This window comes from Cydia amplana, chromosome 24 (genome assembly GCF_948474715.1).
Source record: "Cydia amplana chromosome 24, ilCydAmpl1.1, whole genome shotgun sequence".
NCBI lineage: Eukaryota > Metazoa > Arthropoda > Insecta > Lepidoptera > Tortricidae > Cydia > Cydia amplana.
This window is the reverse complement of record NC_086092.1, coordinates 3,617,207-4,173,210: the sequence shown is the minus strand read 5'-3', so window position 1 is coordinate 4,173,210 and position 556,004 is coordinate 3,617,207. Positions and strand designations below refer to the sequence as shown.

Below are 556,004 nucleotides of genomic sequence, written 5' to 3'. Positions count from 1 at the left end.
GAATGAATGAATGAACTAGTTTAGACAGTTCGAAAAAAGAAACTGATTTGACTAGCCAGGCAAATACCCTATTATTCAGTCGCCAATGGCGCGCGACGGACGAAAATACGCGTCTAACCATATGTCACCGAGGACACCGTTAATTGGCTACCAATTAGTGACTGCCGCCATATTTCATAATATTTAACCGTGTAATGTTTTGGGGTTAAAATTAACAGTGTAGCGTACTTTTGAGGTTAGTTTGTCTTAGTCGTTTATTTGTACAGTTTACTGCGAGTAGTAGAAGCGCAATCATAAATGAAAAAGTTACGGAAACGTTCATTTTGGAAATGGAAAATTTCAATCCAATACAATAATATCAGAAGTTTTCGAATGTTCGGTCCCACTCGCATTAGGCCGGTTTTTTTAAGATGAGTAAAACACCTAATACTTAATCCTAAGGGTTTTACCCACAAACTATGAGATCACAGGCTTGGGCGATGCTAGAAATGCCTGGCTGTCTGCCTGCCCGGGAATTGACCCTCCATATAATCTAAAATCACAGAGGAGCTGGGATGATGCTTTATCGAAATTAACATATACCACATGTTTAGATAACAGCGAAGGAGCTGAACGCGCTCGTTTGATCGCAGTTGGTTGTAGGGACGCTGGCCACTGGCTCAACGCATATCCCTCACCCAATACTGGCACTCATCTAGACGGAAACACCCTCCGTGTGGCAGTTGGTCTACGCCTGGGGGTTCCAATCTGTGCGCCGCATATATGCCACTGTGGGAGTGATGTGGATCAGCTGGGGCGTCATGGTCTGTCTTGCCAGCGAAGCGCGGGGCCATTGTCTCGTCACGCCGCGCTCAATGACATTATCCGCCGGTCTCTTGTCACCGTCAACGTGCCTGCGATACTCGAGCCGGCCGGTATAGCTCGGGACGATGGCAAGAGACCTGATGGTATGTCGCTGATTCCGTGGAGGATGGGACGAGTATTGGTGTGGGACGCGACCTGCGTGGACACACTGGCACCGTCTCACCTTCACGGTACTACCAAGAAAGCGGGTGCTGCTGCCGAAGCTGCCGAGACCCTCAAGAGGCGGAAATACGGGGGTCTCGACGCCAATTACAACTTTATTCCTTTCGGTGTCGAGACCCTCGGTCCGTGGGGTCCGGGAGCTCAAAATCTATTTACATATTTGGCCAAACGGCTGGTTGAGGTCACTGGGGACAAAAGAGCTGGCAGCTTCCTCGCTCAACGAATAAGCGTTGCAATTCAGCGAGGAAATGCTGCCAGTATCTTTGGTACTATGCCCCAGGGACCCTCTTTAGATATAGATTTTTAGTTTTCCTTTTTTAAGTAGTAGTTTTAGTTTTGTAGGTAGTTTTAATTTTATTTAGGTTACTTTATGTTGTTTATGTTGTTGTTCAATACAAATTAAAATACTTAATAAATAAAGTAATATGTATGCACATTTAAAAGTGTTCAAACATCTAGCAAGTATTTATAATTCATATTTTACCGCGGCCGCGGACAGCTCCTGTCTCTAAGCATTAATTATCGTCTGTCCGTCTGTCTGTCGGCCGTTATCGCGTACTTAATATATCTCTTAGCACGTGAGCTTAACTAAATGTGCGGTAAGTGAAGCTGAAACGGCCATTTAAAACATACTGAAACGTGTAAAGTAGCTATAAATATAAAGTTAGGTGGGGTAAGAAAAACTATGGGGGAAAAAGAAACACTTGTAGGGGAAATAAAACAGTCAGCTGGCCTAGCTAAGGTTACAAAATGTTACTATCGCTTCGACAACGAAACGCTTTGTGTCTCTCTATCACTCTTTCATATTAGTGCGACAGTGACAGTTGCGTTTCGATCGCTACGGAGCGTAAGCGATTGGCATGTTGGCTACGCGGCCTGAGATGAGTAAATTAAGATAGTTATTAAAACTAAAAAAAAAAAAAAAAAAAAATAAATAAATATCATAGGACATTTTTTACACAAATTGACTAAGCCCCACAGTAAGCTCAAGAAGGCTTGTGTTGTGTGTACTCAGACAACGATAGATATAATATATACAAATACTTACATACATAGAAAACAACCATGACTCAGGAACAAATATCTGTGCTCATAACACAAATAAATGCCCTTACTGGGATTCGAACCCAGGACCGCGGCTTCACAGCCTAAAACTAAGTATTAAATGATATTACCTACCAAAGATAAAACTAATACATAATTAAGATTAACTTACGTAGAAGGTCTTTCCTTAGAGGGTTTCTCTTTCCCCAAGCAAAATAAACTATGTTTGCACTTACCCCTTGACCTAACCTTAGGTATATTTCTTGAATACCGTAAAACGGGGTGAGTAGGTTTTGCGGGGAGAGGTGGGTTATGAATGGGGAGAGAAGGTTTGAGAGGGGGATGAGAAGGGATTTTAAGACTACTGCTACAAAAATAATGTATTCCAATTTAAAATGGAGCTATAGTAATACGCATAATAAAAAAAATCGATCCAACAATCTTCTAAAATCACCTTTGTATGAAAACCCCTCTCACCCCAAATACGAGGCACTACGGGGTGAGGTGGGTTTTCCTCTTTATCGTCAAAGTTATGAAATGGAACTACCCAAAATAAAATAAAAACTAAAATACAAACGTCCGGAACACTTATTATATACACCATTCAGTTTTCATATGTAAAAATAAAATGTTATCGAGGTTTGAATTTCAGTTTTGACCCTACTCACCCCATTTTACGGTAATTATTTTGAATATGTTAGGAAATATCGTAAACGTCCGTCTAGCTTCTTCTTAAAAAAAATGACCTTCTCCAAATATATGATAAAGATGTTGTTTGGTAGTTAGGTTCAGTAAATAAACAATGTCTAACTTAAAAAATATAGGCACCCTATTACTTTTGAAGTTTTGACACAAAACAATATAGGGAATGAAGTCGTATACCTGGTCACTGTAGGGTGACCATATTATATTGTCAATGTCCATTTATTTAGATATATGGTCAACCGGTATAACTTTTAGATAACCCGATCACACTTGAACATATTTACATCAATATTTATACATTCTGACCTCTATCGTGAATATATTATACGCGCAGTCAGAAAGTAAATCTGTCAACTGGACACATATATCAATATATCATAGTAAAGGGCGCTAAAATTAACATACTTACTGGTGTAAAGAGAGAAGAAAAAGTAAAAAATAACCGGTTTACGGAATTATACGTAAATAATAAGAAGTTTGGAAGTACTTTAAGTTAAAAATGTGGCTCAATCGGGCCATATAAATTAATCGATTGACACCTCATTTATTACAATCTGCTTAATAATTCCGACGTTACGATACATATATACACGCATAAATGAATAACTTTTTACACTACACGGACAGGTGAAACCAATAGTTATTTAATGTTTTGTAAAGAAGCTTACATAATTATAGGTAATCTTTTTTTTCCTTATTAGCCGACTCCTTTAATATTTAGACATATTAAAATATACCTATATAGCGTAATTAATTAATTTAATTAATTTAATTAATTCAATTAATTCAATTACTTTATTTATTTAATCCCTCGCGTAATTAAATTCGATGCTTTATATATGATTGTATATTTACTATATTTGTATAATCTGCTAGTAAGTGAACCTGTCAGCGGAACACATTTATCATAGTAAGTGCGCTAAAATTAACCTGGTAGCAGTTGGAGGGTTAAACATTTTTGTACAAAAATAAACGCAAAACACCTTTTAAATTGAAAGTAATATTTTTAAGGATTGCTTAATACGTTTTTGACACGTTTTGAAATGATAGTTATCAGCCGGAAGTTTTTTTCGGGCTTAGTCGAAATAAAAAAATATTAATTTGTAAGCACCACTTGCTCCATCCCACTAACCCGGGGTTAACCGGTTAAACCGTTAACCCAGTGTCAAATTGTACTGGTCACAATGGTAACTCCAGGTTTAACCGGTTAACCCCGGGTTAGTGAATGGTGCAAGTGGCCTTAGGTAATAAGTACTAATAATATACAGGCTGCTTAAAAAATCTGAAGGTAATAAGGCCTTGGCAATAGACGTGAGTTCAGGGTGCCTAGCCAAGATGACAATACATCGGCAAACGTCAAACGAAAATAAAATTTTAAGGGATGACAGATCCTTCGATAAGTCATGTGTCTATTTCCATACATTATTTAACTTTCTATTGGCGTTTCCTGCCAACTATGTATTTCCATCTTGGCTAGTTATTTTTGATAGTGGTGGTACTGAGGCATATTCAGAAACTCTCTTTTGATATCAATGCATTGACCGCATTGATATCAAATTTTCCATTTATGAAAACCACCGAGGTTGAGGTGTTACATTTACAGAATAATTTTTGGGCCTTTTTACAGAAACTAAACTGCCCCAGTCAATCATAAACACTCAAGTCATGACCGACATATTTGACGTTAAATAACTTCCCCACACACTCCTCATTGTTCTAATTACAATAAACACTAGAACAATGCTCAATTATTGTTCAAAACAATATTTAACCTTAGTACTTTTAAAACAAACTTTAATTTACCACCCATCAACTCCAAATCTCATACATTCTTAACCAACTATTTGAAATCTCGAATCCATTTTTAAATTTGTACTCGTGATATGAAATTTACAAACATACATTTTCCGTCAATCAACTGAAATTCCTTAACAATTTGTACGTAACCCAACTGCGCTTATAAGTTTGTTTCCGTTGTAAGAAAAAGTCAATATTGTACATAGATTTTAACTCGATCATGCTCGTTACGCGTATACCAAACGTTACGCTTGGGTCAGACGAAGTTGAACCTTAATTTAAGTGCAAAAGAGTGTTGTTGACCGCATTTTTTTCCAACACATCGGGTGTTCGTCAAACATCGTGAGCGTTCGGCAAACATCGGCGGTTGTAAGATGGTGATAATTTGGAAACTGTAGCGGGTTTGCTTGTGTTGTTATTTCACTTATTTCCTTCCGTTTGTTCGGTATTTTTTTAATTTACTTGGTCATGCTTCTATGGCCCCGGTGAGGTACAGTCAGCAAAACTATAAGCTTAGCGCCCTACAAACAAACGAGTACCTATAGGTACATACTTCTTTATATGTATGCTATATAAAATAACATATTTTTTACTCCTAAATTATAAATAATTATAAAGACCTAAGTATAACGCAAAACTTTTTTTTAACTAAATACTCATACTTACTGTTACTTAAGTAAAAGTAAAAAACAATAAGTGGAGTACAGACGAGACAATTTTTCGCCAATCTGATGAAATTGTCCGATCGAATCAGGCCGTGCGGACGCAAACGCCAATTTCATTCCCCGATCAAATCAGCAGGTGCGGATACCTAATGCCAATTTTCGAAGTTAGTATATATGAAATGCAAATTGTGTGCAGGCTAATAGATGAGATTGGCGCTAATTATTTTCCTAATCAAATCGGTCGATTTGCCCAGCCCGTCTGGACACAGCTGTTAGCTATAGTTATGTCTTGGTGCTGTGTAGTAGTAGGTAAGTAATAGGTTTTCTAGTCGGAATGCGGCGCTCGGAAAACGTGTAAAATGTACCCGAAGTGGAGCGACCACACACGACGCAGGCGCGCATTATATGGACATGCCCCATATAATCTTATACCTTTAAACGAGCAATTCTTGTATATTTGTATTTATTTATATGTATATGTATATATTTTGAGGATCTCTGAAACGGCTCTAACGATTTCGATGAAATTTGCTAGATGGGGGTTTTCGGGGGCGAAAAAAACTTTTCAAGATCTTATCTCTGGGAAAACGCGCATTTTTGAGTTTTAATATGCTTTCCGGTCTTCCAGATATTTATTCTTTCTTCGATTTACTAAATTTCTTAGGGTCCGGTACCCAAAGGGTAAAAACGGGACCCTATTCTTTCCGTCTGTCTGTCTGTCTGTCACCAGGCTGTATCTCATGAGCCGTGATAGCTAGACAATTGAAATTTCCACAGATGATGTATTTCGGTTGCCGCTATAACAACAAATACTAAAAAGTACGGAACCCTCGGTGGGCCTCTGTATTATTTGAGTTTTAACAATAATTTTAATACGGTCATTGGTGTATGTATTTTAAAATGGTAATAAACACTTGATTCCTTTGATTATGGTGCATATTTCCCGAAATTTCTGAGAACTTTTCCAACTTTTCAATAATAAATTATACAATATAACAGACGTATGTAATCTTTTAGTTATGATGACACTTAGAGACATTTACATCTCTAAATAATTTTAGATTATAGTTTTTGTATCTTTGTGTTCTTTTTTTCAATACTATTGTTATAGCGTTTTTTTATTTGTAATTCGACATTTAGAGACTTTATACATCTCTATGTAATACTTTAGTTTGATTTTATATTTGCGGCTTAGAATGTTGTATTTTATAATTGTAGATGTGTTTTTTTTTGCTGTATGTAAATTCCATGTTGACGTGTAAAAGTGCCCTTGTGGCCTATTTGCTGAATAAATGTTGATGTTTGATGTTTGATGATGTATTAAAAAACGGAAAAACCCTCAATAATCCAGAGCGCAGCCTCCTTATGCATCTCGTTACTCGGGAGCTATAACCGGCATCAATAATAACAGAGTGCGAGAGTGCGGCGATACCGTGGTACCGGGGGTAACGTGGTACGGGGGCGACGTTATACGGGGGCGTCGTGGTACGGGGGCGACGTGGTACGGGGACCTTAGATTTTTGTGACGACTTTAGACAAATGCAATAATGTTTTCATTTCTCATGTTCTGAAAGCGGGTCATTGTTGTTCTAAAAAGGTGTGCAGAAAATACGTTTACAGTACATATGGTGCTACTTTCCCGAACTAGTGCGGAAAAGAGCACATTCCGTGCGTAGGGGAAGTCCGGGCATAGTGAACACCTTTACCTTTGACTTGACATAACAGAAAAATTTAACGAGGAAGAAATTAAAAAAGTATCAATAATAAGTCTTTATTTAATAATCTTTTAATTTAAAACAACACTAGCCTCCAATGTTTAACAGTTGCTGCAATTTTGAACAAAACGTAAAAAAAGATATTTTATTCGCTTTGCCCAGGGTGCCGGGCAAAGTGAAACTGGCCCCCGGGCAAAGCAAATATTACTCATAAGATCTTAGTGAACTTAATAACTTGACAAAGACGTTGAAATGGCAATAATGAAAATGAGAAGGGGCAAGTCGCCTGGACATGACGGCTTAAGCGTCGAACATCTCCGGCATGCTGGTGTCCATCTACCTCGAGTACTGGCCTTGTTGTTCAACTTGTGCTTAAATCACTCTTATTTACCGCCTGAGTTGATGGAGACTTTGGTGGTGCCTATCATCAAAAATAGAACCGGTGATGCTTCGGATGGTACAAATTACAGGCCTATATCATTAGCGACTATTGTAGCGAAAGTGTTTGATAGTGTGCTTAACTCCTACCTAAGTGCACGTATAAAACTACACGACGCTCAGTTCGGTTTTCGGGCTGGGTTGTCAACAGAGATGGCCATTCTTAGTTTAAAGCACACTGTCAAATACTACACAGACAGAAACACGCCTATTTATGCCTGTTTTTTGGACCTAACGAAAGCTTTTGATCTCGTATCTTATGATATTCTGTGGGCTAAGTTGCAGAGGTCTGGGCTACCGCCAGAGTTAATCCATCTTCTCAGGTACTGGTATTTACATCAGGAGAACCGTGTGAGGTGGGCGGGTGAGGCTACGGAACCATACCGGCTTGAGTGCGGGGTGCGTCAGGGTGGTTTGAGCTCACCTTTACTTTTTTGCTTGTATGTAGATGCACTAGTCGAGCAGCTCAGCAGTACACATGTCGGGTGCCATGTTGATGGCGTATGCCTAAACAACATCAGTTACGCGGACGACATGGTGCTGCTGGCTCCCTCCATTGGGGCGCTCCGTAAACTTATAGCTATATGTGAATCCTACGCCTCCTCACACGGTTTATTGTATAACGGGAAAAAAAAGTGAGATAATGATTTTTAAGGCTGGAAACAAGTATCCCACTATTATACCTCCCGTCCAACTAAACGGCATCGCCCTCGCGAGAGTCACTCGCTTCAAATATCTCGGGCACGTTGTTACTGACGATCTGAAGGACGATGCCGATATGGAAAGAGAGCGAAGAGCATTGTGTGTGAGGGCGAACATGCTGGCCCGCAGGTTTGCTAAGTGCTCAAATGCAGTGAAAATTACTTTATTCAAGACATACTGCTCGTCTTTTTACACTGGCAGCCTGTGGGTCCGATATACCCAAAAGTCATACAATGCTATTAGGGTGCAGTACAACAATGCCTTTAGGATGCTGATTGGCCTGCCCAAGTTCTGCAGCGCATCCAACATGTTCGCGGAGTCACGGACGGATGGATTTGCAGCAATTTTGCGCAAGAAAGCAGCGTCTCTGTTGAGCAGAACGAGGGACAGCCCGAACAGCATCCTAAAGATGATAGCTGATCATGTGTGTTGTCCTGTAATTAATGAAATAATTTTAAATGTAAAATCTAATTTAGTTTTTAAGTACTAACATTATTTTTAAGAATGTACTAACAAATATAAGATCGTGTTATCTTTACTGAATAAATAAAATTGAAATTGAAATTGAATAACTAAGTGAAAATTAATCAACATAAGATCATTTCAATAAAATTAATTAGAAAAAGCTGTCACAAGTAACTTTTGATATATTTTCACTGATTTCATAAGCATAAGTCTTCACGGCATTTCTGAAGACATTTTAACGCAGCGAATCCACGTTCTGATAGCCATTTCCATGACGTCTGTTAGCCAGGAGCCATTATCGATCTTTTTTTGATATTTATATACCATCTGTAACAAAATATTATCATTAAAAAAAATTACCTAATAAATTCAAAGTGAACACGCTATCCGCTTTGCCCGATCCACTTTGCCCATTCAGTCAGTTAAAGAAATTAAGAATTAAAAAAAAACCGTTGGATTGTTTTAAAAGAAATGCATTGTAAAATGAAGATACTTTAATAAGCAATAGAAGCATCTTGAATTTAAATTCGAGATAATTACTGTGACAAAATAACATACAATGTACTTGCCTTTCAAAATCGAATATTTTGCACTAAAAACACATTTTGACTCGTCACCGACGACGCTCACAGCGACCGCTCCCTATGACGCTTGCCGCTCATAGAGCGAAGGATCCTGAACATCATATAGGCGCGTGGTGCGACAAAGTCGAATAGTTTAGGATTGGGAGCCCGAATTCGCTTTGCTTGGGGTGTTCGCTTTACCCGGACTTCCCCTATGTCGAAAGTTTTAAAGTGCCATATGTACTGTAAAACGTTGTACGATACACGTGCGAATAGGTAATTCGCAACTCGTGTCGATTTAAAATACTCCCTTCGGTCCTGTTTTAATTTATCGCCATTTTCGAATTTCCTCTTTCCCGCACTTGTATCGTAATAGTTATTTTCGATACAAGTGCGAAAAAGAGGAAATTCGAAACGAGTGGCGATAAATTAAAACACGACCGAAGGGAGTGTTTTAAATCGACACGAGTTGCGAATTACCTATTCGCACGTGTATCGAACAACGTTTTACAGTACATATGGCACTTTAAAGTTTCGACATACGCACGAAAAGTGCTATTTTACGCACTAGTGCGGAAAAGTAGCCTCATATGTACTGTAAATATCTATTCATTTCTCAAGCTCTGAAAGCGGGTCATTGTTGTTCTAAAGGGTGTGCAGAAAATGATATATTCAACACTAGAGCATTTTACGTTCCTATAGGTATTTTTTTTTTACGATTAGTAATTGAAATTTGGGTTTAAATGGATTTGTTATACAATTTCCATTCTGGTATTTAACTTCCCATTCCATAAAATCGATACTTTTACCTAAATTGTTAATTGAAAGTACCCTCAAGTTTTACTATAAAAATGTCTACTTAAATCACGTTTAAAAAAACCGGCCAAGTGCGAGTCGGACTCGCGCACGGAGGGTTCCGCACCATCAACAAAAAATAGAGCAAAACAAGCAAAAAAACGGTCACCCATCCAAGTACTGACCCCGCCCGACGTTGCTTAACTTCGGTCAAAAATCACGTTTGTTTTATGGGAGCCCCACTTAAATCTTTATTTTATTCTGTTTTTAGTATTTGTTGTTATAGCGGCAACAGAAATACATCATCTGTGAAAATTTCAACTGTCTAGCTATCACGGTTCGTGAGATACAGCCTGGTGACAGACGGACGGACAGCGGAGTCTTAGTAATAGGGTCCCGTTTTTACCCTTTGGGTACGGAACCCTAAAAAAAGCACATGCATGTTACTTTCCTCGTATTCGAAATGAAAAGTATTTAGAGTGTGCAATCTACTATTTCACCACACCAACTGGTAAAGGCTCTCTTGATTCTTCGAAAACTGGCGAGAAAGTTGCATTTTATCCACATGTGGGGCAAAGTAAAGACTGATGCAAATTTTGAGTTGTTTCCTTATAGAATTGACTTTTAAATGATGATTTCGGATGATAAATAATAATGACGTTCACTTGGATTTGATTTCAATTGATTTTGTTTGATATCTTACAGATCCTCGGGTTGGTGTGGTGAAAAATGTTGTGTTTCACCCGGGGGCAAAATTTGTTTAACCCTCGTGCTTTGAAACCCTCGCTACAGTCAAGATTCCATTTTTAGAACCACTCGCTACGCTCGCTTGTTTTTCACCCCTAAATCTTGTAATACCTACAAATTCGCAAATTGCGGGCATCTTTCTCTGTCACTCTAATTACGCTAAAAGAGAAACATCCCCGCAATTTGCCAATTTCGGTTTTCGCGTAGGCCCTCAGGAAGTACTAAATTTTCGAGTTCATCAAGGTCACATGTAATGCGTGTATATCTAAACACACACACACACACACACATATATATGCACACACACACACACACACACAGACACACACACATTAAAAATGTCATCAATATTCATATAAACCAAAGACAATAGACATCTTTCCTTTAAAACGCCGAAAAAGTTCAAAAAGACGAAGCAATTGTATAACAAAAAGTGAGACTCATTAGAGCGAGATGTCGGGTCATAAGTGCAAGTGTGCGAGGGAGATGGCGGGGAATTTCGGGGGGTGCGAGTGGGAGGTAAGATCGCGAATGTGTAATGATAAAGGGGAAATTCAAAGATTAGACAGGGAGAGATGTCTTAGCTTAATTAAATAATTCTGAATATTATTATTTTGTAGTACATACATACCTTTGGGTAAATAGAGTCAGACCAAGATAACTTTGCGGCGATTTTTATAGCACAGACGTGCAAGTGTTATTTAAAACGTCAGAATTTCATAGACGTTTGACGTTTAAAACAACACTTGCACGTCTGTACTATAAGAATTGCTGCAGAGTTATCTTGGTCTGACTCTAGAGCTTGCGATTATTTCTGAAAAGTTAAGATCAATAAAACATATGAAATCGAAGTTATAGTAAACATATCGTCATTAAGATATCTAGAAATAGATAACTATCCTAGGTAAGACATGAGTACATGACATAATACGTTGACAAAATCAACCTGTATCAGGCGGTCTAGCATGAGTTGCATTCTCGCGCGCGACTCCATACTTGAAGTCGCCCAAGATACGTATATCATGCTAGACCGCCGTGTGAATGGCCGGTGTTTTTCAGTACCCATTCTACGTGAATAATTACGGAACTTACCGGATCATCCATTAATTACGTCACACGAATTTCTAGGTTTTTTTACCCCTCCCCCCTCCTTGTCACACTTGGTCACATTTTGCAAACCCCCCCCCCCCCCCTGGTGTGACGTCACATTTTAGACAATTTTGTTTTCAACGAAATCGACAATATTAACACGGCATAATTTTTTTAATAAAAAAATATTTTTGATATATAAATATTAGTAATTTTATAACATACATCCAAAATCTCATTATTTAACTGTACAGCGAATAAAAAAATGTAAATAAATTTTCGGTTACTGATGAAGTTAAAGTGACATCACAATGTTTGTGACTCCCCCCTCCCCCATGTCACAACATGTCACATTTTCTTGACCCCCTCCTTCCCCCTAAACGTGTGACGTAATTAAAGGAACTTAGGAAAGGAACCTAATCGAAATGTTGATTTTTGATTTTCGCGATAGACCGTCAGGAAAAGCATCCTGGATAATAATTATAATTATTAGTGTTTAGATATGCCTATGCCTAATACTTACCCACCTTATGTTACGCATTGATGAAATGCCAAAAGTGCAGATTTTACTTTACAGACGAGTTCATAAGTATGTATACATTTCTTCACCTTAAACTAATAAAAAACTATACCTACCTTACCTACATATTTATTACCTCGACTGTACATGTATTAAAAAGTTTACAGTACATATGGGGCTACTTTTCCGCACTAGTGCGTAAAATAGCACTTTTCGTGCGTATGTCGAAACTTTAAAGTGCCATATGTACTGTAAAACGTTGTTCGATACACGTGCGAATAGGTAATTCGCAACTCGTGTCGATTTAAAACACTCCCTTCGGTCGTGTTTTAATTTATCGCCACTCGTTTCGAATTTCCTCTTTTTCGCACTTGTATCGAAAATAACTAGGTATAAACACATTCCAAACTCAAACATTCGTACACACTTGTCATCAAATAATTCGCCAATAAGATTCCAATACGAATCCCATCCAACTTTCTACGTCCATACTCTTTGGGACGCCACCACCTTTCTCCGCGCGCGCGAGCGAGACAGCACACCCCGGACCACCCAAGTCGTCGCAGCGTTTCGTCGTGCGCAATAAGTCTTGATAGTTTACAGGTTTTTTCTTTTTTTTAGGGTTCGCATGGTTTTGATAGATTGTGCAGATTTAATCGTTTAACGGGTTAATTGGGGTTTTATAACATAACGGGGGGTTAACATTGTATTTGATGCGTACCTACAATACAATACAAATATTCTTTATTGTTCACCAATATGACATGATAACTATACTTGGTCAACCAGATCTTGACAGTAGAAAAAGGCGGCAAATTTGAAAAATGTAGGCGCGAAGGGATAGCGTCCCACAGAAAATTTGAATTTCGCGCCTTTTTTTACTGACAAGATTTGGTTGACCAGCTATACATAAGTTTTTGATATTAAATGAAATTAGTTTGTAAGTTATTTTACCTTCTGTCAGAACCCCCGGAAACCCAAGTGTAAATTTCATTCGATAGCGTGTGCGCGTAGTAGTAGTTAAGTAATTAACGAGTCATAAGCCAAACTAACAATTCTATGGATAAAATTTATCTGAAATAAAGAATCGTTGCGAATATGACCGCTAGGTGCAAGCGCGAGCAAGCGTCCGTTCCGTAGCGGTGCCATAACTACAATGGCTAGACACCAAAATTGGTGTGAGCCTGTACAGGCGTGGCTCACTCCGAAATCGCGGAGTGAGCCACGCCTGACGGAATCTAGCCACTAGATTTAGTGACCATACGGTGGTCTACCCGAAGCATAAAATCGCAAAACACATGCATGCTTAAATAAGTAATAACTAAGATATTTTACATTTGATGGAATCGTCACGATTTTAGTCACGATTAAACTTGCTAAAAATTAAATTGACAAAAACCGTATTAAATTGACTGTTACTAAGTATTTTTTTGAAATAGCAAATATAGAAACTAGTATTTTTAACAACGTGAAGAAACGTTTCCACGCCAATAATTAGTTACAGATGCTATTTTTAGGAGGTTGGCTCCCTAATTGATTTTTACTGATTTTTCTAAACACAGATCTTATATGTTAGGCAAAAGTGAAACTTTTATTCCTCCCGCCTCGAATGATGATCCCTGTTATGACACTATGACAGTTCTTTTAATCCTATTTTAGTAGGGCTTAATATAAGAAATAGTTTTACTGCATTTTTTCATATATCACATACTTTAGTAGACATTCAAGTATCAAAACGGAATTCCTTCGCGTGTCCCCGTCAAGTACCAAGTGGTCTCGGTTGCGCTGTGCCAATACATTTTTTGATCCCGGCCAGCGATTGTGCGAGAGCAAGTGTACGTACGGGTCCAAATTCGGGACCTTCGATTCCAAATTTGATTTAAAACACTCCCTTCGGTCGTGTTTCATTTTAAAACAGTCCCTTCGGTCGTATTTCAATTTATCTACTCGTTGCGAATTCCTTACTTTTTTGCATTTGTACTGTAATGTACTATTTTATTCTGTTTTTAGTATTTGTTGTTATAGCGGCAACAGAAATAAAAAATTTCAACTGTCTAGCTATCACGGTTCATGAGATACAGCCTGGTGACAGACAGACAGACGGACGTGGAGTCTACGAAAATATCATTCTATAGAACTTGGTAACTATGTACACAAACCGCCATATTCAAACTGCCAAAAATTTGGAATTTACTAGAGCAAGTTCCATAGAATGACACTTTAAGACTTAATAGGGTTCCGTTTTTACCCTTTGGGTATTGGGTACGGAACCCTAAAAAAAGATAGGTACACATTTGTCTGATAAATGACAATGCCGGTATACACAACGCGGCGCAGTCCGGAATTGAACCCCGTATACTCCCAGCAACCGTTTGTTTGACGCACTATGCTCGCATTCGATTGATGCGGCTAGGAAGCTATACCAACACTTACACTTAATAAAAATGGGTTACTTTGTATAGAAACATCTAAACCACATGTATATTAAAAACCACATTAAATGTAGGTGTAGTTTTTCATTTCATTTCATTTTCATTTATTTATTCACAAGCAATATTTACATCGCATTGGAAATTATACATACAAATTGGCTAACACAAAAGAAATACACAGTAACATACAAGTAATACACATTATTTTGCCCAACAACAAGAAAAATAATTATCTAGGTAATTAAAAAAAATACAATTACAATAAAATATACAAATGTAGAAAGTCAGTCAAAATTTATATATAAAAAAAAATTAATATATGTCAAGTACGGAATAATTATATCACCTATAGTTGCAGTTAAAGTTGAAAGAAAATGTTGATGGTAAAAGTTTATAGGGGAGGGTTTAAAGTAAGGTGCATTGGGGCAAGTTCGACAACCGGATAATTTTGAAAATGCTTATATCTACTAAACTAACTGCAAAGCTTGACCCCACCCCACAACACTTACTAAAGGGGCCCACTGATTATCAGTCCGCCGGACGATATCGGCCTGTCAGTTAGAACAAAAAGTTGACAGTCAAGTTGCGAAGGCCGAAGGCCGAGCTCCGCGTAGGGCCGAATGCCTGGAGCGTAAGACAGACCCGGTGCGTGCTTCCTGTAACTTCTCCAAGTGTCTTCATTGCGAAGGCCAAAGGCCGAGCTCCGCGTAGGGCCGAAGGCCGAGCTCCGCGTAAGGCCGAAGGCCGAGCTCCACGTACTCAAGACAACAACTGACAGGCCGATATCGTGGGCCCCTTTAGTGCCGTACCGTGCATTGGGGTTATTCCGAAAAGTTTTTGGTCAAATCGATGTTGCGCGTTATTGTACGTACCTACTTACTTGCTACATTAAAATAAGGTGGTCCCCGATCAAATCGTCATGAAATAACGTTTTTATCATCAGACCGTCATCAAATTGTGTTATTTCCATATAAGACAGTCAATAAAAATACTAACGTATCAGTAGAACGCCTAAAGTTGGCATTAACGATTTTCGGATTACACATTATGTCCATGTTTTCAGATAAAAATCTCTTTAATAAGGCCCTTTCAGACTTTCACAAAAAAACACCTTATTTTGAAGCCAGGCTTTTCAATACAGACAAGTTTAAAGACAAACTTGAAAAGTGAAGTGATTTACCGTTTAGTTCAAAAAGGGTTCGACATACAATTCAAATAAAATAAGTAGTATATAAAAAGTAGACATAGTAACGTAAAGAGTAGGTATACCTACAGGGTGGCACCCAAGACGTAATACAAAATAAGTAGGGGAGATGCGTGTATAATGATCCCTCAAAGTGAAATGATCCCCCCTCTTATCTGAGCAACTACTGATGCCATCTATCTAAATATGTATTAAACGTCTTCCCCGTGACCCCGCCAGTTGCCTCTTAAAGTGTCATGGCGGTATGAGCACGTAGCCTGATTTTATTAGAAAATAATTAAAACATATACGTCTAATCTACGGTAGCCTATTTTCCGAATTCCATTACTTTTAGCATGTTGCGTTTTATTCAAATTATGTTTCAATGTCGGATCTTAATGTTGTTTATCTATACTTTAAGGATGTTTATATTGAATCAAGTTGAATTTGAAAGTTATATTTTTGTCGATATTTCAAATTTGGTGTTTGAGGTCAAATGATCCCTTTTCGTAGGCGTAAAATGATCCCTGGAATCATTTTACCCCCTAAGTAATTTACTATGAGCATTTCCTGTTCCCATAACATATTATGTCGCGAATTTATGTGCGCAAAGCCACTTACTTTCGAAAAAAAACCTTAGTAAGAAATTCTAAGGGCTCTTAATGCGATTAAATTATGGATTGCCTTTTAAAATACCAAGCAAAATCTGTGCCCCTGACGGCGTTAAAAATAAGGCCAAAATAGAATAAAAAAATAACACTCATCTTCTGAAATTAAAGAAACACTGGAATCGACTGACTTAAATGATTAAGACGAAGAAATCTTGATATTACAAAGGAATCATCTGTGATTATTTTAACTCTACCCTAGGGATCGTTTTATACATACCTATGTATAAAATGATCCTTTACTAAACCTTTAGAAAACATAACATAATTATTTAAATAAATAAAAAATACGAGGAATAAGTATGCAGTTACGTAGTTAAGTAAATGGACTATTCATAAATACCTAAATCTTGTGTTTTTGTCTCCAACTGTGAACACAGTAAAGTTTCTCCTTTAAGGGGATCATTATACCCACATCTCCCCTAATTCTGACTTAATTGAAGATCGAGAACATGATCCACTAACTAATTTGGCACTGTTGGCAGTCCTCAGTTGTGCGTTTCTCCAGAAACTTCCTACCTCGCACAGCTAAACTGTGGAATGAGCTGTATTTCCGCACCGATACGACCTTCAAGAAAAGAGCGTACTCCCAGCCGGCATCGAACTTGCGACCAGGACCAGGACCAGAACCCCGAACCAGGGGTGTTGCGGGTGTCCATGGGCGACGGTCATTGCTTACCATCGGGCGATTAGTCTGCTCGTTTGCCTCCTAAATCATAATTCATAAATGAATGATTTTTTTTTCTTATAGCTATTATTATAGTTGTAGGTCCTCGCTTTCAATACGGGCGGCCTATAACTATTATTACTTCGTTTCATTAGTTTTATGAATGTATGTATTATTATGCAGTTTATTTAGGTACTTATATAAAATATTATAAATATGTATATGTATATGTATATATATATATATATATATATATATATATATATATATATTAGTCAGTTTATTTAGGTAGGGTGCATTGCATGGGGTAAATCCGAAGACAGGGCAACCCTGAAATGAATGATTTAGGAGGCATATCTGCAAAATAGAAGTAGAAGAGGGAGTTGGAAGGGGCAGACCTCGGCGGACTTTCTCTGATCAGATCGGGGAAATCCTGGAGAAAGGCCAGGTCAAGAGCACCCTAAACCGGCGAGCGTGTATGAGGAATGTTATGAAAGTAACGGAAGCGAAAGAGGTATGTCAGGATCGTAGCAAGTGGAAATCCGTGGTCTCTGCCTACCCCTCCGGGAAATAAGCGTGATTATACATATGTATGTATCTTCAAAATAATGCAACTTCCCATTTTCTCAAATATATGTAACCAATTGTAATGTGTAGGTGTACACGGGCCTTAAATTGTAATGACTACATATTTATGTGTATGATATGTGCGTTTCACACCAGAAAGCTCTGTTTCCACCGCTTTCGGCTATCAGTAAAGGGTATGCGTGGGTGGTCAATCACCTTAAGGCCTTAATTCGCTGGTTATATGGCCTTTATGATGCTGTTTAGCTACAAAGACAAGATAAAGATAAAGTTGCAAAGTTTAACTTATTATTAGTAACTTTGACCAAAAGTCATCTGATACAATGTAGTATACAAGCATACGTATGCTTGAATTAAATCATGTACCGACTAAACATCATCTATTGAGATTCAGTGTTGTGAATAACGCTTATTTTTAGGCTTAAAGACTCGAGCTCTCAAGACTCGTAAGTCTTGAAGACTCGATCGACTATATTTGAGAATTGTATTTATTTATTTTAATCTTAAGGGTTCGAGTCTTTAAGCCTCAAAATGAGCGTTATTCACAACACTAATTGAGATAGGTCAAAGTTGGGTCAAAGTGAGGGAGTGTCATTAAGTCATGCAAATTATGCAGCTCAAGAATTATTGGTTTTTTCGTATTTATATCGTCCAGAATGAGCTCTTCTAACTTACCGAATGTTATCAAAATATGACGAAAAAAAAACATAGATCGATTTCTGACCTACCTGTCCAAAATCGACTATCTCTCATCTCTTCGCACCTTTGACCTTCTTACACCAACCCACTAAATCGACCTTTCGCAGACCTTATCACCTCCCAATAAGACTCGGTATTGGTCAACTGTATTGTGCGATCTCTAATTGGTCAGCTCGTACGCTTGTCAGAGCCTGTCAAACTGTCACGGCTGTCAAAACAGACGCTATCGGCCTAATTGATCTAGGACGCACAACACGTCTATTGGTTTAAATGTTAAGAATGTGATAGTATACATTTTTAGCCGATTACGGCAGGTTAGGGGTTATGATTTCAACAGTTTATCAATGATTCAGTGATTGTATGTAATGTCTGACAAGATTTTATTGAGCTTTCGCCATGGTGCGGATTTTCAGTGGTACTAATTTATTTATCTGGCAAATCAATACAATTATGGAGTACGCTTTGACTAGGGCTTGCAAATATTCGAAACTTTCTGATATTCGAATATTCGACTTTTTCTGACGACGTATTCGAATATTCGAATAATTATTCGAATATTATAAAAAATAAGAAAAGGAACGAGAAATCGGTTTATTATCGTTTTATTCAAAAGCTTTTTTCACATATTGCTAAAACTGAGGATATTTGGCAGAAATCCACTTAATTGACTAGATTTTATCATCCTACTATTTATAAGATGCCCACATTTATAAAAACAAGTAAAACGCCAAAATTAGACGTATTTAATATTTCTAGATAAAACTTATTATAAATGCGTCGTTGCGTGAAATAATATAACTTTAACCATCCAAACACCTAGGTATGTAAGATATTTTTTTTAGTAGGTAATCATTTTCCGATTTAAATTAACTTGTAATCACTCAGAGGCCTGTAAAAAGGCCTTTAATTTCATTGTATTTTGAATCTTTATTGACTTTATTTGTTTTGGCAAGTTATTATTCCTAATGGTCGGCTAATTATATAATATTGGAATATTTAAGGGAAAAAGTTAGTTGAGTACTGGGTGGATTATTCGTCAGCTAAAGGTGCATGGTTAGATTACCAAGTTGGGCAGGTTTGGTATGATTAAATTTGAGAATTGCGATAAGTGGCAAGGTTTAGACTTCAAAAAATCGCTTAACGTACGCTTGTACTGAATAAACAGAATGACCCTTTAACTTAAAACTTACGCACCGTAAAAATTACATACTTTTTTATTTCGTTTCTTTTAAATTGAGTTAGGTTTCACTGTATTCACGAAGTCTATCGAGAGGAATACAGTAAAAATATTATTTCCTTCGTATTTGGGTACCCAAATACCTACCTACCGTTCCTCACTCACTGTAAATACCCGTAAAACACACAGAAACTGTAACTACAGCGGATGACATAGATTTTTTATAGTAATAAAAAATATTCGAATATTCGAAACCTGAGCGGCCGAATATTCGAATATCAAAACAGGTCGAATATTCGACAAATTCGAATATTCGAATATTCGAATTGCAAGCCCTAGCTTTGACAATAGACGCGGAAAGTCATCGAATGATACTGATGTAAACAAGAAAATATTTAGCAATTATTACAAAAAAAAGATTCTCAAAGATGCAGGAAAAGTATTTTTTTATATAATCAAATATTTACACCTCAAGCTCATCGCAAGAAAACTCGGTTTTACTAAAAAAAACCCGGCCAAGTGCGAGTCGGACTCGCGTTCCAAGGGTTCCGTACATTAAGTCCGACTCACGCTTGACTGCACATTTCTAATATGTTTTCCTGTCATCTATAGGTAAAGAACTATTTTGTGTTTTTTTTTCAAAATTTTAGACTTGGTAGTTTTGGAGATAAGGGGGGGGGGGGAGGGGGGAAGGGTAATTTTTTGCCTATTTTCTTGAATAACTGCTAAACTATAAAAATTATAAAAAAAACCTATATTTGAGATTCTTACAATGAGCTCTTTCATTTGATATGTAACACGATATAGTTTGAAAAACTTTATTTTTTAATTTTCTCATTTACCCCCCAAAAATGGCCTCCATATTTAAAATTCATTTATTTACGTTATACGTCCATCTTTGGGTCACAAACTTACATATGTGTGCCAAATTTCAACTTAATTGGTCCAGTAGTTTCGGAGAAAATAGGCTGTGACAGACGGACGGACAGACAGACACACGAGTGATCCTATTAGGGTTCCGTTTTTCCTTTGAGGTACGGAACCCTAAAAATCGCATCGAAATCAGTCCATCCTATGTTCGCCCTGGGGACCGCGAAAACCGAAATTCGCAAATTTCTCTTTTACTCTAACGAAGGCGTAATTAAAGTGACAGAGATAGATGACCGCAATTCGCGAACTTCCATTTTCGCGATAGCCCTGGTTGTCAAAAATTGTCGTTGGTCAGTGCAACCTACAGCGCCATCTTCTTCAGCTGTCAGTCAGTGCTCTTACGAGCATGATATCATATTGCCACAGTGACACACTGCGACTTGTTTAATGGTTTAATCAACCCGTTCGCGGCCGTGGGCATTACACGGGTTAAGTTACTAAGATTATAATGATGTGATGTATTACGGCCACCCACGTGGTTATTATAGTTGGTCAAACCAATTTGTCAGTCAGTAGTTTGCCTGGTTCACAGGCAAACTATACTCATCCTTTTCTTTTGGGTGCTAGTTAATGCTAGTACTAGTGTAAGACAAAGATAGTGTGATTCTCTCTATGTTTGAAATGAGACAGTACTTTGACAAACTATATTTTAGACCCGATGTTCTTTTTAAAGGACAAATTCAGATCGAATTTTCCATTCTTATTCTTCAAACTGCTGGTTCGAGTTTTATAAACCGGCTCGGCCTTCACGAAAAAAAATCCGCATCGAAATCGGTCCATCCGTTTGAGAGCTACGATGCCACAGACGGACACTTACAGCCATTGGCGTAAACGTATAAGAGCGTTTTCCAAAAAAAAATGTACAATTCATTCATGTCTTCAAAATATTGACTTCTTGGGCTCACTTTACTCAGAATCATTTGTACATTCACGCCTCATACATGAAAAAATGTGTCCCAAAATTTTGTATGAAGAAATATTTTTCCAGTGCGTCACGTTCATACAAATAAAAAAAAAAAATGCATACAAAAATGTGATGATCTGGAAAGGATATCTTGGGACATATTTTTTCATGTATGAGGCGTGAATGTACAAATGATTCTGAGTAAAATGAGCCCAAGAAGTCAATATTTTGAAGACATGAATGAAATGTACATTTTTTTGGAAAACGCTCATAATGCCTATTTTTGCGTGGGGGGGTTAAAACCGCAAAAATGACGCTGTAATGTAGTAGAGTACGCATTATCCTTGTTTCCACCACAGTATAATGTCACCAATGTGTCAGCTATGTAATGGTATAATTAACCCGTTCGCGGCGTAGGCATCACACGTGTTAAGTTACTAAGGAGATTATACTGATGTGATGTATTACGGCCACCCAAGGGTTTCTTATACATATTATTAACGCAAATATACCTATAATATATAAAAGGTACAAATTAAGTTTGTAACTTGGTGTTATAAATAAATTATTTGTATTTGTATAAGAAAAAAGTACAGAAATTTAAATGGTTATTTGTTTTACGAGGGGGCAAAGTTGTTTAACCGCTCGTGGTAATGTACCCGAGCAAGCGAAAGGTTTCAAAGCACGAGGGTTAAACAATATTTGCCCCCGAGTGAAACACAAAAAAAATCACCTCTTCAACCCGAAGAAAATATTACTTATAGCTGTTGCCCGCGACTTCGTACGCGTGGATTTGTATATTGGTGGTTATATATTCTACATTAGCTTAGAACATTGTGCAGCAAGTGATTGCGGTAGGACGGTTAATCATTTGTTAATTATTACACAACGCATACAACATATATATATTATACAACGCATGAGACTTTGTCTTTCACAACCTACGAAGTTTCAAGCCCCTAACTGAATAAAATTGTCCTCGATATAATCCCTCTAAACCCCCTTAGAAGATTTTCATGTCCTCTATTTAATAAAACCTACTACCTAACTACCTATTTACGAAGTTTGAAGTTCCTAGCTTTAAATAAAATTTGAACCCTATACAAACTTTCAACCCCTTTTTAATCATTTTAGGGGATGATTTTTTAAAAGCTGAAATTATTTTTCTTGTATTCTAATAATATTCCTTTATACAACGATTCAAGTCCCGCACTCAAAAAAATGTTTGGCCTCCAAACAAATTTTCAACCCCTTTTTCACCACCTCGGGGGATGAATTATCAAAATCTCTGAAATTAGTTTTCTTCTCTTTTGATAAAATACATTTTTACGAAGTTTCAAGTTTGTAGCTTTAAATAAAATTTAAACCCTATACAAACTTTCAACCCCCTGTTTTAACCCTGTTAGAGGATGAATTTTACAAAACGCTAAAATAACTTTTCCTGTCTTCTAATAATATCCTCAAATAGAAAGATTCAAGTCACGCGTTCGAAAAAATGTTTGATATTCATACAAACTTCCAACCCCTTTTTCACCACCTTAGGGGATGAATTTTCAAAAACGCTGAAATTAGTTTTCTTGTATCTTAATTTAATACCTTTTTGCAAAGTTTCAAGTTCCTAGCTTAAAATAAAATTTGCACCCTAAGACGAACTTTCATCCTCTTTTTATCCCCCTTAGGGGTTGAATTTCCAAAAAATAGCAATTACTTTCTTGTAATCGGCTATTATGGCTTTCTAAGAAGTTTCAAAGCATTTGTAATGGATTAAAACTTTCAACCCCTTTTTAATCCTGTTGGGGGATGAATTTTACAAAACGCTGAAATTATTTTTCCTGTATTTTAATAATATCCCGAAATACAAAGATTCAAGTCCCGCGTTCGAAAAAATGTTTGATATCCATACAAACTTTCAACCCCCTTTTTACCACCTTAGGGGATGATAATTCAAAAACGCTGAAATGAGTTTTCTTGTATTTTAATAACATATATTTTTACGAAGTTTCAAGTTCCTAACTTAAAATAAAATTTGAACTCCATACAAACTTTCATCCCCCTTTTAACCCTTTTAGGGGATGAATTTTACAAAACCCTGAAATAACTTTTCCTGTCTTCTAATAATATCCCCAAATACAAAGATTCAAGTCCCGCACTCTCAAAAATATTTGATCTCCGTACAAACTTTCAACCCCGTTTTTACCACCTCGGGGGAAGAAGTTTTAAAAACGCTGAAATTAGTTTTCTTGTTTTTTTAATTAATTACCTTTATACGAAGTTTTAAGGTCCTAGCTTAAAATAAAATTTGCACCCCAGGACAAAGTTTCATCTCCTTTTTTACCCCCTTAGGGGTTGAATTACCTAAAACGTCGCAATTCCTGTTTTTTGTCATCGGCTATTATGTCTTTCTAAGAAGTTTCAAAGCATTTTTAATGGATTCAAACTTTCAACCCCTTTTTAACCCTGTTAGGGGATGAATTTTCAAAAACGCTGAAATTACTTTTCCCATCTTATAATAATATCCCCATATACAAAGTTTCAAGTCCAACACTCACAAAAATATTTGATCTCCATACAAACTTTCAACCCCTTTTTCACCACCTTGGGGGATGAATTTTCAAAAACGCTGAAATTACTTTTCCCGTCTTATAATAATATCCCCATATACAAAGTTTCAAGTCCAACACTCTCAAAAATATTTGATCTCCATACAAACTTTCAACCCCTTTTTCAACACCTTGGGGGATGAATTTTCGAAAACGCAGAAATTAGTTTTCTTGTTTTTTAATTTAGTACCTTTTTACGAAGTTTCAAGGTCCTAGCTTAAAATAAAATTTGCACCCCAGGACAAAGTTTCATCCCCTTTTTTACCCCCTTAGGGGTTGAATTACCTAAAACGTCGCAATTCCTTTTTTTTGTCATCGGCTATTATGTCTTTCTAAGAAGTTTCAAAGCATTTGTAATGGGTTCAAACTTTCAACCCCTTTTTAACCCTGTTAGGGGATGAATTTTCAAAAACGCTGAAATTACTTTTCCCGTCTTATAATAATATCTCCATATACAAAGTTTCAAGTCCAACACTCCCAAAAATATTTGATATCCATACAAACTTTCAACCCCTTTTTCACCACCTTGGGGGATGAATTTTCGAAAACGTAGAAATTAGTTTTCTTGTTTTTTAATATAGTACATTTTTACAAAGTTTTAAATTCCTAGCTTAAAATAAAACTTGCACCCCATACAACCTTTCATCCCCTTTTTAACCCCCTTAGGGGTTGAATTTTTCAAAATCGCTTCTTATCTCTTGTACACTTTATAAATTCAACCTAGTGTGCAAATTTCAACTTTCTAGCTTTTGTAGTTTCGGCTCTGCGTTGATGAATCAGTCAGTCAGTCAGTCAGTCAGTCAGTCAGTCAGGACACTTGCATTTATATATATAGATTTAACTATAAGATATCAAACAAAATCAAACCAATACAAATCCAAATGAATGTTATACAATATTTATCATTCAAAATCATCATTTAAAAGTCAATTCTACCAGCAAACATAAAAAAAATAACTCAAAATTTGCATTTGATTACTTTGCCTCACATGTGAATAAAATGCAACTTTTCTGTCAGTTTTTGAATAATCAAAGTTCAAAGCCTTTACCAGTTGGTGTGGTGAAAAGACACTTTAGTTTCTTCGTATTTTTATGACCCGCCTACATTTTGACACAGTTGTATAATGTTTTAATTAAGTATTGCACGTGTTAAGTTACGTGTAATTGATATAGGTACTGCGCCACCCACGTGGTACGGCATTTATTTTGGAGCGCGCCGCGACGCTGATTGGCTGACGAATAGGGTTGTCAATTATATTTTTTTATAAAATAAAACTTTTTTATTCTAAATTATTTGCAGATACTCTTCTCATGTTACCTACTGTTTGCGCCACGTAAACCTCTAACCTTTATTCTCCTATGTAGGATACTTCCTTGTCGGGTTTTCAAATATACAGTGCAAGACGATAAAAAAGAAAATGCCACATGTAAAATAAAATTCGCTACGATATTGTGTGCAGAAGAAAAATTAAGAATAATATAAACCAAAAGGATCCCTATAATTCGTACAACAATAATAAAGTGCCGCCGTTCAGTGGAGACTCTAAAAGGGGTAAAATCAGAACCAGTGCCAGGCGTGTCTCATTCCGCGATTTCGTCGCTTTGCTACAGGTAGCTAAAAGTACATCCGTTCGGCCCCAATTTTGGGGAAAGCCATGAGCCGCGCGTGGCGCTGTCGCCACCTAGCGGCCATATCTGTGCTGATCGTAACAGACGCGTTTTGTTAGAGAGTGAGTCTTCTGTACTTAGTACTATTATTTATTCTGCGCCAGTGCATAAAACGGTAAGTTTTTCCGCATCCCCACCTACCTTATATTTATAATAGTAGACAAAAGTTTTTTTTATCAAATATATGTAATTTATTGTTGGTTGGACCTAAATATTTATATGTCATTTAATATCCTGTAATAATTATCTATAGGTAAACCAATTTAGTCGAATATGTACTTAGAAAAAGGTGGCAAATTAAGAAATATAGGCGCAAACGTTCTATACAATACAATATTTTTAAATTATTACTTTTTTTACTGATGAAATTTTTTGCCAGAGTACTTTTTTTTGGTTAGTTGGTTGCTGGTTTTTGGTTATTATGGCCAATTATAGCCACTGTTTTTTTTTAATCCGGTAAGTATTTTTTAAATTTGCCAATCTTGAATATGTTTAGTTTATATTTGTTATTAAGTCGCGTGTTCAAAATATGCCATATACCGAGAGGTCCATAACCATTAGCAATACGTACGAGTAAGCTGGCCACCCAAGCAGTTATTATTACTTATTATTTATATTTGCGCGTACGCAGTGATAGATCGACGCGAGCGCTGATTGGTTGGCCGACGAATAGGGTTGGCGATTATTTATTAATTTAACAATGTTGCTTAACGATGTGGCTAGGACGTGCGGAGCGTTAAAAATTGGTATACCTAGTTATTTATAATTGAGTACTTACAGGCCAATTCGAACACTGACATCAATTCAATTCAATTCAAAATATACTTTATTCATGTAGGCCTAGCAACAAGCACTTATGAATAGTAATTAGTTATTACATAGGTACATACTATCTTAGTCTAATTATCAGAGCAATTTATTGATGTTAATATTATTCCATAATAACATTGGATTATTATACAAAAAGATCGTCAAACATATTTTTTTTTTATAAAAAATACTAGTCTAGGATTTCTAGAATAAAATCTAAATGTCAAAAAAAATGTCGAAATGCACGATAACTGAATTGACATCAGTTAGATGTCATTCTGATATCAGTGTAAGTTCGAATTGGCCTGATATTTGCGCGTACGCAGTGATAGATCGACGAATAGGGTTGGCGATTATCAGTGCTCGAAATTTTAGTGCCGATGATGACGCCAAACCAAATTTAGGATGAGTTCAAATAGTCTTTTCGTAAACAATTACCACTTATCAACCTCTTTAATTAAAATATATGACGAGCAGAGGGGCTACCGCGAAAACCGAATTGCGGGGAGCTTTCTCTTTTACTCCAATGAAGGCGCAATTAGAGTGACAGAGAAAAAATCGGCTTTCGCGGTAGCCCCTCAGTGCATAACGTCTCTTTGACCGACATTGTGCTGACAAAAACATTTGACTTTTAAAAATTACAATTACCTCATCCTTTTATCATGGTTACAAAGATAGTGTACCTATAAACTAAAACACAAAATTAAATTATTTAGTCGTATGGCACAAGTACATAAAATATAGGCATTAACAATTAAAATTACAACAAAACAATCATAAAATCAGATTTTAACATTCAGTGTGTTCAGCCATGCGACCAAGGAGGTCTTCCGGTGGTCCAGAGTATGAATGCAGGGGGCAGCGCTGGATAATGTGTTCCATGGTTTGGGCCTCTTCACCACATTCACACAAGGCTGAGTCCTTCCATCCCCATCTGTGCAAGAGGTAGCACAAAAAAAAACATAAAAAATTAAATAATCATACGTTACGGTAACAAGTTTCATAAAACTTATTTTATTAACCATATCGTCTTGTGTGCGCAACGACGTCATTTTTACGTCATCCGCACTAAATGTTCGAGCCTACCGCGAACCACGTTCGACGTGTTGCCTCTCTGTCGCACTTCTGAATTCGTACGTAAGTGTGACCGGGAGGCAACACGTCGAACGTGGTTCGCGGTAGGCCCTCTGGCGATTATTTATTAAATTAACAATGTTGCTAACGATGCTAGGACGTGCAGTGCATTAAAATAGCTATATGTATGTGTATATAGCTATGTGTAGCTATGTGTCATGTCGAAAATTATCCACTTAGAATGCAGGATTTGAAAGGGGTTAATATAAAATTTATTTAAGCGGTATTTTATTAAGCCTAGTACTTATATAATAATAAGTCAATGTGGTTTCCGTAAGACGAGTAAAGTTAAATTTTACTTTTTTAACTTAGGTAGGTACAAACATAGAAATAATAGATATACTTGGTTAACCAGGATGCCTATTATGGATAGCTTTATCCATCTTTATCCACGTGATAAAATAACTGTCACTGTTTAACACCGTGGGAAAGAAAGTGACGGACACCGTTTTATCACGCTGTCACGTAGACAAGAACGACCATCATATCCGTACAGATCTTGACAGTAGAAAAAGGCGGCAAATTTGAAAAATGTAGGCGCAAAGGGATATCGTCCCATAGAAAATTTGAATTTCGCGCCTTTTTTACTGAAAAGATTTGGTTGACCAGCTATAAGTGCACTTCTTTTTTTTTTGTGTTTCTATATAATATATTAGAGAATATTTCCCGAGAAAACATGATACAAATTTATGATGATTATGTTTAAACATATTTTGTAACTACATACAAATTAATAATTTACATATATACAGTTTACACATTTCAAGCTCTATGTAGTATTTTACAAATAGCTTAAGTACGGTGATAGCTGTCATTTTAGTTCAATTTTGCGATATTTTGCGTTTTAAGGCTATAAATTGTATGGAGATGACAGCTCTCATCGTGCCTCACCTATTTGAAAAATAATACCTATAAGTAAAATGCCAAGTCGGACCCTAATTATAAGTGTTGACAACCCTATCTTCAAATTAGCCAAACGCATTGCACATTCTATTTTCAAAATTCCTTTTACGTATAATATCGTGTTCAATCGCTTTCGTGTCTTACAACTTTATTTTTGCCGTCCATTAAACATAAACTTACTAAATATAAACTTTAACCCATTGACATAAGAGTTATAGTGTAATTACTTAGGTGTAAAAAAATAATGCGTTTCTAACGTTCATCAAAAATAAATCATGCTAATTTGCGCCTATTGTCCTTAGAATAAAGAGTTTGGATATTTTTATGAACTGCAAATTTAATTTGTAAGTTGGTAATAAATGTTTGTTTTTAATAACGATAGCATTTAATAGAGATGGCGCCACGTTAAAAGGTTGTACTTTTATTTAATTGTCGTGATAATAAGGCTTACTTTGCACTTCAAAAACTGATAGCAAAGTTGCATTTTATTCACATGTGAGGCAAAGTAATCAAATGCAAATTTTGAGTTATTTTCTTATGTTTTCTGGTAGAATTGACTTTTAAATTATGATTTTGGATGATAAATATTCAATAACATTCATTTGGATTTGATTTGGTTTGATTTTGTTTGATATTTTACATTTAATATTTGCTTCGGGTTGGTGTGGTGAAAAATTTTGTGTTTCACTCAGGGGCAAATTTTGTTTAACCCTCGTGCTTTAAACCCCTCGCAACGCTTCCATTTTTCGAACCACTCGCTACGCTCGTGGTTCAATTTTGGAATCTTTTGCTTGCTCGGGTATCAATATTAATTAGCACGACCAGTTAAACACAACTTTGCCCCCTTGTAAAACAAATAACTATTATAATGCAAACCATAAATAAGTTGAAACTAAAACACTACAATGAAAATTACAAAATTAATTAGGTACCTACTAGTTTTGCAAGAGGGCAAAGTTGTTTAAACCTTCGTGCTAATATTGATATCCGAGCAAGCGAAAGATTCCAAAAATCGAACAACGAGCGTACCGAGTGGATTGAAAAGTGGAATCTTGAACGTTGGTGAAAAGATATTTACCTACTTACATCATTTTATTTCCATGGAGTAATAAATATTAAAAAAACACTTGAAATACACCAATTTACGCATAACCGAAATCGCTGCTGTGATTAAGTATTCGATGAACTGAGATTAATATGTTATTTAATAAAATTCAAATACAGTAAAAAAAGCTTGTTAATAAATCATAACGCTGCGTGTCACTCTCTCCGTATTAAAATAAAATGCCACTTTAATTAATACTGCCATTTTTAGGGTTCCGTACCTCAAAAGGGAAAAACGGAACCCAAGGATCACTCGTGCGTCTGTCTGTCTGCCTGTCCGACCGTTCCCCACCTTTATCACCGAAACTACGGGTAATTTTGAAAAAAATACACAAAATAGTTCTTTGCCTACAGATGACAGGAAAACCTATTAGAAATGTGCAGTCAAGCGTGAGTCGGACTTAATGCACCGAACTCTTGGAACACAAGTCCGACTCGCACTTGGCCGGTTTTTTATTTTATTTTGCCCCTGTTTTTAAGTCTCACCCAGTGTATTTTTTATATTTTTGGGCAAAACGGGCGTACCTATGTTAAAATAAAACTAATTAATTATAACCATTTCTACAGTCCAAAATAATTTGAAAATAATTATGCAGTTTAGTTAATTATAATAACTAAAGCGACACTTATTTAATTTTCATCCCTGTTTGGCCTCACCCTGTATATTTTCATATTCTTACGGCAATTGCACCATTCCACTAACCCGGGGTTAACCGGTTAAACCTGGAGTTACCATGACTACCAGTAAAATTTGACACTGGGTAACGGTATAACCGCTTAACCCCGGGTTAGTGGGATGGAGCAAGTGGCGCTTAGGGGAAAAAAGCATGTAGAGTTAGACCAAGCTAATTCTGCAGCGATTTTGATAGCCCAGACTGTGCAAGTGTTATTTTAACGTCAAACCTCTATGAAATGATGACGTTTAAATAACACACACACTCTGAGCTACCAAAATCGCTGCCAACTTATCTTGGTCTGACCCTATTAATATTTTTTTAATCATAAACGTTCCTACTGTAAAACATTTTCAAAAATATAGTCATAACTATAACAAGCCAATTAAACATTTCCATACATTCTCGAAACTAGACTTACCAACTGTTAAAATAAAACTCCGATGTTAACGAACTCTACTCAATAAAAAACCATTGACCACCCACGAAGACGAACAAACCAAAACACATAGACCTCTACTTACAAGTAATATACTTCCAAGTAGAGCCCTTTATATACTGGACGTTTACACCCAGTATAAGAAGACACATGGTGGAGAGGATGGGATGAAAAATCAGGGGTCAAGTTATATTGGATATTATGTTGGTTTTGGTTTCGCAAACGAGAATGTATGTAGTGTGAGAATCTGGGTGATTAAAGGGAGCTATTCGACTTGGACTACTTTGAGGTTTACATATGTCCATTTTATATGATACTAATAGCGGCCGGCTTCGCACGGGTTAACAAGTCATACGTACATAAACGTTCCTCTTGAATCACTCTATCTATTAAAAAAACCGCATCAATATCCGTTGCGTAGTTTTAAAGATCTAAGCATACATAGGGACAGACAAACAGCGACTTTGTTTTGTACTATGTAGTGATAGTTTTTTCTTTTTTTTGTAGTGATTATATGATATGATATTTCGATGTAAATAATACACATAGAAAGTGGGACGAATGAAGTGTGAAAACTATTTAGGTACTCAATTAATAATTCAATTAATAATGTTTCTTGGTAGAAACCTACTTACATAGAAATATGTATAGTAATTTTTTTTTGGAAAGGTAATTTCTACATATTGATTAAAAAGTTTTCTAATTTATTTCTCAGTTAGGTATTTGACGCATTTCCGCATTAATTTTATGTAGATCGTTCAAGACATGTGTAAAATTGAGAAAATATTTATTTATTTTAATCTTTATTGCACAATACATGGCAGGTATAAATGGCGGATTAATGCCTTAAGGCATTCTCTACCAGTCAACCAATGGGTTAAACCAGAAATATTAAGTAGGTGCAGTGTCTTTTAAAGTAGGTACATTAATTAAACAAGACTATTCAATTATCTGATAGACTAATAACTATTGTAAACTAAACCGTTTGCTGCATGCACCTTTTTTTTGTAGATTGTATTATGCTTTAGTAAGTAAAACATATACGTAAAAGTAGATTTAATTCTCCAATCTTCTACGAGAAAGTTCTAAATTAACCCTTTTCTTGGCAGTGTATCTTTAAAGATACATAACTTTACATTCGTTATTTTTTTTTCTACGAGCATTTTTTGCTTTATTAGGTGCAAGCGAGATATGAACTCAAGATTTTTTCAAATTTTGGCAAGAAGAGGGCCGATACTGTAAAAAGGGCTGTGGAATTTATATTTTATTATAATTAATTCTAAGTCAACAATAAATAGCTTTCGAATTTAAACTGTTGTGAGACATACTAACATTGAATAATTTTACGGTTTAGACTCACTTGTTTTAAGTCACTCGTGCGACGAAAGAAGACCTAGGCTCTCCGAAACATGTCGCGCGAGTGACTTAAAACAAGTGAGTCTAAACTGTAAAATTATACAATAGCTTTGTTTATTGATTTCCGTGATCGTGGAGAATAATGTTGTTACACGGTTACAAGTAGATCAATAAAAGGTATAAAGCACCCTTATACTGCCGGGAATGCGGGGTGGAGACTCGGGTCGGCTTACATGGACGTTGCCAGTTGCCACAGAATAAGTAATAGTATTATTATACAGAACGGCCACGCACCGCCCCGCCCCGACTCGCATTACCTCGCCCCGCGACATGAATCTGGCGGACTTCTGGCGTACTCTCAGTATAGCGACTTACCCACACATATGCAATGACGCGTGTACAGACGTGCCGCGCGCACATATATGTATACGCAAACGCCCTGTAACGTTACTTATTCGAGGTGGGCATGAATGTTGCGTCGCCTAAGGGTTAACATCAACATATTACGTCAGTGGGGGGTCATGTCAAGTGTGACAGTACATTTTAAAGACTTCACTTTTCCGCACCCTAGTGTAAATTTCATTCGATAGCGTGACGTGGCGTACGCGTTTGCGTTAAGTGTCATTTTGCATGGGATTTTGAGTTTCCAAAACGCCCCGCATAACGGGCAGTTCAAAATCCTATACAAAAATAGACATAACGCAAACGCGTACGCCCGTCTCGCTATCGAATGAAATTTAGGGCTGATTTAGACGGCGCGTGAACTCGCATGCGATTTTAGTTACATTGCGGACTGTTGATTACGTCCAATTCAACCGACTAATCAAAACCCGCAATGTAATAAAACTTGCACCGCCTAAATGAGCCCTTACACTAGGGGTTTCGATTTACTTACTGCTCCGTTTTTTTATTCAACTTTTTTTCCGTTTTTCACTGCTCCATGTGATCCCGGCGCGGCGCGGCACGCGAGGAATGCGTGCTCGGCGACGTCTGAAATTAACTGTTTTTCGCCGATTCAAGGGGGGGGGGGTCTCTCTTCCCACTTTTATACCCTTACAACTCTTACAAGTTTAGTTTTTTTAAGGTTCTAGATCTACATCCATCGGTTCCGTATCTAATATGCGCGGTGAAATAATGTTTAGATGCCTAATTTTTTATGATAGACAAACGAGCAGACGGATCATCTAATGGTAAGCAATCACCGTCATCCATGGACACCTGCGACGCCAGAGGGGTTGCAGGTGTCCATGCGTTCCCAGTAGTGATGTACCGACTATTGATTTGGCCAACTAGCCGACTAGCCGACTAATCGGCGCACGGATGGCCGATTAGTCGGCCGACTAGTCGGCTAGTCGGCCAGATAATTAGTTTGGTCTAAGTTCGGTTCAAATGCACTAAAAACAATCCTTTTACCCTTTCGTCGCGCTATTTATCATCATATAGTAACGCTAAAAAATTTAATAAAAAAATCCTAAGGTTATATTCCATACGGCGACCGCACAATCGGACATAAAAAAGCGACCACAGGGTCAATAATTTCGAACAAAAGTTTTCGTTAGCACCATAAATAAAAATTTGGGTAAAATAGGTAAAAAGCTTATGAAAATATGTGCTGTTTATTTCTTTTTGGCCTGTTTTTCTGTCACTTATGAAGTGCCGACTAATCGGCCATTTTTGCCGACTAATCGCCGACTACAAATGAGGCCGAATAGTCGGCTTTCCCGACTAGTCGGCGACTAGTCGGGACATCCCTAGTTCCCAGTCTATGTAAGCCTTTCAGATACTTTCACCCACCTATACCTCTCGCGTCGAATGCAGACCCGCAAGCATCTTTAAGGATGACTCACGTTAGACCGGGCCGTGACCGGACCGTGTCCGGGCCGGAGCTTCCGGCGCGTACTTTTCTATATACTCCACCTTGGCTAGCTCTGGTCAATTTCTAAAAAATTCAGGTTAATTTTCCACAATCTCGTGTAATTTTCGCGGGACACGTCACAGATTCAAATCCATCCAATATTTCTTCGGGCTCAATGAAGGTGCAGCCATACCCAACCCGTCTACCTCCACCCTGCACTAGCGCCATGTTCTTGTTGTTATTCTATTTTATATAATTTTACATTTTTGATACTTAAACGTTTTGTCATACTTAGGTACCATACTTCTGGTCATCATTTTCCACAGCTCTAATTCAAACCGACTGTACTTGAGTGTCAGTTACGTTGTTTTTAATTTATCCAAATAAAGACCCTCGACACCCAATAAAACTTTTTCACCCCCAATCTCACACCCCTTTCATTCCGTCTGTCAGCCCCTTATTGGAATTTTTGCGGCATCGCGAATCGGGAATGCTGGATCGATTCACTGACAACTTTAATTTTGTATTTTTTAGGGGGTGGGAGTTTTTTAAACTGTATTGGGGTGTTTGAGACGTTGGGGTGTTTTGTTCGCGTTTTTAATGTTTGCAGGTGTTAATGTTTCTTGCTGTTTGATTGGTTTGTTTTCGGTTGTTTTCGGTGACTTCAAAAGTCGCTATAATTAAGCCTGTCACAGACAGACAGAATATATTGTCAGATATCGTAAGAGAAGGCATCTTACAATATCTTTTACGTACTACTATTTGACAGAGTCCACATATTTTGGTATCTTACGATATCCTATCCTATCTCGATATATTTTGGCATATTTCGTCTCTCTCACAGTGCAGGTGTTAGACAGAGAGTGATATAGCATTAAAAAAATTCTTTAAAAGTACATTTTAAGGGTTTTTTTCTTTGTCATGTTTGATACAGTATGATGGTGTCTGTTTCAGAGATACGAGTTTATATATCATCAAAGGTTTGTGATTTTCTTTATAAAAAAATATAGTTTCTAATTATGCAACTATGTAAGTAGGTAATATCACTTATGATTTGAAAGAGCTTTAGGGTAAGAACAAAAAATACAAACAATACAACAATTTTTTTTTTTTTGAATGTACAATATCTTGTTCAAAAAGAAGTAAATAATTAGCGGAAAAAAAAAAACAAGGAGCAATTTTTTAAACTTGTTTTAATAATGTTTTTCCTATAAACTGCTACTGTATGGTCGGAGCTGGTGACAGTCTGATGAGTGCACTTGTAGCTATACGTACCAAGCGATCAAAATTATCTATACACGGGGATTTTGACCCTGACCGCCAAAGACGTCAACTGCGCGGCTACAGTCCAATATAAAGCTTCGTGCATTCCAATAAGGTTCATGATGGCGCGCCGCGCACCATAGGTGTTCAAAAGGTTTTTCTTTCTGAATAGTTATTATAGGGGTGTCACTAATGATGTCAGTCTTTAGGTTTCATAATATCAGAGCAAGCATTGAGATTCTTGTAGAGTTCTTTTGTAGACCACAAAGGTGGCAAATAGGAGAGCTGGTGTGTCGATTCATCGTCAGTTTGTCACCAACCCTTACAACTCTACTAATACTGCTACATTGCACAATAAATAACTTAATTATTATTAAAACTTATTAAATAATATTTACATGATATTTTAAATTATTTATTTATACAATCGAGTGGGACATTATTTACTTAACATTATTTACCTAAATACTTATTTACAAAGCCCATTTGTATGGCAAATTAATAAGAATGACAAATAGACATAGCGTCAATAAGTAAAAAAAATACAGCACTTATCTCTTTTACTCATATTAATGTATGTTTCAGTGTAAGTAAGAGAACGATATCTATATCAATCAACCCTTGAATATAGCTAATCACAATTGCATTTGTAAAAATACATTTCTAGGTGACAGCCCTAGTATCAATGCACTACGCATTCTAGAAAAAGGGTAGGGCGTCGTGCGTAGGTATCTATGTAAGTATGTACTATGGAGTGACAAGTCTATACGCTAGTACTATTTATCGTTCTTATAAATAGAAGTTCAGGACAAGGTTTTATTCAGTTTTCTCAATAAATGTAATTAAATAAGATATTTCAATATTTTGCTGTTACAACTAAATTGTGTTTGACTTCACAACTCACAGAAACATAAATAATATTTAATTTCTATACATTTTATTGCACAAAATTAAATAAATTTAGCACAGAGATCTAATGTTAGTTTGCTTTCTGAACAAAACCCCACATAAACAATATTTTTACAAATTTTCAAGTCCATATGTCATGGCACTAATAATTAGGAACAATGAAACTGTCAGTCACTTATGGAAACTTAAAAGATTTAACAAAAAAGATTCTAAAATTTGTCATGAAAACGAAATCTTAAAGTTTGACTAAAACATCAGTAAAAATAACCTATCGTGTCCGAAAAAACTACAAATGCACGTTTAATTCAAGAATTTACACAATTTTGCTAAAAAGACAAGGCTAAGTTAAAATCTAAAAACGACCTATTGCAAAATCATGTGGCAAATCTTTTTGTCTAAATTAAAGAAACCGAACAAGTGCGAGTCGGACCCGTCCACCGAGGGTTCCGTGCTTATTTTTATTGTTTGTTGTTATAGCGGGAACAGAAATAATCATCTGTGAAAATTTCAACTGACTATAGCTATCACGGTTCATCAGAAAATCGGAGTTCGCAAATGGCGGGCATTTTTCTCTTTCACTATAATTACGCCTTCATTGGAGTAAAAGAGAAAGATCCCCGCAGTTTGCGAATTTCGGTTTTCGCGGTAGCCCCTCTGATGACAGACAGACGGAAAGACAGACTTAGTCTTACTAATAGGGTCCCGATTTTACCCTTTAAGTACGGAACCCTAAAAAGGAACTATCTAATATTTTGTAGTTAAAACTTCAGTTCAAACATTAGCCTCGTCTTTTCCCAAAACCTACTGTCTATTCTGTTGCTCCCTCTCTCTTGCTTTCATCTCTAACTCTTCCTCTTCCCTCGTCAGCGGCACCGTGCTGTGATTATACAAGCCCTGGGCCATCAGCTGTAAGGCCAGCGGGTTCCTCTGTCCTGATGCCTTCTTGATCTTGGCTCGCTTGTTCTGGAACCAGATCTTGATCTGGGCTTCAGCCAGGCCGAGCTCCGCGGCGAGAGCTTGCCGTCTCCGTTCGGTCAGGTAGCGGTTCTCGGCGAACTCGTGCTGTGGAAGAAGGATCAGTTAGTTTTGGAGAAGAGAAGATGTATTCAAAAGGACAAGATCACATTAAAGGGGCCCACAGATTACCAGTTCGCCGGATGAAAGCAAGTTAAAAACGTAAAAGGTGACAGTTCCGAACAGCTGACGGGCTATGGTTCATACCAATCAGGTTTTGGGAACTCATGTAGGAATATCATTAGATACTATTACTAATAGCTTTTCGGTAAAGGAAAACATCGTGAACCTGCATACATTAGCGAAGAAATTCAAAGGTCTATGTGTAGTTCCAACCCTCATTGGGCCAACTTTCTCGCGCAAGAGAGGAGACCTGGGGCCTTACCATGATGTCCTTATTGCGATTCTGTTTAGGGCTAAAGGACGAAGCTATATAACTTGCATAGCTCCATCCTTTAGCGATGCAGTTTAGGTGTTAAACAGAATCGCAATAAGGACATCATGATGGTAAGGCCCCTGTGCCCAGCAGTGGGACGTATATGGATTGAGTTATTATTATATTTATCCTGGTGTGGTGGGATTTATCGGGTTATATTTATCGTTGGTGGTTCTAAATTCATAGGTGTATCCCAAGGTGAGGTGAGGTGAGGTGAGGTGAGGTGTGTAAGGTGAGTCCCAACCCGCATTGGACAAACCCTCTCGCGCTTTAGAGGAGACCTGTGCCCAGCAGTGGGACGTGTATGAGCTGAATTACCTTTAGCCTGGCGAGTTGCGGGCCAGAGAACGCGGTCCTGGGCCGTTTCTCGTCATTCTGTGGGGCCTCTCCAGGGGGCTTCTTAGGGCGGCGCGTGCGCGGACCTAGACAGAGAGAAAATGTAATTATGCATATGTCCGACTTCTTTTCATATGAGAGTCCAGAAAATTTCGAGTCCATAATTTTTGTGAGTATATATATTTGACGATTGGTTTGGCCTGGTGGGTCTAAAAATCTCTCAATCTCCTGGAAAGTGCAATGGCTTTCGTACTTTTGTCGATGACTCAAAATTTATAGTACTTATTTTGAGTCATCGACGATCGAAGTTTGTCAACGCTTGTTGCTTGAATCTTGATTAACTGGATCAGGCATGAGGGGTGGGGGGAATCACCGAACGGGATAGTCTTATGTATCTTTCAGATTATTGTTTGTCCTTGTCACAGTCTCATGCACTTTTTTTCTTATTCCCCACCGTAATTAAGTATGAATTATTAATTTAGCATTGCGTATGTTTTGTCCCTCACGGACGCACGCGTATACCACATCTATTAGGATCCTACCTATGGCTTGTTGGTAGTTTTTACTATAAAAAGCCCGTATTTTGTCATGTCATTTTGTATCTTAATATTTGCAGCACATTGCTGCTCAGAAAGTGAAAAAATAGTACATTACATACCTACCTAGGGAGGTGAGTCCTGAATGCACCAGATCGCAGGTGTTTGTGGCCCGAACCGAAGGTGAGGGCTATAAATATGCGATCTGGGGCTTTATGAATTACCGCCCGTGGTTTGTCTAAAGTTTTACGTCTTGCCTTGGCCAGAAAGTGAGATTTTCTCCTCGCGTAGCGGGGACAAAAACCCAATTACGGGCCTAGGGTGACGTAAATAATATTACGGGGTCACAATTAAGTGTAGAGTCTGTGCGGAAAGAAAAGAGTGTGAAATGTATGGGATCCATTACATTCTACGACTCTTCTTTTTCCGCACAGACTCAACTTTAAAAACTTTTCGTAATTAATGATTAGACGGATAAATTCTATTCTAAATTTATTGGCCGTATTGGATTTACACACTGTGACGAAGTAATTAATAATATTAATTGTAGTGGTATTATATGTATTAATGATATTCAACAAACTAAGTGTAACTTGCCGAGTTTGTTTTCTTTCACTTTAAATCACCCATACTTTTTAAATATTAGCATAAAAGTTGACGGTTTTACCGAAAACACACACAAACGTAAAATAAGCATAAAAACAGAACAGTATCTAATATACAAACACAAAAAAGAAACTATCATTGTATACATATTCATATTAAAAATCATTGCATGTTTATACAATAGTAGATTGTACAACAAGGGCATAAAGTGACCCATTTTTACCCGAGGCAATTTTTTGTAGAATATTTTGTAAAATGTAGACGAGGGTAAAAATGGACATTTATGCCCTTGTTGTACACTCTGCTTTTCACTTCGATTGCGAGGAAAATATACATACAAAAATATCCAATATTTTAGGTTATTTTCCTGTATTTATTCAAGACTAAAGAAAATTTTATTCGGGCCGGTCGCGGGCGCGAGACACGCCGGGCGGGAGCGCGCCGGTCGGGCGCGGGCGCGCCGGCAAGGCTGCCAGTTTGTATGGCAGATTTTGGGCTTTATTGCTAGGTCAATAAGGGTCGCAATAGATGATTTTACTTTATGCTCTAGAACATAATAAGCAACTTTATGTCGTCTACGCACGACATAAAGGTGCATTTTTTGAGCATGAGAAGTGAAAAATATAAAAATGCAATGATTAACAACAATACAATCTAGAGTCTGTTCGGAAAGAAAAGAGTCGTGGAATGTGTTGGGCCCCGTACTCTTCTCTTTCCGCACAAACTCTAGTAGGCCATTTAAAAAAGGGGGATGTGCCATAAAAACTGGCATGAAAAATTACACACTGCACAGTTAAAACAATACATCACAAGCAGAAACCACAAAAAAAGCAATACAAATTTGCAACAACACATCAGTATAAAAATATATGTATATACTTATGTAGTCAAATGTGAATGAATGGTGGTGGCCGAGTGGATATGATCAGGCCTCGGAGTTTTTTTAGCACGGTAAGACTAAGGAGAGCTATGGAGTCTTTGTTAACATTAAAATTAAATTCATACTCATACTCATCCTCATTAATTAAGTTCGTCCGAATCGTTTTATAAATACTTAGACTACTTATATGTAATTAATTCTGTTTACATATATTTAATTAAATGTTATATTATAAAAAAGTAATAATATGTATATGTGTATGTTAATATTATTATATTACCCATATTGCAGTGAAAGTTATTGGTCTTATAAGAGAGGCATACGATTTTTTCGAAAATGATTATCCAGTTTTGGATCAAGTAAAGTTATTATAATGTTATTGTAGCGTTTCCGTGTCAGCGTGATTATTTACACTCAGTTTATATTGTTTTAATTTATTTTAGATAGAAAATATGCGGTCCACGTTTTACTGTTTGAAACTTCCTCATACAATCTACGTTGACATGTTCTTCAAAGGACTACCTCGTGAGGCTATATCTCTTCAAGATGAAGGGATGAAATCAACTGGATATTGTGAAGATTGCTGCCGTCACTATTGGTGTCTTGAAAATGATGCCCATGAATGCGACTTACGACGTTTATACTGCCCATTATGTGTGAACGAACTGTTTTGTAGACGTAAGGAAGAGTAACGCATAACTATTCTAAAATATTGTAGCTCTATATCAACCTTAATGAATAATAAACAGTTTTAATATCTATGGAATATCGTTTTAATATGTCGAATACGTATTACCAATGTTTATAATCATAGGTTGCATGTCTTAAGTACTTTTTTAAGTGATAGGCCACTTATGATTAAACCTCTTTACCTAAATATGTGTATGAGTAAATCAGATGTCACATTATGTCATGAATATATAGTTACGTATTTCGTTATTGTGATGATCGCTGATATTTATTAGGTCTAGAGCTGTACATAATTTACTTGTACTTAATTAATGAGGATGAGTATGAGTATGAACTTAATTTTAATGTTAACAAAGACTCCATAGCTCTCCTTAGTCTTACCGTGATAAAAAAACTCCGAGGCCTGGATATGATATAACTGTGAGATCCTCGTGTTTTAGCCCGTACAAGATTAGAACCTTTTTCATGTAATGTTATTGAGTTTTTCTTTATTGATTTAATTGCCATCTAAATGAGTGGCCATATAAATCTTACGGTCACGTGATCGCCTTACGCTGTCTCGAGTTTATCATTTTTTCCCCACCTCAAAAAGTGCCCAGCGCCGCTAAAGAAGTTTTCACTTCAAAAGTAGGTATAGATGTTGCCATAGAATAAAAATGCTTCCTATATTACCAGTTTTTAATAGCTATCGGCTGTCAATCTGTGACACCCGCTCAACCACCGACGGCATATTTGTCGCGTGTTCCATACAAAAAGTCAGATTGACCTGATAGCCTAATACGTCGTAGTTATAGTCTGTCAGGCCATTTCCAGCAGTAGAAAAAAGCGGCAAATTTAAAAAATGTAAGCGCGAAGGGTTATCGTCCCAGAAAATTTGAATTTCGCGTCTTTTGCTACTGAGTAACTTGTTTTAATATACAAAACTATGTCTTGAGGGTTTTAATACCTGAAAAACTTTATTATACTGAAACACACACAAAATGGTCAGTAGAAAAAGGTGCAAAATTGTAATTATCTATGGTAAGTCAACTCTTCGCGCCAATTTTTTTTTAAATTTGACGCCATTTCCTGCTGACAAGGTCACTGTGCCAGAGTATTTAAGAGGGCAAAATATAATGACAGGTTTTTTTTGTATAATGACAGGTAGGAGGGAATGATAACCAGGCCTCGGAGTTTTTTTAGCACGGTAAGACTAAGGAGAGCTATGGAGTCTTTGTTAACATTAAAATTAAGTTCATACTCATACTCATCCTCATTAATTAAGTACAAGTAAATTATGTACAGCTCTAGACCTAATAAATATCAGCGATCATCACAATAACGAAATACGTAACTATATATTCATGACATAATGTGACATCTGATTTACTCATACACATATTTAGGTAAAGAGGTTTAATCATAAGTGGCCTATCACTTAAAAAAGTACTTAAGACATGCAACCTATGATTATAAACATTGGTAATACGTATTCGACATATTAAAACGATATTCCATAGATATTAAAACTGTTTATTATTCATTAAGGTTGATATAGAGCTACAATATTTTAGAATAGTTATGCGTTACTCTTCCTTACGTCTACAAAACAGTTCGTTCACACATAATGGGCAGTATAAACGTCGTAAGTCGCATTCATGGGCATCATTTTCAAGACACCAATAGTGACGGCAGCAATCTTCACAATATCCAGTTGATTTCATCCCTTGATCTTTAAGAGATATAGCCTCACGAGGTAGTCCTTTGAAGAACATGTCAACGTAGATTGTATGAGGAAGTTTCAAACAGTAAAACGTGGACCGCATATTTTCTATCTAAAATAAATTAAAACAATATAAACTGAGTGTAAATAATCACGCTGACACGGAAACGCTACAATAACATTATAATAACTTTACTTGATCCAAAACTGGATAATCATTTTCGAAAAAATCGTATGCCTCTCTTATAAGACCAATAACTTTCACTGCAATATGGGTAATATAATAATATTAACATACACATATACATATTATTACTTTTTTATAATATAACATTTAATTAAATATATGTAAACAGAATTAATTACATATAAGTAGTCTAAGTATTTATAAAACGATTCGGACGAACTTAATTAATGAGGATGAGTATGAGTATGAATTTAATTTTAATGTTAACAAAGACTCCATAGCTCTCCTTAGTCTTACCGTGCTAAAAAAACTCCGAGGCCTGATGATAACAATCACGTACCCAATGTACAGTCGCCATCAGATATATCGAAGCAGCCAAGGCGCTCATAAATATCTGAACACGCCTCTATTCTTAAGGCGTTAGAGTGCTTGTCAGATATTTGTGATCACCTTGGCCGCTCGGATATATCTGATGGCGACTGTACATGACATGAACAGCAATCTTGTGCATATAAGCGTGTATTTATGCATGCATAAGCCTTTGTCGTAAGCAAATGATGTTTGTTATCGACCAATCTGCGATTATTATGATATTAGATAACACAGTAGATGATAAGTAAAATAAAAATACAATAAAAGGAACAAACACATTGCAAAAACAGACTAACAGACGGGCGTACCTAACGGTCCGCGACCTTGGTCTGGTCTAAGGCTATTTCCATACATCTACCATGATTCATTAATTTCATTATGCGCTGGCCCCGTAGCCAACATGCCAATCGCTAACGCTCCGTAGCGAACGAAACGCAACGGTCACTGTCACACTAATATGGAAGAGTGATAGAGAGACACAAAGCGATCCGATGGCGAAGCGATAGCGATCGTCACCTTGGCTAGGCCGCCTGATTCGCCACTTAGTTTTTGCGGCAAGTATAGCGTCTCCCAAGCGTCATCGAATCAACTCTATGGCTGCTGCTCGACGCAACGTTGGCGCAACTGCGCAGCGGCAGAGGCGCTATTTTCCATGGCTTCTAGTGTGGGGTGGCTCAAAAGCTGATCGGATCAAAGTCGCGTTTCGGTACTCCCGTCTGTTAGCACTATTACAATAAATACACAAACAAAAACACACATTACAAACAACAAACAAACATGGCGCCCCTCGTCGATAATCCCGTACGAGCAGACGATGCAATATCTTAACCAATTCAGTGTCTGCGCACGTAACTTTAAAATTGGTCAAAATATTTCACCGACTGCCTGCCGGGTGTAAAATGAAGTGACGTTGGCTGTGGGAAAAATTAAATTTTCTACACTAGAAAGGATGCAAAATGATGTACCTAAGTGTAAATATAAAGCTGGTCAAGCAGATCTTGTCAGTACAAAAAGGCGGCAAATTTGAAAAATGTAGGCGCGAAGGGATATCGTCCCATAGAATTTGAATATCGCGCCTTTTACTACTGACAAGATTTGCTTGACCATCTTTATAAAAACAATATTTAGGTAAAACTGGCAACATTTTAGCTGTAAGTAAATAAGTGTCCCTAATTAACAAAAAGTTAATTATGATTTACTGTAAAATTTTATCGCATATGAAAATAATTACACTTTATCAATAGTATTTTATGCAACCGTTGTTTAAGAGAGGTCAAAAAAGGCGAGTGGCGTGAGTAACAATTTGAGGCGAAGCCGAAAATTGTTAATAAAGACGCCACGAGTATTTTTTGACTCAGTTAAACAACGTTGCATACAATACTTTCACTAAGACCAAGCACTTTCTTTGAAATAAAATTGTATAAACAAATATTTTTAATTCAAGAAGTAGCAAACATGAAGGGCACTGGCGGGAAAAGAATGAATGAACGAATGAAATTAAAAAAGAAAACATGTCTATGGTTTACTTATTTGTCAGAGATGACATTTAGAATAAGGTTGGCAACACTGTATTTCATTCAATATTTTTTAAGTGGTCATTACACGAAGTATCGTAAAATCGCCAAAAAGATACTGCGTGTATGCACAAATTCCTTTTTGGGGAATAGACTAAAGACTTGTCTTGACAACTATAAGGTAGGGTTTTAAAGGTGTGTGCACGACCCTTTAAATGACAAATAAAAGTACGGGAGTAGAAAAAATATCTTAATAGCGAAGTGTAGTTCATTTACCATATTTAAGTAATAGCACCTGTAATTTTTCAAATACAGTATTTACTTATAATTTCGTTATCTCGCTTTTTAAACTATACCTCTGTTTCTAACCTTTTGTTTAGATGACCTGTTAACTCAACGTACTATAATAACTTTTTTTGGTTACTGTTTTTAAATTACTTAAAAAAATCAAATGTCTGCCAATTATGGGTGACATTTCGGTTTTTATTGAAACCAGTAGAGATTCCTGCCTCGAACACATCTTAAACGAAGAGAAAAACATCCATTTTACTCCATTAACAATATAATCGATTACCCCTTACATTCCACAACAATCTTTAATTGTCAAATGACTCGTCTAATACCAAACTTTTTTTTTTCCCAACAGCCTACGACCCAAACCATTCCGCCTCAGACGAATGACACTTTTTTGCTCCAACTTTTTAAATACATTATGATGGATCGACTAAGGTCATTGGCCACGTATTGTTTCTAATCAACCATAGCCATTTTTTCTAAGTTTTCTGAGGTATCATTTAGTCTGTTAATTCGTTTTTTTTGTAGTTTTTGTTGTGACAGTGTGAGGGTTCACGCGTGAACTGTCAATGAATAGGTTGACATTATTAATGTTTGTGTCAAAATATTTGGGAAAATGACCATGTCATTCCCATTTTTTTCAATGAATCATGGCACAAATGGCCTTTTTTAGTTAAAGAGTTAAAAAGGATAAAAATATAAGGTTTTAGATTTCATATTGAATGATCTTATCAATCACTTATAACGTTTTGATATCACACAATAATATTTTATATACTTGGTCAACCAGATCTTGACAGTAGAAAAAGGCGGCAAATTTGAAAAATGTAGGCGCGAAGGGATATCGTCTCATAGAAAATTTGAATTTCGCGCCTTTTTTTACTGACAAGGTTTGGTTGACCAGCTATAGTTACTGATTTATTAAAATCGTTTATAAACAGTGAAATCAACAAATTAAAAAGTAAATTTACTATAAGTATCTATATGGCAACACCATCTCTCTCGCTATATCGTAATCTCGTAAAAGTGGTAACACACTATCGCACCGCACTGCGACCTTGGTGCGTCGCACCCATAAGTGAGAGCGAGAAAACATACCTATCTCTTTCTCGCTCTCACTTATGGGTGCGACGCACCAAGGTCGCGGTGCGGTGCGATAGTGTGTTTCGGCTTTAAGAGACTCGTATAGGAGGTGCAAGCACGTTCTTTTCTCCTCTAGTTGGTCAAAGATGCCTAGTAGAAATATTTATAAAAAGAAAATGTTTTTTTTTTTATAAAATTTTAAATTAAAAATAATAAAATATTGGAAAGTTCTCACGTGTCTGCCGTGAGGTCCCGTACTTACTTCGTCCTAAAACAAAAGAGAAAAACACAATTAGAATAATTTTGACAAACGAAACAATTTTCACACATTTCAATTAGAAAACAAACTTAAAATAAACATATTTTTGTTAGAGTCCGTCTATTTAAGTGAAAGGAGTGTCATTATAAACGTCATACTTTCATAGAAATTTGACATTAATGATTGTCACACTTAGTTGTTTCAAATGCCATGTAGAGCTTGGTCCTAATCTACTTATTACTTAAAAGAAGGTTGTCTAGAAGAGATCGCTTTATTGCGACAAGTCCGCATGTTACCTACTCATTTAAGTCCTGTCTTTGTTTGTAAAGTGTCATTCTATGGAACTTGCTAACTATGCAAACAAACCGCCATATTAAAATTGTCTCTGAATGTCAATTTACTAGTGACTTTTGTTTACATAGTTAGCAAGTTCCATAGAATGACACTTTAGTATGAACTTTTCTTAAGTAGTGAACACTAAAGAAATTTATTATTTTTATTAAAATCATATAAAGCTTTAAACCTATTCATATGCTTGAATATGGACCCCAAATCTAATAAATAATAATGTTTTATTGCTGTAGATGTCGATAAAGTTTATTTCACTAAATGAGCCCCTTAATTACTTGAAGAATGATACGAATTATTCGAGCAACGATTACAGTCTCAGCCTACTTTAATTAAATTATATTACGAAAATATTTACGTTTTCATTAATAAGAATTTTTAATAACATGCTTTTGGTTAGGGGGCTTTGTGGCTATATTGGACAGATGGGTTGTAGAATTAACGAAAGTATAAGATTCGATAATGATAAATATTTGCTCTAATATAGTAATATGCAATATATTCGCTATCAAAGTCATAATCATTCCAAATAAGACGAGACCCTCTCGTTTAGATATTATCTATTCAAAAATCTAAACTAGAGAATTCCTACACAGTAAATTAAGCATTAACTTTCTTTAAATTGACATCGGCTTCAATTAATTAACATTTTAATTAGATTCACAATTAAAAAATAAAAATCTTGTCGATGCCATTTAAGCAAACATGGCGGCAGATAGAGCCATTAAACATAACACTTGGTTATTTATTCGTGTCCGAATTAATATTAACATATTTAAATATTCTTACTGGTTTAAATTTCGCTATTTCTAAAACTAGTTTTTGGTATAATATTAAGATAAAGAAAAGTTATTGACTTCCTGCATGTTAATTTACACGATTTCTTATAGTAGTGTGACAAATGAAAAAACGTAGTTCGGACCAAGTTAACTCTTCATGGTTAAGTGACAAAGTGTGGTTCTGTCACCATTAATGTCAAATTTTAAAGTTATGCTCAAAACATTTTGAACACTCCTGCCGTTTAGCAACTTCTAATAGCTATGTGTACCAGATTTTAATTCATTCATTCATTTCTTACATACGTGTTAATTATAATTAGGTACTGGATAAAAAACCCAATAAAAAATACTTTAATTTTCCAATCGTATAACACCTATACTACTTTTACGGTGCGAACATAATTTTTAATTAAAAAAACAACATGTAATTTTCGCGCCCCAGTCTTATTAAAACGTAAAAAAAAATGATAAAACAGGTATTTGCTACCTCGTTTTACAAAGGAAATGTCAGTTATTGAGAGACAATTATTTTTGACCTTTGTGGTGAATTATCGATGACAAGTGTGGATCGTATGTTGCCATTATTGAAAAAGAAAGAACAGTAATTAAAGAAATAATTAAACACTTGGCGTTTTTACGTGTAAAACTAGTAATAACTGTAATTTAGGCTAAAATACGTACAGTCACTTGGAATACGATGAAGTTTAAGTTTTTGTGGCGACGGCCATATTTTATCGAAATAATTGACGTTAAAAAGGCGCTAATAATAACATGCAGACAATTATAGTAACTTATATTTTATGACATAATTTAGGCAAATAGGGATGTTAAACGATTTTTTTTAAAGAGGGGCACATTTTTTTCGTCCAAGTAAGAAGAAGAAGGAAACAAAAAGATATGGCGCGCCGCGAAAAACTTGCGACGGAAGATATACAAATACAAATATCTTTTTAAATATGATCGTCGTACGGGTGATTAACTTTTTAACTTGTCTTGTATCTATATTACTCTGAAAATATACTTCAGTTTAAAATTATGCTCATCAGATCTCTCGGGCTGTTTTAAACATATAAATCCAATTGTCAAACTTTTTTTTTGCGAACTATAGGTACCTAACACGCAAAACCTTCTCCTTTCTGTCATAAGGCAATACAAAGCACGAACCATAGAGAATTGGATGTCTGTATTAGATTCGTTAATAATTAAAATTCTAATAAAATACCTCAAACCGTCCGGCGGGACGGTGTAACCTCCTTACAATACAAACCGGACATGCGCCACCAACGACGATCTTTAATGAAGACATTTGCCTCCAATAAGCAACCCATTATTACTACTTAGCTGATAAAGAACCTCGTAACATCGCAAGGAAATATGAACCTTGACCCATTAATGTTTAAGTTCAAATTTATTTGCAGAAAAATTGAAGGATAGATGGAAACGTCCCGTTCGAAAATTCGAAATTGCGCTCGAAATTCAAAAATCGAAGATGAATTTTGAACTTTAGCTTTTTTAATTAAGAAATATTTTAGGTTGAGGTCGTTTGCTTTCGTTTTATTATTTAAGGACAAACTTAAAATGAACTTTATTCCGTGAATAATAAAGTTTACTTTTGTTTGGGTTTAAGGGTTAATTAATTAGAATATAATAAATCGTTAAAGGCAATTAAAGGTTATGTTTATTTAGGTTGGGTTTTATGTTGCCAGCGGCGAGATCAAACGTTCGGAAGCCGTGGTTTTGAATTATTTCATGTGGCAACACACGATTTATTTGATAAACTAGCTGCCTCACTTGAATTATTGTGGTTTTATATTGAATAACAAATAAAAAACTAGACACAAAACACCTTGTCAAAATTCCCCTTATAATCTTAATATCGATTGCGTCAAATGTGATGTCTATCTTTTTTAAAACTTTTTTAAGACAGGCAGATTTTTTTAATTACCAACCTACTTTGGCTGAATACAGTCATTCGCTTGACTCAGCGCATGTTAAACAACATGGCGGCCAATTAAGAGAGCGATATGATCGCAATTATGGCCATGATGTCTTTATTAGTCAACGGTCGCGGGTGGTCCCGGCTTCGAATCCCGTCGAGGCAGTTTGTGTGTTCTATTGTTTTGGGTTTAAGTGTGAAGGTTGGCCTAGTGACAGTCAAAGGTCAAAGATGTTTCCAGAAAACTGACGCTTCTATTATGAATACTTGTTTCGGTATTAGACTGAGAACTGATAGTTTCTTGGAGTTGTTGTCATAATTTTCGAAACTCTATCTTTTATTAGTAATGCTTAAGCTTCAAGTCTTTAGAGACCTGCTTAAGACTCGACTCAATTTTTCAGACTTTTATAACTGAATCGTAACTCAAGTTTTTTTCGAGGCTTGAGTCCTTTTCTGCGAACTCTAATAAATAATAAATAAATATTGGGGGACATCTTACACAGATCAACCTAGCCCCAAACTAAGCAAAGCTTGTACTATGGGTACTAGGCGACGATATACATACTTATATAGATAAATACATACTTATATACATAGAAAACATCCATGACTCCGGAACAAATATTAGTGTTCATCACCAGTGATCGGCACGACCCGTGTCGCACGGTGTCAATGACCTCAATCATTATGTGAACATGGATATGCCCCGAGATTTCGGTCTTTTTAGGAAGTCAGTATTTCCGATTGTAGTACATAAAGGTATTCCACACAGGAAGATGAATGATTTTTACCATTAAATAAAACGACATCAAGTTCAAAATAGGTATATAATCACATAGTAATATATCATTTTTTTATTTAATATTTAATTATACATTTTATAAGCTTATTTAACACTTTGTCGTATATTTGCAAATATATATCATACAATAAAATTATTCTATTTAACAAAATCACGGAGTTATGTTATAATCTAATCATGTCCATATTATGATTTCTGCTCGCAATCCCGCGGTGCGTCACGGGTCGTGCCGATCACTGTTCATCACACAAATAAATGCCCTTACCGGGATTCGAACCCAGGACCATCGGCTTAGCAGGCAGGGTCACTACCCACTAGGCCAGACCGGTCGTCGAATAGCGTTATTCATAGGGATGTAACGATACCGATACCGATACGATATATCGGCCGATATAATCGGCAGACCGATATATCGGCGTCGCCGATTTAAATACTCCCGATATCATAACAAAATGTAAACAACCCACAGTAAGGTATTTTATTGGGTAAGAATATTCTTCACCTCAATTTTAACTTGAAGTGTCAAAACTTTTTTATTTTTCAGTTTTTACACTTTTTAAAATCAAGTGTCTATTAAACATAAGTATGTTTTATGCATATAAAGGATATCATTCTTTATTTATTTAATTTATTAACTAACTACCAGGTCATCGATATCGGTATCGGTATCGGTATCGCCGATTATTTACTTTAAATATCGGTATCGGTATCGTATCGGCAAAATCATGTATCGTTACATCCCTAGTTATTCATAAACGGCTGCTAACTTAATCAGTTGATTATCGTCGTTTGTCCCTATCTGTCGCTATGCCATAGAGAGGGACAAACGTCGATCATCAGCTGATTAACTTAGCACGTTTGTGAATAACGCCGTAATTATTTTTTACAAAAAAATCAAGGGTTAAAAGTAAATGGATTAAAATTCAATCGCACTTATTTTCTTTACTGATACTGGTATTGGATAAACCTACAAAATTGTTGATGGGGAATTTGCCTGACGACAAGCGTCCTACACATAGCACATAGGCCTCAATTAAGATTTGACTCTTTGCCAATTTGACAGAGTTGAATTTACACTGGCAAATTTTGATTCCCGGTAGTTAGGAGGTTATTCAGAGGCTCGAGTCCTTTTGATCAGATATAGAGGTGACAAACATTGGAATCAAAAAACCGGCCAAGTGCGAGTCGGACTCGGGTTCTAAGGGTACCGTACATTAAGTCCGTCTCACGCTTGACTGCACATTTCTAATAGGTTTTCCTGTTATCTATAGGTAAATAACTATTTTGTATATTTTTTTCCAAATTTTAGACCCAGTAGTTTCGGACAGACAGACAGACAGACAGACGCACGAGTGATCCTATAAGGGTTCGGTCGGTCGCTCACAGACCCCTAGTTTATTTTATTATAATTATCCTTTTTAAAATATATAAAAAATAGAACATCTCAGATTTCATACCGATGTAGTATGACATCCACTGTGGTGTTCAGACCCTGGTCTAAGACGGGCCAGAAGCCTAAACCATCGCTAGCGCGCAGCGCGCGGTGCGCACGCGCTGGTCGGCGCCTGCGCACAAACACGCGCGGGTGGTCGGCCACCCAGGCCGCGCGCACATAGCCGTGCGTGGAACTGGGACTTAACAATTAAAACTTTTACGCAAACTCTAGTGCTTTTAGTTTGTCTAGGACATTTAGGTATACCCAGTGAGGGTTATTATAGACGAAAGTCTCAATACCTTTTGTCTTTGAAAAAACCGGCCAAGTGCGAGTCGGACTCGCGCACGGAGGGTTCCGCACCATCAACAAAAAATAGATAGAGCAAAACAAGCAAAAAAACGGTCACCCATCCAAGTACTGACCCCGCCCGACGTTGCTTAACTTCGATCAAAAATCACGTTTGTTGTATGGGAGCCCCACTTAAATCTTTATTTTATTCTGTTTTTAGTATTTGTTGTTATAGCGGCAACAGAAATACATCATCTGTGAAAATTTCAACTGTCTAGCTATCACGGTTCGTGAAATACAGCCTGGTGACAGTCGCCTCTTTTAAAGTAAAACTCCGGAACTTTCTGTTAGATAAACAAAAATTGTAGCACTTAGGCAACCGTGCCAACAAATAAACATCACACATACTCATACACACACACACACACACACACACACACACACACATACACATACGCGCCCGACAAAAGAAGATACATAGATATGTATAAAATCAATAGCCTTATAATATATTTATTCATTGTTGAATTTTTATGTTTTGGTCCTGCCACCATATACCTAGTTTTAGTTTTAGCTTTAGTATTTTACCAAGCCTCACTGAAAATCAGCGTCACGTTGTGTGTCCTAGGATACACAACGTGACAAAAAGCTGAGTGGGGACCTTTTGGCACAAATATTTATGTAATTGAATCTTAGTTTTGTGTTATTTTATCTTGTGTTATTAATTATTATTTGTGCTAATAAACATTTCTTATTCTTATTCTTATTGTTAGTAATAGGGTCCCATTTTTACTCTTTGGGTACGGAACCCTAAAAACGGTCTATAGGTATATGACTGAAACTTAACTGACACATATCACAGTCAGTTATCCCTTCTCTATAAATAAGGGAAGCTTGCAGCTTTAAATAGTACCATTGATAGTACCAGATCTGCTAGCATGAGTTGCGTTCTCGCGCGCGACTCCATCCATCTAACGCGACTTCAAGCATGGACTCGCGCGCAAGGACGTAATTCATGCTAGGCTAGCATGATACACAATTTTCCGCTACTAAAAAAGGTTGTGACAGGACAGGCCACAAAACGTTAAGATTGGCTAAAATAAAATTTGTATGCGAATGAAACATCTAGCGCGGTACAATATTTACGCATTTACTTATATAGTTGGTCAAACCAAATTGTCAGTAAATAAGAACAAAAAAAACTATACTCATCCTTTTCTTTTGGGTGCTAGTACTAGTTTAATAAAGATAGTATGATTTTCTCTGTCTATGTTTGAAACACAGAACAAGTAGAATGGCGATGCGAGCAGGGTACGTGTCGCCGCCGGTTATGAGCAAACGCTCGCATGCAAGTTCACCTCAGAAGAGCCATACTATACTCGACCGCGCTGACCGAAAAACGTAAACATGCCTTTTGCGCCACAATAACGTTCAGAAGTTAAGAAGCCAGACATCAAATCTGTCTAAAGGAGGCGTATCCATTCACCAGGCACACAAGTTTTTACTACCGTTGCGCGAGAAATGTGGAAATGTGGAGAGGAACGAGCGGCGACACCGGTTCCGATACTAACTGCGCGCGATAGCCGTTCTAACCTCTTTAATATATTCTGTGGTTTGAAATAAGACGGTCCTTTGACAAACTATATATTACTTCGTAAAGACGGGCCTTACGGGCGATACGAAGTGCGCCAGTACATATGGAGTTTAAATTACATATATAGGTAAAAGTGTTTTTGTTCCTAGTTGCGTTATAGAGCACGACAGTACGGCTACCATCAGTTTGCCACTGACATAAACGCCGTCGAGAACGTAATTTACATTCTATACATCTCGCTCGCACTCACATATTAGTGCAAACGAGATGTATAGAAAGTAAAAATGTTCGATAGCGTATATATTATGTCAGTTTTGACACTGTCAGTGACTCATGGTACGGGCTCTGATTCGCATTGGATGCGCACATCGTGATTTGACACCAATAATATGTAAGTGGCCCACTTCGTATCGTTCGTAATCGTCTTTACGCTTAATATACCTTATAACCTCCTGAGACTAAATTAATAGTATTTTATGCAATCGTTGTTTAAGAAAGGTCAAAAAAGGCGAGCGGCGTGAGTAATAATTTGAGGCGAAGCCGAAAATTGTTAATAAAGACGCCACGAGTATTTTTTGACTCAGTTAAATAACGTTGCATACAATACTTTTTCTACGACCAAGCACTTACTTTGAAATAAAATTGTAAATTTAACAAATATTTTTCATTCAAGAAGTAGCAAAGAATGGAGGGTAGGGGCGGGAAAAGAATGAATGAAATAAAAAACATGTCTATGGTTCACTCATCTGTCAGAGATGACAATTAAAATTAGGTTGCAACAATGTATTTCATTCAATATTTTTTAATTTGTGATTACACGATGTATCGTAAAAGTGCCAAAAAGATACTGCGTGTATGCAAATACTTTTTTGGGGAATAGACTAAAGACTTGTCTTGAGAACTATAACATAGGGGTTTAAAGGTGTGTGCGACCCTTTAAATGACAAATAAAAGTACGGGAGTAGAAAAATGTACATTACAATTTACAATACAACCTTTCATGAACCAAATAAAGTAGCATTTCATTTGTTTCATAGCTTTTTAAAACAAACTTAATTCGGTCTAAATTAACTTATAGAATAAGGTTCAAATTAAAAATTTGAAAACTTTACGAGTAAGTCAGTGATTTGACTTTGTTCAGCTGCGCGATTTATTATCATGCCGCGATCAGAAAGGGATTAGAAATAACAGATTTCCATACACTTACGTCAAAATCAATATGGATTGACAGCTATCTCAATCCCTTTCTAATCGCGATTCAGTAATACAGTTGAGTTTCTTGCGGCAAAATACAAGTTTTCTTTGCCAAAATAAAACTATTATACATACGACGAAAATATAGCTAAACGAAGTTTTATATGTCTACAATCACAGTTGGATGGATTTAACAAACAATAAACGTATTGCCGCTAACATATCAGTTAGGCATCTTAGGTATTTTTAGGTATCAACTTAAAAATGCATAATAATGATAATGAAATGCATAATTATTTTAACAAACGCGACTCCACCCCCTTCAGAATCATGCGTTGTGCGCATGTCACCAAAACATTTCAAACCAACTGGCTTACCACATCTCTCTGCAACACATTCAAAAACACACCTTAAACTAAGCAATTAAGGTTTAATTTTGAATGCAATGTATTGTCATATTTACTCATATGGTATGGATATGAAAGTGAGACTTATATGTTAATTGTTAGAGTTGATTTTTTATTGAATTGCTTTAAAAGGATTATAAAGGAATTTGATAGAATTTCCTCTACTTTGATTTTGAATGTTATAGCTTTAGTTTTAAGGTTGATTTTCGTGTGGTATTTGAACTATCTATTTATAAGTTTTGTGAGAACTAATTGAGATATCTTCCGTCGTTTTGTTTTGTCTGTCTGTCTCAGTATAGCTCGAATGTTGTTTTATTGTTGTTTTTTTGTGGATAGTATTAAATGGAGCACTTTAACCGACTTTAGAGACATGCTCACTTTCACAATTATTATTTTTTCCATTGAGTCAGCTGTTTTTAAAATAAAAGTGCCTAAAGTAGTTACAATTAGTCTAGTTTATGACTCAGCTTCAACAACAAGTGTAATTGCCGTCACCTTTTCAAAAGTACCTATTATATAGCTGTGGTTCATACATATGGGGGTTGAACATTGAATAATTTTACGGTTTAGATTCACTTGTTTTAAGTCACTCGCGCGACATGTTTCGGAGAGCCTAGGTTAGGGTACTGTTAGTGCTTGAGAAAGGAGACCTAGTCCTTTCTCAAGCACTCTAAGTCTCAAGAGTCTAAACCGTAAAATTATTCAATGTTAGCATGTCTCACAACAGTTTAAATTCGACATATGGGAGTTTTGAGAAAAAATGGTATTATTTACTTTTTTTTCGAAACACATCAACTTATGGGTTATTTAGACTCACGAGTACTATTGAATGAGACAAAGAAAAAAAGTGTCCCTGGTTTTTCATACAAATTTTAGGTGTCAGTTTTGTAACGGTCCATACAAAATGTATGTGAAAATGCGTTACAAAACTTAAATTTTTTGGGACACATTTTCTTTCTTTTTAAATCGATAGTCCTGATTCTGAGTAGAAAAACCCAAAAGTTGAAGGATTTTCGAAAAAAAGTAAATGATACACTTTTAAGTTTAAGTAAATCTCCATATACATACAAGACCGATACGAGTGGAGATCGAGGGGAGAGGCCTTTGCCCAGCAGTGGGACACTGTATAGGCTTATAATAAATAAATATACATACAATACATCAAATTGTATTAAAATATTTTCAATAATGTTAATATCCAAGAAGGAAAATGGGGACTACGTTTGTGTGGAGAGGCGGTTTCGGGGCGGTCCGTTACTTTAATCGTTGACACATTTATAGGTAATTGTTGACATGTGGCAGTGTGACGAAAACCCACTGTTTTCACATCGTTATCGGCAACATCCGTTCGTAAAACAATAGTTACTGTTTCGATCGGCCTGATTCTAATTTTAATATACGTCAAAAATTAGATCTAGATACGATATGGATCGGATCAGTCAGTGACAAAACATTTCTTCAAGCAAAATCGTCACTTTTAACACTGACATATCCAATCCATATCGTATCTAGATCTATTTTTTTTTATTTTTAAGTATATAGTAGTTTTAGTTTTGTTTTAATTTTAGGTTACTTTTTATTGTTAGTTTATACTTATGTTGTTGTTCAATAAAGATTCAATTTTCGAAGTATATTAAAATTTGAATCAGGCCGGATATCAATTTACGAAATTAGACTTTAAGGTAGTAATGATAAGGGCTAAATCTATATTGAATTGGGGATTGTTGTGAGTAAGGCACCAGGAATTCTTGGTGGGCGTAGGATGTGCAATTTTGCAAATTTTTAGAGTTGTTATTTAATGACTGTTTCATAATGACTTTATATACGTACCTACTGATTATTAAACTGTTATTAAGTATTTGCAAGTCTCAAACAAAATTATCTAAGTATGTACTTAAAATAACATACGTAAGAAAGAAGGTGATTGGGACCACGATCATTTAAATTAGCAAATAACTGTGTACTTATACTTAAAAAAAATATATTACATATATTCTATTCTTAAATGTTTTCAGTTGTTCTATATATTCTATATACTTTATTAAAAGTTTGAATGGTTAGGAATTTTCTAATTTGAACTACTAAGTAATAGTGGCTCCTGTAGGTAGAGTCGCTAGAGGTATGTAAGTACCTACTTAAACATTACAAGTAAAATATTTTTAAAACTTCTAGGAAGTTACTTTATCGAACCTAGTTCATAATTACTATTAAGTTCCTACAGTTTATACACTCGTCTCTAAATTTTTATAATCTACATGTATTTTTTATTGTCAAAAGAACACAAAAGACGTATTAACCAAAATCTTGGAGGATATAATCAAACGGAGACGCCATGACTGTAATTTTCTGTACAAAACAGTCTGCCGATTTTTGCGGGGGAGGGGAACGTCAAATGTATGCGTAACGTAAAAATAGCCATGTCAGATAAACGTCAGTCCATACATTGTGTATGACCGTTGGCCGCCTATTTTCGACAGAGGGGAAAGCCTGTTAATGGCTACTCCGTTTAGTTGTATCCTCCAAGACCAAAATAGACTAATTATACTTTATGGCTAAAAAAGTATAATAGAACTTTGCAAAACCTTTTTCAGCTAAAAGTATCGAATGAACTTAATAGTCTATACGTGATAATCTATAAATACTTATGCTCAGTACCATAATACGACATTAATAATGTTGTATCATAATGACACTATTACGATACAATACAAAAATGGTATAATGCGGAAACCAGCTAATATAAATAACGATGTGAACGGAAGTATTTTTTTTAATTGAATGCGATTTTAAGGGTTTATTTTTCATTTATAGTTTTTTTGTGATAGGGTTTGGGGTGTGTAGGGTTAGGTTAGGTAGGATCTAACATAACGTAACTAAAAAAAAACACAAACTTAGATATTTTGGTACACCTTTTAGTCGCTCCCATTTTTTTTTTATTTTAATATTAAGTGGATACTTAATACCTAGCTTAAAATCTTGATGAAAAAATTAGCTACAATCACTACATAGTATAAAACAAAGTCGCTTCCCGCTGTCTGTCTGTCCCTATATATGCTTAGATCTTTAAAACTACGCAACGGATTTTGATGCGGTTTTTTTTAATAGATAGAGTGATTAAAGAGGAAGTTTTATGTATAATTTGTTATCCCGTGCGAAGCCGGGGCGGGTCGCTAGGTTTAACATAAAACTAATACACATTCCTGCTACTGACGAGGAGGTTCATCACTTATCTCAAATGGAAGTTTTTATACATACATAATAATCACGCCTATTTCCCGGAGGGGTAGGCAGAGATCACGCGGATTTCCACTTGCTACGATCCTGACATACCTCTTTCGCTTCCGTTACTTTCATAACATTCCTCATACACGCTCGCCGGTTTAGGGTGCTCTTGACCTGGCCTTTCTCCAGGATTTCCCAGATCTGATCAGAGAAAGTCCGCCGAGGTCTGCCCCTTCCAACTCCCTCTTCTACTTCTCCCTTTATACACTTTTTTTGTTAGTTTTTATGGTTAAATATAGTACAAATAAACTACCTTTAGTTCGAAAAAGAAGCCAGCTATACCGATAACGGTACCTAACGTTAAGCAATGTAGGATTATAACAAGATTACCAAAGATTAGATTAATACACTGAAATTAAGAAAACATGCAATTTCCGACAAACGGCCCCAAACGGTAGCCAAATACTTGATGTGTCACTTTTTTCATACAAACGTTTTTCCATACAAACCTACTTAGTCGTATCTATGGGCCACAACCCAAATCTTAACACTTTGGGTGGACGTAAAAAATGTGGGCAAGGCGGTTGACCGCCAAGTTAGAAGGTTCCGTAGTATCGGCTCCATCAGATATAGCGGAGCGGCCAAGGTATTCACAATATCTGAACAAGCACTCTAACGCCTTGAAAATAGAGGCGTGCTCAGATATTTGTGAGCACCTTGGCCGTTCTGATATATCTAATGGCGACTGTACCTATTTATTGAATTTACCCCGGTTGCAGAATTATTGTATTTTCATGAAAAAAATGCCGCAGCAGACACAGGGAATTGAAAAATTAAAAAAAAAACTAAATGTAAATATTTTCAAAACTGCTTTATTAGGTTTAGATACGAGAATATTTGGTATAATTTGAGCTATATTTTACAAAAAAATATTGAACGGTATTGTATCTGGAGAAGCCCAAACTCGGTATGTTTTGAAAATTACTTTTATTACTTATAAGTAATTAAAAAAATATATAGGTAACTGAAATGTAATGATATGATATATAGCTGGTCAACCAAATCTTGTCAGTAAAAAAAGGCGCGAAATTCAAATTTTCTATGGGACGATATCCCTTCGCGCCTACATTTTTCAAATTTGCCGCCTTTTTCTACTGTCAAGATCTGGTTGACCAAGTATATTTTTGGAATCGGCTCAGAAAGCCCTTTCGATTAATACCACACACGATAGGTTTCTAAACAATTTTTTTTTTATTCCATACATAAAAAAGATGATGTCACCCATCTCGTTTTTTTTTATTTGTTGGTGCTTCGGGTCAAATTGTTTCAAATCTCCTAAAGATCAATCGTACCGATTTTCATACCTTTAACATAATTTGCAGCATTTTACTAAATTCCTCGGTGTACCGCCAGCACTACAGTAGATTAATAGAGAAACGTAGACAGCAGTTATTTTTAGACACATTTTATGTGTTAATACCCGTATAAAACTATAAAGAGTAGGTAATTTAATTGTGACGTTACGTGCTAGTTTCATATTATCATAATTCCTTGGTAGCAAAATCGTTTTGACAGTACAAAAAAAGAAACTGACTAAGACAAATACCCTATTATCTTAAATTTGACCAAATATGTCTCCATTCCTACGGAACCCTACCCATAATCCGCTCTCTTAAGCCTTTTTAGCTACCCATCAGTTACGGCTTGAGTCACTATGCCACCCAGCGCGCCATCCATCCCCGTCCCTCTCGCGCGTATAGCTCTATCCCTGTCCATCGCGTTTTTATCTCCATTGAGGCTGGCTGTCAAAATAAGGATTATAAAAGCGTTTGGATGGCTTTATTCTGTACTGCTGTTGCGTGAGTTGCATATGAAATAAGCAAAAGTGAAGGATTATCTTTTTTGCTGTTTGCGGTTTTGTTTATGGTAAGTTTGGTTTCCGGATTAGGAGGTTTCCGTTACTGTACATTTAGACATTTAGATTTTATTCTAGAAACATTCTAGACTAGTATTTTTTTATACAATTTTTTTTTTCATGTTTGACGATCCTTTTGTGAAATTCTTAATTTAATTTAATTTGTGTTTAATTTGATTTGTATAATAATCCAATATTCTTATGGAATAATAACATCAATAAATTGCTCTGATAATTAGCTTAAGATAATTTATAAGTATGTTACGATTCATAAGTGCTTGTTGCTAGGCCTACATGAATAAAGTATATTTTGACTATTGACTATTGTACTTTTTTACGACCGGTCTGGCCTATAGTGGGTAGTGGCCCTGCCTATGAAGCCAATGATCCTGGTTCGGATCCCGGTAAGGGCATTGATTTGTGTGATAAGCACAGATATTTGTTCCCGAGTCATGGTTGTTTTCTATGTATTTTAAGTACATATTTGTATTCTAGCAGGCGTGTCTCACTCCGCGATTTCGTCGCTTTGCTACAGGTAGCTAAAAGCACATCCGTTCGGCCCCAATTTTGGGATAGCCATAAGCCGCGCGTGGCGCTGTCGCCACCTAGCGGCCATATCTGTGCTGATCGTAACAGACGCGTTTTGTTAGAGAGTGAGTCTTCTGTACTTAGTACTTTTTTTTATTCTGTGATTCTAGGGAGCAAATCAAATCATTTTTATGAATGATTTTGATTAGTTTTTTTTAAGTACATAGTCGCACTACTATAAACTGAAAGAGAAACCATACACCAATGAAAATGTGATTAAATCCACCGGTGGCCGAGGCGGGAATTGAACCCGCGTCTTCAGCTTACGCGGCTAATGTACAACATTCCAGAGTTACTTGTATGGAAGCTGCTTTTTGGTGGCGAGTTCTTGTGAATCGTAAGCTTTTTTTTTTATTCAATACTTACGCAATGAAATATCCACAATGCCACAGAATAAATAATAGTACTAGGTACAGAAGATTCACTCTCTAACAAAACGCATTTATTACGACAAATATGGCCGCTAGGTGGCGCAAGCGCGAGCAGGCGTCAGTTCCATGGCGGTGCGCGGCAACTACTATGGCTATAGACACCAAAATTGGTGTGGGCCGCATGTACTTGTAGGTACTTGTAGCGACCCGACGAAATCGCGGAATGAGCCACGCCTGACAATCCAAAGAAACCTAAATTGGTGGCGTACCGAAAGTTTAACAGACGTCATAAATATAAAAAACCATGCGTTTTGCGTCAAAATCGTTGGCGTGGGTGGCATACAGCCGTCCCGCAGTAAAAAGGCAACAAGTCTGTGAGTGATGACTTAATTTTTAGAACCACCGCGGAGTAACCGGACACTGCACTGCGCAAGCGCCGATGGTTGCTATTATTGGGTTTTTATTGGTTAATAATAGTTATAATAAATAATTATTAAAAATATACGTATTTTATTATAAATTGCTATACTCTAGAAATAATCCAGAGTTGCAAAAAATATAGGTACTATTATTATTCCTATTTATTACTTGTAAGTTGTTAAAATACTTGTTAACTATTATTTTCTTTTATCTGAATATGATTATTACAACAACAAAGCGGTTAAGTAGAACTACCTATATCAATACCAAAATGTGTTAATGTACCTATTGTTAAATATTAACATAATAATGTTAAAAGATTATTTGAATAGTCGTGCATAAAATAAAATTAAAAATAAATTACCAAGCTGTATTTAAATGTGTATACCTAAAGAAATTCAAAGAAATATAAATGATAAGAGATAATATAACTAAAGTAACGTCAGTATTAAAAGGCTTAAAAACTATTTTCTTATTTAGAATGGCAAAAAATTAAAAATCGTTATTATGAAATTTTGGGTAAAAGTTGATAATAGTGGCAATAGTAATTGCCTAACTAACCTACTAAACACATTTGCTTATCCATACCAATTTAAATTATTTTAATAATCATTTATTTACAAACAAGATATATACAGTTGTATTACTAAAATAAATTAAAATCTAGCTTAAATCTAAAATAGGCCCTTGAGGCATTGTACCAAGGATGCTGGCGACATTTCCTCGCTGTATCGCAATGCTGATACGTTGTGCGAGGTAGCCGCCAGCTCTTCGGTCACCAGTTACGTCAACCAGACGCTTCGCGATTTCTGCGAACAACTTATGCGCGCTGGAACCCCATGGACCTAGAGTTTCAACTCCAAATGCATTTGTTTTTGAATATTAGAATATCTTTCAACGTTAAAAAAATGACCATTGCCGCCAGCGGGTGTGCATCCTGATACCGAATATATCCGTGACATATGATATTTCCCGCGACATAACGACGACAATAATATCCATGATAGCGACTATAAATCCAGAGTTAGGAAATTAACACTGTTTTTGGGCGAAATGGTTTATCAAATCTTGGCCACACAACGGCAAAAGTAAAAGGCCTTTTTTAGTAACGTTTTTTTTGTCATAATATACATTTTAGTGCCCCCTACAAAATTTTTATCACGGAGCACTTATGGGTTCACTTTGGTCTTGCAAATATGTAGGTTAAATAGGTTTTTTACCATTTTTACTACTATGGACTACAATTTTATTGCCTAACAGTGCTTTTTAAATCCCGTTTTGTGATATATATTTTTTTATCATTGTATGTTGAGCCGTGACATATGATATATTATTTTCCGCGACATAACGACGATAATAACATCCATGATAGCGACTATAAATCCAGAGTTAGGAAATTAACACTGTTTAAAGGCGAAATAGTGTTTATTATAAAATTATAGTGTTTTGTCAATTCTTGGCCACACAGCGGCAAAAGTTTGGCCCTTTTTTAGGAGTGTTTAGTGTTTATTATAAAATTATAGTGTTTTGTCAATTCTTGGCCACACAGCGGCAAAAGTTTGGCCCTTTTTTAGGAGTGTTTAGTGTTTATTATAAAATTATAGTGTTTTGTCAATTCTTGGCCACACAGCGGCAAAAGTTTGGGCCTTTTTTAGGAGTGTTTTTATTTCATAACCTTAAAATCACACAATTAGAGTCTGTGCGGAAAGAGAAGAGTCCTAGAATGTATTGAATCCAATACATTTCACGACTCTTCTCTTTCCGCACAGACTCTATACAATTCTGAAGTCTTCGGACTAGTATCTACAAAATAAATGAAAAGTTGAAAAACTCACTGTCTCGGTTTTATTTCGGGGGGTTTATTTCTTAGCTTAATAGCATGTAGTTAGCAGATGTTTCTGCTAACTATAAAATTAAATTACCGTAAAACACCCTATTTTCGCCTACTTTTTGACATATTTTTGAAGTTTCCTCTTGGGGTACATGTTTATTGTGTCATCACTAGTATCTAAATGGTATATATAATGATAACACCTAAATTTAATTTAAAAATAACCCAATTGTATGTATAATTATACCTAAAAAAGGAGCTCAAAGACAATAGGCGAAGTTTCATCTTTTTGCCTAATTTCGCCTACCCTATCAAACATGACTGAACATAGGCACATTCCATTAAAATTATGTTCTACCCTCTGTATGATTGACGTAATTTATATTGAATCGTACGCCGGTGTTATTAAGGTCCTATTACGCACATATTTTCATCATAGGCGAAAATAGGAAGACATCCAGCGTGTTTTCATACATATTACTACGATCGTTCAGGGTTGTCAAAAATCATGTTTTTAACCAACTGTCGCAATTAAAGAGGGTTTTTGGTTTTCATGTCATAAATCATATAGGTATAAGAAAAAAAATCATTTCAAAATCAACCACAAAATGTATTTAAAGAGTAATATTAATTAAGTACTTACTTAACAAAAATCCCGCTTACGTTAGGTGAAAAATAGATAAATCAAGCTGCATAATTGCGCGTACTAATCAAGTGTCCATGCAATTTTGCAACTGAGTGTGCATGATCGAAAATAAGGATTGTAGTGACCCAATAAGTAACTAAATATTTTATATCACGATTCAAGTTATCTTGTAAAATACCACGACACAAGAAAATAACTTTGTATAATCCATTTACAAACGCATGGTCCTAGGTATTAAAAAAAAATGTCAACAAAAATACCACATGACATGACTCAGTTAAAATTTCAGAATGACCTGAACACAACACAATAAACACGTGAATCGGCCATTCTGAAATTAGTCAACCAGGACCGTTATGGATTCGTCTTGTCTGTCTGTCCGTCTGTCCGTCCGTATGTCACAGCCACTTTTTTCCGAAACTATAAGAACTATACTGTTGAAACTTGGTCAGTAGACGTATTCTGTGAACCGCATGAAGATTTTCAAGAAAAAAAAACAATAAATTTTGGGGGTTCCCCATACTTAAAACTCAAACTCAAAAATTTTTTTTTTCATCAAACCCATACGTGTGGGGTATCTATGGATAGGTCTTCAAAAATGATATTGAGGTTTCTAATACCATTTTTTTCTAAACTGAATAGTTTGCGCGAGAGACACTTCCAAAGTGGTAAAATGTGTCCCCCCCCCCCCCCCTGTAACTTCTAAAATAAGAGAATGATAAAACTTAAAAAAATATATATGATGTACATTTCCATGCAAACTTCCACCGAAAATTGGTTTGAACGAGAGTAGTTTTTTTAATACGTCATAAATCCCCTAAATACGGAACCCTTCATGGGCGAGTCCCACTTGGCCGTTTTTTTTTAGATTTAGGTTAATTTTAGTTTAGCTTTATTTTAGAATAGTTTTTAGTTTGTATTGAGTTTAATTGTAATTTGAAGTTGCTTTTATTTATTGTTTTTTTTTGTCATGTTTTTGTACAGTACGTAACACATTTTGAAATACAAAAAAAAACGCAACGAGTTCCTATTTTTTTTTTCATTAAAGTGACAACCCTAGGGGTAGGCGAAATTTGGAAGGAACATGGCGTTTTGACCTCTCAGGTGACATATTACAAGATAACTTTTTAATTACGAGGGATACGTGAAAACTAATTATTTCATGCGAAAGATCATTAAATTTCGATTATAGATTGAAGTATTTTGTTGACTCACATGTTAAACATGTGCCGCTGGAGACAGAAGTATTCACGAGCAAAAAAATCTTTGTCACACCTAACACTCTTTAAGACACTCTAAAAGTGAACAAGATTAAGGTAGACACAAAAAAGTAACAGCAGTGTTGCCACAAATAAATTTCCCAATAGATATGGTAGTTAAATATGCCACGTTTGATACCAATTTTAGTAGAAAATTTAATATTTTTAATTTAGGCGATGTTTGGCTTGACAGGCGAGATTAGGGTGTTTTACGGTAATTTAAAATGTAAAAGTGGAAAAATTACTGTCTTGAGTGATACTTGAACCCACGGTCTCTATAAAGAAAGAAATGGAATGTACAAAACATATAATAGAGTGTAAGCTTAGCTTAAGTATTCTTTTATATAGCAACATATTTTGCAGTTGCCTTATTTTGGTATGTGGCAACTCTCTCTTCTTTCTTGATCCGAACTAACGACTAACGACACATCCCGCGTTCACTTTTGTAACTTTATTTAATTGAAAACTTCAATAAAAGTTTGTTAAAACTTAAAAGTGCATTTTTTTTCTCCAGGAGAGATTTGGCTTTGGATGAGTACTTGGTGGCCCAGATGGTAGAGCGCTGGAGTATCGATCCAGAGGCCGTGAGTTCAAATCTCACCCAAGACAGTAATTTTTCCACTTTTAAATTTATTATAAGCTTAATAGCATCGATCGCAGACGTTTCTGCTTGTTAAAAATTAAATTAAATGAATTTAGTGCCTACAGTCAAGTGCAAAAATATGGGTGCACACATCATACTCAAAAATATGTCCCATAGTTCTTATGTTGGCGAATTACGAACTATGGGACATATAATTGAGTAAGTTGGGTCTCTATTGTCTCCCAAATAGTTTTAAGCCATAATGTATTGTTTGCCCGCATTTTCGTTAGTCATAATTCATGTGGTTCAGAAACGCGTCACTTTTCAGGATTGCCATAAAACAAACCTAACCTTACCTAACCTATCTATAGGATAACCTAACGAAAATACTGAAATGTTAACGGTTACATTTTATGACTAGTGATAATATGACCAACAGTACATTATGACTTAAAACTTTATAGGAAACAACGGGACCCCGTAAGTTATATATATTATTCACCCATATTTTTAGGTACACTTTTGACTGTACCTAAATACACTAGAAAATAAACAATAAAAACAGTCCATTTTATGCCTATTTTTCGATGTCTATTTTCCATATCTAAAGTAAGTTTGCGAAGAATAATGATCATTTGCTATCGAACATTGAACCAAATTCGACTTGGAAATGGTATTTCCAAAACTATTAACACCAGTAGTGACTCATGCCTCAAATAGTTCCCTGCCATCCATCATGACGTTTTGACAGCTGTCAAATTAGCGTCAATGGGAGCGTTTAAGCCTTTGGATGTTTGAACAAAATTAATGTAGGTATAACTTGGAACGTTCCACTGAAATACAGAACAATGTGAAGAAAACGAATATTTTGGTAGATAGCGCAAAAACTATAAAAATAATTTGTCATTTTTCATTTTGTCATCTATTTGTTCTTTTTTTGAATCCAGACTATCCAGAGTAGGAATATAGGCACCTACTACCTACCTACCTACCTTGTTTAATTCTAAAAATAACCGATTTGCCAGACCGAAGTGTTCAGTGAACAAAGTTTTGTACGGCCATAACTGTTAAAAAAAAAGTTTTGTACGGAACACAAAAAATATTACTAAGGTATAATTTATTTAGGTACAAAACGAATAGTCTGACTATGAGTATTTTTGTAGTTGAGTATATTAATCTACAATACAAATACTTAAATATAGCCTGTCACCTGTCAAACAACAGGAAAAAGGCGCGAAATTTAAATTGTCTATGGGACGATAATACTTCGCACCATAGAAGGTAGCATCCTATAGAAGTGGTCTACGCGTGCCTTCGTGAGGGACAAAACATATAAATTCGACCAATTATAGCGTCGCATTGCAACGCTATGATTGGTTGAATTTCTTTGTTATGGTGGGCAACAAATGAATTCGACCAATCACGGTGGTCAATTTACGGTGGGGAATAAAACAAGATGTGAGACTGTGACAAGGACAAACAATAATAGCGCTTTCGCTGCTACTCCTCCTGAAAGATACATAAGACTATCCCGTTCTGTCAGTTATCCCCACCACTCATGCCCAATCCAGTTATACTAGATTCATGCTTCGCACCTACATTTTTTTTATTTGCCGATTTTTCTTTTGACGGAAATGGCTTGACAGACTATAAGTACGTATATTCCTTAAAAACCAGTTAACGGTTTTGGCACTTCAGAATATTTGTGAGAAACTATAAAACTGCCAAATAAAGAAGCATAACGGTGTTTCAATGAACGTAAAATTACTCTTAACAAAGCGCAAATGCACTTTTAGGTTAACTTTAATTACCTAACGGCTACGGAATCCAATTGATTCACCCAAAACGTATAAAAACGTCTCTGAATGACACTCAATGAACGCACCCATGTGAGACGAGAATGACAAGATTCCGTAACAGAAAACCGGCTGCATTTAAAAAGAAAAAATAAACGACTTTGACTCTAATCGGCCAAGAAATAAAGTCAACTTATTATTAATTATGTGAAACTATAACTCTGTTTTGACGTTACGACCGTATAAATATGTCCACGACGAAATTTAGTTCCACTAATCGTAGCATTAGTTCGCTAAACGCCTCTAAAAATACGTAATCGGGAACGCATTGGATGGAACATGACAGCTGCAGCGTTTCGCGCCAAAATCGCTGTCATTCTGACAGTTCGTTTGATTTACGCGGCTAAACCATAGACAAGATTTTTTTTATAGAGCGTGAATTAATTTAGGTTATTTATCGGACCACACATTGTGAATTAAATGTGTTTTCAGTTTTCATAACAGTCTGGCGTTGTGTCCTGTTAATTATGAATGGCGTGGTTAAAAATGGCGCCATTCGGGAACTATTTTTGGTTTCATTAAGCGTTTTGCTGCGTTCTTTTATTGTGTACAAAAAATAATCTATCTTGAATCATTGTGAGAAAATGTTTAACTTGTAGAAATAGGAGCTTACGAGTATATTGGTATTGGACGCGATTCTACGGCGGCCGCTAAATCTCCTAATTTTATTTAGGCGTCGCTAAACCACTTTGCTATTCTATGAGCAGCTGTCATAATCAAATGACAACACCAATTTGAATCTGACGTTTCTTAATTTAGGCGGTCTATTCAATTTAGGTTTAGCTGCTTAAATGCTATTCAGCCAGCCTATTATGGATAGCTTTATCCATCTTTATCCACGTGATAAAATAACTGTCACTGTTTAACACCGTGGGAAAGAAAGTGACGGACACCGTTTTATCACGCTGTCACGTAGACAAGAACGACCATCATATCCGTACAGTACATGTCTTTTTTAAACAAAAACATAGAAACGTCAAGCTAAACTGACTAATTTTAGCGGCGAATAAAATAGTCCCGTTTAAAATACGATAACACAAAAAAGTCAAGTTTTGCAGAATTTCTTGTTCGAAATGGATGAAGAATACGTCATAGCTGCTGTGGTGGCCGAAGAGAGGGAGTATGGCGAGGGCGAGGGTGAAAAAATGTATTTGAAGAGGTTGCGAGACGGGTCTAACCCATTTGACCGGTCCGAGCGGAAGTTCCGTAAATTGTTTAGGCTGTCGCGGGCCATGGGCCGTCACGTAGTGGACACTCTGTGTGAAGGCGATGCGCTACGAGCGGGGACGGTGCCACCACATTTAAAGGTCCTAAGTGCACTGAACTTTTTTGCCCATGGCAGCTACCAGACTGCTGTGGGAGAAATTAATATACTAGCTCAAAGTCAGCCAACAATAAGCCGCAGTCTGGCAGATGTGTGTCCTGTTATTATAGAAAGGTTGACCCCACAGTGGATCAAATTCCCAGTGACCAGACTGGAGAAAGACAGGGCAATGCGGGAGTTCCAGGACAATTTTGGAATGCCATATACATTGGGTGCGGTAGATGGGAGTCACATCCCTATACACAAACCCCCAAATAACCACCCTATAGCCCCGGGTAATATTTTCTACAACAGAAAAGGGTTTTATAGTATAAATTGTCAAGTGGTGTGCGATGCCACAGGTCGGATCACTAGCGTAAACCCTAACTTTCCGGGTTCAACCCATGATGCTGCTGTTTGGAGGAGCAGCAATGTGCACCAGCACCTCGAAGGGCAGTATCTTCAGAACCAAGCGATGGAGTGGCTTCTTGGGGACAAAGGCTACCCACTTCTCCCGTGGCTGATGACACCTCATCCTGACCCAGTTGCCGAGTCACCAGAGGCAAGATTTAATAGGTGCCATGCACAGGCGAGAGGGGTCATAGAGATGTGCTTTGGAGTATTAAAAAACAAATTTAGATGCCTTCATCGCCACCGAACGCTGCATTACAGTCCAGAAAAAGCTGCCAAATTATAATATCATGCTGCACAATTTATAATATGATTAATGAATTAGAAATTAATCATGATTCAGACAGCACGATTCTGAGAGTGACGAAGACATCACAGATCTAAGTGAAGTAGAGGAGGATGATGAAGAACAGAATGATCCTGAAGATCTCCCACAACAACCAGAGAATGATGTCAATTTTTTTAATAAAGCCCGTGGACGACGTGCATTTTTAATTAATAGATTTTTTAATTGATTAAAACATCAACTGTTTTTTTTATTTGATTTGTCGGCCTGTTTTCTATGTAAACATGTCTATAATATATCATCGTCTAGTACCCACTACAAGCCTCATTGAGCTTACTATGAGACTAGTTCGACTTGCGTAAAAAAATGCTTTCTAATATTTATGTATTAAAAACAAAGTTAACACTATCATAGTCTTTTATTACTTATTACAATTACAGTTTGGTACATTCCTTCATAACTTATAGTTTAAGTAATATTTTGAAATAAATCTTGCCATCTCTGTGTAAATTAAAATGAGCCTTAAGGCAAATCAAGTTATTGTTTTTCGCTTATTAGGATATGCCTAGAAAAATATTTGAAAGCTGACAAAATGTTCTACATTCTATACTGGAAACAGGTTTTTTTTGGGAAATTTAGACCCATTTGCGGAGCGATATTTCATTCTGATAGCAGTATATAGGTAAAAGTACTGCTATCAGTCTATACCGTTGAGTTCATTATGAGCATTTCCAAGGTTTCAAACATAAATGTACGTAGTAAGGTACAAATACTTATATCTAAACAGATTATTTTAAATATTTATCTGAGCAAGCCTCTCAATAATGCTTAAGCAACTGGAAAATAATAAATGTCTGTATTGTAGAGCAATGGTTCTTAGACATGTTTTATCATTATCAAATCGGTCCAGCCGTTTTTGAGGAAAATGTTGTTCTTTGAAATGAAAATGTCAGGGGCTTACCAACTTTCCTGAGTTGGTTAGTTATTTAAATCATCATCATCATATCAGCTGATGGACGTCCACTGCTGGACGTAGGCCTCCCCTCGTTTCAATATCTAACGTTAAATTTAAATCACAGTTATTTACGAGTGGCACTAGTGCACACATTACAGACTTCCAGGGGTCTCCAGAGCTTCCGGAACTACGTTGTTTTGAGATTGGGGTACCTGCATTTGTCTCTAGCTGTCAATATAACGAATTCTCATATCAATAACCTAACCTAAATTTAAAATTTAAAAAACCCCCGACCAAAAATAACAAACGACCTGATGACCTGAACCGATTTCCACCAAACATAGCTAAGAACACTCTCGACTGATATACCTTTCAAACAAAAAAAAACCGCATTAAAATCGGATCATCCGTTTGGGAGCTACGATGCCACAAGGACACATACACATTTACGCACACAGACACGTCAAACTTATAACACCCCGTCGTTTTTGCGTCAGGGGTTAAAAAGGGTAAGCAGCGCGCTCGTGATTGTTTTTGAAATCAGAATCGTCCACGTGGGCTTGTTTGCCACGGTTGTAGTTTAACCATTTGGGCGCCAACGACGTATATATCCGCACCATCGGTTCAACGCCAACGACGGATATATCAGTCACTGCGACGTGTTTGATATTTTGATGTCATGGCGTGTGAGTGCCACCTATTTGTATTTGACAGAGCGTTGAAAAGAAAAGATTACAATAAAATTAAAATGAAATATCGCTTCCTTACAAATAAAACAAATTATCAATATACAAAATAAAATTACTAAGTATTAACAAATCATTACTGCAGCCTACAGGTCGAAACGAAATCTGGCTAAATTTAGTCAGCTTGACGTTCTGGAATAGCACTTGTTAAATCCGCCGTCTAAAATATGATTAAAACTTAGACATTTTAATTTTAGGCTATTTAGGCGATGTGCACGTAGAATCGCGTCCAATTACCTAGCTAATCCTTATGCTTATATGACTTTTCACTTCCCCTTGACACTTTGACGAAATTCAGGGAGGTATGTTAGGGACAAGGGAGGAATTTTAAAGGGCACAACCTTCCTTTTAGTATAGATAGGCTCTGAAACCTAACTACAGACACAAACTAAAAAGAACAGACTTTTTAAGTTCGAATTGTGACTTTGTGATAAAAAAACAAAAATTCAAATCAAAACTTGCCAACAAAAAGGCAATTCTGTTTTTATTTGTCAGCCTAATTTAGTGTTCCACTGCTGCGCAAAGGCCTCCCTCGTTTCCTCCACTCAACCCTATTGTTTGTATTTTCCCCAATTCTGATTTAATAAAAATACCACGGAATTAGGCCTTTTAGGAATTAGGTCTGTGGGCCTTTTTAAAAAGACTCTGGCAGAGTGACAATAGTTATTTGTACAACAAGTGATCAAAGTTTGATATTTCTTCGAGTGCTTATTTGAGTCCCGTGCAAGCGAAAGATTCTATAATAGATTCACGAGCGTAGCGAGTGAATCTAATTTAGAATCTTGAGCATAGTAAGGGACTCAAAAGCGCACGAGATGTAAATAACTTTGATCTCGTGTAGTACACAACAGTTTTCACCTGAGCAGTGAGAACATAGCTATTAGACAACTTGAAAAATGTAATCCATCTTCATCAATACATGCACTCATGTTTTCTTAAGATATACAAACAATTAAGTTTAATTACCGCAATGGAACACAAAAACAAAACGTATATAATAATAAATTCCAGTCAAAATAATATAGAAATAACAAACATTAACTGACACTTCAATCAACAACTTTTTTTTGTAAAAAAAAATCTTTGTACGATACGGTCCGAATTGCGGATACGTACGTACTATTTCTCAACTATGGTAGAAATTCTTAAAAGTAAAATAATTAATTTTGCGTGATGATCTGTGTATTTTTTGAGTTCATTATTTTAATTGTACAATAAAATACCTAAAATATAGTATTTTATCAGTTTTTATCAAATCTTAAACTTTATTTTTATTAATTAATTATTAAGAATTCATACTCGTACGTGGTTTGGAACGATGCGGTCTGAAGTTTTTCGGGGGTCTATTATAAACCGTGAATATACCGTTGAATGTCGTTTTAACTTTTTTTGTCTGTTTCTTTATGCTAACAGTGTGAAAGGGACAGAGATAATAGAACCCAAGTATTTCGAACTTTTATTAGACCCCGCATGTTGGAATGCCATTTGACTATAAAGGTCACTTGAATGTCATTTTGTCTCACTCAGTGAGCAAAATCGCATTTTGCTCACTGTTTTTAAGAATCAAAGTACCCTTGTTCGAGCTGCGGAGGTGAAAAATGTATTGTACTAGTGATACAGTGATACTGAAAGAAATTTTGATTAGCTTTAAATTAAACTTAAAGTTCGTTAACCAAGCTTATACCTCATAATTGAATAATGAAGTTAAATTTAAAACTTTATAGCTCGAATTAGATGCGCTTTCTTTTAATTTAATTCATTTAGGAAACACAATTTCGTAACGAATTCATAAAAAGCAATAAAAAATCATGGCGACGTAACTTTGACTGATGAAACTGTAGATGGCAAATCATTTCTTATTCCAGTAAGTTAACGATTATACATACTTCGCCCGCTTAGCAACTTCTTCAGCTGACTGTAGGTACATACGAATATATGGGTATTGCAATTCATTAGTGCTCATTTTAAAAGGCCAGAGGGCCTAGCCAAGGTGACAATCGAAGATCGACAAACGAAAAAAAATGAATTGGGATGACAGACGCTACGAAAAGTCACGTGACTGTTTCCATTTTTTTTTTCTATCAACCATTGTCGTTTTGGCGTAATCCCCTGACGTATTAGTCTAATTTTTATGAATTTTATTTTACAGTACAGCACAACAAATACCACATAAGCAATACCTTTAATATATGTTTTATTGTCACAGAAAAAAGGGTTAAAATAGCTCAATCCTACTTTATTATAACTAAGTAATCTATTTACATCTTGGAGGATAATTATAACTAATATACATATGTATTTACATCTTGGAAGATAGAACCAAACGGAGACGCCTTGTCGATAATTTTCTGTGCAAAACAGTCTGCTGATTTTTGCGGGGGAGGGGCACGTCAAATGTATACGTAACGTAAAAATAGCCATGTCAGATAAACGTCAGTCCATACATTGTGTATGACCATTGGCCGCCTATTTTCGACAGAGGGGAACTCCTGTTAATGGCTACTCCGTTTGGTTATATCCTCTAAGATTCACATCATCTATAGTGTGTCAAAGGACTGCCTTATTTCAAACATAGACAGAGAGAGTCATACTATCTTTCTCTTACACTAGTACTAGCACCCAAAAGAAAAGGATGAGTATAGTTTTTTTTGTTCCTATTCACTGACAAATTGGTTTGACCAACTATAAATGACACGGCTACCAGATAAAACAAAAATAATCGCCATAAAAACAAATGAGCGTCAAAGAGTATTCCAATTAACTTTTTAATTACTTGGACCATGGAAACTGGACCATTGACAAATGAGTTTGACGTTTTGCTTTTTTTTTTAAAGATAATTTGACACGGCCCGATAAGTCGGTTGATGGATCAGGCCTAATAGGCTCTATTTATACGTGTCTGCTTTAGATAAATCTGTAAAGGGCAGTTTTGTCAATCGAGATAAAGTTATTTTAGGTTAATTTCTAGTAGGTACTGCCACAGACCTCTCAAGGCAATCTTGATGGATGCAAGGGCACTAACCCGGGGTTAAGCGGTTAAACCGTTAACCCAGTGTGCAATTTTACTGATAACCATTACATGGTAGCTCCAGGTTTAACCGGTTAGCCCCGGATTAGTGGAATGAAAGTGGACCTTATGCAAGTGGGCCTTATAGTAGTAATAGTACTACAGTAGTAATAGTAGTAATAGGCAACCAAGTTATTGTGTCCGCAAGAAGACATATACATATATACATAGTATGTTTATGACGCCCGTGGCTACCCGCGAAGATATATGGCGGCCTGCGTAGGCGCAAGCCGGGATTTCTTTTATGTGTTTCAAATGTACGGGGTGATGTCGGAAAGTGTGTGCATATACTCGTGATAATCGTGATAGCAGTCAATAGGAAAATTAAACTTACGGGGCAAATCGAGTGGTTTCCTCGTGTTGGCTGGTAGAATTGACTTTTAGGTGATAATTGTTAATGATTTAGGCCCACTTGCACCAATCCAGTAACCCGGGGTTAAGCGCTTAAACCTGGAGTTACTATGGTTACCAGTATACAGGTTGTCCCATAAGTGACACGTCACAATGACACTGGAGGTAGACCAGGCCAAGAGGACCCAAACCAACTTAACATGACCCCAGTAAAAGTGGCACCGTTTTCAAGTTATTGCCAAATTAAGGTTTTTCGTGAATTTTGCCCATTTTTAACATTGTTAGTGTCAGTGTGCACTCGGAAAGGTCTCAAAGTTAGTTCTTTTTACGTATACGGCATCATGAATAGTTGAATAGTTAATTAAGATAACTAAAGAGGTATTTTGTCGATAAACAATGTAAAATGCAATAAAATACTGGTTTAATCTTGAAATAAGATCACAGCGAAACATTAATTTCGACTTTGACCACCTGTCGTGAAAAAAAAATACTAGAAAAGTAATGAGCAAATAACGTCACTTTATTAAGCATGTCATGCAAATTAAAAAATGGTATAATACATGTACCTTCCTGCAATAAAATAGGAATTATTATCATCTTTAGAATGCCTAATAAAAAGTAAGTTAAAATTAGGAAATCTGCAATCCGTTGCTACTTAGTAAAAATAACGATTTAATGTTAAGATATCTCATTATGGATACAGAGATAAAAAAAAACGCCCATTAAGTATTAGTAGAATGGCCAAACTTTGAGGCCTTTCCGAGTGCACACTGACACTAACAATGTTAAAAACGGGCAAAATTCATGAAAAAACCTTAATTTGGCAGTAACTTGAAAACCGTGCCACTTTTACTGGGGTCATGTTAAGTTGGTTTGGGTCCTCTTGGCCTGGTCTACCTCCAGTGTCACTGTGACGTGTCACTTATGGGACACCCTGTATGTTGACACTGGGTTAACAGTTTAACCGCTTAACCCTGGGTTAGTGGGATGGTGCAAGTGGGCCTTATTAACGTTCATTTGAATTTTCTTTGTATTTTTTACATTTAGTATTTTGCTCGCGTTGGTGTGATGAAAATTTAGTGACAGTTTTGAATGATTCACGGTTAGTTTCACTGGACTTATATCGACCGGACCGGACACCTCTGCCTAGAGAAGATTTAAATCCCCCCTCAATTAGAGGAGGGTATCCCAATATGGGACCGGCAAGAAACTCGGCGGAAACATAAACGTTATTTGAGCGGTTTGCTACCACCCTGTACAGGCAATAGCAATTGACAACTATATCGCGTCGTGTGCGGTCTATAGAGACTTCAGCCCACGCCGTGAATGTACGATACTTCGATGACGTCCCTTCATTTCGTACAGGAATGATTATCTTAGGTTATATAGTGGTTATAGGTACCTATTCGCGGGTTTGGTTGCCGCAACTCGACGTCATAAAATTGCGCCTATTTTGCGTGGTGGGTTGTCGGCACCATTCTTGCCAACCCAACTCTTCCAGGAAGCCTAGCTGACCCTTGATGTTGCCGACGACTTCTGGGAGAGACCCCGGCGAACCGAGGTGTTCCAAATTTCATATTAAAGGAAAAAATGGAAAAATTACTCTTCCGGCAGGACTTGAACCCGCAACCTCCGCAATCCGTGCGTTAGCTCTGACAATTGAGCTACGGAAGCCCACCAGAATCTTGCGAATTTTTCCATTCCTTCCCTCACCGCGTTATCTTTCCTTGATTTAGTACGGGTTAGCACATTGTTACTGGTGAATTCTCAATGCAACTTGAGACTCCGGTGCCGTTAAAAAGATGTAATCGTCTCTCGGTAGATGTCGCTATATGCCACCCCAAAGGCGTGTATGCATGAGGGAAGGAATGGAAAAATTCGCAAGATTCTGGTAGGCTTCCGTAGCTCAATTGGCAGAGCTAACGCACGGATTGCGGAGGTTGCGGGTTCAAGTCCTGCCGGAAGCGTAATTTTTCCATTTTTTCCTTTAATATAAAATTTGGAATATCGCTCGCAGACGTAATCTGCATGTTTAAAAAATTGATTTTGAACCGAGGTGTTGTGTCCGGTACTCTGCTCAGAATGATTATCTTATGACTCTGTCAATATCTCAGTCAAACCGTGCCAAGTTTTCATGCCGAGTACGTCAAGGGGCTCCTAAACTGTCATTCAATAGAACTTGCTAACTATGTAAACAAAAGTTACTAGTAATTTGACATTCAGTGTCAATTTTAGTATGGCGGTTTGTTTACCTAGTTAGCAAGTTCTGTTGAATGACATTTTATATAATAAAGGATGACACGTTAGACCGGGCCGTGTCCGGGCCGGAGCTTCCGGAGCTTCGTTTTCTATGGACACGTGGTCATCTGACATAGAAAAGTAAACGGTCTAACGTGCGTCGTCCTTAAGTCGGCGCATCCACACGACACGGCAGTTAACTTTTGTAACACGGCATCATTAGGCCCAAGATACACTTGTAAGTTTTACTTACGTACGTAGGGATACAGCTATTACAGAATGAGAGATGAATATCGTTATCTTATTCTAACAAATAGCTTTGTCCCTACTAATACCATGGCTGTAATAAACAATTATGATTATTACTAGCTTTTTCCCGCAGCTTCGCACGCGCAGGAGAGTTTTTTTAATTTTGTTTTTTTTTATGAATTTTGAAAAATCCTTTCTTAGTGGACCCCTAGACCTTATATAAGGAACCTACTTGCCAAATTTGGACTTTCTAGTCCCAGCGGTTTGGGCTATGCGTTGATTTAAGTCAGTCTGTCAGGTCTTTCACGTTTATATATATAGATTTACGTAAGTAAAACTTTAAAGTGTATTTCGGGGCTTCCGGACCTTACTATGTAATATAATGACTTAGGCTAGTCCTGTAAAGTTGAATTTTGCTTTAAATAAATAAATTAATAAGATTACTTAGGCCAATAAAATTAGATGTTTTCGAAGAATTAATTCCGGTCCTACATGCGTGTAATCCGAGTTTGCTCAATCCAAGAAGGTACATGTCCATAGACGTTTGCTCTTTTTCAGAGCAAGAATGTATGGTTCCGCCATTTCGAAAATCCAAAAACCAAAGCGACAAAAAAATATATTTACTTCAAACCCGGGGCCTTACCATAATATCTTATTTGCGATTCAGTTCAGGCCCTAAACTGAATCGCACATTATAGTAAGGCCCCAGGTTTAATGATTAAATAAATAATATCTGGGTGACCGAGCTTCGCTCGGAAAACATATAAAAACTCGAAAATGCGCGTTTTCCCAGAGATAATACCTAGCTAGATCGATTTTTCGCCCCCGAAAACCCCCGTATAGCAAATTTCATGGAAATCGTTAGAGCAGTTTCCGAGATCGCCGAAATATATTATATATACAGTGTGGCAAGATAAGTCGGGCCCTGGAGGGAAACTACCTTAAATCCTTAAGCTGGCTCATTTTACTTAATGGAGACATTCCTTTATTTTTAACAAGAAACAAAACTGCATTCAAAGTATTTTTCATTTTTTCTTCAATTCGGCTTGTCTAAAAAATCTTGAGTACTAAATATTAGATTTTATGGATATTTTGTACGACAGACGAGTTTAAGACCTAATGTTTCTTGGAGAAATGTTATCATTAACATTAACTGTATCGACTAGTAGAATAAAACTGCAAGTTTTTATTTTTTGGAATTTTTAGTCGGTTCGAGTCCCGGGCGAGGCAAGCGAGTTTTAGAAAATATTTGAATGCAGTTTTGTTTCTTTTTAAAAATAAAGGAATGTCTCCTTTAAGTAAAATGAGCCAGCTTAAGGATTTAAGGTAGTTTCCCTCCAGGGCCCGACTTATCTTTCCACACTGTATATATAAATAAATAAATAAATAAATAAACAAGAATTACTCGTTTAAAGGTATTAGATAGATAGATAGATAGATAAATAGGCCCTTGCTTACAAAATTTCACGAGAATCGGTTGAGATAAGAATTGCGACGTAGAGAACATCCGGACATTCGAAAGTATTGCCCGAGTCAAAACGGAGACCTTCACCAACGTTCGGTCAATAAGTATGTGTTACATGTATAGCATTATAACTGTATAAGTATTATAAGTACAGCGATATAGCTTGACATCGCTCGATGTATGTTTTGACAAATTAATTCCGCGCGGTGTGCTGTAATTATATTCCTGCACAGGGTTGCCACTCGCTACAAAAAATCTCATCAAAAACATTGGGTAAGATCTTCTTCTTCATCCTCGCGTTGTCCCGGCATTTTGCCACGGCTCATGGGAGCCTGGGGTCCGCTTGGCAACTAATCCCAGGAATTGGCGTAGGCACTAGTTATTACTTAAGCGACTGCCATGCCATCTGACCTTCCAACCCAGAGGGTAAACTAGGCCTTATTGGGATTAGTCCGGTTTCCTCACGATGTTTTCCTTCACCGAAAAGCGACTGGTAAATATCAAATGATATTTCGTACATAAGTTCCGAAAAACTCATTGGTATATGAGCCGGGGTTTGAACCCGCGACCTCCGGATTGCAAGTCTCTTCTTCTCTTCTTACCGCTAGGCCACCAGCGCCTTCGCTAGGCCACCAGCGCCTTCGCTAGGCCACCAGCCAGCGCCTTTAGGTAAGATCAATGTGGCTAATTCCTTCATACGTAAGGGCTATTCCGTCCACTAGTTTTTCTTGGTCCACGAACAAAATTGATAATTTCATCGACAAAGCAGCGATTACTATTAGTTTCAGTAATCAAAAGCTGGTTGTTTTTTTCCTGCGATTGAAAATCAAAGAAATATAGGCTCGTGGACGGAATAGGCCCTATGACGGAATTAGCTACATTGACGGGCCTTACCGTAAAAGTGCAAAACTTTGCCCTTTAACATAACTTGTAACAGATACACGTTCTGAAGAAAGAGTTTTATACTTTTACGGTACCTAGAGTAAGACCAAGAAAAGTCTGCAACGATTTTGATAGCATTAATTTTTTAGTTCCATTTTATTTATTTTCTACTATTTTATGTCACACTATACCTTTAAATAAACCTTTATCTGAGGTTATATAGGGTGACTGCTATAGTAATTGGCCACTGTTAACTTAACTCTTAACTCTCCTTTTGACTTGTTTATTTCTGATTTGTTAGGAGTGGCCAATTACTAGTGGCCAATAACTATACCGGTCACCCTAGGAGTTTAAGTAGCGTGTTTTTTTAATGATGATGTGCAAGCGCACCTCCTTACACCCATCGCCATAACAAATGATAGAGTCCGTCTAAGCTAACTCTGCATCGACTTCAATAGAACAGAGGGAGTGTCATTAAAAACGTCACATGTCACATTTTCACAGAAATGTAGCATTAATTAATGCTTGAATATTTAACTATTATTAAAACTTTATTAGTTTAATCCGTCAGTGGCAACCCTAGCGCGCCGTCTGGGTGGCCCGGCCGTCCGATAGCGAGGCAGTTTAAAACAAAACCAATAAGCGAGCGGGACGTACTGTGTCTCCGTCTCTTTCGCACCCGTGCGCTGATCTTACAGATCATTTATGCTTAGATAGGGCATGTAATAGTTTCACTTTATGTGTGTATGTGATACTAACAACCGTCTAGCAGTTCTAGGACATATTTGCCATTTTTAATCGACTTCAATATTTCAAAAGGTGAAGGTTCCAAATTTGGTTATAATTATGATGTTTTAAATTTTTGTCAGGTTAGGTTAGCTTAACTACCTTTAGAATTTTAAAAAATCCTAATAATTTTATTTCAGAAAACCCTAACTGATGTATAATTTGTTGTGTAGGTTAATTGTATTTTGTGTTTCCTCAACCTTTTTATGTAAAAAATATATATATATTATTTAAGGAATAATAATGCTGTTTCAATTGTTTCCGCTTTTAATTCTTCTGGCAATTTGTTATATATTTTTATTGACATTACAAAAGGCCCAGTTGAAAGCATCTTAAGTCGCGAGGCTGATAGTAAAAGTTTGTTTTTGTAGCGCATTGTACGATTTTTGTTACATCTTGGCGTTAGCATACATACATCGAATTCTCGAAATCGACTTTTTGCAGTTACTGCAGTTTAGGGCTTGCACATTGCACGGCAGTCTAGGTACAGAGATGTTCATATTGATTTTGTCGCGACTTACGGCCGTATTCCAACAAATGCTTATAAGATGTCACAGCGACACGATACCGATCCGTCAGTGTCAAAAGTGACGTTTTTGGTTGAAGAAGGCTGTGACATCTTAAAAGCATTGTTCGAATACGGCCGCTAGTTACTTCAGCGCCACTTGCACCATTCCACTAAGCCGGGGTTAACCGGTTAAACCTGGAGTTACCATGGTTACCAGTACAATTTAACTGACAACGGTTTAACGGGTTAACCCCGGGTTATTGGGATGGTGCAAGGGGCCCTTAGTGAACAAGACTAAGTGAAGATCACTTTAAACATGTCGGGATGTTTTCTACCTTTGGCAATGGGGTTGGCCGGTCGAAGTATTTAGCAGATGGCGCCATCATAGCATGCCCTGTCAACTAGAATTGTGTCAAATTTTTGTTTTTGAATGCCCTGGAGCCTGGATGCCAGTCCTTTAAGCCAAATCTCATAGAAAAAGGGGCAAGCTATGATGGCGCCATCTATGCAAACCTTTGACAGTTGCCAACCCCATTGGCGTAGTCTGTTGGACGTGATCTATAGCTGTACTGCATGTGGTATCGCTGCTAATTCCTATAGATATCAATGAAAGTTTGTACCGAAATAGTTCATATCACTTTGATTTCCGCTTTCATACTTAGGAATGACGTTGTCACTGTCATATGAGGGAACGGGACGGAAACTAATAGTTGTCTCACTCGCACTAGTACCGTGTTCTATTGAAGATTTGAGAGAATCTAGCGTTTATTTCATTGCCAAACTGGTGGTAGCCACACTAAAGGATGACTCACGTTAGACCGGGCCGTGTCCGGGCCGGAGCTTCCGGCGCTTACTTTTCTATGACAGGTGATGCTTTCCATAGAAAACGAAGCTCCGGAAACTCCGGCCCGGAGACGGCCCGGTCTAACGTGAGTCATCCTTAATGATAGGTGTCCCAACTTTAAATGGAAGTACATGGGAAATACCTAACAGAAATAATTAAACTTTACAAAAATAATTAAAAATAAGAACCCTATTTTTATCAGCAGTTCCAATTACAGTTACAACAAAAAAACGCATTTTACACACAACCAATCGATTTTCTTGAGTGTAAAAACGTTTAAAACTACATCACCCCTTGGAATCCGGCCCGAGGGTGAGTAATGACGCGAATGAACATCCTGTAGATGAACACCCTATCAGAAAGTGAACACCCTCTATCGCCACCGTACACTCGCCAATAGATGTTTGTATAAATGACTTTACGGTTTCTGAATTAAACAATAGGGTATTTATTTTCCTACCAGTCAAATCAGTTTCTTTTTACAAGCTTTTATTTAGTTTCACCTGTCCCGTTGTCTGTCTGTCGGTCTGTAATCAAATTTTGTAGGTAAGTTAAATTTGATCCACTTTCCGGTTTCCGAGTGAGCTGAAATTTTGCATGCATGTATAAATCGGATGACAATGCAATATTATTATGACATAGAGCTGATCTGATGATGGAGACAGGAGGTGGCCATAGGAACTCTGTGATGAAACAACGTAACCTAATTGTGTTAGGGGTTTTTAGAATTGTCTTGATGAGTATTAGTTGTCTGTCGTAAGAAAAGTACAGTCAGCGATAAAAGCTTGTATCAAAAATGAAATTTTTGCCAAAAACTTATTTATAACTGTCAAAACGGTTTGCTAATATCGGAATTTATATGAAAACGTGTGTAGTGACGTCACGGTCAACTCGCCTACTTTTTATATTTCAATCCGATTTAGGTATTAAATAGAAATTGTGTTTAAAAATAACTGCTGTCTATGTTTTTCTAATAATTATCTGGTGTTTTTATTTCGTGCACATTGAGAAATAATTTTGTTTTAAGTAGAAGAAAGTACCCAATTGTGATATAATGTTGTTTTGAATTAAACAACGGTGCTATAATGTTGTTTTGATTTTTTTTATTTATTAAAACCATTTAAACATAATTAATAACAAACTTACAATAAAAAGTAAACTAAAATTAAAACTATAGCTGGTCAACCAAATCTTGTCAGTAAAAAAAGGCGCGTTAACAAATTTTCTATGGGACGATATCCCTTCGTGCTTATTACTGAATCGCGATTAGAAAGGGATTGAGATAGCTGTCAATCCATATTGATTTTGACGTAAGTGTATGGAAATCTGTTATTTCTAATCCCTTTCTGATCGCGGCATGATAATACATTTTTCAAATTTGCCGCCTTTTTCTACTGTCAAGATCTGGTTGACCAAGTATACCTACAAAACTAAAACTAATACCTAAAAAATAAATATTAATAATATGGGTGACGTAGCCCAATATGTACCTATATGAAGTGAATTATGTATTATGTAATTGTGTATGTTTATTTAAACACGTATGTATCTTTGTTTCTTATTTATTAATAAAAAATACATGTTTTTGGTGCAAATCTAAATAGAAAAGTCACATTCTTTTAATATGACAATGTTTTAAATGTAGAAAATCAATATAACTAAACGGAGAAGGTTTTAATACCGAACATTCTCGGCCCTTTTAACACAAAATGAACTATTCTAGCTAATTAATAGGTAACAAAATAATTTTGATTATTGGCCTAATGAAAACACCTTTCTGGGTTGTAACTTGGACTGACCGTACTAAATTAACGTACATAACAACGGTGATATAATATTTGTTTTGAATTAAACAACGGTGCTATAATGTTGTTTTGTGTATTGGTTAGGGTGAGTTGTCTGGATCTTTGTATTTCATATTCATACTTTACTTTCTTTCGTATGACTAAAGAAAGCACGCTTTTCAGTAGCGAAATATCTGGTGTCAATTAGCGGTACTCATAATTCCACTACATTGATGTTAGATGTCGCCTACAAAATAACTCGCGTTTTGGTAAGAAAACTGATGTATGGAGTTACCACTCTTTCTTTACTTATATTTCTCTATAGTTTCGATATATTTTATCACTATTTATTTGATACTTACTGTACTGACTGTACATAACTAGGCCTGTGAGCATTTTATAGATAAATAACAATTAAAACATAAATCAAATAAACCGTTTCAATCCTACCAAGTAATAACACAATTACATAGCCAGTTAAATTGCGAAGGGCGCTTTGAGCTGTCAAAAGTGACGCGCCGCCATCTTGGATTCCTACGTGTTACTTCTTGGCATAATTGCCGGGGCGATTAGTCAAGTTTGCTCCTTAAGAAGACGCTTTTACACCGACGCTGTCTAGAATAAACTTTAAATTGTATTATAACGAAGTATTATAGTCAGACAACGGATTTTAGGGGACAACTTTGAAGTTTTTTAATCTTCTATATATATAAACGTGAAAGACCTGACTGACTGACTGACTGACTGACTTAAATCAACGCACAGCCAAAACCGCTGGGACTAGAAAGTACAAATTTGGCAAGTAGGTTCCTTATAAGGTCTAGGGGTCCAGTAAGAAAGGATTTTTCAAAATTCATCCCCTAAAGGGGTGAAATGGGGGTCCAAAGTTTGTATGGGGTTCAAGTTTTATTTTGAGCTAGGTAATTGAAACTTCGTTAAAAGATATATTATTAAAATACAAGAAAACTGATGTCAGCGTTTTTGAAAATTCATCCCCTAAGGTGGTGAAAAAGGGGTAGAAAGTTTGTATGGAGATCGAATTTTTTTTCGAGTGCGGGACTTGAAACTTTGTATATAGGCATATTATTAAAATACAAGAAAAGTAAATTCAGCGTTTTTAAAAATTCATCCCCTAACAGGTTTAAAACGGGGTTGAAAGATGGAATCCATTACGAATTCTTTGAAACTTCTTATAAACGCGTAACATAAAATAAAAAAATAACATTAATTGAACATTATTAAAAATTCAACCCCTAAGGAGGTTAAAAAGGGGATGAAAGTTTGTCTTGGGGTTAAAATTTTATTGTAAGCTAGGAACTTGAAACTTCGTAAAAAGGTATTATAATAAAAGAGAAGAAAACTAATTTCAGCGTTTTTGAAAATTGGGGTGAAAAAGGGGTTGAAAGTTTGTATGCACATCAAATATTTTTTTGACTGCGGGACTTGAATCTTTGTATAAGGGCATATTATAAGAATACAAAAAAAAGTAATTTCAGCGTTTTTAAAAATTCATCCCTTAAAAGGGTTAAATAGGGGTTGAAATTTTTTATTGAGATCAATCATTTTTTTGAGTGCGTTACTTGAACCTTTGTATAAAGGCATATTGTAAGAATACAAGAAAAGTTATTTCAGCGTTTTTGAAAATTCATCTCTCAAGGTGGTGAAAAAGGGGTTGAAAGTTTGTATGCACATCAAATATTTTTTTGAGTGTGGGACTTGAATCTTTGTATAAGGGCATATTATAAGAATACAAAAAAGTGATTTCAGCGTTTTTAAAAATTCATCCCTTAAAAGGGTTAAATAGGGGTTGAAAGTTTGTATGGAGATCAAACATTTTTTAGTGTGCGGGACTTGAAACTTTGTATAAAAGCATATTATTAGAATACAAGAAAAGTGATTTCGGCATTTTCGAAAATTCATCCCTCAAGCTGGTAAAAAAGGGGTTGAAAATTTGTATGGCGGTCAAACATTTATTTGAGTGCGGCACGATTCAAATCGTTGTATAAAGGCATATTATTAGAATACATGAAAAGTAATTTCAGCTTTTTTATAAATTCATCCCCTAAAAGGTTTAAGAAGGGGTTGAAAGTTGGTAGAGCGATTCAAACTTCGTAAATAGGTAGTTAGGTAGTAGGTTTTACTAAATAGTGGACTTGAAAATATCTTGGAGGTTGAGAGGGATTATATCGAGATCAATTTTATTCAGTTAGGGGCTTGAAACTTCGTAGCCAGGTTGTGTATAATAATTAACAAATGATTAACAGTCCCTACTGCTATCTTTTGCTGCATAATATTCTAAGCTAATGTAGAATATGTAACCACCAATATACAAATCCACGCGTACGAAGTCGCGGGCAACAGCTAGTCTTGTATAAAATCCAAAAAAAAAAATATTTTTTGGATTTTTGTAGTTGTTTTCACGTTATTTAAAAATGTTATTCATAAGTTATTATGTAAAAAATACTTCTATTTTTATTAATTCTTTAGGTGAAATTTAAAGGGTCAAACTTTTTAAAATTTGCTATAACTTGAAGCGGAGCGGAAAAGAGATGGTTGATTTCTGCGTCTCCTCTCATCTCCCCTCGTCTCCACCTCAGTGGAAAGGCAGCCTTATGCGTAGTAGGATAGTACTTCATATTTTTAATTACCAAACTGTCTAGCCAATTTAGACATGCCATATGAAATATTTCAACTAAAACAGCTGTCATGCAGCCATATTTGAACTTTAAGATAAGTACGTCAAATATTAGAGATTCAAACGATATGGATCGGATATGTCAGTGCCAAACTAGTGTCAAGCAATAGTGACGTTTCTTCAAACAAATATGTCACTTTTGACACTTGTTTAACACTGACATATCCGATCCATATCGTTTCAATCTCTAATGTTTGACGTATCTTAAAGTTCGAATATGGCTGTTGGAATACCTACCTTGAGTAATCAGGTAGTTAATGATTGCATCCAGCCCTACTATGTTTAGGTATAATTAGTACTACTACCGTATCAGGTGCACCATTGCATGCCTGTGTCCATTTACCTTCTAAACCCATTTGGTGTGACTACAAGTTACCTTATGTGATCGTTATCACGAGCACGCGCCTAAAAGGTTCACACCTATTTCGTGATTAAAAGATAAAATAAATTGTAGTGTGATGAGCATTTTATAATAGCTATAACAGACGGGCGTTCCGGACCGCGACCTTGGCAGGCGTGGCTCACTCCGCGATTTCGTCGCGTCGCTACAAGTACATGCGGCCCTCACCAATTTTGGTGTCTAGCCATAGAGTCAGTCCATGAAAAGTCTGCAGCGGATTTGATAGCCCACGCAGGGCACGTGTTATTTTAAACGTCAAACTTCTATGAAATTATGACGCATAAATGACACTTGCACTGCGTGGGCTATCAAATCCGCTGCAGACTTTTCTTGGTCCGACTCTAGTAGTTGCCGCGCACCGCTAAGGAACGGACGCCTGCACGCGATTGGGCCACCTAGCGGTCACGTCTGTCGTAGTAAACGCGTTTTGTTAGTGAATCTTCTGTACCTAGTACATACTATTATTTATTCTGTAAGATGCCTGTTCTATGGAATAGAAGGTGGCTCGGCGTTTGCCCGTTAAGGAAGCGAGAAAGAGACAAGTAGATCAGACTAAGGTTGCGGTTCGGTACGCCTGTCTGTTAGCACTATAAGTCTAGCCACTAGTATACTTAGACATTAGTATAGGTATTAACTACTAGACATAGTATAGAAGACTAGTAGACATTAGTATAGCCGGTCAAACCATTTTGTTAGTAGAAAAGGGCGGGAAATTCTAATTTATTAACTATGGGACGATAACCCTTCGCGCTTACATTTTTTAAAGCCGCTTTTGTCTACTGACGGAAATGGCTTGACAGACTATAGAGTTTTTAGGTTAAGGCATTCACACAAGTCACCTACGCCGGCGATATGCTGCAACGCAACGTAAGTAGAGCCCTTTAGAGCGTTTTTTCCCTTTTACCTTCGAGGTAGGTACCAGTATATTATCTGCATATCGTCTCCACTCCGCTGGATTACAACCTATGCTAGGAAACTGGTTGATTCCCGCACGTCTCCTCTCATCTCCCCCTCAGTGGAAAGGAAGCCTTAAGGTGACAGTCCATTTCCAACCGCAGCTGCACTACTGTTCATTTTACTATGGAAATTGACAGTAACAGCGACGCGTTCAGTACCAGTAGTGCAGCTGCGGTCAGAAATGGGATGTTACCCTTACGGTGTGACACGAGCTCTGTTTAGCTAAAGCTAGCGACTTTACAGATAATGACCGGGCGTCCATTAGTTCGTCATTGGCGGTAAGGCTGCAGCCTAACAGGAGATGCGCGTCCACCATTTTTTCAGTCGAATTTAGTAAATCTTATCAGTCGACCGCTCCGCTAACATTCCATTTCTGACCGCAGCTGCACTACTGAACGCGTCGCTGTTACTGTCAATTTCCACAGTAAAATGAACAGTAGTGCAGCTGCGGTTGGAAATGAACTGTCACCTGGGGCCCACTGATTAACAGTCCGCCGGACGGTATCGGCCTGTCAGTTAGAACAAAAAGTTGACAGTTCCGAACAACTGACAGGCCGATACCGTCCGGCGGACTGTTATTCAGTGGGCCCCTTAAGACGGCGCTTTGAGGATGACTCACGCTAGAATAGTCCGGACCCGGGCCAGGGCGCCCTACACTTCCTTTTCTGTGACAGGTGACGGTAATCACGTGACGCTTTGTATAGAAAACTGAAGTCGTAGAAGTATAGTTTAAAACAATTTTTTCTGCTCTATACAGCACAACCCAGGTTTGACTACCACAAAAATGAAAGTTTATAGTCAGAATATCAGTGCCTCCTAATGGGTGAAGCGTGAATGCTGAGCTAGAACCCTTTAATTTGACTATACAATAATGATTATAAATCACGTTTAATTATCAAAAATGTAAAATTATAAAAAAAAACAGAATAAGCAACAACAAAAACATGGCGCTAGTGCAGGGTGGAGGTAGACGGGCTAGGTATGACTGCGCCGTCATTGAGACCGAAGAAATGTTGGATGGGTTTGAATTTGTGCCGTGTCCCACGGATACACATGCTGGTGGCTCGGATTATCGAAATCATAATTTTGGATCTTAGCCAACCCATTCCTACGCTAAGGGATCTGTCCCAACGGTCAGCGATGGCTTCACCGAGATGTTTGATGAAGGTGGACATTTGCGGAGCGAAGATTCCATCGACGGATGTGACGAGGGGAGTGAAAGTTGCGTGACGCTTTTCACAGGCGTCCGAGTATTTTCTTTTTTTCTCTTCTTCGGCGGATTAATAGAACCCTTTAATTTGTTTTGCTGCGACGCATACAGCATTTTTATTTGTATGAAAAGTATTAATCTATGTGTATGTTTTCTTTCTTTTTCTATTTTGTAATAATCTGTGTGACTATTATGTGTTTTTGTAATTTTCTATTTTTTCTGGAATGTTTTTTGTATTGAATATCTTGTGTGTAATTGTGTATTGTACGAAATATCATTAGATATTTACCAGACGCTTTTCGGTGAAGGAAAACATCGTGAGGAAACCGGACGAATCCCAATAAGGGCGTATACCCTCTGGGTTGGAAGGTCAGATGGCAGTCGCTTTCGTAAAAAGTAGTGCCCACGCCAATTACTGGGATTAGTTGCCTAGCGCACCCCAGGCTCCCATGAGATGATGATCTTGTGTGTATTGTGGCAAACAAATAAGTAGATTATCTATCTATCAATCTTGTCAGTCAATCGCTCCGCTAACTAAAAGACGGCGCCTTAGCCATCGTTAAGATGCAAGAACTCAAATTAAGCAATTTTACAAATGACGTCTTCGAGAGTTCTACAAGGACTATTTTGCCAACTCTTAGACAGGGACAAAATGGCGGAACTAATAGGAATTTGTTCTTAGCCAAGGACAGTAGCTTTTCAGAGAAGGGTAAACTTTAATTAGGTATACATAATTATTTGTACATACTAAGTATATACAATATTTGGGCTCAGTAGCCCAAAGCTCAGTAGCTTTGCTCGGAAAACACATAAAAACTCAAAAATGCACGTCTTCCCAGAGATAAGACCTATAGCTAGTACGATTTTTCGCCCCCGAAAACCCCCATATAGTATTTCATCGAAATTTTTAGAGCCGTTTCTGAGATCGCCGAAATATATAATAAATAAATAATGTATAAATAAATATACAAGAATTGCTCGTATAAAGGTATTAGATTTTGCAAAGCATTAGATTAAACTTTGATAACATCGATACTGTACCTACGTGATCTACGTGTAATTCTGACTCTGACATTCTATTAATCTGTAATGCATTATTATTGTTGTGATTGTTTTATTATATTTTATGTTGATTTTATTGTGCACCATATAATTGTATTTGCATGCATTTAAGTATGTTTTATTGCAAATAAACTGATGATTGATTGAGTCAAGTAACAAAGTCATATAAAGCTCTCAATCCAAGATTGATTGAGTCAAGTAACAAAGTCATATGACGCTCTCAATTCAAGATTGATTGAGTCAAGTAACAAAGTCGTATGACGCTCTCAATTCGAAGATTGATTGAGTCAAGTAACAAAGTCATATGACGCTCTCAATTCAACCCTTACAATGTCCCTATTTGACAATAGGCTAGATGACAAATTTTCATTTATGGTATCAATCAATCAGGTTTGTTTTTAGGATCAAATGTCTATATGGGACCCATTGCATTAAAGCAATACAAAAGTCAGAAATGATATTCAAAGTCCGACAGTCGTACTTCACCCGCGAAACGCCTCTAACAAATCGCTATATGAACGTGACGTCAAAGTCACTGAGATCGCATCTTGAAGTATGAACAAAACAAGAAAATTGCATTTTTGTCGGTGAAATATTCCGTTTATGTGTATAGTTGTTATACAATCTTTTTTTGGATAAAATGTGAGGAATCGAATGATATCCTTACTTCTTTCGTTTTTGAAAGTTAAAAAAAAACATAAATTTATATTTATATATATTTATTGTATACATATACGTATATATTATTGTTGTATATATATTTATTATATCTTCACATTACATTTATATTTGTGCCTATTAATTTTAAGCATCAAGTTTTAGTGTTCTTTACATACCACGCACCAACTCTGTTTCTCTGTTTGGCCTAAAGGTTGACTGGTAGAGAATGCCGTGTAGCATTAAGTCCGCCTTTTGTCACTGTATATTTTTACTGTAAGTTTAAATAAAAATAAATAATAAATAAATAAATTTCGAAACTTTCAGGTGCTGTATTTTTGTATTATTTCCATATATATTTTTTAATATACACAATATTGTGATAAATTGCTCATGTGCTATCTATTTTACTAGATTTTGTTATAAAATTCAACATGTGTCATCATCCCTATACCCAAAGCGCTTGATTATCGCAAGTTAATTTTAAGTTCAACTAATTACACCCGCGGTGGTCTTAACTCTCGGTACAGTCAGCAGCAGAAGTTGCTAAGCGGGCGAGGTCTTCAAAACGATCTTGACGCGACTTTATTGTTAAGAGAATAAGAGCGTGTCAAGGTAATTTTGAACACCTCGCCCGCTTAGCAACTTGTGATGCTGACTGTATTACCCGCCATTTGCTTTTATGTTTTAATTGAAGGAATTGTATCATTAACCTTTGTACAAGGCAAGGGCATTAACGCTGTGTGTGAGAGAGACAGTCCTATACAAGTTTATGGCGATGTCCCGCTCGCACACCGGAGCGGCGTGCGGTGTGCGAGAGATTTATTCTTATTGCGTTTAGAAATATATGCAAAATGATTTTTTTACTGAATACCTATACGCAATAATGTCGTTAGTACGCTCTTATTTTTTAAGTGTAAAAAATATCGGCGCTTTTTTTTACGAAACTAAGTATGTATACCTAAATAAATTCCTTCGGATGAAGTTTGTAGAATCATTGCATAATTATAATGTTCAATTATAAATAAATAAACTATTGTCCACAGGAGGGACTTGTGTGTTCATCAAAAGTTCAAAACTACATTTTTGTGTTTGATCCTTAGGTACTTGGCAAGCATTTTGGAAATGAGAAAAAACAAAGTGATCCTATAAGGGTTCCGTTTTTTCCCTTTGAGGTACGGAACCCTAAAAATATCAAAAACCCTTCACACTTTGCCAATTTTATAATAATCCACTCCTACATGCAATTAGTTATATTATATTTGAACAAGACATAAAACTCACACATGCATTATTAACTTATGACACTTAAAATGTGACATTCCACGGGTAAAGGTACCTTATGGCGGCTTACGCTGTTGTAAGCGCCGACCGCCATAAGGTACCTTTTACCATGGAACGTCACAGTCAAGTAATCATAAAATATAACCGTAAAATATGTATTTCAGGGTTTTAACAATTTAGAAAGCTCTCCTTACCCGACTAATGTAATCGTCCAAGCATAATCGATTAATTACCGAGCCCGATAAACTGCAGAGTTTTAATTGTCAAAGTTCCAGTTGGAACCAATGGGCAAAGCGAACAGGAATTTAGCTATTGTACATATTTTACTAACTTTTGGTGAATTAAGATATTTCAAGTTATTTAACGGACTCATCATGCTCTGTATTTCTAGTCTATATATTATAATCTAGTGTAGCATCGATGCTACACGTCCGCACAGCGCAGGCACTTTCGCGAGGCCACAGAATAAGTAATAGTATTATCATACAGAAAGGCCACGCACCGCCCCGCCCCTACTCTCATTACCTCGCCCCGCGACATGAATCTGGCGGACTTCTGGCGTGCTCTCAGTAAAGCGACTTACCCACACAGGCACACATACAGAATGACGCGTGTACAGACGTGCCGTGCACACATATAAACACAAATGAATTTGATGTATGGCGTGTCCGCCCTGTGGCGAGGCTAAGTTTTCACGTCGCATTTAGGTACACTATGAAATTAGTTGCATGACACTAATTTCACCAAAAAATCGCACAGGACACGAAATTGATTTGCTTTCGTGAAATAAATGCATGCATTCCGAAAATACTAAATTACACGTGAAAACTCAAGCTAATGTCACGAAATTAATTTCACCCAACTAATTTCGTAATGTAAATCCCGCTTTAAGGCAAATAAGCCCGTTGTGAAGTACCTAACTGTGACAGTTAGGCGACAAAGTAGGAACCATTGTAAATAGTTCGAGTCACACATCAATCTACGTAGATAGGGGTACACTGGTACAGTGCGAGGCATAGGCGGTGGCGATTCATTTCCGCTAACTGTGGCAGGCGACAACAAAGTAGGAACCATTGTAAATAGTTCGAGTCACACATCAATCTACGTAGATAGGGGTACACTGGTACAGTGCAAGGCATAGGCGGTGGCGATTCATTTCCGCTAACTAACTGTGACAGGCGATGACAAAGTAAAAACCATTGTAAGTACATAGTTTGAGTCACAACTCTACGTAGATAGCGTTACACTGTCGGCAGTGCGAGCAATAATAGCCACACATTACCATTATCGCTAGTCTTTTGTAAGTCGCGCCGTAACTCAATCGTAGTACACATAACATCTAGTACACATAAGTGTTGGCAATTAGAATAGTTGCCAATTGCCATTACACCCGCCAGAATCTACCTTTATCGCTTATCGCTAGTCGCTTATGAGTCGTGCCACAACTCAACCGTCGCCAGTACAAAGAATTAGAATAGTTGCCAATTGCCGTTATACCCGCCATACGCTACTATTATCGCTACTCTCTTGTGGATTGCGCCGCAACTCAACCGTCGCCAGTACACAGAAGTGTTGGCAGTTAGAAAAGTTGCTAGTTGCCCGTTACACCGCCACACGCTACTATTATCACTAGTTGCTTGTGAGTTGTGCCACAACTCAACCGTTGCTAGTACATAGAAGTGTTGGCAATTAGAATTGTTGCCAATTGCCATTACACCCGCCACAAGCTACCTTTATCGCTTATCGCTAGTCGCTTATGAGTCGTGCCACAACTCAACCGTCGCCAATACACAGAATCAGAATAGTTGCCAATTGCCGCTACACCCGCCACACGCTACTATTATCGCTAGTCGCATGTGAACTGCGCCGCAACTCAACCGTCGCCAGTACACAGAAGTGTTGGCAGTTAGAAAAGTTGCTAGTTGCCCGTTACACCGCCACACGCTACTATTATCGCTAGTTGCTTGTGAGTTGTGCCACAACTCAACCGTCGCCAGTACACAGAAGTGTTGGCAATTAAAATAGTTGCCAGTTGCCCGTTACACCCGCCACACGCTACTATCATCGTTAGTCGCTTGTGAGTTGCGCCGCAACTCAACCGTCGCCAGTACACAGAAGTGTTGGCAATTAGAATAGTTGCCAGTTGCCACTCGCCCGTTACGAGACGCTACACGCAATACAGTTGCACATATATATATAGATATGCCTAGTCTTGGTTCATAATAATGGGAACTGTCTCAGGATTTAAGGTTCGTACACAGCAGTTAACCCTTCGTATGTATAGTTAGTCAAACCAATTTGTCATTACTAGTGCTGTAAGACATGTATATGTTTGATGTTTGAAATGAGACAGTCCTTTGACTTGACACACTATATAAGCACTGCATTTTTACCTATGTAAACTGTATTAAACAATGGATTGAAATTCGTGTGCACCGATCAGTGTTTATACATACGAATGGTTAAAGAACGTCTCTACACATATCTAAAAACTATCATATGTCCTTCCCCGGGGCTCAAACTATCTCCATACCTACCAAATTTTATCCCTATCGGTTTAGCGGTTAAGCGTGAAGAGGTAATAGATAAACAGAGACAGAGCTAGAGTCTGTGCGGAAAGAGAAGAGTCGTGAAATGTATGGGGCCCAATACATTCCACGACTCTTCTCTTTCCGAACAGACTCTAGGTACTACCGCATCACTACAGAGTACTCGTATAAAACAAAGTCGCTTCCCGCTATGTATCCTTAGATCTTTAAAACTATGCAACAGATTTTGATCCGGTTTTTTTAAAAGATAGAGTGATTCAAGAGGAAGTTGATGTATAATTTGTTAACCCGTGCGAAGCCGGGGCGGGTCGCTAGTTTAAAATATTGGCAGGGGATCTGTTGCAGCCAGTTCACGTTCTAAATAAGCTCGAACCGTAAATGTTTTACCGCCGGCCGGCAATCGATTTTCATCGCATTTTCCGGGCCATTTGCCGGCAGCCATTTTTCCTTTATTTCAGCTTTGATGTTTCCTAATGGACTAGTATTGATTTAGTGCTAAGTTAGTCAGACAGAGCTCAGTAATCATCGATAGATTAAGGTAGAAGAAGGCTATTATTAAGTATTTACGGGGTCGATGTAGTACATTCTGAGTAGAGTGTTCTCTTTCAGAAGACTAATATTATGATAATATTTCCTGTCAAAATTGTGTAATAAGTTACATCATTTTATAAATATGTATAAGGTATCTTGTCCATTTCGAGTGTACAGTCGCCATCGGATATATTGGAGCGGCTAAGGCGCTCACAAATATCTGAACACGCCACGCCTCTATTGTCAGAGAGCGTAAGGGTAACATTCCATTTCTGACCGCAGCTGCACTACTGGTACTGAACGCGTCGCTGTTACTGTCAATTTCCATAGTAAAATGAACAGTAGTGCAGCTGGGGTTGGAAATGGACTGTCACATTTAGAGTGCGTGTTCAGATATTGTGAATATTTTCGCCGCTCCGATATATTTGATGGCGACCGTACAATATAATATGTACTTAATTTGAAAACGTCCCTAACTAAGACAAACACACTAATAAATACCCTTACCAGGATTCGAACCCGGGACCTCCTGCTTGGTAGGTAGGGTCACTACACTACCGACTAAGAGAAATAATGTTTTTCTACTCCTGTACCTTTATTTGTCATTTAAGGCTCCGTTAACGATTTCAGAGCCAAAATGTAAAATTGATAGATTTAGTCGTTGAAATTGTACTCCTTTTGTTACGTAATATCTAAATAACAAGTATTGGTTTCTATTAACACGTCTTCTCATCTTGCCTTTTAATAATAAGGTCCCGAGCGTGCGTCACCGGCAATATATGACGAGAAGGGGCAGTTTTTAAAAATTCATCAAAAAATTATAGTTATAGATTATAAAAAATGATGTATAGGAACAGTTTCAGGAAATGTTGTAGATTGTTTAAGTATCAAAATTACGTTGAAATTAAGTCTATTTTGACGAAAAATTTTCACTTGTTTTGAAGTAATTTCTGGTGAAAATTGATTTCGTCTAACTTTCATTTACTCTTGTTCAATATCATATAAAAAAAATGTAGTCTATGCAAGTTGGAGTACAGGATATGTGTAATACAAAATTACCATTTTTAGCAGTCCAAACTTTACGAAATTTACAAATAAGATCGACTAAATCAGTGCTTTACGCGCGTTTACCTAAACGTCCATCAGAAAAAAAATCATTACTAATTTAGTGAGTCCGTTTTCAAAAAAATGATCTGTACAAATGCAAGATAAGAAGACGTGCTAATAGATACCAGTACTTGTTATTTCTATTACGTAACAAAAGGTGCACAATTTCATTGACTAAATCTATCAATTTGACATTTTTGGGACTAAAATCGATACCGGCCTCTTAAAAGGTCGTACACACACCTTTAAACCCCTATGTTATAGTTGTCAAGACAAGTCTTTAGTCTATTCCCCAAAAAAGTATTTGTGCATACACGCAGTATCTTTTTGGTACTTTTACGATACTTAGTGTAATCACCACTTAAAAAATATTGTATGAAATACATTGTTGCCAACCTACTCGTAATTTTAATTGTCATCTCTGACAGATGAGTACTAAGTGAATTGCTGCCAATTTACAAAATATTCATTAGGTTCTATAGTAGAAACAATGAAAATTGCTTCAGAAGTCAGAAACGCGCATGTGACACCCGTAATATAGCAAGATCCATAGACTACGAACACCGTTTAGCGTTGCTTGTTAGTCTCCATAGGCTACTGTGGCCAAAATCGAGAAAAAAAACTATCCAAATTTGTGATTTAACTAAGAGCAAGTACCAGGGCCTCATGAGTTACAAGAAGGTGTCGCTGACCAACCGGCCGTGGAGCGCGGGGCGCGGTGGCCGGGTTTGGTTTGTTTACCTACATATATATGATTCCACTTGTTTAAAGTATTATTTTTGTTGATTGAAAAATATTTGTTAAATTTACAATTTTTTTTTTTCAAAGTAAGTGCTTGGTCGTAGAAAAAGTATTGTATGCAACGTTGTTTAACTGAGTCAAAAAATACTCGTGGCGTCTTTATTAACAATTTTCGGCATCGCCTCAAATTGTTACTCACGCCACTCGCCTTTTTTGACCCCTCTTAAACAACGGTTGCATAAAATACTATTTTCTAATAATACTTACACTTTTTTTGCTAAACGTGTGGTTTTACTTTGAAGAGAATCACAATAATCACTTTAGCAAACTTTTTACCAGTTAACATGATTTCTTTACTAATGAGCTCAACTGTACCGCGAACAATGAAACTATAATGTCAATTACGCTCCATTAAACTGTGGGTGGTACAGTCGGTTACAATTACAGTTGTGCTAGAATTGCTCAATCGAACAATGATGGTTAGAATTAGCCGATTACGGGCAAAAAGGTGTAACGGGGTATACAATTATAGCTAGGCCGGGTTCCGTATGTATACGTGGTTTGCTCTGTGAGATGAGAAAACAATTAAATGGGTGTTATTAAGCCAATTACTAATTGTTTTCTACTAACTACAATTAGCAAGTAGCAATTATGAACTCAATCAATGTGTAAATTATAATTCTACTAGTTTAAAGTATTATTTTTGTTGACTCGTGATATAATCAAGCTTTTCAATCTCGTACCTGACTAAGGCAACTCAGCAAGCTTCGTTGCCTTAACACGGTACTCGTCTGAAAAGCTCTCCATTATGTCACGATTGTATAAAATACAATCCATTTTATTCTGCTATAATGCTCATTTTCTATCTAACGGCCTAAACGGCCAAGCCAAATATTTTGAGATTTTGACTCAGGTGTAGAATTTCTAAAGTTAGGACTTGTAGAGTTAAGCTTGGAGCTCTACAAGAGATCTGATAACTTTTTGACAGTGCGAGCCTTATGGTCTCGTGACTCAATCGTCTTGGCAACATTTTACATGAAAATGTTTTAGGTGGTATAATAATCATCTGTGAAAATGTCAACTGTCTAGCTATCACGGTTCAAGAGATACGCCTGGTAACAGCAGCTGTAAAGACAGACGGACAGTGGAGTCTTGGTAGGTAATATGGTCCCGTGTTTACCCTTTGGATACGGAACCCTAAAAACCACCAATTAATAAATGACTACGTATCTCTACAGACATTAGCATGCGTCGATAATTGTCGAAGAAATCAGAGCTCCTAATTATTTTAACCGTTGTGAATTGTCTTTGAACAGCGTATTGGAAAACCGACTATATTTTAATGGAATAAGAATCATTCTTGTTTGACTATAGAAGTCATGTTGTTACTAGGAAATGTATGTTGTAGTATGCGTATGTGAGTCAATAATAGTAAAGGTTAGTTCACAAGCACTGCACGTTTTATTAGAAATTTTAAACATTGTAAATGTTTTTGACGTGATAACGTATTCGATGAACACTGGTAGCATGCACGAAAAAGTGTCACGTTGTGGACAGATCTCCATGGTAACGTTGTGGACAGATCTCCATGGTAACGTATAAAAGTAAGCAATTTTTCATCAATGTGTTCTTATGACGTTATCACGCAAAATTGGGGCATTATCTATGAAAAGGGACCTTATTGTCGATGGCGCTTACGCCGCACGGCGTCGCGTGGCCTTGTATTTATATCTGAACATCGTCAATAATGGCGTAAGCGCCATCGACAATAAGGTCCCTTTTCATAGATAACGTCACAATTATCGTCCGTAAACCAACTTTACAAACAAGTTAAACAACCATATTTTTTCGGTCGCTTCAGAATAGCCTCATAATTTCAGCCAAAATGAGACATCGCCCTGTTCGGCTACTATCAGTTTGGCACTGACATAGGTAAACGCCGTCGAGAACGTAATTTACTTTCTATACATCTCGCTCGTACTCGCGCATATTAGTGCAAACGAGATGTATAGAAAGTAAATTACGTTCTCGATAGCGTAAATGTTAGTTTTGACACTGTCAGTGACTCATGGTACGGGCTCTGGTCTCGTGAGTTTTGGAGCTACGTAAATGGTCTAGATCTCAAAAGATGCGTCTTGACGAAGGCTACAATATGGTGAAATATTTAGAAAAACTCAAAAAAAAAATTTAAAATCGCAAAAATGTAGAACGTCATAATTTCATAGATGATTGACGTTTAAAATAAAAGTTGCACAGTTTGTGCTAGGTATCAAAATGGCTGCAGACTTACTTTGGTCTAACTCTATTGCGGACGCAGCATGCATTTTTATCGCCTGTCACTATGCCCGTCACTTTCGCACTTACATCACTACATTCACTACATAGTATAAAACAAAGTCGCTTCCCGCTGTCTGTCTGTATGTCTGTATGTTTGCTTAGATTGCCTTAGATCTTTAAAACTACGCAACGGATTTGATACGGGTTTTTTTTTAAATAGATAAAATGATTCAAGATAGGTTTATGTACAATTTGTTAACCCATGCGAAGCCGGGGCGGGACGCTAGTACTTGCTAAAACGTGACGTGATGGTGACAAGCGATAAAAATGCGACCGTGCTACCGCCGCTGGTGTGCACTCAGCCTTGTTTCACACGAACGTCGGCGTTCCAAAGCGGCCATTTTCCGAAGTACATAGATAATAATTCTATTACTGCCTATTAATTACCGCTGACAACCGGATTATGTACCGCCACTGTTTAAATAAACCGTTACGTAATGGAGATTCAGTGTATTTTAAAGAAGTGAACAAGTTTAATAATATAAATATCTGGGAGACCGAGCAAAGCTCGGAAAACTTATAAAAACTTGAAAATGCGCGATTTCCTAGAGATAAGACCAAGCTAGATCGAGTTTTCGGCCCCGAAAACCCCCATATAGCAGATTTCATCGAAATCGTTAGAGCCGTTTCCGAGATCCTCGAAATATATAGGTATACATAGGTATAAATAAATAAATATACAAGAATTGCTCGTTTAAAGGTATAAGATGAGATAAGATAGGATAGATGTAGTATTTTATGCGGCAGTTGTGTAAGTCAATTTGTATCTGATGGTTACTTTAGACCAGCCATACTCTGTGTTCCGCGGAACCCTAGGGTTCCGCGACACCCCTGCAGGGGTTCCGCAAGAATTTAGAACACTATGCTTTTGTCGCCTCCACAAATTTTACTATGCCGCCACCGTATTGTAGGGTTCCATCAAGTATTTCGCTTTCCAAAAGGGTTCCGTAAAAAAAAAGATTGAAAACCGCTGCTTTAGACGAAAAGGTAGCAAAGATCAATCTAAAAACATTGCTTTATCATTCAAAATATCCCATTTCATTTAATTAAATTAAACAATTTTCACCATAAAAATTACATCTAACATACGGCATACGCTATAAATGTAAAAAAAACTCCAAACCCCAAGTCAAAATGTACCCCAAAACGGGAAAAATCTAATCAAATTAAGGATCATTAGGCATGAAAATGCGAACTGATAAATATTTAGAGTCGAGGGGAGATGCTGGGAGCTGGGACTCAGAAAGGACGTAAGTGGTTAAAAATGTACAGGGTGTGCTTGGATTCTGAAGATTTCCGTAAGGTGCAATGGAGTTACTTCGAAAGCGGGGGTCTTGACGACTGGTCTGGGTAATCCCAGTAAGGGCATTTATTTGTGATGAGCACAGATATTTGTTCCTGAGTCTTGGGTGTGGTCTATGTATTTGTATACTTATTATATATATCGTTGTCTGAGTACCCACAACACAAGCTTTCTTAAGCTTACTGTGGGACTTAGTCAATATGTGTAAGAATGTCCTATGTATATATATATTTTTTAATTTGCTGACATCTACAACATCTACTAAACCAGCCATTCCCAAAGTTTGCTCCGCAGACCCCCAGGGCTCCGCGCTCCGCAAAGCCTCTGTTGGGGCTCCGCGAGGATACTTGTAATAATAAGGAAAAAAACAGCTCTTTTATAGGTATAGGTATCTGATACACAGTGACGAATTTATTTATTTTTAATTTGGGGCTCTGTTAAATATTAGGTACGCTTTCCAAAAGGGTACCGTCACCAAAAAAGTTTGAGAACCGCTGTATTAAACAACATATTATGGTCTAGTACACACAACTCATGCTTTATTGAGTTTACTGTGGGACTTGGTGGTTGGTGTAAGATTGTCAACTTATTCATAGGAAAAAGATAGGTCTTCAATACATACTGTCACACTTGGCTGGACCCCCCCCACTCCCCCTGTTGCTGTGACGTAGTATGTGGATGAACCCTCCTACTTTTCGCACTTGTATCTAATGTACTACTAGTACCTATATTGTGCACTTTCTGCAATAAAATAAACCACCTGTATAATAACTTGGGTTTATAACACGACATGAACGCGAGAAACGACACAGATCCATAATGTCGTATATGCCACACAAACGCCTACATTATGTAACCGTTGTATAATGACATGTTTTTGAGATGGGGTGGACCCGAGTCTATTGAATCCAAGTGTGATGTTTGTTATTGGGGTTCTCAAGGGGATAATATCGGTTGTTTAACAGATTGACTTTAACTGTAAGTACTTATTTGTGTAGATTTGTATAGATGAGATCTAGGTTGTTGTTTTTTCATATAAAATATAGATTTTATATGAAAAAAGATAATCCCAATTATTTGCGTTGACTGAGCTATTGACGCTTGGTTGTTTATGTAAATTATTAATTAATGATTATTAATTCATACACAACTATCAATATTATTAACTTCATCTGCGTAGGATAATGCTATTTTTTTTTAATATTATAGAACATTATTACACAAATTGACTAAGCCCCACGGTAAGCTCAAGAAAGCTTGTGGGCATTTCTCAGGAGGGCCATTTTTACGTGTCCGGGGTAAAAAGTTATTGAATTTACTGTTCAATAAATCTGAATTAATTCAGGCATGATCTCCAGCATATATTCTGTCTGGGACACTATCAAACTAATTATTTATATAATACATGAAAAAATATCCAAATGCGAAAAATGATGGTCGGTGGGCGTGTCCCGCACCCATCAGATTTTTTGAAACAAAAAATTATTACTCAAGGTGGGGCATTATATCGGAGTTATTATCGGTATTCACGCATAAGGTATTAGTTAACTGATCATATTCTTTATACCAAAATAGTGTGTTAGCTCAACACATTGAATAAAACTAAATTTACGATGTGTCCCGGGCTACTGACTGATTTCGGTGTAATTTACAAACCATGTCGGTACTCTTACAAAGTTGTAGACCAGGAACTCAGTGCATCAAACAAAGTATGCTTTAGTTGTGCCTTAACCGTTGAATAAAGTAGAGGTGCAGTCACAGTATACTAAGGTAGTTTTTTAAATGTTTCTCTGTCATTCGGTGGGTTTGGTTCTATGTTTTCTTGAGATCGGTGGTGCAATTTTCTCCCACAGTTTTAGTGTCTTTATCGTTATGCAAGTAATTAAGAAATCCTCGAAAGTACGTAAACCCATCATTATTACATCTCCTCTGTATCATTCATACTATTTCTGTAATTGCTAAAAAGCGATTAATTTTGACATCACTGGTGTTGATTTCCTTGGTTTCAGTGGATTTTTTGACCACCGATATCATGAAAGTGATCACCGAATTCAAATCCTGCTTTGTAAACTAGTTTGTTGTACTTTATTTTACAACATATCACACCTAAAAAGTACAAGATACGTTTTATAAACGTAAAACTATGCTTGTACGTAAATTAAGTCATAGTATAGGTAAACAAAATCACTAGTTTACAATGAGTTGTTTTTTTTTTCACAAGACGTATGTTGAAAATCGTAGACCCAATGTTTCTTTCTCTCTATCCGCTGTTGTCTTGATTTCTCTTCAAACCAATGGAGTATATTATGTGAATTTGTCCTCTGTATCACTTGAGGCCCTCCTATACCACGATACCTTGAACGTGTCAGCCAATTTAAATAAATGTAGTTAATTAGATCCCAATTCGTTTAAAATAACTTGTGTATTTACATACTATGCAAGGTGCACCCATAAAACATGGGATTAAAAATAAAGTGGCCTTCTAATGTCGAGATCGCTTCAAAGGCACTGAACGTACCTACTGATCAATATTTCTAAAGCATAACCATGAACACAAATTCAACATAGCCAATGTTTTAACAATCCTCAATGTCTGATGTATTTATGTCTAAATATCGGAGTTACAATTTAGCTCAAGTGTTTGAGGGTGCAGGAGATCATAATGAATATGGCCAGGCAGCTTGAATATGTCATGCTCGCTTAAAAGTCTTTGCTTACGGTGGCGTTGTTGATCGGGTCGCCACTTTCCCGAATGAAGGTTGAGAGAGGCGATGGCTGAGATACGCGTCATACTCGTGAACGGGTGCTGTTTGTGGAGACTGGTCTATTTAAGCTAACACGAGCTATTATATGTAGTTACTCTATTTTTGAGGATAATTACATGGACACAGACACACCTCATTCGGTTCCCGTATGCTATTTTATTTTTATTGTCATTTTCTTACTTAATGATTTTATATTTGCGGCTTAGAAAGTTGTATTTTATAATTGTAGATGTGTTTTTATTTTTGCTGTATGTAAATTCCATGTTGACGTGTAAAAGTGCCCTTGTGGCCTATTTGCTGAATAAATGTTGATGTTTGATGTTTGAATAGGTGATTAGATCTTTAAGAATTAGTCAACAGATTCAAATAGTTTTAAATTGAGGGAATACACGCTTTAAAACTCTGTCATTCAAAAATGCTACATATTTTTAAGTCTAGCAAAATACTTGTTTTCCGTATTGTTTACATTGTTTTATAAGTGCATTAAATATTTTTGAGCATTGAACACCACTCAAAAGTATCTTGTTTATCGGGTGTAGGTAACATAAGTTTCTTTTTGATGAGTGTGCCGTTGGATTGTGTGAAACAAACATTTTCTTCTTTATGGCACTTAAGTATGTGCGAATTTGTGGTCGACATGTCTGCAACTCGTTTCGGGACCATACTTCGCCCTATTGTATGAGGATAGTCAATTAGTGTGGGATATCTTCTAGAGATGTTGTTTCATAAGCCGCAACTTGGTTATTTTAAAATCTTGAGTAAACAAAGGTACTATATATTAAATTTATGTAAGCTATGCGATATAATTAGCCTCGCCTCGCTACATCACTTATCATCAAATAATAATGAAAAATATGAATAGATTATAATATAATTTAGATATAAAATTGAAGTATGATTTCTGTGTAAGCATTTTTGAATTCGGTGAGGCAAATTGATTTCAGTGCCTGCACATGATTTCGGTGTTTTTTTAATCTCAAATATCATAAAAACTATAAGGTTTTAATGGAGGCCTCCGCTACCAATATTTTTTATATTAAGGCTAGATTTTAGGAAATGAAGTTGTGTATCAAATAAGTAAAAAATAAAATTCGGCACCGAAGTCAGGCACCGAACGTCATCTCTGAGAATCGTCCTTGTGTTGTGGGTACTCAGACAACGATATATATAATATACAAATACATAAATACATAGAAAACAACCATGACTCAGGAACAAATATCTGTGCTCATCACACAAATAAATGCCCTTACTGGGATTCGAACCCAAGACCGCGGCTTCACAGGCAGGGTCACCGGTCGTCAAATATTGATGATTGATATAAACTACCTTAAGCCCTTTCTAAGGCCTCAAACTATCTACATGCCATGTTAAGCGGTTTAAGTGGGAAGAGGTAATAGACAGACTGACAGGCAGGGTTACTTTCGCATTATAATATTATTAGTAGGGAATTAGAGATGTATTGCTGATAGTAACGGAAAATCTCAGAAAACTAACCGACAGCCGTCCGTAACCGCACCCTAACCATATCATAACCACATCATAACTGCATTGTGCATTTATGAGATAACACCCCCAACCCTCTGGATGCTGAAGATAAGGGTGTGTCCCATCATAGACTACTCCGAATAGACCTCGCTTTAGAGAGCATCTACAAAGACCGCTACTAATCCATATTAAAGCAGATACAAATGTAGTGCATAATTATTTTCCATCACGGAAACGTACAAACGTGTCTTGCTATTTCTGACAGTCTCGGTACTAAAGAACACTAAGAACTTTAAGATGAATGTTACCACCTAAGTTATGTATCACATTTCTGGCAAATAAACGATATTTTTATTTCTAAAAGTACTGTGGTTGACTGAACTGAAGTAGCATGACAAATACGAACGTTTCCGAAAAAAGACGATGGAAAACAATTATGCACTACATCTGCATGTCTGCCACATATTACTACACTAACTTGAGACTCAGATGCCGTTAAGATTGAATATCCTTACAGTCTACTGTAAGAATATATAGGTTGTAGGCGCAGAAATTCGCTCGCTTCTTCTGCTTCGGTAGCTCAGTCGGAGAGCGATTAGACCGGTCTTCCAAAAGGTGACAAATGATTCTTGGACCGATAATTTGTATATGGAAAAAATATATCTATGAACCCCCTAGTAGAAACTCCCTACTTATCATTAATTTTTGCCGAAGATCCGATGTACCATCACGCTCCGCGATTGTTGACCCAAGGGTCCTATGTAAATGTTGTTTAATACTTCCGCTATGGAAGGTTCAATTTAGCTAGAACCCTAAATGGTATAACAAAAACAATACGTACATATTTATGTGCGCGGCATAATATACATAAATCATAAATCTATATTTGCGATAGATATAGTATTTACAAGATCTTAATAGACTAATTAATATATTATGCATACAGGTCCATATATCAACAGTTAAATAGGTCATGCAAATTTTTCAATCTTAGCTTACTCGCTAAAATAACCTTTGTTAAATACTCGCATTATTAAAATATTCAGTTGTACTATAAAGACATATTTATGTTGACCGCGAGTCCTTTTCTACGCGCCCTCTAGTGATCTGCAGTCTCGATTTATTATGATCATCTCAACCCTAACAAAATCTTACCCTAAACAAGCGAAATTATACTTTATGCTGCCTTCATAAAGATTGTGACAGTGAGTTTAGTGGGTGGTGTTTAATGAAAAGTGTTAACACTGCTTTAACGGTTGTTTAAACATGTCTAATCTCTTGGGGGTTGGTGGGGTTAATTTTCCAGTGGAGTATTGATAAGGGGTGATCTTTCGGAACACTCGTTTCGGATGCTCGGGGCTTCCAAGCGGCTGACGTTTGCTACAGTTACGAATGTTACGAGGGAGTGCTCCCGGTACTGGTTTTCTATACAAAATAATTTACATACAATAAAATAAAATAACTTACAATAAAACTTCAGTTTGAGTACTACATTATGGTGTTTATCTTGATATTTTTTGTGAATGTCTGCTGGTGTCTGATTTACAACTGATGCAATGTCATGGTTTTGTTTTGTATCAGAAGTAGGTATTTTTAACTACATTTTTTAACTACATTACTTAAACTTTGTACAACCGGTTTATAGTATTTCTAGCGTATCGAGCATTTGTGTGTATTGTACATTCTCGTTGTTTTCTTATCTTTGCTTTATAATCGTTATACAATGTAATTCAATGGATGACTGTTATTGGCCTTATTTTTATGTAAGCATTAATGTCTTAGTTATATTTACGGCTGTTGTTGTCCTAAATAACAATAAAATGAAAAATAAAAAAAATACAGTACCGGAACCGGGAATTCCCGGTTCTCACCATACAAACTGAGTACCGGGACCATTCCCTAGTTACGATAGGCAAGCGTGGCGCAGCTTTGCATGGCTAACCGAAAGATGGCCTATAGACCTGTACCATAGAGAAATATAGTAAGACAAGAGTGCTCACTCCATACATCAGTTAGACTATTAATTTCAGTGTCTACATCTAGCATCGAGTAGCGGAACTATCAGTACTGCTACTTGACAATAGATGTAGCACCGACAAAGTCTTATCTCAACAGCATAAGACTTTCCGGTCGGTGCTACATCTATTGTCAAGTAGCAGTACTGATAGTTCCGCTACTCGATGCTAGATGCTAATAGTCTTTTTGGTACTAAAACTGATGTATGGAGTGAGCACTCTATGTATTTTTTTCTCTATGCCTGTACATAGTAACACCTGCGATCTGAAGCATTTACGCATTCACCTCCCTAGGTATGTAATGTACTATTACGGCCTAGCGTATTCGAGAGTAAGTGATCTTACCGAATCTTTCGCTCACACGAGACTCAAATTAGCACTAGAAGAAATATCGAACTTTGCTCTGTTGTTGCACACATAAAAGCTTTGGTGTGTAAATTATTATTGCACTAGATTGTACCTACTTATGATGCCTACCTACTTTAGACCAAGTTGAGCCGATTAAAAAGTACCTATAATGTTTTGTTTCAAGTACTTGACAACTAGGTAACTTATTGCGGAAACCTGCCATATAATGACCATACTAGGTTACCTATAGGTAACATGTTTTTGACCAAATTGTTAATGATTTTATGTAGGAAAGAAGTAAACATCCATATTTAGGTAGGTATGTTTGTTAGTTCTGTTTTCCGAAGCGTAACATGTTTATTTCCGTCTTACAGATTAATTAAGTAAAAGCGTGAAAAACAAAACCTTGTCTGTTATAACCTTACATCAGATAGACATAAAACAAAGATTTTCAATCGTCACACAAAGTTGCATGTGTTGTAGATGCGCCACTTAAATAAATGCGCCAATCCATATCACAATTTCGAGATATTTTTCTTTGATTTATCATTTTAAAATGTTAATTTGGGCGAACGTGATTTTTCAGAAAAGTGACATATTTATCCAATTATCCATTCTAAACTAATAACTTTCTCTTCGAATTTGACACCTACTGAAGAATTGAAGATATTAGCTGTAAGTACCTCTATATACATTATGCGATCATTTTGGTGGTCAAAAGTTCACAATTCGATTCAGTGACCAAAAAACATGGCGTAGCACGCTGCCATCTAGGTATTTGCCGTTAAACTATAGTCTGAAGGGTCTGTAGCTATTTAAATAAACGTAAACAAACAATTCGTACATTTTCGTGTAGTTATAACATTTATTGGTTAACCGACCAAATACAAAACCGCCTGGATCTGTCACTGAACGACGTGACATTAAGCTACTTTATTTGATCGTGTAATGTCCTCATCTACCGTCAACTGGCCTTTAAGGAGTCATTTGAGGATATATTTTGTTTACGTTTATTTAAATACCCAAAAAATACATATTATAGTATGTCAAACTCATACAAAGTTCATACAATGAGTATTTGGTTAGAGTAAATAACAATAGCAGTGCGTTGTTATATTATAGTATGTAATGTACTCACCGGAACTGGGTCGGTCGCTGTATCTCGTACAGTACACCCAGGCCGGCCACACCATGGGCCCGTCCCCAGACGTCGTACCTGAAATGTAACAATATTACAACACAGCTCTAGCACTGAACAGATACCAGGCGGTCTAGCATGAGGCATGAGTTGCGTTCTCGCGCCCGACTCCATACTTGAAGTCGCGCAAGATGTATGGAGCAGGGATGTTGCGAATATCCGCATCCGCATCCGCAACCGCGGAACTTCTGCATTATTTTCAACATCCGCATCTGCATCCGCAATTCCGCGGATTCCGCATCCACATAAAATCGATGCGGATTTAATGCGGATGCGGATGTGGAACAGGTCAGTACAGGAACGTCTTAGCATCGGCGTAAGTGCTAGACTGCTAGGTAATTTAGTCATTAGCCAAAAAACCTATTAGAAATTAGCAGTCAAGCGTGAGTGGGACTTGATGTACGGAACCCTTGGAACGCGAGTCCGACTCGCAATTGACCGGTTTATTGAAATCAAAATTACTAAAATGTAATATTTGACGTTTTTTATGTACCTACCTATCTTGACATCCGCATCCGCATCCGCATCCGCGGACGCGAGCCTTTAAAAATCCGCATTCGCATCCGCGGATGTCAAAAAATCGGCATCCGCAACATCCCTGGTATGGAGTCGCGAGAACGCAACTCATGCTACACCGCCTGATAGTATGACTCGAACCCAGTGGCGTAGCTAGGCGTGAAGTAGGCCTCGCGCCCCAAGAGCCTCACTCGAGGCCGAAGGCACAGTGAAAGAAAAGCGCCTCTGCCCTATTCTGCGCCACTGCACACCAGTTGGGTATTCCGAGGGCGGACATGTCTTTTAGGGCTTCGCTCACTCCAGCGATAGTCTCTTAATAGGTAAATAAAATTAAAAGTAGGAACGCTTACCAGTGGTAGACCCAGAATTACTCGCACTGTCATCCCCCTTAGACAAGTCGATCGCCCCTCCCTTCTCCCCACTCTTCACCTCCGGCACCCTGGCCTCCTCCTTCGCCTCCTTAACCTCCTTAACTTCCACCCTCTTCTTCCTCTTCATAGGGTCAGTTATCCTTCTCCCGAAATCCGCTTTCAAAATATTATCTATACTAAACTTTAAACTTTGACTCATGTAATCCCTAGATTCGTCAGGAGACTTTGGAGTCATATAGTTAAGTCTTCTATTTTCGTCTGTCCGCGCAATTCTTAGATCTTGAGTCTTTCGACTGAAATTTAGGTTAAAAACTTGTGGGTTCATTAAATTACTCGGCGCAGGCCGAGGTATAGGTGCTTTTAGATCCATAATTGGATTTTGAAATAATAATGGCTGATTTAAAAACATCAAAGGATTAGGGGTTATAGGATTAGGTCGTAAGATTAATGGCTGATTCATTGTCAGATTCTGACTTAATTGTGAGATTGCGTTTAAATGTGTCTGTATGTGTTTGAAAGATGTTAGCCCCTGTTCTTTATCGTTGTTTTCATAATTTACGGGGGCTTCGTTTCCGACAGATAAAACTGTGTCATCACTACAGCAAGAATTGTCATCATCTACACTTATTTCTGCTCTGGATTCGTTTGTTTGATTGTCATCGTAGTCAATTCTAGGGCTGACGCTTTCAGAGTTTCTAGAATCGTTATTGTCATTTTCTTCGTAATTAGGAGTGTTTTGTAGGAGTTTATCAGTTGAGAATACATTGTCGGGGCTGGTGCGTTCTTTCTTCAGGACGTTGTGGATGGAGAAGGCGTGTACGGGGCGTTCTTCCTTGTCTTCTTCGGTGAAGTCGGGGGTGACAGTGTCTCTGGTGGTTGGGGAATACGGGTCTTCGTCGCTTTCTTGTATTTTGACACGGGAGTCCTGCATGTGTGGCGTTGAAACCGCCGCCATTTTTGTTTGTGGTTGTTACGCCATCTGTTGACAAGAAATAGGAATAATTAGTTTTAATGCAGTGTTTGTTTTACCACAATACTTTAACGTTTAGGCTGCATTTCTCAGACCAAATGTCATCCATATCAATTGATACAGGCCATTGGGAATTATGAAATCCATTTTCATTTTAGGCAATTTATTTTCATTTATTTCAAGCTTTTTTCAATTTAGTATAAGTACCCCAAAAATTTAAATTATTCCTACTCGAATTAATACACAATATGAGCAAAAGCGGAACGCAATGAGAGAATGAAGTTCTATAATATTTTTAAATTATAAATTATGAAATCATTATTTAATAAACTCATGTCCAGAGTTAGACAGAGTAAACTTACAGCAGCTATAAAAATGGTTCAGGCATATTTATATACAAAATATGATTAAGAAGACGATTTATAAGGCGTTTATTTTAAGTTTATTTATAGATAGTTTATATTACTATTTTATTTAATGTTCCATGTACAGTCAGTACAAGTATTTGTGTGTCTTAAATAATAAATTATTTTTTAAGAAGACATTCCATGTAAATAAAAGCACTTTTAATTCAGAACAGTATGCCGTAACACGGATACATCACTACACCTTATAAAACAAAGTCCCCGCCTGTCTGTTTGTGTGTTCGCGATAAACTCAAAAACGACTGAACGGATTTTCATGCGGTTTTCATCTATCGATAAAGTGATTCTTGAGGAAGGTTTGTGTATAATGAGATGTAAATTTAAATTCTGATTTCGGTAAGTATGGTGTAAATGGGCTTGTTATAAGTAAATCTCACAGAACTTTTGTAAGTGTCACTTACTGTAATTTTATTTTTATATGTAAACGCAGTCGTAAGTTACTTACGTACACATTACGTTAGAAACTTATAAGTCTAAATCCGGCCTTATCCTATTGTAAGCACAAAGTTTCAGACCAATCTAACTATAGTTGTTTTCAAATGAGTGCGTAACTCTAACTATGTTTGTATTGAGAATCGAGCTTGCCCGGGACTCTTAACCAAGTTAAGTGAAATAATGATCGAAACGTCTCGGTAAATGTCACGAAAGTTCAAAGCCATTTATTTAACGTTACCATAAATTCTTAACCCATAACTTAAACTATGCCAAAAAAAAGCTCTAATGATCGCATAGAAATTAGCACAAAACAACCAACGCCAAGAAATTGTAGTGGTGATCACAACAAAACGATTCAATACCGGGCTTAACACTTTAACCAACAAACAAGCTAAAACTAACCTTAAAACAAAGTAATAAGACTGAAAATCAAACGAGATTTCATACTGAACGACTTAACCCGATCGCACATCTGACAAATTTAAAACTGCGGCTAAAATAATCTTTACTGCTTTAAATTAAGGCTTAAATCAGTAAAACCACCCGTATAGTTAAGTTTGTATAAAGATTTACACCAGTCCCGAGATGTTGATAGTTATTTAAATTTTAACCTTAAATCGTTGTGTTAAGGTCGATTCTCGTTTATTTAACTGCGAGAGTAAGGTTAACATTTGCGCAATTTTATTAATGCAGTTGTTTTCATACCCTTGAACCTTAAGTCGAAGGAATAAGGTTGATTTTAGTAAAAATAACGGTAAAGAGAAATTGGTGGAAAGATTAAGCGAAATGTAAGGTCTTGCGCAGCTTCGTGTGTGGTCCCGGTTGGTCTGGAGCGTTGCTCTACTTCAATTTATTTGCTCTGAACGTATAAAATAATTGATTATACGGTTAGCTAACTAAACTGAAATAAAACGTCTATAAAACTACTGTAAATAAATATAAAGCCCAGATCACAGCCCTATAAATTTCACACGTCTGACGTATGAAAATGGATAAAAGACAGTATTTGTCGACAAAATGTCATAATATGACCATATTATGGTATCATTTTTTTAGTCACTTGTGCGACATGTTACGGAGTACCTAGGTCTCCATTTTCAAGCAAAAACAGTGCAGTAGCGGCCACGATAGCCGCGCGCCGCGTACTGTCGCCAAACAATACGTAAACCGTAAAATTAGCTTTTGTTTTTTAAGCGTCATTGTTAAGCGGTTTACTAAACCCACTTTATGTAACCGTCACAAAAATAGTAATTTGATTGTAGATTACCGAATAACACGAACGTAAAATAAACAAATACGTTTATATCGGTAATCAAACATTACGGAATGAGTGATTGTGTAATCAAGTTTAATAGCTTCTTTAACTAGTCGTTTTTACTGGATTCGATAATGGCCGATACGCGGTTCCGAGACGGACATAAAAAAGGAAAATGTGGGTAGTTTGTAAAACAAAACGATACTTTTTATTGGTTGGTTAGGGCTTTCCTAATAGTTATATGGGTATCTGAAATGTGTAACATAACTGATGGTAATAAGCATTAAAATACGATAAAAAAACATACAAACGAATTGAGAACCTCCTCCTTTTGAAATCTTGAAATCGGTTATAAATAACGTGTACCTCCGGCGACCAAATAGGCGTCCATAGGCTACGGTGACTGCTTACCATCAGGCGGCAGATGTGGTATAAAAATATATTAGTGCGAGCGAGATGTATAGAAAGTTAGTTACGCACACGCTAGCGAATGTCAGTTTGACACCGCTAAGGCAAAATGGTACTGAATGTGAAAATAAATTCCTTGACCGTCCTTTATAATCGCAGTAGAGCCACAGAATAAATAATAGTACCTACTAGACTAGACTAGGTACAGAAAAGTCACTCTCTAACAAAACGCGTCTGTTACGATTAGGACAGATATGACCGCTAGGTGGCGCAAGCGCCACGCGCGGCCTATGGCTAGCCACCAAAATTGGTGTGGAACGGATGTACTTGTAGGTACTTGTTGCGACGTGAATCGCGGAGTGAGCCACGCCTGTACCAGTACCACTACCACCAGTTTGGCATTGACATAAACGTAATCGAGAACGTAATTTACTTTCTATACATCTCGCTCGTACTCGCATATTAGTGCAAGCGAGATGTATAGAAATAAATTACGTTCTCGAAAGCGTTTATGTCAGTTTTGACACTGTCAGTGACTCATGGTACTGGCTCTAGCAGAGCATACTTCCCTCGCTCGGCTGGGGCAGCCTGGGGGCTGCGGTTTCGTCCAGTCAACTATTGCGGTTAGCGATGCCCCGGGCCAGCACCCGCGTGCTTCTCATTTTTACGACTTCCATTATTATTTATTATAAATAATACGCAAATAAATTTACACCCTTTCTCTTTTCATGTGGGTTTTTCAGACCACAAATACTTTCTACTAAATACTTCTTTCCCGTTTCTCAAAGGCTTGTAACTTGTAACAGATGACACATGTTGAATTTTATAACAAAATCTAGTAAAATAGATAGAAAATGAGCAATTTATCACAATAATGTGGATATCAAAAGAACGCGGATACATAAACACAATATTTCATCGACAAAAACGCAATTTTCTTATTTTGTTCATACTTCAAGATGGACTCTCAGTGACCTTAAGCACTACCATGAGTTCCGTAAATGACAGTCGATAGTGAGAACGTTAAGGAAAATGTATGGAGTATTTGTACAGTGCCTCTACCGGTCACTTAAAGAACTAAAAATTTCAACTGGTACCATGAGTTCCTAACGTTTTTACGTAAGTTTTCTATCCATGCCTAACTTCACACCTAAAACGCTCTCTTTCTAACTATATAAAGAAAACTGAGCCAGAATTATACAAGTTAATTACTTTACGCCGTTTACGCGAATAAACGTGACAGATGTCATCGAAAAATACGTGCGTTTTCGACGTTACATTTCTGTCAACTTGTAAACACAACAAATAAACATATTTTTCACGATTATCTTTGCAATTTTCAACGTAGTATGTATTTATTTATAAGAGTTACGTGAACTCCAGGCAAAACTAATACGGAATAAATCAATTAGTAGCTCGAAAAAAGGCTGATTTGATACAAAGGTAATGAGTTATATTTACTCCTATTTCTACTGTTTAGTTAAGTACATTTGCAAAGATCACATTACTTACGAGCAGTTTTTGCTTTTAGGCATGAACCTATGATTGAAAACAACATTTCCATACAAACCCGGATGGCATCCAGCGGTACATGCGTGCAAGCAAATCGTTCATTGTTGTATGCATTGTAGAAGTGATTAGTTGGCAAGTGGCTAAATGCCGGGACAACAACTTGAGGAAGATGATGATGTCAAGGGTGAGAGTCAGGATGGCGGGTGTATGTAAATAAAAATAAACAAAAAGCATACCATATTTTAGTACCTAATTTGTACTATTTGGTACCTCAAATAAAAAAATTAGTACCTCACGGTATTTAAAGTTATTACCAAAAAACGTTACACCCGCCAACCTGACAGTCAGAATGGCGGGTGTATTTTATTACGCTATGATCCCGCGATTATTGATAAATTCTATAAAAGCCAAATTTTAGTACCTTTTTAGTACTTTCATATTCAATTATAAATTGAGCCATTTTATTTGTGGTTTCCGAGTTATACTAATTTTACACTTTGCATTGCTATTAAAAAAATTCAGGCGCTTTAATTTTTCAACGTATCGATATCGTTTTTAAGAAAAAACGCTACGCTACAACTATTTTTATTACGCCAGGATTTAGTACCTTTCATGATTAATCTGTTACCCTTTCACGGTTAATCTGTTAGGTTCAATTAACTATGAAAATTACGTCTTACAAATGGCCAGGCGCCATGTCAAAGGATTCTTCCTAAGAATTCTTAAATAAAATAAAACATACAAATGTTCTGTGAGTTTATTTATTTTTCTTTACTACCTATATATTATTTCCCGATGTTCAAGTTCAGTTCGATGTTTCATGTGTGTGGTGATGATGTTTCATGTCTCGTCAGTTTGGCAACAGGAAATATAAAACAACATTTTTTGCTGGTAGTTCACAATCTGAAAATTAAAATAAGGTTTAACACATTCACTGCCCAAAAACCCGCTGAGTGGGTTCATTTTGTATTGGGAAGGGGCGCTTGGCACTGAAAGTGCTAAGATCGAGATCATTTAGGTACCATAAAATTTAGATCGCTGTTAAGGCCGTATAATGTTACTTACTTAGTACGCCGGCACGTACAGCAACCTACACAAAGCGAGGCCAGGGCAAGACCTAACATATATACATACCTATTTTAATACAGATTTCTTCTCACGTGTGTACTATTTTCAACATAAGTACATAATAATCTTATTTATGTAGCCAAAAGTAGCCCGTATAATTTGCTTCATATTTTTTAACACGCAAAGGTATAATTCTAACACGATTATTAATGGTGTTTACGTATTTATCATATATTATTTTGCATTTTTTTCTTGAACACAGCACTGTTTATACATTGTTTACTAACATTGATATGTTTAATATTTTCGTAACTATGGCAACGTCAAATCTTTAAAAATTGTAGAATGAATGTTGAATCTGTAAAAAGTGACAAAATAGCTCGCACAAATTCAAGAATGGCGGGTAGCGTGTCAAGCCAAGTTTAAAAGAGAACTGGCGACTCAGCGGCTATGTGTTATATTAACTAGAAATAATTGTTAAATAGAAATAAATGTTAGTTTCGAAATCAATTATGATGAATACTAATAATTTCTGTACAAAAAGTAATGATAATGCATCAAAAACATAAAATAATTTGAAATGAAAGTCAAGTTCAATACTAGGTACTTATAAAAAATATGCGTCGTTGTTGACTTCGCCGGAAAACGAATTGAAATCTTTACCTATACGGGGTATTTTGCCAGTTACTGGCCCTAAACTAAAAATGAATTATATTCACGTATAAACAGAATTCATTTTAGTATTAGGTGGCCAGTTATTGAAAGCTGACCGTTATTGAACCTATACTACATTGAATTCTGTTTATAGATGAATAGAATTCATCATTAGTTTAAGGTGGCCAGCTGGCCAGTCACTGGCGAATTACCCTGGGTGCAAGTCCTAGTTCGCTTGGGATGAAATTAAAGTTCAGGATTTGTCTTGTCTAGTTTTTATACCAACAAACTAAATTCTTAAAAAAGTAACATAGACAAATAATATAGCGTGAACGTAAAAACTAGTCAAGTAAAATCCTGAACTTTAATTACATCACAAGCGAACTAGAACTTGGCACCCATATAGATATCAATTCTTTTTTCCGCAAAATCAACACCGAGGCATATTCTAAATATTGGACTTGGCTCTCATTTCACATTTATGTTTTTGATCACCCTATTAGAAACCATAGAAACAGCTAAAACATTTCACAGTTCGCAATATGCGGGCATGCTTCTCTTTTACTCTAATTAAGGAGTAATTAAACTGACAGAGAAAGATGCCCGCAATTTGCAAACTTCGATGTTTTCGGTAGGTTACTTTGATATTTAGTTCTTTAGGTGACTCCTAGGGGCGCTGTACAATCCTCCGATATAATTCTTGCACTGTTTTTTAGTATACTTAGAAAGGGACAGCATCGTTTCTAGTGGAGTGAAGTTAGGCACATTAGACCGTAAAGAAACGTAAAACGTGACATAAGGCACGTTTATTCACATAAAGTAAGTGAGAAATACTCAGGCAACTGATGGTAGAGGCTCTTTACGGCTACCATCAGTTTGTCACTGACATAAACGCCGTCGAGAACGTAATTTACTTTATATACATCTCGCTCGTACTCGCATATTAGTGCAAACGAGATGTATAGAAAGCAAATTACGTTCTCGATAGCGTAAATGTCAGTTTTGACACTGTCAATGACTCATGGTACGGGCTTATGGGTGCCGATACAAATTTGGTTTGGCGTTTGTCTATAATAGTCTATATATAAATTGTATGATTAAAATCTTGATTAAAATACTACTAAGTCAAAAACATGAAAATATTTTGAATATGGTTTTTACTGTATTCATACAGATCCCTAAAAACTAGTATTTAATAGCCGTTTCTTCATACCGGAGCCTACTTCATATCCATAAACAGTACAAAGGGTACTTAAACAAAATGTCCCTTAATTACCCGAATGGGGCAAATGAGTTAATTGAAAAAAACTGCCATGCTAATGCCATATAGGATATGTATTTAATGTATACAGGGAGGATTTCAATTAGGGTTAAATAAATAAGTAGAATTTATATCTGTTACTTTGTTGTCGCAGTTGACACAGACCATTGGCTGGTTTTACGATCTATGTACTTATTCTGAATAGGTACGTTAAATCTCTATTTGGGACAAAAAAAAGTAATTTTCCTTTTCTTTGTAATTTTTGAGTCTCGAAAATATATTTACAGTGCATATGGGGCTACTTTTCCGCACTAGTGCGTAAAATAGCACTTTTCGTGCGTATGTCGAAACTTTAAAGTGCATTGCCATATGTACTGTAAAACGTTGTTCGATACACGTGCGAATAGGTAATTCGCAACTCGTGTCGATTTAAAACACTCCCTTCGGTCGTGTTTTAATTTATCACCACTCGTTTCGAATTTCCTCTTTTTCGAACTTGAATCGAAAATAACTATTATACGTTTTCATAACTCATTATATTTATGTATGCACCACATCCTCACAGTTTATGATTAAGATGACTATTGAGGGTTTTAAATATAAAATAAAATGAATACCGGTCAAGTGCGAGTCTGACTCGCGTTCCAACGTTTTCGTACATTATCCTATTTTTTAATAATGTATTTTTTTAAGTGGAACGTGAATGAAATATCTTTAAACAAAACCCCTACAGGCGTCGGATCAAAAACTAAGTAATTAAGTCCGACTCACGCATGACTGCACATTTCTAATAGGTTTTCCTGTCATCTGGTAAAGAACTACTTTGTTTTTTTTTTCAAAATTTTAGACCCAGTAGTTTCGGAGATAAAGGGGGGGAATGGTCGGACAGACAGAAAGACAGACAAACGCACGAGTGATCCTATAAGGTCCTTTAAAGCCTTTTGTGCCCACGTGGCCGTATTGCAGGCACCATAAGAATAATTAGACGAATGTATTTATTATTTAACGACCCTAATATTTTTAGACGTTTTCATACTTGCCTTGTCTGTCGATTTCTCAATTGTCACACCCTGTATATTAGTGTCTAGTATCATACGGTTTTATAGCTTTGCAATATAAGTAGTATGGGGACAAATACCATTACAGTTATTGTTAAGGTGGTTATACACTGTAGGTACAATTATTTAAAAGGTAATTATTTATTTATTTATTTATTTAAGTGATTCCATCAGACGTTAAACAAAGAATTACAATCTAAAACAATCTATCTACTACCACAAACTGAGGGCCTACCGCGAAACACTAAAATTGAAATGATGAGATGTAACTGTATAATTTTATATATTAGTATTTACTAATATACGCTCATCTGTTTCATGTTAAAAATAAATCTAACAAGTCTGACTCGCACAACTCGTTAACATATTTAGGCTGTAAAGCAAAAAACATACATACATACACACGAGATACATTCTAAAGGTAGTCTGATATAAAAACATATATCATGTAATGGTAAATTAAATCATCACATATATGTTCTCCATTAATCATATTCAATTTGCAAAATAATCGCATAAAATATAATGATGTTACTTAATATGGTCAGTGTGTATACACCCTTATATTGTCACCACAGATCACCTCCTGTAGAGAGTGATATGTGTCGATATGTCAAATTATATAGCCTAACCATAGAGAAATATAATAAGAATAGAGTGCTCACTCCATACATGAGTTTTGGTACCAAAAAGACTATTATTTTCGTAGTCGACATCTAGCATCGAATAGAGGAATTATCAGTATCACTACTTGATACTAGATGTCTAGTGAGTCGCGACTCAGGAAATTTGTATTGAACAACAATTTATAACTAATATTAAAGCAGAAGGAGTTGAAAATAGAGTTCCGGCTAATCCGGTTAAAATTGCTGAAAATTGTTTAGCATGAGACATTTGTGTCGGTGCAAAATCTATTGTCAAGTAGCAGTACCTACTGGTATAATTCCGTTACTGGAAGCTAGATGTCGACTATGAAAATAATAGTCTTTTTGTTACCAAAACTGATGTATGGAGTGAACACTCTATGTATTTTTTTCTCTATGGCCTAACCCACAAAAACCCACACAAAAAATATAAGATTTGAATTTGAAAGCAATACCTGCTAAAGGAAATAATTATAAAATGAACTAAATAAAAGTGTAGTTCGCCTTTGTACATGTCATTTTTATTTTTGTTTTGTTTTGTCCGTTTTATGTAAACCTGTTTATGTGCAATAAAGTGACATACATACATACATATAGGTATATGTAAAACTCGTAAAAGCTTGTAAAATAGTTGAATTCCTATTGTTTTGAAATTCCTATTGAAAAATGGTTTAATTTAACGTACATTACGATATAAGTGCGAAAAGTAGTAAATTCACAACGAGTGGCGATAGATTAAATCGACACGAGCACACACAAGTCACTTTCCTGGAATGCCCCAATATATGCTCCATCTTGTGGTAGGTAATCTATGATATCACACGTAGACGAGAAGATTAACCGAAATCATACCTTAAAGCCATTGTAGCAAGACTCATTATCATTAATTCGCGAAATGAATGAACTATATAAAGTACTGAGTGAATGATAATGTAATGATTATTACTTCTCCTGAACAATATTGATGACTGAGAGAATGAATGGAATTTTAGAATGTCGAAGCGGCATTCGGACTTGAAAATACTGATCATCATCTTCCTTGCGTTGTCCCGGCATTTTGCTACGGCTCATGGGAGCCTGGGGTCCGCTTGGCAACTAATCCCAGTAATTGACGTAGGCGCTATTTTTCACGAAAGCGACTGACATCTGACCTTCCAACCCAGAGGGTAAACTAGGCCTTGTTGGGATTAGTCCGGTTTCCTCACGATGTTTTCCTTCACCGAAAAGCGAACTGGTGAATATCAAATGATATTTCGTACATCAGTTCCGAAAAACTCATTGGTACGAGCCGGGGTTCGAACCCGCGACCTCTGGATTGAAAGTCGCACGCTCTTACCGCTAGGCCACCAGCGTGAAAATGCTGATATTGATATGATATTGACTTTATATTATTAGTCAATATCGCAACAATATGTACTTACGAAAAATATAACCCGCCTGTACCTATCTCTATCGCACGCGCGTAATTATATTGCTGTCCCGCTCATGATGCCGGCGGTCAATGACACTGCGAGCGGGACGGCAATATAATTATACGAGAGCAATAGAGATAGGAACAGGCGGATGTACGAAATTCCTCGTAGTCCTTCCTTTAGTATCAAAATTAAAAACAGATTTTTAAAACCCTAATGGCTCTTCTGTATACAATGACAATGACTAGGGTAGGGTTGTCACTTATCATAGTTGTTAGAATTCTAGGGTTGCTAGCTTGCTAGTGTTTTACAATAATTTAGTCAAGTGTGAGTCGCATTTAACCAAAAACCAAAATGGCTGTCAGTTTCAATGTGAGATTTAACATGTGTACGTGTGTCAGTCTGAGGCATCGTGCTCCCAAACGGGCCAACCATTTGTGTTACAAAAACCATCGTAGGGTTTTTAGGTTGATTCCAAGTTCCAACTGACTAGATGCCGCTGTTATAATAGCTGTGTTGTCTAGAGTTAAAAAAAAATCAAGAAAGTATTATACGTGGAAAATACTCCACCATTCAGATGATTGCCAGTTTTCAACTGTAGGTATTTCCGGATCGATACAATCTTCGAACCTCCAAGAAGAAAGCGTACTCCCATCTTAAAAGCTGGTAACGCACTTGCAGCCCGTCTGACGTTGCAAGTGTCCACGGGCGATGGTAATAGCTTACCATCGGGCGATTCGTCTGCTCGTTTACCACCTATATAACAAAGTCGCTTCCCGCTGTCTGTCCCTATGTATGCTTAGATCTTTAAAACTACGCAACGGATTTTGATGCGGTTTTTTTAATAGATAGAGTGATTCAAGAGGAAGGTTTTATGTATATTTTTTAACCCGTGCAAAGTCTGGGCGGGGTAAAAAAAATAAAGGTGTGTTACAATTCAATATCAGCAGAGCGAATCAAAAAACATTACTAACTACTTCTTTATTAAGCTTTAGCGATTGAAAACCGTAACATTTTATATTGGTATACGTTTTGCACGCATCTCACAATTCCAGACGTTTATAATCAATTAATCAGAAATGTTTCTATCATAAATCTGAGTGACGTGATAAGACGTTTATAGTTGTAACATTGTAATCATAACTTTTAGTTATTTATTGTGTAAATTCAGAGAAATAAAGTAAAAGTGAATATTCGCTGTCTCGTGCAAGACTCAATAGATGGCGCCATACCTCTGGCCTATACTTGTGTTGGCGGCACCGTTTGATATTTAACAATTTGAACACATCTATTTTTTTAACTAGCAGATACGTCTGCGAGCGATATTCCAAATTTTATATTAAAGGAAATAAGTTTTTGGCTAAAATTTCATTTTTGGTACACGCTTTAACGCTGACTGTACTTTTCTTACGACAGACAACTAATACTCATCGAGACAATTCTAAAAACCCCTTTGTCTTTTTAATTGTATTCCTGTCTTTTACTTCAATAAAGTTCTATTCTAAAAACCCCTAACACAATTAGGTTGCGTTGTTTCATCACAGAGTTCCTATGGCCACCTCCTTCCTCCATCATCAGATCAGCTCGATGGTACCATAATATTGCATTGTCACCCGACTTACTTGTGTATGCAAAATTTCAGCTCAATCGGAAACCGGGAAGTGGATCAAATTTAACTTGCAAGATTCCATTACATAGTTACATACAGGTCGACCTAATAAAAGCGTGTTAAAAATGGAAAAAGTTACGCTTCCCAAAGGCGTGTACGCATAAGGGAAGGAATGGAAAGATTTGCGATGTCCTGGTAGGCTTCCGTAGCTCAATTGGTTAAGAGCAACACACGGATTGTAGAAGATGCGGGTTCAAGTCCTGCCGGATGCGTAACTTTTTCCATTTTTTCCTTTAATATAAAATTTGAACACATATCAGTGAAAGAACGGAAACACGCGTTCTCACCTCCCGCAGCCAGCTCCTATTGCCAACTCTGTGATACGAGCCAGGATCGAACCCGCGACCTTCCGTTTGATTTTATTGTAAAGGGGCCTACTGATTAACAGTCCGCCGGACGGTATCGGCCTGTCACTTAGAACAAAATGTTTGACAGTTCCGAACAACTGACAGGCCGATTCTGTCCGGCGGACTGTTAATCAGTGGGCCCCTTTAACTCGCCTTTCCCCTAGGCCACCAATAGTTCGGAAGCCCTATCCTATATTCTAATTAGATTACATCATGTTAATATTGCTAATGTTTTATTAATTAACTCTTATCCTTTCAACACTAATTACGAGTAATTAGCAACGTAATGATATTATAAACTATACACCGACAAATAGTTACATAATTAATGTACCATAGAATCCGTAGATGGCTTCTTTTGTAAAATGTCAGGTCGTTGAGTGTACAGAATACGCGATGGGTTAAGGATGACTCACGCTAGACCGGCCCGGACCCGGGGCGAGGCGTCCCACATGTTATTTTTCATGATCACGTGGTAATTTCCACAGAGAACGAAGCGTGCAAGTTCCGGCCCGGCCCCGACCTTGAATCGAACACTTACACTTAGCTTATAGCGCGTGAATCGCACCCGAAATGCACAATTAAGCGCGCCTGACATCAAACCGATATTTGAATCATATTGGAATCATATCATTCGCGTTTTCATTTCGCTGACTTGTCCGCATGTCCGAGACGCCCACGCGAATGACAGTTAACTGATATGATTCCAATATTATTCAAATATCGGTTTGATGTCAGGTGCACGTTCGAATTGGCCTGTAAGTATAGTGATTTCTTAGCTATAACCGCGAAAATCGAAGTTCGTGAATTGCGGGCATATTTCTCTGTTACTCTAATTACGTCTTAATAAGAGTAAAAGAGAAAGATCCCCGCAATTTGCGAATTTCGGTTTTCGCGGTAGTCCTCCTGCTCTTCACTACATCTTATAAAACAAAGTCCCTCGGCGCGTCTGTCTGTATGTATAACTATATAGGTAGAGTTAGACCAAGAAAAGTCTGCAAAGATTTTGATAGCACACGCAGTACAAGTGTTATTTTAAACGTCAAACTTCTATGACGTACCTAATGTACCTATAAATAATACACGCACTGCGTGTGCTATAAAAGTCTTTGCAGACATATCTTAGTCTAACTCTATGTATGTTCGCGATAAACTCAAAAACTACTGAACGGATTTTCATGCAGTTTTCACCTATCAGTAGAGTGATTCTTGAGGAAGGTTTACTTATGTGCTTTGAGATTACATATATCGATCTGTGTAAGACTGTCCCCAAAAAAATATTTATTTATTTATTCTACTGCTACTGGCAAAATTGGTTGCCCAGACTAGAAAATTTTGTTTTATATAGTGCTAATATAGTTGGTCAAACCAATTTGACAGTAAATAAGAACAAAAAAAAAACTATACCTACCCATTCTTTTCTTTTGGGTGCTAGTACTAGTGTAAGACAAAGGTAGTATGTTTTCTCTATGTTTGAAATGAGACAGTCCTTTGACAAACTATAGATATGTACCACTTATGCTTATCTACGTTGTATATTAATATGTAAATATGTACACATATATAGTTGTAAGCCTATATGGACAGCTTATTGAAATATACGTTTAATTTATTTCAACGAGTGTTGCACCCTATAAAACGCATTAAACTGTTCTTCGAAACCTACTTTAGATTCATATCAATCGTTATAATAATTATCGAAGCAATAACAAAACGCAATTATAAAACAACGCCGTATTAAGTCGAACTGTCTTCCTATCTCATTCTTATTTGGAATTTTTCTGTAAGATAGAACGGGTAAGATATAGTTCGCGCTTAAAATGGCTGACTGGCCGTAACAGTAACTGTTCCATAGATAAAGTTTTTTTTTAATGAATTAATAAGTGTTGATGGCAAAGGCAACTCAGTTAATGTCACAGTGACACTTCAATGACATATTTGGCATTAATTTATGTACTTATTAGTGCGGTGTCACATTCTTGTGTTAATTTTGTGTTTTTATCCCTTTATTATTTCTTACTATATTCTGTGTAACTATTAAGTGCAAAACGGATACTTAACGAGAATATTGAGCTAAATACCGATAGGTACAGTCAGATCAGGGTGCGTAGCCAACATGTCAATCACTGCACTGAAGCATGATAGAGTGACAACAAAGCTTGCCAGAGTATAAAAGCTGAACAAAACGCAGCATATAGTTATATGTAATTAGGTTCTTTACAAGGCACCGGGCGGTTATCGCCGATCGGGCTGTAAATCGTGCCGCCACAATAAACAACCTGCGCGCGCCATCTAGCGCTGCCGCAGGGAAACAGGTATCTGTGCTTGCGTTTTGTTTTTTATAACGGCTTCGGCCAGTAACATAATGAAAGAATAAGTATATTTTAGCCCAGGACTGTCTTATTTCAAACATAGAAAGAGAGTATCGTACTGTTTTTGTCTTACGCTAGTACTGGCACCCAAAAGAAAGGAATGAGTATAATTTTCCTGGTTCTTACTGACTGACAAGTTGTGTTTGCCAGACTATATACTCTGGTACAGAGACTTTGTCAGTAGAAAAGGCGGTAAATTTAAAAAATGTAGGCGCGAAGGGTAGATCTCATAGAAAATTTTAATGTCGCGCCTTTTTCTACCGACAAGCTGTGTGTGTTTTTAATGCGATTTTTGTCAAGTTAAATGTAATTTATTGAATCGCAAATTACCGCCAAAAATAGGATACAAACTTCAAGATCGTACAGCGAGCAGAAGTTGCTAAGCGGGCGAGATGTTCAAAATTACCTTGACGCGCTCTTATTCTCTTAACAATAACATCGCGTCAAGATCTTTTTGAACACCTCGCCCGCTTAGCAACTTCTGCTGCTGACTGTACTAAAATCACGTGTCAATGGAGCCCGATTCAGATGTATCAACTTGTTTTGGTTATGAACAGGTCTTGATACGACCTTGAAAATTGCTAACGCTGAATAGGGTATTACTACAATGTTCTGCCGCCAGAGTGCAGCACTAGCCCCCATCGTAAACCATAAAGTAACTTATACATACTGTGCCTTAAACTGCTGTTTTTTGACAAGTTTTCACAGACAATAAATATGACATTTATACATCAAGGCGGTTTGTTTACAAAGGGCCTACCGGGAAGCGCGAAAGTCGAAACTCAGATATCTGCCTCTTTATCGCTCGAATATGCAAGTGATAGAGAGGTTAGAAATTCGAAGCGCTGGTGGCCTAGCGGTAAGAGCGTGCGACTTGCAATCCGGAGGTCGCGGGTTCAAACCCCGGCTCGTACCAATGAGTTTTTAGGAACTTATGTACGAAATATCATTTGATATTTACCAGTCGCTTTTCGATGAAGGAAAACATCGTGAGGAAACCGGACTAATCCCAATAAGGCCTAGTTTACCCTCTGGGTTGGAAGATCAGATGGCAGTCGCTTTCGTAAAAACTAGTGCCTACGCCAAATCCTAGGATTAGTTGCCAAGCGTACCCCAGGCTCCCATGAGCCGTGGCCAAAATGCCGGGACAACGCGAGGAAGAAGAAGAAGAGAGAGGTTAGAAATAAAATTTCGACTCTCTCGTTTGCGGTAGAGCCTTAGATTGTGACGGATTGTGGAAGTGTCGCCCCCTACGCAGAGTTTCACGTAATATTCCCTATTACTAATATCAAGGCTATTGTCAAGTCAAGGTCGTATCAAAAACATTACAAATTGTTTAATTAGAACCGACCTCTAGGTTATTTTAATAGGTACCTGTGCCTACATAAGATTGTAAAATTGCGACATGCGTTGCTACCACATCAAAATGAATTATGGTTTCCGTAACAAATAAGTATATTATGTATCAATCATGTTACAAGTCATTACCCCATCCTATCATGTTATTACAGTTTAATTTAAACACAAAATTGAGCGTAGCTAATGCCACAAATGCCACAATGGGCCTTCTGTACGTCGGCCATTTTATTTTAAAGTTGTACGCTACACTTTTTGTTGGATTTGGGAATTTTTATGTTATTTCTACTAAGAATCACGCTATTTTGATCCTAATAGGAGAAAAAAACTGTCCCAATATTTTCATAAGCTTTTCGTTCCTTCCATTCCGTTACCACCGATACCGTCATACAAAGTCTAAGTATTAAAAATAGTAACGGAGTTGAAATTGAAAATGCGCTTCGGGCGGTTAAAGTAACGACAAATTTGGAAACAGCCCTAACAACATATTACGCGTATGCATATGCTTGGCTAAATTATGGAATTATTCTGTGGGGTAATAGTACCAACGCTCCATTACTTTTTACCCTCCAGAAAAAGCTTGTTCGTATCTTAATAAATAAAACACTTGACGAAATCGAAAGCCACAAACCTTATTTTTCTGAACTTGGACTGCTGACCCTCACATCTATATATATATTAGACATGTGTAAGTGCGTTCGAAAGAATAGGGAATTATATATAAAACGAGAGGACCTACCTTCTACACGATCGATACGAAACAAGAATAGACTAATCCCACCACCTTGTAAACTTAAACTACTGTCATCGGGCCCTTTAGTAATGTCTATTAAAATATATAATAAACTCCCGGACTCTATAAAAGAAGAAGAAAATTATAATATATATATAAATAAAATTAAACAGTTGCTATTAGCTAAGTCATATTATACCCTAAGCGAATTTTTAATAACAGATTATAATTAAATAATATCTATAATTATTAATTACAAATACATTGAAATTTTGATTTTTTTTTGTTAAGACTTGACTTTGGTATTTTTGACATAAATTTAATCCTTATTTTTACATTTGCTTATAATTATTGTTTATATTAAGATTTAATCACATTACATTAATCACAAATTCTCCTCTCCTTGGAATTGTAAATAGTATATTGCAGTGCCCAACAGGGTTCACAAAGACCTAGCTTATAAGTTTACCAATTACTTACTTTTATTACAATTACTTTGTGAAATGGCAATAAAATATTGAGTATTGAGTATTGAGTATTGAAAATTTGTGAATAAAAATTCAAAATAAAAAAAAATAGGTATAATTTTAAATAAAATTACACTGTTACAGTTTAATTTAAGCACAAAATTGAGCGTAGCGAATGCCACAACAGGCATTCTGTACATTTTCACATACTTACAATATATTTTGTTATCCATATTTGTCACTGTCAGTGTCGAAGTATTGTTAATAATTAAATTATCACAGGTGTAGAATTACGTGCAAATGTTTGTTTAGTGTTAATAAATTTAATGTGTCAATGTGAGGAAACCGACATATTACTACTGCGACATATTACTATAATGTCTTGGCCTGAATCCGTATCGATCGAAAACAATATTCAATACGAAATCAATAATAGCTGTCTTATAACAATTAATAATTATTATAATACAATAATGACAAAAGACGAAATTCTGTGTAACTCCCAACAATGATGTAGCAACTGAGTAAACGAAATTACGAACGTACGTTAAATATTTTTTCTACTCCAGCACTTAAATGTGTCAATTAAATGACTGACAGTGATATCTAAAGCAATGTCATTTGAATGCTTTGTCTATAGGCTCATAAGATGACTGCTAGCAGTCATCTTATGAGTATAATACAACTGCTTTATTTTTTTTAAAGATACAAGTTCCGATCATCTTGATTGAAAGAGGTATGTTTTCATTTACAATAATAACTCTTTTTTTTTTTAAATAATAACTCATTTTTTTTTTAAATAATAACTCTTTTTTTTTAATAATAACTCTTTTTTTTTAATAATAACTCTTTTTTTTTAATAATAACTCTTGTTTTTAATAATAACTCTCTCTTTTTTTTTTTTTTTTTTTTTTTTTTTTTTTTTTTTTTTTTTTTTTTTGCTGCAGCTGTCATAGAAAAAGTAATGTATGCAACAGCTCATAATTGGTTCTTAAAATTCTCGGGTCTTTTTTTACAAAACTCGACTTTTTTTTTTTTTTTTTTGCTGCAGCTGTCATAGAAAAAGTAATGTATGCAACAGCTCATAATTGGTTCTTAAAATTCTCGGGTCTTTTTTTACAAAACTCGACTACGTCTCGTTTTGTAACTTCGACCCTTGAATTTTAAGAACCCTTATTATATCACTGTTGCATAAACTACTAAATTATTTCTGAGTGAATAACTCATATTACTCAGTAAATATGCCAATCTTTTGTTTTTGAACGTACGTCACTTATTCCGTTTCAATGTCTGTCATCGCCTTTGTTATCTGATTAAAATTGAAGTTTTGGTTAAGAACTTACTAACTAACGAACGAATTAACACACATTTGTAGAAAGCGTAATTCGTCAAGTATGGAATAAAGGGCCGTTTTTTATGTCGATTTAGATAAACTTTGGTGGATAGAGATTCTTATTCTGTGTATAAGACCTAAAAAACCTTTCTCTGATTTACGAAAAAGTATGATATTGTCATAACTCAACATAAAATTACATGGGTACAATTTTTGGGTTCCAAATTGGGATTTCGTATTTATTCGGCCCAGAATGAGGAACTCTTTCAACAAACAAGCCAAAATGTATCTAAATCTAAGGAAAGAAATGGTGGACAAATAAAAATCTGCCCATTAATTGTTTAATCAGATTGATTGTTCGATTCTTTTGTTTCTCGACAGCCCTAGAGTACTTAAAATAGCCCCAGTGTCCCCAGATGATCACAAAAGTAGTGACTTTTCGTGACTTTTGGCATTCCGTGATATGTGCGTTTTATAATTAAAGAAGAATAATGTGACTTTTGCTTTAAGAAAATAACTTTTCATTAAACGTAAACGTAACTTTAAGACTCAAGAGCCCTGGCAACACTGCTGACGATATCACATATCTGACTATGAATCAAACCTCAATAGGGTAGGCAATCTAGGCGAGATTCCGTCTAGATTTTATTAGGAAACCTGACTCAGGCTTGAATTCAATAATTTATGACTGTTTAGGCTTCAGTTAAGTACAGATAAAATATAGAATTAATGGGTAAAGCTCTCCCGACCTCTATTTGACAAGCTAAGCAATAATGGGCTGAGATCATTTTATATTTGCGTATTTGTTTGTGACCCGATCAAAGTGCCGTTTATCGGTACACGTATACAGGAAATAAATCAAAATATTTTCTTTAATATTTTAATTTGTGTTATGTTAAATAGTATCACTACTACAGTGTACATAAATTATAAACTGCACTATATTGGATTTAACTGAAATAAATTTTATAAAAAATATTACATTTTATCTCATTATTTCATGAAATTAGAGAATCTTAGAAAAACCTTTAAATACTACTTTTCTTATTTCTTTCTACACCCAAATTTTTCATGTTTGAAAAAAATTGATTTTAAAATTTGGCGTTTTGATGATTTTGCTCATAAAGCTTTTTCAAATGTAATTATAAAAAACTTCGATGGAGGTCAAAATCAAAATGCGAAATACGAACATGTATGTATGTGAACTAATGCATTTTAATTTATCATAATACAACCCGTAGACAACAACTCATTAAATAAATTTTAATTATATTTTCTTGACTTTTTTCCAATTTGAGACATTGTTGACAAGAAGAAAAACTGAATAAACTAAAATCTTTTAAAGAAAATAATTTAGGAACGAGTGAAATTATATATTATATTTAAAAAAAAGCGTTTAATATTTAGATGAAATAGAAAATTTTAAGATTAAGCATGGATTAATCCCCCAATAAATGAGTAAATAATACCTACATATACTACCTAATTGTAGATCTTAATTCCTAACTCAATTCTTAATATAATTCTAATTCTGATTATCAGTGCGTTGCGTTAACCGGCCGATTTTTATTTCGTAGATAGTCGATATTTTCGCGTCAGATTTTAATAAAATGTATGTATGTAATTTTCCGTTGAGTTATGAATTTTTCATACCTAGGTATCTCCGCGGAAGATCTTTTAAGCCATACGGTGAAATTGCACTTATACTGTACAGAATAGGGAACTCTATTTATCCACCAAATTTAATCAAAACCTGAAGGAAAAAAAGACTATAAAATAAATATTTAACCGGTATTTTTTTTCTAACAGTTCTTTGTTGAGCTTTCATTGTCGTCACTTTTTCTTGCTTAGTCACCAATTACTTAAAGAAACAGTTATAACGAGCTTAAATAAGCTTTAACAACCACTTAACGTAGTTGTCGTAGTTACTAGTGATTCTACTTGTGAAGTGTTCTTGGTTTGAATCCTAATAAGGACAATTTTTTAGGGTTCCATACCAAAAGGGTAAAAACGGGATTACTAAGACTTCGCTGTCCGTCTGTCTGTCTGTCCGTCTGTCTATCACCAGGCTGTATCTCATGAACCTAGATAGCTAGGCTGTTGACATTTTCACAGATTGTATTTCTGTTGCCACTATAACAACAAATACTAAAAACACAATAAAATAATAATTATTTAAGAGGACTCCCATACAGCAAACGTGATTTATTTGTCATTTTTTGCGTTATGGTACGGAACCCTTCGTGCGAGAGTCCACCTCGCACTTGGCCGGTTTTTGTATAATATTATATTTGATGATTCAATATAATATTTTTTTTATTTGCAGAAATAGGGTTAGTTAGGTACATTTCTCAGCATTAGGTAAGTTAGTAAAATTTTTTGTGTCATAATTGTGTTTTCTGTTTATTTAGTTAAGTATTTGTTTATACATATATCTATGTTGTTAATTATGTTACGTATATCTTATCTCAAGCCTAATTAAACTTACTATGAGCCATTCATTCATTTGTGGCCTCACAAGATATTTAGGTAGGTACAATTATCTATCTAATCTAATGCCTTTAAAAGAGTAATTCTTGTATATTTATAGGTATATTTATTTATTTAAACATATATATATTTCGGGGATCTCGGAAACGGCTTTAACGATTTCGATGAAATTTGGTATATGAGGGTTTTCAGGGGCGAAAACTCGATCTAGCTAGGTCTTATCTCTGGGAAAACGCAATTTTTTGAGATTTTATATGTTTTCCGAGCAAAGCTCGGTCTCCCAGATATTTATTTTATTAATTAACGTAAAAAAGATAAGAAACAAATTATCTTTAGGTAAACTAAATTATTTAACTCATTTGTCATTTAGGTAAAGAATCTCTAGTAATAATTTATATGTACTATGTCTAGTAATAATTTGTCCTAAAAACTAAAAAGTGTTCAAGACAATAAATACATATTTAGGTAGCCATACAATTCAATTTCTAGTTCCTAAAAGGATAAATGTAATTACTTACAAAGATATACCTACGTATATTTGCGTGACAACTCAAGTTCAACATTTATTTTAGATGCCTAGGACCCATACAAATATATTAATATTTTAGAAACTAATATTATTACATCCGTACGCGAGCAACATACATTATTATAACATAGGTACAATTTTGTTCAAATATAATATGAACCTGTCTTTCATATTTATACTGTTTTATATTTTTTTTAAATGTCTTCCTTGGGAAATCCAATTCCTATTACTTACCTAAATATACAATAAAGTCAACAAAATATAGAAAATAATAGTCGAAAAATGTGTATTGATATAATTAAGCTAATTAATATGTAATTTTATGATAATGGCTGTGTCTAGTACAGCGGACGAGGTAACGGATTAGATATCATTTGAATAATTAATTATTAATTGCGCGTATAATATGTTTAATAACAAACTCCTATCTAAATAGGAAACTGGTACAATGCCTCAAGGGCCTATTTTAGATTTAAGCTAGTTTTTAATTTCTTTTAGTAATACTCTGTATATTATTATCTAGTTTGTAAATAATAAAAAAATGTATAATATAATAGGAAACAAATCTTGTTAAAATATTTAGGAGTATCGATTTCATAGTTTTAATAACTTCGTTAAATTGTCCAAACATTATTACCTACACTACACCTTATCATGTAAGCGGTTACTTTATTATTGTTTCAAAAAGGTAAAATTACAGGATGTTTTAGAAGCGTATTTAAAATTAAAGTAAATTACACACGTCAAATCTTATTAAAATCAGACAAGTAAAAATGATTAACAAAAAGGGTTAAATATACAGATAATCATAAATAATTATAATAGAAGTTTCATAGCAATCTAAATTCTTATGTTTTTTTACAAGGAGTTTAATAGGCACAATGTTTGCCTACTGATTTAGTTCTTCAATTTTATCTTACTAATGTTCGCAACTTTTAAGCCCTTCCCTGAAAACTTACCATAAGAAATCCTTCCTATAGCTTCCAAAATGATCCGCCAAAAAACACACTCACTCACAGCACTACGAACATTAAAAACCTAATCTGTCAGAAAGCGCGCCAATTGGCGCTGGAAATTGACAGGTTTTCTTTTTAATTATTATTTTTTTAAACTCGAGCGTACGCGGGTCGCGAATGCGGGTACCGACTGGCAAATACGATCCGTCCCCCACCAGCGAAGGCGTGGCTCGACCGGGCCTCCGCAAGGCGTGGCCTGCCCCAACAGCTTTTTTCTCCATATCCCCATACTTACAGACGTCGAAATTTCACCCGCTTATTTTTACTTTATTATAATGTAATGTATATTTGTTTGTTGTATTTAAATAACAGTGAAGTTGTCATTTCGTCAGTGTCCGTATGATTTCGTATCTCAATTTTATTCTTTAATATTCGATCGCGGGTTAATGTTGTTTGTTATTAATTTATTCTGTTTTGTGTGCGTTTTAATATTAATAAGGGATTGTGTCTGAAGATGTTGTTTACATGTCTGTCTTTGAAGAAGTATAAATATGTGCCTACTTTTATTGTAATAAGGTTAGGTTCAATTGTTTTTTGTACCTATATTTTTTTTTATTGATCACGTTATTGTTTTTAAATTAACAAAGCTTACGTGAATTACTAATTATAATAACAAATATTACAGTAAACTTAGGTACCACTTTAAGATTAATTAATTACCTATTGTTTAGGTATAGTTATTATGTAATATATTTTAACTACTTGTGGAATAAATTTTCTATAAAAAATTCCATGAAAATGATGTAGTCGATATCTTATGAAAAATTGTCGTATCTAATGATAACAATGTTATGGTTTATAGATATAATAAATATCTATAGGTATTACAATTTTCAAATTAATATTATCTTTAAAACGGTTATGTTTAAATGACTAAATGTTAATATTCGTGATATTTCAGTTATACCTGTGATGTGAACGTACCTAATTAAACATTTTTGGAAAAAATATTAGATTTACAATTTTCCTCAATACAGTACAAACAAACGTCAAGTGTCAACTCGTGGTAAGTACGGCTACTAATGTTAATGAAACACCGGCTTTTCGAAATGGCGTTTCTTCAAGGACTGAAATTATAGAAATTTAATAACCTTCAAGTAGCCCCTTATAATCTTTATTTAGGTACATACGTAACCAGAATAATACAAAATAAAAACTCTTAGATACAGTCAAGAAATTTTATTTCAGTATCATTTCGTACTTTGTCACAGTGACAGTAGTATGAGGTCCCTAGCAACTTTAATATAATTGTCACTAGGAGAAGATACGAAATGGTACTATTTTTGAAGTGAAAAGTTGAAAACTTCTTTAGCGGCGCTGGGCACTTTTTGAGTTGGGGAAAAAATGATAAACTCGAGACAGCGTAAGGCGATCACGTGACCGTAAGGGCGTAAGGCGATCTCGTGACCGTAAGCCCCGTAAGGTGGCCACTCATAATTTAAATGGCATTTAAATCAATAAAGAAAAACTCAATGTTATTTGACATTTATGTTGCGGACTCCTTTTCAAGACTTTACCTATGTTCAAATAATTTGACGTTGTCATGGCAGTATGTAAATATTGTAAATAAACATGTAAATGAAAAAGTGTGATCTTATTTAAGAATGATAATAATATAAAATAAATAAATAGAATATCTCCGCTAAACGTATGTATCGTGTTACCGGGCGTCGGTAACATAGTGAGGTGAGTTTTCACTTCTATCGGCACTCCCGGAGTGCAACCGTTGTTGCTTGTTTTTTGTACCATCAGCCGCAAAAGTGCATGGCGAATTTATCAATGAATTCATTCATAATTTCTCCATGCAATATCGCAGCTCACTACATACATAGAATTCTACAATTATGACTAATATTGAACTTTTGGGATTTGTTGTGAAATAAATTCATTAGTCGAATAAAAATTAATTAAGATACAATACCTTTACTTTTATTTCAAGCAAATTGGTATTGGTAACAGAATCTCTCACCCCTCGACTAGACGTTACTCACCCCGACGGGGGGAAAGGGGGGATGAAATAAAAGAAACACTCCAAAAGAGGGCACTTTTTAATTAGTGTCCGTTTTTTAAGTGTTCTTTAAGACTTCGTGCGTTTAGACAGGCAAGTTGGTGGAGCCAATACTCTCCTTAAGAGTAAGAGCCACTCCACACTAGCGTCTTCTGAGCGTCGGTATCTAGGCAACTCTTTGGCTGCTGCTCAACGCAACGTTGGTGCTAGTTCGAATAGACGCGGACGCTAAAAGGACGCTAGTGTGGGGTAGTCCTAAGATACGCTAATAGGTAAACTGTGGAATGAACGTCCGCGGTATTTTCCGGACCGATACGATTTTCAAACCTTCAAGAAAAGAGAGTACTCCCATCTTAAAGGTCGGCAAGGCACTTGCAACCCGTCTGGTGTTGCAGTTATCCATAGGCTACGGTAATTGCTTACGCGGCGATTTCGACTTAAGTTATTTTGATTCATGTTATTATTCGCCGCCATTGTGTGTTTAGTATTATCTTAACAAAGTGCAAAGGTGCATTTATAGAAAATGTATTAGTACCTAGTATGTAAAATAATATACCTATAGAGTTACATAAAATATATATATATATATATATATATATAATTATATTGTATATTTATCTTAAGTGATCTTCACTCTTCAGTATAATTTTCAGTACAGAATTCTCTTAATTTATATTTTATTATACCTACTAAAATGCAAATATTAGGTAGTACCTACTTACAACATCAAATCTAATTTTCGCAATTAATTTTCACATACATGGCGTTGTCACGTCATGGCAAAACCATTTTCACATGCCTTATGGCAGACCATATTAAGGGTCAACAATGTAAATTAATAAATTTTATAACATCTACTGTACTGTACCATATGTTCTCGTGATTAAACTTTCATTCATTCATTCTAAATCTTTAATCTTTAAGCAACTAAAGTGAAAGTGGCTTAGTTACTTTACACATGTACTTGTCTAATTAATATGCTATAAGTTTAGAATTTAAGTACAATATTATATTTTCTAATATCGTAAAAGTTAAGTACAAAAGTTATTACTTAGTGTTAGCTGCTAATGGGTCAATTAATGGAAATGTTTATTTTAACGTTGCAGGAACATCTTGTTTCTGAAATTGCCTTGTTTATAGTTCCACAAGAAATTGTAGGTAATTATTGAGGGCACCACTTCCTACGTAACTGTCAGGGTTTACTAATGAATGGGCCAAAAACGTTTCCCAAAGTATCACATCCCAAACTATGTTTCCCAAATTATCATTTCCCAAAAAAATGTTTGGCAAAACAACTTATCGCAATTTTTCAGTTTGCAATAGTCTTTTTTGGCAAGTTATTGTTTAGCAAATAATTACTTGGTCAAGTTTCATTTTACCAAGTATTATTTAGTCAAATGTACCATTAAGCATAACTTACATGTCCCAAAATATTACATGGCATACAATTTACATACCAATAGAGGGCCTGCAGTATTTTTATTTTTGCTTTCATTTGAAATACTTTATCATTTTGGTTATGTTTTACGCAAACGGATGTAATTTGTTGAACCATTACATGAACATATCTGCAATAATATTTTAGAATTATATAAGGACCTAAAATAAAAATTAAGGAATTAAGATTCGGTAATCAATGGGATTGGCCGGTCAAAGTATTTAGCAGATTGCGCCAGCATAGATTGCTCTGTCAATCTCTAGAATTGTGTCAAATTCTTGTTTTTTATATAGAATTTTATGCCCTAGATGCCAGCCCTTTAAGCCAAATCTCATAGAACTCAACTAGAGAAGGGGCAAGCCCCGGCAAGCTATGATGGTGCCATCTATGCAAACTATTGACAGTTGCCAATCCCATTCAGTGTAGTGTAACTGGTAAAGCGGTATCCAGACGGGATGATCAAATCGATCGATTTGATCAGAATCGAAATTGACTTGATTTTGACATTTTTATGATTAAAAATGTAATAAACATAGTAATTTTTTTTGGTACTGCATTGTACCTACTATAACTTAATTTATGAAGATTACCCCCAATCTGCATTACACAGAACTGTGATTTTTTGTATTATTTCCAGTCAGAATCACGAGCTCTTTCGACCCTAATACGAGTAAAAAGCGGCCAAGTGCGAGTCGGACTCGCCCATGAAGGGTTCCGTATTTAGGCGATTTATGACGTATAAAAAAAAAATATGTACTTACTAGATCTCGTTCAAACCAATTTTCGGTGGAAGTTTACATGGTAATGTACATCATATATTTTTTTTAGTTTTATCATTCTCTTATTTTAGAAGTTACAGGGGGGGGACACACATTTTACCACTTTGGAAGTGTCTCTCGCGCAAACTATTCAGTTTAGAAAAAAATGATATTAGAAACCTCAATATCGTTTTTGAAGACCTATCCATAGATACCCCACACGTATGGGTTTGATGAAAAAAAAAATTTTGAGTTTCAGTTCGAAGTATGGGGAACCCCAAAAATTTATTGTTTTTTTTCTATTTTTGTGTGAAAATCTTAATGCGGTTCACAGAATACATCTACTTACCAAGTTTCAACAGTATAGTTCTTATAGTTTCGGAGAAAAGTGGCTGTGACATACGGACGGACAGACAGACGGACAGACAGACAGACAGACAGACAGACATGACGAATCTATAAGGGTTCCGTTTTTTGCCATTTGGCTACGGAACCCTAAAAAGTGGGCCCAAAATTTCATACAAATGCACCAAAAACTTGTGGACATTTTTTCTCAGTAAGAATGGAGGAAGCTACTGATCCTGAGTAGAAATATTATATTAATTCCTGAGTAGAAATATTATTAAATAAATATTTTGTATGTATTTACATCCTTTATCTTTTTGGTAGGTACCTTGTTGTACATTTTGAATAGAATAGAATAGAAAAACGTTTATTGCAAAAACCATCTACATACAGCACCACACATATACATTTAAGAAAGAAGATCTTATACACTAAACAGTTAAAACTATTAGTAGCTTAAACTAACATGCAATAATAATCGTAGTTTTGATGCTGCTATAGAGGCTACAAATGGACACCACTCAGCATATGCTCTAACATAATATATATGCTATAGCGCTGGTCTTCCGTGGAGCCCAGGGCAAGAAGATAGCTCAGAACAGTAAAGGCAGTGTCAAAATGTGATTCAGTACCTAATTAATATTTAACACAAATTACAAACTTATACATGAAGACAAAGAAAAAGAAAAAAAAGTGAAATTTGATATGGAAGTGAGTGGGTTGGGAATATGTAAATATATATAGTCAGGCAAAGCATGTATTTAGTATAATATTAAATATAGTTGAGCATATATACATAAAAAAGGGAACTCGAATAAATAAAGAAATATAATATAAAATAGGTGAGTTGGTAGTTGTAAATAGGTTTACAGAAAAGGCAACGATCGACGGCTTTAACCAACAAAAAAAAAATTATTTAGCTAAGCTGCATGGAACGCTAAGAACACGGCAGTTGCAAGCTGAAAAGATATTGTTTAAATTTAAGTTTAAAAGTATGTAATGTTTAAAAGTATGTAATGTTTTGCTGCATTCGTCACCCTCTTTTCACTTTCTCCTCTCATCTACTCAAAGGTTAACTGGAAGAGATCCCTCATAGGGATAAGTTCGCCTTTGTACTTCTCACTACTTGTATGTTATTTTTAATATGTCTTTTTGTACAATAATGAGTTTACTACTACTACTACTAAATTCAAAATTGTAACAGAACGAATTTAGGTTCAAATTTAAATAGAGATGCCTATTTGCCAAATTTGCGAAGTGACAATTTGAGCAAACATCTTTTTGGAATATAATATTAGCCAATAAAAAACGTTTGCTAAATAAGTTTTTGTCCTAATAACATTTGACAAAGTAAAATCATGCCAAATGATAATTTGACCAAATAAGTTATATGCGAAGTGTAACTTTGCTAAAGGTTCCTTTGGGAAATGAAACTATTGCGATAAGTTTGTTGGGAAGTGAAATTTGGCGAAATGTATTTGGGCCAAACGGAAGTACACCATCTAAAAGTTTTGCTTGCAGTCTTTTCTTAAATACCTATTTGCTTACTGCTTAAGATGAAACCTTACAGGCTCTTTATTTTTAGTTGTCATAGAAATTTCACGTTTATGATGGAACTTCCACACTGTTATTTGCCGAGCCGTTGCCGGGTTAAAGTCTCCCCTCACTTATCGACGCGGAATCGGCAAAAGCCGATAGAAAAAAACCCTATATCTACGCAAGAATTATATAAATTCGCATAGATTAGTGTCAAATAATTTATATTGAAATTTCACATTATGAAATAAATAAATTTAAATCTAAATCAATAAGGGCAAAAAAGACGTCGTCGCGTTGTAAGTCGACCGAGCTGAGCCGAGCCGATTCCGCATCGATAGCTGTGGGGGAGACCCTAAGCTTGTACGAGCTTACTAGATAAAGGATTAGTTACTACACAACAGCCCCATCTAAACGAGGCACGGCGTAGCTCAACAGAAAAGGGGAAAAAATACGCCTGTAATTTGCAAGATATTCTTAATTAAAGTTTTTTACAAGTCACTTTACACTCTTAGCTCCTGTTTTAGGGATCTCCTTGTTTATGAGACACTCGCCCGCTTTCGCTTTACTTTTTACGTTTAAAAAAAGTTGGGAGTACCGGGCAAATAATTTTGGATTAATTAATTCATGAAAACTCTTACAAATACCTTCAAATAGGTATTTATTTGGGTCAAAATAATTCTATAATTAAAAAGTTTATCTGTAAGTATTAAAGAAGGTAAAATGTTTTGTCAAATTTTAATATTTTAATAGGTTACATTAGTAAGTTAACCTTAGCTATAAGTTTTAAATTGAGATTAAGATGTACTAACAAAATGGTCCATGTTTGTCTGAAATAAATGCATTTTATTTTAATTTTTATATTTTTTTTTATTTGTAAAATAAATAAAATAATAAATAATGCAGACATAGGCAATGACTTTTGTCAGAAGTGATACTCAATGACAAATATTATGCAATTGCACATCTTGTAAGTAAAGTAGATATAATATAAAAATAAAAACAATAAATATAAAACCGATTTCATTCGTGTAAAAATATATTCTAGAAGGTCTTGAGAAAGTCACTATAAAAACTCTGAACTTGAAAACTTTTTTGCAAGTATTATAAAATAACCATTAAATTTCCCACGTCTGAAAGTGATAGATCTAAATCTAAAGTTACTTCACCGATTTTAATTTAAGAGCCCATTAACGTGCACACTAGCGCCACTGCTAAATAATCGTGATTATTTAAATTTAACGAAAGATATTTAAAAAAGGGGGCCCCTACGTACTGCATCTTCATCTTGTATTAAAGTACCTTTTGAATACATCTAACTAGTTTCTATGTTGCTGGATTCGTCAATCTATAAACTCAAAACAAAAACGGCCTTTGGACGCATAGATTGAGGAATCCAGCAACATGGAAACTAGTTTGAGGGATTCAAATGGTACTTTAATACAAGATACAGTACGTAGCGGCCCCCTTTTTTAAATATATTTCGTTTAATTAAAAAATTCACGAATATTTAGCAGTGGCGCTAGTGTGCACGTTGATGGGCTCTTAAACCTCAATTAAAATTTAACACTGATTTAAAATGCGCATACAATAATAACATGTGCTGTGCACTGTGATAGGTTGAGGTAGGTTAACACCTAACACAGGTAGTTACGTTACAAACTAGTTTTTAAACACCTCCTTCGGTGTTTATGTTAAATAGCGCCATTTTGGATAGTTGTGGGTGACGCCTAGTATACCTATATGTATAAAATACCTATACTTAATAGTCATAATTATGCAGTAGGTAGGTATACTACTAATATAAAATGGCCGTAGATTTGTCTACTGTACTACGAAATAATATGAAACTGTGATACTATGAAAAATATTAATTAAAAAATATAACTGAAAAAACCCATTAATCGTATTTTTTCTGTTTTATTACAATAATATTTTAAAAATTTAAAATTAATGAATACCTAAGAATTAATAAAATAAAATCATTGTAAATATGCTATTTATTTGCGACTAAGAATACTAATATAGTAATAATACATTGAAATAAATAATAAAAATACCAAAATTAATTAATATTAATATCGTTTGTTTTCGATAATTATGGTTTTTCGAGAAAGGTTTTCTTGAGAATGCCTAATTTTAACATATGTACCTACATTTAAAATCAGGTATATTTTCTATAGAGTTAATATTTTTCATTATATTACGTCTGCCTGGTACAGTCACCTGTAATAAGTTACACAACGTATGGCTCTACAAATACGACCGTATCAGATATTTTTGCGGCCTTCGAAGAGTAACATATTATCGCAGGTGACTGTACCTGGTACCTATACTGGTTACCTAAGCAATGGAAACATAGGCACAAGTGTAATAAACCTCATAACCTATTTATAAACGTAAATTAAATGTGTTTAGATACTACCACAGAATAAATAATAGTACTAAGTACAGAAGACTCACTCTCTAACAAAACGCGTCTGTTACGATCAGCACAGATATGGCCGCTAGGTGGCGACAGCGCCACGCGCGGCTTATGGCTTTCCCCAAAATTGGGGCCGAACGGATGTACTTTTAGCTACCTGTAGCAAAGCGACGAAATCGCGGAGTGAGACACGCCTGATACTACGTAAATGCCTATTGGGTACCTATGTAATGTTTGCATCACTACATAGTATAAAACAAAGTCGCTTCCCGCTGTCTGTCTGCCCCTATGTATGCTTAGATCTTTAAAACTACGCAACGGATTTTGGTGCTGTTTTTTTAATAGATAGAGTGATTCAAGAGGAAGATGCAAAAGTGTAAACATTTCTTTGACGTCGACTGTACTTTACGAACCCGCTGAAAACTATTTAGTAACATTTTCAAGCCGGCTTAATATCTGGTTCCTAAGTACCCGCATAATAACGTATCAACTATCACTAATGAGCCGATACAGTTTATTATAACCATCAATCACAAGATCACGCGATACTAACACGCTTCTAAAACAATTACTACGCTAACTCTATTAAAACTAGACAAAAAGTACTGAAAAACACATAATGCCAACCTAGCGGCTGTAATGAAGACCGTACGTCAAAGTTAATGATACGTATCGATCTTATTTGCAACAGAACATCGTTTTGCTGAACGCTCTGATATGGATCTAGAATACAAATACAATTTTCACGATAAAATCTCCACGTTTCATGTTGATGTTGCCATCTAGTGGGTAATAGATACAACCACATACAACAGAATAGTTATATTTTTATTTTAACGCCATCTAGAGACGAATAGCGGTACTACAACGATATCTAGATTATCTAGTCTGTCTTAGTGTGTTTGAAATGATTGTCGACGTGTAGTGAACGTAGTTTTAAGTATAATTTAGAGATGGCGCTTTAATTAGTCGGTACAACATTGTAGAATGTTGCCCCTAGATGTCGCTGTTCATGTAATTTGTACTTTCATAATAATAATATAATATGTTGATGTTGATACAGTCAAACCTGGCGGCCTAGCCAAGGTGACAATCGCTATCGCTTCGATAACGAAACGCTTTGTGTCTCTTTATCGCTCTTCCATATTAGTGCGACAGTGACAGTTGCGTTTCGATCGCTACGGAGCGTAAGCGATTGGCACGTTGGCTACGGGGCCTGGATACGGGTGGTATTCCACCTATCCAATTTCTTTGTCCAGGCATCTCACATTTTACTTTAATGAGAGAGTGAGACGCAATGACATTGGGCAAAGAAATTGGACTACCCTAAGGTAGAACTGGATAAACGAGAAACCTCTATTAGCGAGAGTAATTATAAGGTCCCGTCATTTTTGCCCTAGATTACCTCTATTAGCGAGAGATACAAACCTCTTTAAGAGAGAGTCGTTTGTCCCGTTCGAACCTCTGTATGAGAGTGTCTCTCCCTTGGCCTCTATAATGGCTCCTCTACACGATGGGCCAACGCCGGCCACTCCAAGGGACGCAGCCATGCGGTAGAATGAGATAGCAATATCCAAGGGACGCAGCCATGCGGTAGGATGAGATAGCAATATCACTTGCTCCCTCTAACGCATAAATGCGTCCCTTGGAGTGGCCGGCGTTGGCCCATCGTGTAGAGGAGCCATAAGGGAAAATCCTGAGAGTAATTATACCTAGGCGGCAAATTTGAAAAATGTAGGCGCGAAGGGATATCGTCCCATAGAAAATTTGAATTTCGCGCCTTTTTTTACTGACAAGATTTGCTTGACCAACTATAGGTAAGTATGTATAATTAATGAATTACTCTAAGAACAAATTAAATTATTTTCAATTAAAATATTTTAATTTATGATATTTCAAGTAGACACACTACTATTATATAATAATATATTATGTAATATGTTTGCAATAATTGCTTTGACTTTTGACATTTGACTTTAATCAACTTATCATTTTTCACAAATAATCTCCCTTGTTACATAATAACTACGCATGGTACGATTCAGAAACCAAACATTGAATGACGCCCGCATACTTAGAGGATATAACCAAACGGAGTAGCCATTAACAGGCGTTCCCCTCTGTCGAAAATAGGCGGCCAATGGTCAGTGGCATCATATTGACTAAATTTCAAGTTATTTCTTGTTATCTTCAGCGATTTTTTGAAGTGAAAACTTCTTTAGCGGCGCTGTGCACTTTTTGTGATGGGGAAAAAATGTTTAACTCGCGAGAGCGCAAGACGTAAAACGTAAGACGTAAGATGTCATTGAGTTTTCACTTCTGTCGGCACTCCCGGAGTGCAACCCGTTGTTTTTTTGTCACATTTTGCCGCCCCTAATTATTTTGCCGCTCTAGGCCCGGGCCTACTGGGCCTTAGGGCAAATCCGCCACTGCCAATAGTCATACACATTGTATGGAGTGACGTTTATCGGACATGGCTATTTTTACGTTACGTATAAATTTGACGTGCCCCTCCCCCACAAAAATCGGCAGACTGTTTTGTACCGAAAATTACAGACAAGGGGCTGTTCATAAATTACGTCATCGATTTTTGACCCCCTCCCCCACTAAAATCATCCAAAAATCATGCTTCGAATGACCCCGTTTCCTCCTAATTTGAAATGACGTAATTTATGAATAACCCCCAAGGCGTCTCCGTTTGGGTATTATCCTCTAAGCCCGCATATTTTCGTATTTGATATCGCTGCTAGCTGCTATCGGTAGTTTGAAGCCGGCTGCCGTAGACTGCGAACGCACCATGGCCAAGGTAACTTACATTTATTTACACACATTCCTAACACAATATTTTGCAAGTATAAATATCCTTTAATACCAATTTTTATATCATGTGTGGTGGTAAAATTGGTTAGTTCAAACCTTGGCTTTGCTGTATAGAGCAGAAAAAATCGTTTTTGAAGAAACGGAATATACTGAAAATTCGGTCGGGATTCTTATCAACTTATCATTCAAAGAGAAGACATTAAATTATTACCAATGTTTACAGAATCAACATAAGTAATATAAAACTCTTTCTGGCCAATTCGCTCTTGTAGTCATCAGCAGAAGTTGCTGAGCAGCTTAGTGCTAACTGTCATGGTTATCAATGATTTTTAAACGATATACGTATTTGTTTTTATTTCGTTCTTTTGATTTTCCACTAAAAGCTAACTAAGGTATTTGTATAATGCACTTAAATTTGGAAGTGGAATTAGGTACATAATTAAATATACAACGTAATTTTTCTTTAACTATTATAATTAACAAGCTTATTCACTGGTCGTATCAATTCACAAACAAAATCGCCCGATATAATATTCCACGGCGTGTTTTACGTGTTTATGTTAATGACTCGCCGGCTCGCCGGTTCCGTATTTTATAAATAGATACTCGTATGTATTCTACCGTTTGTATTATTATCTATTCTGCGCTACTGTCAAACTTGCGTTTGCGACGCGACGCTAACGCTATTTGTCTCTACAATACAATAGGTACAATATAATAGTATGAAATTTCTCAAATATTTTTTAGGCCTAGACCCTAACTAACCTATTAAACAAAAGCCATTGTTTTTTTTATGCGGCAAAGTGAGATAAAAGTATAAAAGTAAAGACAGATAAAAGTCAGGAGCTCTTAAATCAGGCGATCTTGGGGGCCAATCAATGTCACCGTTTGGGGCTATTCAAAAATTGTCATTTCAAATTGGGGGGGGGGGGGGTCTGGGCATCGGATGATGATAGCATGACGTAGGAGGAAACGGGGTCATTCGAAGCATGATTTTTGGATGATTTTAGGGGGGGGGGGCAAAAATCGTCAAAAATACATGCCGTAATTTATGAACAGCCCCTTTCTCGAAATTAATCGACCGGGAAACATTCTTTTTAATGTTTCTAAGAACGTTTTAATAATTAAAACGTTCAGTCGTAAAACGCTCCATAAGAAATTTGCCGTAGTATCTACTTACACAAAGTAATTTTCATGCAACAACTGTCATATTTGCCGCCAAGATAAAAAGGCGGCAAAAAAAAGTTGTATACCTCCAAGTTGGCCACCCTTAAGTAGAAACCTATCAACCTATTAACTCAGTTTCGTATGTAGGTACCTATGTCATGATGTACAATGTTATTAGTAGGAAATATGTATAAGAAAGGTTATCCATGTTATCTATCATGATATCATGTCTCTTGTAAGCTTACATAATAACATTATCTATAGGTATATCTAAATATTGAAATACAAATATTTACAATTATTTACACTACTCATAAAATATGTATTATAATTAACCAACCAATCGTAAAATATGTAGTATCAAATTCCTTGACAGTATGTCTAGGTACCTACTTACATATAGGTATGTTTAAAACATAGAAGTAATGTTGAAATAAATGAGTCTTAAAGTCAGATGGGGTAAGAGAAACAGTGTGAGGGTTCCCTACAAGTGTTCTTCTTGGCCGGTGTTTTTCTAACCCCACCTGACCTTATATCTAAATCTATTAAGGCCACTATGGAAAAATACCATCTATGTATTTACATAATTAAATATACAGATCATGTACCTATGCATGTATGTGTACATATGTAGAAATATTGGTGCACATAACTTACTCAAAAATATGTCCAATACTTAGTTCGCTGACAGAGCTGTGGGACATATTTTTGAGTATGATATGTGCACCCATATTTTTACACTCGACCGTACTTCAATACAAATAGATGTCGACTACGAACTAACTCACGTTTTGGTAAGAAAACTGATGTATGGAGTTACCACTCTTTCTTTACCTACTTATATTGCTCTATGCTATTAGGTACCACATTCTTTTCTTTTAACTCACATTTATAGACGAGTCAATCGCGAATTTATTTTATTACTTAGATGTGATTAACCTTTTCCACGCCGAAACACAAAAGCTGTCACTCAGGCGCCACATCATTGAAGTGTCAAAACTGAAGTTGAACTTTATGTATAGGTATGCACGTAGGTCGACGTTGCTCTGTGGTCTGTGACCGTTTAATCGGTCTGGCGTTTAACCTACGGTGCGGATATATCGGTCATTGGCGTCCAAAAGGTTAATATGTGTTCTTTTCTTTTGTTTTTCAGGTCAACATCCCCTCGTTTACGCTCAACAATGGCATCAAAATGCCAGCTCTGGGTTACGGGACGTGGCTGGGTCTCCGCCCGGTAAGCACGATGATGATGATGATGACGATGATGATGATGATGATGATGATGATGATGATGGTGAGGTGATGATCTCTCAGCCATGGGACTACGGTTCGGTAGGCGGCGCTATGAGGACATCATTATGTCATGTATGATGATGATGAGGGTGTGATATCCCGATACAAGTCACCAGTTATTTTAGTGTCTAACGTTGTTAAACTTTTTGAAGAGTCTTCCGGCTCGGCCGCGACATTGCGCGACCGGCGGCACTGGCGGGGGCAAGTATAGGTGGGAATGGGAACGAAAGGTCCGATCGCTGTGTCTCACTCCAACCTATGGTTGCCGTCGCCGCCGCTAATCGCACAATGTCGTGACCGAGCCGTTAAGGATGACTCACGTTAGACCGGGCCGTGTCCGGGCCGGAGCTACCGGCGCTTACTTAAACTATGACAGATGACAGGTGATGCTTTCCATAGAAAACGAAGCTCCGGAAGCTCCGGCCCGGACACGGCCCGGTCTAACGTGAGTCATCCTTTAGGTGAAGTCGTCACGAACCTGAAAATTAGAGAAACTTTCTTTTTAAATCAACATAATAATACTTACATGGTTCAGGCCTCAGAATATCTACTTTCTTCAAAATACTTATTCAAAATACACAATATGTCAATTGGGTTTACCATCTAAAACATGGCATGGTTATATTTACCATCGATATGATCCAAACTGATCCAAAATCTTTACCTCTCTAGGACGGAGAGTTCGACTACTCTGGCTGGGACAAGATGGTGGACTGTGTCTCGTACGCCATCGACGTGGGATACCGACACATCGACACGGCTCATCTCTACAGGATCGAACCCGAGATCGGACAGATTATAAAGAAAAAGATCCAAGATGGCGTCGTGAAGAGAGAAGACCTTTTTATCACCACTAAGGTACAAAAGTTTTTGGTACAAGCTTTTATCGCTTACTGTTTTTTCCACAGGCAACTAATACTCATCGAGACAATTCTAAAAACCCCAAACACAATTAGGTTTCGTTGTTTTATCACAGAGTTCCTATGGCCACCTCCTGTCTCCATCATCAGACCAGCTTGGTGGTATCATAATATTGCATTGTCACCCGACTTTCATGTGTATGCACATTTTCAGCTTCATTGGAAGTCGGGAAGTGGGTCTTGCAAGATTTGACCCGTAAAACATACATAATAGATACTATACATTGCAAGTTCATAAAAAGCTTGTAATAATATAAATAATATAACAGAGCTTTGAGTAAGTTTCTCATACACATGATATAGACCAAGCCTAGAGGTCTACCTTTAGTTTCCCTTTCGTTCGGGGTTGGAAAAGAAGTCTCGTTGACAAAAACTAGCAACAAACCAGGTTAAGAGTTATTGATAAAGTTAACCCCTTGATCATCTATGATACAAAAGGTCAAGCTTGACATGTTATCGTGTCGGACATTATACAAGTCATACAATACAACAGAAGATACAGAACGGCCGATCGGAAATAAATAAATATTATAGAACATTCTTACACAGCTTGACTAAGTCCTACAGTAAGCTCAAGAAGGCTTGTGTTGTGGGTACTCAGACGACGATATATTATATAATATACAAATACATAAATACATAAAAAAACACCCAAGACTTAGGAACAAATATCTGTGTTCATCAAGTCATCACACAATAAATGCCCTTACTGGGATTCGAACCCAGGACCGCGGCTTCACAGGCAGGGTCACCCGCTAGGCCAGACCAGTCGTCCCCACAAACTTGTTAATTGCCACTATGTCCCCACAAACACATCAACATTCCTCATTCTCTTTGATTACCAGAACTCCCTGGGTCTCTTTCAAGCTGTTCCATCAGAATGAAGTCAAACTCAAACCATGTTCTTTCCTCTGGACATACGTGCATACCCATAAGCTAATGGCTATAAAGGAAAATTTTCTTATCTTCTCTGAAATATTACTCCTTTTATTTGGATAAGTGAGATAAAATCAACATGCCCACAATCTGTTAACTATTGGGCAGAGGAGAAAAAACATTACAGTCCGAATGAAACTCAAGTTTTTTCTCCCTACCATAAGTTTTGGATAAGTATGTCCACAGGAAAGACCTGAACACGGTTTTGTTTGATATTCTTCCAGGTGTGGCCGACGTACGCCCGCGAGGCCGACGTGGAGGTCTCGTTGCGCGGCTCCCTGCGCCGTCTAGGCCTCGACTACGTGGACCAGGTGCTCGTGCACTGGCCGATGTCCTACACTGTGAGTATATTCCCAGGTGTGGCCGACGTACAACCGCGAGGCCGACGTGGAGGCCGACGTATTACAATAGCTCCATTTTAAATTAGAATACATTATTTTTGTAGCAGTAGCCTTAAAATCCCATCTCACCCCCCTTTCATCCCTTCTCTCCCCATTCATAACCCAACTCTCCCCGCGAACCCTACTCACCTACCTACCTACTAATTTATTATTATTATTCAGAGCCCATTGTGTCCCACTGCTGGGCAAAGGCCTCCCCCTCTTTTTCCACTCGTATATGTTTAGTGCTATATCTGGCCAGGCACTCAAAAAGGAGTCCAAGTTATCCCGCCATCACCAACGAGGTCTGCCGGATCCCCGGTTACACTCGTGGGGCTCCCACTCTGTGGCCTTGGCCCACAAGTCGTCCGGCATTTGACAGACATGACCAACTAGGGTTGCCAGATCGAAAGGTGCTATTATTGGGAAAAAATATATTTTTTTCGGGATTCTGGGACTTAAGTCGGGAAAAAAAAACATCGCACCCTCACCGCAAGGTCCCACACCACGCGCGCCCCGCGCGCACGCTGACGCGCTCGACGACAGTTCGAAACTTGAAATTATTGTTTTATAACGTGAAGCCGTTTTTCGGGACAATTTTCACTTCGTCGGGAATCGGGAGAATCCCGCCAAATCCCGACCATCTGGCAACCCTATGACCAACCCATGTATTTATTCCAGGAAGAAGGGGTAGACCGAAAGATCGACTACCTAGACACCTGGCGGGCCTTCGAGACGGTCCTTAAGAAGGGTCTGACGCGCTCCATCGGCGTCTCAAACTTTAACGTTGACCAGCTGAAGCGCCTTGTCGCCAACAGCAAGGTTAAACCAGTCACCAACCAAGTCGAGGTAGGTATTACCACAGAATAAATAATAAGGCGCCATTGTCCCTGATTTAATGTGTCCGTAAATTTAATAGGCCAAATATGATCACATGATTTCTGGACGACCCTTAACGTCCAGAAATCATGTGAACATATTTGGCCTATTAAATTTACGGACACATCAAATCAGGGACAATTGGGTTCTCAGCTGAATTATTAAAAAACTACTTATTAAAATGTATACCTACTTGGGTCAAAATTATTTTCGTTGTCCTGTTTCTGACCGATCTGTCACGCATAATAGATTTATGTCTTTTATCAAATAAATAAAAAAAACTGAGTGCAATTGCATGTCTTTCTAACGGAAGAAATTATAATTCTTTTGATAAAAATTTAAAACTAAATGTCACCCCATACAAAAAGTTCCACTCCGTCACATTTTTTGGGGACAAGAAACAAGAAGACATCGAAAAGAATTTTGACCCACTTTGCCTACCTACTCTTTTTAGTCAACATTCTTAGTTTATTCTTATTCTCCTCAGCTCAACCTCGCTTTCGGCCAAAAGGAGCTGGTTGACTACTGCACCTCTCAAAACATCAGGGTTGTCGCTTGGGCGCCCTTCGGAGCCATGATCGCCAGCCGTGCGGCCCCTGATGCCAAGGGACCTAAGATGGACGACCCAACCCTCGTCGCTATTGCCAAGAAATACAACAAGTCTGTCACACAAGTCGTGCTCAGATACTTGGTAAGATCATCAATAGACTTATATCGACCTCGAAATATGTGACTGGTATTATCAACTCTTTATAATTTCCGCCAGAATAGTAAATGACGGTGTGACGTTCTGTTTTCAAATTAGCTCCGGACGAATTTCCAATTCTGATTCTATTTTATTTAGATTATGACAAAAAGTCATATATTATCGTAATATAGTCATCCACCGAATATTAAGCATAATGTTATTAAATTAGGGCTTATTTTACATTGAGACAATAGGTATCCTTAACTTTTTGCGGTAATTTTAAAACTTTTTGTGAGTTAATAAGAAAGCAGAACAGCAGTATCACCTTCGCGTGTTACTGCCGATACCCGACCTTTCAAATCCGAAGGTCATTCTGAGAGTTAACGGACTGTACTGAGCCCGTACATGAGTCACTGACAGTGTCAAAACTGACATTTACGCTATCGAGAACGTAATTTACTTTCTATACATCTCGTTTGCACAAATATGCGAGTACGTGCGAGACGTATAGAAAGTAAATTACGTTCTCGACGGCGTTTATGTCAGTGCCAAACTGATGATGGTAGCCGTACCGAAGTTGACTGAAGTAGCATGATATACTGAATACTTTACTCTGAGATAATATGATGGAAAACAATTATGCTACATCTGTATTTATTTCGCTTTCTTTCCAGTACCAACGAGGCATCATCACCCTCCCAAAAACCGTCACCCCGAGCCGCGTCATCGAAAACGCCTCCATCTTCGACTTCGAACTGTCGCAGGCGGAGTTCGACACATTAGCGAAGTTCGACATCAACTACCGCTCGAACAGACCAACATATTGGCAGAACTTAACACACTACCCGTTCGAAAAGTACGACGTTCCCCCCAGTACTACCCCGAAGTCAATGCTTTCCTGGAAGAATGGGAAGAATCAAGATATCGATTAGAATAAGAATAAGAATAAGAATAAGAAATGTTTATTAGCACAAATAATAATTAATAACACAAGATAAAATATAACAAAACTAAGATTCAATTACATAAATATTTGTGCCAAAAGGTCCCCACTCAGCTTTTTGTCACGTTGTGTTACCTAGGACAACATTAGGAACGTAACCAACATCAAAATGAATAAAAACAAACATTTATTCAGGCGAAATAAACCCTATTATATTTGTACCTACAGTTTTTTCTTTTGCCAAACTGCAGGACAGTTTTTTTTTTCATTTATTTATTAACACAAAGCATAAGGGTGGAATCACATCTGTCAGCATCGAGCCGCATTTTATATATACTTACTCGTACCTACCTAAAAATTCTTACTCAATAAAAATGCATAAAAATTTAAGCAACACCACCTACTCATTAAGTTTTTTTACGTAGGTAAGTCAAAAAAAAATCAAAATATATTTATTTCAGATAACTATGATCCATACACCTACCTATCTACCTACTACCTACCTACCTACCTACCTACTTAGATAACAAAGTAAGGAATTATAAATGCAGGCAATCCTCATAATTATCGTTCAAGCACCGTCAAGCGATTATAAATTATCTTAATAGGTAAATTGTAATTAGCACTTAGCCAGTCAGCCTCGGCCTGTCTAGAGTTCACAAATGATTCACTAGATACCTAGGTTATATCTGGACAATTATTAACTAATAATTGTACTTTTTAATATTTTATTTATTTAGATTAGATACTTACCTAACTACTTAATAATTTAGCAAGCTACTTAATAATAAACGATTCTGATTTCTAAATTTTAAGAATCTCTCCGTATCTAATGGTTATCACTTATTCACAAACAATCTCCCTTGTTACATAATAACTACGAATGGTTAAGATTTACCATCATATCATATCATATCATATTTATTCATCAACAATACAAATAATACAATATATACTGTGTTTGAAGTAAAATAAAATAGGTAACATTTTGGAAATAATATACCTAACAATTATCATATTAATTTTTAGACAAAATACTTACTTACTAATAACACATTTTAGAGTGTATACTGTATGTTCCGAAAATCGTTATTTCCTAATTGCAGTTAATACCATTCGCATTATTTCTCACTTTATATTTTTCTCGTAATCTTCCTTTCCCTATAGCAACTTTAGTCATTCGCATATTTTTCCATTCTATTTTTTTTTGAAAAACTTATTTTCCCGGTATGTTTTGTAACCATTCGCATTATTTTCCAACTTAAATAGACGGAGCCCCGCTTCGCGGGGCTCCTATTTCTGAGCGGTTTGCCCTTCGGGCATCTGAAGCTACCTAACGAACCTAACCTACTTACCTACCTACGCTTTTTTCCCCAAAGTGTAATGTTTTCACGGACGTCTCACTAAATCAATAGCTAGGTAGGTTAGGTTCGTTAGGTAGCTTCAGATGCCCGAAGGGCAAACCGCTCAGAAATAGGAGCCCCGCGAAGCGGGGCTCCGTCTAGTTAAGTTGCAAAGGAAATGTTTTTTGAAAAGAAACAGTCCGACGAACTCCAGATTTGATGGACACCCCAGCGTTTTTCATAGTTTGTTGTTGTTATGTCAGGCAGAAAATAAGCTACTAATAAATACATAGAATGGGTAAATATGAAAACGGTTCAAAAACATATCGAGAAAATAAGCTACTAATACGAGGGGCGTTCAAATTATTCTCGGTATTGATATCTTACGACCTCTTCTAAAATTTCTTTCGTTACTGGCCGCTAAGGTTTATTCATTGACATTAAAAAAAAGTATAATTCGAACCGAGATAGTCTTTTGTTTTTCTGCAATTGCTGAACAAACATGAACATCCTGTGCGAATTGACAATGTTAACTAAATTAGAACATCGATGCGTGATAAAATTCTTGACAAAACAGGGTAAAAATCAAAAAACCATAAAAGAGGAAATGGATTGTGTTTACCGTGAGTCTGCTCCTTCTTTATCTACCATTCAAAAGTGGTCAAGCGAGTTTAAACGCGGAAGGGAGAGTATTGAAGATGACCCTAGACCTGGCCGGCCTGTAGTAGCTACTTCACAAGAAAATATTGATAAAGTGGAAAAACTTATATTGGAAGATGGTCGAGTGAAGGTAAAATCTATAGCACAAGTAACCAATCTCTCTATTGGTACCGTACATGATATTATACATGACCATCTTAATATGTCAAAAGTAAGTGCAAGATGGGTTCCGCGAATGCTGACTCGGCTTCAAAAAGACATGCGTGTAGCTTGTTGTTCCGATTTTATTGACCTGTGCGGTGAAAATCCTGATGAGGTGCTGCAAAGAATAGTTACTGGAGATGAAACCTGGGTTCATCATTATGACCCAGAGAGTAAACAAGAGTCCATGCAGTGGCACATTAAGGGTTCAGCTCATCCCAAGAAGTTGAAGGTCATCCCTTCAGCTGGCAAGGTCATGGCCACGATATTTTGGGATTGTGAAGGAGTATTACTAATCGATTATAAAGAAAAAGGTGTAAATATCACAGGACAGTACTACGCTAACATTCTACGTCAATTAAAGGATGTAATTAAAGAAAAGAGGCGAGGAAAGTTAACCAAAGGTATTCTGCTTCTGCATGACAACGCCCCCGTCCATACTGCTCATATTGCCAAGGCAGCTATTGTTGAACGTGGGTTTAAAACTGTTACTCACCCACCGTATAGTCCGGACTTAGCCCCCAGCGACTTCTTTTTGCTCCCCAATCTTAAAAAGGATCTGCGTGGAAATAAATTTTCTGACGATGAAGCATTGAAGGCGGCAGTGGAGGAGCATTTTTACACGAAAGATAAAAAATATTTTTACGAGGGATTAAAAAAAATAATTGATCGATCTTTTAAGTGTATGAACATAGGGGGGGAGTATATTGAAAAATAAAAATATCAAACTTTTCTTACTTGTTTGTTTTCATTCTCATACCGAGAATATTTTGAATACCCCTCGTAAATACATAGAATGGGTAAATATGAGAATGATTATAATTGCTATTGATAAATGAAGCTTACGAGAAAAATAAAAAGTGGAAAAAAATGAGAATGGTATTAACTGCCATTTAGGAAACTACAGTATACACTCACATTTTAGGACATTATTCACGTTATACATAATGAGATCAAATATGGCATTTATGAACAACTTATACACTATAACTAGACTAAATCAGTATTAAATAACTCATCCAAGCTATAGAAGCAACCTCTTAACAAATATTGCTTCAGTTTTTGCTTAAAGATAGTATATACTTTGAAATATTTTTCAAATTCTGAGGCAGTTTATTAAATAATCCAAACAAATGGTGACCGCATATATCGCATTCGTGTTTGCTATCGCTTCTATCGGTAGTTTAAAGCCGGCTGCGGGTGACAGCGGACGCACCATGGCCAAGGTAAGTTACATTTATTTACTCACATGTACCTAACATAATACTTTGCATGTATTAAACAATCCTTGTCTGAGTCTATTTACTAAAACTTACATAAAAGTTTTCCTATGAGTAGGAAAACGCGCGCTTACCAGTTTTAATATCATTTGACATTTATTCAGGGATAATTTTACAGCAATACAGCTAGGGGCGCCAATGCGCTGTAAAATTAAATATGTTATAGTAAAGCTATAGTAATAAAATTATAATGAATATGACAATAATTTTAAGCTATAGTGATGATTCACAAAAACGTAAAAAACCTTTATGATGTGGGTGGTACTGGTAAAAGTTTAAACCTTGGCTAGTGCTGTACGCAGCTGTAGAGCAGAAAAAAACGTTTTTCCAAAAAACGGAAAACCTATATATATAGGTAACTTAGATTAGATTCTTATCATAATACACAGACAAGTTAAATTTGTACCAATATTTACAAAATCAGCATCAGTTATATAAAACTGTTTCTGGCCATTTCACTTATTCCTTGTACCTACATGATTATCAATGATTTTTAAACGATATAAAAATTTGTATTATTTCGTTATTTGATTTCCCACTAAACTTCACTAAAGGCTATTTGTATAGGCACTTAATTTTGAAATAACTAAATAGGTAACTATACAACGCAGTTTTTCTTTTTAACTATTTAACTAACTTACTAAACTTTTTCATTGGTCGTATCAATTCGCAAACAATATCGCCTGATACAATATTCCGCGGCGCGTGTTTATGTGAATGAATGAGTCGCCGGTTCCGTATTTATAAATAGACACTCATACCAGTCATACCCAACTGTTTGCCTCCTGTATTATTATTTATTCTGCGCTACTGTCAGGAGTGGTAGTACTATTTTCCGAAAATCGTTTTTTCCTAGTTGCGATTTCTGCCATTCGCGAGACCACTATTCGACCAATCGTAAATTCGTGATTGCTTGGATGATAAGATCTAAGTACCCACTTATCAAGAAACATAGTTGCAACTAATTATTGCTCTTAATTTGCATACGTTTTCTATTATTTCCCAGGTCAACATCCCAACGTTCACACTCAACAATGGCATCCAGATGCCAGCTCTGGGGTACGGCACGTGGCTCGGTCTCCGCCCGGAGGTAAGCATGATGATGTGACGATGATTTTATGGCTCCTCTACACGATGGGCCATCGCCGGCCACTCTAAGGGACGCAGCCATGCGGTAGAATGAGATAGCAATATCACTTGCTCCCTCTAACGCATAAATGCATCCCTTGGAGTGGCCGGCGCTGGCCCATCGTGTAGAGGAGCCATTAAAGAATAATGGCTTTATTCATCGTTAATCAGTTGATGATCGTCGTTTGTCTCTATCCGTCGTTATTCCATAGTGATGGACAAACGATGATCATCAGCTGATTTGACTTGTAACCTAATGTTATTAATAAATTTTCATTTTCATTTTCATTTTCATTTTCATGATAACTCAAACTCGTCAAATTGATTTTAATTGAAACAGCTCTCTAATAAGGCATCACTTAATGGGGCTCCATGTTATGGCGTTTACTTAGTCAAATTTTCGAAATTGTATATCAAATCAAATCAAATATCATTATTATCAGGCAACTAAGGCCCATAGATAGACATACCTTGCAAACTAACATACATACAATAATAAAAATCTTACAAGCTAAAAATATTTTATTTCGACTCTTGCCTATTCGAGTGACAGAGATGCAGATATTGCAGATAAAGTAATTTAGATTTTTGTTTTTCGCGGTAGAACCCGTGAATGTGACTAGCCCAGGGTCAGAATAAGCTATTTACACGACAAGAGGCCTATGCGCAGCAGAAGGTGAAAGGAGGCTAAAGAAATGATAATGATGAAGTTTATTTTGCTTCTCCAAGGACGGAGAGTTCGACTATTCCGGGTGGGACAAGATGGTGGACTGCATCTCGTACGCCATCGACGTGGGTTACAGACACATCGACACGGCTCATCTGTACAGGATCGAGCCTGAAATAGGACAGGTTATAAAGAAGAAGATCCAAGATGGCGTCGTGAAGAGAGAGGACTTGTTCATCACCACTAAGGTACAATATAACGGGGCATTCAGTGACGTTTCTCATACACATGATATAGACCAAGAGGTCTAGCTTTAGTTTCCGTTTTGTTCAGGGTTGGAAGGTAAGATGACTGTAGCGTTTACAAAAACTAGCTGCAAATCAGGGCCAGATTATTAATAAGTTGATTCCTTGATCATTTATGATACAAAAGGTCAAGCTTAACATGCTATCGTGTCGGAAGTCACATGGCCCATATATCTTGTGAGGGGACATTCCAGCACTATGTGTACGATGGTCTGGTCTGCGTGTCCACACTCGCATGCAGGAGAGGCACTCCAACCCCATTTGTGCCAGTGGTGTGCACAGTCACCAATTCCGGTTCTAAAGCGGTTAAGGGCGGACCATACGCGACGAGGCTCTTTGAAGCCGGTAGGGGGTGTTCGTGTCAGATGGATGAGGGGGTTTATTTGGTCAACAGAAGTATACAACAGAAGATAAAGGACGTAGTCGTTACCAGAGAGAACTTGTTAATTGCCACTAATATCCCCACAAACACATCAACATTCCTCATTCTCTCCGTTTGATTACCAGAACTCCCTAGGTCTCTTTCCAGCTGTTCAATGAAAATTATCATTTACGTCCAGGTGTGGCAGACGTACAGCCGCGAGGCCGACGTGGAGGTGTCTGTGCGCGGCTCCCTGAACCGTCTAGGCCTCGATTACTTGGACCAGGTGCTCATTCACTGGCCGCTCTCCTTCAATGTGAGTCATCATCCTCCTCGCGTTGTCCCGGCATTTTGCCACGGCTCATGGGAGCCTGGGGTCCGCTTGGCAACTAATCCCAGTAACTGACGTGGGCACTAGTTTTTACGGAAGCGACTGCCACCTGACCTTCCAACCCAGAGGGTAAACTAGGCCCGTATTGGGATTAGTCCGGTTTCCTCACGATGTTTTCCTTCACCGAAAAGCGAACTGGTAAATATCAAATGATATTTCGTACATAAGTTCCGAAAAACTCATTGGTACGAGCCGGGGTTCGAACCCGCGACCTCCGGATTGCAAGTCGCATGGACCGCTAGGCCACCAGCGCTTTCAATGTGAGTATAAGTAGTTATACTAGTTATCCTCTTATGAATCCTAAAACTACGCTGTAATTAAATATTATTATTAATAAATATTATAGGACTTTCTTACACAGATTGACTGAGTCCCACAGTAAGCTCAAGAAGGCTTGTGTTGTGGGTACTCAGACAACGAAATATATAATATACAAATACATAAATACATAGAAAACACCCAAGACTCAGGAACAAATATCTGTGTTAATCACACAAATAAATGCCCTTACCAGGATTCGAACCCAGGACCGCGGCTTAACAGGCAGGGTCACTAGCCACTAGGCCAGACCAGTCGTCAAATTAATACCTTTCTTCAGCTTTTGTTTGATCGCCAAGCTGTTAACATATTGAATGAGTATCCCAGTTTTGGACCATGACTCCTTGATCTTCAGGTATCGAGTCCTGTTAAGGAAGATACCCAAATCGTCCCTGCATCTCCACTTGGGCCTGCCCCACCTAGGTACGCCTTTTTTCTGACATCCACTGGGTGGCTATGCTTAATCGACCTATTCGAATGCCTGCGGTATGGTACTTGCGTTGCCGTAGACGTGACTGGCTTAGACCCAGTTTTTTTAGTCTACGTTAGTAAATGCTGGTTTTAGAGCTCACTACAATTTTTAAATTTCCAGGAAGAAGGAGTAGACCAAAACATCGACTACCTGGAGACCTGGCGGGGCTTCGAGACGGTCCTGAAGAAGGGTCTGACGCGCTCCATCGGCGTCTCAAACTTTAACGTAGACCAGCTGAAGCGCCTTATCGCCAACAGCAACGTGAAGCCAGTCACCAACCAAGTCGAGGTAAGACCGCCATCATCATGAAAAGGGTCCCTCAGGCACCCGTTTCTCAAAAGCTTGTAACTTGTAATACCTACAGGCGGATGCAACTTTTTGGCAGCTTTTGTTAGAAAGGAACTTCCACTTGTGTTACAAGCCCCAGGCTCCTATCCCCATAAAATGCTGTTTCATAAAATGTTGTACAGTCAGCAGCAGAAGTTGCTAAGCGGGCGAGATGTTCAAAATGATCTTGACGCGACTTTATTGTTAAGGGAATAAGAGCGTGTCAAGGTAATTGTGAACGCCTCGCCCGCTTAGCAACTTCTGCTGCTGACTGTACGTCTATTTTACGTCAATTGGATGTACTTATCAGACCAGCTCTGCCGGATTAGATATTTTGACGAGACCAAGAAAACAGCATTTCTGAATCATATGTCTTGGGAAGTATCTATACGGACACTTATAGATTTCTATAATTTCTATATATGTAGCTCTTCCAACTTCCGCTAGCATTATAGCTGAATTTTCTATGTCAAAGTTATACCTACTTAACGATGACTCACGCTGACCGGGCCCTGCCGATGCCGGGCCGAGGCGTTCGACACTTAATTTTCGATGACGGCTGACGTGGTGCTTTCTATAGAAAACTAAGGTCTATCGTGAGAAGTTCTTTATTCTTATTCCCCTCAGCTCAACCTCGCCTTCGGCCAAAAGGAGCTGGTCGACTACTGCACCTCTCAAAACATCAGGGTTGTCGCGTGGGCGCCCTTCGGAGCCATGATCGCCAGCCGTGCGGCCCCTGATGCCAAGGGACCTAAGATGGACGACCCAACCCTCGTCGCTATTGCCAAGAAGTATAACAAGTCTGTCACACAAGTCGTGCTCAGATACCTGGTAAGATCACTACCTAAACAAAGTCCCCCGCCGCGTCTATCTGTTTGTGTGTATGTTCGCGATAAACTCAAAAACTATTGAACGGATTTTCATACCGTTTTCACCTATCACTAGAGTGATTCTTGAGGAAGGTTTCAGATAACTCTGTTATTAAGGTTTTGTGTAAACCGTGCGAAGCCCGGGGCGGGTCGCTAGTCATCAATAATTTCCTGTAATTAGTTTGAGTAGACCAAATGTCACTCAAATGTCCTCGTAAGGCCCACCATACAATTTTTTTCTATTTTTAATTTAATCCTTGTTGTATAGTAAAGTGGGATAAACTTCGTTTGTTTGAATTTATTTGGTTTTTGAAAGGTTCTAATTAGATTTAAATGGATTAGTGGTTTTTGTTCTGCATATTGGCTTTACCATGCATGTTAAGTGTGCCTATATTTGTACGGATTCATTTGATTCATTCAAATCTTAGTTTGACGAACAATTTAGGGCCAGTTGCACCAACCTCATTTAGCGGACTGATCAACGCCAATCCACAGTGTATAAAATTTAGCGAACGGTGATTTAGCGGCGGTTTGGTGCAACCGACCCTTAAACTCGCAAAATTTAGGCGTTATAACTAATTATTTCCCTTTCATTCCAGTACCAACGCGGCATCATCACCATCCCAAAAACCGTCACCCCGAGCCGCGTCGTCGAGAACGCCTCCATCTTCGACTTCGAACTGTCGCAGGCGGAGTTCGACACATTAGCGAAGTTCGACATCAACTATCGCTCGAACAGACCGACGTTCTGGCAGAACTACTCCCACTACCCATTCGAGAAGTACGACGTTCCCCCCAGTGCCGTCCCGAAGGCGCTGCTTACGTGGAAGAATGGGAAAAATCAGGATATCGATTAGGAACGGCATCACAATACTATCTGTATCACAAGGTTTTACGCAGCGTACTACGTAGGCGAACAGCACGCGAACGCGAAGCGAAGCGATGCGGCGCGGGATGAATCAATCCTTTGATACCTATAGAAGTGTCCTGCGTGGGCGATCTCGTTGAGAACGCGAACGCCGTGGGCCCACTGCGCCGCGCCGCGCCGCTTCGCGTTCGCGAGTTGTTCGCTTACGTAAGACGTAGCGTTAAAGATACATTAGACACGCTATTTAAGCTATTTTTATGTTAAACATATTTCTTAATACATACTTACATACTGAAGTGGTTTTATGACATATACCTAGACCTACCTATCTAAAAATTCAAAATCATCAAAATACCTTCTAGTTCTTCAGGCGATCTGGTTCCTAATCGTAATATTTGATTGTTACGAAATATGGTAGGTAAAGACACCACACGGGATCGTTACGCCATTTAGGGTTCTTGCTAAATTGGAAATTCTATAGCGTAAGTATTGAACAACCAATTTAGCTAGGACCCTAAATGGCGGAACAATTGCGAAGCGTGATGGTACAAAAATATTAACGAATTGTCGGAATAAAAATAAACTACATACTTTACTTATAATGTGGGTTTGCCCTTAATAATTTAATCCTAAGAAAAACTTGCGCATAAATTATGCCTAGATAGCCTTCAAAACTGCCCGCTCAACTCAAAACGACAGGTCTCAATACAACACGTCAGGCGCTTACGTCTTTTTATAATTAAGAAGTTTAACATATTCTATATCTTTATTAAGTAACTAGTGACCAAACCGGTAACTTATCAAACGGAGCAATGATAAATCTGCATTGTACTTGGACTTTAAGAAGATGTAATAAAGTTCTAATTTGTGCAACTTAGCCAATCTTATGTTTGTTTCTGGACAATCATATTGAGGAATTTTATTAGATACGTTCGGATATATAGCACTCGTATTTAAAAAAATATTTTGATACAATTCGTTGTATATCAGCTACAGCCATGCCCTTACGTTTGACTTATTTCGAATTTTTAATTATTATATATAGTCCGTCAACCAAATCTTGTCAGTAGCAATGTAAAGCAAACTAAAGTAGGGCAACACTGAAAGAGCAGTATTGCGCTAAGAAAAGCAGCAATGTACGTCGAACCAAAAGAATTTTTTTTTCCGCTGAGCGCGCCCTGCGTACGTCAATTCAAATTGTCACTCGCGGTTTATTGAAAAAATTTGAAACGGACGGACAATTTAAAAGCGATGTTAAAACAATGTTAATCAAAATGATGAACAAATTTGAAGATATCAAAAACAACTCCCTATCGTAGTGCTTATATTCTCTTTGTTCCCTATCTATGTCTTCTAAGTTTACTAAAATAAAATCATATCAAAATGCAGATAATTAGATAGTGCATATATTTGTTATTTACAATATAATATGCCACTTGTTAATGTAAATTAGTGTACTCTTCTGGATGAATATGACATACCTGTGTAATTTTTTTGATTGGTATATATTGTAAAATAGGATTACATATTGAAAATAAAACAACTGATATTTGGGTGTTTATTTAATTTAAAGGTAAATAAGATAAGGGTCACTTTAGCTTACACTATAATTCAGGTCATTATTTGAAAAAATATAATGAAGTTACCAATGTTACCGGGTCACTTCAACCAAGCATAATACTCTGTAGTATTCTATTGCATCTTTGTAAATAGTCACAGCTGATTGCTGAAAATATTAGACATGTGAGCCTATGGACGGTTTCCAGGACACAATTTATGGTCTTGTTGGATAGATTTAGGCATACGTTTTAATTTTATTTATGCCTTTTAACCCTAAAACAAAAAAACTGAACATAATCTTAAAAGTTCGAAAGAGTTCTTCCATGTACTTATCATAACCTCAATTTTTAGTAATGTTTACCATCAACGAGCATGATTGTACATTGTAGGCCCCTTAGCTTTGCTTATTCTCATTTAATGTATTGGTATTTAATGGTGACAGCAGAAATATCTCTTGAAACAGAAACGATTCAGAATGAAAACCAAATGAAAACAAATAAGGTGACGGCTGTCGTTCACGAATTTCACGATCCACATTCCACAGATAAAACACAGATGACACGCATTTTGGAATTATTCGAACACAGTGTTGCTAACCCGCGATTTTTCAAATTTGCCGCCTTTTACTACTGACAAGATTTGGTTGACGGACTTTAGGTAAGTTAGAAGCATTAAAAAAATGTATGAAATCTGTTTTTCGCTCCTAATTTTTACAATAATCAATAAATCTAAAACAGTCAAACGTAGCCTTGCCTATGGTTAATATACATCAAATTATGTAAAAATATTTTCCATAATGTCAATATCCAGGGAGGAAAATGGGGACTACGTTTGTATGGAGAATCGGCCGCCCCCTTTCCTCTGAAGGTCGTATCGAAACCAGTTAACACCTGTAACAAGTTGCTAAATCTGAATCGTGCTCCTGACCCGATAAACTAATATAGTTGGTCAAACAGCTTTGTCAGTAGAAAAAGGGAAGAAATTCAAATTTTCTCTAGAACGATAAACTCTTCCCGCCAAAATTTTTTAAATTTGCCGCTTTTTGTACTGACGGAAATGGCTTGACAGACTATAAGTGCCACTTGCACCATCTTACTAACCCGGTGTTAAGCATTTAAACCGTTAACCCAGTGTCACGTTGTACTGGTTACCATATTAATCCAGGTTTAACCGGTTAACCCCGGGTTAGTGAATGGTGCAAGTGGCCCTAAGAAGTATTGAAATTGAAAATATTTATTTCAGATTTGCATCCATATTTGTTGTATTGCCTAGTCGATTTAATATCTCTTTTTTTAATTTATTTAGAACACAAACAGTCACATAATGCAAATGGATTTTTAGTACAATGTACTGTACTTAACATACTTAAGAAACAGACCTGGAGGTTCATTAATGAGTAGGTACATAATGTTAACATACATAATAACCGCAGAAAGAAAAAGAAAATTAATTATAGCACGTATCCGAACCTTACCTCGCTGCAATAACAAAAACTAAACTAAACATAATTAACTACCTGTACCTCCTAATGGAAAGGCTGTAAGGTTTGTAGTTGTGCTTCTGTATTCGAGTGGCCATGTTGTTTATAACTCTGGCCGGCTTGTTCGCTGTGGCGGTGAGTTTTACAAAAATACATATTATAACATTTATAATCCGTATACCTACATTATATATGTACAGGTCCCTACCTACTGAATTTTGACAATACAGCTAGGTACTTAATTAATAATTAATTACCTTAATTTAATAGGTATTTCTTTAGCTATCTGTGGCGGAGTGTCCTTAGATTTCAATTCCCACCGGCTACCCTAATTATAAGCCAGTTTAGTACAGTCGCCATCGTCAGATACATCAGAGCGCCCGAAGTGCTCAAAAATATCTGAACACGCATTCTAACGCTTTGACAATAGAGGCGTGTTCAGATATTTGTGAGCACCTTGGCCGCTCCGATATATACTGATGGCAACTGTACAGCTAAATTAGCTTCGGCATTCCAGTCTAAGAACTTCCTTTTTGTGTAATATAGGTATATGCAAGTATGTTTATCCTATACATTTTGTATGTATTTATATCCATTATCTTTCTGATACCTTGTTGTACATTTTGCTGCATTTGTCACCCTCTTTTAACTTTATCCTCTCATCTACTCAAAGGTTAACTGGAAGAGATCCCTCAAAGGGATAAGTTCGCCTTTGTACTTCTTACTAATTGTATGTTATTTTTAATATGTCTTTTTGTACAATAAAGAGTTTACTACTACTACTACTTGGTACAGTCCGTTGCCTATTTACAATTACCTACATGCTATTATCAGGTATGTGACGAGAAAGATGGCGGCAAAGCCCCGAGGATCCCTCTGAACGATGGCAACTTCATGCCCGCTATGGGGCTTGGCACCTTCCTCGGTTTTGACGAGGTAAGACTAAATAAGTCACACAGATAGACCAGACAGACACACATAGACACAGATACACACACGGATAGGTCAATACAGGTAATCTAGTACTCAATACTAGAGAAATAAATAAATAAACAATAAACAAAACCCCTAATTTTAACCACACATTCTTGAGCCTTAATTTTAATCAGTTAATCACACATACTAGAAGAAATAAGTGAAATAACTATTCCAAATTTCAAATCGATAGCTGAGATAGCTAGACAGACGGATAGAGTCGCACCATAGGTAGGTACCTTTTGTACCTTTTTGGTACGGTACCCTAAAAAAAGAAACAAGGGAATTTACCAAAAAAATATCGTTCAATTTCAACGATTATTCTACTCGCATAACATTTAGATTATTAATTATTATTCACAGAATGGACAGAAGGAAGCAAAAAGCCTGGAGGTGGAAAATGCCGTGTCCTGGGCACTTGACGACGGGTACAGGTAGGTAGGCAAAAACTATCATTCGATCTACATAGGCATACAATACCGTAAATGTATATAACTTTGCCCACCGCGTCACCGTTATATAGTTTTACAATATATAGAGTCTGTGCGGAAAGAGAGTCGTGATATGTATGAAATCCAATACAGTCTACGACTCTTTTCTTTTCGCACAGACCTTAGGTAGGTATTTAATGAATACTCGATAACATTTTATTTTTACATACTAGCAAAAAGCAGAGCTTTGTAAGGGCTCGCGGAGTTTTTCTACCTAAACGTACCGGACCGCGACTTTGATCCAGTCCGAGGCTTGTTCCATGTTCAATCGAGTGGGTAAGTAATGTCCGTTATAAGTGAGAGCAAGAAAGAAATATACCTACTAATTGGCCCCCGGTCGCTGTCCGGTACGCCTGTCTAATACAACTTTTACTTTGTCCATTAAAAACGTGTCCAGACGACAAAATCAAATTGCCAATATCATCCACACGTAATATACAATTTCATAAGCCCTTATTACATCCTACACGGTCGCCCAGTACTTCTTGTAAGGAAGCCAACTGGCTTTTCTTTTCTGGCAATGTTGGGTCAGCGAGCCAATGTCCTTGAATTTATTTATGCGTCCACACCACACAATTGAGCGTAAAACTATCCCGTCTGGACACCTACTGGCGGTAATCATGCTGCTCCGCACATAAACTTATGTATAATTTGCTCTCTTAAGTGCTCATCAAGACGAGTGAGATGACCAAAATAGCGTGTGCCTATGTTGCAACAAACGTGAGTTCTATTAAATACTGCCAGGGTTCAGCTACAGCTATATCGTGAGTATCTCCTAAGTGCTCAAAAAGACGAGTCGGATGACCAAAACAGAGTGAGCCTATATTGTATAAAACCCGAGCTCTACTAGGTACCTACTGCCAGTGTTCAGCATCAGCTACCTTGGGTACTACTCTACCAAGTGATCATCATGACGAGTCGGGTGTCCAAAACAGCGTGTGTCTATGTTGCACCAAACCCGAGTTCCACTAGGTACTGCCCTGCCTCGGGTTTGGTGCAACATAGACACACGCTGTTTTGGACACCCGACTGAACCCTGAACCCTGAACCCTGAACCCTGGTTCAGCATCAGCTCTATCTTGGGTACTACTCTCCTAAGTGCTCATCAAGACGAGTCGGATGTCCAAAACATCGTGTGCCTATATTGCAAACCTGAGTTCCACTAAATACTGCCAGGGTTCAGCTACAGCTCTATTTTGGGTATCTCCCAAGTGCTCAAAAAAAACGAGTCGGATGACCAAAACAGCGTTTGCCTATGGTGCACCAAACCTGACTTCTCATAGGTACTGCCAGGGTTCAGCATCAGCTCTATCTTGGGTATTGCTCTCCCAAGTGCTCATTCTGACGAGTCGGATGTCCAAAACAGCGTGTATCTATGTTGCACCAAACCTGAGTTCCAGTAGGTACAGCCTGGGTTTACCATCAGCTCATCAGCTCTATCTTGGGTACTGCTCTGCCAAATGCCCATCAAGACGTGTCGGATGACTAAAACAGCGTTTGCCTATGTTGCACCAAACCTAAGTTCCACTAGGTACAGCCAGGGTTCAGCATCAGCTCTATCTTGGGTACTACTCTCCTAAGTGCTCATCAAGACGAGTCCGATGACTAAAACAGCGTGTGCATATGTTGTATTAAACCCGAGCTCCACTAGGTATTGCCAGGGTTCAGCATCAGCTATCTTGGGTACTGCTCTACCAAGTTATCAACATGACGAGTCGGATGTCCAACCCAGTGTGTGTCTATGTTGCACCAAACCTGAGTTCCGCTAGGTACAGCCAGGGTTCAGCATCAGCTCTATCGTACTGCTCTCCCAAGTGCTCATCAAGACGTGTCGAATTATAACATGACTGATCAGTTCATCGGCATCACAGAACAGAACATATGAGTAAATTGACCTTCGCAGTGAATATGTCGTAGTCCGATCGTATAATCCGCCGTATTACATTACGGCTAGCCGTTTTCAAAAACAGGAGCGTTTTGAAATGCGGCGGTTCGACGATTAGCCGGATTGTCATTGCGATACGTACTTCAATAAGGCGGCCTACGTGTAGCCGCATCGTATCTAAGTACTATTTAGATTATAGAGTGACCAGTTCTTTCGGTCGCCTACGTAACCGGAGTTTGACAATGTTTGCAATTTAATTTATTTTTACTATGGTCCCACCGCACTACATGTTTCTTTTCCAAAACATTTCCTTCACAACTTAAATAGAAACCGCCCAGAAATAGGAGCCCCGCATTTGCGGGGCTCCTATTTCTGGGCGGTTTGCCCTTCGGGCATCTGAAGCTACCTAACCTAACGAACCTAACCTACTTACCTACCTACGCTTTTTTCCCTAAAGTGTAATGTTTTCACGGACGTCTCACTAAATCAATAGGTAGGTAGGTTAGGTTCGTTAGATAGCTTCAGATGCCCGAAGGGCAAACCGCTCAGAAATGGGAGCCCCGCGAGGCCGGGCTCCATCTAGTTAAGTTGCGAAGGAAATGTTTTTGAAAAGAAACAGTTCGACGAACTCCACATTTGATGGACACCCCAGCGTTTTTAGGGTTCCGTACCCAAAGAGTAAAAACGGGACCCTATTACTAAGACTCCGCTCCGTCCGTCCGTCCGTCCGTCTGTCACCAGGCTGTATCTCACGAACCGTGATAGCTAGACAGTTGAAATTTTCACAGATGATGTATTTCTGTTGCCGCTATAACAACAAATACTAAAAACAGAATAAAATAAAGATTTAAGTGGGGCTCCCATACAACAAACGTGATTTTTGACTAGGGCTTGCAATTCGAATATTCGAATATTCGAATTTGTCGAATATTCGACCTGTTTTGATATTCGAATATTCGGCCGCTCAGGTTTCGAATATTCGAATATTTTTTATTCCTATAAAAAAATCTATGTCATCCGCTGTAGTTACAGTTTCTGTGTGTTTTACGGGTATTTACAGGGAATGAGGAACGGTAGGTACCCAAATACGAAGGAAATAATATTTTTACTGTATTCCTCTCGATAGACTTCGTGAATACAGTGAAACCTAACTCAATTTAAAAGAAAACGAAATCAAAAAGTATGTTATTTTTACGGTGCGTAAGTTTTAAGTTAAAGGGTCATTCTGTTTATTCAGTACATACGTTAACGCGCTACCTCGCGCAAAAATACGCTACGTTAAGCGAATTTCTGAAGTCTAAACCTTGCCACTTATCGCAATTCTCAAATTTAATCATACCAAACCTGCCCAACTTGGTAATCTAACCATGCACCTTTAGCTGACGAATAATCCACCCAGTACTCAACTAACTTTTTCCCTTAAATATTCCAATATTATATAATTAGCCGACCATTAGGAATAATAACTTGCCAAAACAAATAAAGTCAATAAAGATTCAAAATACAATGAAATTAAAGGCCTTTTTACAGGCCTCTGAGTGGTTACAAGTTAATTTAAATCGGAAAATAATTACCCACTAAAAAAATATCTTACATACCTAGGTGTTTGGATGGTTAAAGTTATATTATTTCACGCAACGACGCATTTATAATAAGTTTTATCTAGAAATATTAAATACGTCTAATTTTGGCGTTTTACTTGTTTTTATAAATGTGGGCATCTTATAAATAGTAGGATGATAAAATCTAGTCAATTAAGTGGATTTCTGCCAAATATCATTAGTTTTAGCAATATGTGTAAAAAGCTTTTGAATAAAACGATAATAAACCGATTTGTCGTTCCTTTTCTTATTTTTTATATATAATATTCGAATAATTATTCGAATATTCGAATACGTCGTCAGAAAAAGTCGAATATTCGAATATCTGAAAGTTTCGAATATTTGCAAGCCCTATTTTTGACCGAAGTTAAGCAACGTCGGGAGGGGTCAGTACTTGGATGGGTGACCGTTTTTTTGCTTGTTTTGCTCTAGTTTTTGTTGATGGTGCGGAACCCTCCGTGCGCGAGTCCGACTCGCACTTGGCCGGTTTTTTTTATTCATAGTTTGTTGTTGTTATGTCAGGCAGCGCCACGAGTGTTAAAAATGGGAACTAAAAACTGTCAAAGCGGCGGCTAATGACTCGCTGTATTACATTACGGCTAGCCGTGTTGAAGAACGTATGGCGCCGAATACATTCCGGCGGATTCTCATTCAGCCGCATTTCAAAACGCCCGTTTTTGAAAACGGCTAGCCGTAATGTAATACGGCGGATTATACGATCCGACTGCCACAAATATACAGCAAGATTATTGTTCCAGTATTCAGAGAAACTTAATTGCTAAATTGGGAATCAAACCGAGCGAAGCGAAATGGGTCTGAATCCAAAAATTTAACCCTTTTTAGGGTTCCGTACCCAAAGGGTAAAAAACGGGACCCTATTACTAAGACTTCGCTGTCCGTCCGTCCATCCGTCCATCCGTCCGACCGTCCGTCCGTCCGTCTGTCACCATGCTGTATCTCATGAACCGCGATAGCTAGACTGTTGAAATTTTCACAAATGATGTATCTCTGTTGCCTCTATAACAACAAATACTAAAAAATAAAATAAAATAAATATTTAAGGGGGGCTCCCATACTACAAACACGATTTTTTTGCTCTATTTTTTATTGATGGTGCGGAACCCTCCGTGCGCGAGTCCGACTCGCACTTGGCCGGTTTTTTTGTATTCATCGTTGTTAACACATAGTACATTGACACGAATTTTAATTCATATTTTTTCTAACAGATGGCGCTAGTAGTCATACAAAGTGTTATTCCTTTATTTTATTTTATTAAGTTGATAAAATGATATTTTTATGTTTGATAACACATCTAGACATGAATTTAAATTACTATGTTAAATTTCAAACCTATAAGTGCGATAGTTTTTCCGTAAAGTGTACCACAAGAATGCATAGTTTGTCGAATAGTGATAGGGCTCGCTTCGCTCGCCCTAATGAAAGAAAACTGAATGGTGTATATAATAAGTGTTCCGGACGTTTGTAGTTTAGTTTTTATTTTATTTTGGGTAGTTCCATTTCATAACTTTGACGATAAACAGGAAATCCCATCTCACCCCGTAGTCCCTCGTATTTGGGGTGAGAGGGGTTTTCATACAAAGGTGATATTGGAAGATTGTTGGATCGATTTTTTTTTATTATGCGTATTACTATAGCACCATTTTAAATTGGAATACATTATTTTTGTAGCAGTACCTAAAAATCCTTAAAATCCCTTCTCACCCCCTCTCAAACCTTCTCTCCCCATTCATAACCCACCTCTCCCCGCGAAACCTACTCACCCCGTTTTACGGTAATTATTTGCTAATCCGTCAAGTGGACGAAAACTAGAACATGGACGGAAAATAGCGCAATGACCCTACATAAATTAAAAATTAAACTAAGCTTTGTGTTCAATTTTAGGATGATAGATACAGCATCGGCCTACAACAATGAGGTGCAGGTCGGAAGAGGCGTCAAGAATTCGACCGTTCCTAGGGAACACGTTTTCCTAGTTACAAAGGTAATAGTGGCGTCTGTCTGTACTCGATAGGTTAATAGTTAGTCATACCTACGATTGGTTTACGGCGAATGATGATGATGGAATTTAAGGCGGGATGCTCTTAAGTAAAATTCATGTTTATAAAATCGTATACAGGCACAGAATAAATAATAGTACTAAGTACAGAAGACTCACTCTCTAACAAAACGCGTCTGTTACGATCAGGACAGATATGGCCGCTAGGTGGCGACAGCGCCACGCGCGGCTTATGGCTTTCCCCAAAATTGGGGCCGAACGGATGTACTTTTAGCTACCTGTAGCAAAGCGACGAAATCGTGGAGTGAGCGTGAGGTACCTAATGAGATAAATAATTCTACTTTAAACTTTTGGAAGTTTCGACAAACTTTAACCATCTTCATCTTCTTTATTTAAATTCTATGGTAAGGTGGAGTCGAATGTAAGGCCTAAATATTTTACCTGATCAACTTGCCCGTAATGTATTGTTCGCCCGCATTTTCGTTAGTCATAATTTATTTGGTACAGAAACGCGTCATCGGATTGCCATAAAACAAACCTAACCTAACCTATCTATAGGATAACCTTCCAAAAATCCTGAAAAGTTAAAGGTTTCAGTTTTAGCCTTTAGGACTAATGATAATATGACAAACAATACATTACTATCACTTAAATCTTTATGGGAAACAAAGGGACTCCATTTAAAAATTAAAAACTATAAATATTAACGTATTTAATTTCAGTTGGGCGCCAACGAGAAAAGAGACGTCGTGGGCGCACTGAGGAAGTCTCTGGAACGCCTCAACATGAGCTATGTCGATCTGTACCTGATTCACAACCCGGTATCGTTCACTGTAAGCACAGAATAAATGTACAATGGTACAGGAGATTCATCCACAAAACGCGTCTATTACGACAGATATGACCGCTAGGTGGCGCAAGCGCGAGCAGGCGTCCGTTCCGTAGCGGTGCGCAGCAACTACCTACTATGGCTAGACACCAAAATTGGTGTGGGCCGCATGTACTTGTAGGTACTTATTGTTAGTAGCGACGCGACGAAATCGCGGAGTGAGCCACGCGTGCAGTTTCGATAGCTCAGTTGTTTATTGCGAAGGACCAAATTTAATGTATTGATGTTCCTAAGTGACAACTGGTAAAGAAAAGCAGGTACTTTTACAAGGTTTAGAATAAAATCTGTACTGCTGCTAATGCCCTTAAGTTTAAGAGTAACGTTAGTTTTAACTCCTAAACAGAAATAGGTAAAGTCAGGTAAAGCCTGACCAGGAATACATGATCACGCGCCATGTTGCGGAATTTCACTGGAACTAATTTGTTCATGCTATACTGAACTGTCACCCTATACATGAGAATAACAGCGCCCTCTTGACAATGATCATGTTACATTACTGGTCAGGCTTTAAAATAAAACTATTTCAATGGCCAGTACAGCATTCTGCTGTGCAAATCGGAATTTTTTGAAGGATATTTTAATTTTTAAGCGACAGTAAAAATCTCCATTTTGAATGAATTTCCAGCCAGACCACAAACAGTACGAAGTGATAGACTACCTAGATACCTGGAGACAGATGGAGCAGACCAAGAAACTGGGGCTGGCGAGGTCAATCGGAATATCCAACTTCAACATCAGCCAGATGGATCGGCTGTTGGCCAACTGCGAGACCAAACCGTCGATACTTCAAGTCGAGGTATGAAACCTTTAATGGCCAGGGCTGGCAGAGTGGTGTAGTGGATATAAGGCTTGAGAATGCTTTAGGACATTTATTATAATAAGATAAATAAATATTAATAACAAGAGGCCCAGTATTAAATCCATCGCTTTCACCTAGTAGCCTATTTCATTTTAGATTCCATCAACTCTCACTACACCCTCCTTACAGCCTTGCGGGTGCTGCCTCTGCGTGCGTCTCATGACACGAGCAAGGGCAGCATCCACTCCCAAATGGCCGAAACACCATTGATACACTTGCTTGAAATTTTCGAATAGTAGGTGCCTACAGCGTCATAACGATCAGTTCAAAGTCTCGAACCAAGCTAGCTGAAGTGCACTTACAATGACAAAGTGTAACAATGTCATGTCTAATTTCTATAAAAATAAGACGTTCATAACGACCCCACTTTGTTGTATTGTATTCAAGTCGGTGCAAAGTTAACTTAAAGATGCTACGTTATTCTCTTTCAGGTGAACCTCAACCTCGCCCAAAACGACATACTCCAATACTGCCAACGTCACAACATAGCAGTGATGGCGTACACGCCTTTCGGCAACCTGTTCAGGTAAACCTAGGCCACATACTCGACAAGTGGCGTGGGAAGTGGCGGGGGAAGTAAGCAGAGACGTAGTGTGGCCGCGCTACTCGTCCTCGGCCGCCATACTTCCTTCACTACTTCCCATACCACTCGTCGAGTGTGTGCCGGGGTACACTGAGGAAAAAAATCGTTTAAAACATTTGAAATTGCAGCTTTATACAGTTCCATATGAGCCTATCGAACCAAGCAGTAAATTAAGTTTACTGTTTATAGATTACTTACGAACGTACGTACATCTTAATGAACTGACCAAGGTCAGACCAAGGACAGACGGTTAGAAGGCTTGTCGGCGACCGTGTAGCAAGGGCTCAAAACTGACCAAGGTCAGACCAAGGACAGACGGTTAGAAGGCTTGTCGGCGACCGTGTAGCAAGGGCTCAAAACTGACCAAGGTCAGACCAAGGACAGACGGTTAGAAGGCTTGTCGGCGACCGTGTAGCAAGGGCTCAAAACTGACCAAGGTCAGACCAAGGACAGACCAGGGTTGGGCAGTATTTCAATTACATGTATTTGAAATACGTATTTGAAATACAAATTAGTATTTTGTATTTGTATTTCAAATACTACCTCAAAAGTATTTAGTATTTGGTATTTCAAATACTGCACTCACATGTATTTAGTATTTTGTATTTCAAATACTTCAAGCTTCAAAATACATTTCTATAAATACATTTTATTAAATTCTATAATCCTAAAATGTCTAATCTCTCGCACAAGCTGTGAGCCAACCGCGAACCTCCGATCCAGCCGAGATACAATTTTCATTGGCTGGATACTGGATCTATATTAGGTCAACTTCTGCGTGGAACTTTTCGTTTAAATATAGGGGATAGGGTCATTGCAGTAGTTTCCGTCCATGCACTAGTTTTCGACGACTTGACGGATTATCAAATATATATTTCATTTTTAATTTACTACTTTTTGCGAAATCTTCATCTTCCTCGCGTTGTCCCGGCATTTTGCCACGGCTCATGGGAGCCTGGGGTCCGCTTGGAAACTAATCCCAGTAATTGGCGTTGGCACTAGTTTTTACGATAGCGACTGCCATCTGACCTTCCAACCCAGAGGGTAAACTAGGGCCGTAATTGGAATTAGTCCGGTTTCCTCACGATGTTTTCCTTCACCGAAAAGCGACTGGTAAATATCAAATGATATTTCGTACATAGTTCCGAAAAACTCATTGGTTCGAGCCGGGGTTCGAACTCGCGACCTCCGGATTGCAAGTCGCACGCTCTTACCGCTAGGCCACCAGCGCTTCCTTTTTGCGAAATATCATTGTTATATGTAGACAGATATATTGCTTAGACGCCTTAGACATAAGGATTGAAATCAGTCCAAATTTGTGCAGGAATGTAGGTATATATTCAAATTTCGTCAAGTGGACGTAAACTAGAGCTGGACGAAAACTAGCGCAATGACCCTATAAGTTTATATGAAAGGATATTCGTTAACGTTAAAACTAAATGCTAAACAAAAAAATAAATAAAGGTATATTTTGTAATTGAAATACATTATTTTAAACACTGTAATTTGTATTTTGTATTTCAAATACCCGTCACCAAAGTAGTTTGTATTTTGTATTTCAAATACTTTTAAAAATGTATTTTGTAATTTGTATTTCAAATACGTGGAAGCCAGTATTTTGCCCAACCCTGGGACAGACGGTTAGAAGGCTTGTCGGCGACCGTGTAGCAAGGGCTCAAAACTGACCAAGGACAGACGGTTAGAAGGCTTGTCGGCGACCGTGTAGTAAGGGCTTATGGTTGCGCTTTCACATTTTTTCACTATACCCCATAATATGCTGGCTCTAGTGCCCAATTGCCCATCCGATTTTTGAAATATCATATCCTTTTATGTGCAGCGCTGACGAGGGTCCGCCGCCGCCGCGCGCCAGCGACCCCACACTCAAGGCAATGGCTACTAAATACAAAAAGAGTGCTGCACAAATCGTGCTGAGATATTTGGTAAGTGTTCAATATTTGAGGCCGATCCGTATAAAAAGTCCTAGTATCATGGTTATGTTTAGATTTATAGGCAAAACCAACCTCTGCTAAACTACGGCCAGGCAGGATGCAATTCATATCTAGAGATAGGCCAAGATAGGTCTACAACGATCCTGACATCACACGCAGCTAGTCCAAGTGTTATTTTAAACGACATACTTCTATGGAATTATGACGTATAGCTGGTCAAACCAATTTGTCAGTAACTATTTACTGTTCCTATGAACAAAAAAAAACTATACAAATCCTTTTCTTTTGGGTCCTAGTACTAGTGTAAGACAAAGATAGTATGATTCTCTCTGTCTATGTTTGGAATGAGACAGTCCTTTGACACACTATATAAATAAAATAACACTTCAGTAACACTCGCACTGCGTATGCTATCAAAATCTGTGCAGACTTCTTCTCTCTAGTAATTAGGAAACTTACAAGAAAGACCAATTATTAAACCTTTCATTAATATACAGACGAACACCAGTATATAAATTTAAAGTGGCTTGGGCTATGTATGCACTCCGACCTGCCGAAACTTTAATCACCAAAGACTTCTTTTTTCAGGTGCAAACAGGAGTAGCACCCATCCCGAAATCTGTTAACAAGCCCAGAATCGAACAAAACATCGATATCTTCGACTTCACCCTGACTCCCGAAGATATGCAGATCCTGAGTAAGTTTACCACTTTCTTAGGCTTCCACCCTTTTACTGGATTGTGAACGATCTTTTCTTAACCTTTTGGACGCCAATGACCGATATATCCGCACCGTAGGTTCAACGCCAAAGACCGATTAATCGGTCACATATCACAGAGCAACATAGACCTACGTGCATATGCATAAAGTTCAATTTCAGTTTTGACACTTCGGTGACTTGGCGGGAAAATTCTGAGGTGAAAATTATAAAAATAGTTGACTTATGTTAGCGCTGTTGGCAGCACCGCCACCTTCGAGCCAACCAATGATGTGTTAGAACGCAGCCCTGCATCTCCAGGATGCCAACATGCACGGCGAGGTCAGCGGCCAACCAGAAAGCGCGATGCTGGCGCCAGAGTTTCGCCTATGCAACGCATCTCCAGGCAGCGCGCCGCAAGCATCACTCTCTTGCATTCTAACCACCGTACCCATCGCGCGTGTCCTAGACAAAGAACCTTATATATTGTACTCATTGAATACCATTAAAAATGGTAATTTAATTTAACATTTGTTTTATTTAAATAGCGCCAAAAGGACGCAAACAACTTATAATTTTCATACTGCCAACATTCCTAAAATAATCACACCCAAAAAGGTTTTAGGAGTAAGTTCCTCAAAAAAATAGACAAAGAGTGATATTTTCAAACAATAACTGTTTTAAACTGTTTAGAACTTTAGACAACAACGGGTTCACTCACTTGAAGTTTTAGTCGCTACATGTTTCGGGCCCTTCGGGGGTCCTTCCTCAGGCTCGAATGCTCGCGGCGGCTAGCGGCTGCAGAATTCAAGTGAGTGAAACCGTTGTCGTCTAAACAGTTTAAAATATGTCTCACGAAAGTTTAATCTCGATTAATAACTGTTTTTTTTTTTCATTTTTAGGTAGCTCATTATAGAAACATTCAACAGAGTTGATTCATCTATTATCTATCTAAAAATTGTATCTAATTTCAGGTGGCTTCAACAAGAACTACCGCACGGTCTGGCCTAGCTTCTGGCAGGACCACCCCTACTACCCCTTCGAGCAGAAGGCTGTCCCCGACCCGGACTTGTTCAAACCCAAGACAGAATAAGAAAGACCCCAAGAGAGAACAAGAAGAGTGTATCTTTAAGTAGATGAGAAAACGTGACATGAATACTTCAGAAAACGTGGTTTTAAAAGGTGGTTCCATTTTTTGTAACATTTTGAGATACCTAGTTGCCTAAAATTTTTTTAACTTACCTACTATAATTACTACCTACCCTTTTCTCCTCCATTGTTAAGAAAGTTGAATTTCAATAAGTAATAGTTATCGAATATGAAATATAAATGAAAACTGTGTTTTGTCTTTTTATATTTTTTTTATTTTGGAGACATAAAATTATTTGTAGAAAACGCCTATTTTTTATTGACACCCGGCTGATGCTGGCCAATCACAAAACTGGAATTAAGAAAATGGGTTATTAAAGTACCCAAGTAAAAACTTCTTAAAACGGAACATGGAGATCATCAGAGCACTGTCTTTATACTTAAGTGGACATATATATAATATGGCATAGGTATACTAAATAGCATATCTAAAACATGTAAATGATATAGGTATGACATACAAACCAGCCAAATAGAAATAAGTGTCCAGACTTGAATTAAAACTATCAAAATTATCAAAACTATAGTATATTGTATGCTTACCGAGAGTTCAGAGTTCCATTGCAAACCCGCCGGGCAGTCCATGGCTACTTGAACGCCACTATTGCAAACGTTATATTTGCTGCAATCTTCATGCTTTGACAGGTCTCCTTGCTGACACCCTACTTCTGATCCGCCATCTTGTTGCCCGCCATTTTGTGATCCACCATCTTGTTGGTCGCCATTTTGTTCGGCGCCATTTTGAGACGAGTCCGTTGAAGGTTTGTCTGATGAAGCTTGTGAAGCATTGCAGTTAGATTCGGCAGGCCACACGCATTCCTACAAACATGTATACGTTAGACCCTGACAAAGCCGTGTAAGCTTAGGTATTAGATAGATGAGTTAGTAGGTAAGTTACCAAAATCATCACTATAACCTCATAAATGTGGTTCAGTGAAGGGGGACCCCTGCTCTAGGCACAACGAGAGGTAGAGATGTAAACGTTCTCTTACCAGAACTAGAAGTTCCGCGTTTAATTCGAACCTTGCATTACCTACAGTCCAATATATAAACGGTGTCATACTGGCCAACTATGAACTTGTTGCAGGAGTCAAGGTGCGGCCTTGGAAGGATGTTCCAGTCCGGACACAGCTCAGGCCGGGTGTCGTCGGGAGACCCCTGCTCTAGGCACAACGAGAGGTACAGATGTAACCTTATAAAGTGGTTCAGTCAAGAGGGGACTTCCTGCTGTAGGCCCAAAACTTGAGAGGTAGAGATAAACATTCTCTTACCAGCAGTTCAGCGTTGAATCCTAACTCAGTGTAGCCTGGGTAAGAGACTCCAGTCCGGACACAACGCGGGCCGGGTGTGGTGAAGAGACCTCTGCTTTAGGCACAATGAGAGGCAGAGATGTAAACATTCTCTTACCAGCAGTTCAGCGTTGAATTCTAACTCAGTGTAGCCTGGGTAAGAGACTCCAGTCCGGACACAACGCGGGCCGGGTGTGGTGAAGAGACCTCTGCTTTAGGCACAATGAGAGGCAGAGATGTAAACATTCTCTTACCAGCAGTTCAGCGTTGAATTCTAACTCAGTGTAGCCTGGGGAAGAGACTCCAGTCCGGACACAACGCGGGCCGGGTGTGGTGAAGAGACCTCTGCTTTAGGCACAATGAGAGGCAGAGATGTAAACATTCTCTTACCAGCAGTTCAGCGTTGAATTCTAACTCAGTGTAGCCTGGGGAAGAGACTCCAGTCCGGACACAACGCGGGCCGGGTGTGGTAAGGAGACCTCTGCTTTAGGCACAATGAGAGGCAGAGATGTAAACATTCTCTTACCAGCAGTTCAGCGTTGAATTCTAACCCCGCCGGGCAGTCGAACACGTGAACGGTGCCGTATTGGCAAACGATGAACTTGCTGCACGTGTCAGGGTGCGGTCTGGGGAGCATGCTCCAGTCCGGACACAGCGCTGGGAGGGTGTTGTTGCAGCCGGCGAACACGGGGTCTTGACATACCTGCATTAGGATAAAAACAGTTGATAAAGAAATTATGAGGGATATTTGATAAACAGTCAGTGGTCTTTGTCGTGTTATGCTCTGTGTCAAGGGAGATGTTGCTCGACGTTTAAAGGATCGGGTTAGATAGATAGAGATAATAAATCATCTGCGGGCTCAGCACGGATCCATTTTTATCGACTATCACTATGCCCGTCACTTTCGCACTTTCATATTTGTTAGAACGTGACAGACATGGTGATAAATGATAAAAATGCTACCGTGCTACTAGGGCTGTAAAGATCTACAAGGCCTAATGATGATGATATTTGATAAAGATATTAATGCTAAATAACTTATACAAATAAATGTTTTCCATTTCGAAAACGGATCAACCGATTCAGCAGCGGTTTTCTGTTTGTTATAAGTACAAGGTTATGATAACGTTGCCGAGGGTTCTATGTGTCACTGGTCTTATCTGTCACGTTTTTGCACTTGGAAACGGCAATCAAGGGATGCTTTAAATTAAGTAGCTACGGTCAAATAATCGCTAAGTGCTTGGAAGTGGTAATGACTTGTCAAAGTGGCAGGTAAGTGCTTGGAAGTGGTAAGCTTATCAAAGTGGTAGGTAAGTACTTGGAAGTGGTAAGCTTATCAAAGTGGCAGGTAAGTGCTTGGAAGTGGTAAGCTTATCAAAGTAATAACTGCGCACTCGACTAGACAAACCTTTTCCTTCTCTTAAGTTTTACGGTACTATATAAAATCGTGAATGAGATGTGAGCTGAGCCAACTTTACACATTCATTTACATGAAGTGTGCTCCATTAGGCCAGTTCTCCAGCACCAGATTCCCATGGAACTGATGTAGAACTTAGAGCACTCTTACCTATGCGGAATAAAAGGAGAACTCTACGAACTTTCCAAGTGCGTGCCATCAGGATAGGTTTTTGTAGCACAAGATTCCAATGGGCTTGTAACAGCAGATGGGGAAGCATTATGAGCCCTAACGGACTTACCAAGTGCATGGGGCTGAAGTGAGTCCCATAAGGGACTGACTACATATGTATTAACAGTATAAGTGTCTTGGCTATAGCTGTAAACTTATACTTAGTGTTTACCTGAATAAAGAATAAAGAATAAAGGGCAGGTTTGTAGCACAGGCACGCCATGGGCACACGTGTAGAACTTAGAACAGTCGGTTTTATGCGGGTGGTTGAAGAATGAGGAGCTATAAGGACTTACCAAGTGCATGGGGCTGAAGTGAGTCCCATCAGGGCAGGTTTGTAGCACAGGCACGCCATGGGCACACGTGTAGAACTTATAACAGTCGGTTTCATGCGGGTGGTTGAAGAATGAGAAGCTCTAAGGACTTACCAAGTGTATGGGGCTGAAGTTAGTGCCATCAGGGCAGGTTTGTAGCACAGGCACGCCATGGGCACACGTGTAGAACTTAGAACAGTCGGTTTCATGCGGGTGGTTGAAGAATGAGGAGCTATAAGGACTTACCAAGTGCATGGGGCTGAAGTGAGTCCCATCAGGACAGGTTTGAAGCACGGGGACACCATGGGCACACGTGTAGAACTTAGAACAGTCGGTTTCATGCGGGTGGTTGAAGAATGAGGAGCTATAAGGACTTACCAAGTGCATGGGACTGAAGTGAGTGCCATCAGGGCAGGTTTGTAGCACAGGCACGCCATGGGCACACGTGTAGAACTTAGAACAGTCGGTTTCATGCGGGAGGTTGAAGAATGAGGAGCCCTAAGGACTTACCAAGTGCATGGGACTGAAGTGAGTGCCATCAGGGCAGGTTTGTAGCACAGGCACGCCATGGGCACACGTGTAGAACTTAGAACAGTCGGTTTCATGCGGGAGGTTGAAGAATGAGGAGCCCTAAGGACTTACCAAGTGCATGGGACTGAAGTGAGTGCCATCAGGGCAGGTTTGTAGCACAGGCACGCCATGGGCACACGTGTAGAACTTAGAACAGTCGGTTTCATGCGCGATGTTGAAGAACGGAGAGCCGTCTGGTGGGCACTCTGCGCCAAGCGCTGACGCGGCGAGGAAGAACACTGAGAAATAGATTGCTGTAAAGTTCGGTTACGTAATTGCCACAGGGCCAGAGCCTACATTAATAGGTACTTAACTAGTTTATATTAACTAGACTCGAGCCCCTAGCGCAACCTGAACCCGCTTTTCTTAGAAAATCTTCTCACATATTACGAGAAAGTTTGATAGGTACTGTTGTCGTAACTAAACGGAAAATTTCGTAGTTTTTTTTGGGATATGTTTGTATTTATTGTGCCCAGAATTAGCTCTTTAAATTCAGGCAAATTGTATCCCAATCTAACAAAAAAATCGGCCCGTAAGGGCTCTTGTATTGTAGCCGGCTAACTAGAGAGGTAGTAGTGAGGGTGGGCCTTGATTGACACAGAGGTGTGCTTGGACTGACACCATTAGTCAAACCTAGCCTAAGAATTCTAATGTTTGTCTTACAAATGCAAAATCTCCTTGAGTATAGGTATGTATATATACCTATACAAAAAAAATGTAGGTACTTACCGAGTAGCATTGAGTACATTTTCAACTAGCTATTTTCACGCCACACTGACATTAGATTGCAATCAGTTTCCTATTTAAACAATGCACTATCTCCTTATCATTGAGTTAAGTGTCATTAATCTGTAGGTACCTACAATAACAATTATAATATTAAGAAATATATTAAGTCACAATACCTGATAAATATTTCGCAATGTTTTGTGAATATTTTCATCATAAACTGGAAAGAAAGAACGAATCAACTTAAAAGATTTAAAAATCCATTTAGTTACTTAGGGGAGGTTTGATCCTAGGGGAGACTTGGTCACCCAAATTATAAAGAAATATTAAATTTAAAATACCTAGATCTAAACTAGCAATGCAAAGTCTGCCACGTTGTCAAAATCAGAACATACTTAACAGCAATTGGTTCCTTTAGGACAGTTATATTTTTAGTTTATTGGCAATGAATTATTTATATGGTTTTATAATTTAGGTTACCAAGTCTCCCCTACTTACTTTAAAAGTAAGAGTTGTAAGCTAAGTTTACAAGTGTCTTTGTCTTTTTTGTACCTAAATACTGTATTACTTGTGTGCTGTTTTTTTATAAAACTAAATTGATTTTATTTATTTTTAAACAAAGCAAACAAACCCGGGAGTAAACAGTAGTTATCGTTCTTTTCCTTAACTCCGATTCAGAAAGATGGAAACAGCAATAAACTTCTTATCTAATACAATATGATACTTAATTGATAAAGCTAAGGGGATTCCTCAATATGCTTATTAAGTACCTTAGAAATCAAATGACTTAAGTAACTTTTAGTAAGCAAGCGACTTAGTGTTTAATTGCAAGCTTAAGTACTAGAACTAAATGCTTACTGCATTTACATGGATTTGAGTCTTTCTAGTCCTCAAGCAGATCAAGCAGATTTAGGCAGATAGGTAGGATTAGGTGGAGTAGGTAGCTAGAGAAAAAAAGTAAAGTCCCTGGTGATGTGATTCGCCTTATCTGAGGGTTAAAGTTTAATATATCACAACACCAACCTAAAAAGTACTTTTAACCTTTTGAACGCCAAACGGCACATCCATTTGCCGTGCCACTGACGCCACGGGGGTAAAACTTAGTTTTGTGAATAAATAATGCTAACCTAAAAGTGGGGAGTTTTTCAGTAAGTAGATTTTCATCAAAAAACGATCGACGTCAAATGCCGTCTTTGTCACGATTTTGCGTTGACGTGAGCGAATCCCGTGCCGTGATTGGTCCGTTCAAAGACACGGACCAATCACGGTACGGGATTGACTCGAAGATGGAGTAACGCTACCGTATGTGTGGCAGAGGGGGTAGCGCGACTATGCTGTCTAGAGGTTGGATTGTCTGGGTTAAGGTGTAAAGGTCTATTTTAACCCTTTAGCCGCCAAAGACGTCAACTACCGCGCGCACTTCAGCCTAATATGGCAATTTCAACCTTCGTGCTTTCCGACAAGGTTCACTATGCCTCGCCGCACGTGATACGCTTGGCGTTAAAAGGGTTAACCAGGAAAAAAAACAAAATGACTTTACGAAAACCTTTATTTATTAAAACATTGCAACAATATCTTAACATCGCTACGAATCCGTGGTTTAGGCTTTTTCACTAAAAGTAACTCCACACTCACAATAAATAATATTAGAGCATAGACACTAGAAAAGTATAGACATCACATGCCTATAATAAGGTTATTTCAAAGTTGGATCTTATTTATTTTCGCTACATTATTCAAAAACATGGCATTTTGCAATGGGAAGTATTACGGTACTGCAATGTTCTGCCGCCAGAGCGCAGCACTAGCACACACCGTAAACCATAGAGTAACCGTATTCACCTTTTACCGCATGACCTTCAAAATTATTTGTTTTAATTTAAACTTGGATAGCTGTCAATAGAGTAGAATTTATAACGGCCATATATGGAACGTCATGCGGTAAAGGGTAAACAATGCCGTAAACGGGCTTTTTCTAAAATAAATATCGAAAACCCAATTCTTTCAAATCTGGACGTTCTTGGGCTCATTCTACTCAGAATCGACAGCACTCTCCATCCTACCATTAAAAAAAGATGTCCCAAAATGTCCATTCCATTACGTCACGTTTTAAGTATGAGAAAAAATTTCACTTGTATGTAACGTGACGTAGTGGAATGTACAATTTTCATACAAAATTTTTTGACATCTTTTTTTAATGGTAGGATGGAGAGTGCTGTCGATTCTGAGTAGAATGAGCCCAAGAACGTCCAGATTTGAAAGAATTTATTTTAGAAAAGGGTTTTCGATATTTATTTTAGAAAAAGCCCAAACAGCTTTTGATAGGTTTTCACAGGTTATTTGTTACGAATAAATATGACATTGTTTATCTTATCTTATCTTATTATTTTCGGGGGCCCTTACGGATACACTTCGACCCATAGGGATCTTTTGTGCAATTACCCCCTGGAGAAGATCCGTCAGCTACTCAAGAGCTTTTCTCACCATATCCATGTGTCGGATGATGGAGCTCATGGGTAGCGTTTTAAAGTCCTTTGGTTCCAGATATCCTGCTCCAAAGTCCTTCATTCTTTGTCTGGCTAGGGCGTGACATTCACACATTAAGTGTTTCACTGTCTCTTCCTCTTCGCCACACATACGACAATCGGTGTTGTCAGAATGTCCCATCTTGGTCAGAATTCCCTTGACCCCGTAATGGCCAGTGAACACCCCCGTTATGATTTGGAGTTGTCTTTTGCTAAGTTTCCAAAGCTTTTTGCTCCAGCCGGAGTCTACTCCTTGCATGAAGAGCTTTGCATGCTTTAGACCCGTCAGACTGTTCCATTCTTCCTGATGTTTGGTCTTGGCATGGTCTTTAATAGCCGTTGTGATGGTTCCCTGTGAGAGCCCCACGAATGGTTCCGGACCTATAAAGTTACTTTCAGATCCGGTTCTGGCAAGTTCATCTGCATTTTCATTGCCTATGAATCCCTCGTGCCCTGGGATCCATACCAGTTGCACTCTGTTTTGCCTTCCAAGCTGGTTCATGACATTGACATTGTTTACTATTTGAGCTAGTGGCGCCCGACGCAGTTTTGCATATAATAGAGGTACAGTTTTAAAGCATTTAGTACGAAATTAAGATCTATTGTCCTAGGGATGTCTCCACTCTTTTTCTAATATTATTTATTGTTTCTTTAGATCCCAATTTTTATACAAGGCCAAATTAAGAACCATATGCCACGTTACGTATTCAGGTACCTAAGTATGTATTATGGCTCCTCTACACGATGGGCCAACGCCGGCCACTCCAAGGGACGCAGCCATGCGGTAGAATGAGATAGCAATATCACTTGCTCCCTCTAACGCATAAATACGTCCCTTGGAGTGGCCGGCGTTGGCCCATCGTGTAGAGGAGCCGTTATGTTTTTAAAAACACCATACAGTGATATTTTGTGTTGTTGTTGTGTTTTTTTATTAGTTATTACCTAATAATTTTCCGAGCGAAAGCGAAATTTTATATTTCTAAGCAGGTTCAATAAGTGTATGGATTTTTGTCGACTCCGTTTTCAGATTTTTTTTTAAATGTCTGAGCCATGGCGGTTATGGCCACCACACATAGCCACGATACGACGTCGTATCGTGGCTATGTGTGCGGGCACTTAGTATGTTATTTATGGTTCTAAATTATGTCTGTAAGAAAATCGGTGTTTTAAATTTTAATGAAACTTCATTTACTCGTCACATACAAATCACTTTTATACTACACACGGCTTGATTTTCAATGTACAGTTTACTTAAATAATGAGAGCTTCGGTACAGTCGATTATTTATCTTTATTAAGGTTTCATTTCTAGATGATTATTAAAAATATGCCAAATCTGCCAGCCTTAAAACAATACATAAGAGAAACATTTTGTTCGTACTAAAGTTTGAAAAACACTGAAATAGAGAATACTACATTTTTGATATTGGATTAGAAATTATTTAAAATTAGTTTTTGTTTAAACATGTTTTTTAACTACAGTGTGTATTTATTTATACCAAGCCTTAGATCGATTATATTTCTATCGAATATTTTATTCACAAAAAGTAATAAAATGTTTGATATTGGTACATAAAATACTCGTGTATCAAAATCGTGCATCAAATACTCTCATTATTTAACAATTCGGAATGTAATAAATTAAAAAAATACCTTTCACAGAAAATATAGCAAAAATAACATAAAAATATGAATCGCATACGAACCAAATAACAAACATATATTATATTCATCAATACAATTTACATAACCTAAAAACAATAAAAAAATAAAAGGTAACCGTTTCAGCGATATCACGAATATCACGATTATGTTACATTAACATGACTTAAAAAAAATTAAGCCACTATGACCCACTCAAACAAAAGCTGGTCGAATTAAAATCTTGTCTTGTTTTTCATTAAAACTTATTCATAAAGGTTAAATGACATAGAATAACCCCCGGAAACCTCGAAAATGACTACTATGTAAATGTTTTTGTTGTTTGTTTTGTACATTTTATATGGTACCGATATATGTTCGCGAATGTCCAATTGTACATGGGTATAACATATCTAGGGTTGGTTTCCAAGAGAGCATACTTGTACAGATGTAGTGAACAATCCTTTGCCATCGTATTTTCTCGGAAACATTCGTATTAGTCATGTTACTTCAGTCATAGAGAAAAAAATACATAGAGTGCTCACTCCGTACATCAGTTTTAGTACCAAAAAGACTATAAGCATCTAGCATCGAGTAGCGGAACTATCAGTACTGCTACTTGACAATAGATGTAGCACCGACCGGAACGTCTTATGCTGTTGAGATAAGACTTTCCGGTCGGTGCTACATCTATTGTCAAGTAGCAGTACTGATAGTTCCGCTACTCGACGCTAGATGTAGACACTGAAATTAATAGTCTGAACTGATGTATGGAGTGAGCACTCTATGTATTTTTTTCTCTGTGCTTCAGTCTACCTCAGTACTTTTTGTACTGGGACTGACTGAAATAGCATAACACGTTCTTGCGTTTCCGTGAAAATACGGGATTATTCACTACCTACATCTGTATCATGATTAATAAGTATTAATATTATACATAGGTTTCTTAAATCTCACAAGGCTTCGATGGGTAACATATTCAAACGAAATAAATACACATTAAAACGTTTTTACACCCTACTGCATTTCCTATATTTGTCATATCGATCCATTTGTACATTTACTAACTAGGCTACATTCGCTAATTGTTTTTATAGTTCGTATTTTTTAGCATTAGAAATAAGGTAAACAATCTTGATATGTCTTTTAATTGAAAAACACATTTTAAAAATAAGTTACGGCAATTATGAATCTAATACGATCATTTATATTCTTCTGCTTTCATAAGTAATAGTTTTTGATTTTTAAAAATCGTTTTTCAATTAAAAGACATGTCAAGATCGCTTACCTTCTTGCAAGTTCTTTCTAATGCTAAAAACAAACGAACTATAGTTACAAAATTGCAAATAAATATACATTACAATTGTACAATACCGTTCGGTCAACTATTGAAGAACGTGCTACATTTTTGGCAAGTATTCAAAGTTATAATTACTTATAAATTGACCTACAGATGTAGTCCATAGGTAATTGTTTTCCATCGTATTTTCTCGGAAACTTATTTGTCATGCTTCTTCAGTCAACCTCAGTACTTTTTGTACCGAGACTGACTGAAATAGCAAGACACGTTCGTACGTTTCCGTGAAAATACGATGGAAAACAATTATGCAATACAACTGTACGAGTATTTATCCGCTTCGAAAGAATATAGATATATATATAGTCTCTATACCAAGCCTCAAATGTCGCAAATGACATGATATTATAATATCAATTTCATATACCTACACATTTGCAATAATGCTTTTATATGGCGATTGACAGCTTTTATTATCTACTTGTCTTTGTCTTCTTATCAGCTTCATTAAAAATTAATCGCAGGATAAACTCTATATTAAAAGCTAGTAAGTTAAAATATTATTTACTGCCCTCCGGCCGGAAAGCATGAACTTTTGACCCGCTGAGCTAAGCGAAGTTGCCGCTTTCCGGCTCCGTCGAGCAGAAAAAAAGTATACCTCGTCCAGTAAATAAAAAAGACTCAGATCACCTGAGACATTTCTTAGTGTAAGGCCTGAGTGGACGCTCGCTCGGCGGGGCGTGCAGCGTGGCTGTGGGCTCACTTGTGATGTGAGCAGCGTGCACTAAGGCCGCTCCTATACGTGCGCATTTGTTTAACATGCACGCCGCACGCCCCGCCCCGCTGCACGCACAACAAGAGCGACCACTCAGGCCTTACACTTACTTTAAAGCCTAGGTATGTAATGTACTAATTGTGACGCTCTTTTAAAACTGCGATATGCCGTTGAAAATTTGGACCAAAAGTTGATATATTAACCTTCAATCACAACATAGTATAAAACAAAGTCGCTTCCCGCTGTCTGTTCCTAAGTATGCTTACATCTTTAAAACTACGCAACTGATTTTGATGCGGTTTTTTTAATGGATAGTGTGATTCAAGAAGAAGGTTTATGTATAATTTGTTAACCCGTGCGTAGCCGGGGCGGGTCGCTAGTTACAAATAATTTTAATAAATCCAAATGCCTAGTAAAAAAATAAGTATAAAATGCCAACTTTAAATTCTTGCCAAAACACAAAGTGCATTTACTTTTAAACCAAAAACTACCTTAAATCATTGGTTTAATTTAAAATCGCAACGAATATTCACAAATATAACACTACGTGTGATTTTATACACTTTTAGTAGTTAAATTGTCGAAAATTCCGCTAAATAGCTTGACAAACATTTGACAATCCAGCTATATACTCTGGCAAACCCGCTTTGTCAGTAGAAAAAGGCGGAAATTCTAATTTTCTATGGGAGAACAACGCTTCGCACCTACTTTTTAAATTTACCGCCTTTTTCTACTGACGAAAACCAAACTATATTTCGTTTTTTTAAGATGTCCAAATTGTAAGAAAGTTCTCAAGTAACATTTGTACACCTTAAAAATTCCAAATATACAACCACAAATTTTAAGTGGCCTCATAACGCCATCTACTTAAGCTGCTAAATTTGCAGCTAAAACATTTTATTTTATGGCTGTCAGTATTCTTTTGTCTATGGTTTATCACTAATATCATTATACAACAGTTGACGAACTGAGAAATAAATCATATTGAAAAAAATATATACTACTACAGTTCGTCCAAATACTGAATTCTAGAAATGCCGAAGAGTTGATTTTAACGGCCGTCTTAGCGAGGTCGTATAAAATGCGAGTTAGGCATGTAAACATGTGCTTTTCTCAAAAAGTGCGAAGAATATCGCCGCTATTTACTCAACCTCGTATCTGCAACACTCATTTGATGACAAAAACACCCGTATTCCGAATGAAAGAAAAGCGACATTTCCATCAAATGATTGTTGCAGATATGAGGTTGAGTAAGTATAGCGACGATATGAAGATTTCAGTGCCGAGAGGTAACATTAAAAGTCGCGTGGCCACAGACCTTATCATAGGATATTCTACATTTATTTAATATTTTGTTATGTTATTGTTATTCCTGTACATTTTTATTGATTTCCAATTTTCCATACGTATCAGAGCCTACTAACGATTTTTTCCAAGGACAAAATAAATACACCGCTTCAAAAGGAAATATAAAAATACATACATCTTGAACAGAACTAGGTACTTGTCTGACTATATCTTAATTCAAACTCTATTGCAACATGATAAGGTCTACTATCGAGTGGCCATATTACGGAGGAGCGATCTTCCCTCTATGCTAGTACCTATAATAGTTAGGTTTAAAAGGTCCGACCTTGTTGAGACCTAGGTATTTGGCCTGTTCGTCCGTGAGCTCCGTGAGATGAGCGTCAAAGGTGGGCAGATGGAGGCTGGCTACGTATTCGTCCATTTTCTTTGGAAGTAAGTATACGTCCGCCTGAAATTGACATTAAATCACTACATAGTATACAACGAAGTCGCTTCCCGCTGTCTGTCTGTCCCTATGTATGCTTAGATCAGTGTTGGCCGAAACGTTAATGCAATTGAAAATGTTGGCCATTAACCATTATAAATTGAACTCTAAACCGTAACGAACGATTACAGTTTACGGTTCAATTTATAATGGTTATTGGCCAACATTTTCAATTGCATTAACGTTTCGGCCAACACTGGCTTAGATCTTTAAAACTACGCAACGGATTTGGATGCGTTTTTTTTAATAGATAGATTGATTCAAGAGGAAGGTTTATGTATAATTTGTTAACCAACGCGAAGCCGGGGCGGGTCGCTAGTGTTAAATAATATAACTTGCGAGTATTTTCAATAAATATAAAACGTAGGAATAAAACGCTGCTGCTGTTATAATATGTATATTGAATTACAAATATTACCATGCATATGTACAGTAAGTGTTACGCTAAGGGTTTGTAATGTGGGGCTAAAATAGTAACTTAAATGGTCCTTATCGCAAAGAACGCCGTTCATCAGAGCAATACGTTGTAATACGATCGGACTATTTACATTAGAGCAGTCAATATCAAATATGTAATTGATATGGTCGAAGACTATGTATGTATGTACATATCGTCAGATGACAAGCAAAAGTGACTAACTACTATAAAATATTTAAACAAAAATCAACCTTCTTTTCGTACTAATATGGTTCACTATGGCTATGAACTTGTGGTGGAACTTAGTGACTTTTGCTTATCACCTGACGATATAATATATACAATTTCATTAATTTTGGCCAAATTGTTTTGCCTAATGAGCACATTACATGCACGTAAGCGGTATGTAAATGTAATACAGCACTATCAAAACTAGATCCTGCATTTCGTGACAGAGACAACAAATGAGGAAAGAGAGGAACAGAACAGCATGAGTTACGCGAAAATCTACATTACCCTGCACATGTGGACCGAATTTTACGCTACGGCTTTATAATTTGGGGAAAGGTACTGACATCAACAGTGTTTTTTCGCGCAGAAATTAAACAAAACTTACCTTGTATCGATGTTGGGGTGCGTTATACAGCTCTATTAAAGCCAGGGCCTGCGTAGCGGCCGTGACAGAGACAACAAATGAGGGAAGAGAGGAACAGCACAGGTTCGCGAGGCGACCTTCGGCGAGTAGTACTATGCGCTTTCCGTTCGGCCAAATTATGTGGTCCACCTGTAAAAAAAGTCAATATTAAAATAGTTAAATAACTATTTTTAACCTTATAACCGCCAGCAATTTTTGATCGAGCGTGCTCGTGTCGCCACCGACAGTAATTGTACCACGCAGAGTAAGGTTGGCATAGTTACGGGAGTTATAAATGTGATGTAAAAACCAAATCAGATCTTTATCTTATTTATCTTATTTTGCCGCAGAAATGAGCTGGATATGTAATGTCTTATATATCAGACTCTGGCGGTTAAAGGGTTAAAGATACAACATTACGATTCACACTCAGCCGGAAAAATGTAAGTAATTATTGCATGATTAATTGAATTTGGAGATTTCTTCTCAACGAAATACGTCGTAATGACTGAAAATAATGATTGACCGAGCGAAGCGTCACCGCTATAGCTTGGGGCAAAGAGTATAGGTTTCATAATGTGTTTTTTAGTGTTTAGTTATATTTTTATAATATGTATGCTATTTTTAAGGTATTTATATATGGGCCACTAGTTGCCTGAAATAAACGATTTCATTTCATTTCATTTCATTTTATAGAGAGTTACTGTCATGGTAAATTATGTAGCCAGAGTAAATTCACCGCCATCTTTTGACAGAAGATTAAAACTGTTCGAACGCCATTTGACTTGGATCCTTATTCTTTCACTGATATGTGTTAATTTGTAATTATATTGAAATCAACGCCATCTAGTCGAGAATAGGCCAAAGGTATGGTGCAATGTTTTTGAAAGATGGCGCACCAGATCCGGATGTTCTCCTCTACGGGTCGCTTTTCTCAAACGATTCTAGTCAAATTAAGTGTAAACAGTTTCGATAATGGGGTTGGCAACTGTCCAAAGGTTTGCATAGATGGCGCCATCATAGCTTGCCCCTTTTTCTATGAGATTTGGCTTAAAGGCCAATCCAGGGCATTAAAAAAACAAAAATTTGACACAATTCTAGGGATTGACAGGGCAAGCTATGATGGCGTCATCTGCTAAATACTTCGACCGGCCAACCCCATTTAGAGGCAGAACTAGAATAATTTCTCCAGTCTTGCGTCTCTCTCACCTGGCTTCTCACTCGCTCCCACAACAAGTCGGGTGTCCGCAGGGCATGCACATCAACTTCAGTGTTGGAGTGTCCCATATTGCATACAACGCAACCGTTTTTCATTCTCTCCATGTGTTCGCGTGTGACGACCCCTTTATTGCCGGTCGCTGTTATTACGATGTCCACTTGTCTTATCACCTGTGACACAAAGATCGTATTAGTTTTCTCTTTAATCATTGAAACAACATTGAAACTTCGTAGATGAAAATTAGTTTCATACTTTTTTCTACTCCCGTACTTTTATTTGTCATTTAAAGGGTCGTGCACACACCTTTAAAACCCTACCTTATAGTTGTCAAGACAAGTCTTTAGTCTATTCCCCAAAAAAGAATTTGTGCATACACGCAGTATCTTTTTGGCGATTTTACGATACTTCGTGTAATGTCCACTTAAAAAATATTGAATGAAATACAGTGTTGCCAACCTTATTTTAAATGTCATCTCTGACAAATAAGTGAATCATAGACATGTTTTTTTTTAATTTCATTCATTCATTCATTCTTTTCCCGCCCGTACCCTCCATTTTTGCTACTTCTTGAATTAAAAATATTTGTTAAATTTACAATTTTATTTCAAAATTAGTGCTTGGTCGTAGAAAAAGTATTGTATGCAACGTTGTTTAACTGAGTCAAAAAATACTCGTGGCGTCTTTATTAACAATTTTCGGCTTCGTCTCAAATTGTTACTCACGCCACTCGCCTTTTTTGACCTCTCTTAAACAACGGTTGCATAAAATACTATTATGCCAGTATAAGCCAATACTTTTTAACCCTTTGACCGCCAAGAGTCAAGACGTCAACTGACGCGCGCGGCTACAGCCCAATATCAACCTTCGTGCATTGCAACAAGGTTCACGATGATACGCCGCGCACTATAGGCGTTCAAAAGGTTAACGTTGTATAATTAATGATCAATTGATCAGACTCTAAAAAATCCAAATATGTTATAATATATTACCTCATAATCTTCAAATAATATATTATGTATGTACCTCATTTAATTTGACAACTCTGAAGCCATCCATGGCAGCTTGTAACGCGCAGATAGGGTCGATTTCTGTAACGTACACCTGAAAAAGTTTCCACTTTACTATTTATTGTATGATTTGATGATTACGCTCTCGTAAACGTAAAGTACAGTCAAAGAATTTAATTTAACTCATTTGGTACCTTGTCACAGTGACAATCATATGAAAGTCGCTAAAGATCTCGTATGTAGGTACTATTGTCACTGTGCCAAAGTACAAAATGGGTAAGAAATTAAATCCGAGGCATTTTAAGTCGAGGATAAAATGTGTAGTTGTGATTACTTGTGATTCAAGAGGAAGGTTTATGTATAATTTGTTAACCCGTGCGAAGCGGGGGCGGGTCGCTAGTAATATGTAAACGACACTATAATTTAGTGCATAATTACTCAAATTTTAATTTTGGAGGGATAGAATTACCACTACTTTTAAGGTTATAATTATAAAATTTCTAATCTAAAAAAGACTAGCTATAGACTATACTACGAGTAACATTTTAGACCGATGCAGCATAGATGCTAATGCAATGGGGTATTATCCTATGAAATCCTATCTCACTGAAGAGTTGCCACACATCCCAGTGCCTTGAGCGCTTGACAGCACCCTTTGCCGACTTCCCCATACCCGCACACTACCGACTGTTTCCCGCCGAACATCAGGTCCGTACTCTCACTGTGGACTACTGTTCACTCACCACACATCCCAGTGCCTTGAGCGCTTGACAGCACCCTTTGCCGACTTCCCCATACCCGCACACTACAGACCGCTTCCCGCCGAACATCAGGTCCGTACTCTCACTGTGGACTACTGTTCACTCACCACACATCCCAGTGCCTTGAGCGCTTGACAGCACCCTTTGCCGACTTCCCCATACCCGCACACTACAGACCGCTTCCCGCCGAACATCAGGTCCGTACTCTCACTGTGGACTACTGTTCACTCACCACACATCCCAGTGCCTTGAGCGCTTGACAGCACCCTTTGCCGACTTCCCCATACCCGCACACTACAGACCGCTTCCCGCCGAACATCAGGTCCGTACTCTCACTGTGGACTACTGTTCACTCACCACACATCCCAGTGCCTTGAGCGCTTGACAGCACCCTTTGCCGACTTCCCCATACCCGCACACTACAGACCGCTTCCCGCCGAACATCAGGTCCGTACTCTCACTGTGGACTACTGTTCACTCACCACACATCCCAGTGCCTTGAGCGCTTGACAGCACCCTTTGCCGACTTCCCCATACCCGCACACTACAGACCGCTTCCCGCCGAACATCAGGTCCGTACTCTCACTGTGGACTACTGTTCACTCACCACACATCCCAGTGCCTTGAGCGCTTGACAGCACCCTTTGCCGACTTCCCCATACCCGCACACTACAGACCGCTTCCCGCCGAACATCAGGTCCGTACTCTCACTGTGGACTACTGTTCACTCACCACACATCCCAGTGCCTTGAGCGCTTGACAGCACCCTTTGCCGACTTCCCCATACCCGCACACTACAGACCGCTTCCCGCCGAACATCAGGTCCGTACTCTCACTGTGGACTACTGTTCACTCACCACACATCCCAGTGCCTTGAGCGCTTGACAGCACCCTTTGCCGACTTCCCCATACCCGCACACTACAGACCGCTTCCCGCCGAACATCAGGTCCGTACTCTCACTGTGGACTACTGTTCACTCACCACACATCCCAGTGCCTTGAGCGCTTGACAGCACCCTTTGCCGACTTCCCCATACCCGCACACTACCGACTGCTCCCCGCCGACCATCAGGTCCGTACTCTCACTGTGGACTACTGTTCACTCACCACACATCCCAGTGCCTTGAGCGCTTGACAGCACCCTTTGCCGACTTCCCCATACCCGCACACTACCGACTGTTTCCCGCCGAACATCAGGTCCGTACTCTCACTGTGGACTACTGTTCACTCACCACACATCCCAGTGCCTTGAGCGCTTGACAGCACCCTTTGCCGACTTCCCCATACCCGCACACTACCGACTGCTTCCCGCCGAACATCAGGTCCGTACTCTCACTGTGGACTACTGTTCACTCACCACACATCCCAGTGCCTTGAGCGCTTGACAGCACCCTTTGCCGACTTCCCCATACCCGCACACTACCGACTGTTTCCCGCCGAACATCAGGTCCGTACTCTCACTGTGGACTACTGTTCACTCACCACACATCCCAGTGCCTTGAGCGCTTGACAGCACCCTTTGCCGACTTCCCCATACCCGCACACTACCGACTGCTTCCCGCCGAACATCAGGTCCGTACTCTCACTGTGGACTACTGTTCACTCACCACACATCCCAGTGCCTTGAGCGCTTGACAGCACCCTTTGCCGACTTCCCCATACCCGCACACTACCGACTGTTTCCCACCGAACATCAGGTCCGTACTTCTTTTTAGGGCGTCTATTATGCTTTCACTGGAAAATAAGACGATCACAATTATTATGAGGCTTTATAGAAACTGCGCCATTGGGTCTGCCACCTTGTGGCCTCAATCGGAATTAAAAACTTGTCATTAACATTTCACACCAGGGATGTTGCGGATGCCGATTTTTTGAGATCTGCGGATGCGGATGCGGATTTTTAAAGACTCACATCCGCGGATGCGGATGCCGATGTCAAGATAGGTACCAGGGATGTTGCGAATATCCGCATCCGCATCCGCAACCGCGGAACTTCCGCATTATTTTTAACATCCGCATCCGCATAAACTCGATGCGGATTTAATGCGGATGCGGATGTGGAACAGGTCGGTACAGGAACGTCTTAGCATCGGCGTAAGTGCTAGACTGCTAGGTAATTTAGTCATTAACCAAAAAACCTATTAGAAATGAGCAGTCAAGCGTGAGTGGGACTTAATGTACGGAACCCTTGGAACGCGAGTCCGACTCGCACTTGGCCGGTTTTTTGAAATAAAGATTACTAAAATGTAATATTTGACGTTTTTTATGGTACTATCTTGACATCCGCATCCGCATCCGCGGATGTGAGCCTTTAAATATCCGCATCCGCATCCGCATCCGCGGATGTCAAAAAATCGGCATCCGCAACATCCCTGATAGGTACATAAAAAACGTCAAATAATACATTTTAGTAATTTTTATTTCAAAAAACCGGCCAAGTGCGAGTCGGACTCGCGTTGCGAGGGTTCCGTACATTAAGACCCACTCACGCTTGACTGCTAATTTCTAATAGGTTTTTTTGGTTAATGACTAAATTACCTAGCAGTCTAGCAGTTACGCCGATGCTAAGACGTCCCTGTACCGACCTGTTCCACATCCGCATCCTCATTAAACTCCGCATCGATTTTATGCGGATGCGGATGTTGAAAATAATGCGGAAGTTCCGCGGTTGCGGATGCGGATATTCGCAACATCCCTGTTTCACACTAAAAAGCTGGGTGTCCTGCGCTGTCCAAACTTACGTACGCTTCCTCAAGCGTTGGAAGTGCCACCTAGTGGCGTAAATCTGAATTAATCACTTGACATCCACATTTCATGCAGTTCAGTCAGTTTCAGTTTACCCCTGAGTGTTGAAACCTGTTTCAACATGTTTCATAAAAGTTGTTTAATGCATTGAATGTAGTAGTCAAAGTCCACTTTAAAAGTCCTCTCTCTCTCTCTTCAGCTGCATTAAAGAGAGACAAACTGCACTCACCGGCAAGAGTAGAGATTGTCAAATTTCGTCTTGGTGACAGAATCGTTGACATTCATGGCCGGAACGCAGAGCTTGCCTGCTTTACTTAGCTGGTATAGTCTGTGGACGCCTGTCACGCTCTCTTCTACTATGCCTGAAAGAGACGAAAGGTATAATTTGAAAAAAAAAATAGAGCTACATTAGTTTGGAAAACCTTGGAGCGTGCTACATATGTTCATGATTTAAAACACTGTAGATAACTTTTTTTTTTTTTTAACTTTCCGAACAGATTATACCTTACAATACTTAAGCGGGTCAGTAACGCACTTGTGGCCTTTCTGGAGTCGTAAGCTGTGGTGTCTGCTTACAATTAGGCGGGTCATACGCTTGTTCGCCACCGCTTCGCTTGTTTTGGTTTAAAAACCTGTCGACTACATACACGATCAGACCAATAACGATGAAATCCAAAATGGCGGCCACATTTAACTATTAATTACCCTTAATATGTTTGAAGGCGGCGGCATGTTTTTTCAGCATCAGATGTGTGGCATCTCCGTCGTCGTCGAGGATCATGTTTGGTGGCGCTGGGGGCGCAGCATTGGTCGATTCGCCCATAAACAACAAAATTCAAAATGGCGGCCACATTTAAAAGATAGATAAAGATATAGATATTTTATTGAGTATCTTTATCTTTATCTATCTTTTAAATGTGACCGCCATTTTGGATTTCGTCATTAATGGCCCGATTGCGTATATTTAACTATTAATTACCTTTAATCTGTTTGAAGGCGGCGGCATGTTTTTTCAGCATCAGATGTGTGGCATCTCCTCCGTCGTCGAGGATCATGTTCGGCTGCCAGGTGGCGCTGGGAGCGCAGCATTGGTCGATGCACCACCAGAAGGCCTCTTCGCTCTCGCCTCGCCAGGCGAATACTGCGAAACCTGGACAAGGTTAAATTAATTAATTATTTAAAAAAAACAACGGGTTGCACCCCGGGAGTGCCGGCAGAAGCACAGAATAAATAATAGTACTTTGTACAGAAGACTCACTCTCTAACAAAACGCGTCTGTTACGATCAGCACAGATATGGCCGCTAGGTGGCGACAGCGCCACGCGCGGCTTATGGCTTTCCCCAAAATTGGGGCCGAACGGATGTACTTTTAGCTACCTGTAGCAAAGCGACGAAATCGCGGAGTGAGACACGCCTGGCAGAAGTGAAAACTCAATGACTAGTGCAAAATTTCTGCAGCACTGTGTATAATTGAGGTTAACGCCATCTAGCGTTATTTCGTCGCATTACTTGAAACCCCTAAGCACATCACTGTTAGTACTCGAGTTATATTAATACCAATTAGAGCGAAACTCACTAGATGGCATTTAAATCAATAAAGAAAAACTCAATGACATTACATGTAACAGTTTTTCGATCAGGTCACGTGTCCGTCTTACGTCTTACGAATCTTACCTCTCGCGAGTTTAACATTTTTTCCCCATCACAAAAAGTGCCCAGCGCCGCTAAAGAAGTTTTCACTTCAAAAATACGTGGGTCACAAATGTCTGGCTATAGCGATTAGTGCTTTAATCCAGGCCCAGTTGTAGAGGAAAGCCAAATAAATGATGGCTCAAAAATGTCTCACGTAAAGTAGTCAGAACAGGGAATATTACGCGAGTCTGCGTAGGGGGCGCCACTCCCACAATGAGTCACAATCTAAGGGTCTACCGAAAACGAGAGAGTCGAAATTTTGTTATCTAACCTCTCTATCACTCTTGTATATTCGAGCGATAAAGAGGCAGATAGCTGAGTTTCGATTTCGCGTGTCCCGGGTAGGCCCTTTGTAAACAAACCGCCTTGATGTATCAATCAATGTCATATTTGATTGTGAAAACTTGTCAAAAAACAGTTTAAGGTACAGTGTGTATAAGTTACTCTATGGTATACTTACGTCGCTAGTGCTGCACTCTGGCGGCAAAACATTGCAGTAATACTCCCTACCAAACTAAGTAGTGTTTACCTAAATCTACTAAATCCATAATTCTTTCCTTCGACATCTCCGTAACGTATATAACTACTACGTTTCTCTGATTTATGTACCTAAATTGTTCAATAATCTCAATCTATTCGATGCTGTGGGAAGTATTTAAACACAATGGGACAGTAAAATACACGCAAGCTACTTTGTATCGTAAACAATAGTAGTGACAGCAACAGCAACACAATCAGCCGATTATTTCTAAACCGTCGGGTGAGAATACGTTTGTGCCATACGCCACTTACATTGGTTTACAGGAGAGCGAAAAGCAAAAAAAAAATTTTTTGAATAGTTTTACATTTAGAAAATATTGAACTTATTTACCATTTATAGGCACATATGTTTACTATTTATAGTAAGTACTAAACAAATATTGTGAATATAGTGGTAATCGTGAAATAAAAGCATTTTTATAATTGCCATATCCGTTTATGATGAGGAAATGTTAAACGTACAATGTATCGTATGATATGACACAAAAGTTTTTGATATGTCACACTTTTGTGATAATTTTCTGTTAACAGAGTGTATGTGTGTGTGTGTATATATTATTGCAATAAGCGTCAGGAATATTCGATAAAGGTAACTGACCTTTATCAACAATGGTACTCGTAGGTAAAACAATAATGAAATAGCTAATTAACCATGGAAAACTTTGCTAGTTTACTAAACTTGTTAGTTCTTAAGGGGCCCACTGATTACCAGTCCGCCGGACGACATCGGCCTGTAAGTTAGAACAAAAAGTTGACAGTTCCGAACAACTGACAGGCTGATATCGTCCGGCGGACTGTTAATCAGTAGGCCCCTTTATCTGAACATTACTTATAGACAGAAAGCTTATTTATTTATTTAGCTTATTTTGTCATTGTGTTGATTTATGGTTGTACGTAATTATTGTATGTTAAATAACAAGAAAACTGGACTATCTATTATTGACTTCTGTTAACATATAATAATAATATATAATCAATTAATTATATTTTAGTACGTAATATCTTAATGTATTCTGTATTTTTAATTTGAGTGGTAATTTAAATTTTTATGTTTCACAGCCTTTTGAGCCATGTTGCTTGACTAATAAAATATATTATTATTATTTATTATTCTCTTTATTTACTTGAACTCTTATTATTATTATTATTAACATGATAGTTATTTATGAAATAAAAGTATTTAAAATAATATGACCTAACTTACCTACTACTATTATATAGTACCTATTCTCGACTTGTTTTAATCCCCGAGTCCCCAAGGGGGGAGCGAACCTCTGTCAAAAAGCACTTTCAATGCGTCTGGGTTGTAGCCCTGTTTATACTTTTCAAAGCGTACTGTCAGTCATTCTACACATGCAGCCTGTGGACCAACTATACGCAGAAGGCATACAACGGCCTACGTGTCCAATATAATAACGCGTTCCTGGTGTTGATGGGGTTGCCGCGATTTTGTAGTGCCTCTGGTATGTTTGCCGAGGCACAAATTGACAGCTTTGCGGCGATAATGCGCAAGAGGTGCGCTTCACTGATGCGTCGCCTGCGCGGCAGCCCCAACAGCATTCTGAGCGTGTTTATGGAGCGTGAAAACGGCCCCATGCTCAGCCGTTGGCAGAGACTGCATGCAGTCATCGCCTAGTTTTTAGTTTTAGTTAGCCTATTTTTATGTCATACTAACACTAGTAATAAGATTTTAATTTTCACGTTCACTAACCATGTATGGACCTTTAGTCTGAAATAAATGATTTTTATTTTTTATTTTTTTTATAACTATTCCAAATTTCAGTTTGATAGCGTAAGTGTAAGGCCCGAGTGGACGCTCGAGTTGGGCGTGCAGCGGGGCGGGGCGTGCGGCGTGCATGTTAAACAAATGCAAACGCATAGCATCGGCCTTATAGTCAGAGATGTACAAAATGGTTTTAAAAAAGCATTTAAATACAAAATGCAAAATACTTTTCAGATTTACTATTTCAAATGCAAAATACCAAATAGTTTTGCGTTTTGTATTTCAAATGCTAAATGCAAAATAGGTATTTTCAAAATACTTTTTCAAAATAAAATACCTTTTGAGCAAATCTCAGATATTTTTATTTATTTTAGGTATTTATCATGAGAAATAGAGACACAATGCCGAGCCGAACAAAAACGTCTAATATCATGGCATGGCACCTTATGCATGACATTTTGGTCATATTTATCAGTACGCGTATCAATAAATTCTGTTATGGTATTAATAATAGTCCGTCAGTTCCTCTCTCTGCGGCCCTGACCACCGGCAGCTTGGGCCCTGCCCCGCTGCTGGCGGCACCCTAGGTTAGGTTTTTTATAATGTGTTTATAATATTTTTTATATTATTTTTGTGTTTTTATATTTTAATTTTATATACATATTGTAAAAAACCAACCTAAGAAGAGAAATAAATAAAGGAAATAATACTCACTTAAAATAATGTAAAAACCTAGACTAACGAAAAGAGAGCCATGGCTCCATTTTGTGACTTGTGTGGCCATTTATTTCGGTTGATTGTGCATCTAGTTCTTATTTTATTATTATTACACTTTTCTTTTATTAATTAACAACTGGACTGGTATTGTTAAAAAGTGAAAAAAACATCAGTTTTTAGGGTTCCGTAGCCAAATGGCAAAAAACGGAACCCTTATAGATTCGTCATGTCTGTCTGTCTGTCTGTCTGTCCGTCTGTCCGTCTGTCTGTCCGTCCGTATGTCACAGCCACTTTTCTCCGAAACTATAAGAACTATACTGTTGAAACTTGGTAAGTAGATGTATTCTGTGAACCGCATTAAGATTTTCACACAAAAATAGAAAAAAAACAATAAATTTTTGGGGTTCCCCATACTTCGAACTGAAACTCAAAAATTTTTTTTTCATCAAACCCATACGTGTGGGTTATCTATGGATAGGTCTTCAAAAATGATATCGAGGTTTCTAATATCATTTTTTTCTAAACTGAATAGTTTGCGCGAGAGACACTTCCAAAGTGGTAAAATGTGTGTCCCCCCCCCCCCCCCTGTAACTTCTAAAATAAGAGAATGATAAAACTAAAAAAAATATATGATGTACATTACCATGTAAACTTCCACCGAAAATTGGTTTGAACGAGATCTAGTAAGTAGTTTTTTTTTATACGTCATAAATCGCCTAAATACGGAACCCTTCATGGGCGAGTCCGACTCGCACTTGGCCGCTTTTTATTTATTACGCTTTTTAACAATACCAGGGGGCCGATTTTTGAATTTCGATCGCTCGATTTCGTCACTCGAAAATCGGTGGAAAACGGCGAGATGCTGATTTTTGAAATACGAGCGATATAAATTGTGAATTTAGTGGTATTGACCACTAGTTTTTGATTCTATTAGTAGAATTTACATGCCTAGTAGTGGAGATATTACTGAACGAAATACACGAAATCGAGCGGTCGAATTTCAAAAATCGGCCTCCTGGCGCTAGCGCCAGGCGCTAGCAGGCGCCTCTATCGGTCAAATTCGGCAATACAAGCGTCATTCGTTCATTTCATTTTGTTTGACTGGTAATGTTGGCTAAACTTAATCACAAAGTATTTTGCATTTTGAAATGAATATTAAAAATGCAAAATACGTCTCGAAAAGTATTTCAAATAAAATACAAAATGGTTTTTACTAAAAGGCATTTAAATGCAAAATACAAAATAGGTATTTTGCATTTTGTATTTGCATTTTAAATAGAAGTATTTCAAATAAATCGCATCTCTGCTTATAGTGCACGCTGCTCAAATTACTTGTGAGGCCGACGCCACGCTGCACGCTCCGCAGAACGCTCCGCTTCGAGCGTCCACTCAGGCCTTACACTAAGTAAGTAGTTCCAGAGTTATTTACCGATGTGACAGACAGATAGAGTTGCACCATAAGGGTTCCAAAAAAAACAGAAAACTTACCAGCGTGTGCTAACGCTGCTGCCACTTCATTCTGCGTGCTATATATGTTGCAGGCCGCCCAACGCACTGTCGCACCTAATGCAGCTAGTGTTTCAATGAGAACTGCAGTCTGGGCGTTAATGTGTGTGCAGCCCACAATCTGTCGAAAAAAGGAGTACTCGTTAAGATCTGCAACGAAAGTACGTGCATTTTGGTAGACATGTTTCGGGCCCTTCGGGGGTCTTTCCTCAGTGTAAGGCCTGAGTGGACGCTCGAGTTGGGCGTGCAGCGGGGCGGGGCGTGCGGCGTGCATGTTAAACAAATGCAAGCGTATAGGAGCGGAGGCACTGTACAGTACACGAGTTGCCGTCGCCGCGAGCACTCAAGCCTGAGAAAGGATGTCTCACGAAAGTTTAATATCGAAAGTACGTGTGCTTTCGCGGTTCAAAATTTGAAAAGCTAGAGTCAGCTACAGTCTACGACTCTTCTCTTTCCGAACAGATTCTAACTGATAATGTAACATCAATGACGATTGAGGACGCATCTTAGATAAAATACATCGCATTAAGTTAGGTGTACTTAATTTAACGCGGCGTGTGCGCGGGAAATCGTTGGTTGAGGGCAGCGAATGACCGTTCGTTGTGGAGATCCTTGGGGGAGGCCTTTATCCATCAGTGGACGTCTTTCGGCTGAGATGATGACTTACTTTAGCATCCTTAAGTGGTTTGTCCTCCTTAGCCCTGGCCCTTAAAGCCATGATCCCAGGCATCTCCTGCTCGGCTATCTCTATCTCTCTCCGTCCGAACGCATGCTGTTCCACGTTCCTCACGCAGTAGTTAGGGTTGGGGGTGCCAGCTGCGATCGCCTTCTCATGGGGTTGGATGCCTTCGTCTTCCTCTGACGATGAACCTGCGGAAGTGGAGTCATTAGTTCTGGAGATAGACCAAGGAATACTCAAAGTTCCGTCACACAGGCGCGTTTTCCGGGCGGGGCGTGAGCGGGGCGTGAGCGTTTTATATGTACGCCCCGCTCACGCCCCGCCCTGAAATCGCGCCTGTGTGACGGAACCTTTAGGGAAAGTACCGTGAATTTCCTAAACATTGCTAACTGTGCCAAATCTTACGTGGCTTGAAAACACTGTCTGTTATCAATGTCTGTATAAATACATTTGTCAATAATGGGAGAAAGGTGACAGCAAAATTTTTCATGTTTTACGGTAGTGCAAAAAAATGTAGTAGCCGCAAATTCAATATCTGGTGCGCTACTTAAGTACTTCTACTTATGCAAAGTTTAATGGATTTGGAAAATAGTGGATATCATTTTGAATTTTCACTTCTGTTTTTTAACAATTTTGTACTTATGTTATATACCATACTTACGTTCAAAGATAACCTGAGAAATGAGTCTGATACGATTAAGTAACCGGAAACTTGGTCATGATCATTTAACGCACTCACGTATTAAATTCTGGCAGAAAGCCAAAGGTTGGTCACTTAAGGTCACAAAGGTTTACTTGTAGTCATATGCTGCAGTTTACACATTACAACAGAAAAGGAAAACATATAACCGAGAAATACGTAAGTAGTCACGATATTTATGGCATTCATCGTAAGAAACGGCCGACAAACTGTCCCCAGCATATGTCTCAGTTTGTAGGTTTTTGTCAGCGTTCTTGCAGCGTAAACAGAGTTCCATTTAGTCTTTATTTATAGCTTTTATGTCTACTATGCTTATACACGCAAGATTGGAGCTTTCCACTAATGTCGCTTATGAACACTGACAAGACAAGAAGACAAGAATACGCCATTCCCAGCCGGGGACATGCCCGCTCCGGACCAGCATACCAGGGGACGACATTTTAGGGGAGTGACACGCTCTGGGATGGGGGAGGGATAGTTATAATCAGCCGGCTATGCAGCCTAAAGCCAATATTGGAAGGATTGGAACTGTTCTTTTAATACATATTCGACATAGGTATCGGCGTCATTGCAGGAGCAAGTTTAACAGCCAACTTCAAGATTAACAAAAGTTTCCGCAATTCTATCACGTTATGCACTAATAAAAATATGAACTATCGAGCACACATTAAAATGATTTCATTAAGATTAAATGCTTTTACAATATCAACAACGTACAAAGAGTAAACTTAACTGCTTGGTTCGATAGGCTCATAATTATGGAACTGTTTGAAGCATTAAACGTTAATGCAATATCAATTGTTTTAAACGATTCTTTTTCTCAGTGTGCGGTTCATATGGCTAGCAAAAGTGTCCACTTACAATCATCACTCCTCCCAGACTGTTTTAAACGATTCTTTTTCTCAGTGTGCAGCGCTTTTTACAAGCTTTTATTTAACTTGCAATGTTTGTATGTTCGGGTCAAATCATGCAACATAAATTAGACCCACTGACAAACTTCATGTAAATTAGGTGACAATGCAATATGATGGTACCATCGAGCTGATCTGATGACGGACACAGGAGGTGGACAAAGGAAGTTAGGAACTCTGTGATAAAACAACGCTAACGCTACCTAACTGGTTGGGTTTGTTAGAATTGTGTGAAGAAGGTACCTAGTAGTTTCGAAGCTTTGCCAAAAGGGTCCACTTACAAACATCACTCCTCCCAGATATAACGGAGTGCCGTTTCTTCACCGAATACTTCACTGCTTCCTTGGGCTCTTCGGCCACCGTGGCCATGCTCGTCACTTTGAGGATACCCTTTTCAGGCATTGAGCCGGCTTTCTACAAAGTTCTAAACCTACTCATATATATTTTATTGCATTTCATGTGTAACTGTACTTAGCCCTAAGATCCTCTGCTTAGGGCTAAGTACAGTTACAACATGAACCCTGCGAGGGTATAGCAACATAACAGACTAACTTAAACTATTGACTAAACTAAACATCTAGATCTCACTTAAAAAATCTTGGATACAATAATAAGCTTTGCTAATTAGCACCTAACCTAAGCAAAGAGTAGGTAGACTGGCAAAGAACGAGAGATAAATAGTTAGATCTTAAGCAGGAAGCCGGCGCACGAGTGGAACTATACTGCAACACACCCAACTTGTCAGTAGAAAAAGGCGCGAAATTCTAATTTTCTATGGGAAATCAAACACACTATCGCACCCCACCGCGACCTTGGAGCGTCGCACCCATAAGTGAGAGCGAGAAAGAGATATCTGTTTCTCGCTCTTACTTATGGGTGCGACGCACCAAGTTCGCGGTGTGGTGCGATAGTGTGTTACCACTTTTACCGCCTACATTTTTTAAATATGCCGCCTTTTTCTATTGACAAGGTCGCTGCGCCAAAGTATATATTTTATGTAATAAATCAACACAACTTCATCTATAGTGTGTCATAGGTCTGTTTGGTTTCAAACATAGACAGAGAGAATCATACTATCTTTGTCTTACACTAGTACTAGCACCCAAAAGAAAAGGATGAGTATAGTTTTTTTTGTTCCTATTTACTGACAAGATTTGTTTGACCCAGTATAGTTTGGACAGGACACTCGGAAATAGAATGTAATTTGTGACCTTAGGAGGATAATGAACAGATATCGAATATCAGGGCCATCAGGGGGCAAAATTAAATGACAGATAGGGAGTTCCGATATCGATAAAGTCAGTTATCGATGCTTTTGTAATGTACTGTGACATTTGGAAAACGAATTGTTTGCAGTCTCTACTGCTGTACGCGTTAGTTAGTAGCTGGTACAGTCGCCATCAGATATATCGGAGCGGCTAAGGTGCTCACAAATATCTGAACACGCCTCTATGGTCAGGGCGTCAGAGTGCGTGTTCAGATATTGTGAACACCTTGGCCGCTCCGATGTATCTGATGGAGACTGTACTTATTTGTGTTATTTAAACAAAACTTCTTGGCTATACCTCTATATTCTGCCCACATATTTATCTAGTCCAGAATCCCGAGCAATCAGCGAGCGTTCCTGTTGCAACTAACCTGCCACAATGCAGTTGGCATTGCCACTAAATCGGTATGACGTTAAAACGATAATGCTTAAAGTGCGAATGGCATTATGCAATCGTTAGATTTTTATGCCTGTAAAAGTAAACATGTGTTTTTTTAATGTCATATTTTATTGTGTCCTTTTTTGCAAGTTTTATGTTATTTCTAATAAAAATAATAAGATACACAGAAAACGTCTTCACTGATGACAAGAGCGGATCAGACTACGCGCGTCAAAAAGTCTACTGTTCTATAATAGCTTAACAAAACGAGCTATTTCTCTATTATATTACGTAGAACAGTAACACTGTGATAGATATTTTTGAACGCAAACTGTATCTTTGAACGCTGGCTGTATTTTTGGCAGATACTTTTGGCGCGTTGTTTCTAGGGCTTCCAAAATTACGGAAATGTTAATTACGTAATTAGTTACGAAATTTAAAAAAATAATTACGTAATTACGTAATTCCGTAATTGAGTGTTCTAAAATAAAACGACAGTACAATTATTGGGGATCTTTAATTAGAACAGAATAACAGAATGGGACACACACCATGATCATTTTTTGTATTTTTTATTTTGAAAATATGACCGCATAAATGACAACGCGTTCAACGATTTATCCGATAAGGACCTCGTAGCTCCTGCTGCAGCTGGACAGCGTTGGAGAAACGGTCCCGCAAAAACGTTGACACAATAAAGCGATCGTATCTCTCGGAAGTGTAGCGTTGTCCTCCGGATCCAGGCTTCCTGGTGAAGTTTCCAGTCCTCTGGAATCGATAAACTGATCGTAGAACTCGGAAACGGCTTATGTTGAGCTGCCGAGGAACCACAGACTGCGTCATTCCTAAATCCACCAGGGCTACTACTTGAGTTGCTACTGCTTCCGTGGTATCCATTTTCTTGGGGTGTTTTCTTTCTCCAGCTGTTCCGGGATGACCTCTGTGAACTCTGGATACCGAATGACCCATATCACACTTTTGCCCCCCCTTTTATACCTCTCCAAGGTAACGCAACTAGCGACCCTATACAGCGCGTATTCTAGGTGTTCTTTCAGAACGCGATAATTTCGTGATTATTATTATTTTTTCCGAAAATGCTTTATTCATGTTTAAAGCTTATTAATTTTGCTTTTAAATGATATTAATATTGATAGGGTATTATAATACATATGATAAGAGCTATATTCGCTTGACACAAAAATCTGTGGGTGTGCGATTTCCCTGACGCCGAGTGTATTATCTTATTTTTCATAGTTCCGTAATTACGGAATTGTTCCTTTTAGTTACGTAATTATTAAAAGATCAATAGCTATCCGGAATTACGTTATTACGTAATTACGTAATTACGGAATGGAAGCCCTAGTTGTTTCATAAGCTACTATTGATATGCTGACTGTACAACGACGTGCAAGGTGACAACATATAGAAGGTTACAGCCTTAATCGTTTATCACTAACGGTCAAGTGAACTTGCCTACTTCTAGACAAATAAATCAATAGAATAAATAATGCGGCTGTTGCATAACGCCGTCCACGTTAGCAGGTCAACGCGAACTGCATTCGCGACCGGACTAAATACCTACAACTCCTACAAGCTTGTGGTTTTGCTCGCAACTATAAAATACTATTGGCACTGTGAGTTACTATATGTTATCTGGAAATACTCGTTGCTTAAAGAAGTGCTTTAGCTTCAAAAAGCTAGCGTACGTAGAGTGTAGGTATGTATGATTGTATGTGCGTGGTTTGAAAAGTCAACGCTTTTACAAGCTTTTATTTAACTTGCAATGTTTGTATGTATGTTCGGGTCAAATCATGCAAGCTGAATAAGACCCACAGACAATAAAACTTCAAAGCCATATGTAAATTAGGTGACAATGCAATATGATGGTACCATCGAGCTGATCTGATGATGGACACAGGAGGTGGACAAAGGAAGTTAGAAACTCTGTGATAAAACAACGCTAACGCTACCTAACTGTGTTGGTTGATAAATCTAGCCCCAAAATGAGCTCAATAAGGCTCGTGATGTTGTCGGCGTTGGCGCTTCTCTTTAGATCCAATCAAGTAGGAAAAAGGAAGTAGGAAGTAGGAAATTGCTCATTTCCTTAAAAGGTTCAGTTCAGCTACTTTTTTACTACACTTGACAAGGCCCTGACGAGGAGGCTAATATTATATAAACTATTCAGTTTAAGTTTCCTATTGAAATGAAGACAGTCGTAACACTCGTAACGTGGACAATGGACAAATTTAGAGGAATGCAAAAAAAAGGTTTAATCGTAGATTTAATGTAGAGCGCTGGTGCCTGGTGGCCTAGCGGAAAGAGCGTGCGGCATTCAATCCGGAGGGCGCGCGGGTTCAAACCCCGGCTCGTACAACCAATGAGTTTTTCGGAACTTACCTACGTACGAAATATCATTTGATATTTACCAGTCGCTTTTCGGTGAAGGAAAACATCGTGAGGAAACCGGACTAATCCCTAATAAGGCTTAGTTTCCCCTCTGGGTTGGAAGGTCAGATGGCAGTCGCTTTCGTAAAAACCAGTGCCTATGTCAATTCTTAGGTTTAGTTGCCAAGCGGACCCCAGGCTCCCATGAGTGGTGGCAATATGCCGGGATAACGCGAGGAAGATGATGATGCAATTCAACTTTTTTTTTGTGTTCCTCTAAATTTAGACAGCCTAGTCTGTGGCCATGAGTATGCCCATTTATAATTTAAAAAAAATTGTGGTGTGAGTATATATACTTGGTCAACTAGATCTTGACAGTAGAAAAAGGCGGCAAATTTGAAAAATGTAGGCGTGAAGGGATATCGTCCGATAGAAAATTCGAATTTCGCGCCTTTTTTTACTGACAAGATTTGGTTGACCAGCTATATGACCGCGAGCTATTGATAAATAAAATCCAATAATAATTCATACACGTTGTTGCATAACACCTTCCGCCGTGTTTATAGGTCAACCTACATCTGCACAAACGTAACCAATACCACGATATACTTGTTAGCTCTGTATTTATCCATTTGTATGCGATATATAGTTTGTCAAAGGACTGTCTCATTTCAAACTTGACAGACTTACTATATTTGCCTTACACTAGTACTAGCACCCAAAAGAAAAGGATGAGTATAGTTTTCCTGGTTCTTACTGACTGACAAATTGGTTTGACCAACTATACTTAATTAAACTTTATAGTGGTATAGGCCGCGGAAGGACGTCCGGGGTTAACCGGTTAAACCTGGAGTTACCATGGTTACCAGTACAATTTGACACTGGGTTCCCGGTTTAACCGGTTAAACCCGGGTTAGTGGGATGATGCAAGTGGCGCTAAGTAACCATTCCTTCACAAATACGATATATTGTTGCTCACGGTTTAGAAGTCAATTTTGAGAACTTTCATGTCAGTTGTAAAATCATTTTGTGAATGAAATGTGTATTGATTGAACAGACAGGTGTACGTGTAACAAATATAGTGTGTCAAAGGACTGTCTTATTTCAAACATAGACAGAGAGAGTCATACTATCTTTGTCTTACACTAGTACTAGCACCCAAAAGAAAAGGATGAGTATAGTTTTTTTTGTTCCTATTTACTGACAAATTGGTTTGACAATCTATAACTAAAATATGCAAATATGAAACGGAACTTCCCAGTAGTCACCAGGAAAACATTACTGAGTACCTAAGTACTCATAGTTTAATGGTTTTCAACCGCTTTTACCGATTTGAACCGATTTTCGAACGTGTTGCAATTGCAACAAACACGGACCATGATCGCGGTCAGACTGGACTTAAACAGCCAGAGGGGCTACCCCGAAAACCTAATTTCGCAAATTGCGGGCATCTTTCTCTTTTACTCCAATGAAGGCGTAATTAGAGTGACAGAGAAAAATGCCCGCAATTTGCTAAATTCGGTTTTCGCGGTAGCCCCTCAGCAATCCCAATTATATTAACCGGTACAATTTAATCGTGCAATTATACCTAATATGCTAAGATCTAATCAACAGCGCAAGGGAAAAACGATTCAGTTGGTTAACAAATAGAGTTTAAAATCGAATGACGTTCAGCTTTAAAAGTAAAGTAGCTAATACACTCCCCGTGTAACAAGTGTCTAACTGTCAGTCTGTCAGATGCAAACTGAATTGCCAGGCCGAAATGTATTGTATGTTAATTGAATAATTATTGTCGTAATGTTGTTCGTTTTTTGATCATTAGAAAAAAGGTAAACAATTTTGACGTGTCTTTTACTTTCGAATCAGCTGATGATCGTCGTTTGTCCCTTTCTATGGCATAACGACAGATAGGGACAAACGACGATCATCAACTGATTCAGTTAGCAGCCGTTTATGAATAACGCCATAGTAGCCGAACTGAACTATGTGTTGGTTGGCGAGCCGGATCATACGCTAGTTTAAAATTGAATGATTAATAAGTATAACTGTAAAGTATGAATTTAAACATCAAGTATATACATATTACACTTGAGAAAACTATATTTTTGTCGGAACTAGAATGTAGCTAAGAATTTCGAAGCGGCAAAGGCGCTACAAAAATCTAAATCTTCATGCACTTCTATTGTCAAGGCGTTAGAGTTCATGTTCCGATATTTTTGGGCATCTCGGGCGCTCCGATATCTCTGATGGTGACTACAAGGTCGATAAACTTAACAAAGGCGGCTATACAATACTATTTCAATGTTCACTTACTTAAGCAATACCTACACATATTCATAATTAGGCTCATCTGTATTTGTTTAACAATACTAACAAAACTGTATGAACAAATTAGCTATGGTAGGTGTGTTACGTCTTAAAGGTCCTTCACGGATTTAGACGACGGCAAAGCCAAAAAGTAAGGTCTACACATTAAAGCAATGGAAAGGGGAATTTACATAATTTATATTATGCCTAAACGATATGATAATTCCGGAGAGGAGAGCTTAAAAAAACAAATACAGTAAAAAAACATTACCCTCTCTTCATAGTCGGTAAGAACACAAAAAATAATACGCCTACCGATCCTCATAACACCACAAAATACACATAATGTAACCATTAAACTAAACCTCAAAGAAAATAAACTACGAGTAGCACAGCTCAATAAAAAAAACCGCAAAACACGACACAAATAGATTTCCGAGAAAAGAAAATCGATAACACAACACCGCAAAGTCACATCACTAGCGCTCGCTTTTTAAAAAGTTAGTTTTTAAATCTTTATTCTTAATTTGAAATTGAAAACGTTCGCCTCGCATAACGAGCGCCCAAAGTGTGACCAACAGCCAACAGTTGATTTGCACCGCTGTTAACTATTTGGCGAGGTTAGTATGGCGTAGGCTTCTGATTTTCCGATTTTTTCATCATACAGATACATAATATGTTATAGTTTTTGATTAAAACTGCTTTTTTTAATCATTAAAACATCATGTTGCTGTTTTACTACTAAATATTTAGTATGATACTTTGCCTGTTACTATAGATTATAGAAAGATATTTGTATTAATTTCATTGCTTGCAGACTTGCAGAGCCTTACCGAGTCCAACCAACTGTAACTGAAATACTATTTCACATAAGTGTGTCGAACTATGCCTAATATAATAAAACAGACCTGGGGTCTGTTGCGTAATAGATTACCTACATACAAAATCACTAATAATAGTATTAGCTTGTATTTAATTATGCAATAGGCCCCTGTAGTTGTCGTTTAAAGAGCAAACGAATTTATTATAAGTGAAGTTTTTAACACTTTATAGTACTCACCTAAATCTACAGATTTTCTATCTTCATTTTTCCCCATTTTACAAGGGAACAAATCAACGTTCAATGAACTACTGTCAATCAATTGAACTATCATAGAAAAAACAACTGATTCGTACCTATCTTATCTTTATCTACTATGTTTTACTCAAAACTAGATTATTGCTCTATTGATTATCTAAAAGTTCGATGTTGTCGTCACTATAAAACTAGATTATTTTGATAAATTAAAAAATCAGGGACTAGTGTCCCCTGTAGGGCCCCGAGGCCCCCAAGGCATATATTGCGTAAATAGAGTTTGGTCTCAGTTTTTTTGGTAATCATGCTTAACATATTTTATACAAGGATTTTAGTATAGTATAGAAATTAACTAAATAAAATCGGTCTTTTAAACAAGTTTTATTCACTTCCATTCCAGACTTTCACACTTTAGACGAAAATTAATCTAAAGGAGTAAGCATTAGAGACGTTTTTTCATCAAAATCAATTCAACCTTTTCCCATTCATATGTTATCTCGATGCCGCATTAACTTGGTGATAAAAGGACCCCGTAGTAAAAATGCCATAAATCTGGACACATGTCGTAAAAGGAATTGAATGTCGTGGGTATGTAACTTTGTACTGAAGTTCAATGTGCGTTTAAACTTGAGTCGATAATCAAGAAACGGCAGATAAACTGTCGATTTCAATTTCAATGTTTTAATGATTATGATTATTATATCTTGCTTTGTTATCTAAATCATAGGTAAGATACATTGAAATAGTTTGTATTAGTCTCTGATAATATTAATGAGTCTTTTTAGCATCTATAGTTCGTTTTTTTAGCATTAGACAAAAAACAGCCTTGACGTGTCTTTTTATTGAAAAACACATTTGAAAAATAAGTCACGGCAACTATGTAACAATTATGAATCATATACGATTATTTAGAGTCTGTGAGGAAAGAGTTTTACACTGAATGTTTGGGGTCTAATACATTCCACGACTCTTCTCTTTCCGCACAGACTACATTATTTTGCTTTCATAATTGTAACTAATTTTTAAAAAGCGTTTTTCAATTTCATTTAATTGAGTCAACGTCGCATCGCGTAATCTTTTGCTAATACTAAAAAAAAACGAATTATAAGTTGATCCCAAGTTCCCTAATCGATACGCGAAACCGACGGTCAGTTTTTCACTGATCTCCTTCGTTTCAACCGGGATATTTTTACAAATTGCAGCCCGGAACAGAGGGGCTACCGCAAAAGCCGAATTTCGCAAATTGCGGGCATTTTTCTCCGTCACTCTAATTACGCCTCTTCATTGGTGTAAAAGAGAAAGATTTTCGCGGTAGCCCCTCAGAACCCTATAATTCCAGAGCTAACAAACAGGCGGCGTCGCGATGACGACGATGTCTGATTGCTCGTATTACACTGTTTCCTAGGGACTAGGTATGTTTTGACCTAGTCTAGGATTCTAGATGTGTAGGCATATTGTCTGATATAGTCTTACACACATATCCTGTCCCGGGACTGGAACCTCAGGTGGCATGAGCTTTCCCTGCCAAAAATGTGGGAGGTCGTGCCGCTCACGCATCGGCCTCCATAGTCACCAAACTCGTTGCCTAAACATCAATGCATAAATCGTCTGCAATAGACGCAAACGCCTATAATGATGATGATGACACACATATCATAAACGTTCTATGGTGCATCGACGTTTTTGATGAATGTGATAAATTTGGCCGCTTCAGCTGTCACTATTTGATCCGGTACAAATTTGCAAATACATTGTAAGCATATTTCGACGCCAACTCATATCGAACCACTTCAGGTCGCTCAGCCAGTGGAGTTAGGAAGTGGACCGATTTTTATTTTACTCTCCAATTATTTTTCGTTCGATTTTGATAAAATTTGGCAAGGCTCCCCATTCTAGGTGAAATAAACACGAAATCCCAATTAGAGACAAAATAATTGTATGTAATTTTCCGTTGAATTACGAAAATTATTTTCGTAACTCGGAGGAAGATATTGCAGGACATTCGCTAAAATTAAACTTATTAGTTTTAAATTTTAAATGTCACTAAACCATGGGCCATTGTTGACTTTTTGAGTAAATAAATTTAATTAAATTTATATTGTACAGAAGTGGGAATCTCTCTCTATCTATTTACTAAATGTTATCGAAATCTGACGGGAAAAAAACGACAACGTAATAGAAATCGGCCCAAGTATACACGCATTTTGAGATAAACCCAATAAAAAATATGTCAAACGGTCTTTGAGAAAAACGCATTTAACTGATTTGCAAGACCGAATAAGTGATCCCATAAGTGTTCCGTGAACAAAGTTTTGTACGAAACACTAATAATACCTAATATGTGTACACTGTTTCAGAACCTAACAGTAACATTTTGCACGGCTTAGCACTCAATAATATTTGCAATGATCTTATTTGAGGCGCCAAGATTGTGTTATCATTATCACTTATCATATCATGAGTTACAATATAAGAGCAAGCTCATATGCAAGTGAAGTTTTCTCGCACTTGTCAGATATTACGCTACATTGCAAAACAAACGAACTGTCTGTCAAAAATTAAAACCTTCACAGATTTTGAAACCGTTGGTTCACCATCGGGCAGTCAAACCCATTTGAGAAATGAGACCTAATATTTAAAAAAAAACTCCATACAACACATTCCGGCCATGAATTTCCAGAATAAATATTTAAAGAAACATAATATTTGCGTTTTCTTTTATCACTGACGTTGTAGGTCAGTGGCTTGACGGTGTCAAGATATAAGAATCTGTAAAAGGTTGTAAATATTTGATAAGATACCTATATAATTACTACCTATATAGTCACTGACAGTGTCAAAACTGACATATACGCGATCGAGAAGGTAATTTACTTTCTATACATCTCGCTCGCGCTAATATGCGAGTACGAGCGAGATGCTAAGAAAGTAAATTACGTCCTCGATGGCGTTTATGTCAGTGCCAAACTGGTGGTAGCCATACTGGAAATTGAATTCTACTCTTACACCTAAAGTGGAGTTCAATAGAAATGGCAAATAGTGTAAAAAAATATATTTGTTTTACTTGTTTTCATTGAAATAATTATTAATAATTATCATATATTAACTAGAAATGTATACAGTACCGGTCAAAAGTGTAAATTTACCCTTTGTTTTTGGTACAAATGAGTACTTTTGTGCGATATATTTTGCATTTCGGATGTCGAAATTTGTTTCCAACTGGCCCCGCAGACAACATGCCAATCGCTATCGCTCCGAAGCGAACGAAACGTAAATGTCACTGTCGCTCTAATATGGAAGAGTGACAGAGAGACACAAAGGGATTCGATGGCGAAGCGCAAGCGATTGTCACCTTGGCTAGGCCGACAGTTGCGTTTCGATCGCAACGAAGCGTTAGCGATTGGCACGTTGGCTACGCGGCCATATCCGTTATTGTTTCCAGAGATGTGTTTGATTAGTCAGACACAATTCACGTACATTTCTAAACAACTCATTCCCTAAAATCTTTTTCCTCTGTAACAGAAGAAGTAATGAGTTTAATGAAATAAAGTCCGTCAACCAAATCTTGTCAGTAGTAAAAGGCGGCAAATTTGAAAAATCGCGGGTTAGCAACACTGTTTCGAATAATTCCAAAATGCGTGTCATCTGTGTTTTATCTGTGGAATGTAGATCGTGAACGACAGCCGTCAACTTATTTGTTTTCATTTGGTTTTCATTCTGAATCGTTTCTGTTTCAAGAGATATTTCTGCTGTCACCATTAAATACCAATACATTAAATAAGAATAAGCAAAGCTAAGGGGCCTACAATGTACGTACAATCATGCTCGTTGATGGTAAACATTACTAAAAATTGAGGTTATGACAAGTACACCCTGGAAGAACTCTTTCGAACTTTTAAGATTATTTTCAGTTTTTTTGTTTTAGGGTTAAAAGGCATAAATAAAATTAAAACGTATGCCTAAATCTATCCAACAAGACCATAAATTGTGTCCTGGAAACCGTCCATAGGCCCACATGTCTAATATTTTCAGCAATCAGTTGTGACTATTTACAAAGATGCAATAGAATACTACAGAGTATTATGCTTGGTTGAAGTGACCCGGTAACATTGGTAACTTCATTATATTTTTTCAATTAATGACCTGAATTATAGTGTAAGCTAAAGTGACCCTTATCTTATTTACCTTTAAATTAAATAAACACCCAAATATCAGTTGTTTTATTTTTAATATGTAATCCTATTGTACAATATATACCAATCAAAAAAATTACACAGGTATGTCATATTCATCCAGAAGAGTACACTAATTTACATTAACAAGTGGCATATTATATTGTAAAAAACAAATATATGCACTATCTAATTATCTGCATTTTGATATGATTTTATTTTAGTAAACTTAGAAGACATAGATAGGGAACAAAGAGAATATAAGCAGTTGTTTTTGATATCTTCAAATTTGTTCATCATTTTAATTAACATTGTTTTAACATCGCTTTTAAATTGCCCGTCCATGTTTCAATTTTTTTCAATAAACCGCGAGTGACAATTTGAATTGACGTACGCAGGGCGCGCTCAGCGGAAAAAAAAATCTGTTGGTTCGATGTACATTGCTGCTTTTCTTAATGCAATACTGCTCTTTGAGTGTTGCCCTACTTTAGTTTGCTTTACATTGCTACTGACAAGATTTGGTTGACGGACTATATAACGAAGTCGACTCTATAGCACGCGAGCCCACCTGCAGTGGACTGCAGAAAATTGATTGGTCACGTCAAGGCGCGGACAGGCGCCATACTCGGATATGTACTGAACCTTAGCCTTTCATCAATCGCGATTTAATTGTATCTAAGTATTACTTTATTACTTTTATAGATGGTCAACCAAATCTTCTCAGTAGAAAAAGGCGCGAAATTCAAATTTTCTATGGAAATTTTCCCTTCGCGCCTACATTTTTAAAATTTGCCGCCTTTTTCTTCTGACAAGATCTGCTTGACCAAGTATAATTACTAACTAGTGGTTATATGACCTGAAAACCTAGCAAACCTCCATAGTCCATACGCATTACGTTACGCACTGCGCTGTGGTAGTTAAGGCAAGAAAAAAACAATGGTTTTATAGCATTAAAACCTACATCTAATATGATTTAATGTAAGTTTGCGGCATCAAAAATACACACTGTATACAATACTGCACTACAGATGTAGTGCAGTACTGTTTTCCTTCGTATTTTCTCGGAAACGTTCGTATTTATCATGCTACTTCAGTCAACCTCAGTACTTTTTGTACCGAGACCGACTGAAATAGCAAGACACGTTCGTACGATACCGTGAAAATACGATGGAAAATAATTATGCACTACATCTGTACATCGGAAGGGGCAGACCTCGGCGGACTTTCTCTGATCAGATCGGGGAAATCCTGAAGAAAGGCCAGGTCAAGAGCACCCTAAACCGGCGAGCGTGTATGAGGAATGTTATGAAAGTAACGGAAGCGAAAGAGGTATGTCAGGATCGTAGCAAGTGGAAATCCGTGGTCTCTGCCTACCCCTCCGGGAAATAGGCGTGATTACCTATGTATGTATCTGTACAATAGAGCAACAGCGGGAACAACTAAACCAATATCCATTGATAGGTATATGGGTCAGCAGTCCGACCGTTATATAAAGTATAAACAAAACAGTTCTAAAAAAACGTTTTACGAGCGTACAGTAAACAACTCGACACTGGCTTTTAACAACGGTTTCGTAATGTTCTTACGGTAGATGTCTCTCTGCGCGTTCAATAACAATAACTATAAAAAACTAGCCAAGTGCGAGTCGTACTCGCGCACGGAGGGTTCCACACCATCAACAAACAAAAAATAGAGCAAAACAAGCAAAAAAACGGTCACCCATCCAAGTACTGTACTGACCCGCCCGACGTTGCTTAACTTCGGTCAAAAATCACGTTTGTTGTATGGGAGCCCCACTTAAATCTTTATTTTATTCTGTTTTTAGTATTTGTTGTTATAGCGGCAACAGAAATACATCATCTGTGAAAATTTCAACTGTCTTGCTCTCACGGTTCGTGAGATACAGCCTGGTGACAGACGGACGGACGGACGGACGAACGGACGGACGGACGGACGGACAGCGGAGTCTTAGTAATAGGGTCCCGTTTTTACCCTTTGGGTACGGAACCCTAAAAACGAACTATAGACGCCGACGCGCGAAAGTGTGCCCGGGCCCTTTAGGATGCAACCCGTAACTCCGTAAAGCACTATTATGAAGAGAATAGGAAGAATAAGAAGAATAGGAAGTCTTAACTAGCAAACTTTTTAACTAAGCCATATGTGAAAACAAAGTAGGACGTAGCAACAAGTAAGAAAAGTATAGAATACAGCTACTTTTGAACAAACTTATGGCATTCGAAGTTTCTAGAACCCTCAACAATCACAAAAGGCCAAGAAGCCCCAACTTCTGAACCAAGTTAGGCCGTTATGTATACAGAGGGCCTACCGCGAACCACTTTCGACGTGTTGCCTCTCTGTCGCACTTGTAAATTGGTACGTAAGTGTGGCAGGGAGGCAACACGTCAAACGTGGCGGTCGGCCCTCATTGTGGTAATTTTGTAAAGGCCAGCATTTAAGTAAATAGATTAGTGGCGGCCGAAGTGGCCAAATATATCGTAATACATCTTTATTACCATAGGAAGAAGGATGTGTTCAGCTATACTTGGCCATTTTGATTCTCTCTATCTATTTCATGCTGACTAGAGAAGCCACGAATATTCGGCAACTATTCGGTATTCGGCCTATTCGGCCACTTTGCCGAATATTCGGTATTCGGCCGAATAGTAGGCAACATTCTGTTGCACCTACTTAAAAAAAAATGCACAATAAAAATAACCAAAAACTATGTAGGCATATTTAGAATGTGTTCTTGGAAAGTTGTTAAATACGAAGACCATTTTTTGAGCATTTGTTGGTTAAAAAACATTTTATTTTTATCATGAGTCTGATTTGTTCGACTCTATTCATTAATTATGTTCAATAAAAATATATCTTAGCTAACGTCATCTAACGTTGAGCTTTGTTGGCGATCAGTTTTCATAATAATTGTGATTCAAAATGTTCGCTTTGTCATGCCGAATATTCGGTATTCGGCCGAGAGACGGGCTCGAATATTCGGTATTCGGCCAAAACCACTATTCGGGGCATCTCTAATGCTGACCGTATAACGGTCAAGGCTTGCCGGTAATGCCTGTCGCTTAGTCACATAACTAGGTTTAGATCGTTCTAACTCGAATAAATCCGTAGGTTTGGTGTGGCTATCTAGGCTCTATCACTGCAAAAACGGGTCACTGGTGGAACATTACATAAAAACTGACCGGTTTTATTTACTTGGGTTAGGTAGAGTTGGACTTAACCAACTCTGCACAGACTTTAATGGCTTAGTGGCAGTTCCACACTTTCACGTCAGCTTATATATAATTAGTAATTACCTGTGTGCAAGTTGAGAAAATAAAACTAAAAAAAAATAAAAAAATTCTACCAAATCCTCTAAATTTTCTCAATTATTATTATTATTATTTAAATTATGTGAAATGTTTCCTTAGGCCGCAACGCAATACACTGCGCAAGTAGCAAATGGAAATCCGCGTGGTCTCTGCCTACCCCTCCGGGAAATAGGCGTGATTATATGTATGTATGTACATTTCCCCTGACTTGGACTCTGTATTAGAAATGGACAGATGGACATCCTTTTGGACACGTCATCACATCTCCATGGCGCCATCTTGCCCTCCCCTCCCCCTTCGAAAACAACGTAACCACCAACATAACCAACGGCGCATAAGACCTTTCAACAAACATGTCGTATGGCAATATAAATATCACTTGAGACGTGAGAGACGTTGAATAATTCCAGAATAATGTATTACAAACGGCCATAAATAAAACATGGCGCTCATCAAATTAAGTATTTTGAGGGCGTTTTGGGGTGAAAACATTTATTAACTAGGTAAATAACGCTTCAGTTGTCTCATAAAAGTATATTGTGTCTTTTAACCATAGAGTAATATAAGTAAAGAAAGAGTAGTAACTCCATACATCAGTTTTATTACCAAAGCGCGAGTTATTTCGTAGTCGACATCTAACGTCAAGTAGTGGAAATATCAGTACCCCTACTTGACACCAGATGTCGCAAATGTCGGTACTGACGAGAAATGTACTGCTAAAACAATTTTCAACTAATATTATAAGCGGAAGGAGTTGCAAATAGGGTTCTGGTACATCCGGTTATGATATTAGCTGAAAATTGTAGAGCAAGAGTTTTAGTTTGCCGCCACATCTATTGTCAACTAGCAGAACTGATAATTTCCGCTACTTGAAGCTAGTAGAAGCTTTTAGTAATATCACTGTATATATCTTGTTTGTAAATGAATGACTGTTTTTTCTCTATGCTTTTAACAAAGACTTAAATGGTTAGCAACACACATGTGGTGCCCATGCGCCTTGTGGCTTCGGAGGCCGCTTAGTACCAGGCAGACTGTACAGTTGTTTGCCACCATAGTAATAGAGAAGATATACCCTGGATTTTGGATCACAAATCATACCTAGAGAGTTGGGTGGGTAAAGAGTTTTAAATATTAATTTTATTCAATATTAAATGTAGGTATTTAGAAAAACATTTGTGTATCACAAACTAGAAGTCCTAATTCTCCTGTATAGGATTTGTCTTGTAGCAAAGATGTTGGCATGTGTGATTATTTTTTTCCAGTTAAAATATTAAAATCTGTTTAATAAATTCAACAACAAGCCCTGAGGATATCATTTTGATCAGTTCATTCTGTCTATATTGCACCCACCTAGGTAGGTATCTACTATCTCAATTTAGATGTACACCATAATCTTGAACACATACCTAAAACATTATATGTATCATCCACCCTGTTAGCTATCAATTCAGAAACCTTATTCCATAGATATAAGGTCCATATTCGGCTAAGAGTGTTGCTGTTATTTTAGTTTACAATAGTGAACTCTAATACAACTGAATTAAGTATATATTTGAATGTCTGGTAGAAAGTTACATAAATAAAGCCAATTAAAGAGTGAATGTTAACAAAGTTGTGTGAAGTTTAGAATATTCATTTTAATTGAAACCTTAATTGTGTATTAATAAAGTTCTTTTTGAGTTACACCACTTTTTAGCCAGTTTACTAAAGGTACCTAATGCTGTAAATTAAAAAAAAATTGAAACCCCTGATACCTATATATAGCTGGTATATATAATTCAAATTTTCTATGGGACAATATCCCTTCGCGCCTACATTTTTCAAATCTGCCGCCTTTTTCTACTGTCAAGATCTGGTTGACCAAGTATACCTTCCAACCCAGAGGGTAAACTAGGCTGTATCTTATTGGCATAAGTCTGTACTTTTTCGGTAGAAAAAAAAATGTTACACCTGACCCGTGTCCAAATCCATATTTGTGTAATTTATCCACTCTAAGGTGAAAAATTGTCATATTTTCTGCATATGTATGCCGCAAATATGATTTGGTTAACATTTCCTTTTCTAACATGGCAGTTAGGGCAACTAGCCCTAAACTGCCATGTGTAAGGGTCCCAATCCACTGAAACCATCTCATGGTTCTCAACCATCATCAGATGAAAGGTACTCGAGTACTTCATCAGTCTAAGACCTAAGAATATATAATTCAGGAGAAACAACACAAATTCCCAAGATGATTGATTACCAAGACTCCTGTTTTTTTTAGAGATATCCTGTAAAATTCACCAGCTTTAAAAAAAACTTCTGTTGACATTAATCTTTATCTATAATACTCATACTCATATATAATAGAAATAAAATAGACTAACTTAAAAATAAAAAGGTCAACAACACAGACAGCAAGCAATTAAAATAATTTGAATTCCTGCCAACACTACAAAAACAACAGTAATTTTCGACTGAAGTACTTGTATCCATGGTCATGAAATAAATTAAAAAAAAAAACAGTAACTTTTTAAAACTCACCAGTATAGGACGTGGAACTGTATGAATCCGCCGACGATGCCGACAGAGATCTACTTCTATATCTTGCAGATTTTTTTAGGGCTCCAGACTTGACTCTGGGGCCCTCAAACTTCCCAGCAGCCCCTTCTACCGTGGAGCCCCCTCGCACTTGCCCGGGGTCTGTTACAGGACTATCGCTGGCCACATTCGCCGCAGAAACACTTTCTTTCCGATGGTGATTGGGTTCTCCATGGCCATCAGACATTTTATATTTAAAAAAATGTATTAGATTTTTTTTACGGTTTTCGCGACTTCTTACTAGTAGAACGGTGGGTTAAACTATTTAATCAATAAATTATAAATGTACTAAAAAATACTAGCGTTTTATGTAAGCGTGTAAATTAAAAATATCAATAATAACACCACAATTAAGCCGCAACGGCTCTACTTCTTTTATCCTAACGAATAAACACAAATTACGGTAATAAATAAATTCTTTGGTTTAATTAATACAGTTCTTTTAAAGCTTTTTGCATTTTGGTTAAAATAAGTAATACTATATCGGAAAAATCGTTTTTCCAGCTACACTTCCGCCCGTAGTTTCACACCCCTCCACTTCACCCCCTGAAATGACTGAAATGTCATTTTTCGATCGGGCCAAGATCCGGCGACATAAGTTGTCCTAACCGGTATTTATCGACGTTTTCATGAAAGTTCAATAACCTTTTTATTCACTAAAATGATTCAAAAGTAAGGTAACACATTTTTAACAACACTAAATTACGTTTTGATAATAAACTTTAGTTTATTAATAAATTAATAAGTTTAGTAATAAATTTAAACAGCAATATATACTTGGTCAACCAGATCTTGACAGTAGAAAAAGGCCGCAAATTTGAAAAATGTAGGCGCGAAGGGATATCGTCCCATAGAAAATTTGAATTTCGCGCCTTTTTTTGCTGACAAGATTTTGTTGACCAGCTATAGGTAAGTTTGCCGGCTTTACCGTAAATCCAAGTAAACCGTTTCGGTACGTCACTAGTTACCAATATGGCAGTGATACGTATGACAACTGCAACTCCACTACACAGCTAGGAAATAATAACTTATTATTTGTTCATATACTTTATTTGGTGAGTAAAACTACGAGAAAATACCTTTCAAATAATATAAGGAAGCGATGGCTGGTAAAAATATAGTTCGAGTTTGATTTATGAAACGTGTCAGAGCTGTAAGAAAAGGGCAATTTTGAAATCTGTCGTGGTTTTTACCGGCATATATTTGCATTTACGTGAGAAATAAGCAGCACATAGTGTAACATGTGTGTTAAAAGCGTATTACAATAAACATAGTAAGAATCGGATACTATTTTAATTGATTCTTTTGCGTATTACTTGATTTTGTGGAAAGCGATTTGATGCTTCACTCAAATCTATATAGACGTATTTCCCTGAGTCGTGTCTAAAATGTAGCTTTCTTTGTTCCATCCTGTTGCCTGTTACCGATTACGGTTGCGGTGTTTCTGTAATCGTATCACATGTTTACGTCCGTATATGTGATATGTTGCGAATTCATATGCATTGTTTACATATGACATTAGCCAAGGCTTTTATTCGCGAGTTGTTATTTATGTGAGCACACTCGTCAAAACAATCAGCTTAGTGACTCATTTTATGGTTTTAAGTAAAAGTATGTTGGTCTGCTATTGTTCATGGTTATGTTATTATGTTGTATGTTAACCTACATGTACAACATAATATCTAATAGCAATCTAATTTGATGGGTTTTATTTTAACACAAGTTAGTATGGTGTTATAATCCAGATATTTACCATATGTAACAAACATTTGTGATCCCTGAGGCCCGTTTCTCAAAAGCTTGTAACTTGTAATACAAGTGGAAGTCCCTTCCTAACAAAAGCTGTCAAAAAGTGACATCCGCTTGTATTACAAGTTACAAGCTTTTGAGAAACGGGCCCCGGGTACTTATTTAATTTGTACAGTCGACGTCAAAGATATATTTACAATTGAAAGTTACAAAAATATCTTTACATTAAAATAAGTTGCCATGTAATGTGACAAGTACTTGTTTACGTGATATATTACAGTTTTATATTTTCACACAATGTGCCCAAAATATGTTTACACTATTTAATCCGTGTAGTTTGCCCCTTTTTATGACGTATGTTCGTTTACATGACAAGTTACAGAATAATATTTACTCTTAATGTACCAAATTAAATTGCATGTAAAGATCTAATGTAATATTTACAATCAACCATACATAAACAGTTTTATACCTCCTGCTAAATAAATATCTTTACAAACATTTGAAAGCTGCATTCTAATTTCAAATAATGACAATCGTCGAAAAGAGTACCATACTGTCAAATGGTCTGTTTGTCTCGTTCGTTTAGATGACGTCAATGCTATGTCGAGTATGTAATTCCGATGTTTACATTTAAACCATTTTCAGTATTTTTGATTTTCAGGGTTTCGTACCCAAAGGTTAAAACCGACCCAATTACTAAACCTCTACTGTCCGTTCGTCTGTCTGTCTGTCACCAGACTGCATCTATCTCACAAATAGTTAAAACTTTCAGACGATGTATTTCTGTGCCGTTAAGTTTAATAACAAATACTAAAATCAGAATAAAATAAATATTTAAGTGGAGCTCCCATACAACAAACGTGATTTTTTGCCAATTGTACAGAACCCTTAATGGACGAATCCGACTCGCCCTTGGCCGGTTATTTTGTAAATGCATAGATACTGAAGAATTATAAGTTAACCCTTTTCGGCGCCATGTCAAACGCAAAAGCTAATATGAATATTCTTAATATGAATTAATAAAAATAAGTAAGAAGGTAAAGAAAATTATAGCAAGGAGGTTTCATAAATAAAAAGTAGGCCAGAATGAAATAGGTGAATTATAAAGAAATTAGTAAATAAACAGGTGAATTGTGTAAATATGTTTTTGTAGCAGAATGCGTAAAAGTTTTTTGCATCATGAAACGTAAAAACAGAAATGTTGCTCTTGACGTGTATCACGTTTGACACATTGGGTGTAAATATTATTCTGTAACTTGTCATGTAAATGAACATACGTCAGAAAAAGGGGCAAACTACATGGATTAAATAGTGTAAACATATTTTGGGCACATTGTGTGAAAATATAAAACTGTAATATATCACGTAAACAAGTACTTGTCACATTACATGGCAACTTATTTTAATGTAAAGATTTTTTTGTAACTTTCAATTGTAAATATATCTTTGACGTCGACTGTACACTCTAGCTTGCTAGGGCTAGGCCAACTTAGGGTGTCCAGGTCAAATCTGGACATGTCCAGCATTGTATGCTTCTGTATAGATAGCTAAATATTAATGAATGTTAAATTCGATTATTGAACCCAGGCTTTTAGTTCTTTAACAAAAACTATGGCTAATAATTGTATTTTCTAAATTTAAACCATGTATCAACCCTAGGCCAATTAAGGATTCTTTTATTGGTTTTGCTATACCAGGGACCTGTTTCTCAAAAGCTTGTAACTTGTAATACAAGCGGATGTCACTTTTTGACAGCTTTTGTTATAAAGGGACTTCCACTTGTTTTACAAGTTACAAGCTTTTGAGAAACGAGCCCCTGGGATCACCAATTAAATAGTTTCTTACAGCACAATATAGTCAGCGGTGGATAGACAGAATCTTAACATTCTTAAATAGTATCAGGGTTCGAAAGGATAGTCGTATCAATGATAGTTATCTTGATAATTATCGTGATTTTTATGCGTGATAATTATCGATTTGATAATAACCTGAAATATAAAAAACGGCACGATCATTATTTTTTTACTATCAAAGAAAATAAATAGAGCACCATTCATGCCTGGGATAATTATCCGATATTTATCGGATATCAAAGACTATAATTATCTGGATAATTTCGAATCCTGAATAGTGTATACATATTGTGTTTCAGCACATAATGTCGACCCCGGGGCGCGGGCGCGGCTACTCGGGCCGCCACCATCTGCGCTCCCCTCGGCCTGGCGACGACGATTCGCGCGCCTTGGCTGAACTGAGCCCCAGAGCTACAGGTACATTTCTCTCTCTTTAACCCTACTCTTCGGCATAGAGAAAAAAAATACATAGAGTGCTCACTTCATACATCACTTTTAGTACCAAAAAGACTATTAGCATCGAGTAGCGGAACTATCAGTACTGCTACTTGACAATAGATGTAGAACCGACCGGAAAGTCTTATGCTGTTGAGATAAGACTTTCCGGTCGGTGCTACATCTATTGTCAAGTAGCAGTACTGATAGTTCCGCTACTCGATGCTAGATGTAGACAGTGAAATTAATAGTCTGAACTGATGTATGGAGTGAGCACTCTTGTCTTACTTATTTCTCTATGTCTTCGGGTGTAGGCCTCCTTCATTTTGCGCCAGTCGTCACGGTTCTGTGCAACCTGAAGCCACTTCATCCCCGCAGTCCTTTTGATGTCTTTGTCCCAACACATATTGGGTGTTGAGGACGCTCTTCCCCCCATGGTCGCCACTCGAGTAGTTGTTTACTCCTGTATCCTGAGCTAATCAGTTCCAGAAGTGACCCGCAAACTTCCGAATGTAAATAAGTATATAAACAAATGATACATATATGTATTATGAATGCCTGCTATCATTAGCGCATATTCATCCGCACAAGCACAGAATAAATAATAGTACTGCCGTACAGAAATAACACTTTTTAAAAAACAGAAATTTGACAGCAATTCAGGGTCGAATCATGTTGTCCTATCCCTTTCGGTGGTTGTGCATGCAAAGGAACGTCAAGTTGTGCCAGCCCTAATAATTGCTCGTAGCAACGCTGAACCGATCGGAGTCGAGAGTCCCCGAAAGGTCCAGTGTCACCCCACTGGCACAAGTCAGCGGCGCGATAATAGGTAATTAATTAATTATAGGGGTGTAACAAAAGAGCAAAGTTGGTTTTTGCTGATAGTTCTAATTTTGAGTCCTGAACAAGCGAAAAGTTCTAAGATTAGGGTCCGTACCCAAAGGGTAAAAACGGGACCCTATTACTAAGACTCCACTGTCCGTCTGTCTGTCTGTCACCAGGCTGTATCTCATGGACCGTGATCCCAGATGACGTATTTCAGTTGCCGCTATAACAAGAAATACTAAAAACAGAATATAATAAATATTTAAGTGGTGTTCACATACAACAAACGTGATATTTGCCGCTTTTTGCGTAATGGTACGGAACCCTTCGTGCGCGAGTCCGACACGCACTTGGCCGGTTTTTTAGAATCTTGAGCATAAATAGTGTTTACAACCCACTTCATATTTTTACAACACTAGTCATAAAAATGTTCAAGAGTACGAAGAGCCTTTTCAAGGTCAGAAAGACAATGTAAGTTTAGTAATAGGGATTAAGGACCCACCCTTTAGATTATTTTCCTGTCGTCTGATAAAACTATCCTTCCAAAAATCAACTCTATTTCCAAAACAAGAAGATTGAAATTCAGACAGCCGCTCTCACAGGTAGATGGCCAACTTTAACAATGATACCACATGTCACCACCGACCACACTGTAATACTTACCGTATTGGGTCGTAATACTTGTCACTCACACTTGCACAGTCGTAGCGGGAGTGAAAGAGACTGTAATATGATCTGGGTCGTAATCTTATAAAGTTATAGCAGTTCGTAAAGTAAGCCTTATTGTTAAGACATAAGGTCCATCGATAGTTAATCAAGAATGTAGGTAGGTTGTTAGTTTTTACTACCTGTCACTTTAAAGTACAATACCCACAGTCTTTATTGTATTTTGTAACCACCTGTACGATCAGTCGTATTTTGATCGTTCCGTGTGGTGTATTATCTATTAGCTTTCTGCGTTCTTGTGTAAATAGTGATATAATTTTTGAAATGGGCGTCGAAAAAGTAGTGACGGATCCGGATACAACAGGTATCATTATCATTATACTTATTTTTCTACTCCCGTACTTTTATTTGTCATTTAAAGGATGACAAAGGGCTCCGTTTGCAACCACATAATCTCATACTCCGCAATTTCTATACTGATGGCAATAAAATACTAACGAGTCTTATCAAAACTACAAAGTTACAAACACTGATAAACTCGAAGACTATATTTGTGTACCTACTTACTTTTTTTTTTTTCAAGCAAGTGATATGAATTTACAAACCTGCGACTCTTGTCACCATGCCTGTCACGTTCTAACAAGTATGTGAGTGCGAAAGTGATATGCATAGTGACATGCGATAAAAATGGAACCATGCTACGCCCGCTGGAGTTCAAAATATTCTATAACAAAATTTTCATTTCACCAAATGCCATATTTTGAGTGATACTCATTTGTCCTTTAAAATATTGATCGTAATCATCAGGAAACACCAAAATTTTTCCATGTAAACCATTATTTTACAAAATATAGTTGGTCAAACCAATTTATCAGTCAGTAAGAACCAGGAAAACTTATTTTTTTTGGGTGCTAGTACTAGTGTAAGACAAAGATAGTATGATTCTCTCTGTCTAAGTTTGAATTGAGACAGTCCTTTGACAAGCTATAGAACAAATGAGAATCACCCAACATCATTCACTCATCAATCATCATCCCATATAATAATCGAAACAATTTAAAGCTCCCATGTTCACAGACAAGCCGGAGCCTAAACAGGAGAAAGAGAAGGAAGATGTGGCAGACAAGGAGAGGAAGAGAGAGGAAGTGAAGTATCATGTGAGCGGAGAAGATGAAACGGCTTTGAAAGAGCTGCTACAGATTGAAGAGCCATACACACCGCTTCTGACATTGGTGAGTTTTATATTTAGTAGTATTATAGACAGAAAGAGAAATATGTGGGAAACAGGTAGAGGAAAAGAGAGGGAAGTATCATGTGAGCGGAGAAGATGAAACGGCTTTGAAAGAGCTGCTACAGATTGAGGAGCCATACACACCACTTCTGACATTGGTGAGTTTTATATTTAAGTACTAATATTATAGACAGAGAGAGGAAGATGTGGGAGACAGGGAGAGGGAGAGAGAGGGAAGTATGTCAGCGGGGTGAGGCGGCTTTGAAAGAGCTGCTGCAGATTGAGGAGCAATACACTCCGCTTCTGACTTTGGTGAGTTTTATATTTAGTAGTATTATAGACTGAAAGAGAAAGATGTGGGAGACAGGGAGAGGAAGAGAGAGGGAAGTATCATGTGAGCGGAGAAGATGAAACGGCTTTGAAAGAGCTGCTACAGATTGAGGAGCCATACACACCACTTCTGACATTGGTGAGTTTTATATTTAAGTACTAATATTATAGACAGAGAGAGGAAGATGTGGGAGACAGGGAGAGGGAGAGAGAGGGAAGTATGTCAGCGGGGTGAGGCGGCTTTGAAAGAGCTGCTGCAGATTGAGGAGCAATACACTCCGCTTCTGACTTTGGTGAGTTTTATATTTAGTAGTATTATAGACTGAAAGAGAAAGATGTGGGAGACAGGGAGAGGAAGAGAGAGGGAAGTATCATGTGAGCGGAGAAGATGAAACGGCTTTGAAAGAGCTGCTACAGATTGAGGAGCCATACACACCACTTCTGACATTGGTGAGTTTTATATTTAAGTACTAATATTATAGACAGAGAGAGGAAGATGTGGGAGACAGGGAGAGAGAGGGAAGTATGTCAGCGGGGTGAGGCGGCTTTGAAAGAGCTGCTGCAGATTGAGGAGCAATACACTCCGCTTCTGACATTGGTGAGTTTTATATTAAGTAATATTATAGACAGAAAGAGAAAGATGTGGGAGACAGGGAGAGGAAGAGAGAGGGAAGTATCATGTCAGTGGGACTTTTATTTTTAACCCCCGACGCAAAAAGAGGGGTGTTCTATGTTTGACGCCAATGTCTTTCTCTCTGTGGCATGGTAGCTCTCTAACGGATGGACCGATTTCGATTCAGTTTTTTATGTGAAAGCGAGTTTCCTTGCGGTGGTTCTTAGCTATGTTTGATAGAAATTCATCCAGCACTTAGAGGAATATCAGCTATTTTCCAAAATGATGTAAATTGTAAGGCATTGGCATAAAATGGATTTTACAGTACATATGGCCCTATTTTCCCGCACTAGTGCGTAAAATAACACTTTTCGTGTGTATGGCAAAAGTTTAAAGGGCCATAATATCGAATACCTTTAAACGAGCAATTCTTGCATATTTATTTATATATATATTTCGGGGATCTCGGAAACGGCTCTAACGATTTCGATGAAATTTGGTATATAGGGGTTTTCGGGGGCAAAAAATCGATCTAGCTAGGTCTTATCTCTGGGAAAACGCAATTTTTTGAGATTTTATATGTTTTCCGAGCTTGCTCGGTCTCCCAGATATTATACTGTAAAACGTTGTACGATACACGTGCGAATAGGTAAATCGCCACTCGTTTCGAATTTCCTCTTTTCCGCACTTGTATCGTAAATAACTATTGTAGAGGGGCAGTTGCGATGGCTGATAGCCAATGATCGGAATAGGTAGTGCCATTTGGGGTGAATGACCTCAAACATTGTACTGAACATGGATAAGACTCGGGATTCCAAGACTCTTATTTTTTCACGAAAATATTTCTTGGCATGTCTTTAATAGGCTACATGACCAATTTTCATTTATGGTATCAATCGATCGGATTTATTTTAGGATAAAATGTCTATATGGGACCCATTGCATTAAAGCAAAACAAAAGTCAGAAATTATAGTCAAAGTCCGACAGTCGCACTTCACTCGCGAAACGGCCCTCACAAAAGGATAAGTGAACGTGACGTCAAGGTCATTGAGATCCCATCTTGAAGTATGGGCAAAACAAGAAAATTGCGTTTTTGTCCGTGAAATATTGCGTTTTTATGTATATAGTTGCTATACAATATTTTTTGGATAAAATGTAAGGAATCGACTGGTACCCTTACTTTTATCGTTTTTGGAAGTTAAAAAAAACTTAAATTTCGAAACTTTCAGGTCCTGTATTTTTGTAACATTTCCGTATTTTATTTTAATATCCACATTATTATTTTAAATTGCTCATTTGCTATCTATTTTCCTATATTTTGTTATAAAATTCAACATGTGTCATCATCCCTATTGAAGTAGGTAATATGAAAACCCGGGGTGAAAAGGTATATCCATACTAAGCTTACGCACCGAAGTCCCGTGAAATGGCACTACCAATTCCGATCACTGCTGATAGCGCATGGGAGGGGCATACAATGCCCTTGAATATGACTTATATTATTTACTTTTAAAGTGATATTTTCTATATTAGTTACAATTTATTTTCAGTTGGAACAATTCTCGCCGGGCGAGGACGGTATCGCGTTCAACAGGAAACTGAAACATTTCGAGACTACAGTGTCCAGCTTATGCCCCGATGAGGCACACCTGCAGTAAGTTCTACATTTTTCGTCAGTAGCGACACTTGGTGTCAACTAGCAGAACTGATAATGTCCGCTACTTGACGCTAGATGTCGAATACGAAATAACTCGCGTTTTGATAAGAAAATGGATGTATGGAGTTACCACTCTTTCTTTACTTATATTTCTCTATAATCTCTATATTACTATTACTGTACTACTATTTGAGTCAATCAACTATTTCTTGTTGTTATTCTGTCCCATCAGCGAGGAGACAATATATAGCATAGATTGTTAGAAGAACTGCTGTACCATGTCCTACTAACATGCTCAGTAGATGTCCCATCATGGAAAGGTCTTATAACTACCATAAAATGCAAGTTTGGTTCATTTAAATACGAAAAACCTACAATTTTAAGAGTGACTCACGAGACCGTAACCATAGCAACGTGTGACAAGAAAAAGTTGATTAACCCATTTATAAACTTCCAGACAAGCTTTCGGCACGTTCCGCGCGGCGGCGCTGCTGTCGGCAGTGACGTCACGCAAGCTGGCCGCCGTGGGCGCCTCCTTCACGCGGCAGTCGCGCCAGCAGCTGCTGCGCGGAGCCCTACTGAACGTCGTCATGCAGGGGACCTTCTCTAGTAAGTATCTTATAAGGGGGTATATCTGTAACCTTCCAGACAAGCTTTCGGCACGTTCCGCGCGGCGGCGCTGCTGTCGGCGGTGACGTCACGCAAGCTGGCCGCCGTGGGCGCCTCCTTCACGCGGCAGTCGCGCCAGCAGCTGCTGCGCGGAGCCCTACTGAACGTCGTCATGCAGGGGACCTTCTCTAGTAAGTATCTTATAAGGGGGTATATCTGTAACCTTCCAGACAAGCTTTCGGCACGTTCCGCGCGGCGGCGCTGCTGTCGGCGGTGACGTCACGCAAGCTGGCCGCCGTGGGCGCCTCCTTCACGCGGCAGTCGCGCCAGCAGCTGCTGCGCGGAGCCCTACTGAACGTCGTCATGCAGGGGACCTTCTCTAGTAAGTATCTTATAAGGGGGTATATCTGTAACCTTCCAGACAAGCTTTCGGCACGTTCCGCGCGGCGGCGCTGCTGTCGGCGGTGACGTCACGCAAGCTGGCCGCCGTGGGCGCCTCCTTCACGCGGCAGTCGCGCCAGCAGCTGCTGCGCGGAGCCCTACTGAACGTCGTCATGCAAGGGACCTTCTCTAGTAAGTATCTTATAAGGGGGTATATCTGTAACTTTCAGACAAGCTTTCGGCACGTTCCGCGCGGCGGCGCTGCTGAGCCCTACTGAACGTCGTCATGCAAGGGACCTTCTCTAGTAAGTATCTTATAAGGGGGTATATCTGTAACTTCCAGACAAGCTTTCGGCACGTTCCGCGCGGCGGCGCTGCTGAGCCCTACTGAACGTCGTCATACAGGGGACCTTCTCTAGTAAGTATCTAGTCTAATTTGCTTACATAGACATAAATACGTGAGTAAAAGGAGTCTACCCTCAAGGGAACGCATTTTAAAATAAAATTAAGTAACAATTAAAAAATAAAAATAAAAAGTGTAATTACATTACTAACGTATAAAACACTTTCCTGTGAGCTGCAAATTGGCTACACGACATAAAATAAATGTATAGATCTTTAAGACACATTACATTAAGGACACACCCCTTTTGGCGGACATATTTGTATGTAACAAAAATTATAAACAATAAAGAACTTTCTATTCTATTCTATTCTATTTGCTTACACAAATTTAATAACACGACTGTATTACCACAGAATAAGTAATAGTATCTAAATTAGTCTGAGATTCTTCTTCCTCGCGTTGTCCCGGCATTTTGCCACGGCTCATGGGAGCCTGGGGTCCGCTTGGCAACTAATCCCAGTAATTGGCGTGGGCACTAGTTTTTACGAAAGCGACTGCCATCTGACCTTCCAACCCAGAGGGTAAACTAGGCCCGTATTGGGATTAGTCCGGTTTCCTCACGATGTTTTCCTTCACCGAAAAGCGACTGGTAAATATCAAATGATAGTTCGTACATAAGTTCCGAAAAACGCATTGGTACGAGCCGGGGTTCGAACCCGCGACCTCCGGCAAGTCGCACGCTCTTACCGCTAGGCCACCAGCGCTTTCTAGTAAGATCTAGTCTAATTTGCTTATTCAAATTTAATAACACGACTGTATTACCACAGAATAAGTAATAGTATCTAAATTAGTCTTGAGATTATGTACCTACTTGTTATCACTCCATATGTAAACTAGTGGCTCTGTGAGCTGTAGACCTCGCGGGCATAAAAAAAAAAGAAAACTGGCCCCTATTTCACCACGGTGACAGGTGCCACAATTGTCGACATCACTGTTACTGACGTCACAGGCCTCCATAGACTACGGTAACCGCTTACCATCGGTCGGGCGGTGTGCTTGTTTACCACCAACATATTAATTAAAAAACTCCATTATATCGCCAGTAAATAAGTACTTATTTTGCGAAGCTAATGACAATTGTCACAAGAAACACGACAATTGTCACGAAATTCCGACACAGAACTCATTTCCTGTCAAGAATTACCGAAAGTTCTATTAAATCGTGTGACAATTGTCATCATCGTCATCATCATAAACTTCGAAAGAGAAATACCTGTTTTCTGCCGATATAATAAAGTTTTTTTAAATAATACAATGATGGTGGTAAACAGGAATACGGCCCGCTCTATGGTAAGCGGTAACCGTAGCCCATGGATGCCTGTGACGTCAGCAACAGTGACATTTGTCGAATTGTCGCACCTGTCGCCGTGGTGAAATAGGGGCCTGCTTACAAAATGTCAAGAAAATCGGTTGAGAATTGTGACCTGTAGAGAACATTTTTGCCCAGCCTGAAACGGAGACCTTCGCGGACGCTCGGTCACTTAATTAACCTTATTTTGTTAACAGAATTGGACGTGCTAGAGAGAGCCAATCCGCTGTTTCTCATAAATGCTGCTAACCTCATGGGAGATTATTTCGCAGGTAACAATCGTAGGCTATAATATCATGATAGGCATACATAACAGATGTTCACTTATAACGTAAAGAAAAAAAAGTACCTAGTAGTAATTAAGTGAAACCAATGATTTTTCACCACGCCAGCTCGGAAAGACTTACTTTGCACTTCAAAAACTGATAGCAAAGTTGCATTTTATTCACATGTGAGACAAAGTAATCAAATGCAAATTTTGAGTTGTTTTCTTACGTTTGCTGGTAGAATTGACTTTTAAATGATGATTTTGGATGATAAATATTTAATAACATTCATTTGGATTTAATTTGGTTTGATTTTGTTTCATATTTTACATTTAATATTTGCTAAATTTTGTGTTTCACTCGTGGGCAAATTTTGTTTAACCCTCGTGCTTTGAAACCCTCGCAACGCTCAACATTCCATTTTTCGAACCACCCGCTACGCTCGTGGTTCTATTTTGGAGTCTTTCGCTTGCTCGGGTATCAATATTAGCACGAGCGGTTAAACAACAACTTGGCCCCCTTGTAAAACAAATAAATATTATAAGAATCTAGTGCTAATACCCCTAAAAGGCCCCTAAAGCTTTGGATTCCTCCGAAAACGGTGCCGTCATATTACGGCCGCTATATAGCGTTGACTGACGTCACTAGAACGTTGTCTATGTAAACAAGATGGCGCGGTTTCCTAGACGGCGTTACGTTACGTTGATTGTCAACGTAACGTAAGATGACGGCCGTCATGACGGTGTCGATAGTTTCGTGAACGTTTTATTAGATAGCGGTGACGCCATTTTGAATAAATGACACGAGATTTGTGTAAATGATTCCGTACTACGATTATTTTCCTCTTCTGATGATATTTCATCCTCCAAGTAAATTAGAGATGATCAAGCAAATCTTGTCAGTAGGAAAAGGCGCGAAATTCAAATTTTCTATGGGACGTTATCCCATCGCGCCTAAATTTTTCAAATTTCCCGCTTTGACCTTGGTGGATGACGGTGTGTTATGACGCCGTGGTACTTTCCACATGTCGCCACCGTAAAGACGGCCGTCTTTTGCGGCCCATATATGACGGCCGTCATATGACGGCACCGTTTTCGGAGGAATCCAAAGCTTATATATATTTTATATTATGCCATTGCAGAAGCGCGCCTATGCAACGGTAATAAGGTCCACATCCTGGCGGGACCACTTCTCCAATACATGAAGGCACTGCTCGCTAGTGATGACATTCGCGCGCACCGCAGTCTCGCTACACAGGTAATTTATAGTTTGTCAAAGGACTGTCTCATTTCAAACATAGACAGAATCATACTATCTTTGTCTTACACTAAGTACTAGCACCCAAAAGAAAAGGATGAGTATAGTTTTTTTTTTGTTCTTATTTACTGACACTTTGGTTTGACCAACTATAGCTCTATTTACCCCTGAGAACCCTCTATAATAGTGTTTTTCTAACTTTTCCATACCTCGTTGTCATGGCAACATTATTTACGACCCGCTGTAACCTGTTATTTACTAAGGATTTACGACCATCCGTATGTATGTCCTTGCGACTAGGGAATGTGAACCGTTTTTTATTTGTATGAAATTTCGGTTAATAACCGGTTATTTTCCGGTTTTTCCATACAATTAAAAACCTGTTTACATTCCCTACTTGCGACCCATAGACTGAAAAGCCCCGTTATACACAAGATGGTTTTTCAACGTTTAACCATATTCTTACACAGCTATTTTTTTCACGATTAGATCGTTGGTCAAAGTTTTTCAGTGCGACCTACATTTAAGTGACCTCGTTGGCAACAATGTAATTAAAATTAATAATTTGCCCATTAAATCATGTTATAGACAGAGTTTGGATAATATTTAATAGTAAGTAAATTAAAACAGTAAGATCAGTATCTTAAGCTTTGGATTCCTCCGAAAACGGTGCCGTCATATGACGGCCGTCATATAGCGGCAGCAAAAGACGGCCGTCTTTACGGTGGCGACATGTGGAAAGTACCACGGCGTCATAACACACCGTCAGCCACCAAGGTCAAAGCGGCAAATTTGAAAAATGTAGGCGCGATGGGATAACGTCCCATAAAAAATTTGAATTTCGCGCCTTTTCCTACTGACAAGATTTGCTTGATCATCTATAATTTACTTTGAGGATGAAATATCATCAGAAGAGGAAAATAATCGTAGTACGGAATCATTTATTCAAATCTCGTGTCATTTATTCCAAAATGGCGTCACCGCTATCTAATAAAACGTTCACGAAACTATCGACACCGTCATGACGGCCGTCATCTTACGTTACGTTGACAATCAACGTAACGTAACGTCGTCTAGGAAACCGCGCCATCTTGTTTACATAGACAACGTTCTAGTGACGTCAGTCAACGCTATATAGCGGCCGTAATATGACGGCACCGTTTTCGGAGGAATCCAAAGCTTTAGAACTGTAGAATCTAATCTACCCTTTGATGTAAATCGCGCCTCTAACGATAGCGATGGCATGTCTTCTATCCGCCCTTGAGTAGATACAAGATACCGTCGGGTGATACTTCATACCCGAGGAAGTTGATTTTTCTTCGTCCGAACCATAGAGAAATATAGTAAGACAAGAGTGCTCACTCCATACATCAGTTAGACTATTCATTTCAGTGTCTACATCTAGCATCGAGTAGCGGAACTATCAGTACTGCTACTTGACAATAGATGTAGCACCGACCGGAAAGTCTTATCTCAACAGCATAAGATTTTCCGGTCGGTGCTACATCTATTGTCAAGTAGCAGTACTGATAGTTCCGCTACTCGATGCTAGTAATCTTTTTGGTACTAAAACTGATGTATGGAGTGAGCAATCTATGAATTTTTTTCTCTATGTCCGAACTCGCATTTATCGACAATCTTTTCTGTTTCCAGTTAATGCAGAATGGCAGAGAACTCCTATCAGTCTTATCTCAAGAGTTGGATGAGCTGTCCATTTCCATCCGTCTCCGTCTCCTCGCCCCGCCTGCCTCCAGCATCATCTGGCTTCTGCTGTCCGCAGACCTCTGCCTCAACAAATTCCTCCCTTTACCCAACACGCTACAACAGTTCTACGCTGCACACCTAGACCTGGCCTCCGAAGACAACTACAGCGAAGTCAGCTACGGATCGTGGAAGAAAAGCCCGGAGAAAGACGACTATAACCGGGCTGATGTCAGCTCAGACTTAAGCGACAAAGTCTCACAGAACATCTCTCAAATTAGCCTCGACGGGGACGGAGAAATGAAACCCAAACTCAGACCTATATTAGGCGCTGGCGCCGGACTTCTAAGACAAGAGCAAGCGCTATCCGTCAGCCAAGATAATTTTGAGACCTGGACTAGCAAAAACAGTCTTAGCAAGAGATACGATTTGAACTCCTGGCGACAAGAAGAGGAAAAGAAAGAGGAGGAACCTGTGTTCAACCCTACCGTTCTACCCCCTAATCTACAGAACTATCCAGTCACTGTCCCAGATTATCCACCACCTAACGTACCCAACGTAAACAGATTCAACAACTACATGCAGGAAAACTATCCCAACTACTTACAGCAAGGCGACGGAGCGTACATACAAAACTCGTACACCGGGAACACCAACTTCAACTCCCAAGGAGATGGCTTCGTTCAACAGTTCCCAAACGACCGACCAGCTCCGGAGAGAGTCAACAGCGAAATACAAAAAGCAAGCGCTAAACGGCCCGTAGAAAACTGGAGGAAAGACAAAGACGCTGAAGATCCTAACAGAAATAGACCGAGGAACTGGACTCGGCAGCGCTCTAAAGATAACTTAAGCGATGAGAAGGATCCAGAAAAAGAGGAGCGATACCGGTCCAACTCTAGAAGTTCCCGAGACAAAGTCCCCGGGAGATTCAGGCGCAACAGCACGGATAACCCAGACGGAGCGGTGAGCGGTACAGGCAAGACTCCACCTAGAAGACATGTCTCCGATGTCCCGAGGAGTCAGAAATATTGGGACCACGACGATAGATGTGACAAGGACTATAGCAGTTAGTGAATTAAATATGAAATAATTATAGTAAAATTTTAAGTGACTATGGAATTCATGTGGGTTTTGCGAAAGCCAAGATTTCTGATAAGAAAGCGATAGGTATGTGACTACTATATAATAATCAATTTTTTTCATAGACCAGGGAGGTATAAATTAGTGAAGAGTGACAAATCAACACATTATACAAATACATTATACAATATATTAAAACTAGATGGCGTTGTCACGTTAAAGATAAAGATAATTTTATTATATCTTCACCCTGATGATTGATAACAAAAAATAAAAGATTTTATTTTTGTGTCGTCACTTGAATACGAAATACTTTGTTGTTTACATGACTGTAGTAGTGCTACTATTTTTCAATGCATCGATGTAAAAAGAATAATAATGCGTGCCTCAGAAACAGAAAAAGTGACAACTTTGCCCATGTGGGCCATTTTATTTAAAGTTGTCCCCTACACTTTGTGTGGGATTTTTTTATGTTATTTCTACTCAGAATCATGAGCTCTTTTGATCCTAATAAGAGAAATAAAGTGTCCCAAATTTTCCATACATTTTTCGATCTTTCCATTCCGTGACCGCCATACAAAATCGATGAAAAATGGTAACGGAATGGGAAAAAACCTTGGGACACTTTTTTTCTCCTATTAGAATAGAAAGAGCTCGTGATTTTGAGTAGAAATAACATAGAAATTCACAAATTTAAAAAAAAAGTGTAGGGGACAACTTTAAATAAAATTACCCAGTGTATCACAAACAAGAAAGTTTCAACTTTGCCCGACGGCGAAATAAAAGTGACGCATAGTCCCAATTTGTATCAGTTTAAATTTGCTGCCATCCCACATCGTGGCGATCCTAATACGAATGCCATAGAGCTCACACTGGCATGGTAGCGGTAATAGTAATAATATAACCTATTTAATCTTCAGATATTTATAAAAAAAGCGCAAGATCTTTTTTATTGGTCTTAAATTGATCACGTTGGTAAGGTAGATAAATGAAGTTATTAAATTGAATTCTAAAATATTATTAATTTTGACTAATCTTACAAAAAATGGATTTCAACTGTAAGTCCAAAATTAGCATCATAGTCTTAATAAATATTTAGGTTTATTAAAACAAGGCAACCTTGAACTAAGTCAGGTGGTTGCTGATTTCGAATTATGACAAACTATAAATCAAATCAATATGATGATAGGCAATCTGAATTATTCCCCTGACCTATACGGCATAAAAATAAATTCATTATTTTTCATATTTCACAAAACTTAAGTTCCGTGTTTACCAGCAAAATTTTATTTTAAAAAGATATTTTCATATCTACAATTCTTCATCCCGTACCGGGACATTTATCCCTTTATATTATTTGCTCAATTCTCTGCAGTACCTTAATTCATGACAAAAGTAGAAATATTCCAATAGAAGATTTAGATATATATAATATAATATAAATAAATACACTACTAGACACTCCAATTGATTTACTCAAATATACACATATTCTAAATTGGTGTTGTATTTCATAAAAACAGTGCTCATATTATTTCCATTGTAACATTAATGAAATGCATAATATTAAATTAATTTGTGTAATTATAATTAGTCCATAATCTAGAGATATATTTAGATGATAGTCGTAGTTTTTGTATGTAAGTTAGTCAGGTGCATTTATAAGAAACTAAAACGGTAAAGAAATGGGTTGTCTATCGCAGAATATTGACAATCTAAATACTTTGAATAAAATGCTCAGTCTGCATAATATACTATAGTTCGTTTTTTTTAGCATTAGAAATAAGGTAAACAATCTTGATGTATCTTTTAATTGAAAAACACATTTTAAAAATAAGTTAAATATGTAACAATTATGAATCTAATACGATCTTTTATAGTCTTCTGCTTTCATAAGTAATAGTTATTGATTTTTAAAAAGTGTTTTTCAATTAAAAGACATGTCGAAATCGCTTACCTTCTTTCAAGTTCTTTCTAATGCCTAATGCTAAAAAAAACGAACTACTTATAGTGAATCAAAACTAAACGTAGGGCAAATCATGATACTCATACTTTTAGAAGTTTGCCGTGGTAGTTAATAAATAAAAGTATGAGTGAGAATCGTGTTAGTTTAAAATTTAAATCAAAATCATGATACTGTTTATTCAATCCCTAGCGATTTCTAAGCTAGGCAAATATTTGCCTTAAAAATCGAGGAATAAAATAAATTGAAATAGGTATGAAATCCTGAAGTACTTAGTGTTAGTTAGGAATTTAGGAAGTATTGCATAGACAACTCAAGATATGCTCCAAGATTTCATCTAGGATAAAGACTCGAGAGCCTAGAGCGACAGGTTTAAACATGGCAAAAACTCGTAACACTGGAATTAAATTTTATTGGATATGGGCCATTTTATTTAAAGTTGTCCCCTACACTTTTTTTTTTAATTTGTGAATTTCTATGTTATTTCTATTTAGAATCACGAGCTCTTTCTATCCTAATAGGTGAAAAAAAGTGTCCCAAGGTTTTTTCCCATTCCGTTACCATTTTTCATAGACTTTGTATGGCGGTTTCGGAATGGAAAGATCGAAAAATGTATGGAAATCTTGGGACACTTTTTTTCTCCTATTGGGATCAAAAGAGCTCATGATTCTGAGTAGAAATACCATAAAAAATCCCAATTTTGAAAAAAAAGTGTAAGGGACAACTTTAAATAAAACGGCCCATATAATACCAATATAACCCAAGTAGAACTTTAAGGGTTTGCAATTTCGCCCAACTTTATGTAACACACTGTTAAATGGTCTCTGAACGTCATTTGCGATGGGACTTATCATAATGATGGACGCAAATCGTTCACACAATTTACGTTATTGTTTATACGGAAATTGCACTGCCTTAAGTAGTTGTAGTAGTGGAGTTTTTGCCAGTAAACATTAAATTACTAGTACCTGTATAGTAGATACTGCACAATCTTGTTTCAGTACACAAACTCTAGAATAATCTATACGCTAGAATAATTGACGAATAGGATTATTTTCACAGTGGGATTATGTTGAAATAGAAAGGTATTTTATACGCGAGTGTACCAACCAAGGTAACTTGTCAGATTTTAGGGAAAGGCATTTTGTACAGTCGCCATCAGATATATCCGGGGCGGCCAACACACGCGACACACACTCTAGCGCCTTGAAAATGGAGTCGTGTTCAGATATTTGTGAGCAGTGACAATCAGATATCGGTCGAGGTTTTCTTGTGAAGGAGTGTATGTTCAGATATTAATGAGTACATTGGTACATTGCTCACAAATATCTGAACACACCTCTATTGTTATAGCGTTAGAGTTCGTGTTCAGGGATTTGTGAACAACTTGGCCGCTCCGATATACCTATCTGATGGTGACTGGACAATGACAGTGCAATAGCTACGGAATAAGTATCGGGGCCATTTTATTTAAAGTTGTCCCCTACACATTTTTTTTCAAGATTGGGATGTTTTATGTTATTTCTACTCAGAATCGTGAGCTCTTTTGATCCTAATAAAAGAAAAAAAGTGTCCCATGATTTCTATACATTTTTCGATCTTTCCATTCCGAAACCGCCATACAAAGTCTATGAAAAATGGTAACGGAACGGGAAAAAACCTTGGGACACTTTTTTTCTCCTATTAGGATAGAAAGAGCTCGTGATTCTGATTAGAAATAACATAGAAATTCACAATTTAAAAAAAAAAGGGACAACTTTAAATAAAATGGCTCATCGAGATCATTTATTTGAAACGTTTGAAAGTGAAAGCATACACTGAACTAACAATATTTAGTATTATGATGATGCATAATATTGATTTCTTAGATTGACTTTTGGGTCTAGAGATTACACGATTCGATTATGTTGTGAAGGCCACAATCCAACACAGTAGATTTGTGTCACAAGGGAGCAAAATTACATACAGTGTAAACTCTATATAGCGTTTTATTTGACGGTATTGATGGTTTTGGTTACATGTATAGAGAGAAATGAATATGAAACCAAAGCAAAGCCCATAATTGTCGACGTTATATGGAATTTACACTATATTTACGACGAGAGCGTACATTGAACCCTGAACTAAGCGAATGATTCTAACATAGAATCCCGAGCGTAGTGAGGGATTCAAGTGTTAACGCCCAAAGTGGAAATAATTTTGCTACCATGTGACACACACATAGGTACTGCTTTTCACATCACCTATGAGGAAATCATTTTCATGAGGTATGCAAAAAAAATTTGCTCTTTGGCTGGCACTTTGATCCCTCCTTGCAGAGAAGAAAAAGCCCTTTTTCGAATAGGTGATGTGAAAAAGTCGTTTTCGATACTTACTTTTATAGCTCTACCGTAAGAGTAGTCGTTTTCGATACTTACTGGTGCATTTTGCTACTAGTCCATTTATAGCTCTACCGTAAAAGTACAAAACTTTGCCCTTTAACATAACTTTGCCCACCGCGTCACAGTTCTGTAAAAGCGAAATAACTTAAACGTAGTTACAGATACACTTTCTAAAGTTAGGTTAAGTTTTAAGTTATTTCGCTTTTGCTAAACTATGACGCGGTGGGCAAAGTTTTATACTTTACGGTACCTTTGGATCGAGACAACTACAAGTAATTTAATAAAATCCAGTGTATGCTTGGCTTTGCAAGGATTTAGAGTAACATACAATTTGGTTTCGCCAAAGTAGTCAAAGATATGTAGATTTCATTAAATACTTAGGAATTAATTAATTATTAGTACGAGATAGTGCTAAGGTAACTTAAGGGTGCTGGGCCGAGCAGCGATCTTGGACTTGTACTTCATGTGATTCATCAAATCAGTTTTTCGAAATTCTCTGCTCGATTATTGCAAGAGCGGCAGAGATGGGGATAGAACTTCGAAAAATGATTTTGCGGTTAGAATCCAAGCTTCTATTTCATAAATATGACAATTCTCACCATATGACAATAGTCAGATGGTAAAATAGGGGTGAGGCGGGGTAAGTGGATAGCGTATGAGAAACATCATATGTGACGTTATCTATGAAAAAGGTACCTTATTATCGATGGCGCTTACGCCTTTGTTAACGATGCTCCGATATAAATACAATGCCGCGCGACGCTGAGCGGCGTAAGCGCCTTCGACAATAAGGTCTCTTTTCATAGATAATGCCCCAAATTAACTCCAATGGGTGCCACTTATCCTAACTGACAACATTAATTATGTATTCTATTGAATAATATCGGTAAATGTGTGTCATGGTCATGGTTAGATTGACTAGGACGTGTGAGCGAACTTAAAATCTATTTTAATGGCACAAAAGCGCAAAACTGCATGCGGCAGTGCGATAACGTAAGGTAAGCTTGGATACGACGCGTAGATTTTGTAAGAATTGCTATAAAATATTAGAATTATAAAGTTTCTTAGAATGCTCGGGAACTATTTGTATATTTTAGGTTTCCATTGTGCTCGACAGTCTCGTCACCGTTTTTGTATAAAAATATTTATGAATATTGTGTTGTATGTAAAATATCTGTTATCAAATGAGCGAAATAAGTGACGCAATTATGATTTCGCGGTTAACAATATTCTTTAAATATTTTATATGTTACGGGCATAATTTATTTAACTGAAATCTTGTGTAAAAAGTAACCATGTTTGTATATTTTCAATGGAATTGTAGAACAATTGGTTATGAGTTTAAATTAAATGAAACAACTTACGTTCGGTATGATTAATTTTATTTCTTCAAGGAAATGGCGGCGGCTGCTGCATACAGAAATTATGTAATCTCGAATAAATTGAAATTTAATTTCTTTGCATCGTTTTATTTTATTCTACTTCAATGAAGCAATCGCAAATATATCGATTATTATTTTTCTGGACAAATAAGTAATATACATTGAATATTTGTCCAGGGAAATGAGAATCATTCTAGGTAGGTATAATATTAGACGCGCGAAATTGCTGTTATAGGTACTATGCCTACTAGAAGTACTAGACATATTTATTTAGATTTATTTATTTAAATGTTTAATTTATTCCTTCAGTGGATAACATCAGAATAGGCAAATACACTGCAGAAATGGCAGGACGGACATTCAATAATAAAAGTATCGCTTAACGATAAACACGTTAAACTTTTTCTAACTTATCGACTTACTTAAAGGGAAAAAGTGCTATTGAACACATCATATTTACAAAACAGCAATAACTAAATTAGCATTAAATATAACTACTTAAAAATTAAATTAATATTAAATGTTAACTATGTTTAAATTTAAGACTTGCAGTTTTCCGAATATACTATCCACTTCTCTAGATTCTAAATTTAAAGATCGTATTAGGTCCTGTTGCACCAACCACACTTAACAGACTTATCAACATCACTCAACAGAACAGAGTACTATAGTACCTATGGAAAACTCACATACAATAAAAAAATAACGAACACTTTAACGGTGACACACGGTTTGGTGCAACCTACCCTAAGAATATTGCACATTGTTTATTGGAATATAACACTTTGAAAAACTATTAGATTAGATAAAACTAGAGTTAGATCAAGCCTAGTTGGCAGCGATTTTGATAGCCCGGACAGCGTGATATTAACCTTTTGGACGCCAATGACCGATATATCCGCACCGTAGGTTCAACGCCAAAGACCGATTAATCGGTCACAGACCATAGAGCAACATAGACCTACGTGCATATGCATAAGGTTCAATTTCAGTTTTGACACTTCGGTGACGTGGCGTCAGCGTGACAGCTTTTGTTTGACACGGCGTCGAAAAGGTTAAACGTCATAATTCTATGAGATTATGACGTATAAATAAATAACCCTTGCACCGTCTGGGCTATCAAAATGGCTGCCAACTTTACCCCAGTTACAGTAAATCGTTAAATATTGCTTTATTTTTATCTACAATTACATTTGAGTAGGTACTTAATCTAGTTAGTGCGCTTGTTTTTATTAGCCTACAATTATTCACCTAATATAGGTACATATAACTTGCAAGAATTAGTATTCATACAAGGCAAATTATAAAATACTTAATAATATAAAGGCAAGAAATACTTTAAATGTACGAATCTTTTAAGCGTATTTAAATATTGCAATAAGCAGTCTGTCTGATTAAGCTTACCTATATTTGGTCGAAAATTAACAAATTATTCTATTGTTTGATGATTATTTGTTAGGCCTTTTTGCCTTGACTAAACCTGACGAAGTAATTAACTTTGCCCACCTGGGCAAAGTTACCAAGCGTTAGCAAAGTTGTCAATGTTAACAAATACATAGAGAAGAAATAAAGAGCTTTAACGTGTATATGCCTAACTATATTAATACATAGTGATATTATCTATTAAACTACTTTATTACATTTGAATGACCTTAATTTCTTATGTATGAATTAAGCACCTCACAGCGTGTCTAGTTTTAACCTCTGGCAAAATTGTAGTCATTTTAGGTACTTATTCTTTTCAGGGATCGGCAAAATGGCTCTTACAAAAAAAAAGTGATCCACTGTGCCCCACTCTCCCCTACATGTAGAATCAACTAGTGTCTTCGTGAGCTGGGTCATAGAGAAATAAAGACAAGAGTGCTCACTCCATACATCAGTTCAGACTATTAATTTCAGTGTCTACATCTAGCATCGAGTAGCGGAACTATCAGTACTGCTACTTGACAATAGATGTAGCACCGACCGGAAAGTCTTATCTCAACAGCATAAGACTTTCCGGTAGGTGCTACATCTATTGTCAAGTAGTAGTACTGATAGTTCCGCTACTCGATGCTAGATGCTAATAGTCTTTTTGGTACTAAAACTGATGTATGGAGTGAGCACTCTATGTATTTTTTTCTCTATGGCTGGGTGCGCAGCCAACGTGCAATCGTTATCGCTCCGTTGCGAACGAAACGCAACTGGGCCATTTTATTTAAAGTTGTCCCCTACACTTTTTTTTAAATTTGTGATTTTCTATATTATTTCTACTCAGAATCACGAGCTCTTTCTATCCTAATAAGAGAAAAAAAGTGTCCCAAGGTTTTTTTTCCACTCCGTTACCATTTTTCATAGACTTTGTATGGAGGTCACGGAATGGAAAGATCGAAAAATGTATGGAAACTTTGGGACACTTTTTTCTCCTATTAGGATCAAAAGAGCTCATGATTCTGAGTAGAAATAACATAAAAAAATCCCAATTTTGAAAAAAAAGTGTAGGGGAAAACTTTAAATAAAATGGCCCATCTGTCACTGTCGCACTAGTGGCGAAGGGTGATAGAGAGAGACATAAGTACTACTAAGCGTTAACGATTGGCACGTTGGCTACGCGCCGTGTAGACCTTACGAGCGCTCATGGCTCCGCCAATTTGAAATATTTCCAAACTCTGAATCGAAATTGCGGGCATCTTTCTCTGTCACTCTAATTACGCCTTGATTGGAGTGAAAGAGAAAGATGCCCTCAGGGTCAGGGTCAAACACGCCTGTTGCTGTCCTACTGGATACAGCAGTGGAAGGGATGGGTGAGTAGATAGTTGAGGACTATAGGCGTGCCGGCTGCGACCTGAACACAAAATTATTAAATTAATTACATTATAAACTACAATTTTAGGTGTAAATTATTATTAAATAGTAGGTATTACAGCAAGTTGCTTTCGTAAAACGTTACCTACGTTAATTCCTGGGATTAGTTGTCAAGCGGACCCCAGGCTCCCATTAGCCGGGTCAAAAAATGCTGGAATAACGTGAGGAAGAAGAAGGGAGTATTAAATTACTGCCACATTACCGCAATGCTGATGCTGAATTTGACGACCGGTCTGGCCTAGTGGGTAGTGACCCTGCCTGTGAAGCCGCGGTCCTGGGTTCGAATCCCAGTAAGGGCATTTATTTGTGTGAGCACAGATATTTGTTCCTGAGTCATGGTTGTTTTCTATGTATTTAAGTATTTGTATATTATATATATCGTTGTCTGAGTACCCACAACACAAGCTTTCTTGAGCTTACCGTGGGGCTTAGTCAATTTGTGTAATAATGTCCTATAATATTTTATTTATTTAATGCTATGTTCTGTTCTAGATGCCACCAGAGTGCAGTTCTAGCGCACATCCTGAGTAACTTGTATTTTGACAAGTTTTCACAAATAATTTGTTGCGAATAAATGTGACGTTATCTATGAAAAGGGACCTTATTGTCGATGGCGCTTACGCCATTATGAACGATGCTCCGATATAAATACAATGCCGCGCGACGCTGTGCGGCGTAAGCGCCATCGACAATAAGGTCCCTTTTCATAGATAATGCCCCAAATATGACATTGATGCATTAAGGCGGTTTGTTTACAGGGACCTACCGCGAAACGCAGACATTTAAATTTCGTTATCTCCTTCTCTATCGTTCGTATATGCAAGAGTGATAGAGAAGCAGATAACGAAACTTCGTATTTCGCAGTGGATCCTCTGAATGTGCTAGTGGCTCCCTCTACGCTGAGTTTTGCGTAATATTCCCTATTAGGGCTCATTTAGACGGCGCGCGAACTCGTATACGATTTTAGTTACATTGCGGAACATTGAGGTTACATCAATTCAGCCGACCGATCAAACGACGCAATGTAATCAAACTCGTATGCGAGATCTCGCCCCGTCTAAATGAGCCCTTAAAGTGGCACCCATAAGTAAGCGCGACAAAGAAATAACTGTTTCTCGCTCTCACTTATGGGTGCGACGCACCAAGGTCGAGGTGCGGTGCGATAGTGTGTTACCACAGTTGTGCCTAGGTGGGTACCTCCATCTAATGAAGCGCGTCGGGTTCCGGTTCCGTGTTGTCGGACACGTTGTCCGACGAGACGGACTTATCTTTAGTGAAACTACTGAACAACTTGCACCCTACCTCCATATCTAGATGCGCGTCGGGTTCCGGTTCCGTGTTGTCGGACACGTTGTCCGACGAGACGGACTTATCTTTAGTGAAACTACTGAACAACTTGCACCCTACCTCCATCTCTAGATGCGCGTCGGGTTCCGGTTCCGTGTTGTCTGACACGTTGTCCGACGAGACGGGCTTATCTTTAGTGAAACTACTGAACAACTTGCACCCTACATCCATATCTAGATGCGCGTCGGGTCCCGGTTCCGTGTTGTCGACACGTTGTCCGACGAGACGGACTTCTCTTTAGTGAAACTACTGAACAACTTGCACCCTACCTCCATCTCTAGATGCGCGTCGGGTTCCGGTTCCGTGTTGTCTGACACGTTGTCCGACGAGACGGGCTTATCTTTAGTGAAACTACTGAACAACTTGCACCCTACATCCATATCTAGATGCGCGTCGGGTCCCGGTTCCGTGTTGTCGACACGTTGTCCGACGAGACGGACTTCTCTTTAGTGAAACTACTGAACAACTTGCACCCTACCTCCATATCTAGATGCGCGTCGGGTTCCGGTTCCGTGTTGTCGACACGTTGTCCGACGAGACGGACTTCTCTTTAGTGAAACTACTGAACAACTTGCACCCTACCTCCATCTCTAGATGCGCGTCGGGTTCCGGTTCCGTGTTGTCGGACACGTTGTCCGACGAGACGGACTTATCTTTAGGCTCGTCCGCGTCCAGCAACATGTCGGTGGACGCATTGTCTTCAGGCACAGTGTCTATAAATACCTGAAATAGGGTATTCCACAATTTTTTATGAATGGTATCAGTCGATCAGGTTTGTTTCGAGGATCAAATGTCTGTATGGGACCTATTGTCTTAAAGCAATACAAAAGTCACAAATGATGGTCAAAGTCTGGCACCCGCACTTTACTGACGATACGCTTCTAAGAAAATGGCAATACATCGTGACGGTGTCATCATGTAAAGGCCCCTGTACACAATGGGCCAGCGTGGGCCATTCTGGGGGACGCATTTATGCGTTAGAGGGAGCGAGTGATATTGCTATCTCATTCTACCGCATGGCTGCGTCCACGCTGCGTCCCTTGGACTGGCCGGCGATGGCCCATTGTGTACAGATGCCTTAACGCTAGAAGCCGTTTCGATGGATGGAAAACAAGGAAATTGCGATGTTGTCGGTGAAATATTGCGTTTATGTATATTGTTGCTATACAATTTTTTTATAGAAGCGTCGCTAGTATACGTTACCTCGTCATCATCATGCTGGCACTTGTTGACCTGGCTCGCGTAGAGAGCCGCGTAATACTCGTACTCATCATCTTCCGAGGATTCCTCGTCTTCGTCGCATTCGAAGTAGCGGCTCTGAAACAGTAATAGAACGTAAATAAATTATATTAAGTAGTCGCGCCTACATTTTTTAATATTTGCCGTTCTTTTTTACTGGCGGAAATGGCTTGACACGAGCTTGACACACTATAGTACCTATTAATTGGTATGCCTAAAATAATACAGTAGGTATCCAGCTAGCTAGGCAGCTACCTATAGTACCTAACCCACCCTGCATAAAAACTGTTTTACTTTATATTTACTCTGCAATGAACATTGTTTAATGTTTATGTTCGTTCTTCTTGACCTAATAACATATTTAGCTCAATTTATGTAAACATTGACGTCATGAAAACAGAATACATGAATAATTTAAATTGTTTATATTATATGATATTCATCAAACCCTGTTTTCAAACAAGGCATCAATGTGCGCTGTTCATTATTGCGTTATGTTGGCAATAGCATAAACACGTTTCGTTCCACCTCACAAACAAACATAAGTTACGATTTGTACATTGAAATCAGATTATATTTTAATCTTTCACTTAAAAATATACTTTATTTTAAAAACTTATAAATAAAAAATTTGGCCTAGGTCGTGGTCACTCGGTAGGGTACCCAGAAGGCTGGCCGCATTGCCCCGCTGGATGGCAATGCTGATCCGCTGGGCAAAATATTGGCCAGCCCTCTGGTCGCCAGAAGCCTCTATAAGGCGCTTTGAGAGCTCCTTATAGAGGCTACGTGCGCTAGGTCCCCACGGCCCCAGGGTTTCCACCCCAAACGCCGCAAATATGTAGCTACTACCTAGTGTCGCATATTTGCGGCGTTTGAGGCTTTCGGCTGAGGATGCCGCCGCACCAGCACCAACTTTGGTGCTTGGAATATGGGACGGCGCCAGGGTATCTACACAGGTAGCGTCCCAGACAAGTGGCCGACCCATACTCCAAGGCACCAGCGTCATTCCGTCAGGCCTCTTGCCATCGTCCCTGGCCAGACCGTTGGGCTCGAGGACCGACGGTATCTTGGCACTGACAAGGGCCCTTCGGATGACGTCGTTGAGGCTGGCGTGGCGGGGGATCCTACCAGCGCTCCGGACACAAGAGAGGCCATGGTGGCCCAGTATGTCCACCATGGCGCCGCATTGACAGCGGTGAGGCTGGTTAGCTGATGCCCCCAAACGTAAGCTAGCTGCCAGGCGGAAGGTGGTGTTATCTAGAAAAGTACCTATGTTTGGAGATGGTAGCGCCTGCAACCACAGACCCGACTCCCACTCCGCAGACGCAAGGAGACGAGCTCGGTCTGCCGAACTAGTTGACGTATGTAAAAGGTTATTCCGTACTAGTTGACAGAGCGGCTCGTCCCATTGCCTCTGCGAACAGGGATTGGCAGGCGGGTCTGTGTTGGGACAGGTTATAGACCAAACGTTCTTGGCCTCAGAGCAGTGTGCGGCCTCCATAGATCCAATGGAAGGATCTAATATTTTCCCTATGAGGCTTTGAGCACCGTGCACCGAGGACAAGAACGCAGGTAGAGCAACACAAGAAATTTTGCGGATACCCAGGCCGCCGAACCTAATGGGTAGGCTAGCCTGGGTCCAAGATCTATCATCAAAAGGAATATTGAAAATAGAAGTGAGTGTTTCTGCGATTAATGTATCTAATTTTGAGACCAAAGTGGGGTATTTCCAAAAATGTGTACCGCGAAGTATATATGTAAATTTTGGGACGAAAAGACAATGCTTAATTATTACATAGGCTGAATGAAGATTAATTTTGGCCAAACGGAGTGATGTTGTTTTGAAATTTTGAATTTTTGAGTCGACGAAGTTTTCAAGGGATTGATCTAGGACGGGACAACCCAGGAGGTGGAGCGATTCTTTGTTAATAATTTTGATACCCGGGGCGAGTTGTCTGAAAAGGTCGATTGTATTTTCCTTGTCCAAACAGGAATCGGTGATGAAAAGTTCGCACTTGGAAAAATTAAGCGAAAGGCCAATTTTTTCCATGTCTGAATTAATTTTTTTTAAATCTTCAAGGACGGAAATCGCTTCTCCGCCGAGGGTCCCGTCATCTAAGTACCATACGTTTAATTTTGAATTTAGTTCCTTAATGATGGGATGTATAGCGAGGCTGAAAATTGCTGGGCCGAGCGGGTCGCCTTGTTGGCATCCTACAGACGAAGCCAGAACGTCGGTTTTATATAATAATTTGGAAGGAGAACTATAACATTGCCAAAGAAATTTATATGTCAGAGGAATTTTGTCTTTTATTTGAGTCAACAAGGCGCCCCTGTCTACGGAATTGAAGGCGTTGCAAACATCCACCTTAAGCAGGACCTCTCCTCCATTATGCTCGAGGAATGTTCGCACGGCGTGCACGGCAGCTTCACATCCACTTTTGGAACCAAACCCCAGTTGGACAGGTTGAAGTTCTGGGGCGAGCTTCGAAAGGATGGAGCGGCAGGCGATCTTGGCGGCAAGACGTCGAAGTGTGGTGCCAACTGCAATGGGGCGGATGCCGCCGTCTTTTTTTGTTAGGGCATAAAGGTTTGCTCCATACAGGACGTCCCTGATGCCGTCCGGGACCTGTCCGGCCAGCATGATATTCACCAGGGCCGTCAGGTCCTTTAAGAGTATATCCGCCGATTCACCACAGCCACTACACAGGAGATCTTTCAGGTGCTGAGGTGTGAGACCATCCAGACCTCCCGCTGAACCATTGGGGAAAGACATTACGGCTCCAAGGACATCCTGTGTGGTAGCAATAAGGTTTGGATCAACAGGTAGAGGAGGATTAGGCAGGCAAAGGTTTGTAGCTGGAGGTGGATGCTTGCTGTGTAAAGCTGTGAGGGTGTCAGAGTTAGATGGGGCTACTGCATCGTCAGAAAAAAGCAAGCGGGCGGCACCTTTTATGTCGCCGTCGTAAACTTTAGTCTCTACAGATTTGAATAAATTGTTGTTGCTGTTCCTAAAATGGTGAGATGTGGGATGAAGTGAAATATCCCTGCAGCAGTTGTCTTTTACTGTTTTCGTGAGTGATTTTGAATGTACATCAGAATTTATATGGAGGATTTTGAAAGTGAATGAAAGTAAGTGTTCCCAATTACGTGTGGAGTTATCTGATAGGATTGTTATTAAACAATTGTAAATATCTAAATAACATATTAGTTATTTATCTAAAACCTTTACCGTTTGAACTTTTACCCATAAATATAATTGAGTGAAACGGAACGCATTAATCAGGTAACCAACATAACGACACGAATTATTCTGTCATGTCATGTCAAATCATAGATGACGCCCCTTTTTTTCGTCTAAATCGTCTAAATTACTAAAAATACTTTGCATCTAAATTCTATCTTATTATAATAGCAGTAAAGATGTTCAATTGTATACTTGAGCGTGTAACGTATAGAAAATAGTCCGAATAGTCTCATTCGTAGTAAAAAATGACGACACTAGGGAAATATTTTTAATTGGTCAAAACAAAGGGAAAGACCAGTGAAGACGCATGAATGGACTGCGTTGCGTTACGTAGTGTGTTAAAACTAGGCGACCGCCCCACCAGACTTTAATTGTGCCACAGAAACAGTTAAAAGTTCTAGTTAATGTGATTATAGTGCTCAACAATGGCTGCAGCGTTCGACTCGCCCAAATACCACAACAGTTTAATTTGCTGCAGCCCACGAACGGCGGACGCTTACTCGAAATCATCCTCGTCGACCTCGGGTTGTGTCTCTGCTGATGAAAGCTACGATTCCTTAAATCAAGTACCGAAAACGATAGCGATTAAAAAACTAAAGATCCACAGCACAGCAACGAAGGAAGAAGTCGAAAAGGCGATAAAACAGTGCAAGGAACTAATTTTAAACAGCCAACAGTGCTCCGATGAGCGTAAATGGCTGGTTAGATATCTAGTCGAACTGCGATTACGTTTAGAAGATATTAAGGATACTGACGGACAACCTAGATTAGGCGTATGTATAAAAGGTCACCATTTTAAGCAACAAACGACGCCTCAGAACAGAAAACAGTACTGCGACCATTGCAGTGGTGTAATATGGAGTATTGTACAAAGCTCATACATTTGCAGCGACTGTGGGTATTTAAGTCATTACAAATGTGTAGACTACATTTGCAGGGTTTGTGCGCATGTTGTTATGACTGACAGGGGGCAGTTAGAGATGGATATCTGTCCGGAAAAAGGTTTAGCAACTCAAGACTATAAATGTGCGGAATGTGCAACCGCGCTCACATTTAAAGACGCTTGGAACGAGCCAAGGCTATGTGACTACACTGGCTTGTATTTCTGCGCAACTTGCCATTGGAATGATCAATCAGCGATACCTGCTAGAGTTGTACACAATTGGGACTGGGACAAGCATTATGTATCACGTCTCGCCTTCCAGATGTTAAATCTAGCTTGGAATCTGCCTTACATAGATATAGAGAGCATTAATCCGAAGCTGTTCAACTTTATAGCGGAACTTGAATGGGTGCATAAGATGCGGAAAGACCTTGAGTGGATGAGGAGATACTTATGTGCCTGTTCAGAAGGCTCCGCTCTTCTTTCACCGTTATTTATGCAGCTAGGAGATATAAATAAGAAGTACAGTATGGCACATTTGCAAGCAATTAATGATGGGACTCTAGAAACGCAACTAACAGAGTTGACGGAAGTCTGCCGCACTCACATAACCAACTGCAGTTTATGCTCAGGGAAGGGCTATTTATGTGAAATATGTAGTAACAATGAGATTCTCTATCCGTTTGACAGCGGGGCCATAATGTGTAACAAATGTAACACCATGCTTCACCGAGTCTGCTGGCTCCGCAAGGGACAGAAGTGCCCCAAATGTGTCCGTTTAGACGAACGTAAAAAACTACATGTAGTTACCGACGAAGCTGACACAACCGCTGAACATGAATATGACATAGACAAATTCGTTGAATGATTTGACATTAACATTTTATTTTGTACATTATTTTGCCAAACTAACATTTATTAAGTCATTGGACTTGCAAAACATACATAGAATTTTGTAATATAACATTAATTAATGGTGCTGTACATTTTAGCAATAAAATATGTTCATAGCTTTAAATAAATGGCGTAATTAATTATAAAAAGAGGTTCACAATTTGGCATTACTCGCAATTTTAGCTTCCTCAAATATAGTTTAGACTAAAATATTAACTCGCTTTCATATTTTTAATTATAATCAACTGTTTATATTGATTGATATTTGTGTAAGTATAATCTTTTGACCACTAACAATTTGTTTATTGATTTCAATGTATGTAACTATTTTTGTATTGACTTTCTTTTGACATAAAAAATATCTTTGGCCTGGTGCTGATCAAATATATCAGACCAAACAAGATGCTCATAATCATCTGAACATGATTATCATCAAGGATTTACATATATAGCATGTTCATTATTTTCAATCAATAATTTTAGAGCATACATCTATTACAGATATATTTGATGATGATAAAAAAAAGCCTTGCTTGAATTTATATGTAGATTTAAAAATTGGACTTCCAAATAAGGTTGACACGTAGAATGTAAACGTTTACTTATTTATAGCGACATTGTTGTTTATGTATTTGTGACGTTATCTATGAAAAGGGACCTTATTGTCGATGGCTCTTACGCCATTATGAACGATGCTCCGATATAAATACAATGCCGCGCGACGCTGTGCGGCGTAAGCGCCATCGACAATAAGGTCCCTTTTCATAGATGATGCCCCATTTGTGTTAGACCATACAGGGCTATAACCGCGAAAATCAAAGTACGCAAATTGCGGCCATTTTTCCCTGTCACTTACGTCTTCATTGGAGTAAAAAAGAAAGATCCTCGCAATTTGCGAATTTCGGTTTTCGCGGTAGCCCCTCAGATGTCAGGGGAACAGACGGCCTGTGATTTTGTATGTTGTTCCCATTGACATATATATATCTCAGGACTAGCCTTACGGACAATAAGAATGGAGCATGAATGGGACCAGTACAGCGGTGTGATAACGCTGCAACGTTTGGTTGATGAGTTCGCATCACGCGCGCGCGGCGGCGCCATTGGTCGCAACTAGTTGCGTTATACACGATTGGCTCGAATTCGTGAGTAACACCGCTGAACTAATACCATTTTTAGTGCACGTAAGGCCAGTCCTGGTTGTTCCATTATCTCGTATGTTAATGTTAAGTTAGATATTTGTTAAATCCGGGGGCACGGCAGTGCCCCCGCCAAGTTTTATATTTACAGTGAAATACATATTAAAACTATTAGAATCATATTGTATTTAATTTAATGAGTCAGTACAATCAATTCTCTCCATTCAAACATAGTCCTAATTTTCCTCTCGAGATATTTATGTTAAGGAAAAAAAATACACAGTTTGATGTATATTAACCATAGCTAAGATGCCTTTTCGTTTGACTCTTTTCGATCTGTCTTTTTTATGAACCAGTTTGCGTAGGATATTTTTAATATAAAAAAAAACAATGTACCTAGCTAGCTATAAAGGGCCTCTACTCTACTCACCTCACAGATAATTGCACGCGATTTGCGCTATATTCAAGGCCGGATTTCCGCTTAGGCCCAAAAGGTCCGGGGCCCAGGCAACCTAGCAATGGTTTTGCGATCTAGATCCCTCTAAATTCTTAGTGCCATACCAAGTGCCTAGGGGCCCTAGGTCTCTAAATCCGGGCCGGGTAAGCAGCATTGGATCGATTGAATTCGTTGCACCTACTTAGAAATTATCTAAACTGCATGTAATTATCGGCGAGGACTTGAGAGTGGCCCTGTTTTATCTGTTCTAAAAATGGGTCACTGGGCCACTTGTAGAATATTCCGATCCGTTGGTCACTAACTCGGTCAGACCTTGCCGGGACACGTGCTAATCTGAAGGCCGATTGATAACCCGGGGCGTATTATAAATCAGAACCAGATTATACAGTTAGTGTAAATAAATAAATAAAAAAAAAAAAAATGCATACATTGCAGTTTAATTAAGGTTCATAAATAATATGTCGCGCAGATATGATTCATTTTGATAATGAAAACGGGTCACTTAACTCACTTTGTATGAAAATGGCTATACATATACGAGCAGGCTTGGCTCACTCCGCGATTTCGTCGCGTCACTACAAGTACCTACATTCCTACAAGTACATGCGGCCCACACCAATTTTGGTGTCTAGCCATCTGTCGTATTAGACGCGTTTTGTTAGAGGGCGAACCTTCTGTACCTAGTACTCTTATCTATTCTGTGATACGAGTTAGACTAAGCTAAGTTGGCAACGATTTCGATAGCCCAGACTGCTGTCATAAAGTCATAGAAGTTTGACGTTTAAAACAACACTTGCACAATCTGATCTGCATGGGCTATCAAAATCGTAAAGTACCTAAATATAATCATTTTATAGGTACCACGCCAATGCGAAACAAGTATACAGAATTACAGAACCTTGTAAGCGGTTATCGTAGCCAATGGACTCTTCTGACTCCAACGGTGTTATGTTATACGTTACCCTTTCTTGAAGACCCCGTACCGTACCTATACCTAGTCTAGGGTGACATATACCTAATACCTATAGGCACCTAGTCCAGGGTGCCTAGCCAAGGTGACAATCGCTTACGCTACGATAACGAAAATGCTTTGTATCTCTATCACTCTTCCATATTGGTGCGACAGTAAAAGTTGCGTTTCTTTCGCTACGGAGCGTAACCGATTGGCATGTTGGCTACGCACCCTGAACTGCGATATTCGCCGAAATTAGGTTGTTCTACTTATTCCTAAGGACTCTTACTGCGGAACTAGAAGTATTGTAATGGATAGATATCTGTTATCACAATCACGCACGACACGTGTCTGATCAATGTCTATCATATAACGAACGACTTATCTAACTATTACATCATATTTTATTCATACAAAGTGATTTTGTTATGTATGACCATACTCTTGAGGGCTGAGTTGTTCGATATGACCTACTTTATCCTCAGATTATGGTCAGAGGGCCTACCGCGAACCTCGTTCGACGAGTTGCCTCCCTGTCACGCTTACGTACGAATTTACAAGTGCAACAGAGAAGCAACACGTCGAACGTGGTTCGCGGTAGGCTCTCAGGTCAGACATAACAAAACCACTGATATATATCACAATCGAACCAGGCGGCCTAGCCAAGGTGACGATAGCTTGCGTTTCGCCATCGAATCGCTTTGTGTCTCTCTATCACTCTTCCAATTAGTGTGACAGTGACAGACTTTGCGAATCGCTACGTAGATTCGATGGCGAAGCGCAACCGATTGTCACCTTGGCTAGACCCGCGGGGTAGCCGCGGCCTGGGTCTCGGTGTCACATACCTACGCGTTGCCGACCAGAGATGTGAAAAATACTTTATAATAAGTATTTAAATACAAAATACAAATACTTCCTTGATATAGGTACTATTTCAAATGCAAAATACAAAATAGTTTTTGAATTTGTATTTGAAATACCTACAAAATACGAAATAGGTTTTTTTTTAAATACTTTTTAAAAATACAAATAGTTTGCGATAAAAGGTACTCGGAATAGTGAATACCTAGTCTGAATTAAAAAGTATTACTCAGAATATCCGAATTGAAAAGACTCTCTTAATTCTTTGAAAACAGTGTGTCAATCAGTCCTCTATCTAAAGTGCAAATTTTTAGTTGTTTGCTCATATTAACCGGAAGGATGGATGGATGATGGTTTATAACGGACTATTTTTAAAAGCATTAATTTAGATTTGTAATGTTTTACAGCTAGTATAATGCCTCTCGTTAGTGTGATGAAAACGTCTCGTTTGTGCAGAAAAGTTTCATCAGGGCAGAAAAGTTTGTTCTCCTCTCGTACCTTGAAACCCTCGCAACACTCAAGATTCCACTTTTTTAACCACTCGCTACGCTAGTGGTCATGTGCGACGTTACTAAACAGATTCAACAGTTCCATGTTAAAAGAAGGAGAGAGTTGCCAGGATTGTAACATCAGAAGAGATTGTAACTCCTACCTACATTACCTACTATAAAGTATTTTGTATTTTGAAAATAGAAAATAGGTCCCAAAAACTATTTCAAATAAAATACAAAATAGTTTTCTTCAAAAGGTATTTAAATACAAAATAGGGATTTTGCATTTTGTATTTGCATTTTAAATACAAGTAAGTATTTCAAATAAGTCACATCTCTGTTGCCGACCCTGTAAAAATCTGTAAGTACTTAATAGTCTCCATTCTTGAAGAAGTCTAGAGAAAGAAGTTCTTCTGTTCCTTTTCCGCGGAACCACACGTCATTATAAAAACTGCTAGATCGATTTCGATAAAAGAAATGGGACTACCTGTGGGCAGGAATTTTCCAAATCGGTCCAGGCGTCTTCGAGTAATCGGGGAACATAGATAAAAAGAAACCGGCCATGTGCGAGTCGGACTCGCGCACGGAGGGTTCCGCACCATCAACAAAATATAGAGCAAAAAAATCGTGTTTGTTGTATGGGAGCCCCCCTTAAATATTTATTTTATTTTATTTTTAGTATTTGTTGTTATAGCGGCAACAGAGATACATCATTTGTGAAAATTTCAACTGTCTAGCTATCGCGGTTCATGAGATACAGCCTGGTGACAGACGGACGGACAGCGAAGTCTTAGTAATACTTAGGGTCCCGTTTTTTACCCTTTAGGTAAAACCCTAAAAAAGATTTTGGTGAAGGAAAACATCGTGAGGAAACCGGACTAATCCCAATAAGGCCTAGTTTACCCTCTGGGTTGGAAGGTCACATGGCAGTCGCTGTCGTAAAAACTAGTGCCTACGCCAATTCCTGGGATTAGTTGCCAAGCGGACCCCAGGCTCCCGTGAGCCGTGGCCAAAATGCCGGGACAACGCGAGGAAGAAGAAGAACTATTATAACCTACCTGACATTCCAGACACCGGCATGAGTCCCTGTAGGTGCACGTAGTGAGGGCTGCCAAGTGTTTCAAGTAGGTGTGCGACTGCAGGCGACGTTTGCGTCGCGCGAGCGAAGTTATTGCGTTGAAGATGTTCACGCGACGGCCTTTGGATTTTGGTGTGTCACTGTTGACAAGAAAATAAAAGTAAATTAGATATATTATATAATATATTAGAGGTTGGCTAGGCAAGTAGTGTGTGATAATCATTCTCCATCGTATTTTCACGGAAACGTACGAACGTGTCTTGCTATTTCAGTCGGTCTCGGTACAACAAGTACTGAGATTGACTGAAGTAGCATGACAAATACGAACGTTTCCGAGAAAATACGATGGAAAACAATTAGGTATGCACTACATCTGTATTACGGGACAATCATACACGAATCACGAATCGTCTTATTGCCCACACAATAAGAAAATAATCGGTCATTAGCATTACAGAGCATGATATTTTGTGGCCAGATAAGGATTTTTTTTTGGTCAGCAGGCCTGACTCTATTATGTTGATTAAAATGTTCCTGTCTACATTTTTTTAACATAATGTTACTTTCGGATTTGATTTAGATATCTTTCTTTTTCAATTTTACTAGTTTTTTAGTGTCAACGTCCTTGGATGGTTAGCACTTGGCATTGGCACAAACGTTAATCTCGGAGTAGCTCAGGGTTCAATTTTAGGGCATCTTCTCTTCCCTCTATTTGCTTATTTACACCTAATAGACAAAAGAGAGGTCACCTGTCATCAACATTGCCGTTTAGCTGCGCTGGTCTCATGTCCTCGCATAGCGCCGTCTCACTCGGCCGCCGTTTAGCTCGCCTCTTCACTCCCGTATTGTTGTCCTCGTTTACTTTAACAAATGTTAATATGAAAATTTTATAATTTACATGCAAATTCAAATATAAAACGTCAACGGGTTAGTTACCAGTGCTCCATTTAATTTTCATTTAACTTCACTGACGAATAAGTACAAACCAAAACTATATAAAACCGCAGCCATGAACTATTATTACCTAGAGTCTGTTCGGAAAGAGAAGAGTCGTGGAATGTATGGGGCCCCATACCCCATTCTTTTTTACGAGTCTTGTGAAGGGATTCTTCGCCAAAGCCTTGGTATTGCAGGCACACAGTCTGTCCTGGCATGTAAAAACCACCTTATCAAATATTTGCGAGTCCATGTCTAGCCAGAGAGACCTGGGGGTCTACCGCGAAAACCGAAATTCACAAATTGCGGGGATCTTTCTCTTTTACTCTCATTAGACGTAATGAGAGTGACGGAGAAAAATGCCCTCAATTGACGAACTTCGATTATGGCGGTTATATCCCTGGCTGTGGAGCCTGTTTGGGAAGAGTTCCCGTTTTCTACATCCTAGGGCCGGTCCGGTTGGTTGAGTAGGGATATATGTGCTAGAGGAAGAGCCCCTACAAGATGGTCGGATTCCATTAGACTAGCATGTGGTTCCATGCAAAGGGCAGCCCACATAGCCCTTGATCGCGTCAAATGGAGGGACATAGTTGTTGGTCACGACTCACGATCCTCAGTCATGAGGGAACGACGAAGAAGAAGATATGTAGTAAGGAAGTAGGTACCGTTAATATCGTTGTCGTTGCACCATCGCTCGTTGTTCTGCGAGTCCGTGTCTGGCCAAAGGGAGCTAGCTGTGGAGCCAGTTTGGGAAGAGTTCCCGTTTTCCACGTCAAAAGGACGGTCGGGTTGATTGAGGACCTTAAAAATTTCAGAGGAATTTAATTTGGGCAAATTAGGAGACGCTAATTGTCGCGTTTTATACAGTTCAATATTGACATATTTAATTCGCCGAGGTGCATTCAAAAAATATAAGTACCTACCTGATAATGTGCTCTAGTCCCCAGAAAAAACACCGCTCCAGAATTTCCGCCGTTCATTTTATCCCTAAAACAGACAATAATGATTAAGCGTAGGTAAGTATTCTAACTATGCCGCTTTCGGATGAAAGAAGAGTTTATGGACAATTAATTAGTTTAATTTCCCTTATATGTATAATATTATTATGTTGCCACGCCCTTATAGGGTCCATGCTGTACCTAATCTAAGTTAACACCTGTAATACCATGGATTGCGATTAAATGATTATGATTATGATTATGAAGCGCCTGGGGGCCAACCGCGAACCACGTTCGACGTGATGCCTTTCTGTCGCACTTGTAAATTAGTACCTAAGTGTGACAGGGAAGCAACACGACGAACGTGGTTCACGGTGGGCCCTCTGGCGTCCGTTGGCTTGTTGGGTGGACGACATCCAGAAGATTGGGGGTCACTTCTGGATGAGATTAGCTCAGGACCGGGACAAGTGGCGTACTAGAAGCTCTCTTCTAGTATAACATAGCTGCTGAGCATAGGCCTCTGCCTACACGCCTCAGCAGTGGGCGATAAAGGGTTGATATGATGATGGTTCTAACTATACATAGTACATACTCAAGAATCAGGAAGCATAGGAAGGTAAAGGAGAGAGGGGAAGAGGAAGTGGTTCCGCTCAAATGACTGTCTAGACTGCAGATAGAACCGGCGCAGTTTGAGTTCTAGAGTAATTCCAAGCATCCATACTAACAGTAGGGTCATTGTGCCTGTTCACCGTCCAGTGCCTGAGGGCTTACTGCGAACCACGTTCGACGTGTTGCCTCCCTGTCACACTTACGCACGAATTCAAAAGTGCGACAGAGAGCCAACACGTCGAACGTGGTTCGCGGTAGGCCCTCTGTTTCCGTCCACTTGGCGTAGTTGCTACAAAGAATTGTGTATAATTTCAAGAATTGCGTATAATCTGAATATATAGGTATGTATTCAAATTATACACAATTCTTTGTGGCAACTACGCCAAGTGGACGGAAACAGGCACTGGACGGTGAACTGACGCAATGACCCTATAAGTAAATGCGAAAGTAAACTGTCTGTCTGTATGATACTGTCAACCTTAATTCGTACTTTATAATTATGCTTGAGTTGAAAGGTGAGGGTTTTTATTTACCTATAGGAATTAGGGTGTATACATTTGCATTAAGTACTATGTTACCTACTCTAATACATCCCATAAAAAACGTAATACGTAAAAATGCATATCTTTCAATGCCATATATAATTCTCAAACTACAAGTTCAATAACTTCATAAATGAAATGTAATTAAGTGTTACCCGTAACGGGCATATTTTTGCTTACAGGGTAGCTCCATCCCTTGCATCATATTTTATGTGTTTTTTTTTTGTAACAAAGAATTTTGGTTTTTTTTTGTATTTACAAGGTATTTTTATTTTTGAAAATGAGAATATAACCAGGTTTTCACTAAGTCCTGGTGATCCTGGTCATCGAAAATTCAGGCTTATAGTTTTTTATCCATAACGAAGTAAGACGGGGAGTCGCAATGCCATTTGTTTGTCTTTGCTTTACTTGACGGGAGCACTACCGTGCCCCATAATAATTTATTTGTGAAGGTCTAGTACCTATTTGGGAACGTAATTATTTTGCACAAATTGCACAATTTGAGTAATATATACCTATTAAATGTACATTTTTTTTTGTAAAATAATAACTAATGTAAAACAATTATGAATAAAAACACCAGGAACCACTTTATCGCATGAAAATCACCAAACATTTGGCGTAACAAAAGTAAAGCAACCTTAGAATATATTAGCACTCACAGCGTATTATTTGTTTCAATAATTATTCATATACGTCTTAATTACGTAATATTTTAATAACTTTTTGTTATTTCAATATTTTTTTGGGTTTTGTTGACAGATCGAATGACTCAACTCTCTGACGTTTGAAATGCGCGCGCAGGATATGCATTTTTTACGTTTACCAAGCTCCGGCTAATGTCAATACAATAAAACCAGTGTATCATGATCTTCGACTACGCTTAGGTTTAACGGGTCTCATTTATGTTGGTTATGCTATCCTAAGCATTAGGCAGTCACTCGCTTCTGATTTGCGCGCATTACGAATAACAGCCCAACTTCAGTGTTACCAGTGAATTAAAAGCCTACCCTTGTCAGTGGTAAAAGCGTTAATTTATTTATTTATACATTTTCTAAAAATAATGTAACGCAAGTTTTAATACAAATTATTGTTTTGTTTGTATATCTAGTTTGTCAAAGGACGTCTCGTTTCAAACATAGACGGAGAGAATCATACTATCTTTGTCTTACACTAGTACTAGCGCCCAAAAGAAAAAGATCAGTATAGTTTTGTTCTTATTTACTATAGTTTTCTTTCTATATCTATATTTTTTATTTTTATCGATATGTACCTACATTATGCAGTGACAACTGCGTTACTACGAATTAATGTATATTTGAACTTATAATCGTTAATTTCGTGAGTTTAATCACGTTTATTTGTTCAATTTATAAATTAATAATAATGCATCAATACTATGAACATGTGACTTATTTTAATTCTACGAGGAAATTATGAATCGCGTATTTTTTATTTTATTTTAATGAAATTGCTGTACTACAGTGCTATAACCGCGAAAATCGAAGTTCGTAAATTGCGGGCATTTACTGTCACTCTAATTACGTCTTAATCAGAGTAAAAGAGAAAGATCCCCGCAATTTGCGAAATTCGGTTTTCACGATAGGCCCCTAATGACCAAAATGGCCGTAGAATAGACATTGTTGAGTAGCCAATAATTAATATGCTTAAAATTTGTCCAAAAAAAGGAGTCAAATCTACCACATCAGTACTGTAGGCAGTCGTTCTCAAGTTCAAGCATTCGTCATTCTACAGCGTCGCGGGTATCCAAATTATACAGTCTAGCAATTTCTTCTAGTCGACAGAATGGCAAATGTTGAAGTCATGCAACATGAGACAGGTTCAGATTTTGGGTGTGTGTGCAATTACGTGAAGTGGCTGCACAGGACCACTTTACTGTGAGGTACTGGACTCCCCAACTGCTTGGATCTAAGCTGTTTTATATACGAAGTGAGCTAAGAAACTTCGATAGCGCGATGCAGAACATCAGGTTAGGGTTGAAAAACAGAGACATCTTAAAGTTTTTCTACTTGGATTCTGTGTTGAGACTGTTGAGGCTTATTTAATTAGATACCATCTTTGTTACTTGTTATGTAGGTAAGCTATGAAAAACTGTCTTGTCTAAAAAAACCATTAAATATGTATCATGGGTCTCGTCTCGTTAAATACTTACGTATCAGACAAGTACCTAAAATAAGCAACAAAAATATACTGGTCTACCGATACTATATTGATACCTGAATGAAAGTTTCTTGGAGATCTTTACCGCTAAAAGAACAGTCTTCAATGTTACGTTTGGATGATAAAACAGCTTAAGTCTTAAAATGTCCATATATAATTATTTATTCATTGCATTCATGTACCACTTTTTAAGACTAAATGCGGCTCTCATCTTAGCTAAGTATCAGACACAAGTATTTATAATTTACAGATGTTGGATCTGGTTTATTCTACTCTGAGCTAAGATATCTGTGGAGGGGTTGAATCAGGTTTCTTCAATGCACTGTTAAGGGGATTGTCTATAGACGGCTAATAAAACTGCTTGCTGTCTAGAATGGTCTCAGACAGGTCTCCCTATGGCTCCACGGAAACTTATTTAAATTTAAAGTTTACAAATTTTCTATCGGAGCATCGTAAGGTGCATAATATGCTTTTGAAGATCTCAAATTTTTTCATTAAGTCATGTAATGCGTTAGGTATTTTATTATTAATGGTTGCACTCGCACATTTTATGTAGAGTTTTGTACAAGGATATGAGGTTTTCTGCTATGAGCTTATGTTATGGACGTTATGGTTAAGGACTCTAGATTCTGCATATAGTTCGTAGTTAGCTAGAGCTAGGCTAGACCTAGGATCCTCCTGGTCTCTCTGCACACTCTGCAGGCTTCCCGAACTTTTCCATCACGATTATTATTTTCTACTCCCTCTTTCTACACTCTTATATGATTTCATGTGCAAATTAACATAAGGGCCTCATTTTGGGACGGTACAAATTACAATTATTATTAATACACTTTAAAAATTGATGCGAGCTTAGATTTGGCTTAGATACCTTTATGCGGTCAAAATTGGACCATGAATTTTGACAATTTCATTTGTCACGACACGAAGTCTAAACCAGCATATAGCAAATCGTTTAATAGAAATAGTGTCACTTCGGAGTGTAACTATCTTACCATTAGATCATATTCCTTTGCGATTTGCTTCTACTGCTACACTTCAGTTGTTGGTCTATATTTTAACAAATGGTATTAGTATTGAGTTTGCAAAATACAAATTTACCTTGTAACTAAGATTAATATATGTAGTTAGAAAGAGTGAATCTGTTATATATCATTTTACAACAGCTAGTTGATAGTTCAAGAGCAGATGAGCCTTAACTGTTTACGGTAGTTGGGTGCATCGTGCATCCGTGCAGGCGTGCATACGCAGAAGTATAGAACAATAAAGACTATTAAAAGGTACTTATTAATACGCCGTTTTTAGTTTTTTTTAGCAGTAGCTGTAACGCATGGGTTGCTTGCTGCATTCGGATGATAATAAGCATCGGAACTATTTATCAATAAAGAATATGGGCTTATTGGGCTTCCGACAAAATATAATTTGTTTAAAGAACGTATTTTAGAAAGTAAACGAAGCCAAACTAAACTATCAGAAAATAATAAGATTTAAGGTTCTTCCAGAAGGTCAACATATTGAAGTATCGACTGACCTCTGCTGAATGATTTTTCCTCTGTCCTCTTTTAAACACAGCAGTACGCGAAGGATTAGACAAGGTCAGCCAGTTAAACGTAGCCATAACCATTATTCCATTAGTGCACTCAAGCAGAACGAGGAGTGACCGTGCGCCCCATGCGGCCTGGTTTATAAACATAACACATAACAGCAATTAACACTGCATCGCATCAGATGTCTTCGCTTTGATGACTTATTAATTTTGTCAGTTATTAGTCTTTACAGAATTGGTGCACAAAATAACGACCTCATGTGGTCGCGACCCTCAGTCATGAGGAATCGAGGAAGAATAAGTAGTTATTACTGCTAACCACACTATACTAATCAACTGTTATTCAATGTGCATTGTTTATTAATAATATGAATGAATAAATTATTTTATAGATATACATATAGTAGAGATATAATAGTTTTAGCTATCGATATATTACTAAACACAATGGATTTCGATTCAGTACAACATAAATATGTAACTCAACAAGCATAAAATTGACGACCATTAACCATTGAGAGTAGTTTAAGACCTGATAAAACTTATGGGACATGTAGTTTGAAGAAGTCAGATGTGTCAAATGCTGTGTGTGTGTCAGATGTACATACACAGCTATTATCTAAACTACGATTCAAACACATAAATCTAAATAAGAGGAAGAATCCAAATAATGTTGGTTTAGAGATGCAAGCAGATGCAAGAGTTTGTATTTAGATGATAAACTATTCAAGTACAGACATGCTGCTGCAGTGCATGGATTAGATTTCCAAGTCGTAGATACTATTTATAGAAACGTCGATTCCTTTTACGTTGCATGACGTTGGACTACGTTTACGGTGTGTGGGTGGCAGTCGTAATTGGTTGAATCACGAAACGAAATTGGTAATAAGGTGATAAGAAAATATTTCTATTATTTCTATTCTAATAAGGCAAGTTATGACCACGACCTCTCTAGCAAGAGAGCTGAAATAAGGAGACACAGAATTTAGTTATCTTGCTTTTGCATGAAAAATGTAGAGCGGGATTTACCATTGCTGTAGAATGCAGTACAGTAACGTATATCAGCCTGTTTAATGTTCTGGTTAAATAATTGCTTTAAAGATTCAATCTTCGATAATTTATTGCAAACAACTACTCAAAATTATTTTCTTATTATAAACTCTACATTTACATATCCCCCGATCAAATTCGTTCACTGAAGTCCAAGCCTATTACATATATTGCAAAATGCAACGATGAAACTTATACACCTTTGCTCACCGGCCGAACGTAACCCACATTGCCGTAATACTACGTCACATAAACCGACCAATCAGATCGCTGGGTCTACATCGCGCTTACGAAGTTTTTCGACTCAGCAGCATAAATACAAAGCGCGTTCTAAGTGCATGGGGAGTCCGTTGCTACACGGGAAACCGGTCGTGGTGGGGGGCCGGCTTAAGCCTCCACCATCTGAATATGTCGCCTTGAAGAAGTCGTCATGTATGGGTTTAATATAAAAATGATTAATAAAAATAATGTCAAACAAAACAGCAAAATGAAATGAGACTTGTCTCACACATACCGGTGTAGCGTGTTTGACTCTCTTTTTTGTCCTTATCTCGTACATCGTTAACATCGTACCTATTCAGTTAGGTTAACAGAATTCTTCAGTAACCTAAGTATACTTTATTTAATTTTTTCAGAAGATTGATTACTACATCACATCATTAGTTATATCTCAATAAACTATTGACGTTTCTTATTTACAAACTTTTATACAAACAAAATTCCAATATGTACCCATAACTAAACAAAATAAAACAGCTTAAATCACGTTTCTTATCTTTAGGAATAAAAAAATAAATAGTTTAATCTTGTTAAAAAATAATATCAAAATATTGACGTCACATTATTCATAAAAGAGGAAGTCAAATCAGCTACTTCAGTATGGGTGAGACCAATGTCTCTCTTTATCATTTTTCTTGACAATTAATTGTTTACCATATATGAATTGCTTAATACGCTTCAACATATTTGATGGCAAGGAATTAGACCGGCTCCCTGCCGACACCGGCTCACTGAGTAGCTACGGACCTCCCAGGGCAAGTTCCTAAAAGATTGCTTATATAGAAACGGCGTTAACAAACTTCAAAAGCGCGATGTAGAACGGGAAATTAGATATTTTATAACATCAAAACCAAACAAAAACTGGGCATAAAAACTAGGTTTTCATATTTAGAATGTTGGACAGTTTTTGCTTAATTTTTTTAACTTAACGTTTTTTGTTTGTAATGAACAATAAACGCATTTGTTGCTTTTCTGACGTTTGAAATGGCGTTTTGTGTAAGTGCGAGTGAAATAGAGCAACCAAGTTTATATTTTAGGGTCGCAGCCAATAGGAAGCTGGAGTCGTCAAAGTTACACAGTATTATTGATTTTATGAGCGGGATAGAAGCCCAGCCTTCGTAGAGTTCTGAAAATAGTACAATGTGTGTACAACGGTAGTTTTACAATTGATAAGAAGAAAACATCCCATACTACTGAACAATACTTCACTCATCTCTCTGTAATCTCGAGCGGTATATACTTCAGCCATTAAAAAAAGTTACGGTCATAGGTATTACCAGTTTTATAAAATAAAAATGTCGTTTTAGAATAATTGACTTCAAATTAAAGTAGTGTTTTTGCTACACTTGAAAAGTTGTACAAATTAAGTTTTTTTTACTTCAGCAAATCGAAAATAATGTATAACTAACGTAACAAACGATTTTTATTACCAAGAAATATGTAAGTCTAGCTTACCTATGAATTCAACGATTTGCATATTTACAAAATTAAAAGAGCAGGTCTATATTTTACGATGTAGTGTAATGAGATTCAACGCAATGATGAATGAAATGAAGTGACAACAAAAACGTGAGGTGAATAGAACTCGTAGTAACTCCGATAAGTCATTGTCCAAAGTGTTCCACATTCAAGTAGAAGCTATTTTAAACTTTCTTGACGTTTTTTAGAAAACATAACTCTATTACCATATAATAAGGTCGGTATTCCAAAACACTATCAGCTTTAAATTATTTTAACAAAATATAAACCCAATCGAATATATTTCGCAATTGCAATTAAATGAACTATGTTATATTATATGAAAGGGAATTATCACACAAACAATATTTTTAACATAAATTATTATAGGTAAATAAAATAATAAATGGGGTAATAATTTTATACTGGCAACACTGGCATTTTGCTACAACAAGCTACTACATAGAATAGAATATGATTTTACCCTAAAAAGGCGATTAATGGCGTCGATTTTCACGCAGTTCTCTTGATTTCGTGTCGTGAAGTTATTTTAGCTGTTGTATGTTCATATTGGTGTTGTTCAAGGATATATCAACAAATCAATTGTTGCCATCAAAAGTAAGTGGATGTGGATTGTTGCAATAATAATAAAATTAAAAACACCGTCATGTAGAAACACCGATTTCACTGGTGTTGCAAGATTTTTTTTGAGGGAATTTGACGTTTGGAAAGCAGAATTAAGTTTTTGCAGTGATATTTTGTTATTGTTAATTACATTTTCTGTATAATTGCTCAACTTGCTCTATCAGTACCTAACCAAAATGTCCATGTATGTATGTTTACCGAACATTTGTTTGTATGTGAGATAAACTTGTGGTAATATTGAATTGTGCTTTGTTTTGTATTGTGTACTTTTATAGGTAAAGTAGCGACCCGCCCCGGCATCGCACGGGTTAATAAATTATACACAAACCTTCCTCTTGAATCACTCTTATCTATTAAAAAAACCGCATCAAAATCCGTTGCGTAGTTTTAAAGACATAGGGACAGACAGACAGCCGGAAGCGACTTTGTTTTATACTATGTAGTGATGATGTAGTTAACGATAGTTAAAGTACCAGTCCATCCAATGCCATGACTATAGGTTCCATTCCTAAAATTGGAATATCTTTAAAACTATGCAACGTTTATGTATAATTTGTTAACCCGTGCGAAACCGGGGCGGGTTGCTAGTAAACTATAAAATACCATTTAATACTTCTCAAATCTGCTTTAACTAAGCATATACAGTATCATAGTGAGTAGGAGTCCACTCCAACAGCGTGAGTTAGTTTAATTGATAATTGTTTGCTTAATGTTTTTGCTTTCGTTATCTCAGGGTTGAAGAATCATGTCGGACGAGGAACAGGTGGTCTCGGAGACCCAGGTGCTCACGGCAGAGTTTAAAGATGGTAAGTATAGCTTCTCAATTCATTGGGAACTTTTTTACATAATGCTACCCGATTTCTCAAATTTGGAAAATTCTTGTTTATGATTGAAAGAGTAATAAATAAGTATAGTTTGTCAAAGGAACTGTCTCATTTCAAACATAGTCAGAGAGAATCATACTATCTTTGTCTTACACTAGCACTAGCACCCAAAAGAAAAGGATGAGTATAGTTTTCCTGGTTCTTACTGACTGACAAATTGGTTTTACCAAGTATGTTTCTTGTACTTGATGATTGTGTATTATTTTTTATGTCTAATCACCTTAATCTGTATTTATTTTTAGGTCAACTTGAAATTGTGGAGGTGACTCCATTTGACAATGAGGTGAACTTTTAATAATTATTTAATAGCTTAGAAATGTAATCAGGGGCGTATTTACCCTAGGGCCAAGGGGGCCATGGCCCGGGGCGGCAGGCCTCGAGGGGGCGGCGAAGCCGTAAACCTTAAAAGAGTACCTATACCCGTTAGATCTCGCGGTAGACCTACAAGACGAATGTGTTTTATTAAAACATTTTTTGACCGCCTACGACAATAAAATGAGCTTAAGGCAACTAAGCTTAGGTACTCATAAAAAATAAGGGGCATAAGGGCCTTAAAGAAGCATTCCATTTTAATTTTTCTTTGCACCGCAGTGACTAATTGCAGTGCAGAACGATCATTTTCTGCACTCAAAAGAATAAAAAAGCGGCCAAGTGCGAGTCGGTCGGAGTCGCCCATGAAGGGTTCCGTATTTAGGCGATTTATGACGTATTAAAAAAAACTACTTACTAGATCTCGTTCAAACCAATTTTCGGTGGAAGTTTACATGGTAATGTACATCGTATATTTTTTTTAGTTTTATCATTCTCTTATTTTAGAAGTTACAGGGGGGGGGGGGACACATTTTACCACTTTGGAAGTGTCTCTCGCGCAAACTATTCAGTTTAGAAAAAAATGATATTAGAAACCTCAATATCATTTTTGAAGACCCATCCATAGATACCCCACACGTATGGGTTTGATGAAAAAAAAATTTTGAGTTTCAGTTCGAAGTATGGGGAACCCCAAAAAATTATTGTTTTTTTTTTCTATTTTTGTGTGAAAATCTTAATGCGGTTCACAGAATACATCTACTTACCAAGTTTCAACAGTATAGTTCTTATAGTTTCGGAGAAAAGTGGCTGTGACATACGGACGGACAGACATGACGAATCTATAAGGGTTCCGTTTTTTGCCATTTGGCTACGGAACCCTAAAAAATATCTACGTTCCACTATCAGCGAAGAGCGCCTGAATAGCTTAGCTCTTCTTAATATAGTTACGTGTTAAATTACGACAGCGTCATTGATGATTTTGTCAACCAATTTGTACATATTGTACATAGGAAAACAATGTACCTAAATAGTACAGTCATTTTATCCAAAAAACCGACCCTACCCGTGAATAATTAGTTCTTGGATTTTGTTTTCGTAGGTCCCTCGGGGGGGGGGGGGGGGGGGGTTCACTGGGAGTGTAAATTCAAAAAGTAGACTAAATCAAGCTCCTGTGTATATTTGAAAAATGTTTTTTTCCAAAAAAAAAGGTTTTTCTTGAATAACTCGGCCATTTCTGATTTTACAGTCAAACCGTAAGGACAAAAATTCTAGGAAATTTGATTCTCTACAAGTTTGGTCCTCACAATTTTTCCTCTAGGATCGATATTTTGGAAATTAAATTTGAAAAAAGCGACAAATTCGAAATATTATCATTATCTCGTTTATTTTCAACTTTACGGCATAAATGAAGAGGACTAAACTTGTAGAGAATCAAATTCTGAACAATTTTGCTTCCCACCTTTTTTTCCCCCAAAGTCGATATTTTGGAAATTAAACCTGAAAAACGCGACAAATTCAAAATATTATCATTATCTCCTATGTTCCACGTTTTACGGCATGAATGAAGAGAAACAAAGTTGTAGAGAATCAAATTCTGAACAATTTTTATTCGAACTTTTTTGCACCAAAACGATATTTTTTGAATTGGACCTAAAAATTATCATTATCTCGTTTATTTTCAACTTTATGGCATAAATGAAGAGGACTAAACTTGTAGAGAATCAAATTCTGAACAAATATGGTTCCCACCTTTTTTCCCCCAAAATTTCCAAAATATCGATCCTAGAGGAAAAATTGTGAGAACCAAACTTGTAGAGAATCAAATTTCCTACAATTTTGTCCTCGCGGTTTTACTGTAAAATCAAAAATGGCCGAGTTATTCAAGAAAAACGGTTTAAAAAAAAAAAACATTTTTCGTATAGGTATACACAGGAGCCTGATTCAGTCTACTTTTTGAATTTACACCAAGAACGAATTATTCACGGGTCAAAATCTATAATGACTAAACTAAAATGCCTATGTGAGTAAATAAATGGTAAATGTTTACTTTTTTTTTTATTTCACACCCCAAAGGTACTTGTTGCAGGTTTTTTTTTCTTAAATGAAATACTTTATCGTCACTGATGAAGGGGGGCGGCAAATCAAAATGGCCCGGGGCGCCAAATTTGTAAATACGCCTCTGAATGTAATGCCAATGCTTAAAATACTATTCTCTCACTTTAGAGAAACGTTAGCAGTTATTTTTAGGGTTCCGTACCTCAAAAGGAAAAAAACGGAACCCAGGATCACTCGTGCGTCTGTCTGTCCGTCCGTCTGTCACAGCCTATTTTCTCCGAAACTACTGGACCAATTAAATTGAAATTTGGCACACATATGTAAGTTTATGACCCAAAGATGGATGTGTAACGTAAACAAATTAATTTTAAATATGGAGGTCATTTTTGGGGGGTAAATGAGAAAATGAAAAAAATAAAGTTTTTCAAACTATATCTTGTTACATATCAAATGAAAGAGCTTATTGTAAGAATCTCAAATATATTTTTTATATAATTTTAGGATTAATAGTTTCGCAGTTATTCAAGAAAATAGGCAAAAAATGACCATTCCGCCCCCCTTATCTAAAAATACACTTAATAGTTCTTTACCTATAGATGACAGGAAAACCTATCAGAAATGTGCAGTCAAGTGTGAGTCGAACTTAATGTACGGAACCCTTGAAACGCGAGTCCGACTCGCACTTGGCCGGTTTGTTTAGACACAATTTCTATTTTAAAACCCATATAAACTATAAAGAGTAGATAATTTGATTGTGACGTCACATGCTAGTGTTTCATATAAATTCCATAGTAGCAAATCGTTGTGACAGTTGGAAAAAAAGAAACTGATTTGACTAGCAGTCAAATACCCTATAGGATAGTTTACTCTATTCTCTTAAAAACTAGTCTAAAATATTTAATATAGTTTGTCAAAGGACTGTCTCATTTCAAACAGACAGAGAGAATCTTTGTCTTACACTAGTACTAGCACCCAAAAGGATAAGTATAGTTTTCCTGGTTCTTACTGACTGACAAATTGGTTTGACCAACTATATTTTTATTACAGACTAACACAGTGGAAACTATCCTTCCGGACATGGCAATGTCGGAGAGCAGCGAAGACCAGGAGCCTAAATACCAGATCCTCACGGACTCCTCGCGGGGTCTGATGCACTTGGACCTCCTAAACCTGACCCTCGTCAAGTAAGTCACCATCATAGCAAGTCACATTGTAAGTTATCATCAGTGATCGGGGATTTCTATGCCACACCGCGGGATATCAAGTCGAAATGGTAATATGGATACGCCACTTGGCCCGCGATAGGAACAAAACTGTTCGAAAAGTAAACGCTATTTCGGTGTTGGTAATTCGTTTATAAAATAAAGGACTGTAAAAAACATGGGTCTCGACTCGGTCGTTGAAAGGCAATGCAAAACTGATAAGGCAATGCGAGCTTAGTGGTTTTATTGATATATTCAATTGATCTGTAATCAAATTTTCAATTATTAATATTAATAATATATGCAATGCATGATTAATTGATTAACAGTAACATGCCAAAACACTCTCCTATATCGCACACGAATCCCGGAATCCCGCGGCATATCCATACTAGCATAATGATTGAGGTCATTCACCCCAAGTGGCATAGAAATCCCCGATCACTGGTTATCATCATAGTCATCATGTCGGAGAGCAGCGAAGACCGGGTCCCTAAATACCAGATCCTCAAAGACTCCTCGCGGGGTCTGATGCACTTGGACCTCCTAAACCTGACCCTGGTCAAGTAAGTTACTTGTTATAGTATACATAGTATAAAACAAAGTCGCTTCCCGCTGTCTGTCTGTTCCTATGTATGCTTAGATCTTTAAAACTACGCAACGGATTTTGATGCGTTTTTTTTTAATAGATAGAGTGTGTCAAGAGGAAGGTTTATGTATAATTTGTTAACCCGTGCGAAGCCGGGGCGGGTAGTAAGTTATAAAGCCAAACCACCTGAGTACCTTAATATTTTATTGTCTATCAATCGAGATGATATAATGTCTTAGTTGAACTCCAAAATAGGTATCTATTGAAAATCTACCTAGGGCTCCCGAAATAAACAAAAGACCCAACGGCTCGAGGCTAGTTTGATTAGTCAAATTCATTGTATGTAGTTCACAAAGTTTTTTTTATAATAACAATTATAATAATTTTAGCCTATACATATACGTCACACTGGGCACAGGCCTCCTCTCATGCGCGAGAGGGCTTGGGCTATAGTCCCCACGCTAGCCCAATGCGGATTGGGGACTTCACATACACCTTTGAATTTCTTCGCAGATGTATGCAGGTTTCCTCACGATGTTTTCCTTCACCGAAAAGCTAGTGGTAAATATCAAATGATATTTCGTACATAAGTTCCGAAAACTCATTGGTACGAGCCAGGATTTGAACCCGCGACCTCCGGATTGAAAGTCGGACGTCATATCCACTCGGCCACCACCGCTTTATAATAAAACTAATAAATCATTATCACCATCATGCGGGCCGTATGTTCGTTTGCCACCAACGTGGTATAAAAAATATAGAGTGGAGTCCGGTTCTCTATAGAGAAAAATGCACGATAATAGTTGCGTCGACACTGTCGACAGTATCATAATTCAAGCATTAACACATTCATTGCCACCCAGCCAAACAAGACATCCGCGCCAGGCCACGAAAATTTCGTCATATAAAGCTGTAGTACCACGACCCCGACTATCGGGTCGTCCGGCCTGGGAACGAAAACATCAAATACCCGGTAGTCTGGTTTTCGGCACTGAATGTGTTAAAGTCGAGGTGTAAAATAAGTTTTTGGCAAAAAGTTCATTTTTGGTACCTACATGCTTTTATCGCTGACTGTACTTTTCTTACGACAGACAACTAATACTCATCGAGACAATTCTAAAAACCCCTAACACAATTAGGTTGCGTTGTTTCATCACAGAGTTCCTATGGCCACCTCCTGTCTCCATCATCAGATCAGCTCGATGGTACCATAATATTGCATTGTCACCCGACTTACATGTGTATGCAAAATTTCAGCTCAATCGGAGACCGGGAAGTGGATCAAATTTAACTTGCAAGATTTGATTACAGACCAACAGACAGACAATGGGACAGGTGAAACTAAATAAAAGCTTGTAAATATAGCTGGTCAACCAAATCTTGTCAGTAAAAAAAGTCGCGAAATTCAAATTTTCTATGGGACGATATCCCTTCGCGCCTACATTTTTCAAATTTGCCGCCTTTTTCTACTGTCAAGATCTGGTTGACCAAGTATAGAAAGATTTTTTTTTTATTTGGCTACAATATCTGTCATTGTTTTCAGATGCGCAGATGGCGAGGAATCATACCGGCTCGTGACCAATCAGGAGGCCGAAGGTGAACTAGGAGAGACTGTCACATGCGTGCTGCAGTCTAGTGATGGCGAGGGCGAAGGTAGGATACTCCTAGCAAAGATAATAGACAGTATCATAGAGAAAAATATACATAGAGTGCTCACTCCATACATCAGTTTTAGTACCAAAAAGACTATTAGCATCTAGCATCGAGTAGCGGAACTATCAGTACTGCTACTTGACAATAGATGTAGCACCGACCGGAAAGTCTTATGCTGTTGAGATAAGACTTTCCGGACGGTGCTACATCTATTGTCAAGTAGCAGTACTGATAGTTCCGCTACTCGATGCTAGATGTAGACACTGAAATTAATAGTCTGAACTGATGTATGGAGTGAGCACTCTTGTCTTACTTTATTTCTCTATGGTATCATAGAGAAATATAGTAAAGGGTCCCACTGATTAACAGTCCGCCGGATGGTATCGGCCTGTCAGTTGTTCGGAACTGTCAAATTTTTGTTCTGACAGGCCGATACCGTCCGGCGGACTGTTAATCAGTGGGCCCCTTAAGACAAGAGTGCTCACACCATACATCAGTTTTGGTACCAAAAATACTATTAATTTCAGTGTCTACATCTAGCATCGAGTAGCGGAACTATCAGTACTGCTACTTGACAATAGATGTAGCACCGACCGGAAAGTCTTATGTTGTTGAGCATAAGGAGTATGGAGTGAGCAATCTATGTATTTTTTTCTCTATGACAGTATAGAGGGATATTGTCACAGTAAATGTTGTAGTCCACAGCATAGACTAGGAATCCTCTAGACTGAGTTTAGAGCAATTATTTCATGAAACCGATGCTGCCAAAAATACGGGGGTGCGGGGGGACGAGGTGAGCGAATCCCGTGCCGTGATTGGTCCATTCAAAGACACGGACCAATCACGGCACGGGATTGACTCGAAGATGGAGTAAAACTACCGTATACGTGGCAGAGGGGGTAGCGTTACTATGCTCAGTCTAGAGGATGTCTTGTCTGTGGTCCACAGTAACTTTACTGCCATCTATCGACACTCGAAAAAACTAAAAATGAAAACGTATAAAAATAATTTATTTTTATGGATAATAGATTTTTTATTATTATTTTAAGAACGCCATATGATTTTAACCCATGTTCTTTCACTGATAGGTACCTGTGTTAAAATTGTTAAATATCAAACGGTGTCGCCAACGCCATCTACCCGAGTATAGGCCAAGTGTGGCGCCATCTATTCGAGCATAATTTTTTCTTGATTTCTATCGACTATGTGTTTATTCCCTTTTTTTTACAAGCTTTTATTTAGTTTCACCTGTCCCGTTGTCTGTCTGTCTGTCGGTCTGTAATCAAATCTTGCAAGTTAAATTTGATCCACTTCCCGGTTTTCGATTGAGCTAAAATTTTGCATACACATGTAAGTCGGGTGACAATGCAATATTATGGTACCATCGAGCTGATCTGATGATGGAGACAGGAGGTGGCCATAGGAACTCTGTGATGAGACAACGCAACCTAATTGTGTTAGGGGTTTTTAGAATTGTCTCGATGTGTATTAGTTGTCTGTCGTAAGAAAAGTACAGTCAGCGATAAAAGCTTGTACCAAAAAACCGGTCAAGTGCGAGTCGGACTCGCGCACGGAGAGTTCCGCACCATCAACAAAAAATAGAGCAAAACAAGCAAAAAAACGGTCAGCCATCCAAGTACTGACCCCGCCCGACGTTGCTTAACTTCGGTCAAAAATCACGTTTGTTGTATGGGAGCCCCACTTAAATCTTTATTTTATTCTGTTTTTAGTATTTGTTGTCACAGCGGCAACAGAAATACATCATCTGTGAAAATTTCAACTGTCTAGCTATCACGGTTCGTGAGATACAGCCTGGTGACAGACGGACGGACGGACGGACGGGAGTCTTAGTAATAGGGTCCCGTTTTTACCCTTTGGGTACGGAACCCTAAAAATGAAATTTTTGCCAAAAACTTTTTTTGCAGACGCCCAAAACGCCTACGTAGACAAGAAACAAGTATATTTAACCAGAGAAGATCAAGATGAGTACGTGATGGTGAATGGGGAAGATGGACCAGTGGTCATTCTCAAATCATCGCTGAAAGGAGTCAAAACTGAAACCAGTGATGCGCCACCAGAGAAACCTGAAAAACCAGTTAAGGTACAATATTTAACGGCCTCCGTAGCCTAGTCGGTAGTGACCCTGCCTACGAAGCTGGAGGTCCCGGGTTCGAATCCCGGTAAGGGCATTTATTTGTGTGTTCATCACAAATATTTGTTCCTTAGTTATGGATGTTTTCTATGTATTTAAGTACTTATATGTATCTATATTATTATATATATCGTCGTCTAGTACCCACAACACAAGCCTTATGAGCTTACCGTGGGACTAGGTCGATTTGTGTAAGATTGTCCCATAATATTTATTTATTTATTTATTTATTTATTTATATCTGGGGAAACGAGCTTTGCTCGGAAAACATATAAAAACTAAAAAAATGCGCGTTTTCTCAGGGATAAGACTTAGCTAGATCGATTTTTCGCCCCTGAATATGTAGGTATAATAACTTTAAGAGTACATTAAAAACATACCTAGTAAAAAAAGCGTACTACACATTAAATGATTTTTTTAACGAAAATATGGACGAATAACGTTAGGTACCGGCAGTACTGGCACGGATATGGTTGAAAGTTACAGGAGAGACCATTATTATAAACCATACACTAGCTCTTAGGAATTGGCTTAAGCCTATGATGCATGTTATCTCATAAGTTAGTGTTAAGTATATTGCTATACCCTTACAGGGTTCATGTGGAACTGTACTAAGTAGTTTTTAAGATCTGTATACTAATATGAGTGCAATAAACAATTCTGATTCTGATTCTGATTCTGAAAACCCCCATATAGCAAATTTCATCGAAATCGTTAGAGCCGTTTCCAGCCAATATATAAATAAATAAATATACAAGAATTGCTCGTTGAAAGGTATTAGATAGATAGATAAATAACAGTAAGACCCACTTGTACCATCCCACTAACCCAGGGTTAAGCGGTTAAACCGTTAACCTAATGTCAAATTGTACTGGTAAGCATCAACTCCTGATTTAACCGGTTAACCCCGGGTGAGTGAAATGGTGCAAGTGCCGCTAAGTTTATCTGGTCATTTTGGATACACGGGCCTATAAATCCCGGTCTTTTGATAGGCTTGCGTGGGGATATAGATACAACACGTAGAGGCCGTTTGGAGAGCTTTTAAGGTACATAACACTAATTTTATCTGGTCATTTTGTATTTCACGGGACTATAAATCCCGGTCTTTTGATAGGCTTGCGTGGGGATATAGATACAACTCGTAGAGGCCGTTTGGAGAGCTTTTAAGGTACATAACACTAATTTTATCTGGTCATTTTGTATTTCACGGGACTATAAATCCCGGTCTTTTGATAGGCTTGCGTGGGGATATAGATACAACACGTGGAGGCCCTTTGGAGAGATTTAATGTCATGTAGAACGCGTGCTGGAACCCGTTCACGCGCGCAATAATAGAATAAACACCCATGAACCGCTCGCAGCAGGCATTGGGACTATTGTAGAAAAAGTTAACTGTATGCTGTCTGCGTAGGGGGCGCCACTCCCACAATAAGTCACAATCTAAGGGTCTACCGCATAGAATACCGCCTATAGAAACCTAATATTGGTCATTTTGTTCGCGACGCAACTCACCAAACTGTGAGGTGCGGGAGGGGGTACTCACGGCGTTGCGATTGGTCGTTTCAAATATGGCGCGATGTCACGTGTCAGCGTAGGGATGGGACACGTTCATTACGGACAGTGGTACAGTGGTACAGTAATTTATTGTGGTAAAATTGTTATCATTTAGTTTAGGTACTTAAAGTAAACTTATTTAAGAATATGATTGACTAATAATATTTTAGCAATGTAAAAATGTAGGTAAAACCTGAAAATTTTACTTAACATAATGGCATTTATATTTAAAGTTGTTCCCGCATGTTGCATTTTAAACTTTAGATCTTTATATTATTTCCACTTAAAATCGCGATCTCTTTCAATCCTAATACGAGAAAAAATTGTCACCGAAAGTTCATACAATTTACTTTCCGTTTTGTTACGGTCATTATAGAGTGTTCTATTAAAAACATAATGAAATAGGCCAAAAAAATTGGGTACATTGTTTTTTTCTCAGTAAAAATGGAAATGGTTTGTTATTCTGAGTAGTGTCGCGGGTTCGAAACCCGGCTCGTACGAATGAGTTTTTTGGAACTTATGTACGAAATATCATTAGATATTTACTAGTCGCTTTTCGGTAAAGGAAACATCGTGAGGAAACCGGACTAATCCCAATAAGGTCTAGTGTACCCTCTGGGTTGGAAGGTCAGATAGCAGAAGCTTTCGTAAAAACTAGAGCCTACGCCAATTCTCGGGACTAGTTGCCAATCGGACCCTAGGTACCCATGAGCCGTGGCAAAAGCCGAAACAACGCGGGGAAGATGATGACATTGATGACGTATGTCTATCACAAACCAAAACCGAGTTCCCTCGCACTTCTTTGAAGTTCATCATCGGGTCCATCTCGTGACATGAGACCTAACTTCTCTCCTAGAGGATTCTAAAAAAGCCACACAACATATGCCTATCACAAACCAACACCGAGTTCCCTCGCACTTCTTTGAAGTTCATCATCAGGCCCATCTCGTGACATGAGACCTAACTGCTCCCCTAGAGGATTCTAAAAAACCCACACAACATATGCCTATCACAAACCAACACCGAGTTCCCTCGCACTTCTTTGAAGTTCATCATCAGGCCCATCTCGTGACATGAGACCTAACTGCTCCCCTAGAGGATTCTAAAAAACCCACACAACATATGGCTATCACAAACCAACACCTAGTTCCCTCGCACTTCTTTGAAGTTCATCATGAGGCCCGTCTGGTGACATGAGACCTAACTGCTCCCCTAGAGGATTCTAAAAAACCCACACAACATATGCCTATCACAAACCAACACCTAGTTCCCTCGCACTTCTTTGAAGTTCATCATGAGGCCCATCTGGTGACATGAGACCTAACTGCTCCCCTAGAGGATTCTAAAAAGCGGCCAAGTGCGAGTCGGACTCGCCCATGAAGGGTTCCGTATTTAGGCGATTTATGACGTATAAAAAAAAAACTACTTACTAGATCTCGTTCAAACCAATTTTCGGTGGAAGTTTATATGGTAATGTACATCCCACCAAAAACATTTTCATGTAAAATGTTGCCAAGACGAGACCATACGGCTCGCACTGACAAAAAGTTATCAGATATCTTGTAGAGCCAAGCTTCTAACTCTACAGGCCCTACCTTCACAGACACTACACCTTAGTCAAAATATGTGGCTTGACCGCTTCGTCACATGGGCGTAAGGTGAAATATGTATTCAATATTCATTATTTTTTATTATAAAATAGTTCTTGTAATAATGAAACGGCCAAGCCACATATTTTGACTAAGGTGTAGAGTCTGTGAAGGTAGGGCCTGTAGAGTTAGAAGCTTGGCTCTACAAGATATCTGATAACTTTTTGTCAGTGCGAGCCGTATGGTCTCGTCTTGGCAACATTTTACATGAAAATGTTTTTGGTGGGATTTCACATCTTTTTGTAAGTTGCTTTATGACAATCTTCTGATTTAAAGGGTTGCGGGTGATTTACTATTAAAAATCCTGAAATACGTACCTGGGGGGCATCTTTTATATACAGTCTGCTTTTTTACTGATTCCCCATACAAACTTCAACCCCCTTTTTCCCCTAACGCCTTTTTCCACCCCTTTTCACTCTTACGGGGTGATTTTGGGGTTGAAACTTTTTTATATCCTTCCCCATAACAATAACTATGTACATACCAAATTCCAACTAAATCGGTTCCGCGGTTATCGAGTTCCCATACAAAATTCCACCCCCCTTTTCACCCCCTTAGAGGCTAATAATTTCAAGTTTTTGAATTTTTTTGTTGTTTGTGGACTAATACTATCTCACATACCAAATTTCAGCTTCCTAGGACTTCAAGAAGTACCCTAGAGGTTTTGATGATCAACAGTGAGTGAATGAGTCAGTGACGAAATCGGGGTTTTTTAGACATTAATAAAATCCAAAGTATAAGAGCTATGCAATTGAATTTTTTTATGCTTAATAAGTCCACTATTGACATCATATCCCGAGAGTTTTGTTTATCTGGTATAATCCAAACCCAAGTTAAGAGGGTTCAAAAAAACGACGAAGCGCTTCGAGAAAAGGTAGGTAGTGCCCTTGCGCTTCGCTTTGCTTGTCTTGGCGGGGGCACTACCGTGCCCCCAGATCATATATTTTTTTTAGTTTTATCATTCTCTTATTTTAGAAGTTACAGGGGGGGGGGGACACACATTTTACCACTTTGGAAGTGTCTCGCGCAAACTATTCAGTTTAGAAAAAAATGATATTAGAAACCTCAATATCATTTTTGAAGACCTATCCATAGATACCCCACACGTATGGGTTTGATGAAAAAAAATTTTTTGAGTTTCAGTTCGAAGTATGGGAAACCCCAAAAATTTATTGTTTTTTTTCTATTTTTGTGTGAAAATCTTAATGCGGTTTACAGAATACATCTACTTACCAAGTTTCAACAGTATAGTTCTTATAGTTTCGGAGAAAAGTGGCTGTGACATACGGACGGACAGACAGACGGACAGACGGACAGACAGACAGACGGACAGACAGACAGACATGACGAATCTATAAGGGTTCCGTTTTTTGCCATTTGGCTACGGAACCCTAAAAACCCACACAACATAGGTATGCCTATCACAAACCAACACCTAGTTCCCTCGCACTTCTTTGAAGTTCATCATGAGGCCCATCTGGTGACATGAGACCTAACTGCGCACCTACGCCATTCTAAAAAAACTCACCCATTTCTTATTTTAATACTAGAACTCTATAATGCTTATACTACTAGCAAAAAACGAAAATACGTATACCTACTTAATATTTAAGATAAACTACCATTATATTAAAACTACAGATTAATTACATTATTATATTCAATTAAAAGTAAAAGAGAATCACAGTTTTGTTTTATATTTCTTAAAATGGTACAATACGGTACGAACGAAGGCACGAAGTTCGCGCAACTGACGAAACCATCATCGTCGCATCCCTAGTCGTAATGTGAAAGGGATAGCACATTGCATTTTCAAGTTGACGAAAAGGGACGGACATACTTCGCCCTGAGCTTATTGACCACTATAAAATGAACCCCGCGGACAAGAAACAATTTTCAACGAAATAATGAATTTGACTTTCCCGTCGAAGGTAATTCCATCTGTTTTGTAAGTATAAGTCTAAGATGACTTGCCACACCATATTACGCTGCAATATCCCATGATTTCCTCAAGAATTCAATAATTTACGATTTATTTTCTTAGACACGTGCACACTGCTAACAGGTCGTAAGCTTGGTCGCTACTGATCGGAGCGGCGCGCGTGCGATATTATATTTGACCTATGCACCATACGGGTGGTGACCGCGAGTCGTCCTATAAGCTCTGTCTATAGGGGTTGGTCTGTGGTCTACCGTAAACGAGAGAGTCGAAATTTTGTCATCTAACCTCTCTATCACTCTTGCATATTCGAGCGATAAAGAGGCAGATAGCCGAGTTTCGATTTCGCGTTTCCCGGTAGGTCAGGTAAACAAACCGCCTTGATGTATCAATGTCATATTTCATTGTCTGCGAAAACTTGTCAAGAAACAGTTTAAGGTAAGATAAGATAAGATAAGATAAGATTTCTTTATTGTCAATGCTGGTACATAGGCCTTATAAGGGTCTCTATTGTTTCCCAAATAGTTTTAAGCCATAATGTATTGTTTGCCCGAATTTTTGTTAGTCATAATTCATTTGGTTCAGAAACGCGTCACTTTTCAGGATTGCCATAAAACAAACCTAACCTAACCTAACCTATCTATAGGATAACCTAACGAAAATCCTGAAATGTTAACGGTTTCAGTTTTATGACTAACGATAATATGACAAACAATACATTATGACTTCAAACTTTATGGGAAACAACGGGACCCCGTCTTATAAATATCACAAAACAGTACAGTATGTATAAGTTACTCTATAGTATACTTAAGTCACTAGTGCTGCACTCTGGCGGCAAAACATTGCAGTAATACTCCCTCTTATAATTAATGCTTATTTTCAGAAACCACTAACAGCTGTGGAGTTACTAGAAAAAGCGAAAGCGCTTCAAAAGGCCAGGTAAGTGTAAAAAAAAAACAGTAAAAGCCGTTTTTGAGAACACACTCCTTGTAGCAGTGAGACAAGTCCTATAGTAGTTTATGCAACAGTGATATAATAAGGGTTCTTAAAATTCAAGGGTCGAAGTTACAAAACGAGACGTAGTCGAGTTTTGTAAAAAAAGACCCGAGAATTTTAAGAACCAATTATGAGCTGTTGCATACATTACTTTTTCTATGACAGCTGCAGCAAAAAAAAAAAAAAAAGTTATTATTAAAAAAAAAGAGTTATTATTAAAAAAAAAGAGTTATTATTTAAAAAAAATTGAGTTATTATTTAAAAAAAAAAGAGTTATTATTGTAAATGAAAACATACCTCTTTCAATCAAGATGATCGGAACTTGTATCTTTAAAAAAAATAAAGCAGTTGTATTATACTCATAAGATGACTGCTAGCAGTCATCTTATGAGCCTATAGACAAAGCATTCAAATGACATTGCTTTAGATATCACTGTCAGTCATTTAATTGACACATTTAAGTGCTGGAGTAGAAAAAAATTATAGGGTGACTGCTGACTGCTATATTAATTACTGGCCACTGCATAGTAATTGGCCACTATTTACAATAAGACTTCAATAGGGTATTTTCCTACTAGTGAAATCAGCAGGGAGCGTACATTTCATGCCGATGACAGGCGTATGACGTCAACCTACATACAGGGTGGACAAAGTTTGAAAAGGGCAATGGAATAACGAACGTTTATTTATTCGTACCTAATAATGGAAAATATGATTAATCAATGATTAATCACTGTTATCTAATCAACCTCTTCCGTTTAAGTAGATATATATTGACACTTGAGACGGACATTGAAAGAATATTATCTGACATTGTCACATCACTCACATCAAAGTTTACTCTTTGTCACAAATTGTAGACGTGCGGAAACAACATTTCAGTTAAATTTAATAAGATCAGGACACTTAATGCTTTGCCAAAGTCGCTATGGAGGCTATAGAATTATTGTGCCAAATAAATCTGTCAGCAAAGTTTGCCACCAAAAGAAAGCAACATCAAGTTACATTTGCAAACAATAAAACACAAAGAACATGAGGAACATAAAGAAACACAGTTTGATTTTAACATGGACTTGACCAATTTCATGATAGCATCGAATATACCATGAAACAATTGAATAACAAAAACTTTGTCGATTTCATACAAAAATGTATCGGGGGGAAATATGCAAGTACAGTACGTATACCCTCAGAATCTAACTTAAGACTAAGGTATTTGCCGAAAAAGTTTGAACAAAGTTTCGCGTCGATACGGGAGGACATTCTTATTTTTTTTATTTCAGAAACTATTATGTTACTAATAATCAAACGTTGATAGACACGTTGTTGTGGCCTATAATTAAAAATAAAATAAAAGTCACTACGTTTCCGGTTACTAAGTCGTGTCACTACGTTTTTTGAAACATCCTGTGTGTTTATATGAATACGTCATTATGACGAAACCGGCATGAAATGTACGCTCCCTGGAAATCAGTTTCTTTTCTTGAACTGTCAAAACGATTTTCTAATATGGAATTTATATGAAACATTACATCGTGACGTCACGGTCAACTCACCTACTTTATATATTTCTATCCGATTGATTAAATAGAACTTGTGTTTAAAAATAACTGCTATCTATGTTTTTCTAATAATTATCTGGTGCTTTATTTCATGCATGGTGTGAAATAATTTATTTTAAATACAGACAAATACCCTATTGGCTTGTTTCTTACTGATTTGTTAGGAGTGGCCAATTACTATGTAGTGGCAGGCGTGTCTCACTCCGCGATTTCGTCGCTTTGCTACAGGTAGCTAAAAGTACATCCGTTCGGCCCCAATTTTGGGGAAAGCCATAAGCCGCGCGTGGCGCTGTCGCCACCTAGCGGCCATATCTGTGCTGATCGTAACAGACGCGTTTTGTTAGAGAGTGACTCTTCTGTACTTAGTACTATTATTTATTGTGTGGTAGTGGCCCAATAACTATAGCAGTCATCCTATTACAGTGTCGCTAGGTTAAATTTTTGATTTATTGACAGTAAATTTGTGTTAACAAAGTGCTTTAAAATGATTGCTTTCTGTTAGATAAACAAAAATTGTAGCACTTAGGCAACCGTGCCAACAAATAAACATCACACATACTCATACACACACACACATACTCACATACATACACATACGTGCCCGACAAAAGAAGATACATAGATATGTATAAAATCAATAGCCTTATAATTATTATTTATTCATTGTTGAATTTTTATGTTTTGGTCCTGCCACCATATACCTAGTTTTAGTTTTAGCTTTAGTCTTTTACCAGGCCTCACTGAAAATCAGCGTCACGTTGTGTGTCCTAGGATACACAACGTGACAAAAAGCTGAGTGGGGACCTTTTGGCACAAATATTTATGTAATTGAATCTTAGTTTTGTTATATTTTATCTTGTGTTATTAATTATTATTTGTGCTAATAAACATTTCTTATTCTTATTCTTATTGCATTAATTTTAGGGCACAGATACAGACCCAGAAGCGTGGTCGCAAGCGCCGAGGCGCCCTGCCCCCGCCTCACGAGCTGTTATCATCGCCCAACTTCAAGCTGTTTCTGTATTCATGCAAGCTGTGCGCTTTCAAGTGTAACGCCATCAAGGAGCTGACAGCGCATAAGGTTGGTAATGAATGAATGAAGATGTTAATGAGTGAATGAACGACTGACTGAATGAACGGATGAGTGAATGAATGAATGAACTAATGACTGAATGAATGTCGCCTAATTTCAAGTTGTTCCTGTATTCCTGCAAGCTGTGCGCTTTCAAGTGTAATGCCATCAAGGAGCTGACAGCGCATAAGGTTGGTAGTGAACGAATGAAGAAGTGAATGAATGAGTGAAGGAACGAATGAGTGAATGAATGTCGCCCAACTTTAAGCTGTTCCTATAAGGTTGGTAATGAATGAACGAATGAAAGAACGAATGCGTGAATGAACGTCGCCTAATTTCATATTGTTCCTGTATTCTTGCAAGCTGTGCGCCTTCAAGCTTCGAGCTGACAGCGCATAAGGTTGGTAGTGAATGAATGAGTGAATGAATGTCGCTCAATTTTAAGTTGTTCCTGTATTCCTGCAAGCTGTGCGCTTTCAAGTGTAATGCCATCAAGGAGCTGACAGCGCATAAGGTTGGTAGTGAATGAATGAATGAATGAACGAATGAATGTGGCTCAATTTTAAGTTGTTACTGTATTCCTGCAAGCTGTGCGCTTTTAAGTGTAACGCCATCAAGGAGCTGATAGCGCATAAGGTAGGTAGTGAATGAATGAATTAGTGAATGATCGAATGAGTGAATGAATGTCGCCTAATTTCAAGCTGTTCCTGTATTCTTGCAAGCTGTGCGCCTTCAAGCTTCGAGCTGACAGCGCATAAGGTTGGTAGTGAATGAATGGATGAACGAATGAGCGAATGAATGTCGCCCAATTTTTGGTTGTTCTTGTATTCCTGCAAGCTGTGCGCTTTTAAGTGTAACGCCATCAAGGAGCTGACAGCGCATAAGGTTCGTAATGAATGAACGAATGAGTGAATGAATGTTGCCCAATATTAAGTTGTTCCTGTACTCCTACAAGCTGTGCGCTTTCAAGTGTAACGCCATCAAGGAGCTGACAACGCATAAGGTTGGTAGTGAATGAATGAATGAATGAATGAAGGAACAAATGAGTGAATGAATGTCGCCCAATGTTAGGTAGTTCCTGTATTCCTGCAAGCTGTGCGCTTTCAAGTGTAACGCCATCAAGGAGCTGACAGCGCATAAGGTTGGTAGTGAATGAATGAATGAATGAAGGAACGAATGAGTGAATGAATGCCGCCCAATGTTAGGTTGTTCCTGTATTCCTGTAAGCTGTGCGCTTTCAATTGTAACGCCATCAAGGAGCTGACAACAGATAAGGTTGGCAGTGAATGAACGAATGAGTGAATGAATGTCGCCTAATTTCAAGTTGTTCCTGTATTCCTGTAAGCTGTGCGCTTTCAAGTGTAACTCCATCAAGGAGCTGACAACGCATAAGGTTGGTAGTGATTGAACGAATGAGTGAATGAATGTCGCTCAACTTCAAGTTGTTCCTGTATTCATGCAAGCTGTGCGCTTTAAGTGTAACGCTATCAAGGAGCTGACAACGCATAAGGTTGGTAGTGAATGAATGAACGAATGAGTGAATGAATGTCGTCCAATTTTAAGTTGTTCTGTGTTCCTGCAAGCTGCGCTTTCAAGTGTAACGCCATCAAGGAGTTGACATCGCATAAGGTTGGTAGTGAATGAATGAGTGAATGAAGGAAAACAATGGGGTCTCCGTGTTAAACTGTTCCCTGTGTTTGTGTGGGTTGTTACTAAGTTCGTGTAAAGAATGATTTTCTCAAATGATTTTTACGCCTAAGACTCTTAATCTGTTAAAACAAAAGCCATCGTTTCTTTTGTGCGAGCGGTCAGCTCTAGTATTAGCCGCGCGGCAGAGCGACAATGCCGTTTAAAAAGCAACTGTATCCTGGTGGTTTTAAGGTTCAAGTTGTGTGTGTGTATACCTCAGGCGGCGGAGCACGGGCCGGGCGGCGCGCGGCTGAAGTAGCTCTCGTATTAGCCACGAGGCAGTGTCGTTTAAAAAGCAACTGTATCCTGGTGGTTTTAAGGTTCAAGTTGTGTGTGTGTATATACCTCAGGCGGCGGAGCACGGGCCGGGCGGGGCACGGCTGAAGTAGCTTTTGTATTAGCCACGAGGCAGTGTCGTTTAAAAAGCAACTGTATCTAGGTGGTTTTAAGGTTCAAGTTGTGTGTGTTCAGGCGGCGGAGCACGGGCCGGGCGGGGCACGGCTGAAGTAGCTTTTGTATTAGCCACGAGGCAGTGTCGTTTAAAAAGCAACTGTATCCTGGTGGTTTTAAGGTTCAAGTTGAAGCCATTGTTTATTTTGTGGCAGAGCGACAATGTCGTTTAAAAAGCAACTGTATCCTGGTGTGTTTAAGGTTCAAGTTGTGTGTGTGTATACCGCAGGCAGCGGAGCACGGGCCGGGCGGGGCGCGGCTGAAGGGCGCGCGCGCGGCCGCCACCACGCTGCAGTGCGCGCGCTGCCCCTTCCGCGGCGGCTCGCACTCGCAGGTACAGTTTAAATATACTGGATCAGCCAAATCTTGTCAGTAGTAAAAGGCGGCAAATTTGAAAAATCGCGGGTTAGCAACACTGTGTTCGAATAATTCCGAAATCGCGTGTCATCTGTGTGTTATCTGTGGCATGTGGATCGCGAATGACAGCCATCATCTTATTGTTTACATTCTGAATCGTTTCTATTTCAAGAGAAATTTCTGCTGTCACCATTAAATACCAAGATTATGCATGACCTCAAGCAAAGCTAAGGTGCCTACAATGTACAATCATGCTCGTTGACGGTAAACATTACTAAAATTTGAGGTTATGATAATTCACTCGAACTGACGTATGAAGGGCGGAAAAATAAACACGTTTTGGTTCGATGTACATTGCTGCTTTTCTTAGCGCAATTCTGCTCTTTGAGTGTTACCCTATTTTAATTTGCAGTACATTGCTACTGACAAGATTTGCTTGACGCACTATAGTACCTACATTATTGCAGAGGCCGGGAAAGGGCAATTCGTGGACGAGTTTCGATTTTGTCGGATGATGCGAAGCGGAGTCCAACAAAGAAGACGAATCCACGAATTGCTATTCCTGCCGAGGCATATATAGTGCTTTTCTCCAAACATGCGAGGAAATAAATAATAATTATTTAATCATCAAGCATCACTCAAATCGAACCTTCACATCAAAAGTGTCAAAAACAATTTCCCTCTTTAATTATTTTTTAAAAGTTAAAGGCACAAACTTATTCTTGCCATTCAGTACCATTCAATATTCGTTCATTCAATATAATTGTGCAACAATATAGTTGGTTAAACAAATTTGTCAGTCAGTTGAACCAGGAAAACTATACCCACCCTATTCTTTTGGGTGCTAGTACTAGTGTAAGACAAAAATAGTATAATTCTCTCTGTCTATGTTTGAAATAAGAAAGTCACGCGGGGGTCGGCGATCTACGACTCAACTTCTAACTCGGACACACATCAGCAGCCTTCCGCAGCAGTTTTCGTTACGCAGCCACTAAGTGTTGGAACAACATCCCTCCTCCTATTAGGAACCTGCAAAGCATTCACAGTTATAAATCAACTTTAAAAAAGTTTATGCTCAAACATCAATTAAACGAAGAATGCCTCAAACTTGAGACAAGGTACATTTAAGTACTCCAGACGCGTACCTAAGTACTTACTGCCTATTTTCTCTTCCTCAACCGCCACTCACTTTAATTTTTATTGTTTAACATTATTGTAGTTATTAAGTTTTTCGTAGTTAGGTCGTTAACCACGACCCACGTTTTGTTAATGTTATAATAATGGTGTGTCTTTTAATTTTTCTTTTTTATAACTTCGTGCTGTAAATGCTGTAATAGATCAGGCAGCCAGGCTAGCACCATGCTGAGTCGGGACCATTTCGTGACTTTTATGTTGTTATGTTACCTATCTGTTGTTTTCTTTTATTTAATTTTTTGTCACGCATAAACGCTCTCTACTCTCTGTTCTATTCTAAAAACGAAATATTTTGACATATTTTTTTATTGCCCTAATCTATATTAACACTTAGTATAATTAAATTTATTATTTTCAGTTAATGAAACACGTGCAGGAGCAACATTTAAAAGACACGAATGGTGAGTGAAAAAATATATAGGTATATATCATTATCAAGTGGTAAGTTCAAGAAGGCTTGTGTTGTGGATACTCAGCCAACGATAAACATATATAATATATAAATACATAGAATACATCCATAACTCAGGAACAAATATCTATATCATCACACAAATAAATGCCCTTACCGGGATCGAACCCGGGACCATCGGCTACATAGGGTCACTGGCCACTAGGCCAGACCGGTCGTCATTTTGCCTGTTTTAATGCAATAATCTAGCACCTATATAATCTAGCTAATGTGACGCCACATCCCATTTTTAAATACGCCTTATTTTACCTTAGAATTGGTTGAAAATTATAGGATTGCATAGGCACGTAATAGGGGGTATTACTGCAATGTTCTGCCGCCAGAGTGCAGCACTAGCACATATTGTAAACCGTAAATTAACGTATACATGCCTTAAACAGTGTTTAAGCCATGTATAAGTAAATCAAGGCGGTTTGTTTACAGAGTCTACCGCGAAAATAGAGAGGCAGATAACGAAATTTAGACGTTCGCGGTAGACTCAGTTCGTTTCCCCAACGTAAAAAAAAGAAAAAAAAGTGTCAGTTTGTGCTAGTAGCGCCCTCTACGCAGACCTTTGAGTAATATTGCCTATTGTTTCAGAACCTGACGTTCGAAAACCCAGCCAAGTTCTTATGGCAAAGGCTTGAAAGTTTTTTTTTAGAAGTTATATTTCAGCCAAGAGGTTTACTTTTCCTCACTTGTATCGTAATAGTTATTTACGATACAAGTGCGGAAAAGAGGAAATTCGAAACGAGTGGCGATATATTAAAACACGACCGAAGGGAACACTCCCTTAAATCGACACGAGTTGCGAATTACCTATTCGCATGTGTATCGTACAACGTTTTACAGTACATAATTACATATGGCACTTTAAACTTTCGACATACACACGAAAAGTGCTATTTTACGCACTAGTGCGGGAAAATAGGGCCATATGTACTGTAAATAACTATTACACTAGTGCGTAAAATAGCACTTTTCGTGCGTATGTCGAAACTTTAAAGTGCCATATGTACTGTAAAACGTTGATACACGTGCGTGTGTTTTTCACGTCACCTATGACGTGAAAAATAAAATGGCCCTTTCACATCATACACGATCAATGGATCTTAGGTGTTATCCGAGCGTTTTATACCCTAGACAATTTTCTTTGATTTCAGCGGAAGTGTACCTGAACTCAGCGGAAGCGGAAGCGGCGGATGTCCTGGTCTGTGGCGCGTGCGGGTTCGAGTCCGCGTCGAGACCCGAATTCCGACGCCATATTGAAGACAAACATAATGTCAACGTCAGTTGAGACCTCTAACTATTGTTTAATTGACTTTTATCAAACGTTTTATCAATTATGAACGTCAAGTAGGATTTCGAGTCTTAGGACCATGTTATATGGTTCGATTTTGATTGACTATGATGAAATTAATTCATATCCGAGAGTCTATTAAACATAAGTATGTTTTATGCACAAAGGATATACTTATCTACCAGGCTATCGATATCGGTATCGCCGATTATTTACTCTAAATATCGGTATCGTATCGGCAAAATTATGTATCGTTACATCCCTAGTATAAAACAAAGTCGCTTCCCGCTGTCTGTCCCTATGTATGCTTAGATCTTTAAAACTACGCAACGGATTTTGATGCGGTTTTTTTTAATAGATAGAGTGTGTCAAGAGGAAGGTTTATGTATAATTTGTTAACCCGTGCGAAGCCGGGGCTGGTCGCTAGTATACTATAAATGTTTCATCAAAAGGCCAGCCATTTATCTTATACCTTCAAACGAGCATTTCTTGTATACATCTATATATATTTCGGGGATCTCGGAAACGGCTCTAACGATTTAGATGAAATTTGCCATATGATCTGGGGGTTTTCAGGGGCGAAAAATTGATCTAGCTAGGTCTTATCTATGGGAAAACGCGCATTTTCGAGTTTATATGTTTACCGATAAAAGCTCTTTCTCCCAGATATTTTTAGAGTACAACAGGCGAACTTAATGCCATTACAGGCATTCTCTACCAGTCAACCATAGGGCAAAACAGAAAAGCCGATATTTTATTATCGATATTCGAGCGATTCAGATAAAATAAATATTTTAGTTTTTCGCAGGAGAGCCTCCGATCCCTAACTAGACTAGAGTAACTAAGGCCTTAGGGGCTGTTCATAAATTATGTCATCTATTTTTGACCCCCCCTAAAATCATCCATAAATCATGCTTCGAATGACCCCGTTTCCTCCTACGTCATGCTATCATCATCCGATGTCCAGACCCCCCCCCCCCCAATTTGAAATGACGTAATTTATGAATAGCCCCTTACCTTAGCAATACGAGCCGATGACTGTGTCGTATTAGGAAATTAATGTTATATAATTTAATTAGGAAAATAAATTATACAAATATTATTGGTTTTTATTTAAGTTCCTTTAATATTAATAAATCTAACCACTTTAACTTTGCACAAACTTGGCAGTAAGAACGCATACATATCCCAAACGCTCCATATATATCGTAGCATATGGCCACAGGGCGGACACGCCATACATCAAAAATGATTTGCGTTTATATGTGTGCGCGGCACGTCTGTACACGCGTCATTGTGTATATGACGGACTTCTGGCATGCTCTCTGTAGAGCGACTTACGCACACATTCATGTCCGTTCTGTATGAATTGTATGATAATACTATTACTTATTCTGTGACATGGCATGAAAACTTAGCCTGGTCAGATTAACAATATTTGTGACATTACCTATGAAAAGAGACCTTATTGTCGATGGCGCTTACGCCATTATTAACGATGCTCCGATATACGTAACTAGTTCGATATCTAGAACACTTCTGTAACAGGGATGTTGCGAATATCCGCATCCGCAACCGCGGAACTTCCGCATTATTTTCAACATCCGCATCCGCATCCGCATAAAATCGATGCGGATTTAATGCGGATGCGGATGTGGAAGAGGTCGGTACATCAGGAACGTCTTAGCATCGGCGTAAGTGCTAGACTGCTAGGTAATTTAGTCATTAACCAAAAAAACCTATTAGAAATTAGCAGTCAAGCGTGAGTGGGACTTAATGTACGGAACCCTTGGAACGCGAGTCCGACTCGCACTTGGCCGGTTTTTTGAAATAAAAGTTACTAAAACGTAATATTTGACGTTTTTTATGGTACTATCTTGACATCCGCATCCGCATCCGCATCCGCGGATGTGAGCCTTTAAAAATCCGCATCCGCATCCGCATCCGCGGATGTCAAAAAATCGGCATCCGCAACATCCCTGTATTCTGTAACGCGTAATTTTTACAAACATTTTAGGTTTTTAGCAAATTGCATAATAAAATTATACTGTTGTTAGAAAACATTTTACGTTTTTATTTTGCTAATTGCATATACCTACTACAGTTTCTTTGTTGGTTTTTGTTTAATATTACACTAGAAAAAACAGAGTTTTCACTGAAATAATATACAAAATTACACTGTGCAGTTATACACTACCTTAATATATGGGCAATAAGGTCGTGTACACATATTTATGGCACTTTGTCCATATCGATATTTTTAGACGCGATTGTACATGTCTAATACTTTTCTCTATGATTTTGAATATTAGTTCAGCGACCTCAATACACCTCATACACTTAGACAGCTTTTTCATTTATTCTAAAATTTCACATACATTGTCTTAATCGCGTAGTACTTCTGTCTGTCCCCTTTTTGCTCTTAATAGTCTTAAATTGTCAATTTGATCAGAAATTAAATTGGCGTCAATTTCATCAAGTTTCCACAATTCAATCAACAATTTTAAATTTATGGTGACATTAGAGCGCTCGAAATTAAAGAAAAGTTCTCAAACACGTATACTATAAGTATGCGTGTAGTATACAGGGTGCTTCCTGTAACAGGAGCAATAAATAAAACTAAAGGCTGTACTCCTCAAACTGACCAACATTTGTTCAGCAACTTTTAAAAATTATGAATCTTTTAGACTTCCTCTTTTTCATACAAAATAAATATGGCCTTCAATGTACGCTGACATCAGTGTTTTTGACGTTGCTTGTCACGCTTTAAACATAACAAAATTTGCAATACATTGCGTCTTAGAATAAACTTTAAAGTGTAATAAAAATCAAAACATGAGTTATTTTCAAAAGTTGCTGAACAAATGTTGGTCAGTTTGAGGAGTACAGCCTACAGTTTAATTTATTGCTCCTGTTACAGGAAGCACCCTGTATACGCTATAATTATAGCGTCCAAAATTGGTATTCTTTCGTCCGCACCTCAATTTGATCGGTCATAAATCATAATCTTTCAATCGAATCAAGTGGGATCGGCGCACCAATATAATTATTGCGTCCATACATCCTGATTAAATTGTCAACTCGAATTGTGCGAAAAATTGTTCCGTCTGTACACTACCTTATTTAACACATTCATTGCCACCCAGCCAAACAAGACATCCGCGCCAGGCCACAACAATTTCCTCATATAAGGCTGTAGTACCACGATCCCGACTATCGGGTCGTCCGGCCTGGGAACGAAATCATAAAATACCCGATAGTCGGGTTTTCGGCACTGAATGTGTTAATTTTAATACTTATTAATAATCGAGCTTTATTTTAAGTTTTAACCTACATGGAGTCTGTAGCAGGGATGTTGCGGATGCCGATTTTTTGACATCAAACGTCAAATAATACATTTTATTAATTGTTATTTCAAAAAACCGGCCAAGTCTCTCGCGTTCCAAGGGTTCCGTACATTTCTAGACCCAGAAAAGTCGGCCAAGTTACTGTTTATTAAATATAACGCACTTACATTCTTACACAAATACTAAACGTTTCGTTTTTTTTAAATAAAAATTACTAAAAATTTAATATTTGACGTTTTTTGAGTACCTAATCTTGACATCCGCGGATGTGAGCCTTTAAATATCCGCATCCGCGTCCGCGGATGTCAAAAAATCTGCATCCGCAACATCCCTGGTCTGTAGCTGGGTTCCTAAGGGCATTTCCTCTCGAGTTGCCCTTTTCCGCCTTCGTCGTACTCTTGAGATGATATCCACATCTGTTGGAATGACCCGATGGACGCTAGGATGGACCCGCCTGTGACAAAAAAAAAACGGGTTGCACCATAGAGAAAAAAATACATAGAGTGCTCACTCCATACATCAGTTTTAGTACCAAAAAGACTATTAGCATCGAGTAGCGGAACTATCAGTACTGCTACTTGACAATAGATGTCGCCACCGACCGGAAAGTCTTATGCTGTTGAGATAAGACTTTCCGGTCAGTGCTACATCTATTGTCAAGTAGCAGTACTGATAGTTCCGCTACTCGATGCTAGATGTAGATACTGAAATGAATAGTCTGAACTGATGTATGGAGTGAGCACTCTATGTATTTTTTTCTCTATGGTTGCACTCAGGGAGTGCCGGCAGAAGTGAAAACTCAATGACTAGTGCAAAATGCACTATGTATAATTGAGGTTAACGCCATCCAGCGTTATTTCGTCGCATTACTTGAAACCCCTATGCACATCACTGTTAGTACTCGAGTTATATTAATACCAGTTAGAGCGAAACTCACTAGATGGCATTTGAATCAATAAAAAAAAACTCAATGACATTACATGTAACAGTTTTTTCGATCAGGTCACGTGTCCGTCTTACGGTCACGTCATCTCTCGCGAGTTTAACATTTTTTCCCCACCTCAAAAAGTGCACAGCGCCGCTAAAGAAGTTTTCACTTCAAAAAGTACTTAAGTACAAATAGCAACCTTATGCATTTTGTAATAAGGTCCACCGATGGACAGTTAAGTGTGGGCGATGGTATATGTGACGTTATCTATGAAAAGGGACCTTATGGTCGATGGCGCTTACGCCATTATTAATATATGGGCAATAAAGTCTTGTATACATATTTTTGGCACTTTGTCCTGGATGGATAGTGAATATTTTCGGTGCCTTCAATAGATTCCTCGAGATTTGACTCATTTGGTTCGTTTCGACGAGTCTATTTTCTTTGGCAGTGTTAAGTATAGTTGCCAATATTAATGTGCCCTCAAAAATGTTTTTTTTTTCGTTTGAAAATATTTACGAGTCAATATTGTTATATTTATGGTATTATCTTACCTTTTGTCACCGTTAGAGTGTTTGTTAAATTGTATTAAAGAAAGGTTTTTTCACCTCAGCAGCTCGAACAAGGGTACTTTGCTACCTAAAAACAGTGAGCAAAATCGCATTTTGCTCACTGAGTGAACAAAATAGCATCTTGCTCATTTTGTCTCATTCAGTGAGCAAAATGCGATTTTGCTCACTGTTTTTAAGTAGCAAAGTACCCTTGTTCGAGCTGCTGAGGTGAAAACTTAATTGTTGGTATATCTTAAGAAAACATGAGTGAATAGGTAAGTGATGAAGAAGGAATACATTTTTCGGGTTCTCTAATATTCTAAATTAGATTCACTCGCTACGCTCGTGAATCTAGTATCAAATCTTGAGCGTAGTAAGGGACTCAAAAGCGCACGAGATGTAAATAACTTTGATCTCGTGTAGTTCACAAAACTTTTCACCTCAGCAGTGAGAACATATTAGAGAACCCGAAAAATGTATTCCTTCTTCATCACTTACCTATTCACTCATGTTTTCTTAAGATATACCAACAATTAAATTTTCACCTCAGCAGCTCGAACAAGGGTACTTTGCTACTTAAAAACAGTGAGCAAAATCGCATTTTGCTCACTGAGTGAGCAAAATCGCAATTGGCCCATTTTGTCTCACTCAGTGAGCAAAATGCGATTTTGCTCACTGCTTTTAAGTAGCAAAGTACCCTTGTTCGAGCTGCTGAGGTGAAAAAAAAAATTAGTCATGTAGCCTATTGAGTGAGAACAGAAGTGTTACCGATCCATGCGGCGAAGCGTCGCTCGGTGGGCGAGGGCGCGGCGTGCGACTTGAGCCGGTGCGCGGACGGCGCGCGCGCAGCCAACTCTGCAAACCGGCTATAGTGCTCAGGACAGGGGCCCGATTTTTGAAATTCGACCGCTCGAGTTCGTGTATTTCGTCATAGAGAAATAAGTAAGACAAGAGTGCTCACTCCATACATCAGTTCAGACTATTAATTTCAGTGTCTACATCTAGTATCGAGTAGCGGAACTATCAGTACTGCTACTTGACAATAGATGTCGCACCGACCGGAAAGTCTTATCTCAACAGCATAAGACTTTCCGGTCGGTGCTACATCTATTGTCAAGTAGCAGTACTGATAGTTCCGCTACTCGATACTAGATGCTAATAGTCTTTTTGGTACTAAAACTGATGTATGGAGTGAGCACTCTATGTATTTTTTTCTCTATGATTTCGTTCAGTAATATCTCCACTACTAGACATGTAAATTCTACTAATAGAATTGAAAACGAGTGGTCAATACCACTAGATTCCCAATTTCTATCGCTCGTATTTCAAAAATCAGCATTTCGCCGTTTTCCACCGATTTTAGAGTGACGAAATCGAGCGATCGAAATTCAAAAATCGGCCCCCAAATCGCACTATCACACAATATCTAATACTACTACTGTACAGAAATAGTTATTTGTTTCACTCGGGGGCAAAGTTGTTGTTTAACTGCTTGTGCTAATATTGAAACCCGAGCAAGCGAAAGATTCCGGAATTGAACCAGGAGCGTTCGAAAAATGGAATCTTTCGCTTACTCGGGTTTCAAAGCACGTGGGTTAAACAAAATTTGCCCCCGAGTGAAACACAAAATTTTTCACCACACCAACCCGAAGCAAATATTAAATATCAAACAAAATCAAACCAAATCATCTAAATTAATATTATTAAATATTTATTACCCAAAATCATCATTTAAAAGTGAATTCTACCAGCAAACATAAGAAAACAACTCAAAATTCGCATGTGATTACTTTGCCTCACATGTGAATAAAATGGAACTTTGCTATCGGTTTTTGAAGTGCAAAGTACGCCTTTCAGAGCTGGTGTGGTGAAAATAAACTTTCACCAACCCGAAGAAAATATTAACTGTAAAATATCAAACAAAATCAAAAGAGTAAAATCCAAATTAATGTTATTAACAGCCCATCAACGAGCACACTAGCGCCATTTGAATACATCAAACTAGTTTCTACGTTGACGGATTTGTCAATCTATGCGTCCAAAGTTAAAACGGCCGTTTTTGTTTCGAGTTTATAGATTGACGAATCCGGCAACATAGAAACTAGCTTGATGTATTCAAAAGGTACTTTCGTTAAATTGAAATAATCACGATTGTTTAACAGGGGCGCTAGTGTGCACGTTGATGGGCTCTTAATAAATGCAACTTTGCTCTTATACAGAGTGCTTCCTATAACAGGAGCCATAAATTAAACTGTAGGCTGTACTCCTCAAACTGGCTAACATTTGTTCAGCAACTTTTGAAAGTAACTCATGTTTTGATTTTTATTACACTTTAAAGTTTATTCTAAGACGCAATGTATTGCAAATTTTGTTATGTTTAAAGCGTGACAAGCAACGTCAAACACATTGATGTCAGCGTACATTGAAGGCAATATTTATTTTGTATAAAAAAGAGGAAGTCTAAACTCTAAAGGATACATAATTTTTAAAAGTTGCTGAACAAATGTTGTTCAGTTTGAAGAGTACAGCCTTTAGTTTAATCATAGAGAAAAAAATACATAGAGTGCTCACTCCATACATCAGTTTTAGTACCAAAAAGACTATTAGCATCTAGCATCGAGTAGCGGAACTATCAGTACTGCTACTTGACAATAGATGTAGCAGTACTGATAGTTCCGCTACTCGATGCTAGATGTAGACACTGAAATTAATAGTCTGAACTGATGTATGGAGTGAGCACTCTATGTATTTTTTTTCTCTATGGTTAGAGTGAGCCCGTTACCCTTGGCGAGGCGCTCGAGCCAGCCGGGCGCGTTGGCGCCGCCGCCGCACGCCACCACGGCGCCCCACAGCGCGGGCCGCGCGTCCGCGTCGCACGCCGCCGCCGCCGCGCAAGCTACCACATATAAATATATAACAAATAAAACTTTATTCAGAAAAACATAATCATACATTTAAGAGCCAACAGGAGTGGTCATTTCTCCATACAAACGTACTCGACTGTTTCCTCCGTGGGTTTTGAAGCTAGAGCAATGATTTTTTCAACACAGATTAATATTGTCAATATCTGTGTCGGACCGTTTTGCTTTTTTTTTGATATTGTTGTTTTTTAATAAATAAATAAATAAATATTATAGGACATTATTACACAAATTGACTAAGCCCCACGGTAAGCTCAAGAAAGCTTGTGTTGTGGGTACTCAGACAACGATATATATAATATACAAATACTTAAATACATAGAAAACAACCATGACTCGGGAACAAATATCTGTGCTCATCACACAAATAAATGCCCTTACTGGGATTCGAACCCAGGACCGCGGCTTCACAGGCAGGGTCACTACCCACTAGGCCAGACCGGTCGTTTTAAGGCGCTAGAGCCCTTCAAAAATGGCCAAAATGGCCTAATTGACTATGCCGCAATGAGAGGCGTGCTATTCAAAACTGATATCAATTAGTCAAAAAAGCAAAACGGTCCGACACAGATAATGTCATAATCATTTAGATTTCCGAATTTGGTTACAATTGGTTAAGTTTTGGAGGAGGAAACAGTCGAGTACGAAACCTCGATTTCTGAGATTTTTACACAGGATTTTTCGCCTTGTCCTTATCGCACTAGTTTTAGGAGCCGCTTCCGATAGCGAGACGGGTGTATTTACCTAAAATATTTAAATCTTAGCTCCTGTTGGCTCTTAACATTAGGCAGGCAATGATTTATAACTCAAGATAGGTTATACACACACACATACATACATCACTGGCTCAGAGACCCAAAGAGGATCTTGGCCTCTGACACAAGAGAGCGCCACTCTACCCTATTCTGTGCCACTTCGCGCCAGTTACAAGATAGGTTATAGGCGTTCCAAAATTGAAGCGCTTAACTTGTGACAAATTGGACAAGTTGCCTTTAGTCGCGGCTGGACAAGCGAGAAATGTGCACGTGCTAACGAGCTCTCGCACACCGAAAGAGAAAGAGACGACCTTATGTTTAACAACGAGTGTGACAAAGATGGATGAAATGAGAAAATTAATCAAAAATAACAGGAATAAATATGGAAGTATTTTTTGTGCTCCTCAAGTATGAGTATAACCTATCTATAGTTATATAATATAATTGTAGGCAGGCGTGTCTCACTCCGCGATTTCGTCGCTTTGCTACAGGTAGCTAAAAGTACACCCGTTCGGCCCCAATTTTGGGGAAAGCCATAAGCCGCGCGTGGCGCTGTCGCCACCTAGCGGCCATATCTGTGCTGATCGTAACAGACGCGTTTTGTTAGAGTGAGTCTTCTGTACTTAGTACTATTATTTATTCTGTACATTAGGTTAATAATATTTTATAAAGTGAGGCTTTTTAGTGACTTCTACCTGAACTAGAAAAATCTTGTATCTCAGGTTGAAAAAAAAACTTAAATAAATTACATAACGACAAACTTATGAATTAAAGTGTTCGTTTAGATGGGTATCAGTTTGATATGTTTACATTCTAGAATGATATCTACATAAATGAAAATAAAAGGTTTCATTATAATCATCATTAAACTTACTCTACTCGAGTTACTCGCATAATATAAATCAAATAATCGCTCGAAAGATTTCGATCCCTTTCGAGGACCTTCAACCGGAGCGACGTCTGTAGCGAGTGCGCGACGTGCACTAAGCTATAGGCGATAGCGATTATTCCGCTGAAACGATCTAACCCGTTTAACCGTTTGAACATCGCGCATATCGTGTGCGACCATGAATCTAGTATAACTGAATCACGCATGAGGGGTAAGGGGAAATGACCGAACGGGATAGTCTTATGTATCTTTCAGTAGGAGTACCAGCGAAAGCGCTATTATTATTTGTCCTTGTCACAGTCTCACACTTTTTTATTCCCCACCGTAAATTTAGTATAGATTATGGTGGGCAACAAATAAATTCGACCAATCATAGTGTCGTATTGCCTATGTTTTGTCCCTCTCGGACGCACGCATATAGCACATCTATAAGATCCTACCATCTATGTGTGCGACGCATCATCAATTCACCTTGTCGGAATACACACAGGCACAGAATAAATAATAGTACTAGGTACAGAAGACTCACTCTCTAACAAAACGCGTCTGTTACGATCAGCACAGATATGGCCGCTAGGTGGCGACAGCGCCACGCGCGGCTTATGGCTTTCCCCAAAATTGGGGCCGAACGGATGTACTTTTAGCTACCTGTAGCAAAGCGACGAAATCGCGGAGTGAGACACGCCTGACACAGGTTAGGGCTGCCATCTCTAAATTCGCAGACTTAAAAAACCCGGACATTTGGCGTAAACCGCATTTTCCCTGGGCGTGTCCGAAGATATTATTAAAAAAACAATGGCTTTTTTTTCATTCTAAAAAGTGTCCGGGACGCTTTGAAAGCCTCCCCGGACGGCCTTCAAACTAGGACAAATCCGGGGAAACCCGGACCGATTGCAGCCCTAACACCGGTTGATATTGGGCTGTAACCGCGCCTGTTTTGTCATCTTTGACGGTCATAAGTTTTTGGCAAAAATTTCATTTTTGGTACAAGCTTTTATCGCTGACTGTACTTTTCTTACGACAGACCACTAATACTCATCGAGACAATTCTAAAAACCCCTAACACAATTAGGTTGCGTTGTTTCATCACAGAGTTCCTATGGCCACCTCCTGTCTCCATCATCAGATCAGCTCGATGGTACCATAATATTGCATTGTCACCCGACTTACATGTGCATGCAAATTTTCAGCTCAATCGGAAACCGGGAAGTGGATCAAATTTAACTTGCAGAATTCCATTACATAGTTAGTTACATACAGGTCGACCCCAAAAAAGCTTGTTAATAGTACATTATTGTCGAGGTTCGGAAGTAGCTACTTGCTGGCGAAGCCAGCAAGTAGCCTTCCAGCCGAGTCATATATAGTGCTTTTCTCAAAAATGGTGCAAGAAATAGAAATTATTTACCGGAGCAACGGTCTAATTATCACAGAAAAAAGTAAAACCATTATATTTGCATATTTGCTTTGCCGCCTTTAAAAAAAAAGAAGTGTATTTTTCTGCTCAAAATACGCCAACCTATTTGAGACACCTAAATAGTCACGGTACCAACATTATAATAATAAGTGCTGATCATCTGTTTGGCTGTTTAATTGGACCTATGCCTTCATTTGATATGGCCATTTCAACTTTTAAAAAGTTTGGAACTCGTTAAATAATGGGATTTGTATGCAACATTGCAGTCCCGAAATCGAGACTGCAATGTTTTTAACTTTTTAATTTTTTGACTGACCATAAACTACGCACTTCGCGACCAATTTTTTAACCGGCAACGTCGACTTTGCAGTCCATTTTTGAGAAAAAGCTTGTTAATAGTACATTATTGTCGAGGTTCGGAAGTAGCTACTTGCAGGCTGAGGATTCGTTTTAAACGGACGACCTTGGGAGTCCGTTTAATTGAATCCGAAGCCAGCAAGTAGCCTTCCAGCCGAGTCATATATAGTGCTTTTCTCAAAAATGGTGCAAGAAATAGAAATATTTTACAGAACTTACAGAAGCAACGTTCTAATTTTCCATTAATTTTCACAGAAAAAATACAACCATTAAAAAAAATTAGCTTGCCGTCTTTAAAAAAAAAAAGAAGTGTATTTTTCTGCTGAAAATACGCCAACCTATTTGAGACACCTAAATAGTCGCGGTACCAACATTAAGCCTGTAACAGACTATCGCACCGCACCGCGACCTTGGAGCGTCGCACCCATAAGTGAGAGCGAGAAAGAGATATCTGTTATAGGCTTTATAATAATAAGTGCTGATCATCTGTTTGGCTGTTTAAGGGACCTATGCCTTAATTTGATATGGCCATTTGAAGTTTTAAAAAGTTTGGAACTCGTTAAATAATGGAATTTGTATGCGACATTGCAGTCCCGAAATCGAGACTGCAATGTTTTTAACTTTTTAATTTTTTGACTGACCATAAACTACGCACTTCGCGACCAATTTTTTAACCGGCAACGTCGACTTTGCAGTCCATTTTTGAGAAAAAGCTTGTTAAAAGGTGTTAACTTACCTAAATGTGGCGCCCCCAGACTCTGCTCGAACAGGCACTCGGCCATCTTGAATCTCTCGACGCCGAAGTCCTGGTGGTAGCCTCCGGGGAACTCGTAAGCTGACTCTTGACACCTGTATAAGAGTTATAGATACTAGACTGTACCTAAATGTGGCGCTCCCAGACTCTGCTCGAACAGGCACTCGGCCATCTTGAATCTCTCGACGCCGAAGTCCTGGTGGTAGCAGCCGGGGAACTCGTAAGCCGACTCTGACACCTGTATAAGAGTTATAGATACTAGACTGTACCTAAATGTGGCGCTCCCAGACTCTGCTCGAACAGGCACTCGGCCATCTTGAATCTCTCGACGCCGAAGTCCTGGTGGTAGCAGCCGGGGAACTCGTAAGCCGACTCTGACACCTGTATAAGAGTTATAGATACTAGACTGTACCTAAATGTGGCGCTCCCAGACTCTGCTCGAACAGGCACTCGGCCATCTTGAATCTCTCGACGCCGAAGTCCTGGTGGTAGCAGCCGGGGAACTCGTAAGCCGACTCTGACACCTGTATAAGAGTTATAGATACTAGACTGTACCTAAATGTGGCGCTCCCAGACTCTGCTCGAACAGGCACTCGGCCATCTTGAATCTCTCGACGCCGAAGTCCTGGTGGTAGCAGCCGGGGAACTCGTAAGCCGACTCTGACACCTGTACAAGAGTTATAGATACTAGACTGTACCTAAATGTGGCGCCCCCAGACTCTGCTCGAACAGGCACTCGGCCATCTTGAATCTCTCGACGCCGAAGTCCTGGTGGTAGCCTCCGGGGAACTCGTAGTGCACGCCCGGGATCGTACTGGCTACCCGCTCATCGTAAGCCGACTCTGACACCTGTTATAGGTACACAAGTTAGTAATAGCCAGCAAAATATTGTTGCAAAAGCGCAGCGAGTGTTTCCAAAAGAGGAATCTTGAGCGTAGTAAAAATTCCAAGGCATATAGATGTAATAAATGCTAGTAAATACTTAAACTTCATCCTATGCACACTCCCGACTTAATATACAGTGTGTAAATCCAATACGGGCGAATATTCAAACGGTGGTTAGCATAGGACCTAAAAAGTATATTGAGATAGATTTTACTTAGAAATGCATTGAAAATTTTAACCATACAAAATAATTCGGCCCGCAATGTAATTCACCACACACGTTACGGGATACGAGCTTTTTAAAGTAACTGTCAACGCTTGTTGGCAGTTACTATGAAAAGCTCGTATCTCGTAATGTCATTATCATCTTCTGTTTCTTAATGTTTACAGTACATTGCTGCTCGGTACATGTGGAAAAAATTAATCACGGGGTCATAATTAAGTGTAACTTAAAAAAACATCTTAATTAATGATAAGACGGGTAAATTCTATATCTGGTTTAATTTATTGCCCGTATTTGACTTACACACTGTATAAAATTAATAACGGGGTCCCTTTGTTCCCCATAAAGTTTTAAGTCATAATGTATTGTTTATCATATTATCATTAGTCATAAAACTGAAGCTGTTAACTTTTCAGGATTTTCGTAAGGTTATCCTGTTAATCCTGTAGAGAGGTTAGCTTAGGTTAGGTTTGTTTTATGTCAATCCTGAAAAGTGACGCGTTTTTTGAACCAAATAAATTAAGAGTAACGAAAATGCGGACAAACAATACATTATGACTTTTTGGGAAACAATAGAGACCCAATAATAACACAACTCATAATTTGCTTTAAGTACATAAAGGGGCCCACTGATTAACAGTCCGCCGGACGGTATCGGCCTGTCAGTTATTCGGAACTGTCAACTTTTTGTTCTAACTGACAGGCCGATATCGTCCGGCGGACTGGTAATCAGTGGACCCCTTTACTTTGAACTCCACAGGGCAAAATGAAAATGTGTCAAGAATTAAAGTTTCCGGGCAGGTGCGGTGAAAATATGAGCAGTTCGTACCTGTGCGATGCAGTGACAGAAGTCTTCATACTGCCGCTTGAGCATGTACTGCTGCCAGGAGTGTGTCAAACCAGCTGGTAGGGTCTTCAAGGTATATCTGGCCCGCTCGCGCTCTCTGATCACTTCTATACTCTGTAATATTGTATGTACCTGTGCGATGCAGTGACAGAAGTCTTCGTACTGCCGTTTCAGCATGTACTGCTGCCAGGAGTGTCAAACCAGCTGGTAGGGTCTTCAAGGTATATCTGGCCCGCTCGCGCTCTCTGATCACTTCTATACTCTGTAATATTGTATGTACCTGTGCGATGCAGTGACAGAAGTCTTCGTACTGCCGTTTCAGCATGTACTGCTGCCAGGAGTGTCAAACCAGCTGGTAGGGTCTTCAAGGTATATCTGGCCCGCTCGCGCTCTCTGATCACTTCTATACTCTGTAATATTGTATGTACCTGTGCGATGCAGTGACAGAAGTCTTCATACTGCCGCTTGAGCATATACTGCTGCCAGGAGTGTCAAACCAGCTGGTAGGGTCTTCAAGGTATATCTGGCCCGCTCGCGCTCTCTGATCACTTCTATACTCTGTAATATTGTATGTACCTGTGCGATGCAGTGACAGAAGTCTTCGTACTGCCGCTTGAGCATATACTGCTGCCAGGAGTGTCAAACCAGCTGGTAGGGTCTTCAAGGTATATCTGGCCCGCTCGCGCTCTCTGATCACTTTACTCTGTAATATTGTATGTACCTGTGCGATGCAGTGACAGAAGTCTTCATACTGCCGCTTGAGCATATACTGCTGCCAGGAGTGTCAAACCAGCTGGTAGGGTCTTCAAGGTATATCTGGCCCGCTCGCGCTCTCTGATCACTTTACTCTGTAATATTGTATGTACCTGTGCGATGCAGTGACAGAAGTCTTCGTACTGCCGTTTCAGCATGTACTGCTGCCATGAGTGCGTCAAACCAGCTGGTAGGGTCTTCAAGGTATATCTGGCCCGCTCGCGCTCTCTGATCACTTCTATACTCTGTAATATTGTATGTACCTGTGCGATGCAGTGACAGAAGTCTTCATACTGCCGCTTGAGCATGTACTGCTGCCAGGAGTGTATCAAACCAGCTGGTAGGGTCTTCAAGGTATATCTGGCCCGCTCGCGCTCTCTGATCACTTCTATACTCTGTAATATTGTATGTACCTGTGCGATGCAGTGACAGAAGTCTTCATACTGCCGCTTGAGCATATACTGCTGCCAGGAGTGTCAAACCGGCTGGTAGGGTCTTCAAGGTATATCTGGCCCGCTCGCGCTCTCTGATCACTTGTTTACTCTGTAATATTGTATGTACCTGTGCGATGCAGTGACAGAAGTCTTCGTACTGCCGTTTCAGCATGTACTGCTGCCAGGAGTGTGTCAAACCGGCTGGTAGGGTCTTCAAGGTATATCTGGCCCGCTCGCGCTCTCTGATCACTTGTTTACTCTGTAATATTGTATGTACCTGTGCGATGCAGTGACAGAAGTCTTCGTACTGCCGTTTCAGCATGTACTGCTGCCAGGAGTGTGTCAAACCGGCTGGTAGGGTCTTCAAGGTATATCTGGCCCGCTCGCGCTCTCTGATCACTTGTTTACTCTGTAATATTATATGTACCTGTGCGATGCAGTGACAGAAGTCTTCATACTGCCGCTTGAGCATGTACTGCTGCCAGGAGTGCGTCAAACCAGCTGGTAGGGTCTTCAAGGTATATCTGGCCCGCTCGCGCTCTCTGATCACTTGTTTACTCTGTAATATTGTATGTACCTGTGCGATGCAGTGACAGAAGTCTTCATACTGCCGCTTGAGCATGTACTGCTGCCAGGAGTGCGTCAAACCAGCTGGTAGGGTCTTCAAGGTATATATGGCCCGCTCGCGCTCTCTGGTCACTTGTTTACTCTGTAATATTTGTATGTACCTGTGCGATGCAGTGACAGAAGTTTTCATACTGCCGCTTGAGCATATACTGCTGCCAGGAGTGTCAAACCAGCTGGTAGGGTCTTCAAGGTATATCTGGCCCGCTCGCGCTCTCTGATCACTTCTATACTCTGTAATATTGTATGTACCTGTGCGATGCAGTGACAGAAGTCTTCATACTGCCGCTTGAGCATGTACTGCTGCCAGGAGTGTGTCAAACCAGCTGGTAGGGTCTTCAAGGTATATCTGGCCCGCTCGCGCTCTCTGATCACTTCCTTACTCTGTAATATTGTATGTACCTGTGCGATGCAGTGACAGAAGTCTTCGTACTGCCGTTTCAGCATGTACTGCTGCCAGGAGTGTGTCAAACCAGCTGGTAGGGTCTTCAAGGTATATCTGGCCCGCTCGCGCTCTCTGATCACTTCTATACTCTGTAATATTGTATGTACCTGTGCGATGCAGTGACAGAAGTCTTCGTACTGCCGCTTGAGCATGTACTGCTGCCAGGAGTGTGTCAAACCAGCTGGTAGGGTCTTCAAGGTATATCTGGCCCGCTCGCGCTCTCTGATCACTTGTTTACTCTGTAATATTATATGTACCTGTGCGATGCAGTGACAGAAGTCTTCATACTGCCGCTTGAGCATATACTGCTGCCAGGAGTGTCAAACCAGCTGGTAGGGTTTTCAAGGTATATCTGGCCCGCTCGCGCTCTCTGATCACTTTACTCTGTAATATTGTATGTACCTGTGCGATGCAGTGACAGAAGTCTTCATACTGCCGCTTGAGCATGTACTGCTGCCAGGAGTGTGTCAAACCAGCTGGTAGGGTCTTCAAGGTATATCTGGCCCGCTCGCGCTCTCTGATCACTTTACTCTGTAATATTGTATGTACCTGTGCGATGCAGTGACAGAAGTCTTCATACTGCCGCTTGAGCATATACTGCTGCCAGGAGTGTCAAACCAGCTGGTAGGGTCTTCAAGGTATATCTGGCCCGCTCGCGCTCTCTGATCACTTTACTCTGTAATATTGTATGTACCTGTGCGATGCAGTGACAGAAGTCTTCATACTGCCGCTTGAGCATATACTGCTGCCAGGAGTGTCAAACCAGCTGGTAGGGTTTTCAAGGTATATCTGGCCCGCTCGCGCTCTCTGATCACTTTACTCTGTAATATTGTATGTACCTGTGCGATGCAGTGACAGAAGTCTTCATACTGCCGCTTGAGCATGTACTGCTGCCAGGAGTGTGTCAAACCAGCTGGTAGGGTCTTCAAGGTATATCTGGCCCGCTCGCGCTCTCTGATCACTTTACTCTGTAATATTGTATGTACCTGTGCGATGCAGTGACAGAAGTCTTCATACTGCCGCTTGAGCATATACTGCTGCCAGGAGTGTCAAACCAGCTGGTAGGGTTTTCAAGGTATATCTGGCCCGCTCGCGCTCTCTGATCACTTCTATACTCTGTAATATTGTATGTACCTGTGCGATGCAGTGACAGAAGTCTTCATACTGCCGCTTGAGCATATACTGCTGCCAGGAGTGTCAAACCAGCTGGTAGGGTCTTCAAGGTATATATGGCCCGCTCGCGCTCTCTGATCACTTGTTTACTCTGTAATATTGTATATACCTGTGCGATGCAGTGACAGAAGTTTTCATACTGCCGCTTGAGCATATACTGCTGCCAGGAGTGTCAAACCAGCTGGTAGGGTCTTCAAGGTATATCTGGCCCGCTCGCGCTCTCTGATCACTTCTATACTCTGTAATATTGTATGTACCTGTGCGATGCAGTGACAGAAGTCTTCATACTGCCGCTTGAGCATGTACTGCTGCCAGGAGTGTCAAACCAGCTGGTAGGGTCTTCAAGGTATATCTGGCCCGCTCGCGCTCTCTGATCACTTCTATACTCTGTAATATTGTATGTACCTGTGCGATGCAGTGACAGAAGTCTTCATACTGCCGCTTGAGCATGTACTGCTGCCAGGAGTGTGTCAAACCGGTTGGTAGGGTCTTCAAGGTATATATGGCCCGCTCGCGCTCTCTGATCACTTGTTTACTCTGTAATATTGTATGTACCTGTGCGATGCAGTGACAGAAGTCTTCGTACTGCCGCTTGAGCATATACTGCTGCCAGGAGTGTGTCAAACCGGCTGGTAGGGTCTTCAAGGTATATCTGGCCCGCTCGCGCTCTCTGATCACTTCCTTACTCTGTGAATAATGAATAAGTCGGAAGTTTTCTAAAATAAATATTGAAAACCTGATTCTTTCAAATCTGGACATTCTTGGGCTCATTCTACTTGGAATCGACAGCATTCCCCATCCTACCATTTTAAAAAAAAACCGGCCAAGTGCGAGTGGGACTTGCGTTCCAAGGGTTCCATACATTAAGTCCGTCAGTGGACATTTCTAATAGGTTTTCCTGTCATCTATAGGTAAAGACCTATTTTGTGTATTTTTTTCAAAATTTTAGATCCAGTAGTTTCGGAGATAATGGGGGGGGGGGGGAGGGGTCGGACAGAAACGCACGACGGTTCCGTTTTTTCGTTTCAGGTACGGCCTGATATGCAACGCAATTTTAGTTATAATTTTTAGGGTTCCGTACCCAAAGGGTAAAAACGGGACCCTATTACTAAGACTCCGCTGTCCGTCCGTCCGTCCGTCCGTCTGTCACCAGGCTGTATCTCACGAACCGTGATAACTAGACAGTTGAAATTTTCACAGATGATGTATTTCTGTTGCCGCTATAACAACAAATACTAAAAACAGAATAAAATAAAGATTTAAGTGGGGCCCCCATACAACAAACGTGATTTTTAACCGAAGTTAAGCAACGTCGGGCGGGGTCAGCACTTGGATGGGTGACCGTTTTTTTTGCTTGTTTTGCTCTATTTTTTGTTGATGGTGCGCAACCCTCCGTGAGCGAGTCCGACTCGCACTTGGCCGGTTTTTGGTAATGGTCTACAGTCTCTCTTAAAAAGTTCACCTAGTAATCTTTGCTTGGTTAAAGTCTCAGTTACAAAATGTGTACTGTGTAAATACCTGTATGCTGTATACTGGCAGCATTTGTATATGCATGGTGCTGAGCAGATGCTTGGCTTGGGCCGCGAGGTGGTCGCCACCTATAGGCGACCGGACGGCGGCATTTACTAGGGCGTAGCTGTAACAAACATACATACAAAACATAAATACATCTTCCTCACGTTGTCACGGCATTTTGCCACGGCCCATGGGAGCCTGGGGTCCGCTTGGCAACTAATCCCAAGATTTGGTGTGGACACTTTTTACGAAAGCGACTGCCATCTGACCTTCCAACCCAGAGGGTAAACTAAGCACTTATTGGGATTAGTCCGGTTTCCTCACGATGTTTTCCTTCACCGAAAAGCGACTGGTAAATATCAAATGATATTTCGTACATAAGTTCCGAAGAAACTCATTGGTACGAGCCGGGGTTTAAACCATGGTATGGGTTACCATGGCAACACACTAATAATATTAGGCTAATACTGTTCGAGAAATGGGCCCCTGACGAAGAATAGGATGCCTTATCCTTATGTGAGACACCTTACTACACCTATTATTATATTATTGGGGTGTTCTGGGCCTACAACTGCGTAGTAACCATAGAGAAAAAAATACATAGAGTGCTCACTCCATACATCAGTTTTAGTACCAAAAAGACTATTAGCATCTATCATCGAGTAGCGGAACTATCAGTACTGCTACTTGACAATAGATGTAGCACCGACCGGAAAGTCTTATCTCAACAGCATAAGACTTTCCGGTCGGTGCTACATCTAAAAATCCGCATCCGCGGATGTCAAAAAATCGGCATCCGCAACATCCCTGGTTCAGACTATTAATTTCAGTAGTCTGAACCAGGGATGTTGCGGATGCCGATTTTTTGACATCCGCGGTTGCGGATTTTTAACGGCTCACATCCGCGGATGCGGATGTCAAGATAGGTACATAAAAAACGTCAAATATTACATTTTAGTCATTTTTATTTCAAAAAACCGGCCAAGTGCGAGTCGGACTCGCGTTCCAAGGGTTCCCTACATTAAGTCCCACTCACGCTTGACTGCTAATTTCTAATAGGTTTTTTTGGCTAATGACTAATTACCTAGCAGTCTAGCACTTACGCCGATGCTAAGACGTTCCTGTACCGAACTGTTCCACATCCGCATCCGCATTAAATCCGCATCGATTTTATGCGCATGCGGATGCGGATGTTGAAAATAATGCGGAAGTTCCGCGGTTGCGGATGCGGATGCGGATGTTCGCAACATCCCTGGTCTGAACTGATGTATGGAGTGAGCACTCTTGTCTTACTATATTTCTCTATGGTAGTAACACATTACAGTATGTAACTTTATTTTATTTATTTATTTAATTAATAAAGTACAGTGATATTCTTAGCTATAATCATAGTCCCGCAAAACTTACCCATCTACAACCGGCACAGCGGAGGTCTGACTAGCGCCAGCATCGACCACCAGCGCTGTGGACTTTCCGTTAGCGAACGCGCAGAGCACAGCGTTTTTCACTAGGAAGAAAGCTGGCGCCTGATACTTCTCGAAGAGCAGCTCTGCCAGCTTCTCACGAGCCGGTCTGGTGGTCCACACTGCTTCGGTAAACAGGGCCGGGTGGTGTTCGGATGGGGAGCGAATAACCTAAATGAATAACGAAACACAGATCCATTTAAAATATCATTACTGCGTTGTTTAGGGATGCCTCATTGTCCATTGCCAAAACACACAACCGTTTTTAGGGTTCCGTAGCCAAATGGCAAAAAACGGAACCCTTATAGATTCGTCATGTCTGTCTGTCCGTCTGTCCGTCTGTCTGTCCGTCCGTATGTCACAGCCACTTTTCTCCGAAACTATAAGAACTATACTGTTAAAACTTGGTAAGTAGATGTATTCTGTGAACCGCATTAAGATTTTCACACAAAAATAGAAAAAAAAACAATAAATTTTTGGGGTTCCCCATACTTCGAACTGAAACTCAAACATTTTTTTTTCATCAAACCCATACGTGTGGGGTATCTATGGATAGGTCTTCAAAAATGATATTGAGGTTTCTAATATCATTTTTTTCTAAACTGAATAGTTTGCGCGAGAGACACTTCCAAAGTGGTAAAATGTGTGTCCCCCCCCCTGTAACTTCTAAAATAAGAGAATAATAAAACTAAAAAAAATATATGATGTACATTACCATGTAAACTTCCACCGAAAATTGGTTTGAACAAGATCTAGTAAGTAGTTTTTTTTAATACGTCATAAATCGCCTAAATACGGAACCCTTCATGGGCGAGTCCGACTCGCACTTGGCCGCTTTTTTTATTTTTTATTTATTTAGAAATTTTATTCAGTCAACAAGGCCCATATTACAAATACCACTAGTTTTAATAGCACTACCTAATTTTAACTGTTTTGAAGCCTCAGTGAATCCACTAGAACCACTAGATGATAAATAAGGTCTTTTCACATTGAGCCTCTTGTTGCTATCTCTATTGCACGCGCATAATTATATTGCTGTTCCGCCCATGATGCCAATTGGCAATGTCACGGTGCGAGTTTGACAGTAATATAATTATGCGTGTGCTAGAGAAAGCCTGCCCAATGTACAAAAATCTATCTGGAAAGTGTCTCTTCTTTAAGAAGAGGCATGCATTATTTAGCAGTGGTGCTAGTGTGCACATTGATGGGCTTTTAAACCAAATTAATATTTATGCTGTGTACTAACTTCAATAATAAAGGCTAATTACAATTAGTCTTAATTTTTGACTATCTGGTTAACAGGTGAAGAGACAAATTCAGGTTTACCTTAGCATAGCAATAGTCGAGCATCTTCTCAAAAAGATCCCAGTTGTCGACCTGTCCGTCCTTCATGTATGTCTGCACCTCCATGCCCGGGCGGGGCACGTGGAGCTCCGTGACGTCAATGTAGTGGCGGAGCTCCCCGCCGGCTTTAGTTCCTGTAGTTGGTCAAACAAAATTGTGAGTAAAGTGGAGACCACACGAGAAGACTTCTCGCCAATCTGATCAAATTGTACGATCGAATCAGGCCGTGTGGATGCAAACGCCAATTTGATTCCAAAATGCTAATTATTGTAGTTAGAAGCAGGGTGATTAAATTGTGTACGTGTGGATGCTAGATTAGATTGGCGCCAATTATTTTCCTGATCAAATCGTTCGATTTGCCCAGCTCATCTGGACATGGCTTAAATAAGACCAAAAAAAACTATACTCATCCTTTTCTTTTGGGTGCTAGTACTAGTGTAAGACTAAGATAGTATGATTCACTCTGTCTATGTTTGAAATGAGACAGTCCTTTGACAAATTATATATTGGAACAATGTTTTGAATAAGATGTATGTCAATATCATTAAAGGTCCATAATTCATTGTTCCTTTTTGAAACTATGGAACAGTACTCCCTATTAATATTATAAATGCAAAAGTAAGTCTGCCGGTCTATTACCTGTTCATTAAAATAAAGTAATTTAAAATGCACTACAAAAAAGCACCACAGTATCATTGCAGCTAGTATATTTATTTATTTATTACACAAAAGTTACAACTCTTTTGTTAAGGACAAAGCTCCACAAAACTACATTTGTTTGACTGTGGAGTCGCACTATTCTATACTAAATTAAATGTATATTATAAGTAATAGGCTTACATTGGGAGTTATAATACTTAAGTAGGTAATGTCATGAATACTCTATAGGGCCAACATATTCCCCTATAATGTATTCAAGAGATACCTTTTAAGACTTACTTTTACTTTTTTAATTTACTTTTTTTGGGCTCTTTTACTATGTCCGCGATGACTAATGTTTTATTGCGGAAAATACTTACCGCTCTGTGTAACATTGCCATCAGGGACTTTCTCCTCGCTCTCTGGGATATGAGTAGCCGGTCCTACACCAACCACAGCAGGGATATCGGCTTTCGGAGTATCTTCTTGAGCATAACCCACTCGCAGGCTGTGGTGCCCTGGGTCGAACACTAAAGCGCCGATCTCGTCTCCACCGTACAACATGCCGTTGGGGCCACTCATTTTGCACTCAGTTCACGTATTTTAAGTTAAAATAAAGAATTAATTCAAGATATTCACGGATTTTAGCGCGTTGTTGTGTTCGATTAATGTCAAACGAAGCGTAAGTCGATTAGGTTTGGGTGAAATGGAACGTAATGAAGATTTTTTGTCGTCCATTTAATTAAATGTTTTCGTTTTTAATACAGGTAAAACCATTTTTATTTTAATTAAGTAGCGAAATAATAAGCTCTGAAAAATAATTAACAACTTAAAGCGATTATTAAAAAAAATTGTTTCGGTTAAGTGACGTCGATTAATGCGTAGAACGTCGCGGTTTTTATGGGCACAGATAAGAAATATTTTGTTATAGCGTTTCAGTAGACTTCATTATTACTAAAAAAAAGGGTCTGTGTGTCTGTATTTTTAGTAACAGTAACAATTAAAAATTAGTTGATTTCAGAAATAACTGAATCAGTCTCTAACACTACTTTACTTTACTAAGCCTGGACAAGAATTTCCGTCATTAATAATGGTGGCAAATTTGAATCGTCTAAGCGTGAATAAGAGCCTTGTGATGGAATAGTTCATCATCGTAATAGATAGATAGAATACTCTTTATTGGCACACTTTAGTAAATGATACAGCTTAAAGAAAACAATTGAGAAGGCAGACAACAGATAATGTGATATTTGATAATTGTGAAAAAGTACTGTCAGCAAAGAAGGATTGTCTCTAAAATATATTTAAATTAGCGACCCGCCCCGGCTTCGCACGGGTTAGCAAATTATACATAAACCTTCCTCTTGAATAACTCTATCTATTAAAAAAAAAACCGCATCAAAATTCGTTGCGTAGTTTTATAGTTCTAAGCATACAGACAGACAGACTGACAGGGAAGCGACTTTGTTTTATACTATGTAGTGATACATTATAATAGGTACATTTATTTTACGAGTGGGAAATGAAAATACGGGATAAGTACACCACAGTAATTTTTATTTTAACGCAAATGTTCATCCGACATGATGTAGGTACCTATAATGCTATATATTGGCTACAAAACACCGAATAACATAGAATCTAACACAATTTCCACTAAACATATTAATACATTCTGTTATAATGCTACGAAGACGAATAAATACACATAAATTGTATCTGCAGTCATAATAATATATTTACAAAAGTATAAAACGATAAAAACAATATTTTAACAAACGGAATTATGGAATTATTTGAGACGAATCAGCCCCATATTTCATTTAAATTCACACTGTATCAGTAAAACCCTTATGACCGTAGGTATTATCATGCCGCGATCAGAAAGGAATTAGAAATAACAGATTTCCATACACTTACGTCAAAATCAATATGGATTGACAGCTATCTCAATCCCTTTCTAATCGCGATTCAGTAATATTAACTATATGAATTTAGTACCAAATTACAAAATATCTTTTGAGTAGGTATATCTTTCATATGACGGTTAGAATAAGATACAGAAAGAAGACAAACTAAAAAATATATACTTACCTAAGTTATGCTTATAAATATTTCACTTTACAAAAAGGGGAAGATGTTTTGATTCACACATTTCATAGGTAATTTACAGTATATATATGCACAGTTAATTCAAAATTGTAAAAAAATAAACTAAGATTAAACCCAGTAAATATAATGATAGTCGAAATATAATAGGAACTGACTATAAAAGGCTGTATAGTATCATAAGTCCTTTTTTCTTACAGCTACAGAGTAGGTATAAAATATGCGTTATAAATTATTACCGATACAAAATGTATAATTAAACTACATCATAAGTCCGACTATAAAATTTGACTATAGCATCTTAACCTACCAAAATCTAGGGCTACATTTTGATAACTCTTTTAGCAGGTTTCATGTTTTTTTTTTTTGTTTTAGGAAAAAGAAAGGAGTTGATGATAGCGTGTATTTCAACTGTGTAATAATAGTAGTAGCAGTAGTAGTAAAACACTTTATTGTACAGAAAGAAACATAAATACTTAAACATGAAAAACACACACATCACTTGTACAAAGGTAAGGTTGTTTGTAATAATTGCATATTATTATGCATGTATTTCATTCAAATAAATAATGACTTATAATTTTTTTTTTCAGTTTATTTTACTTATCTTAAAATATGGATTAGGTATATTAGGTATTTAAGAGTTATCAAAATGTAGGTACTCCTCTAGGCTTAGTTAAGAACCGTCGAATTTTTGATCGATTACGTTATCATAACTATCTATGCTAGATTAATCTAACATCGAGATCTTTAAAAATAAACTAGTTTCGTTGCTGATCAAAAAATCGGCGGTGAAATATTATTAGGTACCATTAAGCGTTGCAGTACAAAAATGTATATGTACCTAATGATGTACCTAAGTGAGTGAGATGTAAGTATCAGAGGTCCAGAATTACGATTAAAGTTATAGTTAGTGAGGTTTGTAGAGCCCGACTCAATCCAAACACATTCAGCGCTAATCACGACACGTTGTCGTTTCCGCTACATACCGGGAAATCCATGTTATCGGCTACGATGTAGCGCTACGACCGCAGCTCAGCGGTGAATGTGTTAAGAAAAACCAAACATAATTGTGTCGTGAAACAGATTCCAATGCGAAAAACTTTAATGTAGCCACTTTCTGATACAATTGTCACATTATAAAAACATCAACACGATCATCCGTTTCAACCGATTCACACTTTTTTTCGATCGTAAAGATATTATTGAGACATCGCTCCATTTGCAATATAACTTTAGACCGGTATCATTTTACTCGTTAAAAAGAGAGGTCGATTCTAATTTAACATTTTGTAATGGGTTTGAACTAGTTTTGATATGACCTTGCCGATTGTCTTGGCGCGATTGGCGTGCACGATTTTAACTTCATTTCTCATAAACCAAGGGTTAGAGATTTTCAAGGTCGTATCAAAAAGAGTACAAAACCGTAATATATAAATAGATCTGAATCGTACTCCTGGTTCAAATAAAAAGATAATAAAATGTTTTATGGCTTACAGTACGTGAGTTCTAATAATGTCCTCCGACTTTTTTCACTCTTAACGCACCGTTGGTAGCCCTTATGTCGTCGCAGTAAGGTATATGAAATTATGAATGGTTAGTTAATAGTATCGACGATGATACTTCGTTCGGCCATCGCCAGCATTTTTTATGTTGAGACGAAATAATGCCAATACAACCCTATCAAATTTACTTCGCCGTATTTGCACAAATATAACCTTTCTAACTGTAACTCTTTTATTTATGTAGAGATACTAATAGAAGAGATACAACACGAAAATTTGGGCAATTAAGACGTAGTGTAACACGCCATACGTAATAATCCTAAGTAATATCGGAATCGCAATCAATTGTTCACCTCCCTGATTTCTATGTAATTACACCATTACAATTAGAAAGTAATTATAACTACATAATTGTATATTAGTTGTCTAAACTCTCTCTTTGTTATTGAATTCGTATCAGCAATAGGCGATTGCAAAGTTTTGAGTCAACAATATTTAAATAGTTGTTTTATATTAAAGGAAAAAATTTAAAAAGTTACGCGTCCGGCAGGACTTTTTCCATTTTTTCCTTTAATATAAAATTTGGAATATCGCTCGCAGACGTAGGTATCTGCTAGTTAAAAAAATATTTAAATAGTTGGTGATAAAAAACAAATTTAAAATATCACTTAATTCTGAAGTAGCTATTCGTAATTGATCATGATCTAAGTACATCGCGATGACACACTATAAATACGCCAGTGTAAATTATCCCTTATTGCTATGACAATAGGCAAACCAAAAACTCCTATTTTCAAAGTTCGTCTTTCTCTATTGTTGCAAGAGCGATATAAATGGAAATACATGAAACATGAACTTCAAAATCTTCAAATATTGAAGTTCGGGATTATTGCCCAGTTTTCGAAAACATCGTGGTAGTGAATTTGTTCCATTATCTTATTACCAGAACTCGGCGGGGGTGAGCTATTTAAGTACCTTATAATTTGACAAGTCTTACGTCATATTATAAGGAAAATAGCTCACCCCCGCCGAGCTCTGCTTATTACTAGACATACAGGCATACATACATACTTTTAATACACAGTTCTAAATATCTAGAAGAAGAATCTAGACAATCTAGACATCCACTTATGTCTAAAAGTTTTTATTTTGTAAAAATACTTTTTTTCTTTTACATCTATTCAGACCATATTGGCACAATCACTCTTTGTTTAGATAGCTATAGTTTTAATGAATTACAGTCGTTATAAAACAAATACTAAGTTTAAAAAAGAACTATAAAATATTTAAAACAGAGCAGTGTTTCCTATAGGTGTACTTTTAATTTATATAAAAAAAAACTTCTGGTTGGTTTCTCATCAGCTGGATCTCAAAATCTCAAGTGATCTCAATCATTCCCTTTCTTATTAAATATGCTAATTTTCAAACGATTTCGACAACTACTTTTTCTACTCCCGTACTTTTATTTGTCATTTAAAGGGTCGTGCATACATATTTAAAACCCTATCTTAAAGTTGTCAAGACAAGTCTTTAGTCTATTCCCTAAAAAAGCATTTGTGCATACACACAGTATCTTTTTGGCTCTTTTACGATACTTTGTGTAATGGCCACTTAAAAAATACATTGTTGCCAACCTTATAGTCATAACACACTGTCGCACCGCAACGCGACCTTGATTCGTCGCACCCATAAGTGAGAGCGAGAAAGAAATATATCTTTCTCGCTCTCGCTTATGGGTGTGAATATCATATCTGACAAATAAGTGAACCATAGACATGTTTTTTTTAAATTTCATTCATTCTTTTCCCGCTCGTACCCTCCATTCTATGCTACTTCTTGAATATTGTGAATCTTGAATATGAATACTATTGTGCCTGTCGAATGAAAACTTAACTTTTGTGTTAAAAAACAGTGTGTCTTTCAAGTTAAAATGGATGAAGACAAAAACTTAGTGTCTACGCCTGAAGAAATATCAGTAATAGCACAAGAATCACTAAAAACAGGTATATACCGTAGGTAGAAGTCCACTAGATGACATGAAAAATATTTGTTAAATTTACAATATTATTTCAAAGTAAGTGTTTGGTCGTAGAAAAAGTATTGTATGCAACGTTGTTTAACTGAGTCAAAAAATACTCGTGGCGTCTTTATTAACAATTTTCGGCTTCGCCTCAAATTGTTACTCACGCCACTTGCCTTTTTGCACAACAACGGTTGCATAAAATACTATAATTTGTCAGAAACAGAAAATTTAACAATTTACCGTAACATATTTTTTTAACGTTCAAGCAGACGCAAAAGCTAAATAAAGAGTCCTCTACAAAAAAACTTCTTCATAATGGCGCCAACTTTCTTCATTTACAAAACTGAATTATTTATCAAGTACTTAAATAGAGTTAGAATTTTCCGAATTTTGTTAGAACCGAGATACTTAAGTACGAATACCAACATTACCACAGCCTAATGCGGTTAATATGAGGCTTGTATGTGGTAAGTATACAGTTACAGTTCATTAAGCCTGTGAGATGGTGTATATAATCATCTGATACTGTGTACAAATCACAGCTGCGATAGCGAGCTAATGGCAGGCTTGGTTCACTCCGCGATTTCGTCGCGTCGCTACAAGTATACTTACAACATGTATATGCGGTCCACACCAATTTTGCTATACCGCTACGGAACGGACGCCTGCGCTTGCGCCTAGCGGTCATATCTGTCTTAATCGCCCCGTTTTGTTAGAGAGTGAATCTTCTGTACCTAACTTATTAGTACTAGTATTCTGTGCTGATGGGAATGGCAGGTACTGGCGGCCACTTTTAAAATGCATTACTGTTGTTTTATTTAGGTACTTACGTACTTTCTTTATCATATCTTAAATTGTCTATAAAATTAATAAAATTAACTACATTGCCTAAATTATAAACATTGGTTACATTATTCATAGAGCGCAATGCATATGTTGGCGGCCGATCGTAAAATCAGGCAGTCCGTAAAGTTCCTGTGTAATGTTTTGATGATACTAGTTATACATTAAGGGCTGATTTAGACGGCGCGCGAACTCGCATGCGATTTTAGTTACATTGCGGACTGTGGGTTCGTCCAATTCAACCGACCGATCAAAACTTATTCAAAACCCGCAATGTAATGAAACTCGCATGCGAGTTCTCGCATCGTCTAAATGAGTCCTAAACCAATAGATATGTAGGAATTGTAGGATAGGTTCCTTAGGTTGCTTTAGATGCCCGAAGTGTATTTTTGTACGCAAGTACAACATATACGTGACGTTATCTATGAAAAGGGACCTTATTGTCGATAGCGGTCACGCTATTACCTAAGTATTAACGTTGCTATGATATAAATACAATGCCGCGCGACGCTATGCGGCGTAAGCGCCATCGACAATAAGGTCCCTTTTCATAGATAATGCCCCATATAAAAGGGTACTCTAGTGTAGGTGCTGTAAGCTAACCCTGTGCCAATATTTTGCTCGCCACTATCTTTTATTAAAGAGCGTAACGCGTAATAAAATAGAATAAGGATTTTCCTCCACATAAGTACCTAATATTTATTCAAACATTCCGTAGGTATATATTTTAATAATCCGATGTTGCGGGTACCGCGGTTATTCAATTTCTCTGCTTCTTATCTTATCTTTATTTACCTACCAGCATAGACTAGGAATCCTCTAGACGGAGTTTGGAGCAATTATTTCATGAAACCGATGCTGCCAAAAATACTGGGGTGCGGGGGACGAGGTGAGCGAGTCCCGTGCCTGATTGGCACGTTCAAAGACACGGACGTCACACAAAGACACTTTGACTCGAAAATGGAGTAAAACTACCGTATATTTGTGGTAGAGTTAGTATTAGCGCTACTATGCTCAGTCTGGAGGATGTCTTGTCTGTGCCTACCAGCGACTGCGTATAATAGGTTGGAGCTGCATTCGAACCATGACAATCTGATCTTGTTAAGATGTTTATGTACGAGCGAGATACATAGAGGTTGACTGAAGTAGCATCACAAAATTCACAAATACGAAAGCTTCCGAGAAAATACGATGGAAAACAATTTGATTATGCACTACATCTGTACATCAACTTACAGGCGTATTCTGATTGTATTAACAGGTTCTGAATGAAATCTGGATTAGATATGGATGTTTTTAAAATCAGAATTAGTCTTTAACTTTAACCCTATTCCTTTCTATAATCGATTTCGAACTGTAATTCTTATAACAGAGATACGTTTTTGTTTTAAGTACCTACCTATGATGGCAAGTAGCTCGTCGCCGCTACGTATAGCAGCAGAAGTTGCTAAGCGGGCGAGGTGTTCAATATTTCCTCGACACCTCTTATTCTCTTAACAATAAAGTCGCGTCAAGATCATTTTGTACACCTGGCCCGCTTAGCAACTTCTGCTGCTGACTGTACGTAGCGGCAACGAGGTACTTAAAACAAAAACGCATCTATGTTATAAGAACTACGGTTCGAAATTGAATGGCTAGAAAGGAATGGGGTTAAAGTGGCTATCTAATCATTTCACTAACAGGCGTATTCTGATTTTATAAACATCCATATCTAATCCAGATTTAATTCATAACCTGTTAATACAATCAGAATAATGCTTAGCTTAATAATTAGCTTAATGACTAGCTTGGCAACTTCTGCTGCTGACTGTACTAAAGGGTTAACAACATAACGCTACGTGTGCTACGCCGCTACGGCTACGCTACGCCGTAACCGTTTTCGTACAATTCGCGGGCTAAAATAAAGCCCTGCTACGTCGTAGTAAATTGTATTGAGGCCGATTCGAAATATAAAATGTCTACTTCATTTTGTTATTGTTATGATACAGCATACAACATTGACATGGCACGTAGCATCTTGTTCATACGAACTTTAGCGGCATTAAGAAAATAAAATTTTATATTGATCTGTAGGCGTAGTCTACTTATTAAAGCAGAGAAAAGACAGGTAGTCTATTTCGCGGGCGAGATACTGTCGCGGCGCTCTTGTGCTAAGCTGGCTCATTTTCATAAAATACCTAAAAGTTTTTAAGCGAATAATATCAGATATTTTTGATCATCTTGGTCGCTCCGATATATTTGGTGGTGACTGTACCTATGCATAATTAGTTTTAATTATTTCCCCGAGGCTTGCTAATGGAAGATAATTAGTTTTAATTACGTTTAGAGGTTCATTAACATCATTAAGACTTAATTCCGTAATGGTAACTTTAACTTTTGGTTATTAAAGTGTAGGCAGTTTCTGACCCTTTCCGTACAGTATACAATATTTCTGTTAAAATATTTTTTTATTAGAAAGTTTTCATAAAATAGATCGAAAATCATAATAACAAGTCTTTTCACTTTTATTTACCTTTTTTCGAACAAACAAGTAAAATCCATTAAAAATCAAGACACACTCTACGTTCTATAAAGGCGCCGTCACTGTCCGCCATCCCCGCTAAGTAGTACTAAGTGTAAGGCCTGAGTGGACGCTCGAAGCGGAGCGTTCGGCGGGGCGTGTAGCGTGGCGTCGGGCTCACGCGTGATGTGAGCAGCGTGCACTAAGGCCGCTCCTATACGTGCGCATTTGTTTAATATGCACGCCGCACGCCCCGCCCCGCTGCACGCCCAACTCGAGCGTCCACTCAGGCCTTACACTTAGCACGTGCACAACCCGTGCAAGTGTAGTTGTCATGTCAGTCCGAGTGCACATTATTTGTCTGTCTAACCTATCTACTCTTTTAGTAGGAGATATTGATGAAAATGATGAAATATCGACACAAATACCAAACATTCTCATTGTCACACTGAAAATTGAGAAACATTTTCAATTTATGACTCCGTCTGTACAAAATTCCAGAAAAAGAATACATCAGAAGGACCTTCTTAAATATAGGTATACGAGGGGCGTTCAAAATATTCTCGGTATTGATATCTTACAACCTCTTCTAAAATTTCTTTCGTTACTGGCCGCTAAGGTTTATTCATTGACATTAAAAAAAAGTATAATTCGAACCGAGATAGTCTTTTGTTTTTCTGCAATTGCTGAACAAACATGAACATCATGTGCGAATTGACAATGTTAACTAAATTAGAACATCGATGCGTGATAAAATTCTTGACAAAACAGGGTAAAAATCAAAAAACCATAAAAGAGGAAATGGATTGTGTTTACCGTGAGTCTGCTCCTTCTTTATCTACCATTCAAAAGTGGTCAAGCGAGTTTAAACGCGGAAGGGAGAGTATTGAAGATGACCCTAGACCTGGCCGGCCTGTAGTAGCTACTTCACAAGAAAATATTGATAAAGTGGAAAAACTTATATTGGAAGATGGTCGAGTGAAGGTAAAATCTATAGCACAAGTAACCAATCTCTCTATTGGTACCGTACATGATATTATACATGACCATCTTAATATGTCAAAAGTAAGTGCAAGATGGGTTCCGCGAATGCTGACTCGGCTTCAAAAAGACATGCGTGTAGCTTGTTGTTCCGATTTTATTGACCTGTGCGGTGAAAATCCTGATGAGGTGCTGCAAAGAATAGTTACTGGAGATGAAACCTGGGTTCATCATTATGACCCAGAGAGTAAACAAGAGTCCATGCAGTGGCACATTAAGGGTTCAGCTCATCCCAAGAAGTTCAAGGTCATCCCTTCAGCTGGCAAGGTCATGGCCACGATATTTTGGGATTGTGAAGGAGTATTACTAATCGATTATAAAGAAAAAGGTGTAAATATCACAGGACAGTACTACGCTAACATTCTACGTCAATTAAAGGATGTAATTAAAGAAAAGAGGCGAGGAAAGTTAACCAAAGGTATTCTGCTTCTGCATGACAACGCCCCCGTCCATACTGCTCATATTGCCAAGGCAGCTATTGTTGAATGTGGGTTTAAAACTGTTACTCACCCACCGTATAGTCCGGACTTAGCCCCCAGCGACTTCTTTTTGCTCCCCAATCTTAAAAAGGATCTGCGTGGAAATAAATTTTCTGACGATGAAGCATTGAAGGCGGCAGTGGAGGAGCATTTTTACACGAAAGATAAAAAATATTTTTACGAGGGATTAAAAAAAATAATTGATCGATCTTTTAAGTGTATGAACATAGGGGGGGAGTATATTGAAAAATAAAAATATCAAACTTTTCGTACTTGTTTGTTTTCATTCTCATACCGAGAATATTTTGAACACCCCTCGTACTTAACCTACTTAAGCACAGCTATTTTCATTGTTACATTTTATGTCAAAACTGTGATAGAAACCTTACTGTAAGACACACCCTACGCTCAGTAACGGCGCCGCGCTCATCCCGCCGTCGCCATCCGCCATTCCCGCTAAGTATTTAGCACGTGCACAGTCCGTGCAAGCGCAGTTGTCCGTGAGCGTGCAGAGCCCTCGGGCTGTGGCGATGGCCTCCCATTTGAACTGCTCGTTGAGATTGCCGCTCCGGCTTAGGAGGTTCTGTTAACAATTGAGATTGTTTTATATTTATTCGGAATAGATTCCAGGCCCCGTAGACAACATGCCAATCCCTAACGCTACGTAGCGAAAAAAACGCTGTCACTGTCACACTAATATGGAAGGGTGATAGAGAGACACAAAGAGATTCGATAGCGAAGCGCTAGCGATCGTAACATTGGCTAGGCCAGCTTAGGGCTGCCATCTCTAAATTCGCCGAACACGGACATAGACTTAAAAAACTCGGGACATTTGGCGTAAATCGCATTTTCTCCCCGGACGTGTTCGAAGATAATGTTATTAAAAAAACAATCGTTTTTTTTCATTCTAAAAAGTTCCGGGACACTTTTTGAAAACCTCCCCGGGCGGCCCCCGGACGGCCTCCAAACTAGGACAAATCCGGGGAAACCCGGACGGACGGCAGCCCTAGGCCAGCTGAATGCCTTTGGGTTGGGAGTTTAAGGACATCAAAATGGGAACCATGCTCGTTTCCCAGAACGTGCAGAATGTGGAATGAGTTGCCTCCTTTGCACTAGGACATGGGATTCTTCAAGAAGCGGGTAGGGTTTTCAAGGGTCGGCAACGCTTAAGTGGCTCCTTTGATGGACGACGATGGCCGCTTCCCATCAGGCGACTCGTCTGCTCGTTTGCTGACTATCACATAATATCCGGCTCACGCTTTACTGCACATTTCTAATAGGTTTTCCACAGTGATCTATAGGTAAAGACCTATTTTCTGTATTTTTTTCAAAATTTTTGACCCAGAAGTTTTGGACTTTTCCTATATTCTTAAATTACTTCTAAACTATTTATCTTAAAATTATAAAAAATATATATTTCAGATTCTCATATGAGACTTTCATATGATATATAACACGATATAGTTTGCAAACTTTGTTTTTTAACTGTCTCATTCACCCCCCAAAAGTGCCCCCTATGTTTAAAATTCATTTAATTACATTACACGTCTGTCTTTGGGTCACAGACTTACATATGTGTACCAAATTTCATCGTAATTGGTTCAGCAGTTTCGGAGGAAATAGTCTGTGACAGACGGACAGCTAGACACACGAGTGATCCTATAAGTGTAAGGCCTGAGTGGACGCTCGGAGCGGAGCGTTCGGCGGGGCGTGCAGCGTGGCGTCGGGCTCCCAAGGGATTTGAGCAGCGTGCACTAAGGCCGCCACTATACGTTTGCATTTGTTTGACATGCACGCCGCACGCCCCGCCCCGCTGCACGCCCAACATGAGCGTCCACTCAGGCCTTACACTAAGGGTTCCGGTTTTTCGTCTTTTGGTACGGAACCCTAAAAAAACATGCATTTTTGCATCTCGAGTTCTCTGTTCTTGGTGACTAGTTTTATATCCTCACCTGCATCACCTCAACGTCACTCGCCCTCCACATATCCAGGTCCCTCAATTGCTGCACCTCCTTGGCACTCCTGAGGTTCTTCTTCTTCGTCAGACAGTAGACCGACAGGTCTTCGCTAGGCGCTAGGGAGGTTTCATCAAACTGTATGGAGTTAGCGTCGCAGGAGGTAGCGTCATCGTCTATGGGGAGAGTGTCGTCGTGATCGATGGATGATTGGTTGGTTAGGTGCTGGTAGTTCATCTGTGGACAATTAGATACATGTTAGATGGAGGATTGGTTGGTTAGGTTAGGTGTTGGAAGTTCTGTGGACAATTAGATAAATGTTACGCCTCGGCCGTGAATAACTTTTCTTAACCATGTTTATTGCTCAAAAGATGACATTAAACCAAAATAGAACGGCTTGATGCCATAGGGCAGCTGCTTTTCACCACAGATAATCCGATGTTCGATATCGGATCATTTGGACAGGACCTTGAGCCTTAAGAGACTAAAGTAAGAAAAGGTGATACAAATCCGGGGTGAAAATGCGATTGTTGAAAGTTTTTATTAAGTCTTTACATGGACAGAGCCACGGGCGAGGGCTAGTTATAATATAAATCGCCGCGCGTATATAATTTGGGACTGTATTCTGCAAATACGATGGAAAGCCAGCAGACTTGTTGAATAATTAATGTAGGTATTAATTTCTGGAGAAACTGTCCACCAACTAATCGAGAGAATCTTAACATAAGATGAAGAATGTAAATTGTAAGCAAATCTTCTGGGATTTAAACTTTACTGGAAGAAATTATTCTAGAGTTTGTGCGGAAAAAGAAGAGTCCTGGAATGTACGGGGCTCAATACATTCCACGACTCTTCTCTTTCCGAACAGACTCTATATCCATAAATTCAATATAATTAGTGATTGTTCTAACTCATGATTTCCAATAAAAAATATATATTCTATAGACATCAATTGCGTGTGTGTTTATTTACTAATTAACGTCTGAAAGTGAAATGGGAAAACTGTTGGACCTTATTATAACACTACTATGATAATACTATTACTTAGGTATTCTGTGACACTATTTAAACGTATGTATACACTAGCGACCCGCCCCGGCTTCGCACGGGTTAACAAATTATACATAAACCTTCATCTTGAATCACTCATCTATTAAAAAAAACCGCATCAAAATCGGTTGCGTAGTTTTAAAGATCTAAGATTCTAAGCTAAGAGAGAGAGGGCGCTGGTGTCGCTCCACCATGACGTCTTGTAATTGCGCTCGCGATATTTATACCAAAAAAAATGTTTAATCGTGTTAAAAGTGCCCAAACATACGACTATTTGATCGAGGAGGAAAAAGTGATGGACACGAACAAAAATTTCAGTGCTAGTGTGCTAATTAAAGGTGATACGGACAAAAACAAGGAAGACAAAGACAAACGCACAAAAATTTTAAACACGAACATTACGGACAAGTTTAACGGCGTAAAACGAACTTTACCAGCACCACAACGCGGACACAAACAAAAACTCAGTGCTAGTGTATTAAGTGAAAAACCAGTGGAGACAACAAGAAAACAAAGGATAATTTCGAAAAACTCCATCGTCGGCCCTAATTAAAATTTTACAAGATCTACCCACAACTAAAAACAACATCTCTGCACTGCAGCCGACCCGGACAATGAAACATCGATTGACATAGTGAAATTTAGAAGAATTTAAAACTACGAAACTAATTAATTTTACATTTTAACGAATAATGACAAATTTTTAGAATATAATTATATGACCATAGAAAGTGAAATACAACGCCATCTGTCTGCAACTACGAAGATACAAATTCCCGGCTCAATCAAAATCACAGCTAATAAGTTATACCGGGCAGCGCCATCTGTTGTACCCATGACAACTCATTACTCCGTCGGCAAAACAGAGGTAACACATACCTAGCAGCGCCACTGTTTTCAACACTACACACCGACTCTGTCGGCAAAACAGAGCAAAGAAGACGTAAACAGATTTGACAGATCTCAACCATGGAGGAAATGAAAGAACTGCTTAAGTCGATACAAGAACACCAGTTTAAACAAAGTGAAGAAATGAAGTCTCTGGGTGACACTATTGCGAAACAAGTTTTAGACAAACTAGATGCAAGACTAGGTTTAATCGAACAAAAACAAACTAATCTGGAAAACAAATTGGAACTTCAAGAGAACCAAATTGAACAAATAGAACGCCGGCTGAGACAGAGAAATATTGTTCTGTTTGGCCTAGAAGAGAAAGAAAGAAGCTATTTTGACTTGGAAACAATTGTGTTACGAACTATAAATAATACGATGCAAGTGCAGTGCTACGAAACAGACATAGAATCCGTTAGAAGACTTGGTAAGAAAGGAAACAACGTCAGACCTGTTATCATCACATTCACTACACTTGGAAGAAAAATACAAGTTTTGCAAAAGAAGAAAAACTTAGAAGGTACGAACTACTACATTAAAGAAGACTTCACAAGAAAAGTACTTGAAAAGAGAAAAGAACTCCAAGAAGAGGCCAAAAAAGAGCGAGACAGGGGCAACAAGGCAATAATTAGGCAAGACAAGCTTATAATATCAAAAAATAAAAACATATCAAGCCAAAACAGTGAGCAATACATCAACTATAGCCAGAAGAAAAGAAATATCAACACAATATACTCGCCTCCACATCATCAGACTCTAGACAAGGAAAACATCCCGGTTACACCAGTTAATCCACGAGCACCAAAGAAAAATAAATACATAATTACAGACTATATGACGGCACCCATTGGCACCACTGGAACTTCAGCCAATGTACCAAATACTACATCAGTGCTAAAACCACAAACACCAGTGAATCAAAATCAACATCAACATAATAGTGAACCAAAAAACGCGTGACAAGAACCCCTCTCCGCCTCCCACCACGGCTGGTCACCGAGGGAGAGCTAGACCACCACCCTCCAAGGACACCCACTCAATCAACAAGAGCGAGCACATCCCTTCTTCAAGGTAATACCTCCGAACTGTCTTCTAAGCAAGCAACCGGAAATAAAGAGAATGTACTGCATATAGGAACATACAATGTTAGGACTCTTAGATCTCATGAGAGGCTACTAGAACTTTCTGAAGCTCTAAAATTAATAAATTATGATATTATTGGCCTATCTGAAGTCAGGCGACTAGGAACAGAAATTGAAGAACACAACAATTTTATTCTATGCTACACAGGCCAGACACAAGGACTACACGGAGTAGGATTCATAATTAAAAAAAAAATTGAAACGCAACATAGTGAGTTTTCAAGGATTTTCAGAGAGGGTTGCCTTATTAAAAATAATGATTAACAATTTCCATCTTTCTATTATACAGGTATATGCCCCAACTGAAAAAGCCACAGACGAACAAGTGAAGAATTTCTATGAAATAGTTGAAAGAGCATACCAACAGGCAGATAAAAACGTCATAATAATGGGCGATTTCAATGCTAAGGTCGGACAACCGAAACCAGAAGAGCATAGGATCACAGGTAAACATGGTTACGGCTCACGAAACCAGCGAGGTGAATTATTGATAGATTACTGCCTTGAGAAAAACCTAGCCATCATGAACACATATTTCATGAAAAAATCTAATCGAAAATGGACATGGATCGCACCAAATGGAAGGACGAAAAACGAGGTTGACTTTATTCTCACAAACCAAAAACAAAGTATAACCAATATTGAAATTATCAACAAAATTGAATTTTCGTCAGACCATAGACTAGTGCGTGCAACATGGTTACTGAAACAGCCGAAAAAAAGCCGACACAACTTCAGAAATAAGACCACAAAAAGCTTGCAGACAGATATTGAAAAAAATGATTTCTTGAAACGCCTCGAAGAAGAAAGACAACCACTTATGACTTTGGCGCCGGACGAATTAACACAATCATATCATGACAAGCTAATCAATTGCATCCAGACAAGTTTGAACTATTCACAAAAGAATAACCACAACACACAGAAAGGCATATTATCTAACACCACAATAGTAGTTTATGCAACAGTGATATAATAAGGGTTCTTAAAATTCAAGGGTCGAAGTTACAAAACGAGACGTAGTCGAGTTTTGTAAAAAAAGACCCGAGAATTTTAAGAACCAATTATGAGCTGTTGCATACATTACTTTTTCTATGACAGCTGCAGCAAAAAAAAAAAAAAAAAAAAAAAAAAAAAAAAAAAAAAGTTTTTATTAAAAAAAAAGAGTTATTATTAAAAAAAAAGAGTTATTATTAAAAAAAAAAGAGTTATTATTAAAAAAAAGAGTTATTATTTAAAAAAAATTGAGTTATTATTAAAAAAAAAAAGAGTTATTATTGTAAATGAAAACATACCTCTTTCAATCAAGATGATCGGAACTTGTATCTTTAAAAAAAATAAAGCAGTTGTATTATACTCATAAGATGACTGCTAGCAGTCATCTTATGAGCCTATAGACAAAGCATTCAAATGACATTGCTTTAGATATCACTGTCAGTCATTTAATTGACACATTTAAGTGCTGGAGTAGAAAAAGCAACTAATAGCAAAGCGAACGGAACTCCAAAATATAAGACCCAAAACAAAAGAAATTAAATCAAAGTTGAGTGACATTTACAAAATAGTAAGTAAAAGTATAAAAGAAGACTATAAAAAGCACAGAGAGTCCAAAATTGAAAACCACATCTACACTGACGGAAGTGTGAAAAAAGCCTACAAAGAACTCAGAACACATAAGAACTGGATCCCGGAGTTGCAAATTTCAGATAACAATACTGCACTATCTCGAAATCAGATACTTGAAACTGCTACAACCTATTACAGGAAGTTATACAGTAGTCAAGAGCAAGAACCACCAAAAACAGACCTTCCAAGCATAAGTGAAGTCCCAGTAATAGATGAAATAGTTATAATGAGACGTATTAAAAACTTAAAAACTGGAAAAAGTCCTGGGCCGGATAACATTACAAATGAAATATTAAAAACTGCTGCTCCCTTATTAGCGACACCCTTGGCACATTTATTTAATCTCATCCTAAAAACAGGAACAGCACCCAAACAATGGACGCAGTCAAATATAATACTTTTGTATAAAAAAGGAAACCCAATGGACATAGGAAACTACAGGCCCATCAGTCTAATGTCATGCACATACAAACTATTTTCTTCAATCATACTATCCCGAATAAGCGAAGCAATTGACAGGTGCCAACCATGCGAACAAGCTGGATTTAGGAGCGGGTACTCAACCATGGACCATATCCACACACTGGAGCAGGTAATAGAAAAATATCAAGAATACCGAAGACCGTTGTACACAGCATTCATTGATTACGCTAAAGCGTTCGACACTATATCACATTCCTCTATATGGGACGCTCTGAACCAGTGCAATGTACATCCAACATACATAAGAATAATAAGACACATTTATGAAAATTGCACCAGTAGAGTTCAATTAGACAAACTAGGACCAGACATACAAATAGACAGAGGCGTCAGGCAGGGTGACCCGCTGTCTCCAAAATTATTCTTAGCGGTACTCGAATCAGTAATCAATAGTCTCAACTGGAACAATATAGGAATATACATGAATGGTAAGTATCTGAACCATCTGCGTTTCGCGGACGATATCATATTAATGACAGAACACTGCGCCCAGCTAGAATACATGATACAAACTCTACATGAAGCTAGTGCAAAAGTCGGCCTAAGAATGAACTTTCAAAAAACAAAACTTATGACCAATAGCACTCAAAAGGACATAACCGTCGATGGAACGCTACTAGAGTACGTAGACAGCTATATTTACCTGGGTAAGCAGATATCATTCAGTAGTCAACGAAACGAAGAAGAAGTAGACCGACGAGTAAAAATAGCTTGGAATAAATACTGGAGCCTAAAGGAAATCCTGAAAAGTAATATGAATATGAAAATCAAGAAAAAAGTTATGGATATATGTATTTTACCTTCACTGACTTATGCAAGTCAAACCTGGCTGTTCACTGCAAAAATTAAATCAAAAATAACTACATGCCAGAGAGCGATGGAGAGAAGCCTGCTAAACATAAAAAGAGTTCAAAAAATACCACATATAAATATAAGAGCTGTAACAAAACTAATAGACGCTCTCGAACACGCCAAAACACAAAAATGGAGATGGGCTGGACATGTTGCCAGGCTGTCAGACTCGCGCTGGACCTTGAAAGCTACCACCTGGAAAGGACCTGCAGGCAAACGACGCTCCGGGAAACCTAACAGCCGTTGGACTGATGACATAAATAAAACAGCCGGTATAAACTGGAAAGATATAGCTACAAACAGGGATAGATGGAAGTCCTTGGAGGAGGCCTTCACCCGATGAGGGGTTCTTGTCCACCACAAATAATTAATACTTTGTATATTTATAATATGTGAAAATTGACTTAACAATAACAATAAATAATTCTAATTGACATTATACCTAAAATAAATACTTATAAATAAATGCTAACTTATACTGTTGTAATGAAATGAGTGTAACAAATTGGACTTGAAATAAAAGGCTTTTTTATTTTATTTTTATTTTATTTTATTAAGATTCTAAGCATACATGAAGGGTCCACGGAAAGAACATGTCTAGTCACATTTTTCGAAAAATGAGATTTTTATCTCAAAATGAAGAGCTCTTAATGAACTATTAGTTATATCTTTTTCACCTCAGCAGCTCGAACAAGGGTATTTTGCTACTTAAAAACAGTGAGCAAAATCGCATTTTGCTCACTGAGTGAGACAAAATGAGCAAAATGCGATTTTGCTCACTCAGTGAGCAAAATGCGATTTTGCTCACTGTTTTAAAGTAGCAAAGTAGGGTTCGAGCTGCTGAGGTGAAAACTTAATTGTTGGTATATCTTAAGAAAACATGAGTGAATAGAGGTAAGTGATGAAGAAGGAATATATTTTTCGGGTTCTCTAATATGTTCTCACTGCTGAGGTGAAAAGTTTTGAGAACTACACGAGATCAAAGTTATTTACATCTCGTGCGCTTTTGAGTCCCTTACTACGCTCAAGATTCTAAATTAGATTCACTCGCTACGCTCGTGAATCTAGTATAGAATCTTTCGCTTGCATGGGACTCAAAATAAGCACTCGAAGAAATATCAAACTTTGATCTCTTGTTGTACAAATAACTATTGCTACCACTGTATAATAAATGTAACACAACTTTATTTTTAGTTAAATAATACCTGGTCACGGAATTACCATACGTTTTGACATTGTTCCAAATTTTAGAACCGCGATTACTGTGTCACTAGTGTGACTAGACATGTTCTTTCCGTGGACCCTTGACATAGGGACAGACAGCGGGAAGCGACTTTGTTTTAATACCTACCTACTATGTAGTGATTGATACTAGTGATGTATCCTTACCAGTGGATCCTCTGTAACACTGCTATGGCTAATTCGTCTGGTAGGCGTAGGTTTTTCTGAAACGATCTGAAAAAAAAAAATCATAGTTATAATCATAATTCAGTTCAAATTCGGAAGTACCGTAAAATGGGGTGAGTAGGGTTCGCGGGGAGAGTTGGGTTATGAATGGGGAGAGAAGGGATGAAAGGGGGGGGGTGAGATGGAATTTTAGGGCTACTGCTACAAAAATACTGTATTCCAATTTAAAATGGAGCTATAGAATACGCTCATAATAAAAAAAAATCGATCCAACAATCTTCCAAAATCACCTTTGTATGAAATCCCATCTCGCCCCAATTACGAGGGACTACGGGGTGAGGTGGGATTTCCTGTTTATCGTCAAAGTTATGAAATGGAACTACCCAAAATAAAATAAAAACTAAAATACAAACGTCCGGAACACTTATTACGATATACAATACACCATTCAGTTTGCATATGTAAAAATAAAATGTTATCGAGGTTTGAATGTTAGTTTTACCCCTACTCACCCCATTTTACGGTACATAAAATGCCACGTTTTAGCCAGCTTGATAACTCTGCTTATACATTTTTAATCGATTTTTAATTATGTTCAGCTGACAAAATTACCCTGTATAACAATCCGCCAACGAAGTTCCCCGAAGTTTATAGAAGCTTTTAAAGTAATTGGGCCGGAAAATTTCGGCGTAAATTCGTTATAAGGTTATAAGCAATACGTTTAGGGTTATTTCATAAATAAAGCACTGTGTTAGTGGGGAAGGGAACTTTTGAAATTAGATAGGGTAGCCCGGGAGACTTACCCAGATTGGAGACTTGAACCATTGGATAAACGAATCAAACAAATTGCCTAGAAATATTATTATTTTGTTTGCATGCATGATGTGTTATGTTATGATAGAATAGGTATCGTTACGTGATATCGGAATGCTGATAAAATAAATATTTTTTTGAATAAAATGTCACTCTTTTGAATAAAATGTTATTTAATAAATAATCTTCTCAACTGGACAAGTATCCGAACGATCTCGCCGTAACATTTCCTTTTCAATCGCTTTTTGTTTACTAAATTGTACTTTTTTGACACAGTATATCTCAGTAAATAAAGATCCTAGGGATAGTTATGTATTAACAGTATAAGTGTTTTGGCATATCTAGAGCTATAAACGTATACATACTTACTTGTGTTTTTTTAAGGAATAAAGAATAAAGTAGCCATAATGTGCCACTACCAAACCTTTTAAGTACTTATAAAACTTTACAAACTCCGTTTCATTTCACGGAACCCACATAAATAATAAACGACCCGATGAACTGGATATCGGATAACACGGGAACTTCCAACACCGTTCGCAGGAAATTTATGGGAAAAGGAAAGTCGAGCGATTTATTAAAAAACTTTAAAAGGAATCGAAGTATTGTTAAGTGCTGTCCTTGTAGGTTTGCCAAGCATTTAAAAGGCAGTGTCAAGTTTACTTTATAGTGTTTACATTGTTTTTGATGTCCGACCGAAACAGGATTTTTGGCCGAAACCGACCGAAAGTTCAGTTTTTTCTAGTTTCGGCCGAAATCGAACCTTCGGCCGGAACATGATTGTTAATGTCGAAATCTGCCGAAACCAAACCAATAGTTTGGCCGGACACTACCGCAAATGGCGCAAATACAGTTTCGGCTCGGCTGAACGGTTCGGCTGTCTAGCTGAAATCGAACCTTTTTTTTATTGTAAACATTTTTTAATGCCGAAACTAGTTTTGTGGTGTAAAGGATAAATCTTGCGACTATCGTGTGATTGTTTATGCTGCTATGCGATTGTCGTGCGTAATTACAATGAACTTAGTACGTCATCATCGTCGCTCTCGAGTCTCGACATCGTCGGTGTACTGTGTGAGTAAAAATCTGCATCTAGACTCTTCCTTTTCGTGCGACTGTCGTCCGATTTTCGTGCGACTAACGTGCGATTGTTATGAAAGTATACCCTCACGTCTTCATCATCGCTGTCGAGCTGCAATACCGATATGTCTGGTGAGTAGAAATCTGCATCTGCTCTTTAGTGTTGTGTGCGAGTAACGTGCGACTGTAGCGCGACTGCCGTGCGATTATCGTGCGATTGTTGTGAAACTATATCTATATACTCACGTCTCCATCATCGCTGTCGAGCTGCAAAATCGATATGTCTGTTGAGTAGAAATCTGCATCTGCACTTTGTCCTTTACTCGTCTATTTAGTGTTGTCTGCGACTATCGTGCGACTGTAGTGCGACTGTCGTGCGATTGTCGTGCGATTATCGTGCGATCGTTGTGAAACTATATACCTACTCACGTCTTCACCGTTACTGTCGAGATGCAACACCGATATGTCTTGATTTAGTGGTGTCTGTGACTATATCGTGCGACTATCGTGCGACTGTCGTGCGATTATCGTGCGACTATCGTGCGATTGTTGTGAAACTATATACTCACGTCTTCGTCGTCGCTGTCGAGATGCAACACCGATATGTCTGGTGAGTAGAAATCTGCATCTGCACTTTGTCCTTTACTCGTCGATGGGATTGGTGAGCCGGGGGTTGCTGTTGAAAAAGGATCCATTACAAGAAGGAATTAAGTTTTTGGCAAAAATATCATTTTTGGTACAATCTTTTATCGCTGACTGTACTTTTCTTACGACAGACAACTAATACTCATCGAGGCAATTCTAAAAATCCCTGTAACACAGTAGGTTGCGTTGTCCTGTAGGTTGCGTTGTTTCATCACAGAGTTCCTATGGCCACCTCCTGTCTCCATCATCAGATCAGCTCGATGGTACCTACCATAATATTGCATTGTCACCCGACTTATATGTAGATATGCAAATTTTCAGCTTCATTGGAAGTCGGAAAGTGGGTCAAATTTAGCTTACAAGATTTAACCCGTACAACATAACTACTTTTCTATGACAGATGACAGGATCACGTGATGATTTCCATAGAAGTCGAAGCTCCAGAAGCTCCGGCACGGACACGGCCCGGTCTAACGTTCATCCTTTATCCAAATGTGACTATAAATTATTAAAAAATAAAAACTTCTTGGCGGGGGCACTACCGTGCCGTACGTAAATTTAAAGTCGTCAATTACCTAATGGCTTTATCCTTAAACGTGTTTCAAATATCAAAATTATCATCGGATTAAGGAGTCCTCTCCTCTGATGCGCGGGTTCGTACCTGTTGCAAAGGTTGGCCATCGCTATTCAACGTCGCAACGCGGCCACGCGGCCAGTGTGATGGGCACCTTTGCACCCGGTACAGCTCGCGGAGGTCTTTTTGATTAGTTTGTTTGGTAGTCTATTAATTAATTTACAAAATACGTCGAGTTATTTCCGAGACAGACTTCTATTTATTATTACACACTTCTTACACACTTTTATTTAGCTTATCGGCATTGACCACTTGTTTGGACTGGGCTGATGAATGATGCTACGTAATTTGAGGGACAAAGCCTTTGCTCTGGCAATAAATATAACCCGGTAGACTACATTAGATGAGTTCTTAAAATGATTTGTTAGCGATTACCTATTTTGTGTTAAGGTATTTTCTTGATTAATTTCTTTGTTTTTGTTACTTTGGAGTCTCAGTAAATACCTATGTTTTTTTTAGAATATACCATTATTTTCTTTATAACATACTAGAATCCGAACGCTTCGCCAGTCCGTACAGGGGGGTGTTTTTTTGAAGTTCGGATTATCGAGGCTCGAGGCGAGACGCGAGGTATTGTATTGTATTTTTGACGGTTTGTTCTAGTTCATTGTTAGTAGGTACCTAGTTCAGAGCTGGTGCTGTCCTGAAGTAGGTTCTCGGTAGAAGGCTGCTCCTGTTGATCCCGACTCCTCGTTTTGAACAGCCCGAATTTAACTGGCGCCATCTCTTACCTATAAACAACAGATCTTCGATTATCTTTGCCAAAAATAAAAAAACAGTATACTGTTCCTATTATTTAATTAACTGTAAGTAATTTGTTTTATATTTTAATTGTCATTTATTTAATCAGTTAGTTCTTTGCTCCTAAAAGGAGCAAAAGATATTATTTTATTATTACGAATAAATAAATAAAACGTTTATTTTTTTTATTTGCGGTTACATTTTAGAAAATTAAGTACCGTAGGTTTCGCGGAGAGAGGTGGGTTATGAATGGGGAGAGAAGGTTTGAGAGGGGGGTGAGAAGGGAGTTTAAGCCTACTGCTACAAAAATAATGTATTCCAATTTAAAATGGAGCTATAGTAATACGCATAATAAAAAAAATCGATCCAACAATCTTCCAAAATCACCTTTGTATGAAAACCCCTCTCACCCCAAATACGAGGCACTACGGGGTGAGGTGGGTTTTCCTCTTTATCGTCAAAGTTATGAAATGGAACTACCCAAAATAAAATAAAAACTAAAATACAAACGTCCGGAAAACTTATTATATACACCATTCAGTTTTCATATGTAAAAATAAAATGTTATCGAGGTTTGAATTTCAGTTTTGACCCTACTCACCCCATTTTACGGTACGTAATAAAAACGCATGTTTTTATTAGGGGTGACGTATCACAAAACATGTGTTTATTAATATTAAGTAATTAAGTAATTCACTAAAACGAAACCGCAAATAAAAAAATAAACGTTTTATTTATTTCCTCGTAATAATAAAATAATATCTTGAAACATTTTTTATTACCATAATGCATTAACATACCTACGCTTAATAATATATAAAAAAACAGTAAAGTGCATTTTTGACACTAAATACTCACTTATAAAATATCAATTAAAAAAGAACACAATTTCACTTTTCACTACACTACCTACACTTTATTTATTTTTCCTACACCACACACTAATACACATCAAAAAGGTTAAAAACACGGGTATACGTCAAAATTCTAGAAAGTTCAGGTCAAAAATATACCACGAATAGATAAACTGGGGTAAAAAATAGTGGTTTTATGTGAAAAAGGGTATAATATAATATTTTTTTGGTAAAAATGCAAGCTCCGTCGTCACACGAATAACACTGCGAGGTTGCACTGAGGTTGTTTATGGGAGTGACACAGTACTTGGTATTTTGGAACAGGTATTTAGGAATAGTTATTTGAGCGTTTTTGTGTATGTGTATGTAAATGTATACATTTCATTAATTGTCTTCAAAATATTGACTTCTTGAGCTCATTTTACTCAGAAGAATCATTTGTACATTCACGCCTCATACATGGAAAAATGTGTCCCAAGATTTCCTTTCCAGATCGTCACAGTTTTGTATGAATAATTTTTTTATTTGTATGAACGTGACGCACTGGAAAATATTTTTTCATACAAAATTTTGGGACACATTTTTTCATGTATGAGGCGTGAATGTACAAATGATTCTGAATAAAATGAGCCCAAGAAGTCAATATTTTGAAGACATGAATGAATTTTTTTGGAAAACGCTCATTTACGATACAAGTGCGGAAAAGTGGAAATTTGAAGTGGCGATAAATTAAAACACGACCGAAGGGAGTGTTTTAACTCAACACGAGTTGCGAATTACCTATTCGCACGTGTATCGTACATCGTTTTACAGTAAGTACATATGGCACTTTAAACTTTTGACATACGCACGGAAAGTGCTATTTCCCGCACTAGTTCGGGAAAGTAGCACCATATGTACTGTAAAGAGTATTTTTCATGGAAATTTAACAATGAATACGAATAAAAAACAGCGATCGATCCATTTGTCAATTATAAACGGAGCCGCGGGCGCAGCTAGTTATAAATAATTGTGAATTTTTAAAAGAAATAAGTTCTTGCAATATTTTCGTTACCTAATTTGCTTTCTTGTTTTTTTTTTAATTATGCAGGTACACCAGAAACTAAATGTTTATAATTATAACATACGAGTATGCCTTACTATTTAGATAGTTGCTAAGCAAAGACACATTTTTATCAAAACTGTAGCATTCTTGGAGGTCTAATCAGGTGTGTAAAATAAAATTTCAATATTTTATAAAGCCTGACCAGTAATATATGATCATTGTCAAGAGGGCGCTGTTATTCCCATGTATAGGGTGACAGGTCAGTATATTATGAAAAAATTAGTTCCAGTGAAATTCCGCAACATATTACTGGTCAGGCTTTACATAGTAAGTACGGTCTACTAAAAATTATTTACTATGTTACTGTAGGTATTATCATGTGCATTTTCTTCTTTATTTGTTTTGTCGATAGTTTATCGTTCTCGTTTAAGTGAAAAAAAGATGTTTTCCAACTACGACGTCATTTACTCTAGATTTAAATCACTTATTTTAACTAAGTATAAATACTCGCACCAATGTTTGTCCCATAAAACACCTTCCGACTTTATGGCTGCGCGCGCATCGTGTTTATAATCCACTTTGCAGCGACACAACGTATTTAGGGAGACGGGAAAATTTGGAACTAAGCTTTTCACATGACTCTTAATTCTTTCATTTTAAGGTCTATAATTGTCAAAACAACTCGATTCGTGTGGTGCAATATCTACAAATCTTTTCAGGTAACGCCACTGTCGACTGCAAATGTATTGTTTTGCTATAGATTCGATGAAATCGAACTCTAGACTCGGCTGCATTCAATATTAGGATTTATTTCTAATATATTACGGTACTATTTTAAGTGTTATACTTGGGATACTAAAATGCGTATCGAAGTCACACAAGGCATTTTGAAATTTGTATGGAAATACCTCCATACTATATTATCGCCAAACGAATTCTGCATACACTTTGCAACAATGATTTATAACTCAAGATAGGTTATAGGCGTTCCAAAATTGAAGCGCTTAACTTGTGACAAATTGGACAAGTTGCCTTTAGTCGCGGCTGGACAAGCGAGAAATGTGCACGTGCTAACGAGCTCTCGCACACCGAAAGAGAAAGAGACGACCTTATGTTTAACAACGAGTGTGACAAAGATGGATGAAATGAGAAAATTAATCAAAAATAACAGATTTCTTCGTAGGCACAGAAATAAATATGGAAGTATTTTTTGTGCTCTTCAAGTATGAGTATAACCTATCTATGGTTATATAATATCATTGCTTTGCAATAACAAAGTATGAAGTGTTATCATAAACGTCAATTTTCTATGAAACTATGACGTTTAGGTATAATCCTTGTTATTTTCTGTACAAAACAGTCTGCCGACTTTTGTGGGGGAGGGGCACGTCCAAATAATTTTTGTTGCATAAAAAGACTGTACCTATAGTTTTAAAAATAAATAAATAAAATAAATTTATTTCAGACAATTAATAGTCCATATTTTAAATTAAAATTAAATTAAATAAAATTAAAATTAAATTAAATACAATTAAAATTAAATTAAATACAATTAAAATTAAAGTTAAATTACAATTAAACAATCATAAATAACATAAAATTAAATTAAATTTACAATTTTATTAAAACTAACATGTAGGGAGGACCAGTGCTTTAGCAAGCCACTGTCCCACCTGTCACCCACTACAGCCAGGAGGCTGTGGCGGCTGCCACGCACCCTGCTTAGGGGCATGCTCGGACCACTACCAGCCCGACGTCGAGCTTAATCAGCAGGTGATCGATGTTTTAACCATGAAAGGGTACACGGACAGGATCGAGTCTCTCCCTTGCTGCAGTGACAACGAGTGTGGCCAGGGAAATGTGGAAGACAACACAGTTGCGGCTCAATAGATCATACTTTCTTCTTTATTTGTGTCCGTAACGGTCCTACACCAAAACGGGCGATTTGTCAATGTTGTATTGTTTATAGTATGTTGTGATTAAGGTGTGTAATCTTTGGGCTCTATACTTCGTTTTATTTACCATTAGGAAAAGGGTGAACAATCTTTGCGTGTATTTTTATTGAAAAACGCTAAACAAGTAACTATTACTTACGAAACTAAAATAATGTAATTGCTCATATGTGCTAGATAATTGTATAATTATTCCATATTTGCCGTGATTTATTTTTCAAAAGTGTTATTCATTAAAAATACACGTCAAGATTGTTTGTCCTACCCTTTTTCTAATATTAAAAATAGTATAGACTCGAAAATAAGTTTATTTTATTTGTTTTTACTTGTTTTGTTTTGTATAAACTCTTTTGTAAAATGTATAAACCTACTAACCTTAGTTATAAGTAAAACATAAAATATATGTAACTATAACAATATACCTACTATGGATCCTGGTTATCTAAATAAAGAACTTTATTATTACTTGTATCTCCTTGGATTGCACGGGCCTATAATCCCGGTCTTTTGATAGGTTTGCGTGGGGATATAGAACCAACACGTAGAGGCCCCTTATTTTATTATTATTAGTGGGTATGTGCTTCTGGTTTAATATATATCTATAAGTGATTTTCATTATAACTCCGTTACCCCAGTGGACATAATTCGTACCCAGGGAGTAGAGTAGATTCGTATGAGGATTATTGAGAGTTTATACAATTGCTATACCTACTTGCGTTCAAATGTATGAACTCGCAATAAACACTAATCAATGTGTAAAGAGGCCCCAATGTGAAGGCCAGCCACTTTACCCCGCAGCCACACTTATCCCTATTGACCTTACAGTCCTTACATAAATAAAACAACTGTAACTTTGAAACTTATGCATTTTGGAATACATTACAACTAATTACCCATAACTGTTCATATTTTACACTACTTTTTATTATAATTAATAATCCCTGAAAATAATTTATCACCCAGCCTGTAAATTATGTTAAGGGATTAATTATCAGAATTATTAAAATAATAATTGACTAGACAGGTAGCAATAATTGACTAGAATAAATTAATAATCGATTTATAAGTAGGTTACAGAAAATTTATAAAGAATAATAAGGTTTATATCTGTTAAATTTTCTTTTATACGCCAAGGTAGCTTTTTACATTGTTTTAAAAATATTATAAAATTCAACAAACATATTCTATGATAAAAACAATAACAAATGTACCATTTGCGGAGCAAAAGTTGACCTAGGTACCTAATTGTCATAAAAGAAAAAAAAAAAACGGTGCACAATTGAAATAAACAAGCAGGTTTAGTACACGTATTTTTAGTCAAGTGCTAAAATAAATTATACATTATTTTATTTCCCAAAAAGGAAATTCAAAGGTAGGTAATTGGGTTAATCAACTTTTTCTTGTCACACGTTGCTATGGTTACGGTCTCCTGAGTCACTCTTAAAATTCTAGGTTTTTCGTATTTAAATGAACCAAACTTGCATTTTATGGTAGTTAAGACCTTTCCATAATGGGACATCTACTGAGCATGTTAGTAGAACATGGTGCAGCAGTTCTTCTAACAATCTATGCTACTATTGTCTCCTCGCTGATGGGACAGAATAACAACAAGAAATAGTTGACTGACCCAATTAACAAATACATGTTATATTAGGCATTAAGTCCGCCATTTGTACATTATTTTTATATTTGTGCAATAAAGTTTAAATAAATAAATATTACTCTTTTATGCCTTTAATTATTCCAGCAGTAAGAGCTCATCGTCGTTTTAAATATTTAAATTATTTATTTCTTTAATCACTCATATAAAAAAATGTATTAAACGTATATATTTTTAAAGCCTCTGCAATATTTAAGGTATTTTATATTGCCAGCAATATTCCCTTGGAGATCATTCTAGAAATTACTTATCAATTGACATAGTATAATGGCAAACAGTGTAAAGAAAAATATACTAAACTAAAATCTCATTTAAAAGATTTTAAAGAAACTTAGATCACTCTAATAATATAGTCATTTCAGCAGTTATACATTTAAGGGTATTCGTAATGTCTTCGTTGATATAGAGCCGGACTAACCTAACTCTGCATGGCATTCGCAATGACAAAGTGTGGCGATGTCGTCATTAATGTCATTTTTTAATGAAAATACTACGTTTATAAAGACACCTCGCATAAAGTTAGCTTAGACAGACACTATTTTTTTAAATTAGTATTACAAACTATATTTTCCTTTCCAAAAAAATTATCGGGAATACTACATATTTATGCTTCGCAAGAATCTTTGCTTAATGCTCCATTGTTTATATTCTGAACAAAAAATACACAACAATGTATACAAGTAAACGTATTTAACGTGTACAATTCTAAGAAGACCTCGGCAATATTTTCGATTATATAGTCAATGTTTCGGCGATATTTCCGCCAATATTGCCAAGTCCTGCATGCAGTCATAATTTTACTGGTATGCGAGCGCCTTAAATACTGTATCTTCGTTCAAATTCTGGAGGCTGTGGTCGAAAAATGGGAATTCCTTGAATATTACCGACGCGTCCGATATGTGCATCTGTCTTTTGCCGTAACTGGAAAGAAAGGAGTACTTTTAATTAAGTGAAAATAATTAAAAACGTTAGCTGTATGTTGTATGCTAGTCTACGTCGATTGTATGGTGGCGGCTGGCTTCCTATGACTCTTAATGATATTAGCTAATACGTTAGGTTTAATCAGACTTTTATGTCTGTTCTGTAAGCTTACCTAAGAAAAAGACATACTTATACAAGTTAAAATTTATGTCAACAGAAAATATAATACTTGATAAAACTATTTTTATAGAAGATAACGCCATCTGTAGCTCTATGTAGGTACTTAAAAAACATGCGATACTAGCGACATCCCACGGGGAGAGCGGAACCAGCGAGAGGACACATTGTGAACGTTAGTTTCATGTTCTACTACTTATCGCAGGCGGTTGGTAAAAAGTTTGAGCGGTGGTTAGAAAACCACCATGGACTAGAAAGCGAGTATAACTAACTCCCTATTACCACAGAATAAATAATAGTACTAAGTACAGAAGACTCACTCTCTAACAAAACGCGTCTGTTACGATCAGGACAGATATGGCCGCCAGGTGGCGACAGCGCCACGCGCGGCTTATGGCTTTCCCCAAAATTGGGGCCGAACGGATGTACTTTTAGCTACCTGTAGCAAAGCGACGAAATCGCGGAGTGAGACACGCCTGCTATTACGGGCTAAAACTAGGCTTTGTATTAAGTACATTTCTTTCTTTACATAATCCGAATTAGTGACGTTAATATTATTTTCACCTCAGCAGCTCGAACAAGGGTACTTTGCTACTTAAAAACAGTGAGCAAAATCGCATTTTGCTCACTGTTTTTAAGTAGCAAAGTACCCTTGTTCGAGCTGCTGAGGTGAAAACTTAATTGTTGGTATATCTTAAGAAAACATGAGTGAATAGGTAAGTGATGAAGAAGGAATACATTTTTCGGGTTCTCTAATATGTTCTCACTGCTGAGGTGAAAAGTTTTGTGAACTACACGAGATCAAAGTTATTTACATCTCGTGCGCTTTTGAGTCCCTTACTACGCTCAAGATTCTATAGAGTAGAGTATAGAATCTTTCGCTTGCACGGGACTCAACATAAGCACTCGAAGAAATATCAAACTTTGATCTCTTGTTGTACAAATAACTATTTCATTACACTTGCTCGAAAAAGATCTTATTACATGCAGGTGCAAGGTGTACGGCCTATATTGTTCCCGCGGGAGTTATGGATTGTAAAAAAAAAGTTATAAACTCCCTAGAGGTTATAGCCTTGCCAGCCCAGTGGCGCTCCAGGATTTCGGTTGACCCCTTCCTACATTAATCAATGAATTCTTTAATAACCTATCCCTAAGTTCCTTAACCTTTTATTCTTTAATGATGAACGAACTCAAATGTTTGTGGGGGGAGGGGGGGCTTGAGCCCCTTAACCCCCTACAAATACAAATCCACTACTATGCCAGAGTAAAGACAGTCTCACCGGCCCCGGCCGTGCACAGAGTAGTATTCCTGCAGCTCCTTCAGATAGTTGGAGATCTGTTCAGCCGTGTCGAAGCGCTCCGGGCGCCGAGGGCGCGGGCTCAGCTCGAGGCCGTCGCTCCACAAGATGGCCGACACGAACAAGATGGCCGCCACTAGTAGTCGCATGGTGCTGGAATGTGAAAGGTTAAATTAAAGCGTAATTTAAAGCTGGGCCGTTGTAGAAAGTTTGGTTTTAAAGATGTCAGAGTCAAACCGTTTCAGAAAACGGGCGTAGGCCTGTGGTAACGGTTAGGGTATAGGTATGTACAAGCATGTACAAGTGAGAATTAACCTCTTTTTAGGGTTCCGTACCCAAAGGGTAAAAACGGGACCCTATTACTAAGACTCCGCTGTCCGTCCGTCCGTCCGTCCGTCCGTCTGTCACTAGGCTGTATCTCACGAACCGTGATAGCTAGACAGTTGAAATTTTCACAGATGATGTATTTCTGTTGCCGCTATAACAACAAATACTAAAAACAGACTAAAATATAAAGATTTAAGTGGGGCTCCCATACAACAAACGTGATTTTTGACCGAAGTTAAGCAACGTCGGGCGGGGTCAGTACTTTTTTTTAATTAATTTAATTTATTTAATTTATTTATTTCAAAAAATACTTATGTCTAGGTATACAAAAGTTTCGCCAAACTGTAGACAGTTTGTTGGCGAATAGTGCGCTCTCGATTATGTTTATAAGTATGTACTTTATGCGTTATACCTACAGAGTACAGAGCAAACTGTATATATATATACTATTCTTAGGTTAAGTTAAATCTAAAGTTACCATGCATAATATATAATAATTCAACAAGACCGGTTTGTAACACTGTACGGTCAGCATGCGTAGGTACCTACTTCACCTCATGACAACATGACCCTGATCCTTATTATTATGATTTTGTTTTATTATTGTACTAGGCTTCTCTCGTGAGGTGAAATACTTATTCACCCAAGGTTAATGCAATATTGCAATAATACAAACGAACACTAATAAAACTATACATTCATACTATGGATTTATATTATCTAGAAATAGTGATTTTAATCTTTTTTTAAACATCTGTTTACTTTTACATTGGTCTATTGAACTATTTAGTTGGTTAAGAATCTTAGGTATTAAGTATTTACGAGTTCTTTGGCCGTAATAATTATTAGTATTATATTGTACATATTTTCGTTTTGTGCTTACCCTAAAATTACGTAATGGTTTTCTACATGTTTTAAAGCTGTCAAGGTCATAGTTTTCTATACATAATAAGTATTTAACTTTTTCATGAACTGGTAAAAATTTTAACTTTTTATACAATAACGTGTAGTTTTGTTTGCAATTAACTTTAGTGTTTTTATCAACTAATATATTTTTAATTATTCTAATTTGGATGTTACATATTTTATCTAGGTAAGTTTTAAAAGTTCGCCCATATGCATTTAAACCATAACAAATTATTGACTCGGCTAACGAATGATATAAAGTGTGCAATATTTTCCTGTTTACAATATTTTTAAACTATATAATTTTGTCATAATTGCTCGAAGTTTATTGCATACTATATCTATGTGGATGCCCCAATTGAACTTGGTATCAATAGTCAAACCTAGGTACTTATACTTATCTACAAATTCAATACTGGAACATTTACAATTTATTTGGTTCTTATGTAAACAATCATAGGTATGCCCTATTATGTTAATAATAATATCGCTCGGGGCCTGCAAATAAGGTGACTTAATTAACATACATTTAGTTTTTTCTAAGTTTAGTATGATTCCATTGTCATGAGACCACTTTATTATGTTTATAAAATCATTCTGGATACATTTTTCAACATTTTTTATGTCCTTGTCTGCGTACATTATGCATGTGTCGTCTGCATACATATAGGTCGAACAGTTCTGGACCACGTTACTCATGTTGTTCACATGCATAATGTAGCCTACAGGACCATAGATAGAACCAGTCGGCACGCCGTAGATCACGCTGGCCTCCTCCCCGCTCTCTCCGTCGACCACAGTGGTTAAGGTCCTGTTAGTTAGGTAATTTCTGAACCACTCGAGTACCGGACCACGGACCCCACACTCTTGCATGGCAACAATGAGCTGTCCGTGGTCCAAGGTATCGAATGCTTTTTTAAAGTCAATATATAGGGTGACAACGTACTTTCTATCGTTTAAGTGTTCATTAACCTCATCTGTGAACGCGGCTAAAGCGGTTGCAGTGCTACGCGCGCGCCTAAACCCGTGCTGAGAATCAGATATAATGTTATTCTTTTCTAAATACTTACTTATTTGTGATACTATACTTTTTCCACTATTTTATTAATCACTGACAGTATGGCTATGGGTCTGTAGTTTGAGTAGTCTAGGTGATTCCCCTGTTTATATATAGGTCGGATTATTGATTTTTTTAACAAACCTGATGAGGCACATTAAACTTGGAGGGGTGACCGTTTTTTTGCTTGTTTTGCTCTATTTTTTGTTGATGGTGCGGAACCCTCCGTGCGCGAGTCCGACTCGCACTTGGCCGGTTTTTTTGGAATTTTGCAATCATTTAAACTGTGACTTTATGACAAGCTGATTTTGCACGCACACATGCTCGCATATCGGGGAATAGCCATTCACCGCTCAGCCGTCGAGTTACATAAGTAAGTGTGCGTGTCCCGCGTAGGGTTTTCACGACGGATCCGAAATGTATTGGGAAGACCGCGGATCCACATCCAGATCCGGATAATTTCATACATTTCGGATCCGGATTGCAAACCCTAGTCACGCGTAAAAATGAATAAATCGGCGTGTTATGAAATTACAGTTTTGTTTGTCTTAACAACCCTATCTTTCAGTTATGTGTGTTGTAACGCAATGCCTATTCTTAAAATATCCAGCCAACGTACCAATATTTACCTACCTATGCAAAATAAATAGAATAAACTCAGTATTCATCAAACCACCTGCATATCAAGTATGAAGCGGTTAACTTCCCCGGATCGCTGATCATCGGGACGTGACTAGCGTCCGCCATTTTGAAATAAAGTTGCCACATGTTTAGAGATAAAGGGCGTAAGTGCCATCCCCGATCGTGGCAGTTATGTCGTTTTAAGCTCTCTAAATACGATGATTCTGATGACGTATATATTCTCGTATAGATAATCTAGTTATTATTAGGCAAATAGGAAAGTTATTTTTATTTTGGTCGTATTGATTGGTTTTTATGTAGGTAACTTTATTTGATTTAGCGTAGGTACAATCAGAATAATCGATACCTACGAATCTACGAATCTGAATAGGTAGGTAAGGTAGGCCGAGGAATAAAAGACCTAAATGACTATTAAAATAAATTGAGGGAGAACATAAAAATACAGCTTTAAGCAGCAAGCAGCTTAGTTATTAAGTTAAAAGAATACAGCATGTTTATAAATATTTCATTGACACAAAAATGTATAAATAAATAAATAAAATAAAAATAAAATAAAATAAAAAAGCCTTATATTTCTTACAAAAAATAAAAATGACACACTTTTAAATAAACCTATTTCTACAAAACAGTAATACGTTTTAACATTGCTTTATACCTAATTTATAATATCTAATAATGTAAGAACCCCTCGCTACTCGAAGGTGAAGGCCTCCTCTAGTGATTTCCAAACGTCTCTGTTATTAGCTTTTTGCATCCATTGATCACCAGCCAGTCTCACTATTTCGTCAGTCCATCGCGCTTTGGGTTTGCCTTGTTTTCTTGTACCTGATGGCCCCTTCCAAGTGGTCAGTCTGTGAGTCCATCGGTTGTCTGTCATCCTAGCGACGTGTCCCGCCCACCGCCACTTTAATTTCTTACAGTGACCTAGGGCGTCTGTGACTTTCGTCTTCTTTCTAATTAATGTATGCGATATTTTTTGAATTCTTTTTATATTGAGTATACTTCTCTCCATACTTCTTTGACATGATCTAATCTTATTTTTGTTACAAACTGTGAAATTCCATGTTTGACTCGCATAGGTCAAACACAAAAATGTATATCAAGAGCTAACTAAACTGCCACCAAACTGTTTCGCAGTTTGGCAGTCCTAGTTGAATGTAACACCTATGTACCGTGTCTTATGAAAATAAATAAATAATAATAATAGTTGTAAAATATCCCGAGCTTTCGTAATATTTTCCCTTGAACTTAACTGAGTAATCTGAAATCGCAAAAGTCGCCAAGAATCATGAAAGTTTAAGATTAACTGCAAGCAACTTAAACTTGGTAGTCATTTTTTAAGTTTTTTTATAATAAACTTTATTTACCTACTTAATTAACTTTCGGGTCAGGTAAATAGTGGTAGCTGCGTCTGGCTTTAATGGGTTCTGCTTTATGGAGAAAAAAACTTCTAGGGAACTCTACACGACTAATAGGTAGGTATAACGTAGTTTTGCAAACATTTTTTTTAATCAAACCTTAGTGTTAAAACAAAAACTGAAAATATACTACTACATAAATAAACATCCATAGGTATCTCAGGAACAAATATTATGAAGAAAAAAGTAAAATAAATATGAAATATAATATTTATCAGCGCATACTCCATTCCAATCTGTCCCATTGCTACTTCGTCACGCTTCCGACTTTTAGAAGAAACATTATCCTTCTAATATCAACTCTTGTAAATACAAACCGATATCGAGAGTTTTTATGTCAAAAAGTGTCCCAGAATTGATTTTTCGGGAGACCGAGGTAAGTTAAAACAACGTCAATTATGCGGTAACTATTTATTTATTTAATCTTTATTCCACAAAAAAAACAATCGTACAAAAGGCGGACTTCATGTTACCAATCAACCTTTTAATTTATATTGTTTTTTTTAAGTGAAAGCGAATTCCCTTGCGGTAATCTTAGCTTAGTTTGATATAAATCGATCCAACAGTTTGCAGAATCATAAAGAGTGCGGAAAGAGAAGAGTGGTGAAATGTATGGGATCCAATACATTTTACGACTCTTCTCTATCCGCACAGACTATTATTATTTTAAATTGCTCTTTTTTATATATTTTTTTATTGCGTAACTTAATAACTTAAATTGCTCTAGTTATTTATAGCATTACCACGAAACATTCTATTCTCATTGTTATCACCCATTATCACGGAGATATGGAATAATCCCGTAACTTATTATTAATTGCATAATCAATATATTAATTTAGAATACTTAGAGATATCAGTGATTGTCGGTGTGATTTTGTATTTTCCTAGAAATTTAAGTGGAGCTAAATAATGCTAAATATAGATCAATGAATATGAGCTTCTTACCAAGGACTACGTTATAAGCATAGGTGATGTTAGTAGGTTCATTGCGCTAATACATACTGGTAAAAAACAAGCAACAACGGTTGCACTCCGGGAGAGCCGATAGAAGTGAAAACTCACCTCACTATGTTACCGACGCCCTGTAACACGATACATACGTTTAGCGGAGGTATTCTATTTATTTAATATATATTATTATCATTCTCAAATAAGATCACACATTTTCATTGACATGTTTATTTACAGCATACTGCCATGACAACGTCAAATTATTTGAACATAGGTAAAGAGTCTTGAAAAGGAGTCCGCAACATAAATGTCAAATAACATTGAGTTTTTCTTTATTTATTTAAATGCCATTTAAATTATGAGTGGCCATCTAAACCTTACGCCGCTTACGGTCACGTGATCGCCTTACGCCCCTTACGGTCACGTGATCGCCTTACGCTGTCTCGAGTTTATCATTTTTTCCCCACCTCAAAAAGTGCCCAGCGCCGCTAAAGAAGTTTTCACTTCAAATAGTTTTAATCCCAGAACTCAAGTGGCTATATTATAAAATATAGCCACTTTGCCAAGCACCTGAGAATAGGGATGATGACACATGTTGAATTTTATAACAAAATCTAGTAAAATAGATAGCGAACAAGCAATTTATCACAATAATGTGGATATTATAATAAAATATGGAAATTTTACTAAAATACAGGACCTAAAAGTTTCAAAATTTAAGTTTTTTTAACTTCCAAAAACGATATATAAAAGTAAGGGTACCTACTATTCGATTCCTTACATTTTATCCAAAAAAATATTGTATAGAGCAACCATATACCTAAACGCAATATTTCACCGACAAAAACGCAATTTTCTTGTTTTTTCCATACTACAAGATGGGCTCTCAGAGACCTTGACGTCACGTTAACTTGTCGTTTTGTTAAAGGCGTTTCGCGAGTGAAGTGCGACTGTCGGCCTTTGACTACAATTTCTGACTTTTGTGTTACTTTAATGCAATGGGTCCCATATAGACATTTGATCCTAAAAACAAATCCGATCGATTGATACCATCAATGAAAATTAGTCATGTAGCCTATTGTACTGTCTGTACTACTGCTGCTGACTTTCCCCCTAATTATCCAAAATTAACCTCTCGTTATAAATGGCCCGGTGTTCCAGCGTTAACAGGCGGCTCGCTATGTGCTTAGCTCTCCAGTTTGTCGCTAAACTACTGCTAAAATCGCTAAATGAATTACTTCGTGTGTTGACATGTGGGTTGACAGGTTGACACTTGACAAACGGACAAGCAGCCTGAAAGCCTGGTTACCTACCAACAGTAATATTACGGTCAACGCTGTAGTTCAAAAACTCATCAAAAATTTAATTAAGAGCCCATCAACGTGCACACTAGCGCCACTGCTAAATAATCGTGATTATTTAAATTTACCGAAAGATATTTAAAAAAGGAGGCCTTATATTAAAGTACCTTTTGAATACATCAATCAAACTAGTTTTTTAGGGTTCCGTACCCAAAGGGTAAAAACGGGACCCTATTACTAAGACTCCGCTGTCCGTCCGTCCGTCCGTCCGTCCGTCTGTCACCAGGCTGTATCTCACGAACCGTGATAGCTAGACAGTTGAAATTTTCACAGATGATATATTTCTGTTGCCGCTATAACAACAAATACTAAAAACAGAATAAAATAAAGATTTAAGTGGGGCTCCCATACAACAAACGTGATTTTTGACCGAAGTTAAGCAACGTCGGGCGGGGTCAGTACTTGGATGGGTGACCGTTTTTTTGCTTATTTTGCTCTATTTTTGTTGACGGTGCGGAACCCTCCGTGCGCGAGTCCGACTCGCACTTGGCCGGTTTTATGTTGCTCGTCGCGTTGTCAAGACAATCGATATGGACGTTTTAATACTTAGGATGTATTTTTGATCTTTTGGGGTTGCCTAATACAATACGAATCCTCTTTATTGCACACCCTCAATATGACATGTATGCCTATTGTAAGTTTTTGGTTAGTAATTTACATTAATAATTAAAGAAACATGAGAAACCTATATGAGAGACCGAGCTTTGCTTCATATAAATCTCAAAAATGCGCGTTTTCCCAGAGATAAGACCTAGCTCAGAGGGCTTACCGCGAAACACGTTCGACGTGTTGCCTCTCTGTCGCACTTGTAAGTTCGTACGTAAGTGTGACAGGGAGGCAGCACGTCGAACGTGGTTCGCGGTAGGCCCTCAGATAGATTTTACGCCCCCATATTGCAAATTTCAAAGAAATCGTTACATCCGTTTTCGAGATACCCGAAATATACAAGAATGCTCGCTTAAAGGTATGTAGGTGTATAAGTTTTTGAATTGGATTAAAGTACCTACTTTATACCTATAAAAGAGTTATAAAACGGTAAATCCGGTCCCGTTATCTGTGCAAGTTTGAACCATGATTTCAGCAAGTTTCCAAGTTATCAGTTCCGAGCTGTGTCCAAATCCTCCCTAACCTAAAATTGGTCCGCCGGTGAAAACAATCATGATTGCGAATCGCCCCCATTGTTCTCTGAGCAAATCATCCGCAGGGACGTACCGTCCGTCGAGTATCGACAGTGTTAGCACAAGCTATTTTTTTAAACGTATACCAAGCTATTTTAATATATTCTAGTGTACATATATTAGAATAGAATAGAAATAATTTTATTCATGAGCACAAACAGAAAATGGAAAATTATACATAACAGAGAAACATAAAAGGATATTATAAAGTGCCACGAAATGGTCTCACCTCAGCATATTGCTGGCGATTATGTACATACATCCTTGCTTTGCCGTAACAGGGTCCATGTCCATGTGAAACTGTTTATAATATTGTGTAAGATCTACCTATATTACCATGGTCGCAATAAAGTATTATGATTATGAACGTCAAACTTCGGCATTGGGTTTCAGGCATTGGAGTTAAGGTTTAGGAGGATATAGTCACGCTCCGTGATTGTTACGCCATTTAGGGTTCTAGCTAAATTGGACATTCCATAGCGTAAGTGTGAAAATTACTTTTACAGTACATATGGGGCTACTTTTCCGCACTAGTGCGTAAAATAGCACTTTTCGTGCGTATGTCGAAACTTTAAAGTGCCATATGTACTGTAAAACGTTGTTCGATACACGTGCGAATAGGTAATTCGCAACTCGTGTCGATTTAAAACACTCCCTTAGGTCGTGTTTTAATTTATCGCCACTCGTTTCGAATTTCCTCTTTTTCGCACTTGTATCGAAAATAACTATAAAATTATGACTTACTGAAATAGCAAGACACGTTCGAACGTTTCCGTGAAAATACGATGGAAAATAATAGGGTATTTTCACTATTTTCCTACTAGTCAAATCAGTTTCTTTTTTAGAACTGGCAAAACGATTTGCTAATATGAAATTTATAGATGGTCAAGCAGATCTTGTCAGTAGAAAAAGGCGGCAAATTTGAAAAATGTAGGCGCGAAGGGATATCGTCCCATAGAAAATTTGAATTTCGCGCCTTTTTCTACTGACAAGATTTGCTTGACCATATATATATGAAACATTACATCGTGACGTCACGATCAACTCGCCTACTTTTTATATTTCTGTCCGATTTATTAAATAAGACTGCTTAAAAATAACTGCTAAGTATCTATGTTTTTCTAATAATTATCTGGTGCTTTATTTTATGCATGGTGTGAAATAATTTATTTTAAATACCTACAGGAAAATACAATATTATGCACTACATCTGTAAAGTTAAGTTCGACACCAGCACATCACTACACCTGTTGAGCGCAATTTTCCCCTCAAAGGGTTGCTAGACGCGCGAATTTGACGGAAACACGGCGCAATCTTGTAAATCTGGCTAATGCGCTTTTATTTTGTACAGTAAAATACTTGTTAGCCAATTTCACCGGAAATAACGTGTTTAAATACAACGAGAAACATTTGGTTTCGTTATATATTTCAAATTAAAACTACCCAATATGAACAAAAGATTTTTAGGTGTTGTTGAATTAATTTAATTTTGATAGTACACGCAGTGCAAGTGTTTTTAAGTATCATAATTTCATATAATTTTGACGTCTAAAGAATAAGAATCTTTTATTTGCGATAAACATTAAAGATAAAGATAAAGATATTTTATTGAGTTAATAAACCAGGTACATAACGCTTGCACTGCGTGTGCTACCAAAATCGTTGCAGAATTGTCTTGGTCTGACTCTATATTATACACTTACGAAGTCTATAAACTTAACTTTGGTTTTTCCAGGTTCGAATAAGGTGACAGCGATAGGCCAAATCTCAAGAATCCACTCCTTTTTCGGAACTCGGTTTAAACTACATTAAAACGAACTAAATTCGAAATTTTGATCAATGCCGCCAACTCAAAGGCAGTATTCCAACGTCGTCGGATATTATTTTTACGGTTGGCAGCGCCGTAACGAGAAACCGAGACGTGCGAAATTTGACTTCGCGACTTTAATACTACCTGTGGAGTTATGCGCGAATTACAGTATTTAAATACATGTAAGGTAATTTAGTCTAATCTAAATATAAGTTAAAGGTAAATTGGCAATCTGGGTTTTGGTTTTAAAATAACGTCTCCGCGAATATGAAAATATCCTCCGGGGTCAGTACCATCATCGGGGCCCGTGCCCAGGGCCCCCATCCTCAGGGGGCCCCCAAGGACACACAATAATAGTATATTTGATTACCCATGCATAATAAATAAAAGATCATAGTAGAAAAATGTTAGTTTAATTAGCTTTCTTTACTTTCCGAAAGGGCCCCAAATTCTTATGTGCCCAGGGGCCCCACTGTAATGTGCCTGTTAAACTTTTATTGTCAATAAAAATTGTATTGTTAGTGTTAATAGGGTATTTGACTGTATTTAAATTAAAATAAATTCTTTTAAACTATGCATTAAATAAAGCACCAGAAGATTAATAGAGAAACGTATACAGCAGTTATTTTTAGACACAATTTCAATTTTAAAACCCGTATGAAACTATAAAGAGTAGGTAATTTGATCGTGACCTCACATGTTAGTGTTTCATATAAATTCCATAGTAGCAAAATCGTTTTGACAGTTCGAAAAAATAAACTGATTTGACTAGTAGTCAAATACCCTATTGTCAAGACTTGGTACATCTTCAGTTTGACTGCGAATTAGGCCAAGAAAGTTAATTAACACTCAACCAAATTGAACAACATCGTTAAATCTTAGCAATTAATTAATTGGTTTCAATTACGAGTATGTTTACGATTTAACATGTAATTCAAATTAATGGTGCATTAAATTAAGTAATTAACTTTTGTTATATAACTAAGTCTTATCTATTTTTAGGAAATAGCCCAGTAAAGATACGGTGGCGCAAAACATTTAATTATAATAACCAGATTTTTAGGGTTCCGTAGCCAAATGGCAAAAAACGGAACCCTTATAGATTCGTCATGTCTGTCTGTCTGTCCGTCTGTCCGTCTGTCCGTCTGTCCGTCTGTCTGTCCGTCCGTATGTCACAGCCACTTTTCTCCGAAACTATAAGAACTATACTGTTGAAACTTGGTAAGTAGATGTATTCTGTGAACCGCATTAAGATTTTCACACAAAAATAGAAAAAAAACAATAAATTTTTGGGGTTCCCCATACTTCGAACTGAAACTCAAAAATTTTTTTTTCATCAAACCCATACGTGTGGGGTATCTATGGATAGGTCTTCAAAAATGATATTGAGGTTTCTAATATCATTTTTTTCTAAACTGAATAGTTTGCGCGAGAGACACTTCCAAAGTGGTAAAATGTGTGTCCCCCCCCCTGTAACTTCTAAAATAAGAGAATGATAAAACTAAAAAAAAATATATGATGTACATTACCATGTAAACTTCCACCGAAAATTGGTTTGAACGAGATCTAGCAAGTAGTTTTTTTTTAATACGTCATAAATCGCCTAAATACGGAACCCTTCATGGGCGAGTCCGACTCGCACTTGGCCGCTTTTTTTTAAATTATTCTAATAAGATTTTTACAACTAATATATTCAGGAATGCTACAGAAATTGTACCCGGAAGTAGGTAAATAGGAAAAAATGAACCCGTTGGTTTATTTGAAACAATTATTATTATTTTTATTTGCAAGCTTGACGACATTTTTGCCAAAAATCACAAGCGAAATCAAAGAAAATTTATACCTACATGACATGTAAAGATTGTAAAGCGAATAAATCCACAAATGTACGATGATACATGTCTTAATTTGCTGGACACAAAGTGTACGAGTAATATGTATTATTTTGTTTAAATGTTTATTAAACGACCTTGTAAAAACATTTATAGGTAAGTAATAGCTGCTTAGATACTTGTACCAGAAGGCATGGGTATAAAGATAATATTATGTTGGATTCTACTTCGTACTACAAAATTTACTATGACAATAACCCTCTATACACTATTCTCTTTGTATTTAACAAAAGATTGTAAAAGTAACAATCCAATATACCTATTTAAGACAATTAAGATAAGCATTCTCTAGGGCAAAGGGTTACTGAAGGGAATTCATTCAATTTCTTAAGAGTACGAACAATCGTCTTGTCTTTTTTTTCTTTCGGATTTTTAAAGGACATTAGGACATCACTCTTGCCTATTTCTCAAGGACAATAAATAGTTGCTCAAATCTTATTGTTAATTTTGTAGTATTCATTGATGGTCATAGTACTGTTTCAAATCGAATTAATTAGGCTTAATTTTTCGCAAAATGCAATTAATTGGTAGTCGAACATTTACATATTTATTTACAACATAAGTAAATAATGCTCTTAAAATGCTTATAAGCTTCACCTATTGCAAGTAAAGCTTTCAGAGTTCGGTGATTAGGGTGACACATCTGTCATCTCATTACAATTTTGCGTTTTAATTAAGGTTATAAATTGTATGGAAATGACAGTTGTCACCATACCCAAGCTACAAGTTATTGTAATGTGGCAAATGTCCACTTTCCGTGTTTAGCAGTAACGCTTTGGTTTACTGCGACATAAACGCATATTGCTTGTGTCAGCGCAACCTAACGTGTATAAAACAATAGGCATTTAGAGAATAAACGTTCAGAATGTTCTTATACTAGCACACATAAGGTGTTTAACTTCTACTCCCATCACCTGCTCGAAACTATATACATAACAATACTTATCCTGTTATCTGATGGCGACCCTGCCTGGATGAGATGACTTGGTAGTCGGAGGGTCGAAATGGAGTTTAAGTAAAACCAAACATTACCGAAGTTGTGTTGTATTCTCGGTATCCAAGCATAGAGAGAGTAAATCTAAACTTAACACATATATTTATAGGCTATTATTGCTTACATGCTATTTATACAATTACGTGCGTCGCATATTTATGTCGCAGGCAGTAACGTATAGTTACTGTTAATATGTTAACTTGGGCATATAGTACACCTCCCTGGAAAGTTACTCTTCACCCCCACAAAGGAGAAAAAAAAATGTGACACACGCAGTTGCATTTACATTTTTTTTTAAATTATAATTGAATATAATAATAAACTAGCTATTACTTAGTTTCAAAATACATCTTAGTGTTATTTTTATGAGTTATATAAACCTGATTATTTTTTAATATCTTAACATTCGGTGACATATCTTCTATGACCTTGTAAGGTCCATTATAAATGGAGTCTAATTTATCGCCTACTTGATTTTTTAAAAGTATTAAGTCTCCTGGTTTATATTGTACAGAGTTCATTTTCTTATCATACATTAATTTTCTATTTACTTTACTAGACATTAAATTATTTCTAGCTTCTGACTGAGCTCTTTGTAACCTATACTTAAATTCTTTAGTATAACTATCATAATTATAGAGAGGGTCGACAGAAGAAATTAAATTATTCGGTAAACGACAGTGTTTGCCGAAAACTAATTCGAATGGCGTATATTGCGTCTCGGTATGTACAGTGGTATTATACGAAAAACACCAATAGCTTAACCAGGTACTCCAGTCTGTGCGGTTATTACTACATTGTATCCTAAGGTAAGCTCCTAGGTTCTTGTGCGTGTTCTCGAGTGCTCCTATAGTTTCGTGGTGGTAAGCAGTCGAGTGTAGCTTATTTATACCTAATAATCTACAAATATCGCTAAATACACTGGACATAAATTCGGTACCTTGATCCGTTATGATGTCGCTTGGTACGCCATATCTTAAAATAAAATTATTTACAAATGCTTTGCTTACAGACTCAGTGTCTTTCCTCTCTAAAGGGTATGCTTCGACGAACTTAGTCAGTTCACACTGAATTGTTAATACGTACTTATAGTTATAATTATCTATTTCTAAAGGTCCTAGAATATCTAAAGAAACTCTTTCAAAGGATGAACTTGGTGTTGTAGTTATCATCATTGGTTCCTTAGTGTATTTATTAGTGTGTTTGTTATGTTGACAATGTGCACATTTCTTTACGTATTCGTATACATCGTGGCTCATTCTTGGCCAGAAGTAATGACGTCTTATATTGTTTAACATTCTATCTATACAATTTATTAACATTTTTTTTTATTGATTTCAGAAAAAATTGTAAACAAGTAACATGCGTTTAAATTTTTTCTTCTGCCACCCCGGCGGTGAGAGGAACTTTCGGGGGAGGTGTAATGTGGCAAATGTCCACTTTCCGTGTTTAGCAGTAACGCTTTGGTTTACTGCGACATAAACGCATATTGCTTGTGTCAGCGCAACCTAACGTGTATAAAACAATAGGCATTTAGAGAATAAACGTTCAGAATGTTCTTATACTAGCACACATAAGGTGTTTAACTTCTACTCCCATCACCTGCTCGAAACTATATACATAACAATACTTATCCTGTTATCTGATTATGAAAAATATTCTAAGGGTAACATTCCATTTCTGACCGCAGCTGCACTACTGAACGCGTCGCTGTTACTGTCAATTTCCATAGTAAAATTGACAGTAGTGCAGCTGTCGTTGGAAATGGACTGTCACCTTAAGGCGTAAATATTATTTTTGAGCCTTGTTGGAACCCTCAAATCGTAAGATTGATTTTGAACGACAACAAAGGAGTTACATATAATAAAATACAAATTCTGTCAATTGCATAAATAAAAAATATATTTGTAGCTGAAAACAGACGAAGCGCACCTTCAATTAATGTAGATAATTTTGTATCTAAGTCTTAAAATTAAATCTATTCTATCTATTCTATCTATCTATCTATTCTATCTATCTATCTATTTTGTATCTAAGTCTTAAAATTCTATCTTTTCTAGGTAGATACGGAACCCTGAATTTGTACATGTAGGCGTTCAATGTTGGTACCTACATACATATCTAGACTAGAATTTAGAAAATGAAATTGAAATGTTTCTATTTCTTTTTCTTACTTTCCACCGTTTGATAAAAGAGTTAGGTATATTGTATTGTAGATATGTATTATTATTGTAAATCACGTTGAATAAAGTTGAAAATAATAAATTTAAATTAAGTTGAATAGATTCATTGTGACTGTGAAAAGGCTCCATGTCATCTAAAGATTAAAGAGCCTTTTATAAGGGTACCCTGTCATGTCCCCCATTTTGAAATAATTGAAGTAGTTACCTATATTATTCGCTTACAATTAGAAGAAGTAAAATACAGAATTGAGAAGGTTAAGATTATACTCATTTTTTTATTCAATACTTAACTTAAAACGTAATAATAAAAAAAACATTAAAACTAACTATGAATTAAATATTTAAAAACTAAACTAAAATGAAAATAAACCTACTTAAAAATTAAACTAATACTTACAATATTATATAAAAACTAAGGGTTAAGTATTTGGAGGGTTTATTGTGGGCAGTACCTATTTTAGAAAGATATATATAGTACATGTAATATAAAAGAAAAATTAAAAACTACATAAAGCTACAACTAACTACAACATAAACTAAAATTATAAATAAAAAACTGGCTCCAGCTCTGTGCCTTTGGGCAGGGTGCCAAGAAGGCTGGCGGCATTGAAAGATCATATGTTATACTAGCGACCCGCCCCGGCTTCGCACGGGTTACAGTTACACAAGACCTTAACAAATTATACACCTAAACCTGCCTCAAGAATAACCCTATTGATAGGTGAAAACCGCATGAAAATCCATTCAGCATTTTTTGAGTTTATCGCGAACATACATACACAGAAATAGACAGACGCGGTGGGGGACTTTGTGTTATAATTTTATTTGTACCTAAACGTTTACATTTGGTACATTTGTATCAACATTAGTCAGAAAAAATAAAGTTAAAAAATATTAGTTACTAGACTAATTATAAGAGCAGTACCTAATGATCGCCTCGTTCTGCTTAAATTTTATACTTTTCACGTTTTTTACCAGGGTTTCTAGCCAAGATGAAAATCGTTTGGTCCGTAGCGAACGATACGCTAATGTCTCTCTCGCACTACATAATTTAATATGTAAGAGTACGCTACGGGGCGAACGATTAGCATCTTGGCTAGGTCCTCTTACTTTTACGTATCTTTACCAGCCAGGTAAAAGAGCAGTCGTGGCTTTATAAACAAACAAACAAACAAAACTTCAGCCGAGTGCACACGCATACGGGTAATCTAACTTTCAGAGCCCATACATGTGTTGGTATCACACAAATTGCTTTTAATTTTAAACCACAATCTTACATCTACAGGGTGAGACGGGATGGATGTACTTTTCTTTTAAAGGTAGTTTTTACAGGAGCGGCAACGTCCACGTCCACGTCCAACTATGGACTAGTCCATATACCTACAGCTACTCTATAGCTCCAATAACGCGAAAAGCTGTATAATTTGGGCCCTTTTTTTAACTTATAAGGGCTGTATAAGCGCTTATACAGACTTTTTACAGCCTAAGGCAGTTGTCCCACCGCAAGCGATGAGCTATAAGCGAGTAGAATGATAAACTAGAAACGAGTGGGCGAGCGGCGAGAAGCGAGTGTTAGCTTCAATAGTTTTGTCGCTCGGCTATAGGCGAGTGTGCGAGTGCGACGGGCTATTGGTCTCGCAGCTTGAGTTCAACTACCAAGCGAGCATCGCCGAGCGAGTACCGCTGAGCTAGTTTTATCTCATCGCTCTTATCTCGGCGACAAACTAGTAGAGCGAGTGTTCTCGACGGCAGTGTGAACAGCCAGCGATGAACTATAAATATATGTATCTCTTTTACTAACACAGGATCCCTATCTTTTGCTCGTTTCTTGGGCGAGAAAATCGTCGATAGCTAATCGCTTACTCGCTCTTGGTGGGACAACTGTCTTAGTGTACAGCTTATAGTATACAAACAAACTTTATATACAGCTTATATACAGATTAAATATATTAAAAACGGGTCACTCACGTATTTTAAGTCGAAAAACGCTCGACATGTTTCACTTCGTACCGAGAAGTGTGTCATCAGGAGCTTGCGTTTAGCTTAGTATATACAGCTTGAAATACTACTTGAGCTGCTATGTCCCTTTACCATTAAGTAAGTTCAATAGTTTAGTTACCAAAAATTAAACTAAATTGCTATTTATGTTAAAATACTTATAGGGCCACTTGCACCATCTCATTAACCCGGGGTTAATGGGTTAAACCTGGAGTTACCGTGAATACTAGTACAATTTGACACTGGGTTAACGGTTTAACCGGTTAACCCCGGGTTAGTGGGATGGTGCAAGTGGCGCTTATTCACGTTAGTTTCTTTATTAAACGGTTCATATTTTTATAAAATAATATTGTATTATTACAATCTAATTTTATTAACCCTTAAATGCATGATTTTTTCTTTTTGTCTGAAATTTATATATGTATCACATAATTGTTTGCCGTTTCTAGGAAAAACAGTAAAAAAAATTATATCATCGATTTTCACTGCGAAATCAGTGGTAAAAGTTGCATAGGCTAAATCATATTTTTGGAAATATATAGCTATTACTGCTATTAGTAAAGGGTATAGGAGAAATCTTAACAGCCATCAGAAAGGTACACTATTTATGATGTTCCTATGATAAAGTTTGTAAATATAAAATAATTACAAACCCCGAAATATCTGCCCAAAATCACATACTAAAAATCATCAACTTGCAGGTTTTTCCAAGTTTTCCGATATTTCATCTTTAAACAAATGTATTTTTTATAAATTAAAATACTGCGTAAATTTATGTAATAATACGGAAAATTTATTAGTTTTACTATTGTAATAATATACAGGTCATCACGCGCACGACACCATGCCTTGAACGACATCATCCGCAGGGCATTAGTGTCGGCAAACATCCCCTCCACGCTAGAACCGCCAGGCCTCAGCCGGTCGGATGGCAAAAGGCCTGATGGCCTGACACTAGTGCCATGGGAAAAAGGCAAGTGTCTACTATGGGACGCTACATGTGTAAGCACTTTTGCCCCCTCACACCTTTATCGCACCATCCGGACGGCGGGCGCAGCCGCTGAGGTGGCGGCCCTACATAAACATCAAAAGTACTCAGCACTCAGCACTAATTACCTTTTCGTTCCAGTAGCCGTAGAGACGTCCGGTTGTTGGTGCGCTGAGGCAAAAACCTTCCTTAGGGAAGTAGGTCGCCGCCTGCAAGAAAGGGGCCTTGACCCGCGCTCCGGGTTTTTCCTGGTGCAAAGGCTGTCCATCGCAATTCAACGCGGTAACGCAGCGAGTGTGATGGGCACCTTTGCACCGGGGGTAGCGCGGGGAGGCCTCTTTCAGTAGTTTTTATATTCCTTGTTTTATTTTAGATATATTTAGGATTGTTAGTTTTAATTTAGTATTATTCATAGTTGTATTTAGTTCATAAGTTATTTATTTGTCTTTTTACTGTATTTTTCAATGAAATAAACTTATACTATTAGTAAAAAAAAAAAAAAAAAAAAAAAAAAAAAAAAAAAAAAAAAAAAATATACAGGAATAAATAGAATTTGTTTAACCCTTAATCTGTGAGCTGTCTAATGCTTTGTAGACATTTGGCAACACTATGCATTTAAGGGTTAAAAATAATTGTTATCCCTGAATTCCATCCCGTTTAAATCAGTAGAAATGCAGCTAAGTTTTCTAATCTTTAGGAATTTACCGTTTTAAAATAAACACGAGGATGTATAGTTTCAAATGTTAGTTTAATTTCATAAGCCTTTGTACGGATCCGGGAAAGATAATACGTTTTTCGAAATATGTGAGGAAATATGTGACGTTATCTATGAAAAGGGACCTTATTGTCGATGGCGCTTACGCCGTTATGAATGATGCTCCGATATAAATACAATGCCGCGCGACGCTGTACGGCGTAAGTGCTATCGACAATAAGGTACCTTTTCCTATGAAAATTATCTATATAATGCCCCATATTATTCTTATGTTCCTGATGATATGCAGAACGCATAACACGGACGAACCTATAATAATAACCTTTTTAAATGACAAGTAGCATTTATGAGGGACACAATTCAGAATTAAGTAGATTAGATTAAATTAACATCCGTGGGTGTGTATTTTTATAAGGTTAAGTACCTTGAGTATTAAATTAAATTAAATAATCAATTATATTAGGCAACCCTTCTTAATTAATAAGTTTGTAATCACTACATAGTATAAAAAAAAGTCGCTTCCCGTTCTCTGTCTGTCCCTATGTATGCTTAGATCTTTAAAACTACGCAACGGATTTTAATGCGGTTTTTTTAATAGATAGAGTGATTTAAGCGGAAGGTTTATGTATACTTTGTTAACCCATGTGAAGTCGGGGCGGGTCGCTAGTTATTAATAAGTGAAAAGTGGTTAAGTACTTGTTGATACAAATAATTATTTTTCGAATTTACCGATGTAAATCATGTAAAGGATAACATCGGACTGACTAAATTCAGTAAGAACTTTTCTTCTCTTTTGTAAGGTCTTGTCATTTCTAGGTCGAAGTCGACTACAACACCATAAAGACGGGCTAAAACATGCCCAGTATTAAAGATGACTCACGTACCGGTCTAACGCTAGACCGGCCCGATCCCGAGCAGGGGCGCCCGACACTTCGTTTTCTATAGAAATCAGTAAGCACCACATGATTACCTGTCACCTGAAGCACCGGAAGCTCCGGCCCGATCCCGGCCCGGTCCCGACCCGGTCTAACGTGAGTCATCCTTTATTGTAAAATCGACTTTCCTGTTCCCATGAAGTGGGCGGCAAGTTTGTAATTTATCTAGGATTAAACTATCGGTTTACACTGAGTGACACCGCATTATGCCCTTATCACCACTTAGTATATTGTATAAATATGGTTTAGTTGCACTATTTGTAAATATCTGTGTTAGAAAGAAAGAAAGAAAAGTCATTTATTCGATAAAGCACACATACAAAGGACAAAAAGATGAAAAACAATGAAAAAGAAAAGGATAACAACAACAAATTGTATTGATACAAAGACAGAAGACAAAAATTATATAAGGTGTTTACCTACTACTAAACTACTAAACGTACTAGTGCTCGACACGCTAATGCCCAATAGATGGCACCCTGCTGTCACCTCTATTGATAATGACTAAAGTTTCAAGATGACATATACTGGGACCGCGTCGAGGACTACGTTTACCTTACGCACAGACAGAAAAATAAATTACACTTGAGTCCAGCAATGTTATTGGGATTAGTCCGGTTTCCTCACGATGTTTTTCTTCACCGAAAAGCGACTGGTAAATATCAAATGATATTTCGTACATAAGTTCCGAAAAACTCATTGGTACGAGCCGGGGTTTGAACCCGCAACCGGATTGCAAGTCGCACGCTCTTACCGCTAGGCCACCAGCGCTTTTTGACTAAGGAAAAATTGCTACTGAATCAATTTATTATTTATAGCAATAAACACAAGCGTAAGAAGGAAAAGCTCTGCATTAAGATTAATGACTTTTTGGGCTACTAATACTATATTTTATTAAAATAGAATTTAGTTAAAAATAGATTTCTTTTTGGGGTTCCGTACCTCAAAAAGAAAAAACTGAACCCTTATAGGATCACTTGTGCGTCTGTTTGTCTGTCTGTCCGACCATTCCCCCCTTATCTCCGAAACTAGTGGGTCTAAAATTTTGAAAAAAATATCCTGCAAATAGTTTTTTACCTGTAGATGATAGGAAAACCTATTACAAATGTGCAGTTAAGCATGAGTCGGACTTAATTACTTAGATTTTGATAAAGACATTTCATTCCCGTTCCACATAAAAATACATTATTAAAAATTGGGTAATGTACTTCAACCCTTGGAACGTCAGTCCGACTCGCACTTGACCGGTTTTTGTACGCAGGGTCATAGAATTAGAAAGAAAAAAATTTGTAGTCACAGTAAATTTACTGGCATTTATCGACACACGATTAAAAATCAAAATGAAAATGTATAAAACTATCAAAAACATATGTGGATAAATTTTATTATAGGTATTTATATAATTTCGACCCATGTTCTTTCACTGATACGTATGTGTTAAAATTGTTAAATATCAAACGGTGTCGTCATGTCGTCAACGCCATCTAGCCGAGCATAAGCCAAAGGTGTGTGCGCCATCTAACCGAGAATGACTTTTTCTTGATTTCCGAGGCACGTTTTTTCCTTAGACTTTATTCATCTTATTTCCCGAAAACTTGTTGGGGTGTCTGGCGACCCAGGGTCATATTTTTCCCAAAGGCTGAGTTTAACAATACAGCGGGGAAATGCGGCCAATGTCCTGGGGACTATGCCCCAGGTGACATCAGGTTTCGTCTAAAATTGATGTCATACATTTGTAAATATTGTAAATATACAAAATATATATATTGTGTATATCTTATACGGAGTTACATATGTCTTTGCGAAGATTATGTGCCTATTAGGTATTAAAAATATGCTTTTCATCACACCTGCATAATGGTTCTTTACGATACAAGTGCGAAAAGCAGGACATTTGCAAAGAGTGGCGAATTTTAAAACAGGACCGAAGCACAGAATAAGTAATAGACCGAAGGAAGTGTTTTAAATCGACACGGGTTGCGAATGACCTATTCGCACGTGTATCTGTCGTACAACGTTTTATGGCTCCTCTACACGATGGGCCAGCGCCAGCCACTCCAAGGGACGCAGCCATGCGGTAGAATGAGATAGCAAATAGCAATATCACTTGCTCCCTCTAACGCATAAATGCGTCCCTTGGTGTGGCCGGCGCTGGCCCATCGTGTAGAGGAGCCATTACAGTACATAATACATATGGCCCTTAAAATTTTCGACGTAGTTACGTAATGTGCTTATTACAGCACCTAGTGTCGTAATGGAGCACCAGATGTAATGTAAAAGATGTTACACGAAGTGCGGAAAGTAATAGGCCATATTATTTCTAAAATTAAATGGTTATTATTGTACGAGCGTGAGCGAAGGTCTCCGTTTCAACTTGGGGAAAAATTATTTCGTATGTCCGTCTGTCCGTCGGACTATCATCCGCTTAGATAGCATTCCACAACCGATTCTCATTAAATAATAATATAACGTAATGGACCCTATAATGGACGTGGAACCGGTAATGGGACATAAAACCACAAATCCTCTAAAATAAGTATGTAAAAGTAGTTTATAAACACTGGCAATATTTTACCATAAATAAGAGTCATAGAGCTGTTTAAGTTTGACTTTTTATTAATTTCGGTTAATTTTTAAGAAATTGGCGCCAACCCAAAAGTTGTCGTGTCACTGGAAAAAATAACCAGTAAGAATTCTTAACAACTTCGCTAAGAGAGGTGAGTTCATATATTAAATTGTAATTAATTATTACTTGGTGTAAACTAGAATGTGTTTTGTTAATTGCATTTACCATGAGATAAGGTATACAACACATTATGTTGTGACTCTAGAGATGTATAAAAAATAGTAGTATTTTGCCCAATCCCATTATAGGAGCTGTAAAACTGCATACCTCCTATGATGGGATAATTTACATAATGATGCTTGCCATGGCGTAATTTCATGTTTAAACAATACAGAAGTATAATGTAGTTACTCGTACGAACTATGTCAGGAGGTCTTCTCGGACTTCGGATAAATTAATATCGTTTTTACAAAATTTTATTTAACTTGCCCTGTTAGTTTGTATACAGGGTGGATTTTCTTTTTGGGTCAGTGAGGGTAGCTACCAGATCCCGTGCTGCGACGAGAAAACGGTCTTAGAAAACCTTCCCTCGATTTCAAATTAATGAAGATTGGCTTTTACAGATTTTGGAAAAAACATACAGGGTGCGAGAAAAAGGTAATTTTTGACAATCTTTTTTTTGATGCCAATCGATCCCATTCCTATTGAGGATCAAAAGCTTGTATGGAGCTAAAAAAAATTCCGGCTAGAAAAGCCACAAATCGAGGAAAACTTTTCCCATACAATTTGTATGAAAATCAAAACTTTTATTTTTCACATGCTATTTTTCTATGACAATTGATTCCATTCTTATCTAGTATCAATAGTTTCTTTGGGGTCAACTTACGATAATGTACTAAAAAGCCACAAATTAATAAAAACTTTTTCCATTGACCCCAAAAAAACTATTGATACTGGATAGGAATGGAATCGATTGGCATACAAAAATAGCATGTGAAAAATATAAGTTTTCATTTTCATACAAATTGTATGGGAAATGTTTTCCTCGATTTGTGGCTTTTCTAGCCGGAATTTTTTTTTGTTCCATACAAGCTTTTGATCCTCAATAGGAATGGGATCGATTGGCATCAAAAAAAAAGTTTGTCAAAAATTACCTTTTCCTCGCACCCTGTATGTTTTTTCCAAAATCTGTAAAAGCCAATCTTCATTAATTTGAAATCGAGGGAAGGTCTTCTAAGACCGTTTTCTCGTAGCAGCACGGGATCTGGTAGCTGCCCTCACTGACCCAAAAAGAAAATCCATCCTGTATTAGTTAGTGTGGTTCAAATCTTGGAAATGGCATTTGAGCCACTTTCGGATTTCCGATTGAGTTGAAATTTTGGATACGTATGCAAATCGGATGACAATGCAATCGGGTGACAAAAATGACTAATAACTAGTTTTTTGCCAAAAACTTATTCCCTATTCCAATATCTTATACTGATAGGGTATGCCCATTATAGGGGGCCCATTACTGGATCCACGTCCATTACCGGGGTTCCATTACTGGAGCTTTGGTGTCCATGACTGGAGAAAAAAACCATACTTTTAATTTATTAATTATGTGGAAACTAACTGCAGTATCTTTGATACAACACGCCTGAAACATGAAAGAAGGATAGGATATTCATCTTTTAACAAGCTAAGCGGTAGAACTTTTACATGTATCAGGGAAATATCACAAATACTCAAAATTTCCTCTTAAATGTCCCATGACTGGTGCCGTTACTATATACTAGCTATTTTGTCGTTTCAGCTCTTAGATTTTTTTTTCAAAATAGGATATTTGACACATGTTGAATTTTATAACTAAATCTAGTTTAATAGATAGATGATGAGCAAGTTATCACTATACATTGGAAATAAAAAAAAAATGGAAATAATAAAAAATACAAGGCCTTAAAGTCCCAAAAATAATACAAGGCCTTAATGTTTCAAAAATTTTATTTTTAAATTTCCAAATAGGAAAAAAATATTGATACCATTCAATTCCTTACATTTTATTTAAAAAAATATTGTATAGCAACCATATACATACACGCAATAATTCACCGACAAAATCGCAATTTCCTTGTTTTCCATACCTACATTGAAACGGCTTTTAATGTTACATCAGAGGATGTATTGCCATTTTCTATGAAGCGTTTCGTCAGTAAAGTGCGGGTGCCAGACTTTGACCATCATTTGTGACTTTTGTATTGCTTTAAGACAATGGGTCCCATACAGACATTTGATCCTCTAAACACAGGATCGACTGATACCATTCATGGGTCAATTTTTGAAGAGGGTGATTTTTCGACATTTGTATGGCAAGTTTTTATTTTTGGAAAATTAGATTTATAATCATCGATTTAAGAAGTATTCTTAATAACAAAAAATATAGTGTACGAGGCACCACTCTACTTTTTATAGTTAGCTAGATATGGACGTTTAAAGATCGACATTTGTATGGCACTATTTAGCAGTTTTTAAGGCGCTTTTGACATGTATATGGCATTTTTTCAACATTGTATGGCAGTATCAAAATGTTTATGTCACTACTTATTAATTTTGTGGCAGTTTAAGACCCTGACGACTATGTCAACATTTGTATGTCATAATCGACATCTGTACGGTCAGAATAGCCGTACAAATGTCGCCATACAAATGTTGCCAATAATGTTTTTTGGCGAAATTTCTTTCACTATATAACCGATTCACTTATTTATTTTACTATATATTTTAACACTATATTTGCAACTATTATTATGATATACACATTTTTATTTCGACTGTGTACCAACATATGAAGCGTCCATACAAATGTAATTGTAGTCGTACCAAAATATATCGAAAGAGATTCTTACCTGTTTTTATATAAATAAAACTGTTTCCGCGTGCATACTTAATGGTGATAGACGCCCAACTAACCGCACTATTGCGTCGTAAAGTTAATCTAATCGTTATTCAACAGACAAAGAAGATTTTGGGGGTATCTTTAAGTCATAACAAAATAGGTGCCGCGCGGGACAACGATAAAAACGCTTCCCTTGTTTATTAAATAATGTATTAAATTATCGAAATAATTAAATAAATTCTTTAGAAACAGATCTTTATAAAAATATAAAGCTATTAATAATACGTTGCCTACATCCAAAGTTATGAATTTTTTATTGGGCTATGCCGCCACTGGGACACGCGAAAAACGGCAAATTCCGCCGTTTTTGGACCTTCAAATGCGATTTTATCAGAAACAAATAATATTTAAGATACAGTTATGCATTATTTTTAAAGTTTATAATACACTGAATGAAAATATATACATACCTAGTCTTTTAGTCCTATGGACTTCGAGTTTTAGCCGTGGGACAGCAAAAAATGCCTATTTGAAAATTGACCCTCATAAGAAATTGTCAAATACCCTAATAGGAGCCGCGAAGGTCTCGAGGTCTACAGCTCACAGCACCCCTAGCAAATGATTGGCGCAACAGTATCTCGCGGCGAGTTAGCCTACCCATCTTTTTCTAACTACACATGTTAGTAAAAGAGGGATCGGTAGTCTATCTCGCGCCAATCATGTGCTAGCCCGGCAGAGCCACTAGTTTTATAAATTGTATACTTTAACTATGTGAACGAACGCAATATATGTACTTATAATTGTTTCTTTTATTGTTATACAATTTAGGCGTTAAAATGCCAAAAGAAGCATCAATATTCCGAACAGCAATCTCCTAAAGTTATAACCGAATGATCTAATCTCATCTCCCCGTTTACTATAACTCCCAAGTGGAATTAGAAAACTCTTCATCTTAAATCTTCCGTGAATTTTGAAACTTACCTAGTTACAGTTTGCAGGAGCAGGAGTAATTAACTTTAAGATTTTGAACGTACTTACAGTTGTGGAATCAAACAGATTCAAGCTCCCTCCAGACTGTGCGTGAATCGCGGTGCGATGCCGTACGCGAGTGTGGAGGGGGTTTCAGAGAATCATGCTTCATGTGCAATAAATAAGATAAGATAAAGCTAAAAAATATTTTCGTATTAGAACAAATTAAATTATTTTCAGACAATTGGGGGTCGCCATAAGCCTTCAGTAAGAACGCATATACTTGGACAAATTAATTCGACCTATGCCGCTGTGGCCCGGTGGCCGAATAGCAACAGGCACCTGCCACGATAGCAGAGGACGCTGGTTCGATTCCAGCCTGGGGCACTGGAGGCCAGGGGGCCGATTTATGAATTTCGCTCATTCGATTTTGTCACTCGAAAATCGGTGGAAAACGGCGAAATGCTAATTTTTGAAATACGAGTGATATAAATTTGGAATCGAGTGGTACTGACCACTCGTTTTCAATTCTGTTACTAGTAGAATTTATATACCTAGTAGTGGAGATATTACTGAACGAAATACACGAAATCGAGCGGTCGAAATTCAAAACTCGGCCCCCTGGGTCACTTTTTCTAAGGATATGACATTTATTTTAGTTTAAAATATAATATCTGCGAGACCGAGCAAAGCTCGGAAAACATATAAAAACTCGAGAATGCGCGTTTTCCTAGAGATAAGACCAAGCTAGGTAGATCGATTTTTCGCCCCCAAAAACCCCCATATAGCAAACATCGAAATCGTTACGAGCCGTTTCCGAGATCCCCGAAATCTATATACATAGTTAATAATCATTTATTTACAAACAAGATATATACAGTGTATTACTAAAAGAAATTAAAAACTAGCTTACATATAAATAAATAAATGAATAAATATACAAGAATTGCTAGTTTAAAGGTATAAGATTTACTCGTGACGATCATAAAACAATGTACGGACATGTACAGACAACAAAAGCAAGAAAAGAAGAAATCATTAATCATCAAGAAACCACACGAAACCTTACTATCAGAATTTCTGTTGGAATTTTGGATAAAAAGAATCTAATCTGCATAAGGCATAAGGGACCTTCTGTGCTGGAAAGCCACGAATATTTATTTTAAACTGAATGGGCTTTAGTGGGCAGATTTTCACTAAAAATTCCAATGGGTGTAATAAAAGTTATGTACTTACATTACATACTTACCTGACAGACGAATGCTTGATTTTAAAATATGCATTATTTTTACAATAGTCAAGTCATTAAAATAATTTGTGCTACATAGGTAATATGTTTTTTGAATCAACCTATTCGCCAAACATTTTTATTATCCAATAAACCGTTTTACATATAGATACTAAAATCAAATTAAATGAGCATTTTCACTTAAAAGTGTGCCATTTCTTTTTTTACAAAAACTATCAACTTTTGGGTTATTACTAACTCAGAATCACGAGGACTATCGATTAAAAAAGGAAAAACAGTGTCCCAAAAAAAATACAGTTTTGTGACGCATTTTCACATAAGTATATACAGTGAAACCTGGTTAAGTGGGACCTGGATAAGTGAGAAACCTCTATAGCTGGGACTCATGGTGCGGTCCCGACACTTTAGCACTGAATTACCTCTGTTAGTGAGATAAAACGAACCTCTATAACTGGGATTAGTTGTTGTGATTTTATAGTCACATTTACCTCTATAATTGAGACAGAGAGTGTATTTACCTCTTTTACTGAGACTTATATTTATATGATTACAGTTTCCTAATTGTTTTTTAGAATTTTATAGGAATTGACCTCTGTATCTGAGATAACGTCAATTTATTACTTCTCTAACTTGGACTTTATTGATCAATTTCCGTATTCTTAGTACTTAACTCTTAGTCTATCCACAAATTCCGCATTTGCTTAATTTTGTCTAAACGACTTCAAGTTTCATTTAGTTACTTTATGTAGTTAAAACTATCGAAACGAAAGCTGAAATCTTGATAAGTAACACGAATAAACAAATTTTCATTTAATAGATTTCTAAGTTTCAATTAAGTCCGTATCAAATTTAATTGAATAAAAATCTATCCTTTGGAGAATCATTCAAAATAAATTCAAAGAAATATTTAAACAGACTTAAAAAATATTTAGGGACAAGGATTTAAAAAATACCTTATTAACCACCTCTATAACTGAAATATATCCTCTATTGTCACCTCTATTAATGGGACCCTCTGTAAATGAGACAGAAATTTATTTGTACCTGGCTAACTGAGAGCCTGGGTAAGTGAAATACCTCTGAGACAAATGTGCTCGTCCCTTGAAGTCTCACTTATCCAGGTTTTACTGTATAAGTAAATTTTGTATGGCCCGTCACAAAATTGACACCCAAAATTTGTATAAAAAACTGAGGACATTGCTTTGTTTCAATCAAAAGTCCCCGTGATTAGACAAAATAACCCCAATAGTTATTAGTTAAACTCCAAAATAATGCTACAATAAAATCAGCATTATGAGTATTATATAAGTATTATTATGACCGAAATATAATAAAGAAATTAGAAATTTGGTTAAAGATTTTGACAGTTGTGTGAAGTCGTTTCATTTTGTATACCTATTTACTTTTCTATAAGTAATATATGTTGTAAAATTTTGTACCTATAAAGAAAGAACCCCATTTTCTAACTTATGTGACACCACTGGTCGGAAGCATTGATATTTATGCCGTCGGAAAGTTCACAGCGAAATTTCCGCAAAAATAAATTTAAGAATCTTCTCCTGTTTTTGTATGACAACTGTAATTTTCCAAATCCGAAATGAAAGTTTCCTTATTTTCCTGAAATTTTCAAGAACTTTTTTTAACTTTCCGCAACATGCTCTGATTGCCACCGACATGGTATTAAAAAGGTTTCTCCGAAAACGCCATTATTTTTGCGAATACATTGCGTCAATGAAATCAAAGTTACATGAATACAGGATGTTCAAAAACTTACCTAATTATTGAGCCGGATTGAAGACAGGTAAAGCTCGACTTGGACTGCCGGCGAGCGGCCCGTGCGGTGCTTTTATAGCACAGGCCCAACAGGTGGGCGGAGTTTCAGGAAATGCGTGGAGTAGCGGTTCAAAATTTGGTTTGACAGGACGAAAAAGAAAATCTTTATTATTCCATTTTAGCCCATTTAAATATGTTTCATGAGCGTTTCTTTTATTCTTTGCGATTTTTATATATTGTGATATTTTTTGCCACTTTTGTGTTATTTCTGGATGAAATGGGCCCGCGATCCTGACTAGAAATAACACAAAAGTGGCAAAAAAGGTCACAATATACATATAAAATAGACAAAAATAAAAGAAACGCTCTAATAGTGATAAAAAGCTGTTGTTTAATTCAAGTTTTTGACCTCGAGATCACACCAGGTGAAAGGCTAAAAAATTCATGAAATTTTGAAATCTTTTCTGATTTTGAAAATTATTGCTACTTAAGATTTATGTTACCTAACCTACGAAAAAAGTCACAAAGGAAAGTGAAAATGACGCACCATACAATACATCGCTCTATTTTCGATCTATCGAGCCATTTCAAGTAGAATAGAAACACTAGCTAAATAAATAATAAACTGAAATATATGTCATATAGGTAGGTACGTAAGTTAAACTAGTTAAAGATCAGGGCCTCCAGTGCCCAGGGCTGGAATAGAAACAACGTCCTCTGCATATACGGCAGCCGCCTAGACCGCTCGCCAAATATAAATAGAAATATAAAACAGCATTACAAGTAGAGGTAAGCAACAGGCGGCTTTATAGGACATTCTTACACACACACACATACACACACACACACACACTGACACAGTAAGCTCAAGAAGGCTTGTGTTGTGGGTTATACTCGGTACTAATAGTTATCAATAAGAAAAATCTCATTATAGAGCGAAACGATCATATATTTAACATGTCTGAAGCTTGCGAAAGTTTTACTATTAATTAAACTTTTCTTCCTAATAACGACTCCTTTCATCCCATAACCGCGATAACGCGTATCGCGGCGCATCGCGCGCTGCTGAATTATCCGCTGGGTTCCAGTCTGTACCCTTTTGCTAAGACATTATACAAGTTCAACAAATTATCATCATCATCATCATCCTAAGTACAAACGTGCTGATTTGCTGAGGTCTTATTACCAAAAGGCCAAATTATCTCGCCCGAATAGCGGGTGGTCCAAAAATACAATCAACAATTTTTTTACGAATAAATTTCTTACTTATTTAGTACCTCCACTGTCTTCCGCGGGTTGCACAGAGCGGGTGAACGCTTATTGAAAAAACCGGCCAAGTGCGAGTCGGACTCGCGTTCCAAGGGTTCCGTACATTACACAATTTTTAACAATATGTTTTTTTTATGAAAAGTGAGTAAAATGTCTTTAAAAAACCGTAGGGGTCGGATCAAAAACTAAGTCTTAAGTCCGACTCACGCTTGACTGCACATTTCTAATAGGTTTTCCTGTCATCTATAGGTAAAGACTAAAGAACTATTATGTGTATATTTTCAAAATTTTAGACCCAGTACTTTCAGAGGGGGGGAGGGAAGGGGGTAATGGTCATTTTTTGTCTATTTTCTTGAATAACTGCTAAACTATTTATCTTAAATATAAAAAAAAAATTTGATATTCTTACAATGAGCTCTTTCATTTGATATGATGATATGTAACACGATATTGGCAAGGTGCGAAGTCGGTGGAGGGGGAAGTGGCGCTGATCGTCACAAACACAGGTAATCTTATGGAATGGCCGCCATTAGTACTAGCGGCGGCCGCTTGAACTAATTTTACTCCATAAGATTTAACGTAGAAAGTCTGCCAAAATGAGGGCAGCACCAGTCGTGCACCTAGCGAATAGTTTGAAAAACTTTATTTTTGAATTTGCTCATATCCCCCCAAAAGTGGCCTCCATATTTAAAATTCATTTGTTTACGTCACATGTCCGTCATTATTATTATTTATTATTATTATTAATGTGTGCCAAATTTCAACTTAATTGGTCCAGTAGTTTCGGAGAAAATAGGCTGTGACAGACGGACAGACGGACATACAGACAGACGCACGAGTGATCCTATAAGGGTTACGTTTTTTCCTTTTGAGGTACGGAACCCTAAAAACTGTATGAGCAACGCTAACTGGTGCTAACGCGTGCGACGGATTTTAACCGCGATGGTGCCCGAGGGCGTGCACCCGCGCAGAATACCGGAGGCACTTACACGTATTTTACAAAATATAATTAAAAACTTAAAACAAAAATCATTTTTGCAGGGATCTGTACAGAATTAAGCCTTGTACTAGTTGTACTGTATGTTAATAATAATAAATAAATTTGACTGAAAGACTGACTTTGATACGCATAAACGCAAACGTTTGCTAAAATTATTATCATCAACAGTAAAACATCTATGTCCAACATAATATTTTTGGTCCACCTAAACAATTTTATTTTTTTAAATATAAGGGGCTGTGCCATGGATATCACATGCGATGTTTTGACGTGTAGGTAACCTTTGTTAAGATAGTTTTAAAATGTTTCCAGACCGAACAAAGGGGGAAAAGGTTCTAATCCCATTTTTAGATTTGAGAATTTTAAGTGACCCTATATATGCGTCGCGCTGACGAGGGTGGCTAAAATCAATCAATCAACCAAAACAGGTTTTCGACGAAAAATCCTGCGTAAAAATATCAAAAATCGAGGTTTCATTGAATAATTTTACGGTTTAGACTCTTTTTGGTACGGAACCCTTCTCGCGCGAGTCCGATTCGTACTTGTTTCTTATATTCTTATTTAACCATGAAATTCGAATATTGATTCAGATTTCAAGGGTTTGAAGTTAAGTTTGATTCTTTAGTGCTTCGGTAAGTATTGTATTGGTATAACTTGGGAAGTCACGTTTTTTGCGGAAAATCATGTGATTGTTATGGAAAGCCTCTTATATGATCATTGTCAAGAGGGCGCTGTTATTTTCTTATGTAGGTATAGGGTGACAGTTCAGTATTAATATGAAAAAAAAATAGTTCCAGTGAAATTCCGCAACATGGTGGGTGATCAAATATAAAACTAAACACTATTTAGGCGACAGAACATCGTGGTTCCGTCGAATCGACTGCTCTTGAGTTGAGTCGGATTCAAACTCGCCCCGGAGGCGTATTCTAATTGTAATATCATGTTATGTTTTGGTTCTGTATTTGTTATAGAAATTATTATCATCTGTCATTGTCGAAAGCGACGTTTCTGGTTGAAGTAATGATGTTGTAATGTATTGAAATTTCCATTGCGTTACCACTGATACCAGCTTTTTACTAATAAATATTAATTCATTTTTTTGACAAATGGATTCCTTTTAAACGGTTAATGGCTATTTCAAAATTCATGACAGTCCATTCCATGACATTAGGAGATCATTAAATGAATGGCCTTTTACATTCGAAGTAGCATACTGTATGTACTATGGAGCCCAATTCAGATTCGGTCGTATCGAAACCAGTTCAGAATCATAACAAATTGTTAATTCTGAATCGGGTTCCGGGTGTTTTTGAGAAAAATCCTTGTAATGCAAAAAGGTTTTGCTTGTTTCATTTCAAAAAAAGAAAAAATTTAATCCAAAATAAAAAAATATATAGAAAAATAATAGAATATAGAAACGGAAAATTTTAATAGGTACAGTCACTTGCAATAATATGTTACACAACGAAGGACGCAAAAATCTGACACAATCTTATTCGTGGAGCCATAAGAACGTCACATTATTTCGCGGCCTTATCATATCATATTTATTCATCAACAATACAAGATTGTGTTTGAAGTACACTTACTTAGTTACAATTAGTGCCTTCGAAGAGTAGCATATTATTGCAGTTGACTGTACACTAGTTTCCTAAATATAAACGGTTACAACAGTTTACATGAGTAACGTGACGTTTTCAACTAAAAGGCTATTGGGTAAAGGGTTAGGTATTGTCGGCTGTCGATAAGGTTGATTTCAAATTGAAGCTATATGGAAATATCGCCTTATTGACAACCGACAATAAGTACCCTTTTGATTGAGAATGCCACAGTTCACTGATTTAAACTCTCACGATTTTGACACATTGTTAAATTGTACAACGGGACTTAAGACGAACGGGGACGGACGGACAGGACGGGACAGGATCAAGTGCCGGTAGTTCGAAAAACTCGCGCGGTTAGAAGATGTTGATGTCAACTTTAGCCAGTCTTCTCCGAGACCACGGGGACAACGCTGTCCTCGAAACGTCGGAGGTAAATTCTGAAACTTAGATACGCGATTAAGTCCCGTTGTACATAATAAGCGCAATTTCACCGTAGGCGTGCATATACGTAATTTATACACTTCAATTAAGTTCATTCTATAGTTCGTTTTTTAGCATTAGAAAGAAGATAAGCGAACTTGACGTGTCTTTTAATTGAAAAACGCTTTTTAAAAATCAGTAACTACTTATGAAAGCAAAATAATGTTTATAATCCTATAAGTTTCATAATTGTTTTATAATTTACCGTGACTTATTTTTTTAAAAGTGTTTTTCAATAAAAAGGCGCGTCATGATTGTTTACCTTTTTTCTAATGCTAAAAATAACGAACTATATATGTAGACCTGTAAAATAAGATGAAACTTACCCGGATCGGATATTCGCAGAACCCGTACTTATTGCCCGCCCGTCATTCTGACATGTTCTCAAATTAGCTAAATTATTTAACCCGCAAATGTCGGCCGCAGGAGAGGTTCAGAACTCTTAATTCACGTGTAAAATTACGGCTTTGTTATTATAATAATGACCCCGTATGTAGCAGGGAGTTCGATTCAGATTTACCATCATGTTACGGTGTAAATCTTAAGCTCTGTTTTCCTAGGATAGTGGTGCCGTCATATAGTGGCCGTCTCCATACAAAATACTACACCATCCATATTTAGCCGTATAATTCCGTCTGGCATGGCTATTCTAGGAAAACACAGCTTTATTTTGCACACACACACACACACACACACACACACACACACACACACACACACACACACACACACACACACACACACACACTCACAAAGAATAAAACGCGAAACAAAAGTTGTCTAGAGTCCGTCTAAAGGGGCCCACTAATGATCAGGCCGCCGCGCCGGACGATATCGGCCTGTCAGTTAAACGCAAAAGGTGACAGCACCGATCAATTGACAGGCCGATATTGTCCGGTGGACTGCTCATTTAAGGGGCCACCACCACTGGGAATTTTTCCCAGTAGTAACCACCAAAATTTTTTTTGAGTTAAATACTAATAAAAACAGTATAAATAGTATAGTATAAATATAAGTGATTTTGAATTACCTACCTAATAAAATCACTTGAAAAATAATCTAAATGGATTATTCAATTTATCCTTACATATGTTATAGTTTTTACTAGTATCGGTTAAACTGTTTCAATAGTTTTGAACACTTTTAAGGCAGTTTGCTAAAGCACTAATCGACGTATAATTATTTATTAAATTGGTGGTAACTAGTGGGAATAACCCAGTCGCTTCCCGCTGTCTGTCTATGTATGCTTAGATCTTTAAAACTACGCAACGGATTTTGATTCTTTTTTTTTTTAATATATAGAATGATCCAAGAGCCGTGCGAAGCCGGGGCGGGTCGCTAGTGGTTAATATAATAATACTTATCTCAAATTGTGTAAAAATATTCACCAATGTCTCTTAAACTTTTGGGAGCAGGTTCAATGGGAGTTTTATTATGTAGTTAAAAGTGTTAAAATGTTGGGTGGAGAGGCGGATGAAAGAAATAAATATTATATGTAAACGTTTGTTTTATTCTATAAAACCGTGGGTCTAGTTATATTGTGACCTCATCTTCACAGGGAAAAACTTGAGAAAAGGCATGTTTTCCCTCAGTTTATTAATACCTAGTGACCGGATCTCAAATCATGTTGCGTGCAGTTTCCTCCCTATGTTGTGAAAATATGGGCCTTGTATAATAACACGAATAGCTCACGCGTCTACGTTAGGGTGGCCACTTTTCGAGTCTAAGTTTAAAGAACTCCACTCGTTCTTTTACGCGATCTGGCCCCGTAGACAACATGCCAATTACTAACGCTACGTAGCAAACGAAACGCAACTGTCACTGTCACACTAATAGGGAAGAGTGATAGAGAGACAAAGCGATTCAATGGCGAAGCGCAAGCGATTGTCACCTTGGCTAGGCCGCCTGCGCATAACAACTTTCGTTAGGTACTTTCGATTCTTTTAAGTCCCGAGTCGAGTTCTTTATTGAGTTTTTTAAGGTCAACTTAAAAGGACTCGAGCTTGCGGATAAAGACTTCATCAAAATAAAAGGATATAATGTAAGAATATATCATTTTTGCTGTAGATTCTCTTAACTTTGCGATGTCCACAGGAAAGACCCGAACGACTTAAGCATAGGTACTATCAAATGTGTGTCGTACACCATATAGGTACTTAGTTACCATAACTCATACGTGTCCCAATTTATTTATTAAGTATTACTTAATTAGGTATTTTGGGAAGATTGGCCTAATATTGCCATAGAACGAGACGCGTGGAAGAAAGAAAGAGAGGCCTTTGCCCAGCAGTGGGACAAAACCGGCTAACAAATAATAATAATAATTAATTAGGTGCATGCGGTATGGTAAACAACTTCTGTGTTGTTTTTGTTTTTTATATTTTATTCTTCTCTCCATGTATTTTCAAACACAATCCTGTATTGTTCATGAATAAATACTATGACTATGACTATGACTATAACCGCGAAAATCGAAGTTCGCAAATCGCGGGCATTTTTCTCTGTCACTCCAATTACGCCTTCATTGGAGTAAAAGGGAAAGATCCCTGCAATTTTCGGCTTTCGCGGTAGCCCCTCTGTTCAGCATGTTCCGTTTCACGACGTCATGGTCACCCTACGAAAAATAATCGCAAGAAATCAAAGCTACCATTTTGAAAATCGATTCAAAATGTCCCATAACTCTTTGTCACGGGCCTGTATGAGCACGTCGATATGTTATTGGTGATTGTTTTGTGTGTGGCAATGTGTGGGGCCAGCTTTCATGAGCAGTATAGAGGTAAGTTAAAGAATCGATTTAAGAAATGTATGTATAATTTGTCAGTAAATAAGAACCAAAAAACTATGCTCATCCTTTTCTTTTGAGTGCTAGTACTAGTGTTTGACAAACATTGTATGATTATCTCTGTCTATGTTTGAAATGAGACAGTCCTTTGACAAACTATAATTAAAATTTGATTTAACTATTTCATTGATCCCAGTAAAGAATAAATTTGTTCAACGCGATTTATTTGAATAATTAATTTGGGGACCTGGCGCTGGCGCCCACGGCGTATTCTCAGAGCTGGCGAAGCGCCTCGTGGAGGCGACGGGTGACAAGTAGGCTGGCTCTTACCTTGCGCAACGCATTGGCATTCACCAGCCTTCTTGGCACCCTCCCCCAAGGCACTGAGCTGGAGCCAGTTTTTTATTTATTTTAGCTGTTGTAGCTTTATGCAGTTTATAATTTTTTGGCTAAGTATATTTTTGCAATTTACAAATGGCAAGACACTTTACACAAAACGTTAATTATTACCTATATACATCATTGTTTTAAGGTAGGCATGATGTATTTTTCAGTGCCCCAGACCTGTACGGATAAATGGGAATCCTTCGTGTATGAAGACAAGGAATATGTCATCCAGAACCTGCCGATAACCTGGGAGAATGCTAAGATTATGTGCCGGTAAGGTGGTGGTGGCGGTAAATGACGACCCACGCTAGAACTGTCCGGGCCGCCGGCCTAGCTAGCCAAGGTTACAATCGCTATCGCTTCGACAACGAAACGCTTTGTGTCTTTCTATTACCTACTCTTTCATATTAGTGCGACAGTGACAGTTGCGTTTCGATCGCTACGGAGCGTAAGCCATTGGCAGGTTGGTCCGACACTTCGTTTTCTATGATGGCTGATGATCACGTGATGCTTTGTATCGAAAACAATGTGTCGGTCATAGATTTGTATGTGTGTCGGTCGCCTCGGCCTCGGCCCGGACCCGGACCGTTCTAACGCGAGTCCGCCTTAAAGCCGTGCCGGGACGCTCTGCTACATAACTAATCACATAATTGGCTCAGTTAGGTATTACCATCAGTTTTTACGAAAACTTCATCCAAATTATTGAATCCGGAGAGGAAACTAAAATTATACGTGAACATTCAATAAATCGCTTTATCAAATCGCCAGTCACGTAGGTATAAGTACTTAAAATTACCTATTGGTATATTGTGTAGGTATATTTGGTATAGGTACTTACTTACCTACTAATCTATTCAGTAAGTACTTGCACACAAGTTTTTAACGGTATAAACTAGCAACTACTGATAATTATATTTATATTCATTCCTTGGGGTCTCGAATGCATAAAGTTGAAATGAAATATTTGCAACTAAATGCAAAAAGTTATAGGTCCAATTCAAAAGCCTAATCTAACTGTATTTTGATTGACAGGAGTTAAAAACATATTTTGTTAGATAGGCATGTGCCTTATATGGTGGCAATTCCACATTCTGTCACTGCATAGTCTGTGCAGATTTAAACTATTCTTTATCAAGCCAAAAAATTGGAAAAGTTCACCGCTTCAAGCATAATTTGTACTTAACCAACTGAGACTTGATTTTTTCCATTCCTTCCTATTGTCCATTCGTCTAAGGGAGGCGTCGTAAAAATATTTTATCCATGATAGTGATTTTTCCCATTTTCCCTTTAATTTAAAATTTTCTGTGAAATTAACTTGGAACGACTCTCGAAGCACATGACTTTTTGTGATACTTAAATAATTGTTTTTTTTTTCTCTTTATGTAGAAGAGATGTATAGTTTTAATTAGGTAATTAATTAATTAGGTACTATGTAGGTACAATGTATTTTCAGTGGTCACCATAATGGAACATTGGCGATTTTGGATACGAAAGAAAAGGCCGAATTTCTTGCTGAAGCTTTAGCTGAATCACAGTTTTGTAAGTATTATAGTAAAACAATTCATGTTTATTCTTTTATGAAACAAAATCAACCATTAAGTACCTAGATTAGATTAAATAAATTAACATCTGTGGGTGTGTATTTTGAGTATTAAATAAAATAATCATTTATATAGACTAACTAGATGTTCGGTAAGCATCGTTCGGATCCAACTAGTAATTAAATTATCTAGATATAGATTACTACAATTTTGCGTTAAACCCCTCTTAAGACGCACTTTTATCATAATACCTTTTTATTTAACTGTATATTTTATTATGTAAGGTTTTAACTGTATTTTACTATAGAAACTGTTTCATTCAGTAATCGACTCTGTATGGGTTGGTGCTCGGAGACATGGTGGCGACGATCCAGCTGGCTACCGTTGGGGCAATCTTCTGGAACTGCGTCGCACAGCTGATGACATCCGGCGGAGTAGTCCTGAGGACGTGGACCAATACCCTGCGGTAAGAGACATATCTTCTGTCTGTATATCACTCGAAGTAAGATGGTTACCCATAGGGCAACCTGCTACAGCTGCGACATTGATGGCTAGTTTAGTTAGTTTAGTTAGTGCTTCTGGGCATTTTCCGCAAATCGACAATCATTGTGCCTATTAAACGAGGAGGCGCTACTCTAACCACCCCAGGCCGCGTAGCCAATGTATCAATCGCTTACGCTCCGTAGCGTACGAAACGCAATTATCACTGTCGCACTAATATGGAACTTGGAAGAGTGATAGAAAGACACAAAGCGTTTCGTTGTCGAATCGATAGCGATTGTCAGTTTGGCTAGGCTGGCAGCTCCTCCATAAAGCCTAGCAAAGTTTTCAGGTTGCTAAATGCCTCTTTTAATGTGCACAGAGTCCCTAGGTATTTGCTCCTGTATACTTCTACCTGTTTGCAGTCTAGGAGAATGTGTTTTGTTGTTTCCTCTTCTTCCATGCACGCTCTGAAATGGGGCTTGTCGTGGCTTCTAACCTCCGTGGCGACCTGACATAGACCAACTGACTGACTGGCTGACTGACATACATATTTGGAACTACGGACATTTAAATTCAAAATTAGACATGACAACGACACGACAAAATCCTCAAGCATCTAATGGTAAGAAAGCCGTGTCTGAAATACTTTCGGTAACTAGAGGCGTACCACAAGGTTCCATTTTAGGACCAATATTATTCATATTATATAGCAGCGATATAATTAATGTAATCAAACACTGTAACTACCATATTTATGCTGACGACTTACAGTTGTACGTTTCGTGCAGTTCAAGTAGCGTAGACTCAGGAATACGTAAATTAAACAATGATCTGGAGCGCATTGCTGAATGGTCACAAGCAAACGCACTTGCACTAAACCCTACAAAGTCCAAGGTTATGTTATTAGGTACAAAAAAACAAATAGATAAACTTTCTATGAGCAATTTCCAAGTGTTAATAAACGACACCATTCTTGAACATGTTAAAGAGGCTAGAAACTTGGGGCTTCTTATGGACGGGGAATTGAGGTTTGAAAAACATTTACTTAGCACAGTTCGAAATTGTTTTTACAGGCTAAAATTACTTTATAAAATAAGATATTTCCTTAGTGTTGAACTTAGGGTGAGGTTATGCGATGCACTTGTCCTCTCACGGTTTGATTACTGTGACACAGTATACGGGCCACGCCTTCTAGCGAGTACCCAGAGGTTAATACAGAGAGTACAAAATGCCTGTGCGCGCTTTTGCTTTGATATCCCTCCACGCTCGCACGTGACACCATACTTGAATAAAAACCACATTTTGAAAATGTCCACGCGTCAAAAGGTCCATTTAGCGTCACTTATGTTTGGCATTGTGCACTACCGGGTGCCTCCGTACCTTTACGATAAGCTAACCTGGGCTCATAACTCCAGATCCTCAGAGGTCAGATCATCCAGGTATCTGCAACTTGTTTGCCCTCATCATCATTCTGCGGCCTTTCGTGGCAGTTTTCGGTACGCTGCCACGAAGTGTTGGAATGACCTGCCTCCACCAATCCGTTCGCTGAAGTCGTTGAGTGGCTTCAAGTCAAAATGTCGGTCACACTTATTACAAACACAAATTGAAACGTCACTGCAATATAACTAACACACGTACACGTGGAAAAAAAAAATGTTTTTTCTTACAAATAAGTTCGTACAAGTTCGTACAAGTTCCTTGGGTTGGTGCGGCGTTAAGTATCTGTACATTTACATTTTATTTATATAGTCATATTGTTAAAATAATAAATATTTGTTTTGTGAGTAGTTTTTAGGGTTCCGTAGCCAAATGGCAAAAAACGGAACCCTTATAGATTCGTCATGTCTGTCTGTCTGTCCGTCTGTCTGTCCGTCCGTATGTCACAGCCACTTTTCTCCGAAACTATAAGAACTATACTGTTGAAACTTGGTAAGTAGATGTATTCTGTGAACCGCATTAAGATTTTCACACAAAAATAGAAAAAAAACAGTGTGTGTTTTATAGTTCTGTTATTAGTATGTTTTTTTTGTTTTCTTCGGTTGTTGTTTAGTACTTATGTATAATTTTCTGTGTACCTTACTCTTTTTATGTCTATTTTTTGTGTCGTTGGCGTATGTGTCGTCTCATAGTTTTAAGTCAGGTCCCCACTAAAAACCAGCGCCACGGATTGCCGCGGCATTATGCTGAGTGGGGGTCCTATTTTAGCGTCCAATGTTTTTTTTTATGCCTGTATGTTTTCATTTCAATTATGTAATATGTTGTGGCGTTAAATAAATGTATTTTCTTCTTTCTTCTTCTTAAAATACCAGACACGAGTGACGGACAGCCAGACCGACCAGACAGACTGTTCAGGGCTGTCTGTTTTACCTATATTGTATGTGTATTAGGTGTATGTTTAGAAAGTTTAGATTGATGACTAATGATGACCGTTATTTGGCTTTCCAGTGGCAGAACAGAACTCACGTGCCAGTCCCAGACACGGGCGCCGACTGCGTGGCCGTGCAAAGAGTGTCTCACGATCGAGGAGTGTTCCTGGACCTTCCCTGCGAGCTGGAAAGACCATTCGTCTGTGAAAGAGGTGAGAACCCTTTAAAAAGAACTTAATCGCGTATTTAATTTTAAAATGTACCTCCGACGTTTCAAGGACGGGGTTGTATGGGGCTGTTGTTGTGTTGTGACATCGGTGTTAGTAAATGCAAGGGGAAACGAATATCGACAGCCGATAAATCGAATATCGTTAGTGTTGTGTGTCGACAGAGTGACATCCCTAGTGCCCAAACGTTCAAGCTTATAAACAAGACCAAGTGCGGGTAGTTCGAAAAACTCGCGCGGATAGAAGATGTTGATGTCAACTTTAGCCAGTCTTCTCTGAGACCACGGGGACAACGCCGTCCTCGAAACGTCGGAGGTAAATCTTAAAACTTAAATACGCGATTAAGTCGCGTTGTACAATTTAATATGACGATTAATTGTCATCTTCGTTAGGGCCCCCGCTCTACATTCAGAAGTTTTAGATTTAGGAGTTTAAAATTCTGATGCCGCGAACTCGTTGCTGTTCAAAAAATATCCCACAATCGAAGAGTTTGCGTTCTTCAATGAGGTAGAAATAACAAAAAAAAATAAGCGGCCAAGTGCGAGTCGGACTCGCCCATGAAGGGTTCCGTATTTAGGCGATTTATGACGTATTAAAAAAAAAACTACTTACTAGATCTCGTTCAAACCAATTTTGGCGGTGGAAGTTTACACGGTATATATTTTTTTTAGTTTTATCATTCTGTTATTTTAGAAGTTACAGGGGGGGGGGGCACACATTTTACCACTTTGGAAGTGTCTCTCGCGCAAACTATTCAGTTTAGAAAAAAATGATATTAGAAACCTCAATATCATTTTTGAAGACCTATCCATAGATACTCCACACGTATAGGTTTGATGAAAAAAAATATTTTGAGTTTCAGTTCTACGTATAGGGAACCCCAAAAATTTATTGTTTTTTTTCTATTTTTGTGTGAAAATCTTAATGCGGTTCACAGAATACATCTACTTATCAAGTTTCAACAGTATAGTTCTTATAGTTTCGGAGAAAAGTGACTGTGACATACACGGACAGACGGACAGACAGACAGACAGACAGACAGACGGACAGACAGACATGACGAATCTATAAGGGTTCCGTTTTTTGCCATTTGGCTACGGAACCCTAAAAACCGGCCAAGTGCGAGTCGGACTCGCGCACGGAGGGTTCCGCATAGGGTTGCCAACTATTTTTTGGTAGAATATAGTATTTTCCAGAATAGGGCATCAAAAATATAGTACATTTCAAAAAAATATGGTACTTTTAGATAAAATACTAAACATAAGTGTAACATACGTTTAATCGGAAATATAGTATTATAGCGTACTATATATTTTTCCAAAAGTATATAGTACAGAGAGCCAAAATATAGTACAATACTATATAATATAGTACGGTTGGCAACCCTACTTCCGCACCATCAACAAAAAATAGAGCAAAACAAGCAAAAAAAAGCGAGCAAAAAAAACGGTCACCCATCCATGTACTGACCCCGCCCGACGTTGCTTAACTTCGGTCAAAAATCACGTTTGTTGTATGGGAGCCCCACTTAAATCTTTATTTTATTCTGTTTTTAGTATTTGTTGTTATAGCAGCAACAGAAATACATCATCTGTGAAAATTTCAACTCTAGACAGTTGAAATTTTCGACGGTTCGTGAGATACAGCCTGGTGACGGACGGACGGACGGACAGCGGAGTCTTAGTAATAGGGTCCCGTTTTTATTACCCTTTGGGTACGGAACCCTAAAAATGCGACAACTGGCAATATGTTTAAGAAATTATTGTATTTTTCAAACAGAAGCGCAGACCCGGCAGCTAATAAAGGAGCTGAAGACGGTCCGGTGCCGGACCGGTCTGTACCGGATGTACGACGGCCTGTTAGACTGGCACCAGGCGGCTGCGTATTGCGTGGTCAGGAAGATGAGGTAAATAGGTACAGTCGCCTGCAATAATATGTTACTCTTCGAAAGCCGCAAAAATATGTGACACTCTACGAATAAGATCGTGTCAGATATTTTTGCGGCCTTCGTTGTGTAACATATTATTGCAGGTGACTGTACATAGATTATAATTTATAACTCAGAGAAGCCCTTTAACATTAACACATTCAGTGCCGAAAACCCGACTATCGGGTATTTTATGATTTCGTTCCCAGGCCGGACGACCCGATAATCGGGATCGTGGTACTACAGCTTTATATGACGAAATGTGGCCTGGCGCGGATGTCTTGTTAAGCTGGGTGGCAATGAATGTGTTAAGTTAGTAGTAGCAGTAAAACACTTTATTGAACAAAAAACAAAAAGAAACATGAATAAATGCACATCATTATACAAACTTATCTCTTTCAGGGATCTCTTCCAGTTAACCTTTGAGCAATCGACGGAGCTTTAATACTAGTACTATGTATATTTCGTCATCTAAAGTAAAAAAAAAAACAACTGTCTAGCTATCGCGGTTCATGAGATACAACCTGGTGACAGACGGACGGACGGACGGACGGACAGCGAAGTCTTAGTAATAGGGTCCCGTTTTTTACCCTTTGGGTACGGAACCCTAAAAAGGGGTTACATAAGTAAATAAGGGGGCGAGTTTAACAACTTCTACGTAAGCTAGGTACTAATTCTGTTTGATGCTGCTACTAGGTATCATCTTTATTTGCACTAGATCATTAATAACATAGGCGCATACCTTTCTAACTGTAAAAATAAAATAGTTGAAGGCCATCAAACAAATTGTATCAATTGTCCCCACTCTACCCTAGTGATGATTTTGAATTGTTTTCAGTTTAGCCAACATTGCCACGATGAAGTGTCTGAAGAAACTTGGCACCACAATGCTAAAGACCAGGCCTAGTAAGTTTTGAAAATTCTAAAGGGGCCTACTGATTAACAGTCCGCCGGAGGGTATCGGCCTGTCATTTAGAACAAAAATTTGACAGTTCCGAACAACTGACAGGCCGATACCGTCCGGCGGACTGTTAATCAGTGGGCTCCTCTTTTTGTTCTAACTGACAGGCCGATACCGTACAATTTATAACTAATATTATAAGCAGAAGGCCCGGAGTTGAAAATAGAGTTCCGGTTATTCCGGTTTATAATATTAGCTGAAAATTAGACTTTCCGTTCGCCGCGAAATCTATTGTCGAGTAGCAGTAATGATAACTCCGCTACTTGACGGTAGATGCCGACTACGAAAATAATAGTCGTTTTGGTAACAAAACGGATGTATGGAGTGAGCACTCTATGTCTTCTTTATAGGATATTTGACTGTATTTAAAATAAACTATTTTTCACCATGCATGAAATAAAGCACCAGAAGATTAATAGAGAAACCTAGACACTAGTTATTTTTAAACACAATTCTATGTTAAAACCCATATAAAACTATAAAGTGTAGGTAATTTGATTGTGATCATAATCATAATCATAATCATTTATTTGCACATAAAAAGGGTTTTACATACACGTGTTATAAAGTTACATTTCCAAGCCTTTTTAGCTGTTTTTGACAGCATGCAAATGGGTCCTTATAATACATTAAATTTGTACTACATACGACTACCTTAAACTAACTTAATTACTAACTACATTAACTTAAATTAAACTAAAATAGAAAGCATAATAAATTAACTTTACAATATACACATACAGTCCCAGCCATTGATAATAAAATAATTGAGTATGTCATGGTAATAAATAAAACTAATAAAATATTAATAATATAAATTTGACTAAAATTTATTTTATACATTATTATGTGCAATAAATTCATTAATGGAGTAAAAAATTTTCGCCAGTAGCCATTTAAAAAGCGCTGTTTTAAATTTAGTGTATGGCAGATCTTTTATATGCTCTGGTAGCTGGTTGTATATGGTGACACCCATACAGTAAACGTTTTTCTTAAAAGCAGCAGTTTTTTGCTGTTTAGGTACAACAAGCCTATTTGTATTCCTAGTGTTTCTAGGAAACACCTCTTTGGCTGTCTTGAACAAATTCATATTCAGTTTTACAAATTTAGAGACTTCAAACACATAGAGACAGCTATGTCACATGCTAGTGTTTCATATAAATCTGTTCGGAAAGAGAAGAGTCGTGGAATATATTGGGCCCCATACATTCGACGACTCTTCTCATTCCGCACAGACTCTAGTAGCAAAATCGTTTTGGTCCACGAGCCAGGCGCAAATTTCGTCAGTCATCGCCTCCCGGGTGAAAACTCGTATACTGGTTAACGGGCATATATGATGAACCCTCGTGGACGTCAGCTGCCGCGACGTTGGTGGGTTGAGGAATGGCAGCCACCAAAACACGTAAAAAAAAATTTTTTTTTCAGTCATCGCCTCCCGTTTGATACTTAGTCAGATGAAAGTTTAGGTGCTATTGTTAATAAAAACAATCGTCAGCCGGTTGTATCGCGGTGGAATCAACGTCAGCTGTACACATGAACATGTAAAAAAAATTTTTTTTTTCAGTCATCGCCTCCCGCTTGATACTTTGTCAGATGATAGTTTAGGTGCTATTGTTAATAAAAAAACTCGTCAGCCGGTTGTATCGCGGTGGAATCACCGTCAGCTGGTCACATGAACATGTAAAAAAAATTTTTTTTTTCAGTCATCGCCTCCCGCTTGATATTTTGTCAGATGATAGTTTAGGTGCTATTGTTAATAAAACAAATCGTCAGCCGGTTGTATCGCGGTGGAATCACCGTCAGCTGGTCACATGAACATGTAAAAAAAAAATATTTTTTCAGTCATCGCCTCCCGCTTGATACTTTGTCAGATGATAGTTTAGGTGATATTGTTAATAAAAAAAATCGTCAGCCGGTTGTATCGCGGTGGAATCACCGTCAGCTGGTCACATGAATTTATAAAGCAAATAAATAAATACAATCTAAAATTTAAAATAATTGGTTTCAGTCATCGCCTCCCGTTTGATACTTTGCCAGATGATAGTTTAGGTGCTATTATTAATAAAAAGAATCGTCAGCCGGTTGTATCGCGGTGGAATCACCGTCAGCTGGTCACATGAACATGTAAAAAAAATTTTTTTTTTCAGTCATCGCCTCCCGCTTGATACTTTGTCAGATGATAGTTTAGGTGCTATTGTTAATAAAACAAATCGTCAGCCGGTTGTATCGCGGTGGAATCACCGTCAGCTGGTCACATGAACATGTAAAAAAAAAATATTTTTTCAGTCATCGCCTCCCGCTTGATACTTTGTCAGATGATAGTTTAGGTGCTATTATTAATAAAAACAATCGTCAGCCGGTTGTATCGCGGTGGAATCAACGTCAGCTGTACACATGAACATGTAAAAAAAATTTTTTTTTTCAGTCATCGCCTCCCGCTTGATACTTTGTCAGATGATAGTTTAGGTGCTATTGTTAATAAAAAAACTCGTCAGCCGGTTGTATCGCGGTGGAATCACCGTCAGCTGGTCACATGAACATGTAAAAAAAAAATATTTTTTCAGTCATCGCCTCCCGCTTGATACTTTGTCAGATGATAGTTTAGGTGATATTGTTAATAAAAAAAATCGTCAGCCGGTTGTATCGCGGTGGAATCACCGTCAGCTGGTCACATGAATTTATAAAGCAAATAAATAAATACAATCTAAAATTTAAAATAATTGGTTTCAGTCATCGCCTCCCGTTTGATACTTTGCCAGATGATAGTTTAGGTGCTATTATTAATAAAAAGAATCGTCAGCCGGTTGTATCGCGGTGGAATCACCGTCAGCTGGTCACATGAACATGTAAAAAAAATTTTTTTTTTCAGTCATCGCCTCCCGCTTGATACTTTGTCAGATGATAGTTTAGGTGCTATTGTTAATAAAAAAAAACGTCAGCCGGTTGTATCGCGGTGGAATCACCGTCAGCTGGTCACATGAACATGTAAAAAAAAAATATTTTTTCAGTCATCGCCTCCCGCTTGATACTTTGTCAGATGATAGTTTAGGTGCTATTATTAATAAAAAGAATCGTCAGCCGGTTGTATCGCGGTGGAACCACCGTCAGCTGGTCACATGAACATGTAAAAAAAATTTTTTTTTTCAGTCATCGCCTCCCGCTTGATACTTTGTCGGATGATAGTTTAGGTGCTATTGTTAATAAAAGAGATCGTCAGCCGGTTGTATCGCGGTGGAATCACCGTCAGCTGGTCACATGAACATGTAAAAAAAAAAATATTTTTTCAGTCATCGCCTCCCGCTTGATACTTTGTCAGATGATAGTTTAGGTGCTATTGTTAATAAAAAACATCGTCAGCCGGTTGTATTGCGGTGGAATCACCGTCAGCTGGTCACATGAACATATCAAGCAAATAAATAAAATCTAATATATGTTCATATGACCAGCTGACGGTGATTCCACCGCGATACAACCGGCTGACGATGTTTTTTATTAACAATAGCACCTAAACTATCATCTGACAAAGTATCAAACGGGACGCGATGACTAAAACCAATTATTTAGGTTTCCGTGCCTTCGCTTGAACCACTTACGAGATTGCCAGCGCTTGGCTGCTTTCTCTTCAGTACCATATAAGCCGGCAAGGCCCTTAGCGGTGGTTCAAGCGTCGGCCTCACCTCAATATCCGTTTTTTACCCTTCGGGGGAAAAACGGTTCTATTTAGGTCTTCGTGTCTTCGCTTGAACCACTTATGAGACGTGTTTAAACCTCTGCCGGTGCTGGCCCGGGCGTACTGTGACTGTTAATATTTATGCAAAAATCACATAATGAGAATATGGGCCTGTAATGTATTCCGTATTGACATAATAAATAAAGGATTGATTGCGTCAACCTTTAAGTAGATTTTCATCATTTAGAATTATCGATATATGAGGTTATTCTTAGCACTGACTTGCCACAGAAGATAAATTTTGCGACTATAAAAGTACTTGAATTTTTATATAAAACAACGGCTTGACTTTTAGTTGATTTACCTTTCCTTAAATGATTATTAAAGTCATAATCTTATATGAACCTGCATGTACTATCTTACGCAAATAAATTCATTATGAATTATAAGTAGGTACGTGTAGGTTGTACACATTTTTGTGTAACCACTATCTGAAGTAGAAGTTCTGATGCTTGTAAAGTAAACCTCATCAAGTGAATTTTACATCATACCCATTCAGACTACCTCTGATGATACAACAACCCACTAGGTGATAAAAAGGTTTTGTTGTATTATGTAATGATATTATTTCACAAAAAAAATATTAATAAAATACTACTTGTCTATTGCTTAAACACAAATAATAGCACTTTCGGCTCATCCAAAAAACTATTTTAAATTTGTTACTAATAGGAAAAGCTTGGGTCCTCTCTGGTTTAACGTATTCTATCAATTTAATGTAAATGGTAAGATGTATCATTGGTCAGATGTAATGTAATATGTTTTTTAATGTGGACAAATACCCAAATATTGTCAATATTTATACAATAATAGTTATTGACTTGGTGTATCTTTATATCTATGATACTGTGCGTTGACTTAAGGTACCTCTATAGGATGTAGCATCGGCTCAGTTGAAACTATTACTAGGTTGCTGAGAATTGTTACTAGTTAATAACGTATACATTAAATCGTGAAGCGTATTGTCTTCTTCACTTCTGACGCTACTTTTAGGCAGAGGAGTGCTCGATTCGAAATAATATTAAATTATTTTCGCAAATAAACACATCATGTACATAATTTCTTACACATTTACGGAATATGTTGTCCTTATGTAATGGGCTATGTACAAATAAAGCTGGTATACCTAGTCAATAACTATTAATGTCCAAATCTAAATAATGTCAATATTTGGGTATTAAAAAAACATATTACATTACATCTGACCTATTATCACGTTGCCGGGTCTATTGATACTGCAAACAGCCTTATACACGCGAGAGAATTTAGATAAATACCCCAGACGGGCCGACAATAGCGACCGGATTACACGATACGGACAAAAACTAGCAGCGGTGCCCCGTAGCTTAGCAAAGAGAGCAAAAACTATACACGTCATGGGCCCCTCCGTGTATAATAACCGTCCAGCAATAATAACAGACGCACCTAGTTTGTTACTCTTTAATAACAAACTTAAAACTTGGCTTGTTGAGCGGTCGTTCTATAATATAGAAGAATTTCTGACTGCGAAATATTAACGTAAATGAATGAAAATATAAAACTACGCAAGTAGCGAATCAACTTTAATATTTAGAATACTTTGTAATTTTTGTTTTTAGGGGAAACTGGGGAGGGGGAACTTTTGTTTTTAGCATACATTTTCTTAACTATTTGTAGTATTGAAAAACTTTATACACCATACGACTCAGAATTTATCTCTTCATTAATAGTTTGAATTAGAACAGATTTGTGCAATAAATTAGATCATTATTTAATGAAAACCCATACTGTTGACTTTTACCATGTGTCCCCTATGTAAGGGAGACTTGTTTACCCCTGGTCGGGAGCCTTGATCCTAGGGGGATCAAGTGACCCTGGTTCTTGGGACACATGGTAAACATATTTTTACCATGTCTCCCCATACCAGATTCTCATTGATTATATAACTCGGATCGCTATTAGCAATGCATCTATAATTTGTAAAATACACAGCAAACATATATATATTGCATCTTCCATGCTTTGAAGTTGTATGTCCGGTAATCAGATGTCTAAGCCGAAGGGATCAAGTCTTCCAGATTTGGGGACACTTGGTAAAAAGATTTTAAGTGGGAATGTCATATTTAGAGGGTAGTATCTACATTAATTTATTCACTTTATCTACAGAAAATTAATATATGAAGATATCAAACACATATTAATCCATAATCTTATACTTTTAAAAAACAATGTAATCGTATTATCCATAAAACAACATAAAATAGGGAATCAATTTTTGTACCAAAAAAAAAACAAAAATCTAAGTTATTAACATACAATTTCTTGTAACAAGCTCATTTTTTTAAAGTTCTTATGAAGGTATTTTTAGCGTCAGATACCTACAGCAATTTTATTTTTTTACCCATCACTGGTCGTTATTGTTTACTATAATAAATAAGTTTAGAAATTTACTGCTCACGTTTCGAGGACGGTGTTTGAGCTGCATAATCCTAAAATCCTTTCTATGGACCGTCGGTTCTATAGTACATAAGGTCGGAAAGCCATTGAAATAGCATTTCATCCATAAAAACAAATATCGCCGGTTGAAAACCAAATATCGTTATAAGTGTTTTTTGTCGACCGAGTAACATCCCCTGTGTGTAAAACGTTTAACTTGATAGAAAAGACCAAGTACGGGTAGTTCGTAAAATGTTGATGTCAACTTTAGTCAGTCTTTTCAAAGGCCACGGGGATAATTCCGTTTTCGGAGTCGGTTGTATAATTAAAAACTGAATTATACGCCATTAAATTCCGTTTTAATAAACAATAATGAGTCAAAAACCTTGAAAGTTAAAATCAGTGTTTCTCTGGTCGTACTTTCGTGGCATGATTTACTAAAGAAAAGAAAATATTTATGATAGCTCTATGAATCATTTCGTAAGTAAATTTATTACAATGTATACTTGATCGCTTTGGGGGTGACATGATCATGATCATATCTCCCCTGAAGAAAAAGACAAAGTCTCCCCATACATAGTAAGATTATAAAACGTGCCGTACTGGAAACATATGTTCGCGTATATCAATGTAATCCAAGTTAATCATCACTTCAATAAACAACAAATAAAGTAAGCACACTCACTAATATCATTTCCATCTCATATTATAAAAAATCCAGTTAAAGCTTACCGAAAATTGAATATAGTACGCAGAAAATCTTTCACCGTCCGCCATTTTTGAACCACTGACTTTTCCGATACAGTGCCATGACAGAACGTGAAGTTAGGAACGAATGAATGAGTGTTACCAGCGCAAAAAATTGTATCTCGTTTGGTTTGATTAAAAATGAAGTTTACCAAGTGTCCCCTAGGGATCGACCCTCCCCACCCTCACCTATTATGTTATTTGACAAAGGGATGTAACGATACCGATACCGATACAATATATCGGCCGATATAATCGGCAGGCCGATATAATCGGCAGGCCGATATATCGGCATCGCCGATTTAAATACACCCGATATCATAACAAAATGTAAACAACCCACAGTAAGGTATTTTATTGAGCAAGAATATTCTTCACCTCAATTTTAACTTGATGTGTCAAAACTTACGTAAGTTTTACTACGATAGATTACTTACTCAACGTAACAGTGAAGCTGCTATAATCGTGCTATTTTGCTAATAGGAATATATTTTTCTTTGTTTTTATTTTTCAGTTTTTCACACTTCTTAAAATCAAATGTCTATTGAACATAAGTATGTTTTATGCATATAAAGGATATAATTATTAATTTATTTCAATAGTCAATAGTCAAAATATACTTTATTCATGTAGGCCTAGCAACAAGCACTTATGAATCGTAACATACTTATAAATTATCTTAAGCTAATTATCGGAGCAATTTATTGATGTTATTATTCCATAATAATATTGGATTATTATACAAATCTAATTTAACACAAATTTAAGAATTTCACAAAAGGATCGTCAAAAATGAAAAAAAAAATTGTATAAAAAATACTAGTCTAGAATGTTTCTAGAATAAAATCTAAATGTCAAATAAATAAAAAACACAAAAGAAGTACAAACATCGGAATATTCGGAATATCAATTTCCTCATCGTTAATCAAATATACCTAATAAATAAATAATCATTTCGAATAAAAATTAATCCCACGTTGTTTTATCATTCATGTAGTCTTGTGTGGTATAGTATAATACGCTTTAGAAATAAGTTTACGCTTTACATCATTCTTAAATTTAATAATAGATAATTCAGTAATATGGTTTGGAAGTTTATTATAAAATCTCACACAATTACCCATGAATGGTTTTTTAATTTTATGGAGCCGAGTGAAGGGCACTGCGAGCTTATGTTTATTTCTAGTATTAATATTATGAATTTCACAATTTTTTCTAAAATTTACAATCTTTTTATGTACATACAGAATATTCTCATAAAGTATTGACAGTGCACTGTCATTATGTCAATTTCCTTAAATTTATCTCTAAGTGAGTCTCTATGGTTCATTTTGTATATTGCTCGAATAGCCCTCTTCTGCAGAACAAAAATGGTATTTATCTCTGAAGCACCACCCCACAGTAAAATACCATATGCCATAATGCTATGGAAGTAACTAAAATATACTAATCGAGCTGTTTTCACATCAGTTAACTGACGGATTTTGCTCACTGCAAAAGCTGCAGAACTCAGTCTATTCGAAAGAGTAGCAATATGGGGACCCCATTGGAGTTTAGAATCTAAAGTTATACCAAGAAAAACTGTACTATCAACTAATTCGAATTCCTCATCCTTCACAATGACACTTGTTTGCACATGCCTAACGTTACTACTAGTGACAAACTTAATAAATTTAGTATTTTTCTCATTTAACAATAAATTATTAACATTGAATTTTATTTGATTTATTAACTAACTACCAGGCTATCGATATCGGTATCGGTATCGGTATCGCCGATTATTTACTTTAAATATCGGTATCGGTATCGTATCGGCAAAATCATGTATCGTTACATCCCTATTATTTGTACTAGCTATGTAAGTTGACATGTAATCACCTATTACCAATAAAGTATTAGTATGAGTATGAGTATGATACAAGTTACCAATTTACATTAAACTTATAGAAAATATGTTAAAAGAGGACCCAAGCTTTTCCTATTAGTTACAAATTTAAAACAGGTTTTTCGATGGGCCGGCAGTGCTATTATTTGTGGTTAAGCAACAGACAAGTAGTATTTTATTATAATTATTTTCTTAAAATAATATCATTACATAATACAACAAAACCTTTTTATCACCAAGTGGGTTGTTGTAAAGAAAGCATCAGAGGTAGTCTGAACGGGTTTGATGTAAAATTCACTTATGAGGTTTATTTTACAAGCATCAGAACTACTACTCAGATAGTGGTTACACAAAAATGTGTACAACCTACACGTACTAAATTCATAATTTATTTATTTGCGTAAGATAGTACATTCGGGTTCATATAAGATTATGTCTTTAATAATAATTTAAGGAAAAGTCATTCAAGTAATAGTCAAACCGTTTTGTTTTATATAAAAATTCAAGTAGTTTTATAGTGGCAATGTTTAACTTATGTGGCAAGTCAGTGCTAAGAATTGTCTCATCTATCGGTAAATCCATATGATGAAAATCTACTTAAAGGTTGACGCAAACAATCCTTTATTATTTCAATACGGAATAAATTTCAGGCCCATATTCTCATTATGTGATTTTTGCATAAATATTAACAGTCACAGTACGCCCGGGCCCGCGCCGGCAGAGGTTTAAACACGTATAAGTGGTTCAAGCGAAGGCACGGAGACCTAAATAGAACCGTTTTCCCCCGAAAGGTAAAAAACGGATATTTAGGTTCCTGCCGAAGCTTGAACCACCGCTAAGGGCCTTGCCGGCTTATATGGTACCGAGGTGAAAGCAGCCGAGTGCTGGCAACCGGGCGGTATTATTACTTGAGTGGCGCGATAAATGTCGCTACTAGTTGATGAATTCGCTTGATTATGTCTGAGTTAGGGCTTGCAATCCGGATATCCGGATATCCGTCCAATTTAATATCCGTATTTAGATTAAGTGATACTACAAATTTTAAGAAAACTATCTTAAAAACTTTGAAATTTATAATAGTATTCACGTTTTCGGTTGATTTTATTTATTTGGATACATTTTTACGTTATATAAACTGTTTATTGAAATATTACTTCTTGATTGCCGACTCTTCGTCGATATTCTTATGCAGATCGACCTAGCTCCGTAAAAGTAACTTTGAGCGTACTTTGTACCGTGTTCTTGTCAAACATGATTTGCTGTTATTATTGTTAGCGTCCGAATACTTACGTTATTAACAAAGGGCGAACAGAACTAAAACGAGTCCAACGGAGGAGGACTTCGGTTGATATTGAACTGCCGAACGAAATGCAGTAGGGTTTAGCAGACGATAAAGAAGGTTTTAGCATTTTCTATTTGAATAAATCTGTAATGAAAACCTTGATTGACTTTAAATGCAATGTAAAATCTCAACAAGAAGAGACTGGACTAACACTTAGAAGATATTCGATTCTCTAAATATTATCAAAACCCCTATCAAGAAATGAATTTCGCAGCGCAGACTGCCAATATTAAATTGAGAGTTGAAGTATCGCCATAACCTAGTAAATTATTACTAACTAGCGACCCGCCCCGGCTTCGCACGGGTAACAAATTATACATAAACCCTCCTATTGAATCACTCTATCTATTTAAAAAAAACGCATCAAAATCCGTTGCGTAATTTTAAAGATCTAAGCATACATACAGACAGACAGACAGACAGACAGCGGGAAGCGCCTTTGTTTTATACTATGTAGTGGTATAGTTTGTATCACCTGTTCGAAAAACCATATCTAATCTAGTCAGGCAATTAAAGGTTGTGTATGAAATCTTTGCCGAAATTCATTTTTAGTTTTTGGAGAATATAATTTAATTTTGCCATTACGTGGCAAATCAACACAATAATTCGTAGGTACTAACTTAACTAACCTAACTTCACGCGCGGTTACACCAGCTGTATGTTTGCACTTGCACATCAACTTCAAATCATCGGCGAAAAGGTAGAACGCCATAAATAGCTTAATACTTGCTGGTACGCAGCCTTGTGTACATAATAGTAGTTTATGTGACTGCTACATAATGAGAGGCATTAAAATACGAGCGTGGGTTTAAGAAACGAACGGTAGTGAGTTTCTTAATAGGATCACACGAGTGTTTTAATACCTAATTATGTACAGTTACATACACTACTTTATCTAAACACATACTTAAAACGAATTAAAAGATCAAATGGCGGTGAATGAACATTTTTCAAGCATGTCACGCATCCGTAGTTTTTTTAAATTACTAGACAAAAGAATGAAGTCCCTAATCTCATGTCACTCGAGATCAAATATCATGCGGTTTATAATAAAAAAACATACTAAATTGACGTTTCGTATCGATAACTATTTTAATACCTATATGGATACTAGAATAGAGACCCACTTGAGTATTGACTGCTGTTCCAAATTTAAACTCATAACCTTACAACAATCTATAACATTATGTACATTAAAGTACAAATTTTCCTACTACCACAGATAAGAAAGTTCTCATAGTAAAATTAGTTGTAATAAAGCTGGTCATTTCCTACGGTTTCTGAACGCATTATAGAGCACTAATGACATGTGTGTAGATAAAATTGTATTATATTACAGTTTTTATTAAATTCATCTGGGTTTTATGAAATAAAAAGTAAGTATTCGAATTATCCGTTTTATCCGGATATCCGTATACTAAAATAATAAATATTCCAAATATCCGGATACGAAAAATGGGCGGATATCGCAAGCCCTAGTCTGAGTTACAAGGGTGTTATCTCGTAAGTGGTTCAAGCGAAGGCACGGAGACCTAAATAATTGGTTTCAGTCATCGCGTCCCGTTTGATACTTTGTCAGATGATAGTTTTGGTGCTATTGTTAATTAAAAAACACATCTGGATCACATGAACATATATTAGATTTTATTTATTTATTTATTTGCTTGATATGCTCATGTGACCAGCTGACGGTGATTCCACCGCGATACAACCGGCTGACGAGTTTTTTTATTAACAATAGCACCTAAACTATCATCTGACAAAGTATCAAGCGGGAGGCGATGACTGAAAAAAAATTTTTTTTTTACATGTTCATGTGACCAGCTGACGGTGATTCCACCGCGATACAACCGGCTGACGATTATTTTTATTAACAATAGCACCTAAACTATCATCTGACAAAGTATCAAGCGGGAGGCGATGACTGAAAAAAAAATTTTTTTTTACATGTTCATGTGACCAGCTGACGGTGATTCCACCGCGATACAACCGGCTGACGATTTGTTTTATTAACAATAGCACCTAAACTATCATCTGACAAAGTATCAAGCGGGAGGCGATGACTGAAAAAAAAAAAATTTTTTACATGTTCATGTGACCAGCTGACGGTGATTCCACCGCGATACGACCGGCTGACGATGTTTTTTATTAACAATAGCACCTAAACTATCATCTGACAAAGTATCAAGCGGGAGGCGATGACTGAAAAAAAAATTTTTTTTTACATGTTCATGTGACCAGCTGACGGTGTTTCCACCGCGATACAACCGGCTGACGATTGTTTTTATTAACAATAGCACCTAAACTATCATCTGGCAAAGTATGAAACGGGAGGCGATGACTGAAAATATTTTTTTTTTTTACGTGTTTCGGTGGCTGCCATTCCTCAACCCACCAACGGAGCGGCAGCTGACGTCCACGAGGATTCATCATACGTAGCCGTTAACCACTATAGGAGTTATCGCCTGGGAGGCGATTGGTCATGGAAACCTGTTCGTGGCTCGCGGTCTATTTTGACAGTTCGAAAAAAGAAACTGATTGGACTAGTAGTCAAATACCCTATTCTCTTTGAAACTGCACAGGCATCGAGAACGCGTGGGTGGGAGCGAGAGGTGAGCTCGGGAAATGGAGCTGGGTGGACTCGGGGGCTAGCATCTTCTTGGCCAGCCCTTACAGCGACGTGGACAAAGCCGTGTGGCCACCTATGAGGTAATCAATAAAAAAAAAGGGTTGCACTCAGGGAGTGCCGGCAGAAGTGAAAACTCAAAGACTAGTGCAAAATGCACTATGTATAATTGAGGTTAACGCCATCTAGCGTTATTTCGTCGCATTACTTGAAACCCCCTAAGCACATCACTGTTAGTACTCGAGTTATATTAATACCAGTTAGAGCGAAACTCACTAGATGGCATTTAAATCAATAAAGAAAAACTCAATGACATTACATGTAACAGGTCCGTCTTACGGTCACATGATCTCTCGCGAGTTTAACATTTTTTCCCCACCTCAAAAAGTGCACAGCGCTGCTAAAGAAGTTTTCACTTCAAAAATAGTTGTCTTGTCTGTAAAGTCAGTTTACGGACGATAATTTTGCGCGATAACGTCATTAAGAAAACATTGAAGAATTGCATATTTTTATACGTTACCATGGAGATCTGTCCATAACCGTTAACACCGAGATCTATCCACGACGTGACACCTTTTTCGTGCATGCTACCGGTGTTCATCGATTTATAAGACGTTCCGTTATCACGTCATAAAATAGGGGAAACCCAGCCACCGTAGAATTGCCAAGAGAGAATTTCTCGTCAGCGCGAAGTCTCTCTCTACATCTAGATGCCTATCTCTGTTTCTTTATTTTATGTATCTAAGTTTACAATGTACCATAAAATATGTTTATACTAGCGACCCGCCCCGCTTCGCACGGGTTAACAAATTATACATAAACCTTCCCCTTGAATCACTCTATCTATTTAAAAAAAAAAACCTTAAAATCCGTTGCGTAGTTTTAAAGATCTAAGCGTAGGTAGGAGAAGCTGTTTTACCTCGGACAGTTTTTTCTTTTATGAATTTTAGAAAAAAAAACTAATGGCTGTAGAATTATTGTTTATCCGAATCTTATAAGATACATTAATAAACTATCTATTACAGTATAAAATTTAAAGATCAGTTTATTTATTTTGATGAGATACATTGACGAAAAAAAAAAGGAAAAAGTGTCCAAGGAACAACACCCCTGATGTACCTTGGTCATTTCCCGTTGTACCTCGGACATGATAATTTTAATTAATTAATTTATAATTTAATCATATAAAAAATATTTATTATATGAAATCACAGATATTTTTAGCATATTTACGCCATTGTTGAATAGATTTTTCTAGTACAATTACCTTCGAAAAATATACTTAGCAATGGTATTTTTTTATTTTTGCCTAAAACATTTTATGCATTGTTTCTAAAATTGATTACTTGGTAACTTATAACGCATATAACTAATAATTATAAATACGGCAAATATGAAACCTTAAGATAAAAAAAATATTTTCAGTAAGTAGCAAGTACGGGCCAAGGTACAACCTATTTTGAAAGAAAGAAAGAGAAAGAAAATACATTTATTTAACGCCACAACATATTACATAATTGAAATGAAAACATACAGGCATAAAAAAAAACATTGGACGCTAAAATAGGACCCCCACTCAGCATAATGCCGCGGCAATCCGTGGCGCTGGTTTTCAGTGGGGACCTGACTTAAAACTATGAGACGACACATACGCCAACGACACAAAAAATAGACATAAAAAGAGTAAGGTACACAGAAATTTATACATACTAAACAACAACCGAAGAAAACAAAAAGAACATACTAATAACAGAACTATAAAACACACACTGAATTATAAAAATAAAAAATTTGGACAAGTAAGCTTGATAATTAGCACTTCCAATTGAGATTAGGCTGAAATGATCCTACCATCGAGTACCTAATTAACTTAAGTTTAACTTATTATATTAAGTTTTACTATCTATTAGCAAAACATGAAATAATCATCCTTAATGTAAAGTTCGAAATACTGACTTTTCATAACACAATTTATATTTTAATTTTTTTCTTGAGTTACCAGCCGCTCTCAAGTTTCGTTGATAGCTTGTTTTTTATACTTAATAATAACGTTTCAAATAATATAAATGAAATATTTAAATAACCGTGGCAATGTGGAAATATTGCCATATCTGTCCGAGGTAAAACCATGTCCAAGGTACAACAGTTTCCCCTACATACAGACAGACAGACAGCGGGAAGCGACTTTGTTTTGTACTATGTAGTGATATACATATATACATAATTATGTGTAACAACCGAGGTGATAATTTGGTAAGCCAATTACACCCATTTACTACTTTGTATGTTTTTTTTCAGAGACAGAACATCAGTAAAACAAAATGGCTGCCTCCAACTAGACCGGCACGCTAATCACCCACCGATATTCCTGGAGGCCCGTTGCGAAAGAAAGATGCAGTTTATCTGCTATCAAGGTATACAAGGTGCAGCCATTATTTACAATTTTCTTTGCAACGTTTTAATAATAGCGTCATCTAGCGGCGAGTAGACACTTTATTCAAATTTAATGTATTTATAAAGGGTAATTAGGACATTCAATTTGAAAACTTAATGCCTTGTTAGTAATAGCAGGTGTACTCAACTTTTGATAATAGCGCCATCTTGCGGACAGTAACAACTAGTGATATTACATCAGAGACGAATAAATAATAAAGATTGGAATAGTATGAATTTATACACAAATGTTGCGCTATAAAGGGTGATTATGTTACTTTCTCGGCACCCGACGACTTTTTGTAATTTCTGGTAACGTGATAGTTTTTTTTTCTCATACATATTTTAGGTTCACCGGCATTGCGAACAGCCACACCGCTACCTAGCGACGACTCCTACTACTACGTGCTTGTCAAACAACTGCTATTCTGGCAGCACGCTTACGAGAACTGTAACAAAATGAATGGATCGTTGGCCTATCCGGAGACGTCGGAAATAATGACGCAGTTGCTGCTTCTTATGGGGGAAAATAAGGAGGAACGTAAGTTTTGTTTGTTTTATTACAGCCGCCATCTAGTGGCTAGTAACTTAAATATTTAAACACCAATGACACTTACATAAAACAGACTGCACAATACGTCATGGTTATTTCTCAATCTCGATCTCGGCAGTCTCATGTGACGACCTTTTGTTTGAAGCTACATAAACTATCTCGATGATTCCTGACTTTATTCTATAACAAAACAAAACAAAGTGCAAGCCAGTCTGCTCCGATTTAGCAACCAACAGAGTGTGCCGGTACCGCCATTAATCGTCAAATTCGTTATTAAAATATGACGTTGATATTGTCGTGTCTCTTTCATACGCTATCGCTGCAATGTCAGTGCAGACTTATCTTTGTTAGACGAACTTTACAAATGAATTTATCATTGATTTCATGATTTGATTGCTATATTTAATCAAGCGCCATCTCGTGTACAATAGCGTAAAGTACGCATGTTTTTTGCAGCTGTTGAACACATTTGGATATCCGGCCGTTTAAATATAACGAAAGATCTTGCAACAGACGACATTAAATACGGATGGTATAACCCGTTTAACAACAAGGCTATTCCAGACCCGAAGACTAGAAGGAATTCAAAAGGAATTTACGTAAGTTCGAAACTGTCATGAGAAATGAATAGTAGGGTAGTAGCGACGTAGCTACATATACCTATAATACGTACCTATAGGTAAAATAACTCAAGAAGTTCCCTTAACGTAAAATAATAACTAGTTTTAGTTCTACTAGGCGGAATAAAAAATGCAATAATAATTACTAGCGTGTCTCTATTATTTAATTTCTCTGTTATTTTATTACTCATTAATGTTTCCGCTACTCACCGATAGACGGCGCCGTGGTTGGACGAAGAATTTACGAGGGACAACTCCTGCTTGAATTTGGACAGACAAGACCACTTGAAGGGACTCATTTACGGTCTTCCCTGTGATACTCCTCAATACTCTATTTGTATGATTGGTAAGTAACTCATTTAGAAACTGAAATAGACAAAATAAATCGAGGGATAAGCGATCAAACCCGATACGTCAAGAATGTCAAGATATTTATTTCATTTAAAAAGAACTCTACGCCCGTCACATACAGTTCTAATTTTAAAAACCCTTTGCACGAGGGTTTGACCGGTCACCCCTCGAAATACCAAAGAAATTTATTTACTTCCTATATACATACGACATGAAACGTATTTGCCATAATCGTACATTTATATATTATTGTATCGTACGAACATCAGCTTTAACACAACACAGCTAGCAGCTTAGTAGCTAGCTTTTGTTTTTATACGCAAAAGAATACCTTTAGTAACCTAGTAACAAAACAAACATTTAGATAAATACGAGTCACTGTGTGTACGGTGTCAATTAATGTCAAGTTGGTGAAAAAGGCGCAATGCTATCAAATGTTTAAGAATCCAACCTTGTTTTCAGAGAAAAGACCGCGCGCAAAACTGGAAAGTGCACCTGTCATTTCTACGCCGGCTAACCTGGCTGTCCCCGACGCATTGGAAGTCCCTCATACGGACGAATTGTTTAAAGATGCCGATAATCCTGACACTACTAACAAATAGCTAACAAATTTAGGTTAGGTTTAGGCTCTCTTAAAACCATAGTGAAGCCACATGATCACGCGCCATGATGCGGAATTTCACTGGAACTATTTTTTTCATACTATACTGCACTACACCTTATACATGAGAATAACAGCGCCCTCTTGACAATGATCAACAATGATGACAATAAGCAACCTACAGCATAGAGAAATAAGTAAGACAAGAGTGCTCACTCCATACATCAGTTCAGACTATTAATTTCAGTGTCTACATCTAGCATCGAGTAGCGGAACTATCAATACTGCTACTTGACAATAGATGTCGCACCGACCGGAAAGTCTTATCTCAACAGCATAAGACTTTCCGGTCGGTGCTACATCTATTGTCAAGTAGCAGTACTGATAGTTCCGCTACTCGATACTAGATGCTAATAGTCTTTTTGGTACTAAACCTGATGTATGGAGTGAGCACTCTTAAGTATTTTTTTCATACATTTCATACATTAATACTCCATACCGGCTCGCATGAGTTGCGTTCTCGCGCGCGAGTCCATACTTGAATTCGCGCTAGATGTATGGCGTCGCGCGCAAGAACTCAACTTATGCTAGCGGGACACGTATGAAATGCTATTCTTTAATTACAGCGCCCTATGACGCCGAGTACTAGATTAGGCAACTTTTATAATAGCGCCATCTAGCGTCAAGTAGCATTTACAAATTGGTTTTTTAAAACCAATAGCAAAACATTTGAATTTTATAAAGATTAATTAATTAAGCTAGACTAGATAGAATAACAAAATATCAATAAAACAATTTGTTTTATAATATTATTTTATTAAAACGACTCCTTTCGATTAGCCAAGACCACTTCCCATAGACTAGTGATCCTCTAGACGGAGTTTAGAGCAATTATTTCATGAAACCGATGCTGCCAAAAATACGGGGGTGCGGGGGGACGAGGTGAGCGAATCCCGTGCCGTGATTGGTCTGTTCAAAGACACGGACCAATCACGGCACGGGATTGACTCGAAGATGGAGTAAAACTACCGTATAAGTGGCAGAGGGGGTAGCGTTACTATGCTCAGTCTAGAGGATGTCTTGTCTGTGCCACTTCCTGGCCAAGCCATAGAGAAATATAAGTAAAGAAAAAGTGGTAACTATTTCTCTATGGGCCAAGCCTAACACTGAGTGTCCTTCAGATATAAAGCTGGTCAACCAAATCTTGTCAGTAAAAAAAGGCGCCAAATTCAAATTTTCTATGGGATGATATCCCTTCGCGCCTAAATTTTCCAAATTTACCGCCTTTTTCTACTGTCAAGATCTGGTTGACCAAGTATAGTTTGTCAAAGGACTGTCTTATTTCAAACATAGAGAGAATCATACTATCTTTGTCTTACACTAGTACTAGCACCCAAAAGAAAAGGATGAGTAGTTTTCTTGTTTCTTACTGACTGACAAATTGGTTTGACCAACTATAGTTAAAATGCTCCTTGTAATGTGTATAAAAAATTGGCAGAATATAGGGCAGCGGTCAACACACATTGCCACTCCCATACTAGTTTTATAATGATGTAACTGTGACCATGGGCCCGTGGGCCCAACCCCAATGGAAAGAGCTGGAGGAGGCCTTTGCCAAGTGGCACACTGAGTTAAGAGGCATACTCTAACTCAGAATGAAAGGGCTTAATAGATAGATAGATAATAGAACTGTGACCATTAGACAGCCACTCAAATCTATGGCATTCATGTTTATCAACTTAGGGTCGGTTGCACTAAACTGTTTGTGATTGTTGAACAGTTCGCTAAATTTTATACAATAAAGTTTCACAGTAAACTGCCGCAGTGCGCCGGGCGACATTGATCAGTCTGTCAAGTGGGGATGGTGCATTTGGCCCTTAATCTTATTATTTACACAAATAACTACAATAACTATGTTTTAAGGGCATGGCTGTTTTGATGCTGGTAGCCGAAAACAGTTAAATTTAAAAAAAAGGCAGAGTTACAATTCAAAGAAGTCGAAAATAACGTATTCTATCAGAATGACCAGTTTAACACGTTCATTGCCACCCAGGCAAACAAGACATCCGCACCAGGCCACAAAAATGTCGTCATATAAAGCTGTAGTACCACGATCCCGACTATTGGGTCGTCCGGCCTGGGAACGAAATCATAAAATACCCGATAGTCGGGCTATCGGCACTGAATGTGTTAAAATGAGGAGCCTGTGAATAGTCTATGAATAACAGATGTTCGTATTAGTTAGCTAAAACAAAAACCTAAGCAAAATTAAAAAGAATCTCTTACTGCCAATTGGCTCCTATTCAATACAATTCATTTATTCAATAAATATTTTTTTTTAATTTATTTATTTCAAAATCAAATAACGGTGGTCTTATGTTTGTTACTACATTCTTATAAATAATGTCAGTACTTAAAAGTTATATTTGATGACATATTATACACTATCCCTTGGTCGCTATTATATCCTGATTCTAATGTACAGTCAGCTGCAAATAGTCGACCCCCTTGCAAACAAATTCCAATGCAGGGTGGGTCAGTTATCTCTGCAGCTGACTGTACTTATACAACACTGAAAACAAAATAATATGACAAAATAAAAAGTATAAAAACCAAATAAACATGCTGCATAAAAGACCTTTGCCGAGATGGAACGAAAGAAAAAAAATTAAAAACAAATCATTTCGTTCTGTTCCCAACATCAAGCCACTGATTATTGATTTTCTGCAATGTTCTAATGTGTCCATCCATTTGAATTATGGTTTGTTTTAGCATCTTCATATTCTTCAAATGTGTTCGTAGATAATTGTTTAATGCACGAGCCGCCTCAACCTCCATTGGCAAGTCAGATCCAGCTCTCTAAAAATTAAAACGAGTTTGTTAAATATATATTACAATGATATTTTGCTTATCCACAAATGTATTTTCATATTTTACCTCGTTCTTTGACGATGTCACTGATGTAGTAGACATTGTTGGATTGTTTATTTAAATGCAATATAAATCAGACCCTTTGTGAATTTAACTTAATTCATAATAAAACAAAGAAACGATTTCTTTTATTTAAAAGCGCCAGCGCCAACGGTTGGCCAACGGTTTGTTTACTTTATATCTGTGACAGTGACAGTGACAGAAGAAAGTTTTTTATTTTATTTTACCTGGCCTATTTGACCTGGCTACGAGATCATTAAGACAAACATATGAAAGTGTCAGCTTCCCAGTGTTAAAAACTAACTTTCTCTTTTACTCCAATTAAGGCGTAATTAGTTAGAGTGATACAGAAAGATGTCCGCAATTTGGGAACTTCGGTAGTCGCGGTGGGCCCTCAGAAGCAAAGAATATAATCTCAGAAGTCAGAACTTGACGATATTATAGTCATTGCTAAAGAATGTGTGAAAATGTATTAAAAATAGACTGCAAATATAAATAGATATAATAAATTAGAAATCGCTTTATAATTGCTCTCTAAGTAACTCTAACTACGATATATAGAACGAGAAAAGTACTTCTTTTAATTTAAATAGCACGATTTATGTAACTCTCCAGTTGAATTGCTGAAACTGCACTTGCGGAAATGCACGGAAATTAAAATTCCACTTCCTCGCTATCGATCACGTAAAGCAGTTGCAAAACGCATGCGCGAGAGAACAAAGCAAAGCGCCCTCTGCAGAAAAATTTAAGAGATAAAAAAAGAAACGCCGCCATTTTGACATTTGTTTGGCTTTTGTTCTCAATAAATAAAAATTATCATGTAATTACGCGTGTAACAGCGATTATGTTTACATTTTCGCTTCACAACAGTTTCGCTTATTAGCCTATTACTGAAATATGGTGCATCTGCAATGTTCGTTTCGGTTTAGCAGCGCATAAATCGATAAATTCGCCCGTGCCGCATTTTTATTTTCTCGATACTTATTTTGTGTATAATTTGATATTACTAGAAGATTAAGTGCTTAAATAGGTGAAGTAATGTACTGAACTGTGTGATTCACTAATTATATTTAAGAATAGAGTATGAAATATCATTAAATGTGTGATGTCAAAAAGGCGCGAACACTTTTTACCGCTGTAGATTTTGGGACGAAAATAAAACTGAGTGTTTGTGCGAAACAAAGACATTAGAGCCTCGTGTTATGTTTACGAAACCCTGCAAGTGTTATAACTGAATTTCGCACAACTTTTCTGGAGGTATATGGCGTGGAAACTATCTTTCTGCACATAAGTTCATGTAAGTAACAATTCGATTTTCGACTTTCTTATACGAAATTCTCATACAATCGACACAGAATCAGGCATTATTTAGATTTTATATGTTACGAATTTACATTTACTTTTGTGGTTTATGATGATTTTACATACATACAAAATGTTTGAATGAACTGATTTAAAAAAAAACTTAATTTTAATAATTTAACAAAATGTAGGTATATGTTCAGAAAAGCTAAAACATAGATTATTGATTTTTGCATCATTATCTGTCATTTGTTTTTCACTTAGTATTATGAATGAAATTTTATGCAAGTGAAAGTAGAACTTTAATATGAATTCAATATGTACTGCTTTTATAAAGGTTTTGATAGTTTTTTTTTCATTCATTTATACTGGTTGAAGCGGTGGTGGCTGAGTGGATATGACGTCCGACTTTCAATCCGGAGGTCGCGGGTTCAAATCCTGGCTCGTACCAATGAGTTTTTCAGAACTTATGTACGAAATATCATTTTGATTTGATATTTACCACTAGCTTTTCGGTGAAGGAAAACATCGTGAGGAAACCTGCATACATCTGCGAAGAAATTCAAAAGTGTATGTGAAGTCCCCAATCCGCATTGGGCTAGCGTGGGGACTATAGCCCAAGCCCTCTTGCGCATGAGAGGAGGCCTGTGCCCAGCAGTGGGACGTATATAGGCTCACATTATTATTATTATTTTTCTCTTTATTTATTTTAACTCTTAGGCTAGGTTATTTTATAATATGGATATAAAAATAAAATACAAAAACACTTACAAAAACAATACAAAATACGTATAAACATATTATAAAAAACCTAACCTAGGGTGCCGCCAGCAGCGGGGCAAGGCTCAAGCTGCCGGTGGTCAGGGCCGCAGAGAGAGGAACCGGCGGACTATCCGCGCCGTGTCCAAGATCACCGCCTTCTGCATCTGACCCTTGATCCAACCACCTAGCGAGAGTCTCTCAAGATGTTGGTCGAGACTCTTCGCTATTAGACCGTTCGCTGAAACAACTATCGGGACAATGATCGTCGAATCAACATCCCACATGGCGGTTATCTCGTGAGCCAAGTCTAGGTACTTACTAGACTTGTCCTTCTCGGCTTTCACGAGATTCTCATCATGGGGGATGGTGATGTCAACGAGCACGGCCCGGCGCTGCGATCGATCTATTATCACAATGTCAGGCTTATTGGCTACAATAGTCCTGTCAGTGATGATAGATCGATCCCAATAGAGCGTGGCACGACCATTCTCGAGAACTTGCGCAGGTGAATACTTGTAGTACGGTACTTCGCGGTCCACAAGGCCGTATAGAAGAGCAAGCTGCTGGTGAATAATCCTGGCTACGAGATTATGTCTGTGCAAGTACTCGCCGTTAGCAAGATGAGAGCAACCGGAAATGATATGCCTGAGTGACTCTCCGGGACGGCGGCATGCCCGACAAATGTCGACCGTACCGTCCTTCAGGATATATTTCCGATAGTTGTTCGTCATCATAACTTCGTCCGCAATTGCACAGGCAAAACCCTCGGTTTCTCCGAAGAGATCCCCGAATCGTAACCAGTTCACCGACGCGAGCAGGTCCACATCGGGTCCCGTGAGGGCCTTGTAGAACCGCCCGTGTAGCACCTTACTCTCCCATGCCGTCTTGCGATCCGCAGTACTTAGTACCACAGGTTTGCGCCAGTTCTCGTTTGCCAAGGAGAGCGGCGTGAGGTTCCTGTCTACTGCCACCACATCACGATGCATCCCACACTGGTTGTTAAGGAAATAATTCCTGAGATTGTACACCTCGCGGTTGTGGAGATCCTTGGCGTTTAGGAAGCCTCGGCCACCACATTTCCGTGGGATGTACAATCTCATAACTGACGAGCGTGGGTGTAGCATGCGATGCGCGGTGAGCAGTGATCGGACCCTCCGATCCAGGGCATCCAGCTCGGTCTGAGTCCACCTTAGTATGCCAAAGGAGTATGTGAGTAGGGGCATTACCCAGGCGTTGAAGGCGCGCACTTTGTTGCCTCCTGACAAAAGACTGTTAAGGACTTTTGTGAGCCGACTGAAAAAGCGCTCCTTCACCGACCGTCTAATACCCTCGTCCTCAATACCCAACGACTGTGACATACCAAGGTATTTATAGGTTTCTGATTCAGAGATAGATCTGAAAGACATTGTCTCAGAAGGTTGTAAATTTGTTGAATTTACAACCCTCCCCCGCTGTACATGCATAACCGCACATTTATCGACACCAAACTCCATGTTGATGGCACTACTGAAGACTTCGGTGGTTTTCAGTAGCTCCGTCAAGTCTCGGCTATTTGGTGCAAATAATTTGAGGTCATCCATGTACAGAAGGTGAGAAATGACTTCACCCTCTCTCCGAAGCCGGCAACCTAGTCCCAAATCCTTCAGCAGGGTGCTGAGGGGATTCAGAGCTAGGCAGAACCATAGGGGACTCAGACTATCACCCTGAAATATTCCTCGCTCAATCCTTATGAAATCCTGCGGGCCAGGGCGGTCATCCCCGCCTCCTGGTTGACGAAGGACTGTGGTCCACTGTCTCATACACGCGCTTAGAAAGGCTCTCAAAGCTGCATCAACTTTATACAGCTCTAAGACCCTCCCCAGCCATGAATGAGGCACCGAATCATAGGCCTTCTTGTAGTCAATCCAAGCGGCTGAGAGGGCCTCCTTGTTCCGCCGGATTTGTTGGCAAATGGTCATGTCTATGAGGAGGAGCTCTTTAGTACCACGGGACCCAACCCTACATCCATTTTGAGCGGGGGCCAAAATATTGTTAGCGACAATGTGCGCGTTGATTTTTGTCCTCAAAATGGATGTAAGGAGCTTATAAAGTGTAGGTAAGCACGTGATGGGTCTGTAATTCTTCGCTTCCGTGGTACTACCGGACTTATAGAGCAGGAAGGTGACACCAGTTGTTAAGGAAGGTGGGAGAGAACCAAGCTCGAGGGCTTGTTGAAATTGTGCTGCCAAGCACGAGTGCGAGCATCGGAACCATTTTAGCCAGAAGTTGTGCAATCCATCCGGCCCAGGACTTTTCCAGTTCTGGGCCGTGCGGATGGCACAACTTACGTCATCGGGGGTGATAGTGACTACCCCCATAGGTTCGATGGACTCGCACTCACGCTCGACAACATTCATCCAACCCCCCTCGGTGTGTCCGACAGGCACCGACCAGATGCTACGCCAGAAGTCAGTCATGACAGTAGGATCCGGCGGCTGCGTGTCGGACTCACGAAGGTTGGTTTCCTCCCACTTTCGGTACACCTTCCTTTGGTCACTCTGGAAAAGACGATTCTGCTGGAATCGATCCACACGCTCTCTGTAGCGGCGAATACGGTTTGCCCATGCGTAGACTTTCTGCTTTAGAAAGTCGATGCGCTCCATAACGTTGGCCATGTAGTCGCGGGGCCTGGGCCCCTATTCGACATGTACAACTGTCAGATTTCGCGTCATTTGAAATTCAACTGTTGAAGTTCATTTGAAGTTCATCAAGTGCTGAAGTTCATTTGGTACAAACAATAATTTAACAAAAAACAACTTTGTTTTATTATTACTTTAAGGTTTATAATGGTTTGGTTTGGTTGTCACCTAACTGTGGATTGCTAATGTCAAATTTTGACAAATAATGATTCCAAATGTAGACTTTTTTCTCTATGACCTTCGGCTCCATCTTGGAGTTTTTGACGTGCGAAAGGGTAATTTATAGCAAAGAGTAAAACTTTTTTTTTTCAGTACGTAAGTTTACATGAATTAATGACATCTTGTGAGCGATAGACCAACGAATGCGCTGTAGGCGATGCGGCGGCGAGTAGTGGAACTTACGTGACAATTTCCATCAATCAAAAAGGGACTACATTGCTGATGGTCGATAAAGGCTATTAATAATTGAATTTTAACAGCAAGAATGCCTTATTGACAAGCGATCTTTTTGTTGAACCCACACCTACACGTCAAATAATGCTTGCTCCACACATTCTCCTATAAACGCTCAAAATTGTAAAAAAATGAAACAATTTACTCATCACCTCTCCCAACTCAAGCTGCCTATTTCTAAACCACGTTAATAAACCACAAGTTGTACCTTAACACATTTCGTAAACCACATATTCAGAAAAGTCCAAACATGATGCGCTACTGCTACCTACTATATAGGTACCTACTACCTTAGTAACTTGGTAACTTTGTCAGTCACCAACTATTTTGATGCTACCTACAAAGAGCATCAAAATAGTTGGTGACTGACAGGTCAGGCTCCGGTCTTGGTAAGTAATATAGTCAAATACAGTAGGTCATAAGACCTAACATTACTACCAAGACCTAAAAGTACCTATTGTTTAATATGTATCTACTCAGAGATGATTTTTAATTAAAGGAGACTAAATACTAAAATTTAAGTTATTCAACTACAAATAAAAAAAATAGATCTATTTCAGTTTACACTTATTTTTTCGTTTAATTTTAATAAAACATTAAAGTTTTTAAGCATTCAACTTTATTTAATTTTCTTCACTTTATTATTTTCTGATATTTAAGTAGGTATGGTGTTTAAGGTTGGTAACAGGAAATAAGAAAACCACACCTCTCCAAAAACTCTGCTGGCGATTCACATCTGTAAGTTTAAATATGAAACATGATAAAAACACTTAAATTAAAAACTTAATGTCTGGGAGACCGAGTTTTGCTCGGGTAACATATAATAACCCAAAAATGCGCGTTTTCCCAGAGATTTTTATTTTATTTATTTTTTTCCACACTTACAACTATCTTTACAGGTAAACCTAAGACAATAGTGTAACTATTAACCATACATATCTAAAGTAAGCCATTACGTCTATAACATAATATATTTAATGTTGATATTGTGAATTCAGTCAAAGAGCATGAGAATATGTCAATATTTTCCGCTATTATATTGAGGGTCCGAATAGCGCGCGTCAGTGGCGCCAGACCTAGCAGGTTGGTGCGCCCGCGCGACTCGGCCAGCAGTCGCGGCCGCCGCCTGCGCCCCACGTACCTGTCCGGCACATAGATAAAAACATAGATAAAACCTAGCAAGATCGATTTTGCGCCCCCGTAAACCTCCATATAGCAAATTTCATCTAAATCCGTTTAGAGCCGTTCCCGAGATCCCCGAAATATATATAGGTACATATAAATAAATAAATAAATATACAAGAATTGCTCGTTTAAAGGTATTAAAAACTTATAAATAAATTATTAGCCCTAAATCCTGGTAGTGAGTGTAGTGACCTACCAAGTGCGGTAGGGTGCCCTTCTGCAGGCTGGCCGCTTGCCCCGCTGGATAACAATGCTGATCCGCATCATCAAAAGCATACAGATATAAAACGCTTTGACAGCTCCTCATAGAGGCAACGCGCGCTAGGCCGCACGCCATAAATCTAAGCTAAAGTCTTAAATTCGAGATCATGAACATGAAATATTGTTCGCTATAATATTAAAATCATAGGTATTAGACCTATGATTTTACTATTATAGCGAAAAGTTAGCAGGAGACGGCCGTGCCGTGGTCGTGATAGGTACAGCATTCGTGGACCAGACAAGCAAACCCTGAATTATGTCCCTACCTATTTTACTATACCTTTGTTCACCATTATGTTCACCTATGTATATTTACTCTTCTTTCCAAGATAATCATCTTTTTCAAGATGTAACCCGTATAATCGGGCTGTATAATTGCCTCAATTTTTTTTACACAAAGTTGTATGTAATCTTAATTCGATAATTAATGATGTTTTACATATTTATCATATACTACTTTGCCATTTTTTCTTGGATATTACGTTGTTTATTCCGATTGACGTGTTTATTATTTTCGTTACTATAACAGCGTTTTTTTTTTCTTTTTTGGCATTTACTACAGTAGCCAGTGTCATGTCTATATAAAAACACTTTAAAAATGGAAAGGTTGAGTCCTCAATACAGTGACATTATAACTCAAACAAGAACCATCCAAAGGGGGATGGGGGAAATGTCGTTATCTGCCTCTCTATCACTCTTGCATATACGAGCGAAATTTAATGGTGGCAGATAACGAAATTGGTTTCGCGGCAGGCCCTCTTTAAACAAACCGCCTTGATTCATCAATGTTATATTTATTAGGAACAAACGTTGACTGCCGACTGTCCTATATATTATACTACTCTTTGCTGCCCACTTCTAGCGCTGGCGGTACACCGCGAAAATCAGTATAATGCTGCAAATGGTGTTAAAGGTCTGAAAATCGGTACGATTGATCTTTAGGACATTTGAAACAATTTGACCCGAAGCGCCAACAAATAAAAAAAAAAGAGAGGAGTTATGACGTCATGTTTTTTTGTATGAAATAAAAAAAAATGTTTAGAAACCTATCGTGTATGGTATTAAACGAAAGGGCTTTCTGAGCCAATGCTATCACATAGTTACATTTCAGTCATTTTGTTTAAATTATAATAAAAATAGTTTTCAAAACATACCAAGTTTGGGCTTCTCCAGATACAATATCATAATTTTTTTTTTGTAAAATATACCTCAAATTATCCCTAATATCCTCATATCTAACCCTAATAAAGCAACTTTGAAATTATTTACATTTAGGTTTTTTTTTTAATTTTTCAATTTTACAAAGTGTAATAATAGCCTTGCCGAATTACTCAATACGAGTAATAATGTCATTCGGGTAAAATAAGAGTATTGAAACTTGGTTTTTCTACTCCCGTACTTTTATTTGTCATTTAAAGGGTCGTGCACACCTTTAAACCCCTAACTTATAGTTATCAAGACAAGTCTTTAGTCTATTCCCCAAAAAAATATTTGTGCATACACGCAGTATCTTTTTGGCACTTTTACGATACTTCGTGTAATCACCACTTAAAAAATATTGTATGGAATACATTGTTTCCAACCTAATTTTAATTGTCATTTCTGACAGATGAGTAAACCATAGACATGTTTTGGTTAATGGTACGATTATTTTCATCTTTATAGGGCTGTATCTCCTAAACCGTGCGTCGTAGCACAAAAATAATCAAATTTTCGTTCCCCTTTGAAACTCTTAAGTAATATTTAGAAAACACGAAAAACAAAAAAAAAAGATTTTTTTTATAGGGTTGTATCTCCTAAACCGTGCGTCGTAGCGCAAAAATATTAAAATGTTCATTCCTCTGTAAGAAACCCTAATTAATATAAAAAAAAACAAAAAAGAGATAAAAAAAAAACAAAAAAAAACTTTATAATGCTGTATCTCCTAAACCGTGCGTCGTAGCGCAAAAATAATCAAATTTTCGTTCCCCTTTAAGGAATTCCTAAGTAAGATTTAAAAAACACAAAAAAAGAAAAAAAAAGAAAAAGAGGAAGAAAAATATTTATAGGGCTGTATCTCCTAAACCGTGCGTCGTAGCGCAAAATAATAAAATTTTTGTTCCCCTTAAGAATCCCACGCACTGAACAACCTATCACATTAGGACATAAAACAATCATCATCATCCATTTTTATTATTATTTCATTGCATTTCAAAGTGCTTGGTCGTAGAAAAAGTATTGTATGCAACGTTGTTTAACTGAGTCGGTTGTTGTTTGTTGTTATTGTTACTCACGCCACTCGCCTTTTTTGACCTCTCTTAAACAACAGTTGCATAAAATACTATTACATGTTCCTTTGGTAATATCTAAGCTTTAAGTAAGAAAAAGTTCAGATGAGTGGAGGGTGGAGAACTCGGGAAAGGGGGGACGTTAAAGGTGAGTTTTTTCGGTTAATTCTTTCTTAATTATTACATAGACAATTTTTACTACGACTTATAGATTCCGAGATATAAGCGACTTTCTGAAAAAAACCGTTATATATTAATTTTATGCTTTCTTTTTAAATATTTAATTGAGAGATTCATAGACTATGTAAAATAGAAAAATTAAAAAAAACCTAAATGTATATAATTTCAAAATTGCTTTATTAGGGTTAGATATGAGGATATTAGGTATAAGATTAGAGGTATATTTTACAAAAATTTTTTTTACCGTATTGTATCTGGAGAAACCCAAACTTAATTGGTATGTTTTGAAAATTATTTATATTATAATAAAAAAAAAATTACTGAAATGTAATGATGTGATATATGTTTGGAATCGGCTCAGAAAGCCCTTTCGTTTAATACCAAACACGATAGGTTTTTAAACAATATTTTTTTATTCTTTACAAAAAAAAGATGACGTCATAACTCCTCTCGTTTTTTTTTATTTGTTGTTGCTTCGGGTTTGTTTCAAATGTTCTAAAGATCAATCGTACCGATTTTCATACCTTTAACATCATTTGCAGCATTTTACTGAATTTCTCGGTGTACCGCCAGCGCTATATAGGTATACTTGGTCAACCAGATCTTGACAGTAGAAAAAGGCGGCAATTTTGAAAAATGTAGGCGCGAAGGGATATCGATCGTCCCATGGAAGATTTGAATTTCGTGCCTTTTTTTACTGACAAGATTTGGTTGACCAGCTATATATATACATATTATACTACTCTTTGCCTACGCCTTTGCTTTAAACTTTTTTTTAACAAGTTTTCACAGACAATTAATAATTTGACATAGACACATCAATGTTTACAAAGGGGCCTATCGGGAAGTGCGAAAATCGAAACTCAGCTATTTGCCTCTTTATCGCTCGAATATGCAAGAGTGATAGAGAGGTTAGATAACAAAATTTCGAATTTCTGACTGTATTTTTCTTTAAATATTTTCAAATATAATTAAGTTGCGTTGTTTTATCACAAAGTTAAAAAGACTTAAAAGACCACTGTCTGTATCATCATCGATGGTAACCATAAAAATATTGTATTGTCACCCATATTACATATTATGTACTTATGTAAATTTTCAGCTTCATTGAACACCCGAGAAGTGGGTCAAATCTAGACACGCGTTAGCGTGTCCAGCCAAGTTCAAAGAAAAAGGAACTGGCGACGCAGCAACCGTGTGTAATATTACACGAACCATTTCGAGCTACTTACCTTCACAACTTGAAACCTACTTAACCTACACACATGAAATTTGGCACATGTATTCAAGTCCCTTAGCTTGTTCAAAATAATTATAAAATAATAGAAAATCCTGAAATTATAAAGGATTTGTCTTGGCTAGTTTTTAAGTATAGGCATATCTATCTATATATATAAATGCACGTGTCCTGACTGATTGACTGACTGACTGACTGACTGATTCATCAACGTAGAGCCGAAACTACAAATGCTAGAAAGTTGAAATTTGGACACTAGGTTGCATTTATAAAACGTATAAGAGCTAAGGAGCGATTTTGAGAAATTCAACCCCTAAGGGGGTTAAAAAGGGGATGAAAGTTTGTATGGGGTTCAAGTTTTATTTTGAGCTAGGAAATTGAAACTTTGTAAAAATGTACTATATTAACAAACAAGAAAATTAATTTCTGCGTTTTCGAAAATTCATCCCCCAAGGTGGTGAAAAAGGGGTTGAAAGTTTATATGGAGATCAAATATTTTTGTGAGTGTTGGACTTGAAACTTTGTATATGGGGATATTATTATAAAACGGGAAAAGTAATTTCAGCGTTTTTGAAAATTCATCCCCTAACAGGGTTAAAAAGGGGTTGAAAGTTTGAATCCATTACAAATGCTTTGAAACTTCTTAGAAAGGCATAATAGCCGATGACAAAAAAAAGTAATTGCGACGTTTTAGGTAATTCAACCTCTAAGGGGGTAAAAAAGGGGATGAAACTTTGTCCTGGGGTGCAAATTTTATTTTAAGCTAGGACCTTGAAACTTCGTAAAAAGGTATTAAATTAAAAAATAAGAAAATTAATTTCTGCGTTTTCGAAAATTCATCCCCCAAGGTGGTGAAAAAGGGGTTGAAAGTTTGTATGGAGATCAAATATTTTTGTGAGTGTTGGACTTGAAACTTTGTATATGGGGATATTATTATAAGACAGGAAAAGCAATTTCAGCGTTTTTGAAAATTCATCCCCTAACAGGGTTAAAAAGGGGTTGAAAGTTTGAATCCATTACAAATGCTTTGAAACTTCTTAGAAAGGCATAATAGCCGATGACAAAAAAAAGTAATTGCGACGTTTTAGTTAATTCAACCTCTAAGGGGGTAAAAAAGGGGATGAAACTTTGTCCTGTGGTGCAAATTTTATTTTAAGCTAGGACCTTGAAACTTCGAAAAAAGGTATTAAATTAAAAAACAAGAAAACTAATTTCAGCGTTTTTAAAAATTCATCCCCCAAGGTGGTAAAAAAGGGGTTGAAAATTTGTACGGAGATCAAATATTTTTGTGAGTGTTGGACTTGAAACTTTGTATATGGGGATATTATTATAAAACGGGAAAAGTAATTTCAGCGTTTTTGAAAATTCATCCCCTAACAGGGTTAAAAAGGGGTTGAAAGTTTGAATCCATTACAAATGCTTTGAAACTTCTTAGAAAGGCATAATAGCCGATGACAAAAAAAAGTAATTGCGACGTTTTAGGTAATTCAACCTCTAAGGGGGTAAAAAAGGGGATGAAACTTTGTCCTGGGGTGCAAATTTTATTTTAAGCTAGGACCTTGAAACTTCGTAAAAAGGTATTAAATTAAAAAATAAGTAAATTAATTTCTGCGTTTTCGAAAATTCATCCCCCAAGGTGGTGAAAAAGGGGTTGAAAGTTTGTATGAAGATCAAATATTTTTGTGAGTGTTGGACTTGAAACTTTGTATATGGGGATATTATTATAAGACAGGAAAAGCAATTTCACCGTTTTGTAAAATTCATCCCCTAACAGGGTTAAACAGGGGTTGAAAGTTTGAATCCATTACAAATGCTTTGAAACTTCTTAGAAAGGCATAATAGCCGATAACAAAAAAAAGTGATTGCAACGTTTTTGTAAATTCAACCCCTAAGGGGGTTAAAAAGGGGATGAAAGTTCGTCTTAGGGTGCAAATTTTATTTTAAGCTATGAACTTGGAACTTTGCAAATAGGTATTAAATTAAGATACAAAAAAAACAAATTTCAGCGTTCTTAAAAATTCATCCCCCAAGGTGGTAAAACATGGGGTTAAAAATTTGTACGGATATCAAATATTTATGAGAGTGCGGGACTTAAATCTTTGTATTTGGGGATATTATTAGAAGACAGGAAAAGTTATTTCAGCGTTTGGTAAAATTCATCCCCTAACAGGGTTAAACAGGGGTTGAAAGTTTGTATGGCGTTCAAATTTTATTTTAAGCTAGGAACTTGAAACGTCGTAAAAATATATGGTATTAAAATACAAGAAAACTAATTTCAGCGTTTTTGAATATTCATCCCCTAAAGTGGTGAAAAAGGGGTTGAAAGTTTGTATGGATATCAAACATTTTTTCGAACGCGGGAATTGAATCTTTGTATTTGGGGATATTATTAAAATACAGGAAAAGTAATTTCAGCGTTTTGTAAAATTCATCCCCTAACAGGGTTAAACAGGGGTTGAAAGTTTGAATCCATTACAAATGCTTTGAAACTTCTTAGAAAGGCATAACAGCCGATAACAAAAAAAAGTAATTGTAACGTTTTTGGAAATTCAACCCCTAAGGGGGTTAAAAAGGGGATTAAAGTTCGTCTTAGGGTGCAAATTTTATTTAAAGCTGGGAACTTGAAACTTCGTAAATAGGTAGTTAGGTAGTAGGTTTTATTAAATAGAGGACATGAAAATCTTCTAAGGGGGTTTAGAGGGATTACATCGAGGACAATTTTATTCAGTTAGGGGCTTGAAACTTCGTAGGTTGTGAAAGACAAGTCTCATGCGTCGTATAATATTAATAATTTGTATTGTATTGTATTGTATAATTAAGAAATGATTAACCGTCCTACCGCAATCTCTTGCTGCATAATGTTCTAAGCTAATGTAGAATATATAACCACCAATATACAAATCCACGCGTACGAAGTCGCGGGCAACAGCTAGTAGGTCGGGCTTTTTCTGTTAGTTTTTCAAAAACTTGGTTTATTGTTAAAAACTAGCCAAGACAAATCCTTTATAATTTCAGGATTTTCTACACAGCACAGAACTTGGCACCCATATAGATCTCAATTCTTTTGTCGGCGAGTCAACAACGACACATATTCTTAATATTGAACTTGGCTCTCATTTCACATTTATGTTTTTGTTGGGATTTAATTTGCATGATTTGATTGGAACCACATTGGAACAGACAGACAACCAACGGGACAGATGAAACTAAGTAAAAGCTTGAAAAAATGTGGCTTTCCAATTTCTATTGCAACTTCAGGTGAAAACGGAGTCTCTATTGTTTCCCAAATAGTTTTAAGCCATAATGTATTGTTTGCTCGAATTTTCGTTAGTCATAATTCCTTTGGTTCAGAAACGCGTCACTTTTCAGGATTGCCATAAAACAAATCTAACCTAACCTAACCTATCTATAGGATAACCTAACTAAAATCTTGAAATGTTAACGGTTTCAGTTTTATGAGTAATGATAATATGACAAACAATACATTGACTTAAAACTTTATGGGAAACAACGGGACCCCATGAAAACGTCCTTATTGAAGCATAAGGACCTTTAATTTATGGAAAGCTACATATAACAACCAATTCGAGGCTACTAGGTGGCAAAATACGACTAAATACGAGTAGGTAGGTCAAATACACGAGAGTATTAAAATAAGGATTTATATTTGGCCAAATATTCTTGTGACAAAGTTATTCTTCCTCGCGTTATCTCGATTGTGTCACGGATCATGAGAACCTATTGTTAGCTTGACAATTAATCCCAAGGATTGGCGTAGGCACTAGTTTTTCCGAAAGCAACTGCCATCTGACCTTCCAACCCAGAGGGTAAACTAGGCCTTATTGGGATCTGTTAGGCTGTTAAAGTTTAAAGTTACCTACTCGTAAGTCTCGTAACACAACATATAAGTTTCACATAACAAAATTACTTACATATATATTATGTACCTAAACATATTACTTTTCTAAAAAAAGGACTGAAATCTAGTGCTGCGAAGAAACGGTATTTTTGTTCGGCTTTTTTGTTGCTATTTTGGCATATGGATACATGGTAGAAGAAGTAAGTATGGAATCCTCCTCCGTTTTGCGTGGTCCGACGCACCTGACCGGGTTTTCGCGATTTTCCGTCAATGTCTGTCAATACCTTATTTCTTACGAACACCTAAAATAATAAGTTTAAAATTAATCTCAATGTCTCCAGTTTGCTGTTCATTCAAACTGAGAAAATCCAAATTTCTGAGGCAATATACGACCGCTGTCTTATATAAGCCATTAAAATTCATCGTGAATAACCCCACGTTGCGTTGTTATAAATTTAATTAAATAAATAATTATTTTATTTAATTTATAACAACTAATTAGGCATAGCGTCCAATTTAGAATATGACACAGGCACTAGTTCTTACGAATTTTACCTTAATTTATTAATCAAAGGACCTGAGGTAAAAGTGAGAAGAGGTTAATAAGCAGATGCACCAGCTAGTCGCCGACGCTCCGCTTCCCCCGGGATTAGCCCTTAAGCCTGCACCTAACAGACTGGCTCATAGAGGGCTATGAGCTTGCTGTTGCGTCAATTTTCATTTTTAGAAAAAAAACTAGTCTACTAACTACTAACAACACAATAAATGCTTATTTTGCCGCATTCTTCACTATCTCTCACTGTTTCACTGCCATCTAACCCAGAGGACAAAAATATAGCTTATTGTGGCTACTGGCTACTCCGTCTTCCTCATGACTCATGATATTTTACTTCACCATAAAGTAATTGGTGTAATATCAAATGATATTTTTCACACAAGTTACAAGAAGTTCATTGCTAAGAGCCGGGGTTAGGACCCACGACGATTGGTTTAAAATATAATTTGTTACCTAGTAATTATACTAAATCTGTTTTCTTTTTGACATTTAGTGGTATATGTATTGCTGTATGTTTATTGTCAAGTTTTTTTTAATTCTGGACAATTGTCATATATTCGTTTTCATGATAGATCTACACCAACGCAACTGCATGTCATGTTCTTGCGGTTTATTTTTATAACGCCAAGATCGAAATTTGACTGTTAACTCCATCTTGCGTCGAGTAGGGGAATCAAAAAACTATAGAAAATAGAAATGCAGTTTACTCTATGCCATAGAATCCCCTTTTAAATGTCATAAATCCAAACATGGCGGCCATACCAATAGACAACCAAGTCTAGCGATGAAATGATTTGTTTACATGAGATTCACTGACAGGTGACACACTTTACCTATTCGACAACCCATGATTGTTCAGATTCAAATGAACTTCAACATGCGACGTCAAAAGTGGCATGTCGAATAAGGCCCCTGATATCCGTCCCCGCAAACGCCTGGTTTACAAAGCGCATTACTCGGGGGCGATTGTTGCCCCCCCTGAAGCAGATCAGCTTTGCGATAAGAGTCCTAAAGGAGCTGATACGTCGCTCGATCCGTATTTGCCATGCGGGGGCACCTCCGGCGGTCCTAGGTGCACGTTCAGAGTCCGGAAACTTGACTCGTGCAACACGGCACGCCGCGATGGCTCCGCAATACATGATCGCGTGCGTATCATCTAAATCTTTACTAGTCCGTAGATATGGCTCTAGTAAAGCGTTTAGGGCTCCCATTAGCGCTAGATTGCGTCTATTCATAGGCAAACGTGGTAATCGTGGCCTAGTGTTGGGAGTGGAGCGATACTGCGTAATCGCCTCATCCAGAGTCCTCCTCAGATGCTCATTGGCTGTACTACTCACACTCTGCGCGATCTCCTCCTCGTCGGCGTTGAGATCCACCCGCGGTGCCCCCGGTGCCCGGTCGGGTGCGGGCACCGAATCCGGCAACGTCGCGGGCGGGTCCCGCGCCGAGGTGGAGGCCGCGCGAGCAGAGAGAGCCTCCAGGCGAAGCCGATCAAGTGTCGAGTCATCCAACCGCTTTAGCCGCTGGATGACGCGCACCTGATCCGATAATCGTTGCTCCGACACGGTGATGGTGGGTTCAAGAGCCTGAAACAGAGGCAGTATTCTTGAACGATAGGCGGATAGTTGTGTTCCCCCCTCTGTAGCCCCATAATAGGCGCGCATGACATTCTCGTTCATTTGCCGAGTCCATCTCATGCGTCGCACTATACCACCGGCAGCGGGAGCCGTGGGCGGGGCAGGATGTCCCGCAGGCCCCAAGCGTGCCGGCAGCGGTGGCCGCCCTCGTCGCGCAGGTGGTCGTGGGCAGAACTTTATTATTTTATTATTATTATTATACTGGTTACAGCAGACTAATTTCAGATTAAAGTCAATATTTAATTATACATCTAACCTTAACGACCTGGTTAGTAAAGGAATTGCATGGTGATTTTGTAGTAGAAGGTAGCTGCGATTTAGCAGTGACACTAGTTTATATTTTTACTTGAACATGATACATATCTGCTATATGATATAATCTGCTAGGTCTTCTACACATCCCCTTTCCCACAACACATAAGGGCTCCCCTTATTACATATTTCACTCACCTTTCTTCTTCTGTCCCTTATCATCTGTATCTTTGGGGATCCCAATTCCATACTAATGTCTAATGACACTAAAGACTAATGTTGATTGCAGGTTAAGTTCCCCTCTGCACTTGCAATGCGGTTAAGAAGTAGAAAGAGGGAGCCCCTCTCGGTCAAGAGGAACACATCCAAAGTCACGAAACTGAAGGCAAAACCGTTAAACAGCCGCTTGTCACCTCCCAACACCACCTGGAAGAAAGTTCTCAAGCGCGACACCGCCAAAAATGGCTTACCCGACATCTGCACTCGGTCACAGCTAAAAACTAGGCCCGTTAGAACCAAGTTAGTCAGCATGGAGAAAGGGCACAAAAAAGAGTTGAAAAGCGCAAAGAAACCGATCTTCCAAACAGTTGTACGTAGCAGTAATAAGGATCTAGTGACTTCCACTACAAAGTTAAGAGACAAGACGCAGAATGATAAAGTTACAACAACTTCCAAGCCAAAACTTAAAGATGTACGAACCACGAAAAGTGTTCAACTCCGCCACAGCTCACTAAATCGTGAAAAGAAGTCTGAATCCGTTGAGATATCATCTCCTCGAAAAACCAGGCGTATGGATAAAAATGAGAAATCCGCTTCGTTGAACAGTTCACCGATCCGCAAAGTCCGTCAGCTCGGTATACCTTCAGCGAAAAGCAAGATCGCTGTAAGCTCAACCAATGAAAGCCCTAAGAAGAAAACTAAGACCAAAGCGGCTATAGTTCCGGAGCAAAACAATTGGAACACCGATGACAACGATGTAACCATGTACGAGCCGCATACAACAACATTTGTGGACTTCCCGACTCCGAAACATGAGGAATCGGACTTGGAGACGCAGGTGGAGTCATCGCTGTGTCTTCCAAATGACTGCTTGAATGATTTCATGGCTATTGCGGAGTGCGCCAGGCTAATCAACCAGGACTTACCAGCTGAAGATGAGGATATTAACTATTTAGCTGATAGAGCTGCTAAGGTAAGGATTATATAACTGTTAAATAAAAAAAAAGAAATCTGAATATGTTCACATGGGCCCTGTGAGGGCATAGACTTAGATTAGACCATGAAAAGTCTACAACAATCGTTGCATTGCAAGTGGTTAACACATAAGTTAACACATTCATTGCCACCCAGCCAAACAAGACATCCGCGCCAGGCCACAACAATTTCGTCATATAAAGCTGTAGTACCACGATCCCGACTATCGGGTCGTCCGGGCTAGGAACGAAATCTAAAGGCTTCGTCACACAGGCGCGTTTTCCGGGCGCGGCGTGAGCAGGGCGCGCCGCTTTTACATACAAAATGCTCACGCCCGCCCGGAAAACGCGCCTGTGTGCCGAAGCCTTTAAAATACCCTATAGTCGGGTTTTCGGCACTGAATGTGTTAAAATAACACTTTGACTGCATGTGCTATCAAAATCGTTGCAGACTTTTCTTGATCTAACTTTAGCAATATTACAATACTGTTATGCCTTACGTTACACTTGGCATTTCCTTTTTCAATGGTTAGTATAATTATAAATAAAAATGTTTCTGTGAGTGTAAAGCCTGAGTGGACGCTCATGTTGTGCGTGCGGCGGGGCGGGGCGTGCGGCGTGCATGTTAAACAAATGCGCACGTATAGGAGCGGCCTTAGTGCACGCTGCTCACATCACGCGTGAGCCCACAGCCACGCTGCACGCGTCGCCGAGCGAGCGTCCACTCAGGCCTTGCAAAACATTCCTTCTACAAAACATTTGTGGTATAAAGTCAAAGCAAGATTTGGTAGAATTGCATTTGAACTGTTTAGATAAAAAACCGCACTTCGTGTGTTTTTGCGAGCACTTTTTAAACAGTAGTGAAGCCGATTGTGTGGTTTTTAATGATTACGAAATAGTCTGTATGTTTTCCAGAGTCAAGAAAAAAAGGGGTGGTACATTGATACTGGCTGAAAAGGGTAGGAAGACGGAACTTCTATTAGAGTGTAAAAAAATGTCTAGAGTAGAGTGTTTTGAAATTTGTGGGGTTAGGGATTTGGAAACTAATATATGTATATGTTGCTGTTACCAAAATGACAAAAAATTTGACATTTTTATGGAAAAGTTAGAACAGCTACTACAGTACTTCCTTGACAAAAAATGTATTATCTGCGGAGACTTTAACGTAAATATGTTAAAAGATGATAAGAGGAAAAATATGTTCATTAAACTTTTGCGATCATATAACTTTAGGCATCTTGTTCACAATAAAGTGACGTTTAAGCGCAATGAATCTGAATCGTGCATAGACAATATCCTGACAAATTTGCCCGAAGAGTGTGTGTCATGGACTTTAGTGGATCATAATGGTCTGTCAGATGGGCATGCAGGTATAGAAACTGGCTTTGTAGTTAATAATAATAAGCACGTTAACAACAAGGAAAAAGCCATTTTTGTACATCGTAGAGTTTTTAACAAAAAGAATCAGGAACTTTACAAAGATTATATTAAAAAAGAAAATTTGGATATTTTGGGCATTAATGGGTTCCTTAAAACATTTACTGCTATATTTCAAAAAAGTTTTAAAAAGGTAAAGAAAAAAATTAATTTACATAAAACTAACAAAATTAAGTGGATAACAAAGGGAATCAAGGTAGCAAGCAAAATGAAACGTGTGCTATTATCAGTAGATAATGTTCACAATGATCAAAGTTTAATTAGCTATAGCAAAGTGTATATTAAGATATTCAAAAGGGTTCTCAAGACTGCAAGGAAGTTAACAGTACAAAACCAAATTATACAGGCAAATAACTCTGCTAAAAGCATCTGGGAAGTAGTAAACAAACGTACAAATAAGAATAGAGTCCATAGTAATAACAAACTTTTACTTAGAATAGACCAATTAGTAGTAAGCAATGGTGCGGATATAGCCGATATTTTTTCCAACAATTTTGATTCCGCAAATTTTCAAGTAACTGGTGACCCTGCCCTAGCTTTTTCCTTACTAGAGTCGAATTCCAAAAGAGTACAAAATAATATGGTAATAAGGCGTACTTCACCATTTGAAATTAAGTCAATTGTCAAAGCCATGAAAAATAAAAATTCTAGTGGTTATGACGATATACCTGTAACCGTCATCAAAGATAATATTGATCAGTTAGCTCAACCACTTTCATGTTTTTATAATAATTGTATTGACCAGGGTATTTTTCCCGAGCAGCTGAAAATTGCTAAAATTATTCCTTTATATAAGAAAGGTTCGCGAACGGATCCTAAAAATTATAGACCTATTTCCTTATTACCGACTTTATCCAAAATTTTTGAAAAGATAATAAAAAAAAGACTTACGGCACACTTATTCAATAATAATATTATTAATTTAAGGCAATTTGCCTATCAAAAAGGTATTGGTACTTCTGAGGCCATAGATACCTTAATAGGGGATATTACTGATAACTTAAATGAAAAGTTAAGGGTGGCTGGTGTGTTTCTTGATTTGAAATCTGCGTTTGACACTATTGACCATGACATCTTATTGAATAAACTAGAGTTTTATGGCATCAGGGGAAATGAATTAAAATTGTGCATGTCGTATTTACGGAACCGGAAACAGTTTGTAGAAGTTAGGGAGGTTCAGGAAAGTTCCATTGAGGTCACACATAGGTCAAAATGCGTCAACATAACAAGAGGCGTTCCTCAGGGATCTGTGTTGGGACCCATATTTTTTGTTTTATATTTAAACGATTTTATTTCATATCTTAGTAAAGAAATTCCAGGATTAAAATTGGTAATTTTTGCTGACGACACGAGTGCAGTCTTGTCGAGCCCAACTATTGCTGATCTAAACGTCAAGGTCAATTTAGCGCTAACAGCATGTCAAACATGGTTACGGGCAAATAGTTTGATATTAAACAGCTCAAAGACTTATGCTATGCTATTTAAAACTACAGCTAGAAATAAGGAGACTCTAAGTGTTCATATAAATGGCAACCTCATTCAACCCGTGGATAGCACAAAAATATTGGGTATTAACTTAGATGCACTATTAAACTGGAAGGATGAATTAAACAGTATTGAGAACTCAATTAGTTCTGCTTGTTATGCTATTCGCAGCCTTAGGGATGAGTTGACTGTTGAACAACTTAGGATGGTGTACTTTGCTCTTGTAGAATCCAAACTCCGCTACAGTATAAAACTTTGGGGCAACAGCTACAGATACAACATAAATCGCGCTTTCGTGGCCCAAAAAGATGCAATACGTGCTATCACTAGGCTTCCTCCATGGGGAAGTTGTAGAGAACACTTCAAGAGTCTAAAAATACTTACTGTACCTAGCCTCTACATACTAGTTGTTTTAACGGATGTTATCAAGCATCGCAATCGTTATGAAACTGAATCCGAAATGGTGTTGCGGGAAGCCTCTAGGACTAAGAATTTGACTCCAAAATTAGCTCCGAGACTGGAGGTTGTAGAACACAGCGCCAGAGTTCAAGCGGTCAGATTGTTTAACAAGATGCCTACAGACTTTAAAGTTTTAAAATGCGCCGCAACTTTTAGAGATAAGTTAAAAGTATATTTGTTAGAAAAATGCTGTTATGACATTAGTGATTTTTAATGTAACACTTATTATTTATTGTTGCTGACATAAACTTAAGTATATAATTGATTATTATTTATTTATTTTCTTACTTTATGATGAATTTGCTGTGGTGGTTTGTTGAAACGCTTAATGTCATAATAGAATTTATTTATTGAATAATCATGTATGTTTTGCATGCTTTTTTGTTTTGTCCACTAGGCTAATCATAACTGTATATATATTGAATATTCAAACACGATGTAAATTGTTCTTGAATAAATAAACTGAAACTGAAACTGCACTAACACTTACTTGATGACAGGTGATGACCACAGACAAAGCAAGGCGTAAATCTAGCAACGAGCTAGAAATGTACCAACCCACGTCTACCACAGATGATGCAGACACCGATGTGTTCAAACACAAGCACAAATATGTGCAGGTACGTATGTATATCTAAAATCTATTTTTTTATTCGGTAGACTACAATGACATTTCATAGTATGGAATGACATTTTATGTTCATACTATGAACTGTCATTTCAGTCTACCGAATAAAAAAATAGACTTTATGTCGCTCTGATCTGACAATACAAATTAGGAGTCTACCAGTGGTAGCCCCAAAAATTACAAGGTTTTTGAATACGCTTTCTTTTATTAATTAACTTTTAAAAATTAAATATCTGGGAGACCGAGCTTTGCTTGAAAACATATAAACACTCAAAAATGCGCGTTTTCCCAGAGGTAAGACCTAGCTAGATCGATTTTTCGCCCCCGAAAACCTCCATAAAGCAAATTTCATCGAAATCGTTAGAGCCGTTTCCGAGATCCCCATCTAAAGTTGTAAGAATTTGCCACGTAAGGCTCAATGTACATTACAATGTACATATTCGTACCAAATAATAATAGCATTTCTCAAATAAATTAAATTCATCCCTATTTACTTATACAACAAAGTTCAAATTAAAAATCGGAAAAGTTTGGTGGGCCTTACGAGGTTATAAGTAATCTAATTAGGTCCATAGAGAAAAAAATACATAGAGTGCTCACTCCATACATCAGTTTTAGTACCAAAAAGACTATTAGCATCGAGTAGCGGAACTATCAGTACTGCTACATCTATTGTCAAGTAGCAGTACTGATAGTTCCGCTACTCGATGCTAGATGTAGACACTGAAATTAATAGTCTGAACTGATGTATGGAGTGAGCACTCTTGTCTTTATTTCTCTATGTTAGGTCATAAAAAAAGTGGTGAAGACTGGTTATTGTATAGTTGCCATCAAATGTATCGGAGCGGACGAGGTGCTCAGAAATATATGCACACGCACTCAAGCGCCTTGGCAATAGAGGCGTGTTCAGATATTTGTGAGCACCTTGGTCGCTCCGATATATCTGATGGCGACTTTACATGCCTTCCTTACAGAAAAAATATCCATGTTATCTAAAGTGTCATTCAATAGAACTTGCTAACTATGTAAACAAAAGTTATTAGTAATTTGACATTCAGTGTCAATTTTAGTATGGCAGTTTGTTTACATAGTTAGCAAGTTCTATTGAATGACACTTTATCTGCTATTACTTTTCACGAAACGGCTAAAGTCACATACTATCTTTCTCTTTCCCGCAGCCGGACTTCGTGACGATGCTAGAGCAGGACGGCTACGTGCGCGACAGCGAGTGTGAGATCTCATCTACATGCGACACCCAAGGCACGGCCATAGAAAGCTTGGAAGCGCTTTCTGCGAGGAGTCCTAGCGAGGGCTTCCTGCATGAAATAACGCAGAGCCTTGTGGCCGAAGCCGCGGGATGGGTATGTATTTTATTAGGGTTCCGTACTCAAAGGGTAAAATCGGGACCCTATTACTAAGACTCCGCTGTCCGTCCGTCCGTCCGTCCGTCTGTCACCAGGCTGTATCTCACGAACCGTGATAGCTAGACAGTTGAAATTTTCACAGATGATGTATTTCTGTTGCCGCTATAACAACAAATACTAAAAACAGAATAAAATAAAGATTTAAGTGGGGCTCCCATACAACAAACGTGATTTTTGACCGAAGTTAAGCAACGTCGGGCGGGGTTTTTTTTTTTGGTTGTTTTGCTCTATTTTTTGTTGATGGTGCGGAACCCTCCGTGCGCGAGTCCGACTCGCACTTGGCCGGTTTTTCTGTCTCCCTTAGACAGAAATAGATTTTACAGTACATATGGGGCTACTTTTCCGCACTAGTGCGTAAAATGGCACTTCGTGCGTATGTCGAAACTTTAAAGTGCCATATGTACTGTAAAACGTTGTTCGATACACGTGCGAATAGGTAATTCGCAACTCGTGTCGATTTAATTTATCGCCACTCGTTTCGAATTTCCTCTTTTTCGCACTTGTATCGAAATAACTATTTCACGCCTCCTATTCGGAAAAGAGCTTTTTTTCCCTGAAAGTGGCACTTTTCCTCCCTGCTAGGAGGGATCAAAGTAACACTTTTCTGTTCTGACACACTATTTTTACATTTTTTTGCACATTATTTTTTTAGCTTAAAGGCTTCGTCACACAGGCGCGTTATCCGGGCGCGGCGTGAGCGGGGCGCGCCGCTTTTACATACAAAACGCTCACGCCCCGCCCGGAAAACGCGCCTGTGTGCCGAAGCCTTAAATCTGTTTAGGCATCAGGTTGTGTCAACACTAAGATTTTTTTATTTTCCTCATAGTTGATGTGAAAAGCAGTATGTGTCACACGGTATCAAAGTTATTTCGTCTTGGGCGTTAACACTTGAATGCCTCATTACGCTCAGGATTCTACTTTAGACTGTTTACGTTATTGTAGAATCCATCGCTTCATTCAGTGTTCATTGTACGCCCTTGACGGAAATAAATCATATTGATCCCTTGTAACTACTATTACCAACTACTATTATTTCCAATACACCTACTATTATTATTATACTACTATTATTTTACAAACTACTATTTCCAATTTTGAATAGAGTTAGACCAAGAACTCTGCAACGATTTTGACAAGTATCTGTCACACAAATAAATGCCCTTACCGGGATTCGAACCCAGGACCGCGGCTTCACAGGCAGGGTCACTACCCACCATGCCAGACCAGTCGTCAAATACATATGCGGCGGGGGACTTTTATATAGTGTAGTGAATGAATGAATGAATGGAATTAATTAGTGATAGTGATAAATAACTTATTTGCAGAGCACTTCTGAAATCACGGCTGACGAATCATCGTTGACTTGTCATGATGAACAACCGCCTTCTGATCTTGAGGTAAGAATTTCTCAAAATATGGGGCATTATCCATGAAAAGGGACCTTATTGTCGATGGCGCTTACGCCGCACAGCATCGCGCGGCCTTGTGTTTATATCGGAGCATCGTTAATAATGGTGTAACCGCCATCGACAATAAGGTCCCTTTTTATGGATAACGTCACATATACAGTGTGTAAGTCCAATACGGGCAATAAATTTAACCAGATGTAGAATTTATCCGTCTAATCATTAATTAAGACGTTACCTACGTGTGTAAGTCGGGTGACAATGCAATATTATGTTACGATGGATCTGATCTGATGATGGAGACAGGAGGTGGCCATAGGAACTCTGTGATAAAGCAACGCAACCTAATTGTGTTTGGGGTTTTTAGAAATGTCTCGATGAGTATTAGTTGTCTGTGGAAAGAAAAGTACAGTCAGCGATAAAATCTTGTACCAAAAATGAAATTTTTGCCAAAAACTTATTTCCTTTAACATAAACAAGTTCTTACTTAGGGCTCATTTAAACGGCGCGCGAACTCGTATTAGTAGTTTATGCAACAGTGATATAATAAGGGTTCTTAAAATTCAAGGGTCGAAGTTACAAAACGAGACGTAGTCGAGTTTTGTAAAAAAAGACCCGAGAATTTTAAGAACCAATTATGAGCTGTTGCATACATTACTTTTTCTATGACAGCTGCAGCAAAAAAAAAAAACAAAAAGAGTTATTATTAAAAAAAAAGTTATTATTTAAAAAAAATTTAGTTATTATTTAAAAAAAAAAGAGTTATTATTGTAAATGAAAACATACCTCTTTCAATCAAGATGATCGGAACTTGTATCTTTAAAAAAAATAAAGCAGTTGTATTATACTCATAAGATGACCGCTAGCAGTCATCTTATGAGCCTATAGACAAATCATTCAAATGACATTGCTTTAGATATCACTGTCAGTCATTTAATTGACACATTTAAGTGCTGGAGTAGAAAAACGATATTAGTTACATTACGGACCATTGAGGTTACATCAATTCAGCCGACCGATCAAATAACGCAGCAGTTCTCAATCTTTTTTTTTGACGGAACCCTTTTGGAAAGCGAAATACTTGATGGAACCCTACAATAAAACAATAGATTTTAGAAGGGTTTTTTTTTATTAATAAGCATAATAATTATGCTTATTTTATTATTCTAAATTCTTGCGGAACCCCTGCAGGGGTGACGCGGAACCATAGAGAAAAAAATACATAGAGTGCTCACTCCATACATCAGTTTTAGTAACAAAAAGACTATTAGCATCTAGCATCGAGTAGCGGAACTATCAGTACTGCTACTTGACAATAGATGTAGCAGTACTGATAGTTCCGCTACTCGATGCTAGATGTAGACACTGAAATTAATAGTCTGAACTGATGTATGGAGTGAGCACTCTTGTCTTTATTTCTCTATGGCGGAACACACTTTGAGAATGGCTGAAATAACGCAATGTAATGAAACTCGCATACGAGTTATCGCACCGTCTAAATGAGCCCTTAATGTCGTAGATGTATCTCCACTAGACCTGTTATTTTTTTATAGGAGGAAGCGGCAGACGTGATATCGTCGTGCAGTAACCGAGTTGACTGCGAGCAAATCTCCTCTTGGGTCGACGCTTTCGACCCCTACCTCTTCATCAAGCAGGTATTTACTAGTGTTAGTTATAAGAAAACTATTATAAAAATGTATTGTAATTATGTCGTATGATGTCACTTGCCGTTAGTGTTATCAGAATTAAATAATTTCTTTCATAGTATAAAATGGGTAAGTAATTCAAATAAATTAGTAAGGTGATTGATATTTCAAGTGACATCATTCAATCATTCATTCAAACCAGTTATCCATTCTGTAAAGTTATTTAAGCAGCGGTCACTTGGGATCACTGGCTTTTGCTGTTGACTTGTCGACGAATAAAGAACTAGTCGTACTCGGAGTGTCATTTAAAATTAAACCCAATTAATACTAGTTAAGTTTGCAAATTAGAAAACTGCACGAAGGGTCACTGATCACTTACTCGGTTACCAAGGAAACGTATAAGCGCCGTAAATTAACATCAACTTTGGCAACTTACTTACTAAATAAAACAACTTTTTTTTTTACTTAATCGCTTAGCTTAAACGCGCAGTTGAAACATTTTTTTCGCTTTGATAATACGTTAAAGAAGAATAGTTATTTACGATACAAGTGCGGAAAAGAGGAAATTCGAAACGAGTGGCGATAAATTAAAACACGGCCGAAGGGAGTGTTTTAAATCGACACGAGTACAACGTTTTACAGTTAATATGGCCCTTTAAACTTTTGACATAAACGAAAAGTGCTATTTTACGCACTAGTGCGGGAAAATAGGGCCATATGTACTGTAAAATATTATTACAGTACATATGGGGCTACTTTTCCGCACTAGTGCGTAAAATAGCACTTTTCGTGCGTTTTCGAAACTTTAAAGTGCCATATGTACAGTAAAACGTTGTTCGATACACGTGCGAATAGGTAATTCGCAACTCATGTCGATTTAAAACACTCCCTTCGGTCGTGTTTTAATTTATCGCTACTCGTTTCGAATTTCCTCTTTTTCGCACTTGTATCGAAAATAACTATTTCAAAACTTACGCATCTAAGGGTGGTGCGTCTCACTCTCATTAAGCAAAATGTTAGACGCAAATTGGACAGGTGGAATACCGTCCTTACCTTAGTAATGTATTGTCTATGATTATGTTAGTAATGTAGTAAATGTTTCCAGCTGCCCCCGCTAGAGAGCGTGGCGACGGGCGCCCTGCGCGCGCGCTACCCCGCGCTGCCGCTCAAGACGCGCACGAGCCCCGACTTCAGTCTGGTAAGCCCTTTACTTTTACTGAAACGTATACCTGTCAAACTTAGGCCTATACCCGACAGGGGTCCTTAATATAGTAAAATAAACAACAATAATAATAGAAAACTTTTATTATGCAAACTATTTAAGGAAAAATAAAAGGCTTAAATAATAAAAAAAAAATATATATATATACCTGTCAATTTTAACCATAGATATATTATAGGTAGTTCCACGGGAGTTGAGGTGAATGATTACACACACAGCTACATGAAGTACTGATTGCAAAAAAGTGAACGAATGAAATGAGTTAGTAAATGTAAATAAAAACGCTTATTTATATTTTTAATAGGTATCAAAACCAGTAAAAAAATTAAATATTACTTTCACTTACTCATATCTGACCTTTATTTATTCATATAACCCATTTATTTAAATAAAATCGGTCAAGATATTTTATTTTCTGTTTTGTTTGAAGCCGATCAATTTTTCTATATAATAGGTACTTAACAAAATAATTTAAAGAAACTTTTTGGTCTTTCTTGCAATTCACTGTTAAACTTGCTATCGGTACAATATTAGAACAGTAATTTCAAAACCTCGCTGTCATTACAGGCATAGAGAAAAAAATACATAGAGTGCTCACTCCATGCGCTAGATGGCGCTGCCATCATGTAAACAAAGGCTCTGTAGTTATTTATGTGTTAAAATAGTTTTTATGGACGAAATCAAGAAAAAACAGACTTCACTTGAAGAAAAGTGTGATTAGTAACTGTGGAAGTGTTATCTTTGTGCAGTATGACTACTAAGTGTTTTAAAATTATCAATTAGTTATGACCATGGTTATGACTCATTAGTGTGTAATTTTACTGATAATTTCAACGAATAAGTGTTAAAGAGAAAAAACAGAACCTTTAAAAACTATCAAACATTATAAAATAACAATAAAAACTGTGACGTGAATACAAATAACAAAATACAAAGATAAACAGTGACCGTTTTAACATTCAAATCATTGAACTTTGACCCCTCCGTTTGCAATCGTATCTCGCATGACTCGTCTCGTCGTCGTGGCAACGTTGATAATAGTGACATCTGTTGACGATTTGCCGAATCACTAAGTCAGGAGCACACGATATGAAATCATACAGATAGTTAATTTCGACGATTAAAGTATCACTACTGTGGAAGAATTGAGAGACAGAGTGGCTGTGAAACCGATGCACCGAGATCGATTCCAGTCCGAGTACTACTTTTTGCATTTTTTGACTTCTTTTTTCTATTCTTAATTTATATTACAATATTTATTTGACTAATTTATAAATCTATTGACGCATAAAATGGCGCCAAAACCCTGTTGTAAAAAATGCGACAAAACTATACAAGACAAACATTACCTAAAATGTTTTAAGTGTAAAGACACTTATGACCTAACATGTACCAACACTGAAAAACGTTACAATCTAATGAACAAAACTGACAAGTTGAACTGGACTTGCACAAAATGTAAACGGGTAAAGCCTCAACAAAAAAAACATTGCACGCCGAACGAACAAAAAATAATTTCAGCTGCCTCAACTTCCACACCAAATAGCAATGACAAAATTCCTGTGGAAAAGAGTACTATAACGACAAATGTAACATCTACGCTAAGCAGCACTGAGAGCAACAGTGTGAAATGTATAAACGAAAAAGGTACGGCCGAGGTAGGAGTATCAACACTATCAACACTGCCAGAAAATACAGAAAATTTAGAAGATTTCTCCCAACTAAGCACTCGAAATATTACAACGAAGCGGAAGTATAACGTGCCTGTGCAAAATTCCTTTGACTCCTTATCCGCTGACGAAAGTTTAGATGAAAGATTAGATGACTCAAATTCCCGCGATAATGATAGTATTCTCTCTCATTCTCACGAAGAGTCCAATTTATCAAGAAACGTCAGCTTACCAAACCTTCACTCACAAGTTCAAAATTATATTGTGGAAGACCTAAAAAAACAAGTAGAGGCCCTCAAGGAACAATTATCGGGAGCAGACGCCGAAGTCCAGGAACTGTTAAGTGAAAAATATAGGCTACAAGATGAGTTAACTGAAGCACATAAAAAATGTATCTTGTACCGGAACTTATTAAAGGGAGCAGCACCTACGTCACCCGTAAGAACGCCTAAATCAAAAAGCAAAAAACAACCATCGAAACCGGCCGGCCTGGATTGCCACTCAGAAGATTGCCAGTCAGAAGATCCAAAGTCAAATTTGCAGACACCAGAGAATCAATCAGTAGACGAGCACAGTCACTTGCCTGAAGAACAGAAGAGTAATGACTTTGAAAAAACTACCCAGATCCCATCGCTGGATTTATCGGAACAAAACAAATTATTATTTTTGAGCAGCAACAATAAAAACAACATCTCAAAAATAATAACCAATAATGACTTTTTTCAAAATGTTTCCTTCTGCCATCATATAATACCTGGCGTTGGCATAAACTATTAGGACTTACAACAAAAACTAAAAGGCATGACTTTAAATGACTATTGCGTAATTTTCATAGGAGAGGAAGACTTCAATTACTCAACTAATCTCAACCAGCTGGTGCAATATATAAGATCTTCTGTAAAAAGTATCCTATTTACAAATGTAATCATAGCGTGTCCGACATATGTATGTGGTAGACCATTATTTAACGCCAGAGTGGAAAAATTTAACTATTTATTGTTAAGGGATTTGAGTAATCACAATGAATGTTTTTTTGTGTATGACTCAAACTCTAATGTGACTTTTGATATGTTTTCATTTTGGTCTGGTAGATTAAATAATTTAGGCATGAAAAATATAATTGAAAATTTGCACTATAACATTTATCACTATTTAATGAACAGAAATAAAAAAACTGAAAATAAAAGTTTTACCGAAAAAACAAATGTGTCAGCGGCAGAAAAAGAGTTTTTTCGTGAATAAATTGTTACCAACTATACACCATATAGCAATACAGCAGCCGAATCCGCTTCAACCAGAAATTAGCTTTAAATCTAATCTTGCCACACCAAAACCCAACATATTTACTCTATTGCATCAAAATATACAAGGTCTGCTTAGCAAATTAGATGACATAGAAGTGTGTATTGATGAACTGACCGAGACAAATAGATATATCAATGTTTTATGTTTTACAGAGACCTTTGTCAAACAGGGCAGTGAAAGTAACATTAAAATCAAAGGCTTTAACTTAGCAGCGCACTTCTCTCGGAAAAACATTAAAAGAGGAGGGTCTTGCATATTGGTCAGGCAAAATATTCAATATAAACCATTGCCGATAAGCAAGATGCTCTCCGAGGAGAAAATATTTGAGTGTTGCGGAATAGAGATTCCTAAACTAAAGTGTATAGTTTTATGTATATACAGGATCCCTGAAGTCAAAAACGCTAGTAAATTTTTAGACAAATTAGATGTACTTTTATCCAAATTGACAGCTAACCATAGCAAAAAAGTAATTATTGCAGGTGATTTTAATATAAATACTATTAAATCAGATTCAACAGTAAAACAGTTAAAAAACTTAATGTTGAACTATAACTGCATTCTTCACATTAAAGATCCTACACGAGGAACATCTTGCATAGATCATATCATCAGCAACATAAAAAATGCACTAGGAAATGTTCACAACCTGTACCTGTCTGATCATGAAACCTGCCAAACATTACAATTTGAAATTATAGATGAAATAAAGCCGCAAGCGCAATACTGGTACATCAAGAGGAAATCATACAGCCAGGAAAATGTGTGCAAATTTTTAAAACATATATCTTCTCTTACATGGCATGAATGTTTTAGTGAACCTAATAGTGATGTAGCTTTTAGTATGTTTCATGACAAATTCTGTCTCATATATAATCTTTGTTTCCCAGAGCAAAGAATAAAAGTGACATCAAACACTAGCAGACCCAAATGGATTACCAAGGGCATAAAAAAATCATGTCAAAATAAGAGATACCTAAGGTTTCTGTATTACAAAAACAGAACTCGGGCACAAAAAAACACTTACAAGAAATACAGCTCTCTACTAAAGTCATGTATTAGCAAGTCACAGAGGAACATAAACCATAAATTTATATTAAACTCAAAGAACAAAAGTCGAGCTACATGGACCGTTATTAAGGACAAAACTGATGTTACAAATTCTTTTGAAGGCATTGAATCAATAACTTTTAATGGCCAACACGTTCGCGATCCTTCTGAAATAGCCAACATTTTCAATGATCATTTCATTAACAAACCGAAAAAGAATTGTGACTGGAAGTTAATACTCAAGGATGTTGACTTTGTTAATCATAGTATGTTTGCCTCACCTTGTACTATTAGCGAAATTATAAAACACATAGAGTCTTTAAATAATACAAAAGCGGTAGGCTTTGATGGCGTTTCGACTCATATAGTTAAATCGTGTTCAAGAGTTATAGCACCAATTCTAACTCATTTAGTAAACGAGTCTTTCAGCCAGGGGAGGTTTCCCTCAAGGCTTAAAACCTCTGTAGTAAAACCACTCTTTAAGAAAGATGATAAAGAAGCCGTGGGTAACTACCGTCCTATTACGCTCATATCTGTGTTTGCAAAAGTTTATGAAAAAGCTATGCACCATAGAATGTCACAATTTTTAGAAAAACATAAAATGATTGCTAACGAACAAAATGGGTTCCAAAAGGGAAAGTCAATCACACATGCCTGTTACTCACTTATTGAATCCATTACTCAAAGGATTGACCAAAGAACTCCCGTTACAGGAGTATTCTTTGATATGAGTAAAGCGTTCGATTATGTTAGTCATGACATATTACTAGCAAAATGCGAAAGGTACGGTTTTAGAGGAGTATCGTTAGCATGGCTTCAAAGTTATCTTCATGATAGAAAGCAGTGCGTAGAAATAAATAGGTTAGATGACAAAAATGATGTAATCACATATCGTTCTATAGAAAAAGGAAACTGCACAGGAGTACCTCAAGGCAGTGTTTTAGGTCCGCTTTTATTTATTCTGTATATTAATGACTTACCAAAAATTAGTAGTTATAAGACAGTTTTATTCGCTGATGACATTTCTATACTGATACCAGGTGATAATCTCGATAAAAATATGTATATGACAAGTATTAATATGACTATTAACTCTGTATGTAATTGGCTAGAATTAAATAACTTGACGATTAATATAAGTAAAACTAAATATATACAGTTCTGTAACACTAGAGCGAATACATCAAATTTAGACATTATTTGTAAAGGACATACGTTAGAAGAAGATACTGAAACACGGTTTCTTGGATTACTTTTAGATCGATATTGTAGCTGGAAATCACATATCGATAACTTGTGTATCAGATTAGAAAAATTTTCATATGCCCTGAGGCGATTACAACGCTTATCTGACGAAAAAACCGCTATTATTGCCTATCACGGCTATGTTGCTTCATTGCTTAAATTCGGACTAATTATTTGGGGAAACTCAACTGACATAAAAAGGTTGTTTATTAGCCAGAAAAAATGTATCAGAGCTATTTGTGGGAAAGCACCTTTACAATCTTGTAGACCTCTATTTAAAAAACTTAAATTGCTGACCTTAACTAGTATGTATGTTTTAGAAATAGGCATTTTTGTTAAATCTAACCCTAACTTATTTACAAAACTCGTTGCAAATCCAAGGTTACGCTCCAGAGATCCTACAAAATTAATAGGACCAATATGTAAAAGTGCATTATTTAAGAATAACTGTCACATAATGTCAATTAAAGTTTTTAATCATTTACCATTAGATATTAAGGAAATTTCTGACATAAAAAGATTCAAACGGACATTGTATAACTGGCTACTAAATAATAATTTTTACAATATTAATGAATATTTTGACTTCCACACTAGCTAATGACATTTTCATTTTATTATTATTATTTTATTATCACAGTTGTTGACTGATTAAAAGATTGCATGAAGATTGAATAGATTTAATTAAGATGTATTTGTACATATTTTTGCATGCTATATACTGCTAAATGTGTGACACTTATAATTACAATAAGACCTACTGTTAACCACATTTAATGCAAATAAAGAATTTACTTTACTTTACTTTACTTTACTTTACATACATCAGTTTTAGTAACAAAAAGACTATTAGCATCTAGCATCGAGTAGCGGAACTATCAGTACTGCTACTTGACAATAGATGTAGCACCGACCGGAAAGTCTTATGCTGTTGAGATAAGACTTTCCGGTCGGTGCTACATCTATTGTCAAGTAGCAGTACTGATAGTTCCGCTACTCGATGCTAGATGTAGACACTGAAATTAATAGTCTGAACTGATGTATGGAGTGAGCACTCTTGTCTTTATTTCTCTATGTTACAGGTTAGGTTTATTTGCTCATAGGAAAATTATTAGTTTATAAATGTATACCTCTGTCTCAGGTGTTGGACTTGGACGAGACGTTGGTGCACTGCTCTCTTCAGGAGCTTCCGGATGCGAGCTTCCACTTCCCGGTGCTGTTCCAGGACTGCCGATACACGGTTAGCACATTATTATACACATTTCATTCAGTCCGCGCGTATTGTTGTTGCGCCGACCATCGGTCAGCACTCAGCACTATCATGGAGAAATATAGTAAGACAAGAGTGCTCACTCCATACATCAGTTCAGACTATTAATTTCAGTGTCTACATCTAGCATCGAGTAGCGGAACTATCAGTACTGCTACTTGACAACAGATGTAGCACCGACCGGAAAGTCTTATCTCAACAGCATAAGACTTTCCGGTCGGTGCTACATCTATTGTCAAGTAAAGTCTATTTTTTTATTCGGTAGACTGAAATGACAGTTAATAGTATGAAATGACATTTCATGTTCATACTATTAACTGTCATTTCAGTCTACCGAATAAAAAAATAGACTTTAGCAGTACTGATAGTTCCGCTACTCGATGCTAGATGCTAATAGTCTTTTTGGTACTAAAACTAATGTATGGAGTGAACACTCTATGTATTTTTTTCTCTATGGCACTATAGAGAAATATAAGTAAATAAAAAGCTCCATACATCAGTTTTCTTACCAAAACGCAAGTGATTTCGTAGTCGACATCTAACGTCAAGTAGTGGAACTATCAGTACCGCTACTTGACACCAGATGTCACAAGTGTCGCTACTGACGAAAAATATAAGTACTACTAAAACAATTTACAACTAATATTATAAGAAGGAGTTGAAAATATAATTCCGGTTACTCCGGCTACTTGACGCTAGGTGTCGACTACGAAATAACTCGCTTTTTGTATCGCAGAAAACTGATATATGTCGTTAACACTCTTTCTTTACTTATATTTCTCTATGGTCAGCACTGTTTCCGACCTTAGAAAAAATAATGGCTGATATTAAATATATTAGAAACGGGTCACTCACATGTCGAGCGTTTTTCGATTTAAAATACGTGAGTGACCCGTTTCTAATATATTTAATATGTCTTTGTCTCACGGAAGTTTTGTTATTAAAATAATGGCCGACTCATTGCCTGTCATATTCCGTACAGGTGTTCGTCCGCACCCGGCCACACTTCGCCGAGTTCCTGGCTCGCGTGTCGCGCACATACGAAGTGATCCTGTTCACGGCCAGCAAGCGCGTGTACGCCGACCGGCTGCTCAACTTGCTGGATCCCGAGCGACGCTGGATCAAATACAGGTTAGATAGATAATTATTCTAGTCTAGTCATTCTTAGCATTAAAAAAAAGTGGCGCTTTAGAGCACTGAGGCAGAGTACATGGCCCGAAGCGATTATAAGTTGACCACCTGCTCAATTTGTTGTATACAGAGTGACGCTGGATCAAATACAGGTTAGATAGATAATTATTCTAGTCTAGTCATTCTTAGCATTCAAAAAAAAGTGGCGCTTTAGAGCACTGAGGCAGAGTACATGGCCCGAAGCGAGTACAAGTTGAACGCCTGCTCAATTTGTTGTATACAGAGTGACGCTGGATCAAATACAGGTTAGATAGATCATTATTCTAGTCTAGTCATTCTTAGCATTAAAAAAAAAGTGGCGCTTTAGAGCACTGAGGCAGAGTACACGGCCCGAAGCGAGTACAAGTTGAACGCCTGCTCAATTTGTTGTATACAGAGTGACGCTGGATCAAATACAGGTTAGATAGATCATTATTCTAGTCTAGTCATTCTTAGCATTAAAAAAAAAGTGGCTCTATAGAGCACTGAGGCAGAGTACATGGCCCGAAGCGAGTACAAGTTGACCACCTGCTCAATTTGTTGTATACAGAGTGACGCTGGATCAAATACAGGTTAGATAGATCATTATTCTAGTCATTCTTAGCATGACATGGTATCTATAGACGCTAGTGTAGTTATTTCAAGATTTCAGAACACACGGTGGCGCTTTCGAACGCTGAGGCAGAGTATATGGCGTAAAGCAGGTTTTTACATAATGCGCTGGTTTTTATGTGTTTTTTTTTCACTAATAAGGGCGTGTACGCCGACGCTGGATCAAATAAGGTATCTATAGACATTCATGTAGACGTTAGTTACGAGTGACAGAGATAGCACATACGAGGTGATCCTGTTCACGGCCAGCAAGCGCGTGTACGCCGTCCGGCTGCTCAACTTGCTGGATCCCGAGCGACGCTGGATCAAATACAGGTTAGATAGATCATTATTCTAGTCTAGTCATTCTTAGCATTAAAAAAAAAGTGGCTCTATAGAGCACTGAGGCAGAGTATACGGCCCGAAGCGAGTACAAGTTGACCACCTGCTCAATTTGTTGTATACAGAGTGACGCTGGATCAAATACAGGTTAGATAGATCATTATTCTAGTCATTCTTAGCATGACATGGTATCTATAGACGCTAGTGTAGTTATTTCAAGATTTCAGAACACACGGTGGCGCTTTCGAACGCTGAGGCAGAGTATATGGCGTAAAGCAGGCTTTTACATAATGCGCTGGTTTTTATGTGGTTTTTTTTTCACTAATAAGCACGTGTACGCCACGCTGGATCAAATGCAGGTATCTATAGACATTCATGTAGACGTTAGTTACGAGTGACAGAGATAGCACATACGAGGTGATCCTGTTCACGGCCAGCAAGCGCGTGTACGCCGACCGGCTGCTCAACTTGCTGGATCCCGAGCGACGCTGGATCAAATACAGGTTAGATAGATCATTATTAGAAGAGGAAGACCACGAGCAAACTATACACAACAACGAAAAGCAAAGGCAAATGTCGTGTCTTACAGGGACCTAAAGAACCTGGCCGAGCATCGTGAAAACTGGCGCATATTCCACCGACAAGAGCCATGGTCTTAAATTATGATGATGAGATCATTATTGTAGTCATTCTTAGCATTTAAAAAAAGTGACGCTTTAGAGCACTGAGGCAGAGTACATGGCCCGAAGCGAGTACAAGTTGACCACCTGCTCAATTTGTTGTATACAGAGTGACGCTGGATCAAATACAGGTTAGATAGATCATTATCATCATCAACCATCATTCATTCATTCATTCATTCGATCATTTTCGCGACAATCTTCTGACCATTAACAGTGATAAAACGAAATTCTTATGTTTTCATAAAACTGCTTTGACAAAACCATCTTTCGATCCCACCATAAAAATCCACTCGTGTACTGATTTCCCAGATAATCTCTGTAACTGTAATTGTGATAGAATCCAGCGCGCTGACATTATAAAATACCTTGGCGTTTTTGTAGATGAAAACTTAAATTTTAAACATCACATTCACAAACTCTCTGGTAGAATCAGAAAGTCTATTTATATATTTAAGAAACTCCGTCTTGCTGCAGATGAATCTTTACTAAAACTGGTCTATGTCGCACTGTGCCAATCTGTAATCTGTTATTGCATTGGGGTGTGGGGCAGTGCAGCAAAGACTACCATGCTAGAAATTGAAAGAGCGCAACGTTCGGTGCTGAAAGTAATGTTCAAAAAACCTTTCCGTTTTCCAACTGCTGATCTCTTTGCTCAAGCTAAAGTTCTGTCCGTTCGTCAACTTTTTATTCACAAAATTTGCTTGCAAACACATAAATCGTCTAAATTATTAAAGGACTATAATAAGTTAACACAAAAACGCGTTTTCAATTTACCCATTCCAAGAGTAAATTCAGCATTTGGCAAACGTTTTGGTGATTGCATCAGAGCGTCTACATACAATGCAATAAACAAACTATGTAACCTCAGGGATTGTACTCAAATGGAAGCGAAAAAACTACTTTTCATACTGCTGCACTCGCAAAATTATGCCGAGACAGAAGACATATTTGACAGGATCTAGTTTCAATATTGTGTCTAGGGTTAGCTTTAGTTTTGTAGTTAAGATTACTAGTCGTAAGTAGTTTCTTACTAAATGTTAGACTAAATGTAACAGCTCCGATATTTAATTGTAATTTGGTTCCCCGCGATACAGGCATTGCCTAGTGCGGAGACCCCTGGTATATCTGTAACCTATTTGCTGAAATAAATTGATCTTTATTCTTTATTCTTATTCTTTATTATTCTAGTCATTCTTAGCATGACATGGTATCTATAGACGTTAGTGTAGTTATTTCAAGATTTCAGAACACACGGTGGCGCTTTCGAACGCTGAGGCAGAGTATATGGCGTAATGCAGGCTTTTACATAATGCACTGGGTTTTATGTGTTTCTTTCACCAAGAAGCGCGTGTACGCCGATCGGCTGCTGAACCTGCTGGATCCGGAGCGACGCTGGATCTAATACATGTTAGATCTTATGTGTGGACATTTTCATGGCTATCGATAGCTGAGGCAGAGTACATGTCACAAAAATGCACACCAACCACCTTGAGTAATTTTCAGGATTCTCAATATTACGCGAAAGTCTGCGTAGGGGGCGCCACTCCCACAATATGTTACAATCTAAGGGTCTACCACAAACGAGAGTCGAAATGTTGTTATCTAACCACTCTATCACTCTTGCATATTCGAGCGATAAAGAGGCAGATAGCTGAGTGTCGATTTCGCGTTTCCCGGTAGGCCCTTTGTAAACAACCCGCCATGATGTATCAATGTCATATTTGGTTAACTGTGGATGGGTAACATATTTGGTAAACAGTTTAAGGTACAGTATGTATAAGTTACTCTATGGTATACTTAAGTCACTATAGTGCTGCACTCCGGCGGCAAAACATTGCAGTAATACTCCCTATACCTATAGTCGCGCTGTCAAGCGCTGAAACAGAGTACATGGCATATTGCGGGCCTTTGCACAAAAGTTGACCTACCGATTATGAAACGTTTTGTCAGTGTAAATAATATGTTTTGTGACATTTTCGACTCAGTCGCCTGTGAACTTTCATACTGAAAACAGTTGAATGGACATCTGTAACACATTCATTGCCACCCAGCCAAACAAGACATCCGCGCCAGGCCACAAAAATTTCGTCATATAAAGCTGTAGTACCACGATCCCGACTGTCGGGTCGTCCGGCCTGGGAACGAAATCATAAAATACCCGAGAGGGGCTATTCATAAATTACGTCATTTCAAATTGGGGGGGGTCATTTCAACTGGACATCGGATGATGGTAGCATGACGTAGGAGGAAACGGGGTCATTCGAAGCATGATGTTTGGATGATTTTGGGGTCAAAAATCGTCAAAAATAGATGACGTAATTTATGAACAGCCCCATAGTCGGGTTTTCGCCACTGAATGTGTTAAAAAAAATATCTTTATTTCGGAAAATTAAAAATTCCATACAATATTGTTATAGGAGGAAACGGGGTCATTCGAAGCATGATGTTTGGATGATTTTGGGGTCAAAAATCGTCAAAAATAGATGACGTAATTTATGAACAGCCCCATAGTCGGGTTTTCGGCACTGAATGTGTTAAAAAAAATCTTTATTTCGGAAAATTAAAAATTCCATACAATATTGTTAAGTCGCTTAAAATATCAATATTCTGATGATTAATTGTCCCCAGGTTATTCCGCGAGCACTGCCTCCTGGTGAACGGGAATTACGTGAAGGACCTCTCGATCCTGGGCCGTGATCTGTGCAAAACTGTTATAGTGGACAATAGTCCACAGGTATGTATATACAGGGTGCTTCCTGTAACAGGAGCAATAAATTGAACTGTAGGCTGTACTCCTCAAACCAACCAACATTTGTTAAGCAACTTTTAAAAATTATGAATCCTTTACACTTCCTCTTTTTCATACAAAATAAATATTGCCTTCAATGTACGTTGACATCAGTGTGTTTGACGTTGCTTGTCACGCTTTAAACATAACAAAATTTGCAATACATTGCGTCTTAGAATAAACTTTAAAGTGTAATAAAAATCAAAACATGAGTTATTTTCAAAAGTTGCTGAACAAATGTTGGTCAGTTTGAGGAGTACAGCCTACAGTTCAATTTATTGCTCCTGTTACAGGAAGCACCCTGTAGTTAACATGTATCCCATCATTAAATGTGACATGAGAGCCAAGTTCAACATTAAGACGAAACAGGAGCTGAGATTTAAATATTTTAGGTAAATACACCCGTCTCGCTAACGGAAGCGGCTCCTAAAACTAGATAAGGACAAGGCGAAAAATCCTGAAATCTCAAAAATCGAGGTTTCGTACTCGACTGTTTCCTCCTCCAAAACTTAACCAATCGTAACCAAATTTGGAAATCTAAATGATTATGAAATTATCTGTGTCGGACCGTTTTGCTTTTTTGGCTAATTGGTATCAGTTTTGAATACCACGCCTCTCATTGTGGCATAGTCAATTAGGCCATTTTGGCCATTTTTGAAGGGCTCTAGCGCCTTAAAGAACAAAAATATCAAAAAAAGCAAAACGGTCCGACACAGATATTGACAATATTAATCTGTGTTGAAAAAATCATTGCTCTAGCTTCAAAACCTACGGAGGAAACAGTCGAGTATGTTTGTATGGAGAAATGACCACTCCTGTTGGCTCTTAAGAGTATGCATCGTTGTTGTCTTCGCCGGCATAAGTATTGACAACAATGCTTTTAGAAAACTGATGGGACTGCCCCGCAGATGCAGCGCCTCGGGCCCAGGGACCGGAACCGGTTACCTTAACCGGGGGTTTTCATAGGGTTATTTTAGAAGTGGTTAATAAAAACCCCTACCATAACGGTAACCGTCTGATAAGGTAACACTTTGATTCGGTAACCGTATCAGATCGAGTTAACCTCTGTTACCGATAACCGAAATAAAAACCCAGTTTATTCAGTTACCTCATTATAAGGTTTTTGACCAGTTCAAACGATTGTAATCTTTACCCACACTTAAATTCAACTTATTATTGAATAACCGAGGTTGGCATGGGCGGTCTATGAAGCCTCCAGCACAAACAAGTTTTTTTGCCGTTCCTTTGTTTATCTTTATACCTACCTGTGTGGTGTGTTCTTATTATAAATCTTATTATATTATAAATAAAATAATAAAATAAATAAAGTAAATAAAATAATTAAAATAAATAAAGTGAATAAAATAAATAAAGTATATAAAGTAACTGAAATAAATAAAATAAATGAAATAAATAAAATTAATATAATAAATAAATAATTAAAATAATAAAATAAATAAATAAAATTAAATAAATAAAATACATAAAATAAATTATATAAATTAAATATTAAAGTCAATAAAATCAACAAAATATAAAATAATTTTTTTTTTAGTTTTGACGGCACATCACTAAAACTACTTGAAATGTAGCAAACCAGTAAGCAACCGATAATAAAGGTTACCATAACTGAATGAAAACCTGTTAAAAACCCTTAACAAAAACCCTATCGCGATGGGGTTTTGAGATTAACTCGGTTAAAGGTTAGGGTTATTACCGTTTCAATAAGCTTACCATTACAATCAGGTAACAGTATGATGGGGTTACCGAATGATAAGGTAACCCAATCGATTGGGTTACCGAATTGATAGGATTAAGCGTAAAGAGGGGTTTTCCGGTCCTTGCTCGGGCCGCGTAGCCAACGTTCCAATCGCTTACGCTACGTAGCGATCGAAACGCAAATATCACTGTCACACTAATATGGAAGACAAAGCGATTCGATGGCGAAGCGATAGCGGTTGTCACATCGGCTAGGCCGCCAGGTATAGTATGGCTCTTCTCAGGTGAACTTTTCGCTTCGAACCTTAATCTTTCAAACAAAGGCCATTGTCTCTATTATCGCTGTTGTTGTGTTGTTTGAAAGATTAAGGCGTATGGTTTTCACGACATAACGCGCAGAAAGTACGCGTCGATGCAGAGGCGATTGAGGGATAGTCAGTCACAACAGCATTCTAAAAGTCATTGCTGAAAGGATGTGCAGCTGTCATATACAGAAACAGTGGATAGACAGTCTCAAGGGGTGTGTGTCGTATGACAAATTTTCACTGCTTTTGAGGCCATAAACATTCTGATCTGAAAAAAAATACCTAGTCCACGATTTGATATTTTCACGCATGTTTGACAAAAGCATAGAGAAATATAGTAAGACAAGAGTGCTCACTCCATACATCAGTTCAGACTATTAATTTCAGTGTCTACATCTAGCATCGAGTAGCGGAACTATCAGTATTGCTACTTGACAATAGATGTAGCACCGACCGGAAAGTCTTATCTCAACAGCATAAGACTTTCCGGTCGGTGCTACATCTATTGTCAAGTAGCAGTACTGATAGTTCCGCTACTCGATGCTAGCTGCTAATAGTCTTTTTGGTACTAAAACTGATGTATGGAGTGATGATCTCTATGATGTAACTAACTATGTAATGGAATCTTGCAAGTTAAATTTGATCCACTTCCCGGTTTCCGATTGAGCTGAAATTTTGCATACACATGTAAGTCGGGTGACAATGCAATATTATGGTACCATCGAGCTGATCTGATGATGGAGACAGGAGGTGGCCATAGGAACTCTGTGATGAAACAACGCTACCTAATTGTGTTAGGGGTTTTTAGAATTGTCTCGATGAGTATTAGTTGTCTGTCGTAAGAAAAGTGCAGTCAGCGATAAAAGCTTGTACCAAAAATTATTTTTTGCCAAATTTTTCCAATAAAAAAAAATCTGATATTTCGCGCATGTTTGACAAGTCAGCTTACAACTTTTTTTATTGCAGGCGTTTGGTTACCAGCTGGAAAATGGTATCCCCATAGACAGCTGGTTCGTGGACCGCAGCGACAACGAACTACTGAAACTGCTGCCTTTCCTTGAGGACCTCGCCACGGTGAGTCTGAATCAGGGATGTTGCGGATGCAGATTTTTTGACATCCGCGGATGCGGATGCGGATATTTAAAGGCTCACATCCGCGGAAGATTAGGTACTTAGAAAACGTCAAATATTACATTTTTAGTATTTTTTTATTTAAAAAAAAACGAATCGTTTAGTATTTGAGCAAGAATATAGGTGCGTCATATTTAATAAACAGTAACTTGGCCGACTTTTCTGGATCTAGACGATTTCTTTATAGGTAATGACGAAATTACCTAGCACTTACGCCGCCGCTAAGACGTTCCTGTACCGACTTGTTCGACATCCGTATCCGCATAAGCTCCGCATCGATTTTATGCGGATGCGGATGTTGAAAATAATGCGGAAGTTCCGCGGTTGCGGATGCGGATGCGGATGCGGATGTTCGCAACATCCCTGGTCTGAATCACAGACAAGACATCCTCTAGACCAGCGGTCGGCAACCCGCGGGCCGCATGCGGCCCGTGAACCTGTCACTTGCGGCCCGCGAGCCTCCCTGGCTATTTTGTATGTAGTATTGACAAACGACAATGTCTGAACAAGTCATAAATATTAACAAAGTGCGGCCCGCGTCAACTTCGTTAACTACTATGTGGCCCTTGGCTGCTAAAAGGTTGCCGACCGCTGCTCTAGACTGAGCATAGTAACGCTACCCCCTCTGCCACTATATACGGTAGTTTTACTCCATCTTCGAGTCAAAGTGTCAGAATCCCGTGCCGTGATTGGTCCGGTCTTTGAACGGACCAATCACGGCACGGGACTCGCTCACCTCGTCCCCCGCACCCCAGTATTTTTGGCAGCATCGGTTTCATGAAATAATTGCTCTAAACTCCGTCTAGAGGATTCCTAGTCTATGTCTTTGTCTAGCCGTTAAATCTGACAATGAAAAATCTAACGTTTCCTTTCTTAATATGTTTTTTTTTGCAGAAAGATGACGTCCGCCCACACATTAGGGACAGATACCGCCTCTTCAGCTACCTTCCCCCCGGGTAAACTCACAGTAAATATAACTAACTAACTAACTAATATTAATCAGGCATTCTCCGTAACTATATTATAAGGATCTTTTCAAAACTCCCCATAAAATAAAATAAATGTGAATCATTTCGCCGACTAGAGCTAGTACCTCGGTAGCTCAGTTGGAAACCACCTAAGAATTAATTTTCCTTTTTAATAAGATCAAAGGTGTAATAGGGGCGTTTTTTTTTTAAGTTGTCCCCTACACTTTTTTTTTCAAATTTGGGATTTTTTATGTTATTTCTACTCAGAATCACGAGCTCTTTCTATCCTAATAGGAGAAAAAAAGTGTCCCAAAATTTCCATACATTTTTCGATCTTTCCATTCCGCGACCGCCATACAAAGTCTATGATGAATGGTGACGGAATGGAAATAAAAACCTTAGGACACTTTTTTTCTCCTATTAGGATAGAAAGAGCTCGTGATTCTGAGTAGAAATAACATAAAAAAAAAGTGTAGAGGACTACTTTAAAAAAAACGCCCTTAGAATTCCTAATATAGGAATTCAATTATGTATTTATGGTTTACGAAAACAGTATTTAGTAAACAAAATATGAAATGTCTGAATATGGTTTTATGTACTTTAATGTAAAAGTATCGAATATTTGACAGGTATTTGGAAATGTTAAGAATTGTCGCTGTCAATTAATTAATCATGGCTAGAAAGAATGTTAGAGCGAGAAAATGAAAACAAGATATATGTGAATGGATTTTATGTTCTTATATTCGAACAAAATAGTTGTAATCTATGAAATTATTTTGACAAAATGCAAATATTCGATAATTTTATTGTATATTATTAAAATAAGAATAACATTAGAATCTGACTACAGTTTTAAATATATAATAAAAATTAAGTTTTAAAAATCGTTGATTCGAACTGAATTTCAATCGAGTATTATGGATTAAAATTTATTTTTTTAAGTTATTAATTAAGTGAAATATGAAATTTATATTTTTTGAATTTGGCATCTGTGATTTTTTTAGTTGTTTTTTAAATTGAAACGGGAATATATTTTAGTACAGCCATAGAGAAATAAAGACAAGAGTGCTCACTCCATACATCAGTTCAGACTATTAATTTCAGTGTCTACATCTAGCATCGAGTAGCGGAACTATCAGTACTGCTACATCTATTGTCAAGTAGCAGTACTGATAGTTCCGCTACTCGATGCTAGATGCTAATAGTCTTTTTGGTACTAAAACTGATGTATGGAGTGAGCACTCTATGTATTTTTTTCTCTATGGTACAGCGTCCTTTAATATGTTCAGTACTAAAAAGACTGCTAAAATTGAGTTAATTATAAAACCCTATTAAAATGATATAAGGTTTTAATCTATTATAAAACCCCATTAAAATGATATAAGGTTTTAATTGTATAAATATAACCAGTGATTTTAAATGATCTCGAAAAAACGGAAATTGAGTGAATCAAAGACAAGTAGACAGAAGACTGACAATCTCCATACAGCGCCACGTGTCTATTTATTCCTTTAAAATTTTCCTACTAGTCAAATCAGATTCTTTTTTAGAACTGTCAAAACGATTTGCTAATATGGAATTTATATGAAACATTACATCGTGACGTCACGGTCAACTCACTTACTTTTTATATTTCTATCCGATTTATTAAATGTATATCTATGTTATATCTATGTTTTTCTAATAATTATCTGGTGCTTTATTTCATGCATGGTGTCAAATAATTTATTTTTCTCAAAAATGGACGGCAAAGTCGACGTTGCCGGTTAAAAAACAGGTCGCGAAGTGCGTAGTTTATGGTCATTCAAAAATTTAAAAAGTTTTTAAACTCCCAAGGTCGTCCGTTTAAAACGAATCCTCAGCCTGCAAGTGGCTACTTCCGAGCCTCGACAATAATGTACTATTAATGCAGTATAATACTTACCCTATTATGGCTTGCAATCCGGATCCGGAATGTATGAAAGTATCCGGATCTGGATCCGGATCCGCGTATCTTCCCATACATTTCGGATCCGTCGTGCACCGGATCCGCGTATCTTCCCATACATTTCGGATCCGTCGTGCAAACCCTAGTCCAGTGGGATTATTTCGCCAGTGTCAAGGTATTAGGAGCTTTAAATACAACTAAAATTGTACGGTCAGTACAAGACAGTGTACGGTGATTTTATTCGCTCTTGTAAAGCGATAGCTGGACTTTACAGTAGCACGTTGACTACCGACCTTTGAATCCAGAATGGTGATTAAACGCGTTTCAAAATTAATTCTCCATTCACTGCACACTTTAGTTTAATATATATACTAAGCTATCTATATTGCATATAAAAAAGCGCTGGTGGCCTAGCGGTAAGAGCGTGCGACTTGCAATCCGGAGGTCGCGGGTTCGAACCCCGGATCGTACGAATGAGTTTTTCGGAACTTATGTACGAAATATCATTTGATATTTACCAGTCGCTTTTCGGTGAAGGAAAACATCGCGAGGAAACCGGACTAATTCCAATACGGGCCTAGTTTACCCTCTGGGTTGGAAGGTCAGATGGCAGTCGCTTGCGTAATAATTAGTGCCCACGCCAATTACTGGGATTAGTTGTCAAGCGGACCCCAGGATCCGATGAGCCGTGGCAAAATGCCGGGACAACGCGAGGAAGATGATGACTAAGCTATCGATATTACCGATTTAAAATAGAGCTTGTCAGTCTTCTTTATTTACTTACTCTAAGAACTCAAAGCAAAAGGTATAGTGCTTGAAAATATGAACTACATATCTGCATATGTGGTTCTCAAAATTCTTATTCCGCCTAATATTTTTTATAGATTCGTGTAATCCAAAGGTTGAGATTTCCACTAAACTTGTATGGAAAAATGACCACTAATCTAACGGCACCTTGCTATACAGGGTGATTCAGGAGACGTGAGCAGGTTCAAGCCTACGCATACAGTAAGTTAATAAACAACTGTTTCGTACCAGTATTTGTGAGACTAACTTTAATTTATTTTATACTGTTTTAAAAAACGGTTTTAATTTATTTACTACATTTATGAAATGAATGAAATGAAAAATATTTATTTCGAGCAACTATGGACTCATACAGATTTGTTAGTAGACTTACGTTCCTAATGTTAGTACCTAATTAACTATTAAAATATTTACATTATATATACACTGCTGGAAACATGCATTTCGCAGCAGTGTCTCATATACGGGCAGTCAAGTCTGTCCGCTATCACACACAGGATAGGGTTGGGGCTGGCCCGCACCCGGCGCACCAGGGATGTGCATCGTTTGCGCATAGTCGCATAAAAGCAGTCCACGCGCGCTTCTGCGAACACCCCTGATGCGCTGCAGAAACGAGGCAGCCCCATCAATACCCGGAACGCGTTATTGTATTGGATCCGGAGGGCCCCGTAGGATTTATGGATACGCTCTTTGTTTTATCCATAACAAGTGCCAAATGGAATGTTTTCGGAGTCTGGTTACTTTTGAAAATCGTATCTCACTCAAGTGTGACATTTTATTTTCTTCATACTCAAAGTGCTGTCATAACGGTTAAAAAGGTTTTATCTTTGTTAATTAAAAGTTGTAGGGTATCCATAATTAAATGTGTCCTTACCAAAAAGTATAACAACAGAAAAAAGCGTAATTGTTTTACTTAAATATTGTGGTGGCTTTTACTTTTACTTATATATATATCTAATACCTTTAAACGAGCAATTCTTGTATATTTATTTATTTATATGTCGATTTCGATTAAATTTGCTATATGGGGTTTTCGGGGGTGAAAAAACGATCTAGCTAGGTTTTATCTCTGGGAAAACGCGCATTTTTGAGTTTTTATATGTATTCCGAGCAAAGCTCGGTCTCCCAGATTTTATATGTTTACTTATTGTGTAGGCTTAAAGTCTATTTTTTAATTCGGTAGACTGAAATGACAGTTCTTAGTATGAACACAAAATGTCATTTCATACAAAGAACTGTCATTTCAGTCTACCGAATTAAAAAATAGACTTTAGTCCTGCTCACGTCTCATGAATCACCCTGTATAACCGATATCCTGCGACATTTCTATGTCCTCCAATAAAAAAAATATGCCTATAATTAGAAGTCAATACCCATATCTTAGTTGACTTCAAATAATCCTATAAATTATAAAATAATCTCAGTACGCTACTTACGTGTTTAAAGGGCGCTGTACTAAAATCGGTATTAAATGATTATGTACAATCAATTTATTATCTTAGAGCTAATATATTATTAAATAGATTATTTGGTGTGGCGAGGCGGATGGAATAGTGTAAATAGATTTACCAACACAACTGACAGACGCAATTATAATTAGTATAATTACAATAAAACAACAATACAGATGTGGTGCATAATTATTTTTCATCGTATTTTCACGGAAACGTGTATTGCATTTCGGTCAGTCTCGGTACAAAAAGTACTGATACGATGAGAAAATACGATGGAAAACGATTCTTACATGTAATTTTAACTAAATTATGTGACTGTTACATAATGGAAGGCATTAAAATACGATACGATACGTGTGGGTTTATGAAACGAACGAAATGAGTTTCATAAAAGGATCACACAAGATAACTGCAGCGATTTTGAGAGCATTGACTGTGCAAGTGTTATTTTATTTTATACGTCAAGCTTCTGTGAAATTATGACGCGCAAATAACACTTGCACAATCGAATTTAAACTGTTGTGAGACATACTAACATTAAATAATTTGACGGCTTACGGAGATCTAGACTCTCCGAAACATGTCGCGTGAGTGACAAACAAGTGAAGTCACGGTTTAGTAACATTATTCAACACGTGCACAGTCTGTACTAGAGATGCCCCGAATAGTGGTTTTGGCCGAATACCGAATATTCGGCAATGAGATGCGAACATTGTGAGTCACAATTATTATGAAAACTGTTCGCCAACAAAGCACAACGTTTACAAAAATATTTTTTTTGTAAAACAGAACTAATGAATGTAGTTAGAGTCAATCAAATCAGACCCATGATAAAAATTAAATATTTCATAATCAACAAATGCTTAAAAAGGGTCTTCCAATTTAACAACTTTCCAATAATACATTTTAAATATGAAATGTACCTCATTTTTGGTATATTTTTTTTTGTGCAACTTTTTTTTAGATTTGGGCAACAGATATTCGGTATTCGGCCGAATAGTAGGCAATTTTCGGCCGAATAACGAATATTCGGCAAAGTGGCCGAATACCGAATAGTTGCCGAATATTCGTGGCATCTCTAGTCTGTACTATCAAAATGTCTGCCAACTCAGTTTGATCTAACTCTAGACGCGTACAGTCGCTATCAGATATATCGGAGTGGCCAAGGTGCTCACAAATATCTGAACACGCCTCTATTGTCAAGGCGCTAGAGTGCGAGTTAATATATTTGTGAGCGCCTTGGCCGCTCCGATATATCTGACGGCGATTAGCAGTGCTTGATTAGCGATTGGAATCACTGTTCTGATTCATTCAGTTACGTGTAAATTGAAGGGATGTTTACAAAAGCAACATAACTGACTACACTGGTTGACACCTGAAACGATTAACAATGTTCTTAAAAAAGTGTCAACCGCTCTAAGGGGTCATCCATGAATTACGTCACACGTTTGGGGGGAGGGAGGGGGTCAAGAAAATGTGACATGTTGTGACATGGGGGAGGGGGGAGTCACAAACATTGTGATGTCACTTTAACTTCATCAGTAACCGAAAATTTATTTATATGTTTTTATTCGCTGTACAGTTAAATAATGAGATTTTGGATGTAACTTTCATTGTGTTATAAAATTACTAATATTTATATATCAAAAATATTTTTTTATTAAAAAAATAATGCTGAGTTAATATTGTCGATTTCGTTGAAAACAAAATTGCCTAAAATGTGACGTCACACCAGGGGGGGAGGGGTTTACAAAATGTGACCAAGTGTGACAAGGAGGGGGGAGGGGTAAAAAAACCTAGAAATTCGTGTGACGTAATTAATGGATGATCCCTAAGCAGTTATGTTGTTTTTGTAAACATCAATTGATAATTTGTTTGATTTAACTTCGTAAGACGCAAAAGGAAAAGATTAACTATCTGAGCGTAATAAAAGCAATTAGACAACTATTATATATCTACAGTTTATAGACGGCATGAGGTTGTTTATGAAAATAGGGAAAAATGTTTAGAAAATTGATATGTCTTATCTTTCCTTTGTTAGGAAGATAAGGAACCGTTTTTTGTTATTGTTTCCGCGTATGCAATATAAAACTCGAATGGGGTCGAAGTATTTAACAGATGGAACTAGCATAGCTTGGCCTGTCAGTCCCTAGAAGTGTGTCAAATTAGTGTTTTTTTTTTGTTGGGATTGTACGCCCTGGATATCCCTGAGCTGGCAGCCCTTTAAGCCAAATATCGTTGAACTAACTGGGCGTTTTCGAAAATAAATATTGAAAACCCGATTCTCACAGATCCTGGTGTTTTTGGGTTCTTTCAACTCAGAATCACTAGCATATTCAATCCTGATGATAAAAAAACTTGTCCCAAAAATTTGTATGAAAATTGTACATTCCACTACGTCACGTCCATACAAGTGAAACATTTTCTCATAATAAAACGTGACGTAATGGAATGGACATTTTGGGACATCTTTTTTTAATGGCGGGATGGAGAATGCTGTCGATTCTGAGTAGAATGAGCCCAAGAATGTCCAGATTTGAAAGAATCAGGTTTTCGATATTTATTTTAGATAACGCCCAACTAGAGAAAGGGGCAAGCTATGGTGGCGCCATCTATGCAAACATTGACAGTCGCCAAACCCAATTGATTTTTGTATTCGATTTGCATGACATATTTACATTTTTTTTGTTCTAAAATGAAATATTGATTGTACATAATACGAAGAATTGGAATTGTTTTATTACGTAATTTTAATTAGATTTAAGTTTTCCTCGCGAACGCAGGTGCTTATTTTTTAGAATATAATTTTGAATACTGAAACTGTTTTTTGTTTATAAATAAGCCCACAACCCTAATATTACCCATTTCACGAAACCTTGGCAAATGTAATAATCTAATATTGTTACATACACCCCTTGGTTAACCTTTTCCACGCCGTGTCAAACACAAAAGCTGTCACTCAGACGCCACATCATTGAAGTGTCAAAACTGAAATTGAACTTTATGCATATGCCCTTAGGTCTATTTTGGCGTTGAACCTGCGGTGCGGATATATTGGTCAATGGCGTCCAAAAGGTTAACAATCTACTATTGCGGATGGCCGAAACTATTTTTACTCAAAAATTTGATGCCGGCGGTCAATGCCACTGTGCGAGCGGGACAGCAATATAATTATTCGCGTGCGATAGAGATAGCAAAAGGGGTTCAATGTACGAAGTTCTTCGTGCTTAGCGCCCTTACTTTATTCTCCATGAAAATGTAAAGTAATGTAAATATTCTAAATTATTGAAATTTGGACTTGGCGGGGGGTTTTATAAACAACTATAGAATAAGTAGTTAGATTAATTAGATTTAACTAATGAATTCTACACCTACTATCGCTGTCTTGCTCGCTCTTTCAGCATACGTCTTTGGAAAGAGACAACTATATTTACTTGCAAATGATTTGGATCAATAGTAATTTTTTTTTTTAGTTTTAATTTTAGGTTTTATTTACCTATCAATCATGATTTTCTGAAAGTTCTATGAAACCAAGTCAACAATCCAAACAAAAAATTATAAATGTGAGGTTTTTTGAAATTATTTGAGGACTAATAATTAAAAAATAGTTATTATAAATTGAGTGATCTTGATTCTTCCAACCTAGACATAAAAGTCGTTATTTAAATAACTAATTATGTTAGTCTCAAATAAGTTCAAAAAGGGTACTACAGTATCATGTCAAACCGATATAATATTTATCTCTTTCACACTTCTTCATTAGAAAGAGACGAATGCTTATATCGATAACCCTGGCGAAAAAATATTGTAAATATATTTTCTCAAATCCAAAACTAATGTAAACACTGTAAAATGAATGAAATACAGTTTTTTTTTTTAAATAAGCACTAGCTAACGGTCTAAAGTAGATAAACCAATTTTTGTATGACACTACAACTGTATGAAATATAAATATACAGTTAGTTAAGCAAAAAAGTGTATGTAGGTTAAATCACTATCACTACATAGTATAAAACAAAGTCGCTTCCTGTTGTCTGTCTGTCCCATTTATGCTTAGATCTTTAAAACTACGCAACGGATTTTGATGCGGTTTTTTTAATAGATAGAGTAATTCAAGAGGAAGGTTTATGTATAATTTATTTGTATATTTATTTATTTATATGTATATTTATTTCCAGAATCTCGGGAACGGCTAACGATTTCGGTGAAATTTGCTTTATGGGGGTTTTGGGGGGCGAAAAATCGATCTAGCTAGGTCTTATCTCTGGGAAAACGCGCATTTTTGAGTTTTAATATGTTTTCCGAGCAAAGCTCGGTCTCCCAGATATTAATAGTTAAATTGCAGATCACAAAGCCTTTTTTAAAATATATATACATACAGTTGTAGTGTCCATAATCAGTGACTAGTGTATGATAGCCGATCAATTGTTCGTAACCGAATGTTTACCCATTAAAATATGAGAACTGAATGTTGTTTTTTTTTATATCGCTAAGTGTAAGGCCTGAGTGGACGCTCGCTCGGCGACGCGTGCAGCGTGGCTGTGGGCTCACGCGTGATGTGAGCAGCGTGCACTAAGGCCGCTCCTATACGTGCGCATTTGTTTAACATGCACGCCGCACGCCGCACGCCCCGCCCCGCTGCACGCCCAACAAGAGCGACCACTCAGGCCTTACACTAAGGTCCACTTGCACCATTTCACTAGCCCGAGGTTAACCGGTTATACCTGGAGTTACCATGGTTAACAGTACAATTTGACACTTGGTTAACGGTTTAACCGCTTAACCCTGGTTTAGGGGGATGGTGCAAGTGGCGCTAAGGCGCCTAAAGTAAGGTACAGCCTGGCAAAAGAGTAGAAATTAAAAAGTGGCAACACTAGTGTCGTCCCGCTTTTCTTAGATTGATTTGAAAGGGACACTACAGTATTGCCACTTTTTAATTTCTACTCCTTTTTGCCAGGCTGTAAAGTGGAGTTCAGTAGAAATGGCAAATAGTGTAAACAAATATGACAGATTTTGTTAGCATTTGGCGTATAACTTATCGCCATAAATATCTAGTAAACAACGTATTAGATACCTATTCTAATTTAACTAATCAATCAGTATTATTATTACGCTGCACAAACTTCTTCAATGATATATAACTATGTAGTACGCGCTTATCATTTTAGCCTATTCCATGAATGTTACAGAGAGGCAAAGCCAAAATTAAAAATATGTATCTGATTTATGAACGTAACTCCTACGTTGAACGGTTCCCGCGCTGTCAACTGTCAATGTCATTGTGTTTATTCATGTTAGCCTAGACCATTAGGGCTTAATAAAATATAACTTTTTTAATAGAAAATACAAGAAGATTGAAGAAGAAAATGCTACTTTCGCGACCAAGGTCAAAGGCGGCGTCGTTTCGTGGATAGCATGACTATCCACCCGGACATGTTGCATATCAAAATAAGAATCTTGCAGCATCATCATCTCCATCTCCGCCAGCGGCGTAGAGAAAAAAGCGATTTTCGCGTGGCGTATAAAAAGCAATCTGTGCCCTCCTCGCTCGCCAGCGACCGAATGTACATATCTAAAATTCCGAAAGAAAATAAACGCAAGGTAAGAAATATTTGTTCATGATTTTCGACGTTTGTGCTAACCTGTGCATTCTGGATTTTTTGGAACACTATTCTAGCTAGGTGTATATCTGTCCGCTAACTGCACATGGTGACTGAGCTGTGCACTGCATTCTGGAGCACTATTCTAGGTGCATCTGTCTGCTAACTGCACACGGTGGTTGTGCTGTGCACTGTGCATTCTGGAGCACTATTCTAGGTGCATCTGTCTGCTAACCGCACACGGTGGTTGTGCTGTGCACTGTGCATTCTGGAGCACTATTCTAGGTGCATCTGTCTGCTACCTGCACACGGTGGTTGTGCTGTGCACTGTGCATTCTGGGCCACTATTATAGGTGTGTCTGTCTGCTAACTGCACATGGTGACTGAGCTGTGCACTGCATTCTGGAGCACTATTCTAGGTGCATCTGTTTGCAAAATAGCTATACTAAGCTTTTTGGAGTACTAACCTAGGTATCTCTGATGATATTTGGACTTGGCAATCTTTCACATACTAATACTAGGTGCATTCAATGCCAGTATCTTTGGGGCATTGTGGTGTTGTCACTTATTCCTTACTAACAGCACTGAGATATGGCTCATATCCTACCTGCCAATGGCAGTGGAAGGCCACAAGTCTTGCTAGAACTGGGTTTTGTAGACTAGACACGGCTCTTAACCCCATGAGTTAATCAATGTGGTATGCAAAATTAGGCCGTCTCTTGGTATGTACTATGACTTCAAGTAGGTGAATTAAAACATTTATTCTTATTTCAGCAAGCAAGGAATTAAGCAAGTAAATCTTGACATCATGGGACGGAGGCACCAGAAATTTGGATATGGAAAAATCCTAATAGGACAACCTCGTTGTTTGTTTTCAGATGTACAATTAAGAACATTACAAAACCAGTATGACCCAAACAAGATTATGCAAAATAATCTGCGCTGTAAAAATTTTATTGGTGCTCTATTGGTGAGATGCTTGTCAGTAAGGAACAAGGCTAAGTATTTGTTTGCTAACTGTGATGATTTAGCTCTCAATCAATTTTGTGCTGAAACCGGCTATGACAAGCTGGTGTCGCTTTTAAGTGACTGACCGTCTTTTGTGTGATTATCATCACTGAGAATCTTCGCTAAGGCAGTGGTCCTTTAAATACTAAAGCACAATAAATGGCATTAGAGATTATTTATTTTATTTTTAAACATGCTGTCGACAAGTGATATTATAAGAAAATCTAGCAGAAAAACGAATGGCTTACGGCCCGGTACTTCAACTTCAAGGGCTCAATTATCAATCATATTTTCCAATGTATGTTTTGCTGTTACTTGTATTTGTTTCATATAATAAAGTATTCATTTAACATTACAACATACAAAAACCCTGGTCAAAAGCAGCGATAAAGAAGCGGAGCAACACTTTCCTCTCTGCAGTCACAATGTGGTCGCACTCAAGTGACATTACAACAGCCTGTGTTCATTTAGAACAAATTCTCAAAAGCTGTGGTTTATTTAAATACACTTCTTTAATTGCAGTGACATCATATTCAATATTTACAAGGATTTTGTCATACAAAATTAAATTTTTGTCAGTGCCAATACCGAAGGTTACAATTCCGAAATATGATCAATTCTGTGAAATTGATAGTCAAATACTAGAAAACTATGTGACTGTGATATATACTGTGTGTATATGCCTATGATGTTCTTATAAAATAATGTACACTTTATACAGTTTAATATTGACTTTAATATTTTCTCTACCAAATCCTAAGAGAAATAAATACAGATACCTATATATTTAAGAAGTCAATTTATTGCAACTAAGCAGTTTAACCCGTCAACTCCCAGGTGTGACGTCACCCATAAGCGTTCTGGCTCAAATCTGAGCCGTGGGATCTGACAGGTTGTCAACAGGGAATTGGAACTGTTATGAAACTAATGAAGTAATGACAACATAAGTCCAATTATTAGACTATTAGACTAGGTGTCGATATGTGTCAGACCTTTCATGAAGTGTCTAAGATCTAGAGGTCACATAATGAGCAATTGTTTAGATTATATATCTATTGTTGAAGCTCATTATTATAAATGTTTTTTATACTATGTAGGTGCATACATATACAAAATACACTTAATTAGTCTTGATACCATTACCTATATGCAGCTATAATCAAATGAAACTAGCTCCTTAGTACTTACCTCAGAAAGCTGGGTAATACTAGAATTATTTCTTTAGCCGATAAGGACAAATACAAACTTAAACAACAGATAAAGTCCTTTATATATTGGTCGCATTGTTATTAGTTTTAATGAACTTTGCTCATATAAATGGGTTGTTGTACCTATAGCTACAAGTTTGGCCAATGAATATGGTTATGTGTGTATTTAAAGAGCTGAATAGATAAAAGTACCTATACTGAATTTCGTATATTGATGGCTAATTAAAATAAAGGGTTATAAATATATATTTTTTGCAGATATTTAATTACTTACAGTAACACTTACACCCGTGTGGAAATTATTAAATGAGCCTAATAGAATGCATTAGGTACATTAATTTTGTTCAGGTTATGGTGGTCTTGTTTATGTTTAAAGACCCTCTTTTCCGGTTTACCACACTGAGATACATCTGAGAGAAGACAACACAGCTATCGCAATTATTTATAAACCGGTGAAATGAAATACAGTATTTTTATGTCTAGGAACATTAGCAGTGGTGTGAAAAGAGACATTACAATATTCTACTTAAATGCTATATGTGCTTCAAGTGTCATAAGCTGATTGAGAGAAAATAATGTAAGATTTCAGATTTAACGAAAATTAAATTTGAAATTTCTTACAACATTTTGGAAATCCATATACCTACCGAGTTATTGGATATTATACAAATATCCTGGTGAAGTAACCCAGATGTTTTTTCTACATAAGTACTTAGATGCTTTTGCAAAAAATATTTTATCTATGTTTTCCTTCCAACTGAAACGAAATCTAAGGTATTAAAATTTAGGAAAAGTAGAAGGCATCAAGGCACGGTCATTGTAACTACTCAGTTTACGAAATATTTATATGCATACCTATGTACTTACATATAATTGTATAGATTTGCGCCCCAGCTCTCATATATAAAAGCATATTTTATTAACTGGTTTCAAGTTTCAACAGCGTTTTATCCTGGTTACCCTAGTGTTATCCAGGAAGTGCCATCAGCCATCACTGAAGGAGAAGAGGAATAGGAGAAAGGAGTACAGTACAGTGTAATCCCTTGCGCCCTACACCGTCAAGCACACACACACACACACACTTGAAATACTGGTGTATGTTATCTATATATATAAATGCAAGTGTCCTGACTGACTGACTGACTGACTGACTGACTGACTGATTCATCAACGCAGAGCCGAAACTACAAAAGCTAGAAAGTTGAAATTTGCACACTAGGTTGAATTTATAAAGTGTACAAGAGATAAGAAGCGATTTTGAAAAATTCAACCCCTAAGGGGGTTAAAAAGGGGATGAAAGGTTGTATGGGGTGCAAGTTTTATTTTAAGCTAGGAATTTGAAACTTTGTAAAAATGTACTATATTAAAAAACAAGAAAACTAATTTCTACGTTTTCGAAAATTCATCCCCCAAGGTGGTGAAAAAGGGGTTGAAAGTTTGTATGGATATCAAATATTTTTGGGAGTGTTGGACTTGAAACTTTGTATATGGAGATATTATTATAAGACGGGAAAAGTAATTTCAGCGTTTTTGAAAATTCATCCCCAAACAGGGTTAAAAAGGGGTTGAAAGTTTGAACCCATTACAAATGCTTTGAAACTTCTTAGAAAGACATAATAGCCGATGACAAAAAAAAGGAATTGCGACGTTTTAGGTAATTCAACCCCTAAGGGGGTAAAAAAGGGGATGAAACTTTGTCCTGGGGTGCAAATTTTATTTTAAGCTAGGACCTTGAAACTTCGTAAAAAGGTACTAAATTAAAAAACAAGAAAACTAATTTCTGCGTTTTCGAAAATTCATCCCCCAAGGTGGTGAAAAAGGGGTTGAAAGTTTGTATGGAGATCAAATATTTTTGAGAGTGTTGGACTTGAAACTTTGTATATGGGGATATAATTATAAGACGGGAAAAGTAATTTCAGCGTTTTTGAAAATTCATCCCCCAAGGTGGTGAAAAAGGGGTTGAAAGTTTGTATGGAGATCAAATATTTTTGTGAGTGTTGGACTTGAAACTTTGTATATGGGGATATTATTATAAGACGGGAAAAGTAATTTCAGCGTTTTTGAAAATTCATCCCCTAACAGGGTTAAAAAGGGGTTGATAGTTTGAATCCATTACAAATGCTTTGAAACTTCTTAGAAAGACATAATAGCCGATGACAAAAAACAGGACTTGCGACGTTTCAGGTAATTCAACCCCTAAGGGGGTAAAAAAGGGGATGAAACTTTGTCCTGGGGTGCAAATTTTATTTTAAGCTAGGACCTTAAAACTTCGTAAAAAGGTAATTAATTAAAAAAACAAGAAAACTAATTTCAGCGTTTTTAAAACTTCATCCGCCGAGGTGGTAAAAACGGGCTTGAAACTTTGTATATGGAGATATTATTATAAGACGGGAAAAGTAATTTCAGCGTTTTTGAAAATTCATCCCCTAACAGGGTTAAAAAGGGGTTGAAAGTTTGAACCCATTACAAATGCTTTGAAACTTCTTAGAAAGACATAATAGCCGTTGACAAAAAAAAGGAATTGCGACGTTTTAGGTAATTCAACCCCTAAGGGGGTAAAAAAGGGGATGAAACTTTGTCCTGGGGTGCAAATTTTATTTTAAGCTAGGACCTTGAAACTTCGTAAAAAGGTACTAAATTAAAAAAAAAGAAAACTAATTTCTGCGTTTTCGAAAATTCATCCCCCAAGGTGGTGAAAAAGGGGTTGAAAGTTTGTATGGAGATCAATTATTTTTGAGAGTGTTGGACTTGAAACTTTGTATATGGGGATATAATTATAAGACGGGAAAAGTAATTTCAGCGTTTTTGAAAATTCATCCCCCAAGGTGGTGAAAAAGGGGTTGAAAGTTTGTATGGAGATCAAATATTTTTGTGAGTGTTGGACTTGAAACTTTGTATATGGGGATATTATTATAAGACGGGAAAAGTAATTTCAGCGTTTTTGAAAATTCATCCCCTAACAGGGTTAAAAAGGGGTTGATAGTTTGAATCCATTACAAATGCTTTGAAACTTCTTAGAATGACATAATAGCCGATGACAAAAAACAGGACTTGCGACGTTTCAGGTAATTCAACCCCTAAGGGGGTAAAAAAGGGGATGAAACTTTGTCCTGGGGTGCAAATTTTATTTTAAGCTAGGACCTTAAAACTTCGTAAAAAGGTAATTAATTAAAAAAACAAGAAAACTAAGTTCAGCGTTTTTAAAACTTCATCCGCCGAGGTGGTAAAAACGGGGTTGAAAGTTTGTACGGAGATCAAATATTTTTGAGAGTGCGGGACTTGAATCTTTGTATTTTGGGATATTATTAGAAGACAGGAAAAGTTATTTCAGCGTTTTGTAAAATTCATCCCCTAACAGGGTTAAAAGGGGGTTGAAAGTTTGTATGGAGTTCAAATTTTATTTTAAGTTAGGAACTGGAAACTTCGTAAAAATATATGTTATTAAAATACAAGAAAACTAATTTCAGCGTTTTTGAATTATCATCCCCTAAGGTGGTAAAAAGGGGGTTGAAAGTTTGTATGGATATCAAACATTTTTTCGAACGCGGGACTTGAATCTTTGTATTTCGGGATATTATTAAATTACAGGAAAAATAATTTCAGCGTTTTGTAAAATTCATCCCCCCAACAGGGTTAAAAAGGGGTTGAAAGTTTTAATCCATTACAAATGCTTTGAAACTTCTTAGAAAGGCATAATAGCCGATTACAAAAAAAAGTAATTGCTACGTTTTTGGAAATTCAACCCCTAAGGGGGATAAAAGAGGATGAAAGTTCGTCTTAGGGTGCAAATTTTATTTTAAGCTAGGAACTTGAAACTTTGCAAAAAGGTATTAAATTAAGATACAAGAAAACCAATTTCAGCGTTTTTGAAAATTCATCCCCTAAGGTGGTGAAAAAGGGGTTGGAAGTTTGTATGGATATCAAACATTTTTTCGAACGCGTGACTTGAATCTTTCTATTTGAGGATATTATTAGAAGACAGGAAAAGTTATTTTAGCGTTTTGTAAAATTCATCCTCTAACAGGGTTAAAACAGGGGGTTGAAAGTTTGTATAGGGTTCAAATTTTATTTAAAGCTACAAACTTGAAACTTCGTAAAAATGTATTTTATCAAAAGAGAAGAAAACGAATTTCAGAGATTTTGATAATTCATCCCCCGAGGTGGTGAAAAAGGGGTTGAAAATTTGTTTGGAGGCCAAACATTCTTTTGAGTGCGGGACTTGAATCGTTGTATAAAGGCATATTATTAGAATACAAGAAAAATAATTTCAGCTTTTAAAAAATCATCCCCTAAAATGATTAAAAAGGGGTTGAAAGTTTGTATAGGGTTCAAATTTTATTTAAAGCTAGGAACTTCAAACTTCGTAAATAGGTAGTTAGGTAGTAGGTTTTATTAAATAGAGGACATGAAAATCTTCTAAGGGGGTTTAGAGGGATTATATCGAGGACAATTTTATTCAGTTAGGGGCTTGAAACTTCGTAGGTTGTGAAAGACAAAGTCTCATGCGTTGTATAATATTAATAATTAACAAATGATTAACCGTCCTACCGCAATCACTTGCTGCACAATGTTCTAAGCTAATGTAGAATATATAACCACCAATATACAAATCCACGCGTACGAAGTCGCGGGCAACAGCTAGTGTAAAAATAATTACATTAATTATTTTATGGCATCTGTTTCAGAAGTGCTTGCCGTTTTAATAGCATTACTTATGTAATGAGGGAGCTAGGTATAGATGTGTAAATAATTGTAAATCTGCTCTTGTGCTTTTATTGGAGAATAGGCTCTCCTCAAATGATAGAATTGAACACTTTATGAAGAACGTTTTTTCGATTACACAAAACTCAACCTTAAAGTGTGACCTAGTACCCTTAATCGGTCTTAAATTATTGATTAACAATGTCACCAACTAATGAAAATTATTCATTACAGTATTAAGAAAAAGTAAGAAATTACTTTATCACTTTTATTAGCTGTTGTGATTGTACACAACGTGCAAAACCCTGTCCTTGATAAAACATCAAACTTTACTGTTATTCTGATTGATAAATTTCAGCAACCCATGCTATCCATAGCATTATTTTTTTTCAGGGAAAACACTAATTTTAAATTGAATGAGGTGTAAAACATTGATTACCTATATATAAATAATGAACAATAATATTCGTGATGGTAGTTATTAACTTGTTAGTGATTATTTATTGCCCTCAAAATCATGAAAAAATCACTTCCCAAACGATTTGTAGAGGGATTAAGTCAATTCTTAAAAGATTTATTTTTATTTTCACCACCTATTTAACCTGTTATGTGTTGGTGTCAACCGTAAATCGTTTAGGAGTTAATATTAGTGGAAGAAAAACATCAAGGTGGAGTGATTCTTGTACTTAATGATATTTCTCAATTTCATAATCATGGTTCCATCCAATAATTTTGGTAAATCCTTACTATGATAAATGAGAAAATAAGTGTTACTTAAAGGTGTAACCAGCAACACACTGCCAAGAGTTGCTTATACTTAGTTGTTGTATTCGCCAATAATTGCATCTCATGCTATCCTTTGATTTCTTTGATATTCCTATAATAATTTAAGTTTTTATGTGGTATTTGGTGGTATAAATGAAAATACTTACCTATTACTAAATAAGGATCAAATTATTTTTGTTTCAACTATCTATATACTATACGATAGACAGTTTGATGAAATGATATCACTAGATCTCTAAATAATGTTGTAAACTAAATATACATACCTACCTATATTTTGGAAATAGTTACAGATAACTAAAAAGGTACCCAATTTAAAATGAAATAATAAATCATTGTTAATCAACGATTTCATTGTTATAATACAAAGCCAAAACAAACTTTGAATACTTATCTCTAAACATCTACATAGTTATATATCATTGAAGAAGTTTGTGCAGCGTAATAATAATTGGAAATTAAACGAACTTACCTGTAAGTGAAGTTCATTTCAATTATATTAGCTGCACAAACTTCGAAATGATAACCCATCCCACCCAGTACCCACGTTGTCCTGAGACAACCAGGGATTCGTGTACCTATAATCCCTGTCAAAGTTATGGTAATATTGGCTTTGCTGAATTGGGGGCCAAGTTGTTCCATCTATTGGCATATTCACTGCCAGCGTGAGCTACAAGCATAGCGGATACTATATGTTTTTTCCGCTTTGTAGCGATAAGTACCTAAGAATAGAGAACCCTAGCGGGCTACTGGCAGTGAAAGTGTTATGTCTTGGCTTGTTACTCTAAACTAAATGACATTGACAGTTGACAGCGCGGGAACCGTTCAACGTAGGAGTTACGTTCATAAATCAGATACATATTTTTAATTTTGGCTTTGCCTCTCTGTAACATTCATGGAATAGGCTAAAATGATAAGCGCGTACTACATAGTTATATATCATTTCGAAGTTTGTGCAGCTAATATAATTGAAATGAACTTCACTTACAGGTAAGTTCGTTTAATTTCCAATTATGATAATGTACCTACTTACACTTTTATAGCAGCTATTAGAAAATAGTGACGTGAATTTAAGAATGTGAATAGAATCAGATAATAGTACTTACGTTACGATACAAGTGCGAAAAATAGGAAATTTCTAACGAGTGCCGATAAATTAAAACACGACCGAAGGGAGTGTTTTAACCTTCGATCAACACGGGCTTCCGGCATGGAAGGGATAGGCCCAAGCGATATCTTGACATTCAAATCATTCTGCCATTTTTCGCGGGGGGAACGTGCACACAGTCGCACTTCTCACACACTTTCATACAAAATCTAATCTGTAATGACGACACAAATACATAGAAAATGACACCCTACACAGACAAATCTTGCACACCTCGATCTGTTTTTGTGTACGGACGAGTCACAAGTGTCACAACACGCACACTAACACATTTTCGTCAAAGAATTTTATCGTATTCTGAGAGATGAGAAATCGGATTTGTCGCTCGACCGATCCGCAATTTGTACTGGGCGAGGAAAATCGATAAATCCAGCAATTACATGAGACTATAATATAATAATTGTGTTTAAATGTAATTAAACGTATGACATGTTAAAAAAATATTACATGTGAAATGTAACACCTTCTTTTTGTAAATTTGATGTTCCCGACCTCTTTTTACAACAAAAAACCGAGCAATTAGGCATTTTTTCTGCTGCTGTGTTCACTCGCGCGTCTGGACTCGGTCTAGTTTAAAATCCGAGCGCAACTAGTTTTATTACCCGCGCTAGATCAGTTGATCTTGTACCTAGGCAGAGGGGAAATAGTGTGAATGCCGCATCCCTTCCGTGTTGATCGAAGGTTTTAACCTTTTCGACGACGTGTCAAACACAAAAGCTGTCACGCTGACGCCACGTCACCGAAGTGTCAAAACTGAAATTGAACTTTATGCATATGCACGTAGGTCTATGTTGCTCTGTGGTCTGTGACCGATTAATCGGTCTTTGGCGTTGAACCTACGGTGCGGATATATCGGTCATTGGCGTCCAAAAGATTAAATCGATACGAGACTCACGAGAGACCTTGGATAATGGATACCTAAGTATTAAATTATGGAATTAGATAGTGGACTCTGGAGACCACCTTTACTTCGGCCATGCTGTGTCTGTAGGTAAGTTTAGTATACTTGGTCAACCAGATCTTGACAGTAGAAAAAGGCGGCAAATTTGAAAAATGTAGGCGCGAAGGGATATCGTCCCATAGAAAATTTGAATTTCGCGCCTTTTTTTACTGACAAGATTTGGTTGACCAGCTATATTTAGGTACTTAACGATGTATTTGTGACGTCTCGGACTTCGGTCCCCAGGCACAAACACGCCTGAGAGGAGAGCCTTCATTACGCCTTACTACATATTTTAATCCACGTGATGTAAGTACGGCACAAATAAGATATGTAATCCAATCGTATCTTAAGGTACTTACTTAATTCTAAATTAGACAAATCGACTCGTTTTGTCGACTAAATAACTATTAGTGTTTAGTTTTAAGTTTATAAAATACATATGTATTTATAATATGGGTCTTGTTGCCTGATTTAAATAAATAAATAAAATCGATAAGCGATTATATTAGACAATCTAAGCTATCAATAATCGCGTAAATCGGATTTAGGCTTTCCTGTCCGGGTGATTAGAAATATTATCGCCTTATAGTGTAACATAAGCCATACGATAATAGTTATTTACTGTTTACGATACAAGTCCGAAAATAAGGAAATCGCAACGGGTGGCGAGCTGGCGAGTTTAAAAACACGACAGAAGGGAGTGTTTTAAATCGACACGAGTTGCGAATTACCTATTCGCAAGCGTATCGTAATTCGTACCTACTACGTTTTAACAGTACATATGACCCTTTAAATCGACGTAGTTACGTAATGTGCTTATTATACCGGTGTCGTATTGTAGCACCAGGCGGTCTAGCATGAGTTGTGTTCTCGCGTGCGATTCCATCCATACTTGAAATCACGCAAGATGTATGATTATGTGCTTATTGTCTTTTTTTTTTTTTTCTTTTTCCTTGTTTGTTTTATTTTGTTACTGTGTTTTGCGACAATAAATGACTTTTTATTTTATTTTATGATGAAGTCACGCGCGAGAACGCAACTCGTAGGTACTAGATCGCCAGATGTACCTACTGTAAATAAATAGATAATACTTATATTGCTGAGGTATATAAAGATAAACTTTTCAGTAGAGCCAAGTTAGTTAAAACTAGAGATGCCCCGAATAGTGGTTTTGGCCGAATACCGAATATTCGGCATGAGATGCGAACATTATGAGTCACAATTATTATGAAAACTATTCGCCAACCAAGCACAACGTTTGCTAAGATATATTTTTTGTAAAACCGAACTAATTAATGTAGTTCAGACCCATGATAAAAATGAAATATTTCATAATCAACAAATGCTTAAAAAAGGGTCTTCCTATTTAACAACTTTCCAATAATACATTGTAAATATTAAATATACCTAATTTTTGGTATTTTTTTTAGTGTAATTTTTCTTTTTAGGTAGGGGCAACAGATATTCGGTATTCGGCCGAATAGTAGGCAACATTCGGCCGAATACCGAATATTCGGCAAAGTGGCCGAATAGGCCGAATACCGAATAGTTGCCGAATATTATTCGTGGCATCTCTAGTTAAAACAACCCAACTGTAGTCGAAAAAGTTACTAATGTTTGCTATCTCTTGCCTTCATGACGACCGGTCTGGCCTAGTGGCCAATGACCCTGCCTGTGAAGCCAATGGTCCTGGGTTCGAATCTCGATAAGGGCGTTTATTTGTGCGATGAACACAAATATTTGTTCCCGAGTCATGGGTGTTTTCTATGTATGCATGATTTCTATCATGCATGTTACATTAGGTACATGGCTGGTGCAGGTGCCCGTCTGTCTCGCTATGAAATTGTATATAGGTACAGGGTGGCCAAATAAGAGGTATACACTTTATTTTTGAAATTTTATTCTATAAATCATAAAAAATATTAAGTATTCCTTGTTAAATATAATATGTAGGGTCAGCAATTACACATGGAAAATAATGTCAGCCAATGTCCACCTCTAGCAGCATGGCAGATGCGAACCCTTTTCATCGCGTTTTTCATCACTTTTTCACACATTTCTGGCGTTATCTCAGCGACAGTGTTTCGAATATTTTGTTTTAATTGCTGAAGGTTCGTTGGCCTATTAGCATAGACACGTCCCTTTAGATAGCCCCACAGAAAAAAGTCAGGAGCTGTTAAATCAGGCGATCTTGGGGGCCAGTCAATGTCACCGTTTCTCGAAATTAATCGACCGGAAAACGTTATTTTTAATGTTTTTATTGTTTTTAATGATTAAAACACGTTGTTCCGTCGTAAAACGCTCCATAATAAATTTGCCGTATCTACACAAACTAATTTTCATGCAACAACTGTCATATTTACCGCCAAAATAAAGTTGTATACCTCTAAGTTGGCCACCCTGTACAATAATATATCTATTAGATTATCTTAATTAAGTTATATCTTGATCACTATCTACGATTATGCATTATTCACATTTAATGTATCGCTCTTATTACGATATTGTTATCAAATTGATGACAAATTCGGTAATATTCCACAGACTCTTAGGTATACCTCTTGCGTCTTGAATGATGGTTCAGAATGTAGTGCATAATTATTTTCCATCGTATTTTCACAGAAACGTACGGACGTGTCTTTCTATTTCAGTCAGTCTCGGTACAAAAAATTACTAGGTATAGGTTGACTGAAGTAGCAGCAAACACGAACGTTTTCGAGAAAATACGATGGATGTGCACTCAACACCACGAGCTGAGTTGCAGTCGCCGCGAGCACTCGGGCCTGAAGAAGGACCCCCGAAGGGCCCGAAAGATGTCGCCAATAGCATAGAGAAATATAGTAAGACAAGAGTGCTCACTCCATACATCAGTTCAGACTATTAATTGCAGTGTCTACATCTAGCATCGAGTAGCGGAACTATCAGTACTGCTACTTGACAATAGATGTAGCACCGACCGGAAAGTCTTATCTCAACAGCATAAGACTTTCCGGTCGGTGCTACATCTATTGTCAAGTAGCAGTACTGATAGTTCCGCTATTCGATGCTAGATGCTAATAGTCTTTTTGGTACTAAAACTGATGTATGGAGTGAGCACTCTATGTATTTTTTTCTCTATGCCAATAGCGACTAAAAAATCAAGTAAGTGAAACTGTTGTCGTCTAAACAGTTTAAAATATGTCTCACGAAAGTTTAATATCGATTGTCTCATACACCCCCCAAAAGTGCCCCCTATGTTTAAAATTCATTTAATTACGTTACATGTCCGTCTTTGGGTCATAGACTTACATATGTGTACCAAATTTCAACTTAATTAGTTCAGCAGTTTCGGAGAAAATAGGCTGTGACAGACGGACAGCCAGACCCACGAGTGATCCTATAAGGGTTCCGTTTTTTCCTTTTGAGGTACGGAACCCTAAAAAACTAGTAATACCGAGGAGTTAGATTAATGCAATAATTCTTAATGAATAATTAATTATGAAAAAGAATAAGGAATGAGTTTAGTCATTCATTGCGAACGTAGAAAAAAACACTCGATTACGAAAACAGCAAATAAATTCTCGTTTGCTAATTATGAAACAGCGAAAAATATTTTCCTTGACGTAGGCCGCAATTAGATTATACATACCTATACCTATTATAGAATTATGATCATAGATAATATAAATATAAAAATATTATAATTCATCATGATATGTTATTGGCAAGGTGCGCAGTTGGTGGAGGGGGAAGTGGCGCTGATCGTCACAAATACAGGTAATCTTATGGAATGTCTGACATTAGTACTAGCGGCAGCCGCTTGAACTAATTTTACTCCATAAGATTTAACGTAGAAAGTCTGCCAAAATGAGGGCAGCACCAGTCGTGCACCTAGCGAATAGGCGTTCCAAAATTGAAGCGCTTACCTTACCTTGTGACATATTGTACAAGTTGCCTTTAGTCGCACCGGCATGCGAGAAATGTGCACGTGCTAACGAGCTCCCGCTCACCGAAAGAGACAGGCTCATATTTAACGAGTATGACAAAAATGAACGGAATGCGAAAATTAATCAAAAATCACAGATTTCTTCGTAGGTATAGAAAATAATAATAATTCCGCCTATATACGTCCCACTGCTGGGCACAGGCCTCCTCTCATGCGCGAGAGGGCTTGGTCTATAGCGCGTAATAGCACAGAATACATACGTAATAGTATTATCAGCGATACCTTACATAGTCCCCAGGTCCCCACGCTAGCCCAATGCGGATAGAAATAAATATGGAAGTATTTTTTGTGCTCCTTATATGTATTAAGTATAACCTACCTATCTATAGTTATACAGTGTGGACATTTTTTATGGATCTTGGAGGGAAAGTGCCTTAAAACCTTAAGCTAGCTCATTTTATTTAAAGGCAAAATTCTTTTATATTTAAAAATAAAGAGCAACACTGCAAATACTGCACACAATACTCCATTCACAGATTTTTTTTTATTCGATTGTATCGCCTGGGAATCGAACCGAGGAGATGAGACGGGGCTAGGGTGTCTAGTGTCTACACTACTATACACACCTGCATGTAGGGTTGCCAGATCGAAAGGCGCTATTATCGGGAAAAAATATCAATTTTTCGGGATTTTGGGCCTTAAGTCGGGAAAAAAACCATTCAAATTTAATTAATTGAATTAAAAACAACGCTATTTTACTTTATTGGCACTACGTCAGCTGCTCTGCCCAATCTCGCCACGCGCGCCGCGCGCGCGCGCTGGCGGGCTCGACGCGGGTCGCTGGCTTGCTCGACGACAGTTCTGAACTTGAAATTATTGTTTTATAACGTGACGCTGTTTTTCGTGACAATTTTCACTTTGTCGGGAATCGGGAACACATGCTAAAAATCGGGAGAATCCCGCCGAATCCCGATCATCTGGCAACCCTACCTGCATGGCGTCCCACACCAAATACCTAAAAGTTACCTATAATTTTTAGGTTTAAGAGATATCTATTTCCTTAAAAAAAGGTTTGCACATTGAAACCAGCATGTTATCTATTATCATTATCAGTCAATAATATTATGATGCATTTATCGATATGCGTCTTAAATTTCACGATAGTACCTATCGGTTATTTTGTAAGTCCACTATAATTACATTACATCGGCTCCTCTAATGAATACATAATTTGTGTGTACAGTCGCCATCAGATATATCGGAGCGGCCAAGGTGCTCACAAATATCTGAACACGCACTCTAACGCCTTGACAATAGAGGCGTGTTCAGATATTTGTGAGCGCCTCGGCCGCTCCGATATATGTATCTGATGGCGACTGTACGTTTTTTTTAAACAGAATTCCAAACTAGCACTAACGATCACGGAGCAAAGCCTCGGACGGACAGACAGACGAACATGGCGAAACTATAAGGGTTCCTATGTGACTACGGAACTCTAAAAAAGAGGAAGTTCTCATAGTTTTCTTGATCCTTTTTAGGGCTCCGTACCCAAAGCGTAAAACGGGACCCTATTACTAAGACTCCACTGTCCGTCTGATCTGTCACACGGCTGTATCTCATGAACCGTGGTAGTTAGACAGCTGAAATTTTCACAGATGATGTATTTCTGTTGCCGCTATAACAACAAATACTAAAAACCATAGATAATGGCACGGAACCCTTCGTTTGCGAGTCAGACTCGCACTTGACCGGTTTTTTAAGAGTCACCGCCATGGCGCGCCAGGCTAAGTACCAACGCTTCAGATAAAACTGAACGAGGAAGCTATCAAGTGGATTAATTCCCTGGAGCTACTCGTAGATTTATGATTTATCTGTATCTGTATAATATAAATAATACAATGCCATACGATTCAATTATATAAATAAATAAACGCTTCAGCATTGCCTAAGGGCGTCCGCTGGCTGGCGCGGGCAGGGCTCGGAACCGGTTTTTTTGTAAAACCCAAAATAGCCCAATATTTTTAATTATTTTATGCTCTTGATAGGACTGAATCATGTATTTAGGTAACAACTTCGTATTATTAGATTGTCCCATTAAAAATGAAATAATAAACCAAAGAACGAAAAAGAACGTAATAATACCGGTATTTTTTGTATGAAGAAAAAACCGGTGCCGAGCCTTGGGCGCGGGTGCCATTGTAGGTAAAATCCGTTGCACGCGTCGGCAGCGTTGTTCATACGTCATACTATTTTTCGCTAACCCGCTCACCGCAAACCGCCCCAACTAAATAGCAGACGCCCATAGGAATTTATAGGGTAGGTGGACTATTGAGAATGATATATAATAATACTAACAGCGATACTGTTAAGTGTACTCTACCGCCAGGCTACCAACCCTGCAGCATTGCCTAAATATGGTCAAGTATGGTGGTAAACATTCAATTGATCCAAACCTTAAACTTGCCAATATTACTCAATGCTAAAAAGCCATTGAACTAATCTCATTAATTCTTTATCAATCAATATCAAATAATCCTCAGTTCCTAGAAGATAATACTTTTTTAATGTTTTTATTCCTAAATCAATAAGGTTCTTATTTCCTTGTTTTCGTCTGGTATTTTTCTATATGATTGTCAGTAAGAATGAAAGTTTATATAAGGAAATGATACGAGTTTTTAGCCAGACTATAGAGAACAGTTGAGCTGTTTCTCTGTCCATTGTGTTGTACTACAAGTGTTTAGTGTTACCAGTATATAGAAAATAATATATATATAATAATTTAACATAATGATTGGTAAGTTCCCTTTTTCCGAAATGTATTTTACTTCTCGCTAATTTTAGCAAGGTGAATTCTGCTAATGTCGGGTTGTAAGTGGAGTCCTCACGAGACAATTTTTCGCCAAATTGTCCGATCGAATCAGGCCGTGCGGACGCATACGCCAATTTGATTCCCCGATCAAATCAGCAGGTGCGGACACAAAAATGCAAATTTTCGTAGTTAGAAGCCGGGGTTTTAAAATTGTGTACGTGTGGACGCTAGATGAGATTGGCGCCAATTATTTTCCGGATCAAATCGGTCGATTTGCCCAGCTCGTCTGGACACAGCTGTAAGGTAAACTTTTGACTCGTGAGAAGAGAATGTTCGGTTTCACTTATTTCTAAACTAGCGACCCGCCCCGGCTTCGCACGGGTTAACAAATTATACATAAACCTTCCTCTTGAATCGTAAATCATAAATCAGAGGTCTAAGCATACAGACAGGGAAGCGACTTTGTTTTATACTATGTAGTGATAACTTCATCAGCATCAAATCCTATAAGTACGATTTTAGATAAATTGCCGATAAAGTACATACTTACTTTTCGAGGCAAAATGCAAAGGCTTTGTTCAGCTCAGTGTGATAACCATGTTAAGAAAAAAATGAAAGACAACACACTTAAATAAAATATTAAATAACGTGTATTGTAAGTTCATTCAATGCAGTATTTTTACATCAATGCATCCTCCACCTTCAAGGTCTAACTCTCTTGGCGTGCTTTTACCTAGAACAAAAAAATGGCTAGGGTGAATAGGGACAAAACTTAAAATGTGATTTACCTGACAATTTCTTGAAAAACACATACACCAATTGTATCATACAACATCTACTACCTAATATTTTTTGAAGAATTTTTTTATAGCAAATTGATTCTAATTGAATCCATCAATTACTTATTAAAACATTAAAGGAACATGTTTTTTTATGTACCTACCTATATTAGAAAAATAATAGTCTTTTTAGAAATTCTTATTTTTTTTAGTAACTTTACAGAGCCACCCCACGCAAGCACGCACGCACGCACGCACGCACGCACGCACGCAAGCACGCACGCACGCACGCACGCACGCACGCACGCACGCACGCACGCACGCACGCACGCACGCACGCACGCACGCACGCACGCACGCACGCACGCACGCACGCACTAACATTTCCCGAGCCTTGGCATCTGGTCAACTCTATGGCTCCTGCTCGGCGCAGCGTTGGCGCAACTGCGCAGCGTCGCCATTTTCAATAGCCCTGACAAGACGCCGACGCTCAAAAGATGCTAGTGTGGGGTGGCCCTTAGATAAATGACTTAACAACACAAAAATAATACAAAATACCCCAATATAATGCCCAAAAAAACAGTATGAATAGAGGCACATTTTTATGACACTACCTAGACTCCTATAGTGACCCTTACTGATAGTAAACACACATCTGTTATTTCAATAGGCTATAGATTGTTACAAAAGTTTACCCAAACCAAGAATGCACATTGGAAATTGGATGTACAGTAAGCTGAAGAGATAACTGACCCCCTGCATAGAAATGTGTTTGCAGGGGGGGGGTCAACAATCTCTGCAGTTGTGTTAGCTCTGTACACGATCAGATAGTTTTGTCTACATATACATTTTATATTTATATCAAAGTGGCCAAGGTGCACACAAATATCTGGACACGCCTCTATTGTCAAGGCATTAAAGTGCGTGTGCGTGTGTATATTTTTGAGCACCTTAGCCGCTCCTATACACTCCTGTATATCTGATGGTCTTATTAGTTACAAAAATTTATAAATTAATTTAAGCAAAATAAATAAAAAACTCACCTGTAATAATATCACCATCAAATTCAAATTTAAGCTTATCAAAGGGTTTCTCGAAATGCTCAGCACACCGCAACATGGCCGTCGCCATCTTATCATCCGGACCAACAACAATCTCAAACGGCTTCTTCACATTTTGACACTGGAACTTCAGCTTTATTCCATTCCTGATTTCATTTTCACTACTTGACGCGCAAACCACACTTTGACTCACTATTCCACCGTCAATAAATTTAGCAATACTGTACTCTATTGAATCTGGAGTGTCTTCTGGCTTTATTATCTTACCGTTGTATGAAAAGTATAGTTTATCGTAACTCACGTTTTCTGCTTTACTAAAATGCTCAAATATCGGTGTTAATTTTTGATATTTCCGAAGCTCAAATTTTAAGATTGTTTTGCTTCTCCATTCAACTTTAACGGACATCAATTCGTTTTCTTCTAGAGTTTCGTTTAAGTCTACTACCTCTACAACATCATTCGTGTTTTGATTGCTGAATAACTGTTGATTATCACATTGGTCAGGGTAGTCATCTGTGTTTCCAACGCTGTAGGTAGGTATCATAGCTCGTAGGACATCTAAAATAGTTTGATTATTTCTAGAATGCCTTGCATTTGAGCTATTTCTGCCTCTGCCGCGTCCTCGGGCGCGTCCCCTTGCCCTGCCACGCCCGCGCGCTGGCGGCGTCGGTGGTTCGATTTCCAAATTTTCAACAGTTCCACTCGAATTTCCCGCCATTTCTGTATCTATAGTGGTAGTACTGGTACTGGAGTTGGCGTTACTTTTTCTACTTTTACGTTTGGGCAATGACTTTTGAGTATCAGCTAAGTTTGGTGAATTTTGCGCACTAGCAGCCCTCTTTGCTGAACTTCTTGTGTTTCGTTTGGGTCTTGTGTCGGTTATAGGCGGATATAAAACACGGAAATCTTCTATAGTTATAGAATCACTGCTACACGAATCTGTAGATTTCTTTCTTTTCTTTGATGGAGATTTGTTCTTTACCTTCTTGCTTTTTGACGGTGATGCTGTTGGTGTGTCGAGTGGTATGGAATCGTTGAAGTTACAATCCGTGTCCGCTTTAAAGTTGTTCATCATGGTCTTAAGTTGTTGAGTAGGATTCAAAAAGCTATCATCTTCAGAATCCGATGAAGACATTTTAATTGAGAATTATTTAAATAATACAATTGTATAAAACAAAATTGCAAGTCTATCAAATTATCACAAAGATATACGTCAAACAGACAAGCGTTACTTGAATTGAACCAGTTGTTTAGTCCAAATGTCAGTTGTCAGCGCTGTCAATGACATGTGCAGTGAGGCCAGTGAGTAAATAATACGTTTTGGGAGCGCACCGCGCACGTATTCAGGAGGAGATAAGAAAGTAATTTAAATAGATTATTTGTCACTAACAGTACATTGCTACAATAATCAGTAAGGTGGTAATCAGACCGACAATGTCAAATGAATAATATGATATTATTAATATGTAATAAAAGTTTATTTCTGAAAGATACCATAGTATCTAATTTTCATAAGCAATAACAAAACGTCATAGCCATAACAATCGATTATTGATTACTCTACATATCGACTGAATCAATCCGCTCGTTTCAGATTTTTGTTTACTTATAAATCGTCATCAATAGAATCGATTATATGGCTTTTGTAAATTTCATCAAGAATCGAAAAAAATGTTTCTAATAACTCTCAGTTACCTTACGGTACTCAATTTTTTTACCTATATGCCTATATGAAGATTTTATTACTTGTTTATTATCAATCAAATATTATCTTTGGACGTAAATCTATGATGGTCCAGCAGATCTTGTCAGTAGAAAAAGGCGGCAAATTTGAAAAATGTAGGCGCGAAGGGATATATCCCATAGAAAATTTGAATTTCGCGCCTTTTTCTACTGACAAGATTTGCTTCACCATCTTATATTTATGGTACCTAGGCGGTATTCTAATTCCTTAAGATTATCTACAGTAAATTAAAATATAGAAAAACTTCGGCGCACGTGTTGCTACTTTTTTAAATATCGCAAATGAAAGAGACGCAGCTCTACCTACAACGTCATTAAAATCACGAAGTTAATTGCTGTCAGCCCGGACGCGATTCGTGGAAAATTGCGTCACACAGCTATCAATTAGTATCTTTTGTGCTATAATCTTGTTTAATCCCTTAATAATTGATTTGGATTAGGTGTACTCATTAATTTACCTATGGGCAAACAGGACAAACAAACGTATCATTATATAATATGTACTTAAGAGCCGCAAAGTTTAGTCCAAGCTAAATTAAAGATTAGTCTAACTTTACTGCACACTGGGATGCTGTCCGTCTGTATGACTTTAGCATAAAGCATAAAGGTACCTAAACTTATTTAACCATAACTATTTTTTTTATTGCAGCTAGATGTTTAACTTTTTTATTGGCGCTGGGAGCCACTATGGCGACGTACCACCCCTTCGAGGGTGTGGACCCCAATACCCTCTCCTGCGACCCCGAGGGTCAGGTATGTACCATATAACTTAACCATAATATTTTACATACTGAGGGCCTACAGCGAAAAACAAAAATCTATTACTCTTGCCCATTTTTTGGCTCCCAGAGGTTGAGGGCGTGGAATCGATTCAAAAATTAATCGATAGATCGCTTTATCGCGTCGACATCGGACATCCCTACTTTTACTTGTCAAAACGGTTGTCAAAGCGTTTTGACCATGTTTTGACTATTACTGCTACTAACCGACTAAATTGCGTATATTGTTTACGGTATGTTTTCGGCTATTTCAAAACATGTTTTCAAATTAGTTGTATTTCATGTGCTGCCCATTCTGTTGATAAGTGAATGTACTGTAGCTTCCCGAAGTTCCCGATAAAAATGGGTTCGTTTACAGACGCTGAGGAAGAAAAATTAATAAAAATGGTCATATCTCATGATATTTTATATAATGCGTCTCATGCAAACTATAAAAGTAATTTAATTAAGGACAATGTGTGGAAGCAGATTGGAAAGGAGTTGAACAGAAATGGTGAGTACATTTTCGTATCCAAATAACTCTAAAATTTAAGTTAAATTGTAACATGATTGTTCGATTGGGGTAAAAAATAACATATCTTTATTTTGTTAAGTTTATTTGACAGTTTTTCTCTTAACAAAAGCACGAAAACGAGTGAAATTAACTATGTTTACAATTGTGTTTGATATACGAAATAGTAGAGAGATGAGAAGTAGAGTCAGCAATAAAAGTGTGTTACAAAAACATTTAACACTTGTTAACTACCAACCTTTTGCTTGCAGGTGGAGATTGTAAAAAGAAATGGAAATGCATAAGAGACACCTACCACAGATATAAAAAGAAAATAAGAGCTACGGGTGCCGTTCCAAAACAAACAAAAGATCGGAGACATATTTTATTATCGTTTCTGGACAGCTTTCCCCCGCAACCAAGATCAGGAGGGGGCTATGGCGGAGGTCCCCAAGAATTATTGGAAGAAGAAAATCATTGGCAAGAGGGTGAAATACAGAATACGGAACTAAGTAATGATTCGGACGCACACATGTTAATGCCCGATATAATTATAAAAGAAGAATACAATGAATCAGATGTACACATGTTCGGTATTTCAGAAAGTAATGGGCCTAAGAAAAAAGTACCTAAACGGACAAATAGCGATGACCCATTGCAAGAAAGAGACAAAGAACAGAGTACCTTATTTAAGAACAATAGGAAGAAGGGAGATGACATAGATTTGTTTTGCCGGCATCTTGAAGAAGTGCTGCGGAATCTACCTCCAATAGAGAAGGCGAAAGCGAAACTGGAAATGAGTAATATTCTGTCGAAATATGAGATTTTGGTGGCAACTAAGTTTGAGAGACTAAGTTATTCGTCGGTGTTAAATTTTTCAACGGATTTAGAGACATCCGCAGACAACTCGCATTCAGATATGCCAAACAATGATCAAACGGATTAACCGTTCATATATATGTGGTGGTCAAATCACGGTTCAAACCTTAATTGTGCTGTGTAGAGCAGGAAAAGTTTGGTCTCGAAAAAAATGCAAAAAGATTACTAAATATCTGTGATGCGGAGCGATAAAAGTCATGTGACGAGAAAAGTATTACGAATTGATGTGGAGGGAAGTAACGGGAGAGGAAAACCGAGTTTACACATTAACTGCCAGCGACTCGCTAGGCGAGTTCATTGTTCGTAGGCTCTTTTCGCTACATACGGTTTTTCCCGTGTTATCGGCTACGCTCGAAGCGCGTAGCTCGCGCTGGCACTGAATGTGTTAAAGATGGACGGACTGTGTGAGAGATGATATGAAACGAACGCAAGTGAATGATGAGATGACGGCTGAGAAAGAGGTATGGGAGAAAAAGACATGCTGCGGCGACCCCAAGTGAATGGGATAAGGGCAAGCAAATGATGAGACACAGACTAGAGGTTAACTAATATGGAGATCATTTAAATACTTATGCGACTCCAGATCTACAACAGGGATGTTGCGGATGCCGATTTGTTGACATCCGCGGACGCGGATGTCAAGATAGGTACTTAAAAAACTTCAAATATGACATTTTAGTCATTTTTATTTCATAAAACCGGCCAAGTGCGAGTCGGACTCGCGTTCTAAGGGTTCCGTACATTATGTCCCACTCACGATTGACTGCTCATTTCTAATAGGTTTTTTGGTTAATGACTAAATTACCTAGCAGTCTAGCATTAACGCCGATGCTAAGACGTTCCTGTACCGACCTGTTCCACACCCGCATCCGCATTAAACTCCGCATCGATTTTATGCGGATGCGGATGCAGATGCGAATGTTGAAAATAATGCGGCAGTTCCGCGGTTGCGGATGCGGATATTCGCAACATCCCTGATCTACAATAGATCTACATAAGAGATAGCTAGAAGAACAGTCAGGACTAGAAAGGCTTTAAGTAATGCCTATTGAAAACCTAAATAGGTCATGAAAAATTTTTTTGACATGCACTTCTGGACATATGGAAGCGAAACCTGAGGGCCTACCGCGAAAACCGAAATTCGCAAATTGCGGGGATCTTTCTCTTTTACTCCAATGAAGGCGTAATTAGTATGACAGAGAAAGATGCCCGCAATTTGCGAACTTCGTTTTTCGCGGTATAGCCCTGGACTTTATGAACCGAAATTTGCAAATTGCGGGGATCTTTCTCTTTTACTCTAATGAAGGCATAATTAGAGTGACAGAGAAAGTTGCCCGCAATTTGCGAACTTCGTTTTTCGCGGTTATATGAGGAGGAGGATAAGATAATGTTGTCAGTGATGCCAGTTGGAAAATTAAGAAATAAAATGTACAAAGACAAAAGTGTTTTAATTTTTATTATTTAAGTTTTTATTGTCCTTTGTTTAAAAAATCCTATATATTTTATTAAATTGTACAACAGGACTTAATCGCGTATCTAAGTTTTAAGATTTACCTCCGATGTTTCGAGGACGGCGTTGTCCCCATGGTATGCGATTAAGTCCCGTTGTACCTACAATTTAATAATGTGTAAAAATCGTGAATTAACAGTTTAAAAGTTCAATAAAAAAAACAAACTCAAAAGAAAGTACCATAGCTCACAGCAAATTATGTTCATCAGCCAACTTGAGTAAACAACTCAAAATTTGCACATAATTACTTTATTTCTCTTACGGATAAAATGCAACTTTGTCATTTGTATTTGAAGAATAAAGAGGTCCTTTACAAGTTGGTGCGGTCAAATAGGTATTTTCAAATCAGCAATGACACCACAAGAACTTATGGGCCATTGTCTATGATAAGGGACCTTATTGTCGATGGCGCTTACGCCGCACAGCGTCGCGCGGCATTGTATTTATATCGGAGCATCGTTAATAATGGCGTAAGCGCCATCGACAATAAGGTCCCTTTTCATAGATAGCGTCACATATGTGTCCTCAAGATTGCTTATTAGGTACATTTTTGACCGAATTGTGATTAAAAAAGCGGTAGGTACGATTTATCAAAAATCTACACTCCTTGAACTCCACTCCTCCGCGATTTCGTCGCTTCGGTGCAAGTACCTAAGTACATGCGGCCCACACCAAATTTGGTGTGTAGCCATAGTAGTTAACTGCCGCGCACCGCTACGAGCTACGGAACGGACGCCTGCTCGCGCTTGCGCCACCTTGCGGTCATATCTGTCGCAATACTCTGTGATTCTATTGTAATTTCTGGATATATGTAGCGCTGTTGGTTTTCCATGTACTAAAATAAAATAAACGCGTTTTGTTAATAGAGAGTGAATCTTCTGTACCTTCTATTACCTACTTAATATTTGTGACGTCCCACGGGTAAAGGTACCTTATGGCGGTTGGCGCCTAAGCTATTATTAACTTAACGCCGCTCCAATACAATTGCGGTGCTATGCGACGTAAGCGCCAAGTGCCATAAGGTACCTTTTCCCGTGGAACGTCACATTTATTCTGTGCTATTGTTTCAGATCTTCCTCCTGCTCCCTCACAGCGAAGATTGCGACAAGTTCTACATATGTGCTCACGGACAGGAAATTCTGTTCCAATGTCCCGAGGGCACCATCTTTGATTTTGAATTACAGGTTAGTTACCAACATTTAGGGCGCGTGTACACGGTGCCGCCTCCGCGCCGATACCGCACCGCCGCCGCACGCATGGGCTCGTGTACACGGTACCGCCTCCGCGCCGACACCGCACCGCCGCCGCACTTCCCCGCTATGGAGGCGCGCGGAGGCGGTGCGGTGTCGGCGCGGAGGCGGGCTTTAAAACGCGTCTCGTGTACATAGCGCGGAAGTGCGGCGGCGGTGCGGTGTCGGCGCGGAGGCGGCACCGTGTACAGGCGCCCTTACACGGTTATCATCAAGCCTAGCTCATATTTGGTCTTACTTTTATCAAAGAGAATTGATTGTAACAGAGCGGTAAAGTCTAAGAAAAAAACGTGCCCTTTAGTTTGACATCCAAAACAGATGGCGCTGTAGGTACTGCACCAAATGTCTTGCGGTCAATGAATTGTCAAATGCCAACTTAAGACAATCAGGAGTTACCGCAAAATGCGTCCAAAGTTAAAACGGCCGTTTTTGTTTTGAGTTTATAGATTGACGAATCCAGCAACATAGAAACTAGTTTGATGTATTTAAAAGGTACTTTTAATACAAGATACAGTACGTAGCGGCCCCCTTTTTTTATAAATATCCTTCGTCAAATTGAAATAATCACGATTATTTAGCAGTGGCGCTAGTGTGCACGTTGATGGGCTCTTAAGCATTAGTTTTTGAGTTATTTACCTAATTTTGAATGTCCCGCAGGGTTGTGAATGGTCCTGGGCTGCTAAATGCCAGCTTCGTAATCCTAATAAGGAAGATTCCATTGAGGAATCTTTCGAGGGTTCCGGAGACAGCAGCGAGGACCTTTGGTCTTCGAAGGACAACCCTAAGATCGGTAAGGAAAAAAAAACAACGGGTTGCAATCCGGGAGTGCCGGCAGAAGTGAAAACTCAATGACTAGTGCAAAATGTCTGCAGCACTATGTATAATTGAGGTTAACGCCATCTAGCGTTATTTCGTCGCATTACTTGAAACCCCTAAGCACATCACTGTTAGTACTCGAGTTATATTATTTATTACCAGTTAGAGGGAAACTCACTAGATGGCATTTAAATCAATAAAGAAAAACTCAATGACATTGTAACAGTTTTTCGATCGTTCGTGTCCGTCTTACGGTCACGTGATCGTCTTACGCTGTCTCGAGTTTAACATTTTTTCCCCACCTCAAAGAGTGCACAGCGCCGCTAAAGAAGTTTTCACTTCAATAATACGTCAATGTGGAGAAGAGCGTTCTATAGGCCCTTCATGCTCTTTCGTCCAGTGGCGTAGCGCGAACTAATCTAGCCGTGGGCAAAATCGCGTCTGCGAAGCCCTTTTATTTCACTGTGCCCGAAGGGGCTTCGCGCGTCTTGGGGCGCGAGGCCGTGAGGCCCTCTGTTCCGTGGCAGAACCTGCATACCGGGTTTTGTTTCTTAGCCTGCTGGATGTTAAGTTATCAGAGCCAGTTTGTTAACTCTGTTACCTAATTCCAGGTATTCTCGATTTGCTGAGCGGAGCTGACGTGAAACCGACGGAGGCCCAGAACTTCCGAACCATCATGGACTGCGAGAGCCCAGCGTCTGCTGCCAAGCAGCTGCCATACAGGTTAGTAAGAAGAAACGCTTATTTTTATTTTAATACTAGCGGTAGCGACCCGCCCCGGCTACTCACGGGTTAACAAATTATACATAAACCTTCCTCTTGAATCAGTCTATATGAAAAAAAACCGCATCAAAATCTGTTGCGTAGTTTTAAAGATCTAAACATACATAGGGACAGACAGACAGCGGGAAGCGACTTTAGTTTTATACTATGTAGTTATTCTATTTACCTTGGGTTTTTAATTCGGGATGAACTGAACACCAGCGCTGGGACAGGAAATTTTGTTAACTAACCTCTCTATTACTCTTGCATATTCGAGTAATAAAGAGGCAGTTAGCCGAGTTACGATTTCGCGTTTCCCGGTAGGCCCTTTGTAAACAAACCGCCTTGATGTATCAATGTCATATTTTATTGTCTGTGAAAACCTGTCAAAAACAGTTTAAGGTACATTGTGTATAATTAAGTTACTCTATAGTATACAATGGCTGCGTTCTGCTGGCGGCAAAACATCGCAGTAATACGCCCCTATTCTAGCGAATGTTTCATTACACTGATTTAAACATTCACGATTTTTACACATTACCTATCAAATTGTACAACGGGACTTAATCGCGTATCTAAGTTTTAAGATTTACCTCCGACGTTTCGAGGACGGCGTGTCCCCGTGGTCTCGGAGAAGACTGACTAAACAAGACCAAGTGCGGGTAGTTCGAAAAACTCGCGCGGTTAGAAGATGCTGTCAACTTAAGCCAGTCTTCTCCGAGACCACGGGGACAACGCCGTCCTTGTAAAGTCGGAGCATAGAGAAATATAGTAAGACAAGAGTGCTCACTCCATACATCAGTTCAGACTATTAATTTCAGTGTCTACATCTAGCATCGAGTAGCGGAACTATCAGTACTGCTACTTGACAATAGATGTAGCACCGACCGGAAAGTCTTATCTCAACACCATAAGACTTTCCGGTCGGTGCTACATCTATTGTCAAGTAGCACTACTGATAGTTCCGCTACTCGATGCTAGATGCTAATAGTCTTTTTGGCACTAAAACTGATGTATGGAGTTAGCACTCTATGTATTTTTTCCTCTATGGTCGGAGCGGAGGTAAATCTTAAAATTAGATACGCGATTAAGTCCCGTTGTACAATTTGATAATGTTTCATAGTTATATTTGATGTATTTCTTTCTCCAGAGGAGACTGCCAGCGTTACTGGCGGTGCTCGAACGGAGTCCCGCAGGCCGCCTACTGTTCCGACGGGTTGTTCTTCAACGAACGCACGCAACAGTGCGACTTCGAGGCCAACAGCCAATGCGTCGACAGCCAGCACAACGAGCTGGCCGGGGAGTTTATCGAGTACAAATAATTTGACTTTTCTGTGAGAGTTTGGAAGACATTTTATAAAACTACTACATATAATCATAGAGAAACATAAGTAAAGAAAGAGTGGTGACTCCATACATCAGTTTTGATACCAAAAAGACTATTAATTTCAGTGTCTACATCTAGCATCGAGTAGCGGAACTATCAGTACTGCTACTTGACAATAGATGTAGCACCGACCGGAAAGTCTAATGCTCAACAACATCCGGTCGGTGCTACATCTATTGTCAAGTAGCAGTACTGATAGTTCCGCTACTCGGTGCTAGATGTAGACACTGAAATTAATAGTCTTTTTGGTATCAAAACTGATGTATGGAGTGAGCAATCTATGTATTTTTTCTCTATGACTGCAGTCAGCAGCAGAAGTTGCTAAGTAGGCGTGGTGTTCAAAAGTACCTTGACACGCTCTGATTCTCTTAACAATAAAGCCGCGTCAAGATAATTTTGAACACGTCGCCCGCTTAGCAACTTCTGCTGCTGACTGTACATATGATTATAGAGAAACACACAACAACATTATGTACTCATGAATGAACCTCCAGGTCTGTTTCTTAAGTATGTTAAGTACACTACATTGTACTAAAAATCCATTTGTATTATGTGACTGTTTGTGTTCTAAATAAATTAAAAATAAAAAACATAAGTAAAGAAAGAATGGTAGCTCCATACAACAGTTTTCTTACCAAATCGCGAGTTATTTCGTAGTCGACATCTAGCGTCAAGTAGCGGACATTATCAGTTCTGCTAGTTGACAATAGATGTCGCGGCAAAGTAAAACTAATGCTCAACAATTTTCAGGTAATAGTATAACCGGATGCACCGGAACTCTATTTTCAACTCCTGCCTATAATATTAGTTGTAAATTGTTTCAGTAGTAGGTACATTTCGTCAGTAGCGACACTTGTGATATCTGGTGTCAAGTAGCGGTACTGATAGTTCCACTACTTGACGTTAGATGACGAAATAACTCGCGTTTTAGGAAGAAAACTGATGTATGGAGTTACCTCTTTCTTTACTTATATTTCTCATGATATAATTATATGTCAGACACTACTACATTAAATACGTCGCACCACATTCTCGTTTCATAATGAAAACATCAAATATACCTATATCTTATTCACGACGTAAAGTGTCTATGTCTAGTGGTCATCTAATGATCTTCCAACGTCAATAAACGATATTTTAGGAGCAATCTCTAACTAAATACTTGAATTTGTGTGAACATTCAATATTTTCACTAATTACCAAATGCTTTCATATAAATATGTGTAGTCTGTGCGGAAAACTCCACGACTCTTCTCTTGCCGCACATACTATTAGCTGAAAATGTGTTTTTTATATGAGCAATTTCCAAAAATAAATGAATTTGGAAATAGCCCCATGTATTACCTAAATGATCACACGAATTTATACTAGGCGATAATACAATTAAAGTATATAGTTAAGAAACTTTCTAAAAACCAATCGACGGGGCTATAGTCGTATTTTATTATAGTTTTGCGTTTTTTTTGTACAAAAATATGTTTTGTTGTATTCTTAACGCTATTAATAAATTGATGTGTAAAATAAGTCCATATAAGTAAATATTTCACTTTTCAAAGTATACATAAAAAAAATATTATAGTGCGTCAAGCAAATCTTGTCAGTAGCAATGTACTGCAAATTAAAGTAGGGTAACACCATGTAACACTCAAAGAGCAGAATTGCGCTAAGAAAAGCAGCAATGTACATCGAACCAAATGTGTTTATTTTTCCGCCCTTCATACGTCAGTTCGAGTGAATTATCATAACCTCAAATTTTAGTAATGTTTACCGTCAACGAGTATGATTGTACATTGCAGGCACCTTAGCTTTGCTTTAGGTCATGCATAATCTTCGTATTTAATGGTGACAGCAGAAATTTCTCTTGAAATAGAAACGATTCAGAATGTAAACAATAAGATGATGGCTGTCATTCACGATCCACATTCCACAGATAACACACAGATGACACGCGATTTTGGAATTATTCGAACACAGTGTTGCTAACCCGCGATTTTTCAAATTTGCCGCCTTTTACTACTGACAAGATTTGGTTGAACCAGTATAGGTCATTTTATTAGATGTACCTATTTAACTTGGTATTAATAGATTTGTCGTATCTGTGATGAGTAAGAAAAACAAAAAAATAAATAAAAAAAATTGTACAATAAATATTTCAAAACGACAATACGACAGCCATGATTTCGAGTACATATTATTCGCAGAAATTTCGATGATTCGCAGAATTTCTGATGAAAATTGTATTTTCGTTGAATATTTACACTTCGTGATCAATAGTTTTAAGTTTAGTGCTGGTTTCACTATTGTATTGTTTTTTTAATAATAAACATTTGTAAATAAATATATAGTTTTGTTAATTGCCCTTAGTTTATCGAAATAAAAGCAGATTTGAAGTTGGATTTTTAATTCCCTTGTGTATGCACAAATGTATTTAAAATAATGGTAAGAGGGTAAGTTGTTAGTCATCAACATAAAATAAATATGTAGTCTGTGCGGGCATAGAGAAATATAAGTAAAGAAACAGTGGTACCTATGCTAGTTGATAATAGATGTCGCTGCAAAGTAAAACTTTAGGTAATGCTCAACAATTTTCAGCTAATATTATAACCGGATGCACCGGAAGTCTATTTTCAACTCCTTCTGTTTATAATATTAGTTGTAAATTGTTTTAGTAGTACATTTTTCGTCAGTAGCGACACTTGTGATATCTGACGGTCTAGCATGAGTTGCGTTCTCGCGCGCGACTCCATACATCAAGCGCGACTTCAAGTATGGACTCGCGCACGAGAACGCAACTTATGCTAGACCGCCTGGTGTCAAGTAGCGGTACTGATAGTTCCACTACTTGTCGTTAGATATCGACTACGAAATATCATAATTCGCGTTTATGTTACCACTCTTTCTTTACTTATATTTCTCTATGGTGCGGGTAGAGACGATCGAATCGTGGAATGTAGGTATGGGGTTGGGGTCTAATACGTTCCACGACCCTTCTCTTTCCGAACAGACTCTATAACTAAAGGTTTAGGTATAAAAATAAGCGTTATTTAAAAAAACGATTTTATAGCTTTATTTGTATATAAGTGACTGTATAAGTGGAATACAGCTGCATACATTTGCCTGAATTGCCAACTTTCTTTACAATTGAAATAACTTACATTAATTCTTTAAATATGAAATATCTGTTCTCAAAGTTTCTGACCGCATCTGTCGGATAATTATTATTCCCGTAGTGGCATCAAACAAAGTTACAAATGCCTTTATTGCGTAGGGTACATAGGGTGACTGCTATATAGCAGTTATTGGCCACTACATAATAGTAATTGCAGGCCAAATGGCCACTCTTAAGAATAAGGCTTCAATTGGCTTGTTTCTTATTTGATAGGAGTGGCCAATTACTATTTATGTACCTAGTGGGTGGAACTTTGAAAAATTATACCTACTGTGTTGAATTAATTAAAAGATACAACAAATTTGAAATTGTAGGAAGGTCAGATGTCAATCGCTTTCGTAAAAACTAGTGCCTACCTCAATTCTTAGGATTAGTTGTCAAGCGGACCACAGGCTCCCATGAGCCGTGGCAAAATGCCGAGATAACGCGAGGAAGAAGATTAACCTGGAGTCAGTTCATATGGCCGATGACGGCGATGCCGCCCTGCCCTCTCTTGGCGATGCTTATGCAACTCATGCAAGTGCGGTTAGTTCGAAAAACTCGCGTTACATTCTACGACTGCCGGGCTAGCACATGATTGGCGCGACAGTATCTCGCGGCGAGATAGACTATCCGTCACTATTTTATTAACACACAAAAAGAAGGGTAGTCTATCTCGCCGCGAGATACTGTGGCGCCAATCATGTGTTAGGCCTACTGTTCTCTTTCCAAACAGACACTATATGGATGAAAGGTGCAAAGGGTTTTCTGACCCCCATATTTTTTTTTATTTCTCGCTTATTTACTGAAAATTTGGTTAGTATACTGGGTCAACCAAATCTTGTCAGTAAATAGGAACAAAAAAAAACTATACTCATCCTTTTCTTTTGGGTGCTAGTACTAGTGTTAGACAAAGATAGTATGATTCTCTCTGTCTCTTTGTTTGAACTCAAACAGACCTTTGACACACTATAATAAAATTATTGTAAACTATACCAATCAAATCAATTTTTGTGTATTATGGCTCCATCAGGGCTTGATGATTCCGCCAGTGTCGAGGTTGGATAACACACGGCCAGTATGATAAAGATCGTCGGTGATGTATAGACGGTGTTCGGTAGAGTATCCATCCACCCTACAAACAAACACAAGCAATTCAACCTACGGACAACACAACTACTTCCAATTGTTAAAGACGTCACAAACCAGACAACGTTTATTGTATATATATATATATATTATTAAGGTTATAATAACGTTTACTAGACCCATCACCTGTCAGAATGTTCATAATTCACAGTTTGAACTCATTCTTAGTTAGGAATTTATTTAAAATACCACCAAATGTGGTATAAACTAGGGTTAGCAGGAAGTTAATATTTATAGGACGGCTTATCTCACGTGGGAGAAAATCATATATTGGATAACGTATTAAGGGGCATTCCAGAAGTATATGGGTAGTGGTACCTTCGTCCAGTCCACACTCACAGATAGAGCTATCCCTTATTCGGCTCTTGGCCAGGCGCACTGGCGAACAAATATGTCCAAGTCGTAATCTGATAATATTCGAGGTAACAACCTTAGAATAGCCTTTGTGCTTGAAGAACCAGGGTTTAGGAGGGATATTTGGCTGTATGTTACCGTAATGTTGACCCTTGGCTCTACGTGAGAGCTGCCATAATTTATTCCATTTTTCAAATAGAAGACATCTTATCGAAGATCTTATGTCGCGAGTAAAGCATTTTTGGTCAGAAGCGAAGCTCTGGTGTATGGCAGCTTTAGCACATTGGTCCACGACCTCGTTGCCCGTTATGCCTGAATGGCTAGGGATCCATGCCAACACTACTTGCAAATTGGCATCATGGCATTCTCTAAGTTTATCTTTTATTTTTAAGGTTAGGTAGAAGTTATCCTTGGAGTGAAATGGTAGTCTCTTCAAATCCTGTAGGCAGCTCAGGGAATCAGTCAAGATTATACTTTTGTCTTGATTGTGCGATTTAATGTAGGTGATAGCTTCATATAGAGCGACTGCTTCGCCAGTAAATATTGAGGCTTGTGGAGGGCTTTTATTATTGAGTACTATTTTATATTTTGGGATCCATACCGCTGATCCTACGGATTCTCTTGGGTTTATTTTAGAGGCATCTGTGTAGACCTGTAGCCATCCCTTAAATTGACTGTCCATAATTTGGTTAAATACAGTGTTTGCATTGGGTGTTTTTTTAGAAATTCCCAAGTCTAGGACGACTGTGGGTTGAAAAACTAAAGTGTCGTAATTAAAGCAGAATATTTGATTCTTGTCAAATTGGTAATAATTTATATTGCAATACTTTTTGTAAGCTTTAATTAATGGGGGGAGTTCTTTATTTTTCCAGTACTTAGAGACAGGAGATATATCCAGTAGGGCTTTACATTTTGCTAACAGTGGATGATTCTCATATTGTGTTATATTTATGAAAAATCTGTCGGCCAAATACTGTCTGCGCAATATAAGAGGGGGATCTAGACATTCCACTTGCAGAGCATTTGTTGGAGATGACCTCATTGCACCAGTCACAATTCTCAGGCACTTAGCCTGAATTCTATCCAGTTTGCCCAGTGCTTTCATATTACAGGGTTCCAAAATGAAACTAGCATAGTCAAAGTGGCTTCGAACTATAGCATTATATAGAATTTTCTGGGTGTACGGATGAGCCCCCCAGCGTACGCCAGACAGTGAGCGCATAGCATTAACACTTATTTCGCATTTTTTTGCAATATAGTCCAGATGGGGTTTACCAGTCATTTTAGTACTCTAGTAAACTATACCAATACTGCAAACAAAGATAATGACTGCAAAAACATGGCAAAAACAAAACGTTTTGACGTTTAGTGACAGACTTAAAATAGCGTTCATAAACCAACCACTACATCCAGGAGTAGCAGTTTTTAAAGTTTTCTTACTATTATAATATTAATAGACATTAAAAATAATTGAATTTCTGATTTCATATAACATAAAATGTAAAAAAATTATAGACACATAGGTCTTATTATATTTTTATTTTTTTGAATTAGTAAAGTCAAAACTGTTTATTGCTAATGCTTGGATTGCTTGGGTTAGTTAGGTTTCGAAACGTTCACTTAAGTGCAAACACTGCAGCGATTATTAGCGAATTATTTATTTATTTATTATAAATACTTTCTAATCTAATAGTTATTGTGTAGTATATTGTTTGTTGCGAACTACCGATTTGTATTTCATACCCAGTGACGCTATAAATCCGTGCTAATTGCTATACTTCACAATAAAAATGTCCGATCCGGAGGTTGAAGTTCCTTCCACGTTTAAGAAGAGAACCATTAAGAATAGAGGAGGTAGAAAGCGTAAAACTTCCAGTTCAGAAGGTAAAATATGTTTTAAGGCTGTAATCATAAGTTTCTTTTGATATGAAAAATGTTTGAGGTTATGTTTTGGTTTTCAACTTTCAAGGGCTTATGAAATGTTTTAGACAGCTCATAGGTCATAGAGAGATCTGAGGATCTACCGCCAGCATCAAAAATCGTTATCTGTTTCTCTATCTTGCATATTCCAGCGACAGAGAGGCAGATAACAACCTTTTAGTTTTTTTTAAATTTCTTTTTTTTTTAGAAAAGAACAGTTCAGATTCGGATGAACAGACCGTTGTTTTACCTACGAAGAGACCTCAGAAGGCCAACCCTAACGTACAGTCTACGGGCACGAAGAGGCAGAGGCCTGAGATACATGATGATAGCAGTGATGATGAGGATAAAGTAAGTAATTGTGACGTTATCTATGAAAAGGGACCTTATTGTCGATAGCGCTTAAGCCTTTGTTAACGATGCTCCGATATAAATACAATGCCGCGCGACGCTGAGCGGCGTAAGCGCCATCGACAATAAGGTCCCTTTTCATAGGTAATGCCCCAATTTAGTAAGGGGACACATTCTTTAGTGTTCCACATTGACATAAGAGTAGAAACTTGATTATCAAAATTAATTGGGCCTGAGACCAGTTTGGGCGGGTTAGCCGGGCTCCGTCAGCTCAGGAAGTGAGAGGATGATTTTCACGTTTCATATGCCTAGGAATTATATGATCTGCCTGATTTTACGATTGGCCGCCAACCATGCATAGGTAAAAAGCTTCCAATTTAAAATAAAACATCAAAGTTTTTCTTGTCTAAGATTAAATGTGGCATTCTATTAGAGAATGGTCCTTATGTGTCATGTGCATTAGGTCCCTTCTCAGATGGAAAGCCACAAATAGTGGATAACAAGCAGATAATAAGTTTTAATTGAATATTAGCCATATTTTGAATGTTTTCAGCCAAAGCAGAACCTGACGCTATCGGTGCAGCAACAGCGAGAAAACGCCACCGCCACATATGAACTAGATACGGAAAGAGACCGGGACGCGCAGGCCATCTTCGAGAAAGCGCAGAAGATCAACGAGGAACTGCAGGGGCAGGCTGATGATAAGGTGGATACAGACTTTTTTATACAATGTTTTTCATGTTTGACAATCCTTTTGTTAAATTCCTAGAATTAAATTTGATTTGTATCATAATCCAATATTATTATGGAATAATAACATCGAAAAATTGCTCTGATAATTAGCTTAAGATTATATATATGTAATAACTAGTTACGGTTCATAAGTGCTGAGTAAGATCATTCTGTCAGTACGAGCGAGATGCATAGAAAGTATGTTACGTTGGTAGCCATATGTGTAAGTGGTATATGTGTACAAACGCAAAAGTTAGAAGTGACGAAAGGTGTACTTAGATGGTCTTGCCTGATATACATTGTTTCACAGGAGCCATTAATAATGTGTAGTTTTGTTGAACATAATTATTCTATTTAGTTAGCACAATAATGCCACCACTTCGATGCAAAACTGCCCATAATGACTATGGAGATTGCACTAGAAACAACTCTGAGCGAAATTACCATTCTGTTTTGTCTGAATTGAATGCATACGTCACTCTCAAACTGATTTGCGTTTACTGTAATTATGAAGTACTTAAAATATGCATTGTTTGCTTAGGTGTACCGAGGAATGAACAACTATGCACAGTACTACAAGAAGCGAGACACAGCTGCAGGCAACGCTAGCTCCGGATTAGTGCGAAAAGGTCCCATTAGGGCTCCGGCAAATTTGAGGGCCACTGTCAGGTAATATTGATTTATGTCATACTAGCGACCCGCCCTGGCTGCGCACGGGTTAACAAATTATTCATAAACCTTCCTTTTGAATCACTCTTATCTATTTAAAAAAAAGCTGCATCAAAATCCGTTGCGTAGTTTTAAAGATCTAAGCATACAGACAGACAGACAGCGGAAAGTGACTTTGTATTATACTATGTAGTGATGATGTCATATAATCATCTTAAGTTTTTAGCCCGCACAACATTATTTGCAGGACAAACATTGGTGATGGTGATTTTTTAAAATCCATACTAATATTATATATTTTTTTATTATTCCCATATATTTTTTAAGTTTCCAATGTATTGTGATAAAATGTTTATATTCTATCTAATTTTTTTTAAATTTATTTATTCAGAAATGGTCATAGCCATACATGGTTTATGTAGGTACATATTTTAAAGACAATAAGAATAGACCTATAGTTTCATAACAGAAAAAAAAAAACATATAAATAGGTCGTGGCTATTACTTAATCACATAAGTAATATTTAACTAGATTTGTTATAAAATTCAGCATGTGTCAAGAACCCTATTGAGTTTTTGTGGTCCAGATTAGAGGCCGGTCCCATATTGGGATACCCTCCTCCAATTGAGGGGGGATTTAAATCTTCTCTAGGCAGATGTAGCTTTATTTGACGTTCATAAGCGGATTGTAATATGCCTTCTTGAATAATAAACTATCTTTATCTTTAATTAACTTTGAATAGTAATTAAATTACTACATAGTATAAAACAAAGTCGCTTCCCTGTCTATATGTCTGTATGCTTAGATCTTTAAAACTACGCAACGGATTTTGATGCGGTTTATTTTAATAGATAGAGTGATTCAAGAGGAAGGTTTATGTATAATTTGTTAACCCGTGCGAAGCCGGGGCGGGTCGCTAGTTTTATATAAAATAAACAAAATATAGGGTAAAACTTTTTTTTTGTTTACAGATGGGACTACCAACCTGACATATGTAAGGACTACAAGGAAACCGGTTTCTGTGGTTTTGGAGGTGAGTTCAATCAGTACCAAAATTATGAAGAATAAAAGTACAGTCAGCGGCAATAGATTGTATAAAAAAATTCTTTTTCTACTCCCGTACTTTTATTTGTCATTTAAAGGGTCGTGCACACATCTTTAAACCCCTATCTTATAGTTGTCAAGACAAGTCTTTAGTCTATTCCCCAAAAAAGTATTTGTGCATACACGCAGTATCTTTTTGGCACTTTTACGATACTTCGTTTAATCACCACTTAAAAAATATTGTATGAAATACATTGTTGCCAACCTAATTTTAATTGTCATCTCTGACAGATGAGTGAACCATAGACATGTTTTTTTTATTTCATTCATACTTTTCCCGCCCGTACCCTCCATTCTTTGCTACTTCTTGAATGAAAAATATTTGTTAAATTTACAATTTTATTTCAAAGTAAGTGCTTGGTCGTAGAAAAAGTATTGTATGCAACTTTGTTTAACTGAGTCAAAAAATACTCGTGGCGTCTTTATTAACAATTTTCGGCTTCGCCTCAAATTGTTACTCACGCTACTCACCTTTTTTGACCACTCTTAAACAACGGTTGCATAAAATACTATTTCAAAATAATATTTTTATGTAAGTAATAAGTTAATAATATTAGGGCCCATGCACACCGCGCAAACACAAACGCTGTCACTCAGACGCCACATCATTGAAGTGTCAAAACCGAAGTTGAACTTTATGTATATGCACGTAGGTCGATGTTGCTCTGTGGTCTGTGACCGATTAATCGGTCTTTGGCGTTGGACCTACGGTGCGGTTTTATCGGTCATTGGCGTCCAAAAGGTTAAAGTGATAACTCTCAATAGGGATGATGACACATGTTGAATTTTATAACAAAATCTAGTAAAATAGATAGCAAACGAGCAATTTATCACAATAATGTGGATATTCAAATAAAATATTGAAAAATTACAAAAATACAGGACCTGAAAGTTTCAAAATTTAAGTTTTTTTAACTTCCAAAAACGATAAAAGTAAGGGTACCATTCGATTCCTTACATTTCATCCAAAAAAATATTGTATAGCAACTATATACATAAACGCAATATTTCACCGACAAAAACGCAATTTTCTTGTTTTGTCCATACTACAAGATGGGCGATGACGTCACGGCCCCTCGCCGTTTTGTATAGGGCGTTTCGCGAGTGAAGTGCGACTGTCGGCCTTTGACTACAATTTCTGACTTTTGTGTTACTTTAATGCAATGGGTCCCATATAGACATTTGATCCTAAAAACAAACCCGATCGATTGATACCATAAATGAAAATTAGCAGGGGTCGGACAAAAAGTGCGGATGACGTCAAACCACTTATAGGATGATTTCAAATAGTATTTTTGATTTTCATAAACAATTATCACTTATCATTTATCAACCTCTTTATTAAACAATATCGCCACTTGAAATGAGTAAGTACGTTTTTGACTGACACATTGTCAATCAGATGAACAATAAATTGACTTCGTTATTGTTTAGCTATTGTATCTTCACGATTATATTTAGCTAAAATGTATATTTACTAATGTATAAGAAAACGCTCTAAAATGTCATCTGTACTCGAATATTGTGGCAATTTTCCGTTTTTGGAGGTACGTGACAAACACGTATACTGCTCTTGCTGTAATCAAGATATACCAACGAAGAAATTTATTTTATTCACTACATCACCCTACCACCTGTATTATTAATTCCATGGATTTATTTACGATTATTTTGTTACTTCATTAATACTACTTTGTTACTACATGTCACACGGAAGTTTAAATACAAACTCAAGCATCATCCTGTGTGCAAGATTACGTCATTTTTACGTCATCGGCTCTTTTTGTCCGACCCCTGAAAATTAGTCATGTAGCCTATTGAACCTTTGTCAACAGATTCGTGTAAATTCCTGCACGATCGATCGGATTATAAACACGGTTGGCAACTGGAGAGGGAGGAGGTAGCGCCCGAGGGGGGAGGGGGCGGGGACTCTGACTACGAGGTACAGTACAAATCTAAATAAATGTAAAATGTAAATTTTCATGTACGTGGCAATAATATATAATAATATAATAATAATAATTCAGCCTTTATAGAATAGAATAGAATAGAATAGAAGAAATTTATTCAGAAAACGCTTAAATTTAGGTATTACATGAGACAACAGAACTAATTTATTATTAAGCGTCACTGAAAAGGTCTCCACTCAGCGTAATGTCAAGATACCATCTAAGGATCTCGACGCTGGTCTTCCGTGGAAACCCTCCCGAGAGAGCGCAACTACACGCTAAGGTACAAATTTTATATAAGTGCAAAAGTTGCAAGTAAATTTAATAAGGCTATAATTATTATTCAATTAAAAACTTAAATAACAAACTACGGTACCTAAACAGTCATTAATCTGGTTTATCTGGCTTACAAGGTGAAATAAATTATTTAGCAGGCGTTCGTTCTAGTAGGGATATATGGCACAGGAGTATACCCATAACTATATTTTTTGTAAGGTTAAAATGTGTTTTTTAAATTTACATTTAAATGAACCAATTGATTATACGTCCCACTGCTGGGCACAGGCCTCCTCTCACGCGCGAGAGGGCTCGGGCTATAGTCCCCACGCTAGCCCAATGCGGATTGGGGACTTCACATACACCTTTGAATTTCTTCGCAGATGTATGCAGGTTTCCTCACGATGTTTTCCTTCACCGAAAAGCTAGTGGTAAATATCAAATACATATTTCGTACATAAGTTCCGAAAAACTCATTGGTACGAGCCAGGATTCGAACCCGCGACCTCCGGATTGAAAGTCGGGCGTCATATCCACTCGGCCACCACCGCTTGTACGTGGCAATAAACATTTCTTATTCTTATTCTTAAAATAAATATTATAGGGACATTTGTACACAAATTGACTAAGTCCCACGGTAAGCTCAAGAAGGATTGTATTGTGGGTTCCTACCAGACAACGATATATGTAATAAAACAAATATTTACTTAAATACATAGAAAACATCCACGATTCTGGAACAAATATCTGTGCTCATCACACAAATAAATGCCCTTACTTGGATTTGAACCCAATACCATCGGCTTCACAGACAGGGTCACCCACTAGGCCAGACCGGTCGTCAATCTAATTTAGAAAGAATCCACTAGAATGTCGCTTACGTAATGCGATTCTTTGCACCACCTAATGCATATTCTAATTTTATTGCTTCTTACTAACCAAAGGTAGTCTGGAAGAGATCGCACTTAAGCGATAAGACCGCCTGTTGTTAACTCTATCCAATTGTCTTTATTTGAATCCTACATGTATTGTAAACTGTGTGAGTTGTGCAATAAATAGTATTGTATTGTATTCTTTTATAAATACTTCTGAAAATTATGAGAATGCTATATTAGGTCAAAGTAAAGTCAAAATATAGTTTCTTCAAGAAGGCGCTTGTTGCTAGCAACAAGCGCTTTTAAATCGTCTGAAGTATTTAAATATTGTCGTAGTCTAAATAACAGAGCAATTATTATCTTTATTTTACTTGGGTCTTAGGTTCGGGTTTTACAATGTGAGTATAAAAGTACAATACCAAAACACTTACAAAACATTACAAAAATATAAAAAAACCATATAAAAATACACACATTATAAAAAAACTTAACCTACAATGCCGCCGGCAGCGGGGCAGGGCCCAAGCAATTTATTATTATCGTTCTATAATTAGGTAATTTATAATAACTTATCTACATTACAGATACATAGTGATGATGAGTTGCCGTTCCGATGTTTCATATGCCGGAGTAGTTTCACAGACCCCGTTGTCACAAAGTAAGTAAATATAACTATATGTGGCGTTATCTATGAAAAGGGACCTGTCGATGGCGCTTACGCCATTAGCAACGATGCTCCGATATAAATACAATGCCGCGCGACGCTGTGCGGCGTAAGCGCCATCGACAATTCGGTCCCTTTTCATAGATAACGCCCCATATAACATTCTATAAAACAATACAGTAATTCCACTCTAGATAGTCAGACAGGCAATCGTGCGGGGTGCGAGGTGGGTCGCGCGCACCCGAGCTGCATACATCGTCATTGTTAGTAGCTCGGTACTACTTACAGGGCTAGCGTGTCATAGTACCTAAGTCAAGTGTAAGTTAGTTGTGTAAACTGTCTTCTTGAGCGGTCGGTCCACTGTTACTTTTTACACTGACTATAATAAGGTTTTTGGTTCAACTACAAAGTAAATGAGAGAAAGACGATGAATATGATTTTCCGTCTGTCTGTCTGTCACCAGGCCGTGATAGCTAGGCAGTTGATATTTTCACAGATGTATTTCTGTTGCCGCTATAACAACAAATACTTTACCTACCTACTAAAAACAGAATAAAATAAATATTTAAGTGGGGCTCCCATACAACAAACGTGATTTTTTTTACCGTTTTTTGCGTAACGGTACGGAACCCTTCGAGCGCGAGTCCGACTCGCACCTGGCCGGTTTCTTCTGATTTGCTTTGAATTTAATTTGTTATCTACATTTACCGGTTTATTTGAACACCATTTTATCACTACATAGTATAAAAAAAAGTCGCTTCCCGCTGTCTGTCTGGCTGTATGCTTAGATCTTTAAAACTACGCAACGGATATTGATGCGGTTGTTTTTATATAGATAGAGTGATTCAAGAGGAAGGTTTATGTATAATTTGTTAACCCGTGCAAAGCCGGGGCGGGTCGCTAGTTTTTAGATAAAGATAAAAGATTTTTATTCGTGACGATCACAAAACATGTACGGACATGTACTTTTCAGATGTAAACACTACTTCTGTGAAAAATGCGCCTTGGAAAACTACAAGAAATCGACCCGTTGCTTCATTTGCAACACTCAGACCAACGGAGTGTTTAACCCGGCGAAGGAACTGGAGGTTAAGCTGAAGCAGAGGGCCGATGATGATGATGATGATGACGATGATGACTGATAATAAATTATTTAAAATAACTGGCGTTTTTGCTATCATTTCACTCACCTTAACCAAAGAGAAATATAGTAACGCAAGAGTGCTCACTCCATACATCAGTTCAGACTATTAATTTCAGTGTCTACATCTAGCATCGAGTAGCCGAACTATCAGTACTGCTACTTGACAATAGATGTAGCAGTACTGATAGTTCCGCTACTCGATGCTAGATCTAGATGCTAATAGTCTTTTTGGTATCAACACTGATGTATGGAGTGAGCACTCTTGTCTTACTATATTTATCTATGCCTTAACGGTAAGGATTCTATTTGGGTTAATCAACTTTTTCTTGTCACACGTTGCTATGGTTACGGTCTCCTGAGTCACTCTTAAAATTCTAGGTTTTCCGTATTTAAATGAACCAAACTTGCATTTTATGGTAGTTAAGACCTTTCCATAATGGGACATCTACTGAGCATGTTAGTAGAACATGGTACAGCAGTTCTTCTAACAATCTATGCTACTTTTGTCTCCTCGCTGATGGGACAGAATAACAACAAGAAATAGTTGATTGAACCATTTTTAAATTGTAACCCCTTTTTCCGGGAATTTTCCAAGTTAGCTCTTGCTAGCACTTTAAATGATAGTTGCAATAAAATAAAGGTGATGTTTATGAAAATAAACTTAAAAAAAAATCGTACAATGTTTCAATGTTTTTATTTTTCAATAATTATGAATGTAGTTAACAATGTTAAAACAATTTTATTTAATACACAATCGCCTAGTAATTTATAGCTGGTCAACCAAATCCTGTCAGTAAAAAAACGCGCGAAATTTTCTATGGGACGATATCCCTTCGCGCCTACATTTTTGAAATTTGCCGCCTTTTTCTACTGTCAAGATCTGGTTGACCAAGTATATATATAAAAGGTCAAACCAATTTGTCAGTAAATAAGAACAAAAAAAAACTGTACTCATCCTTTTCTTTTGGGTGCTATTACTAATGAGAGAATAATACAAAGATAGTATGATTCTCTCTGTCTATGTTTGAAATGAGACAGTCCTTTGACAAACTATATATTTTCGGGTTTATAAAAACAAATAAATATAATATCAGTCCAGTAAAATTTTACCAGAATATTCCAATTCAAGATGTATGTATTTATTTAAACTGAACCATAGAGAAAAAAATACATAGATTGCTCACTCCATAGTCTCCATACATCAGTTTTGGTACCAAAAAGACTATTAATTTTATATGTAGACATGTAGCATCGAGTAGCGGAATGATCAGTACTGCTACTTGACAATAGATGTAGCACCGACCGGAAAGTCTTATGTTGTTTAGCATAAGACCAAAACTGATGTATGGATGATGTACTCTTGTCTTACTATATTTCTCTATGGCTGAACTAAAGATTCAAGAATGACTACTGTCCAAGATATAATTTTCTGATAGTCTTATCAACCTTATTCCAAGGCAGGAACAACTTCAAACCTTCTTTTTCCGCAGTACTTTGTACATCATCTCTCACACAGCCAGCATTGCAGATGAAATCGCAAGTCTGAGTCTGCACATTGAAATGTAGACCTTCAGCGCATGTGCCTAAGACCGCGTTTTCTCCGTCACAGCGCCAGAATTTGTCGCAATCATGTTCGTGGGCCCATGCACCTACATTGCAAGCAGTCTTACATTTGTCTGATTCTTGTTGACTGCCGCTTTCAGCGCTTTCGTTAGCTCCAGATTCTTGGTTGTTATTTTCATTGCTGGCGTCTTGGCTTCCATTCTCGGCGCTGTCACCAGATCCTTCTCCGCCGCCGATGTTGGCACATCCAGCGTTTTCCGGCCTGTCGCACACCTGAGAAAAAGTTAAAAATTAAAATGACACAGTAGATTGTCTATATGACACTTTATAGGCAATCTACTGAGCAAGTAGCAAGTGTTTAAACACATTTATTGCCACCCAGCCAAACAAGACACCCGCGCCAGGCCACTACAATTTCGTCACATAAAGCTGTAGTACCACGATCCCGATTATCGGGTCGTCCGGCCTGGGAACGAAATCATAAAATACCCGATAGTCGGGTTTTCGGCATTGAATGTGTTAATGTTTAATTCTTTATAGGTACAACAAATTAATTTTTGTAAGATTCATGTGGGACTTAATATAATTTTTTGGGTCAATTGATGAGCCAGTGAAGTAAGGAGTTTAAACCCCTTTCACCTCGATTATTCTATGCAGTTAAACACTATTTTGTAATTCAAGTTACCTGTAAAGTAGGGTTGAAATGAGTTCCAGGGGCACAATCTCTCTCGACCTTCTCTCCGAACACGCAGTAGTAGAACTTGGCACAATCGCTTTCATGAGGCAATAGCTGATGAACATCGAAGTCAGCAGGGCATCCGTTAGGCAGCAATTCTATTTCTGGTGCTTCAGTAGGCAAAGTTATGGGTGCTGGGGTGGTGGAGTTAGTTGCAGGGGTGGTGGGGTCAGTTGCAGGGGTGGTAGGGTCAGTTTCAGGGGCAGCGGTAGTGGTAGTAGTGACTTCTTCGCTGCTGTTGTCAGTTTCTTCACTGTTACCATTTTCGTCGCTGTTTTCTTGGCTGTTTCCATTCTCAGCGCTTCCTGTAGATTCGTTTTCGTTGCTGCCGGCATTGGCACATCCAGCGTCTTCTGGCCAGACGCATACCTGTGATTTTTTTTAAGTCTTTATAATCATGGTTTTATTTTATAAATTGAAATTCTGCAAATATATCAGCATATCAGGTACTTCGTGAGCCATATCCTTTTGATATATTGACATATTAATTAATCAATAAATGCTTTTTTTTTTCTAATACAAAACTTTTTAATTATTGTGTCTTGGCTGACGGGATGGATAGAATGACAACAAACAATAGTTGAATGAAATTTTTGAAACAAAAAACACAGTAATATTCATATTTGATTGGGAATTCAAGGATGTTAAATTCATCCACTTCACAATTCGACATTTTGTAATTCCAGTTACCTGTAAAGTAGGGCTGAAATGAGTCCCAGGGGCACATTCTCTCTCGACCTTCTCTCCAAACACGCAGTAGTAGAACTTGGCACAATCGCTTTCATGAGGCAATAGCTGATGAACATCGAAGTCAGCAGGGCATCCGTTAGGCAGCAATTCTATTTCTGGCGCTTCAGTAGGCAAAGTTATGGGTGCAGGGGTGGTGGAGTCAGTTGCAGGGGTGGTAGGGTCAGTTTCAGGGGCAGCGGTAGTGGTAGTAGTGACTTCTTCGCTGCTGTTATCAGTTTCTTCACTGTTACCATTTTCGTCGCTGTTTTCTTGGCTGTTTCCATTCTCAGCGCTTCCTGTAGATTCGTTTTCGTTGCTGCCGGCGTTGGCACATCCAGCGTCTTCTGGCCAGACGCATACCTGTGAATTTTTTTAAGTCTTTATAATTATGGTTTTATTTTATAAATTAAAATTCTGCAAAGTTTGACGACCGGTCTGGCCTAGTGGGTAGTGACCCTGCCTGCTAAGCCGATGGTCCTGGGTTCGAATCCCGGTAAGGGCATTTATTTGTGTGATAAACACTAATATTTGTTCCGGAGTCATGGATGTTTTCTATGTATATAAGTATGTATTTATCTATATAAGTATGTATATCGTCGCCTAGTACCCATAGTACAAGCTTGGCTTAGTTTGGGGCTAGGTTGATCTGTGTAAGATGTCCCCCAATATTTATTTATTTATTTAAATATATCAGCATATCAGGTACTTCGTGAGCCATATCCTATTGATAAATTAATTAATCAATAAATGCTCCAATTGTTTCTAATACAAAACTTTTTAATTATTGTGTCTTGGCTGACGGGATTGATAGAATGACAACAAACTATAGTTGAATTAAATTTTTTGAAACAAAAAACAAAGTAGGTAATATTCATCTTTGATTGGGAATTCAAGGATGTTAAATTCATCCACTTCACAATTCGACATTTTGTAATTCAAGTTACCTGTAAAGTAGGGCTGAAATGAGTGCCAGGGGCACAATCTCTCTCGACCTTCTCTCCAAACACGCAGTAGTAGAACTTGGCACAATCGCTTTCATGAGGCAATAGCTGATGAACATCGAAGTCAGCAGGGCATCCGTTAGGCAGCAATTCTATTTCTGGCGCTTCAGTAGGCAAAGTTATGGGTGCAGGGGTGGTGGAGTCAGTTGCAGGGGTGGTAGGGTCAGTTTCAGGGGCAGCGGTAGTGGTAGTAGTGACTTCTTCGCTGCTGTTATCAGTTTCTTCACTGTTACCATTTTCGTCGCTGTTTTCTTGGCTGTTTCCATTCTCAGCGCTTCCTGTAGATTCGTTTTCGTTGCTGCCGGCGTTGGCACATCCAGCGTCTTCTGGCCAGACGCATACCTGTGAATTTTTTTTAGTCTTTATAATCATGGTTTTATTTTATAAATTGAAATTCTGCAAATATATCAGCATATCAGGTACTTTGTGAGCCATATCCTATTGATATATTGACATATTAATTAATCAAAAATGCTTTAAAAAAATTCTTATACAAAACTTTTTAATTATTGTGTCCTGTCTGACGGCATAGATAGACTGACAACAAACAATAGTTGAATTAAATTTTTTGAAACAAAAAACAAAGTAATATTTATATTTGATTGGGAATTTAAGGATGTTAAATGGTGTACTTCCGTTTGGCCCAAATACATTTCGCCAAATTTCACTTCCCAACAAACTTATCGCAATAGTTTCATTTCCCAAAGGAACCTTTAGCAAAGTTACACTTCGCATATAACTTATTTGGTCAAATTATCATTTGGCATAATTTTACTTTGTCAAATGTTATTAGGACAAAAACTTATTTGGCAAACGTTTTTTATTGGCTAATATTATATTCCAAAAAGATGTTTGCTCAAATTGTTACTTCGCAAATTTGGCAAATAGGCACTATTTAAATTTGAACCTAAATTCGTTCGTTCGTTTTTGCTGCATTTGTATGAAATTTTGGGGACACTTTTTTTCTCGTATTAGGGTCGAAAGATGAATGATTCTAACTGGAAATAATATTAAAATCACAGTTCTGTGTAATGCAGATTGGGGGTAATCTTCATAAATTAAGTTATAGTAGGTAGGTACAATGCAGTACCAAAAAAATGTTTTTTAAATTTTTAATCATCAAAATGTCATACCATTAGATCTTTAAAATTTTAATTAATAATTTCAATAGTTACCACTGTGTTCTGCTAGAGTCAACAGATAGGTGCGACGACGAGCGAAGCGAGGAGCGTGTTAGGTTGACCGTGTAATGACCAAACTAAATATTTTAAAAGAACTTATTTTTTTAATTAATAGATAGCCGTTTTCTTTTTTAAATGTGCTTCATAAATGGTCTCCAATATATTAATTCAGTTGCCAAACAAATACTTGGTACCTGCCTAAAAATAATCAAAAGCTGTAACGGCATTAAAATACAACTCATATTGATATATTTTAAGGCTCCGTTTTTGTTGCCAAACTATTAATTTTAGTAGCCATTTCTATTTTTTTAAACTACCCAAATTCGATTAATTAGTTGACCGGTTAAATACGTGACTTTTAAAATTGGAACTTTACGGTTACCATTCAGTACCCCGAACCATGAGTCACTGACAGTGTAAACACTGACATATACGTAACCATGTAATTTACTTTCTATAGTACCTACATCTCGCTCGCACTAATATGTCAGTAAGAGCGAAATGCATAGAATTCATGGTTCAACAAATGACATCCGTTTGCGTAAAACATAACCAAAATGATAAAAAAACCAAGGTCGGGAAAAGTATTTCAAATGAAAACAAAAATAAAAATACTGCAGGCCCTCTATTGGTATGTAAATTGTATGCCATGTAATATTTTGGGACATGTAAGTTATGCTTAATGATACATTTGACTAAATAATACTTTGTAAAATGAAACTTGACCAAGTAATTATTTGCTAAACAATAACTTGCCAAAAAAGACTATTGCTAACTGAAAAATTGCGATAAGTTGTTCTGCCAAACATTTTTTTGGGAAATGATAATTTGGGAAACATAGTTTGGGATGTGATACTTTGGGAAACGTTTTTGGCCCATTCATTAGTAAACCATGTTAAATTCATCCACTTCACAATTCGACATTTTGTAATTCAAGTTACCTGTAAAGTAGGGCTGAAATGAGTTCCAGGGGCACAATCCCTCTCGACCTTCTCTCCAAACACGCAATAGTAGAACTTGGCACAATCGCTTTCATGAGGCAATAGCTGATGAACATCGAAGTCAGCAGGGCATCCGTTAGGCAGCAATTCTATTTCTGGTGCTTCAGTAGGCAACGTTATGGGTGCTGGGGTGGTGGAGTTAGTTGCAGGGGTGGTGGGGTCAGTTGCAGGGGTGATAGGGTCAGTTTCAGGGGCAGCGGTAGTGGTAGTAGTGACTTCTTCGCTGCTGTTGTCAGTTTCTTCACTGTTACCATTTTCGTCGCCGTTTTCTTGGCTGTTTCCATTCTCAGCGCTTCCTGTAGATTCGTTTTCGTTGCTGCCGGCGTTGGCACATCCAGCGTCTTCTGGCCAGACGCATACCTGTGAATTTTTTTAAGTCTTTATAATTATGGTTCTATTTTATAAATTGAAATTCTGCAAATATATCAGCATATCAGGTACTTCGTGAGCCATATCCTATTGATAAATTAATTAATCAATAAATGCTCCAATTTTTTTTCTAATACAAAACTTTTTAATTATTGTGTCTTGGCTGACGGGATGGATAGAATGACAACAAACTATAGTTGAATTAAATTTTTTGAAACAAAAAACAAAGTAATATTCATATTTGATTGGGAATTCAAGGATGTTAAATTCATCCACTTCACAATTCGACATTTTGTAATTCAAGTTACCTGTAAAGTAGGGCTGAAATGAGTCCCAGGGGCACAATCTCTCTCGACCTTCTCTCCAAACACGCAGTAGTAGAACTTGGCACAATCGCTTTCATGAGGCAATAGCTGATGAACATCGAAGTCAGCAGGGCATCCGTTAGGCAGCAATTCTATTTCTGGCGCTTCAGTAGGCAAAGTTATGGGTGCAGGGGTGGTGGAGTCAGTTGCAGGGGTGGTAGGGTCAGTTTCAGGGGCAGCGGTAGTGGTAGTAGTGACTTCTTCGCTGCTGTTATCAGTTTCTTCACTGTTACCATTTTCGTCGCTGTTTTCTTGGCTGTTTCCATTCTCAGCGCTTCCTGTAGATTCGTTTTCGTTGCTGCCGGCGTTGGCACATCCAGCGTCTTCTGGCCAGACGCATACCTGTGAATTTTTTTAAGTCTTTATACTTATGGTTCTATTTTATAAATTGAAATTCTGCAAATATATCAGCATATCAGGTACTTCGTGAGCCATATCCTATTGATAAATTAATTAATCAATAAATGCTCCAATTTTTTTTCTAATACAAAACTTTTTAATTATTGTGTCTTGGCTGACGGGATGGATAGAATGACAACAAACTATAGTTGAATTAAATTTTTTGAAACAAAAAACAAAGTAATATTCATATTTGATTGGGAATTCAAGGATGTTAAATTCATCCACTTCACAATTCGACATTTTGTAATTCAAGTTACCTGTAAAGTAGGGCTGAAATGAGTCCCAGGGGCACAATCTCTCTCGACCTTCTCTCCAAACACGCAGTAGTAGAACTTGGCACAATCGCTTTCATGAGGCAATAGCTGATGAACATCGAAGTCAGCAGGGCATCCGTTAGGCAGCAATTCTATTTCTGGTGCTTCAGTAGGCAAGGTTATGGGAGCAGGGGTGGTGGAGTTAGTTGCAGGGGTGGTGGGGTCAGTTTCAGGGGCAGCGGTAGTGGTAGTAGTGACTTCCTCGCTGCTGTTGTTAGTTTCTTCACTGTTACCATTTTCGTCGCTGTTTTCTTGGCTGTTTCCATTCTCAGCGCTTCCTGTAGATTCGTTTTCGTTGCTGCCGGCATTGGCACATCCAGCGTCTTCTGGCCAGACGCATACCTGTGATTTTTTTTAAGTCTTTATAATCATGGTTTTATTTTATAAATTGAAATTCTGCAAATATATCAGCATATCAGGTACTTCGTGAGCCATATCCTATTGATATATTGACATATTAATTAATCAATAAATGCTTAATTTTTTGCTTAAATGCTGACGGGATATATAGAATGACAACAAACAATAGTTGAATTAAATTTTTTGAAACAAAAAACAAAGTAATATTCATATTTGATTGGGAATTCAAGGATGTTAAATTCATCCACTTCACAATTCGACATTTTGTAATTCAAGTTACCTGTAAAGTAGGGCTGAAATGAGTGCCAGGGGCACAATCCCTCTCGACCTTCTCTCCGAACACACAGTAGTAGAACTTGGCACAATCGCTTTCATGAGGCAACAGCTGATGAACATCGAAGTCAGCAGGGCATCCGTTGGGTAGGGTGGGGCCTACTTCTTCAGAGGCCGATTTTTCTTCACTCGAGGCCTCAATGCTAGAACCGGCTTTGCCCACGCACACTACATTTTCGGGGAAGTCGCAAACCTGTAATAGAAAGAAAGAAAGAAAATACATTTATTTAACATCTAAATACAACACAATACTTTAAAATACACACATATACAACACAACGTAGATGCTAAACAGGATCCCCACTCAGCATAATGCCACGGCAAGCCATGACGCTGATTTTCAGTGGGTACCTGACTTATTGGTCCATTGTTGTACAAAGGGTATAATGTAATATTGAGAATATCAATACAGTAAAATAATATACAGTAAGGTTTTTTTTACTAAGGTTGCGGGTGTTTTGCGATGAAATTTAAAAGTTATAAAAAAACTGCCGTTTTACTGCATTTAGTAAAATGCTTAACCCAGTCTTTGAAATTCTTGCGTAGTAATTTAGTAAACTATCTCCTATCTTATAGTATTATAATATATCTAAATAATCTATAAAAATACCTAAAAGTTTAATTTAAGTTTAAGTATAGGCTTGGTTTATTTCGTAGATTTTTTTATGGGAAATATTTCGGTATTGTCTTTGTTAGTGTAAGGCCTGAGTGGACGCTCGGAGCGGAGCGTTCGGCGGGGCGTGCAGCGTGGCGTCGGGCTTACAAGTGATTTGAGCAGCGTGCACTAAGGCCGCTGCTATACGTTTGCATTTGTTTAACATGCACGCCGCACGCCCCGCCCCGCTGCACGCCCAACATGAGCGTCCACTCAGGCCTTACACTTATGAAATATCGGATTAGGTTAGGTAGGTAGGTACCTATTGTGCATATTTCATTTTAGGTATTAAACTGAAATAAAGATAATTTGATTTGTTCCCCAGTTCTGGGTATTTTAGGTATTGTTCGTTAACACGTGTAGCAACCATGATATAATATTAGTATCTTTATTTACCTACTACTGTATTATTAATAAATTTAATAATCTACTAATCTCTCGGCTAATCCAATTAACGACCGATAAGTTAATCGGTTGAAATGTGTTGTTTTTGTCTTTTAAATCTACGAATAACCAGTTTTTTTCGTTTTGCACCACTATATAGAAGTTATATCGTAGGTATTCATATTTAACAAAGATGCGCGAAAAAAAATGCAGATTGTACATCATTACCACACCGAATGAAGATAAGAATCGCCAATAATTGAATTCGTTGAAATTCTATAATAATTGACAAAGTGATGAGTGGTGATGACCAGCTGTTGTGATCCAGACAGACAACAGTCTCCCCAAACACACCGTAATAGAACTTGTAAATCTTGTAATAGCCTTTGAAGTTAAAGCAGGCGTGGCTCACTCCGCGATTTCGTCGCGTCGCAACAAATACCTAAAAGTACATCCGTACTTACCAGTCTTAACACACCAATTTTGGTGGCTAGCCATAAGCCGCGCGTAGCGCTTGCGCCACCTAGTGGCCATATCTGTCGTAATCGTAACAGACGCGATTTGTTAGATAGTAAATCTTCTGTACCTAGTACTATTATTTATTCTGTGGTTAAAGTTAGAAACAATTTTGTAGTACAACTTACCTGTAAAGCAGGGCTGAAATATGTTCCAGGGGCACAGTCCCTCTCGACCTTTTCTCCAAACACGCAGTAGTAGAACTTGGCACATTCATAATCATGAGGCAGAAGCTTGTGAACATCGAAGTCCGCAGGGCATCCGTTCGGCAGGAATTCCTCAACGCCTATGTCAACCTCTCCGCTGCCTTCGAGATCTTCTCCTGAAGTCTCTGAGGATTCTGGGGCTTCTTCTGAAGTCTCTGAGGATCCGGAGGCTTCGTCTGAGGATCCGGAGGCGTTAACGCAGTCAACGTTCTCAGGATGATCACAAACCTGGGAACAGTTATTGATTAGTTGGGTATTCTGTCGATTATCTGGTCGAAAACCTATCCTAAATAAGAGCTCACGGTCGCGCGGTCCTTCCTATACATATAGTTGGGGAGCCAACGATGCTAAATGTGTAGTTACTCGAGCGGAATCGAAATATTAGATGATAAGAAGAAAAAAAAGTTATAGGTATAAAGTTTTTTTTCCAGCGAGCCGGAAAGCTAATAGTAATAGCAAGTAATTGTTAAGTTCGATGAAATTTTAATCACGTTCAGAAACAGAATTGCATTTGTTTTGTTTCGTTCAATCATAAAACAAAACCAAATCAAAATCTATTCCTACGCTATAGGCAAACAGCAATACTCTTAGGCCTGAGTGGACGCTCGGAGCGGGGCGTTCGGCGGGGCGTGCAGCGTGGCGTCGGGCTCACAAGTGATTTGAGCAGCGTGCACTAAGGCCGCTCCTATACGTTTACATTTGTTTGATATGCACGCCGCACGCCCCATCCCGCTGCACGCCCGACATGAGCGTCCACTCAGGCCTTACACTTAACTGTCTATCGGTGGCCCTTATGCCAGTTATGCCTTTTGTAATAAGATATACAAACTGCCAGTTAACAGTGTGGCCGATAGTAAAAACACTGGCAAAATTTGTACCTACAGCAAATAAAATTAATCCATCTAAGATACTGGTGTTCTTACTCCATATGACCGTCTGATAAGGCTTTAATTAAACCAACTTTTTTGCATTATTCGATCAGCTTAATAGGATTAACGTCTGATAATTTTATAAATCGTAACTGATAACAGAATACAATGGAACTATGTAATCCAATTAATAAAATTCTTTATTCAGATAAGACCCGTATAGATGTGAGTTCTGACATGTATATTATGTCAGATTATCTTTATTTTAGATTTCACTAGCGACCAAACGCCATTACAATTTATTAATTATTGCACACTGATACTTGTCCCAATCTCAACCCTGATTCACTATCGAAATATAATCTCTTCCGTTGATAACCATGATGCATCATGCATCCTGGCTTACGTCATTGTGCGCAATATTACTTTATACAAAGGTCAATTAATCAATAAATCATAATAAACAATAATCCTACCAAAAATTTCACAGGAAACAAAGACAACTATCATTTTGGAAATGGAATATTACGATTTCTATAAAATTTCTTATAATTAGCTCCCTAAATGTATGTCATATAGCCATGGAGAAATATAAGTTTACATCAGTTTTCTTACCAAAACGCGAGCTATTTAGTAGTCGACATCTAGCGTCAAGTAGCGGACATTATCAGTTCTGCTAGTTGACAATAGATGTCGCGGCAAAGAAAAACTTTAATGCTCAACAATTTTCAGCTAATTTTATAATCGGATGCACCGGAAGTCTGTTTTCAACTTCTTCTGCTTATAATATTAATTGTAAATTGTTTTAGTACTAAATTTTTCGTCAGTAGCGACACTTGTGATATAGCGGTACTGATAGTTCCACTACTTGACGTTAGATGTTGACTACGAAATAACTAGCGTTTTTGTAAGAAAACTGATGTATGGAGTTTATCACTCTTTCTTTACTTATATTTCTCTATGGTCATAGCTGTTGGGTGTAACAAAAAAAAGGGTTGCACCCCGGCAGAAGTGAAAACTCAATGACTACTGCAAAATGTATGCAGCACTATGTATAATTGAGGTTAACGCCATCTAGCGTTATTTCGTCGCATTACTTGAAACCCCTAAGCACATCACTGTTAGTACTCGAGTTGAGATATTAATATCAGTTAGAGGGAAACTCACTAGATGGCATTTAAATCAATAAAGAGAAACTCAATGACATTGTAACAGTTTTTCGATCAGGTCACGTGTCCGTCTTACGGTCACGTGATCTGTCGCGAGTTTGACATATTTCCCCACCTCAAAAAGTGCACAGCGCCGCGCCGCTAAAGAAGTTTTCACTTCAAAAATCGAAGTTAACATACCTGTAAAGCAGGGTTGAAAGCTGTATTAGGCGGGCAATCTCTGACGACCTTCTCCCCAAACACACAGTAGTAGAACTGGTCGCAGCGAGTCTCATGCGGCAGCAGTTGATGTATGTCAAAGTCCACTGGGCAACCGTTGGGAAGCAGTTCTACTTCAGGGGCCTCTGTTGCGGCCTCTGTAGTGGCCTCAGTGGCGGCCTCAGTGGTTATGGCGGGACTTAATGTAGCTGCCTCTGTGCTTGGGATCTCAGTAGGGGCCTCAGTGGTGATGACGGGTCCTAAAGTAGCTGCCTCTGTGCTTGGGATCTCAGTTGGGGCCTCAGTGGTCATGACGGGTCCTAAAGTAGCTGCCTCTGTGCTTGGCACCTCAGTTGAGGCCTCAGTGGTGATGACGGGTCCTAAAGTAGCTGCCTCTGTGCTTGGGACCTCAGTTGGGGCCTCAGTGGTCATGACGGGTCCTAAAGTAGCTGCCTCTGTGCTTGGGACCTCAGTTGGGGCCTCAGTGGTCATGACGGGTCCTAAAGTAGCTGCCTCTGTGCTTGGGACCTCAGTAGCGGCCTCAGTTGTAATGACGGGTCCTAAAGTAGCTGCCTCTGTGCTTGGGACCTCAGTTGGGGCCTCAGTGGTAATGACGGGTCCTAAAGTAGCTGCCTCTGTGCTTGGGACCTCAGTTGGGGCCTCAGTGGTAATGACGGGTCCTAAAGTAGCTGCCTCTGTGCTTGGGACCTCAGTTGGGGCCTCAGTGGTAATGACGGGTCCTAAAGTAGCTGCCTCTGTGCTTGGGACCTCAGTTGGGGCCTCAGTGGTAATGACGGGTCCTAAAGTAGCTGCCTCTGTGCTTGGGACCTCAGTTGGGGCCTCAGTGGTAATGACGGGTCCTAAAGTAGCTGCCTCTGTGCTTGGGACCTCAGTTGGGGCCTCAGTGGTAATGACGGGTCCTAAAGTAGCTGCCTCTGTGCTTGGGACCTCAGTTGGTGCTTCGGTCTCCGCTGACTCCTCACTCTCTTCGGAAGTAGGTGGCACTCCTGACAGTTGGCAGTTGGCAGCAACCGGGTGTGTACAAGTCTGTAAGAGAACGCGAAAAGATAATATAATTTGTGTAATAACTCTTTATTTTCTACATGCACTTGGATAATGGGACCCTGGGGGAAACGCAGATTCTGTTTCCAGTTTGAGACCTACTGTTATATTATCGACAACCATTAATTGTGCCTATTTTGCGTGAAAACGAGGTAGCTCTACTCTAACCACCTCAGTTCCTCCTCAAAACCTAGCAATGTCTTCAGGTTGCTGACTGCCTCCTTTAGTTAGGGTCTCTATTGTTTCCCAAAGAGTTTTAAGTCATAATGTATTGTTTGCCCGCATTCTCGTTAGTCATATTTCATTTAGTTCAGAAACTCGTCTCTTTTCAGGATTGCCATAAAACAAACCTAACCTATCTATAGGATAACCTTACGAAAATTCTGAGAAGTTAACGGTTTCAGTTTTGTGACTAATGATAATATGACAAACAATACATTATGACTTAAAACTTTATGGGAAACAAAGGGACCCTTTAGTTAAGGTCAGTTAAGGACATCAGTTAAGGTAATACCTGAATTTCGTATGAGAACTCAGTCCCCGGAGCACAGTCCCTTGGCGTGACCCACTTCTGCCCATACTCGCAGTAGTAGAACTTGGTGCAGTCCCACTCGTGGGGAAGCAGGTGGTGGCCCTGCGCTGGACAAAGGTCACTGGTTGTCGAAGCTCCCTCTGTTTCCACTACGACGTGTCTGGCGTTGGCCACGGCGACCGTGGCGAGAATTAGGATTTTTGCTGAAAAAAAAAAATTTTAGGATGACTCACGTTAGACCGGGCCGTGTTCGGGCCGGAGCTTCGGCGCTTACTTTTCTATGACAGAACAGGTGATCACGTGATGCTTTCCATAGAAAACGAAGCTCCGGAAGCTCCGGCCCGGACACGGCCCGGTCGCCGTGAGTCATCCTATTACTCAGGCAAGGCAACCTACATGGTCGCGAGCTTCAAATTTTCTGTGGAAGGTCAACCCTTGGTTTCGACATTTTTTAATTTTCCGGGTTTTCTACTGACGGAAATGGCTTGCCAAACTATAGTAACGTTGCGGAATGAACATTGAGCGATTATTTTATTGTAAGAGACTTTTGGAGGAGGAGATTCTTATAAGTCGTAGGGATCGTTGATTTTTTCCCGATAACTCGAAATGGGGTCGTTTTTTTGAGTTGTGTGGACCAAGATGACTATCGTTAAGTAATAGTTAAACGCCAGTCAAAAAGAAGATTCCATCTTGACCTAGTCCTAAGCTAACCAACTTGAATAAAGTGAGGGTATTACTAAACGTAGTAGAAAACTATTTTTATAAAACTTACCTATCATTTTGGCGTCGGATGGGACGCAACGGATTAAAAAAAAACTTCAGCTCTTAAGGAACACTTTAGTGTCTTTCAATAAGAACCAAACTGAATATTTTATCACCTATCTTCTCATTATATAGTTGTAATTCTTTTAGATACAAGATTGATAAGATTAATTGCATGTAAAATTTGTAGATTATTAGGTGTATCGATGTTATAAGTTATAAAGAAGTCTTAATCCTGTAAATCTTTAGGTGAAATAATATACGTAGCTCGTAGGTGGCCTATGTAGAGGAGGGTGGGCCAAGATGGGATCTATGATCTTATATCTAAAGATAGGTTATATACACGCTCCAAAATTGAAGCACTCACCTTGTGACAAATTGTACAAGTTGCCTTTAGTCGCGCCCAGGCAAGCGAGAAATATGCACGTGCTAACGAAAGAGAACGAGACAACCTCATGTTTAATAACGAGTATGACAAAGATGAATGGAATGCGAACATTAATCAAAAATAACAGTTTTTTTCGTAGGTAAGTATGTATACCTATAATCTATCTGTAGTTATAATATCATTGGATGGGGTAAAGAACTTATCGGTTGCTCATAAGAGTCATAAGATTAGGCTCGGAAAATTCATAAATTATTAAGTGACTTATCTTCATATAAGGTCAATACGGATACCTAAGTGTGGCACACGGGTAAGCGTGGCTGGCCTTCACATTGGGACCTGTATACACTTTGATTCTCTTCTCTTCTCAGCATATTTGCGTCCACTGCTGAACATATGCCTCTTTCATGGATTTCCATGTTCTGTACGCGGCGGTTCTTTGCCAGGTCCCTGCCGTCTTTCTAATGTCGTCCGACCATCTGGCTCGTGGTTTTTCGTCGCCTCGGCTTCCCAGTCGAGGTCTCCAGAACAGTAGGTACTCGCTGGCCCCATCGGTCGTCATTCCTTCGACAGATATGGCCGGCCCTACACTTTGATTACTTAGTGTGTATTGAAAGTTCACACTTTAGTCACTAAACTAAAGTAGCATTATATCATTACATTTTTAACATAAAATCTGATAATATCATAGTGGCAGCGCAGAATCAGCTGTGAACACATTTATGATTTGTTATTTACTCTAGAATAAATACGCAGTGGCGCATTAGCCCTAAGGCCCGGTAGGCCCGGGCCATAGAGAAATATATTAAGACAAGAGTGCTCATTCCATACATCAGTTCAGACTATTAATTTCAGTGTCTACATCTAGCATCGAGTAGCGGAACTATCAGTACTGCTACATCTATTGTCAAGTAGCAGTACTGATAGTTCCGCTACTCGATGCTAATAGTCTTTTTGGTACTAAAACTGATGTATGGAGTGGAGATTTTTTCTGTATGCCCGGGCCTAGGGTGGCCAAATATTAGGGGCGGCAGTCTATATGATGGTTGCTGAGAAAGGGCCGGCTAGTACTTACTACAGGGCCTCGCGCCTAGGGCGGCCAACACTGCAAATGCGCTACTATGAAGGCGGATGGCCTGTCTTGCGCCACCTTCCCCTAGTGCGATAATATTTTATTTCCGGCTGAAACTTTCATCAAACGATTAAATACCTACTTATTTAAGACAAGTCCAAGTCAGACTGGGATGCCATAGGTGCCGTGCAAGGCATAGTTAACCTTTTGGCCGCCGGACTTAGTCCGCAAAGACGCTCACTCACACGCCAGAGCAAATTTTAAGTTAACAACTAATAAAAAGTTTAGGGATTGCAAATAGTGATATCGATATTTATAGTAACGGCACCAGTCATGGGACATTTAAGAGGAAATTTTGAGTATTTGTGATATTTCCCTGATACATGTAAAAGTTCTACCGCTTAGCTTGTTAAAAGATGAATATCCTATCCTTCTTTCATGTTTCAGGCGTGTTGTATCAAAGATACTGCAGTTAGTTTCCACATAATTAATAAATTAAAAGTATGGTTTTTTTCTCCAGTCATGGACACCAAAGCTCCAGTAATGGAACCCCGGTAATGGACGTGGATCCAGTAATGTGCCCCCTATAATGGGCATACCCTATCAGTATAAGATATTGGAATAGGGAATAAGTTTTTGGCAAAAAACTAGTTATTAGTCATTTTTGTCACCCGATTGCATTGTCATCCGATTTGCATACGTATCCAAAATTTCAACTCAATCGGAAATCCGAAAGTGGCTCAAATGCCATTTCCAAGATTTGAACCACACTAACTAATACAGGATGGATTTTCTTTTTGGGTCAGTGAGGGCAGCTACCAGATCCCGTGCTGCTACGAGAAAACGGTCTTAGAAGACCTTCCCTCGATTTCAAATTAATGAAGATTGGCTTTTACAGATTTTAGAAAAAACATACAGGGTGCGAGGAAAAGGTAATTTTTGACAAACTTTTTTTTTGATGCCAATCGATCCCATTCCTATTGAGGATCAAAAGCTTGTATGGAACAAAAAAAAATTCCGGCTAGAAAAGCCACAAATCGAGGAAAACATTTCCCATACAATTTGTATGAAAATGAAAACTTATATTTTTCACATGCTATTTTTGTATGCCAATCGATTCCATTCCTATCCAGTATCAATAGTTTTTTTGGGGTCAATGGAAAAAGTTTTTATTAATTTGTGGCTTTTTAGTACATTATCGTAAGTTGACCCCAAAGAAACTATTGATACTAGATAAGAATGGAATCAATTGTCATAGAAAAATAGCATGTGAAAAATAAAAGTTTTGATTTTCATACAAATTGTATGGGAAAAGTTTTCCTCGATTTGTGGCTTTTCTAGCCGGAATTTTTTTTAGCTCCATACAAGCTTTTGATCCTCAATAGGAATGGGATCGATTGGCATCAAAAAAAAGATTGTCAAAAATTACCTTTTTCTCGCACCCTGTATGTTTTTTCCAAAATCTGTAAAAGCCAATCTTCATTAATTTGAAATCGAGGGAAGGTTTTCTAAGACCGTTTTCTCGTCGCAGCACGGGATCTGGTAGCTACCCTCACTGACCCAAAAAGAAAATCCACCCTGTATACAAACTAACAGGGCAAGTTAAATAAAATTTTGTAAAAACGATATTAATTTATCCGAAGTCCGAGAAGACCTCCTGACATAGTTCGTACGAGTAACTACATTATACTTCTGTATTGTTTAAACATGAAATTACGCCATGGTAAGCATCATTATGTAAATTATCCCATCATAGGAGGTATGCAGTTTTACAGCTCCTATAATGGGATTGGGCAAAATACTACTATTTTTTATACATCTCTAGAGTCACAACATAATGTGTTGTATACCTTATCTCATGGTAAATGCAATTAACAAAACACATTCTAGTTTACACCAAGTAATAATTAATTACAATTTAATATATGAACTCACCTCTCTTAGCGAAGTTGTTAAGAATTCTTACTGGTTATTTTTTCCAGTGACACGACAACTTTTGGGTTGGCGCCAATTTCTTAAAAATTAACCGAAATTAATAAAAAGTCAAACTTAAACAGCTCTATGACTCTTATTTATGGTAAAATATTGCCAGTGTTTATAAACTACTTTTACATACTTATTTTAGAGGATTTGTGGTTTTATGTCCCATTACCGGTTCCACGTCCATTATAGGGTCCATTACGTTACAATTTATGGTAAAAATCTTCTCAATTTGGCTTTGTTCTTATCCAACTTTAATTTATTTCGAAAATGCCAAAAAATTACATATTTTTTACACAGGACAATGTTAAAAATAAAGGTCTTTATCATTAAAAACAACCACTAAACAATATCGATTCATGACGTAACATCACCGCACTAGGCTGTACAAGAAGTCGTTTATACAAGACAACGGCGCGCATGGACTGTCCGCAGTGCAGACCGACAAGGACTGTTTCCGCGCGGATTAAGTAATAATAGTCTCTAGGTCAACGGCGTAAGCGCTTGTCGGTACGTAAACTTTATAAGCGTAACGTTAGAGCCGCGCATCGTGTGTCGATAATATAAATGTAAGTACCGGAACTGCATTGGGGAAAATTGCACGTGGGTTAATTGAATTGTCAATGAGTGAAGAACAATAATATTGGAAAAGGGTGGAGATCGGAAATGTTCGGGAATGCATGTTTCACATTCGACATGTTCCTTAGATGAGCTTCTCAGTTCCTGTATTACATCCTCCCTACCATGTCAATTTTTCGTCAATTTCAAATATAACATTCTCATAGTTAGGCGACACTGACTATATAGTCCTAGCGTCCGCCTGTACCATTCTTGTGCAAAGCGGTCACTGCAGGGTATCACTCAACACTACACTATCATCTTAAAATGAATCTTTTGTTCTGCAAATAAACCACAAGGACAGATTTACTTGTCTGACTCTACTATCAACAACTGAAGAAGCTCCCTGAACTTCAGCTATAGTTAATGCATGGCTCTCTCGTCTCGTTTTACGTATTCTAGTTACTAGTTAGTAGTTACCACCAATTGGCATTTAACAAGTGTTCAAATGCTTAAATAAAACCAGATTTGCGATTTGATATTTATTTTGAATATTCTCATATCGAGTTAACATTCCCATCCCTAGCCGTCTTGTATACAAGACAACGGCGACGAGGAACAAGAAAAACGTTGAAATCTGGAGCAATTTTTTTGAGAGCCTTATTATAAAAGAATGGATTTCTACAGCTGCAATAAATGCAATTTTTTTTTTAAACAAGGACCTAAAACATTAACATGAGTGTAAAAAAAAATATAATTGATATTTTTTCCACATTTACCGAGCGGTTGAATTTTTGTCTTGTATACAAGACAGCGGCGCCAGTGTATCGTTCTATCGTTGTCTTGTATACATGCCAACGGCGGTCAAAGGGTTAAGTACCAACGTAGTTTGTAACGTTTTTAGGGTTCCGTAGTCAACTAAAGTCAATTTTTTTATTCGGTAGACTAAAATGACATTTCATAGTATGAAATGACACATGATGTTCATACTATGAAATGTTATTTTAGTCTACCGAATAAAAAAATAGTTTAGGAACCCTTATAGTTTTGCCATGTCCGTCTGTGACGTCTGTCTGTAAGGCATTTAGAAAGGGCATAGTACGTAACTTTTTCCAAACTTCTATTTTTATCTTTTTTATAATATGTATCCAATATACAATAATAATAATAGAAACATGACTCATAGTCCACCCAAACTTCAATCCATAGACCGGTATACTGTTCTCTTTTTCTACAATAGTCCCAATGCCTGCTGAGACCGGTTCATGGGTGTCTATTGTTGCGCCTGTGAACGGGTTCCAGCAGGCGTTCTACATGACATAAAAAGGGGCCTCTACGTGTTGGATCTGTGTCCCCACGCAAGCCTATCAAAAGACCGGGATTATAGGCCCGTGATTTGCATTTGCAAAGAAAATAGAAACATGAGATATCAAAGAAAACAACGTTGTTTCCATACTTTTGACCTCAGTTGCATATAATCTTAAAGTTATACTTATTTTTCTACACATTCAACCCAAAAATGACAAGTACGTACTTCCGCGAATTTATTATCAGTTATCAAATGTCCGCATATTAATAAAGATTAATCCGCGTTTAAATTTAAATATGATTTAAATGTCGCAGTGTCAGTCGACATTAGGAAAATAGCACAATCGATCATAGCTAAATACTGACGAGTATCCGCGGAAACTTTGGATTAGATTATTATGATTAGATTACTTCTACGGATTAGCACTAATTAACATTTGAATCTAACTTGGAACTTTAAAACGTTGTCAATAAGTAATTTCATTGTAATATATGGTAATATTACGAGTTACAATTTCTCATGACTGCAGCTAAGGTGCAGAGTTATGTTTTACTGCCATCAATCGACTAAAAATTAAAATGTATAAAAATAAACGGAAAAATGATTTTTTTAAAGCTGGTCGGTCAAGCAGATCTTGTCAGTAGAAAAAGGCGCCAAATTTGAAAAATGTAGGCGCGAAGGGATATCGTCCCAAAGAAAATTTGAATTTACAGACAAGATTTGCTTGACCAGCTATAGAACGCCATATGACTTTGACCCATGTTCTTTCACTCGATACAAATAGGATTCGATTTGATTTAATCTTTCACGATTTTTACACATTATTAAATTGTACAAAGGGACTTAATCGCGTATCTAAGTTTTAAGATTTACCTCCGATGTTTCGAGGACGGCGTTGTCCCCGTGGTCTCGTGGTCTTCTCCGACAATGCCGTCCTCGAAACGTCGGAGGTAGAGATGGGTAACTACCCGGGTAAATACCCGAGAGTGGGTATTTACCCGGTATATACCCGATATTTACCTACTCGCGGGTAAATACGCGGGTATTTTCGTCTTTCTTCTTGATGTGTTTCATGGTATGGGAGTATAAATAAGATTAATTAAGGTAATTTTTTATGATGTTACATAAAATGTATGTTCAAACTAATTACGAAAAGGTTGCTATGAGGTGAAGTTCGATTTTAACATATAAGACAAATTATGAATATCGTGTAAAATCATTCCATGGCTTCCGGAAATGTTTTATAACGCTTTATATTAGAAAGATGAAAATAAAGACTACTTATGAATGATAAAAAAAAATTGTGCAGTGTCACAACTTGGGAAGCTCATAAGTCAAATACAGTTAGTTTTAGGACAAAAATGTATATAACCGTTTTTGTAGGAAATTCTGTGTACTTTAGTTTGTACATACAACACTTTTCGATATTAATGAGAGATTCCAAGAAATATTAAAAAGTTCACTTTTACCCCCCTCCCCCCAACCACACCCCCCGCCGACTGAAGTTCGAATGTGTATTATCAACGTATAAGTATGATAATTTACTAAAATAAAAAAAAAATACTATTATGACGGTCTTTTTTTAATATTTATCAAAAGTGTATTAAAAATTCCTTAGTTACAACTGCAGGTTTCACTAAACCTTTTCATTTTAAATGACACACATTAATTACAACCATTAACTCGGTTTATATCTCTACTTTAACACAAATCGACATGTGCAATAAGAAATGAATCTACCCGTCCATTTGGGTAGATACGGGTAAATACCGGGTAGATGGGTATTTACCGGGTATTTACCTGGGTGGGTAAATTGGGTAAATACCCGCGACCCATCTCTAGTCGGAGGTAAATCTTAATACTTAGATACGCGATTAAGTCCCGTTGTACAATTTAATAAGGATTCGATTTGGTCGATTCAAATTCAACAATTTTATATAGTTTTGATCTGGTTTTGATACGAGATACGACATGGACGATCGTATTGATTGGCGCTCACTTCCCGCACGATTACTTTTTTGGCATCTACAAATAGAATAGAGTGTATAGAGAGTTACTGTCATGGTAAATTATGTAGCCACAGTACATTTACTGCCATCTTTCGACAAAAGATTAAAACTGTTAGAACGCCATTTGACTTTGATCCTTATTCTTTCACTGATACATTCTCTTTGGCATGTACCAATCACCTTATAGCACAATCCGATTAACACTAACCTCGAAATCTCTAGAACAGTCCTGTATGTCTCTTTTTCAGGTCCACATTATATGACATTTGGGGACCTCGAGGAACCGCCGCCATCTTTGAAAATGTGTACAAGCTTGGAGAAATTTGTATTTTACTCGGAATCTAAGTTCCCTATGACAATATGATGTAAGGTAACATTAAAGCCGATTAAATTCTACACAATAGTAAGCGTCGTCCAATTAAAATGATAATAATAGATGTAGTTTAGTTTAATTTCATTTAATTTATTGTATTTATTATGTAATGTATGGATCTTGTCATCCGAAATAAATATATGAAATAAATAAGATCAAAACGGTAAAAAGTAGTTAAATCGAAATCGGACTAATTAAGACATTTTCATAAATAAAAAAAGATATAAATTATAATTTTTTTATTTATAATTTTCATAAATAGCACCATAATTTTTGGCCAATTTAATACAATAATTTATTTTATAGTTTGTCATATTTTAACACTTATTACAAAATAAGATATAATTAAGAATATATAAATTGATTATCAAACCTTAAAACGAGTGTTTAAATTAAAAAGTATTTACAATAATATTATATTGACTTATAACCTATAAAATTGAGTACAAAAGTTATATCGTTTGTACTTTAGGTATTTTCTAACATTACGCTCTTCGTAAAAAAATTTACAACAATTTAAGATATGTATGATTTCTTAGTACTTATACAAATGGAATGATTTGTTACATATTTTGGGACAGCATGTATATTTTATTTATATTTACATTATTAATCTTATAATTATCAGATATTCAACATTATTTATAATAGGTTACATTATTGCACAAAAACAAGAAAAAAATTAAAAATGGCGGACTACATTCGAAACTTGGCATTGCCTACTAGTCAAAATCATTAATCATAATAATATAGAGTTCGACCAAGATAAGTCTGCAACGATTTTGATTTTGATAGATTTTGATTTTGAAGTGTTATTTTAAACGTCAAACTTCTATGAAACTATGAATCATAGTTTCAAAGAACTATGACGTATAAATGCTATAAAAATCGTTGCAGATTTTTCTTGGTCTAACTCTAATACTTGACTTTTGGCTTTTGGTCCATTGCCATAACTGCTTTAGAATGTACTTACTTGCTAAACAATATGATTTTATTTTATCATTAAATTAAATTTTTACAACGGTTTTGGTCCCATTTTATTCTTTATTCCAATTGATGAAGATGTATTTTTTCTTAATTCTGACTGTCTGCACATTCGTTGGCATCCATCACCTAAAAAAGAAATATACATTTAAAAAACCGGCCAAGTGCGAGTCGGACTCGCGCAGGGAGGGTTCCACACCTTCAACAAAAAATAGAGCAAAAAAATCGTGTTTGTTGTATAGGAGCCCCCCTTAAATATTTATTTTATTTTATTTTTAGTATTTGTTGTTATAGCGGCAACAGAGATAAATCATATGTGAAAATTTCAACTGTCTAGCTATCGCGGTTCATTAGATACAGCCTGGTGACAGACGGACGGACGGACGGACAGCGAAGTCTTAGTAATAGAGTCCCGTTTTTTACCCTTTGGGTACGGAAACCTAAAAAGAAATACCTAATATACATGAATTAGGAGAGAGTATACATCAATTAGGAGAGGGCAGTACAAAGAGTAAAGTAAGTATAATGGGCAGTATAAATTCATTCAAATCCAAATTTTAACTTTTGAACCTTCCTTAATGCCTCACAAGATGGCACTACTAGTATCGTTTAAATGTCATATAGTGATGCCTAAAAAATGATTTTACAGTACATATGGTGCTACTTTCCCGTACTAGTGCGGGAAATAGCACTTTTCGTGCGTATGTCGAAAGTTTAAAGTGCCATATGTACTGTAAAACGTTGTACGATACACGTGCGAATAGGTAATTCGCAACTCGTGTCGATTTAAAACACTCCCTTCGGTCGTATTTTAATTTATCGCAACTCGTTTCGAATTTCCTCTTTTCCGCACTTGTATCGTAAATAACTATTGTTTTTAGAGTCTGTGCGGAAAGAGAAGAGTCGTGGAATGTATGGCGCCCAATACATTCCACGACTCTTCTCTTTCCGCACAGACTCTACGGATGTAGTGAACAAGTCTTTGCCATGGTATTTCCTCGGAAAGGTTCGTATTTGTCATGCTATTCTATTTCTGTCAACCTCACTACTTTTTAGGGTTCCGTAGCCGAATGGCAAAAACGGAACCCTTATGGATTCGTCATGTCTGTCTGTCTGTCTGTCTGTCTGTCCGTCTGTCCGTCCGTATGTCACAGCCACTTTTTTCCGAAACTATAAGAACTATACTGTTGAAACTTGGTAAGTAGATGTATTCTGTGAACCGCATTAAGATTTTCACACAAAAATAGAAAAGAAACAATAAATTTTGGGGGTTCCCCATACTTAGAACTGAAACTCAAAAAATTTTTTTTCATCAAACCCATACGTATGGGGTATCTATGGATAGGTCTTCAAAAATGATATTGAGATTTCTAATATCATTTTTTTCTAAACTGAATAGTTTGCGCGAGAGACACTTCCAAAATGGTAAAATGTGTCCCCCCCCCCGTAACTTCTAAAATATATGATGTACATTACCATGCAAACTTCCACCGAAAATTGGTTTGAACGAGATCTAGTAAGTAGGTCGTTTTTTTTAATAAGTACATACGTCATAAATCCCCTAAATACGGAACCCTTCATGGGCGAGTCCGACTCGCACTTGGCCGCTTTTTACTGAGGTCGACAGAAAGCCTCAGTATAAAAAGTACCTACTGAGGTTGACTGAAATGCATAACACGTCCGTGCTTTTTCGTGAAACACGATGGTAAAGGATTATTTACTACATCTGTACTTTTGTGCCTGTTGGTAATGGTCAGGCAAACCGATGTTTACGATTATGGAAAGCTGTAAATAGCAGTAAGGTGAAAAATTTACATATTTTGACACCACATTTCTACACAGCATTTGGCACTCATTTTGCCAATGGCGGAGGTGCCTTGGTGTTTTTACCAATGACGGAGAGAGAGAGAGAGAGAGAGGATGAGACAGCATGTGAGAGAGTGACAGATATATGTACTTACCTGTCTCACTTTCTCCCCATTAATAGACTAGGACCTGGTGGTGACTGTGGTGGGTTCAGTCTGGGAATTAAACCCATGACAGCTGTCAAAGGGTACAGTAAGAGAGAGAGAGAGAGAGAGAGAGAGAGAGAGAGAGCTTACCCGTTTCACTTTTTCCCATTAATAGACCAAAAGGTGGTGGGTTTCCTGGTCCGGGAGTCGAACCCATGATAGCTGTCGAATGGTGAACAGTACAGGCGAAGAGAGAGAGAGGATGTGAGAGATTGAGACAGAGGGAGAGTCTTACACTTTTCACTTTCTTCCCATTAATAGACCAGAAAGTGGTTGTGGCGGTTGTGGGTTTCCTGGTCCTGGAGTCAAACCCATGATAACTGTAGATTGGCGAGCAGTACAGGCGAAGAGAGTGAGAGAGGATGTGAGAGATTGAGAGAGAGGGAGAGTTTTACCCTTTTCACTTTCTTCCCATTAATAGACCAGAAAGTGGTGGTGACGGTGGTGGGTTTCCTGGTCCTGGAGTCAAACCCATGATAACTGTAGATTGGCGAGCAGTACAGGCGAAGAGAGTGAGAGAGGATGTGAGAGATTGAGAGAGAGGGAGAGTTTTACCCTTTTCACTTTCTTCCCATTAATAGACCAGAAAGTGGTGGTGACGGTGGTGCGTTTCCTGGTCCTGGAGTCAAACCCATGATAACTAGATTGGCGAGCAGTACAGGCGAAGAGAGCGAGAGAGGATGTGAGATATTAAGAGAGAGGGAGAGTCTTACCCGTTTCACTTTCTTCCCATTAATAGACCAGAAGGTGGTGGTGACGGTGGTGGGTTTCCTGGTCCGGGAGTCAAACCCATGATAACTCAGAATGGCGAGCAGTACAGGCGAAGAGAGTGAGAGAGGATGTGAGAGATTGAGAGAGGGAGAGTTTTACCCTTTTCACTTTCTTCCCATTAATAGACCAGAAAGTGGTGGTGACGGTGGTGGGCTTTCCGGTCCGGGAATCGAACACGCGACAGCTGTCGAAGGGCGAACAGTACAGGCGAAGAGAGTGAGAGAGGATGTGAGAGATTAAGAGAGAGGGAGAGACTTACCCGTTTCACTTTCTTCCCATTAATAGACCTGGGCTTCCTGGACCGGGAGTCGAACCCATGATAACTGTAGATTGGCGAGCAGTACAGGCGAAGAGGGTGAGAGGATGTGAGAGATTAAGAGAGAGGGAGAGTCTTACCCTTTTCACTTTCTTCCCATTAATAGACCAGAAAGTGGTTGTGGCGGTTATGAGTTTCCTGGTCCTGGAGTCGAACCCATGATAACTGTAGAATGGTGAACAGTACAGGCGAAGAGAGCGAGAGAGGATGTGAGAGATTAAGAGAGAGGGAGAGTCTTACCCTTTTCACTTTCTTCCCATTAATAGACCTGGGCTTCCTGGTCCGGGAGTCGAACCCATGATAACTGTAGATTGGCGAGCAGTACAGACGAAGACAGCGAGAGAGGATGTGAGAGATTAAGAGAGAGGGAGAGACTTACCCGTTTCACTTTCTTCCCATTAATAGACCTGGGCTTCCTGGTCCGGGAGTCGAACCCATAATAACTGTAGATTGGCGAGCAGTACAGACGAAGAGAGCGAGAGAGGATGTGAGAGATTGAGAGAGAGGGAGAGTTTTACCCTTTTCACTTTCTTCCCATTAATCTGTCAGCTCCCACGGCTCATATATGAGCCAGAACGCTTATGGTGACGTCATATCGTGGGATTCGACAGGTTAATAGACCAGAAGGTGGCGGTGACGGTGGTGGGTTTTCTGGTCCTGGAGTCAAACCCATGATAACTGTAGATTGGCGAGCAGTACAGGCGAAGAGAGAGAGAGGATGTGAGAGATTGAGAGAGAGGAAGAATCTTACCCTTTTCACTTTCTTCCCATTAATAGACCAGAAGGTGGTGGTGACGGTGGTGGGCTTCCTGGTCCAGAAGTCAAACCCATGATAACTGTAGATTGGCGAGCAGTACAGGCGAAGAGAGCGAGAGAGGATGTGAGAGATTAAGAGAGAGGGAGAGTCTTACCCTTTTCACTTTCTTCCCATTAATAGACCAAAAGGTGGTGGTGACGGTGGTGGGCTTCCCGGTCCGGGAATCGAACACGCGACAGCTGTCGAAGGGCGGGCAGTACAGGTGGAGGGACACGGCGCTGTCGGCGTGCGAGGGGTTCTCCACCCGGTGGAGGCCTAGGGCGTCTGGAAATACAATACCTATCATTGATTAATCCATACATTACAAATTAAAAATATCTATGTTAATATATTTTTTTATTGGCATATTAGTATTAGAAATAAGAAAATTAACAAATTTACATTAAAAATACATTAAAGTTAACTATAAACTAAACTCAACAAGGCTAACTCAGTCAAACAACTCGTCCCGCGCCCTTCCAGACGCAGAGGTGCCCATCACGCTCGCCGCATTGCCACGCTGAACCGCGATGGACAGCCTCTGCATCAGGAAAGACCCGGAACGAGGGTCATGACTTCTCTCCCTTAAACGCTGCCCCAATTCACCCAAGACAAACAAACATTACAAATTAAATTAAACTAAAACTATTTCTTAAATAACTTAAATAACTAAATTAACCTAACAGCACCTCTATTATGGTCCATGTGCATATCGTTCCATTTGAGCACTATTGGACACTGTAAATTGTCAATAACAGTGTTCAGAAGGCTACTGGGGCTGTCCCTAACACGGCGCATCAGGGAGGCCACTCTCTTGCGCATTATGGCTTGGAAGCCATCCACGCGAGCTTCGGCAAACATCCCCGACGCGCTGCAAAATCGAGGCAACCCCAACAACACCCCGAACCCGTTATTATACTGAATGCGTAAGGCATTGAGAGATCTCTGCGTACACTTGACCCACAGGCTGCACGTATAAAAAGATTGACAAAATGCTCTAAAAAGAGTTATTTTGACGGTCCTCGTGCAACGTGCAAACCTGCGAGCCAACATGTTGCTGCATTGATTAATGGGATTCAATTCTAAGGAAGATGAACAGTCTGTCTGGTCTTGGTGGCTGTCCGTCGTGAACTGATCTTATTTTGTCGTGTCGTTGTCATGTCTAATTTTGAATTTAAATGTCCCTAGTTCCAAATATGTATGTCAGTCAGCCAGTCAGTCAGTTAGTCTATGTCAGGTCACCACGGAGGTTGGAAGTCACGACAGAAGAGGTTGTCAATTTAACAGGATATCTCAGGAATGTCTTAGCAATCCCAGTTGACTCATAAGTTCGCTTTGGCGCTGGCCTTCACCATAGAGTAATAAGTAAGCATAGAGTGCTCACTTCATACATCAGTTTTCAGCACTCTATGCTTACTTATTTGTCTATCTATGGTATCTAGAGTGTATCTCACCGTTGATATAACACACATCGTTAAGCTCAAGCCTGGCTCTCCCTATCTCTTTCATGTTGCCCGCATCGTATCCGCCATCTTCCTCACACCGGCAGCCATCTTGGTCCGCCATTTTGTCGCAGCAGCTCTTGTTCTTGAGCTTCTTTAGGACTTCGGGCTGGACGTGTTCTGGCCAGTCGTATCTGTAAAGTGTTTTTTCAATTTTAGCGTTTTAGTGTATTGTTTGCCCGCATTTTCGTTAGTCATAAGGACAAAACACACAGGTTATACAGGTGATTGGAAATTCGAATTTCCTTGAAAGGAGTTATTCTATAGCACATTTGCAATGATTTAAGTCTAGTCAACTTTACTAAGGGTCCAAACTCATTGGTTTTCAAGTAATTTGAGATTTTTTGGCTAATAAATCGGCGCTTCGACATAAAACTGGTAATTGTAACAAAACTACTTAAATGTGGAACTCCTAATGAATACCTTAAAATTATGACAGTTAAAACTTTCGTGAAGTCGGTTTTATGTTGTCGTTATTAAACGAATAATTTTTTAGATTAATCACGAAAGTTCCAACTGATCACTTAAGCAAAACAAACATTGACCGTGTCACTATCTCGTATTATCGTATGTTTCTCGTCTCATATATTAAAAGTATTCTTAGATAGTTGCCAGGGCCATCTGTTGGTTCAAGGAGGGCCAACACAAGATGAAATGACTATGAAATAATAACTAAATAGGTTATAGCTCTACTAACTCTATTAGCTTTGAGAAGAGATGGTGATGATGGTATAGACATCATAACCATCTCTCGCTATATCGTAATCGACTAAGGGGTTCGTACACGAGGCAAGCACGTACTGCTCGCCCTTAGAGTTGGTTAACCCCTCGTATGCTTTAGACACGGATCCGTACGTGCCGTGCGTGGGAATTTAAATCTATTGTTTTAAATGTCAAGGTCACTTTTTTCAATTATCAAATCTGACAGGCCGCATACGACGGGTTAAAAGACGTCTAGTCTTACTAAGATGGCATATAGTCGGGAAATTGGGATGGGTACCGCCGTGGCGAGGTAGCCTAGGGGTTAGCCGGGATAGCTAAAGACGCGTTCGAATCCGGCCTTCACCTCTTCGTCACTTCTCCATTTAAATTCAGTTTATAACATCTCATAGATTACAACCTGAATGACCATCTTCGTCTAAAGTATCTTAATCGGGCCTGCCGGCCTAGCCAAGGTGACGATCGCTTGCGCTTCGCCGTCGAATCGCTTTGTGTCTCTCTATCATTCTTCCATATTAATGCGACAGTTTCATTTCGATCGCTACCTACAGAGCGTAAGCGATTGGCACGTTGGCTAGGCGGCCTGGCCCCGTAGACAACATGCCAATCGCTAACGTTCGCTACGTAGCGAACGAAACGCAACTGTCACTGTCGCACTAATATGGAAGTGTGATAGAGAGACACAAAGCGATTCGATAGTGAAGCGCAAGCAATTGTCACTTTGGCTAGGCCGCCTGAACCGGTTGCCAGGTCAAACAGTTCGTTGTTTATGGGCCGTAATATCGGTGCAGAGGTTATCGTCTGTCTCGTATTGTTCTTCGATTGTCTTTAGGAATATTCTGGTAACGAGTCGAAGGGTAACAGGGAGTTATATAGCACACACAGTTATTGTGTGAAATCACTTCATTCATAGTGTAAAACAGTCGCTTCCCGCTGTCTGTCCCTATGTATGCTTAGATCTTTAAAACTACGCAACGGATTATGATGCGGTTTTTTTAAATAGATAGAGTGATTCAAGAGGAAGGTTTATCTATTAATTTATTAACCCGTGCGAAGCCGGGGCGGGTCGCTAGTATCTTCATGAAACAGTGAGAATCTATGTGATTTATATACAGGAGAAAGGCTTTACGCCGGTAGGGGTTGAAAGACGACATACCTGACTTCTTCAAGGTTCCTGGAGAGTGTCTTCATGAAGCAGTGTGAGTCGGCGTGGTCGTGTATGGGAGCGGCGTGGCCTGCCCCCCCAACAGATCATGATGCTGAAAGCTCCTTTACCTACCGGGTGTTAATGTTGTCTATGGTAACAGTCCTTTAGACATACCTGACTTCTTCAAGGTTCCCGGAGAGTGTCTTCATGAAGCAGTGTGTCAGCGTGGTCGTGTATGGGAGCGGCGTGGCCTGCCCCCCAACAGATCATGTTGCTGAAAGCTCCTTTATACCTACCGGGTGTTAATGTTGTCTATGGTAACAGTTCTTTAGACATACCTGACTTCTTCAAGGTTCCCTGAGAGTGTCTTCATGAAGCAGTATGAGTCGGCGTGGTCGTGTATGGGGGCGGCGTGGCCTGCCCCCCAACAGATCATGATGCTGAAAGCTCCTTTACCTACCGGGTGTTCATGTTGTCTATGGGTAATAGTCCTATAGACATACCTGACTTCTTCAAGGTTCCCAGAGAGTGTCTTCATGAAGCAGTGTGTCAGCGTGGTCGTGTATGGGAGCGGCGTGGCCTGCCCCCAACAGATCATGATGCTGAAAGCTCTTTTACCTACCGGGTGTTAATGTTGTCTATGGTAACAGTCCTTTAGACATACCTGACTTCTTCAAGGTTCCCTGAGAGTGTCTTCATGAAGCAGTGTGAGTCGGCGTGGTCGTGTATGGGGGCGGCGTGGCCTGCCCCCCAACAGAGGATCATGATGTTGAAGGCTCCGTTGCCGGCGTCTACCAGGTTCCTCGTATAACTGAGGTGGAGAAAAATAAATCATGAATACCGACTGTTTCATAGAAAATAAAAATCCTATTGACATTAAATTGTGTATTGTTCAGTTTGAGCTCCTCGGCTCCTCGCCCGCTTAGCAACTTCTGTTGCTGACTGTACAGTGTGATACAAGTGTAGGTACGATTTTTTTTCTTCAGTTTGTTTATTCTGGCGTGAAAAGTCAAGCTCATGACTTTCACCAATGTCAGAAAGAGACAAGTGCATTGACTTTGTCTTTATCGTGCAATTAACACGCCCATAACAGTCACGCCTATAGAAGAGAAAATAAATATACCTACGATAAATGGGTATAGATAGACAACTTACTCAAAAATATGTCCCATAGTTCTTATTTCGCTGACATAAGAGCTCTGCTATGGGACATATTTTTGAGCTGATAATATACACCCATATTTTTACACTTGACTGTACCTACATGTTTCGATTCATATACCTAGTTTTGTTTTCACCAAATACTTTAGCAATGATAATTGATAAGATAAATATTATAAATAATAACATCATACGGCACAGTTACAGTAATCTTGTGATAAAAAATGTTACACGTGAAAACAAAACGGATAATGTTATTATCGCGTTATTATTTACATGACATATGTTTAAAGTTTGTGTTTAAAGTGTCCATGTCGCAGTCAAATTGTAAGAATCCGCCATTTACAAACGGGCTGCACCCGCGCCTCCGATTTCGCAATTGCTCTCTCGAGGTAGGACAGACAAGACCACGTGGATAGTGGGGTGCTCTGATTCGGTTTTGGGTGACCTTGAGATTTTGGTGGCCGTGAGGAAATACAGCAAACCATGGTCACCCTCAGCAACCGTCACATTTAGCACAAGTAGGACAACAATTAATATACTGATTCATGTATACCTATACAGTAATTATTTGGTTTATTAGAATACACAATTCCCCTTGAGGGCGCCACTGGACGGTCGACGCAGTTTTATTATATGTGTATAAAAGCGGGTTTATGACATTTTTCAACGAATTTAACAAGTCTACTAAAGTTTCGGTTTCGGCCGAAACTAGAGCCAAAGCCGAAACTTTGGTTTCGGTTTCGGCAAAAAAAAAACATGTTTCTATCGGACACTATCATCGTAAGACCCAGGGCAATTTTGGCGCTTTTGAATTGGGAACTTTCTTTTATTTCTATATGAGTTCAAAACTCGAATTTAATTTGTACTTGTACATGTACAACGGGGACTTACGAGGCTATAGAAAAGTCACTTTACAATTTAGACGCGTCACGCAGCGTAAGGCGTAGTAGACTAAGGCCTTAGAAACGCAGATATTTTCAGCAAATACGCAAATGACAGAGATTGATTGATAACATATTAATACCTGTTGTTTTTGCCAAAACACAAGTTTATCGCATGATTTCAAATAGCAATATTAAAGTACTTTGGTCTATCATTAGAAGGTCAGGATATTTCACTTAATGATAAGATTAGATTTAGATGTCACGCGGTTAGAACTATTTTTTCGCAACTGCATGGTTATAAAATTGTAAATGAATTTATAAAATAAATAAAGTTTGGGCGTTATTCATAAACGGCTGCTAACTTAATCAGTTGATGATCGTCGTTTGTCCCTATCTATATCGTTATGCCATAGAGACAAACAACGATCATCAGCTGATTAACTTAGCACTAGCAGACGAGACGTTTATGAATAACGCCGTTACACTTTCACTGGGTATTGTGTCCATAAAGCGTCTGTCTGTTCGCGATAAACCCAAAAACAACTGAACGGATTTTCATGCGATTTTCCTCTATCGACAGTGTGATTCTTGAGCAAGGTTTGTGTATAATTTGTTAACCCGTGCGAAGCCGGGGCGGGTCGCTATAATTTGTCAAATGAGGTCTGTCTCATTTCAAACATAGAAAGAGAGAATCATACCATCCTTGTCTTACACTAGTACTAGTACCCAAAAGAAAAGGATGAGTATAGTTTTCCTGGTTCTTACTGACTGACATATTGGTTTGATCAACTATAGTAAAATTATTATAATTAAACATTTCTGTACGGCTACCATCAGTTTGGCACTGACATAAACGCCGTCGAGAACGTAATTTACTTTCTATACATCTCGTTTGCACTAATATGGGAGTACGAGCGAGATGTATAGACAGTAAATTACGTTCACGATGGCGTTTATGTCATTGACAAATTGATGGTAGCTGTACTGTAATATCTTGAAATAAAACGCAAGTTACGCAATTAATTAATGCTGTATTCGTTGTGTTTTTATCTTACTCACTAGACGCCATCTTGGTTGGGGGGCAAGGGCGAGACAGACAGCCGTAAAGGCCGACATACACGAGTCGGTATACTACAATTACGACAACCCAAGCGGACTGTGAGTGGGACTAGGGTTGCCAACTATTTTTTGGTAGAATATAGTATTTTCCAGAATAAGGCATCAAAAATATAGTACATTTCAAAAAAATATGGTACTTTTAGATAAAATACTAAACATAAGTGTAACATACGTTTAATCGGAAATATAGTATTATAGCGTACTATATATTTTTCCAAAAGTATATAGTACAGAGAGCCAAAATATAGTACAATACTGTATAATATAGTACGGTTGGCAACCCTAAGTGGGACCCATAAGATATTTGGATTTTGGAATACTTACCGAAAGCGGTCAAATTTGGCGTACTTCTTCCAGTCCTTCGGGTTGCTCTTGTAGCCTAGCATAAGTTTCTGGACATCCTGGACGTTCACGTGGTCGTGGGAGAAGATGGCGTGCAGTTCCTCCACCAGCGTCTCCAGGCCTGTGATCTCGCTGAAGAACAAAAATATATATATATTTTTTAATTTATTCATATATATTATGTGGCAATCTTTCACAAATCGATTCGCGCCTGGTAATTATCAAATTTTATAGCTGCCAGCCTATTATGGATAGCTTTATCCATCTTTATCCACGTGATAAAATAACTGTCACTGTTTAACACCGTGGGAAAGAAAGTGACGGACACCGTTTTATCACGCTGTCACGTAGACAAGAACGACCATCATATCCGTACTGGTCAACCAAATCTTGTCAGCAAAAAAAGGCGCGAAATTCAAATTTTCTATGGGACGATATCCCTTCGCGCCTACATTTTTCAAATTTACCGCCTTTTTCTACTGTCAAGATCTGGTTGACCAAGTATATTTAGAATAGAATAGAATATAATTTATTCGTAAGCACATACAAACGAGACAATACATAATATAAAAGAAAACACAAAATAAGATTAAAGTGCCACGAAATGGCCTCATCTCAGCATGTTGCTGGTGGCTTCCAGCGCTGGTCTTCCGATGAGACCATCAAGTGAGAAGAATCACGGAGGGTAACAGACAAGAAGAAAAAGACATTAAATAATAATAAATTATATTTCGTACATAAGTTCCGAAAAACTCATTGGTACGAGCCGGGGTTTGAACCCGCGACCTCCGGATTGCAAGTCGCACGTTTCACCGCTAGGCCACCAGCGCTTCCTCCGGACAAACTTACAAAAGCATTTTTGTCCAACCTGAAACGGAGAAGTGGACTTCGCTCTCGCTCGGTCAAAAAGGTAGATAAGAAACTACTCACTGAAAGCGCTGGTGGCCTAGCGGTAAGAGCGTGTGACTTTCAATCCGGAGGTCGCAGATTCAAACCCCGGCTCGTACCAATTTTCGGAACTTATGTACGAAATATCATTTGATATTTACCAGTTGCTTTTCGGTGAAGGAAAACATCGTGAGGAAACCGGACTAAAGGCGAAAACACACTTATCCCACGTACGCAACGTATGCAAGGACAATCTGAACCCTGAAAGTTGTATGCTTAGAACCATACTTGTCATGCGTTGCGTTGCGTATGACAATTATATTTCTAAGCATACAAATTTCAGGGTTCAGATGTCATAATGCATTGCATACGTTACGTACGTGGGATAGGTGTGTTTTTGCCTTAATCCCAATAAGGCCTAGTTTCCCCTCTGGGTTGGAAGGTAAGATGGCAGTTACGGCTACGTCAATTCTTGGGATTAGGTTGTCAAGCGGACCCCAGGGTCCCATGAGCCGTGGCAAAATGCCGGGATAACGCGAGGAAGTTGAAGAAAGTACTAACTGGTCAATTTTTATAGGTCTCTCGATTGGCAGAACTTCCATGTCAGTGCATTGCGACACCCTCATCTTGCAGTTCGCGTTCTCCACGTCCATATTGTGGTAAATACTCTGGAACAATATATATAAAAGTTATAAGCCTACGGCAAGCTCGGCCAATACCAATCATATCAACCATAGTCTCATCTCATCTGCAGCGCATCAGGGATGTTCGCGTGGACTGCTTTTAAAATGAGACATCGCTCAAATAAAAACAAAGTTGAAATAGAAAACTTGGTGAATTTTTACAAATTACCACATTACTAGGTTAGTTTATCGGGTTATTTTTGGGTTCCCCGTTTCATAGCACCATTATTAGAATGTTATTTAATGTCCGGAGCTAAAGTACTAAAACAACTACTATTGAAATGGGAATAAATACGCATACTGATGAGAACCGGGAAGTACCGGTACCGGGTGTTCAGTACCGGTTCTTTCGACACTATAAAATTCCCGGGAATTCCCGGGAATTTGAGAACCGGGAATTCCCGGGAGCATGCCCTATGTGTGATAGCGGACAGACTTGACTGCCCATGAGACACTGCTGCGAAATGCATGTTTCCAGCAGTGTATATATATTGTAAATATTGTAATAGTTAATTAGGTACTAACATTCGGAACGTAAGTCTACTAACAAATCTGTATGAGTCCATAGTTGTTCGAAATAAATATTTTTCATTCATTCATAGTGACAAACCGTAACAGTTACTTTGGAATAAAGGATGACTCACGTTAGACCGGGCCGTGTACGGGCCGGAGCTTTCGGAGCTTCGTTTTCTATGGAAAGCATCACGTGATCACCTGTCATCTGTCATAGAAAAGTAAGCGCCGGAAGCTCCGGCCCGGACACGGCCCAGTCTAACGTGTGTTACGTGTGTCATCCTTAATACTTACATTGTAAGTTTTCATTAAAATGTAGAGTCTGTGCGGAAAGAGAAGAGTCATGAAATGTATGGGAACCAATATATTCTACGACGCTTCTCTTTCCCCACAGAAGTCGAATTTAATATGAGTGTAATAATGACAGAAGAAAACTGATCAAATGTGACCTTATTGCGGTTGGTACTTTCGCTATTATTACCGACGCTCCAGTACTAATGTGGTGCTACGTGACGTGAGCGCCGACCGCCGTAAGGTACCTTTTCCCGTGGAACTTCACATATATAAATAATTCCCTAGAGGTTATCATTATCAGTACTTACCGCATAAGTTTAAGATAATTTTCGTCATACTTAAGTCACTAAAGATTTCACGTCATAACAACGCACTCGCTTTATTTTAATTTCCATAATGACACAACCGCCTTTATTTTTCATACAACATATACCTCTCCTAATGTAATGTATGTATGTATGTAACGATCGTACTGTTCGTAGGTCAGTTCATTTTCACGTCAAACTTATTTCAACTTTGAGTGTCTTGTAATAAGGGATAAAATTTAATTATAATTTCGAAGAGCACAATTTCAATTTGATTTAGACTTTAAGCTCTTGACATAGGGGTTGAATTTGAATGTAGTCAAGTGTTATGTGAGATGTTTTTCAACCTTTCCCCTCTTACCTCTTAGTTCATTCGTCGGATTAATATTGTAAATATTATGCTCCTTGACGATATAAGACGTGCCATCGTCCACATTAATAACTGACATTTTGTAAAATTATTGCAAAGCAAAGCAACGCACGAACTAGAATGTAAAAGCCTGACCAGGAATATAATTATTATGATCACGCGCCATACTAAACCGAACTGTCACAAGTAATACATGGGAATAACAGCGCCCTTTTGACAATGATCATATATTACTGGTCAGGCTTTACAGATGTAGACTCTGTGCGGAAAGAGAAGAGTCGTGAAATATATTTGGCCCCATACATTCCACGACTCTTCTATTTCCGCACAGACTATATTAGTGCATAATTATTTTCCATCGTATTTTCACGGAAACGTACGATTCTCGCTATTTCAGTCAGTCTCGGTACAAAAAGTACTGAGGTTGACTGAAGTAGCATGACAAAATACGAACGTTTTCGAGAAAATACGATGGAAAACAATTTATGCACTACATACATCTATAATGCCACGCAAGAGTAACACATTTACACACACACAACACACACACAAAATAACACAACACACAGTAGCACATTTACTCTGTAACTATGTTTCTCGTGTTTTTATTTCTATGTGCAATAAAGTATACATATCTCTTAATAAAGTTACGTTCAAGTCATTATGAACACCTCGCTCGCTTAGCTAATTTTGTTCTGACTGTACAAAGTATAATCGTATTCTAAGATTGGTCAAAACATGTTTACTCTATTTTTCTAAGCACTTTCCTATCATCCATCTAACACTAGAACATAACAAGATAAGCATGTTATTCTACACGTTTAACATGGGTTCTTATATAATGACAGAATGGAATCGTGTACAAAAAACCGGCCAAGTGCGAGTCGGACTCGCGCACGGAGGGTTCCGCGCCATCAACAAAAATAGAGCAAAAAAATCGTGTTTGTTGTATGGGAGCCCCCCTTAAATATTTATTTTATTTTATTTTTAGTATGTATGTATATAATATAAAGCCGCAATCCGAAGACTGATTGACATGATTGTTCTCCCAGAAGGAGATTGGTGGGGTATTTGACTTTGGTACTGTCGTATAGAGGTCGGTCTGGTGACCTCCAGAAAAATCCGACTTTTGGTCTATCGCTTGAATCGCTTCCGGTCAGAAAAATGTTGGACGGCCTCCGACTTTGGCGGAGGGCCGAAGGCCTTCACCCCGACTCCCAAGCGTGCAACCCCAAGTAATTTAAAGCGAGGCCGAAGGCCGAGCTGCGTGAATGCAGTGCTTCCAAGCGTTCTACCAAGTCAACTGTCTTGATAAGCGAAGCCGGCGGGCCGAAGGCCCGACGGCGAAGCGTCGAGGCTCGCGAAGGCCGAAGGCCGAGCTCCGCGTAGGGCCGAAGGCCCGAAGCATCACACGAGAGGGGGAAGTTGGAGCTTAAACACGACCCGACAGTAAAAGTGGCTTAGAGTCAGATGTCAAGACACTTTTACTATATGTTTAAGCTCCAACTTCCCGCTTACGCTCCAAAGCAAAACCAACCCTTCCAAGTGTTTTAATAAGCGAAGCGGCGGGCCGAAGGCCCGACGCTGAGCTTCGACACCCAGCGAAGGCCGAAGGCCGAGCTTCGCGTAGGGCCGAAGGCCCGGAGCGTCCCTTACGGTTTCCCAAGCACGCGAGCAAGGCCGAGCTGCGGGAATGAAGTGTGCTCGCATGCGGATCTTTTCTTTCTAGCAAAAGTACAACTTTATTTATTTTTCCCTTTGGAAAACAAATTACTACAGCACCAACAACAGCACAAACAACAGCACCAACTACACAACAACAAAAACAACACGCACACCGCGAGGCCCTCGGGTCCCGCGCACAGGTCAAAATCTAGTTTGTTGTTATAGCGGCAACAGAGATACATCATTTGTGAAAATTTCAACTGTATGGCTATCGCGGTTCATGAGATACAGATACTGGTGACAGACGGACGGACGGACGGACAGCGAAGTCTTAGTAATAGGGTCCCGTTTTTTACCCCTGGGTACGGAACCCTAAAAAACAAGTTTTTTCATATTTCAGTCAAGCTCCGCCTAGGTCATACTGAGCTTAGAAACAGGTACTTACTTAAGGATGACTCACGTTAGACCGGACCGTGTCCGGTACGGAGCATCCGGAGCTTAGTTTTCTATGAAAAGCATCACGTGATCACCTGTCATCTGTCATAGAAAAGTAAGCGCCGGATGCTCCGGCCCGGACACGCCATGTCAAACACAAAAGCTGTCACTCAGACGCCACATCATTGAAGTGTTGAAACTGGAGTTGCACTTTATGTATATCCCCTGGAGCGCCCCAGAATTACCGTAGTATGGAACTCCTATACTAGTTACTAGCACACGTGTCTTGTTAGGGCGCTCCACGGGATATGCACGTAGGTCGATGTTGCTCTGTGGTCTGTGACCGATTAATCGGTCTTTGGCGTTGAACCTACGGTGCGGATATATCGGTCATTAGTGTCCAAAAGGTTAAGTGTCATTTTGGATGAGATTTTGAGTTTCCAAAACGTCCCGCTTGGCGCGCTATTCAAAATCCCATACGAAAATATAGGTACATAACGCGAACGCTCGTCGCGCTATCTATCGGATTAAATGTTACACTAGGGGTTCCGCATATTTGTATAAACTTTTACATTGAAACTAGTAAAACTTGTAACTTTTCTATTTCATGTTTGTTTTGCATGAGACGTAATTTTTAACGGCTTGTAACCTTCGTAAGTCAATAACACTTTATGGAATAAAAAGGAAAAGTGTAATCGTGACGGGTTTGCATGACGGATCCGAAATGTATGGGAATATTCGCGGATCCGGATCCAGACCCGGATAATTTCATACATTTCGGATCCGGATTGCAAACCCTAACGTGACAAATACAGTAATAACCGCTTAAAGGATGACTCACGTAGACCAGGCCGGGTCCGGGCCGGAGCTTCCGGCATCACGTGATCACCCGTCATCTATCATAGAAAAGTAAGCGCCGGAAGCTCCGGCCCGGACACGGCCCGGTCTAACGTGAGTCATCCAGAAGATTCTGAAATTGCAAATCGGTTGTTTTTGTAAAACATATCTATCTATCTATCTAATACCTACCTACAATTCTTGCATATAGGTATATATATTTTTTTCGGGGATCTCGGAAACGGCTCTAACGATTTCGATGAAATTTGGTAAATGGGGGTTTTCGGGGGCGAAAAATCGATCTAGCTAGGTCTTATCTCTGGGAAAACGCTAATTTTTGAGATTTTATGTGTTTCCCGAGCAAAGGTCGGTCTCCCAAATATTAGTTACTTAAGTATATGATAATGACTTGCTAACAAAAGTTCAAGTATCACAATAACATGCACAAGTTAAAGTGTTAGATTAATTAATATTATTAATGATATCATTATCGCAATAATTATTAATTTTATTACGCTCATTAGATCGTGTAGGTATTGTAAACGGGTTTGAAATAGTACAGTCGCCATCGTATATATCAGAGTGGCCGAGGTGCTCAAAAATAGGTATCTAAACAAGCACTTTTGTTCAGATATTTGTGAGCGCCGTGGCCGCTTCGTTTATTAAATTAATATCCCTCCCTTATAAATAGGGAAAAATGCTTTGGATTCCCGAAAGGTGTAAACCTTAACTAATATAAAGTTTGTCAAGCAAATCTTGTCAGTAAAAAAAAGGCGCGAAATTCAAATTTTCTATGGGACGATATCTCTTCGCGCCTACATTTTTCAAATTTGCCGCCTTTTTCTACTGACAAGATCTGCTTGATAGGTATGAAATATTTACGTTTTATAAACCAACCTCTAGTTTGCGTTAATACTTTCACTAATAAACACAATCACAGAAAACTTCACTGGCACTTAGAAACGATAAAAAAAGCTACGTTACTAAACGCTTTGGTTAAAATGGTTTCGTTAAGAAACGCTTTGGTTAAAAAAGTTACGTGTTTAAGTAAAAACGTTACTTTGGTAAACCGAACTGTCTTGGCGCGCGTTCCGTTACCAAGTGAAGTAAATATTTCGCGTTGACTTTTACTTATCTCATGCTGGGTCAAGAGGCGTATTCTGATTGTAACCACAGGTTAATAAATGCCAGCCCAGACGAGGACAATTTTTGCCAATCTGATTAAAATGTCCGATCAAATCAGTACGTGCGGACACAAACGCCAATTTGGCTCGCCGAATTCGACCACTGATTATGACCGATACTACCGATAAAATGGGGTGCAGACGCAAGAATACCAATTTGTGACGCTAATATTCGCGGTTAGGGGCATTTTTTTATTTAGAGCGGTCAAATATCACCATAAATTAAAAATTGGTGAAAGTGGCGAAATTGGTGTTAGCGTCCGCACGTCCTGAGTTTATCGGATAATTTAATCAGATTGGCGAAAAATTGTCCTCGTCTGGACAGGCCTTTATGTTGAGGATTTGTTTAAAAGCATAGAATTAATATGACTAGAACAACTGTCAATCTTCAAAAGATTGACTGATTGATTGATTCAAAAGACTTAACTGGTTTACTATGAACAATTTGCTTCTTAATGCTAAGAAAACCAAATGTATTAGATTTTCTTTGCCGAATGTTAAACCAGTCGATACTAAAATACTTTTGAATAATGAATGCTTAGAGATGGTAGATAAAGCTCTGTTTCTTGGTTTAACATTGGACAAAAATCTACAATGGAGTCCTCATATCGGAACACTAGCTAACAAATTAAGTTCGGCCGCTTACGCCGTGAGGAGAATTAGACAACTGACTAATGTTGAAACAGCTCGCCTTGTTTATTATAGTTATTTTCATAGTGTAATGTCATATGGTATTCTGGTTTGGGGCAAAGCAGCTGACATACAGACTATATTTGTCTTACAAAAGAGAGCCATTCGTTCTATATATAACTTAAGAGCGCGTGAATCATTAAGAGAACTTTTCAAAGAAATTAATATTTTAACTGTAGCTTCCCAATACATATATGATAGTATTATTTATGTTATTAAGAATCTAGACTCCTTCACTAAAAATTCTGATGTCCATAACTTTAACACTAGAAATAGAAATAAGCTTGCTATCAGAAAGTTTCGTGTCCGTAAAGTACAAAAGTCATTCGTTGGGCAATGCATTCATTTTTATAACAAGTTACCTGAGAATGCTTTAAGATTACCCTTTCCAGCTCTTAAGAATTACTTAAAAAAGTCATTGATGTTAAAAGCTTATTACAGAGTCGAGGACTACTTGACAGACAAACATGCATGGTCCAAACCAGAAACTAACTAATAAAAAGTAGTAGCAATTAAAAACATTGTATTATGTATGGAGTTATAGGTGACACAGCTCAGGTAAGCAGGAAAGCACATCAAATATTATATGTTGGTAATTAATAATAATCAATCAGATTTATATAATATGTTTTCCCATTTCTTTTAATAACTTTATTTTCTTTTCCTTTTGTAAGAATTTGATATGTTTTCTGAAAGAGCTACGATTTTGTATAATTCCATGTACATATGTATATTTTCTAAATCAAATTTCTATTACACCTTATGTGTATAATTGCATGAATTCTATAGTAATTTAAATTGTATTTTTTCCCTTATTTTCTCGTAATGCATGTTAATTATAAGATGTAATTATTTTTGAAAAGATGTGTCCCGCCGAGTTTGTTGCCAGTCCCATATTGGGATACCCTCCTCCAATTGAGGGGGGATTTAAATCTTCTCGGGGCAGAGGTGTAGGGTTGGAGCCGGTCTACCTAGCTTTATTTGACGTTCATAAGCGCATTGTAATTATGCCTACTTGAATAAACTATCTTTTATCTTTTATCTAAAGTGCGACCAAAAATGAAATGCAAGTGTGTGCGTAAATTGTCTATGTGAGATCGAAAATAGTGATGTCATGTTACAACATATTAATAATCTGTCGATGTTTGATTGCTTTATCGACTACTTTTTCAAATGTGTTATTTTAAACTTTAAAATTCTACGACATTATGACGTATATAAATAACACTTGCACTGCGTGTACTATCAAAATCGTTGCAGACTTATCTTAATGTAACTCTTACTGTGTTGGAAAGTGAAGTTTAAATTTACCGCTAAACATGAGCACCTTCAAAAAGGTATAACAATCGTTATTATTTGAAGTCGGTTATAAAAGCTAATATCTTAATGATGTCTTGTGAAGAAATAATTACATAGCTATTAATATACCGACAAGTTATCGATACTGTCATATGAACATTTTGTCAAGCCCTAGCGTAAAGTAACAGGTTATGTTTTTACACAAAATATTTTAAATTATAGACTAATATGATAAAATATTAGCACACAAAGGAAGAAAAACTTATAATAAACTTTATAAACCGGCTTCTTACACTTTTTACGCTGTTATTTTGACAAAATATCGTTATGAAAATTTCGCTAGGAATATCATAAATCCTCTGAAATTTGTGTTTGCTTGGATTATTTGGCACTGTAACACTGAAATCCGGCACACTACAAGACGCAATATTCACTGAATTACTTTATTTAATACTTTTCGTCCTAATCCGTGTATATTTTTCAATTTGAAAATTACTGTGATACGCTCTTGGCCGTCCGCGGCCGTCGTCAAAGTCAAAAGTGGTCACGTTTTCTCATTGGTAGTCTGACTCTTTCGCACTCATGGTATGTTCATATACGTGATGGCTTCCCTTTCGCACACTTCAGCTGTCTGTCAAGCGCGAGCGCGAAAATGACAAGTCTGTGTTTAAAAGTGAAAAGTGACGTTTTTTCCACCTTTCATTTGACACTGACAGATCATATCCATAACAATTCCAGATATTTCCCAAAAGTTTGAAAACTGCTCAGCTTCCAAATCTGTGTCTGTTCGGAAAGAGAAGAGTCGTGGAATGTATTGGGCCCCATACATTCCACCACTCTTTCCGCACAGACTCTACTAGGATATATTCAATACATTCTTAAACTTAACTTAATAATACTTAGATTCACTCACGTTTTTTAATTCAAGTTAAATATCCACTTTTCACAAAAACGGTACAGGCACTATAAAAACTTGGGTCAGTTGTCTGTCTTGGCGCGCGTTCGGATATCAAGTGAATGTTTTCGCACTCTCACTGACGTTTTGATTTTTTTTTATCTCGAACCGGCTAGGCACGGGCAGTGTGGTGTGATGTTTGTATGCTATTATATCACAGTTAACAGGTAAATAGAGTGTAACTGGATTTAATAACACTCTACTCTAAACTAAAGCCGGTAGAGTTTATGTAGAGTTATGATTTTTAAGCGAATCATGAATTTCTAAGGAATTCTCAATTTATCTGGATCTTTTTAGGGTTCAGTGCCCAAAAGGTAATAACGGGGCTCTATTATTAAGACTCCGCTCTGTCCGTCTGTCTGTCCGTCTGACTGTCCCTCTGTCTGTTCGTCTGTCTGTCACCAGGCAGTATCTCAGGAACCGTGATAGCTAGGCAGTTGAAATTTTCACAGATAATGTATTTCTGTTGCCGCTATAACAACAAATACTAATAAGTTTTTGGCAAAAATTTCATTTTTGGTACAAGCTTTTATCGCTGACTATACTTTTCTTACGACAGACAACTAATACTCATCAAGACAATTCTAAAAACCCCTAACACAATAGGTTGCGTTGTTTCATCACAGACTTCCTATGGCCACCTCCTGTCTCCATCATCAGATCAGCTCGATGATACCATAATATTGCATTGTCACCCGACTTACATGTGTATTGTGTATGCAAAATTTCAGCTCAATCGGAAACCGGGAAGTGGATCAAATTTAACTTGCAAGATTCCATTACATAGTTACATACAGGTCGACCTAATAAAAGCTTGTTAAAAACAGCATATATTAAATATTTAAGTGGGGCTCCCATACAACAAACGTGTTTTTTGCGTAATGGTACGGAACCCTTCGTGCGCGATTCCGACTCGCACCTGCCCGTTTTTTTTAAGTTGTCTCTGATTTCACGAGGACGTAAAGGGCCGATTGTTGTTTGTGATCGTATTTTTTTAATAAAAAGTTTGTAGAGTCTGTGCAGAAAGAGGAGAGTCGTAGAATGTATTGGACCCCATACGTTTCACGACTCTTCTCTTTCCGCACAGACTCTACATGAGCTGAAATTGTCTAATTTTTCGTAAAAACAAAGGTTTACAGGTAGGTGTACAAATACAAAACATACAGTACCGTAAAATGGGGTGAGTAGGGTTCGCGGGGAGGGTGGGTTATGAATGGGGAGAGAAGGGATGAAAGAGGGGTGAGATGGATTTTTAAGGCTAGGTACTGCTACAAAAATAATGTATTCCAATTTAAAATGGAGCTACGATAGCATAGCACAGTACATTATTTTTTACATTACTATAGAGTAATACTCATAATAAAAAAATCGAATAATCTTCCAAAATCACCTTTGTATGAAAACCCAACTCACCCCAAATACGAGGGACTACGGGGTGAGGTGGGATTTCCTGTTTATCGTCAAAGTTATGAAATGGAACTACCCAAAATAAAATCAAAACTAAAATACAAACGTCCGGAACACTTATTATATAGGTACACCATTCAGTTTGCATATGTAAAAATAAAATGTTATCGAGGTTTGAATGTCAGTTTTGCACCTACTCACCCCATTTTACGGTACTACTAGTTGTGTATGGAATAATCATTAAAGTGCCGTAGGTCAGGTCTAAACTGCCATAGCGGATACGACTCGTTTTCTATTATATAGTTCGTTTTTTTAGCATTAGAAATAAGGTAAACATCTTGATGTGTTTTTTAATTGAAAAACACATTTTAAAAATAAGTTACGCCAAATATGTAACAATTATGAATCTAATACGATCATTTAGTCTTCTGCTTTTATAAGTAATAGTTTTTGATTTTTAAAAAGCGTTTTTCAATTAAAAGACATGTCAAGATCGCTTACTTTCCTGCAAGTTCTTTCTAATGCTAAAAAAAACGAACTATAGGAAACAACATACCTACTTGCGAGCTATTTGACACTGTTAGATAGTATGGGGTGTTATCGATAATTAATACCTGTCACTTCGAATGATGGTCCCTATGATAGTTCATTTTTACAAGCTTTTATTTAACTTCAACCAAATCTTGACAGTAAAAAAAGGCGCGAAATTCAAATTTTCTATGGGACGATATCCATTCGCGCCTACATTTTTCAAATTTGCCGCCTTTTTCTACTGTCAAGATCTGGTTGACCAAGTATACCTATGTATGATGTAGTTATGTTTGTACGGGCCAAATCTTGCAAGTTAAATTTGACCCACTTCCCGACATCCAATGAAGCTGAATATTTGCATACGTATGTAAGTCGGGCGACAATGCAATATTATAGTACCATCGAGCTGATCTGATGGAGACAGGAGGTGGCTATAGGAACTCTGTGATACAACAAGGCAACCTTATTGTGTATGGGGTTTTTAGAATTGGCTCGATGAGTATTAGTTGCCTGTGGAAAGAAAAGTACAGTCAGCGATAAAAGCTTGTAACAAAATAGATTTTTTTGCCAAAAACTTATTACGAGTATATCGGATAGCCACAGACACCATAATTGCAGTAGAAAGGTGACCGCAACTGCTTCGCACCCCACTCTCCCCGCGCTCCCGCGTGCGTGTCCGAAACCCATTTCGTGCGTAGCCGCATGCGCCGCAGTGGGGAATGTTGATACACGCAGCTAGACCAATGGAAGACGTTTAGCGTGTGCGGGCATTGGTTGCTATGGAAATGTTGACACACGCAGCTACAATGTATCCACGTTGTTGACATGTAGCGTGTGCGTGCGCAGCAGTGGGCTTTCGGCTTTACTGTCATCAATTTTATTTTCCCAAAGGCCATTATGAAATTTAAATTATCTAACAAAAAAGAATTTATCCATTAAATATTTCTCGATCGATCGGTAAACATATGTTATACCTATTGTAAACGTGTGATAGCTTATCAACGTTTGTTTACTACTATTCTAATTCAGTCCTTACGTAAGTTTGTTTACGAGCAGTAATAAGACGTAAGCGATAGTCTAATGTGTTGATAGTGAACATTTCCATTTGATATACACAAACAATGTCCGGACATCACCAGTTATAATTTACGTAGTCCTGGAGTTTGCCTCTAAAGAAACAACAGGAAGATAAGCTCACATTGCGGAAATGAGAATGCTGCGTTGGGCAGGTGGTGTGACATTATGTACTGGATCGCGTACAGCCCCGTCTCCATATCGCGCGGCAAACATCATCGAACATTGGCTCGCGTGGCAGCCGCGCGCATTGGATACCGGGCTGCCGCGCGAGCCAACTCGATGCGTCCGGTATCCATTGCGCGCGGCTGCCGCGCGAGCCAATGTTCTAAGGTTTGCCGCGCGATATGGAGACGGGGCTTACGAAACATACACATACGAGGCAGCTTCAGAGTAAAACCTATCCCTGACAAACCGGAAGAAACCCGACTCAGATTGTATGGTCACGTCATGCGGCGACCGCCTGACCACATGACACAGAAAGTGCTGCACATATACCCACCGTCATCGACGAGGCGAGGAAGACCCCGACAAACATTGTTATATCACAAAACATTGTTATAAAACAATAACTAGTTAAGTAATGTATTAGGTATAAGTATGTAAGTTAAGTGGATAGAACACAAAAGGATAGAGAGCGCTTTATCCGCCAACAAACTGTCCTCAGTTTGGCGGAACATAAATATGTAAATACCCTGTAAGTTTTTTTTGCGATAAATAAAAAAAAAAAACATGGATGGCCACTAATAAATAGGAACTTAAATAAGGCAAAAATACCAGCCCAGACGACCCGGGACACCCTTTTTTTTTTGACTGAGTGGGAATGCGTTTATGGACAGACAGTCCTGGCGAAGAATTAGTAGGAGAGCCGACCCCAAATAATGGGATTAAGTGTAAGGCCTGAGTGGACGCTCTTGTTGGGCGTGCAGCGGGGCGCCGTGCGGCGTGCATGTTAAACAAATGCAAACGTATAGGAGCGGCCTTAGTGCACGCTGCTCAAATCACTTGAGCCCGACGCCACGCTGCACGCTCCGCTTCGAGCGTCCACTCAGGCCTTACACTTAAGGCTAGGAAAAGAAGAAGTCCTGGAGTTTGTGGGAAGCCGTAGGAGTCTTAGGCCGCGTTTCCACCAGAAATGTACGAGGATACGTAGCGAGGGATGGATTTGTTAAAAACCAATAGGCGAACCCTACACGCAAGATCCATATTGTGATCCGTCAATTATATTGACGGATTACGATATTTATTGACGTGCAGGGTAGTGTATTGACGGATCACAATATTTCGCTGGATTTCTGGAAATGCTTGTGATCTGATCTTACATCCTGGATCGTGATATTTATCTTGCGTGTAGTGTCGCGTTTGATATTTATAGCGTCAGCACGCAGTACTGACTGAGTTACGTACTGACGCGATCCGTATTGATGGTGTAGGGTGTGCTGTGATCCGGCCCAAGATTCATAATAAATATCATGATAATTATCACAATATTTATTGACGTGTAGGGTTCGCCATAGAATTACTTCGTTTACCTATCTTCGGTCAGTGCAGCTCATAGACTAGGAATCCTCTAGACGGAGTTTAGAGCAATTATTTCATGAAACCGATGCTGCCAAAAATACGGGGGTGCGGGGGGACGAGGTGAGCGAATCCCGTGCCGTGATTGGTCCGTTCGAAGACACGGACCAATCACGGCACGGGATTGACTCGAAAATGGAGTAAAAGTACCGTATAAGTGGCAGAGGGGGTAGCGTTACTATGCTCAGTCTAGAGGATGTCTTGTCTGTGGTGCAGCTCTAGTGGACAGGACAATATGCTATTGTTAAGAACAAATTTTTCATTTATTTATTTCATTCAATCAAATATCCTAGGCTACGGGACAGGTACAATAAATTACTACAAAATGCTTAGTTCAAAAAAAAAGTGTAGGTACCTACTATCTACTGTGTGGAAGTGGACTCGAGACTACTCGATAGTCAACTAGACAATTTTAGCCGAATGAGTAGGTAAGTTCAATTTTATTATTATAAAAATATAATCTAACAAATTTAATATCGATAAAATTCCCACCCCTATATTATTCATACGCTTTATTGCTACCAGTGAAATACATTATCTATGAAAAGGGACCTTATTGTCGATGGCGCTTACGCCTAGGGTTGCCAGATCGAAAGGCGCTATTATCGGGAAAAAATATAAATTTTTCAGAATTTTGGGACTTAGTCGGAAAAAACAAACATTCAAAATAAAGTAATTGTATTAAAAACAACGATGTTTTACATTATTGACACTACGTCAGCTGCTCTGCCCATTACGGCTCGACGCGGGTCGCTCGCTCGCTCGACGACAGTTCGGAACTTGAAATTATTGTTTTATAACGTGAAGCTGTTTTTCGGGACAATTTTCACTTGGTCGGGAATCGAGAACA

General features: G+C 37.8%; 21 protein-coding genes and 1 pseudogene across 23 annotated transcripts; 11 read left to right on the top strand and 11 right to left on the bottom strand.

The window, feature by feature from the left end:
* The first annotated feature begins 8,037 nt into the window (after positions 1–8,037).
* Positions 8,038–8,606, top strand: LOC134659353 (uncharacterized). The gene has a single exon (XM_063515021.1). It carries the CDS (start codon positions 8,169–8,171, stop codon positions 8,580–8,582), a length of 414 nt encoding a protein of 137 aa, XP_063371091.1. The 5' UTR covers positions 8,038–8,168; the 3' UTR covers positions 8,583–8,606.
* Positions 8,607–37,010: 28,404 nt separating this feature from the next.
* Positions 37,011–132,908, bottom strand: LOC134659140 (homeobox protein invected-like). 2 transcript variants are annotated; one of them, XM_063514768.1, is made up of 6 exons: positions 132,381–132,908; positions 109,003–110,002; positions 108,077–108,154; positions 46,117–46,149; positions 38,000–38,103; positions 37,011–37,293 (listed from the first exon to the last, which is right to left on the bottom strand). In XM_063514768.1, exons 2-6 carry the CDS (start codon positions 109,976–109,978, stop codon positions 37,033–37,035), a joined length of 1,452 nt encoding a protein of 483 aa, XP_063370838.1. In that variant the 5' UTR covers positions 109,979–110,002; positions 132,381–132,908; the 3' UTR covers positions 37,011–37,032. The 2 variants fall into 2 exon arrangements, with proteins under 2 accessions (XP_063370838.1, XP_063370839.1); XM_063514769.1 differs by lacking the exon at positions 46,117–46,149.
* On the top strand, positions 68,564–69,712 carry LOC134658963 (putative nuclease HARBI1; annotated as a pseudogene).
* A 10,795-nt stretch (positions 132,909–143,703) lies between the features above and the next one.
* LOC134659301 (aldo-keto reductase AKR2E4-like) lies at positions 143,704–150,962 on the top strand. The gene is made up of 7 exons (XM_063514954.1): positions 143,704–143,753; positions 146,088–146,168; positions 146,900–147,085; positions 148,308–148,424; positions 149,145–149,312; positions 149,830–150,033; positions 150,705–150,962. Exons 1-7 carry the CDS (start codon positions 143,745–143,747, stop codon positions 150,960–150,962), a joined length of 1,023 nt encoding a protein of 340 aa, XP_063371024.1. The 5' UTR covers positions 143,704–143,744.
* A 3,407-nt stretch (positions 150,963–154,369) lies between these two features.
* LOC134659300 (aldo-keto reductase AKR2E4-like) lies at positions 154,370–160,152 on the top strand. The gene is made up of 7 exons (XM_063514953.1): positions 154,370–154,403; positions 155,464–155,547; positions 156,315–156,500; positions 157,118–157,234; positions 158,220–158,387; positions 159,054–159,257; positions 159,895–160,152. The coding sequence occupies exons 1-7, from the start codon at positions 154,395–154,397 to the stop codon at positions 160,150–160,152; spliced, it is 1,026 nt and encodes a 341-aa protein (XP_063371023.1). The 5' UTR covers positions 154,370–154,394.
* A 3,103-nt stretch (positions 160,153–163,255) lies between these two features.
* Positions 163,256–176,289, top strand: LOC134658953 (aldo-keto reductase AKR2E4-like). The gene is made up of 10 exons (XM_063514559.1): positions 163,256–163,338; positions 164,038–164,139; positions 164,542–164,612; positions 170,058–170,157; positions 170,895–171,005; positions 171,687–171,857; positions 172,352–172,446; positions 174,341–174,443; positions 175,041–175,149; positions 176,124–176,289. The coding sequence occupies exons 1-10, from the start codon at positions 163,300–163,302 to the stop codon at positions 176,240–176,242; spliced, it is 1,020 nt and encodes a 339-aa protein (XP_063370629.1). The 5' UTR covers positions 163,256–163,299; the 3' UTR covers positions 176,243–176,289.
* Positions 176,290–176,497: 208 nt separating this feature from the next.
* On the bottom strand, positions 176,498–180,849 carry LOC134659155 (peritrophin-1-like). Its single transcript, XM_063514783.1, has 5 exons — positions 180,828–180,849; positions 180,171–180,337; positions 178,114–178,290; positions 176,842–177,117; positions 176,498–176,590 (listed from the first exon to the last, which is right to left on the bottom strand). Exons 1-5 carry the CDS (start codon positions 180,844–180,846, stop codon positions 176,555–176,557), a joined length of 675 nt encoding a protein of 224 aa, XP_063370853.1. The 5' UTR covers positions 180,847–180,849; the 3' UTR covers positions 176,498–176,554.
* Positions 180,850–188,574: 7,725 nt separating this feature from the next.
* LOC134659177 (adenosylhomocysteinase-like 1) lies at positions 188,575–222,171 on the bottom strand. Its single transcript, XM_063514809.1, has 10 exons — positions 221,543–222,171; positions 202,486–202,688; positions 201,801–201,939; positions 196,620–196,790; positions 195,870–196,002; positions 194,503–194,629; positions 192,151–192,228; positions 191,118–191,297; positions 189,891–190,058; positions 188,575–188,820 (listed from the first exon to the last, which is right to left on the bottom strand). Exons 1-10 carry the CDS (start codon positions 221,784–221,786, stop codon positions 188,662–188,664), a joined length of 1,602 nt encoding a protein of 533 aa, XP_063370879.1. The 5' UTR covers positions 221,787–222,171; the 3' UTR covers positions 188,575–188,661.
* A 400-nt stretch (positions 222,172–222,571) lies between these two features.
* Positions 222,572–238,039, top strand: LOC134659176 (uncharacterized). The gene is made up of 8 exons (XM_063514808.1): positions 222,572–222,654; positions 225,504–225,621; positions 228,208–228,362; positions 230,856–230,959; positions 231,420–231,571; positions 233,865–233,939; positions 235,075–235,190; positions 236,844–238,039. The coding sequence occupies exons 2-8, from the start codon at positions 225,510–225,512 to the stop codon at positions 237,960–237,962; spliced, it is 1,833 nt and encodes a 610-aa protein (XP_063370878.1). The 5' UTR covers positions 222,572–222,654; positions 225,504–225,509; the 3' UTR covers positions 237,963–238,039.
* Positions 238,040–246,442: 8,403 nt separating this feature from the next.
* Positions 246,443–261,045, bottom strand: LOC134659225 (uncharacterized). The gene is made up of 7 exons (XM_063514853.1): positions 260,986–261,045; positions 260,728–260,863; positions 259,876–259,987; positions 259,107–259,266; positions 249,092–249,205; positions 248,471–248,611; positions 246,443–246,521 (listed from the first exon to the last, which is right to left on the bottom strand). Exons 1-7 carry the CDS (start codon positions 261,040–261,042, stop codon positions 246,453–246,455), a joined length of 789 nt encoding a protein of 262 aa, XP_063370923.1. The 5' UTR covers positions 261,043–261,045; the 3' UTR covers positions 246,443–246,452.
* Positions 252,504–254,370, top strand: LOC134659224 (differentially expressed in FDCP 8 homolog). Its single transcript, XM_063514852.1, has one exon. The coding sequence runs from the start codon at positions 252,800–252,802 to the stop codon at positions 254,123–254,125; it is 1,326 nt and encodes a 441-aa protein (XP_063370922.1). The 5' UTR covers positions 252,504–252,799; the 3' UTR covers positions 254,126–254,370.
* Positions 261,046–269,111: 8,066 nt separating the features above from the next.
* LOC134659005 (uncharacterized) lies at positions 269,112–506,313 on the top strand. Its single transcript, XM_063514611.1, has 17 exons — positions 269,112–269,283; positions 270,044–270,116; positions 270,437–270,477; positions 273,609–273,745; positions 275,896–276,005; positions 277,931–278,106; positions 284,186–284,241; positions 286,785–286,945; positions 289,305–289,405; positions 290,981–291,023; positions 292,237–292,355; positions 499,442–499,588; positions 500,156–500,283; positions 501,256–501,317; positions 503,224–503,330; positions 505,073–505,146; positions 506,126–506,313. Exons 2-17 carry the CDS (start codon positions 270,056–270,058, stop codon positions 506,292–506,294), a joined length of 1,692 nt encoding a protein of 563 aa, XP_063370681.1. The 5' UTR covers positions 269,112–269,283; positions 270,044–270,055; the 3' UTR covers positions 506,295–506,313.
* LOC134659197 (actin-like protein 6A) lies at positions 296,057–315,334 on the bottom strand. The gene is made up of 9 exons (XM_063514826.1): positions 315,012–315,334; positions 313,975–314,126; positions 312,593–312,819; positions 311,189–311,306; positions 310,226–310,357; positions 304,985–305,135; positions 299,982–300,095; positions 297,968–298,054; positions 296,057–296,174 (listed from the first exon to the last, which is right to left on the bottom strand). Exons 1-9 carry the CDS (start codon positions 315,211–315,213, stop codon positions 296,071–296,073), a joined length of 1,287 nt encoding a protein of 428 aa, XP_063370896.1. The 5' UTR covers positions 315,214–315,334; the 3' UTR covers positions 296,057–296,070.
* LOC134658962 (uncharacterized) lies at positions 325,517–338,430 on the bottom strand. The gene is made up of 5 exons (XM_063514568.1): positions 338,328–338,430; positions 336,997–337,103; positions 336,378–336,539; positions 327,084–327,335; positions 325,517–325,714 (listed from the first exon to the last, which is right to left on the bottom strand). Exons 1-5 carry the CDS (start codon positions 338,428–338,430, stop codon positions 325,517–325,519), a joined length of 822 nt encoding a protein of 273 aa, XP_063370638.1.
* LOC134659165 (pro-neuropeptide Y-like) lies at positions 344,742–375,176 on the bottom strand. The gene is made up of 3 exons (XM_063514794.1): positions 375,146–375,176; positions 346,337–346,507; positions 344,742–344,879 (listed from the first exon to the last, which is right to left on the bottom strand). Exons 2-3 carry the CDS (start codon positions 346,501–346,503, stop codon positions 344,756–344,758), a joined length of 291 nt encoding a protein of 96 aa, XP_063370864.1. The 5' UTR covers positions 346,504–346,507; positions 375,146–375,176; the 3' UTR covers positions 344,742–344,755.
* On the top strand, positions 382,109–405,978 carry LOC134659143 (uncharacterized). The gene is made up of 10 exons (XM_063514772.1): positions 382,109–382,273; positions 382,834–382,939; positions 384,120–384,205; positions 384,531–384,673; positions 387,136–387,268; positions 389,063–389,189; positions 390,049–390,116; positions 402,873–402,999; positions 405,215–405,339; positions 405,699–405,978. The coding sequence occupies exons 1-10, from the start codon at positions 382,210–382,212 to the stop codon at positions 405,947–405,949; spliced, it is 1,230 nt and encodes a 409-aa protein (XP_063370842.1). The 5' UTR covers positions 382,109–382,209; the 3' UTR covers positions 405,950–405,978.
* LOC134659174 (uncharacterized) lies at positions 411,004–454,312 on the top strand. Its single transcript, XM_063514805.1, has 12 exons — positions 411,004–411,702; positions 427,324–428,226; positions 432,109–432,228; positions 433,415–433,597; positions 434,986–435,057; positions 436,620–436,721; positions 437,818–437,910; positions 444,343–444,441; positions 445,454–445,602; positions 449,886–449,991; positions 453,036–453,143; positions 454,095–454,312. Exons 2-12 carry the CDS (start codon positions 427,348–427,350, stop codon positions 454,158–454,160), a joined length of 1,977 nt encoding a protein of 658 aa, XP_063370875.1. The 5' UTR covers positions 411,004–411,702; positions 427,324–427,347; the 3' UTR covers positions 454,161–454,312.
* Positions 481,140–483,568, bottom strand: LOC134659113 (DNA repair protein Rad60). Its single transcript, XM_063514725.1, has 2 exons — positions 482,327–483,568; positions 481,140–481,237 (listed from the first exon to the last, which is right to left on the bottom strand). The coding sequence occupies exons 1-2, from the start codon at positions 483,477–483,479 to the stop codon at positions 481,170–481,172; spliced, it is 1,221 nt and encodes a 406-aa protein (XP_063370795.1). The 5' UTR covers positions 483,480–483,568; the 3' UTR covers positions 481,140–481,169.
* On the top strand, positions 484,728–491,895 carry LOC134658960 (peritrophin-1-like). Its single transcript, XM_063514567.1, has 5 exons — positions 484,728–484,840; positions 488,816–488,929; positions 489,653–489,785; positions 490,423–490,534; positions 491,724–491,895. The coding sequence occupies exons 1-5, from the start codon at positions 484,775–484,777 to the stop codon at positions 491,893–491,895; spliced, it is 597 nt and encodes a 198-aa protein (XP_063370637.1). The 5' UTR covers positions 484,728–484,774.
* Positions 496,113–497,293, bottom strand: LOC134658959 (uncharacterized). Its single transcript, XM_063514566.1, has 2 exons — positions 496,576–497,293; positions 496,113–496,243 (listed from the first exon to the last, which is right to left on the bottom strand). Exons 1-2 carry the CDS (start codon positions 497,291–497,293, stop codon positions 496,113–496,115), a joined length of 849 nt encoding a protein of 282 aa, XP_063370636.1.
* Positions 506,314–507,692: 1,379 nt separating the features above from the next.
* Positions 507,693–521,177, bottom strand: LOC134659004 (mucin-17-like). Its single transcript, XM_063514610.1, has 12 exons — positions 521,014–521,177; positions 520,224–520,444; positions 518,630–519,694; positions 516,334–516,639; positions 514,598–514,843; positions 513,901–514,299; positions 513,185–513,583; positions 512,448–512,867; positions 510,269–510,667; positions 509,286–509,684; positions 508,545–508,964; positions 507,693–508,132 (listed from the first exon to the last, which is right to left on the bottom strand). Exons 1-12 carry the CDS (start codon positions 521,018–521,020, stop codon positions 507,704–507,706), a joined length of 4,710 nt encoding a protein of 1,569 aa, XP_063370680.1. The 5' UTR covers positions 521,021–521,177; the 3' UTR covers positions 507,693–507,703.
* An 8,577-nt stretch (positions 521,178–529,754) lies between these two features.
* LOC134659152 (cysteine dioxygenase type 1) lies at positions 529,755–550,590 on the bottom strand. 2 transcript variants are annotated; one of them, XM_063514780.1, is made up of 7 exons: positions 550,523–550,590; positions 541,896–542,002; positions 540,429–540,578; positions 537,602–537,748; positions 535,023–535,204; positions 533,684–533,853; positions 529,755–529,802 (listed from the first exon to the last, which is right to left on the bottom strand). In XM_063514780.1, exons 2-7 carry the CDS (start codon positions 541,985–541,987, stop codon positions 529,764–529,766), a joined length of 780 nt encoding a protein of 259 aa, XP_063370850.1. In that variant the 5' UTR covers positions 541,988–542,002; positions 550,523–550,590; the 3' UTR covers positions 529,755–529,763. The 2 variants fall into 2 exon arrangements, with proteins under 2 accessions (XP_063370850.1, XP_063370851.1); XM_063514781.1 differs by lacking the exon at positions 550,523–550,590 and adding an exon at positions 547,334–547,352.
* Between the last annotated feature and the right edge of the window lie 5,414 nt (positions 550,591–556,004).

Coding starts and splice junctions, on each gene's coding strand:
- LOC134659005 (XM_063514611.1), top strand. CDS start 270,056: ATGTCGGACGAGGAACAGGTGGTCTCGGAGACCCAGGTGCTCACGGCA. Junction 273,746..275,895: donor CTAAACCTGACCCTCGTCAA/GTAAGTCACCAT, acceptor CATTGTTTTCAG/ATGCGCAGATGGCGAGGAAT. Junction 278,107..284,185: donor AACCTGAAAAACCAGTTAAG/GTACAATATTTA, acceptor GCTTATTTTCAG/AAACCACTAACAGCTGTGGA.
- LOC134659152 (XM_063514780.1), bottom strand. CDS start 541,987: ATGGACGTGGAGAACGCGAACTGCAAGATGAGGGTGTCGCAATGCACT. Junction 533,854..535,022: donor CGATGTGTGTTATATCAACG/GTGAGATACACT, acceptor TTGTATTTCCAG/ACGCCCTAGGCCTCCACCGG. Junction 529,803..533,683: donor ATGGGAAGAAAGTGAAAAGG/GTAAGACTCTCC, acceptor TTTCTTTTTTAG/GTGATGGATGCCAACGAATG.
- LOC134658959 (XM_063514566.1), bottom strand. CDS start 497,293: ATGGACAGTCAATTTAAGGGATGGCTACAGGTCTACACAGATGCCTCT. Junction 496,244..496,575: donor TGAGTGTGGACTGGACGAAG/GTACCACTACCC, acceptor GTTTGTTTGTAG/GGTGGATGGATACTCTACCG.
- LOC134659224 (XM_063514852.1), top strand. CDS start 252,800: ATGGCTGCAGCGTTCGACTCGCCCAAATACCACAACAGTTTAATTTGC.
- LOC134659143 (XM_063514772.1), top strand. CDS start 382,210: ATGTTATTGGTGATTGTTTTGTGTGTGGCAATGTGTGGGGCCAGCTTT. Junction 382,940..384,119: donor AATGCTAAGATTATGTGCCG/GTAAGGTGGTGG, acceptor ATGTATTTTCAG/TGGTCACCATAATGGAACAT. Junction 403,000..405,214: donor GCCGTGTGGCCACCTATGAG/GTAATCAATAAA, acceptor GTTTTTTTTCAG/AGACAGAACATCAGTAAAAC.
- LOC134659353 (XM_063515021.1), top strand. CDS start 8,169: ATGGAAAGAGAGCGAAGAGCATTGTGTGTGAGGGCGAACATGCTGGCC.
- LOC134659113 (XM_063514725.1), bottom strand. CDS start 483,479: ATGTCTTCATCGGATTCTGAAGATGATAGCTTTTTGAATCCTACTCAA. Junction 481,238..482,326: donor TGATGGTGATATTATTACAG/GTGAGTTTTTTA, acceptor TTTTTGTTCTAG/GTAAAAGCACGCCAAGAGAG.
- LOC134659165 (XM_063514794.1), bottom strand. CDS start 346,503: ATGCGACTACTAGTGGCGGCCATCTTGTTCGTGTCGGCCATCTTGTGG. Junction 344,880..346,336: donor TCTGTGCACGGCCGGGGCCG/GTGAGACTGTCT, acceptor CTTTCTTTCCAG/TTACGGCAAAAGACAGATGC.
- LOC134659174 (XM_063514805.1), top strand. CDS start 427,348: ATGCGGTTAAGAAGTAGAAAGAGGGAGCCCCTCTCGGTCAAGAGGAAC. Junction 445,603..449,885: donor CGACGCTGGATCAAATACAG/GTTAGATAGATA, acceptor AATTGTCCCCAG/GTTATTCCGCGAGCACTGCC. Junction 453,144..454,094: donor TCCTTGAGGACCTCGCCACG/GTGAGTCTGAAT, acceptor TTTTTTTTGCAG/AAAGATGACGTCCGCCCACA.
- LOC134659197 (XM_063514826.1), bottom strand. CDS start 315,213: ATGAGTGGCCCCAACGGCATGTTGTACGGTGGAGACGAGATCGGCGCT. Junction 311,307..312,592: donor GCTGTGCCGGTTGTAGATGG/GTAAGTTTTGCG, acceptor TGTTTGTTACAG/CTACGCCCTAGTAAATGCCG. Junction 298,055..299,981: donor GCTCGAGCGCCTCGCCAAGG/GTAACGGGCTCA, acceptor GCCGGTTTGCAG/AGTTGGCTGCGCGCGCGCCG.
- LOC134659177 (XM_063514809.1), bottom strand. CDS start 221,786: ATGTCTGATGGCCATGGAGAACCCAATCACCATCGGAAAGAAAGTGTT. Junction 192,229..194,502: donor TCAAGGCACTGGGATGTGTG/GTGAGTGAACAG, acceptor AAACTTTTTCAG/GTGTACGTTACAGAAATCGA. Junction 191,298..192,150: donor GAGTTGTCAAATTAAATGAG/GTACATACATAA, acceptor TTTGTGTCACAG/GTGATAAGACAAGTGGACAT.
- LOC134659176 (XM_063514808.1), top strand. CDS start 225,510: ATGTCGACCCCGGGGCGCGGGCGCGGCTACTCGGGCCGCCACCATCTG. Junction 225,622..228,207: donor ACTGAGCCCCAGAGCTACAG/GTACATTTCTCT, acceptor CCATGTTCACAG/ACAAGCCGGAGCCTAAACAG. Junction 228,363..230,855: donor ACACACCGCTTCTGACATTG/GTGAGTTTTATA, acceptor ATTTATTTTCAG/TTGGAACAATTCTCGCCGGG.
- LOC134659004 (XM_063514610.1), bottom strand. Junction 514,844..516,333: donor ATTTCAGCCCTGCTTTACAG/GTAAGTTGTACT, acceptor TTTCTATTACAG/GTTTGCGACTTCCCCGAAAA. Junction 513,584..513,900: donor ATTTCAGCCCTACTTTACAG/GTAACTTGAATT, acceptor AAAAATTCACAG/GTATGCGTCTGGCCAGAAGA.
- LOC134659301 (XM_063514954.1), top strand. Junction 146,169..146,899: donor CGTGGCTGGGTCTCCGCCCG/GTAAGCACGATG, acceptor TTACCTCTCTAG/GACGGAGAGTTCGACTACTC. Junction 149,313..149,829: donor CAGTCACCAACCAAGTCGAG/GTAGGTATTACC, acceptor TATTCTCCTCAG/CTCAACCTCGCTTTCGGCCA.
- LOC134659300 (XM_063514953.1), top strand. Junction 155,548..156,314: donor GGCTCGGTCTCCGCCCGGAG/GTAAGCATGATG, acceptor TGCTTCTCCAAG/GACGGAGAGTTCGACTATTC. Junction 159,258..159,894: donor AAGTCGTGCTCAGATACCTG/GTAAGATCACTA, acceptor CTTTCATTCCAG/TACCAACGCGGCATCATCAC.
- LOC134659140 (XM_063514768.1), bottom strand. CDS start 109,978: ATGGCGGCGGTTTCAACGCCACACATGCAGGACTCCCGTGTCAAAATA. Junction 46,150..108,076: donor CAGCGACCGACCCAGTTCCG/GTGAGTACATTA, acceptor CTTTTGTTTTAG/GACGAAGTAAGTACGGGACC. Junction 37,294..37,999: donor CGCAACTCGCCAGGCTAAAG/GTAATTCAGCTC, acceptor CTTCTTCCACAG/CACGAGTTCGCCGAGAACCG.
- LOC134659155 (XM_063514783.1), bottom strand. Junction 178,291..180,170: donor ACTTCAGTCCCATGCACTTG/GTAAGTCCTTAG, acceptor ATCCTAATGCAG/GTATGTCAAGACCCCGTGTT. Junction 177,118..178,113: donor AATTCAACGCTGAACTGCTG/GTAAGAGAATGT, acceptor ACATGTTTGTAG/GAATGCGTGTGGCCTGCCGA.
- LOC134659225 (XM_063514853.1), bottom strand. CDS start 261,042: ATGAACGGCGGAAATTCTGGAGCGGTGTTTTTTCTGGGGACTAGAGCA. Junction 260,864..260,985: donor GGACTAGAGCACATTATCAG/GTAGGTACTTAT, acceptor GAAATTTTTAAG/GTCCTCAATCAACCCGACCG. Junction 248,612..249,091: donor GCCAGCATGATGATGACGAG/GTAACGTATACT, acceptor ACCCTATTTCAG/GTATTTATAGACACTGTGCC.
- LOC134658953 (XM_063514559.1), top strand. CDS start 163,300: ATGTTGTTTATAACTCTGGCCGGCTTGTTCGCTGTGGCG. Junction 163,339..164,037: donor CCGGCTTGTTCGCTGTGGCG/GTGAGTTTTACA, acceptor TGCTATTATCAG/GTATGTGACGAGAAAGATGG. Junction 164,140..164,541: donor CCTTCCTCGGTTTTGACGAG/GTAAGACTAAAT, acceptor TATTATTCACAG/AATGGACAGAAGGAAGCAAA.
- LOC134658962 (XM_063514568.1), bottom strand. CDS start 338,430: ATGGCGCCAGTTAAATTCGGGCTGTTCAAAACGAGGAGTCGGGATCAA. Junction 337,104..338,327: donor CAGCACCAGCTCTGAACTAG/GTACCTACTAAC, acceptor CTTTTTCAACAG/CAACCCCCGGCTCACCAATC. Junction 327,336..336,377: donor TCGAGAGCGACGATGATGAC/GTACTAAGTTCA, acceptor TAACATGTATCT/AATTGTCCACAGATGAACTA.
- LOC134658960 (XM_063514567.1), top strand. CDS start 484,775: ATGGCGACGTACCACCCCTTCGAGGGTGTGGACCCCAATACCCTCTCC. Junction 488,930..489,652: donor TCTTTGATTTTGAATTACAG/GTTAGTTACCAA, acceptor AATGTCCCGCAG/GGTTGTGAATGGTCCTGGGC. Junction 489,786..490,422: donor GAAGGACAACCCTAAGATCG/GTAAGGAAAAAA, acceptor ACCTAATTCCAG/GTATTCTCGATTTGCTGAGC.